At 42.0% G+C, this 576,716-nt stretch overlaps 5 protein-coding genes and 1 pseudogene across 37 annotated transcripts; 3 read left to right on the top strand and 3 right to left on the bottom strand.

The window, feature by feature from the left end:
* Positions 1 to 75,485: 75,485 nt before the first annotated feature.
* Positions 75,486 to 76,453, top strand: LOC121281128 (annotated as a pseudogene).
* Positions 76,454 to 97,155: 20,702 nt separating this feature from the next.
* fam193b (family with sequence similarity 193 member B) lies at positions 97,156 to 167,291 on the bottom strand. Of its 5 annotated transcripts, none has more exons than XM_041194033.1 (12): positions 166,988 to 167,291; positions 160,062 to 160,130; positions 148,484 to 148,714; positions 119,640 to 119,879; positions 114,870 to 114,975; positions 111,683 to 112,208; positions 109,725 to 109,917; positions 108,776 to 109,006; positions 106,271 to 107,417; positions 100,689 to 100,766; positions 100,195 to 100,276; positions 97,156 to 99,278 (listed from the first exon to the last, which is right to left on the bottom strand). In XM_041194033.1, the coding sequence occupies exons 1-12, from the start codon at positions 167,183 to 167,185 to the stop codon at positions 99,185 to 99,187; spliced, it is 3,195 nt and encodes a 1,064-aa protein (XP_041049967.1). In that variant the 5' UTR covers positions 167,186 to 167,291; the 3' UTR covers positions 97,156 to 99,184. The 5 variants fall into 5 exon arrangements, with proteins under 5 accessions (XP_041049967.1, XP_041049968.1, XP_041049969.1 ...); XM_041194034.1 differs by having other exon boundaries at positions 106,271 to 107,414; XM_041194035.1 differs by lacking the exon at positions 160,062 to 160,130.
* Positions 167,292 to 190,943: 23,652 nt separating this feature from the next.
* Positions 190,944 to 259,440, top strand: LOC121280937 (lateral signaling target protein 2 homolog). Of its 7 annotated transcripts, XM_041193384.1 has the most exons (14): positions 190,944 to 191,608; positions 210,957 to 211,097; positions 220,959 to 221,096; positions 222,437 to 222,639; positions 224,584 to 224,673; positions 225,847 to 225,936; positions 229,067 to 229,168; positions 230,644 to 231,489; positions 232,789 to 232,940; positions 234,060 to 234,179; positions 237,963 to 238,070; positions 239,289 to 239,392; positions 241,652 to 241,740; positions 242,481 to 242,619. In XM_041193384.1, the coding sequence occupies exons 1-13, from the start codon at positions 191,540 to 191,542 to the stop codon at positions 241,715 to 241,717; spliced, it is 2,229 nt and encodes a 742-aa protein (XP_041049318.1). In that variant the 5' UTR covers positions 190,944 to 191,539; the 3' UTR covers positions 241,718 to 241,740; positions 242,481 to 242,619. The 7 variants fall into 7 exon arrangements, with proteins under 7 accessions (XP_041049318.1, XP_041049316.1, XP_041049315.1 ...); XM_041193382.1 differs by lacking the exon at positions 241,652 to 241,740 and having other exon boundaries at positions 210,957 to 211,067; positions 242,481 to 243,430; XM_041193381.1 differs by lacking the exon at positions 241,652 to 241,740 and having other exon boundaries at positions 242,481 to 243,430.
* LOC121280938 (PRELI domain-containing protein 1, mitochondrial-like) lies at positions 256,582 to 274,968 on the bottom strand. Of its 10 annotated transcripts, none has more exons than XR_005943770.1 (6): positions 274,160 to 274,959; positions 272,704 to 272,740; positions 268,634 to 268,709; positions 266,508 to 266,621; positions 263,885 to 263,963; positions 256,582 to 259,233 (listed from the first exon to the last, which is right to left on the bottom strand). XR_005943770.1 is itself a non-coding variant. In XM_041193390.1 (6 exons), the coding sequence occupies exons 2-6, from the start codon at positions 274,258 to 274,260 to the stop codon at positions 259,094 to 259,096; spliced, it is 471 nt and encodes a 156-aa protein (XP_041049324.1). In that variant the 5' UTR covers positions 274,261 to 274,340; positions 274,874 to 274,968; the 3' UTR covers positions 256,582 to 259,093. The 10 variants fall into 10 exon arrangements, 4 of the variants coding, with proteins under 4 accessions (XP_041049324.1, XP_041049323.1, XP_041049325.1 ...); XM_041193390.1 differs by lacking the exon at positions 268,634 to 268,709 and having other exon boundaries at positions 274,160 to 274,340; positions 274,874 to 274,968; XM_041193389.1 differs by lacking the exon at positions 268,634 to 268,709 and having other exon boundaries at positions 274,160 to 274,340; positions 274,720 to 274,959.
* A 15,971-nt stretch (positions 274,969 to 290,939) lies between these two features.
* rab24 (RAB24, member RAS oncogene family) lies at positions 290,940 to 317,912 on the top strand. 4 transcript variants are annotated; one of them, XM_041193250.1, is made up of 9 exons: positions 290,940 to 291,111; positions 297,651 to 297,867; positions 301,281 to 301,349; positions 302,720 to 302,798; positions 303,935 to 304,002; positions 304,522 to 304,621; positions 310,093 to 310,139; positions 310,368 to 310,430; positions 314,968 to 317,912. In XM_041193250.1, the coding sequence occupies exons 2-8, from the start codon at positions 297,751 to 297,753 to the stop codon at positions 310,383 to 310,385; spliced, it is 498 nt and encodes a 165-aa protein (XP_041049184.1). In that variant the 5' UTR covers positions 290,940 to 291,111; positions 297,651 to 297,750; the 3' UTR covers positions 310,386 to 310,430; positions 314,968 to 317,912. The 4 variants fall into 4 exon arrangements, with proteins under 4 accessions (XP_041049184.1, XP_041049181.1, XP_041049183.1 ...); XM_041193247.1 differs by having other exon boundaries at positions 310,093 to 310,143; XM_041193249.1 differs by lacking the exon at positions 301,281 to 301,349 and having other exon boundaries at positions 310,093 to 310,143.
* On the bottom strand, positions 298,601 to 568,729 carry LOC121280891. Of its 11 annotated transcripts, none has more exons than XR_005943756.1 (31): positions 568,089 to 568,729; positions 567,482 to 567,956; positions 526,311 to 527,014; positions 501,972 to 502,110; positions 499,565 to 499,734; positions 497,120 to 497,833; positions 467,918 to 468,056; positions 463,705 to 463,826; positions 449,889 to 452,172; positions 444,744 to 444,865; positions 442,544 to 442,631; positions 434,899 to 435,011; positions 428,903 to 429,019; positions 409,527 to 409,650; positions 407,594 to 407,794; positions 406,942 to 407,121; positions 392,342 to 392,498; positions 390,405 to 390,610; positions 389,691 to 389,803; positions 385,803 to 386,072; positions 377,062 to 377,178; positions 375,063 to 375,204; positions 369,059 to 369,165; positions 361,498 to 361,702; positions 345,831 to 346,194; positions 321,718 to 321,790; positions 319,872 to 319,905; positions 319,066 to 319,111; positions 318,516 to 318,698; positions 301,046 to 301,128; positions 298,601 to 298,906 (listed from the first exon to the last, which is right to left on the bottom strand). XR_005943756.1 is itself a non-coding variant. In XM_041193244.1 (25 exons), the coding sequence occupies exons 3-25, from the start codon at positions 526,995 to 526,997 to the stop codon at positions 345,929 to 345,931; spliced, it is 6,783 nt and encodes a 2,260-aa protein (XP_041049178.1). In that variant the 5' UTR covers positions 526,998 to 527,014; positions 567,482 to 567,956; positions 568,089 to 568,729; the 3' UTR covers positions 342,979 to 345,928. The 11 variants fall into 11 exon arrangements, 2 of the variants coding, with proteins under 2 accessions (XP_041049178.1, XP_041049180.1); XR_005943757.1 differs by lacking the exon at positions 319,066 to 319,111 and having other exon boundaries at positions 298,602 to 298,906; positions 449,889 to 451,288; positions 451,343 to 452,172; XR_005943750.1 differs by lacking the exon at positions 319,066 to 319,111 and having other exon boundaries at positions 298,602 to 298,906.
* Between the last annotated feature and the right edge of the window lie 7,987 nt (positions 568,730 to 576,716).

Here is a 576,716-nt window from a genome sequence, read left to right as displayed (position 1 = left end):
CATTGGTGCAGCAATCTCTCAGTACTGCACAGCAACTCCATTGCTGCAGCAATTTCTAAGTGTGCGGAGCAACTCCAATAGTGCAGCAATCTATTACTGCTGCATTGCAACTCCAATGGTGCAGCTATCTCTCAGTACTGCACAGCAACTCCAATGGTGCAGCAATGTCTCGGTGCTGCGCAGTAACTCCAATGTTGCAAAAATCTATCAGTATTGCACAGCAACTCCACTGGTGCAGGCATCCCTCAGTATGACACAGGAACTCCAAAGGTGCAGCAATCCCTCATTACGGCACAGCAACACCAATTGTGCAGCAATCTTTCAGTATGGCACAGTAACTCCAATGGTGCAGCAATCGCTCAGTAGGGCATGGCAACCCCAATGCTGCAGCAAACTCTCACTGCTGCACAGCAACTCCAATGGTGCAACAATCTCAGTACTGGACAGCAACTCCAACGGTTTAGCAATGTCTCGGTGCTGCGCAGTAACTCCAATGATGCAACAATCACTCAGTATTGCACAGCAACTCCACTGGTGCAGCCATCTCTCAGTACTGCACAGCAACTCCATTGGTGCAGCAATTTCTTAGTGTGCGCAGCAACTCCAATGGTGCAGCAATCTCTCAGTGCTGCATAGCAACTCCAATGGTGCAGCAATCTCTCAGTACTGTACAGCAACTAGAATGGTGCAGCAATCTCTCGGTGCTGCACAGCAACTCCAATCGTGCAGCAATCTCTCAGCACTGCATTGCAACCTTCAATTGTGCGTCAATGTCTCACTGCTGCACAGCAACTCCAATGGTGCAGTAATCTCTCAGTACTGCACAGTAACTCCATTGGTGCAGCAATTTCTTACTATGCACATTAACTCCAATGGTGCAGCAATCTCACAGTGCTGCACAGTAAATCCAATGGTGCAGCAATCTCTCAGGACTGCACAGCAACTCCAAAGGTGAAGCAATCTCTGTGCTGCATAGCAACTCCAATGGTGCAGCGATCTCTCAGTACTGGACAGCAACTCCAATGGTGCAGCAATGTCTCGATGCTGCGCAGTAACTCCAATGATGCAACAATCTCTCAGCATTGCACAGCAACTCCACTGGTGCAGGCATCTCTCAGTACGGCACAGGAACTCCAAAGGTGCAACGATCCCTCAGTACGGCACAGCAACACCAATTTTGCAGCAATCTTTCAGTATGGCACAGTAACTCCTTTGGTGCAGCAATTTCTTAGTGTACGCAGCAACTCCAATGGTGCAGCAATCTCTCAGTGCTGCATAGCAACTCCAATGGTGCAGCAATCTCTCAGTACTGTACAGCAACTAGAATGGTGCAGCAATCTCTCAGTGCTGCACAGCAACTCCAATCGTGCAACAATCTCTCAGCACTGCATTGCAACCTTCAATTGTGCGTCAATGTCTCGCTGCTGCACAGCAACTCCAATGGTGCAGTAATCTCTCAGCACTGCATTGCAACCTTCAATTGTGCGTCAATGTCTCGCTGCTGCACAGCAACTCCAATGGTGCAGTAATCTCTCAGTACTGCACAGTAACTCCAATGGTTCTGCAATTTCTCGGTGTTGCTCATCAACTCCAATGGTGCAGCAATCTCACAGTGCTGCACAGCAACTCCAATGATGAAGCAATCTCTGTGCTGCATAGCAATTCCAATGGTGCAGTGATCTCACAGTGCTGCACAGCAACTAGAATGGTGCAGCAATCTCTCAGTGCTGCACAGCCACTCCAGACAGACATCAATCTCTCAGTACTGCACTGCAACTCCAATTATTCTGCAATCTTTCGGTGCTGAACACCAACCCCAATTGTGCAGACATCTCTCAGCGCAGCATAGCATCTTCAATGGTGCAGCCAGTTCTCAATACTGCAAAGCAACTCCAATGGTGCAGCAATCTCTCAGTACTGCACAGCAACTCTAATGGTGAAACAATCTCTGTGCTGCATTGCAAATCCAATGGTGCAGCAATGTTTCAGTTCTGCGCAATAACTCCAATGTTCCAACAATCTCTCAGTATTGCACAGCAACTCCACTGCTGCAGCCATCTCTCAGTACTGCACAGCAACTCCAAAGGTGCAGCGATCCCTCAGTACAGCACAGCAACAACAAATGGGCAGCAATCGCTCAGTAGGGCACAGCAACTCCAATGATGCAGGAATCTCTCACTACTGCACTGCAAATCCAATGATGCAGCAATCTCTCAGTACTGCACAGCAACTCCATTGGTGCAGCAATTTCTTAGTGTGCGCAGCAAATCCAATAGTGCAGCAATCTATCACTGCTGCACTGCAACTCCAATGATGCAGCAATCTCTCAGTACTGGACAGCAACTCCAATGGTGCAGCAACCTCTGGTACTGCACAGCAACTTCAATGGTGCATCAATGTCTCAGTGCTGCACAGTAACTCCAATGTTGTAACAATCTCTCAGTATTGCACAGCAACTCCACCGCTGCAGCCATCTCTCAGTACTGCACAGCAACTCAATTGGTGCAGCAATTTCTTACTGTGCACAGCAACTCCAGTAGTGCAGCAATCTATCACTGCTGCACTGCATCTCCGATGGTTGAGCAATGTCTCAGTGTTGCGCAGTAACTCCAATGTTGCAACAATCTCTCAGTATTGCACAGCAACTCCACTGGTGCAGCGATCTCTCAGTACGGCACAGGAACTCCAAAGGTGAAGCGATCCCTCAGTACGTCACAGCAACACCAATTGTGCAGCAATCGCTCAGTAGGGCACAACCACTGCAATGGTGCAGTAATCTCTCACTACTGCACTGCAACTCCAATCGTGCAGCATCTCTCAGTAGGGCACAGCAACTGTAATGGTGCAGCAATCTCTCGGTGCAGCATGGCAACTCCAATGGTGCAGCAATCTCTCAGTACCACGCAGCAACTCCATTGTTGCAGCAATTTCTTAGTGTGCGCAGCAACTCCAATGATGCAGCAATTTCTCAGTGCTGCATAGCAACTCCAATGGAGCAGCAATCTCTCAGTACTGTACAGCAACTAGAATGGTGCAGCAATCTCTCAGTGCTGCACAGCAACTCCAATGGTGCAGCCATCTCTCAGTGCTGCACAGCAACTCCAATCGTGCAGCAATCTCTCAGTACTGCACTGCAACCTTCAAATATGCGGCAATCTCTCGGTGCTGCACAGCAACTCCAAAGGTGCAGCGATCCCTCAGTACAGCACAGCAACAACAAATGGGCAGCAATCGCTCAGTAGGGCACAGCAACTCCAATGATGCAGGAATCTCTCACTACTGCACTGCAAATCCAATGATGCAGCAATCTCTCAGTACTGCACAGCAACTCCATTGGTGCAGCAATTTCTTAGTGTGCGCAGCAACTCCAATAGTGCAGCAATCTATCACTGCTGCACTGCAACTCCAATGATGCAGCAATCTATCAGTACTGGACAGCAACTCTAATGGTGCAGCAACTCTCAGTAGGGCACAGCAACTGCAATGGTGTAGCAATCTCTCAGTGTGGCATTGCAACTCCAATGGTGCAACAATCTCTCAGTACTACACAGCAACTCCATTGTTGCAGCAATTTCTTAGTGTGCGCAGCAACTCCAATGGTGCAGCAATCTCTCAGTACTGTACAGCAACTAGAATGGTGCAGCAATCTCTCAGTGCTGCACAGCAACTCCAATCGTGCAGCAATCTCTCAGTACTGCACTGCAACCTTGAAATATGCGGCAATCTCTCAGTGCTGCACAGCAACTCCAATGGTGCAGCAATCTCTCAGTACTGCACAGTAACTCCAATGGTGCAACAATTTCTCGGTGCTGCACAGCCACTCCAGACAGACAACAATCTCTCAGTACTGCACTGCAACTCCAATGTTGCAACAATCTCTCAGTATTGCACAGCAACTCCACTGGTGCAGGCATCTCTCAGTACGGCACAGGAACTCCAAAGTTGCAACGATCCCTCATTACGGCACAGCAACACCAATTGTGCAGCAATCTTTCAGTATGGCACAGTAACTCCAATAGTGCAGAAATCGCTCAGTAGGGCACAGCAACTGCAATAGTGCAGCAATCTCTCAGTACTGCACTGCAACTCCAAGGGTGCAGCAATCTCTCAGTACTACACAGCAACTCCATTGGTGCAGCAATTTCTTAGTCTGCACAGCAACTCCAATGGTGCAGCAATCTCTCGCTGCTGCATAGCAACTCCAATTGTGCAGCTATCTCTCAGCGCTGCACAGCATCTTCAATGGTGCAGCCATTTCTCAGTACTGCAAAGCAACTCCAATAATGCAGCAGTCTCTCAGTACTGCACAATAACTTCAGTGGTGCAGTAATCTCTCAATGCTGCACAGCTACTCCAATGGTGCAACAGGTTCTCAGTACTGCACTGCATCTCCAATTGTGCCGCAATCTTTCAGTATGGCACAGTAACTCCAATGGTGCAGCAATCTCTCAGTACTGCACAGCAACTCCATTGGTGCAGCAATTTCTTAGTGTGCACAGCAACTCCAGTAGTGTGGTAAACTATCACTGCTGCACTGCAACTCCAATGGTGCAGCGAACTCTCAGTACTGCACAGCCACTCCAATGGTGCAGCTATCTCTTGGTGCTGCACAGCAATTCGAATGGTGCAGCAACCTCTGGTGCTGCACAGCAACTTCAATGGTGCAGCAATCTCTCACTATTGCATGGCAACCCAGCGCAGCAGCAATCTCTCACTGCTGCACAGCAACTCCAATGGTGCAACAATCTCAGTACTGCACTACAACTCCAATGCTACAACATTCTCTCAGTACTTCACAGCAACTCGAATATTGCAGCAATGTCTCAGTGCTGCACTACAACTACAATGATGCAGCAATCTCTCAGTACTGCACAACAACTCCAATACTGCAGTAATCTCTCATTCCTGCACAGCACCTCCAGTGGTACAGCAATCTCTCAGTGCTGCACTGCAGCTCCAATGGTGAAGCAGTCTCTCGGCGCTGCACAGCAACTCCAATGGTGCAATAGTGCAGGAATCTCTCACTACTGCACTGCAACTCCAGTGGTGCAGCATCTCTCAGTAGGGCACTGCAACTCCAATGGTAAAGCAATCTCTCAGTACTGCACAACAACTCCATTGGTGCAGCAATTTCTTAGTGTGCACAGCAACTCCAATAGTGCAGCAATCAATCACTGCTGCACTGCAGCTCCAATGGTGCCGCTATCTCTCGGTGCTGCACAGCAACCCGAATGGTGCAGCAACCTCTGGTGCTGCACAGCGACTTCAATGGTGCAGCAATCTCTCACCATTGCATGGCAACCCCAATGCTGCAGCAATCTCTCACTGCTGCACAGCAACTCCAATGGTGCAACAATCTCAGTACTGCACAGCAACACCAATTGTCCAGCAATGTCTCAGTGCTGCACAGTAACTCCAATGTTGTAACAATCTCTCAGTACTGCACAGCAACTCCATTGGTCAGCAATTTCTTAGTGTGCACAGCAACTCCAATAGTGCAGCAATCTATCACTGCTGCACTGCAATTCAAATGGTGCAGCGATCTCTCAGTACTGGACAGCAACTCCAATAGTGCAGCAATGTCTCGGTGCTGCACAGTAACTCCAATGATGCAACAATCTCTCAGTATTGCACAGCAACTCCACTGGTGCAGGCATCTCTCAGTATGGCACAGGAACTCCAAAGGTGCAACGATGCCTCAGTACGGCACAGCAACACCAATTTTGCAGCAATCTTTCAGTATGGCACAGTATCTCCATTGGTGCAGCAATTTCTTAGTGTGCGCAGCAACTCCAATGGTGCAGCAACCTCTCAGTACTGCCTAGCAACTCCAAAGGTGCAGCAATCTCTCAGTACTATACAGCAACTAGAATGGTGCAGCAATCTCTCGATGCGGCACAGCAACTCCAATCATGCAGCAATCTCTCAGCACTGCATTGCAACCTTCAATTGTGCGTCAATGTCTCACTGCTGCACAGCAACTCCAATGGTGCAGCAATCTCTCAGTACTGCACAGCAACTCCAATACTGCAGCAATCTCTCATTCCTGCGCAGCAACTCCCGTGGTACAGCAATCTCTTGGTGCTGCACTGCAGCTCCAATGTTGCAGCAATCTATCAGTGCTGCACATGTACTGCAAAGGTGCAGCCATCTCTCGGTGCAGCACAGCAACTCCACTGGTACAGCAATCTCTCAGTGCGGCACTGCAAATCCAATGCTGCAACAATTCCTTGGTGCTGCACAGCAACTCCAGTGCTGCAGCAATCTTTCGGTGCTGCACAGCAACTCCAATGGTGCAGCAATCTCTCAATACTGCACAGCTACTCCAATGGGTCAACGCTTTCTCAGTACTGCACTGCAACTCCAACGGTGCAGTAGTCTCTCAGTACTGCACAGCAACTCCAATTGTGCCGCAATGACTCAGTGCTGCACAGTAACTCCAATGTTGCAAAAAATCTCAGTATTGCTCAGCAACTCCAAAGGTGCAGCCATCTCTCAGTACTGCACAGCAACTCCATTGATGCAGCAATTTCTTATTGTGCACAGCAACTCCAATAGTGTAGCAAACTATCACTGCTGCATTGCAACTCCAATGGTGCATCAATCTCTCAGTACTGCACAGCAATTCTAATGGTGCCACTGTCTCTCGGTGCTTCACAGCAACTCCAATGCTGCTGCAACCTCTGGTGCTGCACAGAAACCTCAATGGTGCAGCAATCTCTCAGTATTGCATGGCAACTCCAATGGTGCAGCAATCTCTCAGAATTGCACAACAACTACATTGGTGCAGCAAATTCTTAGTGTGCACAGCAACTCCAATAGTGCAGCAATCTATCACAGCTGCACTGCAACTCCAATGGTGCAGCAACCTCTCAGTACTGCACAGCAATTCTAATGGTGCCGCTATCTCTCGGTGCTGCACCACAGCTCCAATGGTGCAGCAACCTCTGGTGCTGCACAATGGTGCAGCAATCTCTCAGTATTGCATGGCGAGTCCAATGCTGTAGCAATCACTCAGTACTGCACAGCAACTCCAATGGTGAAGCAATCTCTGTGCTGCATAGCAACTCCAATAGTGCGGCAATCTCTCAGTATTGCACTGCAACTAGAATGGTGCAGCAATCTCTCAGTGCTGCACATCAACTCCAATGGTGCAGCAATCTCTCAGCACTGCACAATAACTCCAAAGTTGCAGCATTCTCTCAGTGCTGCACAACAACTCCATTGTTGTAGCAATCTCTCGGCACTGCACAGTAACTCCAATTGTGCAGCAATTTCTCAGTGTTGCACAGCAACTGCAATGGTGCAGCAATCTCACAGTGCTGCACAACAATTCCAATGGTGTAGCAATCTCTCAGTGCTGCCCTGCAACTCCAGTGGTGCAACCAATCTCTCAGTGCTGCACAGCAACACCAATGGTGCAGCAATCTCTCATTGCTGAACAGCAATTCCAATGGTGCAACCAATCTCTCGGTGCTGCACAGCAACTCCAATGGTGCAGCATCTCTCAGTACTGCCCTGCATCACCAAAGGTGCAGCAAACTGTCAGTACTGCACAGCAATATCAATGGTGCAGTAATCTCTCAGTACTGCACTTCAACACCAATGGTACAACAATCTCTCGGTGCTGCAAAGCAACTCCAATGGTGCGGCAATCTCTCAGTACTGCCCTGCATCTCCAAAGGTGCAGCAAACTCTCAGTACCGCACTTCAACACCAATGGTACAACAATCTCTCGGTGCTGCAAAGCAACTCCAATGGTGCGGCAATCTCTCAGTACTGCCCTGCATCTCCAAAGGTGCAGCAATCTCTCAGTACTGCACAGCAACTCCAATGGTACAGCAATCTCTCAGTACTGCACTGCAACTCCAATGGTGCAGAAATCTCTCAGTACTGCACTGCCACTCCAATGGTGCACCAATCTCTCAGTACTGCACTTCAACACCAATGGTGCAACAATGTTTGAGTACTGCACTGCCACTCCACTGGTGCAGCCATCTCTCAGTACTGCGCAGCAACTCCAATTGTGCAGCAATCTTTCAGTACTGCACAGTAGCTCCAATGGTGCAGAAATCTCTCAGTGCTGCACTGCAACTCCAATGGTGCATTAAACTCTCAATACTAAACTGCATCTCCATTGGTGCAGCAATCTCTCAGTAGGGCACAGCAACTGCAATGGTACAGCAATCTCTCAGTACTGCATAGCAACTCCAAAGGTGCAGCAATCTCTCAGTGCTGCACAGCAACTCCATTGTTGCAGCACTCTCTCGGCACTGTACAGTAACTCCAATTGTGCAGCAATTTCCCAATGCTGCACAGCAACTCCAATGGTGGAACAATCTCTCAGTGCTGCACAGCAACTGCAATGGTGCAGCAATCTCTCAGTGCTGCACAGCAAATGCAATGGTGCAACAATCTCTCAGTGCTGCACAGCAACTCCAATGGTGGAAAAATCTCTCAGTGCTGCACAGCAACTGCAATGGTGCAACAATCTCCCAGTACTGCACAACAACTCCATTGGTTCAACAATCTCTCAGTGCTGCACTGCAGTGTCAGCCTAGGTTTTTGTGCTGAAGCCCGGAGATGACTTCTGATTAAGGAGAAGTTCTGCCAGTGGAGCCATGACTGACATGAGCGATCTACTGCCCTGTGATTGTTATTATAGTTGTTCTTGGCGGTTGTTTTTTATAAGTCACCGATTTGCAGGGCTGTAGCAAAGAAGCTGGTGTTTGGGATAGAATTAGACAGCTTTCAAAGAGATGGCACAGGAATGACAGGCCAAAAGGCCTCCTGCCAAGCTGTAAAATATGAAGATTTAACATACATGTAAGCCCTGTGCCAGGATAGCACCACAACTGGCAGGTAAACCTGCTGCTGCTCCTGGCATGTTTTTCCATACTCATTGCATCAGAGTTAGTCACCTGACTTCTAGGCATCAATTTCAAGACCATGGCCTGAATTTTACCTTTGGTGGGCGTGCGCGATTAGCGGGCCCGGGAGCTGTCGGGAAATGGACCACAATCAGCTCCCGACCGTGATTTCACGCTGGCTGGACAATTAACAGCGCCGCCAGGGTGGGTGCGGGAAGAGGGTGGGTGATGATGTCATCGCAGGCATTGGTGAGCGCTGTGAGAGGGCTCCCTGAAGGCAGTCAGCTGCCTCAGGGAGCTGCAGACCTGAAAATGCTAAAATAAAGTTTTAAACAGCTGTAAAACAAATGTCCATGCATCACAGTCAATCACCTGAAAATATAGCTAATAAAAATGCTGCCCATAGAAATTTATTTTTATTTTATCTCATAATGGAAATTTCATCTGCCCTTGGATGAGGCTTGATGAAAAATGCAAAGGCCGCCTGGCCGATTTGCCCTTCCGCCAACTGTAAGGTTGGACAGGCAACGAAAAATCTGAGACAAGTGTGCCATTAATGAGCTTAATTGGCCTCTTAATTGTCAATGGACATGCTTCCGCACGCCCGCCCTCAGGACATAAAATTTTGCCCCATGTCTATTCGCACCTCCTCTATACACATGTTTTGTTTCTTTATTTTTCCTATTGCAATTTCATCCTGCCTTGCACCAACCGTTCTTCTATCATTTAATCTCTCCCACCTTCGACCCTGTCACAGTCATTTCCCTTTGTTCCTTTCCACCCTCCCCCCTTACACTTGCTTACAACCTATGAAAGGACATCGATCTGAAACTTCAGCCAGGGTTTTCCAGGCCCGCCGTGGTGGGACCCACCACAGGGCATGCGGCGGGCCAGCCAGAAGTCCATTGACTTTTGGCAGGACCAGAAGATCCTGGCGGTGGGAGGAGCCGTATAATGCCGGCCTTTATCTCTGTTTCTCTCCACACATACTGTCAGACCTGCTGAATATTTCCAGCTTTCTCTGTTTCTACTTTGAGACCATGGCTGGAGTTTTCTGTTTCTGTGTTTCCCAAGGAGAGAAATCATGGGCCCTGCTGCTTCTCCTGTTTCCGGGCCGCTTATCTCCACCACTCTCCCCAACCTCTTTAACCCTCCCCCCTCATATCCTTCAGATGCCTAGACTTGGAAACCATAGTCACACTGGGGTCAAACTGTTTCATATAGGTTGAGAAAAATTGACTGGATTTTTGTACTCCATGCATATATTTATAAAGTTATGGTTTCAGTCTGGTACTTGGGGCTGGGATTAGATTGGGTCTAGGTTAGGGTTAGTCTTGAAAAACTTTATTGACAACATTTTTACAGTTAGGTTTAGTGTTAGGATTGAAACCACTATTGACAGATCATTGTCACTAGGCATTTTCTTTTATTCCCTTACACAGACCAGTCAGAACGCAACCTCATGTGTTGCTGATTCAAGGAACAGTCTTCCCACCCAATCTTGAGTGCCTCACTGCTTCACATCTTTACAGTTGTCACACAATAAAATAAAACATCGGGGACATTAGGCTTGTAATTTTGTCAGAAGTCCAGGTAGATTCAGATGTTCCACTGGATATATCGGTCTTCCAGATTCCTGTAAAATTCTTCTGACAATGATGTCACCAGGTGCGATCAGTCACCCTCTGCTTCCCCCTGTTGAACCCCCTGTATTTTCCCATTAGGGTTAGGGTTTTGTTTTAGTGCTTTTCCATTGTCCTGCTCCACCTTTTTAACCATCAGATACATCTAAGTGAAAAGGGTGTTTAGCCACAGAGCTGAGGAACATTTGACTCTCCGCTACAGAGAGAGTGAAGGTGGCTGAAGAATGGACTTCAGTGGAGAATCAAAACCCAACTGGGAAAACAGGAGCAGATGGAGAGACAGAGAAAATATGAGACTGTGATTGGAGGAGTGGAAAGTGGGCGTTGTACCTGACTCACCATCAAATATCATAGTTTCAGCATCCACTGGTAGAAGTTTCCCAATTTGTCAATAGCCAACCCGCCTATGGGAGCTGGAGATTTGCCCCAGTCTGCAGCTCTGTGAAAGGTCATTAAAGAGGTTGATAATTGAAATGCTTGACTAGGAACGTGTGATAGTTCAGGATAACAAATATCCCACTTTGCTACGCAATGCACATCTCTCTCTCTCATTTAATTTTTCATTTTTAAGTACAGCAGATAGATGCAATCAGTTTGTATTTTATTTTGCATGCAGGCAAAAAATATTTCATTTAAAAATTTAAGTGTAGCTACACGATTCCAAATATATCTCAATCAACCCGCCTCACAAACAGAAAGAGAGGGTAGTGCATAATCCAGGATACAAATGCAAACATCAGGAACCCACTACTCACTCTCGTTTTGTGTTATAATTAAATCAGGCTGATGAAAAACTAGCCTGTAGAAGGAATTAAAATAAAACTCCTGTTGAAGGGGTTAGCTGCAGAACTCAAAAGTAAAACCGCTCCCTACTATTCCAAAAACCGTGACCCAGGGCCATTCCCTTCCTGACCTCTTCTCTAAGTCCTTATGTCCTCCCCCTCAACGATGGTGGCTGTGGCCCAGGGCCCTTCCCCTCCTGACCTCAAGAAGAAATGGGATAGTCTACATGCCTGATTGGCTGCTTTGAACACTGAGCATCCCCATTGACAGGCTACTCTATCAATGAGCCCGGAACTCCCTAGAGGCACGAGCCCCAGTGATTAGCGCCGTCTGAGCTCCCCTCCCCCGGGCCCTGCCACCCAGCATATGACTCTCCACCATTTGTTTCTGCCCCTGATGTTTTGCCCATGGTTCAGGTTTTGGATTACTGAGTCCACCAGTCAGGGTTCAGGTGATCAACGTTCCCTCAGGAATGAACCGCACTTTACAATAGACGAGCCACACAGAGCCAAGGGAAATTAGAGAGAATATTGGAGGTGGCCCTAAACTTCCATCACCACAGGTGTCATACTGGGCTACATCAATCTTAGACATTGCTTATCTCTCCCTGACCCCTTACAAAGAGGATAGTGACTGACTGTTATTAGAAAACTTACAAATATGGAACCAAGGCCTTACATCATATTAAATGTATGAAATGCATGAGGGCATTACAGCTAATCTCTGGACTGCAGCACGATGAACCCCTGTCACCAGTTAGAGATGTAGAGCTGCCTGTCTCCTGGTTCGGCAAGGTAACATGCAGCCTTCAGGAATGGCATGCTTCAGGTGGCAGGCCCAACTTCTGGTTTAGAAATGGAGAATGCTGGAAATAACAATAGATGAGCCAAACATTTCAGGTCAGTGACCTTTCATCAGAACATACTTCATCTCCTGTGCTGCACCTGCATTGAGTGCATTTATCATAGCCTTTGATATTCGGCAGATTTATCAATAATAAATCTAAATGCAGCATTTATGCGGGAAAAATGCAGGAAACAAATAATATTGAGCTGATGTACCTTCCAAGGTCAGCAGATTAAAATGGTCTTTCTGATCATTAAAGGGACCGGTAATCTCTACACGGCAACAATACAAGCCACTGTCTTCTTCACATAGATTGTCCACAGTGAGCGATACTCTTCTTCCTCTATTTGACCATCAAGGTGGTATTTTGTGGAAATAGCTGAAGTTACAGTTTTCCCATTTGTTCTAATCAGAGGTTGTGAACAGTCAAGTAAAGAGCAATGTCCCCTGCCCCAGCACATTTCAGTTTCACCATTCTTTCTGACAGAGTATCTGCACGGCAGTGTGACCGACTGTCCCAGGAATCCTCACACTTCTGATCCTCTTACAGAAATGACTGGACCTGAAACAGTCAAGGTAAACATTAGTGTTCATTGCAGTGACAGAGGAAGTGAATAGGATATGATCAGACAGGCACAGTACAAATCTATCAGCTAGATTGTGTCAGTAACACACATCTTACGTATTGCATTGTTTGTTTTTATTAACATGATACAACGTAAGAACATTTATTTTTAAATTCATAAACTTACCTAAAAGAACAATTAGTGCAATCAAATGAGTTAAAATCCCAGTAATAAACATCATGCTGAGCACAATGCAGAGTGGAACTATCTAAGTTGCAGCTGGTCAGTTGAAATTTTTGGTTCTAATATTAGTTCAGTGAGTGGTCAAGAATATCCTCCACACTTTCAGGGTTGTACTTGCAGTAATGTAGAACCAATTTGAAATTAGGCAAGGATTTATCACTCATTAACTTTCTGCACTGGCTTTATCACCGATTTTTTTTTTGCTTTCACAGGGTGTGGGTGCTACTGGCTAGACCAGCATTTGCTGCCCATCCCCAAATGCCCTTGAGAAGGTGGTACTGAGCCACCTTCTTGAACCGCGTGCACAGGGTAACCAACTCATGTGGAGAAAATTAAGGGACAACCTACCACGGGGGTCCATACAAGCAGATGTATGGGTGGGAGTGTGGAAATTGGGGGGGTGGTGGGTGCTGCCAGAGCTTTGAGAGCTGTGTGTGGGGGCAGAGAAAGGTTCCAGAACTTTAAGAGCTGTGTGTGGTGGCGGGGAGGGTGGGGTGTGGTTTGCCAGAACTGCTGACCATGCAAATGTCAGGAGAGCAGCTAATGCGCATGGGTGAAATTTAAATGTTCAAATTACAGGACAACAGCATTCCAGCACTATACAGCCTGGGATACAGGACTGTGGACTGAGATACAGGAAAATCCAATAAAATAAGGGACAATTGGTCACCCTGCCGCTATAGTCCATGTAGTGCTGTTATAGGGAGTTCCAGGATTTTGAGCCAGTGCCAATGAAGGAATGATGATATAGTCCTAAGTAGGATGGTGTGTGGCTTGAAGGGAAACTTGCAGATGTTGGTGTTCCCATACATCCGCTGCCCTTGTTCTTCCAGGTGGCCTAGGTTGCAGATTTGGAGGAGCCTTGGCGAGTTGCTTCAGTGCATCTTATATATAGTACACACTGCTGCCACTGCACTCAGTGGCGGTTGGAATGAATGTTTAAGATGGTGGATGGTGTGCCAATCAAGCGGACTGTTTTAACCTGGACAGTGTCAAGCTTCTTGCGTGTTGTTGGAGCTGCACTGATCCAGGCAAGTGCAGAGTTTTCCATCACATTCCTGACTCGTGCCTTGTGAATGGTGGACAGGCTTTGGGGAGTCAGTACACAAGTTACTCCCTGCAGAATTCCCAGCCTCTGACCTGATCTTGTAGTCTTAGTAATTATATGGCTAGTCCAGTTCAGTTTCTGGTCAATGGCAACCCCCCAGGATGTTGATAGTGCGGGCTTCAGCAATGATAATGCCATTGAATCTCAAAGGAAGATGGTTAGATTTTCTTTTGCTGGAGATGGTCAATGCCTAGCACTTGTGTGCCATGAATGTTACTTACCACTTAGCAGCCCAAGACGGAATCTTGTCCGAGTCTTGCTGCATTTGGACATGGACTGCTTCAGTATCTGAGGAGTTGCGAATGGTACTGAATATTGAGCAATCATCAGCGAACATCCTCACATCTGACATTATGATGAAACAGCTGAAGATGTTTGGACCTAGGATATTATCCTGAGGAACTTTGCAGTGATGTCCTGGGACTGTGATGATTGACTTCCCACAACCACAACCAACTCCCTTTGCGTTATGACTTCAACCAATGGACAGTTTTCCGCCTTATTCCCATTGACTTTGTTTTTGCTAGGGCTCCTTGATGCCATACTTGGTCAAATGGTCAAGTCACTCTCACCTGGTATTATTGACTATACCTCACTAGTGAGGATGATTGTTTTTCACAGTCCTAAGATGGCTGATGAGACTGATCTGGGATTTAAAGACTTATGGTACATAATGCATTTGTTCTCATGTAGGACACCTGGTTGTGTATTATCATTTCAGGTCATGGCATGTTCTTTTCTCTACTTTCATTTTTCCTCTTCATTTTGTCATCATTAGGTCCCAAAATGCTGGGATCCTTCTGACAGACTCTGGCAGCATCTGGTTCAGTCCAAGGAGATGGTCTCCCTGGAGTTGATGTCAATGTTGCATTTCTTCATGTTGGCTTTCAGCCCATTCTTGAAGCACTCCTTCTGTCCTCCTCTGGTGCATATGCCCTGACTGAACTGGGAGAAGAGGACCTGCATTAGAAGCTTGGTATCTGACATCTGAATTATATGACCAAACCAGTGAAGCTGATGGCAGATGGTCATAGCCTCAATGCTTGTGGTGCCTGCTTGTGAGAGGATAATGCTTAATAAATGTTTCCTGAGTTACACCACTAGATTGTCACCTATTGCCTGAATGATTAAAGTGTCGAAAGAACAAATTAATATTGAGTGAGTGCAGACTCATGAATTTGGAGGTTAAACACCCCCCAAAAACTTGGGGGGGATGTGGGTTAGGGGGAACACCAGAATAGAAATATGGCTGTAATAGGGGACTTTATAATTAAGGTGAGAAGATAGTGTCCTCACAAGAATGAGAATCCCAAAGGATGCGTTGCATTTCTAGTGCCAGGGTAAGGAATGTCTCATGGAGGCTGGAGAAGTTAGAAAGGGAGGAAGTAAATCCAGATTTTATGATCCATGTTAGATCACATGACATTGGCATTAAGAGGCAGGTGGTTCTGATGAAGAAGTATTGGAAGTTAGCTTCTAAATTAAGAAGTAGGACATCAAGGGTAATAATCGCTGGATTATTACTCGCACAACATACAAAATGGCACAGGAGCAGTCAAATCAGGAGAAATGATATGTAGCTAAAGACTGGTGTGGAAAAGAGGGGTTTCTTTTCACGGGATACTGGCACCAGATCTGGGACAGGAAGGAGCTGTCCCGAAGGGATGAGCTCCACCTGAACCGAAATGGGGCCCGTGTCTTGGCAGAAAGGGTAAATAGAGAGGTGGCAAAGGCTTTAAACTAGTAAGAGGAGAGAGAGAGATCTTCAAGAAATGCAAGCAGCCTTAATGTAAATGAAACAGAGGAGAACATAGGAAGGGAGGACATTGATGGCAAGGGAAGAAGTTGAGTCATATAATAGGGTTTGAAAAAGATGGTTAAACATAAAATCAGAGGAAATCCTATTTAAAAATTATTGAACATGTACTGTGTTTGTTATATAACTAAAAGGAATCATGCATTGTGAGGAACCAACTTGTGGGGATTACTAAAACAGGCTAGAGAAAAATCAAGACTGGGCATTAAACGTTGCAGGGTGTAACATATTTAGGAAAGATAGAGAGGGAAAACAGGGAAGTAGAAAAACTGCATTTATTCAGAATAACATAATGGTAGGAAAGAAAAAGGACACAGCTATCAGTAAGACAAATATAGAATCCCTATGTAGAGAGGTAAAAGATAATAAAGGATCAATCACACTAATAGGTATAATCTACAGACCACCTAATAGCAAGAGAGAGATGGAGGAAGAAATATGCAGACAAATTGCAGAATTGAGTAAAAAATAACAAACAATAATCATGGGGATTTCAACTACCCTGATAGTTTTAGGTGCAGAGGTAGGAGATATGGGGTTGGAGTTTGCTACAATGTGTAAAAAGCCCAACAAGGGAAGATTCGCTATTGGATCTAGTCATGGGGAATGGACCAGGGCAGATAAGTGAAGTAAAAGTAATTGAACATCTAAGTAATAGTGATCATGATACGCTTTACGGTGATGATAGAGAAGGACGTAAGTGTGATGAAAACCCAAGTTAATAGATTGAAGAAAAGCTGATTTTGAGGGGCTGAGAATATAACTTGGTAAAATAAAATGGGAAACTATATTAGAAAACAGCATTGTGGAAGAGCAATGGGAAACATGGGGGTGGCAGCATTGTGGTATTGTCACTAAAGTAATAAGCCAGAGACCCAGGGTAATGATCTGGGGACCTGGGTTCGAATCCTACCACAGCAGATTGTGGAATTCAAATTTAATAAAAATGTCTGGAATTAAACATCTAATGATGACCATGAAACCATTGTCAATTGTTGTTAAAAACCCATCTAGTTCACAAATGCCCTTTAGGGAAGGAAATTTGCCATCCTTACCTGCTCTGGCCTATTTGTGATTCCAGATCCACAGCAATGTGGTTGACTCTGAAATGGCCAAGCAAGCCACTCAGTTTCTCAAGAACAAATTAGGATGGGCAATAAATATTGACTTAGCCAGTGATGCCCACATCCATGAATGAATAAATAAAAGCATTTAAAACAGTGTTCAACAGAGTGCAAGGAAAATATATTCTCCTGAAAGGAAAGAACAAATTAAACACTAGTGAGACTCCATGGATGAAGAAAGAGAAAGGAACTATTGAAGGTTAGCTGGTATATGTTAAGGGCACATACAGCAGAGGAGTGCATGATGAGCGAAAATAGGAAGAGATTATGAGAGAGTCATAAAACAATTAGGAAGGCGAAGAGGAACTATGAAATGAAATTATCAAGGAACATTAAACAAAATAATAAAATATTTTATTGGCACTTCAATAAAAAAATGGAAGTTAGTGATGGGAATAGGACCGTTAAGGATTAGACAGGATAATACCACAGGTAATAATAGAAAGATGACAAATATTACAGAATTAATTTACTTTGGTGTTTACCAGTGAGATAGAACAGATAGACACGACATTGAGTAATGGAATGAGTAATGAGTAATGCAATAAGATTTAAAAACATGTATTGCATAAACTAACAAACACAAAAAGGACAAAGCCCCTGGTCGGATGGATTTCATTCACATATTTAAAAAGAATCTAGGGAAACAAAGCATTATATCTCATGCTTAATAATTTGTTAGAAAAATGTGTAATGATAGAAGGCTGACAGATAGCTATTGTATTTCTTTATTTCAGAAGGAGAACAGAGCAAGCCCAAGGAGCTATAGTTCAATCAACCTAACATCAGTGCTAGGAAAAATAATGGGATCCTTATTAAAGGTGAAAATAGAAGAACATCTAGAAATGAGAAAGATAATAATGAATTGTCAGCATGGATTTCAAAGGGGAAATGTTTGCTTGACCAACCTTATTCAATTTTTTGAGGAGGTAACAGAGAGAGTAGATAGCGATAATATGGTGGATGTAATTTATCTGGATTTTCAAAAGACCTTTGATAACATGTCCAATAATTGATTAATGAATAAGGTCAGAGGATGTGGATTCAACTGACAAGAGATAGAATGGATTGCTAGCTAGCTTTAAAACAGAAACCAGAGAATGGAATAAAGGGCTGTTATTCAGAGAAGCAGTAAACGGGAAGTTGTGTTCCTCAAGGATCAGAGCTGAACACTGCTGTCACAACTTACATTAAAAGATTGGATTTTGGAATCAAAAACCTGATTTCTATATCTGCAGATAGCCAATGCTGAGGAGGACTGCAACAAATTACAGAAGGACATTAATAAACTTGCAGAATGGGCAAATGGAGGTCAACGCAAATAAATATGAGATAATACATTTTAGTAGGAAGAATAGGGAGATTACTTGTTGCTTGGAACCTGCAAGTCCAGGTGGATCAGAGAAACAAAGGGATCTTGGAGAACAAATAAATCAATCACTTAAAGTTGCACCACAGGTTAGCAAGGCCATCAAAAAGAGGCAAAACAAGCACTTGATTTTATTTCTGGAGGGATAGAATTCAAAAGTAGGGAAGTTATGCTAAACCTGTATTGAGTCTTATTTAAACCACACTGCATGCAGTTCTGGTTGCCATATTGTAAAAACAATATAGAGGCACTGGAGAATGTGCAGAGAAGATTTATAAGGACAATACCAAAAATTCATAGCTATACATATCAGGAAAGGATTGGCAAGCTTGGATCTCTTTACTCGTGAAAAAATAAGGCTGAGGGGGTGACCTAGTAGAGGTCTTTAAAATTATGAAAAGTTATGATAGAATGGATAGGGTGAGAATATTTCATCTTGTGGGGAAGAGCATCATTAGAGGCCATCAATAGAAAATAGTCACCAAGAAATTCAATGGTGAATTCAGAAGAAACTTCCTCACCTAAAGAATGATAAGAACTGGGAACAGGCAGTGGATGAAGTGAATAGTATAGATGCATTTAAGCAGAAGCTAGACGAGAATTTGAGGGAGAAGGAAATAGACGGTTACAACGGTACAGGATGAGAAACAAAGGGAGACTCAAGTGGAGCAGAAACACTGCAAGGTGGGGTGAATGGCCTGCTTCTGAACTGTATATCCAATGTAATTCTATGGCCAGGATCTTTGGGTCGGCGAGCGGGGGGGCGGGGCCAGCTCGCTGACACGTAAAATGATGCAGGATGACATTGGGCGGAACTCCCAACGTCACCCTGCGTCACTTCCATTTTCAGGTCGGCGGGGGCACAGCCGAATCAGCTGTGCACCCGCTGACCTGTCAACGATCTATTGAGGCCATTTAAAAAGTATTTGAGATAATTAATGGACCTGCCCATCCAACCTTAACGTTGGCAGTCTTCGGAAAAAGCATGAAACGTCATCCATGGGCGGGATGAGGTTTCATGAGGTCTTATGATGGACATGTCCCAACTCATGAGGGGACATGTCAGGGAAACCTTGATATCATCTCTTTAACATTTTAAAATTTGGAACTGATCTCCCTGAAGCAGCACTTAGCCTCAGTGAGATGAGCGTACTCTTTCACGCGCATGCACGAAAGAGCGCACTCTTGGCTGAGCGCATAGCGCTTCCTGGCGGACGTCACGCTGGGCGGGCCTTAATTGGTCCATCCACGTAAAATAGCAGTGCACCCCCCCACCCCTCCCCCGATCGAAGGCGCACCCACCCGCTCCCGCACATCCTGACAGGGGGAAAATTCTTCCTTATGTGATCTGTCAGTGGAACAGAGTACCAGCATTGCTGCTCCAGGGCCATTCAAAGAAAAACTCATCTACACCAACCGCTCACACTTGATTGTGAGGGAAATTTGTACCATTCAAATTGTACCCTCTGAATGGGAAAATGTTTTTGCTTCTTTTTATGATATTCATTCAAAAGCTTTTAGAAAAGGAGGCAGATTTCCCTCTTCCTGACACTTGAAGAACTGGATTGTCTGAATACAGCGAATAAAGGTAATTAGGGCAGATTGTTTTTATTCTTTTTATTCGGGTGTGACCATCACTGGCAAGACCAGCATTTATTGCCCATCTCTGATTGCCCTTGAGCAGCTGGTGGTGAGCCACCTTCTTGAGCCGCTGCAGTCCATGTGGTGCAGATACACCCACAGTGCTGGTAGGAAGGGAACCCCAGGATTTTGATAATGCAACAGTGAAGGAACGCCAATATAGTTCCAAGTCAGGATGGTGTCCTACTTGGAGGTATCTGCAGGTTGTGGTGTTCCCCTACGTCTGCTGTCCTTGTCCTTCTACGTGGTAGAGATTGTGGGTTTGGAAGGTGTTATTGAAGAAGCCTTGACGAGTTGCTACAGTTAATCTTGTTTATGGTCACAAGCTGCCACTGTCCATCGGTGGTGGAGGGAATGAATATTTTAGGTGGTGGATGGGGTTCCAATCAAGCGGGCTGTCTTGGATGGTGTCAAGCTTCTTCAGCGTTGTTGGAACTGCACTCATTCAGCCAAATGTAGAGTATTTTAACACAGTTCTGACTTGTGCCTTGTATATGGTGGACAGAGGAAACAGAACTGCAGAATTTCAAGCATCTGGCCTGCTCTTGTAGCCACAGTATTAAATGGCTGGTCCAGTTCAATTTCTGGTCATGATAACCCCCAGAATGTTGATGGTCTGAGATTCCACGATGGTCATGCCATTAAATGTCAGAGGGAGATGGTTAAATTCCCTCTTGTTGGAAATGATCATTGCCAGGCACTTGTGTGGCATGAATGTTATTTGCTACTTATCAGCCCAAGCCTAACCGTTGCCCAGGGCTTGCTGCATATGGAAACAGGCTGCTTCATTATCCGAGGAGTTGAGATTGGTACTGAAAATTGTGCAGTTATCAGCGGACACTCCCGTTTCACTGGCACGTGATTCTCATTGCTCATTTTTCGTCTATTCATTGTGCCCAATGCAATTGATGCAGGAACAGGAAATTCTCCCAAATAACCATTCTACAGAGACTAAAAATATTTAAATGCACAGATATGTGGTTGCAGTTTTATAGGTGATCAATTCTTAAATTAACCAATATATGTTACAATTTTACAACAAATATACTTCTTTTTGAATCACTCAGTTGAAACTAAAGACGTGATTATCAGTTAATGGGTCCTGATGCATATTGAGAATTGGTACACCATTCAAATTAACAAATGGTAAATCACAGGCAGATTCCTGATATAAGTCCCTGATTGAACACACGATGGGAGCACTAAAGCTAAACTTCCTCCACTAAAAGCTTTAGGAGAAGTTTCCCATGTCCATTATAAGTGTGCAGTGCGGTGTTTATCAGTAAGACTGCAAAATGCTGTTGATAGTTTTGGAAACAGTCCGATTGGCACATTTTCCTGGGCTTGGTGACACCCAGGCAGGTGGAGAGTGGGCCTGGGTTGTGGGAGATCATGACATTGGTGTACAGTTTCACATGCTTTGTTTGAATTGTGCGGGATAATTGTGCATGGATTTATCCTGAGAAATCTCAAACCTTTCAGAAAAAGGAACTGCATGATTGGTTCATATTTACCTGAGGATCAGAAACAAGAATATTAAACAATTCCTCCACTGGTTCGGATTCACAATTTGACACAGCAGAGTAAAACACAAAGTGAAGAACACAATTTTTTGTGTAAATTACATATTGAGAAAATCGAAGTAGGACAATCAGAAGTCCTTGGATCTGAATATTGATTTTAACAAAATCAGACCCAAGTTCAGCCACCATTTTCTTTACAGCAAATGACGCTGGCTAAAAAGGCAGCATAGTGTTTATGTTACTGGACTTGTAATCCAGAGGCCCTGCCTAATGATCTGGAGACATGAGTTCCGGTCTCAAATTCAGTCAATAATTATTCAAACCTACCATTACTGATGCGAAAAGAGGAGCCAGGCACTCAGCTAGCCCCTTTGTTTAGAACATAAAATTCAGACATTCTCAGTATGACCAGCACTGAGTGTGAGATCTCAATGGAGTGTGGGAGTTTGGTGAGCTGAGGGAGTTCGACGAGGAGGGGAGGGAGGTGCTCCTTTGCTTTTTCTAACTCTTTCACCCTGTAGGAACTGGATCTTGCTCCATTACAGGGGAAGAAGCTAGCTTTTTGGTGAGTATCTGGTAAGTGGCCAAGGTCTATTTTATTCCTAAGGTTTAAAATATTACAAGAATTTTTGATAAGATTAATAAATATATAAAAGAAAATAAATAAATAAAGCACATAAGTGTGGCAGGACAGGTGTTGTGTTATGGCTGCAGCATGTGGGGATTCCTGGATACCAGTGTGATCTAGGGAAAGCACACTTCAGTGGCTTGAGGAATTTCAGCTCAGAGTCATTGAGCTGGAAGCTGATCTGCAGACACTGCTACACATCAAGGAGGGAGGATCTTACCTGGATGCCTTATACCAGGAGGCAGCCACACCCATTAGGATAGGATCTTCTGAAGGTGGTCACGAACAGGAGGATGTGACTGTAGCTGAGGCTGGTAAGGGGACCCGGAGGGCAGGAGTGCAGCAGTATGAGCCACTGCAATTGTCCAACAGGTTTGAAATTCTCTCAGCTTGTTTGTATGAGAGTGGTGGCTGCACATAGGATGAGATGACTGGCCATGGCAGTGTGGCACAGGAAGCCATTCAAGTGGGGGGAGCACAAAGAAATGTATTGATAGTAGGAGACAGTATGGTGAGGGGGATTGACACTGTTCACTGTAGCAAGGAGCAAGAGTCCAGATGGCTATGTTGCCTGCCCAGTGCCAGGGTTCAGAACATTTGCTCAGGGCTGGAGAGGAACTTGCAGTGGGAGGGTGAGGACCCAATGGTCGTGGTCCAGGCAGGTACCAATGGCATAGGCAGGATGAGGAAGGAGGCTCTCCAAAGTCAGTATGATGATCTAGGCACCAAATTAAGAAGCAGAACCTCAAAGGTAATAATTTCTGGATTATTACCTAAGCCACATGCAAATCGGCATAGGACAAATTAGATTAGAGAGATGACTGGCTCAAAGACTGGTGTGGAAGAAGTGGGTTCTAGTTCATGGGGCACTGGCACCAGTATTGGGGAAAGTGGGATCTGTACCGTTGGGACAGTCTACACCTGAACCATGCTGGGGCTGGTCTCCTCGCGAGCCACATAACTAGGGAAGTGGAGAGGGTTTTAGACTGAATGTTGGGGGCAAGGGATCAAATTTGGGAAGATGTGGTAAGCCAAAAAGAAGTGACAAGGCAAGAGAGACAGGTATTATTATGGGAAATGATAAACATCCTATGACAGGAAGGGACAGAGAGTATAGTTCTAAGAGTAAATCAGTAGATCAGGCTAGACGTTACAAAAATAATACAAGGACAAAACTAAAGGCTCTGTATTAAAACGCACGTAGCATTCAAAACAAAACCGATGAACTGATAGTGCAATTAGAAATAAATAGCTATGATCTGATAGCTATTGCAGAGGCATGGCTACAGGAAGACATAGATGGGACCTGAATATTGAAGGGTACGTGACATTTATGAAGGACAGGAGGTTAGGAAAAGGTGGAGGGGTGGGTCTGTTAATTAATGATGGTATTGGCACATTAGAGAGGCATTAATTAAGCTCGGGAAACCAGGATGTAGAAGCAGTTTAGGTTGAGATGAGAAATGATAAAGGCAAAAAGTCATTAGTGGGATTGGTCCATTGGCCCCCAAATGTCACAGAGTATAAAAGAAGAGATAATGGGAGATTGTCAGAAAGGTACAGCAATAATCATGGGGGATTTTAATCTACATATATATGGGAAAAATCAAGTGGCCAAAGGTAGAGTAGTTGAGGAGTTCATAGAATGTTGTCAGGATAGTTTCTTAGCACAGCACATTCTGGGGCCAACCAGAGAGCAGGCAAAACTAGACCTGGTATTGGGCAACGAGATAGGATTAATTGATAACCTCATAGTGAAGGCACCCCTCAGCAGCAGCAATCGTAACATGATTGAATTTTACATTAATTTTTAGGGAGAAATGAGTGTGTCCATGACGAGTATTTTGAACTTAAAGAAAGGCAATTATGAGAGCATGAAAGCGGAGCTAGCTAAAGTGAACTGGTAAATGAGGTTAAGGGATAGGTCAATCGAGGTCCAATGGCAGACATTTAAAGGGATATTTCAGAATACACAGAATAGATATATTCCAATAAGAAAGAAAAATTCCAAGGGGAGTTAAAGACGGTATCAAAGCTAAAGTCAAAACACGTAGTTACGCAAAGACAGGTGGCAGGTCAGAAGATTGGAAGGTATATAAAGAACAGCAAAGAATGACAAAAAGATTAACAAGGAGGGAAATATTAGAGTATGAGAGAAAGCTAGCGAGTAATATAAAGACAGATAAGTAAGAGTTTCTAGAGATATTTAAATAAGAAAAGAGTTAACAAAGTGAGCATTGATCCTATGGAAAGTCCTTCTGGGGAATTGATAATGGAAAGTAGGGAGATGGCGGATGAATTAAACAGGTATTTTGCTTTGGTCTTCATTATAGAGGACACAAGTAACATCCCAGAAGTAGCTGTAAATTATGAAATGGAAGGAGGAACTTGGAAAAATTACAATCACCAGGGAAGTGGTATTGAGAAAATTGTTGAGGCTGCGAGCTGACCAATCCCCAGATCCGATGGACTTCACCATAAGGACTTGAAAGAAGTGGCTGGTGAGGTAGTTGATGCATTGGTTTTAATTTCCAAAATTCCCTAGATTTGGCGAAGATTCCATTAGATTAGAAAATAGCAAATGTAATATTTTTATTCAAAAAGGGAGGGAGACAGAAAGCAGGAAACTACAAGCCAGTTAGGCTGACATCTATTATAGCAAAAATGTTATTAAACATGTTAGAGCAGGGCACTTAGAAAAAATCAAGGCAATCAGGCAGAGTTTTGTGAAAGGGAAATCGTGTTTAACCAATTTATTGGAGCTCTTTGAAGGAGTCGTATGTGCTGTGGATAAAGAGGAACTGGTGGATATACTGTACTTAGTATATAGTAGATTTCCAGATGGCATTTGATAAGGTGCCACATCAAGGGTTATTGCAGAAAATAAAAGCTTATGGTATGGGGCTAACATACTGGCATGGATAGAAGATCAACTAGCTAACAGGAAATGGAGATTTGGCATAAATGGGTCTTTTACAGGTTGGCAGGATATAATGAGTGGTGCGCCACAGGGGTCAGTGCTGGGGCCTCAACTTTTCACAATTTATATAAATGACTTGGATGAAGGTGCTGAAGGTACGGTTGCTAAATTTGCTGATGACACACATATGGATAGGAAAGTAAATTGCGAAGAGGATATAAGGAGGCTGCAAAGAGACATAGATAGATTAAGTGAGTGGACAAAGATCTGGCAGATGGAGTATAATGTGGGAAAATGTGAAATTGCCTATTTTGGCAAGAAGAATAAAAAACGAAGCTTATTATCTAAATGGTGACCCCTGAAATTCAGGGGGACCTGGGTGTCCTAGTGTATAAATCACAAAAGGCTAGCATGCAGGTGCAGCAAGTAATTAGGAAAGCTAATAGAACGTTTTTGTTTCTGGTGAGGGGATTTGATTACAAAAGTAGGGAGGTTATGCTTCAGTTGTACAGGGCACTGGTGAGTCCACATCTGGAGTATTGTATACAGTTCTGGTCACCTTGTTTAAGGAAGGATGTAAATGCATTAGAAGCAGATCAGAGAAGGTTTATTAGGATAATACCAGGAATGGGCAGGTTCTGTTATGAGGAAAGGTTGGATAGGTTATACTTGTATCCACTGAAGTTTAGAAGAGTAAGAGGCGACTTGATTGGAACTTTTAACATCCTGAGGGGTCTTGACAGGGTGGATGTGGAGAGGACGTTTCCTTTTGTGGGAGAATCTAGGACTAGGGGTCACTGTTTAAAAATGAGGGGTCACTAATTTAGGATAGAGATGAGGAGATTGTTTTTCTCTCAGAGGGTCTTGAGTATTTGGAATTCTCTTCTTCAAAAGGCAGTGGAAGCAGAGTTTTTAAATATTTTTAAGGCAGAGCTAGACAGATTCTTGATTAACAAGGAGGTGAAAGGTTATCGGGGGTAGGCAGGAATGTGGGATTGAGATTACAATCAGATCAGCCACGATGTTATTGAATGGAGGAGCAGGCTTGAGGGACCAAGTGGCCTACCTCTGCTCCTAATTTGTATGTTCTTATGTTCATACGTAAGAAGGACCAAGGGTAGCAGGGGCACAGAACGTATTGTGGATGGGGGACTTCAATGTCCATCATCAAGAGTGGCTTGGTAGCACTCCTACAGGCCAAACTGGCCAAGCCCTAAAGGACATAGCTTCTAGACTGGGTCTATGGCAGATGGTGAATGAATCAACAAGAGGGAAAAGCCTACTTGACCTCTTTCCCACCAATCTACCTGTTGCAGATGCATCTGTCCATGGCAATATTGGTAGGAGTGACGACTGCACAATCCTTATGGAGATGAAGTCCAGTCTTCACAATGAGGATACTCTCCATTGTGTTGTGTGGCATTATTAGCATGCTAGATGGGATAGATTTCAAACATATCTTGCAGCTCAAAACTGGGCATCCATGAGGTCTGTGGGCCATCAGCAGCATCAGAATTGTATTCAACCACAATCTGTAACCTCATGGTCCACATATCCCCCACTCTACCATTATTATTAAGGCAGGAGATCAACCCTGGTTCAATGAAGAGTGCAGGAGCAGCACCAGGCATACCTAAAAATGAGGTGTCAACCTGGTGAATCTACAACACATGACTACTTGCATGCCAAACAGCAGAAGCAGCAAGTGATAAAGAGAGCAAAGTTATCCCATAACCAATCGATCAGATATAAGCACTGCTGTCCTGCCATATCCAGTTGTGAGTGCTGCTGGATAATTAAACAACTAACAAGAGAAGGCGACTCCACAAATATCCCCATCCTCAATGATGGGGGAGCCCAATGTATCAGTGCAAAAGATGAGGCTGAAGCATTTGCAGCCAAATTCAGCCAGAAGTGCCGAGTGGATGATCCATCTCGGCCTGCTCCAGAGGTCACCGCATCACAGATGCCAGTCTTCAGCCAATTCGATTGGCTCCATGTGATATCACGAAACAGTTGAAGGCAAAGGCTATGGGCCCTGACAATATTCCAGCAATAGGACTGAAGAATTGTGCTCCAGAACTCGCCACACCCCTAGCCAAACTGTTCTAATACGGCTACAACACTGGCATCTAACTGGCAACGTGGAAAATTGCCCAAGTGTGTCCTGTACACAAAAAGCAGGACAAATCCAACTTGGCCAATTACTGCCGCATCAGTCTGCTCTTGATCATCAGCAAAGTGATGGAAGCTGTCGTCGACAGTGCTACCAAGATTCACTTACACAACAATAACCTGCTCACTGATGCTTAGTTTGGGTTCTACCAGGGCCACTCAGCCCCTGACCTCATTACAGCCTTGGTCCAAATATGGACAAAAGAGTTGAACTCAAGAGGTGAGGTGAAAGTAACTGCCCTTGACATCAAGGCCGCACTTCACAAAGTGTGGCATCAAGGAGCCCTGGCAGAACAAGTCAATGGAAATCAGAGGGAAAACTCTGCACTGGTTGAAGCCATATCTACCACAAAGGAAGACGGTGTGGTTGCTGGAGGTCAATCATTTCAGCTCCAGGACATCACTACAGGAGTTCCTCAGAGTAGTGTCCTAGGCCCAACCATCTTCAGTTGTTTCTTCAATGACTTTCTTTCATCAGAAAGAGAGAAGTGGGGATGTTCACTAATGATTTCATAATGTTCAGCTCCATTCGCGACTTCTTAGATACTGAAGCAATCTGTGTCCATATGCAGCAAGACCTGGACAATATTCAGGCTTGGACTGATAAGTGACAAGTAACACTCGCATCACACAAGTGCCAGGCAATGACCATCTCCAACAAGAGAGAATATAACCATCTCCCCTTGACATTTAATGACATTACTATCACTGAATCCCCCTGTATCAATATCCTAGGAGTTACCATTGACCAGAATCTGAATTGGACTATCCACATAAGTACTGTGTCTGCAAGCGCAGGTCAGAGGTTGGGAATTCAGCAGCGAGTAACTCACCTTATTCCCCAAAGCCTGTCCACCATCTACAAGGCACAAGTCAGGAGTATAATGGAATACTTGTCATTTGCCTGGATGGGTGCAGCTCCAGCAACATCCAGTTCAAAGCAGCCCATGTGATTGGCTCCCCATCTAGCACCTTCAACATTCACTCACTCCACCTGCGATGGACAGTGGCTGCAGTGTGTACTCTTTATGAGATGCACCACAGAACTCACCAAGACTCCTTCAATAGCATCTTCCAGACTCATGATCTCTACCACTTAGAAGGACAAGGGCAGTAGATGCATGGGAACTTTCAAGTTCCACTCCAAGCCACACACCAATTTGACTTGGTACTATGTTGCAGCTCCTTCACTGTCACTGGGTCAAAATCCTGGAATTCCCTCCCTAACAGCAATGTGGGTATACCTGCAACACATGGACTGCAGCGGTTCAAGAAAGCCGTGAGAGAGGTGATCATTAATGCATCTTCTCCATACAAAAAGGGAATTGGGACCTTTCCAAAATTACCCCTGGAACCAATTTCATCCTTACCCTGGCATTGGGATCAGCAGCAAAAGGCAAGAAAATGGGACAGGTTATAGACCCCACCTGCCTTCATGTACCTAATCACAGGTATAGAATGTGGGGGCAGCAGTATTCCCTGATTGAGTAATAGGGACGAAAATAAAAATGTGGTAGGAATCTGACAACAGGCCTCATCATCCTATGTTCCTATTTTTTTCCACCACTCTGAAACAGCTCGTTTACTTTCACTTTCAACTCTCTTCCTTGCTCAAGCCATCTCCCGCCAGTGGTAAAATACACACTTTTGAATTTTCAAATCCAAGGGTCGTGGGCTCAGCTTTCTTGTTACATGGCTGCCCTAGGCACAGGTCTGGCTCAACCACATAAAAAAATTACCACCTTCTGTCTAAAGCCAAATTATTTTGTTACTCCCAGATCATCCAGGGGTGTGGTGAATGGAACGCAAGGGTAATATAGAGTCCCATCATATGCTGGAACCACAACCTCTGAACTCCTGTCCATCTTTGCATCTGAAAAATGGATGAAAAGGACTGAGACCCATGAATTAAAAGAATAAGAATCATGGATGAGCCATCACCTACAAAACAGCAACAGAAGAAGTGTAGTTGAATGGAAATTGAATAGCCATGAACATAGAGGAGGAGACCACATGAAGGTAATAATTTGAGAAGCACAAGTTACCATATCTTTGCAATGTCCAAGACAATCAATTGTTACGATCCTCATAGAGACCAATTACTTTTCATTCAAACATACAAATTAGGAGTAGGAGTAGGCCACTGGGCTCTTTGAGTCTGGTCTATCATTCAATTAGTGCATGGCTGATCTGATTGTAACCTCAACTTCACATTCCTGCCTACTCCCAATAACTTTTCACCCCCTTGCTTATCAAGAATCTATCTAGCTCCGCCTTAAAAATATTCAAAGACTCTGTCTCCACCGTCTTTTGAGGAAGAAAATTCCAAAGACTCACAACTCACTAAGAGAAAAAATTTTTCCTCATCTCCGTCTTAAATGGGCGACCCCTTATTTTTAAGCCATGACCATCAAAAGAGATTAATTTACAGCAGCTGACAGAAATCACCAAACATGATTTCACATTTTAAGACTTTTACTGTAACAAACTAAAATTAAAATAGATCAAACACTACTTCACAGACAATTAACGCACCAAACTAATGAAAAGGCCCTTTTGCAAAAACTAACTAATGCAATTGATATAAATCTTACTACTCTTTCACTGTGCTCTGCACTTAGTGCAGCCATGTAACATTCGAGGAACAGCTTCATAGTCATTCCCAGCTCTCCAGCAGGCTAATTTATCCCTGTGACACTAGATCCAATTTTCACAACAAGGCCCACATTGGCAACTCCCTTTTCCTTAAATCTCCAAGAGCTCCGACTGCTCTGCTCCCTTCCTTTCAGACAGAAAACAAACTCTCACAAGCATCCTGCTTGGTTTTTAACCCAAACAGTCCTTCTCTACTTTTCCACAACAAGTATCTCCTTTGTCTCTCTCAAAAAACAGATGGCCCTTTTCTGTGAGATATTGTGCAAGGGGCCTGAATTTTCACCCTTGAGGCTGGTAGCAGGAGTCAGGAAAACTCCCAGCTCAGCCTGCCCATCTCGGGAGAAAGTGCCTGCAAAGGAGTGACCTTCATTGACACAGGGGCGGGTGCAGGCTGGAGTCAGACCTACCAACCTGGCAAAGAGGACGGAGGCAGCCACAAGGGCTACTGGGGGCTGAGGTGGGCTGTTTAAAAGGCACGGCTTAGTGTTGTGGAACTTTGTCCCAGTTGAAACAAAAATACAAAGGCCCTCCAGTCATCACAGCTCACACTGCCTCACCCCTCACACATTCCCCATATCTCATCCATGCCATCTCATGCCCCCACCCACCCTCTATGGCCCTCATGCCCCCTGTTCCAAGCTATGGCATTCCACCCAAACCCCCATGGCCCCTCATGCCCCTTTTCGCAAGCTGTGGCACTTCACCCAGTCCCATGTCACCTCAGGCCCCTTATGCCAACCCATGTCATTCCACCCACCTCCATGGCCCCTCATGCCCCTTATGCTAAAATATGGTACTACCATGCCCATTCACCCACTATACACTGTATAGAACCAGTGAACCGTATTGTGACAGCAGGATGAGTAAAAAACAAAACTTTAAAAAAGTTATTCATTCATTACTTTCCACTATGTTAAAAAAAAAGTCATTGTAACTACGGGGTAATAACAGTATCAATCATCCAAACCCTTTAAAGTATCAATAACAGAAACCACAAGCCCTTGAAACCACTTAATCTTGTGTAAATAAATATGGTGAAATTGACCCCACAGCTGACAGCCCAGAGATCCATTTCTCTTGTTGAGATATCTGCGCTCCAAGGTAAACATTGCCTGATTGACAGCTCTGGCTCTCCAAACACTGTACAGTGGGTCAATGAGCATGGAAGAGCTGTAGCTTGTGGGCATGAGGGGTCATTGGGGGTGGTGGATGGAGTCCCATAGCTTTGCACATGGGGGCATGAGGAGGACCTTTGTAACTCACTTTTTAAAAGGTCCACTCAAGCAGACTAGGATTCATGATTTCTCTGAGGGGCCATGAACCACGGCTCTTTAAAAACCCGGCCTGCCTCCTCGAAAATTGCAGAGCAGGAGGACTTTCCTATCTCTACTGTGTTGCTGGCCAAGTCGGGAGTGGCAGGAGTGGGCTTCTGACACAAATCAGCCTACGCCCTTAAAGGCACTCCTAAAAATCAGATAGACCGGGAATGGGGTTGGGAATCTTGGAATCGGGATCTGCCCCCCATAATTAATGGGCTCCCTAGTCATCCCAACTAGGTGAAAATCCAGCCCAAGGTGTTGAAGCTGTCACCCCATTTCAATGGGTTTTTCTTTGAGTTTCTATCCCATGGCAATTTGATCACATGGGCATTTCTCCAGGCTGAAGTATTTCTGGAATTCTCTGTTTTACTTTAAGTTAAAGAGGACATTTTAAAACATCCTGTAAAATTCAGCATCAGTGGTGCATTGTCAATGGCAACACCACTTGCCAACCCATCAGCACTCTCTTCACATACAGTACAAATTGTTGTTTTTCCCTTATCTTGGTATTCTTGTGAGTGTCCTGATGAGTGCAAGATGAAAAGCTAAGACAAGTCTCTTCTTACAGCAATACTTAAGTTCTGTACTATGAAACAACAAAATATTTTAGGTCACTTAAATACAGATGTTGCTAAGGCTGGAGACATACTGCTTTCAGTGAAATGGACAGAATGTTTGGTCTTATTTTCTCTTCAAACAGATTTATCTGCAGTCCTGGAACATTATTTTGAAATATTATTTTCTAATGCGCAGTCCAAATTTTTTAAAAGTTGCTACCATGCATCTGGTACATACCACAGACACTATGAGCCACAGACAGAGAGATTGAAAGCTTAAAGTGGTGGATGGGGTGCCAATTAAGTGGAATGCTTTGACCTGGATGGTGTCAGACTTCTTGAGTCTTGTTGAAATTGCATTAAACCAAGCACATGAAGAGTATTCCATCACAATCCTGACTTGTAGCCTCATGGATTGTGGGAAGTCTTTGGGGTGTCAGGGGGTAAGTTACTCATTGTAGAATACCCAGCCTCTGACAAGTTCCTGTAGCCACAGTATTTACGTGGCTCATAGAGTTACATTTCTAATCATTGGTGACTTCCAGGATGTTGCTGGTGGGGGAATTCAGTGATGGTAAACCCACTAAAAGTCAAAACGAAGTGGTTAGACTCTCTCTTGTTCAAGATGGTCATTGCCTGGCACATGTGTGACTTGAATATTGTGTGAAGGACGTCATCCCAATATCACTCTTAAATTTCCCTTTTACCAACTGAAGCCTCTTTATTCAAGTCTGAACTTAATTTGAAATAATATTCTGGATTTACCTTTCCATTAGCATCTAACATACTTCCAGAAAGCTGCTCTCATGTGCTTCCTTTCAAGGTTAAAAAACACAAGTTTCTACAGGCTTTCCTCATTACTCAGACATGGCAGCTCCATCATACGTCTCTTTGCAATGCTTCCAGTGCTTAAATATCTACTTATTGTCTGTTGTGTGAAATACTTGTACCATATTCCTCACTCCACTATTGCAGCAGAAGTTTTAACTGATTCCTACAATATCACCAACTGTAATTTATATCCCTTAACCCATTGGTCCATACTGTATACTCCTATTCAGATGGGGTACAATAGACACAACTGCATATCGCTAGTGTGCCTAATAGCAGTAACCACAGGTGAGAAACAACCTGGGCCAGGATTTCTCAGTCGGCTTGCGGGGGCGGGCCCAACATGCCGGCGCGTAATACAACACACGATGTCATCATGCTGTCTCGTGATGTTTTGTTCAGCGGGCATTCCGGAGTCAGCTGCGCGCCCATCGATATTTAAAAAGCCATTAAGGAAGTAATTAAATTCAACTTTACGCTGCCCTTCCAACCTTACAGTTGGCGGGCAGGTGAAAAGGTCAAACGGCCTTTACAATTTTTAGGAAGTCTCATCCAGGAGCAGGATGAGGTTTCCTAAAGCTTTTACAATTTAAGTAAAAAGTTTCTATGAAATATAAAAACATGTCCAATCTCATGTGACACAGTCACATGAGGGGACATGTTTCATTAAATTTTCATTGTTTTTATTTATTTTTTTAACAATTGCTTCAATCTCCCTGAGGCAGCTCTGTGCCTCAGGGAGATTGAAATGCTCTTTCACATGCATGCGCAAAAGAGTGCTGGACCCGACTCTCCCTCCTTCCCACTGCCCGCACAGGTAGCGAGCGCTACCGCTTACATATTATGCTGGGTGGGCCATAATTGGCCCGCCTGTGTAAAATGGTGGTGCGGAGCCGACTGCCCCCGTCCGCTCCCACCAAGCCTGAGCAATGCAGGAAAAATTCAGGCCCTGCAATTCGACAAGCAGAAAGCAGAATGAGGGTAAGTGGTGGCACGTGAGCCTGGGCACAAGAGACGCTTGCATTTGGGAAATCCTGGACTTCACAGAGGGGAAGGCAGAATTAGAAATAAGTTCTCATCCCTGAAAATCAACCATTACACAATTAAGAGAATAGTACTCCTTCAAAACATCTGCCGTACGCTAAGCAGTATCTGTACTCCACTTTGGGAACCTGTACTTTAACCATTAATTAATTCATTGATAATACACATCATATTAAAAATGTGCAGGGAATAAAATTCCAGTCCAAAACCCTTATTTCATGCTGCTACCCTTTTGCTAAGAGTTGTTAATGAGACAGCACAGATTTAAGGAGATTGGCAAAAGCAGCAGAGGCAACATGAGGAAAAACATCTTACACAATAAGTGGTTAGGATTTGGAATGTACTGCTGCCTGGTACAGTGGTGGAGGGCCAATTAATGGCCACCCAGCGTGAAACGTGCGCTGAAAAGCTCAGCGCTGCTGGGGTGGGGGCGAGAAGACGGTGGGCGATGATGTTTCCGCGGGTGAGCGCTGTGAGAGAGCTCCCTGAAGGCAGACAGCTGTGGACCTGAAAATGGTCAAATAAAGGTTTAAAAAGCTGCAAAAAAATGTCCATGCATTTCAATCAATCACCTAAAAGTGTAGCTGATAAAAATGCTGGCCACAGATATTTATTTTTATTTTATTTCATAATGGAAATTTCATCCCACCCTTGGATGAGGTTTGATCAAAAATGCAAAGGCCACCTGGCCAATTCACCCATCCACCAACCATATATGCTTGTCTCTTTATGGGGTATGTGGAACATTCCTTGTTCCAGTTCTACTCCGGCCCCCTTCCACAACTCTTTCTCCGGTATGTTGATGATTACTTCAGTGCTGCTTCATGCTCTCGTCGGGACTTGGAAAAATTTATTAATTTTGCTTCCAATCTCCACCCCTCCATCATTTTCACATGGTCCATCTCTGACACTTCCCTTCCCTTCCTTGACCTCTCTGTCTCAATCTCTGGTGAAAGACTGTCCACCAATATCCATTACAAGCCTACCGACTCCCACAGCTACCTCGACTACAGCTCCTCACACCCTGCTTCCTGTAAGGACTCCATCCCATTCTCTCAGTTCTTTCACCTCCATCGCATCTGTTCCGATGATGCTACATTCAAAAACAGTTCCTCTGACATGTCCTCCTTCTTCCTTAACCAAGGTTTTCCACCCACAGTCGTTGACAGGGCCCTCAACCGTGTCCGGCCCATCTCCCGCACACCCGCCCTCACGCCTTCTCCTCCCTCCCAGAAATATGATAGGGTCCCCCTTGTCCTCACTTATCACCCCACCAGCCTCTGCATTCAAAGGATCATCCTCCGCCATTTCCGCCAACTCCAGCATGATGCTACCACCAAACACAACTTCCCTTCACCCAGCCCTGTCAGCATTCCGTAGGGATCGTTCCCTCCGGGACACCCCTGGCCCACTCCTCCATCACCCCCTACTCATCAACTCCCACCTATGGCACCTCCCCATGCTCACCCAAAAGGTGTAACACCTGCCCCTTCACTCCCTCTCCCCTCACCGTGCAAGGGCCCAAACACTCCATTCAAGTGAAGCAGCAATTCACTTGCATTTCCCCCAACTTAGTCAAAGTATTCGTTGCTCCCAATGCGGTCTCCTCTACATTGGAGAGACCAGACGTAAACTGGGCGACCGCTTTGCAGAACACCTGCGGTCTGTCCGCAAGAATGACCCAAACCTCCCTGTCGCTTGCCATTTTAACACTCCACCCTGCTCTCTTGCCCACATGTCTGTCCTTGGCCTGCTGCATTGTTCCAGAGAAGCCCAACGCAAACTGGAGGAACAGCACCTCATCTTCCAACAAGGCACTTTACAGTCTTCTGGACTGAATATTGAATTCAACAACTTTAGGTCTTGAGCTCCCTCCTCCATCCCCCTTCCGTTTCTTCCCCCTTCCGTTTTTTTTTCCAATAATTTAAAGAGACTTTTTTTTTCCCACCTATTTCCATTATTTTTAAATCTTTTATGCTCCCCCACCCCCACTAGAGCTATACCTTGAGTGCCCTACCATCCATTCTTAATTAGCACATTCGTTTAGATAATATCACCAACTTCAATACCTCTGTGTTCTTTTGTTCTTTTGTCCGTGACATCTTTTGATGATCTGCTCCTATCCTAACAACCCCCACCCCCTCCACTTCTCCCCCCCTCCCCCCCAAACACCTTAAACCAGCTTATATTTCCCTCCCCTTGTAAAGAAAGATCAGTTCTGTTGAAGGGCCATGAAGACTCAAAACGTCAACTCTTTTCTTCTCCACTGATGCTGCCAGACCTGCTGAGTTTTTCCAGATAATTCTGTTTTTGTTTTGAACCGTAAGTAAGGTTGGACGGGCTACAAAAAATCCGAGATAATTGCATCGTTAATGGGCTTAATTGCCCTCTTAATTATCACAGTCACGCGAGATTTCACTCAACAGGCACGCACACAATTCAGAAGTGCGCCCATTGCATGAAATTTTGTGCGAGTGCGCAATGGCGTCAGGATGCTTGCCCAACATCGTCCCGCTCAATTTTATGCCTGATCGGGTTGGGTGTATACCCGCCTGCGGGATGTAAAGCTCAGCCCATAGAATTTCCAATAAACAGTTTGCTGTGCAAGTAGAATTACAGCATTTTTCTTGTCTATTGATTTGTATATAAACCACTCCAACTTTAGTACTGATTGGAAAACATGGTTGAAAATTAAGTGACTTAATAGAATATTGAAAATTTGTTTTATTACTAACTCCATAGAATCAAGCAATTTTATTTAATAATGGCTCTAAATTAATAGATTCCCCCAATCAATGCTACATGGTGTCCATGATCCAATAGAATCCAACAAATTATAATGTTGTTCATCTAAGATTGAGCAACCCAGTTAGTTATTTTTTAATATGTTTTTCAGTCAACAGAATGCAGAAAATTAATTAAATATGGCACCAGGTGAATGGAGTCCAGACAACTCATTTAATAACCTACCCTTCTTGGAAAGAATCCAAATGTCTCCTAATCGATTACTGACTCTTCCAATCCCTCAAATACTTACTAATCTGCAGCACTCAACAGTTCTTTGCAGGCCCATATCTCCTCACTATTCAAAACTCCATATCAAATATCCTGGAATCCTCAGCTCTCCTTCAACAAATCTCTCTATTTTTCCTGAAACTGCTGAATAACCACACTTCCTTGTTCCCTCAAAATACTCTCACATGATTCCCCAAAGCAACAGTTAACAAATACTCGATCACAAATACCCCAGACTCTCACTTAACATCACCTGGATCATCCCATTTCCACTTCCTTATCCAACACTGTATTCTCTGACAGTCCATCAGCAATGGGACAGGAGATCTAACAGTAACAAATAAATAGAGACAACTAAAGCAGTTGTATATTGAGAAAAGGGAATTGCTCACAGCTGAATGTGATATTTGAGTTGAATTTTGCTTAGTTGGTGAGATGAACGATGTGTTAGTGTAAGGCAAAATCCCATCACCTGAAAGAGGCAGAACAAAAAAATGTTCAGGTTTAAAATATCCAAAAATCCAGTCCAGTTGCCATCTCCTCATTCATATAGCAGAATTACAAAATTGTTACAGTGCAGGAGGAGGCCATTCGGTCCATTGCAACTTTATCAAATGATCTCACTGACTGGGCACTTAACCTAGTGCCATACCCCTGCCTTCTCCCCAAAATCCCATCATCCTTCCTTTTCAGATAAGTCTAATTCACTTCTGAATGCCTCAATTGAACCTGCCTTCACCAAATTCTCGAGCAGCGTATTCCAGACTTTAACCACTCACTGCATGAAAAAGATTTTTCTCATGTTGCTTTTGCTTCTTTTGCCAATGACTTTAAATCTGTACCTTTTCGTTCTTGATCCTTTCATAAGCGGGAACAATTTATCCTTGTCTACTCTGTCCAGATCCTTCATGATTTGACTTAATACCTGATAATCTCAATCCTGAACTTTTTTTTTTAAATTTTTTTAAAGAAAATCATGCTTTGTTATCTGATAATTCTAAGTCGTGCATGATCAAGAATGAACATAAAGCTGCCTGTTAGTAAAAAAGGACAGCTGATCATTTATGACATACTCAATCAAATCTTCCCTCAACCTTATCTTCTCCAAGAAAAACAGACTCAATCTATCCACATAAATGAAGTTGCTCATCCCTTGAACCATTTTCGTGAGTCTTTCCTACACTCTCTCCAATGCCTTCACATCTTTCCTAACCTGTGGTGTGTGAGAAGGAGTGTATATTTTTATATTTTTGTGATTATGTTGTCTGTGTAGAAAACTGTGGATGTGTGTGTGCCCAGGGTTAATTAATTAAACGGGGGGACAATTACATAGAGGCAGGTTCTCTATGAGGTCTAAGAGATGAAAGGTTAAAGGTGTTAGATTTGTGCATTTGTAATGAGAGGTTATGGTGGGTTTGAGTTACAAGTAAATAGGTTGGATCTGAAATTTGCATTGTGAGATAAGTGGGCAAATTGGTTTCTCATATGTTGAATTTTGAAAGGGAGTTCAGAGGTTAAAAAAGAACTTTTGCATCTTACAGAGGTTCCATCAGTAAATAGAAGAAAGTATATTAAATTTTCTTGACCGGAAAGTAAAGGCAAAATAGAAAACATGAAAGATTTTTATGGGCAGAATATTGCCGTCAGCGTGCAGGGGCAGGCCCAACATGCCGACACGTAAAATGACGCAAAATGACATGGGGTGTGCGTCCCGACATCATTGCGCATCATTTAGATATTGCATTCAGCAGGCACGTGCCGGATGCGGGTGCATGCCTGCCGAACAGTCAATGGTCCATTTAGAAAGCAATTAACCCTATTAACACTGCCCGTCCAACCTTAAGGTTGGTGGGCAGACAAAGAGCCCAAGAGATCTTTGCAGGATGAGGCTTCCTGAAGGTTTTATAAAATTAATAAATAAATGTTGTCAACTTCACAAACATATCCCATGACTGTCACATGAGGGAACATGTTTAAATGTTTTACTTCATTTTTTAAAACTTTTATTATTCACTTAATCTCTCTGAGGCAGCTCCGTGCCTCAGGGACATTGATGCGCTCTTTCATGCTCATGTGCGAAAGAGCACAAGTCCTGATTCTCCCTCCTCCCCCCACCCTGCACAGGTAGCACTGAGCACTTGGCTGCCCGCGTAAAATATTTGGAGAAGTTGAGTTTCAAATAGGTGTTCGAGGACAATCCTCCCCTTTCGTTTCAGGGTCCAAAAGTATTTAAGGAAAGGGACGTTTAATTGTTGAAGGTTGCCGTGGTCGAACCTACTGACGGCCAGTTTCCTTGTGTGAGAGCTGCTGAAAATCTGTGAAAGGTTTGAATTGGAATCAGTCAATCAGATGTCCACGTGTATCATTTCGCACTTGAGGTGAAAACTCTGCCCTATGGAATCAATAGTTCCAATCACTGAAGTTAGAGAAAACTTTTGAATATATAAAGGAAATTATGATTATGGAAGAATTTAGAATTAGTATTCTGGTAACCATTAACACTTATTTAGACAAAAGACAAAATAACAAGATCAGAGAAGCTGCTATTTTAGCCAATACTTTTGATATTTCACACAGACAGTTGTGTGTGGGAAAAGGGTCATATGGGAGCCAGCAAAGAAATTGGAGATATAAAAAACCCTAGTGTTGGGAGAAGTGCTAGTAGTGAGGAGCAAACTGAAGGATGCCAGTCAACTAAAGGTGAAAAGGTAGAAAGCAAAGATGAAGGGAAAAAGATAATATGTTATCATTGCAACAAGGCTAGACATACGAGGTCAAATTGCTGAAACTTAAATGGGAGGACGATTTCAGTGATAGGAACTCAGAAGGGTTCTGTAAATCGAAATGCTTTGGGCTCTGAGTCCCAAGTGAGAGATAAACCAGTGTTATTCGTACAGGTCCGCAGGAAAAAATCAGCATTAGCCAGAAAGGTGGAAATGTGTTCTCAACCTATCAAAGGAGATGCTGAAGGACAGGTTACAGAGATGGTCAAAGATTTTATATGTGAGGAGAAAGTATATCCTTTTTTTTCTGGAAAAGAGAAATCTGTCAAATTTTTGAGGGATACAGGTGCCAGTCAATCACTAATGTTACAGGATAGCACCACCTGCTGTCCAGAAGGGTTATTGCAGGAGAAGTTGTTATTTAGTGAAATACATGGGGAAGAATTTTTCCCCCGGCAGGGGAAAGTTCAGGAGCGAGCGCGCCTCCGATCGCTGCCCCCAATCGGGGGCGCGCCGCCATTTTACATGGGCAGGCCAATTAAGGCCCACCCAGCATGACATCCACTAGGAATTGCTATGCTCCTTGTGCGGGCGGTGGGGGGATGGGAAATTCCCTCAGCCAAGAGTGCACTCTTTCACGCATGCGCGCAAAAGAGCGCACTCATCTCCCTGAGGCTAAGTGCTGCCTCAGAGAGATCAGCGCCAAATTTAAAAAAGATGAAGGGGCAAAAATAAAATTTCCCTGACATTTCCCCTCATGTGACACTGTCACATCAGTTGGGACATGTCCATCACTTTTAATCAAACATTTATTAAATTTTTAAAAACCCTCATGAAACCTCATCCCGCCCATAGATGAGGTTTCATGCTTTTTCTGAAGCTTGCCAGGGCTCCCGGCCTGCCCACCAACCTTAAGTTCCGCCTGATGTCATCCCGTGTCATTTTATGCTTTGGCGAGCGGGGTCCGCCCCCCCCCGCCCTAAAGATCCTGGCCATGGAGAAATTAATCCTATCTCACTATACAGAATAAATTTAAAAAGTGATTTGAAAACAGGAGAAGTAATTATTGGAGTGGTGGGGAAATTGCCAATTGTAGGAGTTCAATTCATTTTAGGAAATGATATAGCTGGATCTCAAATATTGACTACCCCTAAAATGGTAGAAAAACCTACTGAAATACAGCGAATGAAGGTTTTACAAAAAGAGCCTCTTGGATTGTTTCCAGATTGTGTGGTGACAAGGTCACAGGCACATAAACTTTGACAGGAAGAGGAAGAATCTAAAAGGCAGGGGTAGGATGCTGAACCTCAGTTGACTGGGTCTATTTTTGAAAAGATTGCTCAGGGGGAGAAGATTAGAGAGAATGAGGCCAAGGTGTTTAGTCCATCAAATTTAATGGAGTTACAGCAGAAGGACCCAGACCTAAAACAATTATGTCAGACAGCTTATTCTGAGACTGAGGCAGAACACATTCTAGGGTGTTATTACCTTAAACACAATGTGCTAACGAGGAAATGGAGACTGCTTCATGCCCCTGCGGGTGAGAAGTGGGCCATAGTTCACCAGATAGTAACTCCATCTGGATATCGGAATGAAATCTTAAGAGTGGCTCGTGAAATCCCAACATCTCAACATTTGGGAATCAGGCAAACTCAAGCTAAGATACAAAAACGTTTCTATTGGTCTGGGCTGCATAAAGATGTAGTTCAATTTTGTCAGACATGCCACACATGTCAAGCGGGAGGAAAACCTCAAGCAGTGATTACATTGTACCTCTAATTCCAATTCCGGCATTTGAGGATCCTTTTACTGGGTCTTGACTGATTGTAGGACCCCTCCCTAAGACTAAAATCAGTACTTACTGACAATCATGGATATGTCTGCGAGATTCCCAGATGCAATACCTTTAAGGAAAATTACAGCAAAGGTGAATGTAGAAGAGTTAACCAAATTCTTTACAAGTTACAGGTTGCCAAAGGAAATACAATCTGATCAAGGTTCAAATTTCATGTGCAGCTGTTTAAAGAAGTGATGAGCAGCCTGGGAATAAAGCAATTCAGCTTATCACCCTGAATCGCATTTGCAAAGCTGGCATCAGATTTTAAAAACCATGATTAGAGCATTATAGTCAAGACTATCTACATGATTGAGATTGGGGACTTCCTGTCTTGTTTGCTATTAGGGACGCCCCAAATGAGTCAACAGGATTCAGTCCTTTCAAGTTGATTTATGGTCATGAAGTAAGGGGAGCACTCAAACTGATTCACTAATTTCTCCTCAGAGTTCAGAAACTAGATTATGTAACAAAATTCAGAGAAAAATTAAATAGAGTATGTGAGTTAGCTAGGGAACATTTAAATGTATCTCAGTAAATGCAGATAGAAGAGTGAAGGCTCATATTTTTGTGGCTGGTGAAAATGTATTGAAATTGTTGCCGGTCTTAGGCGAACCGTTGAAGGCAAGTTTTAATGGACTTTACCAGATTGAAAAGAAGCTGAATGAGGTAATCTACGTAGTGAATGCTCCAGATAGGAGAAAGAGTCAGTGAGTGTGCCATGTAAACATGCTCAAATGGTATTTTGACAGAGAGGATAAACAGAAGGAACTGCTAGTAACTGTAGGTAAAAGGGAGGACACAAAAATTAAAGATTCTGAAATTGACCTTCCTCTGATTAAGTCAGAAAATGAGGAAGTACTTAAGAATTTAAACATAATATTAAGTTACCTTCCAGAAAACGGCCAAAGTGACTTACAAAAGCTGCTGCAGTCACACAAAGCAATTTTTGGGAATAGGCCAGGAAAGACAACTTTGGTCATGCATAATGTTGATGTAGGGGATTCAGTTTCAATAAGACAACATTCATATAGATTAAATCCAGTAAAATTGGCTGAAGTGCGGAAAGAAATTGGATTTATGCTTCAAAATGACATAATAGAGCCCAGTCACAGTAACTGGAGTTCAGCCATCATAATGGTGCCAAAACCTGAATGGATCACAAAGCCTGAGTACTGATTACTGCAAAATAAAAGCAGTATCAAAGGCAGATTTGCATCCTAATCCTTGGTTGGAAGATTACATCGGAAGAGTATTGCAAAAATTGACTTACTTTGGGGATACTGGCAAATACCAGTATCTGAAAAGGCAAAAGAGATATCAGCTTTTGTAATGCTAGATGGTCTATACCAATGTAAGTTAATGCCCTTTGGTATGGAAAATGCGCCAGCAATATTTCAGAGACTAACAAAGTGATTAAAAGACTTAATGGTATTCAGTCAGGCCTGGAAGGAACATTTACAACATTTGAAGGAACTAATTGGCCAACTACAAGAAGCCAATTTGGTTATAAATTTGGCTAGAGGTAAATTTGCAGAGGCAAAAGTCACATTTTTAGGCCACACTGTTGGACATGGTCAAGTGGTCCCATGGGATGCAAAAGTAAATGCTATTGTGGAGTTTCCAGTGCCTATGATTTACAGTTTTGTGATTTATTGGAATGAGATTTTATCAAAAATTTGTGCCAAATTTCAGCAGTGTAGTTGCTCCATTAACTAGTTTGTTAAAGGAGAACAGAAGATTTAAGTGGACATTGGAGCGTAAGATTCATTTGACAGCTTAAGAGCTGTACTAATTACTACACTTGTTCTACCAGTACCTAAATATACAAAACAGTTTAAAATTGCTGTTGATGCCAGTGATGTAGGTGTTGGTGTTGTGTTGCTGCAGGAAGATGAAATGGGACTTGAGAACCCAGTAGGATATTTTTCACAGAAGTTCAATGTGCATCAGGTGAAATGTTCAACTGTAGGAAAAAAGACTTGGGGCAGAATTTTTCCTATGGTAGGCGGGCTGCCCAGGAGCGGGCGTGGGCAGGCGTGATGCTGATTGCCGCCCGCGATCAGCTCCATGCCGCCATTTTATGCAGGCGGGCCAATTAAGGCCCACCCAGCATGAATCGCGGCACCCAAGAACAGCAGGAAGGGGCGGGCGATGGTGGGAGTCCAATGACTGCCGGGTCTAATGGTGACCCAGCGGCTTATTCAAAAATGACACAGGCAGCCTTCCAAAGGCTGCCACTGATGTCGCACGGGGTATGTCAGACAGCACTCTCAGGGGGCAGGCCAGGCAGGAGGGCAGGTCGGCGGGGCAGTGTGCCCCAAGATTTTCAGATGAGTGCCTCACTGCCCTCCTCGAGGAGGTGGCTGCACGGCACAACATCATAGTGCCAAGGGACGGAAGATGGAGGAACCGTCACATGACAAAACATGCCTGGGAGGAGATGGCAGAAAGTGTCAGCTCCCACGATGTGGCGAGACGGACCTGGGTGCAGTGCTGCAAGTGGCTAAATGACCTCTTGGCTACTCCGTTGGGATGGATTACTTAGCACAGCAGTTAGGTTGCCCCCCACCCTCCAACTCGGAATTTTGTTATTGCATTCATTCATTCACAGTATGTGGCCTTCGCTGGGTGGGCCTGCATTTATTGCCCATGCCTATTTGCCCCTGAGAGGATGGTGGTGAGCTACCTTCTGTACCCACTGCATGTGGTACACGTACACCCACAGTACTGTTTTGTGGGGGGGGTGGGTTTCAGGATCTGGACCTAGGTGCAGTGGTGGAGTGCTGAGTGACTTGGAGGGGAACATCCAGGTGGCGGTGTAACCATCTATCTGCTGCCCTTGTCCTTCTACATGGTAGTGCTCTTTGGTTTGGAAGGTCTTACAATGTGAATGGCAAATGTCATGGAGGCAGCATCTGTGCAAAGGTGTCAGCCCTGGCTGCTTGGAGTGAATGTATGGCAGCTCCAGGGTCACTAATTGGATGAGCCCTGCAAGGTTTCACTCAGGTGGGGTTGGCCAGGCTGTAATGGCAATTCAGGTACAGGGTGGACTAATCAACATTAGCCTCTCTCCTTTCAGGAGAAGACAGCCCACAATAATGCTGAGAGGCTGCGGACTGGTGGAAGGCAGCCCCACCTTCCCATCATCACCAGATATGAGCAGGAGACTCTCGAGCTGGAGGGGTGCCACGCGCCCAGGTCAACTGGCTGCGGTGAGGTTGGGTTGCTGCTGGGAGGTAAGAGGGCCGTGCACTGAGGTCACAATGTCTGTCAGGGCAAACATTCCACTGTTGTCTGTATATTGATTTCAGCTTCCAACATGGAATCCCCATTGATAATGGAAGGAGCGGCGCATCCTTATCCGGGTGTCAGACATGCACATTAACAGTGTAATGACTTCAACTAATCAAATGTCCTTGTTCTTCCTTTCAGCCTCACCAGAGCCCACACTGAGGAGGCAGAGAGACCGCCGCTCACCCCTGAGAGCCCAGAAGATATAAATGCACCAGCATCACACCCTCTCAGCCAGGCTTGCATCAGCGCAGATACCAGCATCTCAGTGGGGATAAGATTGTCAGCTAGTGTCCCGGGGCACAGCGATGAGGGCACTTCACACTTACTTAAGGTGCAGGCAGAGACAGAGAGCACCCAAGGTGCCAGCACTCGGAGGAATGCTGGGGACCAGGCACATGCTCAGTTGATGACTGATGATGGGCCCCTGGAGTTGTCCCTGAGGCAGCAGATGCTGGAAGTCCAGCAGGGTGTGCAGGAGGATCTGGCAGAGATACATGAGGGAATGTGTGCCATGGTCTCCGTGATGGAGGAATCCATGTGGAGCATGAGCAATGCAATGACCCATATGGCAGAGCGCAATGCCTCCTCCATGGAGAGAGTGGTGACTCTCATGGAGAGGCTCCTCCAGGATTTCCTGGGGTTCCGTTCAGATCTGCAAGCCCTCACAGCGGCATTGACCTCAGGTGGTCAGTGTCAGTGTGGGAAATGAATTGGGCACCCAGTATCCCAGCTAGGTACCCATCCATCAATGGTGAGCAGAGAGGTCCGAAGCAACCTCACATTGGTGCACGAGCTGCTTGTCGTCTCTGCGGGGTCGCAGTGCGCTACAGATGAGGGCAGCAGCTCCTCTGCCCCTCTGCCAGTGGCCATGGCATCTGATGAGGCTGCGGCAACTAGGGAGATGCCAACCGTGCAACTGGTCGCTCCCTTCCAGGCCAGCACAGGCTCCACAGGCCAAAGGACGCCCGCTGAGGTCATCAAGGCCAACAGGACAGCAGAGTGAGCAGGCTGTCTCCAATGCCGGTGCCAGTGAGGGGAGAGCACCAAGACATAGCACCCACAAACGTAAATGTAAATCACCTTAAGCTTAATACGGGCTTATCATTGGTGGTTTTCTGTTGCCCCCACCCCTATTAGTTTCTTTTCATTGGTGTGATGCTCAACACCTTTTAATGCACTTTCATTTCTGTATCATAGTGTGCAATCATTAAATGTTTTAGTTCTTAACAAGCCTCTGGGTGCTTCATTGTTTCAGTAGATGAACAGGAACCTATGATGTTATAAGTAACTTGTTTGTCATTGAGCTTTATTGACAAGGCACATAGTTAATGTCCCTAATCAGGCAGATGTTGCTCTCAGGTATCTGGAGTCTGGAGCCCTGGCTTGTGTTGGAGGTCCATCTGTGGTGGGCCAGCTGAAGGAGCATTGGATCAAAGCCTCCTGGGTGTCCCTGCCTCCCTGGAAGTTGCCCGAGTCGACGTCTAGCCCCTCAGCGTTCTCTTGTGCGTGCTCATCCTCAGACTCACTACTGGACTCATCATCTGCAGCCAGAGCATCTGCGTCTATGTCTTCTTCTTCCACTGGGTCCCCCTTTCCAGCGCCAGATTGTGGAGAGCGCAGCATGCAACCACTATCGCCGACACATGATCTGCAGGATACAGGAGTGCGCCCCCGAATGGTCCAGGCATCGGAAGTGTATCTTAAGAAGACCGATGGTTCTCTCTACCACAGCCCTTGTGGTGCTGTGGCTCCTACTGCTCGTTCTCTGTTCTTGGATGGTGGAGAGGCATCTTGAGCCACTTTTGAGGGGATAACCTTTGTCACCCAGCAGCCATCCATCCAGCCAGGCTGGAGCACTGAAGAGCCCCGGCACCTGGGAGTGTCTGCGGATGTAGGCGTCATGGGAGCTGCTTGGGTACCTTGCACAGACTTGTAGAATCAGCATCCTGTGAACACACACTATCTGCACGTTCATGGAGTGGAATCCCTTCCTGTTGATGAAGGCACTGGACTCACCTGCTGGCACCTTGATGGCCACATGTGTGCAGCCTATTGCACCCTGGACACATTGGAAGCCAGCAATCACTGCAAAGCATCTGGCTCGCTGTTTCTGGCTGGCTTCGTCCCATCGGTAGTGGATGAAAGTCAATGCATGCCTGAACAGAGCATCTGTCACCAGCTTGACACAAGTGTGGACAGCTGATTGGGAGACTCTTCAAAGATCACCCACCAACCCCTGGAAAGAGCCGGAAGCATAGAAGTTGAGAGCCACCGTGACCATTACAGCCACTGACATGGGGTGTCCACCCAAACAGTTGGAGCTGATCTCGGCCAATCATCTGACAGATGGAGGTTACTGTCCCCCGTGAGAGGCAGAGCCTCGTTCAGTACCACACCTCAGTCATATTGAGGTAGCTGCTTCGCTGCCTGTAAACCCTAGCAGCAGGGTAATAGCATCTTCTGCAGCCGCTTCCACCTTGCGCTTCCTATTGCGCCCCTCCTCCCAAAAGTGGCTCCCCTGGAGGCTGAATATGGACTCCTCCCCCTTCTAGCCCTCTCTTCCACCTCAGAGGAGGTGACTCCAGTAGAGAGCACAACTCCCATTCTCAAGTTAAGGGAAGGCTGCCTGAAACCTGCAAGGCCCCAAGAATTATGTTTCCTCCAGAGTCCTGAATTGAAGCCTGTTATTCCTGTACAAACAGCTGTGAAGAGATTTGAAGTTCTCCTGTTCACACAAGCAATTAGCAGTAAGTTTCTAAAGTAAATGACTAATAACTCGCATTCACGAGCCCACTCAACCCTTTTATCCCACCCATGGATGAGGTTTTTAAAAATGTGGTCTACCTACCTGCCCATTGCACCCGTACAACGGTCCGAAAATCACACGGGTTGACAAAAATCGCCATGCATTACTGTCTCAAGGGCCTTAAGTGGCCTGTTAATTAATGGCGGGTGTGCCTCAGAACTCATAGCGTGCCCACCCTTCGAAATATGGCAATGGCGTGTGGTGAAAACAGGACGCACGCCCGACGTCACCGCGTGTCATTTTACGCGTCAGCGTTTCAGGCCCACACCCGCACACTGACGTCAAGATCCCGCCCTTTGAGTTTGATTCTGGCTCTGCAGCATTTTGAAGTGCGTGTTGTAAGCAACAAATCAGAGTTGTTTGTATATACTGATCATAACGCTTTCAAGCTTTTGGAGGAATGTTGGGGTAAAAACCTTTTCCGGTGGAGTTTATTACTACAACCATTCAATTTGAAAATTATACATGTGGCCGGACAGGAGAATATCATTGTTAAGAGCCTAAAGTCAAAAGGGCTTGGATGTTGGAAATTGCCAAAGACTTGTGTATATTTCCATGATTGATGCATATACACTAAAGTGTGATAGTATTTTGCATAGATAATTATAGTGAGTAATAAGAATTAGGTTAAGAAAATGAAAACATCTTTAGAAATATGATGTTTCACTTTTTGCTTTGAGGCAGGCGTAATGAGAAATGTGTATTTTTATATTTTTGTGATTATGTTGTCTGGGTAGAAAGCTGTGGGTACGTGTGTGTGTCCAGCATTAATTAAACAGGGGACGGTTACATAGAGACAGTTGTCATGAGGCCTAAGAGACAAAAGGTTAAAGGTGTTAGGTTTGTGCATTGGTAATGAGAGTTACAAGTAAAAAGGTTGGATCTGAAGTTTGCATTGTGAGATAAGTAGGGAAATTTGTTTTTTAGCTGCTAAATTTCTAAAGGGAGTTCAAACGTAGAAAAGAACATTTTAATCTTGCAGGGCTTCCATGAGTAAACAGGGGAAGGTGTATTAAATTTTCTTGACCCAAAAGTAGAAGCAAACTAGAAAACATGAAAGATTTTTATATTTGGAGAATTTGAGTTTCAAATAGGTGTTTGAAGACAATGGACCCTGAAATGAAAGGGGAGAAAAGATATTTAAGGAAAGGGACGTTTAACTGTTATAGGTTGCCGTGGCCGAACCCACTGACGGCCAGTTTCCTTGTGTGTGAGCTGCTGAGAAGCTGTGAAAGATTTGAATTGGAATCAGCCACCCAGTGTTAATCCAAGAGAATCTTTGTTTTAGGAAATAGGTTGTTTCTGAACCTCCTTTTGGAATTCCACATCAGAGTGGAAGTGTCTGCAAAGTTGTGAGATGTACCTTTATTAAAGTGATAACAATTCCCTGACTTGGATGATATTTCACTGGATTTTTATGGTTAAAAATCTATAAAGAGGTTGTTGCCAGAAAGGTAGTTCAATTGTGTAATTTTAACCAAGCATGTTTTTGGGGTGTTATTCTGTAAGACTGTTTTAATTGTGTAACATTTATCTTTTGTGCTTAAGTTTTTTTTTAGTAAATCCTTTCATGTTTAAAATTCTAAAGGTGTTACTGGAGTTCTATGCTTTTGAGGTCAGTAGCTCTTCCTCCTCATTTTCACAATAAAACAAAGGGCTTATGAACAGCAAGACAAACTTCACTCTGGGGACTGGCTTGCTCAGTACTAACATCATCTGTGATCGTAACAGATGCCCCAAACTGGATGCAATGCTCCAAATGAGGCTGAACTAGTGTCTTATTCAAGTTCAACATAACTTCCTTGCCCTTGTATGCTATGTCAAACATACAAACGTACATATGAACATATGAATTAGGAGCAGGAGTAAATCATTCAGCCGCTCAAGGCTGCTCCACCGTTCAATAAGATTATGGCTAATCTGATCGTGGCCTCAACTCCACATTACGACTGCCCCTGATAACCTTTGACTCCCTTGCTAGTTAAGTTCATTCCCTTGTTAATTAAGTTCATTCACCCTACCTCCACCACTCTCTATGGAAGAGTTCCAAAGATTCACAACCGTCCAAGAAAAAATTCTTCCCATCTCCATCTTAAATGGGAGACTTCTTGTGTTTTAAACTATGTCCACTAGTTCTAGTCTCTCCCGCAAGGGGAAACAGCCTTTCAGCAGCCACCTGTCATTTATATCCCTTCTTAAACAAGGAGACCAAAATTGTACACAGTATTCCAGATGTGGTCTCACCAATGCCCTGTCCATCTGTAGTAAAACCACCCACTTTAATATTCCATTCCCCTTGCAAGAAACAATAACATTCCATTGGCCTTCCTAACCAGTTGCTGTACCTGCACACTAACTTTTCCTGTTGCATATACCAAGACACCCTGATCCTTCTGCACCTCAGAGTTCTGCAATATCCCTCCGTTTAAATGACATACTGCTTTTCTATTCTTCCTGCCGACATGAATAAGTTCACATTGTATTCCAACTGCCAAATTTTTGCCTACTCATTTAACCTATCTATGTCCCTTTGCAGATGCCTTATGTCTTCTTCACAACTTACTTTCCAAGCTATCTTTGTGTCATTAGCAAATTTAGCAACCATACATTTAGTCCCTTTATCCAAGTCATTGATATAAATCGTAAATAGCTGAGGTCCCAGCATTGATCCCTGTGGCCCTCCACTCGTCACTTCTTGCCAACCTGAAAAAGGCTCATTTATCCTAATCTCTGCTTCCCATTAGCTAACCAGTTCTCTATCCATGCTAATATGTTACCCCCTAATGCTCCTCTTAATAAAGCCTGGTATACTGTATGTTTTATTAACCTCGCTCTAAACCTGTCCTGCCACCTTCAATGGCTTCTGCACATTTACACCCAGGTCTTTCTGCTCCTACACCCCTTTTAGAATTGTCCCCTTTATTTTATATTGTCTCTCCATGTTCGTCCTGCCAAAATGAATTACTTTGCATTTCTCCACATTGAACTTCATCTGCCATTTAAATGCCCATTCTATCAACTAGGTCCATGTCCTTTTGAAGTACTATCCTATCCTCCTCACAGTTCACAATGCTTCCAAGGTTTTTAACAACTGCAATTTTTAAAATGGTCCCTGTACACCAAGGAGTAGGTTATTAATAACTACCAGGAAGAGCAATGGTTCCAAGACTGACCCTTAGAAACACTACTAGAAACCTTCCCCCAACTCAAAAAACATCCATTAACCATTATTCTCTGTTTGCTGTCACTCAGCCAATTTCGTATCCATGGTGCTACTGTCCATTTTATTCCATGGGTTATAACTTTGATCACAAGTCTGTTGTGTGGCACTGTACCAAATGCCTTTTGGAAGTCCATGTACACTACACCAACAGTATTACCCTCATCATCCCTCTCTGTTACCTCTTTAAAAAACTCCAACTAGTTAGTCAAACATGATTTTCCCTTAAACCCATGCTGGCTTTCCCCAATCAGTCACACTGAGCCCCCTCCCTCCCCAACCCCCAACACCCCCCTCAACCATCTCCTGACCCACAACTACCCCCCTGAACACTCCCCACGCCCCAGACTACCCACTAACCCTCCCACCGACCTGACTACCCCCAACCATCTGACTACCACTCCTGACCACCCAACTATCCTGCCTAACCCCTTGACTACAACCCTGGAGCCTACACAACCTGACTACTCCTCCTCACCTCACCCACCTACCACCCAGCCCACCTGCCACCCTAGCCATTCACTCATTCAAACACTCATCCATTCACCTATTCAGTAACATTCACACTGGATATTTAAACTTGCCATGAGGCAGCTAGTGCGGTAAAAAGGGGCCGTGTCCTGTCTGCATCCCGATACTACAGTCCTGTGATGGAGCTCTCCCAGGGACACTGCGCTCCACATTTCTGGAAAAGCTGGGCTCAGAAGACCCAGCAAAGAACGTGGAGCAGCATTGAGTTGGGGAAAAGTTCGAATGGAGCAGCAATCTGACAATGATTGCTGCTCCACAGAAGATGCGGGCCAGTGTAACTCTGTTTCTCACTCCACAGATGGTGCCAGACCTGCTGAGTATTTCCAGCATTTTCTGTTTTTATTTTGAGACCATGGCTGGAGTTTTCTGTTTCTGTGTTTCCCAGCTCGTGGCTCTCCACCATTCATTTCTGCCCCTGATGTTTTGCCCATGGTTCAGGTTTTGGATTACTGAGTCCACCAGTCAGGGTTCAGGTGATCAACATTCCCTAAGGAATGAACCGCACTTTACAACAGACGAGCCACACAGAGCCAAGGGAAATTAGAGAGAATATTGGAGGTGGCCCTAAACTTCCATCACCACATGTGTCATACTGGGCTACATCAATCTTAGACATTGCTTATCTCTCCCTGACCCCTTACAAAGAGGATAGTGATTGACTGTTATTAGAAAACTTACAAATATGGAACCAAGGCCTTACATCATATTAAATGTATGAAATGCATGAGGGCATTACTGCTAATCTCTGGACTGTAGCATGATGAACGCTTGTCACCAGTTAGAGATGTAGAGCTGCCTGTCTCCAGGTTCGGCAAGGTAATATGCAGGCTTCAGGAATGGCATGCTTCAGGTGGCAGGCCCACTCTGCACCGCTGCCTCGGCACATTTATATAAAACTGATATAGTTGTATATAAATGTCCTTGATATACAACTGAGATATTAGCGATAAATCTAGAAAAATTGTTTATTTGGGAGAAATATAAATAATAAATAATATTGAGCTGAAGCACCCTCCAAAATCAGCAGATTAAAAATGTCTTTCTGATCATTAAAGGGACCAGTAATCTCTACACAGCAACAATACAAGCCACTGTCTTCTTCACGTAGATTGTCCACAGTGAGCGATACATCTCCTTCCTCTATTTTACCATCAAGGTGGTATTTTGTGGAAATTGCTGAAGTTACAGTTTTCCCATTTGTTCTAATCAGTGGTTGTGAACAGTCAAATAAAGAGCAACTTCTGCCCCAGCACATTTCAGTTGCACCATTCTCTCCAACAGAGTATCTGCACGGCAGTGTGACCGACTGTCCCAGGAATCCTCGCCCTTCTGATCCTCTTACAGAAATGACTGGACCTGAAACAGTCACGGTAAACATTGGTGTTCATTGCAATGACAGAGAAAATAATTAGAATATGATCAGACAGGCCCGAAATTTGAAAATAATACTATTTTACAAGCTCATCTGTATGGCGGAAACACAAGAACAAGAGTAGGATATTGAACATTCAATCCTGCTCCACTATTCATTTCGGTCAAGGCTGCTCCATACCACAATTTCATTTACGTACCTTAGCTCCATATCCTTTGATATCCTTACCTAACAAAATTTTTGACCTCAGTCCTGAAAATATCAGTTGATCCTGGATCCAAAACATTCGGAAGAAATTTTCAGATTTCTATTGCCCTTTGTGTGATAAAATTCTTCCTGAGTTCACCCCTAAATGGGTTAGCTCTAATTTAAAGATTGCCCGTCCCCTTGCTCTGAATTCACCCACCAGGGAAAATGTTTTTTTGTATCTACCCTATCGAATCCCTTAAACATTTGAAGCACCTCGATTAGATCACCCCTCAATATTCTAAACTCAGGGGAATACAAGCATGAAGATAAAAGCAAAATACTACAGATGCTGGAAATCTGAAACAAAAACAAAAAATGCTGGAAAACCTCAGCAGGTCTAACAGCATCTGTGGAAAGACAGAGTTAACATTTCGAGTCCGTATGACTCTTCTTTAGAGCTCTGAAGAAGCTCTGAACAACTCTAAGGAGGCCCCACCCCCTGCTATCTGACGGCAAAATTCTGCCCCTGGTTTATTTAACCAAGCCCTCATTATTAAAGCGCCCCCCATTCATTATTCTGGCAAATCAGTATTTTATCCCCTCTAAAGCCAGTATGTGCTTTTTGAAATAGCTTATATTAACATGAAATAGAACTCAATTTTTAAATTCAGGTAAAACAACAGGCAATACAGTCAAATGAGCCACAAGCCCAGTAACAAACATCCTGCTGGACACTGCAGACTGGAATGATCTAAGTGAACGATCAGAATCTTGTGACTGGAGTTGAACTTCTGGTTCTAATGTTAGTTCTGTACTGATGTGTGTGATAAGAGTTTACTTCACACGTACTCAGGTTGTGCTTCTAACCGAGTGTAGGGCATGTTCCCCTGCCCCAGCACATTTCAGTTTCCCCTTCCTCTCTGTTACATGAGGTGACTGAACCTGAATCATTCCAGATAAAGATAGTAATAATTCACTGTTCATTGCAATGGCAGGGAAAGTGTACAGAGTATGAACAGACAGGCACAATACACAACTATCAACTGGATTGTATCAGTCACTCGCAGAAACACCTTATGTATTAAATGAGTTTATATTAATAATGCAATGCAAGAAAATTATTTTTAAAATCCATAAACTTACCTAAAAGAATAATTTGTACAGTCAAACAAGTCACAATGCAAGTAATAAGCATTGTGCTGGACAGTAGCTGCAGGCTGGAACTATCTGAATTGCATCTATTGCAGAATCTTGTGGTTGGTCAGTTGAACTTCTAAGTTCTAATATTAGCTCTGTGAGTGATAAGATTTTCCTTCGCATATTCATAGTTTGATCTTCCAGTGATGTACAATACCTGTGAAATGAGGCAAATGGTTGTGAGTCATATATCTTCTACATTGTCTTTACCACCACAAAATTGATTTACATTCCAAGTTCTTTGCGTTCAAAATATTTAACATTCTAATATGTCTCATTAGTTTGGGTTTGGAGATTTAATGGGAAATGGTTTGCCAGATTTATACTACTGAGCTAGTGTTTGGTGTCTATCAATTTTAAATGAATTCCTGTGCTGTTACCATCTCGTCTTGTCCTTAATAAAGAAAGAGTCAGCCAGAAACAATGGCAACAAATCGATTCAGACCTTCTCCATGGGAATGAAGAGTAGGGAGTCTACAAGTACTGGGCAGGCACACAGGTGAGGTTAATGGAATTTGAGAAGTTGGAGTCAGGTCCAGGATGGTAATGGGATGGTTTGCCTGCATCTCAAAGTGGTTACAGTCTCCAGATGTTCTGTGTACATTTTTGAATTACCTCCTCTCATTAGTCAGTAACTTCTTCTGAATTACAAGTTAATGTGCATCTTCCTAAAATGAATGACCTCGGTGTCCCTTACAGATGGAAGATTCCATTAAGTAGTTTAGCAGCTCCAGAGAGTCGGTTGCTTAACAGGGCACCTTAATTATTCAACTGCCAGCTCAGGCACATCCACCTGGGAGGGTGTACATGGTGAGACAGAGGCAGAGACAGAGTGAAACTCACAGCACCAGTGAGCAGGAAGAGTTGGGGTGGAATCATCATAGAATCACAGACTGTCACTTATTTTGTTTAGCTGAAACAGGTGCAATGTGTTTATGTGTTCTTTCTGTCTTCAAAGAACAGGGCCCCGTGTATTAATATATGTTGCTTCCAGTACATGCAAATGGGCCACACTGCAAGCCCAACTGACAATCTTAAATTGGCTGTCAGCGTAAATTTTAGTGCACTGAGGATCATTCAAAGAACAAAGAACAAAGTAAAGTACAGCACAGGAACAGGCCCTTTGGCCCTCCAAGCCTGCGCCAATTATATTGTCCGTCAACTAAAATATTTTGCACTTCTGGGGTCCGTATCCCTCTATTCCCATCCTATTCATGTATTTGTTGAGCTGCCTCTTAAACACCACTATCATACCTGCTTCCACCACCTCCTCTAGCAGCGAATTCCAGACACTCACTACCCTCTGCGTAAAAAACTTGCCCCGCACATCTCTTCTATAGTTTTCTCCTCTCAACTTAAATCTATGTCCCCTAATAATTGACTCTTCCACTCTGGGAGAAAGCTTCTGACTATCTATTCTGTCCATGCCACTCATAATTTTGTAAACTTCTATCAAGTCACCCCTCAATCTCCATCGCTCTAGTGAGAACAAGCTGAGTTTCTCCAACCTCTCCTCATAGCTAACAACCTCCAGACCAGGCAGCGTCCTGGTAAACCTCCTCTGCACCCTCTCCAATGCTTCCATATCCTTCTAGTAATGTGGCAACCAGAATTGCACACAATATTCCAAGTGCGGCCTAACCAAGGTTCCATACAGCTGCAGCATGACTTCCCAGCTTTTATACTCAATACCCCTGCCAATGAAAGCAAGCATATCCTTCCATATGCCTTCCTGACTACCTTATCCACCTGCGTTGCCACTTTCAGTGACCTGTGGACCTGTACATCCAGATCCCTCTCCGTCAATGCACTTAAGGGTTCTGCCATTTACTGTATAATTCCTGCCTGTTTTAGACCTTCCAAAATTCATTACCTCGCATTTGTCTGGGTTAAACTCCAACTGCCATTTCTCCGCCCAAGTCTCCAACCGATCTATATCCCGTTGTATCTTTTGACAATCCTCTTCACTGTCTGCAACTCCTCCAACCTTAGTGCCATGTACAAACTTACTAATCAGCCCAGTTACATTTTTCTCCAAATCATTTATGTATACTACAAACAGCAAAGGTCCCAGCACTGATGTCTGCGGAACTCCACTAGTCACAGCCCTCCATTCAGAAAAGCACCCTTCCACTGCTACCCTCTGTCTTCTACGACCAAGCCAATTCTGTATCCATCTTGCCGGCTCACTTCTGATCCCATGCGACTTTACCTTCCGTACCAGTCTGCCATGAGGGATCTTGTCAAAGGCCTTACTGAAATCCATGTATATAACATCTACTGCCCTTCCATCGTCAATCATCTTTGTCACTTCCTTGAAAAACTCGATCAAGTTAGTGAGACACGACCTCCCCTTCACAAAACCATGCTGCCTCTCACTAACATGCCCATTTGCTTCCAAATGGTAGTAAATACTGTCACAAAGAATCTTCTCCAATAATTTCCCTACTACTGACGTAAGGCTCACCGGCCTGTAATTTCCTGGATTATTCCTGCTACCCTTCTTAAACAATGGAACAACATTGGCCATTCTCCAGTCCTCTGGGACCTCACCTGTAGCCTGTGAGGATACAAAGATTTCTGTCAAGGCCACAGTAATCTCCTCCCTTGCCTCCCTCAGTACTCTGGGGTAGATTCCATCAGGCCCTGGGGATTTATCCACCTTAATATTCTTCAAGACGCCTAACACCTCTTCTTTTTTGATCTCAACATGATCAAGGCTATCTACACACTCTTCCCTAGACAAATCGACCGCTAAGTGCTTCTCTTTGGCGAATACTAATGAGAAGTATTCATTTAGTATCTCTCCCATTTCTTCTGGCTCCACACACAGATTCCCACCTCTGTCCCTGAGCGGGCCTACCCTTTCCCTGGCTACCCTCTTGCTTTTTACATATGTATAAAAGGCCTTGCGATTTTCCTTAATCCTGGTTGCCAGTGACTTTTCATGACCCCTTTTAGACCACCTGACTCCTTGCTTAAGTTTCTTCCTACTTTCTTTATATTCTCCATGGGCTTCATCTGTTCCCAGCCTTCTAGCCCTTACGAATGCTCCCTTTTCTTTTTGACTAATCTCACAATATCCTTTGTTATCCAAGGTTCCTGAAACTTGCCATGCTTATCCTTCATCCTAGTCAGAACATGCCGGTCCTGAATTCTTTTCAACTGACGTTTAAAAGCCCCCCACATGTCAGTTGTTGATTTGCCCTCAAACATCCGCCTCCAGTCTAGATTCCTCAGTTCCTGCCTAATATTGTTATAATTAGCCTTCCCCCAATTAAGCGCCTTAACCCAAGGACTCCTGTTATCCTTATCCACCAGTACCTTGAAACTTACTGAATTATGGTCACTTTTCCCGAAATGCTCCCCTACTGAAACTTTGACCACCTGGCCGGGTTCATTCCCTAATACTAGGTCCAGTATTGCCCTAGTTGGACTATCTACATATTATCTCAGGAAGCCCTCCTGGATACACCTTACAAATTCTGCACCATCCAAACCCCGAGCACTAAGTGATTCCCGATCAATGTAGGGAAAGTTAAAACCACCCACCACAACAACCCTATTGCTTTTACATCTTTCCAAAATCTGCCTACATAACTGTATCTCAATCTCCCACCAGCAATTGGGAGACCTATAGTAAACCCCCCAACATTGTGACTGCACCCTTCCTATTCTGGAGCTCTACCCATATTGCCTCACTGCATGAGCCCACCGAGGTGTCCTCCTGTCGTACAGTATGATATTCCCCTTAACCAGCAGTGCAACTCACCCAACTCTTCTACATCCCCCTCTATCCTGCCTGAAACATCTAAATCCTGGAACTTTTATCTGCCAATCCTGTCCATCCTTCAACCAATTCTCTGTAATAGCAATAACATCATAGTCCCAAGTACTAATCCAAGCTCTAAGCTCATCTGCCTTGCCTGTTATACTTCTCACGTTGAAACAAATGCATTTCAGACCCCCAGTCCCACTGCGTTCAGTAATTTCTCCCCGCCTGCCCTTCCTCCTAGTCCTACTGGCCATATTCACTGGTTCCCAGTCATTTATTTCACCTGCTGACCATTGCTCAGATTCCCACTCCCCTGCCATACTAGTTTAAACCCTCCCGAGTGACACCAGCAAACCTTGCAGCCAGGATATTGGTGCCCTCAAGTTTAGATGCAACCCGTCCTTCTTGTACAGGTCTCACCTGCCCCAAAAGAGATCCCACTGATCCAGATATTGGAAACCGTCCCTCCTACACCATCTGTTCAGCCACGTGTTCAGCTGTACTATCTTCCTATTTCTAGCCTCACTGGCACGTGGCACAGGGAGTAATCCTGAGATTACAACCCTAGCGGTCCTGTTTTTTAACTTTCTGCCTAACTCTCTGAACTCCCGCTGCAGGACCTCGTCACACTTCCTGCCTATGTTGTTAGTACCAATGTGTACCATGACCTCTGGCTGTTCTCCCTCCCCCTTCAGAATGTCCCATACCCGATCAGAGACATCCTGGACCATGGCACCAGGGAGGCAACATACCATCCTGGTGTCTCTTTCATGACCACAGAAGCACCTATCTGAGTCCCTGACTATAGAGTCCCCTATGACAATTGCTCTTCTGTGTTTTGACCCTCCACCACCCGCTGAACAACAGAGACAGCCGGGGTGCCACTGCTCTGGCTACTGCTGTTGTTTTCCCCTGATAGGTCATCCCCCCCAACAGTATCCAAAATGGTATACCTGTTAGATTGGGGACAGCCACAGGGGATTTCTGCACTGACTGCCTGCCCCTTCTAGCAGTCACCCATCTATCTGTCTGTACCTTGGGTGTGACCACGTCTCCAAAACACCTATCAATGACGTTTTCCGCCACCTGAATGCTCCTAAGTGCATCCAACTGCTGCTCCAACCGATCCATGCGGTCTGTGAGGAGTTGCAATTGGGTACACTTCCTGCAGATGTAGTTGTCCGGGACACTTGAAGCATCACAGATTTCCCACATCCCACAGGTGAAGCGCTTCACCCCAGCAACTGCCATTTCTAGACTATTTAATAAATTAATTTAAATCTAATAACAGCCTATTAACTCCTTATTAACTATATGTTCCCTAGGGCTAGATTTCTACTATAAATGCTAAATTCTAAGAACAGTAATCCCCTGATTCTGGTCTAGATACCCTTTACTTATTAATTAAGTGATTAATTTATTTGGTTTAATGAGTTTAACAATGTTTTAGTTTCAAATTCAGTGTAGATTCTCTACCAGCCAATCAGGTCACAGATTTGCCGGACGCCACTTTTAATTTTTAAAAAAAAATTTTTTTTTAAGATTCAAGGTCCACGAATCCCTGAGGTAAGGTTTTCATACTCACCTCTCTGGAACTCCGCCCTCCAACTCTGCTCCCTGGAACTCTCCTCGCGCTCTTTTATCCTGCGTCTCCGCTGCTCTCCTTGCACTCTTTTATCCTGTGTCTCCGCCGCTCTCCTCACACTCTTTTATCCTGCGTCTCCACTCTCCTCGCACTCTTTTTTCCTGCGTCTCCACTCTCCTCTCGCTCTTTTATCCTGCGTCTCCACTCTCCTCGCGCTCTTTTATCCTGTGTCTCCACTCTCCTCGTGCTCTTTTATCCTGCGTCTCCGCTGCTCTCCTCGTGCTCTTTTATCCTGCGTCTCCGCCGCTCTCCTCGTGCTCTTTTATCTTGTGTCTCCACTCTCCTCGCACTCTTTTGTCTTGTGTCTCAGCTCTCCTCACACTCTTTTATCCTGCGTCTCCGCTGTTCTCCTCGTGCTCTTTTATCCTGCGTCTCCGCTGTTCTCCTCATGCTCTTTTATCCTGTGTCTCCGCCGCTCTCCTCGTGCTCTTTTATCCTGTGTCTCCACTCTCCTCGCACTCTTTTATCCTGCATCTCCGCCGCTCTCCTCGTGCTCTTTTATCCTGTGTCTCCACTCTCCTCGCACTCTTTTGTCTTGTGTCTCAGCTCTCCTCACGCTCTTTAATCCTGCGTCTCCGCTGTTCTCCTCGTGCTCTTTTATCCTGCGTCTCCGCTGTTCTCCTCGTGCTCTTTTATCCTGTGTCTCCACTCTCCTCGCACTCTTTTATCCTGCATCTCCGCCGCTCTCCTCGTGCTCTTTTATCCTGTGTCTCCACTCTCCTCGCACTCTTTTGTCTTGTGTCTCAGCTCTCCTCACGCTCTTTTATCCTGCGTCTCCGCTGTTCTCCTCATGCTCTTTTATCCTGTGTGTCCGCCGGTCTCCTCGCACTCTTTTATCCTACGTCTCCGCCGTTCTCCTCGTGCTCTTTTATCCTGCGTCTCCACTCTCCTCGCACTCTTTTATCCTGCGTCTCCGCCGCTCTCCTCGTGCTCTTTTATCCTGTGTCTCCACTCTCCTCGCACTCTTTTGTCTTGTGTCTCAGCTCTCCTCACACTCTTTTATCCTGCGTCTCCGCTGTTCTCCTCGTGCTCTTTTATCCTGTGTCTCCGCCGGTCTCCTCGCGCTCTTTTGATGATGTCCAATCGTGGAATCATATCTAATGTTTGGACACTGTGTTTAGAGTTTTGCAAGCACGGGCTGGTTGGTACAGTCTATATCCTGCTTGGTACGTACAGAGGCAGGGACATGCTGTTTGATACAATCCGCCAGTCTTTGGAACATACGGCCTTCATACCTAGCATCACACTGGCACTGAAATTCATATACCACATCACTCATTTGTGTGATAGGCAGAGCCTCTTTTTGGCTTGAAGGCAGCATCTTGTCGGTGGCAAATACCACTCGTGTTGCTACTACATAGTAGGAGCGTGAAACAGCTAGCTTCACCTGTTGCTCAAATTTTTGAGATACCTTCCAGGGTAACCTGAAGTAGATTGGGCACTTTCAGGGCTGAAAGTGGCAATCTTAGACCTGTTCATGAGTTTGCATGATATACAGAACGAAACGATCTGATCAGGGCAGCCATTATCCTGCAAGATGTCTTAGATGCACTCTGTTTCAACATCAAGCTTGCATGGTGAGCAAATGGCTAAGGCCCTATTTACAAGGTTGCTGATATGACCAATCTCATAGTGTGTGGAACTGTAAGAATCCCAAAGCATACATTTACCAGTGAAGGTAAGCTTGTGGTAGACCATGAAGAGAACTCCTTGGCAGATTTCTCAACTAGTATGTCAAGGAAGGGGAGCTAATTTGACTGACCCATTTCATAAATGAATTTGAGTGCGGGTGGAGCCCATTAAGACATGTAAGGAAATTGTTACATGCAGCTACAGATTTAAATTTAGCAAACGTCTCATCCACATATCAGAAGTATGGTGATCTAGACATGCCACCACTGTGCGAATCAATATTCATTGAACTTATGAACTTGGCAACTCGTGCAGTTTCAGTTTTAATGACACCATGGGCCGTAAACTCCGACTAGCGTCGGAAATCGCTGGTCCACAGAAATTAGAAGAAATAAATGCACGCTTACCTGGTTTTAGAAATTGCGTTGCCACTTCCATTCGCCAGAGCTGCTTGGGGCCTGCATTGAAAGAATCCTCGCAGGCCCCAGCGAAGCGTAGATCCAGAGGATTCAAGGAGGCCACACTCCCTTTTTTATGCCACTAGCTGCCCTAAAGCAGCTGAGTTTAAAGGGCCAGGGAAATTGACAGGCCAAGGAGGATTTAAGTGTCTAAGGTAAGTAGATAGGATTTGGGGGTTGGGGTCTGGGCAAGAGGTGGGCATGGTTGTGCCCGGAGGTCAGGGACACTGAGTCCAGAGGTCAGCGAGGAGGGAGATGTGAGTCCGGAGGTTGGCGAGGGGGGGTTGGGGGGGGGGGGGGGGGGGGGGGGGGGGGGGGGGGGTAGGTGCGGTGGGTGAGTGAGTCCGGGGGTCAGCGGGGGGAGGGTGAGTTCGGATGTCGGTGGAGGGGTGAGTACAGAGGCCGACAGGGGTGAAGGGGTGAGTCTGGAGGTCGGCAGTGGTGGGGGGCAGGGTGAGTCTGGAGGTCAGCAGTGGGGGGGGTGTGAGTCCAGAGCTCAAGGGTGGTGGAGAGTGATTCCAGAGGTCTGGGAGTCCAAAGGGGGGCGTGTCTGCAGCCCAGAATGTCCAGAAGTCGGGGGATCCGTGGTCTTGGGGGTTGGGGTCGGGGGATGTGTCTGGATATAAGGTGGGGTCCTAGGTCTTGGAGGTGTGCATTCGGAGGTTGGGGCAGGTGGGGGTGTCTGGAGGTCGGAGGGTCCAAGGTCGGGGGATTGACGGAATCCAAGGTCTTGGCGGGGAGATGGTGTCAGGAAGTCGGGGGAGGTGGGGCATCTGAGGTCGGCAGGGGTGGGGGGTGTCCAGATGTTGGGGTGGGCTGTCAGGAGGTCGGGGGGGTCCGGAGGTCAGGGGGAGGGTCTACAGGTCTGGAGGTCGGGAAGGGGTGGAATTGCTGGAGGTCGGAGAGGGGAATGGGAGGAGTCCCAAAGTGGGGTTGCAGGGGTGTGAGGCAGCCCCATAGGGTCAGTCTGGGTCTTTACAATAGTTATCCAGAAGTTAGAAGAGGTTTTAATTCTTCTAACTTTTTCTGGGTAACTATTGGTATAACCCCGGTGGAATCATCGAAGTTTGCGATGTAAATCATGTTTTCAGGTGGTTCCCAGCACAGCACAAATATCCAGAGGAAGTTAGCACTTCTGGGCAATTGCCATGCAAACCCTTTCCTGGGAACCTGCCAAAGGAATTCCCCAGTGCATCTTTGGGGTATCCCTCCCAAATCAGATGCTGGGTAGTGCGAAAGTTACAGGCCCATGTATGCCCAAATAGAAGGTGTTACCATGGGATCCCCTTGGGGGCAAACTCTTGCAAACACCTTTATCGGGTTCCACGAGAAACGTGTCTTTGATGGAATGACCCCTAACCTCCTACCTCTCGCATATTTCCTACATGTGTAATCTGTGTGGGTTTCAAACAAAATGTGGGTTTAGAAATAGGACACCACTTCATTTTCAGAGCATTAGTAGTAACACAATGAATTCCCATTTGCAGATACAAATATTTAACATGCTCTTCTCCCCACTGTTGAATATCCATATCACAGTTTGATGATGCCTGATCTAGGACAAACCCACAAGCTGGTTTCCCTGGACCCCTAACATCACATCAACAGAAGTAATCACCTCATCTCCCTGAACAGCACTCAAGATTTGGACTGCCCCAACTGTAGTTATGATGTATTAATATAGTTGGGTGGGATGCATAAGAGATATGAATATTCCGTTTCAGGGCCACTATGGATTCTACTCTAAATGCTTCCCATCCTGTAAGTGTGGCAACCATAATACCAGAGGTACACTGCTCCCATGTATCTGATCTCCCTTCACTAAATATGGTAGCCCATTTTGCCACGCTTTCTTTATGTCACCATAACCTGTGAACCACTCTTTAATTATGATATCGTTTATAAAAGATGGAATCTGATTATTCTCTAAATCATTGAGACTAGTTACCAGTTGCCCTAGGATATAACTTCCATAAATTGAACAAGCAATAGCTTTAGATATGGTTTCCTCCATCTGTCCCTTTGCTTTAATAATTTCATTAACCATTTACTCAATGTCAAAATACAGTTATCTCATCGTTAACTGTCAAAAGAATGAGGCACAATTCCTGAACTACATCTCGATCTTCCTTATTCACTCTCACTAGAATACCTTCCAAATGTCCTCTCATTACTTCATTATGTTCCCACATACTCTCTACATCAATCCTATTCCATGCGGCAGTTCCAGCTGAGGCTCCTAACCCAATCCATTCTCCTAATCCTCTCTTTTCCCTCTTCTTCATTGTCATATTTACATTCTCTGCTCTACCTTTCTCGCTCCATCCTCCCCAATTGCCCTGTACTTGGCTCCTTGACATAAAACCTTTAGCATCTTCTCTACCAGTTAGCCATAATATCTCTGATGTTTTGGTTGACATAGCCCTTGAGATAAAGGGATATCGCCAAAATGTAGCACTACAGGTTCCATCGCATATCTCACATTGTTGTACAACTGTTGGTATATGTGGGTAACTATGAATCCATTTTGTGGTTCATTACCTAACTTTGAGCGCTCTTCTGGTGGAATAGCATCAGTCTTAGTTCCAACCTTGCTATTCTTGCCTTTTTTATCTTCCTCTTTGACATGAACCTACTATAACAAAGCTGATGGTAAAGGCTGAATTGTTCAAATCCCAGACGGAAACTTGAAACAACTGTCATAACCCATTTTTGCTATTTGCATGTTTCGAGATGCAGGCTTTGAACTTAGTAGTAATAAGGCTACCAAGTCTCAAGAGGATTTTTATAAAACTAAATTAAACATTTATTAATGCAAGAAAGATTGTAAACACAAGCATACATCTACAAAATTACTGCTATAGTAACTACAAAAATCCTCTAATTAATCTGACTCTCAGTTACACCCCCATTAAGGCGACAGTAAGTCTCATAGATTTAAACAGACACCTGGCAAAGCATACACTGGACAGTTGCATTCAAAATGAGTTTCTTTCAGCTCTGGGTCCTTGCAGGCAGCAGCTTGAGGCTTACAGGCTGGAGGCTTCTCACACTTGTTGAATCTTAAAATGTCTCTACCTTACACACAATCTCCTTTCTCCTTTTTACATATATTTCTCTTGTGAATGTAAACTTTCCATTGAATCACCAGGCTTCTAACTTTACCTCTTCTAACAATAACATCCTTTCAAATTTATAAGTAAGCTGAAAAAAAAACACATTGCTTGGCGTCTTCTAGCTAGGTGCAAGATTTCACCCACAATCTTGAATGGTTTCTTTTAACAAATGCAAATTTACACTTTACCTTCTACCCTCCTTATGTTTACCTAATTAACATCTCAAAACTACTATGCATCAAAGCACCCAGACTAGCTGGCTTTAATCCAATTAAGACACACACATTGACACAGACCCCACACTCTATTTTAAAATAATTTCCAATAACATTATTATATCTTCTTGACAAACTTGTATGAGTGCACCTACATTATGCTCAGCTGGCCTAAATTCCCCATTAGCACGTTATCATGCCTTGGTACCTTTTCACCATTTTAGGCCAATTTAAAGTGTTCAAGCCTGATCCTAAATATCATTTGGGGAGAATTCAACAAAACTGACATAATGATAATCTATATCTTTTCATGCCCCCTTTCCCAATTTGAACTTGGGTGTTATTTTAATACCTTTTTGGAGCAATCACATTTTACCTTCAATCCTTCCCCTTTCCAAACCCATAGTGTTGCACCTACATCATCAATATGAGATGGATCCGATTAGCATTGCTGACAGTCATATCACAGTAATCCGTATAACCCAAATGTCCATCCTCTCATTTGTGGTGCTTATCTGCATGTGGCTGGACATCCCAGTATAGAGACCCATTGCTAGGACAACATTGATGAGTATCAGCAGCTGCATCAGTCCAAGCGCTTTCCTGGCTAACCTGAAACTGAAAGAGGTGAAACATTTATTTTTTCACAGTTTTCAACTGATCAGTGTGGAACCACTTTAACTTTGGCTCCTCTGTCCATCGAGATGGAATCCATAATAGGTAAACAGCAGGATTCAATTTGTCTATGATTGTGCATGGCCCTGTCCATTTTACATCAACTGAATGTCTCTTAGAGGCAGAGTTTCACAACACCAATTGATCCCCTTCTTTATATTCTATTTTATCTACTTCAGCTACATGCTCAAATTTTGCAGCCATTTCTGACTACATGGTTGCAATGTTAATGAGGTACTCCCTTCCAAAGTTAAATGTCCTGGAACTCTCAATTGCTATCCAGTCGTGGCTTCATATGGGCTTGCACCTGTAGTCTTATATGGGGTAGATCTTATTGCCATTCAACACAGTGGAAGCATATCTGTCCACTTAGTGAGGCGTTCTGTAGATAATTTATTCAGCATAATCCTTACGGTTCTATATCCTCTCTCCATGATTCCTGAGGATTGTGAATGATAAGATATGTGTAACTTATACTGAATCTGCAACATTTGTTGGGTGGTGTAAAATTTTCTCCTGTAAAATATGGGCCTTGATCACTATCCACTTGAACTGGTATTCCCCACCTACAGAACACCTCACTAAGTAAGATACACATCACAGCGCATGCCTTATTATCTCTGGTAGGAAATGTTTCTATCCACATGGTAAATAGTTCGATCATGACTAAAGTGTAGTCATAATTCCCCTGAGCCTTTAGTGAATGGACCTATAAAATCAATCTGCAGATGCGTCCAGAGAGGCAGTTGTGATCTGAGCAAAATATAATTAGACTGAGATGGAGATTGATCTGTAAACATGGTAAACATTGGTTCACATATTGGTCTACATATTCCTCCATCCCTGGTCACCTGCAGACACGTGACAGCTTCTGTAGTGTAGTGGGTGCTGAATAGTGCCCTGTTGGGTGAGAGTGGAATAGTACCAACATATCATTGTGGGGGTAAACAGAGAACTAGGTTACCTTCTTTGTTATAAACCATCAACAGAAAAGAGTTACCTCCCTGAGCTTGAACACTTGTCAGGTGAGCCCATGGTGTGGGCTGCAGAAATGGATACTTCTGCTGATGCCAGGCTTTGACGTGGGAGTAGGAATTATTCAAGTCCTGTAACTCAGAAAGATCAGGTTCAGTTACTTTCAACACAGCTGCAACCTCTGTGGTGGGATTAGATAAAACCCATCCTGGGACGGTGAGATCTTCCGTGGCTGCTTCTATAACTAAATTGTCAGCTTGATTATTATCTTTCGTGTGTGGTGAGGAATGTTTTCTATGCTATGATACCTTACCCACACAACATGGAGCATTCCATTGTTTAAGCACATTCAAGAGCATGCGTAATAAACTCGCATGCAGTAAGGCTTTACCATCTGATGAACAATACCGTTCTTATGGTATAAGGATAGCGCTAGGACCGCATTACAAACATATCTGGTGTCAGACCAGGTGTTAGTTGAATCTGAGGAGGGATAGTGGATGGCAAGGGTAACCACTATTAGTTCAGATTGTGATGAGTGGACAGGAATTTAGAATCCCATGGACTGATCAGGATTCGTCACATCCACTATTGTGTTCCATCGACATCCATCAACATAAATGTCTCAGACTTCTGGAATTTGACTCGGTTCCATCTCTAATGATGGTAGTGGGCATTCATGAGGTTTCCCCTCACAAGCCAGCATCGGAGGTAGGAGTGTTGTTCTTATCGGCATAATATCTAAATCACATTTTAGCAACTCAACTGTCCATTTGCTAACTCGCTGGGAGGACACTTTCGTGTCTCCTGGCCCCATCAAAAGGTTAAGCGGCATGTGTGGGGAGTGAAAAATAATATCCTGCAAGCCAATTATATAGGTAAAATGCCTAACTACCCAAAAGGTAACTAGATGTCATTCACAGGTGGAATAGGTATTCTCTGCCCCCTGCAGCAGCCGTGAGGCATATGCAATCAGTGAATTAGTGATTCTTCCCGTTGTTGGCTTACAACGGCTATGAGACTAGATGTACCGGAGACTGCCTTGTTTTTTGTTTCTTTTTTAAGGATGCACACAGACGGTTGACATTGTAGCTGAGCTAACTTTATTGATAACACATTTTCCTAACATGAATACATATCTGCAGTGTCTGAACTCTATCAAAACAGGCTTCAACATGTGCTATCTGACCTTCAATCCCCAGGTCAGGTGACCTCATATATAGTACAGAGTATCATATAGTATCTAATATTGGAGTCCGCTACCACAATCAGCTATTACCATGACATTTTCCTTTTTTTAAAAAAATTTTTTATACAACTCAAGTACACAAAATCTCTTATCTATTCTTTCTCACCCTATTTTGATCAGTCTGTTTTGTCTTTTACTCATCTCTGTATCTCTGGTGACAGAGGTGATTTTGAAGGACAAGGATTTTGCCACTATCACTCCCTGATAGTTTTCAGGACTCTCAGGCTTTGTCTGGTTATATGTTGCTTCACTGGTGCATTCTGGTTTTTGATCTTCAGCCAAACTTTCTGGTTCAGAGCAGGGTTGCATTTCATTTGTTTTCCATAAGAATTTCCAGTTTCTCCTGTACTGTTGTCCGTTTGGAGTCTTCACTATGTAAGACTTTGGTTCTCCTGTGATTCCTGTGACAACAGCAGGATCCCAGATCCCTTCATGCTGAATCCTCAGTGTCTCTTGCATGTTCAGGTCAGGCAGAGGTCGGACGCATCAATCAAATTAGTTTCTGCTACTGCTGTCTCAGTTTGAGCAGGTCCTGTTCACTGTAGCTCAGTGGCTGTGGATTTACCAGTTGGTGTGCAGTTGGAAGCTTAATTTTTAGTCTTCTCCCCATCCAGAGCTGTGCTGGAGATGATCCAATGCCCTCTAATGGAGCATTCCTGAAATCCAGCAGAGCCAGGTAGGGGTCTCTTCCGTCCGCCTTTGCCTTCTTAAGCAGGTGTTTTAAGGTCTGCACAGCACTTTCCATCATTCGGTTGGATTGTGAATATTTGGGACTTGACGTAATGTGGCAAAACTCCCAATCCTGCGCAAATTTGAGAAACTCAGTGCCTGATAATTGTGGATGATTTATTAGAGTGATGCTCTTACTATCATTCCTCAACAGCACAGATTCAAAATACTTTGAGTAATGATCTACTGCTAATAGGTACTCACTGTTGTCAAATGTGAACAAGTCCACTCCAATTTCCTGCCAGGGCCTCTCTGGAACACTGTGTGGTTGAAGTGGTTCTTTTTGTTGCGATTTACTGTACTTTTGGCACACTGCACACGCATTCACTATTTCCCCGATTTGTGCTCCCATTCTAGATCAATACATTACATCTGGAGCTCTTCTCCTGCACGTTTCTGTGCTGAGGTGACTTTCATGTATGCGCTGCAGCATTTCTTTCCTCAGTGTTACAGGAATTATGATATTTTCTCCCTTGAAAAGTATTCCTTCTGCTGCATGAAGTTCCTCACAAAAGTTCCAGTACTCTTGTACAGCAGAAGGGGCTCCGCTCCGATGTATGGGCCAGCCAGTTTGCAGAGTCTGCTGCAGGTTTCTCGGGGTGGCATCATTCTTGGTCACTTCCCTAATCTCATCCAGTTTCGCTACAGCCACAAGTAAGTTCCTTGTCAGCATGTGAATCTGTACTTATGATGGGTAGGTATGCACGTGACAGAGTGTCTGTGATGTACATTTCCTTGCCTGGCTTGTACTTAACACTGATCTGGTACTTCTGCAGACATATTAATAATCTTTGGATTCTTGGTGGTGCACAGTTCAGGGGCTTTTTAAGCTTAGCTTCCTAAGGCTTATGATCATGTCTTTGCCATAGACAAACTGGTGGAAGTGTTCTACGGCAAACACAATTGCTAGCATTTCTTTCTCTATTTGGGCATACCACTGCTGTGTTTCAGTCATTTGCTTTTGAAGCGTATGTCACTGGTACCTCATTTTGCAAGAGGACAGCTCCCATGCCATTCTTTGAAGCATCCACTGAGATCTTGACTGGCTGACGGTCATAGTAATACTTTAACTCTGGTGCCTGGTCAGTGTTCTATTCAGACTGGTCAAAGCTTCTTGGTGACTTTGTTCACAGTGCCATTCCACATCGTTTTGTAAAAGTTCTCTGAGAGGTGCTGTCAGTTCTGACATGTTCAGAATGAATTTCCCAAGAGAGGTTACCATTCCCAAAAACCTCTCCAAGTCTTTCACACATTCTGGGGGTGGCATGTTCACTACTGCTTCGATTTTAATCTGGTCCGGCTTCAGTCCCTCACTTGTTAGCACATGTCCCAAACATTTATTAATTTACAATAAATTAAACACATACACATGGCTACAAATTACTACTATCATAACTTTTAACAAATTCCCAAATTAATCTCCATTAAGGCAACAATAACCAATAGACTTAAACCTTTAAATGTAAATTTTCATTGTAATAATAAAATGTTAAATATTTTGAATGCAAAGAACTTGGAATATAAATCAATTTTGTGGCAGCTGGATATTGGTGGTAAAGACAATGTAGAAAATATATGATTGATAGCCACTTGCCTCATGTCGCGGGGGTTGTATATCACTGGAAGATCAAACTGTGAATATCTGAAGGAAAACCTTATAACTCATGGAGCTAACATTAAAACCTAAAGTTCAACCAACCAGCCACAAGATTCTGCAACAGATGCAACTCAGATAGTTCCAAAAACAAAAATACCTGGAAAAACTCAGCAGGTTCCAACCTGCAGCTAGTGTCCAGCACAATGCTTATTGTTCTGACATGTTCAGAATGAATTTCCCAAAAGAGGTCACCATTCCCAAAAACCTCTCCAAGTCTTTCACACATTCTGGGGGTGGCATGTTCACTACTGCTTCGATTTTAATCTGGTCCGGCTTCAGTTGTGACTTGTTTGACTGTACAAATTATTCTTTTAGTTAAATTTCTGGATTTTAAAAACAATTTTCTTGCATTGTATTATGTTAATATAAATTCATTTAATACATAAGGTGTTTCTGCGAGTGACTGATACAATCCAGCTGATAGTTGTGTACTGTGCCTGTCTGTTCATACTCTGTACACTTTCCCTGCCATTGCAATGAACAGTGAATTATTACTATCTTTATCTGGAATGAGTCAGGTTCAGTCACCTCTGTAATAGGATCAGAAGTACAAGGATTCCTGGGACAGTCGGTCACACTGCCGTGCAGATACTCTGTCAGGGAGAATGGTGGAACTGAAATGTGCTGGGGCAGGGGAAAATGCCCTACACTCGGCTAGAAGCACAACCTGAGTAAGTGTGAAGTAAACTCTTACCACACACGTCAGTACAGAACTAACATTAGAACCAGAAGTTCAACTCCAGCCACAAGATTCTTATCATTCACTCAGAGCATTCCGGTCTACAGTGTCCAGCAGGATGTTTGTTACTGGGCTTGTGGCTCATTTGACTGTATTACTTGTTATTTTAGGTAAATTTATGAATTTTAAAAAATGAATTTTATTACATTGTATCATGTTAATATAAACTATTTTTAAAAAAATACATAAGATACGTGATTGACTTTAGAGGAGATAAAGTAGTGATTTACCAGAATAATAAGTGGTGGGGGGGGGGGTGCGGTGTGGAGTGGGGGCAGGTAGGACATAAATAATGGGGCTTGGTTAAATAAACATGATATTATTCCCTTGAGTTTAGAACGATGATTGCCAGTCACTCAACATATTCAAATCACTCGTTGACTCTATATGTCCACTTCACAACTTACTTTGCTGCCTATCTTTGTGTCATCAGCAAATTTAACGACCATACATTCAGTCCCTTCGCTTGGCCTAAATAGCCAAGTGGTTATGGTACTGGGTTTGTAACCCCAAGATCAAGAGTTCAAATCTCACAATGGCAAACTATGAAACAATGTAATTTCATCTGAAACAGATGGAAACGTGTTTGTACTCGAAAGAGTTACATTCAGTCCCTTCCTCCAAGTCATTGACATAGATTTTAAACAGCTGAGGCCCCCAGCTCTGAACCCCACAGCACTCCACTTGTAACAACTTGCCAGCACCAAAATTACCCAATTATCTCCACTCTTCACATCCAGGAATATATTACCTCATACATAAAGAGCTCTTATTTTGTGTAGTAGCCTTTGATGTGGCACTTTATCAAATATCTTTTGGAAATCCAAGTACAGCACATCTACAGGTTCCTCCCTAACCACTTTGCTTGTTACTTCCTCAAAGAGCTCTAATAAACGAATCAAACATGATTTCCCTTTCACAAAAGCATGCTGACTCTGCCTAGCTGTATTATGATTTTTCTAAATGACCTATTACCTCCTCAATAATGGATTCCAGAATACCCCCTATGACAGACATTAGGCTAACTTGTCTATAGTTCCCTGCTTTCTGGCTCCCTCCCCCCTTGCATAGAAGTGTTACATCAGTGATTTCCCAATCCACTGGGACCTCTCCAGAATCCAGAGAGTTTTGTAAGATCCCAACCAATGCATCTGCTATCTCTGCCGCTGCTTCTTTTAAAACCGTAGGATGTAAACCATTAGGTCCAGGGGACTTGACAGCCTTTAGTTTTAATAGTTTTCCCTATATCTTTTCCCTAGTGATTGTGATTATTTTAAGTTCCTTCCTTCCTTTACCTCTTGATTTTCAAGCATTCTTGGGATTTTCTTTTGTGTCTACAACAGTGAAAACAGATACAAATTATGTATTCAATGCTTCTGCCAATATTGCCACTGCATCAATATTGAAGATTGTTCAAGTATGTCCTATCCACGAAATACATTATAATTCTTGCCCAGTCAACTACAACTCTATCAGCCTCCTCAGGATCATAGTAAGATGATGGAACAAGTCGTTAATATTGTAGAAACATCTACTCATCAGTATCCTGCTTACCAAAGTTCAGTTTGGGTTTTGTTGTGTGGCTGGGGTTTAGATGGGGGTTTTGGGAATTGTCTGTTCTCCCAAAGTATGCTGCTCCAACCTGTAGTTTCTTAAAACTATTACTTTTTATTTACAGCAAGTATTCACACATTTGGACCTCTACCCAAGGCTGGATCTTCTTCTCCTGCTGGATCTTACTTACATCTCTCTCATGTGATCTGACATTCTTACATCAGCATCATGTATGCTTCTGATGTTAACCCTTCACTCTCCAGGTTCCACCAGAATCATTTGGCTCCAGACTTCCCACAGCCCTAATGCCAATATTGATGCCAGACAAGAGACGGGAGTAGTTGTCCTTGACATCACAACAGCATTGAAGGTAAGGCTCTTATGTCAAGGTAGACTGTGCACTGATTCGCTTGCAATAAATATTGCCTATTTCTGCTTTGCTATATGTTATGTTCTTCCACATAACGACATACAATGGCATAGTTCTCACTTCTGCCTGGCCCAGCTGATGCAAGCAACTGTTGCATCTTAAAATTCTCAGTCTAACTTATACAGAATATTTTGCATGTGTAAAAGTGGGAAATTCAGAGCTGCAGCAGCTACTGCTCCCTATTATATGAAGGTACAAAAACGACAGGCAGGGAAAGACAAGCTGGTCAATCAAGCCTGGCACGCAATCATGACACCTGAAGCGTCAGGATTAGATACAGCACAACAGGAAGCCAATCGGCCTGCCCCAGATCTCCAAAAGAGCTATGAGAAGTTAGAACATGGACTGAGCAAAAACGTTTGGGGCAAGGGCTAGTTGTGATGCTCAGATGCCAGGGTGTTTTGGATTGGGGGACGGGAGAGGAGAGATGGTGAGCCACAGATAGGCAAAGACAACAGGATACCTGTATTAGAATTCACATCCTCTAAGGGAAAAAATGATTTGGCACACTCATCAGTACCATTGGACAGAATTACACTTTTGAAAGCCAACAACATTTTGTTGGTGATCTTCATGGAACTTGAGTTGATGTGCTCCTATAGTATTCATTCACAATTTAAACCCATGTGGTAATCAGTTTATTTTAATTTGGCTCATGCTTTCACTGAAAAATGTTAGGAATGGTTTACAAATAAGTTTAGCATTCATCTGCTGATATTGCCAGGTGATTTCTATTGGCTTACAAAAAAACTTTATGTGCCCCATCTAGTGGACTATTTGTGCACCAACAAGATTTCCCACATTAGTTGCCAACATTGGCTTTAAATTCGCTACTGACATTGGTGAACAGCAGTTAGACTGGTGTGCATACTAATCATCCAGTAGTGAATTAACCAAATTTGCTGAAGAGTTGACTAGAATATGCTACAACGAGCATGACGGTGAATCAAAAGAGCTGGAGTCAATGGCCAATGTATTAATCAGCCATTAATGGGCCAACAGGTCAGTCCCAATATCTGAAAACTATTATAAGAGATCTAATATTAGTTCTATTTTAAAAGGAATTTAGTTGGACCAGTGCCTCAATTTCTGATTAATTAAAACAATTGAGTATTTGTGCAGAATTTCAATTCCTGGCATCTCTGACTGTAAGTCAGGTTATTAGCAAATGACTCCAGTCTCTTAAGGACAGGGTTTTAAATGACCTCTTGAGTAACATTAACTGTTTGTGTTCAGGGTTTTGCTTGGATTCATGGGGGTAGGAGACATTCTCGCGAAGGTTTAGAATACTTCTCAAGTTGACACCTTTTCATTAAGTGAAGGATCTGGATTGCTTAAATCGTTTCCCAATAAAGCTCATTGCATTCTAATTTGGGTGAATAGGCAAGAGTTAGTGTGCAGCCTGTGCTCAGCTCTGTAATGACTCCCAAACCCTGGGAAATAAAACACTCTGCTTCAACTACAAACCCATTTACCAGGTCTCCAGCACAATTGCTCTGGATTTTATGGTCAGTGGTGGTTACTCTTGCATTTACCCATAAATTTTTTATAGGCTTTTGCACTGAAAGTTCCTCTCAGCCAACTATTAGGGCCTGTGTGAACAGGACAAGCAAGCAACTCCTTAAATATATTGAAGAACAGTTAAGGGGCGATGCAAACTCTGAACTAGGATCAGTTCTTATATTGAAGTCAATGTCATACGAACATACAAAATAGGAGCAGAAGTAGGCCATTTGCACCCCCCCCCCCCCCAAGTCTACTCCGCCATTCATTAAGATCATGGCTGATCTGTTTGTGTTTTGAATTTCACATTCCCATCTACCCCCGATAACCTTTGATTCCCTTGCCTAACAAGAATCTATCCGCCTCTGCCTTAAAAATATTCAATCACCCCCACTTCCACCACCTTCTGAGACAGAGTTCCAAAGTTGCATAGCCGTCAGAGAAAACATTTCTCCTCATCTCTGTCCTTAAAGGTCAACCTCTAATTTTAAAACAGTGCTGTCTAATTCCGGATCCACCCACAAGAGGAAACATCTTTTCCAAGTGCATCTTGTCAAAACCATTTAGGATCTTATATACTTCAATCAAGTCACCAGTGATGCTTCTGAACTCCAGCGGAAACAAGCCCAGTCTGTCTAACCTTTCCTCATCAGACAACCTGCTCATTCCAGGCATCAATCCATGTCAAACCATGTAAATAACAAAATAGAGGGCAATAAGAGAAAAAGGTAAGCTAACAAAATATTTAACAACTTCAATAATAAAATCTGAAGAATGACTTTCCACACTTGTTAATGCCAGAGAGGTTGCTTTGCAGGAATTAAAACTTATCACAGCTTTAAAAGTTTACTTACACTGGAATGGACAGGATGGATTTTTTTCTGGCGAATTTAGTCGATGTCTATCAGCTAAATACAGTAACTTCATGCCGTTCTATGTATTCCAATGGCAAGTTTCTTCATGAGATATCGGCCCAAATCTTCCGATATCCGTGTCGTTGAAATTGGAACTTTAATTGGAAGATGGGCATCAGGACCCCACGGAAATCCTGATGCCATATGCTGAAATTACCCCAAGAAGTTTAAACTTCTGGTGGACTAATTTCTGCTGCCGAGGATCCTCCATGAAAATCTCAGGCTCTGAGTTCAGTGTCAGAAACTTGGGCCAGATATTCAGGACTTAACTGCACAATTACCCTGGAAAAGCTACGCTGGTTAATACCTGGTCTATCTCAGTGATTAGCCAGCATAACTGCACTGCGTACCATAGAGCCCTGGTAACGGAGTCAATGGCATCCGATCCGATCCCGGTGCTTCCTCCAGCGCCTCAGCAATTCAGACCGATCCAGCATCAACTGAGAAGCGCGACCCGGTGGTGGCTTATTTCTGCGGCCTGTATGCTATGCAGACTGGAATGAAAATTGATAGTAAAACTCCAGAATGCCACAAGTTCTTGGTGAAACTAACGGATCAGCTAAAGATTATGAAGAAACAGTTGGGTGACAACGAATGAATTACGCAAGATGTGGTGGGGAATGCCCATGTAAAGAACTATGCCTACAAAATGTTCCTATATGCTGATACTGAAGATCGCACAGGAAGATTTCACAAAAACATGATCAAATCATTCTACACCGCAAGCTTGTTATACGACGTCCTTACTGTATTCGGGGAGCTCACTGAAGAGAACATTCAACACAGGAAATATGCCAAGTGGAAGACAGCCTATATTCACAACTGCTTGAAAAATGGCGAAACCCGCCAGTCTGGACCTATAGGGATGGAAGACGAATTACTAGATAACGAGAGTAAAGGTGATGGTTCACTCCCACATTCGTCAATCTCAGATAAGCCGCCTGAATCCATGCCAACTCAAGACCTCTCCAACATACAGGTGCCTCCCGGTGATCATCCTCCATCAAATTTCTCAATCATTCATATCCCTCCTGGTGCGCACACTCCAGCCAATACTCCAGCGGAAGTGCCGGGCAGCTCAGCTTTGCCGAATACTCCGACAATACAGCTAGTGCCGCAGAACGTACCAATAATTGACCCGTCGTTGTACAGCATAAAGCCTCAGGCCTTCAATGATTTGTGCACATATACCCCAGGGGAGGTGCGCCTGACCCCGGAGGACTACGCCGGGGCTCAGAAGTACTGCAAATACGCAGGCAGCGCCCTGCAGTATGAAGACGGGGGGACAGCTGTGCAGAATCTCCAGAAGGCCCTTAAGTTGCTCACCACAGGGAGGGAATGAGTCCCTTCCTGCACTGCCCACACCTAACTTGTATCCTCCCCGCTGGCCCAAAGAACTAACCAGCCCATGGCCCCACTCTGCCTTTGCATAACAAAAGGGCCTCTTGTTTCCCCATCGGCATCCCACATAATTTGATCCCCAGATGGCATTGCGTTTTTTTTATCTCAAAGGAAAGAAGAACATGCTTTGGTTACCAAGTGTGCATGTTAATGGCTTGGGTTTCATTAGCTAAGGATTTTATTTTTAAAAAGGCACTCGTGATGGCAACACTAAAGAAATGTGCACCGGGTTCTTAATTTTGCTGCTTTTTCAGTGAGGTAACTGTCCTGTATACAGAAATTACAATAATTTAATTCAACAGTAGTATTCCATTTAATGGTACCCAAGGAGTTAGGTGTATGATGTCCTATGTATGCTCATTCAACAGCAGAACACAAATCAAATACCATTCCCCCCCACCCCCTTCTCCCTCCCAGTTTCCCTACGTGACCGCATCGCGGCCTGGGGTGGGTCAAGCTCAGAGCCGTAGCTTATGCAATTTGGTTTGACTGTTCAGTGCAGCACGTTTCTCAGGCTTCAGGTAACTCATTGTCCTCTTTAACAAGTACAAAATCGGCCACCTCAGCAAGCATTGTTGAATTTCCAGCCCAAGTTCTTCCATGTACGTGTTTGAGAGGGGAGCAGGGGGTGGGGATGGTGTGATTTGAGCACAGTCACTGTCGAAGCACATCTTAGATGTTACATGCATACCCTGCCAAAACCCCTGGTGCCAATTAGCAGAACCTTCCACTGTCTCCTGAAACCCAATTGAATGTTCTATCCAAATATCCAATCAGAGGAGTAATGTAGCCTTGGAGCTAATATAACCAGTTGCCAGAAGGGATGCTCAGCATGCATGAAGAAGTGTCATTAAGCATTATGTCTTGTAATAAATAATTGTGTGTCAGACTGTTTCTCTTTTTCTCTGGGATTTGAGGTGAGGTAAATTGCACTAGGTATTAAGAGTGTGTGTTTGTGTCTGTGTGGCTGAGGCTAACATTACCTTTCATAAATTATTTGCAAAGTGGAAAACGTCCATTGCAACATGGAGTCAATGCCTTGCACAACAGGTTTAATATTACATAATTGTTCTCTTTTTGGTCTTGACAAAGTAACGTGTAACAGTACCGACCAAGAACCGCTGCATTTTTTTTGCAGGGGGAGCTCTCAAGAAATGAAACGCATCGTTAATGAATCATCTGCTTCCCTTTGGCAGCAAGATCCTGTGGGCCTGATTTGCAACTGCCATGAAGTACTCCCACAGCAATTTTTGTTACTTGTACTGATCAAACCATAACAGAAATAAAACATGTACATTTGAAAAAAAAAACAACCCTCCCAATCAGCCCCCAACCTGACCTGACTACCCTCTCTGACCTGACTACCGCCCACTGACTACCACGACCCCACAACCCCAGCTCAACCAAACATGACCCACTCTCCCACCACCCCAGACCCGACTCTCTCAACACGGCCTCCTGACCTGACTACCCCTAACCCGACTCTCTCAACTCCACCCCTAATCCGATTGCTCACCTGCTCTCTGAAAGACTTGAGACCTTTGAAGACTTACCTGAATATAGCAGCTAATGTCATAAAAAGGGGACATGTTCTGTCTTTGTCTGCTTTCTTCAATACCCAGTCTTCTGCAAGAATGGCTGCACTGACCCATAACTGCTCCAGCCTGGATCAGAAGACCCAGCTGAAAAAATTCTCAAAAAGGCAGACACAGAAATCTTCGCAGGCATCAGCAAGGCGTGCAGCATCTGTAAAATCTGGACTGATTTTCTTACACAGCTTTTGGAGGAGTTCATCTCAGACAGCAAATTCCTTATTTATGCAATTAATTGCATATGTGAAATTGGTGTCCAATCTACACATTAATAATGGTGACCACTGTTAGCCTGTTACTGCAAAATCCAATACATTATTTTTCAAAATGGCAACAACATTAATGGCAGCATACAACAAATTTACAAATGCTATTGAGTTTAATGGGGTAGAGCTAAAATAATCAGCTGCGAGCTGTTTTTGGCAAGAGGCAAGTGCAAGAGCCCCAAGAAATTATAGTTTGATGTAAGAAATGATATAAATCAATCAAGCCATAATTTCCTGGAATCTCTGCAATAAAATAATGGTGTACAACTTAAATCATTACTGTGATGCAAGTTTTCATCCAATTCATGATCATTATCTTTTTAAGTTCCCTGCAGATGAAGAAAAGTATCAAGAATACTTCACAGAGGAATGATCATGGAGTATTCAAATTTGTGGCCCACAAGGTGGGTTTTAAAACCTCCCTACTTGGCTCCTGTCTGAGTTGGCATTGTAAATGTTTCCTTCTCAAGTTTTATCTCCTTCACTTTTCAAAAGTGCTATCATCACTTCCCTCCTCAGAAAAACTACCTTTGACCTTCTGTCCTTGCAAATTACTGCTCCATCTCCAACCTCCCTTTCCTCACCAACACATCACTCCATAAATGCATGCCTATGCTTCCTGGGCCTCTACATTTGAATCTCTCTAATCAGCTTTACCGTTTCCACTATAGCACTGAACAATCCTAGTCACAAATGACATCCTCAGCAGCATTGCTACAGCCTTTGACATACATATATACAAACTAGGAGCAGGAGTAGGCCCCTCTGCCCCTCGAGCCTGCTCTGCCATTCAATAAGATCATGGCTGATCTGAATGTAACCTCAACTCCACATTCTTGCCTATCCCCAATTGCCTCTTACCCCCTTGTTAACCAAGAAACTATCTAGCTCTACCTTAGAAATATTCAAAGACCCTGCCTCCACCACCTTTTGGGGAAGAGGGTTCCAAAGACTCATGACTGTCAAAGAATAATTTTCTCCTCATCTCTGTCTTAACTGGGTGACCCATTATTTTTAAACAGTGACCCCTAGTTCTAAATTCTCCCACAAGAGGAAACATCCTCTCACATCCACCCTCTCAAGACCCCTCAGGATCTTATATATTTCAATCAAGGCCCCTCTGACTCTTCTAAACTCCAGCAGATACCAACCCTAACTTGTCCAACCTTTCCTCATCAGACAACCCTCCCAGTCCAGGTATTAGTTTAATAAACCTTCTCTGAACTGCTTCTAATGCATTTACCTCCTTCCTTAAACAAGGAGACCAATACTATACACAATACTCCGGATGTGGTCTCATCAATGCTCTGTATATCTGAAGCGTAACCTCCCTACTTTTGTATTCAATTCCTCCTCACAATAAACAATAACATTTTACTAGCTTTCTTAATTATTTGCTGTACTGCATATTAATCTTTTGTGATTCCTGTATTAGGACACCCAGATCTCTCTGTATCTCAGAGCTCTGCAATCTCTCACTATTTAGATAATCTGCTTTTTTATTCTTCCTACCAAAGTGACATGATCAACAATATCGTACTCCTTCAACATTGCTCACCAACCCCCAAAACCCTGCCCATTAAGCTGCCCTTTCTTGGTTCCATTCAGCTATCCAATGTAGCCTAAGCATCTCCAGCAATGTCTTCTCTTCCCACTCCTATTCCAATAACTCTGGAGTTCCCAAAAAATCAATTTTTGCCTGCCAATTCTTCCTCATCTACTGCTGCCCTTTGGTAATGCAAGGAGCCTTCACTGTCTCCAATAGAATAGAGTCAGAGAATAGTACAGCACAGAAGGAAGCCATTCAGCCCATCAAGTCTTTTGAAGAGCAGTCCAATTAGTCCCATTCCCTGCCTTTTTCCACACATTCCTGCAATTTTACCCCTTCAAGTATTTATTCAATTTCCTTTGAAAGCTACTGTTGAATCCGTTCCATCACCCAATCAGGCTTATCAAGCAACTCATCAATAGTTGGAAGACTGCAAATTATAGATCCCTGTATCTGTGCTTACAGTGGCACTATTTAAACAGCCTCTCAGATTCAGGGCATCTCTAAAATCCTTAGCAGCACAATGGTAGGTTTGGAACAACTACTCATCATTTTTCTTCTTTCTTCAGTTTGTCTAAGTTTAGGTAAATGATTAAATGATCAGTGTTTATCTCAGTGCAAGCTGATACTGTACATGCTATTTCCCTCTACAATTAACAGGGTACATTTTCACCCATCCACAACTTCCAGCTACCTTTGCTTTTCTGACTGCTTTTGCCTATTTTTTTCTCTTGAGAAGAATCAACCCTGCTGGCGCTTCCCACCACCTGCTTTCTAGTCTCATGGGCTTCCTGCTACCTCTAACTGGGTGCTTAAATGGTTCCAATCTGAATGTTTTGTTCAGCTACAAGTTCTGACTTTGTTTCTTTGTGGTTTCAATACCCTGATATCTCTACTGAAAGTTTAATCTTTGTATATATGGTTGACTCATCACCGGCAGCAGATGACGGCGGGGTGGGGGGGTTAGGAAAATGGAAATAAATGATGCATTATGCAGTGATAAGATTATTTTATTTACGGGATCTGAACAGTGAAACAGGTATTAAAATATTGTTGGCAGCTTAGTTTTAATGTTGAACTATGTAAATGAGTTGTTGCTTCACAAGAGAGGGGAGAGTGGCCAGATGGGTTTTATGACTGTTATGGTGCTAACTGTGATGGTTGACAATCAACCAGCCACAACTGCAGAATGACTGCTCCACTGTAGACAAGCCTCTCGACAATCCATGCATATTTTTATTCTTACTTGTTAATTGGCCTTGTTTTAAAAATTTGATACTCTGCGGAGTTTTACTTTTTGCATGCTTGGATTGGGTGTATTGTTTTTGCATTAGTGGGGGAGTTGGACATATTTGTACATTGTAACCCTTTCGTTGTTAATTTCTGCAACTTTACCACAGTGAATTTTAGCAATAAAACGTAAAGAACTGGATGGCTCATTTCTTGCACCAAGCTATACATTTTATATTTATATTGAATTGGCAATGTCACCTCCCTTTTAAGTTCAAACTCAGTTATCACCAATAGAAACAGAAAATGCTGGAAAAACTCAGTAGTCTTACAGCATCTGTGGAGAGAGAAAAACAGAGTTAAAGTTTTGAGCCCACACAACACTTCTTTCAGAGCTGTGCGGACTTTCGAGTCGTGCGGACTCAAAACATTAATTCTGTTTCTCTCTACTCAGATGCTGTCAAACCTGCTGAGCTTTTCCAGCATTTTATGTCTTTATTTCATATTTCCGCAGTATTTTTTTTTACTTTTATAAGTTATAACCAACTCAGGAGAGGGACATAGAGAGTAGTCTGTTCATCCTGCTGACCTGTTTGTAACATCACGGACCCCTATCAAGAGGTCAGAGACATTTTGAGAGGTGTCATTCAACTTTATTTAGGGATTAGATGGGCAAGCTTGAATACCTCAAACCTTAAGCCTGAGCTATGGTGGTTCCCTCACTAGGGGTTTCTTCAATGTTCCCAGTGGGATTCTCCCTTCCCAGCTCGAGCTGTTTTAATTTAAACTCCCTTTCCCTTTCCTGGAATCCTCTCTCTTCCTTTCGTTCTTGCCTCTCGCTCTTTTTCCCTTTCCTCAAATTTGTTTCAATTTCTGCTGCTCCAATCTTAGTTTCTCTGCTGCTAATTTATCTGTCCTCAATTTCCACCTCTAGATGTTTCGCCATGCGATTTAAAATTTCCGTTTCTTCTGGCTTTCAGGCAGAACTCCACGTCTAAGTTCCTAGCTACACCTTTTAATTCTCCCAAGGACAGTGCCCTTAACTTCTCACCAGTTATCTCATCCTGTTACATGAAAGCATTGACATTGAGTATAGATATTTTAGCACTTTAGTATTAGAGACCCTATAAAGCCTTTTGCGGTTTTTAAAATTGCTTTTGAAGGAGCAAATTAATTTCCCCACTCCAATTCTTTTGTCAGTCTGTGGGAAAAATTCTGGACACAAGCCCCCAATTTTGTTACAGCCTGGGGATGAGGGGTGAACTGGCTCCCCTCTTTTCAACCCGATCAGTCACAACAAAGGTTTTTCTTTCTTCATTAGGATATTCCAGTTCCAAATCAGAATGTTTTAACTATTTAAGCTGTGAGCAATAAGGAGCCAATCAAACAAGGTTTTCTTGAGTGAAACAAAACCATTTATTAACCACTGAACCAGAGAAAAAAAATTAAAATGCGACATCAAGCATTCAGCCCTTATGCAGACATATATACACACACGCACATGGGGATCAGAAATAAAGGGAGCTAGAATTCAATATAAAAAAAAGAGATAAAATTGTCCTTGAGGTATAGATGGTAAACAGCCGATTTAAGTTATCTGGTTTCTTGGACGTGGTCAAATGTAGAAGTTGCAATTATTACAATTCTGACTTATCAATTGGCCAAGTTTTAAAAATCTGATACTCCGCAGAGTTTTACTCTTTTTTGCATGCTTGGATCGTGTGTATTATTTTTGCATTCGTGGGTAGTTAGACATATTTGTACATTATAAATCTTTCATTATTAATTTCTGCATCACAAGTTTGCTGGTAAGTTTCGGTAGAGTTGGCTTCTCGAACCAAGCAACATGCTTATTCCAAGAGAGAGAGACAGCAGCCCTCAGCCTGTTCCCTCTGCTGAAGACTTTCTTGACACCACCTATATCACTTGCAATTTCTCTCAAGTCACTGGGCAATCTTTGCTTGAAATACTTCACCCATTGTGCATTTCCAAGGGTTCTGGGTGTGTCTGTCTATGGCAGCCATTGTTTCAATGTCAAGTACTTTGCATTTTTAATATTTCTTCCTTAGTTATAAGTTTCAATGGGTGTCTGGATTATAGGAAATTTCTCTCTCTTCACATTCCCCTGAGGCTGATTTGTTTGTCATGTTCACCTTGGAATGTAACCTTGCATTTTTAAGCAGTTTGCTCTATCTCTGTTCAAATTGCAAAATTTTCCATCATTTGAAAGTTGAAAAATTATATTTTCAAACTAAAGGGCCATAGCCTCATGACAAAATTAAACAGGCCAAACCTGCACCTCTTGCACTACATGCATCAGAAGTTCTGCTCTTCTACTCAGTTTATGTACTGCTTCAAAATACATGATTAAATCTTTCGTGGGGTTTATGCTTTTTTTTTCTTTCAACCATCTACGTTTCTTCCAATTGTTCAGGCAAATCTCTAGGGCTATTTTTAAGGCCACGGGTAGGCAGCCAGCCTGTTTTATCCGGGGATTATCAGACATTAACCATCAAATTCAACAAATTCCCTATATCTCAGCATCATGTTACACTTTCTAGAACTTAATTTTAATCTCACAAGATGAGCTACACAGTGCCGCTGAATTCCAATGGACAAACTCTGATCCCTTACTGTGCAGGCTCACCTATATATTCAGACAGCTCTTTAAAACAAATGAATATTTTTATTTTGTATAGTTGATCTCTAGTGACACTGCACAGAATCAAAATCATGTGTTGTCTTTAGGTGAAGTTGACAAGAGGCTGAGGAATAACTAAACCAGGGCATGCAAATAGAATTCAGTTCTCATTTTAACGTCTTACCTTTCGTCCTTAGGAATCTGTAATTAAAAATAAAACTATGTGCACATTTATCATGGAAACCTCTTATGTAAACTTGCCATGGTGTAACTTTTCTTATTCATTCACAGGATGTGGGCTTTGCTGGCTGGGCCAGCATTTATTGCCTATCCCTAGTTGCCCTTGAGAAGGTGGTGGTGAGTTGCCTTCTTGAACCACTGCAGTCCATGTGGTGGAAGTACATCTACAGTGCTGTAAGAAAGGAAGTTCCAGGATTTTGACCCAGCGACAGTGAAGGAACGGCGATATATTTCCAGGTCAGGGTGGTGAGTGACTTGGAGGGGAACTTCCAGGTGGTGATGTTCCCATCTATCTGCTGCCCTTGTCCTTTTAGATGGTAGTGGTAGTGGGTTTGAAAGGTGCTGTCAAAGGAGCCTTGGTGAATTCCTGCAGTGCATCTTGTAGATGGTACACACTGCTGTATCTATGCATCGATGGTGGAGGGAGTGAATGTTTGTGGATGTGCTGCCAATCAAGCGGGCTGCTTTGTCCTGGATGGTGTCCAGCTTCTTGAGTGTTGTGGGAGCTGCACTCATGCAGGCTACTGGGGAGTATTCCATCACCCTCCTGACTTGTGCCTTGTAGATGGTGGACAGACTTGGGGAGTCAGTAGGTGAGTTACTCGTCGCACTATTCATAGCCTCCGACCTGCTCTTGTAGCCACAGTATTTATATGGCTAGTCCAGTTCAGTTTCTTGTCAATGGTAACCTCCAGGATGTCGATAGTGGAGGATTCAATGATGGTAATGCCATTGAAATCAAGGGGTGATGGTTGGATTCTCTCTTGTTGAAGATGGTCATTGCCTGTGGTGTGAATGTTACTTGCCACTTGTCAGCCCAAGCCTAGATATTGTCCAGATCTTGCTGAATTTGGACATAGACTGCTTCAGTATTTGTGGAGTCACGAACGGTGCTGAACTTTGTACAATCATCAGCGAACATCCCCACTTCTGACCTTATGATGGAAGGAAGGTCATTGATGAAGCAGTTGGAAATGGTTGGGCCTAGGACAGTATCCTGAGGAACTCTTGCAGTGATGTCCTGAAGCTGAGATGACTGACCTCCAACAAGCACAACCATCTTCCTTTATGCTAGGTATGACTCCAACCAGCAGAGAGTTTTCCCCTGATTCCCATTGACTCCAGATTTTCAAGGACTCCTTGATGCCACACTCAATCAAATGCTGCCTTGATGTCAAGGGCAGTCACTCTCACCTCACCTCGGGAGTTCAGCTCTTTTGTCCATGTTTGAACCAAGGTTGTAATGAGGTCAGGAGCTGAGTGGCCCTGGCGGAACCCAAACTGGGCGTCAGTGAGCAGGTTATTGCTAAGTAAGTGTTGCTTGATAGCACTGTTGATGACCCCTTCCATTACTTTACTGATGATCGAGAGTACACAGATGGGGCGGGGTTGGATTTGTCCTGCTTTTTGTGTACAGGACATACCTGGGCAATTTTCCACATAGCCGGGTAGATGCCAGTGTTGTAGCTGTACTGGAACAGCTTGGCTAGGGGCGCAGCAAGTTCTGGAGCACAAGCATTCAGTACTATTGCCGGAATTGGCTGAAGACTGGCATCTGTGATGCTGAGGGCCTCCAGAGAAGGATCATCCACTCGGCACATCTGGCTGAAGATTGTACCAAACGCTTCAGCCTTATCTTTTGCACTGATGTGCTGGGCTCCCCCATCATTAAAGATGGGGATATTTGAGGAGCCTCCTCCTCCAGTGAGTTGTTTAATTGCCCACCACCATTCATGACTCATTGTGGCAGGACTGCAGAGCTTAGATCTGATCTGTTGGTTGTGGGATCACTTAACCCTGTCTATCACTTGCTGCTTATGCTGTTTGGCATGCAAGTAGTCCTGTGTTATAGCTTCACCAGGTTGACACCACGTTTTTAGGTATGCCTGGTGCTACTCTTCATTGAACCAGGGTTGATCCCCTGACTTGGTGGTAATGGTAAAGTGGGGGATATGCCAGGCCATGAGATTACAGATTGTGTTCAAGTACAATTCTGCTGCTGCTGATGGCCCACAGTGCCTCGTGGATGCCCAGTCTTGAGTTGCTAGATCTGTTTGAAATCTATCCCACTTAGCTTGGTAGTGCCATACAACACAATGGAGGGTATCCTCAATGTCTCCCCAACGACTAGGCGGTCACCCCTACCGATGCTGTCATGGAGAGAAGCATCTGCGACAGGTAGGTTGGTGAGGATGAGATCAAGTTGGTCTCCTCACTACCTGCCACAGACCCAGTTTAGCAGCTACGTCCTTTAGGACTCGGCCAGCTCAGTCAGTAGTGGTGCTACTGAGCCACCCTTGCCACCCTCAGTGCTTCCTCCAAGTGGTGTTCAACATGGAGGAGCACTGATTCATCAGTTGAGAGAGGGCAGTACATAGTAATCAGCAGGAGACTTCCTTGCCCATGTTTGACCTGGTGCCATGAGTCTACATGGGGTTCAGAGTCGATGTTGAGGACTCCCAGGGCAACTCCCTCTGACTGGTAATGGTAGTGCCTGGGACATTATTTGTAAGGTATGATTCCGTGAGGATGACTATGTCACACTGTTGCTTGACTAGTCTGTGAGACAGCTCTCCCAATTTTGGCACTAACCCCCAGATGTTTGTATGGAGGACTTTGCAGGGGCTGAGATTGCCATTGTCGTTTCCGGTGCCTAGGTCGATGTCGGGTGGGCCGTCCAATTTCATTACTTTAATTTTGTAGCAGTTTGTTTGCTAAGCCATTTCAGAGGGCAACTAAGAATCAACATTGCTGTGGGTCTGGAGTCACGTGGTAAGGACAACAGATTTCCTTCCTTTTACAATGGTCATATGGTTTCATGGTCATCATTGGACTTTTAATTCCAGATTTTTATTGAATTCAAATTCCACCATCTGTTGTGACAGGATTTGAACCTAGGTCCCCAGATCTCTAGTCCAGCAACAATACCACTATGCCATCATATACCACCATACCAGTGATAGCTCTGAAGGACCTTCAAGATGGGGCAAGGCTCTATAATTTCAATGTGAAAAGTTTACATAGGCATTTTGCATTTTATATATAAAGCAAGCACCTTATCCCTTATATCTATAGAGCAACCCCAATATGCCACCTAGCTATAAAGAAGGTCAAAGTCTGTCAGAATAAAAAGATAGAATTACTTTTTCCTGTTTTGAAGATAGAACCTGACTACTCCCATTAATCCACATAAGTTCAAAATGTCACAACTATCTGCATCTGAAAAACAGCAGTAGATCTTGGTTTACCCACATGATGGGTAGCTTCAAAGGTTGTGCCAAGAGCTAACACGGGCACTCCAGTTTAAGGAGTAGGCAGGTTATTTGCTCTGATATTTCTATTAATAGCTGCTTAAGAGAGTAAACTACATTTTCTGTACTATACTTACTAGGTACCGGCAAGTGTTTAATTATTGGAGCCTCATGATGCCTGATATATGTTGGTGAGGTTAACAGAAAACCAGCAGCCTCTTTAATGCATTCAGAACCAATTCTTAGGTCATCCCATAGTGGATATGAATAAATCAAGACAATTGAATTACAGCATTCCCACTCCCAATGCAGTGCTACAATGGAGCGTAGGAGCAGGAAAAGGTCATTTTTCCTCGAGCCTGCTCTGCCATTTAACTAGATCTTGGCTGATCTTCTACCTCAACGCCATCTTCCTGCACTATCTTCATATCCCTTAGTGTCATTGGTATCTGGAAATGTACTGACCTCTGCTTTGAATATACTCAATGACTGAGCCTCCAAAGCCCTCTAGGGTAAAGAAATTCCTCCTCATCTGTCTTAAATAGCCTACCCATTATTCTGAGATTATGTCCCCAGATTCTAGACACCCCAAACAGGAGAAACATCCTTGTTCCATCTACCCTGTAAGAATTTTGTACACTCACCTCTCATTCTTCTAAACTCTAGACAATACAGGCCTAGTCTAGTTTTTTCTCATAGGACAATCCTGCCTTCTCTGGAATTAATCTGTTGAATCTTTGTTGCACTCCCTTCCTGGCCAGTATATCCTTCCTTAGGCAAGGAGACCAAAACTGCATACAATATTGCAGTGTTGTTTCACTAAGGCTCTTTTCAACTGCAGCAAGACTTCCTTATTTTTGTACTCCAATTTCTTTGCAATAAAAGCTAATATATCATTTGCCTTCCTAATTGCTTCTGTGCCTGCATGTCTGCTTTGTGTGTCTTATGGACAAAATGTCACATCTTGTCTCCTTTATTCAACAAGGTATTGCATTTCATACACATGGAATCAGGTTCTGTTGCTAACGTCTGAATTAATCCAAATTCTTTGGAAAGCAATCCTCTTAAGTTATGCACATGACCCAACTGAAATAGATAAAGCTTCTTCAAGTCCACTTTTCTGTGGTACGTTTTGCAAAGAATGAACTTTATTTGAGGGATTCTGCACTGTGTGGGAATGGTGGACATTTTAATTCCTCCCCTCTCTATTGCTTATTAGAATTCATAACCAAACTTATTTGGAAACAATCTTGGAATGTCCCGTGGTCCTTAAGAGTGATGGAGGGAAGCTAATGCTTCGGTGCTGGGCTTACGATGGGATTTGTTGTTGAAAAATTTCTATGAATCATTCCCAGCAGCTGTTTGATGCTTTTCACCACCCTCCTTTCCTTCCTGCATCTATCTTTTTCCCTTTTGAGGATAGTATTGGGAGAAGACATCCTGCTATTGATGTATTCTAATGCCAAATGCAAAGTTAGAGAAATTGCAACTACCTTAATAAAGTTGGAATGTGGTTAAAGATTATTTTCAAGAATTATAGTTCTATTTCTTGGTGTGAATTTAAATATCAAAAGGATTAAATTTAAATTGAAGAAATAAATTTGATTTTAGAAACAGGAATGAAGTATATATTGCAGGTATAAAAACAAAAAAACTGCGGATGCTGGAAATCCAAAACAAAAACAAAAACAGAATTACCTGGAAAAACTCAGCAGGTCTGGCAGCATCGGCGGAGAAGAAAAGAGTTGACGTTTTGAGTCCTCATGACCCTTCAACAGAACTTGAGTTCAAGTCCAAGAAAGAGTTGAAATATAAGCTGGTTTAAGGTGTGTGTGTGGGGGGCAGAGAGAGAGAGAGAAGTGGAGTGGGGGTGTGGTTGTAGGGACAAACAAGCAGTGATAGAAGCAGATCATCAAAAGATGTTAACAACAATAGAACAAAAGAACACATAGGTGTTAAAGTTAAAGTTGGTGATATTATCTAAATGAATGTGCTAATTAAGAATGGATGGTAGGGCACTCAAGAAAAAGCTCTAGTGGGGGTGGGGAGAGCATAAAAGATTTTTAAAATTTTTTTAAAATAATGGAAATAGGTGGGAAAAGGAAAATCTATATAATTTATTGGAAAAAAAAAGGGGGAAACAGAAAGGGGGTGGGGATGGGGGAGGGAGCTCACGACCTAAAGTTGTTGAATTCAATATTCAGTCTGGAAGGCTGTAAAGTGCCTAGTTGGAAGATGAGGTGTTGTTCCTCCAGTTTGCGTTGGGCTTCACTGGAACAATGCAGCAAGCCAAGGACAGACATGTTCTGCGGTCTGTCCGCAAGAATGACCCAAACCTCCCTGTCGCTTGCCATTTTAACACTCCACCCTGCTCTCTTGCCCACATGTCTGTCCTTGGCTTGCTGCATTGTTCCAGTGAAGCCCAACGCAAACTGGAGGAACAACACCTCATCTTCCAACTAGGCACTTTACAGCCTTCCGGACTGAATATTGAATTCAACAACTTTAGGTCGTGAGCTCCCTCCCCCATCCCCACCCCCTTTCTGTTTCCCCCTTCCTTTTTTTTCCAATAAATTATATAGATTTTCCTTTTCCCACCTATTTCCATTATTTTTAAAATTTTTAAAAAATCTTTCATGCTCTCCCCACCCCTAGAGCTTTTTCTTGAGTGCCCTACCATCCATTCTTAATTAGCACATTTGTTTAGATAATATCACCAACTTTAACTTTAACACCTATGTGTTCTTTTGTTCTATTGTTGTTGACATCTTTTGATGATCTGCTTCTATCACTGCTTGTTTGTCCCTACAACCACACCCCCCCCTCCACTTCTCTCTCTCTCTCCATCCCCCACACACACACCTTAAACCAGCTTATATTTCAACTCTTTCTTGGACTCGAACTCAAGTTCTGTTGAAGGGTCATGAGGACTCGAAACGTCAACTCTTTTCTTCTCCGCCGATGCTGCCAGACCTGCTGAGTTTTTCCAGGTAGTTCTGTTTTTGTTTTTGTTTTATATATTGCAGGTGTTATCTGCCTCATTCTTCAACTATAGTGCAATCACCACACACAAATAGTAATATCTTCATAAGGGAAGTTAAATGGGGACTGGAAATCAGAAATAAAAACAAAATTTTGGAAATTCTTTCTCCCCACATATGCTGCCAGGTTTGCTATTTCCAACATTTTCTGTTTTATATCACATTGGGACCCTACTCCTTTAAGAATTTTGTGCCATGCAGCATGAGCTTTTCCACCTGAGTGTACAGATGCTACATAACAAGGCTTGTCAGCAAAGTCAAGTCCATGGAATAAAAGGACAGTGGCAGCATTGATATGAAGTTGGCTGAGTGAGAGAAAAGAGTAGCAGTGAACAGTTTTTCTCTTAAAAGACAGGAGGGAGATAGATATACAATGGAGGTCCCAGGATGTGAGGGAATCCAGCTATAAATACAGAGTTAAAATTACAAGGTTATTTCTCCTATGAAGTAGGGATTAAAAACTAAAAGCAGAGTTCATCTGCTGGATAAAGGTTTAAAAGTTCTAAACATGCTTGAGCACAATTGTGTGCTCAAGGGCAACAGCATCTTGTAGCATATTATATGGTATATCTTCTAACACAAGGCAGTCCTGAAAAAATAGGAACTGTCCTCTCCATCACCTCAGGAAGGCACTGATATCTAACAATGGATAACCTTAAGGATGACCCTAATTTGCCAACAAAATCATGGGAACTGAGTGCAGTGACCACAATCTGCACCTCTCATTATCCTGTTTGCTTGAAGGATGTTGACGAAAATGAAGGATGCTGATAAAAACAAAGGATTTTGTCCAGCATGTGTGCGCAATATGCTTCCTGCTGGTTCAGTTTTTCAATGGTATAAATATCGAAACAGTAGGATTTTTAGATTTGTTAGATTCACTCTACCGCCTCTCAAGGTAAAGGCATAACTTCTGTAGTATGCTGATGTTGGTTCCCTTAATTGGATAGAGGTATCTTGCTAGACTCGATAGCTTTCTACTTGGGGATTTAAGGTAAATACTTTAAATATTGATGAATATTTTAAATATCTCTAACATTAAAAAGACATGGACTCTCTAAAAGAAACAAGATTTGTTTTCCTAGAATTATCATGTTGTGATTACCATCAAGTGATTTGCATGTTCAGTTCTTTAATAATTTTTATCATTTAGAAAGTATATTGTCTCATGCAGTTTTCTGTATCCAAACTCAAAAACCATCTCCATACACTCTTCGGCAGAGAGATGCATTTTTGAGGAGATATGCCCCAACCCTTATAATATCCAGGTGTTTAAAAGGCTATCTGGAGGACAGTAATATTCGCTGGTGCTTCCTTTCCTTCAGAATGAGTTAGGTCAGTTCTTCAGAGCCATTTAAATGTGTGAGGCCTGTCCTTCTCAATTTTAAGTGACAGTGATCATCCAAGAAGTACACCTGATCCGCAATACTCCCAAAAAGGTCTAGGATTATAATCCAATTCAAGGGGTTGGTACTAGGTTCAATGCTTTTCTTGATCTATATTAATATCCTAGACTTTGATGTGCAGGGCACAATTTCAAAATTTACAGATGACCCAAAGCTTGGAGGTATTGTGAATTGTGAGGATAGTGATTGACTTCAAGAGGGCATAGACAAGCTGATGGAATGGGCAGATATGTGACAGATGAAATTTTGTGTAGATAAGTTTGAAGTGATGCATTTTGGTAGTAAAAACGAGGCAATATAAAGGATATAATTCTTAATGGGGTACAGGGACAGAGACACCTGGGAGGTTACATGAACAAGTCATTGAACTGCCAGGACAGATTGAGAAAGTGGTTAAAAAGGCATATGGGGTCCTGGGTTTTATAAATACAGCCATAAAATACAAAAGCAGGAAATTACAGCGAACCTTTGTAAAAACAAACCAGTTCGGCCTCAACTGGAGTACTGTGTTCAATTCTAGGCACCACACTTTAGAAAAGGTTTATGAGAATGATTCAAGGGATAAGGGGCTTCAGTTAAGAGAACGATGAGAAAAGATTTGATAGAAGTGATCAAAATTATGAGGATTCTGGACAAAGAAGATAGAGAAAACCCTTCTGCCAGTGGGAATAGTTTAAGAATCAGAAATCAGAGGTCACCGATTGGCAAAAGAATAAAGAGCAAAATGAGGAAAACTTTTTTTTACACGAGTGGTTAGGATGTGGAAAGTGGAAAGCACTGCCCGGGTGTGGTGGAGGCAGATATAATCGGGCCTTTCAAAATGGAATTGGATAAGCACCTGCAGAGAAAAAAAATCTTTCAGTGCTATGGGCAAGGGTGAGAGAGTGGGACTAGCTAAGCTTGTAGAGAGCCAGCATGGACACGAAGGGCCAAATGGCATCCCTCTGTGCTGCAACCAACCTACTTCAATCTGACTCCATTCTTGACTAAGGTGAGGCCACAAGTGAACAAGGACTAAAACACATGCATAAATATTTCCAAAGAGCTGCAGTGCAACTAGATCAGAAAATAATCAACTGGGGTGGTACATATTAATACTGTGCAAACTGCAGGCAATATTCTGAAAACTGAGCTCCTAGGGCTAACTTGAGGCTCGAATACTCAGAACAGATTGCACTTACACACAGCTCCATATAGCTGTTGAACATGTAATGTGCCACTGAAACAAACTTGACAAACTGGCCTAATAACCACCCAACAAGTAGATTAAACTCTAATCGAAGGCTTTTTCAATCTGGGAGCCAAACTAGCTAAAAAATGAAACTTCCATTTCCCTCAACAAGGTGATACTGTAATTTATTTTTAGGGTCAAATTAAGCCCAAGTATATATACTTAGGATCATACAAATGCACAAAATCCAAATATTTTGAACATGAAGTTGTTCAAGGCTAGATTCAAATACCAATGGAGAGCTTAATTTTCTCTCACCTTCCTGAAGCTGTTGACTTCAAAAAAAGATTCTATGAAGGCATGTTATGGTCACTGCTCCCAAAGGACCCTGCCAAATATTAATTAAACCCTTCACGTTGCACAAAACCAAATCTAGGATAGCCTGTTCCCTAGTTGGTTCCTCAAGGTTTTGGTCTAAAAAAACATCTCCTATACACTCCAGGAATTCATCCGTCATAGTATTATTGCTAATTTGGTTTGTCCAGACTATATGTAGATTAATGTCACTAATGATTACTGTAGCACTCTTGTTACATGCATCTCTAATTTCCCGTTTAATACCATCCCTTACCTTACCACTACTGTTTGGAGGCCCACCGACAACTCCCATCGTTTTCCGCTCCTTGGCTCCACCTAGACTGATTCTACATCTAGATTTTCTGAGCCAATATCCTCTATCACGATTGCAGTGATTTCAACCTTAAATAATAATGCCATGCCGTCACCTTTTCACCTGTCCTTTCCAAAAATGCAAATACCCTTGGATATTCAGTTCCCAGGTTTGGTCACCCTGCAGCCATGTCTCTGTAATTGTAATCATTTCATACCCGTTTACATCTATTTGCGCTGTTAATTTGTCTACCTTATTGCGAATGCGCCGTGCATTCACATACAGTGCCTTTAGACTTGTTTTGTTACACATCTTTTTTGTACTTTGTCCTTATTTGATGCTGGCCATTTCCTCCGCCTTCCACTTTTGCTTTTTACTTTTCTGTCTTTCATTTCTATCATTGCTTCCCTCTCTTGTGTCTCCCCACTCAGGTTCCCATCTCCCTGCCACTCTAGGCTAAAACCTCCCCCACAGTGCTCGTGAATACCCCTGCGAGGATATTGGTCCCGGTCCTACTTGGGTGCAACCCATCCAGCTTGTACAGGTCCCATCTTCCCCAGAATGTCCCCCAATCCCTCAGGGATCTAAATCCCTCCCTCCTACACCATCTCTCCAGCCACACATTCATCCGGTTTATTCTACTATTCCTGATCTCACTAGCATGTGGAACTGGGAGTAATCCTTAGATTACTACCTTTGAGGTCCTGCTTTTTAATTAATTTCCTAGCTCCCTATATTCTGCTTGCAAGACGTCATCCCTCTTTTTACCTAAGTCGTTGGTACCAATATGGACCATGACTTCTGGCTGTTCACCCTCCCCCTTCAGAATGTCCTGCAGCCACTCAGTGACATGCTTGACCCTGGCACCAGGGAGGCAACATACCATCCTGGTGTGACATCCGCGGTCGCAGAAATGCCTGCCTCCCTTACACTAGAATCCCCTATCACTATTGCTCTCCCCCCTCCCGTGCAGCTGAGCCACTCATGGTGCCATGGACTTGGCTCTCGCTGCAATCCCCTGAGGAAACCATCTGCCTAGCCATGTCCAAAACAGAAAATCTGTTAGAGAAGGACCCAGGGAGCTCCTGTACTACCTGCCTAGTGCCTTTACTCTGTCTGACAGTCACCCATTCCCTTTCTGCCTGTGCACTCTTTACCTGTGGTGTGACCACCTCACTGTACGTGCTATCCACGAAGATCTCAGCCCTGTGGATGTTTCACAGTGACTCCAGCAGCTGCTCCAAATCCAAAATGCAGATATCAAGTAGCTACAGTTGGAGTCACTTCTTGCACACGTGGTCACCATGGACACTGGAAGTGTCCCAGACTTCCCACATCATGCAGGAGGAGCATTTGACAGAGCTGCCCTGCCATGACTTACCCTTAAATTACTCCCTTTAATTCTATTTCCTCTAGTTTAGAGAATATTAAGGACATTAGAAATACTCACCAAGTCCTACTTACCAAGGCTCCTCTTTCTGAGGAAACGTAGAAAGTGAAAGGATCACCTTCCCTCTTCATCAAACTTGCTCACTCACCAAACTCCAACTGAAGCACTCAAATGCAGCACAAGACAGCACTCCAGTGCAGACAAGGCAGCACTGTAGATGGTCTGCTTTTGTGCTCCCTGAATCTAGCTTCTGAAAACCTTTTTAAGCCAGTTATCCAATTAACTAACTGCAAGCAGAGCCTGAATGAGCACTGTTTTAAAGCTGGACTAAAACTCACCTTCCCCCATCCCAAAGAGCAACTTTTAATTAATTGCTTAATTAAAAGACAGGCTAGGCTGTCAATAGAAATTAACCCTTAAATTAAATTAACCCTTAAACTCCCTCACTCTTCAAACTCTAACGGAAGCACTCAAATGCAACCCAAGACAGCACTCAGTGCTTCTGTTGGAGAAAGTGGAGGCCTTTGGTATATACAGGCTGTTGTCAGTTCTATGTGGTCCTAACAATCTGTTGTATTTAACCTATCACAATAGGAAAGTAGTCATTTCCCTCTATCAGATACACCTCTAAATAAACACTTGTCTTAGGAATATCGGACTAAAAGAATTAAACAAAAGAACTAAGGGCTGCTCCACATCAAACCAAAATATCTTTCCCCCATCTTACCACTTGTTGGTGAATGCCACTTCTTGTCAAACCCTACGGGATTATAATTTCATGTCTTTCTGGACTACAATGGGTGCACAACATATCTCTAAATAACAAGCACACATATCTTCATCAAGTTATTATCTTTATCTTTCAAAAGAAAGACAATTCACAGTACATAATGTAAAAAAGATGCCAAAAAAGACTAGGTTGGCATAGTACAAACCTACATTCTTTTCATAGTTAACAATTTACACCACTCTGTTGTTATTAAAGCTGGCTAATGCCAGGAAATCATATAAAACTAACAATTTTTGGTTTGAAGTAGATAAAAATGTTATTGCTACAATATAAAATAAAGATACATATAATAGAACAAAAAAGCTAAAATACAATTTAAACAGACAACCAATGACAAGTTTAAATCAATATGAAAAGAGTTCACATCTTGGAAACTACAAGGAGCTACTTAAAACATGTGGCTTTGACATCGTGACCCAGAGGTCAAGCTATTTCAGCAGGTGGACATCACTTCCTCAAACATTTCTGGTTGTGTTGCAAGTTTAAGAAACACCTCACACCACAAAATGGATTTGCATGCTATCAGATGCATTTCTCTACTAATAACAGTTATTCTGAAATTAAATTTATATTTCAAATTAAACCTTTATTTCCAGTGAGGGAAGGTGTGAAAATTATGCACCAACCTATATTTTGCATTCTCTACAATGCATAGGCGAGCTAAGACTGATGATAAGGGCCACCTGATTCAGGCAAAACTGATTTTTCATAGTAACATCCACTAGAATATAATAAAGATGAATTACAAATGTAACAAGCAAACTTTCTCTCAAAAAAAACGGACAGAATAAGGCAGCAGTATAAACAGGACACACACCCAAGACACAGGATTTTATCTACAAAACAAATCAAGTATAGTAAGTACTATGTTGGGGCGATGCTGCCACGCATACCCTGGAGATGCAACAAGTATGACCTGTTGACAGCATTGAAAAGTAAAGGATGAAATGAGTCACGTGTTACAATGTAAATCCAACCACAGTCACTAATACACAACAGAAAAGTTCTCATTCAGTTTCCATCACATTGGTGAGGACTTTATTTAATCTTCACATAAAATGAACTTTACAACGATTATAGCCGATTTATTTACCAAGATAGTTATTGAAGTAGATAAAAACACTTGAATATAAAGTTTTTTTTGTCAGTCTGTAATGTGCAGTTGTGCATTAAACACTGCCTGCACCTGACACCACTATACACAAGATATTTACAATATGGTTTCTTAACACATATATAAAGTTTATTGTAAATGATCAATTTCCATTCAAGTTTGAAATTGATCGTGATATGAAAGTGGATCGGCCACTACAGGTTTTTATTTATATATATATATGTATTTATATATATATATATATATATATATGTATTTATATATATATATATATATATAAATAAATAAGTCACCACTACACACTCCAATATGGTGGTGTAGTAGGAAGCCTTTAACTTACAGTATATCACACTGTAAAATGTGGTCTATTCCATGACTTACAGAAGATACCAACCAGCTGGTTGTCACCATTAATTTCAGCAGTTAATATTTACTCACCATGAAGATACTACATGGCCCAAATCTTTTTCTTCCTTTCTGGCAATTACACTATTATACTTGGCTGGGACGTGGCAGCAATTCAAGGATTAGGATTAATTAAAAAAGGAAGGGAGAATTAATTTTAAATTAATTTTAGCATCGCGTCTACAAGAAATAGCCTAGGAGATCAGATTAAAAGTGTGCTCAAATGTTAGCAGACACATGCAGCACTTGGACTGAATGCAATTTAAATGGACTTGTGATCAAAGTGTCTGATCATTGTACAAGATCATTGTGCAATTAATTTGCTATATGAGAACAGCACTGCACCACAATTGATTAGATGATCACACAAACTGAAGACAAGCTCTATTACCCTCATGCTGTAATTAAAAATGGTAGCTGCAACTTTTCCTTTTAAAGATGCAACACTTCTTTTTTGCTCATCATTTCCAACCACAGTACATTGGTAACACGGGATTTTCAGATCATAACCAAGTTATTTGTAACTAACACTGGTACTCAACGCAGCAGATTACGGTTATCAGAAATTTACGCTCCAAATGGACTAACAATCCATATTGGTTTGGTGCCAAAAGTTGCTTTAAAAAAAGATATTCATTAAAATAGGGAATGTGCACCTTTGAGTTGCTGCTATGATTAGGCAGAAAGACAACTTTTAACTGGAATAAAAATGCTGAAATAAGGATTTTAATTGAAGTATATGACACTGACCTATAATGGGCACATTGCACAATTAATTACAATGCTATTAGCCTCAAGTTGTATTTCTTTATAGCATACAGTTTGGGTTTTCAATTAACTGTTGTCAACAATACAGCTGGGTAATATACCTAAAGACAGACAAAAAAAAGTGTGAATATTTTCCTTCCAAGTTAATTTGAAATGCTAGTTTTACTGGGAACTACAGCAATTTATATCCCTAACCATTACTCAATTTCATCAGAGTTTCATAATGAGGCTTATTTATGCACTTATCCAGGAAAACAGGCAGGATACTCTAACTTAGATGTCAGTTTTCAAAGTAATGATAAAAACTTAGCTCACCACCCTCTATTTATTTTTAATTCTAAAAATACACATGTAAGTGTCTCAGATTTAGAGCTGGGGAGATAGACTGCATTAATAAATGCAGTTTATTACAGAAAATCCAAAGGCATCGATTGTTGTCTTTGCTATATCGCTGAAGCATGTAGCAATGACCACTGTATCTACAGGCCACCTTTACAGCCCTTCTCACTAAACTTTTCCAAGACAGTACTTGCCATACATTTCTTGCCACAGGGGACTAGGTAAAGCTACACTCATGGCGGTGCAAAATTTGAGTAGTGAAATATTTTATTTGATATTTATGCTGGCTGATTTTGCTTATAATTAAGAGTATAATATTCTCCTAAAAGTCAATCCCATAATAATTCACAGGTACAGATAAATTTCAATCCCTTTCATAAGTGCCATGAAAATTGTCTGCATCATCTTATTGTCTCTTTGACAGACAAAAATAAAATCCTACGCCACATTTCATCTGACTCTTCCCCCAAAAAAACATTTAGGAAAAATCAGTTGTCCATCTATAAAATTGTTATTGGTTTCTACTGAAATTCAGACTTGCTCCACTGGTGTCAGAACTATTGACAAACAATTTCTCACAATGACCATAAAGCACAATAAACCAACCCAAGAGATAATTGTGCCACCCAGTTAGAAATGTGCACTTCTTCTGGCTAAGGCACTGGTTGTGGATGACATCACAGCAAGTTGTTTATACATCACAGCAAATTGATTTGAGTTGGGAGAGCAGGCCAATACCCATTACAGTAAGGAATGTGTTAACTGCAGGACAATTCCAGTTTTCATTGGGCAGGATTGTGGTGCTATCTTCAGTGAGCTGTACTTGGACCCTTTTTCAGGCTAAAGTTAGACCAGTTTACAGAGACCTTTGGCCTTGTCTGCTTGGCAGAATCAAGGCAAAACCTACAAATGGAAAGAAAATAAAAGTGTCAGAGCATTGTAAAGAGGAAAATCATCTCAGGGAATCTGTCAAGTCATCACTGCTTTGTTATATGAATGTGTTCACAAATGGGTTTCTGAAATAGCTCATCAAAATTTCCTATATAAATTGACAACAAAGTTAGAGTTTAGTTGTTTTCAACCAAGATAAAGATAAAAGTAACATCTCAAGAAAGTGAAAAACTTCAGCCATGAAAGCAGAAATCAGTAACAATGTTCTAGAAGCATGTACCCAATAGCAATCAATCATGGCCTCCATTTATATTTGGAATGGTTCTCTTTTTTTGTTAGATATTACTTACAGCTTGTAACTAAAATGTTTCATTGAAAATTTGACTAATTTTATTTCCTCTAATAACGTGCCCATTCTAGAATCATTAGGCCGAGTTTTGAGATGAAATTAAAAAAGCTGTTAGCATTGTCATCATTACAACAATGCAAGTGCTACCAACTTCAGGAGTCACAAAGCTGTGGTGGGTCATGCTGTGTTACTCCTAATTTAACTTCGTGATGTTAACAGGGAAAAATGGTAACAGCACAAAGGGAGGGGATGTGTGGCTGGAGAGGATGGGCGGGGCCAGGGCAATGGTGCGTGCAGCAGAGTGAGGTGGCACATGTCCTAGGTGGGTGGGTGGGTGTGTGTGTGTGTGTGTGTGTGGGGGGGTGAGAGGATGTCGTCTTGCGCGGCTGGGCGACATGGAAGCAATGGCACAAGATACCAGCTTATAAAGGAAAGTCGGATTAATTGGAAGTTTCTGGTAACTAAGAAAGCTGAAGCTGGTTTTTTTCTTTCCCACATGTACAGCACTTAAGGTCAGGTTAGCTCGGCCTAATCTGTATTGAATTCTTACACAAATCAGTTTGTCCTCTCTTTACCTACCTCTTAAAATGTTCCACCTCACGGTCTGTCTCATCCATCTCCACGCTGTCAAGATCAATGTCTTTGGGAAGGAACACATCATCTGCAAGACAAAGAAAAGCTACTCAGTAAGAATGCACAACTCAAATGTTGAATAAGCCCCATAATAAAACATTATCAACACACTTCAATTTTATTTGACCAATCTAACATGCACTAGTTAAGATTGCCAGGAATATAATTATTTCCTGAATTCTATCGTGCTCGAGGTACCTTAGATGAAGTAAGGATACAGACTGCAGAACCAACCGCCAGTAATCAGAGAATTATTTTATATAGCTGTGATACCAGTGTGAGCCTGTTTATTCAGTGGTTGTGGAAATTTGTTAATCTTTTCACAAAAATGGGCTACTGTTAAGTCTTTGAGGTACTGGGGAAGTTGGTTTTTTTACAAGTAGTACACAAATGAAAAAGTTAAAGACATTGAGAAATCCAATTTATTAGCAATTCCTTACCGCTATGTTTGGGTCTTGGAATACCAGGGGAAGCCATCACACTGTCCTGACCTTCAGCATGTTCATCAGTTCTCAGTGCTAGAGATATTATTAAAACAGTACAAAAATTACTTACAGGAAATAACACTGAAATTCACTTCATAAAATCATGACAATGCACTTTTAACATGTTACTTTGGTTATTTCCCTGCATCTGTCAGCTCTTTTGAGTACAAACCCATTTCCATCTGTTTCAGATGAAGTTACATTGTTTCATAGTTTGCCATTGTGAGAGTTGAACTCTTGATCTTGGGGTTACAAACCCAGTACCATAACCACTTGGCTATTTAGGCCAAGCCCCCCTGCATCTGTCAGGCTGCAGGTGGGCCCATACCTCCACAAATGTAATGGTTCACATGGTTTCTGGAAGGCACTAATTTCCAATTAAGTTAACTAATTCTGTGCCTGTAGGTAAGTGCCAAATTGCTAAAGTCACACAGCACTTAGCTGCACTGCTTCAGAGTATAATGGAAAAGATCATGCAAGCATCTATTCCCGCTGTACAACAGGGCAGAATTGTGAATCTGCGCCAATCGTGAAGTCTCAATTTTCTCGGCCATAAACCTTGTATCATTAATCATTAAAGTGAACAGATACTACAGCTGTTTATATTCAAAAGCAAATATTCTCACACTATATTCTACCTGGCTTTTTGTATACCTTTGTGCACAGTGCAGAAACAAATTTTCAGATAAAATGACTTACAGATAGAGATAGCTTTCATTTGGTTATATTTAGCCTCCATAATTTTGAATTTATAAATTCCCATCTTGTATGTCTCATCACCAAAGCATTGGCAAAAACAGGATGGCTACATTTAGGTTTAAGAAACATGCACTGCAATTTAAACAAATTCCCAAAAGTATTTGCATTCTCTCCTCTAAATGAGTCAAATCCAGCAAACGGTACTCCCACTAGGCCATCATGTAAGTAATAAGGCCAAATGTTGAAATGAAATGGAACTTAGCAACTTGCATGTATTGATGCAGAAAGATCTCCCATTGTGCTGCAGAGAGGGGCAGTCAAAACAATGGTTTCTCATCAAAGGAAATATTAGTAAGGGTGACCAAAAGTATCAGCTGTGCTTGAAGTTAATAAGTCACAAGGGCTGGATGGGGCACATCTGAGGATGCAGGAGGAGGCAAGGGTGGAAATTGCAGAGGTACTGGCAATAATCTTCCAATCCTCCTTATATACGTGGGTGCCAGAGGACTGGAGAAATGTACACGTTAGTGTTATTAAAAAAGAGGGCATAAGGATAACCCAGCAACTATAGACCATTGGTTTAACCCTGGTAGTAGGAAAGCCTTTAGAGACAATAAACCAGGACAAAATTAACAGCCACTTGTCAAGTGCAGATTAATTAGGGAAAGCCAGGACAGATCTGTTAACCGTGCTTGATTCATTTTTTTTTGGAGTAACAGATTGTTGATGAGGATAACGTGGTTGATGTAGGGTACGTACAGTTTCAAAAGATGTTTGATGAAGTTGGATAAAAGGTTGACTTTGTAACAGGAAACAAAGGGTAATGGTCGATGGGTGCCCTTGCGAATGGAAAGTTGTCTCAAGTGATGTTCCACAGGGCTCGGTGTTGGGACCGTTGCTGTTTGTGTTATATATTAACGATTTGGACGTGAACGTGGGAGGCACAATGGGGAAATTTGCAGATGACACAAAGATTGGCCTAGTAGTGGATAGTGTAGAGGATAGCCACAATCTCCAAAACGATATAGATGGGTTGGTGGAGTGGGCGGTAAAGCGGCAGATGGATTTTAACATAGGGAAGTGTAAGGTCATACATTTAGGAAGGTCAAACAGTTACAGGGGTTACTAAATAAATGGGAATGTACTAAGAGGGGTAGATGAAGTGAGAGATCTTGGCGTACAAGTACACAGGTCCCTGAAGGCAGTAGTTCAAGTAGACAAGGTTGTAAAGAAGGCATATGGAATGCTCTCCTTCATTGGCAGAGGTATAGAATATAAAAGTAAGGATATGATGTTGGAATTATATAAAACACAGGTGATGCCACAACTGGAGTATTGTGTGCAGTTCTGCTCACCACATTACAGGAAGGATGTAATAGCTCTGGAGAAAGTGCAGAGGAGGTTTACAAGAATGATGCCAGGGTTAGAAAAGTGTAGCTGCAAGGAGAGATTGGATAGATTGGGGTTATTCGCCTTAGAACAAAGAAGGCTGAGAGATGACTTGATTGAGCTGTGCAAAATTATGAGGGGAATAGATCGAGCAGACAGGATAAAATTGTTTCCCGTGGAGAATTCTATAACCAGGGGACATAGATTCAAGATAAGTGACAAAAGGTGTAGGGGGGACATGAGGAAGAACTTTTTTTGTTTACACAGAGTAGTGGGTGTCTTGAATTCACTGCCCAAGTTGGTGGTAGAGGCAGAAACTCTAAACTCTTTTAAAAAGTACCTGGATCTTCACCTTAAGTGCTGTGAGCTGCAGGGCTATGGGCCAGCCGGGTGCAGGAAGGTGGGATAAGAAAGGGCACCTGGGTGTCCTTGGGCTGGCAAGGACAAGATGGGCCTAATGGCCTCCTTATGTGATGTAACTTTTCTATGGTTCTAATAGACTTGCCAGCACAAAGTTGAAGCCCACAGAATAAATAGAAAAAAGATAGCGGCAGCACAGACACAAAGTTGGTTGAGTGATAGAAAACATAGTAGTGGTGAACAGTTGTTTTCTGGACTGAAAAAAGATTACTGGGGCTCCCCAAGGATCAGTATCATTGCTTTTCTTAACCTATATTAATTACCTAGACTTGGGTGTACATGGCACAATTTCAAAAGTTGTAGATGACACAATAGTGTGAACTGTGAGGACGACAGTGAAAAACTCATAGGCCATGGGCTGATGGCATGGGTGGATGCAAGGCAGATGAAATTTAATTTAGGAACAAAGAGGCCTAGGGATCTATATGCATGAATCATTGAAAGTGGCAAGGCAGGTTGAGAAAGTGGTTGAAAAGGCTCGTGGGCTTTATCAATATATAAAGAGAGTACCAAAGCTAGAAATTATGAACCTCTATTACACTCTGGTTCGCCCTCAACTGGAGTAGAAGTTCAATTCTCAACACTACACTTTAAGGAGGATGTGAAGGATTTAAAGAAGTGGCTGAGAAGATTTATCAAAATGGTTCCAGGAATGAGGGGCTTCAGTTACACGGACAGATTGAAGAAGCTGCAGTTGTTCTCCTTAAAGAGAAGGTTGAGAGCAGATTTGAGAACAGTGTTCAAAATCATGAGAGGCCGAGACAGATTAGATGTAGAAAAACTGTTCCCATTGGCGAAGGGGTTGAGAACCAGAGGATACCGATTTAAGGTGACTGGCAAAAGTACAAACGGCATGAGGAAAAGCTTTTATTTTTAAATGCAGCAAGTAGTTAGGATCTGGAACACACTGCTTTAGAGGCTGATACAGTCAGGGCTTTCAAGATGGTGTTGGATAAGCACCCAAAGAAAAAAAGCCTGCAGGGCATTGGGGAAAGGAACTCATCAAGTTGCTCTTGCAAAGAGTCGACATGGACATGATGGGCCAAATGGTCTCCTTCTGTACTGTAACCATTCTATGCTTCTACGTCTACCACATTCAAAGCAAATGATTGATCAAACTGAGAATATTATCAGTATATATAATTATCAATTCACTGTCTTACATATGCTAGCTAATTCAATGTTGTCCCATTATGTTTGGGTACATTGCAATTCTCCATTGTAAAATAAGATTTTACTGCATATTGCTAAATTTTGTGTAATATATCATTAATTTCCAGATGTTAGAACTCATTTTGTTCAAGCTTTTGTTTGTTAAATTTGAGCAAAATGCAAAAGATTGTGGATGCTAGAAATCTGAAACAAAAGTTGCAGACACTTAGCAGGTCATGTAGCATCTGCCAGAAACTTAGTGTTTTAATTTGGAAATATGTTGCAATGTCAAAGATTTATCCATAACTTTTGAATTTATCTTCAACAACTTTTGAATGAGATATTAAACAGAGGCTCCATCTACTCTGAAGTGGACGTAAAAGATCCCATGGCATTATTCTGAAGGGTAGGGGAGTTATCCTTAACATCTAGGCCAATATTTATCTCTCAATCGACATCACAAAAAAACATTATCTGATCATTATCACATTGCTGTTTGTGGGAGCTTGCCGTGTGAAAATTGGCTGCCATCCAACCTACTTTGCAACAACAATCAAACTAAAAGTACTCAATTGACTGTAAAGCGCTTTGGGATATCTCGAGGTCATGAAAGGTGCTTTATGTCTTTCTTTCTGACTGCTTGGTCTACATTCAGAGGTAAATACTCTTCAGTCTTTTAAATTCTCACCTATACAATAAAGCTAACATTAGTGATTTGGTACAAAACAACAACGGAATTACCTGGAAAAACTCAGCAGGTCTGGCAGCATCGGCGGAGAAGAAAAGAGTTGACGTTTCGAGTCCTCATGACCCTTCGACAGAACTCTGTCGAAGGGTCATGAGGACTCGAAACATCAACTCTTTTCTTCTCCGCCGATGCTGCCAGACCTGCTGAGTTTTTCCAGGTAATTCTGTTTTTGTTTTGGATTTCCAGCATCCGCAGTTTTTTTGTTTTTATCTTAGTGATTTGGTGTTTGAAAGTATGCAACACCTGACTGACACCTACATGAAGGGCAAAACATGATTAGTTACATAGTAATTCATTAGATAACCTGCACTCTCATTACAGCAAAGCATTTTAAAGCTATAACAAAGGCAGGGCAACGAAAGCATTTTTTTTTCCCCAATCCATAATCTACATTTCAATGGAAACTTTCCTAAAAATCTTCAAATCATGTGCCAACTAATATAGCAGTATTTCTAAAGGAATTTGTTATGTAATAGGAGAATCCTGGGTTTTCTTTTTTTTCACACTTTGTCTCAACAAGTTTTAGGTTTTCAGTCCTAAATCAGAATGCACCCATTTGTGCCATTCCATTCTGCCATTTGGCTGAGACATGGTTACTATTATAACTGAAGGGCAACACACCAAGGACAGCAAACTCCAGTCATCAACAGGAATAGCTAACGATGCTCACAAAACCATGAGATATAAGCACCATCTTTCATCATGTTATTATTACTATAAAAAAAGCTAAATAAAGATACCAAGGAAAGATTTCAAGTTTCTAATCTAACTTCAGAGCTACCAAAAGTATTAAACTCCTCTTACAGGTTTAAAGGCCTAATTGTTTCCATTTTATTACATTCTCCATGAATATAATGCTCCCTTGATATGTTTCATCTTTTTAGTCAGCTATTAATGCTTGCTGCTTCCACAGAATAGTTTTCTTCCAGCAACGTGCATATTTCTGCTCACTATTTAAATGTAGTTAACATGTTAAAATGCTGTCATTTCAAACATCTTCCACATAGGCAAAGGTTCAAATCACAGGCCTGCTCACTTTAGAACTTCATTAGTTACCCATTTACTTAAGTCAGAGGGCCTCTTGAGGGGGTAAAAATATAAAACTACCAAATATCCTGATTAAACTTACCAACACAGTTGTTGGTCTTGTCGTGTTTCTTCTTTTTTCCTTTCTTGTTCTTGCCTTTTGACTGAGACAAGTCAGTTGTCATTTGTTGCTCTTCTTTGACTGCTCTAGTTTCAGAGCCTTCCACCTTCTCAGTACTTGAAATTTTAGTGTTACATTTCCTGTCATCACCAGTTTCAGAGTTGCCAAGAACACTGACTCCCTTCCATTTGCCTTGCCTGAGCTCATCGTATTTAGCAATCATGGTCTTTGAAGTCTCTACTGACTTGCCATCGTGATTCTGGTTTGTCTTGTGTTTGGCAGTAGATACATGCTGTTTGGAACTCTGCATTTTGGGAGCTGAGGAGTATTCGTGCTCTTTTCTTGAAACCATGGTTTTGCCCTTGGTCTCCTCAGAAGTCTGATGCCTGGGCTGCCTTGGTTGTTTCCCACTCCTTGATGTTTGTTGTGTCATTTTCGATTCTGTGGTTGGTTTATGCAGTACTACTGCACCAGCGTCCCCCGTTCGTAGTGTGGAAATATTTTCAGCCTTTGAAGGTAATGAACAGCTGCCCTTTGATTTCTTTCCTAATGAATTTTCCTGTAAAACCATATCAGAGCCATTGTGCTCATCGTCTGTGGTAACTGCATGCTTATTTCCATTCAACAAATGATTCTGCACAATCCCTGGTGTTGTTAAGGACAAGTTCAAATTGAGTTTCTGATGATCTATTATTCTTGTTTCTTCTTTGTCCACGATGCCATTGCTGTCTATCAGTAAACCCTTCTCCACAGATGTCAGCTCTGGAAAGTCATCCTTGGGCAGATCACATAGATTGAAGTTTGCTTTGATGGAATCTCTGATTCGGTCTTTAAGCTGCTCCAGTCTGGTGGTTAAGATGCTGCTCACTCGCTGCAATTCCACCTGGTGCCATAGCTCTTGCTGATTCAGTTTCTCTTCTATATCGTCTTGCATATGCTGGTTGAGCTTTGAAACTTTCTCCTCTATATCTTCTTGAACATGCTGGTTGAATATCAAGACTTTCTCTTCTATACCCTCTTGGATATGTTGATTTATCACAGAAACTTTCTCCAGATCCTGAATATGCATTGTAGATGGACATGGTTTCTCTGGTCTTTGATCACAAACCTCTGAACGGGCTTTCTCCTGCTAGAGCACAAAAATAAATTGTTTCATTTATCAAGCATGCACCTTGCATCAGCTGCACAATTAAAATTAGATGTGAGCTCCAGACTCTCAGTGTAGGCTGGAATTTCAACAGGCACTACATACAAATGTAATAATTTGTACCAGTGCCCACTTAAATTGTGGAAGACTCCAATTCATAATAACAAATGGCACTTATATTCATGTAGGGCAACCATCCAACCAACACATTTAACAGAGCTGTAAGGAAAATCTTTACTGAGCCACGTAGTGAGCAGTTAGGAAGGATGATCAAAAGCTTGGTCAAAGAGATGTATTTTAAGAAGGTAAGGGATGTAGAGAGGTTTAGAAGAGAAATCCAGAGTGAAATCTAGGTTACTGACAGCACATTTGCCAAGGGTTGGGTAAGGGTAGATGTGCACACATGTGGAGAGGAGTCATATACAAAAGGTTGAGGGATTGAAAGTTTAGTGCTGGAGGTGATGCTTGTAGGGTTAGATGAGATTATAGAATGGAAAACACGATGGAGGGATATACAAACAAGAATGAATGTTTTAAATTTGAGGCTTGGAGGACCAGGAACTAATGAGGATGACTGTTATGGGCAAGTGGGGGTGATGCACGATAGTAGACAGGCAGTAGAATTCTCAACAAGCTAAGCATTTTACATTTATGTTTAGAAAAAAATTAATTCTGTTTCCAAAGTATCTGTTTTATCATGTAAATAATCCCAAGAAATCAAAACTACTTCCAAAGTTAAGACAGCATTATGTGCAGCTAGGTATAATTAATCAAGTCTAGTTGAGAATTTAAAATGTCATGGTTTACGTGGAATGAAAAACAATTTAGTGCACTGAAATTCTTGACAGGAGTAAAATAGCAGCAAAAGTAAGTTTAAAACATAATACCATCAGTGTTCCTTTTGAATTTTTCAAGACAGAATAAATTTGAATGAAAGAATTTTTAATTAAGAGTAGACCATGTCCATTAATATCAATACAAACTCAAAACAGCAAGTCCGGACTCCTACTCAGTAAATAAATTGGGCTGGGTGACAGATATAGCAGCAAACATATCTTATTTGTTGCTTGCTTAACTTGAAACAAATCCAGGCTGCACAGTGAAAACTCAAAAGGTAGCATTTTCATGGCCTGCCTGTCATAGGATTGCTGGTAAAATAAATCTCCACCAATACCAAATTACAGGTCCTTTTAGCTAACACAGCTGAGTTATCCAAGCGTGCACCACAATTAAACAATCCAAACGGCACATAAACTGGATTGCTCTTTGCACACAATAAGCATTTGTCCCTTTCTTAATCTCCTACCACATAGCTGGCAAAATAAAATCACAAAGTCTACCTTTTTCTGCTTGTGCCGTGCTCGTTTGGCCGCTTTGGCACTGTTGACTGGTTTCTGTTCTGAGCTGTTGATGTAGTTTAACAGATCTTCAACATTCCTTTCATCCACTGGTGGTTCCCGGATGGACCCACTGCTCGATTTTTGCGGGAGCTCCTCCTTGCGTTTCGTCAGCCGCGTCCTTAGCTTCTCCCGGATTTCAGTGTAATTTCTACTTGTTGGAGCTGCAGGAGGCTTGAATAGAATTGTAAACGTAATTATTTCGACAACTCAAGAACAAATTGTTATAGTGCACTGCAAGTCTAGATTCTGGCATGTGTTCCTGATTTTTGAAAATTAGTTTCAAAATGGAACTTCATTCATATTTTGAAGCTTTTAATTGTTTAATAATTCACATATATTTTATTTAAAATTTCATATCTGTCTTTTCTCTTTCCTCTCCCAATAGATAAGCATTATGCCTTCAGCCCCAAAATTCTAAACAGACACTTGGATGAGGTCAATCATGCACACCATACAAATTCCAACGGTATCCATGGATCTGGCCCATCTTTTTCCAAACAGTGCTTTAGTTCTTCTTTTATAACACCATCATTACAATCAGATTTCAAAGGAGGGGTTGGAGAAAATATACTGTTTTGATAAATAGAATAGGTGAATCCAGTATGTCAATCACAAAACTTAGACAATTACCAAAATCATGTATGCTCGAAAATTACTGGAGTATCTCACAAAATAGATATTGCAAATACACAATTTTGTGATTTCTCCTTGAAATTTAAAATTCTTGTTCCAAGTGAAATATCTACAATTTAATGTCTTTCAGATCTTCAGATGTCCTAAAACACTTCAGATTCTGAATTTCTTTTAAATCTTTTACAATGTTTTGTAAACAAATTCAATTCAGCTGAACAAATTTACTAGGTTATCTTTCTAACTAGGTTGCACTCACCGGTCCATGACCAAAGAACTCGCAATAACAACAATCACAGTATTTTCCTTCTTTCTGATTGGCAGTATGAGATGTACATGAACTGTGTTCTGAACAGCTATCATCTTCTTCCAGACTTTCATCTGCATTGTGCATCTGTGTGGGGCTGTAGGCAGTTTCATTTGTGCACAGACGACTCTTGCATGACTGGTCCCTAGATGAGGCAACAAACCAAGTTTCAAAATAAAAATTCCAATTGCAGCAGCACTTGTATCTCCAGCAAACTCTACAAGGGTCGATGAATTTCGTTTCTAACAAATACTCCAGAAACAATGCATCAGGAAAAGCTTATCCTGACTTCAACATACAGTTGCGCGGCCATTCAAAAAGCCCCATTTATTCTTGTTACATTCACTATTCTTTTAAACACTTTCCAGACACCCTCAACTTTACTTTACGTTCTGTTGTTTTGTACATTTCCCCTTTTTCACATCTCAGCGCTTTTCATTAATTATCAGACTGATGGTTAAAAATCTTGCTTCTCCACAGCACCACCTAGAGTCAGCAAATGGGCACAACAGAAACACTAAATTTACTACATTCCCACTTAAAGGATGGAATTCAGTATCAAAGCATAATACATAAAAACACGCGTAGGCTTTCAGCTGTTCTGTACTGCAAAAAAAAAAATTGTTCAAAAGCCTCAAGGCACTGAAAATGCAGCTTTGAATTATCTTGGAGGAAATTATGCAAAATCAGTGAAACAAAAATAATTGATCAAATAAAGATCCAAATCCAACAATGGATTCATTATTAAATTATTCGTAACTTAAATTCACTTAGAATTTAAACTAAAAGTTTAGACAATGAGTAGAAGCAGCATTCCAAAGCATCTGAATGAAATAAATCCACTGAAAAATAATTTTAAATATTCAAAAAGATAGAATTCCTAAAATGGAATTGCTGGTTTATGCTACAGGAAATCTTACACTAAATTAAACATACCCCCTTGGAACCAATGAACAGGAAACTTACAATAGCCAATCAAAATACTCCCTGCCATCACAGTCTTGAAGGTATTTTTAAAACCTTGAGAACAGCAAAGGAATGTTTCCTCAGCACTGCATTATAAAATGTTCACCCATCAGGAGGAGGCCTTCATCAGTTGTCCTAGCAGAGGAGAATCAAATGGGCGTCCCAGTATTTTCAAAGACTGGAGCTCAAGAATATCTCAGGCAGGTGAGATGGAGCTCATAGCAGGAAGCATGCGAAGAGAAGAACAGCAGAGGGCCAAACCCGTACAAGCAGCAAGAAAGAGCAGCAAAGCAGCAGACAATATCAAACAGAAGTGAACAGCATTAAGGCGAGCTATAAGCAGCCAGCCAGTAGAGGTTAGAATTTCTGTGGGGAAGGTTCAGAGGTTTTTAGAAGTACTTTATTTAAATGTTTGAAATTCACACAGAATTTAAAACTTAGTTTTCTACATGTTTCTACAAGTTTCTCATGTGATTATTAATACAAATGAAATTAAACATCTAGAAGACCGAGATGAATTACAAATATGAGCAATGTTGGTATTGTGAACCATATTAATAGCTCCACCAATAAATGTGGGAATGTATTAATATTAAAGTAAGTAATTATGTTTGGCATGGTATTTAACCATGACCTGACCTCAAATGCCTCAATCATATGTAATCCACTCTTATGATTGCAGCAGATGGATCCAGACCTCTGCCTAATTCTTGCAGTGTTGTACAAGTTATGTTATTAGGTGCTGTTCAAACTAAGCATTTAAGAGAGAGACTTGGGTACTTAGTGCGCCTACTTTCCCCAGTCTGTACTAAATTCAGAGGCAGGGAGCAACACCTTAACTCTTCTGTTTTGTTAATGATCCTTTAAAAGTGAAGCATCCATTTACTAACTGCACGCTCCAATATTTACATATGCAGGAGACATCTTAGGAGGAAAATACTAACCTGCAGACGCCATTGCCTGGTGCAGCCAGGTTTGGTGAAGCTGTTACTGGGCAAGCTCCATTATAGTGGCTGGTGCAAATAGGGGAAGCTGCTGTAGTCTTTGGGAAAGAAGCTAACCCATTGTTAGAAATATGAGGGCTAGCACTTGGAGGCACTGGAGTCACAAGCACACCTGTTGAAACAGCAGCAGAGGTTTTTGAAATCAAGGACACATCTGGAGATGGAGCAGTTGTCACAGCAACTGCAGAGGTCTTGGGTATATGAGGCAGAACTTGCGAGATACCAGATGTCATTGATGGTCGCCGATTTGAATTAGTGGAGGTTACAGTGGTGTGTGGCATGGTGCATGAGGTTGTAGAAGTTGCATGTCCATGTTGATGACTGGAAACCGTTGGCTCATTAATAACTTGAGGAGGAGACTTTGGTGCCGTAAGAGGATGCTGATGGGAGGACAGGCCAGTGGGACTGTTGGGAGGTGCCGCTAGGACAGAATACCTGTGATCTTCTGAGCAGTGGAACTCTCCACCTGGAAGACAAAATCCTGTAGGTTATACAAAGAGTGCAACCTGAACATCAGTTTATCTAAAGAATTCAAACGCCCTGCAATTTAGTCAAAAATGCTGATTTTGTTTCTGTATATACACTGATATTAGTGCAACACATTGCTGAAATAAAACATAAGATAGAGATGTCCGTGAACGTGTAGAAATAGATCGAAAGCAAGCAAAGAAATATACACCAAATTCAAATACATACTAGTACATGATACTGACTAAAATTGGGAAATCAAGAATATTAAACCACCAAAAAACTGATATCCCATTTTAGTTCTGATTATGACCTACAACATCAACATTTTCACCAGCAATTTTCTCTAGCCCATATACTTCTGGTCACTCAATTCTGTTTTGCAGCTTCTGATGAGTGTTTTCTGCTATGCAGATGTCAAATCTGAAACCAACAGATGTACGATATTGGAGAACATGACAGCTTCAAAACCCCGAATCAAATGTCTGATTTTTGATTCATGTTAAAATATTTTTGCCTCGAGTCTGGGATTTGATATCTCAGAATGGTTACAGCACAGGAGGCAGCCATTTTGGCCATCACGTTTGCTCTGACTCTCCGAAGGAGCAATCTACCACTCGCCCACCTCCCTGTAGTCCTGCACATTCTTCTTCTTCAGATAACAATCTAATTTCTTCTTCAATGCTTCAACTGAACCTGCCTCCACCAAACTCTCAGGCAGGGAGTTCCAGAATCCAGCCACCTCATTACGTGAAATTGTTTTTTCTTCATGCCTCCATTGCTTCTTTTGCTAATTGCCTTAAATCTGTGCCCTCTTATTCTCAATCCCTCCAACAATGGGAACAGTTTTTCCCTATCTACTCTGCCCGGATCCCTCATGATTTTGTATACATCCATCAAATCTCCTCTCAACCTTCTCTTCTCCAAGGAAAACAGTCCCAACCCCTCCAATCTATCTACATAACTGAAGTTCCTCATCCTTTGGAACCATTTTCATGAACATTTTCTGCACTCTCTAATGCCTTCACATCCTTCAAAGAGTGGCGCCCAGAACTGGACACCATATTTCAGTTGAGGCCAAACCAGTGTTTTATAGAAGTTTAACATAACCTCCTTGCTTTTGCACTCTATACCTCTACTAAGAAAGCTGAGAATGCTATATGCTTTATTAACCACTCTCTCAACTTGTCCTGCCATCTTCAATTACTTAGGCAAATAAACACCCAGATTTCTCTGTTCTTGCACCCCCTTTAGAATTGTATCCTTCATTTTGTATTATTTCTCTACATTCTTTCTACTAAAATGAAACACTTCATGCTTCTCTACATTAAATTTAATTTGCTACTTGCCCGCCCATCCCACCAACCTGTCTACTCCTTTTGAAGCTCCACACTATCCTCAGTTCGCAATGCTTCCAAGTTTCATATCATCCTCAAATTTTGAAATTGTGCCCTGTACACCAAGATCAAAATTATTATTGTGTCGGGAAGAGCAACAGTCCCAACACCAACCCATGGGGAACTCCACTACAAACCTCCCTCCAGTCCAAAAAATATCTATTAATCACTGCTCTCCATTTCCTGTCACTCGGCCAATTTCGTATCCATTTGTCTACTGTCCCTTTTATTCTATGTGCTCACAATTGGCACTTTTACAAATGCCTTTTGGAAGTCCATATAAACTGCATCAACAGCATTACCCTCAAATCCTTCTGTTACCTCACCAAAACTCCAACAAGTTAGTTGAACATGTTTTGGCCTTAATAAATCCATGCTGACTTTCTTTAATTAACCTGCATTCGCCCAAGTGACTACTAATTTTGTCACGAATTATTGTTTCTAGATGCTTCCCCATCACTGAGGGTGAATTGACTGGCCTGTGGTAGCTAGGCTTACTTTACACCTTCTTTGAACAAGAGTGTAACATTTGCAATTCTCCAGTCCTCTGGCACCACTCCTGAGTCTAAGGAAGAATGAAAAATTATGTCCCGCACCTCCACAAATTCCACTCTCACTTCCCTCAATATCCTTGGATACATCTTATCCTGTACTGGTGCCATATCAAGTTTATGTATAGACAGCCTATCCAATACCACCTCATCAACTTTAAACCCTTTTAATGTCTGAATTACCTCCTCTTCCACCATGATATATAAGATAAACTGGACAGATATAGAGGACAATTCAAACCTCATAACACTATATTACTACAAATGAGGTAGGAAAAAACCCTTGCACTGTCAAAAACGGGCAAACTTTGCAAACCAGCTATTGCCAAAGCTCACATGCAATCTTAAACAATTCACTTGCCAATGGCAATCCACAAGAATTCAGAAGAGTCACCTGTACAGTTCCACCCAATGGAAATATTTTTGAAGGTGTGAGCTCGAAATTTCTGGATAGGAATTTTGCATTCACATGCAGACTCATGGTACCTGTATTACTTTTCCCAAAGGAAGAACATATAACGTAACATTGATATCATGCACGATAGTTACAAAAGCAACCTTTAATTTCATTATAAAATGAGTTTCACTGTACCTTTGATCTGTTCCAAATCCAGGACAGAATGCATTAAACAAGGTAGCCGATTGCAACGTAATAGGGCATCAACAAATACCATTCGACAGGACTCCGGTAAAGAGTTTACAGGACATTACCTGGTGGCGTTGGCCTTCTGGACATGTTCTTACATTGCACAGAACTGGTTTTTACAGAGACACAGGAGGGCGATCTTGAACAATCACTAGTTACCCTGCTTGATTCCTAGTAAAACACAAATGGGAAAGCACAGGGGAAAACTCAATACTAGAATTCAATCAGAATAATCAAACAAGAATAGAAAGATAAATTGTTCTGAGGTAGACAGCTACAAAGATAAATACCTAAAAAATATAAGATAGGCAGGAATCATAGAGGCTTCAACACTTTTAGCACTGTTGTATTAAGTAAAATGATCACGTGTCAAAAGTGCAAATCACAGAGAAAATCCAAATTATTCTGTGATTGAATCACCATTATGAAAACCTGTTACAATGCACTTCAAATGCAAGGAATTGAACTAAGTCCATCACCATCTCTGTATAGATATGGCAAAGTTGTTATGGTAAGTGATGGATTTTAAAACTAAATCCATCATCTATTATATGGCGATTGTCGATGAAGTGACAAAATCGACTTGACCACTAAATTGGCATTTGTATCAGGCTTAAACTGGTAATTTTAAACTTCTAAGTTTCAGTAATTTCTAAACAACTTTGATCGAGCCTATAAAGTTAATGTTAGTTTAAGTTCTGCATTGCCAGAACCTGTTCAGTCAGCTATTATCTCTGAAGAGAACAGGCCAACATTGTTTGCCACTCACTTGTGTGAAGCAACATTGCAGTTTCTTCCAAATTAACACAAACAAGTTCCCTGTGAAGAAACACTAATTAAAGAAACATAATCCAGCCCATAATGTGCTAGATTAGTTATCTTACCTTATAGGGACTCATTTTCACAAATTCGTTTGATGTCCCTGGGGGACACGAAACATTACAGCAAATCAAATTTAAACATTCCACAGCGGAGAAAAACACAATACACATGTTAAGCTTTATTTTAGTATTGCCTTGAGCTCCTCTATACTCAAACTAAGCCTGCTACATTATTTATGCTCCCAATTTTGGATTTGGATTGCAATCACCGATAGAAAGTGTTATGGACAGGAGGATGGGTTAATTTAAACGTCATTAATTTCTCCTCTTACCACCTGTCTGTAAACAGAAAGATGTGTTGATTTGTTTCCCTCTTTATAAGCAGTGGCATAATTCTCCAACCCCTCAGTTTTTGTGTGATCCAATTTTCTAGTAATAACCCCACAGCAAACTCGAGATAGGATGAGCTCAAAGGGTCAGTTTATTTGCACAGACTCAAAATGCAAAGAAGGTTCACAGTATTCTCCTCGCAAAAAAAGGATTTACAATACAGAGAGCACAGAGAAAATAAATATTGGTTCACGAGGGTTCCAGAGTCCAGAATCGAAGTCAAATAAGGTATTCCTTCACTGAGGTTGGCGGCTGAAAACAGATACTGTATAATTCATTTTTCCAGTGGTGTTGACTTCACACAAAGAGATAGGCATGCAGAGATGAATCAGTCTTGTAGGCGATGGTGCAGAGTTTCCAGCAGAAGCAGAGTAGATGGGGTAAGGTGTCCGATCTCGGCCAGAGCTCGTTCGGTGTGGCCTGCTAGTCAGGTGTTAAACAGCAGACTGAGCTTTTCAGTTCAGCAATGCAATATTAGTTGCTCCACAAGCCAGAGATTCATGACACATGACTCCCACCTCTCCATCATCTTCAACAAAGGATGTGTACCCATCATCTGGATTCCAATAACTGTTAAATATCTCAGCCATTGGGAACTGAAAAGAAGGTTGCGGGACTTTTGTCTTTGCAGATGATCCATCTCCTTCTGGCGAGCCTGGGTTATTAAATACAGATGGCCTTTGTATAGCTCTCTTTGACATTGGGCTGTTCAATCCACAGGGGTCATTAGTGGCTCCTCAGATATCAAGGTGAGTTTTCCGAAAACTTCCAAGTGGCTTCATTTGTTCAGGGGTCACAGACAGACACAGTTTCAGCCATTTTAAAGGTCTTTGTTAAGTTTTTTAAATTTCAGAAATAGCAATGAGCATATCTATATATTTTTTACAAAAATACATGGTGTGAGGTCTTAGCCCTCACAAAAGGTAGAAACAAATTCAACAGAAGATTTCAAAGGAGAATTGGATAAATGCCTGAAGGAAAAAAAAATGTATGGAAAGAGTCAGGAATGGGACTAAACAGATTTTTCAAAGAGCTGGTGCAAACTTGAAAGGCTGAATGACCTTCTGTGCTACACTATTCTAATGATTTAGTCTGACTACACAAATAAACTAAAAGCGCATTTGCTTGTTCAATTCAGACTGTGCTGAACAAAAAGGGAATGATTTTAAAAAATCATTTTTCTTGCCAATTTTGTTCCCTCCTCTCAATGTTCTGACTCCTGGAATATGGTTCTGTGAGCACTGTCCAATATCCAATCACTCAATCATTCACATGCAAGTCTTGATTGAGACACTTCAATCTTGTGCCTGATATTCACAAACGCACAGCTCTAGCAAACAGAAACTGGATAAATCAACAAGAACTCCTGTCTGATTTTTCTGCCCCCTTCTCAATAGCCCAGGAGCAGGGGGCAATGGTTGTTATCCCAGCTGAGATCACTGAAAGCTGAACCTGCAATTTTACTGCATGCATGGTTCAACTACTTATTGAAGGAGCCCAAATTTCAAATATTCATTAGATAAAAATGTAGCATTCAGGCATTCTTTCCCAGTCATCGATGATATGCGAACAGTTGTGCACCATGGTAGAGCCACTGAGATCCAATCAATTTGCAAGACCTCAAACAGGTGCATACCTTTTTTGGTTCCAGCTCATTTTTTTCTAGATACAATGCAGATTTAAATAAAATGAAGTCTGTGGCAAGTAGATACACAATTAGATGTTACCTTGAGGTTTTGCTGATATCTGAACATATCAAAACAATTTTGTCAATCTACTGATTTTTTTTAGGCAACCATTACCAATATTTATTTCTAACAAATCCCATTTCATAAATCATAATGGTTTAATTAAACAGCAGTAACTAATATTTGTTTATAATAGTACATTTACACTTAACTATTTTTTAAAACTTAAGTCCTACACATAAAGAACTAACTGTGCCAGTGTCTATAAACACAAATCCATATGCTGCTGGGTGGACTCAGAATCCAACGATGACCACTCTTTGCAAGCATAGTCATTCTCATGCATTTCATAGCAGTTAAGAAATTTATAGATGAACAAACATTAATTTCAATTGTTTGTGAATACTTGTAAGGAAAAAAAATGTCTTCACTATTGAAAACAAAGATATTGTGTTTGGTTTTTAAGCACCCCATTTCCCAATTAAGCTCCCTCAGGTTCAGGGTTACAGTGTAAAATCACTTTTTGTCTCCAGGTAGTGTTTTTTTCACAAATTGATAATGTTGCCAGCATGATTTTTCAATGCCAAATGGAGCCCCATCACATGGAATACAATCCTACATCAGTTTCAAGAAACCAACTGGTTATCGTGGAATAAATCAGTAAATTAACAGAGGATAGAATTTGTGCATTTTCAGGCATCTAATTCAAGTACATTTTCATGTTCATATTTTCAAACTGCACATTAGTTTCAAGCTTAACATTCAAGCAATTGCTGTTCCAGTTTCACTTACCTAATCTACATGTTACTAAAGGAGATGGCAAATTCCTTAGAAAGAAAGATTCTTCAACATGAGCTAAACAGCAGCTACACAATGCAATGGCACTGCCATCTTATTATAACAAACCTGCACGCTCAAATATTTATCCCTGAATTTATATAATGAAAAACTAAATTCATTTAAGTGATTTCAGTAAATGCAGGAACATTTGCTAAACGTCCTAGAACTTATAATTGGATCAATATTAAAGCAGAAACACACTAGAGGCTGTCCAGCTTCCACAACATATGGAAACCTCTGATTGTCAAATACTTGAAGAAACTGTTTGAGCCAACTGGGCATCAAGCAGGCTACACACAAACTGGATCTTGCTGTTATGAATAACTGTGCAATTGTTAGTATATCAATATTATTCTTCCCATTTGGTCCATTTCCTCACATTCATCTCCAAATTGGAGGTCCTTCATTTTGAAGATAATCTTATGAACATGAAGATATTGCATCAGGAACCATGCAGGCTTCAGGCCAAGTCCAAGTCCACCACACTGCTGGGTTTCTTCTTAGAGAACTTGGCCATATATAGTGACTTCATGGAGGGACGATACATGATGGAATTTATAAAAGTGAAAAGGAATTAGGAGAACTGGGGACAGTGGCCGAAAGTCCAATGCTTGGTTTTAAGTGCTGAATTAGCCTCAATACCTCGTGGTAGGGAGGGACAAACTTCGCCAGGGTTCCCCCCTGCTTTCAAATATTCAAGGATAGATTGCTGGAAAAATATTCATAGACAGTGTTTGAAAACATGATCAGTGTAAACTGGGATGAAGCTCTGGATCTCTAGACTGCTAAATACACTGTTGTTTGCCAAAGGTACATTCAGATTCTCAACATCTCTTCCCTCACATCATATTCAAGTTTCTTATGGGTGCTTATCTGAAGCTAGGAAAAATTTAATGCCCGCTGCAAGTCACAATGGTTAATTCATCTCAAGAATCAAATTCACCACCTCCCCACCACCCCCTCCTCTCCCCAACCCTTCAATCCACCAGAGCAAGTTGATATCAGATGAGATATCATATTGTAGCAGGTTTCTCCTTGCCCCCAACTCCATACTTCCTGCACTCTTCTCCCTTCTAATTCCAATATGCATCCATACCTTAGTACATGTGCCATTTGGAGTGGCTGTGCATGGCTGAAGTTGCTGTAGCTGTTGTTGATGAGGATTATTGGATACCAATGTCTGCCTATGCACTTGATGGCAGCAGTGGATTGTGGAGTGGTGACATTTTTCTGTTGGTAACCTGTGTGGATTTGAGACTGCATCTCCTTCTGCCATTGTTCTCACTGAGTCATCGGTCACCTCTTCGTTATGTGCCTGACATTCACCTTGTCCCACCTGTATTAACAAAATAAAACACGGTACTTTCAATTATTCATTTCTTACCACACAAGCAGAGTGAACAAAAGTCAAAAGAGTCCATTCACAAATTACATAAAATTATTACCATGTTACACATGAAGGTCAAGTTAAAATGAACTACAGCTGAACAGGGTGGAAAATTAGAACTTGGTAATAATTTCCATTTTGGCAATCAATGCACACATCAGCCTGGCATTCTATTTTTTTTTCCCCATACCTGAAACCAAAACAACATATAACGTTTTATCGTATGTTGAAAATAATAGTATACACCAGACACTTATGCCACCACCTTTCTCGTTCTTCCCTTCAGGTCATACAGCATCAGTGCTCTGGTACAGTAAGGCCACTAACTAACAAATACACAGCATCAGGATAGTTTTCCAATTGATGGATTGGGGCATTGTCTTCAGAGATGCACACACTTCCAAGTAACTCTTCCAAACACTGACACATTCTTGTCCCTACTTCTGAAAGGCCATCAACTACACAAGTGAAATTTATAAACGTGTTTTTTCACGAACATACAACAAAAAGAACACATTACTGAGTAGAGTTTTGAAAAAAAATCTAAAATAAAAATTTGTATTACATATTCTTATGGCACATGTGTTATGAACAATGTATTTTTTTTAAGTTGAATATATATTTATATTTGTATTTTGAGAAAGGTAAAATGGTTTGTTTCATTTAGGTTGTGCCTGGGAGTCTAGGTAGACTCCTGACTAAAACGCTGGGTTTGTTTAAATGTAAAAACATTTTTAATGTGGTTTTACAACCCCTGAAGTTAAAGAGATGGGTTAAAAGTTTAGTGATTGCGAGGAGATAAACCAACAAAAACTTTACTGTTGCCTAATGGCAGTGGTCAAGTGACAGAAACACAGAAAAGACAGGACAGAGAGTTCAATGTGTGTTAGAGAGTGGGAACAGGAATTGTAAGCTCTCGGATAAGATAAGACCTCAAAGCTACTGGGGACAGTAGTTGGCTGAATGGTCAGTTATAGAATTCAGTGTGTTATAGAATTCTGTTTAGCAGAGGTGCTACTGGAAGACTGAGTTTAGGGAACTCATTTGTTTGCTCTGCAGTTGAAGAAATCAAGTTTAGAGTGCAGTTTTTGGTATCTTTGAGAGAGAGAGATATGAGTTGGGTGAGAAGCATCAAGTGAATGCTCAGGAATTCTCTGGAAGAAAAGCATTTCCAACTGTGCCAGTCCCAAGCGAGAAGCCTGTGCATCAAGCTAATGGTAATTCTTCACTGGTTTGTGTGCCTGTAAAGATATTGCAGAGGTAAAGGAATCCTGTAAATTGGAAGCACCTTCTGGTGTTTGTATTACGATCTTGACAACTTTTTTGTCTGGTGTAATATAGTTGATTTTTTTTTGTTTAATAAATATTTTATTCTTGTGTGTTACAAGTTCATCAGCGGACTCCTGTGAATTTTCTCCAAGTTTCTGAAACAAAGTGAAGATCTATTAAGCCAGGTTTTACTCTGGGATCTGACTTGTCCAGCATTATCAGTTGGGATTGTAACATATGGAATATGCAACTCAGACAGACAGAAATCAAATAACCTTGCAAATGCAAAGGAGACTTTTGTGGATCCTTAGGGTCCTTTAAACACCAGTTTGAATACCTATTTGTTCGAGCAACAGTTATATCATCCTTTTACACATATCCTGAAGTAAAACAGAATACAATATAGAATCATGGAATGGTTACAGTGCAGGGAAGCAGCCATTCAGCCCACTAACTCCCTGCAATAGCAACTCACCAATCCCACACCCTTTCTTTTGCCCATAGCTTTGCAAATTTTCTCTCTTCAAATAATTATCCAATTCTCTTTTGAAAGCACAATTGAATCTGCTTTCAGCACACTCTCAGGTAATGCATTCCAGATCATAACCACTCAATGCTTAAAGAAGTTTTTCCTCATGTTGTCATTGCTTCTTTTGCCCATCACTAAATCAACGCTCTCTGGTTCTCAATTTTTCCGCCATTGGGAACAGTTTCTCCCTATCTACTCTGTCCAGGGACCTCATGATTTTGAATACCTCTATCAAATCATCTCCCAACCTTCTCTTCTCCAAACCTATACACATAACTTAAGTTCCTCATTCCTGGAACTACTCTGGTCAATTGTTTCTGTACCCCTCTAATGCCTTCACATCTTTCAAGTATGGCACTTAGAACTGGATACCATACTTCAATTGAGGTTGAACCAGTGTTTTCTACAGGTTTATAACTTCCTTGCTTTTATACCCTATGCTCCTTTATAAAGTGCAAGATCCTGCATGTTTTATTAACTGCTCTCAACCTGCCCTGCCATCTTTAATGAATTGTGCTCATATACCTCCAGATCCATCTGCTCCAGTAACTCCTTTAGAATTGTGCCCTTCAATTTTTATTGTGTCTCCTCATTCTTCCTACCAAAATGCATTGCTTGATATTTTTCTGCCACTTGTCCACCCATTCCATCAACCGGTGTCCTTTTGAAGTTTATCATGATCGTCCTCAAAGTTCACAATTACTTCAAAGTTCTGTGTCACCAATAAATTTTGAAATTGTCCTGTACACCCAAGTTTAGGTCACTAATGTATAGCAAGAAAAGAAGGGGTCCTAAACCAAACCCAGGGGAACTCCCACTATAAACCTTCCTCCAGTCCGCAAAATGACGGTTCTCCGCAACTTTGTTTCCTGTCACTCAGCCAATTTCATATTCATGCTGCTACTATCCTTCTATTCCATGAACTCTAACTTTGCTCACAAGTCAGTCATGTGGTACTTTATCAAATATCTTTTGGAAGTCCCTACACACTATATCAACCATATCATCTACATCTACCCTCTGTTAAAGCGTCAAAAAACTCATGCCAACTAATTAAACACGATTTCCCCTTAACAAATGTGTGCTGCCTTTAATTAATTCACATTTGCCCAAGTGACTGTTAATTATGTCCTAAGTTACCATTTCTAAAAGCTTCCCCACAGAAGTTAAACTGACTGGCCTGTAGTTGCTGGGCTTATTCTGTCGAAGGGTCATGAGGACTCGAAACGTCAACTCTTTTCTTCTCCGCCGATGCTGTCAGACCTGCTGAGTTTTTCCAGGTAATTCTGTTTTTGTTATCCTTGTACTGTTTTTTGAAAAATGGTGTAATATTTGCATTTCTCCATTCCTCTGGCACCACCCCTGTATCTAGCGAAGAAGGGAAAATTATGACCAAGGCCTCCACAATGTCCACCCTCACTTGCCTAATTTTGCCTTGGATGTATCTCATCCAGTCCTGATGACTTCTTAATCTTAACTGCTGAAAGCCTATTAATTAATCCTCTATCAATTCTGAACCAATCAAGTGTCTCAGCTATCTCTTCTTTCACTATGACTTAGGAAGTATCTTTGTCCTTGGTAAATAAGATGCAAAGTGCTCATTTAGTACCTCAGCCATGACCCCTGCCTCCATGCATAAATCCTCTCTTAGGTTATTAATCAGCCCTATTCCTCCTTTAGCCACCCCTTCGCCATATTACAGTTGATACTTTAATGCGAGGTTAAGGTGTTTTTGTAATTAGCTCCTTCTGTATTCAGCTAGTTCACTTAAGAGATTAACACTAGGAAATAAAAATATTTCAATCAGCAGACTAAGGTGCATGTTAACTTTCTAATTATTGAGGAGGATTACTGATCACTGCTCCATTGTTCCTTTTTGCTCTGTGATTGTTAACTGTCTCCTCCCCTCAGTCAATTTCATGCCCATTTTATTTTTGTGGAAACATTTTGCTACAAATTTACATTCACTAAATACACTCCTTGGGAACATCTAAACCAGGAACACAAGCTACCTTCAAGTAGGAGACATGGAGCTCCAAACAGCCATTTGATAACATTAGGAAAAGCAAATGGCTGAATGAGGAACCCTTTATTGGAACATACAGGAACCAAAATGAGGCTTGCTCTTGTTCTATTATTATACAAAATTATTATAAAAAGGCAACGCACTGACATTATCAAATTCCAACATAAACACTTAAGTGCTGTAAAGGATACATGGCTTATAAACAAAAGAAAACATTCCAAAACTATGTTTTACCACAGTGTAGCCACGTACCCTGTACCTCCAGTCGATCCCTGATAACCTTTCACTCGTTGTTTATCAAGAATCTATCTACCTCTGCCTTAAGAATATTCAAAGACTCTGTTTCCTCTGCCTTTTGAGTAAGAGTTCCAAAGACTGACGACCCTCAGGAAAAAAATTCTCATTTGTCTTAAATAAGTGACCCCTTATTTTTAAAACAATGACCCCTAGTTCTAGATTCTCCAACAGAGCAAAACATCCTCTCCACATCCACCTTGTCAAGACCACTAAGGATCTTAAAGATTTCAATCAGGTTGCCTCTTACTCGTTTAAACTCCAGTGGATACAAACCTAGCAAGTCCAGCCTTTCCTCATAAGACAACCCATGTGTTCCTGTTATTAGTCTAGTTAAACAGTCCCTGAGCTGCTAACACATCTACATCCTTAAATATGACCAATATTGTACAAAGTACTCCAGATGTGATCACACCAGTATCCTGTACAACTGAAGTATAACCTCCCTACTTTCGTATTCAATTCCCTTCGCAAAAAAAAAACATTCTATTAGTTTTCCTAATTACTCGCTGTACCAACATACTAGCCTTTTGTGATTCATGCACTAGGATACCCAGATCCCTCAATCTGAGCTCTGCAATCTCTTAATCTTAGATTATTAATCTTAATTTTTATTCTTCCTGTCAAAATGGACAATTTCACATTTTCCCACATTATACTCCATTTGCCAGATCTTGCCCACTCACTTAACCTATATGTCTTTGTAGGCTCCTTATGTTCTCTTCACAACTTAGTTTCCTCCCTATCTTTGTGTCATCAGCCAATTTAGCAACCTTAGATCCCTTCATCCAAATCATTTATATAAACTGTAAAAAGTTGTGGCCCCAGCACTGACCCCTGTAACACCACTAATTGCATCCAACCAGAAAAAGACTAGTTTATACCTACTCTGTTTCCTGTTAACTAACCAATCATCTATCCATGCCAGTATGTTATCCGCTAAATCATGAGCTTTCTGCAATAACCTTTGATGTGGCATCTTATTAAATGCATTTTGGAAATCCAAGTACAGGAAATCCACCTGTTCCCCTTTATCCACAGCACATATGACTCCTTCAAAGAACTCCAATAAATTGGTTAAACACGATTTCTCTTTCACAAAACCATGTTGACTCTGCCTAATTGCTTTAAACGTTTTTAAGTGCCCTGCTCTAACATCTTTAATAATAGCTTCTAACATTTTCCTTATGACAGATATTAAGCTAACTGGTCTGTAGTTTCCTGCTTTCTGTCTCCCTCCCTTTTTGAATAAAGGAGTTACATTTGCTATTTCCCAAACTAATGGAGCATTCCATGAATCTAAGGAATTTTAGAAAATTAAAACCAATGAATCAACTATCTCACTGGCCACTTCTTTTAAGACCCTAGCATAAAGTCCATCGGAACCCAGGAAGTTGCCAGCCCGCAGCTCCAACAATTTGCTCAATAACACTTCCCTGGTGACTAATTTTCTGGAGTTCCTCCCACCCTTCCAGTTCCTGATTTACAATTATTTCTGGGATGTCACTTGTATCTTCTAAAGTGAAGACCAGTGCAAAATACCAGTTCAGTGAGGTAAAAAGAAATGAATCATCAGTATGCTGGGTGTCAGTAAATCCTTCGATATTGATATACTCCTCTGCAATTGTCTATGGACAATTTGGGGATGATGAGCAAGAGAACCAAAGGGCAACATGAAAGCAAGTAGGTAAATTTTGGTTTGTCTCGGGAAACAACATGTGGAGTTGGGAACAGTTGCCAGTTGGGTAGAGCAATTTAAGGTAGAGGAGCAGTGAAAGAAAATGAAATTTTTTTTTTTAAAAGAGGTCTGGGAGGTGGGGTATATGGCAGAAAAAAAACACTAGAAATAAATAGGGAAATTTTGATGGTTAGTAAGGGATAGTTAGAGACATGCACCTGGATTAGTGCACTGAAGGCTGTCCAGACAGGAAGGCAAGAAGGGACCAGAGCTCCTGGTGGAGAAGATAATTAACCAGGCTAAAGAAAAATGATGAAAGATGAGATAAAGCTGAGCTTTTGGAGGTAGACAAAGCAGAAAACAGTGTGATGGAACAAAAAAGGAGCACAGGGAAGGGTAAAGTGTTATGAACAGGAGGGGGCCAGTTCAAACAGCACTGTTTTCCTCTTTATCACTTGTCTGTAAATAAAAGGTATTTTCAATTAGTTTGTTTTTTTATGAAGCTGTGGTTTATTTTCCCAACCCCATGGCTTTTGTGAGATTCAATTTTACTAATAATCCCAGAGTTAGGATTAACTCAGCTGACTAGTTTATTGCACACATTCAAAACCCGCGAAAAGGAGTGTTCGCCACTTCCTAATCCGCATTTACACAGTAAAGGGAGTGATTGAAGAAAGGAGGTTTACAGTACAAGAACCACAGAAAAAATGAATATTGGTTAACGTGAGTTCCAGAGACCAAAAGTCAGAATCCAGTGAGGAAGAATTTCACGTAGGCTTCAATTGTAAGCTGGCTGGAGAGCAGCATTTTAATATTTGCTTTTCAGGTCACATTGATGTCACAAGATGAAGTAAGCACACAAGCTGCGTCAGTTCTGTAGACGGCGGTATGAAATCTTCCAGTGGTCAGGTTAGATGGGCCGGCTGTCCAACCTGGACTAAACTTGCTTGTGTGGCCTGCCAGTTGGATGTTAAACAGCAGACTGGCTGCACAGCTCAGAAAGGTAATATTAAGCTGCACCTTTCTTCTCCACAACGACTTCAACAAAAGCGTTTATCCAGCATCTGGAATTTGGCTTTGTTTTCAGGATTGATAATGTTTCAACCATTACGGGTTGAAAGGGATATCATTCCAAGTTGAGGGGCTGGTGTTTTAGGAAGCCATTGCCTCAACAGACCCACGGACTCCACAAGCAAGGTTGGCTTATCAAATGCAAATGGCAATCCTGTAGCACATTTTGAAATTGGTCTATACAGTCTGTTAGAAGGTGCTTAGTCATAACAAGGTGTGACATCGCCAAAACTGAGGGGAGAATTATTTTGCTCTGGAGACCGCTGGGAATAATTTCCGGAGGGTCAACCATATTAATTGTCTTTGTTCAACAGAAAAGTCCAGTTTAAAATTAAATAGTAACAAGGATAAAGCTTTTATATACGTACAGGGTTGGGTTTTCTCTTCCGTGTCGGGAGGAACCCAACAAAAGTAAGAAGCTGAGCAAAAGGTATAGGGTTGTCAACATTGTGCATGCTCAGGTGGAACATAAGCAAGAAGAAATGGTGCCTACTGAGGCAAACAGATCAGAGCCCAAAAAGTACCAAAAAGGTGTAAAGAGTAAAAAGATGCCTAGAATGGTGATAAGCTCAAGATTTTAAGTCAGAGCCCAAAAAGCTAACTGATCCCAAGTCCACTTTGGAGAGATAAAGAGTCGTCCAAAGGCAGGATGAGGGTCAGCAATCCAAATTTACTGGGTCACTGGTCTGAGGGTGCCTTGTTTGGAAGTCAGGTTTATCTCCAAGACAGGACACAAGCTCATTAATGAAGGAAATACCTAAAGAGCAGGTTATTTCATTGATCCAGATATCTCTCCTTCCCTTTTCCTACTTTTTAAAAAATTGCATTTACTTCTTTCTTCTTATATTAAGGACCAGTCAATACAATCTCACCATTTATATATTTAATTGAACCATAATACTGTCCTCTAATTCCAGGATACTGAAATTGCTATGATATTGAGAATTTCAGTTGCCCCTTACTTGTCTGAACAAGTCAATAGTAATTGCTAGCTATTTGTTGCCTTTTCATTACGTTTCACTGAGATAGTTCTGCAATTTTCTTTATGCTCGCTTTTCAGTTATCCCCTAACAACAAAGTGAATGCTCCTTTCAACATAATAGTTTAGCTCTGCCAAACATTCGATACATTTCTAATTACATGTTGATCATTTTCCTCCTCTGTTGGATTGACAGTTGAGATGATTGGATTGGATTGAGTTGAGGTGAGTCATATCACCAAGGCTGCAACATCAAATAGACAAATCTTTGATTTTTATTCGTTTTGTAGTCATTATGGCAAAAATGCTGCTGAGAAATGAAATTTTATATTTTGGACAATTAATGTTAATATCAAACACTTCCACATCAGGTATCCATATAATTAGGTGCAAAGTATGGCTTGCTTTTTATGACCAAGAACGTGCCCAAATACCAACAGCACCACTCTGGCAATAATGTATCAGCAAAATATTACTATATACTTAAGGTGACTACTGGGGCTCAGGGTCAGACGCCAAACACTTCAGCTTCAAATCAGCAGAGAGCACAAGTTCCAGTTGATGTTAAAGAGTATATTTTGAATCTCTATTCGAACTTGCTTTCAGATTAAAGGTAAATAGGAGAAATATGTTACAGATTGATAAACTAAAATCCAGTAGGAAATTTAAAAACAAATTGAAAAACTAATTAAATGAAATAGAGATGCAGGGCCAGGCGATGTGTTGTAGCTGCACGATGTGGGAGCTGGTGGACCCATTGTGGTTCCTAGTGACCACATCTGCAGCAAATGTTAGTTGCTCGAGGAACTCCAGCTCAGAGTTGCTGAGCTGGAGTCTGAGCTTTGGACACTGCGACACATCAGGAAGGGGGAAGAGTTACCTGGACACTGTTTCAGGAGACAGTCACACCCCTTAGATTAACTATCTTAAATTCGGCCAGTGGTCAAGGACAGGAGGGTGCAACTGTGAGTCAGTCAGGTAGAGAGGTCCAGGGTGTTGTACTGCAGGAACCTTAGCCCTTGCCCATATCCAACAGGTTCGAGATTCTTGCTCCATGTGGACAAGAGCGGGGACTGTAGGAAGGATGAGCTAACTGACCACAGCACCGTGGTACAGGGAGCCATTCATGTGGGGGGAGAAGAGAGAAATGGAGTTGTAGTCGGGGATAGCACAGGTAAGAGAATAAATACTGTTCTCTGTAGCCAGGATCGAGAATCCCGAATGCTGTGTTGCCTACCTGGTGCCAGGGTGAAGGATATCTCATCTGGGCTGCAGAGGAACTTGGAGTGGGAGGGGAAAGATCCAGTTGTCGTGGTCCACATAGGTACCAACGATATAGGTAGAATGAGGAAAGAGGTTTTGCTGAAGGAATATGAGCAGTTAGGGGCTAAATTAAAAAGCAGAACCAACAAGGTAATAATCGCTGGATTACTACCTGAGTCACAAGCTAATTGGCACAGGGTCAAAAAGATTAAAGAGTTAAATGCATGGCTCAAAGATTGGTGTGGGAGAAATGGGTTCGAATTCATGGGACACTGGCACCAGTACTGGGGAAAGAGGGAACTATTCTATTCAGACAGGCTCCACTTGAATCATGCTGGGACCAGTGTCCTGGCAAATCGCATAGCTAGGGTTGTTGATAGGGCTTTAAGCTAAATGGTTGTGGCGGTGGCGGGGGGGGGGTTCAGTTGCATGGAAATATAAAAAATCAAAGTTTAAGGAGAGGGTAAGAGTGCAGGTTAGAGACGAGGCTGATTGTTACCAAAAAGTGAAAGGAAGGGGCAGAGTGTGTGAGCGCCATATTGCACCAAAGAATCATATAAGAGTAGGGAAAATTGACAATATGGCAAGCTTAAAGGCTTTGTATCTGAATGCATGTGACGATTACTGAGACATGGTTACAGGGGGAACAGGTTTGGGAGTTGAATATCCAAGGGTACTGTGATCCGGAAGGATGGGCAAGGAGGAAAAGGAGGTAGTATAGCTTTGTTAGTAAAGGAGAGATCAGTGCTACAGTGAGGAATGATATAGGCACTGGAAAGCAAGACATAGAGTCAGTCTGGGTAGAAATAAGAAATAGCAAGGGAAAGAAGTCCCTGGTGGGAGTAATCTATAGGTCCCCAAACATGAGTTCAGCAGTAGGGCACAGATTAAACCAGGAAATACTGGGAGCATGTAAGAAAGGCGTGGCAATAATTATGGATGATTTTAATATGCATACAGACTGGACTAATAAAATTGGCAAGGGTAGCCTCGAGGGAGAGTTCATAGAGTGTATTAGAGATTGTTTCTTGGAGCAATATGTTGTGGAACCAACCAGGGAGCAGGCTATTCTTGATTTGGTTTTGTGTAACGAGATGGGATTAATTAATGATCTCACAGTAAAGGATCCTTTAGGGAAGAGTGATCATAGCATGCTAGAATTTCAAGTTCAGTTTGAGAGCAAGAAACTAGAGTCCCACACTAGTGTTCTGGAGTTAAACAAAGGTAACTAGATAGGTGTGAGGACAGATTTGGTCCTAGTGGGCTGGGCAGGAAGACTACAAAGTAGGGCAGTTGATGAACAGCGGCAGATATTTAAGGAGATATTCAATTCCTCCCAAGTAAAATATATTCCAAAGAGGAAGAAAGATGGTAAGAGGGGGGAAAAGCATCCATGGCTAAGCAAGGAAGTTAAAGATAACAAAGGCAAAAACTAAGGCATACCAAATTGCAAGGGTCAGTGGCAGGCTGGAAGATTGGGAAACTTTTAAAGATCAACGAACAATTACTAAAAAAATTAAAAAAGCAAAGGTAAATTATGAAAGAAAACTAGCACAATATGTAAAAACTGATAGCAAAAGCTTCTACAGGTATATAAAAGGAAAGGGGGTAGCTAAAGTGAATGTTGGTCCCTTGGAGGATGAGACTGGGGAGTTAATATTGGGGAACGCAGAAATGGGAAAGATGCTTAATCAATATTTTGCCTCAGTTTTCTTGGTGGAGGACACTAGTACCACCCCAATAGTAACAGGTAGTGCAGACGATATAGAGAAGGAGGAACTTAGAACAATCACCACCACTAAAGAAAATGTACTGAGCAAACTATTGAGATTAAAGGGTGACAAGTCCCCAGGACCTGATTGCCTATATCTCAGGGTCTTAAATAAATTGGCAGCGGAGATAGTGGATTCACTGGCTATAATATTCCAAATTCCCTGGATTCTGGAAAGGTTCCAGTGGATTGGAAAAATGCTAGTATAACGGCCTTATTCAAAGGCGGGGGGGGAAGCAGAAAGTAGGAAACTATAGATCAGTTAGTTTAACGTCTGTCTTTGGGAAATTGTTGGAATCTATTATTAAGGAAGTAGTAATGGGGCATTTGGAAAGTCAAAATGCAATCCATCAGAGTCAGCATAGTTTTATGAAGAGTAAATCGTGTTTAACTAATTTCCTTTAATTCTTTGAAGATGTGACAAACAAAGTGGATAATGGGGATCCTGTAGATGTAGTATATCTGGACTTCCAAAAGGCCTTTGAAAAGGTTAATACACAAGATAAGATCACACTGAGTTAGGGTAATATATTAGCTTGGATAGAGGATTGGTGAACCAACAGAAAGCAGAGAGAAAGCGGGATAAATGGGTCTTTTTCTGGATGGCAAGCTGTAACTACTGGGGTTCGGTCTTTGGGCCCCAACTATTTACAATCTATATTAATAACTTGGATTCAGAGATAGATGGTACTATAGCTAAATTTGCAGATGACACCAAAATAGGTGGGAAAGTAAGTTGCAATGAAGAAATAAGAAATTTACAAATGAATATGGACAGGTTAGGTGAATGGGCCAAAATTTGGCAGATGGGAGTTTAACATGGATAAGCGTGAGGTTATCCATTTTGGTTGGAAGAATAAAAAGGCGACTTATTATTTAAATGGAGAGAAACTTCAGAACACTTCAGTGCAGAGGGATCTGGGTGTCCTCGTGCATAAATCGCTGAAAGTTAGTATGCAGGTACAGCAGGTAATAAGTAAGGCAAATGGAATTTTGGCATTTATTGCTAAAGGAATAGAATATAAAAATAGGGAAGTGTTTTTGGAACTGTACAAGGCATTGGTGAGACCGCACCTGAGTACTGTGCACAGTTTTGGTCCCCTTACTTGAGGAAGGACGTATTTGCATTGGAGGCGGTTCAGAGGAGGTTCATTAGGTTGATTCCAGAGAGGCGGGGCTTGTCTTATGAGGAGAGATTGAGCAGTTTAGGCCTGTACTCGCTTAAGTTTAGAAGGATGAGAGGAGATCTAATTGAGGTATATAAGATGCTGAAGGAGACAGACAAAACAGACGTGGAGCGGATGTTTCCCTTTGTGGGCCATTCTAGAATGAGAGGCCATAGTTTTAGGCTAAGGGGTGGGAGATTTAAGTCAGAGATGAGGAGGAATTACTTTTCTCAAAGGGTCATGAATCTGTGGAATTCACTACCTCAGAGTGCAGTGGATGCTGGGACGCTGAATAAATTTGAGGAGATAGACAAATTTTTAATTAGTAACGGGTTGAAAGGTTATGGGAAGAACAGGAAATTGGAATTGAGGCCGAAGTGAGATCAGCCATGATCGTATTGAACGGCAGGGCAGGCTCAGACTGAATTGCCTACTCTCCTCCTAAATTTTATGTTCTAAATACTGCAAATGCTGGAAATCAGAATTAAAAACAAATGCTGGAAAATCTCAGCAGGTCTGGCAGCATCTGTGGAGAGAGAAACAGGCTTAATGTTCCAAGTCGAAAACGATTCCTCTTCGGAACCCACTGTGACCATGTCTGTTTCCTACATCTACCAGAATGAAGACACTGTGAAATTAGCATTTTACTATCAAATGCAGTTTTATGCTTTGGATCAGAGCCAGATTTAGCTAGCCAATCTTCAACATTGGGCCCTATTGGCCAGCACACAAGGGAAATGCTGGATTTAACGTAAACATGAAGTACTAATACAAAAGCGAAATACCGCAGATGCTGGAAATCTGAAAGTAAAATAGAAAATGCTAGAAATGTTCAGCAGATTTGGCAGCATCCAAAGAAAGCAAAATAGGTTGTTTCTCCCTCCACGGATGCTGCCAGACCTGCTGAGCATTTCCATCGTTTTATGATATTAATGTTTCAGAAATAAAAGCAACTTCTAATCTGTATATTTTCAGAGCACAGAGGAAGGTTGATCAAATTCTCTTGCAATTTAGAATAAGCTTAACTTGTTCTCATTTACTTAAGGCTTGGGTGCAGTTCCTTTGAAGGCAATTATTAAAAAGGCTGATGCAGTACCCTCTACATACTATAAAATCCAGTACTTTAGCCACACATCAGCATCAGTTTTCATAACCCATAAACTCAGGCTACAAATTAGGCTGTGTCATGGAGGTATTTTACTTGGCAAAAAGCTGCAGGTATGACTATGACAGTGGTGTAACTGGCATACCCAATTTTATGATAGGTGCTTTCCATCAGAAACTAAGTTACTAAAAGGAAAGCCTGTAGGGTGTCAGAATTTTTTTCTGTCCACATTGTGCTTCAAATGGTCTCTTCCTGACTATGCATTTGCCATTTAAGTCCAGGCAAAGAAAAAGGCACTTAAGACTTTTCCTCTTTTCCACTTCTTTCACAAAGATGTCAAAACTCCTCAGACAAAGTTTATGGTTGAATGGAAAAAGCTACAGGTACTAAAGAAGCACAACGTGGGCAGCTGATGAAAGTGCTCTATAAAGAACGCTAGTGGAGTTTCAAATGATGATTCAAAACAACTCTGAGGGTTTCCAGACATGTAATAATGCATCAGTCTTTAGAGATTTCAATTTTTTTAAACCATCTGCTGTGGTACAAGTCAAAAGTTTGCATTTTTTTTATATACTGCAGAAAAGTTATGCACTTCTACCTTACACTACATAAAAGAGAGCAACAGGCCTGTAGATTTTCTGAGTTAGGCTGACTGCCTTATGTAAATTGAAACGACGACGAAAGGAGGTAGAATCTTTATAGAAGTCTTTATCTGTGACTTCCAGGATCATTTTCTATCCTCTAAACAATTTTATACAAAGATGTCAGCCTTGATTCTGTGGTGTTTTGAGTCAAAACATTTTATGTTTAAAACCCACACCAGGACCTCAGCACAATCTCAGCTGATAGTTTCGTGAAATACTAAGGGAGTGTCGCGCTGTCGGATGTGCTATCTTTCAGATGAGGTAAACTGAGGTCTCATCTGCCCTCTCAGATGGAATTTAAAAATCCCTTGACATTATTCAAAAAGCAAGAGAGTTCTCTCAATACCCTAGCCAACAGTTACCCCTCAGTCAAATCCACTAAACAACCTAATTTGCCATAAATCTCATTGCTGTTTGTAGGGTTTTGTACATATTGGAACAGTGGCTACGTTTCAAGTAAAAAGCAATTAATTGGCTGTGATATGAGAGGAGCTATATAAATGCAAGTTTTTTCTTTCCAAGCTGAATATGGCACTGCTGCAACTATTGACATGCAAACACCACACCATTTTCTTGTGAGCTTCAATTAACTATCATGTTAAAAAACACCTCCCAAATTCACACCAGAGTGGCTGCTAACACCACTTTCTAACAGTAGGTTCTATTCTGGTGGGGCAGGACATACAGCAGAACTTTCAGCAAACTGCAGCAAACAAAGGCTATTTATTCAACAAACAAAGCCTAATTTAAAAAAGAGTCTTTAACAACTAAAGCAATGCCTTCTAATCAAAGTAGGGTAATTTCTTCAGAGAATTGCAGTGTGTGGAGGATTGTTACATAATATAAATTGATAAAATGTTGTTACTACCCCAAAACAGAGCCCAAATTCAATTATGGTCCCAGACAAGATTCCAAAATTTATTACAATTCGGTTAGTGTTGATACAGTAGGTGATATTTGCCAGGCTGACCAAATCCACAAGGAAAACTTGGCCACGCTATCACAATGGTTTTGTAAATTGTGTTTATTACGAGAAGGTTTGTGCATTGAATTCAGAAGTAATGAGTCCACTAGCACCTTGAGATTTTTTTAAAATTAAAACATTTATTAACAAAAAGAATAAAACACATACACAAGATTACAATTACATCATTACTGATTATAATAATTCCCAAAATTCCTAGCTAACCAGACTCCCAACTACACACCCCCTTCAAGGCAACAGTCCAAATTAAATTTTAAATTTATAGCAACAATCCAGCAGGTTATCACAAGCACCCACTCAACAGTGGAATTCCAAAGGCTTTTAACATAACTTTGGTTACTGGAACAGCAGACTTCTATAAAGTGGCTAGAGGCTTTTCCCCAAGTCTATTTCACACGGTGTACCTTTCAGATGTTACACAGCCACACCACAGAGAGCCTTCCCATCCTTCTTTAAACATATTTCTTCCTCTTTAATCTGTAAATCAGATTGTTCCCACATGTCTTTGGAACTTACTTTTCCCATAATATAAAAATCTTTTATGTTGTCATTATGGCCAGAAAAATAAACATCATAACCTGCCTTATTTATCTTGTTAGTTGTAAACTAACATGTTAACATATCTCTTTGAAAACCAAACACCTCCCCACTTATTTTAAAATGCAAATTTCATTCACATCCTATCTGCTGAGACTTTATCCTAGTTCACTCATTAGCATCTCAAATGCCTTTTTACACCTAACTGTTGATAATTTCATAAGGATAAAAACAATAAACTATGGATGCTGGAAATCCAAAACAAAAACAGAATTACCTGGAAAAACTCAGCAGGTCTGGCAGCATCGGCGGAGAAGAAAAGAGTTGACGTTTCGAGTCCTCATGACCCTTCAGCAGAACTGGGTGAATCCAAGGAGAGGGGTGAAATATAAGCTGGTTTAAGGTGGGGTGGGGTGGAGGTGGGAGTTGGGTGGAGGGAGAGAAGTGGAGGGGGGGTGGTGTGGTTGTAGGAGCAATCACTGCTTGCTTGTCCCTACAACCACACTACCCCCCTCCACTTCTCTGCCCCCCCACCCCAACCTTAAACCAGCTTATATTTCACCCCTCTCCTTGGATTCACCCAGTTCTGCTGAAGGGTCTTGAAGACCCGAAATGTCAACTCTTTTCTTCTCTGCCGATGCTGCCAGACCTGCTGAGTTTTTCCAAGTAATTCTGTTGATAATTTCAACCTGACAGTCCATCTGTCTCCAGTTTAATTAAATCAGCCAGACAGAACCATACACACACACACGCATACTTTACAATACCCTACAATAATATGAAAAGTATAGTTTTGTGACAGTTAGGGAAATGCAACTCGTGTAAGTCACTGGGATTTCAAATTTTCTCTAAGAGAATAAAACAACACGATTCCATGGTTTTAAACAAAAGATCTTTTATTATTCAAAATGCAGCAAAGCAAACAGTCAAATACTATCCTTCTTATACTCTAACACCCAAATTAACATGAGGTAAACATGAATTAAGAAGAAAACTGGCTGAACCCCAGCCACAAACTGCACTTTAACTGGCAAGCACAACCAAGACAGGTCCCCCAAATTTTCTCAGCAACTGACCCCAGATGTCAGTCATGACCACGAGTCACAAAATTTCTTCAAAACTCTGTTTTCCTTACAAGGAATTTCAGCTCCTGATTTCAAAGAGCTAATCTGATCCTCAGCTGACAGCAGCTCAACTCCACCCGAGTTTGACGGTACAATCCTATCCAAAAGACACATGATTCCAGATCTCTCTCAAATCTGCTCCCAGGTCCAGCCTCCTTGGTCTTTTCCAGCCGAGCTGACCTACTACTGAGGCTGTGTCCTATTGTGTTGTTCAGGCTACACTCCAGCATCTAAACACAGGTTAGGTATCAGCTTCTCAGCCACACAGCTGCCAAAAACTGGCTCTGGTCTTTTCAGAGTTCCAGCCCCCGCGGAAGTATGGAGCTAACAGCAACACTTCAGCTGCATGGAGCCGGCCCTCCTCGCCACCTACTCCCAAACAGCTGTTGTTCATTCTACCCCTTGAGCGGATCAGGGTGACCCATCAGTGTCTCGCAATAAGATTCCACCCCTGCCTTGAGGCAGAATTGAATGCATCAACGCTTCGAACATTCTGTAACTTAATGGTACCATCGCCAGTCAACCAAAGGTCACCCCCACAGGTGCTAACTTACAAACTCACAGAGAAAAACCCAAAAATACAGCTAAGTCCCAACTTTTCGTGACTTCCTTGCTCACATTTTCACTTAGCTGTGCTTTGCACTTGTACACTGCATCACCCATCACATGAGCAACGTTCGCTCATCCACATTCCTCCTCCCCACACCCCCCCCCCACCCCCAAATCTTTCCCCAGGGCTTTTACCCAGTGCTGTGTTCGTGTGTTGATCCAGGCAGGAAGAAGCTTCCAGACACGGAGGCGACACAGTGACTTGTCTTCTTGCCTATTCTCTATATTTTTTTCAAAAAGTAAGTCGCAATCGAGACATTTTGTTTGCTCAAATGATTAGTCTTCTGAGAGCTGAAGTGCAGCCTGAACAATTTGGAAATCTTCAGTGATGTACTGTATTACACAGAGGCTCCCCCATCTGTCATATACAGGTGCTGCACTGAAATTTGAAGGAACGTTATCAAATTGAATCCCATTGAAAGCCATGTTCACTGTTTGCAATGTTACTGTTTGTGAGGTTTCACAGGAACATAACCCTCACGAACAGCAGGACTTTACTGTAGATTCCTTCAAAAAATAAGTTTAATGTAAATCAACTGCACCAGAACATAGATCATATCGCAATGGACAGACAAGTGGCAGGTGGAATTTAACAGAGGTTTTTTTTTAAAATTCATTCACGGGATGTAAGCTTCATTGACTGGGCCAGCATTTATTGCCCATCCCTAGTTGCCCTTGAGAAGGTGGTGATGAGCTGCCTTCTTCAACCGCCACAGTCCACATGGTGTAGCTACACCCACAGTGTTGTTAGGAAGGGAGTTCCAGGATTTTGACCCAGCGACAGTGAAGGAATCGCGATATATTTGCAAATCAGGGTGGTGAGTGACTTGGAGGGGAACTTCCAGGTTGTGGTGTTCCCAACTACCTGCTGCCCTTGCCCTTCTAGATGGTGGTGGTTGTGGATTTGGAAGGTTCAGTCTAAGGAGCCTGGTGAATTCCTGCAGTGCATCTTTTTGATGGTACACACTGCTGCTATGGCTGGTGGTGGAGGGAGTGAATGTTTGTGGATGTGGTGCCAATCGAGTGGGCTACTTTGTCCTGGATGGTGTCAGGTTTCTTGGGGGGGGGGGGCGCACATACACACAATTCCATCACACTCCTGACTGTGCCTTGTTAATGGTGGCAGGTTTTGGGGAGCCAGGAGGTGAGTTACTCATCGCAGGGTTCCCAATAACTGACCTGCTCTTGTAGCCACAGTAATTATACAGCTAGTCCAGTGCAGTTTCTGGTCAATGGTAACTCTCAGGATGTTGATAGTGGGGTATTCAGTAATGGTAAAGCCATTGAACGTCAAGGGGTGATGGTTAGATTTCCTGTTGGAGATGGTCATTGCTTGGCACTTGTGTGGCACGAATGTTACTTGCCACTTGTCAGCCCAAGCCTGGATATTGTCCAGGTCTTGCTGCATTAGGACATGGACTGCTTCAGTATCTGAGAAGTTGATAATGGTGAACGTTGTGCAACCATCAGTGAACATTCCCACTTCTGACCTTATGATGGAAGAAAGGCCATTGATTAAATGGCTGAAGATGGTTGGGCCAAGGACACTACCCTGAGGAAATCCTGCAGCAATGTCCTGGAGCTGAGATGACTGCTTTCCAACAACCATAACCATCTTCCTTTGTGCTATGAATCCAACCAGCAGAAAGTTTTCCCAATTCCCATTCACTCCAGCTTTGCTAGGGCTCCTTGATGCTGCACTCGGCCAAATGCTGCCTTGATGTCAAGGGCAGCCACTCTCACCTCACCTCAGGAGTTCTTTTGTCCATGTTTGAACCAAGGCCGTAAGGAAGTCAGGAGTGAATGGCCCCGGCTGAACCCAAACTGGGTGTCAGTGAGCAGATTATTGCTAAGCCATTTGATAGCGCTGTTGATGACCCCTTCCATTACTTCAGTGATGATGGAGAGTAGACTAATGGGGCAGCAAATGGCCAGGTTGGATTTGTCCTGCCTTGTGTACACAGGACATATCTGGGCAATTTTCCACATAGCCGGGTAGATGCCAGTGTTGTTGCTGTACTGGAACAGCTTGGCTAGGGGCACAGAAAGTTCTGGAGCACAAGTCTTCAGTACTATTGCCGGAATATTGTCAGGGCCCATAGCCTTTGCAGTATCCAATGCCTTCAGCCGTATCTTCATATCCAGTGGAGGGAATCGAATTGGGTGATGCTGGGGACCTCCAGGGGAGGCTGAAATGGATCATCCACTCGGCACTTCTGGCCGACGATTGTAGCAAATGCTTCAGCCTCGTCTTTTGCACTGGTGTGATGGGCTCCCCCATCATTGAGGATGGGGATATTTATGGAGCCTCCTCCTCCAGTGAGGTGTTTAATTGCCCACCACCATTCATGACTGGATGTGGCAGGACTGCAGAGCTTAGATCTGATCCATTGGTTGTGGGATCACTTAGCCCTATACTTGCTGCTTATGCTGTTTGGCACACAAGTAGTCCTGTGTTACAGCTTCACCAGGTTGTCACCTCATTTTGAGGTATGCCTGGTGCTGCTCCTGGCATGTCCTCCTGCACTCTTCATCGAACCAGGGTTGATTCCCTGGCTTGATGATAATGGTAGAGTGGGGGAGATGCCGGGCCAGAAGGTTAGAGGTTGCGCTCGAGTACAATTCTGCTGACGATTGCCCACAGCACCTCATGGATGCCCAGTCTTGAGTTGTTAGATCTGTTCGAAATCTATCCCATTTAGTACGGTGGTAGTGCCACACAATATGATGGAGGGTGCTCTCAATGTGAAGACGGGACTTCATCTCCACAACAACTGAGCGGTTGTCACTTCTCCCGATACTGTCATAGACAGAAGCAACTGCAGCAGGCAGGTTGGTGAGGATGAGGTCAAGTATGTTTTTCCTCGTTGGTTCCCTCATCACCTGCGGCAGACCCAGTCAAGCAGCAATGTCCTTTAGGGCTCTTGGTGTTGGACATTGAAGTTCCCCATCCAGAATACATTCTGCGCCCTTGTCACCCTCAGTGCTTCCTCCAAGTGGTGTTCAACATGGAGGAGCACTGATTCATCAGCTGAGGAAGGGCAGTACATGGTATTCAGCAGGAGGTTTCCTTGCCATGTTTGACCTGATGCCATGAGATTTCGTGGGGTCCATAGTCAATGTTAAGGGCTCCCAGGGCTACTCCCCCACTGACTGTACACCACTGTGCCGCCACCTCGGTACTTCAGAAGAGGGGTTAGGGAGTGAAATATAGACTTAATGGCACAATTCTAAACAGTCTACAGGGACAGGGGAACCTGGTGGTTCACGTGCACAGGTCTTTGAAGGCAGTAACTCATATTGAGAGAATAGCTGGAAAAGTACTTGGGGTCTTGGGCTTCATGAATAGGGGCATTAAGTACAAAAGCAAGAAAGTTTTGTTGAACCTTTATAAAGCTCTGGCTAGGTCACAATAGAGTATTGCAACCAGTTCTGGCCACCACATTTCAGGAAGGATGCACGGGTCCTTGAGGCTATAGAGGAGATTTGCTAGAATGGTTCCAGGGATGAGGGAATTTAGCTACAAGACTGGGTTGTTGCATTCTGACAGAAGTGTACCAGTTTATGACAGGTTTAGATAAAGTGGGCAAAAAAACAGCTGTTCTCATTGGCTGATGGTACACGGTTTGGAGTGATTAGCGCCTTGATGCTGGGCATATTGGTGTGAAAGAGGACACTGCTAATTGACGTTAGGTAATTCCACCCCACCATGTCAATAATGCCTGCAGTAAGTTGGATTGATTTTATTCACACATCATCCATGCATTGCATTTTGCTGCAGAAATGATCAGAGTCAGAGTCAATACAGCACTGAAGGAGGCCACTGAGCCCATGACTCCACGCACATGACTCTGTGGAGCAATCCACTCTATCCGCTATAGCCCCACAAGTTTATTTTCCTCAAGTAGCTGTTACACACAGGAGAGAGACAGACAAACTGTACTTAATTCCTCTTACCAGCTGTCCGTAATCAGAAGGACAGCTGTTGGACTGCCTTTCTTGTCACCGAATTTGATGGATCTTGTGAAGGCACCGCTGGTGCAATTTCTCTAGTGCTTTGAGATGCCTGCTGTGGATTGCCCTAGTCTCCAAAGCATATAGGATGTAAGGATCACTGCTACCAGGTATATTCTTAGATTTGAGATCCCGATCCTCAAGTACTCCTTTCAGCAGATTTGGCGAACACAGGACAGGATATGACATTTACATGCCTGACACCAGATTCTCGATCATGGCAGGAGACTCCCAGAAGCACAGTTGAAATGCTTTAGGAATATCCTCAAAGCATCCCTGAAGAGATCAAATATATCTATCAATCCACAGGAGAGCCTGGCTTGTGACTAACCAAAACAAGGAAGGCTCATTTGGGAAGGCACCAAACACAGAGACTACACCGAGAACATGCAGAGGGGAACTTGAGGTATCTAAACAACCTATCCGCCCAACATTTCAAGCACCATCTTCCCACATGGTAGAATCTGCAGATCACACAATGAGCTTATCATGCCATCTCAAAACCCATCAAAATGTCGTGGAAGCAAGTCATCCTTGATCCTGTGGGACTGCCTAAGAGAAGAAAGAGGCGAAAAGACCAGGCGACACATTTAAAGTTTTGTGCTAGAGATGTGGTGGAAGTTGTGACGAAAGACATTTTTTATTTTTAAGTAGTCGGTGGAATGAGCAGGAACTTGCTGCCTATGAGGGTAGTGAGAACAGAGACAATGATTTCAAAAGGGCATTAGATAGGTATGTTTGATTCCTACAACATGAAAAGAAATCCAACATTGTACATTCAAAACTTTCTTATTGCTATTTTTTTTAAAATGGATTTTCTGCTGAACCAAAAAGGATGGCTGCTACAAGTCACATAACCATAGGGTTGGCCCTTTCTTCTGAGAGATACCACCAGGAGTTACAAGAACAAAAGAATTCATCACTTAACGTGTAGACTCTAACATCACATTGTACAGACCCCTGGAAATCAAAGCAAGCAGGAGAAGCACAGACAAACTGGCTCACCCAACCAGAACTATCACAAAAGATAAAGATTAAAACTCATTTTTCTGGAACAGATGCTAATAACTACTTTGTCTCTCTCCTAAGGAGGAACAAAGGAATTCTGGCCAGAAGCACAGAAACCGATTGTTAAACTGCAATTAACCATTAGTACAACATGTCACATGACCCAAGTCTCTGGCCTTTTTAGACAATTTTAGCATTATATCTTTAGCCTCTTGGCAGTGTGCTTTTTAACATCCAACTGGTGAACCACCAAGAAGCAGATCTCCAGGCAGAGCAACAGCCTGCTCTTCAAGCCTGTCTCTGCTGGAAGATTTCCTACCATTGCTGCAGAACAACCCAGTCTCTGTCTACTTACTTCATCTTGTAGTATCAACTGTAAAGCAAATTCTACAACTCTGGTCTTCAGCCAGCTGAACTCAAACTCCTATGTGAAAGGGTTTATCGTTGGACTCTGAACTCTAGAAATCATGTAAACTAATATTAATTTCAGTGGTTTTTGTACTGTTACAATCCATAGTTGCAAAATTCCTTTTACTATTCCCCCTACGGTGTGTGTGCACTTGTATGCTGTGGTGGTGGTGGTGGTGGTGGTGGTGGGGGAGAGAGAGAGAGAGAGAGAGAGAGAGAGAGAGAGAGAGAGAGAGAGAGAGAGAGAGAGAGAGAGAGAGAGAGAGAGAGAGAGAGAGGGGGGGAGGGAGAAAAGTTGAAAACACTCCTCGCCCAGGTTCCGAGTTACTCGGAACTCAAGTTTGCTGTGGGTTATTAGTAAACCGAGGGTTTGGGAAAACATAAGAATGCCACCGCATTCTTCAAAAATAATTCAAAGTACCTTCTGCTTACAGACAGGTGGTAAGAGGAATTAAGTACAGTTTGTCTGTCTCTCTCCTGTGCATAACTTTTTCTGGTTTGTTTCAACAGCAAGAACTTCGAATTATCACAAAGATTTGAAAAATTCAGAATGAAAACTAATTTTGTTAATAATGGTTCCACTGCGACAGACCTCCAAGAGGTCAAACGGATGACGAATGATTTTTATTAACTAAAAATAAAATGGCAACTCTTATGGTACAGGACATTGACAAGGTTGAAAATTCAGAATAAAAGGCTAGGCAAGGCAGGATGAGAAATAAAAAAAATACTTTGGCACTGAGCCCCAATTTCAACAAAGATGTACAGAGGGAATCAAGCACGTTATTAAACTTTCTTAATCTTTTCTGAAGTCCCTTAATGTGTTATAAAAATTCCATGGGCCCAATTTAATGCAAGCATTTTTTTCTGTACAAAAAAAGTTATACAACTAAATATATTGATTATTTTTGCTTAATTTGCTTAATGTGAAACTTGGATGGTTGAATTAAGATGGGCCCTATGGCTAATAATCTGCAATTATTATGATTTTTTAAAAAGGCCCTGGGACCACATTTTGTTTGCATATATCAGTTTAGTCTTACTTGCAGGTGGTCTCTCCATGGCACCTAATGGGACATCAGCAGACCAATTCTGGTATACTATATTCAGGAAATTTTGGGGCTTGCATCAATGCAGGAAAGGTCCTAAGGAGTTTGTCCCAAATTTTCATCATAAAATTATAAGCAAATTATCCCACAAAGAGCTGTATGTTTACAAATAAGTTCTGTACTGCCAAACAGCTGAGTATTGCTGAAAAAGAAGACATGTTGAAGCTTTTTGTCTTACACTCATCAAGACACTTTGCAAGAATACCAATACAAGGGGAAAACAAATTATAATGGTCTTATTGGCAACCTTGTAAATAGGGCCCAAGCCATTTTCTCACTGTCCAAGCTTGATGCTGAAATAAGGCGCATAAAAGCTATCCTTCAGAATATTGGCTACCCTGATCAGATCATTTTGCACCACACGCACACTCATGAACGGGTCTAAAATACAGTCACTTTTGGCCCTGAAAAGTCTACCTCAGATTACCCTGGAAGGTATCTCAAAAAATCGATTCCGCGATTGGACATTTGCTAAATAATCATTAGTATGCTAAGAATTACGCTGACAGCCAATTTAAGATGGTCCTTAAGATGGTCGCAGTGTGACACATTTGCGTATATTGGAAGCGACGTATATTAATACACAGGGCCCTATTCTTTATAATAATAATATGTAAACACATTGCATCTATTTCAGCTAAGCAAAATAAGTGACAGCCATTCACTGACTCATTCCTCAGGCCAATGCCTTGACCAATCAGGGTCAAGCTGCCTGGTTTAACTTTCAACCAATGCTTGGTAGTTAACTGTCAGTCATCATCAATTGGTACATTATCTATGGTAATGCCTCTATCAGAGTCCACTTGCCAACCAATCAGCGCTCTCTTCTCGTACAGCAGAAATTGTTGTTTTCCCCTTGCACTGGTATTCTTGCGAAGTTTCCTGCTGAGTGCAAGGCAAAAAGCTTTGACATGTCTCTTTTTTCAGCAATACTCAAGCTGTATGTTTCTAAATTATGCGAAATGTGACATAAGGAAAAATACTAAATGGTCATTTTTTTTAAAGTTAGGAACAAATATCAAATTCCCAGAGGTGTTAGTTTTTAAATTGCTGGACGGTTTGCAGCCAATAGTTAGATGGGATCATGCAGACACAGTTGAAGGTGCAACCAGTTCTGCAGTAGCAGAAAAAAAAATCCACACTGATTCAGTTCACTTTTCAATAATGATTAAATTGAAATCTAATTTTAATTATAACGTAAGTCAAAAGTGAGAGAGTGACACACATATAGCCTGACGTTAAGGTCAGCCTGATAGTAGCCCTCACTCCTCCCAATTAGGGTTATTAATTTCCAGCAACTGGACTGATTCCTAATCATGCCACTAGTCACTTCAGACACAAATTAGCTTATCATTTTTCTTTGCCTCTTGTTGCATGCACCAAGTTCTGCAATAGTTCCTTTCAGTCCAGCTCTCAATTCAGTGCCCAGGTCGTGATGTCATGCTTGATGTGGAGGCGCTGCACTGGTTTCCCACCTACCTCGGTCAGGACAAGTCGTCCCAAGAATTTATACAAATCTACAGACATTTTGCAGCTGCAAGATGACAATCCAGGCTCAGGTTGAGCACACTGGCACCTGCAGCAGGTCAAAATACTCCCAACTTCTGATAACCCTTAATCATTATTGGCTGTACTGAGCTGTTTCCCCACAGCTCTGCCCTCCTGCTATAAAATAAGGGTGCAAAGGGCATTGCTGCGAGTCAGTGATAAGATGTGGCGCTGGGCAAAGAACAGAGTCAGTTATAATCCTATTCTTGGTGGGCCCTTCTCGTGGACCCCCAGCTTAGAAAAGCGAAGAAATAAAATTCCAGAGTACTGACCACAGTGGAATGGAGACAGAATAGGAAAGAGAAAAAGGAAGAGGTTAAGAGAAAGTCAAGGAAAGCTAAGGGCGCAGCATTCAAGACTTAGACTTGGGCTGCGTTCAGAATTGAGGGGAAAATTGTTTGGCATGAAAGAGAAAGACAAATAATTTCAGGATACTTAGAAAATCATAATGTGATCAGGCAGAGTCAACACGGCTTTGTTAAAGGGAAATAGTGCTAAACTAATTTATGACTTTTTTGGGGAAATAACAATAGAGGGGAACCTGTAGATGTGGTGTACTTAGATTTCCAAAAGAACATTTAATAAGATGCCACATCAAAGATTATGATACAAGAAAATACATATTAGCATGCATAGAGGATTGGTTAGCTAACAGGAAGCAGAATGTAGGGATGTCTTTTTTAGGTGAGCAAGCTATAACTTGAGGAGTGCCACAGGGATCAGTGCTGGGGCATCAACTATTTACAATTTATATCAAAGATTTAGATGAAGGGATTGAATGTATGGTAGCTAAATTTGCAGACAGCACCAAGATAGCTAGGAAAGTCAGTTGTCAAGAGCAGGAAGAGAGTCTGAAAAGGAATATAAATAGATTGAGTGAGAGAAAAATTGGAGCTTAATATGGGAAAATGTGAACTTGACTAGAAAAGCAATATGCTATTTAAATGGCGAAAGATTGAAGAACTCAGCGGCACAGAGGAATCTGGGTGTTCTGGTCCAGGCATCACATCAAATTAGTATGCAGTTAAAGCAACTGGTTAGGAAGGCAAATGGAGCATTGTTATCTATTGCAAGGGGAATAGAATATAAAAGCAGGGAAGTTTTGCTGCAGCTGTACAGAACATTGCTGAGACTACATGTAGAACACTGTGTACACTTTTGGTCTCCTTATTTGAAAAAGGACATAATTGCTTTAGAGAATGTTACTTGACTAATTCCTGGGATGAAGGGCTTAGTTTATGAAGAAAGGTTAAACCCATTGGAGTTCAGAAGAATGAGAGGTGATCTTATTGAAACATAAAAGATCCTGAGGGGACTTGATAGGGTGGATACCAGGAGAATGTTCCCTCCTGTGGGCAAGATTAGTACTAGAAGACAGAGTTTAAGAATAAGAGGTCTTCTGTTGAAGATGGAGACGTGGAGAATTTTTTTCTGAGGGTCGTTAGTGTGTAGAACTGCCTTCCCTAGAAAGCAGTGGAAGCCGAGTCATTAAATATATTCAAGGCTGAGTTAGGTAGATTTTTGATTGACAAGGGAGTCAAGGGTTACGGGGAGTAGACAGGAAAGTAGAGTTGAGACCAGAACCAAATCAGCCACGGTCAAATCAAATAGTGAAGCAGGCTCAAAGGGCCGAATGACCTACTCTTGCTCCTAATTCCAATGTTCCTAAGTTTTTAACAAGACTTTTTAGCAACAGGAGAATTAAATTTTAAGTCAAAATAGATAGAGACACCAAGAATATGGAAAGATAAAGAACGACTAAGGATCTAGACTAAGCGAAGTCAGAGTAGTTGTTGATTTCACTTATAAAAGATATAAATAGACCATATATTTGTTAAAACTGGAAGAGCATACAACTTAATTGCCCCAGGCGGCATGGAGATCTACTGATTTAGCCGGGGCACTACAATACCAATGGAGGTTATACGCACAAGGAGGAGTAAAATCTATAAAACAATGGGAAAAGTGGAGTGGAATCAGAAGAATGGATGGAGATGGATGATGAGAAAAAGGGACAAAGTCCCATAGAACTCTTGTATTAATTGAGGTGGGGTGGGAGTGGGGGTGGGGAAAGAGACACAAAAGTTGCACTATCACAGGTTGAGCAGCAACTTTCCACAGGTCCACAACACTGGCACAAGATTATCAGTGAAAACAGCCTGGCAATCAGGGCACAACTTCCTGAATGAATAAATTGAGGGAGGAAAGTGTAAAGCGCATTCAGTGCACAGGGCACTGGAGTGCTTACATCACATGGTGTATTTGCCAGGGAAGCACTTGAGGCGGACAGTGGGAAAAAAAGCCTTTCTTCCACCCCACCACCCCCCCACCCCCTCAACGATCTCAAATGTCATCAGGAAATAACATTCTAAACCGTGAAATAAAAACAGAAATAGAAACAAAGCGTGAGGAATACTTAGCTCTGGCAGCATCTGTGGACAGTTACCATTTTGAGTCAAATACGACTCTTCTTCAGAACTGAAGATAGGGAAAAATGTGATGGGTTTTATACCATTAAAAAGGGAAGGGGAGGAAGAACAAAAAGGAAGCTCTGGGACAGGGTAGAGGGTTGGAGAGTTTAAATGAAAAAGATGTAATGGAACAGAAGGCAAAGGAAGTGGTAGTGGTTGTAGTAAGGATTCAAAGCATTTGTCCAAAGTGAGTGTGAATGGCAAAATAACGAACTCTGCCTGCAAGCAAAAACAAAAAATTCAGACCAGCATAAAAAAAATGGAATTAAACAGGGGACGGAGGTCATAGTCTGAAATTGTTGAACACAATGTTGAATCCAGAAGACTGTATTCGATTTGAAATGTTAATTGTTTCTCTCTCCACAGATACCACCAGATGAGTATTTCAGATTTCCAGCATCCGCAGCATTCTGTTTTTATTTTAAAACATGAGTTCTGAATAAGATAGAAATTTAATTTTGAACACTTCTACACTAATTCATGTACAAGGGTCTGGCCTTCAGAGTACTTGACAAGACTGGAACTCCCACACACACCTTTTCCTTCCCTTTTCTCAAAGTAGCATATAACACTATCTCCCTAAGGCAATTCTTACATTCTTTGAGTACTTTAGAAAGGCTATTTTCAAACTTTGCAATAAAGAATAAAATCAACCACGTTGGAATTCTCTACAAAAAGGAAACTACAGAAAAGTTATGGGCATTATCAGCATTTAATATGACAATGATTGCAGACAAGACAATTATTAATATTTCTCTGATTTTGCAAGCTAGTCCTACAACTGAGACCCTCAGAGAAATTTACAGGTATAGTCCAGAATTCCAGAAAGGAAACATATTCTGATAGAAACAAAATTAAATGGAATATAAAACTTTCCTTTTACTTCCTATAAAATATTACCAATTTCTTAGGTCAACACAGATAGTAATCAAAGTTCATTTTTACCGTAAGGGTTTGTTCAAGTATGGCCCGTTGCTCCTCTTCCTCAACTCTTCTTTGACAGGTCTGGCATATCCAAAGTGGCATGCGCTCAAGCAGGCCATGTGTCAATGCAGGCACCGAATGTGCCAACTTCTTTAGGTCCACAATCCCATTCTGTTGTGTTCCCCAGTCTTTACGTTCATGGTGGCACAACAAACAACAGTCTTTTGCTGGTTGGTGGACAGCAAGGGATGGCTGAAATGAAATAACCAGATGTAACCAGAGAGTTTAAATGTTTTTTGTTATTGGCCATTAAGATTTGTGTACTAAATCTGGCTAGTACAGAAAGTGCCTCCCACATCACTGCAGTCAGTGCTTTGATAATCCCCACTCTAAATCGTTATGTCAACATTTCCCAATCAATCTTTCTGTCGACAATCACAATGCAGTTCCAGTCCTCCTATCAGTGTGCATTTCATAAATACGATCACCAAGATTGGCAACATTTCAAGTGTAGTTTCACCAATACTTGGTGCCATATTGTATCACTGTCACCTACTGTACTTTGCAGAGCTATTTAGACACTAACATCCTAGTTCCATCAGTAATTACAGAAATACAACACCACAAGTTCAGTCAATTTGCACACCTGAAACTTGCTCCTATTCCAGATTACTCAACGATAATGATATCTAATGTTGAGCACCAATATGCATTATCAAATATCTTATTTCTCTGTCGAGTTATTTCCTCATTCCCAAAAACTTTACCATCTTTCTTCAATGATATTTATGACAATACAAACAATGAATATCATAAGACTCAGAACCAACTGCTGGGGGCCTTTACCAGTGAATTTCAATGGTTGATCTAATCAAGTTGCTTAAAATGATAAAAGAATTCAATACAGCACATGCAGAGAAACTATTTACCCTAGTGGGAAAATCCAGAACAAAGGGGCACAATGAAAACATCAGAGATAGGCCTTTTAATGAAGAAATCAGGAACCACTATCAGCTTGTAACTTAGCGGAAAAACAAAACTATTTTCCTTCACTGGTCATGGATGCTAGGGCAAATTAAATTTTCAAGACTCAGATAGGTTTTTGTTAGACAAGGATATCCAGGGATACATATCAAAGGCAGGAAAATGAAGTTCAGGTACAGATCATACATGAAATGATTTAAGGGCAGAATGGGTTATACCTGCTCCTTTAACTGCTTTCCTATTAAAACTATTAACGAAGGGCAATCCTTAGCCTCTCACCTATAAAATGACTTCCATGCCTTCAGTTCAGATGCAGATTTCTGCTCAGCTACCTCAAACACTTCCTGCTATGGAAGTAATTTAATTGCAAACTAGGCACATTGGGCCATAATCTGCTGTCTAAAGAACACAGAGGTTAATCGCCTTCAATGTTATGTACAAGTGGTAAAGTAACTTCAACTGAGGAGCAACTGCACGGTTACATTCAAATGTCCAAAAGCTGCTGTTTGAGTTGCACTGCTCTGTTATTAGCTACATGAAAATGGGCATTTCACTGACGGTCTCGCCGTTGAAATGCATCAAATACCGTGAATTTGCTGTGTTTACAATACAAACCAAACTCGACACAAAGTTAAATCTCATCAAGTTCAAAATACCCTTTTAACAACATGACAATATGAATTACTTTGTCAATCTGTCTGGCACTGAAAATCAACGATTACGCAAGCAGAGTCTCACTTCCTCAGATTTTAATAGTATAAATGTAAAATTTAACTTCTTAAAACATTTAAATTTTCCTCTGTCTTTATCTCTCTTAAGCCAAATCTTCCTTTCCCTCTCCCTCTTTCTTTCTGTACCTGATTTTTGTATGGCATTTGACAAAGATGCCAACTCTAACCCTCTGCCTGGCAATTGCCTGTGACTGAACCAGACCATTTGCAACCATGATTTATGACATCTCTAAGGCCACCAGCTTCACCACCATAGCATCCACCAACTCCACCTCTGCTGCAGCTCACCTGCTAAAGAAACCCTCAACACTGCCTTTGTTACCTCTAGAGTTAAATATTCCAATGCTTTCCTGGCAGGCTTTCCAGTTTCCACCCTCCATAACTTCAATTCTCTGCTACCTCCTCCAGTACAACCCTCCAAGATCTCTAATCCCCCTGAACTCTGTGCGTTTTGATCCCTGAGGTCCTTAACATCTCAGCGAATTCAATCCACTCCATGTGAGATCAAGAAACACAAACTCATTCAACACAGTAAAGGCTGCGAGCCCCAGCCACATCCTGTCTATAACACATAACACTTGTGCTCCAAAACTTGCACCCTTAGCCAAGCTGTTCCAGTACAGCTACAACACTGGCAACTACCCAATAATGTGGAAAATTTCCCAGGTATCTCCTGTCTACAAAAAGCAGATCAAATCAAAGTAGTCAATTACTGCCCCATTAGCCTACTCTCAACCGTCAGCAAAGTGATGCAATGTGTTGTTAACAGTGCTCCCAAGCAGCATTTACTCAGAAATAACCTGCTCATTGGTGCTTAGTTTGGGTTCTGGTAGAACTATTTGGCATCGAACCTCATTACAATCTTGGTCCAAAAATGGACAAAGGAGCTGAATTCCACAGGTGAGGTGATAGCGACTGTCCTTGACATCAAGGCAGCATTTGACCAAGTGTGACATCAAAGAGCCGGAGCAAAGCTGAAGTAAATAGGAATCTGTTGAGAACTCTCCACTAGTTGGAGTAATACCTGGCAAAAAGGAGGATGGTTGTTGTTGTTCGAGGTCAATCATCTCAGTCCAGGACATCACCACAGGTGTTGCTCAAGGCAGTGTCTTAGGCCCAACCATCTTCGGCTGCTTCATTGTGATCCATCCATCATAAAGTCAGAAGTGATGATGTTTGCTGACGACAGCAGAGTGCCCATACCATCCAAAACTCCTCAGATAATAAAGCGGCCCTTGCGCAAAAGCAGTGAAACCTGAACAACATTCAGGCTTGGGGTTACAAGTGGCAAGGCACATTTGCATCACACAAGTGCTAGGCAATGACCACATCCAACAAGAGAGAATCTAACCATGTCCTTCTGGCAGCATTACCAATGCTTAACCTCCCCCACCATAAACATTGAGAATTACCAATTGATGAGTGAGCTAACTCAACCAGCTACGTAAATACTATGACCACAAGAGGAGGTCACAGGTTGGGGATTCTGAGAGTAACTCACCTCCTGACTTCTCAAAGCCAGTCCACCATCAACTAGGCACAATTCAGGAGTGTGATGGAATACTCTCCACTTGCCTGGGTTAATGCAGCTTCAAAAAACAATCAAAAAACTGAACACCATCCAAGAGACATCTGCCCATCTAATTGGCACCCCATTCACCACCTTAAGCAATCACTCTCTCCACCAGTGGCAGCTGTATATACCATCTACAAGATGCAGTGCAGCAGCTCACCAAGGCTCTTTTAACAGCACCTTCCAAACCTGTGACCTCTACCACCTAGAAGGCCAAGGTTAGCAGGAGTATGCAGATTCCCCTCCAAGTCACATGCCAACTAGATCATCATTCCTTCATTATCACTGGTTCAAAATCCTGGAACTTTCGCCATTACAGCACTGTGGGTGTACCTATGACATGTGGACCATGGTGGCTCATCATTTTCTCAAGGACAATTATTCTCAATTCTCAAGAGAAATGCTGGCTTGCCAACAATGCCCACACTCCATGAACAATTTTTTAAAAAATCCTTTGCTGCAGCATTATCAGTTTGTGACAGTAATTTCAGCAACTTGCCACTCATGTTAAGATTTTAAATTTTTTTGCAAGGTCAAGTGTAACATCGTTGGATGACCTGGCACAACAAATTATGAACCTCAGACCAATGACTCATCACTTAAAAGATCATTAATTGTATTGGGCACAATTCATCTTTCAACAAACTGTATGGGATTAACTGCCCTTACTCTCTGCAAATTATTTTGAATTGCTTCCTTCATAGAAAAAGTATCTAATGCGTTACTATGTTAATGTTGAGCTATTAAGTGGGATGATGTTTCTAATTTTGTTTTTCAAGTTGGGGAGTGAGGAAAGTGACAAAAGTGAATCTGTTCGGAGATACTGCTGTTGACAAAGTTATCTAAACGTATAGTTTATTGAAATTTTGTGCCTAAATGACTGCACTGATCAGGAGTAACTATACTCGAGTGAGAGAGAGGGATTGATGGTCCCCAGGACTATTAACGATTATCCATTGTTTTGTTATATCTCTTCAACCTCAAATGAAATGACCAGGTTTAATGCCATAATGTATGGACAGATAAGTTCTATGTGATAGGCATTTAATTTGCACCATCCCTCGCGTCTTCGCACCTTCCCAATTTAATCTACCTTAAAAGTGATATTATGAGTTCAGTTGTGCCTCAGTTAGCATTCATGGAGCTTACATTTCAAAATAATACAATAAAGCTCAATTTATCTTCCATTTTCTCAGGTGGGTGAAACCACCTCCCAGTATGGCACCAAGCCAAAAACTGGCTTTTAATTATCAGTCTCAATTGGGGCAGCAGTTGAGTTCTAACATTCACCTCACTAACCTGGGCTTTGGTTTTGATGGGGTCAAGAAAAATTCAATATGAAATTGCTATCTAGTAAGACGCCTGGGAAATGCACTTGCAAGGGCAACACACAATATGGACTTCAGTACAATGCTTACATGATTGAATAGTACACTGCCGAGGTTTTTTTAAAACACAGATGTGTGGCCACTGAGATGAGATACCAGAGGAATACAGGTCACTACAGAACCATTACCTAGCAAGAGCTAGCTCCATTGTGGGCAAAAATGGGAACAAGGCAAAAAAGAAATAAAAAGACCAAAGATCCCAATGTAAGACACTTATATGACACATGTACACAGCTGCAGCAAACACCATTTGTGACTTTGATATTTTACATGCAACATTAAGCGTCATCCATTATATTAACATAATACACTGAGGCTACACAACATCCTGTATGTATGCCGTATAAGCCAGCTAGATATGTACAACCTGTTCAAATTCTGATCTAGATAAAGCATTTTACTACCTCTTGCCTGGTTAATCAAAATGACTATGGCAACGGCCTTGCAAACAATGCTTTGAATTAACATATAAAAAATACATTTGCATTAGTTTCTGATCCAGGCACACTAAAAACATTTGTATAAAAGTTTGCCTTTTCTAAGCAGTATGAAACATAACATTTAATTTGTGGCTAATGAGTGTATAAATGTACTAAGCTCAATTTAGTACAGGTGCCTTGTCCCAAAATACTGTTAGGTGCTCAGTCTGGTAGACCCATGGTACCCACATCCATTTATTAGCAAGATGACTTGCTTATTTAATTCTATAAATAATATTCAGTTCACGAGGTCAAACCTACTGTAATATTTTATGCATATGTACTTTTTTAGAATACTATTTTGCTTATCTTTTGCACATGGAATATTTAAATCATGAGATATAAGAAATTACAGAAAGTTAAGTTATCAGCATCTTTAAAAAAAATCAAATTTTCAACATAGTAATACCATAGTAATTGCTGACTGGTGGCATGACTTGCTCCAAGTCATACTTCATAAACCGAGATGTAGAAAGCCAATGAGATGCTAGGTGCAGGGGTGGGGTGGGGTGAGGAAGATTTCTGTGAACACCATGTAAATAAGATGTGGTTTGCATGACTAAAAGTACCTGAGGAACCTTGAATGAGAAAGTATCAACAGTTTGGTCAAAGTATACAAGAAGAAATATTAGGTGCTTGTGATAAAGGGGCAGTAATAATAATGGGTGATTTTAATCTACATATAACCTGGAAAAATTCAACTGGCAGTAGTAGCTAGGATGAGGAGTTCATAGAATGTTTTCGAGATAGATTTTAGAGCATCACATTCTGAAACCAACCAGAGAGCAGGTTATATTAGACTTGGTGGTTTGTAATGTGACAGAATTAATTAATGACCTCAGAGAGAAGGCACCTTAGTTAGCAGTGGCCACAATTTGATTGAATTTTACATCCAGTTTGAAAGGGAGACGAGGGCTCTAAGACTAGTATCTTAAACTTAAATGAGGGCAACTATGTGGGCATGAATGCTGAGCTAGCTTAAGTGATCTGGGATACTAGGCTGGGGTTAGATCAACAGAGGCGCAGTGGCACACTTTGAAGGGGATTTTTCAGAATATTCAGAATAGGTATATTCCGACCATAAAGAAAAATTCTAAGGGCAGGACCCACCATCCATGGTTAACTAAAGTAGTTAAGGAAAGCATCAAACTTAAGGAAAAAGCAAATAACTGTGCAAGGATGACTGGCAGGTCAAATGATTGGTCAGAATATAATGAACAGCAGAGAATGATGAAAGGTTAATCAGGTGAAAGAAATTAGAGTACGAGAGGAAGCTAGCTGGAAATGTAAAAAGGGGTAGCCAGAGTTTCTACAGATATTTAAAATGGAAAAAAGTAGTGAGTATTGGTCCTCTAGAGGGTGACAATGGAGGAAGGGGGGGCGTGGGCAGGGGCGATGGCGTAGTGGTATTATCGCTGGACAAGTAATCCAGAGGCCCAGGGTAATGCTCTGGGGACCTAGGCTTGAATCCCTCCATAGAAGATAGTGGAATTTGAATTCAATAAAAATCTGGAATTAAAAGTCCAATGATAACCATGAAAGCATTGTCGATTGTTGTAAAAACCCATCTGGCTCACTAACGTTCTTTAGGGAAGGAAATCTGTCGCCCTTACCTGGTCTGGCAGGACAGACCCAGCAGAGGTGGCAGCACAGTGGTATACAGTCAGGAGGGAGTCAACATCGACTCCAGACCCCATGAAGTCTCATAACATCAGGTCAAACGTGGACAAGGAAACCTCCTGCTGATTACCACGTAAGGCCCTCCCTCAGCTGATGAATCAATGCTACACCATGTTGAACATCACTTGGAGGAAGCACTGAGGGCAGCAAAGGAGCAGGATGTACTCTGGGTGGGGGACTTCAATGTCCAACACCAAGAGCATCCATGAGACACTGTGGGCCATCAGCAGCAGCAGAATTGTACTCAAACACAATTTGTAACCTCATGGGCCGGCATACCCCCCAATCTACCACTACCATCAAGCCAGGGGATCAATCCTGGTTCAATGAAGATTGCATGAGGGTGTGCCAGCAGCACCAAGCATATCTAAAAATGAGGTGCCAACCTGGTGAAGCTATAACACAGGACTACTTGCATACCAAACAGTATAAGCAGCAAGTGATAGGCAGAGCTAAGTGATCCCACACCAACGGATCAGATCTAAGCTCTGCAGTCCTGCCACATCCAGTCGTGATGGTGATGGACAATTAAATAACTCACTGGAGGAGGCGGCTCCACAAATATCTCCATCCTCAATGGAGGAGGAGCCCGGCACAGCAGTGCAAAAGGTGAGGCTTAAGCATTGGCAACAATCTTCAGCCAGAAGTGCCAGGTGGTTGACCCACCTCGGCCTCCTCCAGAGGTCCCCAGCATCATCTTCAACCAATTCGATTCACTCCATGTGATATCAAGAAACGGCTGAAGGCACGGCATACTTGCAAAGGCTATGGACCCTGACAACATTCCGGCAACAGTACTGAAGACTTGTGCTCCAGAACTTGCCGCGTCCCTAGCCAAGCTGTTCCAGTGCAACACTGGCATCTACTCGGCTATGTGGAAAATTGCCCAGGTATGTCCTGTACACAAAAAGCAGGACAAATCCAACCCAGCCAATTATCACCCCAATCAGTCTACTCTCCATCATCAGTAAAGTAATGGAAGAAGCCATCAACAGTGCTATCGAGCGGCACATGCTTAGCAATAATCTGTTCACTGATGCCCAGTTTGGGTTCTGCTAGGGGCACTCAGCTCCTGACCTCTTAACAGCCTTGGTTCAAACATGGACAAAACAGCTGAACTCCTGAGGTGAGGTGAGAGTGACTGCCCTTGACATCAAGGCAGCATTTGACCGAGTGTGGCATCAAGGAGCTTGAGCAAAACTGGAGTCAATGGGAATCAGGGGGAAAACTCTCCACGGGTTGAAGTCATAGCTAGCACAAAGGAAGATCGTTGTGGTTGATCGAGGTCAGTCATCTCCTGAACATCACTGCAAGAGTTCCTCAGGGTAGTGTCCTAGGCCCAACCATCTTCAATTGCTTCATCAATGACCTTCCTTCCATCACAAGGTCAGAAGTGGGGACGTTTGCTGAAGATTGCACAATGTTCAGCACCATTCACGACTCCTCAGATGCTGAAGCAGTCCATGTCCAAATGCAGCGAGGCCTGGACAATATCCAGGCTTGGGTTGACAAGTGGCAAATAACATTCGCGCTACACAACTGTCAGGCAATGACCATCTCCAACGAGAGAGAATCCAACCCTTGATGCTCAACGGCATTACCATTACTGAATCCCCCATAATCAACATCCTGGGGGTTACCATTGACCAGCAACTGAATTGGACTGGGCATATAAATACTGTGGCTACAAGAGCAGGTCAGAGGCCAGAAATTGTGTGACGAGTAACTCACCTCTTGACTCCCCAAAGCCTGTCCATCACCTACAAGGCACAAGTCAGGAGTGTGATAGAAACATAGAAATTAGGAGTAGGCCATTCGGCCCTTTGAGCCTGCTCCGCCATTCATTATGATCATGGCTGAACACCCAACTCAATAGCCTGCTCCTGTTTCTCCCCATATCCTTTGATCCCTTTCCCTCCAAGAGCTATGTCTAACTCCTTCTTGAAAACATACAATGTTTTGGTCTCAACTACTTTCTGTGGTAGTGAATTCCACAGGCTCACCACTCTCTGGGTGAAGAAATTTCTCCTCATCTCAGTCCTAAATGGTCTACCCCATATCCTCAGACTGTGGCCCCTGGTTCTGGACTCCCTCACCATCAGGAACATCTTTCCTGCATCTACCCTGTCTAGTACTCTAAGAATTTTATAGGTTTCAATAAGATCCCAGCTCATTCTTCTGAACTCCAGCGAATATAATCCTAACCGACTCAATCTCTCCTCATATGTCGGTCCCTCCATCTCAGGAATCAGTCTGGTAAACCTTCGCTGCACTCTCTGCAAGAACATCTTTCCTTAGATAAGGAGCCCAAAACTGCACACAATATTCCTAGTGTGGTCTCTCCAAGGCCCTGTATAATTGCAGCAAGACATCCCTGCTCCTGTACTCGAATCCTCTCGCTATGAAGGCCAACATACCACTTGCCTTCTTTACCGCCTGCTGCAATTGCATGCTTACCTTCAGCGACTGGTGTACAAGGACACCCAGGTCTCTTTGCACATTCCCCTCTCTCAATTTATAGCCGTTCAGATAATAATCTACCTCCCTGTTTTTGCTACACAAGTGGATAACCTCTCATTTATCCACATTATACTGCATCTGCCATGCAATTGCCCAATCACTCAGCTTGTGCAAATCACACTGGAATATTCCCCACTTGCCTGGATGAGTGCAGCTCCCACAACACTGAAGAAGCTGGACACCGTCCAGGACAAAGCAGCCCGCTTGATTAGCACCACATCCACAAACATTTGCTCCCTCCACCACCAACACACAGTAGGAGCTGTGTGCACCATCTACAAGATACACTGCAGGAATTCACCAAGGCTCCTTCGACAGCACCTTTCACACCCACAACCACTGCCAACTAAAAGGAGAAGGGCAGCAGATAGATGGGAACACCACAACCTGGAAGTTCTCCTCCAATTCACTCACCATTTGGAAATATATCACCTTCCCTTCACTGTTGCTGGGTCAAAATCCCGGAACTCCCTTCCTAACAGCACTGTGGGTGTACCTACACCACATGGCTACAGCAGTTCAAGAAGGTAGCTCACCACCACCTTCTCAAGGGCAACTAGGGATGGGCAGTAAATGCTGGCCCAGCCAGCAAAGCCCACATCCCATGAATGAATAAAAAGTTTAATAGTAGATAATAAGGAAATGGCAGATGAAAATAAATATTTTCTTTCTGTCTTCACCAAAGGGGATACAAAAATCATTCCAGTAATAGCTGTAAATCAGGAGGTGGAAGGGAGAGGGAAACTTGGTGAAATTACAAACACGGAAGTGGTACTGAGCAAACCGATGGAGCTGTGAGCTGACAAGTCTCCGGGTCCTGATGGAAAGGTGCTGTCAAAGGAGCCTTGGTGAATTCCTGCAGTGTATCTTGTAGATGGCGCACACAGCTGCTACTCTGTGTTGGTGGTGGAGGGAGCGAAAGTTTGTGGATGTGGTGCTAATCAAGCGGGCTGCTTTGTCCTGGACAGTCTTCATCTTATGGTCTTAAATGAGGTGGTTAATGAAGTATTAATTGCATTGGTGTTAATTTTCCAAATTCATGAGATTCTGCCAACGTTCCATCAGACTGAAAGTAGCTATTATAACCTATCTATTCAAGAAGGGAGGGAGACAAAAAAACAGGAAACTATCGGCCAGTTAGCCTGAAGTCTGTCATGGGGAAGGTACTAGAATCAATCATTAAGGAGGTCATAGCTGGGTACTTAGAGAAATTCAAGGTAATAGGCGAGAAGCAGCATGGTTTTATGAAAGAGAAATAACGTTTAACCTATTTATTAAGAGTTCTTTGAAGGGGTAACATGTGCTGTGGATAAATAGGAGCTGCAGACTGGGCTTGTATCCACTGGAGATTAGAAGAGTGGGGAGTGACTTGATTGAAGAAAGATCCTGAAAGGTATTGACAAAGGATGTTTTCTCTTGTGGGTGAGTCCAGAAGTGGGGGGGGCACAGTTTTAAAACTAGGGGTCACCCTTTTAGGGCACAGATGAGAATTTTTTTCCTCTGAGGGTTGTGCGACTTTGGAGCTCTTTGCCTCCAAAGGCAGTGGAGGCGGGGTCATTGAATGTTTTTAAGACAGAGGTAGATAGATTTTTGTTAGGCGAGGGAACCAAAAGTTATCGAGGTAGATGGGAAAGTGAAATTCAGAACACAAACAATCAGCCATGATCTTATTGAATGGCGGAGCAGGCTCAAGGGACTGAATGGCCTACTTCTGCTCCTATTTTGTATGCTCGTATTTCTCAGAAGTCTTTGATTCACTTGAACGTCACTAGATTCATCTGAGGCTCGGCAACCATCTTAGTCAACGTACTATACATCAATGGCTTTTAAACATTTTTGTTTGAAGGCATTGTATAGATACTAGTGCATTCCCGGAATCCCCTTCCTCCCTCCACTCATCCTGAAGCAAAACCCAGCAATAGAAATATCTACTAAGTATACTGCTAAAGAAATCTATCAACTTGTTATTTGGAGAATCCTGCAAACCCAGCTTTCTAAGTGTTCTTTATGAATTTTCCTGAGTTACTAAACTCCATAAAAGAAAATTTTGGCCTTTTAAAGGTCAATGTGGAAAACATAATGGCATATATTTTAATCAAAAATCCCTTACCTGCTGTAAATTACTGCTGAAACCAGCATTCAATCTTAAAATTACACGTCACATGATGCACAAATGCAAAAGCAAAGACAACAATTTGGTAACAGTTTAGAACACACAAGCAATTGCAATAATTTATTCCTTGCCTTTTTAAGTTTACTATTGATGCATCCATTGAGTTGGCAGGAGAATCCGTCATTCATTAATTCATTGCTCTGAGAATAAAAAAATGTGAAACATTTGTTTTGCTTATTTCTACTGCTCTGCATTTGCACATACTGCACACACCTCATTACAGCAACTCATCGCAGGAAAAATAGCAGTCATCTATGACATTAAATCCCTACAGATAAATAAAGTCATTTTCACGATGTGTAAAACAAATCACGGTATGGTACAATGGGATCCCCCAAATTTTGTTCCTACACATATGGAACAACATAATCTGGCACTGGAATGACGAGAAAAACAGTAGAACTATCTGAATGTAATCTTTTGTCCACTGTGAAGCTGATTTAAGTCAGGCAGAAGAAAACTGAAGTTGGACAACACAACATCACATGCAAGGCTTTATTGCACAAACGTTATAGACAGTTTCTATATAATGGAACAACTGAGTTTCTCCAAAAATAGCTGCCATATAAATCAAGCTAACATAACTGGAGGCCCTGCTCTAAATGCCCACGGTCTCTTTTGATAGCTAAATCTCACTCCTTTATGAAAATTAATTAAAACCTACTGTATATATTAACAGAACAATCAATTTAACTACCTGAGAAAACTCATTTGTGAAATAAGGTGGTTGAATGACCTGTTATCTTCCATTTAATCCTTGCCTTACTTTCTCTACCAATTCTCCCCATAATTGGTCAGTAATAATACAAAAGTCAACAGATTGATACCAAACATAATCCGACTGATGGAAACTTCTGCCTGACCCGAGAAAAACACTTGAAAATAATAGCTGCAGTGAACCCACAGAAGTTCCACTAAAGGATAGTCATTCAACCATCCGCTATCTAGTTAACTCTAACACAGTTGGGACCTCCAGCAAACCCTGTTCTCCAACACCTGCAATTTTTCCAGAGATCAAGTTGCAGAAGACTCTGAGTTTTAACAATAGATAAATCATTGAGCTGAAGAACTCTCATTCGGGAATGCAAATTCCACAAGTTTGTGATTCACCTTAAAGTATGTTGTAATGTTGCTGCTCAATTTAACCCACCACGTGCAAGAAGAATGAATCCGGAAAAATAAAACAGCATTTCTGTGCATCTCAAATCAGTCCACTTGTCAAATACTAGCCATAAAATGTAACATGTTATTGGGGTGGATGGCAAGCAGTGCAGGTTAAATATCTTGTGAAAACAGACCGTTTATTCCACACAAAACTCAATACAGTTATAGGATCAGCATTCTGTGCCTGACCGTCAACAGAGGTTGTTGTGAAATTTGTTTTAAATTCAACTAGGCCCAATTCAGAGGCAAGTCTCTCTTTGATGCCATTTTGAACAGTTGAATGGCCTCAAAGCAGCTGCAGCACTCCACGGTCTCATTCACAGCTTTTCCTCCTCCACTCATAACATGGGCCACAACTGGATGCGAATAAATGTGTGAACATCTGAATCAATGTAGCATACAAACATCTGAATTTTTTTATTCATTCATGGGATGTGGGCGTAGCTGGCTAGGCAACATTTATTGGCCATTCCCCAATTGCTCTCAAGGTGGTGGTGAGCTGTCATCTTGAACTGCTGCAGCCTACATGATGTTGGTACAACCCACATGGATGTTAGGGAGGGAATTCCAGGATCTTGTCCCAAAGAAAGTGAAGGAACAGCAATATATGGTGAGTGGCTTGGGGGGGGGATCTTCCAGATGGTGCTGTTCCCATCTGTCTGCTCCCTTGCCTTCCTAGGTGGTAACTGTCGTGGGTTTGGAAGGTGCTGCCTAAGGAGCCTTGGTGAGTTCCTGCACTGCATCTTGTAGATGGTACACACTGCTGCCACTGAGCGTTGGTGGTGGAGGGAGTGTATGTTTCTGGATGGGGTGCCAATCAAGCGGGCTGCTTCGTCCTAGATGGCGTCAAGCTTGAGTGTTGTTGAAGTTGCACTCATCCAGGCAAGTGGAGGGGGTTCCATCACACTCCTGACTTGTGCCTTGTAGATGGCGGACAGGCTATGGGGAGTCAGGTGAGTTACTAGCTGCAGGACTCCTAGCCTCTGGCCTACTCTTGTAGCCACAGTATTCATTTGGCTGGTTCAGTTCAGTTTCTTGGTCAGTGGGAACCCCCACCACGATGTTGATAGTGGGGAATTCAGTGATGGTAATGTCATTGAATGGCAAAGGGCAATGGTTAATTGTCTTTGAGACAGTCCCATTGTCTGGCACTTGTGTGGCGTGAATATTACTTGCCACTTGTCAGCCCAAGCCTGGATATTGTCCAGGTCTTGCTGCATTTGGACATGGACTGCTTCAGTATCTGAGGATGGTGCTGAATGGCGCTAAACATTGTGCGATCATCAGCGAACATCCCCACTTCTGACCTTATGATGGAAGGTCAGTCATAGATGAAGCAGCTGGAGATGGTTGGGCCTAGGACACTACCCTGAGGAACTCCTGAACTTAAATGATTGACCAACAACCACAACCATCTTCCTTTGTGCTAGGGCTGACTCCAACCAGCGAAGAGTTTTCCCCGATTCCTGTTGACTCCAGTTTTGCTAGGGCTCCTTGATGCCACAATCGGTCAAATGCGGCCTTTAATGTCAAGGACAGTCACTCTCACTTCACTGCTTGAACTCAGCTTTTTTGTCCACTTTTGAACCAAGACTGTAATGAGGTTAGGAGATAAGCGACCCTGGCGGGCCTCAAACTGAGCATCAGCGAGCAATTTATTGTTAAGCAAGTGATGCTTGATAGCACTGTTGATGCCCCTTCCATTACTTTAGTAATGATCAGAGTAGACCAATGGGACAGTAATTAGCCAGGTGTTGTTTGTCCTGCTTTTTGTGTACAAGACATAACTGGCAATTTTCCACATTGCCGGGTAGACGCCATTTTTGTAAAAGTATTTACAGGTTGATTTGAAAAATGTTACTGCACCAATCTTTAAATTATGCATTTGTACTCAAAACAACTTGGGCCAATCCAACAGTCAAGATTAGGTCAGAGGACCTCTTTACAAAGAGGCCTTAACAAAAAATGTACCAGCCATACTTTTTAGCATTCGGGAATCCAAAGATTTGTATGACAACATGAAACAGATTTGGGATGAACATCACTATTGAACCACTAATCTAACACCTCTCGTTATAGAAAAGTTCATCTTTCAGCAATTACACCATTGGGTTTAATTATGCATAAATGTTTTTTTCATAAAATCCTCACTTTCCAAATAAATTGAAGGCTGGGATAATTCCACCATTTGTTTAATTTGTTATTACCTTGAATGCCCAAACCAAACTGAGCAGGCTCAATTACTTGCAGGTGATTATTTCTAGGAATGCATGAAAGACACTAAAATTATTTTTTCCACCCTCCCCTGTTGATCATTAGACACCACCCACTGCACAAACACCCCCACACACAACAAATAGAACATACCAAATTACTTCCTTTCTTGCATGTCAGATCTGATGCCAGCAATCATTCTGCAAAGATTGGTTTAGTTTGCAAGATGCACACCAGGATTAGGCATGGTGCTTTAAAACAGAAACAAGTTATGTCATAGAGTGGGGGGGGGCCTTGGCAATTTCCTGACTTCAGCTAAGTTCTCAGAAGTTGGAAGCTGCTGCAATAAAGACTAGGTGCTTACCCATAAAAACCACAGGGTCATCACTGACAGGCCTCACGCACTGATCTTTTTCTCATTATATCACACAGGTGCCTAGAAAGATGTTTCCATCCCATGTTATCAGCAGAGGTAGTATATATTTAGGCAAGACTCAGGAGGTGGAAGAATAAAACTTTGCACTAAAAAAGTTAAGATTGAGCAATATAGCAGGAACCATGGCTTGTGTTCAGTGCCCAAAGTTAAAAGGGAGACAGAGCTCTTAGCTCAGAAGCAACAATTCAAATGCATCCTAGACGACAAGATAAATGTAACTGTTGTATCAACTATGTTTTTAAAAAGTAACGCACATTTATCACTTGCAAATCTCTTCACTACCTAAAGATCATGCTTAACGTTAATTCCCAAAAAGACTTGCTACTAAACTGAAGCCAATCTCTGTGTACAGAATTAAAGGTGGTGGAACCAAACATATAATGTCTGATTTGATGTTACCAATCCAGTTCAATATTTGAGACAAATCAACTTGTATATAGTTGACTAGGCACAAAGATACAGTCATCATACTTTTCCCAGACTAAGCAGGTACCACAATTCTATCACTAGGCAAAACCCACACTCATCCTTTACATTGGAACACCAATCATGATCTAACAACAGAGCTTGATCTCAATCTCAGTTTAACCCCTAGGTTGCAAGGAGCCAGATACCTCCACACAGCCAAATAAGAAAAACTTGGGCAATTATTTCATATGCTGCTGTTGATGCAGATTCCAACAGCTGGCTCAGGCAAGTATTGGCAAAGGCCTGAATGATAGCCAACAGGATGGGAAATGATTTAATAGCAAAACAAGACCAAAAAAAGGCAGGTGTGGGACATACATTTCTTGTAGATGTAGGTCAGTGCCAGCTAAGCCCTCCAATCACCAGCAACCTCATTTTAATCGGGTGTTTTTTGTGAAGTGCCATTCTTCCCAACTTGGTCAACCTAAGGAAAAGTACCAGCTGGTACAGTAAAGAGCAGATTTTACAACAATGACTGGACTGCAGCAGTTTAAAAATCAAGAGTAGAAATTCATGTTCCAATCAATAAATCATAACTTACAGGCTCAACATACACTCCACAGCATTGTTTTAAAATCAGAGTTTGAATTAAAGTGTACGGATAAAACATGCTGTATCTGCCAGACCAGCTGCTGTGGCAACCAGCTGGTGTTACAATGAGCAAGCACACAGCTCCACACCACTCAGATTAAAATACCACTGAGTAGAGAAGCTGCTGGGGAAGAGCACCGTAGAAACTGGACTGTGGTGTGAAAACTGGGGAAAGATGCAGCACCTTGACAGATCACTTGCCTTAACTTTAGCATACATATGGAATACACAAATTTAGATAGAAAATCAACCTGGCTAACACCAGGTTGATTTAGTTGGAGCTCATGAGCAAGTGCCTGACATGTTTTATTTCAGTCACTTGTGTATAGAATACATTTCAGGAGATCAAAGCTGGTTACATGTGACTTATAGGGTACCATCTCCCTACTATAAACAGACACACTGGCAAGTGTGCACCAGACAAACATCTAAATTCAGTAAAGCAATTCATTATTCCTTTTCCAGTTTTATTGACTAGGCTAAAGTTTAACAGAATGACAAAACTCCTTAAAAAAACTGAAAATTGACCACTGATAAAAAAAATGTGGCAGCAGCTTGCATTTATATAGTGCTTTTAATGTAGCAAAACATCCCTAAGCGCTTTAACAGGAGCGCAATCAAAAACAATTTCGCATCAAACCTCACAAGGTCGTTTTAGGACAGGTGATCAAAATCTTGTCAAAGAACTGAATTTTAAGGGGCATCTGAGGGGCGGAGACAAGTACAACTATGACTAGTAAAACACCACCTTGGGTTCATGTAGGACCAAGTTTGAGATACTGGGTGCATTCCATCCATAACCCTTCACCACTTACTGCTTAATACTGAAGAAGAAATTGATATAATAATAACTATTATTATAATCAGTTCACCAGATTTATAAAGAAACCATGGAAGTAGTATCTAATATTTTTCATGGTCTGTATGTGGCCCCATTTATAGTTTTCCACCCTTCAAAAGGAGACTTTGTACACATAATTTCAATGGTAGAACTGGGATACCATGCAGCACGACATACTGTCCACAATTATTTGCATTTGTAACAATTATTAGACAACAGATAATGCCCATTACAATGTAATTTACCTCTGCATATTAATACCCAGTGAAGAGGGAAAAAAGGAAAACTATGAGTGCTATAAATTCAAAATTAAAACTCTGCAATCAGGTAGCATTAAATAATCAGTGTCTGAAAGAATAAATGATTAGTATTGAAGTACAGGTCTTCATTAGAATTGGTGATTCAATTCTGAAAACCCAATACCCAAATTACCCTTCATTTTCAGATGCTGATCAGCCTGCCGTGCCATTTCCAACCTTTTGTGTTTTTATTTCTTACTCACGTTCTTGTCAATCCAAAGCAATAAGCTCAAAATCCACAGTTGTACTGGAAATTATCCACAACTAGTAATGCACTGAAAGGGCCCAATTCATTTAGTGACTGACTGCTAAGATGTTGTCTTACTCAAGTGAACTTAGAACAGCGCAATAATGAACTGACAAAAATAAACTACATTTACCAACACACCAATGGACATAAATGTTGCACTAATTCAAAACTAGTCAGTTCCATGTCAAAGTGATGGCAATAAAAAAAACCCAAGTGAAAGACCAACGAATAGATCCGATGCTTGTGTGTATGTTATAAGTTGAAAGGCACACCTTGTAACAAAGAGGTCGGTTTCAGTTTCCATTGCTTTTTGCAAGGCAAACAGCCAGTCACTGGTTACTGTTTTGAGTATATCCACTGAGAATCAAAAACACAGCCTTTGAAAGAATTCTTATGTATAAATATTAAACAGATTTAGGCAGTGAAAGGGTTTATACGGTGCAGTGTTGAACAGCATCGTCTCCATTTGCTTCAGGTATATGCAGGTTCTCTCTTCGACAGTCAATAGACTAGACCTGACCCCAGCCTGAGGGACCCAACCCACCCACCTACTCTCTCCCAAGCCCCTGACAATCCATCCAGCTCCACACCTCCCATCACAAAATCAACAGCGGAATAAATTCAAATGTTGCTGAACCGCGGCGAATGGGGCTGCTCGCCGCAATCCATTGCCCGTCCCAAACACACACACGGCCCCTTCCCGGACCCCGGGGGGGTGGGAGCCTGCTCTTTACCTGCTCCCCGCTCCAGCCTGGGCCCGGCTCCATCCCCGCCCGCGGCTGCTCGCCCTGCGCCGGGCTCGGCGCTTCCTCAGCCGGACTGGGGCTGCGGCTCTCTCCCGGGACTGCGCTGCTGCTGCTGCCGCCGTTTCCAGACCCCCGTTTGTTCTTCTTCCTTCGACCGGCGACTCGTTTCTCTTCGGCGCAGCTCATTCCTGGTTCCAGTTTCACTCGCTCTGATCCGGGTTTCACTCACTCACTCACCCTCCGCCCGCGGCTCCGCCACAAACCGCTCGCGCTCCAGGGAAACAGAATCCAATATGGCGGCCAGCGAGCGGGGACTGGGGGAGGGGAAGGCTGACGTCAACCGGAAGCAGGCAAAAAAAGGCGCTCCATCTGTCACAAGTAAATGCGGTGCGGCCGCCGCCATCTTTCATGCAGGCAGCAGGTGGCTCCATCCAGCTGCAGTTTCCAAGTGATTTAAACTGAACATACAGCCATGGCGATGCATCGATTATAACATTGAAACATTCAGCCCAATCAGTCTATGTCGGCATTTCCTCGCCATACAGCAAATACGCCTAACTACATTTACCCAACCTCTACCCATGCCCTTCATCTCCCTGTTTCATTCAACCACTTAACATCTAATCTTGATCACTGACAATAGTTTCGCCCATTAGCCCTGGAAGTGATTCCACAGCCTCACAAAAGAGATTTCTCCTGCCTCACATCCTCAGTGCTCTTACTAAATGTTTAATCTTCTACTTGTTCCTTACTGCTCCTGATCTTGAAGCCCTCCTCAACTACTAGAATCTATCCTGCCCATTCTTTGGATTTCTATCATATAGCTGTGATATCTGCAATGTTCTAATTTTAAAAATTCTAGTCTTTCTTCATCTTTTTATTTCAACATACCAGGCAGCATCCTAGTGAAACTGCAATTGTAACCTCTCCACCATTTGGCAGGGCCACTTAACTTCACAATATTTATGCTTCAATGCTGGGCTCCAGGGATGAAAGATTAGTTCTGCGAAGAGCTTGAAACTGCAATCAGCAGAATTCCTAAGACAGAACATCTTTACCTACTGGGGGATTTCAACGCAAGAGTCCCTGGTCTTGGACACGTGGCTTGGGAAAGATAAATGAGAATGGACAGAGACTATTTGAGCCTTGCCACTACAATGAGTTGAGTAATTAATACCTTCTTTCAGAACAAATCATGCAACAAGGTATCCTGGAGACATCCAAGATTAAGGCATTGGCACCGGTTAGATCTGATCATCACCAGATGTGACTCTGAACAGCATACTAAACACACTCAGCTACCACAGGACTGACTGTGATACATATTACTCCCTGGTGTGCACCAGGGTTAGGATGCAACCCTTGAGGTTTTTCATTCAAAGCAGTAATACTGTCCTCATATAACCAGCCATGCTGCCTACGCAGATAATAGCTCCTCGACTCAATCATACAGAGTGCTGAAGCGAAATGGAACATACTTTGAGATACTCTCAATATATGGAAAGGAAGAGCAGAAAAATGCTGACTGGATGTAAGCTTCACTGGCTGGGCCAGCATTTATTGCCCATCCCTAGTTGCCCTTGAGAAGGTGGTGGTGAGCTGCCTTCTTCAACCACTGCAGTCCACATGGTGAAGCTACACCCACAGTGCTGTTAGGAAAGGAGTTCCAGGATTTTGACCCAGCGACAGTGAAGGGAACGGCAATATATTTCCAAATCAGGACAGTGAATGACTTGGAGGGGAAATTCCAGGTGGTGGTGTTCCCATCTATCTGCTGCCCTTGCCCTTCTAGATGGCGGTGGTCATGGGTTTGGAAGATTCAGCCTAAGGAGCCTCGTGAATTCATGTAGTGTATCTTGTAGATGGTACACACTGCTGCCAATGTGCATTGGTGATGGAGGGAGTGAATGTTGAAAGCGGCAGATGAACTGCCAATCAAGCCAGTTTCTTTGTCCTGGATGGTGTTGACCTCTTTGAGTGTTGTTAGAGCTGCACTCATCCAGGGAAGTGGAGAGTATTCCATCACACTCCTGACTTGTGCCTTGTGGATGGTGGACTTACACTTCCACCACCCTTGTAGATGAGGGCTTTGATCAGGTGCATACAGCAGAAAGCTATGGGCATGCACACAGGTATGCATAGTCATTGGTAGGCTTATCATAGAGCCTTTTTTCACTGCCAAGGTACATGGAGGAATCCAGCTCCAACTTGGCAACAGTTTCACACAACTTGGCGCCCATCCTTTCCACCACGGAAGTGGTAGCCAACTCCATAACTGCACTTGCAGACCAACCTGTGATGCAATGACTGAAAGTCAATGTCTCAGCTCCTATTGCAACACAAGCAGAAGCCCCTGTTGATTGGGTAGTGCAGTGGAAGTTCTAAATGAGGCCATGAGATCTCTGCTTGTTGCCATGAAGGCTCAGACTTTTGCCATCATGGTAGCAGATACTGATGCTCAAAAGGACATGCAAACTCTCTCAGCAATCTGTGCTCCAGCAGATTTTTGGGATTGCTGAGACACTCCCCCATAAGAGTAGCAAAGGCTCCATGGTGCATGAATCTGCTAACCTCTCTCAGGATGACAGTACTTGTACTTGGAGGGCTTATCCAAAGCAGTTAAGGCAGTAGAACCATTTAAGAACATTGGTGGTTTGCTCCATGTCATTCCTGGTGGCAGCATAGCTCTCAATGTAGTGCTGCCCAGGGGTGGTCAGTGGAGAGAGCGAGTCATGAGCCAAGTGTTGCATTTCTATGGATGGTCAGACACCAACTGTGCATCCATGGAGTGATAAGCCTTGAGGTTGGTCCATCTTCCCATTTCTAGGGGCAGGGTAGGGGCAGCGGCCCTCACAAAGCCATGCATGTTCAGCCAATGGTGCATCACTGGGAACCCTGCTGGCCTGGCAAAGCCACATGCTCACTCCACCTTCTCTACAGGGCCTCTGTCACTTCCCTGATGCAGAAATGTATGACAAACTGTGAATATTGAAAACGTTATCTGCTCTCATGTAGAAACTGAAGGCTATGATGATCTTGATGGCCTCTGACAGTACCATCCAAGTGTCAGTTGTAGGAGGTGAAAAAGTTCAGAAACCACCTTCTTGGTGAAACATAGCCACTGCTGCTGATTGAACTGGAGGCAGAGAAGTGTTCTCTGAAGATCCAGGGTGGAAAAAAACCTTACATTGGGAACCCTCTTCCTCTCCTCCCTCTCTGCACATAGCTTGTTCTCTCCGCTACCTCGGCTCCATCTCCCTGTCATATTACAGCCCAAGAGGAACTACAACTATAATCCCCAATGGTGAAAGCAGGCTTTCCTCTGACAACCCTTCAAACCCCTCTGACCTTTTTGTCAAAGACCAGCACCACTTCAGTGTGAATACAAAAACTTTTCTAACAGTCAACACAGTGCTTCCACTTTCTGCAGCAACAAAACCAAGTCAAAAATACCACACCAAAAGTTGTTTGGTGAACATTTTAAACAGCGTGCATGGAGGTGACAAGGGCACGGGGGCGGGACAAAGGAATGCATGTTCAGTTGGAGATGCGTTACAATCTCCATGGAGACCAATAATTTTTAAAAAGAGATTTGAACTTCCAGTTACTAGCTGAGAAATGACATGGCAAGATTTCACGTTTTAAAACATGTACTGTAACAAATGACTAAATGCACTATTGACTAAACACTATTTTCTTTTTGTAAGCAGCTTATATTTTAAACTACAGAGGAACATTGTTCTTTTATATTTATCACACATTGTACCCCCATAGAATTACAGTCCTTATATCAAGCAGTCTACAGTTGCTCCCAGCTTCCAATGGGTTATCATATTCCCATTTCACCAAGTAGTAACTTAGAGTGGCTGTCTCCAGGTGTTTTCCTTAGTTTTAAGAGAGTTCCTTAAATCCACCACCAGCAGTAAAGCCTATTCCAATGATTCTTCTTCCCACCGCCATGTCAGGATGAATCTTCTGGAACGCTTATATGGCTGCAGGATGCGTCTCTTCGACTAAAGACCACCTCCAACCTGCCTCTGCTATGGTAACTCACAAAACCAAGCAACTTCTTTTCTCTGCTGACCACACAGAACTGCTGTCTATGTGATATTAATTGATTTGTAGAGAAGCCTGTGACCAGATCTCAAAAATGGCTTTGTCTGCCCTCTCCCCCAAGGCAACATGAAATACATTAACCTTGCATTCAGGGAGAAATGCTAATTAGCTATCTGTTATCACAACTTTCTTGCATCTTAGAAATAAGTGGACAGTTTACAGCACAATTGTTTACAACTTGGTACCTTCAACACCTTTCAGGGATTTTGGGAGGTTCTGTCTACTCATTGTAAACTCAGAGACTGCTGCCACGTCTCCAAGCATAAATACCTTGCATCTTCTTCTCAGTAAAACAATCCAAGCCTTCCTTTGATCTCTAACAATCAAATCACCCAGGCTTATTGTCAGGCAGACTGATAACCACTTTCATTTGCCATAAATTTAAAGATACAATCCCAAAACATCATCATCTTATACATCTCATAATTTTAACAAGTATTTAAAAGAGAGGACATTAACAGGACCTGGGAAATCCAAAATGGCAGACTGTGTACCATATCAATGTTATGATCTGCCTGCTCTACATGCTTCCAAATGTATGCCAGCATGCTTACCCTTAACCTTACAATCATGCCTTGCCTTAAGTGGCCAGAAGCAGTGTGAGTGACATTTCAGAAGTTCTGCTACAGACCTGAATTTTGCTGTCACACTGTGAATTTGCATTCTGCACGTGAGCTGGAAACTTATCACACAGGCCAACTAGGCACCAAGAGAAGGAGCCGCCTAATGTTATGGTTGCTATGGTAATATGCGCTAATTAGTTTGAAATTGTCATAAATCTCTGCACCAGGGCAGTAAAGCTGTTTTTATGACGCTAATTGGCAGCTTTAAAATATCTGTTATTACCCCACAGTACTATCGCCGAGATAGAACTCTGCAATCAAGTGTATGCACTTTAGACTGCCACAATGTTGCTGTACAAGATTGCCAAATTCAACTAATTTCTCCCTGGTGATCACTATGTGATCCAGTGTTACCATCAGCTCATGATCCCAAGTTTTTACAAAACTCAGTTAAATTTGGAAGATAAAAAATTGGGGCAGTGTCATGACACTTTGAAAAATTATTAGAAGATACAAGCTCCAACTGATTATTAACTATGAACTGGATGGTTTCCTTTAAAGTTGTTGCCTGCCTAGTTGTGTATGTTTGTTGTTTATGCTCAACTACCACCACATCACCACTCCACACCCCCTGTTAAACTTTTGTAGTTTTTCTCATAATCTTTTTTGTTCCTGATCATAACTCCTGTGAGTTCCTTTTGGTAATGGTACCATTGGAGGGAGGACATGCATCTAGAATTAGAAGGTACTGTTTAGGTTGTGAGATTATAAAAGGATTAGTGGCATTTTATCTTGTCTGTACATCAGTACAAAGAAGGACATGGATCAGTCATACTTGCATGCACCAATGTCTCCTATACAGGCCTTCAATGATATAATTCTTTAGGTTCATCAGCAACTGTAAGAAATTGGAGTCTTTAATAAACTAGTATTTTCTGCATAGTATAGAACTCTTATGAGATTAGCTAAACAGTATTGATTTTCTCTCTGGAAAAGCAATTTCTAAACATTTCAACTTTTAAACAGTCCCTGGATATGGCAAGTTCACTTGGTTCAGGCTGCCATGTTGACATTCCAAAGTTGGCAGGAGTTGTGTGTACCCCTGTATCCCTGCAAGTGTTTGGAAAGAGCCAGGAACTGACCCTCACAGCATGATGTAAATTAAAACGCTGACCTCGAGCAGGGTGACAAACAGGGGAGGAGGTAACCACCCTGACATTTTGGGTCCCTGTCCTGTATCCATTGTTCAGAAGGGTTTGAATAGATGATCGGCACTGGGTAAGCTACCAGCCCCCAGAAAAAGGGTATATTAACAATTGCTCAGGGACAGGGGGCTGTCCTGCTGAGGTGGCAGTGCTCGTTGTGCAGCCACCTTATTCAGATGGAAGAGAAAGAAGAGGAGGAGGAAGACCAAGGGAAGAGCTCCCTGACACTTCGATTAGAGAGCAGAATGCTGCTATCACAAGCTGCTGAGATCAATGCACTCTGTGCCAACCATCCATTCATCCTCTGAGGTCTGTAAACCACACTCAACTGTCATGGATCGTATACTTTTTCTGTCTAATTAATTAATGCATTGTTTCTAAACTGTTGCCTCTAATAAACTATCTTAAAATTACTTATGAATAGTCGACTGCCTATCTTAGGTATCTGTGGCCCTGAATCCAAAAATCTTACACAAGACATAACACTAATTTGAAACCAAATTTCTTCTTACGATGGGCTAAGTTTTGGACAAAGCCTGGCTGGGGCCAAAGTGAACTGCATCCTCAATATTTGCAAAACCTTTCTCTACAGATGATTGCAATCTCTCACCATATTCTGGGAATATTCCTATAAGAAATACTTGAAGGGCTGACCCTACCCCAGTCAGGGGCTCAATCACAGCAGCTTGCAGTACCTTTTAGTAATTCTTGTGTACCACTGAGGCAGCAATTCCCTCTACAATGGAATGGGCAGCAGCCAAATTCTAGATGAGCAGCCTATAACCTTCAGAAATTGAGACTTCAGTATTTTCCAAATCACAGGGCCAGAATTGAGATATTCGAGAGAATTGTGCATCTGCTTTTGTTGTCCCATTATGTACTTCGGCTGTAAAGAATATATCCCTCCACATTCATCTGAGAAATCTTTAACTTGACGAAAAATGTTGGGAGGAGGCTCATGCTCATTGTCTAAACACTGGCATGGACCTGCTGGGCCAAAAGCCCTGTTAATTCTATGCTGTAAATACTCTTTAACCTATAATGGGTCACATTAATTTACATTTCTTCAACAGCCTCTACAGAACCAAAGATTTCCTGTGATTATGATGAATTGAAATGTCTTACATAGAATATTACAATACAGAAACAGGGCATTCAGCCCAATAATTCTATAATGGTTTTTATATGCCACAGAAGCCTCCTCCCACCCTTCTTCATCAAGACTGCGCAGGTGCCAGTCTCTGTACAGGTGTTCTGCAAGAGTAGTATTTTTGTTGTGGTGTTACAAGTTAAATAGTTTGTGTTTTAGTTCCAAATTGTCTAATCTCATCTGTGAAGGTAAGTGTATTATATTAGAAGTGGATCACCAAAAATTCAGAATGCCAATAGTGAAAAAAGGTAATTTGTTTGTAGAAGGTGATTCAATAAATGAAGAGCTCTGTATGTATTCCTGTAATCGCCATTGCACCTGGGATACAGCTAGCATATGAATTCTGTTACTATGTTTTAATTTTAATCAATCAAAAATCTGTGATTAAGAAGCATATTTATTTTATCAACAAAAAAACGTTGTTGCCTTAACTAGAACTGTTTATTATGACAGCGCATTCAAAAATCAGGGAATATAAATGAAAGCTGAAGTCAGAAGGGAAGACAGTAGAACCTTTCATCTAAAGGGTTCTGGAATAAGTTATCAGGAAAGTTATTGAAATATACAGCATTGGGGAGCAGGGAGGAGATTGTCTTTGTGTATGAGGTATAGCAAAATTATAACTGTATTTATAAAGAATAGTTTGAGAACTTTATTACATCAAATATATAGCTAAATTAGTCTGTCTAAATGCTAGTTGGGCCAAATGGCTTATTCCTGAACCTAAATATTATGTTCTGGAATGTAATTTTAAAAATATTATATTGCTTCAATTCTTCAGTTCCACCATGGGTCTTAGTTGCAAGCCCCGTTTTAATAGCAATAATTATATGCAATCATCTATTTAATCATTGAAGAAATGCCCTCGGGTATAAAGTTAATGCTAGAAATTAGTCATAAGGTTAAATTGAAACTAGCTAATAAAATATTACCCCTGCACAGAAGTACAATCAAAGTCCTATACAAACACGATCATTTGTTAGGTGTGGAATATGTTTTCCAGCTGGTTTTCATAATTGGCATATGCAAGCACAAAGTAATTTTTTGTGGAGACCTTATTCTTCAGTCTTTTTATATGAAAGAACAAAGTGACTGAATCATTAAACATGACTTTCCTTTCCTCTCTTTACTTTTTTGATAGGCCTTGCTTGACTATCTCTAATACACATTAATGTGAATTCATGTTGGTTCTTAATCATCTATTTCTGTCTTGATTGATGGGCTTGTCAGCTTTATTGTTCATTATTTTACCTGCATAGTTTGTCAAGCCACCTAACTTACTTTTTTTTTGTATTTATTCTGCTTTTGTCCTCTTTCTTCTTACCATTTCCTTTGTGTGCTGTTCCTATTTTAATCCTATCACATCATTGGTCTGCTCATTCCATTTTCTTTCTCATTTCTTCAGCCTTTCTTTTCAGTAACGTCACCTCAACTAACTTCTCCACACTCTGCCCCCTTCATTTACCTTTTTCCCCTTTGCTATTCCTTTGCTCATTACAGTCATGAAAATTAGGTGACACGGTGATGCAGTGGTTAGCGCTGCTGCCTCACAGCTGCCCCAGTGTTTGTGAGTGCATTCCCTGTGATGGACTGGCGTCCCGTGCTGGGTGTACCCCGCCTAACGCCTATTGTCCGTCAGGAAAGGCTTTGACTTTCCATGGCCCTGAATTGGGTGAAGCAGTTCTGGAAAAGTGAGTGAGCTGTGAAAATTCTAGACTACCCATTGGCAGTCTCTCCAAACAGTAGCTGTTTATAACAAAATTTTACGTTTTTCTTCCTATGTTGCTTTTGATTTCTTTATTCTCACCACTATATATGTATTTAATTCATCAACCATTATATATTTAGTTGCTAGTGAATTCATTCTATTTGACTTATAATTGCACCCCTCTACATTATCTGTGATTTTAATTATATGTTATTAGTTCATAGCAATCAAAATTTGATATATGTTCTACACATTGTCATGAAGAGATATTAATATCTATAATGTTTTTGGAAATTACTTTTTTAAATACAGTTCTAGTGAGGTCTGTGTCTATGGGCAAAATTTCCCCCCGTTGGGGGAGAAGAGCGGGAGCAGGCGTGAGCAGGCGGGTTCCCAATCGGCGCCCCCGGTTGGGAGTGTGCTGCCATTTTATGTGGGCAGGCCAATTAAGGCCTGCCCAGCGTGATGTCTGCCAGGAAGCGCATGCGCGTGAAAGAGTGCACAGATCTCTCTGAAGCTAAGGGCAGAATTTTCTGCCTGTTGGGCGGGTGGGCCGGACCCAATCTCCAGCAGGCGGGGAGCCGATCCCCGCCGGAGAAGCGGGCCCCGCCGCCATTTCAAGTGGGCGAGCCAATTAAGGCCCGTCCAGCGTGACGTCCGCCAGGAAGCACTATGTATTTTCTGTGCGGGCAGATTCCCCAAATGCAAGAGTGCGCTCTTTTATACATGCGCACGAAGGAGCGCACATCTCCTTGAAGCTAAGTGCTGCCTCAGGAAGATAGCTGAAACTTTTCCAAACTTTAAAAATAGAAAAATAAAAAAATCATTAACATGTCCCCCTCATGTGACAATGTCACACGAGATGGGACATGTTAATAAATTTCACTCAAACTTTAATAAACTTTTGTAAACCCCATCAGTGGATGAGGTTTCATGTTTTTTCAGAAGCCCGCTGAGGCTCCTGGCCTGCCTGCCAGCCTTAAGGTTGGATGGGCAGGTCCTTTAATTGTTTTAATTATCCTGACAATGGCCTCAATTGGCCATTGATAGGTCGGTGGGTGCCCCAGCCTTCCTGAAGGTTTAAATGAGGCGGGATGATGTCAGGGGCTCCCCCCGACATCACCCAGCATCATTTTTGCCCCATCCTCTGCTCGCCGACGGAAAAATTCAACCCTAAGTGCTGCTTCAGGGATTTCGGCTCAGATTTTCAACTTTAAATAAAGGAGTTTAAAAATTTTCCCTGCCATGTTCCCTCATGTGACCCTGTCACATGAGTTGGGACATGTCCATAACTTTCATTTAAACCTTTCATTAAAATGTAAATACCCTCATGAAACCTCATCCGGCCCGTGGATGATGTTTCATGTTTTTCACAAGCCCGCCTGGGCTCCCGGCCTGCCCCCCAACCTTAAGGTTGGATGGGCAGGTCCATTAATTAGCTGAATTGGTTTTCTAATGGCCTTAATAGGCCATTGACAGATCGGCGGGCGTGCTTCCAACTCGGCTGCTCCCCGCCGATCTGAAAAAGGAAATGACACGGGGTGACGTCGGGAGTTCCACCCGATGTCACCCCGCGTCATTTTATGCATCAGAGAGTGGGCCCTGCCCCCGCTTGCCAACCAGAAGGTCCTGCCCAATTTGTGTGCATGTGTATGTCTTAATTGGATTAAAGCCAGCTAGTCTGGGTGCTTTGATGTACAGTAGCTTTGAGATGTTAATTAGGTAAATGTAAGGAGAGTAGAAGGTAAAGTGTAAACTTGCATTTGTTAAAAGAAGCTATTCTAGACTGCAGGTGAAATCTTACACCTAGCTAGAAGATGCCAAGCAATGTGTCTATTTTTTTTCCACCTAATAAAATTGATGGGATGAAAGGATGTTATTGTTAGAAGTAAAGTTAAAAGCCTAGTGATTCAATGGAAAATTTACATTCAAAGAGAAAGATATGTATAAAGGAAAAAGGAGATTGTGTTTAAGGTAGAGGCATTTTAAGATACAACAAGTGTGAAAAGCCCCCAGCTTGTAAGCCTCAAGCTGCCGTCTACAAGGACCCAGAGCTGAAAGAAATTCATTTTGATTGCGACTGTCCAGGATGTGTTTTGCCAGGTGTCTGTTTAAGTCTATGCTGCCTTACCGGGGATGTAACTGAGAGCAAATTAATTAGGGAATTTTTGTAGTTATTACAGTAGTAATTTTGTAGACATATGTATGTGTTTACAATCCTTCTTGTATTAATAAATGTTTAATTTAGTTTTATAAAAAAACACCTTGAGACTCGGTGATCTTATTACTACTGAATTCAAAGCCTGCATCTCAAAACATACAAATTATAACTTGCCATAATCAGCAACAACGAGACAGAAATGGCCTCAAAATACAGATTATAAGACTCACTGCTTGATTAAAACCAATGTTCTGGCTGCCGCCAATTTGACAGGACCGAATGGGCAGCCAAGGTGTTGCCTATTTCAGCCTGTAGGCCTCTTTGAATATGCAAATCATGGTCCTCTAATGTGCATAGAACCTTTATTGCCATTTTAGGATACAACCTCACTGTGCACTCTCCAATCAATGCTACTGGTGATAAAGATGAAAAGAGTCTATAGAAAGCTAAGCATTAAATTATTTTTATGGGGCCAGGAGGTGCAGGAGTGCTTTCCTGGACCCCACAAAAATGATTTTGGTCACTGCCACACTAAGTTTCTCCCCTCAGGTCTTGACCACCAAGCACACCTCTTTGCTGACACCAGGCCACCCAATATTGCACCAGCCTGAATCCAGCTGTGTGCAGCCAGCAGTTCACTAGTTCCAGGTTGCCCAGATATGCTTCTATCACTGCTTGTTTGTCCCTACAACCACACCCACCCCCCCACCTCTCTCTCTCTCTATCTCTCCGCCCCCCACACACACACCTTAAACCAGCTTATATTTCAACTCTTTCTTGGACTCGAACTCAAGTTCTGTCGAAGGGTCATGAGGACTCGAAACGTCAACTCTTTTCTTCTCCGCCGATGCTGCCAGACCTGCTGAGTTTTTCCAGGTAATTCTGTTTTTGCCCAGATATCAAAATGGCTGCTGCCTCTAGGCTGCTAGAACAGATTCCAAAGTCAAAAGTTAAAGTCTTCCTCAACCCTTAAACACTTATCAGGTTTTGAATTTTCACCTCAACCTTCCCAATCCATTTCCAAGCTTTCAACAATGAAAATTTGCATAACGCTCTCATTCTAGTTCAACCCATTCCTAAGATATTCATTCAATTGCTCTCCCTGGTGTGGAGCTGATTGTAATCTTTCTACTTAGCACTTTTTCCAACAACATTATGCCTTTAGTCCTAGAAGTTTAGTTCAACTGTCAAATAATCCACTTCCAAGGCTCAATTCTGCCAAAAGGATTTGTTAGATTTAACCTAGTTCCAAAAATTCATGCCCTTCAAGGTCATTGTTCCCAGCCATCCACCCCCCACCAACCACAACGTTTTAATTCCTGGTCATTAAATTCTGATTTTCTTGATCTGTTTTCCACATTTTATAGTTTGTAAGTGCAATTTTTTAAACATTGGGAGGACTTGGGAGATTTTTTATATTTTTGGCAATAATTTATATTACACTTTTTAAATAATATATCTTACAATACAACACAGTTGGACAATGAAAGAGACTTATTGGAGGGAGGATGGTGTGGTTGACTGTTAAATCTGCACACAGGTCGATGGAGTGTAAAGGGTTAATATTAAATACGTAAATAAACAATCTACATCATCAGTGATGCAAGATCATATGACAACAGAGGGATGGTTCTGTGTGAAGCCTCGTGCTAAGTTTTGCCCTGTGTGTAGTTAGAAGAATGTTTAATAAAAGATAAAGTTTTTCAACAATCTTGCCTCCAGCAGTCTCTATTGATCCTGACCAAGGACAACCTAAGCTAAGACCTACAACGATGATAACAGATGGTAGCAGCAGTAAAGACAACAGAAAAACCACCAGATAAAAATCCCAAGACTGAGAAAGAAAAAGTCCAGCAACAGCAAAAGCAGCAAACAAAATGACTGCGAAGGAAGGACAGCAAAGGAAAAATGCCAAAAGAACTTGAAGAAAAGCAGGAGTGAAGAAAAACCATGTAAAAAATCTTACCCTTACCAGAGTGCTTAGAACAAGTGGAAGGCCCAGATCAACACGAGAAGTGGCAGAATTGGCGAGGTAGGTTTACCAGGTACAGAACCACCTCAGGACTAGCAGAGAAACCGAGCAAGGATCAGGTCAGTACCCCTGTCAATGTCATGGGCGGTAGTGCAGATGATATTATTAGTCAGATAGGGCATAAATGAAGAAATGGTGGTATATGAAGATGTTATAAAAGTTTTTGATACATATTTCAGCCTTAGAAAGAACACAATCATACAAAGGATAAGTTCAATAGACATACTCAAAGACCAGGGTAGATTCCTTCATGAACGATTTATATTGACTAGCTGAGAATTGTGAATATAGAGCCCTGAAAGACAAATTAATTCAGGATTGCATTGTTGTAGCAGTATAAGACGAGACTTTATCAAATTGTCCACAGTCGAGGGATGATTTAACACGATCAAAGGCTGTGCAATTAACAAGGCAGGCAGAAGTGAGAAAGCAAAACCACGTATTCATTCGAGGTGACAGGTAAATTTTGTGGAGAACAGCAACTGACAATGCAGTTTATAGAACACAGAAGTGATAGGAAAACAGGGAGAGAGCAAAGAGGGCACAGTAACCGCCATTACTCAGTGTTCTCGCTGTGCTGAGAAAAAGCTGCATCAACGATAAGAATGTCCTGCCTTTCCTGTAAGAGGAGAGGACGTTTTAAAGCTGCAGCAGAAAAAAAACTTCCAACTCAGAAATGTAAAGAGAAACCAATTAAAGCAAGTAGCATTCAAGATATTGAGGATGCAAAGACATTGAAGTGCTATTCTTGGGAGAAATTGCAGGATTTAATGAGAACTATTGGAGCGCAGACATTAAGGTTGACAGACATAAAACAAACTTCAAATTAGACACTGAAGCAAGCGTTTCAGTTCCTTCAGACACAAAATAGTGGCGAAAGCAAAACTTTCTCCAGCCGTCAACCATACAACTCCATGGACGGAATTTTCTGGATGGTTGGGGGGTGGCGGGAGGGGGAAGGCAGAGCGGGAGCGGGAGTCACTCGTGATTGGGTCCGTGCCGCCATTTTATGCGGGCAGCCAATTAAGGCCCACCCAGCGTACTTCACGACTCCCGTGCACAGTGGGAGTGGGCGGGTGGCAGTGGGTGCGCTTAGCCCACTGGGTCCAATGGCAACCCGGCGGCCGGTATAAAGGAAGGCCTGGTAAAGGCTGCTCATGGCTGGGCTAAGGGCTCTGCAGAGGGGCAATGGAGGTTATGCAAGTCTGGAGGGTAGGCCATCGGGGCAGGCCAGGCCGGAGGGTAGGCCACTGGGGCAGACCAGACCGGAGGGTAGGCCATCGGGGCCAGTGTGCCCCTCATTTTTCCGATGAGTGCCTAGCTGCCCACCTTGAGGAGGTAGCAGCATGGCAGGAGGTGCTGGTTCCCCAGGACGGGAGGAGGAGGCCCACCACATGACAAAACCTGCCTTTGAGGATGTGGCGGATGTGGGGCGGCGCATCTGGATCCAGTGCTGCAAGCGCTTCAATGACTTGTTGCACTCTGGTAGGGTGAGGACAATTTTGGCATTGGTCACTTAACCCAGCAGGTCAGCTTTCCCCCCTGCTGCCTCCTCCCCCACCCAAGTTTGAGTGTAGTGACTGCATGGAATCATTGACGGCATGTGTCCTTTGCTGGGTGGGCCAGAAGATATTGCTCATGCTGAGGTCAGCCTGAGAGGGTGGTGAAGAGATGGGTTCTATGCCCACAGCATGTGGTACACTATTTTGGGGGCAACCTGGAGGAGCTGCACCTAGGCACTGTGCTTGAATTGCAGGACGTGTCCAAGTCAGGGTGATGACAGGCTGGGAGGGCAGCTTCAAGGTGGTGTGGCAACGAACCATTGGCTGTGCTCTGCGTTCCATGTGCTTGCATCTCCTTGCTATGGAAGGATATACCGTGTGGTGCCTAATGTGATTTTAGGCAGCATGTGGCCAAGGGGGGAGGTGGAGGGATGGGGAACAGGCCCAGCACCTTTGTGTGAGTGTTTGGCAGCAGCGGGGTGACGAGGCTCTGGACACCTGATATGTCCCACTCTGGTTGGGGTGGGCCGTGCACGAAGTGAGTCTATGTCCAATTTGCACAAATCAATGCTCTTCTCTCATTTTCAGGAGAAGAATTCTCATAACGCGGCAGAGCGGGTGAGGGCTGGTGGCGGCCAGGCGCAGTTAGCTATTCTCAGCCAGTTTGAGCAGGAGGCCCTGGATTTGGAGAGGTGCCATGCGCCCAGGTCCACTGGTGTTGATGAGGCTGGGGTGCAATGGCCAGGTATGTATGCCCAGCAGTGAGGTCACCATTGTTCTCCCAACAGCCATAGCACTGCTGAATGTTAAGTGATTTTGTTTTGCAACATGACTTGACTATTGCTTATGGAAGGATGAGCGCATAATGATCCGGGGGACAGGCAAGCACTTTGTCATTGTCTCCATGTTAACTGATCCAATGTCCTTGTTCTTCCTTTCAGCATCAGCAGAGCAGGGCCGGGAGGAGGAGCAGCAGAGGCCCCCTCTCGCACCTGAGGGCCCTGAAGTCTCACCAGCGTCACACCATCTCTGCCAGGCAGACATCAGCACAGATACTAGCACCTTGGTGGGAGTTAGAAGATCGGCTAGTGTCAAGGGGCACAGCAGTGAGGGCACTTCACAGTCGCTGGAGGAGCTGGCAGAGACAGAGAGTGCCCATGGCACCAGCAGTCGGAGCATTGCAGGAAACCAGGCACATGCTCAGTCGGTGCCTGATGATGTGCCTCTGGAGTCATCCGCTACGCAGCAGGGGCATGAAATGCGGCCGGGTTTGCGGGAACATCTGGGTAGATACAAGAGGCTATGCGGACGATCGCCGAAGCAATGAGGCACATGTCCAAGCGCCACGCGTCCTCCATGGACAGAGCTGCGAGTCTCGTGGAGAGCCTCTTCCAGGAGACCCATCAGGCTTCCTGGGGATGCGGTCTGACCAGCAAGCCCTCACATCGTCTTTGACCTCAGCTGGTCAGTGCCAGTGTGGGAGATGGGGTGGGCACCAAGTTTCCTAGCTCGGTGTCCATCCATCCACGGTGAGCAGGGAGGTCTGAAGCGACTTCACATCAGCGCAGCAGCTGTCTGTCATCTCTGTGGACTCCTCTCAGGGTGCTCTGGATGAGGGCCGCAGCTCCTCCGCCCCTCTCCCAATGACTGTATCATCCAGTGAGGGTGACGACTAGGGAGATGCCAGCTGTGGAACTGGCAGATCCCTCCCAAGTGGGGCCAGTACAGGCTCCACGGGCCAGAGGACGACCGCCAAGGTCATCAAGACCAATAGGACAGCAGAGTCAGCAGGCTGTCTCAGATGCCACTCCCAGCGATGTGGTAGCACCAAGTACTTTTGTGTTGGCACGAGATGAGGCCTTTAAGATTTGCTTTGAGTTGGAATACCCTTGTCGTTTTGTTTCATTAAGTTTCTTTGCTTGTGATATTGAATTCAGACATGTGACCATGGCTGATGGTGCCTCTTTTCTTCTGCATGTGTATGGTTTCCAAAAATGTTAGGAGTGCTTTGTGGGACATTCAGCTTTATTAACAAGGCCCTTAAGTTATTGTTCCTATCCTGGAAGATTTGGCACTTAGGTATCGAGTATGGAGCCTATAGCCCAGGCTTGTCTTGGAGGTCCATCTGTGGTGGGCTAGCTGAAGGGTCATTGATTAAAGCCTCCTGGGTGTCCCTGCCTCTCTGGAGTATGCCCGGGTCAACGTCTACCTCCTCAGCACTTCCCTGTGCGTGCTTATTCTTGGACTCACTGCTGAACTCATCGTGTGCAGCCGCAGCCAATGCATTGACGTCTTCATCGTCCACTGTGTGCCCCCTTTCCAGCACAAGATTGTGGAGAGTGCAGCATGCAACCACTATCACCGACTTACAATCTGGAGGCTAGTGGAGTGCACCCTCTGCGCAGTCCAGGCATCGGAAACGCATCTTGAGAAGACCAGTGGGTCTCTCCACCACAGCCCTTGTGGAGGCGTGGCTCCTATTGTACCACTGCTCAGCTTCTGTTCTTGGATGGCGGAGAGGCATCATGAGCCACCTTCTGAGGGGATAGCCCTTGTCACCCAGCAGCCATCCATCAAGCCATGCTGGAGCATTGAAGAGCCCTGGCACCTGGGAGTATCTAAGGATGTAGGCATCATGGAAGCTGCCTGGGTACCTTGCACAGACTTTAGAATTAGCATCCTGTGATCACACACCATCTGCACATTCATGGGGTGGAAGTCCTTCCTGTTGAGGAAGGCACTGGGCTCACCTGCTGGCGCCTTGATAGCAATGTGTGTGCAGTCTATAGCACCCTGGACGTGAGGGAAGCCAGCAATGGCCACAAAGCCTCTGGCTCGCTGTGTCTGGCTTGCCTGGTCCCAATGGAAGTGGATGAAGGTCAATGCACCCTGAACAGAGCATCTGTAACCTGCTTGACACAAGTGTGGACAGCTGATTAGGAGACACTGCAAAGATCACCCACCAACCCCTGGAAAGAGCCAGAGACATAGAAGTTGAGGGCAGCTGTGACCTTCAGAGCCACTGGCATGGGGTGTCCACCCACACAGTTAGCAGAGATCTCATGCCCGATCATCTGACAGATATAGTTGACTGACTCCCTTGAGAGATGGAGCCTCCTTTGGCACTGCACCTCAGACATATTGAGGTGGCTGGCTTCGCCACCTGTCAAGCTGGCAGGATAGTGACGTCTTCTGCGGCCCCTTCCGCCTTGGATTACCTCTTGGCCCTGAGCCCCTTGTGCCTGCACCTGTCCTCCCAAAGGTGGCTCCCTTGGAGGCTGAATGTGCACTCCTGGCCTCCTCCCCCTTCTAGCCCTCCCTTCCTCCTCAGAGGAGGTGCCTCCATTGGAGAGTTCAGCTCCCATTCCCAGGCTATGGGGAGGCTTCCAGAAACCTGCAGACCCAAAAAAGATTCCTCACTGCAGAATGCTGACCTGAGGGTTAAGAGTCCAGACAAAGGAGCCGATATGCGTTTTGAAATATTGCAGATCACACAGGCAGGTTTCAAAAACTTTGAAAAATCAATTTGACAGAGCACACTCACAACCCCAGTGAGCCCTCTTAGCCTGCCCGTGGGTGAGGTTTATACAAATGTGTCCTACCCATCTGCCCATTGCACCCATGCGCCGACCTGAAGATTACACGGGCGCCGAAAAATCGGCGTCATTTGATGAGTCAAGGACCTTAAGTGGCCCGTTAATTAATGGCAGGCGTGCAGCGGATATCAACGCACGCCCGCCCAATGAAATATTGTGATGGCGCGTGGTGATATTGGGACACTCGTTATTTTACGCGCAGAAATGCGGGGCCCACACCAGTACGCCAATGGGAAAATTCTGCCCCATGTTCCAGGAGGAATTCAATCAAACGTCAAGGGACAGTTGACCTTTACATTTCATTACAAAGGCAGAGAAATCACAGAAAATTTGTACATGATCCAAAATCAAGAGTGTTCACTGTTAAGCTGAAAGCCTTGCTCAGAATTACAACTTATCTATAAATTAGAAGAATTAGGATGCCAAGACAAACTGAAGGAATTCATGACAGAATTTCCAAACTCACTTAGAGGCCTAGGGAAACTGAAAACACATCACACTGAGAACAAATGCCATACCAGTGTGCTTTTTCACCCCAAAGAAAGTTCCACACCCACTTGTACAGAAGCAAGAAATTGAGTCAATGCTGCATTGGGGAATAATCTCACTTATAATGAAACCTACAAGCCGGTGTTCAGATATGGTTCCTGTACCAAAACAAAATGGCTCACTGTGAATCTGTGTTTACCTCACACAAATAAACAAAGCTGTGGACTGGGAGATCCACACAATGGCATCTGTGGATGAGAGTCTGGCAAAGCTAGCAAAAAACACAATTTTTACCAAACTAGATGCAAACAATAGCTTTTGGCAACTACCTTTGGATGAGTAATCCAAACTACTGACAACATTCATCCTGCCATTTAGGAGATACTGCTTCAAGTGACTACCCTTTGGCATTACATCAGTGCCGGAGATTTTTCAGAGGACAGTGATGAGTATTGTGGAAGGCTTAGCAGGGGTCATCTGACACATGGATGACATCCTGGTCCATGGGTGCACTATATCAGAGCATGGTGGCAGAGTGAGAGTAGTGTTGCAATGCTTTCAAGAAACAGGACTAACTCTAAATAATAAATGTGAGTTCTCACATTCAACCATTAAACTTCTGGGACATATTATGTTATTAACTGCTAAAGAATAAGCAAAGATGTCGCCAAGAGTGCAGAGATTTTATTTGAGATTGATGAGATTCGATGCTACAGCCGAGTATGTCCAAGGAAAAACAACAAACTACAGCAGAGACACATTGTCATGCGTTCCTGCTGAAAAGCCTGAAAAAGAGGACACAAATTTTGTCAGATACAGAATCCTATACTTCATTGACCACAAAATTTCTACCAGCTACCACACAGATGGGAAATGAAATTCGAAAGGCTCAAAAAGTAGATGAAGGATGTGCTCAGATTCAGGAGTACTGCATCAAAGGATGTCCAGAATATGTTCCAAGTAATCTCATCTTGAAGCAATACTTCAACCAATAAAGACATCTCAGTGTCACAGATGGCTTGCTGACTTATGATGACAGATTGGCCATACCTAAAGTCCTCAGGCTCAAGATCCTTCAGTGAATCTACTAGGGACAGTCAGACATTACAACATGTGGTACCAGAGTGCAAAATTCTGTTTGGTGGTGAGGGATCTCAAAATCATTAGTGAGGACAGGGGAGTCAAAGATGGAAATTTTAAGAATTAGGGGCATTGATGGGGGTCTTGAAGGAGAGAGGAACAGGACCTGAGAACAGAGGGAACCATTAGAAGAAATTATTTCAATCTGCATCGCCTGCGTAATCCATTGCCAGCAGTAAAGAGAACCACTGATGGATTCTCATTTCCATCCAGACCATGGAACATCTTGGAATGGATCTTTACGTACTCAAAGCAAAGACATTCCTCATAGTTGTTGACTGTTACTCCAGATGGGCTGAGGTTAACCACCTGCATGATCCCACCTCGGAAGCTGTTATTGTGCTACTAAAAGCAAAGTTTCCCATGCACAACATTGAAGACCCAGTCGTTTCAGATAAGTGCGCACAGTTTGTCAACAAATGTTTTAAGCTGTTCAAAGAAGCCTATGGGTTTGTCCACACAACTAGTTCACACAGATACCCGCAAGCCAATGGGGAGACCAAAAGAGGAGTAAGGATGGTAAAGGCTTTGTTGATGAAAAATGGCAAATCAACTTGGCACTTGTGAGTACCATTCTCACTGTTCCAGAATGGTCTGGCTCCATGCAAACTTCTAATAGAAAGACGACTGTGGATTCAATTTCTTGCACTTCCTGACACACTTATGCCATGCCTCAAAGCATCAGATATAGAGGGAGTAAAGGAGAAGGAGGATGAGTGTTATGCAAATCAAAGCAGAAACTATCATCAACTCTAGAGTACATAACTTACCAGAACTCCAGGCAGAGGAGTCAGTATGGATTCATGACCAAAATCGTGAAGGCCAGGTTTTGGAAAAAAACGCTACAACCACGATCTTATCTTGTGGAGACTGAAAATGGAATAGTGAAAAGAAACAGAAGCACACTTGTATCTACAAGAAGAAGACCTTCCATTCCATTCAGTTACATAAGATCAGGAAGACAACCTGAACAGTGATCTGGTAGATGCTAATGATTCACATTCTACTCTCCCAAGTTCAAGAGAGAACATGGAGAACTTGGAGCCTATACGTCCTCCGAGAGAGCTGAGAACAAGGTCAGGCAGACTGGTGAAACCACCATCAGTTATCTCTGTGAACTAGGGATGAAGGCAGAGACTTCAGGAGGAGAAGTAGGATAATGTAAATAATGTACTGAATAGAGTCAGAGGCTTGGGAGATGTAGTGTAAAGGGTTAATGTTAAATATGTAAATAGATAGTCTACATCATCAGTGATGTAAGATCACTTGACAATGGAGCACACTGAGGGATGGCTGTGCATGTAACCCTGTGCTAAGCCTTTTCCTGTGTGTAGTTAGAAGAATGTTTAATAAAAGGTAAAGTTTATCAACAGCCTTGCCTCCAGCAGTCCCTATCGATTCTAACCAAGGACAACCTCAGTCAAGACCCACAACAATGAAAAAACAGTCAAGAAAGACAAGGAGGGATATACCACCATGGCCACAGCTACAAGGATGTCATTTGTGACTTTGATCAGGGCCATTTCAGCATGGTGGTAGGGGCAGAAATGTGATTGGATGAATTCAAACATGAAATTATACCGGAGATTGGCACAGATTTGGGAGGTAACAACATGTTCAAGGACTTTTGAGAGGTTGGAGATTGGGCAATAGTCTGTGAGGACAGAGGAACCAAAGGTGGAAATTTTAAGAATTAGGGGCATTGATGGGGGTCTTGAAGGAGAGAGGAACAGTACCCGAGGAGAGAGGGAACCATTTACAATGCCAGCTAAAATGAAAGTCAGGAATGGAAATTTAGTGGTCAGCAGTTTAGTAAAAATTGGGTCAACAGAGCTGCAGGTGGGTCTTACGGAGAAGATGAGATTGAAAAGAGCATGTGGGGATGACAGAAGAAAACTTACGGAGAGACGTGGGTTCAGGAAAGTCAAGTTTTGTCCAGTGGACTAGGGGAAGGGAGAATGTGGCAAAGTCAGCACAATGCTAGTGACAAAAAGACCATGGGTTTCTCACACTTGTAGGGGAGAGATGCTTAAGGAGACAATCAATAGTGGAGAAAAGGCACAAGGGGTTTTATTTGCTCAACAGGATGTTCCTATAGTGCTGAGCAGTTTTGGAAAAGGAGAGCAAGGCTCTCTAGTGTTTTATGTAGCCCAGCCAGATCAGATGATGGATGGCTAAACCATTTGTGCATCAGATGCTCTGCAGTCAGAATGTCAAAATACCTTGGAGTGGTGGGAACGAAGATGTGCTATGGTAACAAAGTACCTGAAAGGGGAGGAATCGAAGGTCTCATGGGAGGTCAACAAGAGAGTAGGAACCAGGAGAATCAAGAAGAAGAGAGAGAGAACAAAGTAAGCGGGAGCTGGTCTGAGGAGCAGCTGTATGGGGGTAACTAGCACCCCAAGATCAGAAGTAGCAACAGGATCTGATCCAACCCGATCTACTGAAGAATGATGAGAAGATGTGGAGGATACAAGTTCAAGAGGAAACATGGAAAACCATAACACAAAACTCATGGAGCAGAATCCAGATCAAGATGGGAGGTAGCAAGAACAGATCAGAGCTGTCTCAGAAAAGTGGGAAAAATTCCCAGCAAATGAGCAGAAAACCAAGAATGTAGGAGCAGACCAGGTATTAGAATTAGACTTAGTCCTGCAGAAGATGCAAGCTCAATAGAAAACAACAGCAGTGCTGAAAATCCAGAAGTCAGTGCAGATTCAACCCAGGAGAAAGTGGATTCCTGGTCGAAACCCAACATAGCAGCAAAGTAATGCTGAAAAAATAGCAGTATGTTTAATTACAGTTCTGAGGTTCAGCAAGTGAGGGTTGAAGCTACACATGTTACCTTCACATTTGAAGTGACTGAGTAGCAGAGCAGAGTCATGTCTGATTCATCCAGGACGGCAGTGATGGGAAAGGAATCCAGAAGCCCAGGAAGTTGAACTTGAGCAAAATTGTAGCTGTTCAAAAGAGCACACAGAATGAGCAGAACTTGGATATTTCCATACTTTAGAACAGATATTGACTTCTTAACTGTCAATTAAGACAAGAATGTCATCAATCAAAAGTAATTTAGCAAAGATGATCCCCACCACCATCTAAAGGGGCATAAGCAATAATCTCCAAACAGTAACTAAAAACAAAGGAAAACTTAATGCATTACATCAGAATAATATTCCCTGTGCCACCAATGGACTTCAGCCCTTTCTCAAGTCTCCATCAGGTCTGCATTGTGTATGTCAGGTGTTTAAGCCACATCATTGTTCCTGGATGAGTGCAGCTCCAACAACACTCAAGAAGTTTGACACCATGCATGACAAGCAGACTGCTTGATTGGCACTCCATCCACAAACATTCACTTCCCCAACACTGACGCACAGTAGCGGCAGTGTGTATCATCTACAAGATGCACTGCAGGAACTCACCAAGGCTCCTTAGACTCAACCTTCTAAATCCATGACCGCCAACATCTAGAAGGACAAGGGCAGCAGATAGATGGGTACATCACTAACTGGAAGTTCTTCTCCAAGCAACACGCCATCCTGACTTGGAAATATATCGCTGTTCCTTCACTGTCGCTGGGTCAAAATCCTGGAATTCCCTCCCTAACAGCACTGTGGGTGTACCTACACCACATGGACTGCAGCGGTTCAAGAAGGCAGCTCACACCACTTTCTCAAGGGCAATCAGGGATGGGCAATAAATGCTGGCCCAACCAGCACACCTACATCCCATGAATGAATAAAAGAATCATTCATAAGGTTCCAAAGTCTATTTTTGGCCAATGTGTTAGAAAGGCAATAGATAGAGGTCTATCTGACTGTATTGCTGCTCCTTTGAAGAGGTATAATTTATAAAAAAATTATTTGGCTGACTGCAGTGTCACTGTCACCCAGCGTCTCCATCGAGCAGTCTCTGAAACACATGCTCTTGTTGTCGTTATAGTGGTTACCAGGTAAAAGAAAACACGCACTGGTGTGGAGATGAATTATTTTACAGATTTGGTGGTCCTTCCTGTTTATTATGGAAACTGCAACATAAATACTTACTGCCTAAATATTTGCGTTGAAAACCCCAGAACATAGGCTTGCAGGTGTTGAGAAGATTTCCTTTACCAAAATGGTAGGTTCTGTGCCTTCACCTGGACCGACCTTTGGGCGGGATTACAGCTTGGAGGGCAGAGCCGTGCACGGAAAGGCGGGGCCAATTTGATCGCGTCAGCGCGTAAATTATGATTAAGTTAGGTAAGTGCGTCAGGTGGGCAGAGAGAGATAAGTTAGACAGGACAGAGGCGAAGACGGAAGGGACTGGAGGGTGCGTGCTGATCCGATAATGGGAGAGCAGTGGGGCAGGTCAGAGATGGAATGAGAGGCTCGGTTCAACTCAAAAAAACGTTCTCAGTAGTTAACAGCTGGAGGAGTTATTGCAGTGTCTGAAAAGGAAACAGCAAAGCACCCGGGAGATAGTGAACCACCCCTCTACCTGACAGAAAAACATGTCTTGCCAGTTCAAGAAATACTAACCTACCCAAGGAAGAATGATGAGTAATTGCTAATCTGCTCAAGGAAGACTGTGCAGAGTTATTTAAACTGTTTGTGTGTATGAGAGAGAGAGAGAGAACTGGCTGTTTGCCCTTGTGCGAGTGTGCGAGAAACTGAAGAATAAAATCAGCCTGCCCATGGAAAAGAAGTAAATTGCCAGTCTATCTGCTGGGGACACAATTACCAACCTGTTGAAGTGAGAGGGGACAGAGATAAGCCAATGATTGTGATTGAGAAGTATTGCCATGCTTGAAAAAGTGTACTCAAAACATTGAAGCAGATCCCAGGCAACAGAAATCAGGACTGTGGATCCAGCTGCTTGAAGTGTGGTTTTTGAATGCACAGCATCTCTGAGGAGTTGAGTATGCTGCCTGCTGCAATGAAGAGATGGCTCCACAAACCGAAAGTAAGACAGTGTATATTCTGCACTCAAACTTTCCACTCTTCATCCCATTCACCTCTGCTATAATTTTAAAAGCTTGTACTTGTTTTTAATATTTTCTGTCCTTTGTCTAATGATTTTGGCCTTTCAGCTACTTTTATTTTTAAACTTGCAATTAGAATTCTAATCTGTAGCCTATTAAAATAGTGACTTAGTTTTGGCTTTTTGTTTAGTAGCTATTGGACAATTTAATCTTCTGTTTCCTTCACACAACAAAGTGCCCTCAAATTACTGTCCCTTGGTACACTCTACTGAGTGTGTCATAGCAGCCAGAGATTATTGGATGTCTCTTCTTATCTGCCTCCTTTTTTCCTGTTGGGAAGTGCCTGAACTACTTTCACTTTGGCTACTTGATCAGCAATGCATTCAAACTCCAGCATATCACATCACCTCAGTAGGTCATAAATTAAATTGACAAATGCAACAAGTTTATTTTAAAAAGGTTTGAAGTCCATTAATTGTCTTTTTCAGCACATTAAGTTGTAATTAACAAAACAGTATTCCTAAAATTGTGGAAGTAATATCTCATCTGGGAACAGGCAACAGGCAAATAAGGAGGAAGGGATTTCAAAATGACTTCCCTGAACCCAGCCTTCAATCCATATTTCTATTTGGTTTGAGATTAAATGGATATTTGTATCTGTGTCTCTTAATAATTTCAGTTGCTTGCCTAATACAAATATAAATCATGGTGTGGTGTCAAATGTGAATTGCATCACATTCATGGCCCTGGTCATAACTCAATAGCAAGTTCACTCATGAATTTTCATATCAACCCATTTGGCAGATATGAATCATCTTTCATGGTTCATCATTTTGTGTCTTTGCATGATGTGCACTAGGGAAAGTTGTCTAATTTGTAACCATTGGCTTTTGGAGAACTTAGTTGCCCAGGTTAGAGATATGTGCAAGAATTTGTTAACTGTGTATATGGCTGCTCTCTCTTGACCAGCGCACATGTAAAATGTGTGATTGGTTAGTTGATTCAATTTAACTAAAAGTAACTAGCTTTTTTTTCCCCCAGCCACTCCCTCCCTTGAACTCATGTAAACTCTTGGTTGGCAGAGTTCCATAAGAAACAATAGGCTCTCAGTACCTTCGCTGAGTAAGCTTTCATGTGTGATGAGTGAGTGTTACCAGAGCATCTGACCATGATGGGGCCGAGTACCTAAACCCAAATCCTGTTATTGTCCCACATCTATACATTCTGCATTTTCCAGTTGTTACCATTCAATAGCATTTGAGAACTCAACAGATTTATTTCCTCCCTCTTGTAGGGATGCAAGGCTAATTTAGGGTGTGCCTTTAAAAGGTGGAAAAGTTACATTCCTATTGAAATGTCATTTGGACTGAATTGATTGTGTAGTCGGGCCATAATTAACCTACCATAATTTCTTTGCTTTATCCCGATCTGTACGTTAAGCACAAGTAAATTTAATTTTGTTCTGATTCCTAACTCTTTTTAATACAACTTGCACAATTATTTGACATGCAAGTAGGACCTATTACTCATTTAAACTAATAGAATCACCTGAGGAGGCAGGGATCAACCATGTTGTGTTTTGACTTGTTTTATTTCTCCCTACCCTGTCAACATTTGATATTTCAATACACTGCATTCTTTCTATCAATTGCTGCACAAAAATGGAGAGATGTTTTTGGTCAATGGCCTTTTATCAGAACCTAAACAGTTCTGACTAAAGGCCAATTACCTGAAACATTAACTGTTTTTCATTCTCTCCGTAGATGCTGCCAGCCCTGCTGGGTATTTACAGCATTTTCTGTTTTTATGATTTTTTGGGTGTATACAAAACTAACTAACTTGTTTCTTATTGCAATTGATATATAATAGTTGCATATGTGTTAAGACCCTGCTACTAAATGCAACATTCTAATGTCAGGTGACTTCCAGTGGTACATTGACCCATCCCAAAAAATAACTTTCCATTGCAATGCTAGAGGTGCAGTACTGCTGATTGCAAAGATTAAAAAGCTGTTGCTGCTTGCACTCCTGCCACAGGCTGCTACTTTTTTTCTCTCGCAATAGATGGATGTATGTATTGTTTTACAGCGCGTACACACACACACACGCATACACATCTTTCCTTGATAGTTGGAAAGTTGGAAACAGAAACCTAAATTTGCAGGTAGAATTCTTCACCAACTGAGTACAATCACTTTTTCCTATTGCTGCTGCTGCTCAGAAATCCACACTACAATGCAAATGAGGTGAATTCCTCAGCATGTGGCCAATGACTGAAATTCCACAAGGAATATTGCACCATTTTCCCAATCTTGGAGCAGTTCAGTTCTGTGATTCACAGTTTTTGATAAATAGTGTTTATTAAGGGAAGGAGTTTTTGTTCAAGGGAATGGACTACATTCCTATTTTAGAGTCAAAATAAACTGTTTCTCAGTCAGGTATTTCATTAGTAGCCAAGCAGCATAGGTCACCCTACTCTTTCCCCGAACAAGAAGCCATCATTTCAAACAGTAAAGAGCACACTTGGATGAACTAGTGTGGTGTTTTCACTTCCATATCAGGCACTCTTGTCACGTTTTGAATTAGATTTTTTTCCTCATTGAAAAGTGAGAGTTTTGGGCTATTGGCCTTTACGTCTTTGAAACCAGGCTGTGAATGCCCAGACACTTGTACAGCTAGGAAAGGTGCAAGGCCTTTATTCTCTGGGCTGGCTTTCAAGGCAGGTCACAGATGAACCTGCTTCTAATGGGAGCAGTGGCTTTATGATTCCTGGTGACACATGGGGCCCCATAGTCTTCACCATTGAAGCCTAAGAAAAGAAAAGGTGAACATATTAATGGAGATCACTTCACTAACACAGCATTCTGATATAGGCTGGGGAATATGTACCAACTCATCACCTCCACCCCCAACATGGCAACACCTGCATCTCAAATCATAAAGCAAGTAGCAGCTAATGTTAATATTGACTGTCACTACAATTGCTATTAAAGGCAGAGTGCCTAAGATGGAAATATAGTGCTGTTCCTCAAGGTTAAATTGACGGTCAGAGTAGGAGGGGAAATTGAAGTGGAAAGCAACAGAAATGGACTGTGAAAAGGTAAGCGATAAATGAGCCTTTCAATTTTGATAAGTTTCCAGCAGGGGTGAGCAGGACGCAGCACCAACACACTCTCCAATGAAACAGTGAAAGGAGTCTGGGAAAGGACTTCAGTGGGAGTGTTCAGCATATTTACAAAAGATAGGCATTGCCAAAAGCCATGTGGGTTTCCACAGCAGGAATTTTTATTTGGAGGAAGTGAAAAGGTATTCAAGATAAGAACCAGTTCAGCCAGGCAGACAAGTATCGTCGTGATTAAGGATTGGTTGGGCCACTGTTGAAAGCAGGGCTGGCTTAGTGATGGCTGGAGGTGTAGAAGAACAATTGTACAACCACAGTGAAAAAAAGATGTGGATCCAAAAAAGAGGGAGAGAGTATCAGAAGAATGGTTGGTGTAGGTGAACAAATTGGTCATAAGTTGTTTATGACACTTCCTTAACTCTGAAAACATGTTGTCAACTCTTAAGGTAAACTAGTCAACAAATACTAGGCATTTTTGGTTGATCATTATGAAGTCTGCAGAGTAGGCGCCCTGATTACCAGTCTCTTGCTGTGTTGAGTTCTGAATAATTTTTCTAGGTATGAAATGATTGCACAGGTCCTAACAATCTTGCAGTCATTATGTGGTGATTTAATCAATTCTGTTGCCAGCAGGCCACAGAACTTCTTGAAGCACCTTGGGGTCGATTCTCAACCTGTCACCAGGGGTGTAAATGCAAATCTAGCTTTGGCCAATGAAACCTGTGGTTGAAATGCAATGAAAGTCAGTTTGTTCATTTTCATTGTGTCAGCAAATGTGCCGGGAAGAAAGGGCAAATGGTTTGGGTTTACAAAATCTTCCACAAGTGTGATGCATAAATGCTCTATTATTGACTAGTCAGAAGAACAGGGCAAGCCAGTTGAATGTACATTTTTTCTGTGTGGGGTATAATTTTTTTCAATGAGACAGACGGAAGGATTCTCTACTGCTTACAATCTTGGGTATCATGAAAAATTAAATCTGTCACATGATTTTGAGCTCCATTCCTCATCTGTGCAATGGGAAGATCATAGATGGCATTTGAGTACATGACACCTTTTTGCCTCCCTGAGTGCATTAGTTGGGAATATATCATATTTTGTGTGTACCAAATTCAAATCTTTGAAACATTAAAGAGAAAATAAACACATTTATTTGCTAAAATAACGAGTCTATCAATTGAGTTTGGCTCCACCTCCTGAATTTCATCAAAAATATTTAAATATCAGTAGTTGCAGAGGACTGGGCAACACATTGACCATTTTTTAAAAATATGCTCTTGGGATATGAGTGTCACTAGCAAGTCGACATCTATTACCTATCGATAGTTGGCCTTGACAAAGTGGTGGTGAGCCTTCTTGAACCACTACAATTTGTGTGGTGAAGGTACTCCCACAAAATTCTGGCACCTAGTTCAGACTTTGGATAAAATTAGGGCCATGTATAAAATTAGTTTGGGTAATTTAAACTGAGTAGTCAGAGCCAATAATGCTAAACCATTTGTAGTGGGCACTAAATTGGACTCTCATTTGGAGAGGTCTAGAAGCATGGCTGGTGTAAGACAAGGTAAGAATCACACTGGTACAGTAGAGGAGCTCCTTCTTGTTAGACCACTGACCGGGGCTCTGCCTGAACTTGAGATTAGTTGAAAAAGTCCCACTTCCTAAAATTAGATGTTCATCAATCTGGGTTTAACACTGTCTTGCTATACTTTGTCATGAGAAGAGAGGGAGCTGGTTGACACCCCTGGCTATAATACACGCTTTTTCTCATTTATGCAGTGGGAGTGCACCAATTTTGTTAAAACTTTACTGTATGATTCTCTTGTATACAGAATGGACAGTCATGCAGCAAGGGAAACAAGTTACAAATGCAAAATACTGTGGATGCTGGAAATCTGAAATAAAAACAAAATGCTGGAAATACTCAGCAGATCTAGCAATGCCTATGGAGAAAGAAACTGAGTTAATGTTTCGGGTCTGTGACCTTTCCTCAGATCTTCCTGATAAAACGTCACAGATCTGAAAGGGAAATAGTTATCGCTTATTGGACTACGGTACATACCTCCTTGCGATCTTGTGCAGAGGGCAACTGTTTTGAACTGAACACTTTGTACAGCCATGAGTTGGTGTTGATTTTCCCAAATATGTGAAGATGGGAAAGCTCAATTTCCAAGGGCCTGTCAGATTCTGATGGCTGTGATCTCTGCTGCAATGCATTGCATTTGTCTGGAAGCCTTTTAACTAAATAATATCTGTAAACCAATATATTGCACAAGTACATAGGAGCTAGATCTGTATCATGAAGTGTGAAGAGGTTCGAGCAGAACTATTTTTAAGTAAGTAGGCTCTTGGTTTAGAGATGCAGATGGGTTTATCTTAGCGATTTTGATTAAACTCATGATGGTGTTTTCCTTCTCACCTATTTATAACAGCATTTGATTTCAGCTTGAAGAGGAAGTATGTATTTTTATAACTGAGTGAATCAGTCATAAGAGTGTGAATTCGGGTTACTATTGTGTCTGTTTTATGTTAGGCAGATAGCATTGTGGATACTTAATGCGTTCAGTTGTCCTGTGTAATGATGCATAAATGTGATTGTTGCAGACTTAGTTGATTCCGATAAATATGAAAGATAATGGCTGCCAGAGGCTCCAAAAGCACTTTTGGTATGCTTTGTAAAAGCAGAGCTTGAAGCAAAGCTTCCCTTTGTCCCACTAGGTGTTTATCAACTCTGGAGTATTGACAGAGCTTTTTTAAAAATAAAATTTGGTGGCTTTCGTAAATGAAGATTATAATATATGATTTTAATAGTCACCCCTCCCCACCACCATCTAAAGAAAACTGAGAAAGTTATATTGTTGTATACAGGTGTTTGGGAAGGGTGCAGAGGAGGGCCACTAGACTAGACTAATTCCCAGTATAAAGCATATTAACTATCAAAATAGGTTGAAAGAATTGAGACTCTGCACTTTAGAAAAGCTTGGACTTAGTGGTGGTCTCAATGAGGTTTATAAGATGACAGAGGGAATAGATTGTGATAGTTTGTTCCAATAAAATGGACTAGGGATGACCAGGGATTACAGTTTATATTGTGTATGACCAGATCTAGGTTAGATGTCAGACAATAGTTCTTTTCCGAGAATAGTGGACCTCTGGAATTGGCTAGCATCTTGTTCCATGGATACAAATTTGCTGAATTTGCTTAAGAGCTGGACTTTCTTTTCTGATTGGGGTGAACATCACCTCTTGTGAAAGGTGGATATTTTGAGAATATGGGGCCAGAGTAATCTCTAGGCTAGTTTCAATCACCTAGATGGATTGAAGAGAAATTTCCCTGATGGGAAATTGGCCTGGGGTTTTATCTTTCTTCACCACACCAGGAGATCACGTTGTTTTGGGTGGGGTGGAGAGAGTATGCATTGTGATACACAAGATATTGCAATTGTGTAGGACAGGCTGGACAGACCAGAAGTTGTTCACCTGTCCATCATTGTTCATATATCTGAGGAGAAAGATGCACCCAGCTATCTCATTTGGATATGTTTGGTAACTTGCTACGGTAAAACAGTGGTAAAAATTCATTCATGTCCTGCCAGTCTGAGATTTGCTGGTTAGTACAACATGTCAACACATACACACCTGTGTTCATTGATACAACCCTGGACACAGATTCCCTCTAATTATTTACCTTTATGAAAATCCTTCTCAATCTTGAAATACCTTTTCTAAAATATTAAACCTGTTTAAGCTTTTTTATTTTAATTGTGAGGCCTAGTTCCTTTAGTAGTCCCCTAAAATGCCTCATGTGGGTGTACCTACGCCACATGGACTGGAGCACTTCAAGAGTTGGCTCACGACCACCTCAAGAGCAATTAGGGATCACAATTAACGTCGGCCTAGCCAGCAATGCCCACATCTGTGAAAGAATAATAAAACAAAATGTGGTAGCACCTTGTTGAACCTCTTCACCTTTTCTTTCGTATTTACAACCGTCCAAAAGTAGGTTCAAGGCTGGATACAATATTCTAACTATGGCCTAACCCATTACTTCATAAAGTATTAACATTGGTTTTTAGGTTTAACAAATAGGGGCACGTAACATATTTAAAAAATTATGTTTTTTTCAGTATTTCATCAACTTGTCCGAATACTTTTTAAAGATTTGTGTCTGAACCCATATGTGTTTTCTGTGTTTTTTTTTAAGTTTGATATTTAGTAAAATGGTGTAATTAAGTGTTTCATTTCTGATGCAATATTTAAACACTGGTTTCATTGTTTGCATGTATTAGGTTCTGATCCTGTACTGGGTTACAGTTCTTTTGTATAGGTTGTTTTTGGGATTGATGCCAGTGACCACTGATTACACTGATTCTGTTGCATAGGATGGTATGGAGCTGTTGCTCCAAAGGCTGCTGCATAAGCAGTGAGTTTTTAATAAAGCAAACTGACAATATGCAAAATGAATTGTTATCTCCAAATCAGGATCGTTATGATTTTTTTTTAAGGCGATCTGCACAGCTGCCTTGTAAACACAGCAAGTAATATGAGAATTCCTAAAGGGGCTTTTGTACCCTTAGATGATCTTATTGCAGAATGAGTCATGCACACAGATCACTGGACAAAGACCCCTGGTTGACTTTTCACTCTCTTAGGCTCCTTGGTAGTCTTTTTGTGGAATGACGTAGCACACTGCTGTCAACCATCTAATGTACTCCAGGCAATTTCTTGTGGCGTATACTCCTCACTCCTTCTGATGTTTTGCAGAATGGTGTTCTGAGTGCTATTTTTAAACCTGTGGAAAACAGGCTAGGGGTGGAGTTGTCCCAGATTTGCACTTGTGCGGTAGCAGGCAGGTGAAAGGATGGTTTATCCACCGGCTGCAATGGCGGCTTCTTTTGGGCTGTATTGTCCCAAACCCACCTCATTAATTATGCATTCCCGGGAAATACACTGTTTCGATGACAGGTGGGCTCCGAGTTGTGCCCCCTCCCGGCCATCACCTTGCCACTTCATAACGGCGGGCACAAAATTTAAAGTACAGCCACGCACATGCCTCTCCATGCTTCCAGCCCAGGACTGCTGCAATAAGACATGGCTCCGAAAGGCAAGAAGACTGCAGTCCCCAGGTTTAGTGACACATCCATCGAGCACCTTTTGGGTGCTGTGGAGGCCTCCTGTGATGTCCTCTACCCAGCTCTGGCAGCAGGAGGGGCAGCAACATTACCACTCTGGCTTGGTAGGCGATGGCAGTGGTGATCAGTGCCAGCATTGCACAGAAGAGGTTGGCCATCCGATGCAGACAGCGGATGAATGATCTCATTCGTACCACTAGAGTAACGCAGCCATCTCATCACTTTTTTAAACTCACACACTCTAGCCCATCACACATTCACTGGCATCTCACTCACTGCCAGTTCCAGGAACATCACCACTCACTCTTTCACACACACTCTCACATCTCCATCTGGCCTCATCTCCTCTGGATACTGCTTCCTCAGCCCTCACCATCTTGAGGCCAGTCGCACAGGTCAACTTGTCCTCCACACAAGCCCTACCCCTTATCCACTACAGCCTCTTCCCTTGCCTGAGGCCACTGCTCCCCCTTCCTCAAACAAACCCTAGCTCTGTAACTGTACAAAGCCACCTCCACCTAATGGCTGGTCTGGTAGATAGATGCCTGCCTGTGACACCCGCCCCTAAAAGTGATGTGGTGCTGTTTACAAAGCCTGGCGCTGATGGCCACGAGTGCTGCCCAAAGCTAGGTAGACAAGTAAACTTCAACGTCCCAAGAAAAGTGCAGCTCACCAGGTGCATGTCACTAATGTGCAGTTGTGAAACATGTTGGTGTGCAATCACGCTGACGTGCATGGACGATCCAGCATTGGGGGATGAGTCCAGCAGGCTAGCCTTATAAAGGTATGCAGTTGTATTACAATGTGGTTCCCAACATCCGATGGTGGGAAACGTGGCCTGCCATTGACAGGCTGAGCGAACGATCTCAAACTGGTTTCACAACATCGTGATTTTTGGCCTCCTCGCCATATTGTCCGCTCACGCTGCCGAGCAGTGCCCGACGCCAGCAGGCATGGAAAATTCCACCCTAGCACTTTCCAACTGGTGACGCTTGAAACTTCCTGTACCTATAGCTTTCTGGTTCACAGTCTTATACTGGCTGCAGAGTAGTTGTGGCTGATTTGGTAATGTAGCAAGTCAGAACTCAAAACCTTTGTATTGTCTATTTCCAGCCATGGATAATACAAGTTGTTGATTTCAACTGCACAACTGAGGGAAACACATTGATGAGATGGTTATTTCCTCAACCTTCCCCACATGGGCTGTGCCTCAGTAAAGGTCAGTCATTCAGTCAAGCTCCCTTCATTTTGGTCAACCAGTAGAATGGTATTGGCAAAGCTCTGGGGATAGGTTTTTGGCTGGCGGCTTCTCAATCTTCTAAATTCTAGAGAATATAGGCCCAGTTTCCTCACAGGACCATGCCACCAGCCCATGAATCAAGCGTGGTGAACCTTTGTTGTTTTCCCTCTATGACAAGTATATCCTTCCTTGGGTAAGGAGACCAAAACTCTCTGCAGTACTCCAGTTACAGTCTTACCAAGGCTCTGTACAATTGCAGCAAGACATCTTTGTTTGGCACTCAAATCCTCTCGCAATAAAGGCCAACATACCATTTGCCTTGCTAGTTGCTTGTTGCACCTGCATGTTAGCTTTGTGCCTCATGAGAAAAGACATCCTGATCCCTTTGGACATCAGCACTTCCCAAGCACTCTCCATTTAATAAATGCTCTGCGTTTCTGTTTTTCCTACCAAAGTGGATCACTTCACATTTTTCCACGTTATTTTCCATCTGCCATGTTTTTCCCCATTCACTAAGCATCTCTAAATTCCCTTGAAGCCCTTTTGCATCCTCCTAACAACTCCCATTCTAACCAAATTTTGTTTTTTCAGCAAACTTGGACATATTACATTTGGCCCCCACATACAAATCATTGATAGAGATTGTGACTAGCTGGGACCCTTGTGCTACCCCACTAGTCACAGCCTGCCAGCTTGAGAATGACCCATTTATTCCTACTCTTTATTTTCTGTCCAATTAATCAATTCTCAATCCATGCCTGTATGTGCTCCAATTTTGCTTACTAATCTCCTGTGTGGGACCTTATCTGAAAATCCAAATACACATATTCACTGGTTCTCCCTTACCTATTCTTCTAGCTACATCCTCTAAAAAAACTACGACAGGTTTGTCAAATATGTATTCCCTTTCATAAATCCTTGTTGACTCAGAAAATAATGGTAGGATTGGCAAAGTGTCCTGTTTTCACATTGTCACATCCTTTATAATAGATTCTATCATTTTCCCTACTACTGGTGTCAGGCTAACAGGTCTGTAGTTCCTGTGTTCTCCAGCTCTCCCTCCTTTCTTAAACAGTGGGGTTACATTTGCAACCTTCCAATTTGCAGGTACAATTCCAAATCTATAGAATTTTGGAAGATGACCACCAAAGCACCCACTATCTCTACAGCTGCCTCTTTCAACGTTCTGGTACGTAGATCATCAGGTCCAGGGGATTTATCAACTTTCGGTTCTGTTAATTTCTCCAGTACTACCTTTTTGCAAATTTCTTTCTTTTCCTCATTCCCGCTAGTCCCATGGCTCTCTAGTATTTGCTGGAAGATTTTTGTATCTTCCTCTATGAAGACAGGCACAAAAGCCTTGACAGAAATCTTTGTATCCTCACTGGCTATGGGTGAGGTCCCAGAGGACGGGAGAATGGCCAATGTTGTTCCATTGTTTAAGAAGGGTAGCAGGGATAATCCAGGAAATTGCAGGCTGGTGAGCCTTACATCAGTGGTAGGGAAATTATTGGAGAAGATTCTTCGTGACAGGGTTTACTACCATTTGGAAGCAAATGGGCGTATTAATGAGAGCCAGCATGGTTTTCTGAAGGGGAGGTCGTGTCTCATTAACTTGATCGAGTTTTTCGAGGAAGTGACAAAGATGATCGACGATGGAAGGGCAGAGGATGTTATATACATGGATTTCAGTAAGGCCTTTGACAAGGTCCCTCATGGCAGACTGGTACAGAAGGTAAAGTCGCACGGGATCAGAGGTGAGCTGACAAGATGGAAACAGAATTGGCTTGGTCATAGAAGACAGAGGGTAGCAGTGGAAGGGTGCTTTTCTGAATGGAGAGCTGTGACTAGTGGAGTTCTGCAGGGAACAGTGCTGGGACCTTTGCTGTTTGTAGTATACATAAATGATTTGGAGGAAAATCTAACTGGGCTAATTAGTAAGTTTGCAGACGACACTAAGGTTGGAGGAGTTGCAGATAGCGAAGAGGATTGTCAAAGGATACAATGGGATATAGATCGGTTGGAGGCTTGAGCGAAGAAATGGCAGATGGAGTTTAATCCGGACAAATGCGAGGTAATGCATTTTGGAAGGTCTAATACAGGCAGGAATTATACAGTAAATGGCAGAGTCCTTAAGTGCATCGGCGGGCAGAGGGATTGGGTGTACAGGTCCACAGGTCACTGAAAGTGGTAACGCAGGTGGATTAGGTAGTCAGGAAGGTATTTGGCATGCTTGCCTTCAATGGCAGGGGTATTGAGTATAAAAGCTGGGAAGTCATGCTGCAGCTGTATAGAATCTTGGTTAGGCCACACTTGGAATATTGCGTGCAATTCTGGTCATCACATTACCAGAAGGATATGGAGGCGTTGCAGAGGGTGCAGAGGAGGTTTACCAGGATACTGCCTGGTCTGGAGGTTATTAGCTATGAGGAGAGGTTGGAGAAACTTGGATTGTTCTCACTAGAGCGATGGAGATTGAGGGGTGACTTGACAGAAGTTTACAAAATTATGAGTGGCATGGATGGATTAGATAGTCAGAAGCTTTTTCCCAGGGTGAAAGAGTCAATTACTAGGGGACATAGATTTAAGGTGAGAGGAAAAAACTATAGAGGAGATGTGCGGGGCAAGTTTTTTACGCAGAGGGTAGTGAGTGTCTGGAATTCGCTGCCAGAGGAGGTGGTGGAAGCAGGTACGATAGTGGTGTTTCAGAGGCAGCTTGACAAATACATGAATAGGATGGGAATAGAAGGATACAGACCCCGGAAGTGCAAAATGTTTTAGTTGATGGGCAATCTGATCGGCGCAGGCTTGGAGGGCCAAACGGCCTGTTCCTGTGCTGTACTTTTCTTTGTTCTTTGTTCTTTTGTTTATTTGGTTTCTCGGTCATTTCCTTATTCCCCATTATAAATTGCCCTGTCTCTGCCTGTAGTGGGCCCATATTTGCCTTCACTAATCTTTTCCTTTTTCCATACGTATAGAACCTTTTACAGTCCATTTTTATGTTTATCGGAGATAGGAAGTGAATATGTTGATTGACCTTCTTAAAAGAAAAACGGGAAACTTTGCGAGATATATCCTTGAGACAATGCAAGTACATTTTTAAATATACTAAAGTAGATTTTCTTTTTTAATCCTGCAACTAACCAAGATGATAAGAGCCCACCTAAGGGAATTGAAACTAGCAAATACAAATCTAAAATGAATACTGAAGTATTAGTTCCAACAATGATTTTATTAGTATCACAAGCTAACAGTAAAGGTTTAGATGCCCTGCCTCTGAGGTGGAACTATGTTCTAACAAAAAAAAGGTCTAGAACTGGAATATCAACCTTCTTTCTCCTAGCCCTAGATGTTGAAGAAGAAATTGTTCCCGCCCACCCCCCTCCTTGCTGTAAAGAGAGTGGATACATAGGTAAGGTGTTAAGTTAGGAGAGTCAATGCACAGGCCAGAGGGCTGCAGAGTGTCCAAGAGAAAAATGAGACATTGTTCCTGAAGCTTGCGCTAAACAGACTTGGAACAATGTGAGGTCAAAGACTGTGGTAAAGTGGAAATGGAAGGGGAGTTAAAGGAATGAGTCATGGTGAAGTCAAGGTTAACTTGGGGACAGAATGCAATTGTTCTGCACAACTGTCTCCTAATCCTGGTTTCATAGGAAACTGCACTGAGCAGTGAGTACAACATACTTGAGTGGAGGAATACACTGAGGTTATTGTTTAATACGGAAGAAGTGTCCTGGATAATGTGCAAGAGTAAGTGAATAAATGTTGCATCTGGAAGTTGAAGTGGTGGAAGAGTGTGCAAGTATATTTCTTAGAGTTCCTCCAAAAGATTGACGCGGACAGTGAGGTGTGTTTGGTGGCAGCACAGCCTTAGAGGTGGTGGAAAATGAGTTGACAAATACAGAAGCTGATGGATTAGAAAGGTTGGACAAGGAAGATCCTGCCATTAATTTAAGGGGTAATGGTGTAATGGCAACACTACTGGATTAGTAACCAGAGGGCCAGGCTAATCTCTGGGGACACATGTTCAAATCTATCATGGCAGTTGGTGGAATTTAAAATCAATCAATAAATCTGGTATATAAAGCAAGTCTCAGTAATGGAGATCATGAAACTATCATCGATTGTTGTAAAAACCCATCTGGTTCACTCATGCCCTTTAGGGAAGGAAATCTGCCACCATTACATGGTCTGGTCTACATGTGGCTGAAGACTCGCAGCAATTTGGTTCACACTGCCCTCTGAAATGACCTAAGAAACCACTTGGTTCAAGGGCAATTAGGGATGGGCAACAAATGCTGGCCCTGCCAGTGATGCCCATGCCCTGTGAAAGAATAAAGAAAAAAAGAGGAGGTGAGAGCTGTGACACAGAAATGGGATCATTGTCAATCTCCAAGAGTAAACCATAGTTGAGAAATAAGGTGAGGAGCCTTTATGCAGAAGGCTACCATCGGCAAGGAATTCAGGAAGAGGAAAGTCCGAAGTGGATCAAGAAGTTTGAGTGGAAAGTCAAAGCAGAGCTAATGAAGTTCTCTAAATCTGGAAGCAACAGTCGTAAATGTAGTAGACGGAGAGATCAGGAAATTGACCTGGGTAGGATTAGAACAAAGCATATTCCATATAACCTGAAAGACATACATGGCCAGACCTCCCACTATCTTGGCTACCCATACATTGCTTTGAGATGTTTTTAATGTCTTCTCATTCTCTTAATTAGATTTAATAAACGATCGCATTGTTTCTTGCTTTTCTTTTAAGCAGATGATGCATTATTCTAACCACTGACTACAACTGATTTAACCTATTGTTTCCGCACCCACTTTTAATGCCCCCTCAATTCTGTGTGAAAATGCATGTTCGTTTCCAATTCTAATGAAAGGTACGTACCCCAGACATCAACCTGTCTTTTCTCTCTATGTACGTTGGTCAGTCTGCTGTATATTTTTAGTTGTTTGGTTTTTCTAGACTTCAAACATTTGGGAGTTATTTGTCTTTTTATTTCTGCATATAACTACCGTTATTCTTTGTTCTTGTGTTATCCTCTCACTAAGATCGTGCTAACAATTATTGGTTGGTGATCACTAATTCTATTAAATAATGGTTATGAGCCTTTGTTACCTTTTGGAAATGTAAAGAGTGTATATCGGAGGGAAGGGAGATCAAAAGCAATTGTGAATTGTGCAGTATAATTCTTCAATGATTGTCATAATGGACTGCATTACCCTTTTTGTACAAACAGCTTCAGTTTTAATTAAAAGTATGACTGTTTTCATAACATGATTCTTGGAACCAAGCAAACTGTAAGTTTGTGATTTGACACAAACAGGTGTGTCTCAATGCAACTTTTAAATGCTGCTTATAACAAAGCTGTTTCAGAAATAAATATGCCGGGATACTTTGTACTCCTGGCAATTGGACATTGTTCTCTATAATATTTTAAAACTTCATGGAGAACTTTAAACACGAAACAAAGCAGGAATTTAATTCTAACACAATTGAATGAATAAGTATAAAGATCATGGAGGTAAAGTCTTTATTATTCAAGCATGTTCAAGCTGTAGGTGGCTTCATTGTCTTCTGAGGGTCCTCTCAGTACTGGAGAGTCTGATGTGAGATTGACATGACCATCCTCAGATCTGGCAGTTCATGTTGTCATTGTTGGTGTTTGGGGGAACCTCTGCAACAGCGTCACTTCTGACCTTCCTCTGGGCATGTTGGATGTTGCAAGTTTGCTGTAGATGGTCCTCAAGGCATGCTGAACCAAATTTCAGTGTTTGCTTTCAAGTGGGCTGGTTGGCCGTAGTGTTTTCCCCAGAGAGGTGGTCTGCAGTGCAAAAATTTGTAAGAGCTTTCTTTAGGTTGTCTCTATATCATTTGTACTGACCTCCTTGATGTCGCTTGCATGAAGAGCAAATATTGTACTTAAGCTGTGGATCTTACATTTCAACAGATACCAAAATCTTTTTCCAATCCAGTATTTTTACTGGATCATACAATATTTTTAAGGCACCTTCAAAACCCCTCTACCTACATTGAAATGAAAGTCTTGAATTAATAAAGCACCATTCATGAATGACCTTGGGACATCTCAGTCCTTCAGAACCAATTAAATAATTTTGAATTGTGGACAATGTAGAAATCCTATAATTATTTTTCAAATAGTACTCTGGGATATTTTAATTCCACCTGAGAAGGTGGGCAATTTAACATCTCATCCAAGAGGCAACACCTCTGACCATGTGGTGCTCCCTTAATACTGCACAGGAGTTTGTTTCAGCACACATTATATGCTCCGGTTACTGGAATAGAACTTGAACCCACAATCTTCAGATTCCAAGACAAGAGTGCTGCCACTGAGCCACAACTAAATCCTGATGATGAAGGTTAATCTCTTCAAGAATAAAAACAACTTTCTTTTGGGATCAATGGTGAGATGAACACAATTACAAATCTTTATGAAAAGTGATAGTTTGGCATTTCTTTCTTATCTAAACTCCTGGAAGGTCCTAGTTTCTTTTCTGCTGTAGTTATATTGCTTATTCTGGAATAGTGTTGCTGCCAAGGTATTACTGGCTATGGTAGTTTGCATTTTGGAGTATTGGAAGATGTTATGATTACTTGTACTGTTTTAGATATTTCAATGATAACAATTTGCATCTATAAAGCTGGTTAACAAATTAAAATGCCCCAAGGCATTTTACAGGAGCATTATAAAACAGAATTTGACACTGAGCCATGTAAGGAGGTATTGGGCAGATTACCAAAAGCTTCATCAAAGATGTAGGTTTCAAGGAGCCTCTGAAAGGAGGAAAGAGAATTAGATAGGCAGATTATAACAAATAGGAACTGGGGTAGGCCACCTAGCTCTTCGAATCAGCTCCATCATCCAATGGAATCATGGCAGATCTTCTCACTTAACTTCACCTTGCTGCTCTATCCCAATCTCCCTTAATTCCCATAGTACCCAAAAATCTACTGCCTTGGCTTTGAATATACTCTGACTAAGCATCCACAGCCCTTTGGGGTAGAGAATTCCAAAGATTTACAGCCCTTTTGAGTGAAGAAATTTCTCCTCATCTCAGTGCTAAGTGGTTGACCCTTTTAATCCGAGATGGTAACTGTGTTTTCTCGAATTCCTAGCCAGGAGAATCATTTCCCAATGTCTACCATTTTGTTGATTGAGTGATCGATGGGATGCTAATTGGCTGGGCTGGATTTGTCCTGCGTTTTGTGGACAGGACATCCCTGGGCAATTTTCCACAATGCCAGTTAGATGCCAGTGTTATGGTTATACTGAAACAGCATGCCTAGGGCATGGCAAGTTCTGGAGCACAAGTCTTCAGTACTATTGCCAGGATGTTCTCTGGGCCCTTAGCCTTTACAGTCTCCAGTGCCTTCAGCTGTTTTGTAATATTATGTGGAGTGAATCAGATTGCCTGAAGGGGATCTCTGGAGGAGGCCGAGATACACTCAGCACTTCTGGCTGAAAATGATTACAAATGCTTCAGCCTTGTCTTCTGTACTGATGTGCTGCGTTCCCTCAGAATTGAGGATGGAGATATTTGTGGAGCCTCCACCTCCAGGGATTTTTAAATTGTTCACCAGGTATCCCTGGTGCTACTCCTGGCATGCTCTCCTGCACTCTTCATTGAACCAGAGTTAATCCTCAGCTTGATGGTAATGGTAGAATGGGGGATATGCCGGGCCATGAGGTTAGAGATTGTGGTTAAATATAATTCTGCTACTGCAGATGGCCCATGGCGCCTCATGGATGCCCAGTTTTGAGTTGCTAACTCTATCCCATTTGGCACGTTGGTAACGCCACACAACACAATGGAGGGTATCCTCAATGTGAATGTGAGAATTTGTCTCCATAAGGACTGTGCAGTGGTCACTGCTACCAATACTGTAATGGAGAGATGCATCTGTGACAGGCAGGTTGGTGTGGACGAGGTCAAGTAGGTTCTTCGCTCTTGATGGTTCCCTTGCCACCTATGGCAGACCCAGACTAGCAGCTATGTCCTTTAGGATGCGGCCAGCTCTGTCAGTAGTGGTGCTACCGAGGCACTCTTGGTGATGAACAGTGAAGTTCCCCACCAACAGTACATTCTGTACCCTTGCTACCCTCAGTGCTACTACAATTGGTGATCAGCTTGGAATACTGACCCATCAGCTGAGTGGGGTGCAGCATGTGGCAATCAGCAGGAGGTTTCCTTGCCCATGTTTGACTTGATGCCATGAGACTTTATAGTGTCCAGAGTCAATGCTGATAACTCCCAGGGCAACTCCCTTCTAACTGTATACCACTGCGCCACCATCTCTGCTGGGCCTGCCTGCCAGAGGGACAGGACATATCCAGGAATGGTGATGGCGTTGTCTAGGAAATTGTCTGTAATGTATGATTCTGTGAGTGTGAATGTATCCGGCTGTTGCTTGACTAATCTGTAAGACAGAGTAACTTTGGCGCCAGCCCTCAGATGTTAGTAAGGAGAACTTTGCAGGATCTGTAGGACTGTTTGCCATTTCATCTCTGATGCTGGGTGGTTTGTCCGGTTTCATTCCTTTAGTCTTCACTCAGCTGTATCAAACTGCTCTGGTTTGCTAGGCCCTTTCAGAGGACACTTAAGAATCAACTATGGTTCTGGAGTCATGTGTAGGCCACACCAGGAAAGGACAGCAGATTTCTTTCCTTAAAGGGCATTAGTGAACCAGATGGATTTTTACAACAATCGGCAATTACTGAAACTAGCAATTAGGTTTATTAATTAAATTTAAATTTCACCAGCTACCATAGTGGGCATATATGAAGCCCTGTCTCCAGAGCATTAGCCTGGGCCTCAAGATTACTGGCCTGGTGACAGTACCACAATGCTGCCATCTCCCCCTAATTTCCAATTTGAGATATTGTAAGAATAGTATGGATGTATTATTCTGAGATTTTAATTTTTAACAGTCTGTTAATTTTGAGGGTATATACATAGGCTGACACCATCCTAAAGAGGAAGTACAAATTCAGAAATTTTAAATATTGAAAGAGTCAAAAATTAATATGAAATCTAGCTGAACTCCAGATTTGGCATCAGGAAATCAGGAGGGTAAAACATCAGATGTGTTTACATTTTGTTACTTAAATTTCTCATTAAGTTTTGGTTTTTATTTACACCTTAAGGGACGCCTTCTTAAAAAAAAATACAGGTGCTTGGAGGGAGCTACAATTATCTGATCTTTTGATCTAAGTGATGTACAAACTCAAACACACTGATTATATGCATCGGTTAGGATTGCTGTCACATTCCTTTGATTCCGTTAGTCTTGTTTTTCTTTTTGAGGATTAGCAATTTAGTTAAATTTTAATATTCTCCATCTTTCCATTTGCTGGGACAATCCTCTGTACAGACTGGCAACCCATAACATTCCGTGTTATGATTTGCAGGATGGTTTATAATTTGAGTTTGTATATGAAGAAGTAACAGTTGAATTGTGGTGAATAATGCACCTTTTATAAGGATGTACATAGCTATAGATGACATCAAGAGCTCTACTTAAACTCTGGATCAAGTTACTATTCTTCTGTTGGCTGTTATTTTGAGAATGCATGGATTGTTTATGTGCAGAGAACTCCCTAACCGGTTGTCATTTATTCAGAAGTTTTTGGCTCTGCTGCAAAATGAATTCCAATGAACCTGTTGGTTGTTCAGTAAAGAGCCAGGATCCTATTGCTATGAATCACTGCCCAAGTTAAGATGTCTTTTCATGTGCTACAATAGGGTGTTGTGGTGAGATGATCTCGCTGGATTATTTCTGTATTTTGACACTTGTATTTTGTATATTTTCAGAGGTCCAACCCACATCCATTGGCTCAGTTCTTCTATGCAGATAAGGAAGTGATTCAAGTGACGTCTGAGCTGAATAACGTGAATCTGCACAATGACCCCCAACAATATATGGTACAACTAAATAATCTTCGGGCCAGGCAGGTCAGTGACTTAGACTTGGACTCATGCAGACAATCTTGTGTGGTAGAGCTAATCCAATTTCATTTTGCACATGCTAGACGCTTAAACAAATTATGGATATTATCCAAACTTAAACATAGTGGAGGTTACAAACTTGGTTATAGTGATCAGGCTTTTAGTGCTTTCAACTTTTTTTATTTTGCCGGGCAATATTCCAAAAAAATTGTTAATAAAAATTGAAATATTTCTGAGAATAAATGTAAACATACTGCAAAATCCCAGTTGGAATATTTCTAAAGGTACCTGTTACACACCTCAATTTAGTCTAGTTTTGCAACTACATCAGACACCTTCCAAACCCACGACCACTACCACCTCGAAGGACAAGGACAGCCAATAGATGGGATCACCACCACCTGGAAGTTCCCCTCCAAGTCACTCACCATCTTGACTTGGAAATATATCACCATTCCTTCACTGTAGCTGGGTCAAATGAGAATGGAATAACATGTTTGTGATGATATAATACATTATCTCCTTGTGTGTCCTGTTTAAGGCTAATGTACCCAACATATTATTAGTTCTAAAATGAACCTAACCTCTAGATCTACAGGGCTGGATTTTTGTTGCCAAGGTAAGTATCGGGAGTCAAGAAATTTCCTGGCTCAGTGCACCTGCCCTGGAGTGAAAAGTACCCCAAATGGCACAATTTTCACTCTGGAGGGGCGGGCACAGCAGAGTTGGGCCTGCTCCCCCCAGACGCAGATCGGAATTGGCCACAGAGGCTGCTGAGTGCCAAGGCAGTATGTTTAAAAGGCCCTCCTTGGTTTTCTGGGACTTTCGTCTGAATTTTCTAAAATATTAGTGAGGGGGCACCTTCGTGTTGAAGCCCTAATCCAATGTCCCTGCTTTTTACTTCCTACTTTGCTGGCTGCGAATTCTTCAACTGATTAGCTGATCCATCTCCCTAAGGTCTTGCTCTGTTCCTGGATACCACAACCCCCTGTGGAAGGTGTTGAATTCAAACTGGTAGTGGAATAGAGGAAGCTGCACACTAGAACCCACTAAAAATTTGCGAATAGCTTTTATCAACATCAGTGGTGAGCACCATTCCTATGCCACTGACTGCAAAATCTGGATCCTTAATGTTTAGAAAAAATGGACTTTGGCTGGAAAAAGAAATGCCTCCTTTTTTTTTGTTGTAGATCCTAACTCCAGGCAAGAGGCGGTTGTTTTATGTTGTATTTTGCAGTACTGGTTTTCCTGTACTTTGTTACAAGCCCCATGGAGACCAAAAATGTTTTTTTTAAAGGAAGATGGATTTCACAGCTACCAATGGAAATTACTGAAGGACAAGATTTCATGTTTTAAGACTTAACTGTAACAAACAAATCAAAATCAACAAAGATCAAACACTACTTAACAGGAAACTAATGCAACAACTTAAAGAAAACGTACTTTTGCATTAACTAATTAAGTCAGTTGAATTTGCCACATGGCACGTTTTTACTTTATGCTATGTTTCTGATTAATGGGTAACAATGCAAGATTAAGTCTCGAAGTACTCCTGGCTTCCAACAGGCTCACTTCTCCCTGCCACATCAAGTCAAATCTTTCGATGTCTTTTGAAAACTGTTCCACCAAGACAAAGTATTTCAGATCCAACTTCCACCAGAAAGGCTCACCTCAGTGACTCCTGTTCCTTAAAACTCAAAGTCCCATCTGTCTCTTCCCTTCCTTTTGAACAGCAAAGTAACTTCTCCAAACATTCTGCTTGGTTGTTAGCACAAAAACTGTTCACCCTGCTCTTCATAGCAGAGGCTGCTGCTTCCCTCCGACAGCAGTAATTTCTTTGGTCTCCCTGTGGGTGGAATCATCCCAGATTTGATCTAATTGCGGCAACGGGCAGGAAAAAGAACGTTTTACCTGCTAACTGTAATGGCGGGTTTTCACACCATATCATCCCTTTCCCACTTCATTAAATATGCATTCCCAGGAAACATGCCAGGCCACTAGTGGGACGTCCTCTGATTCATCCACCCCGCCATCACCTCAGTTCTTCAATAAATCTGATACCATATTTAAAGACCATTCCTACAAAGAGTTAGCACTCTTCAAGGGATAGGAAGCTACTGGGAACTGATGGCTGTCAAAGGAAAGAAATGTGCTGCCCCCAGATTTAGCGACACCTCCCTGAAGTGCCTACAGGGTGCAGTGGAAGCCTGAAGCAATGTCCTCTAACCCGGTCTGGGCAAAGGCCAGTAAGCAAGGTCATCAATCCAGCATGGGAGGCGGTGGCAGTGGTTGTCACGCCAATGCCCTGAAAAAGAGGATAGCCATCCAGTGCAGGAATAAGATGAATGGTCTCATCTATTCTGCCAGGGTAAGTCACACTTCTCATCACTTTCAACTCTCACACTCGCAAACCCGCCACACATCCGCAGGGATCTCACACCTCAAGGGACAACACCACTAACTCTCACACACACCCTCACATCCTCACAAGTCTCATATCCTCTTGAGCTCGCGTCCTCATTCCATCCATGGCTCTGCCCACCACACAAACATTCCATGCAATGCCATGTGTCCTGCTCACATTCTCTCCATCTGTTTTCATGCAGGAGAAGCTGGCTCACAACAGCAGGAAGAGGTCATAGACTGAGGGGCGGCGGAGCAGCACAGTGACCCACATTAGACCCCTCACTCACTTTGAGGAGCGTGCCATTGTGCTGACTGGTGAGGACGTGGCCTGTGCCTGCAGTGATAGTGAGGTCAGCGGTGAACACCATGTGGGGATCCTGCTACATCATTCTTCCCTCAACACAAATATGAGTGTGCTCTCTCCTACTTTTAACTCTGCTGCCATGCACTACTTTGGTTCACAGGGAGCTCTGCCAAGCGACCAACACCCTCAGCCAGCTAATCCCTCAACTCCATCCACGTCCTTGCCTCCAGCCAAGAGGACACCACCTCCATTGAAAAGCTGGAAAGAAGCTAGAAAACCCATCACTGTGCTTACCCACACCCTCCACCAGAGCAGAGAGAGACACCTCAGTGGGACCTAGATCGAGAGCAGGCTTGGGTTCACAATCTGGTGGTCACTACACAGACATGTATCTGCAGCAGGAGGAGGCAGGTTCAGCGAAGCTGCCTGGCACACTGAGGACTGTCGGGGAAGAGGCATCTGTGAGGCCCAAGACAGATGAGCCTCTGGAGTCAGCAGAAGGCAAGGGAACATCACTCAGAGCTGCTGGAAGCCCTCAACAGAGTGACAGGCAAGTTGGAGGAGTGGTGTTCACAGTACGCATGTGGAGGTCTCATGGGAAGGATGGCAGATGCCATGGAGACCCTGGTCCAGCAGAATGCGGAGATGTGTGCAGACCTGCACTCCATCACATAGCCATGGGTGAGTTCCTGTAGTGGCAACAAGAGAGAGAAATGGGGCACCTCAACTTCCTTCCTTCTGCTCAAGGATTCAAGCTGGAGCCCTCAGGCACCTCAAGGGAGGAGGAGCAGCAGCTGGACACCCCTGGGTCATCCACTCAGGAATCTCAGAGGCTGTCCTCCTCTGAGTCCCCTTTGCCTGTGAGCCCCTCAACCTCATCCTCTGTCACCACAGAGGAGCAATTGGCCCAGAGGAAGCAAGCCATAGCCAGCTGGGGTCCTGAGGACCCGGCTGTCTAGAGGACCCATGCCAAAGTCATCAGAGGTAACAGGGCCAACCATTGCACAGGCCGTCTCCATCCCTGCTGCAGATGTCAGAGCAGCACCTAGAAGAAGTGGTAAACTTAGAAAAGTTAAGAATTTCTGATTATAAGTTGCTGCACAGCTGAACACATTTTGTTACTTCATAATCTGAAAATATATTCGCTTTCACTGAGTAATGTGAAAAGTTGTCTTTCAGCTTCATTTACAGGCTTCACAAGTCTTCCCCTTGTATCGCCCCCTCCCCCACCCCCAGCTGCACACAGCCAGTCCATGAGTGATTCTGGAGGGAGAAGTATGTGTGTGGCAGGGCCTTTTGGAGCCTCATGCAATCATTCTCCCAGGAATACGGAGCCTTCGTCCATCACACTTATCTCAATGTCTGAGCATTTTCAATGCTGCCTGCTGGGGTTCGCTTTCAGCTGTCCACCTGAGCCGACCTGCATTTCCGCCCACCCACTTATCACACTCTCATGCAGCACCTGTGCCCACACAACACAAGGCTCCACTCACTTTCAATTTTAGAAGCATGGTTGTTGTAAATTTTCTTTAGCTCCCCTGCCCTTTCCCCTCCCCCAGTCACCCATGTCCTTTTCCCACCCCCCCACCCCCCCATCACTGTGGACCCCCCGACCTCACCTTCCACCACCCTACCAGCCAGAACTCTTTTTTTCCTTTCCGGGATGCCCTGGGAATGTGCACATTCCCTACCTTCCTGCAAACCCCACCCCCATCCACATTGACCTCCCCTGACTACCACCTTCCTACCCCGCAGGGTCCATGCCTGCCACTGAGTCTCCACCAACCACCCTTCCCCCAGAAGTCTTCCACCACCCCCCCATCGATACTGCACACCCCAGAACTCCTCTCACCTCCCTGCAGAAATCCTTTTACCCCACCCCCCACCAACCGTCTCTTCAGCCGGGTAGATCGTCCCACTCTCCCAGTCAAACCTAGACCTTCCTCTCCCATCCCCCAAAGATTATTGATAGTAGACGTAGGCCAAGACATTGATGTCTCAAAGCAGACGGTGGCTTTCCACCTTCCATGAGCTGTTTTGCAGCAGAGCCAAGTCCATGAGAATCCACCCAGCATGCAATGTACATGCTCCTCCAGGGTCTGGTAGCTGTAGGGCTCCAGCTCCTTCTGCTCTTCGGATGTCCACAATGTGAACAAGGCCCTAAAAGTAAGTCCTGACTTCTGCATGTCACACTTATCAAGACGTGTTCTGGGCCAGCGTGTTTTCCCACTGAGTTAGGGCTTCATTCCGGCGAGCAGGGCTTATAATTTGATGCAGATGTATTAAAATGATGTTCCTGACCGGCAGCGGCAGAAAAGGCAGCCTGCCATTAACAGGTGGAGTGGACAATCGTAAACTGGTTTCATGATGGCATGAAACCAAATTTTGGCCTTCCCACCATAATGTCTGCTCACGTGCGCCACGACACCTGATGCCAACAGGGACAGAAAATTCTGACCAGTGTCCAAGAAGCAGCTGTCGATCCTTGTGTCAAGGGATGAAAACTGTTACTTGATTTTCAGTAGGTTTCAGCTTGGATCACATGGGCCTGTATCCAGTCAGAGTTAGTTTGATTACCATCTCTTCCTATCTAGGACATTCTGTTTTAGCTTAAGTTAAAAGAGACATTTTAAAGACAAAACCATCTTGTAAAGTCCTGCATTCATAACAACTACTAATACTTTAACAGTTTAGGATGTTACCAGTACACTGGCCCTGTAGCGCACAGAATTTTCGTATAAACAAGAGGTGATCAATGCATTATTGATGCAATTTTTCATGATTTTATGATTTCAAAGTATGAAGATGAACAAGTGGCAAGGTTGCAAAAGCTTTGACACTTGAAGGGCTTCCTTCAATTTTGTGGAATATAGTTACTCAGATTCTGTTAACAAGAAGGGATTCCACCCCTTTTGAGATGTAAATGTTTTGTAAGGCACTCAAGAATTATTGTACTATCCACTGAATAAAATCTCAGATCTTCATTAAGCTGCAATTATCTGTCTTTAGCAATGTTCAGCTAAATAGATACTGATGATTCTAAAATATGCATTGAAACCCAATACCACAATGCTGACTGGTTTTGCTGTAAGACTTGAGGGTGTGGTGCATGCATTTGGAATCCTTATTTGGAGATGGTGTTGTCTCATAATATTACCCCAGAAAAGATTTGCAAGATCTTGTTTACTATTACATAACTTGGTATGGTTTCACCATCATGTGTATGGAATGAGCATTGAGGGATTTGACTATCTTTTCTCCACTCTCTGCTTGTGTGTATTTGTTTTTGTGCGTATGTGTTTGTGTGTGTGAGAGAAGTAAAAAAAATATATTTATGATGTAAGGAGGGGCAAAATGAGTTGCAACATGATGTCTGAGACAAAGGCACCAAAATGTTGCGAGATGCATAGCTACTGAGTCAGCATCCATTGATGGAAAAGACAAATTCCATCCAAAATACCAATGTGTCAACTGAAAACAAAGAACAAAATGAATTCATTTGAAAGGCTGAAGGATTTATCACTCTAGATCATTTCAGTGGTAGGAAATTTCTTTCTTATTCATTCATGGGATGTGGGCTTCACTGGCTGGGCCAGCATTTATTGCCCATCCCTATTTGCCCTTGAGAAGGTAGCAGTGAGCTGCCTCCTTGAACTGCTGCAGTCCATGTGGTGTAGGTATACCCACAGTGCTGTTAGCAAGGGAGTTTCAGGATTTTGACCCAGGTGATAGTGAAGGAATGGTGATATATTTCCAAGTCAGGATGGTGAGCAATTTGGAGTGGAACTTCCAGGTGGTGGTGTTCCCATCTATCTGCTGCCCTTGTCCTTCTAGATGGTAGTGGTCGTGGGTTTGGAAGGTGCTGTCAAAGGAGACTTGGTGAATTCCTGCAATGCATCTTGTAGATGGTACACACTGTTGGTACTGTGTGTCAGTGGTGGAAGGAGTGAATGTTTATGGATGTGGTGCTAATCAAGCGGGCTGCTTTGTCCTGGATGGTGTCCAGCTTTTTGTGCTGTGGGAGCTGCACTCATCCAGCCAAGTGGGGAGTGTTCCATCACACTCCTTACTTGTGCCTTGTAGATGGTGGACAGGATTTGGGGGGCCAGGAGGTGAGTTACTCATCACACTATTCCTAGCTTCTGACCTGTTCTTTCAGCCAGAGCATTTATATGGCTAGTCCAGTTCAGTTTCTGGTCAATGGTAACCCCCCAGGATGTTGATAGTGGGGGATTCAGTGGTGGTAATGCCATTGAACATCAAGGGGCGATGGTTGGGTTCTCTCTTGTTGGAGATGGTCATTGCCTGACACTTGTGTGGTGTGAATGTTACTTGCCACTTGTCAGCCCAAGCCTGGATATTGTCCAGGTCTTACTGCATTTGGACAGAGATTGTTTCAGTATCTGAGGAGTTGCGAATGGTACTGAACATAGTGCAATCATCATCAGCAAACATCCCCACTTTTGATCTTATGATGGGAGAAAAGGTCATTGATGAAGCAGCCGAAGATGGTTAGGCCAAGGACATTACCCTCAAGAACTCCTGCAGTGATGTCCTGGAGTTGAGATGACTGACCTCCAACAACCACAACCATCTTCTTTTGTGCTAGGTATGAATCCAACCAGCGGAGAGGTTTCCTCCGATTCCCCTTGACTCCAGCTTTGCTAGGGCTCCTTGATACCACACTCGGTCAAATGCTACCTTGATGTCAAGGCCAGTCATTCTCACCTCACCTCGGACGTTCAGCTCTTTTGTCCGTATTTGAACCAGGGCTGTAATGAGGTCAGGAGCTGAGTGGCCCTGGCGGAACCCAAACTGGGCATCAGTGAGCAGGTTATTGCTAAGCAAGTGCCACTTGATAGCACTGTTGATGACTCCTTCCATTACTTTACTGATGATAGAGAGTAGACTGATGGGGTGGTAATTGGCTGGGTTGGATTTGTCCTGCTTTTTGTGTATAGGACGTACCTGGGCAATTTTCCACATAGCCAGGTAGGTGCCAGTGTTGTAGCTGTACTGGAACAGCTTGACTAGGGGTGCAGCAAGTTTTGGAGCACAAGTCTCCAATACTATTGCTAGAATATTGTCAGGGCCCATATCCTTTGCAGTGTCCATTTCTTGATATCATGTGGAGTGAATCAAATTGGCTGAAGACTGGCATCTGTGATGCTGAGGACCTCCGCAGGAGCTGAGATAGATCATCCACTCGGCACTTCTGGCTGAAGATTGTTATGTATGCTTCAGCCTTGTCTTTTGCACTGATGTGCTGGGCTCCTCCATCAATGAGGATGGGGATACTTGTGGAGCCACCTGCTCCAGTGAGTTATTTAATTGTCCACCACCATTCATGACTGATATGGCAGGACTGCAGAGCTTAGATCTGATCAGTTGGTTGTGGGATTGCTTAGTTCTGTCGATCACTTGCTGCTTATGCTGTTTAGCACGCAAGTAGTCCTGTGTCATAGCTTCACCAGGTTGACACCTCAATTTTAGGTATGCCTGGTGCTGCTCCTGGCATGCCCTCCTGCACACTTCTTTGAACCAGGGTGGATCCTGGTTGATGGTAATGGTAGAGTGGGGGATGTGCTGGGCCATGAGGTTACGGATTGTGTTCAAGTACAATTCTGCTGCTGCCAATGGCCCACAGCCATCATGGATGCCTGGTCTTGAGTTGCTAAATCTATCTTGTTTAGCACGGTGGTAGTGGCACACAACACGATGGAGAATATCCTCGATGTGAAGCCGGGACTTGACCTCCACTGCGACTGTGCGGTGGTCACTCTTGCCAATACTGACCTGGACAAGTAGGTTAGTGAGGATGAGATCAAGTATGTTTTTTTGTTTTTGTTGGTTCCCTCATCACCTGCCGCAGACTCAGTCTAGCAGCTATGTCCTTTAGTACTTGGCCAGCTCAGTCAGAAGTGGTGCTACTGAGCCACTCTTGATGATGGACATTGAAGTCCCCCACCAAAGTACATTCTGTGCCCTTGCCACCCTCAATGCTTCCTCCAAGTGGTGTTCAACATGGAGGAACACTAATTCATCAGCTGCGGGAGGGCGGTACATGGTAATTAGCAGGAGGTTTCCTTGCTCATGTTTGACCTGAGGCCATGAGACTTCATGGGGTCCGGAGTCGATGTTGAGGACTCCCAGGGCAACTCCGTCCCGACTGCATACCACTGTGCTGCCACCTCTGCTGAGCCTGTCCTGCTGGGAGGGACAGTTCAGACCCAGGGATGATGATGGTGGTGTCTGGGACATTATCTGTGAGGTATGATTCAGTGAGGATGATTATGTCAGACTGTTGCTTGACTAATCTGAGACAGCTCTCTTAATTTTGGCACTAGCCCCCAGATGTTAGGAGGAATTTGCTGAGTCGACAGGCCTGAGATTGCCATTGTCGTTTCTGGTACCTAGGTCTATGCTGGGTGGTCCATCCAGTTTCATTCCTTTTTTGTGACTTTGTAACAGTTTGTTGCAACTGAGTGTGTTGCTAGGCCATTTCAGAGGGCATATAAGAGTCAACCGCATTTGATTCATGAAGGTGGTAATAGATTTCTTGTGATTGTTATTTGTAGCAATATTGGAAATGTATGTACAATGAATGCATTTATCATAACTCTTTCTCCCTGCAATTCTTATATCCATGGATGGAAACATTAGAAATGTGTATGCAGAGAATACATTTATCATAAATCTTCATCCCTGGAAGTTGTTTTTATTTCCATGAATAGAAACAATGTGTTGTTCAGACAGAATGTGTTGTCTACTTGGATGATGCAATGGAAATTGGAGGTTAGAATTCCCACCCACCCCCAACCCAACTGACCTCAAGCTGAAAGATAAAAACAAAATACTGCAGAGGCTGTAAATCTGAAACAAAAACAGAAAATGCTGGGAAAACTCAGCAGGTCTAACAGCATTTGTGGAGAGAAAAACCAGAGTTCACGCTTCAGGTCCCTATGACTTCTTTAGAGCTAAAGAGAAGTAAAAATGTGATGAAATTTATGCTGTTTAAGGTGGGGTGGAGTAACTGAAGCTGAATAGAAGGCCAGCGATAGGTGGGGCAAAGGAGAGATCGACCCTAAGCTGCCTTTCCAATATCAGTCTGATTGACCCAGTTATTGGTTCAGTTTGTTTTTTTTTTTACTTTTCAGGACCACATGCTACAGATAATTAATCAGATAATGGATGACTGCATCCCCAATGAGCGACCAAATCGAGATTTCTACATCAAGTTTCCAGATGAAGTTTTACAGGAACACCTAGGAGTACAACTGTGGTTTGCTGCTGAGGTAGACTTTGAGGAGGGGTGGGAAGCAATGTGGGTCTTCAGATTACAATATGATCATGTATGCATAATTTTGGTTTGCATATTTTATGGGTTTTTGCCATAGCTTATCATTATGATTAAGTGCTGGTTAAATCCACCAGTTAGATCAAAGTGAATTCATTTGTAGGGCTGAAATTAGTCATGAACATTGTGCTTATCTACACCAGCTGAAGTTCTTTAGAACCTGTACAAAGCTAAAATCAATACCTAAGCTCAAGAGTGTACATAATTAGGGTGTGGCTGGCAATCGAAGGCTATCTTTAGTATTGAATTTTTAAAAACTCTTTGGTTGTTCAAGCTAACTTCTGCCAACAGACCATACATGGCTTTCAATGTCATGGATTATTTCCAATTTGGTTAAACCTATGTAGGAAACCAAAAGCAGAGTTGGTCCTTCCAAAAGGTTAAGTGAAATTTTGCACTAACCTAGAAAAACTCCCAGAAACCTATTGAATAATGAAATGTCCATTAGCTAATCCTGACTGGTTGCATTCTACAACTAGGTGCCCCATTTATTCTGTAGTATGACTTAAAGCTTGTCTATAAATATTAAGACCTCTGCTTTTCATTATGCACTTGAATACTTTTGATTTTATCATTTTACTCGCACAGTTTTCTTTTTCATTTCCGTATGTATTTCTGGAGTCGTAATTTTAGGGATGATCCCCTTGAAGGGAGAAGAGAAGGCATCCTCTCATTCCTCATTGAATTTGGATACAATTCAATGTACATATGACCAGAAGATTCAAATAAGGGATGAAGTGGGGCCTCTATTTGCACTGTCATTGTGTTCTGGAAGTTAAGGAAAGTTCATGATATTCCCTCTGTATCTTTACATATGAAATGAAACTCTAGTATGATCCATCAGCAATGACAGAACAGTGTATTAAATATCACCTAATTGTAATATGCAGCTAAATTTTTACCATCTACCTTTCATGATGTTCGATCCATGAAACATTTTTCATGTTTCACTGTAACTTTCTGTCATAAGCAAACCACAGTGAGAGGGGAAAAAAATTCACAGGACTTAAGTGAAACGTTTCATAATCTGCATCAGTTTGGTACCTAATTATAACTTGAATCCAGTTTTATTTATTTAATTACATAACATAGACAAAACAAAAGACGAGCCATCATTGGATGCCATCAGCATTTCATAATTATAATCTGCACAGATGAAAAATTATGACCCAAAATTGTACTTTGTGTTCTTGATCTTATAAGTGGGTATGTGGGGATGGGAGATGTATTTGTATGCGAGAAAGCCACAAAGAATTAATTTGCCTCATTTGTACTTAGTGTTTAGTAGCTGGTTCCCTCATCGACATACATGAATCCGAAATGCTTCTATTGCACCCTCTGGCAGAGGACCTCCTGCGCAATCTAGAGGAGGTGCGCTATCTACTCCGGGAACAGTGTCTCTCTGATTACACCATCTATACAGATGACATCAAAGCAGCTCTTATTCGGTTTGACAGGGTCTTCGCAGAGTTTGAGTTAAGGTGAGGGGTAATAAAATAATAAACTTGAGTCACAAGTGCTTGTAAGTGGCAGTTTTGGCATCTTTATTGAAATTAAGCTAAGATTGCGGATCTTAATATTTTCTTTGTCCAAATGTTCCAGTAACAGCTCTAACTGTCTGAACTCTCAAGCCTAGTGCAATGTTGGAGGTGACTTTGTGTTGGCGATTATATTCCATCCACAGCTCTGAGTGGCAACAGTTATTGCCCACCTCCCTAGCAGAAGCAAAGTCACTCCATAATCTACATAGAGCAGTTTCACTAGCACTGCAGGGTATGCGATCCTTGTCAAAATCAGAAAGGGTTTGAAAGTATGACCATGGTAAATGCTAAATAAGTTATATGCATAATTAAAGAAAATACATTTTTTATTTGGTCAGGTGATGTGAGCAACAATGGCCGGGCCAGTATTTGTTGTCCATCCCTAATTTCCCTTAAAAGGGTAGCAATGAGCCACCGCCTTGAACTGTTGCCAAGTCCGTGTGATGTAGGTACACCCACAGTGCTACTATTTTATACTGGTTTGGTACAACTGAGTGACTATTTCAAAGGGCACTTAAGTGTTAACCACATTGATTTGAGCCTGGACTCTCTCATAAGCCAGGCCAGGGTAGAATTTCCATTTTGTGCACAAAAATGTGATCCAGGTGTTAATTGCATCCATTTTGAAAAGTTTAATTTTCTCTTCAGTATTCACTGAAACTCAATTGCATATTGCCAAATGGCATAATCTGCCGTGAACCAGTAGGCACAGTGTTTTAAAATAGATTTTATTTACATTGTTTTAAAATTTATTCCTTTATTAATATTAAGATTGGTAACTTTGTGCAGTTCTATACAACTGAAAATGGATTTATCACAAAAGAATAACCATTTTAATCGGTATCCATCCATCACCTGTGAATAACTCTATTTTCTTTTTAAATAAATTACTTTTAAAAGCGTATGGAACCATATCTTAGTTACATTTGGGTACAGTAGTCATCTTATTAGTAGATTGAAAAACATTGTATTCAAAAACTTGTCAACAAGTTCCTATTTCAAGTTCTTTTGGCCAAAAAACCAACTTAATTTGGAGCCTTAAGGCCTGCAATGACTATTAATTCATCTTGGGTGTGTGGCCAGTTTTGTGGGCTGGGCTTGCAATTTTTTTTTAAACTAGCAGAGACTTGAATTGTGTTGAATGTATTTGAGCTTCAAATTCCATTACCTTTTGACTAGTTCTGCTGATTTAGGGTGAATTTCACAGGAAAGGAAAGTGCAACTGAGTGCAAAGTCCAGGTCATAATGGGCAGACCATTCTAAGTATCTGGAAAGGGAGGGTTAAATCTTTGCAAATTCAGTCTTTTGAATGCCTGACTGCACATTTGTGATTCCACCCAACAACAAAACGAACAAGAATCCCAGGCTTCGAACATTGTGTGAAATACAATCCCATACATACCTCTTTAAAATAATTTTTGAACTCCTTAAACCAAGAGCATCACTACTGCACAGGTGAAAAATTTTGGTTAGGTCAAAATGAAAAGCTGTTTGAATTTGGAATGTGACCTCAAAAGCATTTTTTCCTTTGCTTTCGGCTATCCTACATATGACATCACAGCATTAAAGACCCCAGAAACAGCAAATGAAATTACCAGTTTATGAATCACAATATTAATGAAAAGGCATTGGGTTAATTTAATTTTCTTTTGGAAGAGAAAGAAGCTGAACAACTAACAATGATGTACCACACAAGAGAAGTGATGATATGTTTTAGTGTGATTTAGTTGCATCATACACTTGGCAAACCTGTTGAACTATTTGTAACCAGTACCTTTAAAAGGGTTAGCAAAAAGAATTGATTCTTTGATTAGTGTATAGGACGTTATTCCATCTTCCATATAAAGTTAAATCTTGTTCTAAAGTGTAACCTTCCTATTCCAGCTATGTTTCTGCAGTAGTTCCCATCAAATCTCCTGAGGAGCTCTACAATCAGCAACAGATTATTGTGCTCTTCTGTGAAACTGTTGATAGGTCAGTACCTCTGAATTTTGATGTTCCCTTGCATAAATACCCTGCCTTCCATTTTAAGCTCCCACAATTGTCTGTTGTTGCTGTGTTTAGTCCAAATTGTCCTGATGAATGTCTAGATGAGAGTGTGTTTTCCATTGCTTTGCTTACTAATTTGAGAGTGGGACAGTTTGTGGTCTGTGACTCTATCACCAGGATGTTTTGTGAAATGGACTTAATGCAGGAGACAAACTGAAGGGTTCAACTTGAACTGACCATTCTGCTCTCCATGGATCAGTGAACTGTAGTGAGGAAGTGCCACAGTACCAGGGGTGCCATCTTTCAGATGAATTGTTAAATCAAAACCTATCTTCCCCCCTCTGGGGGGTAAAAGATCTTGTGCGTCTATTTGAAGAACAGCAGGAAAGTGTATGTACCAACAGATGTCTATCAACCAATATCAGCAAAAATAGTTTATCAGATGATGTTTGTGTAAAATTGAGTGCTATGTTTGCCTACACAACGACAGTAACCACAACACAAAAAGGAAGCACTTCATTGGGTGCTAAGCACTTCGAGACATCCTGAGGTCAAATTCTACCATATTTCAGTTTTATTTTAAATTGTTTTGGCATATCATCTAGACATTGAAAGTGATGAGTCTACCATTACTCTCAGGCACCATTGGAGATTTCCATGTGCTAATTTTATTTGTTTATTATAAATCTGTGTTGCAATAATATGTGAATACTAAAGATTCAACAGTATTAAATTTCATTGTCTACTGTTTGCCTGATTGCTCATCTGATCTCTGTAATTTGTTTAACATCATAGTCAGCCTCCCTGTTTTATATTTGTATGGAGATTTGAGATGCTTACAATACATCTTACCATATAGGTCATTGATGTGGATGAGAAATGGATCCAGACACTGACCCAAGGGCTCCACTCAATAACTCCCCCCTCATTCTTAACTTCTCAGAAATACTGTTTCTTTTTTGCCTCATCCAGGCCTCTGACTCACCTTGTATTCCTATGGTTTTCCATTTAATTAGGTTTTCATTTGTAACGTTCTTGAATTCAAAGGTCTCTCTACTAACTTTAAACGTAGAATCCACCATTCTTACTGTATTTAGTAATGGCTCTTCAAGATGATTTCACACGTACTCTGTCAAATATTATCTTCCCCCACTGCAGGGCATTGAAGCTGGGTTACTTGACACAAGACATGATTGATGGTTTAGAACCTGTACTGATGTTTACCATTCCACGTCTTGCTATCATTTGGTAAGGAACTTAGTTTTCATGAACATTGGAAATATTTTGGTCCAAACATGTATGAAAGAGCTGAATTCCAGAGGTGAGAGTGACTTTTTGTGACAACAAACCAGCCTTTGACCAAGTGTGGCATCAAGGATTCCTAATAAATCTGAACCCAATGGTAATTTGGGGGACAAATCTCCACTGCTATGAGACATACATAGCTCAAAGGAAGATCACTGTGGCTGTTGGAGGCCAATCATTGCAGCGCCAGATGATTCCTCACTACTCTTAGGGTAGTGTCCTAGGCCCAATCATCTTCAGCTGTTTCGTCAATCACCTTCCCTCCATCATAAGGTCAGAAGTAGAAATGTTTGCTGATGATTGGACAGTGATCAGTACCATTTGCAACTCCTCAGATAACGAATCCGTCTGTGACCGCATGCAACAAGACCAGGGGGAGAATTTTCTCCCATTGGGGGGGTTGGACGGGAGTGGGCAGGCACATAGCCGACCGCCAACCGCGATCGGCTGCATGCCACCATTTTATATGGGCTGGCCAATTAAGGCCCACCCAGCGTGACGCGCGCACACACAAGCATTGCGCACTCCCTGTGCGGACAGGGGGAGTAGGCTGAATCGGGGCATGCGTGTGAAATAGCGCAGAAATCTCTCTGAGGCACAGAGCTGCCTGAGGGAGATTATTTTTGATTTTTGAAAATGTCCCCAAAGCATCAAATCCTGCAGTAGCAGGCAGACGTAACCGACCAGTTCCCTAGACATGCACAGTATTTGACACTGGTTCTTGGTCATCTGCAGGAATGAAAGACAGTGTCTATAAACTTGAGTCTAGCTAGGCGCCCACCAGTGACGGCTCATTGTGGCTCTTTGGCCTTGCAGGAGCCCCAGCCACCCCTTCTTCCTGAGGGTGTTACTCCTCCCTTTGCACAGCCAAGTGCCTCCGTCACACTCTCCTCCATCGTTTTCATTCTGTGTACGCCTCGAGGCATACAGCTAGTTCACCAGTCTCCATGCTCCTGATGTTGTACTCCTGCAGGATGAAAGGGAGAGACATTTGGTTTAACATGGGTGTTCTAAAAGCCTCTCTTGATTAAGTCTGAAAGCCCTTTAATGCACCCTGGAGAGTGCTGGCCACCACTCGAATGGCCAGAGTTTAGTGCATCTCATGGCTGCCCTAAACTCCACCTGACCAATTGGCAGCAGCTTTGCCCATTGGACTGCATGCTGTGCTCTCAGCTCAGGTGCAGGCATTCTCCTAACCCGCATTGCAAGACTGCGCTGTTAGCTTGAACCATGGGGGGAAACTGGTCCAAAACATGATGATGATTTTGCAAGGGGCAGTGAGTGCCTCCACCAGTGACTGCTCCATGGCCAGCTTTAGCAAGGAGATTGTACAACGTGCCCGGCCGTCCAACTGTTCTGCAGTCCATTAAAATACTTGTTATATCATAGTCTGTGCCCAAGAGGTGAAAAACTCTGGAGCATTTGGTGGTATTTTCATGCCTTTGCATTGCTTAAGTGGGCAGATAAGCTAAAGGCCCAACTCCATGCATATCAATGTGACTGCATCTGAACTGTCTCGGCTGTGGAGGAATGGTCACTTTTTATACAACATTTCCCTAATGCGTGGCTGATTTCCAACCCCCCCCCCTTCCCCCATGTGCTTATGCACTACCTTCAACTGTAGGGCAGCCTTTGCACCAACCCCCACCATCCCCAAAGCACCTCAACCTTCAAGGCCCACAGGCACCCACAGGTATTCCATCACACTCCTGACTTGTGAGCACTGCGCAATGTTGCTTCCACATACCTACGAGCTGTCCTCAAAGTGCAGCCTGCCAAGTGCACATCTTTAAATGTGCTGTTGTGAAACTGTGTGATTGGGCAGATGATCCAGCGGGGTTCGGGGTGGGGGGGCTGATTCCAGTGGGCTAGCCCTATAATGATATGTAGATGTATTACAGTGAGGTTCCTGACATCCGATGGCAGCAAATGCAGCCCACCATCAACAGGCTGAGAGGACGATCGCAAACTGGTTTCACAACATTGTGAAACAAATTTTTGGCTTTCTCGCCATATTGTCTGCTCACAGCGCTGAACACGCCCGATGCCAGCAAGCATGGAAAATTCTGCCTTTTGGCTGAAAAAGCGTGTCAGATGCTAGGAATCCTGCAGCGAGTAACTCTCCTCCTGACTCCCCTAAGACTGTCCACCATCTACAAGGCACAAGTCAGGAGTGTGATGGAATACTCTCCACCTGCCTGGATGAGTGCAGCTCCAACAACACTAAAGAAGCTGGACACCGTCCAGCACAAAGCAGCCCATTTGATTGGCACCACATCCATCATCTTAAACATTTACTTCCTCTACCACCAACATAGTGGCAGTGGTGTGTATCATCTACTTGATGCACTGCAAAAGCTCACCAAAATTCCTTCAACAGCAGCTTCCAAAGCTGTGACCTCTACCACCTAGAAGGATGAGCAGCAGGTGCATGGGAACACCGCCTGCAGGTTCCCCTCCAAGTCACATCTTGACTTGGAACTATATTACCATTCCTTCACTGTCAAAATCCTGGAACTCCACCCCAAGCAGAATTAACACCACCACCTTCTCGAGGGAAATTCAGGTGGGCTATAAATGCCAGCATCCTGAGAATTAATTTTAACGTCATCTTCTGGAGATCACCTGATTGTTGCTGTTGCATGCAGAGGGTTTCGGACTAAAATTCTCAGTTTTTGTTATGTGAAAGCTGGACCTAAAATGGAAACTGGCAAACTTCCGGTTCTTTGTTCTCATCCAGAATGGTTAGGTAACATTGTCCTTTTCATTTCTGGAATCGGTGTTCAAATTATTTCAAATTGGTTGGAATGGAGCACCAGTTACAGAGAGCCTGATTGTTTCACTTCCACATGGGAAATGGAAACTGGCTTCTGTAATTGGCAGCTGATTTGCAATTAATGGCAGTTTTACTTTGAGCAGTGAGTTGCAAATCTACTGCCTGCCGTTTGGCATCTGATTTTTTTTGAGTGACGATAGACCTTTATGCAGTTTGTCACTATAGTAAAACTAAAATGATGCCAAAAGCTTCCACCCAGCTGCCCTGATCCAGAGCCATTTTTGTTTCTATTTCCAGTGGGCTGAGGATCTACCCTGAAGGACCGCTCAACCTACAGAGGCAGCCAGATGACATGTCCAAGCTTTTTAAACCTTTCTACACCCTTCTGCAAAAAATAAGGTAAGGGACACATTGTCTAGTTTTTGAAGAAGGATTTGGTTTGATTTGCGTTAAGTGAAACATGGCCAGCTAAGAGGACAGAAAATGCTGAAAATATCCAGTTGGCTGAATGGCTTCTGAAAGACAAAGATGGGATTGGGCTAATGAGATGTATGTTACTGTTACTGAAAATTGGCACCAATAGGCTAGAAATGAATGTGGAAAGTTTTTGAAAGGTACTTAAGTATGATCCCTGATTATATATTTCCATTTACTCTGTCAACAGGTATGCTGGCAGGATAGCTCACCTGAGGCTCCCTTGTTCCCTGTTCACCCACCCACTGTGAATCCTGTAGCTTACACTATTTTTAGCACCTGGAGATCAATGCAAATGTCTTTTTGGATTTTAAGAATAAATTACCGGTAGTGCCTGGTGACAGTCTCTGTTCCATGAGCCCACACATGAACTCCACACATGAAATCCTCTTCTCATAGCAAAGCCTTCCTGTCCATTTAATGCAATCTTCTTGATCTCTATCTCTATCACTGATCAAAGTCTCAGACGATTTTCTGACCTCCTTCCTTTCATATGTTCCCCCTTTTAGCTTCAATCGCTTTCGCTTTGTGCCTTCTTGGGGGTGGTAAAGGCTGGGGAATTACCACCCTAATCCCTCTCTCTAGTGCATTACTGAAACCAGACTTTGTTACTTTTGCCCTTCCATCTGCTGCCTCTATTCATCTTCGTAACTGCCTCATCCCCATTTGATAATAGTGCCACTTGCAGCCATTTCTCAATCTTGTAAAATAGTCATTTCCATACCTCAAGTTTTCAGGTTCAAAGCTACCTGATGTGACCAGGTAGTTCATCTACAAATCTGGCTTGAACTTATCAAGATTCAGTGTTGTTCTATTTCCCTGATTAAATCTGCCTGTAAGCAACTGCAACTAGTATTGTTTACTAATAAATGTTCTTTTGCTCTTTTAAGACTGACAGATTTTGAACTACTGGAAAGCAGTGTAAAGTATCCTGCGCTATGTCATAATGGACAAGGGGTATAAGTGAATGTGAACAAAAAAAGCTTTGGACAGGCAAAGGATTGAGTCAAACAAGTATCTAAAATAGAAGATAAAACATGCGAGGGCCACCCATTGGGAGAATCCTTCAAGAGTACAGTGATTAAGCTGTTTGTTTACCATACAGCTTTCTGATTTGGGGGTTTCAAAATCCCAAAATAGTGCTTTTAAATGTCAAAGACTTTTATTTCTAAAGACAAGATGTAAATATATCTTCTAATCCAACATTTTGCAATCCAATAATTTTGCTGCTTCAGGCAGCTGAAAGCAAACAGAACTGTAATTTTTTGTAGATACAGTAGTTCAGACTTCACCAAAGTATTTATGTCCATGCAAGTGATTCGGCTACTTCAAGCATGTCATTGGTTAAAAGCTTGATCATTTTATTGCAGTTTTACCTTAATTTTTCACTTCATCCATAGGGACTTACTTTATGTCCTCACAGAAGAAGAACTATCTTTCTTAGAGAAGAGCCTGTGTACTGTGGAAGCTGAAGATTTCTTCAATAGCCACACAGTGTTGCCCAACCTTTCATCCCTTCACAACAGCGCATTGAATCATGAAGGAATCAATGTATATGCCAATGGGGTTTCACCTAATACACGTGATTCAGAGGAACTTGACCAGTTAAAATTGCTCGTCCACCAAGCAACCAATGAGGTGTATTCACAACAGTCTAACTCCGATGTATCCAATTCACTCAAGCAAACTCCAAATGAAATGAAAGATTCTTTGGAAGCTTCTAATCTTAGATTTGAGAAAGAAAATGAAATATGGGAACAAGAGTTTGGACGGGACACCAATGGCAGCACACAAGCGAATGTACAGGATCAAAGTGAAACGATCTTGGCGGATAGTCCTAAGTCATCTTTATTTGCTTCTACTAACAGCTTGACTGATTCCAAAGCCATCCAACACTTTAGCGCTTCAGAAATTGGCCATCCAGAATTAGTTGATGGGCTTGAATCAACAGGAGCATCCACATTTAATACCATCCAAACTAATTATTTTACTGATATTCCAGGTACAAGCTGTGTGCTAACGACTTCTAAACAGGACCATGTTGTCCCTTCATTAAATGCCTATTCTTCTGGCGGAGACACTTTGAAACAGAAAGCTGAGGCTTCATCTTTTCTGAGAACACATCCAAGTAAAGAACTTGTGGAAGGAGTTGAAGAGCGAAATAAAATGACAAAACAGTCCAATTGTGATGGAAGAATTGCAAATACTCATATGATGTCTGAAGATCCACACATGAATAACAGCAGGTGAGGGGATTGCAGAAGTTTGGGACATTACAGGTATAATAACCAATACAGGACTGAATTTAAAAAAATTATGGATAGTTCAAAAGCGGTTTTAAACTCTTTGTTTGAGGTATAATAGAATAATTTTATTCCTTTCCTGCACCGTCAGCTGCAATAAAGCCTAAAGGAAATTAAAATCCACATAACATTCAAAGCTGAGTTAGACAGATTTTTGATCTACAGGGGTGCCACAAGTCATGGGAAGCAGGCAGGAAAGTGAAGGTAAGACCACAATCAGATCAGCCATGATTTTATTGAATGTTGGAGCAGGCTCGATGGGCTACGGAACGTCTTACTCCTGCTCTTACTTCTTGTGATCTTGTAGTATTGCCTCCACTTTTACGTGTTTGTTTTTTACCACTGTGAATATGCTTGCTTCTTGATAGTCATTATTCTGTTCCTGCCTGTTTCCCGTTGCTTTTTGAAGGGGCATCATGAAATGTGTTTTGAAATTTAAACAATTTGAGATTGTCCAACAACATTTTGCCACTATAAAGTTGCCACTTAAAAAGTATATTTCAACCTATGTATGCATTTCAGGCCTAATCAGGTTATTAACAATTCAAAGAGAAAACTCTTGGAGGTAGAGGATGGAGAAATTTTGTGTATATTAAGAAATTCTTTCAAAATTGGCAGGCCATCTTGGGCATAATTCCTGAAGGGTAGCCAGCCCTGAAAGAATGGAGCAACCATACTGCTAAAACAATTAAAATTTGCCTTTTGGCTCCAAGAGATTTTTGTATATTAGGTCCAAGTAACCTAGAATGGGAAACCAGCAAGGGAACAGCTTGGTAGTCTGATCTTCCTGGACAGAAATCGTGAATCAGTCATATCTTCCTTTGCTTTACATAACCTATATTATTTTTCCTATCTCATAATTGAGATCTCCTATTACTAAATTGAGGGGAGGCAAAATGGTCCAAAATCATCCTTGGTTAAACAGAGCCATTTCTTTGGACCAGTCCATCAATATGTCTGGCAGCTTTCACCATTGTGAAGGTAATTGTTTCATGACCGTTGAGCCAGTCAGTAGTTTTCATTCAGCTCAAAGTTAAGATTTTTTTTTTAATGGTTTTTAATGATGTTGAAATCTAAAAAACTTATTGACTGGGAAAATTTCAGATTTTAATTTGTTAATTACCAAACATCATTTCTGCAAAAGGCAAGTGTTACGCACTTCTAAAACACTTGTTACTTTTTCATAATTATGTAAAACAAATAAGGTACTGTTACACACTGATTTCTGTGCTTTGCTGGCAGAGTATCTAAAGGAGAGGATGAGTCTTGTGTCGTGGATCGTGAAACACTAAAGCACGCAGTGTGGGCTGTGAGAGCGGCTGTAAGGGAGGAAATCAGGTCACGGTACCGCAGCCGCAGTGATATGCTTCATCGGCTCTTTGTTTGTATCTCAGGTATGTCATTCAGGATTGTAAGGCTGAGATATGATTTTGCAGCATTAATATATAGTGTCACAGAGTGCTAAAGATGCTGCTTGATTTTTCATGCCCCTCACTCCATTGACTTCCTGACTGCAGCCATGTTGCTGTAAATGGGATACTGGAAAATCCAAGAGAGTTGTTTCTATGCACTTGGAAACTAGAGTGGGAAACAGACCTACTGTTATGTGGTATAGGGAGCCTGGGGAAGAGGTTATTATAGCCTCATGCATCTGGTACCAGACTAATAAACCAGAGATTATGGGTTCAAATCCCACTGTGGCAAGTATAATTCGATAACCCTGGTAATTTGTGAGCTAGCGCTAAAAAAACTCTCAAAAGCTGTTGGATTGTCATACAAAAGCAGCTGGCTCACCAATATCATTCTCTACCTGATCTGGCCTGTGTGCCAGTCCAGTCCTACATTATGATTGACTCTTAATGCACTTGGCAATTAAAGATGGGCAAGAAATACTAGCTTATCAGCATCGCCCACATCCTAAAAGCAATTTTTTATTTTTTGTAACTGAAAGATGTTCTTGCTTTGAGCCAAAACCTTAATAGTTCCTTCCCTGTCGTTGAGTCAAAACCCTAGAACTTCCTTAAACAGTACTGTGGGTGTACCTACACCACACGGACTGCACTAGTTCATGTAGGTGGCTCACCCCAATTCTCAAGGGCAATTAGGGATGGGCAACAAATGCCATGAAATAATAAAAATTTAAAACTGCTATTTAAATATATAACTATGAAATAATCTTTATTTCAGAAGCTGTTTTTAGAACCTTTTTTGAGGTTTGTTTCTCTTGACAAAAGTGGTTTTGAAACCTATAGTCTAGGTATTTCTCACACTCTTGAGTTCAGTAATGCTAGCTGGAATGGGTTGCCAGGGAAGGTGATTAAAGCTAGGACACTGGATTCACTTGAACAGATAGATGCTGTAATGGGCAAATGAGTTAATTATTCTTAAAGTAAAAGGTAAGAAGGACTGAATGACATTAGTCATCTGAATTGGTCTTGAGTATTTTTATTTTGTGTACACTGAACCCCAGCATACATCAGAGTTATGAATCTTCTTGGCTGTGTTTGGAACAGGTGTAGCAGACCAACTTCAGACTAACTTTGCAGGAGACCTGCGACGGATTTTAAAAACTGTCTTTGAGATTGCAACGTCAACTCCAGAGAAAAATGAAGATGTTATAGTAGAGGAAACAGGTATACTGGATTTCATTTTGCATCTGCATGGTCTAGCTCTTCACATTCCACCTGCCTGCCTCAATTGTAGTCTCTTGTAGAAAGATTAAAAAGGACACATTAATACCAAATATCTTTCTCAGCTCAAATCAGGGCTCTTTTAGTCCTGACTATCTGTAGCCCCCACAGAAACTTAAATAATGGGATATTATCAAGAGACCAGCTTTTGCACATAAGTGAAGTAGACTCAATTTTTCTTCAATCTTACTGCAGTGGCAGAAGGTGGAAAACCTGAAATAACCTGCCTCTGACCTGCTGACAGGTGATGGCATATTGGTATTGTCACTGGACTAACAATCCAGAGACCCAGGGTAATGTTTTGAGAAGCTGGGTTCGAATCTCACCATGCCAGATTCAATAAAAAATCTGGAATTAAAAGTCTAATGATGACCATGAAACCATTGTCGATTATTGTAAAAACCCACCTGGTTAACTAATGTCCTTTTAGGGAAGGAAACTGCTGTCCTTACCAGGTCAGGCCTACATGTGTGGGTGACTCTTAAATGCCACCCAAACTACTACAAAGTAACAAAAAAAGGAATAAAACTGGAGGGACCACCTGGCATCGACATAGGCACTGGAAATGACAATGGCAATCTCAGCCTTGTTGACACTGCAAAGTCCTCCTTACTAACATCTGGGGGCTAGTGCCAAAATTGGGAGAATTGTCTCACAGACTAGGCCAGCAACAGCCTGACAGTCATCCTCACAGAATCATACCTTACAGATAATGTCCCAGAAACCACCAACACCATCCCTGAGTATGTCCTGTCCCACTGGCAGGACAGGCCCAGCAGAGGTGGCAGCCACAGTGGTATACAGTAAGGAGAGATTTCCTCTGGGAGTCCTCAAAATCGACAATGGACCCCATGAAGCCTCATGACACCAGGTCAAACATGGGTAAGATAACCTCCACATACTGCCCTCCCTCAGCTGATGAATCAGTGCTCCTCCATGTTGACCATCACTTGGAGGAAGCACTGAGGGTGGCAAGGGCGCAGAATGTACTCTGGGGCTTCAGTGTCCAAGAGTTGCTCGGTAGCACCACTACTGGCTGAGTCCTAAATGACATAGCTGCTAGACTGGGTCTGCGGCAGGTGGTGAAGGAAAAACATACTTGACCTTATCCTCACCAAACTGCCTGCCACAGATACACCTGTCTCCATGACAGTTTCGGTAGAAATGACCACCGCACAGTCATTGTGGAGACGAAGTCCCGCCTTCACATTGTGGATACTCTCCATTGTGTTGTGTGGCACTACCACCTTGCTAAATGGAACAGATTTCGAACAGATCTAGCAACTCAAGACTGGGCATTCATGAAGCACTGTGGGCCATCTACAGCAGCAGGATTGTACTCGAACACAATCTGTAACCTCATGGCCCGGCATATCCCCCACTCCTCCATTACCATCAAGCCAGGGGATCAACCCTGGTTCAATGAAGTGTGCAGGAGGGCATGCCAGGAGCAGCAGCAGGCATACCTAAAAATGAAGTGTCAGCCTGGTGAAGCTATAACACAGGACTACCTGCATACCAACAGCATAAGCAGCAAGTGATAGACAGAGCTAAGCAAACCCACAGCTAACGGATCAGATCTAAGCTCTGCAGTCCTGCTACATCTAGTTGTGAATGGTGGTGGACAATTAAACAACTCACTGGAGGAGGAGGCGTCACAAGTATCCCCACCATCAATGATGGAGCAGCCTGGCACAGCAGTGCAAAAGATAAGGCTGAAGCATTCACAACACTCTTCAGCGGAGTGGATGATCCATCTCGGCCTCCTCCAGAGGTCCCCAGCATCACAGATGCCAGTCTTCAGCCAATTCTATTCACTCCACGTGATATCAAGAAACAGCTGAAGGCATTGGATACTGCAAAGGCCCTGACAATATTCTGGCAATGGTACTGAATGCTTTTAATCCAGTACTTGCCGCATCCCTAGCCAAGCTGTTCCAGTTCAGCTACAACACTGGCATCACCTGACTATGTGGAAAATTGCCCAGCTATGTCCTGTACTCAAAAAGCAGGGAAATCCAAACCAGCCAATTACTGCCCCATCAGTCCACTCTCGATTATCAGTGAAGTAATGGAAGGGCTAATCAACAGTGCTATCAAGTGGTACTTGCTTAGCAATAACCTGCTGACTGATGCCCAGCATGGGTTCCGCGAGGGCCACTCAGCTCCTGACCTCATTACAGCCTTGGTTCAAACATGGACAAAAGAACTGAACTCCCATGGTGGGGTGAGAGTGACTATCCTTGACATAAAGGCGGCAGTTGACTGAGTGTGGCATCAAGGAGCCCTAGCAAAACTGGATTCAATAGGAATCGGGGGGAAAACTCTCTACTGGTTGGAGTCATACCTAGCACAAAGGAAGATGGTTGTGGTTGTTGGAGGTCAGTCATCTCAGCTCTAGGACATCACTGCAGGAGTTTCTCAGGGTAGTGTCCTAGGCCCAACCATCTTCAGCTACTTCATCAATAACCTTCCTTCCGTCATAAGGTCAGAAATGGGGGTGTTTGCTGATGATTGCACAATGTTCAGCACCACTCACGACTCCTCAGATATTGAAGCAGTCTATGTCCAAATGCTGCAAGACTTGAACAATATCGAGGCTTGGGCTGACAAATGGCAAGTAACATTCGTGCCACACAAGTGTCAGGCAATGACCATCTTCAACAAGAGAGAACCCAACCATTGCCCCTTGACGTTCAATGGCATTACCATCACTGAATCCCCCACTATCAACATCCTGGGGGTTACCATTGTCCAGAAATTGATCTGGACTAGCCTTATAAATACTGTGGCTACAAGAGCAGGTCAAAGGCTAGGAATCTTGCGACTAGTAACTCACCTCCTGACTCCCCAAAGCCCGTCCGCCATTTTCAAGACACAAGTCAGGAGTGTAATGGAATATTTCCCACTTGCCTGGTTGAGTGCAGCTCCCACAACACCGAATAAACTGGACACCGTCCAGGACAAAGCAGCCCAGTTGATTGACACCACAGCCATAAACATTCACTCCCTCCACAGTAGCAGCAGTGTGTACCATCTACAAGATGCACTGCAGGAATTTACCAAGGCTCCTTAGACAGCATCTTCCAAACCCATGACCACTACCACCTGGAAGGGCAAGGGCAACAGACAGATGGGAACACCACCACCTGGAGGTTCCCTCCCCAAGTAACTCACCATCCTGACGTGGAAATATATCGCTGTTCCTTCACTGTCACTGGGTCAAAATCCTGGAACTCCCTTCCTAATAGCACTGTGGGTGTACCTACATCACATGGACTGCAGCAACTCAAGAAGGCAGCTCACCACCATCTTCTCAAGGGCAACTAAGGATGGGCAATAAATGCTAGCCCAGCCAGTGAAACCCACATCCTGTGAATGAATGAAAAATTAAGGGGATTGGGGAGACATGGACTGGCCATTTGATGAGTTGTAGAGTAGGGCACAAAGGAGAGCCCTGGAGTATCTCCACTCTCCCAGGCACAGCTACAATGAAGAGGTCATTGCTATAAATGCAGTGCAACGGTGTGCAGTTCAGTGGGGGAAGCTATCAGAAAAAAATCACTGCTCAGATACTGAACCTCTGCAAAATGCAACATCCTGTGTACATTCTGGTCTTGTGCAGTATCTTAATGAAATTCAGTACTAACAATTTATTAATTTAAAAATAAAAATCAGTTGTGCATTGTAATTGTTTCCTTTTCTTTATCTTTATACATCCTTCAGAGGAGGAGCATGTTAATCTAGACCCTATCTTGGATGATTGTGTGCTTTGTCAGGAATCCCATTCCTACTCATCTAGAGCTTCCAATTTAAATAGTGCAAAAATAGAAGGTACTGTACATGAAGTTTCTATTCTACTGGATAAAAGTATGGCTAGCCTCTAATTAAATATCACTATTAAATTGTGAAAATATTGGTGAAGGGCTAAGTTTCCATTAAGGTCAGTATTCATCCGTATCTGATTACTAGGTAAAAATTTGTTCCCAAATTTTATCAGTTATCTATTTTTTAAAATCTTGATATACTGCGAATTGTTCAACTTGCTGAAGCAACCAGTGTGTTTAAAAAATACTATCTGCCACGGATGCATGTCAGTAAAAGAACTAGTGCAAATCTTTGCACATTCATTAATGGATATATTTGGCACTCTAGTCAACTCTACTATTTTTACACAATACTCTTGTCTCTTGAGAAAATAGATTTATATATACACTTTCTGCATTTCACCTTTCCTCCTCTCTTGTTTCTTGGTAGCTTCAAGCATCGATTTTCAAATCCTATTTCCTGCTCCATGAGGGGCGAAGCTTCTTCATTTGGCCTTCACCAATCACCCCCATGAAAGAATTTTCTATGAAATTACTAATCTGTTGAATATTTTACTGAGTTACTGTTGCTTTACTTTAACACAGGATTACCCTTACCAGTCCTTATCCTTACCAGGGAGGTGATGGCATAGTAGTAATTTCACTGGGCCAGTGACCCAGGGTAACGCTCTGGGGACCTGGATTTAAATCCTGCCATAGCAGGTGGTGAAATTTGAATTGAATAAAAATAAGACGATTCCATATTTGAATTGAATAAAAAATCTGAAATTAAAATTCTGATGATGACCATGAAACCATTGCTGATTGTTGTAAAAACCCATCTGGTTCACTAATGTCCTTAAGGGAAGGAATCTGATGTCATTACCTGGTCTGGCCTACATGTGACTCCAGACCCACAGCAATGTGGTTGACTTTTAAATGCCCCCTGAACAAGGGCAATTTGGGATGAGCAATAAATGCTGGCCTAGCCAGTGACGTCCACATCCCATGAACAAATAAAAAAACAAAGTCACTGCACAAATTCCTTTTCCATTTCCTCTCTCTATGCCTTCTTGCCACACCCAAGTGGTTACTCCCTTAGAATATCCTGAAGTGCCAATCTGGTTTGAGAAGACTAGTCAGAAGAAGGACAAATTATTTGTATGGCAGCAAAGTGGTTCATTTTTTTTTTTAGTTTTTGTAGCATTCGTGCACATAATTGATCTCTTTTCCCACCCAATTACAGTGCCCCCAGAGTGGATTGCAGACTCTGCCTGTAATCAATGCATGTCTTGTAAAGCACCATTTACGATTATCAGAAGGCGGCATCACTGCAGGAACTGTGGAAAGGTATAGAATTTTAAACATTGGCGTATAAAATTAGGATCAAATATCAGATGTTGCCTACATGTGTTACAATCCCAGCTGCTGTTAATGCTGGGCAAGTCAGATCCCAGAATGAAATCTGGCTTGATAGATCCTAACTTTATTTTAGAAACCATGGAAAAATGAACAAATTCACAGAAGTCTGCTAATAAACTTTCAATACAAAGAACAATATATTTACTAACACAAGAAACGTGAACTAATATTAAACCAGACAAAGTTTGGAAAGATTTCAATACAAACACAAGATGATTCAAATTCCCACTATTCCTTTACCCCAGCAATATCTTTACAGACACACAAACCAGTGAAGAGTTAACACTAGCTTGACACAAGGGCTTCTCGCTTGAAACTGGCATCGTTGCAAACAGTTTTCTTCCAGTGAATTCCTGAGTGTTCATTTGATGCTTCTCACCCAACTCGTATCGCTCTCCGAGATACCAAAAACCACACTCTAAACTCATTGTTTCTTCAATTGTGGAGCAAACAAATGAGTTCCCTAAATTCAGTCTTCCAGTGGCACCTCTGCTAAACTGGTCACTTTACTGAGTCCTATAATTGATGATTCAGTTAACCACCGTTCCACTAGCCTTGTATTTTTCTCTGCCCAGAGAGCTTAAGAGCCTGTCTTCATTCTCTGATGCACACTGAACATACCCTCTCTCAACACCTGTCTTTTCTGTGTCCGTGTCACCGGATCACAATCCTTAGGCAACAGTCAAGTTTTTCTACTTTGTGTCTTATTTTTTTCCCCCAGAATCACTGAGCTTTCAACCTTTTTAACCCATCTCTTTAACTTCAGGCATTAATTCTTCATTAAAAATGTGTATATAGACCTGAAACTTTTAGCCACAAGCCTATCCAGACTCTTGGGCACCAAGATTCATAAACAAAACCCCAATGAAACTGAAAACATTTTCACCTTTTTTAGCACAAATATATACATATAAATTCAACTTAAAGTTACGCATTGTCCATAACACATGGAAGGGAGTAACTGATACTCCAATCCAGGATCTTTGCAGCTTTATCTGTCAGTGGTTTCAGCCAATGTTCTACATCATGAAAGTGGCACTTTGGGTTCAAATGACTCAAGTAAACCAATGTTACTACTTTTACACTCCACCGAAATAATATAGTGCCGCCTATTGCTTCAGTGTCATACATGTGGTTTACTGAGTAGTCAGTTGTCATGTTGCTTATAGATTTCGGTAATATAAACCATGTGGATGACATTTTTCTTTATAATTTGTTAAATTAACTCAGCAGAAGTTGAGCTGAAATATGTTTCTTTTAGCTACCCTAAAGACAGATGTTTTCCTTGTTTTCTTCAGTTTAACACAATACTCTGATCAACATGTTAGCAAGTGATTCACTCCAAATAATCATTGTAAGGAGATCTATTCTAGTTTGGCTACCCAGCCCCAGGTCCTTTAGTTTACTGCCTTATCTTTTTTTCTATCTTCTCATTACTGAGATTATATCTTGATTTTTTTGGTGTCGTAGGCAAAACCCTCTAGCATTGCACTGAGGCACATCAACATAATATGTTACTGAGTCACTTTTAACTGACTGTTGAATGAAGTACTGAAAGGATGTAAACAGTCCAATGCTTGTGATCAAATCAAATGCAGTTACTACTGTATGCATGTCATGTGATATCAATGAGGATATTGGAAAGTCTATGCCTCTTTTTGCTTGCAATATTATGTTTTTCAAGAATTTTTGTCCCTTTCTGTCCAATAGGCTGTCATGTTTCCTACATATGCACTATATAAATGCAAGTCATTTTTTAATGAAAGATCTTCGCAATGATAGTAAAACAGGGGAAACCATTGAATGGCACTAATATCTAGTTCATGGGCACAAGTACATGAGCTGAGTGCTGTGAAACATACATTACATATTGTCAGGAAGATATAACAATGTTATTGGAATTTATTGTAAAATAGTGGTATCTGTGTCTATGTGTGTGTGTATGTGTGGGAGATTTAATTGGATTAAAGGCAGCTGGTCTGAAGGCTTTGATGTACACATGGTAAACATGGGGGAAGTTTAGAATGTAAGGTGTAAAAGGAAATTTGCATTTTTAAATAAACCACACTAGATTGTTTTCAAATGAGTGAAATATTACACCGAACCAGTTGAAGTTAAGGAACAGTGTGTTATTTTTCCCAAAGATTGCTGGTAAAATTAGTACCATGATTTTTTTTTTATGATCAGGCAGATAAAGTCCAAAGACATGGTGAAACGATGGGAATTTGCATCCAAAGGGGAAAATATGTATAAAGGAGCGAAGGCTGTGTGTAAGGGTAGGCATTTTAGGATCCAACAAGTGTGAAAAGCCTTCAGCATCTATGCCTCAAACTGCTGTCTTCAAAGAACTGAAGTTAAGAAAACTCATTTTGAATTCAACTGTTTCAGAGCTTGTGTCTCACTTTGCCTGCGTCTTTTAAAATCTGTGTCTTACTGTTGCCTTAAAGTGTAACTGGGAGTCAGATTAATTAGGGGATTTAGAAGTTATCACAGTAGTAATTGTAGTCTAAGTATGTGCTTTAAAATAATTTCTCATTAATAAATGTTTAATCTAGTTTTGTAAAAACCAATAAGACTTAGTGGTCTTATTACTACTGAATTCAAGGCACGCATCTCAAAACTTATACAAATTGCAAAATAATTTGCGGCAGTTGTTTCAAGTTTCCCTTTGGATTTGAACAACTCAGCATTTACCATTGCCTGTGCCATAACAATACTAACATTAGTTGTATAATGTATACATTAGTGCAAAGAACCAGAAACTCCTGTAAGGGAACAATCTTCAGACTCCAAACCAGAATACCTTGGCTGACTTATTTTAAATGCTTTCTGGTTCATTTAATGTGTATACTGCCTTTTTTAGAAATTTAGGTGAAAGCAACTTATAGTATTTATGCTGAGTTTGGCTTTGCTGGTTCATATTAGAAGGTTTACAATATGCAGAAAGAACTATTCCACCTCCACACCAGGATGTTGGATGCGCTGGAAAAACTCAATCCATTTTGTTTTGTTTCAGATATTCTGTTCCCGCTGTTCTTCCCATTCAGCACCATTACCTTGGTATGGACAGATGAAGCCAGTCCGTGTCTGCACACACTGTTACACATTTCACCTCACTCCCTGCTACTCCAATACGTCTGCATGTTAACCTGAAGCTCAAAGCCAGTGAGTCTCAATAGACTTGCAAAGAGATAAGCAATGGGATAAACCCATGGTAATGATTGTTAGGAATTTGATCCCTGTGAACAAGAGGTGGACCATCTTCAAATCATCATTACCAGAAGAATTCAATTGTTCCCAGTCCAACTTTGTAGTCTCAATTCAATGTATTAACTCTGATACCAATGCAAACCTATAAAGAAAAAGGTGTAAAAGTTGTGCTTGGTAACTGAGGTTATTTAATGACAACTGTGCCGATGACTCTTTCCCAATGGATAAAGCCAATCAGCAAAAGTTTTGTATGGTTTTAAGGTAGGGATCATCAAAGAACCTAAATTTTCTGTGATTTTGTTTGCATCAACATAATTTGATTCTATAAATTGATAGTGAGCACTTATGGGAATGAACATAATGCTAAGATGTAAAAATGGTATCAAATCTGAAATGGGGAAAAGAATTAAATCTTCCTGGACTCAATTGGTATCTTTTGTTGCAGCCGATAGTTGCAATGATCTGTTCAGGTAGTCCAGTTTATTACAATTCTAGTGAAGCAACCTGGACTGTTAATCTCAGGTAAACTGCATTAGAATGATGTGCCACAAAAACAGGCACTTCTGGACGAAGGTATTTTGATGACCCAAAAATAACTTGTGTGAAAATCTTTAGGATTAATGTCACAGAATAGCATCAATTAAATGTTTGGAGAATTGGGTCTTTGCCCACTATGTATTGATTGTACTAGCAGGAAGCAGTGTTGGAACATACATTTGTTATTGACAATGCTAATTAAAAAATCATTACACTGGATTGTTACTGCTCCTGTAGCATTTGTGTATAAATTTCAGTAATCTAATTTTGGAAGCTAATGGAATGCTAAATTTTGGCACCAAAGAGGCTATTGAGGGTTTGGTCTCCTTCAGCTCATAATTTCGCTGGAATTAATTCTGGGAATTGGTTGGACTGTGGTTCAGGAAATATAGTAGTGTTTCTGTGCACTGATAATCACTAATTGCATTTGTGTTTCCATAACAGTGTGCTCCAGTGAAACACCCATAACTAGCCAATCAATTTCAGCCTTTGCTGATATAACTTATCGTTTTTGTCAAATGAAGAGTCTTCAAGGTTTTAATTGATAGAATGTGGTTGAGATACCATGCTGATGTATAATGTTTAGCTGTGATCATCACCTAAAAATATCTAGGGTCATATTGTCACTGTTCATTGGTCAGATTAGCAACATCTTTGAAGTCCTGCCTGTTTTCCAAAATGAAATGGGGACTGAATCAAAAGTTAATGAGCTTTTCTGAACTTTAAAGATTTGTGCAATTAATGCTGAACACATTGTTGAATGGTACTTTGCACTAGCTCATGCTTAAGTTCAAGCCCTGCTTCATAAATATAGTTCATGTGTTTCAGATCAATAACTCATATTAAATTTGTTTATTAATTTGTATGGCTGTTCAAAAACCTTGCTGCAATTACATTGGACTTATATTTGTAGTATATACATTTCAATTGAAAGTCACATTGCAATTTTTGTTGTGTACTCTATAATAATAGTGACCCTTCAATTTTAGGGGGAAAATTGCACTTTTTCTTTTACAAATGATAAACTGGATGTTCCGAGTGAAAAGTTTACTAAAAGCCAGGGGAATTCTGTATTTTGTTTTGGTCAGTGCAATGCATATGTAACCTTTTAAGCACACATCACTTCAGAATCCTTCAATGAAAACTTCCTAAATTGCAATGAAAGGCTTCACCAAAGCAAACAAATTTAATTTTAAACTGAGATTGGCATGTAATCTTGATGTCTTTTTTTTATTAAAGCCAAATAAATTAATCCCCCATTTTTCAGTCTAGATTTCCGACTGCATAAAATTGGAAGAGGTCGTGGATTAAAGTAATGTCGGGTTTTATAACCTTTTTGGAAATGTTTTATATTCAGATGGGGACAGTGATTGTGGTTTTCTTCTTCAGAGAGTCCCAGCTCTGACTTAGTGTAATTTGGTTGTAGAGGGAACACCATATTGTTTAAAAACAAAAAACTGCGGATGCTGGAAATCCAAAACAAAAACAGAATTACCTTGAAGGGTCATGAGGACTCGAAACGTCAACTCTTTTCTTCTCCACTGATGCTGCCAGACCTGCTGAGTTTTTCAAGGTAATTCTGTTTTTGACCGTATTGTTTACCTCAATTCAACTTGACTGACCTGCTTTATTGTCATCTGCAGACCATAGTGCAACATCTGCTACTTCATTTTTGTTGATACTATTCTGAATGATACCAAGGTGTGCTGTTCCATACCTCAAATCTAATATTTTTCACAATAAACTGGACAGATTGCAAGAGGATGCATTGTTCATGTCTGTGTTTGCAGTCCAGTACCTTTTCTCCCCCTCAGATTCAAGTTGTCATCTGGGTTATGGAGGAAGTCACTTCTAGGATAAACTCTTTCCACTCCCTAAATATGTGATATAAAGTATGTTTTTAATTGTTCGTGCGTTTGGAGAATAACCACTGTTTGGAGAGAAAGGAAAAAAAATGTTCATGTCATCATTAAATATTGATGTCATTTTCCCTTCATCCTTTAATATTTCAACTCTTTCACTTGTCTAATAACTTCACTTTTGGATTACTTTAAGGGAGAATATTATATTCCCCTTCCCCAAAAACCTATACAAGTATGCAGGGCCATATATCTCATCACACAAATCTTAATTAATATATCTGAATTTCAGTGATCCAAACAGAACCATTCAGTGCTTCTATAGGCTGGGAAATTATAAATGCTTTGCCTTTCAAAAGATGAACTATCTGTCGGCCTGCATTGTATCTGAAACCTACAACTATAATAGTAGAAATCGAACATAACAATGAGCTAATCATCTTTATATTTTATTTTAAGTGATTAGAATTAAAGAATGGCATGTTATTTTCTTGGTGCTTGCCTCAAGCATATGTGTATATTGATATTTTCATTTTTTGTATTTAATACAATTCAAATGAATCCTTACTGCTTTCAAATAAAATATGCAAAGATATCTTCAGGGTGCCTTTGTTTTTTTTCTTTCAAAATTCAGTGGTTTCAAGTATGGAATTTGCTCATATTGAATTGTCTGTTTGAGACAGTGGTGATGGGGGCACACCCTTGAACAGTTTTATAGCTGTGGGCCAAATTTTGCTATGATTTTCTGCTCTACTGACTGCCAGAAGTGAGCCATTTGACTTTATGCAAACTGTTCTGTTCCATTCTATATCAATAAGAAGTGCAAACATGCTGGAACAACCTCTGAAGTTTTTAATTAGAGCATTTTAAGTTCAATTGACAAAATGGTTTTTGAAAAAAAATGTTAAATGTAAATGTCTAGATGCCTAGGAAATGAAGTGGCCCATGTGGAGAATATCATTGTTAAGGAACACCTCAGGAATAGCGGTCATAGTATCATATTTTTAGATTAGATTAAGTATAGAGAAGGACAAGGAGCAATCTAAAGGCAAATTCCACTCAACTTGACTGAGCTTTTTGATGATGTAAAAGAGAGAGTGGATGAGGACAGTGCCATTTTTATTTATATGTAGTTTCAAAAGACGTAAAATGAAGTACCATATACTAGGCTTGGTAAAACTGAAGCCCACGAGATAAAGGGGGGCGTAGCAACATGCAAATGAAAATTAGGTAAAGGGTAGAAAACAGAGTTATGGTGATTGGCTCTTTTTTGGGCTGGAGGGAGGTATACTGTGACATTCCCCAAGGTTCAGTACCAGAGCTTCTACACATTAATAACTTGAACTTGGAAGTACAGGGCACACTTGAAATTTGCAGATGAAACAAAACTTGGCAGCCTACTAGACAGTTGGAAAGCTATTAATTGGGCAAGCTGGTGGAATGAGTGGATACATGGCAGATGAAATTCAATGCAGAAAAGCGTGATGTGATACATTTTGGCAGAATGAATGAGGAGAGACAACATTATGACACAGCTGATGGTAAATGCTGAGTTGTTCAAATCCCAGAGGGAAACTTGAAATAACTGTCATACAAATTGCAAAAATTGGTTATGTTTCCAGATGCAGGCTTTGAATTAAGTTATAATAACACCGAGTCTTGAGAGGTTTTTATAAAACTAAATTAAACATTTATTAATTAAAAGATTGTAAACAGATAAATATGTCTACAAATTACTACTATAATAACTACTAAAAATCCCCTAATTAATCTGACCCCCAGTTACACCTCCATTAAGGCAGCAGTAAAACACAGATTTAAACAGACCCCTAGCAAAGCACACTCTGGACTGTCACATTCAAAATGAGTTTCTTTCAGCTCTGCATCCTTGCAAACAGCGGCTTGAGGCTTACAGGCTGGAAACTTTAGATCTTAGAAACCCTCTTTCAACAACAGCCTTCTCTTCCTTTATACATATGTTCTTCTTTTGAATGCAAATTCTCAGTTTTCGAACTTTACCTTGTCTAATAAAAAAACACTTTCATAGCTGCAATTTTATAAGTAAGCTTTGGAAAAATAAACGTATTGTTTGGCTTCTTCTGGCTAGGTCTAATATTTCATCCATTGTTTTGAATGGTTTATTTGAAAATGCAAATTGGCCCTTTAAACTTCACCTTATAACTTCCTGATGTTTAGCTAATTAACATATCAAACAATTAACATATCAAACCTACTTCTATACATCAAAGCCTCTTTAATCTAGCTGCCTTTAATCTAATTAAGACATGCACACATACACATGGACCTGGATACCACTAGAACTCTGTTTTAAATTTTCAAATAACATTATAGACATTATATCTTCCTGACACAGCAAATGCTAAAATGGTCCATTTTGTGTCCAATTCTGGGTGCCACGCTTTAATAAGGACATAGAGACTTTGGAGACGTAACAGAGTGCTTTATTAGAATGATTCCAGGGATGAGGGATTACAGTTATGTGGATAGATTGGAGAAGCTGGGTTTGTTTTCCTAGGAGTGGGGAAGGCTAAGAGGAGATTTAATAGATGTGATTGAAATCATAAAGGGTTTAGGTAGTGTAAATAAAGATAAACTGTTTCCAATAGCTGAAAGATCAATAACCAGAGGGCACAGATTTAAGGTGATTGGCAAAAGAACCAATTAGCGGGTGATCCGCTGCCTGAGGGTTATGGATAAAGGTTCAATAGAAGCTTTCAAAAGAGACTAAGATAAATACATAAAAGAGAATTGGATAAATACATGAAAGAGGGAAAAAAATGGCAGGTTTTTTTTAATTCATCTTGGGATGTGGACTTTGCTGTTTGGGCCAGCATTTATTGCCCATCCCTATTTGCCCTTGAGAAAGTGGTGGCGAGCTGCCTCCTTGAACTGCTGCAGTGCATGTGGTGTAGGTATACCCACAGTGCTGTTAGGAAGGGAGTTCCAGGATTTTGACCCAGCAACAGTGAAGGAGTGGTGATATATTTCCAAGTCAGGATGGTGAGTGGCTTGGAGGGGAGCTTCCAGGTGGTGGTGTTCCCATCTATCTGTTGCCCTTGCCGTTCTTGCCGTAGTGGTCATGGGTTTGGAAGGTGCTGTCGAAGGAGCCTTGGTGAATTCCTACAGTGCATCTTATAGATGGTACACACTGCTGCTACTGTGCGTCAGTGGTGGAGGGAGTGAATGTTTGTGGATGTGGTGCCAATCAAGCGGACTGCTTTGTGCTGAATGTGTCCAACTTATTCAGTGTTGTAGGAGCTGCACTCATCCAAGCAATTGGAGAGTATTCCATCACACTCCTGACTTGTGCCTTGTAGATGGCGGTCAGGCTTTGGGGAGAGGAGGTGAGTTATTTGTCACAAGATTCCTAGCCTCTGACCTGCTCTTGTAACCACAGTGGCTATAGCTAGTCCAGTTCAGTTTCTGGTGAATGGTAACCCCCAGGATGCTGATAGTGGGGGATTCAGTGATGGTAATGCCATTGAACATCAAGTGGCGATGATTGGATTCTCTCTTGTCGGAGATGGTCATTGCATAACACTTCCGTGGCATGAATGTTAGTTGCCACTTGTCAGCCCAAGCCTGGATATTGCCCAGGTCTGGCTGTATTTGGACATGGACTGCTTCAGTATCTGATGAGTCGCGAATGGTGCTGAACATTGTGCAGTCATCAGCAAACATCCTCACTTCTGACCTTATGATGGAAGGGAGGTCATTGATGAAGCAGGTGATGATGGTTGGGCCTAGGAATATACCCTGAGGAACTCCTGCAGTGATGTCTTGGAGCTGAGATGTCTGACCTCCAACAACTACAACCATCTTTCTTTGTGTTATGTATGACTCCTACCAGCAGATAGATTTCCCCCTCATTCCAGTTTTGCTGAGGCTCCTTTATGCCACACTCTGTCACATGCTGCCTTGATGTCAAGGGCAGTCACTCTCACCTCAGCTCTTTTGTCCATGTTTGAACCAAGGCTGTAACAAGGTCAGGAGCTGAGTGGCCCTGACGGAACCCAAACTGGGTATCAGTGAGCAGGTTATTGCTAAGCAAGTGCCACTTGATAGCACTGTTGATGACCCCTTCCATTACTTTACTGATAATGGAGAGTAGGCTGATGGGGCAGTAATTGGCTGGGTTGGATTTGTCCTGCTTTTTGTGTCCTGGACATACTTGGGCAATTTTCCACGGGTAGGTGCCAGTGTTGTACCTGTACTGGAACAGCTTGGCTAGGGGCATGGCAAGTGCTGGAGCACAAGTCTTCAGTACTATTGTTGTCAGGGCCCATAAGCCTTTGTAGTATCCAGTGCCTTCAGCCATTTCTTGATATCACGTGGAGTGAAGTGAATTGGCTGAAGACTAGCATCTGTGATGCTGGGGACCTCCAGAGGAGGCCAAGATGGATCATCCACTCGACACTTCTGGGTGAAGATTGTTGCAAATGCTGTGCTGTGCACTGATGTGCTGGGCTCCTCCATCATTGAGGATGGGGATATTTGTGGAGCCTCCTCCTCCAGTGAGTTGTTTAATTGTCCACCACCATTCATGACGCGATGTGGCAGGACTGCAGAGCTTAGATCTGATCCGTTGGTTGTGGGATTGCTTAGCTCTGTCTATCACTTGTTGATTATGCTGTTTGGCACGCAAGTAGTCCTGCTTTATAGCTTCACCAGGTTGACATCTCATTTTTAGGCATGCCTGGTGCTGCTCCTGGCATGCCCTCCTGCAGTCTTCATTGAATCAAGGTTGATCTCCTGGCTTAATGGTAATGGTAGAGTGGGGGATATGCCGGGCCATGCGGTTAGATTGTGCTCGAGTACAATTCTGCTGCTGATCACCTACAGCGCCTCATGGATGCCCATTTTTGAGTTGCTAGATCTATTCGAAATCTATCCCATTTAGCTCGATGATAATGCCACACAACACGGTGGAGGGTATCCCCAATGTGAAGGCGGGACTTCGTCTCCACAATGACTGGTGGTCACTCCTACCGATACTATCATGGAAGATGCAGCTGTGGCAGGCAGATAGGTGAGGATGAAGCCAAGTATGTTTTTCCCTCTTGTTGGTTCCCTCACCACCTGCCACAGACCCAGTCTAGTAGCTATGTCATTTAGGACTCGGCCAGCTCGCTCAGTATTGGTGCTACTGAGCCACTCTTGGACATTGAAGTCCCCCAGCCAGAGTACATTCTGCACCCTTGCCACCCTCAGTGCTTCTTCCAAATGATGTTCAACAGGAAGGAGCACTGATTCATCAGCTAAGGGAGGGCCATACGTTGTAATCAGCAGGAGGTTTCCTTGCCCATGTTTGACCTGATGTTATGAGATTTCATGGGGTCCAGAGTCAATGTTGAGGACTCCCAGGGCAACTCCCTCCCGACTGCGTACCACTGTGCCGCCACCTCCACTGGGTCTTTCCTGCTGGTGGGACAGGACATACCCAGGTGTGGTGATGGTGCAGTTTGGGACAATATCTGTAAGGTATGATTCCATGAGGATGACTATGTCGGGCTGTTGCTTGACTAGACTGTGAGATAGCTCTCCCAAATTAGCCACCAAATGTTTGTAAGGAGGACTTTGCAGGATCAGCAGGGCTGTGATTGCCATTGTCGTTTCTGGTGCCTAGGTCGATGCCGGGTGGTCTGTCTGGTTTCATTCCTTTTTTGTGTCTTTGTAGTGGTTTACTAGGCCATTTCAGAGGGCATTTAAGAGTCAACCACATTGTTGTGGGTCTGGAGTCACGTGCAGGCCAGACCAGGTAAGGATGACAGATTTCCTTCCCTAAAGAATGTTAGTGAGCCAGATGGGTTTTTACAACAATCGACAATGGTTTCATGGTCATAGTTGGACTTTTAACTCCAGATTTTTATTGAATTCAAATTCCACCATCTGCCGTACACGGGATTCAAGCCCGGGTCCCCAGAGTATTACCCTGGGTCTCTGGATTACTAGTCCAGCAACAATACCACTACGCCATTACTTCCTGCTGTTTGGGGGCAGGGGGCGGGGGTTGGGGGGGGGCGGTGTTGTAGGGGGAGCTTGTAGGGGGGATTGGTGGCAGCATAGCTGGTGGTGGGACTTATTGGAGGAAAGGGGATACCAATGGTATGAAGTGTAACAAAGGCAATTGGAGGGACAGTAGCTGGGGAGGTGGGGTGAATGTTTGGGGGTTGGGAGTGGGGTAAGATGTTGTGCTTTTATGTAAGAGAGAAGCAAGAATGCCAGCATGAACTGATAGGACAGTAGACTGCCTGCAGGAATGGGACAGAGGCAAAGTGCCAGTATGGATAGTGGAGAGGGAGACGAGTACCTGCTTAATTAGACTCATGAGGGAGAGGTTTGCTCTGATGGAATTCATGAGGAAGAGGGACAAGCACCAGAATGACTGGAAGGATTTAAGAAGAGAATGGAGAGTTGGCTGAAGCATAACTTTTATATGAACTGTATTTGTAGAGTTATACTGCCTTTGTGTTCTAGGGTGGGGGTATTGGATATGATAAAATAATGGTTTTTGAAATTTTTGGGTAAGTTTCAACTGTTTAAAAGTCCAAATGTCACTTTGTGTTTCCTTATTTGATTAAAAATATTTTAAATAGTAAATACTTAATAAGAACTAAACTGACTAATTCTTAATATAACAAAATCAAAATTCCCATAAGAAAGCGTAGCTCTCCCTCAAAGATACACATTTGAATTTCCTCAATCTTTTGTACTTACTTTTTCTTTCAAGAGGATTCTCTGTACAAGTGCCAACTGCATTCACGGAGGGTAGAGGTATGTGTAATGTGGAATATGTTTCTGGTACGTGCAGATTCACTGCAAACATCTAAAATGGAGCTGAACAAGTTAATATATGTGCCAAACACATACATGTATATAAGATAGGTGGCCAAATGGTAATTAATGTCACCTGTCTTTGATCTCCTGCCACTTGTTTTATCACCTTGAGAGAGAAGGTTCCTAGAGTTTTTCTCTAAATTAGTTTTTAAAGACTTTTTTCCTCCTTTATTTTCTGGTCCTAGGAGGTGGGCCCAGATTTCATGATCAGCAGCAAAAAAAAAAATTGCCATTGATTATGCTGACGGATGCCAAGAGAATTTTCACAAAAACTTTTTGAGTATAGATTTGATGTCATCAAGCATCTGATCCATTGTGGTGTGCTCTACAGGGCATTTGTGAGCACGGCAAGAAACAGCTACTAATCAGATTGAAGAATCCTCATTGAGACATGCGTAATATAAACCTTGAAGCGTAAATTATATTGAAGTCATGTACAGAAAGCAAACTAGCAGCTGCTAAAGAAAAATAGGATTAGAGGGAGAAATAGAAGAAACAGAGAAAGTAAAATATATACTTTTTAAAATCTTTAACACCAATTCAGTTCTGAAGGAATGAGACTCCACATTTATAAAATTATACTTTTAGTATCAGAGGTGGTTTGGCAATAATTACAACTGATCATGCTTTTAAAAGTGCACTTCTACCTCATAGGTCAACCATAACTTTTTCTGCCTTGTTTAATGGGTAACTAGTGGTTAAGAACAATAACTTCATTCTTTTACATTGATTTTGGAGCTGAATCCATAGTTGAGGAACTGGACAGCATGTGAAGGAGCAGGTTAACTCAGACCGTAATTTCCAGATATCCATGTGTAGACTTCTGAAGTTGCTGTGTGATTTTCCCTATAAGTGAGTACCGATAGCCTCACCATTATCATCAATGTAAAATCCAACCAATTGTGTGACAAGTGAGGGGAAGGGAGACGGGCAGAGAGGAGTAAATGCAATTTATGCCAGGACAGGCAGGATCAATGGACCAGGGAGGGAAGAATGTGTTAAGAGAAATATCAATATCAGCCCAATAACACACTTCATGAAGTTGGGTTCTGACTCCACTGATTTCTGTGAAGGTTGGTTTTACTTTGATATACCACTTACTTAAATTATAAGCTTAGTTGTTTTCATTGCAGTTTACATTGTTGGGTGTTTCTGTGCTAATACAATGTCCCTAGTTTCCACTGTTGCCCTCATGCAATTCTTTGTCTACATTGCTGCCTGGGTTTAAACTGAACAATACTTTTTAAATTGTCATGAAATTAATGTCCATGTTTTTTTTAAAAAAAAGAGTTAAATCCAGTCATCTTCAGCATAATTTGAAGCTGATGTAGATATCCTGCTGGTGGCACTACTGAGCTGTCTGATGTCCTTGTCCACAGTGCTGCTTACTGGAATTTGACAATACAGCAGGCACAATTCCTTTGTGTCCTTTTCCCATTTATCACTTAAACTAATAATTCCCCTATTTTACAGCCTGTGATACCAACTCATTGTTCTCTATATATCATTGTTTGAATAATGTGAAAGACACCTGCATAACCTCGTCCCTAGGGGCCGAGTTGTATTAACTTGACTTGTATTTCCTTGAGTATAGAAGATCGAGGGGTGATCGGATCAAGGCGTTTAATATGTTTAAAGTATTCACTAGGTTGGATAATGACAAAAGATTTCTTCTGAAGAGAATTAAAGGATGAGAAGACTATCTTAAAATTAGAGCTGAGTCATTTAGGAGTGAAATCAAGAAGCCAGTCTTTACACAAAGGGTAAACAAAAACAGAACCACCTGGAAAAACTCAGCAGGTCTGGCAGCATCGGCGGAGAAGAAAAGAGTTGACGTTTTGAGTCCTCATGACCCTTATTATTTTTACACAAAGGGTAGTGGCTACCCTAATCCTAACTCTTTGACCCTAATGTTTCCTTATATGGTACAGTGTCAAAGTTTGATAACTCCGCTGTGAAGCACCTTGGGCATTTTACTATTTTAAAGGCGCTATGTAAATGCAAGTTATTATCCAACACAATGAGAATATCGACTTTAACATTGAGGCTGTCCCTGCTCCTAAAAGGATCAAAATGAGAGGGCACAGATTTAGTGATTTGCAAAAGAAGCAAATGTGACATGGAAAAAACTTTTTCACAGTAAGTGGTTCAGGTCTGGAATGTACTGCCTAGAAGTGTGGTGGAAACAGGTTCAATCAAGGCATTCAAGAGGGTATTAGATGATTATTTGAATAGAAACAATGTGCAGGGGTATGGGGAAAAGGCAGGGCAATGGCCTGGAGAGCTGGTGCATGCACAATGGGCCGAATGGCTTCCTTCTGTGCCATTAAAATTCTGAGTATGTAATATCCCATAATTATGTTCTTGATGCCCTTCTTTTCCATATATACACCCTACCCCTTGCTGCTACCCATAGGCAGCTTTCACATAAACTGAGGAAACAAATTTTACTTCTCTGTCACCACATTGCCTCGACAAGCACTGTGTTGTACCAAGCTACAATCAAGTCCTGCCTGAACAAGAATTTCCTTCAATATCATCAATGGAGCCAAACTCATGGAGTTCTGGCCTAAAATTCTGCATCTTAATCAACCCTCTCCCTCTCACTGACAACTCCCTCGAGACGAACACGAAAGTGCAAAACCATGGAATGTCTTAGCTTCAAATTCCACATGACCCCAAAATAAAGGCAGGAGCAAGCCCTCAGCTTCGTGATAGTAATCTCTCCTGAGCCAGAAAACGAAGTGTTCAAACCAAGATTCCCTTTTATGCAACGTGTATGCACATCAGACATAAAGCATCACCATGTGCATCAAACCGGCCGTCCACAAAAATTTAAGAGAAGGAAGCATTGGTTAAAACCCAGCTCAAATCGGTCCTGGCATGTAGAGACTCCAGCTCTTAATTCTGGGCTGACATCCAGTGGGATATACATATTTGATGGGCATGGGTGGCCCTCCCCTCATTGTTCAGGTTGTGGAGGCTCATTACCCACGTATATGACAAACCATCCCATCAGCTGGCATTAAGATGGTTAAAGCCATGGAAGGAGCATTCACTTTGCTGCCTATCAGACAACTAATTAGTCTGCAAATCCTTCCATTACTTCATCATATTCTCCAAGTGCAAAGCTACAAAAACCGCCAAAGCTGTCTTCTTCTGCAACTCTTGCTCAATTCCACATCCACTCACCTCTACTCTCATTGAAACACTTTCATACACCCTCATTACCTTCAGGTCCAATTATTCCAAACATTATCCCCTGAGTTCACTTTAAAATTATAATATGCCTAAAGCTCCATCATTTAATACAAAGCAAATTAGCTGGCGTTGATCTTACTTGCTTTTAGCAAGTTCATTACAATAGAGCAATGTTTTCAAAGTAATTCAGTTTTGGGGAAAACCCTGAGGACATGGAAGAAGTTACTTCAATGCAACTTTTATATTTTACCTCTATTAGAATTTTTGAGATTTTCTATTTTTGTCACATTTGTACTCATTTCATGAAACATATTAGTGTCACATCTGATATTATGCTTACCATTGCGCCAGCTTTAGGTGACAGTTTGAAATTTGTATCTCAGTTACATTCAAAGGTCTAGCCTCAAACTCCCTGCATTTTTGGATACTTATCCAGACTATTTCTAGCGAAGTTTATTTTTTATTTGAAAATGTTCTCTACACAATTCAAGCCATACTGTTCAACTGAACACCACCTTCCTTCCCTGGTTCTGTATTACTCATTCTCAGGGCTCTTGGGCCTTTTTCTCCCTTCTCAACATCTACCAGAGGCACTGCTTCCCAATTTAAATACTCCCAACTCGTAAGACTTTTCTGCTGGTGCCCTCTCACTCTTGCAGCTCAACTCACTTTTGCCAACTTCATCAGCACTTTCCTATTAAATGCGCCATCAACATTTAGGATATATTCTCTGATTTTACAAGTTAACAAATAAATTCCAAGCACTTATCGTACTTTCAATCAGAATTCTGTCAGTAGACAACAAGTACAATGCCTCAAAATACTACACTTATCAATTGACTTTTTAGCATTTATTTTGTAGCGTATACTACCTTTTCTGCAATTATACTTGTTGATCTTTGGATAGCTGATGTATTTCATGAGAGAAGGGGACCCTAAGTCTACAACAATATTTGCAGTCATCTAAAAGCTTTCCAACATATGCAAGGGTCCCTTTACACTAAAAAGTGTGAAAAACTACTGGTCAGGCCATAACACCAAAGTACATGGCTTTTGTCTGAAATGCCACAACATACTTCTACATTGCAAGGAAGGGAGAAGAGAGGAATCAGAGAGCTGTCCCAACTCAAGCAGTGAACCTTCAGTAACTTTATGCAGGGAAAAGACTGTGTCCTGAACTACCTATTAAGTAGAGACTAGAAAACAATTATGATTGATAAAGGGAGTTACACTTAATATTTAAGATTTTTTTTTGAATACACCAATTAAGAAATAAGCTGTCAGCAACAATATCGTAAATTTTGCTTACCACATACCATTGAGAACAGATATTAAAGAATACCCTTATATTCTATTCATATCAGAATGAAACATTCCAGAAAACTAGGGAACTATTTATGCAACGTGAAAATTTGGTTGACTAAAAACAGCATCTAAACTTCAGTTGGTGTAGTGGAGTTCTGGACCAGTTGTCTTTATTGCAGATCATTACAACTGTATCCGTTTATACAATGTAAACAGTAATATATCTGCATTTTTCACAGTTTCTTTTAATCATCGAATGGTAAATGTACCTAAAACTTTTGAGTTTACAGTATTTATGCATTTTTATACCTTGTAGCTACTAATCACATTACTGGCCAACCAAATTATAAAAAACAGTAATCATACAGTCCTGGCATTAGATTGAGTACATTTTGAAACTATCCAATTGTTTGGATATTACAATAACAGTCTTGAAGTCAAAGCTCACCTGAAGAAAATAACAAATAACATTTCCTCCCTCCCACCCCCAATTGGTGAGCAGACAATGCTGCTGTGCTGTTAACATCATGCCACCAGGCAGAAAGACCCAGATTTTGCAGTCAGTAGGATTGTGATAGCATTTGCCATTTACTTTAAAGAAAGATGTCCACAACGCTTTAGTGATATCTGGCATGAATTCCAACATTCCCAATGTTAATTTAATTCTCTTGCCACCTGTGGGCAAATTTCTGATGTTCAGCAATGATGTAATCAAGCAGGCTATGCAGCCAATTACACTGAAGAATTTTCACAGACAAGAAAGCAGAAGTACAAAGCACTGATTATCCTTCCCCTTTAATCATCTCATAGAGAGTGAAGAAAGATTGGGATTATGGTAGAAACTGAAATATAAAACAACTTTTTTTTTAAATCTATGGAATTATTTTTGAGACACATTTGGCATTCCAGAAATTAAAATTAGATTTACAAGTCGAGAGAGATTTTTCAGCATTAATGACTTAGTATGCTGTTTAAAAACCTGGTTACACCTTTCAACAAGGTATAACTTTACAATGTTTTTACAGCGTGACTAAAAGCATAAAAGTGGAAATTCATGTCAATTCTAATGATTTCTAAGATTTCATCTGCAAGGACTTGAAGAGCACACCATACAGAGGAGCAGGATCACTGACAGCAGCTTCAGTATTTCCATTGCAGATGTTGCAAATTGCTATCAGTTTCAGTTATAACGACAGTGAACACAGGTAGTTTTGCCATCATTACAATTGCAAAATTTGGGCCATAATATTGCTCACCTGACTAAGTTATATTTTTAGGTAGTAAATGCCATGATTCCCATCTGATTAATACTTTATATTCACTGGGTACATGTTAGCTCCATGTATTTAACTTGAGCTTTGTAGACTGTTAAAGAACTGAATCAAGGTCTGTCCTGATACACTTCTAAAGATGACACATGGAAATGTTAAAATCAAATATCTACCTTCTGGTGCAAGGAAGACAGCATTCATGTGGAATGACACAAAGCAGAGACAAAAAGGGTTAAAATTAAATAGAAAGTATTGGTCCCAAAATGTACTGAGAACCTCCACTATTATTTTATGAGGCTTTATATGACATTGAACATAATGGACTGTTTGATTCGTAGTTGAATAGACAATCAACAATGAATCTGTCTCTGCATGTTTGCCCCATCCCAGACAGGTGATTACAGTGGAACAAATCAATTATGATCAACTTGGTAATAAGAGTTCAAACGCTCACCTAATACAAGTACCAATCTAACTCGTCACAGGGACAGAGCTTAGGATGGTTTCTAAATATAGGTGGTCTTTTACTGCATTTCCATTCCTGAGTCCCTAACCTGTCTTGAAAAAATTATTTTTAGATAATCTAGCAGTTTAAATTAAGATTAACCAGATATTTCAAGTACATGATCTATTTTCATTGTCTTTTCTTACCTCCCTTGCACCCCACAAAATAACTTATAATCCATGTAGTGCAAAAGGACAACCTTGGCTGTTTTGCAACCTACCCTACTTTCTCTGAATTCCCTGCAGAGAAGCAGCTGTTTTTGTTTTCAATGATCAGAGCTCTACTTCTGTCACATCACAATCCCACATAGCAATGAAGAAAGGTCTTTCAACAACAGTCTAAGTTACTAAAGGAAGAAGAAAGCAGGGCCATTTTCTCTACCAAGGTTCACACTGTTCACTATATTTCCTTCTCGCAATTTGTCCACATGTCCTTAAAATAACATTCTGCAAACAGAACAGCTTGATGAGTTTATCCAGGGACAGAAGCATTTTTTTTTCATTTCTTCTTGGGATGTGGGTGCCACTGGCAAGGCCAGCATTTATTACCAATCATTAATTGCCCTCAAGTTCCTTTGTTAATTCATTGCTCATTATAAATACTTAACATTGATTCTGTTGGCAGCTTCCATATAATTCACTATTTAATCTGTAGGATTGTAATAATGATGCTTTACCAAATTTCTGGAAAATTTGATAATTAATGAATGAAATTATGTTTAAAGGTTATTGGTCATATTTGACTGCTCTGCATGGCAGAAGCCAGCACTATTTCAGCTTTGTGTTATGGTGCACACATTTCACATCATTGTGTTGTATAAAAGTTTTATCAAGTACAGACACAGTAGACAGATCTCCCAGGTGGAAAGGTGAAAGCAGAGGTCTCAGACATAATGCTGTTTCTTCTGCGGTCCTGCTTTGCTGGCCAGATCCTTTGCTTTCTCTTTTGCTGCCAGGGCTGTTTCTTTAGCCTTGTCGGTTGCTTCTTTAGCTGTCTCTCTTAATGTCTTTGTAGGTGTTTCACCTGGAGGAATGGGAAAGATGCCACATTCTAGTCAGCTGGGGCATCTCTACAACTACAGACCATTGGAAAACCATTCTGCAGCAAAATTCGTTGATCAAGTATTACAAAACACCAAGCTATTATAAAAAGCTGGTACAACAGCCAGCCATTTTTCTCCCCCAATGTTGAAGTAAGGGTTTCACCCTCACAATTCCTTCTAAAATATTAAACAGTCAGCATTATAATTATAGTTATAACTACCATCTTAGAAAGGGGTACCTATGGGCCTCAGCCTCAAAGATGTAAATATGATCTTATGTAACCATGGCTAAAACTATAGGCTAAATATGCTGTTAAAGGAGAATTGCCGGACAATCATGAATGTTATAAATGTTGAAATTCAAGGATCTTTCAGTCTGTCTGGCTCCTGTGTTTAAAATTGTTTTGTTATCTTTAAACATTTATTAGTCATTGGAGCAAAATTTAACTGAAAGTGATATATTTCAAGATTTTGAATTTTTCTACAAAAAGGATTTATTAAAAAAAAAGTTAATTTTAAACGTTAGGTTTAAAACCAAAGCATACAACCAGCCCCAAGTTTAAAAAGAAAGTCAGAGACTGAATTGATTAAAATACTAACACTCCAAGCTTTAACAGTGATTTCCCAAAAATAATAAAATGATAAGCAACTAATTTCTCTGGCTCAGAAATTGCTTTGCATCTCACACACATTGTGCTGGAGAGTCACTGGTTCCTGGCATTCAGCTGGGGTAATTTGAAAGGCCTTTCTCTTCTGGCTGAGCACCGCGATAAAAGTAAAAAGACAGCATCAGATTTTAAGATGTATAAGGGAAAGCTTTATCAAGGCTCAGGCAATGTAGGAGGGTGATTAAGAGCTATTTAAATCAAGCAAAACAACGCACTAATGTGCAAAAATACATCATGTTCATTATTTTTGTATACTTACACAAAGACAAATTGTACTGATTGAATTACAGGACTCTGATCTTGACTGTTGCATTGTACATTCACTTGCTGTGAAATAAAACAGCTCTCATGTTGACCACTCTGTTTTTGGCCCCTTGCAGTGTTTGACCATGGTCGCGAAACAGCACCTAATTTTTCAATTAGCACCTTACATCCTTCCAACATTGAGTTTAACAATTTCAGGATGCAACCTCTGCCCCCATTTTGTTTTTTTTTTTAAGTGTTTTTGCTTTTGGACAGCAGCTGTTCATCAACCTGCCATTCATTATTCCTCTAAACACATCTTTTGCTTTTTTAGTTGTCTCATTACCACTTCCTTAGGCCTTGCACCACCAACTCTTTTGCCACTTAATCTCTCCTGTCTTCCATCCAATAATTGACCTTCTATTTCATTCTTATTCCCCGTCTTCCTCCCTTTCAATCTATTACATTTCTAACGTTTCCCAGTTCTGATGATAGGTCAACAAACTGAAATGTTAACTCCGTTTCTCTTTTCACAGATGCTGCCTGACCTGCTGAGCATTTCTAGCATTCTGTTTTTATTATTGACAATGCAGACTGTGGCTTATCACCTTACCATGAATGATCCATCATTTGTCTTCACAACAAAACTCTGAAGATACATAAAATGGGTAGGTCTCAACAAAGGAGACCATGCGGTTCCTTCATAAAAAGTCTTAAATAGGAGTATATATCTTATTCCCTTAGTTGCGTTTAACATAACCATTGGAGTGTGGTATAAACTGAATAAAGAATATTTAAGTTCCAACTCACCTACAAGGGGCAAAGAGATGGCATTGATGGCAAAAGATGTAAAAGCAATAGGGTTGTTGTGGTGGGTGATTTTAACTTTCCCTATATTGATTGGGAATCACTTAGTGCTAGGGGTTTGGATGGTGCAGAATTTGTAAGGTGCTTCCAGGAGGGCCCTGAGACAATATGTAGATAGTCCAACTAGGGAAGGGGCAATACTGGACCTGATATTAGGGAATGAACCCGGCCAGGTGGGTGAAGTTTCAGTAGGGGAGCATTTCGGGAAAAGTGACCATAATTCAGTAAGTTTCAAGGTACTGGTGGATAAGGATAACAGGAGTCCTCGGGTTAAGGTGCTTAATTGGGGGAAGGCTAATTATAACAATATTAGACAGGAACTGAGGAATCTAGACTGGAGGCGGATGTTTGAGGGCAAATCAACAACTGACATGTGAGGGGCTTCAAACGTCAGTTGATAAGAATTCAGGACCGGCATGTTCCTGCTAGGATGAAGGATAAGCATGGCAATTTTCAGGAACCTTGGATAACAAAGGATATTGTGAGATTAGTCAAAAAGAAAAGGGAAACATTCGTAAGGGCTAGAAGGCTGGGAACAGATGAAGCCCGTGGAGAATATAAAGAAAGTAGGAAGAAACTTAAGTAAGGAGTCAGGACGGCTAAAAGGGGTCATGAAAAGTCACTGGCAACCAGGATTAAGGAAAATCCCAAGGCCTTTTATACATATGTATAAAGCAAGAGGGTAGCCAGGGAAAGGGTAGGCCCACTCAGGGACAGAGGTGGGAATCCATGTGTGGAGCCAGAAGAAATGGGAGAGATACTAAATGAATACTTCTCATCAGTATTCACCAAAGAGAAGGACTTAGCAGTCGATTTGTCTAGGGAATAGTGTGTAGATAGCTTGGATCATGTTGAGATCAAAAGAGGTGTTAGGCGTCTTGAAGAATATTAAGGTGGATAAGTCCCCAGGGCCCAATGGGATCTACCCCAGAGTACTGAGGGAGGCAAGGGAGGAGATTGTTGGGACCTTGACAGAAATCTTTGTATCCCCACTGGCTACGGGTGAGGTCCCAGAGGACTGGAGAATGGCCAATGTTGTTCCATTGTTTAAGAAGGGTAGCAGGAATAATCCAGGAAATTACAGGCTGGTGAGCCTTACGTCAGTGGTAGGGAAATTATTGGAGAAGATTCTTCGTGACAGGATTTACTACCATTTGGAAGCAAATGGGCGTATTAGTGAGAGTCAGAATGGTTTTGTGAAGGGGAGGTCGTGTCTCACTAACTTGATCGAGTTTTGAGGAAGTGACAAAGATGATTGACGATGGAAGGGCAGTGGATGTTATATGCATGGATTCCAATAAGGCCTTTGACAAGGTCCCTCATGGCAGACTGGTACAGAAGGTAAAGTCGCATGGGATCAGAGGTGAGCTGACAAGATGGAAACAGAATTGGCTTGGTCATAGAAAACAGAGGGTAGCAGTGGAAGGGTGCTTTTCCGAATGGAGAGCTGTGACTAGTGGAGTTCCACAGGGATCAGTGCTGGGGCCTTTGCTGTTTGTAGTATACATAAATGATTTGGAGGAAAATGTAACTGGGCTAATTAGTAAGTTTGCAGACAACACTAAGGTTGGAGGAGTTGCAGATAGCGAAGAGGATTGTCAAAGGATATAACGGGATATAGATCGGTTGCAGACTTGGGCGGAGAAATGGCAGTTTAATCCGGACAAATGCGAGGTAATGCATTTTGGAAGGTCTAATACAGGCAGGAATTATACAGTAAATGGCAGAACCCATAAGTGCATCAACGGGCAGAGGGGTCTGGGTGTACAGGTCCACAGGTCACTGAAAGTGGCAACGCAGGTGGATAAGGTAGTCAGGAAGGCATATGGCATGCTTGCCTTCATTGGCAGGGGTACTGAGTAAGAAAGCTGGAAAGTCATGCTGCAGCTGTATAGAACCTTGGTTAGGCCACACTTGGAATATTGCATGCAATTCTGGTCGCCACATTACCAGAAGGATATGGAGGCGTTGGAGAGGGTGCAGAGGAGGTTTACCAGGATGCTGCCTGGTCTGGAGGTTTTTAGCTATGAGGAGAGGTTGAAGAAACTTGGATTGTTCTCACTGGAGCGATGCAGATTGAGAGGCGACTTGATAGAAGTTTACAAAATTATGAGTGGCATGGACAGAGTAGATAGTCAGAAGCTTTTTCCCAGGGTGGAAGAGTCAATTACTAGGGGACATAGATTTAAGGTGAGAGGAGAAAACTATAGAGGAGATGTGCAGAGCAAGTTTTTTTTACACAGAGGGTAGTGAGTGTCTGGAATTCAGAGGAGGTGGTGGAAGGTACAATAGTGGTGTTTAAGAGGCAGCTTGACAAATACATGAATAGGTTGGGAATTGAGGGATACGGACCCCGGAAGTGCAAAATGTTTTAGTTGATGGGCAATATGATCGGCACAGGCTTAGAGGGCCGAAGGGCCTGTTCCTGTGCTGTACTTTTCTTTGTTCATTGTAATTTATTGACACAAAAGATTAAAATAGCTGACAAAACTTCCTAAACCAGCACCAATTCTTTTGGGAAAAATTCCGACTTTGCTACAGTAAGTTGATCATCAGTCAAGTACTCAGGGCATATAAATTGATAATAATGCTGATCAATCATCTGACTTCTATTGAATCCAACTAGATATTACTTACATAGATATTGCATGACTCAGATTGTATCTATCTGATTATGCCTAGCAATAGTTCCTTGTATAGTCTGATTAGAATCTATAGATTCCAGTAGGCCACCAATTTGAACAGTACTGTTTCCTTTGGTATAATTAAGTATTTTGAAAATCAGCATTATTTTGGTTCAGCTCAGTTTATGACCATAGTAATATAAATAAATGCATCTCAGTTATACACGTACCTTGCATTCCAGCCAGAACGTACTCAAAACCTTTTATGGTCTTGATTATGCTACTCTTAAAGCTGGCAAGGCCGCACTCCTGAAGAAGGCAAAAGAAAAAGAACAATGACACCCTTGCAGAGAACAACTCTACAATAAATATTTAATTCAATGTTTTCTTGGTGGATGCTTTGCACTCGAAGTGAGAAACTTCAGTTTAAGGAACTTTTGGCACTTTACATGCCTTAGAAATGCTTGATGCTGGTGTTTAGTCAAGTAAAAAGTAAAAATTGTCCACAAATTCAGATGGGAACTGAGTGTGAATTAGAAGCCTAACAACCAGCATATAGTGCAAAACAAAATATTTGCATTTATAGTTCTCTCAAATCGTTTACTATTTAGTTCAAACATGGTAAAAAGAGCTGAGCTCCATAGGTAAGTTGAGAGTGAATGCCCTTGACATCAAGGTTGCGTTTTACCAAGTGTGGCATTAAGGAGCCCTAGCAAAACTGGAGTGAATGGGAATCAGGGGGAAAACTCTCTGCTGGTTGGAGTCAGACCTAGCACAAAGGAAGATAGTTGTGGTTATTGGAGATCAATCATCTCAGTTCCAGGACATCACTGCAGGAGTTCCAAGGCTCAACCATGTTGGCTGCTTCATCAATGACCTTCCCTCCATCATAATGTCAGAATTGGGGATGTTCGCTGATGATTGCACAATGTTCAGCACCATTTGCAACTCCTCAAATACCGAAGAGTCCATGCCCATGTGCAGCAAGATCTGGACAACATTTAGGCTTGGGCTGATAAGTGGCAAGTAACATTTGTGCTGCACAAGTGCCAGGCAATGACTATCTCCAACAAGAGAGAATCCAACCATCTCCCCTTGACATTATATGGCATTACCATCTCGGAATGCCCCACTATCAACATCCTGGGGGTTACCATTGGCCAGAAACTGAACTGGATCAGCCATGTAAACACTGTCAGCAGGTTAGAAACTGGGTATTCTGCAGCAAGTAACTTACCTCCTGACTCCCCAAAGTCTGCCTGCCCGGTAATGATATAGCAGGTGATATGTGCCAGGTGGACCAAATCCACAAGAGAAACTTGGCCATGTAATCACAATGGTTTTGCAATTTGTACTTATTCTGAGAAGATTTGTGCACTGAATTCTGAAATAACAAGTCCACTAACAATTTGAGATTTAAAAAAAATTAAAACATTTAACAACAAAAGAATTCAAACACATACTTAGTTACTTATTATAACAAATCCCCAAAATTCCTAATTAACCTGACTCCCAACTAAACACCCCCTTTAATGCCACAGTCCAAAATAGATTTTGAATTTAAATAAGCAAGCCAGCAAGGTTACCACAACACCCACTCGACAGTGGAACTCCAAAGGCTTTTTATACAACTTTAGTTATTGGACACAGCAATCTTCTGCAAAAGTGACTAGAGGCTTTTCCCCAAGGCTGCTTTACACAGTGTACCTTTCAAAATATTACATGATCACACCCTACATAGCCTTCCATCCTTTATATATGTTTATCTCTCTTTAATATGTAAAATCCCATTGTTCTACATGTCTTCGGAAACTTACTTTTCCCATAATATAAAAATCTTTCATATTGTCAATATGGCCTCTTTCCTTTTGGGAAAAATAAACATCATAACCGTGCCCTATTTATCTTGTTAGTTGTAAACATCCTAAATCAAATAACTCCTCACTTATTTTAAAATGGAAATTTCATTCACATCTTATCTACTGATTCGGACTCCAGCTCATTCATTAGCATTTCAAATACCTTTTTTTACACCCAACCCTTTTGATAATTTCCACCTTGCAGTCTATCTGACTAATTCAATTAAATCAGTCACACAGACAAAACCATCAACACTCACACCCATAAGCCTACAATAATATTACGAAAAATATTATAATCTCGTGACAGTCATCTACAAGGCACAAGTCAGGAATATAATGGAATATTCTCTACTTGCCTGGATGAATGCAGCTGCATCAACACTCAAGAAGCTTGACATCATCCAGGGCAAAGCAGTCTACTTGATTGGCACCCCATCCACCAACTCCAACATCCACTCCCTCCACCACCAACGCACGATGGCAGCAGTGTGTACAAGGCTCCTTCAACAGCACTTCCAGACCCACGGCCTCTACCACCTAGAAGGTCAAGGGCAGCAGATGCATAGGAGCACCATCACCTACAAAGTTCCCTCCAAGCCACACCACTCTGACATGGAACTATATTGTCGTTCCTTCACTGTCACTGGACTGGGTCAAAATCATAGAACTCCCTCCCAAACAGCACTGTGGATGTTCCTACCACACATGGACGGCAGTGGTTCAAGAAGGTGCTCACTAGCACCACCTTCTAAAGGGCAATTAGGGATGGGCAATAAAAATGCTGGCTTAGCCAGCAACACCCACATCCCGTGAACGAAGAAGAAAAACTTCACAGTGGATGAATTTGAAGTGCAAAGATGGTTGGTGAAACTACATCATAATGTGATTCTTGAGCAAAGAAGGCCTGTAGCCCAATTCCTTTTTTAATTCACAATGAAGCAGAAACAATAATTTATGGAAATTAAATGAAAACTGAAACCTCTGCACCAACCTGAATAGCTAACGAGAAGCCGTACAAGTTTGAAGAAATCCAAGCCTCCCGTTTGATTTGAGTCCAGTTTTTATTTTCAGGATGTATTCCATATACACAACACTCTTGTACTACCTGATACAAGATAAAACACACAAACATGCATGGACATTAGTGGCTGAGGAACATTAGAACACTGCCATCATCTTTCATATGGATAAATAGCTTTCACCACTTTCCACCTGCACTGGGCAAAAGACACCAATAAATGGAAGTCAGATTGTATAAACTTGAAAATATTCTGTTACCGATTTTGGTAAAACAAATGGACAAATGACCCAAACACATCTCTGTCTTAATTTGGAGAGCAGGCTTGATGGGCCAAATTATCTTTCCACAATTCATTCTTGAATTTTCCTGATGTCATACGTGGAATTACATAGAAATTAAACACAGAAACAGACCATTTGACCTTTACAGTGTTGGTGTTTCTCCTCCACAAGCAGTAATCCAAATCCTAGGTGCCTGCCCTGCTCCCACATGCCTATATTTGCCTTTCTTTCAACCACCTATTGAATCAATTCTTAATTGTTGACATGGGCTCTAAAACCAGAACTGCATTTCCACAGCTTCACAAGTCCGTGCTGTTATGACCGATGCAGTTGGTACAGCTGAGTTATTGAAAAATCCCAGGGGGAAACTTTAAACAACTGTCATAACCTATAATTTTAAATGGTATGTTTGAGATGCGACTCTAAATTCAGGAATCAGACCACCAGTTCTCGAGGTTTTACATTAAACTAATTAAAAATTTTATAAATTTACATAGGTTAAAATGTATATACACATGGCTACAAATTACTACTCAGAACTTTTAACAAATTCCCAAACTAATCTCCATTAAGGCAACAGCAACTCAGACTTAACTAAACACCAGGCAAAGCATTTTCACCTTCCGAATTCAAAATGAGGGTCTTATCACTTTGGTTCCTGTGGAGACAGTTGGAGGTTTACAGTTGTCTTTTGATCTCACATTGCCTCTGCTCTACACACCTGAAAACGGAAGTTATACCTACCACCGCCCATTGAATGTAAATTCTCATTGTATCACTAGTCTCTTCTAACAGTAAAACCCCTTTCACAGTACCAATTTTATTAGTAAAACAAAAATATTGTTTGGTATCTGCTAGGTGGGTGTCAGTTTTCACCCCATTTCTTGAATGCTCTATTTAAAAAAATGCAAATACACTATCTCTCTTGCATGTCAAAACTAGTACACATCAAAGCACCCAGACTAGCTGGCTTTAATCAAATTAAGACACACCCACAGACTAAATCTCTATTTTAAAAGAAAAATATTTTCCAGTAATATTATATACATTAATAGCTTCATGACAGTGCAAAAAAGCTTTATTACTCTCTATCGAAAATCTTTTCCAATTAATAGTATATGTCCCCTCAAGCAATACTTTTCAATCACTGAAGACAGTATGTTTCTAATAACCCTGTCTCATGTAATCATAAAAACATAAAAAAAATAGGAGAAGTAGGCCCTCAAGCCTACCCCACCATTCAATAAGATCATGGCTGATCTGATCTTGGCCTCCACTCCACTTTCCTGCCTGTTCCTATAACCCTTCATTCTTCATTTCCCTATTGTTCAAAAATCTATTTCAGCCTTGAATATATTCAATGATCCAGCCCCCACAGCTCTGTGGGGTAGAGAATTCCAAATATTCATGACCTCTGAAAATAAATTTCTCCTCATCTCCATCATAAATGGGCAACTCTTATTCTGAAACTATGGCCTCTAGAATAGATTCCTCCATAAGTGGAAACATCCTATCAGCATCTATCCTCTCATGCCTTCTCAGGATCTTATGTTTCAGTAATATCACCTCTAAGTCTTATAAATTTCAATAAGTATAGACTAAACCTGCTTCCTTCATGTGACAACCCCTTCATTCCAGGAATCAACCTATTGAACCTTCTAAGAATTGTCTCCAATCCAAGTATATCCCTCCTTAAATAAGGAGACCAAAGTGTACGCAGTATGCATTACTCTACTTGTGGTCTCACCAGCAACTGGTACAGTTGTAACAAAAAAAATTTACAGGCATTAGTGAAATGGCAGGAATTTTTCTTACTTCAGTATTACCAGTGTTACGATTTCTGTGGAGGTCGATAATGATTTCAAGAAAAATTCCAACTTCCGATTATTAGCTGAAAGGATGACATGTCAAGATTTCACGTTTCAAAATAATTTTTCCTTTATCAATACTAAAGATAAAACTCTTAATTAAACACTATTAACTTCATAGGCAACTTATACTTTAAACTACCAGAATCTGCCACTTCCTACTTTTAATTACAGTTGAAAACCCCAATTTTGTTACATTATTCAGTCTCTAAAGTAGACTTCCAATCTCCTTGAACCAACCTAAAGAGTTTTGCAGCTTCCAAGGGTTTATTTCTGTTCTTTTCCTTTCCCAATACTATCATCCACCATGAGAGGTTGCCTTGGGGATTCTCCCTTTAGCTTCATCTAGGTGAACCCTCTCACCTTGTTTTAACTTCTCACAAACTAGATGTGAGTTCCCATCTGCATTCTGCGTGGTGAATAATGCAGTCAGCATTTTCTCTGCTCAAGGTGCAGGCCTGGCCAACATCCACCTTCTTGCTCTCTGATCTTCCAATCAGCTGCAGATCACTCAAGAACAAAAACTGCAAAGCCCTTCTGTCTGTGATATCTCTAGGTTTAAAGGGAAGCCTGATTTCTGATGTCAGATTGGCTCCCTTTACCTTGTAATCCATGGCAACAGGGAACACACTAGCCCCATATCCAAGTAGAAACGTTAATCAGCTCTCTCTAACCATCACTGATTTTCAATCAAAAAACAAAGTACGGGTCGCATCACAACTATTTACGACTTGATACTGATAACACCTTTTTTAGGTTTTTAGGACTCTTAGGGTCTCTTTACTGTGGACTTAGAAACAACTGTCATTGTCTCCAGGTGTTAAGATTTGGCACCTCCCTTTCAATAACACAATGTAACTTTCCTTTTGATTTAATAACTAAAGCACCCAGATTTACTGTCAGACAGTCTTGGTCAGATGATTCCATTCATTTAACCTACATTTACAATATAGTTCTAAACTATGATAATCTTATAAGCCAAATGATACAGTTCTCAAACATAATAATCACATAAGCATCACACTTGTAACAACAGGGAGGCAGATCAAATGGGCATGACACTGGAAGTCAAGCTTAGAAATGATATAAAATGTTTTAAATAAAAAGGGAAGAGATATTAAATAAACCAATCAAACTAAGAAGAAAAACCCATGGTATGGACAGATTGCATCTCTGCATTCTAGAAGAATCTAGAGAACAAATAGCAAAGGCACCAGAACACATATTTAATACTCTATTAGAGAAAGGTTTAATGCCATTCCTCCAACATTATATCTATATTTAATATGTCCAGGGGACTACAGACCAGTTAGCTTATCAGTAGCAGAAAACACAATGAATACCTATGAAAGAAGATGACAGAAAATCAGGAAGCAAAAATATAATAGTCAGCATGCATTTCAAAAAGGAAAGTCTTGCTTTGCCAACCTCACTGATCTCTTTGAATCAGTAAGAGAGAAAGTAGACAAGGATAAAGTAGATGGAATATAACCAGATTTCCAAAAGGCCTTTGATAAGGTATGACATAATAGGCTAATGAATAAGGTCAGAGCACAGGGAGTCCAGGGACAAGTAGCAGAATGGATAGCTATCCAATTGATAGGAACCAGATAGTAGCGGTACAGGGTAGCTAATCAGCATGGCAGAAGGTGGAAAATGAAATTCCACAAAATTACAATTTATATTAATAATTTAAAATTTGGAATCTTAAACACAATTATTAAATTTAAGATATTAAGATATTGTGAGGGATACTCAACACTAAAGAGGACTACAACAAAATACAAGACATTAATAAACTTGCAAAATGTGCATAAAACTGGCAAATGAATTTCAACATAGGTAAATGTGAGGCATTACATTTTGATACTGTGTTGCACATGTAACAAAAAGTACTAGTAGCTGTATGTCTTTGAAAGATGCAACAACTTGCAATAATATGGCACTTTTAACAGGAAAGTGCTCCAAATTTCTTCGTATAGGTGACAATGAGCGTGACAGGGTATAAAAGAGATGGCCAAAGATTTGATCAGGAAAAGGCTTTGCATAGGCTTTTGAACAAGAGAAAAAAAAGAGAAGATTTGAGGAAGGTGCCAGGATGTGTGGCCAAGACAGCTGAATGGTGCACCACTGAAGGTGGAGCACAAGGAGGACGGGATTAAAAAGAAGATACATAGGTAAAGGATGTAAACTGGCTTCTAAATGTCAAGGAATTTAATTCATCGACAGACAATGAACTGGTAGAGATTGACAAAGACAGGCACAATTGGGAAACAGAATTTGGGGGGAGGGGGGAGACAAGTAGAGCTGGATAGAGGGCCAGTGTTAGGTGGAGATAGCCAAAAGATGTCATAGACAAAAGGACAAAGAGGTGTTGAAGGTGGTGATATTATCTAAGGAATGTGCTAATAGGTGACATTAAGGGTAGAAAGCAGGATGAGCAAAGTACAGATAGCCCTAGCGGGGGTGAGGTGGGGGGAAGGGATCGAAATATGCTAAAAGGTAGAGATAAAACAATGGATGGAAATACATTTAAATATAATGGAAATAGGTGGGAAAAGTAAAATCTATATAAATTATTGGAAAAAAAGGGGTTTTGGAAAGGGGGTGGGGATGGAGGAGGGAGTTTCCTTTCTGATCCCCTTTTTTTCCAATAATTTATATAGATTTTTCTTTTTCTATTTCCTACAACTGTGTCTGCAAAGGAACCAGATTGAAAGGAACCTCATTTTGAATCCAAAGATTAAATGTGCTTTGCCTAATGTCTGATTAAAGTCCGTGGATTACTATTGCTTTGGTGAAAATTTACCTGGGAGTGATTAATTTGGGGATTTGTTTAAAGTTATTGTGGTAGTAATTTGTAGACGTGTGTATGTTTAATTTGTTAAATTAATCAATGTTTGATTTAGTTTTATAAAAACCTTTCAACGCTTGGTGGTCTTACTCCGAAATTCAGAGCTACGTCTCAAAAATACCAATTGAAAATATAGGATATGACAGTTGTTCAAGTTTCCTTTTGGGATTTAAACATTTCAGCCCTTACCATCAGCTGTGTCATAACCAGGTTTGTGTTATGTTTAAAGTAACAGAAGTTTTGAAGCAAGCTCAGAAACTGAAACATGACATTGCTCGCTTAAAGTTCATTACCAACAATCTTCGTGAACAGAAATATTTGATGCTGGCTGGTTCTCAAGTAATTCAAAAGATACCGCATTCCAGGTAAAAGACACTGGTTAGGCTCCAGTTGGTGTACTGAATGCAGCTCTGGGTGCACTATTACAAAAAGAATTAAAGCTATGGAAAGGGTGCAGTGAAGATTTCCTAGAATAACAATGCCAGTTATGAGAAGTTATATTTGGAATGCTTCACTGTAAGTCGCTAATAAGTCAGAGAATATATCTGAAAAGGAAATTAAAGCATTTCAAATGAAGATGAAACAATGCATGGAAACAGGATTAGATTAGATAGCTCCAGTTGAAAAGTTAGCACTACCACAATTATTTTATTATACCTCAACCTAAAAATGTCAAACAATCCTCCTTATAGCCTGATGCCATAATGTATTAGTGTCCCAAGTGTAAATGATTAGTCAAGGGGTCTATATCTTGTCCACAGCAAGCTCCAGGCTCTCCAATGAGACAACATGTGAAGACTAGCCATTTTCCCAAGAGAATTCCTATGCCTCCTACCATCTAATGCCACAACCTCATTAAGAGGTATATAAAATATCCACCAGCCCACTGATTCCAGTAAGGAACAGTTGTTGAGGCACTAAATCTAAGTGTAGAAAAATCTACTTTTATTTTTAAAAATTCAAATGCTATGACATATCATAAGTCGTGCATGATTGATGTTCCATGTCAACGTGGTTAAGGTTTTGTGCTTTAAATCCACTACTGAATCTTCTAGAACGAAGGCTGAGTGTGCAACGTTAGTAGGAAACAATCTCTCTGCCCACTGAGGCACTATGCCTGTCTTGGTGAGTAATCGCCGGGAAACCACCTTGTCAGGAGTTACCTCACGGTGGATGACATCCTCTGTGAGAACATGCTTGCTGAGGGAGAAGAAACATTGAAATGGTGATGTAGAGGAAACTGCAGTTTTCATTTAAAAATTGCCAAAATGCTTTTACCTTCCATTACTCCAAACCACCACCACATTATAGAAATATAACTTTATTCCATCCAGGCAAGAAAGCAGTTAACATATTTTGTTTAGACCATCAGCACTGATTAGCATTCCTTCCTCATTGGATAGCATAAAAATAGTTAACTTATCAATCATTTCATTAATTATGGAACATTGATAGAGCAGAATAACTGCTACGTTTTTCCACAGGACAATTACTATACTTCAAAGATGATCAATTCTCAAGTGCTTGAGATATTTCAATATTTATTGCAGGTGTTAAATGTGGAATGTCTTGTTGATATGCCCTGGTCTCATGAACCAAACTCCCAGTTATGGGTGAATAGCTCCACTGCCTAGTACATCCACAGGCTAAAGGAGTAAGCCCTGACAAAAAAAAATCTGGAATGGAGCATAAAGGCAGACTAATGCTTAAATATGTCATATTTCAGGCAATTCCTACAATGAAGCCATGGCAATCATGATGTTCTGCATTTCTTTGGACGCAACCAGGGAGGTCGAGAGAGGTGCCCTGACACTTGGCCACCCCAGGGTATTCACAGAGTTTGACCTGGCTTCTGCCCTGCAGAGGTTACTCCAGTTTCATCGAACACTGATTTAAGCACCTAGGTACAAACCATCATGTCTCACAAGATGGATGGCCGCTAGAGAGGTTTGCACCAATTTGATTTTTTCCATTTCCCACATGGGTCATCCCATTGCCTGTCAATTTGTGCGAAATTAATGTGGTGTCGTTGTTACATGTACAAAAGGAACGGTGTTGTGAAATTCACTCCACTTATGGTCAATGCAACCAGCAAAGCCATTTAATCGTATTGTCAGCAGCGATTTGACTGAAGAAGCATCATGTCTGGCAGAGGGAAAGGAGGCAAAGGACTGGGGAAAGGCGGAGCAAAGCGGCACCGCAAGTGCTTCGTGATAACATCCAGGGCATCACCAAACCAGCCATCCGCCGCCTGGCTCGCCGTGGCGGTGTCAAACGCACTTAGGGCCTGATCTCCGAGGAGACCCGCGGGGTGCTGAAGGTTTTCCTGGAGAATGTGATCAGGGATGCTGTCACCTACACCGAGCACGCCAAGGGGAAGACGGTCGCCGCCATGGATGTGGTGTACGCTCTGAAACGCCAGGGCCGCACTCTCTATGGATTCGGCGGCTGAACAAATCGACCCGACTCTTAAAAAAAAAACCCACGTATTGTCTGTCATCGGTTCGAACCTCATAACCAAAGATGAAAAAAAGCTGTGGCAACCTACTTCCTAATCCAGTCCCTGTTGTTTCTCACAAATCAAATGAATACATAAACCCTGAAAATTAATTTACTCACCTGTATGGGTTTGGATAGCGCTGCCAGAATGCAGCAAATACTTGTTCCCATGAATTCTTCAGATCATTCAGACCGAGGAAATACTTCACCATTGTCCCCATAGGATAGGATTGAAACAACGAAAGTGGAACTTATGCCTTGGTCGAGTGGGCAGAGATTATTAGTCCTTGATGATTATTACCTAGATTGTTTTAAAACACAATTAACCATAAGGTTACTGCTGTAATTAGATTAATGGCAGTGCTATATATAAATCAGGCCACATTCTCGTAATTCTAATCGCCATGTGGCTTATTGTTTTCCTGCTAGCTAACATTCCTCTGCTCATCAATTTTCCTGGAGGCTGCAAACGTTCCAGCATTCCCCCTCCTTGAGGCGCTGCAGCTTTCCCACTGCCAGGCCAGCCCCTCCACGGCCACCTCTCTAGAGTTCTGTCGAAGGGTCATGAGGACTCGAAACGTCAACTCTTCTTCTCCGCCGATGCTGCCAGACCTGCTGAGTTTTTCCAGGTAATTCTGTTTTTGTTTTTATCTCTAGAGGAAGAGCGGACTCATGTTTACCAAGCAACCTCCTGACTCTGTCTTTAACGTACGCTCTTATTATTGTCCCCTTCCCCCCTGCGTCCGTTCAGGTTCAAGGTCGCAGCCGGATCTGCAGAGCGGCTCCCCCTCAGCGGGGTTGGCGTTGCCCCACAACGCCTCGGGCCACTCTCACCTGCCTCATGTTCCCTTGCGGCTCGAAGACGCAGCCGCCAATCATCAGCAGCGCCCGCGCTGCGCTGCCATCTTGCTGCCAGCCCGCAACAGATCTACTTCCGGAACAAAGGAAGCAGGCGCAGCAGTCCCAATTAGTGGTCAAACTCTGCATTCCTATAGCGCCACACACGACCTCAGGTCTGTCCTGTCCCAGTGGCTTTTACGGCCACTGAAATACTTCTGAAGTGCAGCTACTGTTGCAATTCAGGGCACAGTAATTCAGATCATCCCAATCACCAACTAGTGAAGTGTAAAAATGTAATGCAAAATCATGATATTATTAAAGGCCAGCAACAGCTCTGCCTTTTCCTTAGCTTGGACTTCAATCTCTATCAGGACTGCAGGTCACATCTGGTGGATCACTGCTGATCTACACGGAAATGTATATTTTAATACTTGTTGTATAAACTAAATACTATAAAAACCAATGATTCCAATTGATTATCATACTAAGACTGCTGCTCATGAATGCCTGAACTCCAACCTGATGACGCTGGTGCTGCTTTGCTCAAGTTCCCAACTCTGCAGCACATTGTGGGCATGAACTCCAAGCCTGGCAAAAGTTTTGTGACATTAGAAATTTGTACCCACAACATTTATTCAAATAGTCGTTTGGTAGTACTGGGTGCTACATATATTAATACACAGGGCCCTGTTCTTTGCAGACAGAAAGAACGTACACACATTGCGCCTGTTTCAGCTAAACAGAATAAGTGGCAGTCATTCGTTAGTTCATTTCCAAGGGCAATGGCCAATCAGAGTTAAGCTGCCTAGTTTAAATCTCAAACAATGCTTGGCAGTTAACTCTCAGTCACCATGGTGCATTCTCCATGGCAACGCCTCTACCAATCAGGGTCCACTTGCCAATGAATTAGCACTCTCTTCTCATACAGTATAAATTGTTGTTCCCTTTACATTTGGTATTCTTGTGAATTGTCCTGATGAGTGCAAGATGAAAAGCTTTGCCAAAAAAATCTATTTTTTCAGCAAGACATGTATTAACCTCTCCAATGTTTTCACATCCTTCCTAAAGTGTGGCGCCCAGCACAACACACAGTACTCCAGTTGAAGCCTAACTAGTATCCTATACAAGTTCAACATAACCTCCTTGTTCTTATACTCTATGCCCCTATTAATAAAGCCTAGGATACTGCATGCTTTATTAGTTGTTCACTCCGCCTGTCCTGTCACCTTTAATGACTAATGCACATATACACCCAGGTCCCTCTGCTCCTGCACACTCTTTAGAGTTGTACCCCTTATTTTATATTGTCTCTCCATGTTCTTCCTATCAAAATGAATCACCTCACACTTCTCTGCATTGAACTTCATCTGCCACCTATCTGCCCAATCCACCAACCTGTCTATGTCCTTTTGAATTTCTCCACGGTCTTCTCAAAGTTTACAATGCTTCTAAGTTTTATATCATCCACAACTTTGAAATTGTCCCCTTCATACCAAGATCTATATAACTAATATATATAAGGAAAAGCAAGGGTTCCAATACAAAACCCTGAGGGACTCTACTATAAACCTTCCTCCAGCCCCAAAAAAATTAACCATTACTCGCTGTTTCCTATTACTCGGCCAATTTTATATCCACATTGGTACTGTCCCTTTTATTCCATGAGCTATAACTTTCCTCACGAGTCTGTTGTGTGGCACTGTATTGAATGCCTCTCCAGAATATATTGTCATGTAATCCTCACTGAAATATTGTCAAGTCCCTTATTATAAGAATATAAGCATATCCATACTCACCGAAACTTCAGATGACATGCTTTAAAGAGAGAAGCTGAAAAAATACTTTGGACATTCAATTTGGATTTTTGCCCAAGTACTTCACTGGATGCCTTCTAGTCCCATCATAGTCCATTTCAAATATCTTATCGCAATCCACTGTATTTAATCATTTTATAATCCAAAACAGATGTCCAATAGCATTGTCATGTTAAATTGTCAGGGACAAGAGACCCACGCTAGTGTTCAATCAATAGTACATAAACCCCATAGAACAAAGATTCGAGACTTAAAAATATGATTATAGTTAACCTTCCACATTTCCACTTACTCATTGCTCAGCATCCAGTGTCTCTTTTCAATCTAAGATCCCATGAGATATTTTCTTAAGTCAGTATCTTAGTGAATTGCTGAGGGAAGGTCTGCTTAAGGTGGCAACAGAGACTACTTTGTTCTCCACATGGAAGTGGTCCTCAACCACTCAATCCAGCGCAGCCATGTTTTCCAGTCACATCGGCAAAAATGTTTTTATTGCAAGCTGAAGTAGGAGTCAAGGGAGTAACTGAAAAATTAGCTATTTTTGTGGTGTGTATTGTCATGCCAGCAAAACTATATTGTCATCAGGAAGTTGGAAGGGCAGGTGTGTCATCAACAGCAAACTGGGATTATTGGATATTGTACACAACTAAGATGAGGGGAAAAAAGCTCTATTTTTAAAAATACAGGGCAAAATGTCACAATTTCAATGCATTTGTGTGACAATCCAGAAAGCATAAAAAATCAGAATATAGTCAAATTAAATCTTACAACTACAAAATACATATGAAATCATAAGCCTTCCATTCACAGCATGACATTTTCTTTGCATCTATGATTACTGCTGGCAGAAATTGGCTTTGCCTTTATTGAACTGTAGGTTACCACAATATACCACCAGTAAGTACAACAAAATGTTTAGTTTCCCATTTATTCCTTGCAAAACTTTTGTGTTCTTCCATTGTTTTCCGACACTGTCTTCAGCTGCATTAAATTTATTTACACCCCACCTCTTCTATTTTCCCCCACAAGAAAAAATCAATTTCCCAAATTTCTTTTGCTCCCCTCAAAAAAACTACACCCTATGACCATCATTCTGCCCACAAGATGAACACCTATTCTGATTTGTCAGTCGGAGACTACAGCCAAGTTCCATGTGGCCCTGCGGCCTGTCAATCACTTGCTGGAAGTAATTGGCGCAGTTGAACTTGTTGATTAAAGCAGGTCAAGTTTGGTCTCTGGGCAATTCAAGTCCTCCTAGCACTTCCATTCCGATCCAATTTAATAGATAGAGGTGATAGATCTGGCTTGTTCTTAAGATGAAAAAAATTACAGCACTTTCATTATTATAGACTGCATTGTCTCTCCAAGGAAGATGGCGGGGGTGGGGGGGTTGGGAGGGGTGGTTGGTGGATGTGAGAGTGATTGAAAGTGGTAAGGGCCAATTGCAAAGGTCCAAGTTCTGCCATGACAGACAGCTGAGCAACCAATGAGATACAAGAATCAAGGGGCACATTCAACCAATGTCATAATAGGGTTGCCAACTCTGGCTGGACATGTTCTGGGAGCTGTCACAGAATCACATAATCATTTCAGCACAGAAGAAAACCATTCAGCCCATCATGTCTGCACTGACCCTCCATCATGATTTAGTGTCATGCTCCTGCTTTCTCCCCGTAACCTTGCACATTGTTTCTATTCAAATAATCATCTAATGCCCTCTTGAATGCCTTGATTGAACCTGCCTCCACCACACTTCCAGGCAGTGCATCGCAGACTCAAACCACTCGGTGTGAAAAAGTTTCTTACATCACATTTGCTTCTTTTGCAAATCATTTTAAATCTGTGCCCTCTCATTCTCAGTACCTTGATGAATGAGAACAGTGTCTCCCTATCTACTCTGTCCAGCCCCCTCATGATTTTGAACACTTCTATCAAATCTCCTCTTAATCTTTTCCTCTCCAAGGAGAACAGTCCCAACCTCTCCAATCTATCTTCATAATTCAAGTTTCTCATCCCTGGAACAATTCTTGTAAACCTCTTCAGCACTCTCGCCAATGTGTTAACATCCTTTCTATAGTGTGGCATCCAGAACTATACACAATACTCCATCTGAAGTCTAACTAGTGTCTTATATAAGCTCAGCATAACCTCCCTGCTCTTGTACTCTATGCCCCTATTAGTAAACCCCAGGATACTATAAGCTTTATTAACTGCTCTCTCCACCTGTCCTGCCACCTTCAATGATCTATGCACATGTACACACAGGTCTTTCTGCTCTGCACACCCTTAAGAATTGTACCCCTTATTTTATATTGTCTCTCCATGTTCATCACTTCCCCTAGACTCCTGCCATTGGTCACCCAACATGTGCATCATCTCAGATCCCTGCCTTCCCAAGAATTTTCAATGTGTCCCAGTTTTAACCTTTGAAAATTAGGTCACCCTACAGTTGCATGGGCTGAATTTAATGGTTCCTTGATCTAGACGTAGTTTGCTTGACCACAGAGTATTTAATTATCTCAAGTTCTACTTAACCTTCATGGCATATGACTTATTTCTAACTAAACATTCATCCAGCTAATATCCATCGTTTTTAAAAATGATCACGCTTTCATTTTCTCTTACTGCTTCTAGTGTGTTATCTGCATCTCCACCCAAAACTTATATTTTGGATGGGAAGAACTTGCATTTATATCCCAAAACATTTGACAAGCAATTAAGTATTTTTGGAGCGTAGTCACCGTTGTAAGATGGAATATGTGTTACAATTATGAACTTTATAGGATAGTTATGCTTTAGGATTGTCTCTTTAATTTAAGGTAAAATGGAGGAATGAAGTGGGTCATGTGACCAGCTCTCAACTCTGCCTGGCAATAAACCTAGGTGGTTTGGTTGCTATGGGGACAAGAGACGCCCAAGTCAAGAGACTTGCTGAAAAGCTGCAAGATGCTCACACTTGTGGACAATGGGAAAAGCATCAGTGCTGACTGTTGGTAAACAGTCTCCAAATCTCACAGGCAGGTGTCAGGAATGTCTGGTGTTATAAATAATTAAAATCAAAATTGACTATTTCATTCCAAATTAGAATGGAGTTGGGGGCCTAACGTATAGATAATTCACATTTCTATCTGGATACAAGGCCCATGTGTTTTACATTGCCATGGAGATGGACTTTGGGAAGGGAAGACCTCATAGCAAGCCATTGTAGTATCGGGTTACAGGGTTTCTTAATATATCACCGAACCTCACAGACCCAAGTGCGTCTGCAGCCATCTGAGAGGAAGAAAGCAAGAGATAGAGTTAGTTAGTCCTGCAGAGAAAATGCTAACACTACTGTTCACCACACAGAACATAGGTAGGAGCTCATGCTCAGAGTGAAGACATTGAGTTTGTAAGGAGTTAAAGGAGGCTGGAAGATTTGCCTAGTTTGGGCTTGATGGAATCTCCAGTGTAACCCTCACAGTTAAAGTCTGTTCTGGGATTAGAAGTTACCCCACTGGGATAGGAAAAAAGAAGCAAGGTACCTGGAGCAGAGAATAGCTTTGGACTGGTTCCAAGGAATAAACCATTTATGTAAGGGACAGCATGAAGTATATCATGGTGGGCATTTTCAGTAGCATTAAAAGTTAAAAGGGGGAAACATTTCTGTTCTTTAGAGTATAAGTTGCCTAAAAAGTGTTTTGTCACTTTTGATTTCAGTTTGTTTGTTACAGTAAAAGTCTTAAAACTTGAACCCTTGTCATGTGATGCTGCAGTCAGTCACTGGAAATTAAACTTTTTTTTAAAAGCTATCAGTCTTCACAGGGACTGTGTTAGGAAATAGATATAGTTTAAGTAAGTTATTTTGGTATTTGTGGGTGTTAGGAATGAGTTTTAGCTTTATTTGTGTGTTAGGAAAAGGTCAAGTTGAGTTTTAGTTTCACTTTAAAAGGTGCCTGCATTTCTAATGAGCGTTTGCAACTGTAAGCGAGGTTAAGCAAACACAAGTGTAGCAACAGGGGCCCAGAGAGGTAAGAGCCCCCCCCCACCCCCAACCCACACACACACACACACACACACACACACACACACAGAAAAACTAAAGAAACAGAAGTTTTGACTTTGGTTAGGAGCAGCTGCCAGGCAGAAGCAATCTAGAAGGGGCAGATAGCCAATCCCAAGCTAAAGAAGAAAGTCCCCTATCAGGGGAGTGGAACAGGAGAAAGTCTCAAGCAGGCCTTCTAGTCAAACCTGAAGAACCTGGAAAAGGTCCTGTTAAGTGAAATTAAGAGTGAGGGGCAGGGAAAGGCTCTAAGCTTAAAGCTCCAATCTGCAGAAAGCAAGGTCAAAGTAATATAAAGGCTTGTGAGAAATCAGAAGGTCCAAAGTGGCAACTGAAGGTCTGTAACTCTTTACTATGGGCATGTGAAGGAATGGTGTACGGTTGACAGCTGAGTCTGTGAGAGAGCTTGCGTGGATGAAAGCTTGAATGCATGTAGTGACCCAGGGGAGAGGAACATCAGAAAGAGAGTTTGAAGCCTTGGAGTGGAACCCTTGCGTGAGGTGTCTGAGAGAAAGTGTTGCTTTGGGAGAAGATTCCAAAGTGAGTTCTTGGAAAGCAGAGATTGGAAACCCTCGTGTGAAAGACGGAGTTCAGTGAGACTGGTTGGCTCACAGTGTAACAAGCGCCTGGGAGGAGTTGAGGAGAAATCCATAGCATCTGTCTGGGGTGGCATCTGTCACTTGGTTTCAGAGTATGGTGTGTCTGACCACAGGTTGCCAATTGGTTTACATGAACTATACTTACTGTGAACATTGGAGTGTAAGATAGCTTTTGTAACTTGTGTTATCCTTACAAATCTGTATATATGTGTAAAGGTATAGTTGTGGGTGAAGGAGTATTGTAATATAGTTCATCTTTTCTTGTTTAATAAATGTTTCATGCTTTTGTTAACAGTTCATTAGCTGACTCCGGTGACTCTGTTCAGGAGCCCCTCTCCACGTATCTAAACAAGCAAATAAAAGTTAGGATCTATCAAGCTGGGTTCCACCCTGGGATCAGGTTTGTCCAGTTTTAACATCAGCTGGGATTATAACAAAGTGGGGCTCTTGCAGGATTTTGAAACGTGTACAGTGGGTGAATGGTCACGGAATAATAATTGGTCTGGGATTATCATTATAAGGTGGCTGTGAATACTTATAAAACAAGTACATGAATGTCAAAAGGTACTGGACATAGGAATTGGAGTTGCTCTGAGATATATTGTACAGATTGGAATTCAAAATGGTTCTGGAGGTTGCTAAGACTTTTTTACAGATGGATAATGTAACTCTGACTGGTTTACAGAAATTAATCAAGAGCAAGCTAATGGAATTGGTGGATAAATTGGAGTTAGAATTACCCAAAGGGGTGAAGAAAGCAGACATGGTTCAGATAATAGCACAGCATTTAAAACTGGAATGGATACTACAGAGACCACGTTCTCTAGGGGGTGAGTCACAGCTGGAGGTTGTGAGACTTCAGTTACAAATGAAGAAGCTTGAATTTGACCAAGCAAAGGAACTTTAAAAAACTTGAATTAGAGGCAAAAGAAACGGAAAAGGAAATAAGAACTAGAATTGGAACTGAAAAGGCTAGAGGCAAAGGAAAGAGAAAGGGCTTTTCAAAGGGAGCAAGCAGAAAGGCAGGAGAGAGAAAGGAATAAAAACAAAAAAACTGCGGATGCTGGAAATCCAAAACAAAAACAAAAACAGAATTACCTGGAAAAACTCAGCAGGTCTGGCAGCATCGGCGGAGAAGAAAAGAGTTGACGTTTCGAGTCCTCATGACCCTTCGACAGAACTTGAGTTCGAGTCCAAGAAAGAGTTGAAATATAAGCTGGTTTAAGGTGTGTGTGTGGGGGTCGGAGAGAGAGAGAGAGAGAGAGAGGTGGAGTGGGGGTGTGGTTGTAGGGACAAACAAGCAGTGATAGAAGCAGATCATCAAAAGATGTCAACAACAATAGTACAAAAGAACACATAGGTGTTAAAGTTAAAGTTGGTGATATTATCTAAATGAATGTGCTAATTAAGAATGGATGGTAGGGCACTCAAGGTATAGCTCTAGTGGGGGTGGGGAGAGCATAAAAGATGTAAAAATAAATAAATAAATAATTTTTTTTTTCTTTTTCTCTTTTTATAATGGAAATAGGTGGGAAAAGGAAAATCTATATAATTTTTTGGAAAAACAAGAAAAGGAAGGGGGAAACAGAAAGGGGGTGGGGATGGGGGAGGGAGCTCACGACCTAAAGTTGTTGAATTCAATATTCAGTCCGGATGGCTGTAAAGTGCCTAGTCGGAAGATGAGGTGTTGTTCCTCCAGTTTGCGTTGGGCTTCACTGGAACAATGCAGCAAGCCAAGGACAGACATGTGGGCAAGAGAGCAGGGTGGAGTGTTAAAATGGCAAGCGACAGGGAGGTTTGGGTCATTCTTGCGGACAGACCGCAGGTGTTCTGCAAAGCGGTCACCCAGTTTACGTTTGGTCTCTCCAATGTAGAGGAGACCACATTGGGAGCAACGAATGCAGTAGACTAAGTTGGGGGAAATGCAAGTGAAATGCTGCTTCACTTGAAAGGAGTGTTTGGGTCCTTGGATGGTGAGGAGAGAGGAAGTGAAGGGGCAGGTATTGCATCTTTTGCCTGGGCATGGGGTGGTGCCATAGGAGGGGGTTGAGGAGTAGGGGGTGATGGAGGAGTGGACCAGGGTGTCCCAGAGGGAGCGATCCCTACGGAATGCCAATAGGGGGGGTGAAGGGAAGATGTGTTTGGTGGTGGCATCATGCTGGAGTTGGCGGAAATGGCGGAGGATGATCCTTTGAATGCGGAGGCTGGTGGGGTGATAAGTGAGGACAAGGGGGACCCTATCATGTTTCTGGGAGGGAGGAGAAGGCGTGAGGGCGGATGCGCGGGAGATGGGCCGGACACGGTTGAGGGCCCTGTCAACGACCGTGGGTGGAAAACCTCGGTTAAGGAAGAAGGAGGACATGTCAGAGGAACTGTTTTTGAAGGTAGCATCATCGGAACAGATGCGATGGTGGCGAAGGAACTGAGAGAATGGGATGGAGTCCTTACAGGAAGCGGGGTGTGAGGAGCTGTAGTCGAGATAGCTGTGGGAGTCGGTGGGTTTGTAATGGATATTGGTGGACAGTCTATCACCAGAGATTGAGACAGAGAGGTCAAAGAAGGGAAGGGAAGTGTCAGAGATGGACCACGTGAAAATGATGGAGGGGTGGAGATTGGAAGCAAAATTAATAAATTTTTCCAAGTCCCGACGAGAGCATGAAGTGGCACCGAAGTAATCATCGATGTACCAGAGAAAGAGTTGTGGAAGGGGGCCGGAGTAGGACTGGAACAAGGAATGTTCCACATACCCCATAAAGAGACAGACATAGCTGGGGCCCATGCGGGTACCCATAGCCACACCTTTTATTTGGAGGAAGTGAGAGGAGTTGAAGGAGAAATTGTTCAGCGTGAGAACAAGTTCAGCCAGACGGAGGAAAGTAGTGGTGGATGGGGATTGTTCGGGCCTCTGTTCGAGGAAGAAGCTAAGGGCCCTCAGATCATCCTGGTGGGGGATGGAGGTGTAGAGGGATTGGACGTCCATGGTGAAGAGGAAACGGTTGGGGCCAGGGAACTGGAAATTGTTGATGGGACGTAAGGTGTCAGAGGAATCACGGATGTAGGTGGGAAGGGACTGGACAAGGGGAGAGAGAAGGGAGTCAAGATGACGAGAAATGAGTTTTGTGGGGCAGGAGCAAGCTGAGACGATCGGTCTACCGGGGCAGTTCTGTTTGTGGATTTTGGGTAGGAGATAGAAGCGGACCGTCCGAGGTTGGGCGACTATCAGGTTGGAAGCTGTGGGAGGAAGATCCCCAGAGGAGATGAGGTCAGTGACAGTCCTGGAAACAATGGCTTGATGTTCAGTGGTGGGGTCATGGTCCAGGGAGATGTAGGAGGAAGTGTCTGCGAGTTGACGCTCAGCCTCCGCGAGGTAGAGGTCAGTGCGCCAGACAACAACAGCACCACCCTTGTCAGCGGGTTTGATGACAATGTCAGGGTTGGACCTGAGAGAATGGAGTGCAGTAAGTTCGGAGAGAGACAGGTTAGAATGGGTGAGAGGAGCAGAGAAATTGAGACGACTAATGTTGCGCCGACAGTTCTCAATGAAAAGATCAAGAGAAGGTAAGAATCCAGAGGGAGGGGTCCAGGTGGAGGGAGAATATTGGAGATGGGTAAAAGGATCCGTTGAACTGGGAGAGGACTCCTGCCCAAAGAAGTGAGCCCGCTGACGAAGACGGCGGAAGAAGAGTTCGGCATCATGCCAAGCCCGAAATTCATTGAGGTGAGGGCGTAAGGGTATGAAACTACATGGAGCTGGAATTTCAGGCAAGAGAAAAGGAACGAGAAAGGGAATATCAGCTTTGAAGGCTGGAAGATAAAAAAAGACACTGAGACACTGAGGAAAGTTCTGATGATGAAAAATTCTCAAACCCATTGTGTAAGCTCTCCCAAAGTTTGAGGAAAGGGATGTAAGGCATTCTTTATCACATTTGAGAAGGTGGCTAAGCAAATGAAGTGGCCAAAAGAAATCTGGACAACACTTTTACAGTCTAGACTGGTAGGTAGAGCTCATGAGGTTTATGCTTCACATTCAGAAGAGGTATCGGTGGATTATGATGCAATAAAAAAAGCTATTCTGAGTGCATATGAGTTATTCCCCGAGGCACACAGGCAGAAATTTTGGAATATAAGGAAACAGCCTGGCTAGACCTGTATTGAGTTTGAAAGGGTAAAGCAAAGTAATTTTGACCATTGGATATCGGCATTAAACGTAGGGACAATGTATGGAACTCTTGGGGAAATTATCCTGTTGGAAGAATTTAAAGATTCACTTCCTCCAGTAATTAGAGCCCATGTTGAGACCAGAGAGCTAAAATGGCTAGAAAGGCAGCAGAGATGGCAGACAATTATGAATTAATCCATAGATCTAAACCCTTTTTCCATCATCCCCATAAACCTGAAATGGATAGAAGTTGGGACGGTGAAAGGAAGGCAAGTAGCCAGGGAAGAGAAGGGACAGTTGGGAATTCTCAGCAAGTTTCTCCTGAGACCAGGAAGAAATGTGCTGACGGTGGCAGTGACATTCAAAAGCCTAAATGTTTTCACTGTAGCAAGTTGGGACATGTTAGGGCAGATTGCTGGAGATTAAATGGTACACCTATTGCCAAGGATGCCAAAGGAATCCTCAGGAAAGGTTGCATCAGAAAAGGAAATTGTTGTTAAAACTGTAGCAATGGTACAGTTGAAACCTGTTCCCTCACAATATACGGGAAAGGGGGATATGGTTCAGAGAATTCTTCTTTGATTACTGGTGAAGGAAGTCAGGCTACAGAGGGTCTGGATGTTTTCTATCGAAGGGAGAAGTGTTCCCTTACTCTTCCAACAAAGTAAGCAGATCAAAATTTTGAGAGATACAAGGGCAGGTCAATTATTGATGGTGGCTAATAATACAATTTGTGTTCCGGATAGCTTTATGAGGGAAAAATATTAAAAGATATTAATGGAATTTATGAACCTGCTTATTTGTGTAAAGTCAACTTACAAAGTCACTTTATAAATGGAATTGTTATGGTGGGAATATTCCTAGATCACCTATTGAAGGGGTAGATTTTATTCTGGGTAATGATTTCACTAGTGGAGATAGTAATATGGTAATGGCTGTATTGCAGCAGGTGATTGATCATGCTGATCTTAACCAACTTCAGGAAACTACTGTGGCCAACAATGAGATGCTTATCACTGATAATGAGAAATTGAAGAAAACCTGATTAATGTAGAAAATCAACTTTCACGTATGAAAGAGGAGTTTGCTAATGAAAATAGAGAATTGGTGAGAACAATTGAGAATCAGTCACAGAAAGTAGCATACTTGACTGAGGACTTGAAATGTCTAAATGATAAACTTGTAGAAGCAAATTTATCAAAGGTCAAGCTTCAGTTAAAACTTGATGAGCTTCAAGCATCAGTAGTTGCTATGAAAAATCATAGAAAAGGAATTGTTGGAAAATCAGAATAATTGGTTGAGTGCAGAATTAAAAACCAAAACTAATGAACTTTGTCATGGAAAGAGCAATGTGATTCTCAAACTTCAACGCAAACAGGAGAAGATGAAAGAGAAAATTTGTGATATGGAGTGTCACAGTTCGAAAGTTGTTCCTATGAATAAAAATTATTTGCTGAATTGTGGTCCAGTTGAGCAGAGAACTGACCCAAGTAAAATTACTAATATATCAACCTCAGTAATGGACAATATGAAAACAGCTAAAGTGCAAGCAGAATTGGAAATCAAGAATTGCCAACAAAAAGGACTAAAAGTGCAAAATGGCCTGGAAAGGTCAATGCCCAGAGACACAGGTTTACAAGTGCTTGCTGGTGCTAATATACAAAATGTAACAGTTGGAATCCAGTCAAGCAGACAGTTTGCAAAAGACTATTCAAACCTGGAAAAGGGTGGAATGATATAGTTTGTGGATTATGCAAAAGAATTGAAGAGTTGGAACGAACTACGAAACTCCACAGGGAGAATATAATCGACTTTGCTCAAAAAGAAGTGGAAAAGACCTGTTCGAAATGGGATCTGGAGAAACAATAATATCATAAAAAGTTTAAAGATCAAACCAAGCAGGAATACAAAACCCTTTTGTGTGAACACAAGAAGCATCTCAATAGCATCTTTGAAACAATGAAACGAGATTTTGACCAGAGAAGAAATTAGATGTTAACTCAAAAAAATGCCATTTTGACTTTGTTAAATTGAAATGAGAATTTACCACAGTTGAGTTCAGAAAATGAGCTTGGGGATGGAATTACGCTAACAGCTAGTGGGCTGCAGACTTAAATGAAACATTTTGTGCTGAATTAAAGACTGAGAATAAGAGGAAAAAGAAACATAAGAGCTGAGCTATGATAATGCTATGATGTACAAATTCTACTAAATCTTGTTACATTTATTGACTTTGTTTAAGTGTGTTTTTGTAATTGTACAATATGATGTGAAATGAAATGGAAAAGTTGTTTGTATAGTATGTAATAAGCTATTGTTAGGTTTATGATATTTTTGTGGGAGGTGGACGTAAGGCCATGGTAAAGAAACCTTCGCTGTTGTGAAGCTTTCTTTCCTCCAAAGGGTTTGTGTTAGGAAATAGAGAAAGTTTAAGTAAGTCCTATTGGAATTTTGTGGGTGTTAGGAATGCGTTTTAGCTTTAATGTTTAAGTTTGAGTTGTATTACTGTAGCTCTGTGTTAAGAAAAGGTCAAGTTGAGTTTTAGTTTCACTTTAAAGGGTGCCTGCATTTCTAATGAACATTTGCAACTGTAAGACAAGTTAAGCAGACGCAACAATAGAAAGACTGGGCTGTTGCCTAACAGGGGTCCAGAGAGGCAGGACCCCCTCCACCACCGCCCCCACCCCCCCCCACCCACACACACACACACACACACACACACACACACACACACACAAGAACTAAAGAAATAGCAACTTTGACTTCAGTTGGGAGCAGCTGCCAGGCAGAAGCAATCTAGAAGGGGCAGATAGCCAGTCCCAAGCTAAAGAAGAAAGTCCCCAAATCCAGAGGAGTGAAACAGGAGAAAGTGCAAAGCAGGCTTCCAGTCAAACCTGAAGAACCTGGAAAAGGTCCTGTTAAGTGAAGTTAAGAGTGAGGAGCAGAGAAAGGCTCCAAGCTTCAAGCTTAAAGCTCCAAGCTGCAGAGACAGGAGTCGAAGCAATATAAACGCTTGTGAGAAATCAGAATGTCCAAAGAGGCAATAGAAGATCTGTAACTCTTTGCTATGGGCATGTGAAGCAGTGGTGTACTGTTGAGAGTTGAGTTGGTGAGAGAGCATGCATGGATGAAAGCTTGAATGCATGTGGTGACCCAAGGGAGAGGAACATCGGAAGGAGAGTTCAAATCCTAGAGGTGAACCCTTGCAGAAGGCGTCTGAGAGATGGCATCGCTTTGGGAGAAGATTCCAAGGTGAACTCTTGGTAAGTGGAGTTTGGAAACCTTTGTGTGAAAGACGGAATTCAGTGAGACTGGTTGGCTCATGGTGTAACAAGAGTCTGGGGGGAGTTGAGAAGAGATCCATAGCATCTGTCTGGGGTGGCTTCTGTCACTTGGTTTCAGAGCGTGGTGAGTCTGACCATAGGTTGCCAACTGGTTTACATGGACTGTATTTACTGTGAACATTGGAGTGTAAGATAGCTTTTGTAACTTGTGTTATCTTTACAAATCTGCATATACCTGTAATGGTATAGTTGTGGGTGAAGGAGTATTGTAACATTGTTTATCTTTTCTTGTTTAATAAAGGTTTTATGTTTTTGTTAAATGTTTACTAGCTGATTCTGGTGAGTGTGCTCAGCAGCCCCTCTCCCCGTATCTAAACAAATATATAAAACCCATGCAACTGCAGAAGGTGCAACACCTGCCCCTTTACTTCCCCTCTCCTCACCGTCCAAGGGCCCAAACACTCCTTTCAAGTAAAGCAGCATTTCACTTGCACTTCCCTCAACTTAATCTACTGCATTCGTTGCTCCCAATGCGGTTTCCTCTACATTGGAGAGACCAAATGTGGACTGGGTGACCGCTTTGCAGAACACCTTTGGTCTGTCCACAAGCATTACCCAGACCTCCCTGTCGCTTGCCATTTCAACACTCCACCCTGCTCTCATGCCCACATGTCGGTCCTTGGCTTGCTGCATTGTTCCAGTGAAGCTCAACGCAAACTGGAAGAACAGCACCTCATCTTCTGACTAGGCACTTTGCAGCCTTCCAGATTGAATACTGAGTTCAACAATTTTAGATCATGAACTCTCTCCTCCATCCCCACCCCTTTCTGATTTTCCCCCTCCTTTTTGTTTTTTCCAATAATTTATATAGATTTTTCTTTTCCCACCTACTTCCATTATTTTTAAGTGTATTTCCATCCATTGTTTTATCTCTACCTTTTAGCCTTTTTCGATTCCTTCACCCTACCCCACCCCACCCCACCCCCACTAGGGCTATCTGTACCTTGCTCCTCCTGCTTTCTACCCTTAATTAGCACATTCCTTTAGATAATATCACCACCTTCAACACCTCTTTGTCCTTTTGTCAGTGACATCTTTTGGTTATCTCCACCTATCACTGGCCCTCTATCCAGCTCTTCTTGTCCCACCCTCGCCCGCCCACCGGCCCTTAAACCAGCTTATATTTCAAAACAAAAACAGAATTACCTGGAAAAACTCAGCAGGTCTGGCAGCATCGGTGGAGAAGAAAAGAGTTGACGTTTCGAGTCCTCATGACCCTTCGACAGAGTCGAAGGGTCATGAGGACTCGAAACGTCAACTCTTTTCTTCTCCACCGATGCTGCCAGACCTGCTGAGTTTTTCCAGGTAATTCTGTTTTTGTTTTGGATTTCCAGCATCCGCAGTTTTTTTGTTTTTATCAGCTTATATTTCACCTCTCTTCTATTTTTACTTAGTTCTGTTGAAGGGTTATTCGGACTCGAAACGTTAACTTTGTTCTTATCCACCGATGCTGCCAGACCTGCTGAGTTTTTCCAGGTATTTTTGTTTTTGTTTTGGATTTCCAGCATTCGCAGTTTTTTGCTTTTATATTATATAAAAGTTAGGACCTATCAAGCTGGATTCCACCCTGGGATCAGGCTTGTCCAGTTACAACATCAACCGCAACAGCCAATTGTGCACAAGTTCCCACAAACCGTGATGTGAGATTGATCAGGTAATCTGTTTAAGTGGTATCGGTTGAGGGATTGGTCAGAACACTGGGGAGAACTTTCCTACTCTTCTTCAAAAAGTGCCATAGGATTGGTTATGTCCACCTGTTATTTTTCCAATAATTCAATTTATAAATTAAATAAAACAATAAAATGATGACAAATATACCATATAACACTTAAAAAGACAATCGCATCGCCCCGCCCTTCCACCTAGCCACGCCCACCTACATTGCCACGACGAAATAGCCCCGCCCTCGCCTCTCAGCTCCCATAGCCCGGCCCACTCAATGTGGCCCCGCCCACACTCCCCGGACACCGTCCGCTCACTCCGCCCCCCCCCCCCCCCCCCCCCCCCCACCATTTCCCGTGGCGCCCCCACTGGCTCTGCCTACTTCCACCTGATCCTGACGGGAATCCCGCGTGGGCAGCTGCGCAATTTCCGCTGTTGGCTCCGCCCATTGCGAGGCGCCACCATTGTGGAGCTTTCGGTTCTATCCCTGAGTAAACGGAGTCGGTGGCGAGAAAGTGGAAGCTAGTTCCTTCCCCCCGTCAGCAAGCCTGGTGTCAGCATCTCATCCCTGGTCTTCTCCATCAGCCAGGCACGATCTCTGCTGCGGGGAAGGTGAATGTTTCTGCAGATGTTTGCATGGAGAGTTAACTGAGGGGCTTTCATTTGGTAAAGGGTAAACCCCGGGGCAGACTCCACCCCTCACCACACAGCCCCTGGAGGAGTGTGTGGAGACACACCGCCAACTAGACCCGGGGGCGTGGAGACCCCCCTTTCAACCAGCCTTTGGGTACAGGAGGGAGGAGGTGGAGACCCCCTCACTTCTGGCCTGGGGGAGGAGGGAGGAGGAGCCTCACAACCAGCTCGGGGGGCGGGGGGGGCGGCGGGGGGTGGTGGTGGTGGTGGCCAGGAAAGGGCGCGTAAATCCCCTTACAACCAGCCCTTGGTGGTGGTTGGGGGGGGGGGGGGGTGTATTTATAGCCACCCCCACTCCAATGACCTGTGAGGAGTATTTGGAGACCCCCTGCCAAAACCACCCATGGGCAGTGTTGGAGACCTCCCCCCCAAAAAAAAATCCCTTGGGGGAGTGCGTGTTGACAGCTCCCTACCCCAATTGACCTGTGGGGAGCATTTGGAGACCCCTTGCCAAAGCCACCCATTGGGAGGGTTAGAAAATGCTCCCCCCCCTCCAAAGACATCCTGTGGTTGGTGCAGAGATCCCTCCCCCCATCAGCCCTAGGGAGGGCTTGGGGGCTACCTCCCCCATCACATCCCCTTTCCCGCGGCTACATGGAGATGCCCAACTATCCCTGCAAAAGGCATGGAGACCCCCTCCCAGCCTGGGGGAGGGCTGGAGCACTGAAGTGCTCACTCTGAGGCTCTACAGCAACTTCAGTGGAAGGTTTAATATAAGGTGATTTGGTATTTACCTCACTCCAAGTGTTATAATTCAGTGTGAACTATGGCCAGGAGCAGTGGCAGATTATCTACCAGTTAAGGACATTTGGAGTCCAGAGGTTATGCTGCATTTACTTCTAATTGAGAGTCAGGAAAGTGATTGAGATTGTGAGCCCTGACTAATTTTACCCCTTTCCAACCCCTGAAAAACCAAAACCATTCCACTTGGAATGGGATCAGCTTGTTCTGCAGGAATTGAACCCAATAATTTGCGGAACATCTTCAATGCTTCACATTGTTGGTTAAATCATGGTGGGCAGTGTACTTCCTCACTGGGCAGGCAATATTATTGGCAGGATGGGATGTGTGTTGACCCTCAAGGATCAGTATGGGGTAGCAATTATTCACCATATTTATTAACGATTGAGATAATAAGATAAAAAGTTATGTATACAAATCTGCTGATGACAAAGAGAGGAAGCATAAAATTACAAAGAGATATTGATAGATTTAGTGAATGGGCAAAAGTATGGCAAAAGGATTTTAATGTAGGCAAGTGTGAGGTCATCTACTTTGGACCTAAAAAGGGTGGAGCAGAGTACTTTATGAATGGTGAAAGGCTAGAAATAATGGAAGTCCAAAGAGACTTGGGAGTTTATGTACATAGATCATTAAAATGACATGAACAAAAAATTATTTAAAAGATCAGTGGAATGCTGGCCTTTATATATAGAGGACTAGAATACAAGGGGGTAGAAATTGTGGTTCAGCTATTCAAAGTCTAGCACCAGGGGCAGTCTAAAAATTAGAGCTAGACTTTCCAGGAGTGAAATTAGGAAACATTTCTACACACAAAGGGCAGCAGAAGTTTAGAACTCTTCCACAAACTGCATTTGATGTTGATTAATTGGTAATTTTAAACCTGAGATTGATAGATTTTTGCTAACCAAAGGTGTTGAGGGATATGGGGCAAAGTCAAGTAAATAGACTTGGGTCACAGATCAGCCATAATTTCATTGAATGACTGAACATGCTCAATGGGTTGAATGGGGTACTTCTGTTCTTACATAGGTTGTGTGCTTTCTATAAGTGGGTTGGTTATAGAAGGTTGTTTATGATTGAAAGGCTGCTTTTTAAAAATTTATTCAAGGGATGTAGGCTTTGCTGGCTGGGCCAGCGTTTGTTGCCCATGCCTAGATGCCCTTTTGAAGGTGGTGGTGAGCTGCCTTCTTGAACCACTGCAATCCATATGGTGTAGGTACAACCGCAGTGCTGTTAGGAAGAGAGTTCCAGGTTTTTGACCCAGCGATAGTGAAGGAACGGCGATATATTTCCAAGTCAGGATGGTGAGTTACTTGGAGGGGATCCTCCAGGTGGTGGTGTTCCCATCTATCTGCTGCCCTTATCCTTCTAGATGGTAGTGGTCATGGGAATGGAAGGTCGAAGGAGCCTTGGTGAATTCTTGCAGTGCACCTTGTAGATGGTACACACTGCTGCTACTGAGTGTCGGTGGTGGAGGGAGTGAATGTTTGTGGATGTGGTGCCAGTCAAGTGGGCTGCTTTGTCCTGGACGGTGTCCAGCTTCTTGAGTGTTGTGGGAGCTGCACTCATCCAGGTAAGTGGGGAGTATTCCATCATACTCCTGACTTGTGCCTTGAAGATGGTGGACAGGCTTTGGGGAGTCAAGAAGTGGGTTACTCATTGCACGATCCCTAGCCTCTGACCTGCTCTTGTAGCCACAGTATTTATATGGCTAGTCCAGTTCAGTTTCTGGTCAATGGTAATCCCCAGAATGTTGATAGTGGGGGATTCAGTAATGGTAGTGCCATTGAACATCAAGGGGTGATGTTTGGATTCTCTCTTTTTGGAGATGGTCATTACCTGACACATATGTGGCACGAATGTTACTTGCCACGTGTCAGCCCAAGCCTGGATATTGTCCAGATCTTGCTGCATTTGGACATGGACTGTTTCAGTATCCGTGGAGTCACGAATGGTGCTGAACACTGTGCAATTATCAGTGAACATCCCCACTTCTGACCTTAATATGGAAGGAAGGTTATTGATGAAGCAGCTGAAGGTGGTTGGGCCGAGGACACCACCCTGAGGGACTCTTGCATTGATGTCCTGGAGCTGAGATGACTGACCTCTAACACCCACAACCATCTTCCTTTGTGCTAGGTATGACTCCAACCAGCGGAGAGTTTTCCCCTGATTCCCATTGACTTCAGTTTTGCTAGGGCTCCTTGATGCCACGCTCGTTCAAATGCTGCCTTGATGTCAAGGGCAGTCACTCTCACCTCACCTTGGGAATTCAGCTCTTTTGTCCATGTTTGAACCAAGGCTGTAATGAAGTCAGGAGCTAAGTGGCCCTGGCAGAACCCAAACTGGGCATCAGTAAGCAGGTTATTTTTAAGCATGTGCCGCTTGATGCACTGTTGAAGTGAAACCTACACACAGGACTACAGTAACAAACTTGCTGCTGTAGAATATGAAATATAACTTGCTGTAGAATATGAAACAATGCTGTTAATTAGTACTGTGTGCTGCTTTCCCACACGGCTGAAGGAAAGTCAACAGACAAGTCAGAGCTTTTAGTATTTTAAAATTTATGTACGTATTACTAGTACATGGAAAGTCTTCTCTCTTTTTTTGTTCCATGAATAAGAACTGCAAGAGAGATTTGGGATGAGATGTGGAAGAGAAGTGGTAATGCTAATAAGGTTAGCAACAATCCTATTAATATCCCTGCCCTGAATAACAATCCCTTTCAAGAAGTATAGATCGTAGAAGTTTCAAATCTTTGTTGTTCCTTGACTTGTGTCTCGAATTACAGCTACAAAACTTCCCCAATGTAAACAGGCCTCTCCCTCACAGCACTGTGGTAGTACCTTCACCACATGGACTGCAGTGGTTTAGGAAAGTGGCGCACCACACCTTCTCAAGGGCAATTAGGGATCAGCAATAAATGCTGGTCTTGCCAGTGATGTCCACATCCCATGAACGAATCAGAAGAAATCTGGGAGTCACAATCATCCACTACAAGTAGCAGAGTGTGGTTTGGAAGTTGTAATGTGGAAGAGGAGGAATTGGGAAGAGCTGAGTATCAGTTATGGGGGAGACCAAAGAATGTCAGATTTTGAGGGAATGAGATTTATTTTGTAAAATATGACATGACAATAGCAAATGCAAGATTCATTTTTCATTAACAATTTTCTATATCCAGAGATAATCAAAAATTCCCCTCATTCCCTTCCCCCAATGAGATGAGCAGGAACAAGCAGCCAAATCTGGTCATTACCCCATGTGGTACTGCTATGTTGTATGGTCTGATGTCTGCAGCTGCAACAAAAGGAACAGTCTTCTTAGCAGTGGAATGTTCCATGGAGATTATGACCAGGGAATAGAGATGTGCAAGAACTGAATTGAATAATTAAATGTATAATATGGCAGTGCTGGGAAGGCTTCAAATAAAGCTTCATTAGTTGTGCTATAAATACAGGGGGTTATTCGGTGTCCATGCTAACCAGGATAGCTTTTGGATCAGGAATCTGAAATTTATTGGCTGATCCAAATAGTAAATAACGTGTTTACATTCAAAGTAACCCCCTTACCTCCATTGCACTACGTTGCCTCTTACCCAGTAGAGCTTCCAAGTTCCCTATCCCATTTAGGGTGGATGGATCTGACTGTGCCTCCTAATTTTCCCCTTGTTCAGGCCTATTTGCAGCATTACTGCTATGAGCATTTGGGCAGTCTTCTGTGATAATGTGAGGCACTTAATCAAGGTATGACTCTGCATTCTGTATCTACTGAAAGGGTCTGTTACTTAGGACAGGGGATATTAATAGGAATTATTACTAATAGTTGCTGAGAGTACAGAACTTGAGTATTGCTGAAAAAAGAGACATGTTGAAGCTTTTTGTCATACACTCATGAGGACATTTCACAAGAATACCAATATAAGGGGAAAACAATTTGGATTCTGGTAGAGGCGTTGCCATGGAGAGTGCATCAGTGATGGTGACACAGTTAACTACTAAGCATTGTTTGAAATTTAAACCAGGCAACTTGACCCTGTCAGTCACCATCACAAGTGCATTCTCCATGGCAATGCCTCTACCAATCAGTCCAGTTGCCAATCAATCAGCACTCCCTTCACATACGATATAAATTGTTGTTTTCCTTTTATATTGGTATTCTTGTGTTGTCCTGATGAGTGCAAGACAAAAAGCTTTGATGTGTCTCTTTTTTACAGCAATTATTACTAACTGTTTGTATGATGTGGTATGACATTTGTTGTGCAATACAAGTGAAGCTCAGGATACTTCCAGTTTGGAAGGGCTGATAATTGAGCATAGTTTCAAAATCACCTCTATTGTAAAACATGAATATTGTTTGTAACCGTTCATTTCTCTCAACCTCACTTACGCTACAATATTATACAATGGTTGTGGATTGTAATTGCTCATATCCGGGTTAAATGTAAAGTTCATTAAAAGGTGACACAAATTATATAATTGGGTCAGCAACTATATCTCAACACTTTTGAGTACAATTGCTGTCAACAGAAATCTGTCCGGTACATTAGGCCTTTTGTTTACCAGTTTGTTTACACTAACAGGTCAGAGGTTAATGTTTAACATCAAAGAGATTCTTTATCATGTCAAAATGGTTTTAAAATTATCTTGTAGCGTAGCAACTGCCATATGGTCGCGTAAGATGGGTTTCTAACTTTGGTTAAACTCTCTAGTGTGATTGCATCGGTAATGCTTCTAATTATATTCAGGCTTTAGCAATGTAGTGCTGGTTTGTAATCACAAGCTCTGTAGCTGTGATTATATAGGGTGGTTTGCTACTTGTTAGTCAGGCATTGCAGCTGTGACTGCAAGGAATTTATAATCACAGTCAGACTCTGTAGCTTTGACTAGGTTTTGGTTCTAATCCTGGTCAGGCATCGTCATTGATTGTACAGTATGGGGCTCTAGTCTTGGTCAAGCTCTTTAGCTGTGACTGTTAGGTGGGATCGCAAGCTAGGATGTGCAGTGTGTGATTGCAGTCTTGATTTTGTTGTCGTGACTGTGCAGGTTGTAAGTCTACATTTTGTCTCATCTTGTACCCAGTAACTGGAATGTAATGCACAAGGAACTTCAATGACATGGATAGTATGTTCTCAGTACAATGAGTTTTAGGATATTTTTGGCTGTATTCTTTCTCACATTTTGAATGTGCTGAACATTAAAAGTTGCAGTAACTGCTGTAGAAGTGCCGCTATCAAACAGGTTGCTGGTGATAAAAGTGAAGGCAGATTGGGCAAGGACATGCCACTCCCTTCCCCACCCCCAGGTGTCTGCCCACTCCTGCACTGCCTCCCCCAACCACCGCCCTCTGTGCAGTACAACTGCTAACTTTTAATAAGATTAATTTTATTTGCAGAATGGGGAACTGGTTCTGGAGGCATAGAATAAGGTATTCTATTATGTCTTATTTGGCTTGAGGAACTGAGAATTGCAATTTCCTGTGTGTTCCTATTACTTCTCATCTTTACATCTGGTTTCATTAATCTGCACCTAGCAATGCAGGATGAGAGTGTGAGGCAATACAGAAAGGGGCACTTGTAAAGGTAAAGCTGGGGTGCGATTTTATAAAAATGTGTTGAAGGACTCGATAGTCTTCTCTTAATAGCATTCTTTTAGTTACCTGAAAAGGCAATTTCACATATGCCCATAACAATCTCCTTTCTTTCTTGTCCCCAGGTGAAGCCATTTTAGCTGACAACCACGTTGCTGTTGTGTATGGTGAAAATTACCCCTCATACTATACCGAACGTAGACTGTGGGCAGCAGAGGTCACAGAATGAGTGGACAGCGGGTTGATGTGAAGGTGGTAATGTTGGGAAAGGAGTTTGTGGGAAAGACTAGTCTGGTGGAGAGATATGTACACAATCGTTTCCTCAATGGCCCATATCAGAATGTGAGTATGGTTTAAACTGATGGTGCTCCGGGCAAAGTTGAACTGGATGCCTTTACCCATGGACGTGCAGTTTATTTTGGAGGAATGTGCTATAAGAAATGCTGTCAGATTTACTAATGATGCAAAGCAAGTGCCCATTGTGTAGCTGATTGGTAGCATAGAGTGGAGAAATTAAGTAATTTAGGTGAGGAATGGTTGATGGAAAATAATGTGTGAAGACTATAAAGTAATTTACAGTTCCTTGAAACATGTAAAGAAATCTTATTATAGGTGGACTTCTGCATTTTTTAAGCCCAATCCTACAGACGTACATCACCCTTGGCAGTAACTGTTGATATGCACAGACACTTAATGGATTTGTAACCAATTCCTCCCTGCACTATGTTAATGTAGGCATTAACCAACTTAAAATAATCAGGTTAGTGCTTCTGTTAAAATCGAGAAATTTGCTCCATGTGTTTTGTTCCTGTAATAACAGGCTGCAAATTACTATCATCCACCAGCTTGTATCTGTGCCTGCATTAGCCAAAGATATTTTCAATAATTCAGGGAGGGCTCGACTAACCCAAACTGATTGTCCAAAACAAATATAACAGCAACAAAAATGTTGAACTGAAATGATTGATGGTTACCTCCTGGGAAGCATCTTGAGAGCACTGGCTCACAAGTCAACAGTTTATGCTCCCTCAACCTGCAACTTTGACGTTCTGTGGGAGTGCACCAGAGAGAATCGGGGGGGCACATTACCATAGAGAAGTTATTGATGGTGAGGTTAAGATGAATAATCCTTTATTCAAATAGCACATATGCTACAGTATCAAATATAATTTTCAATTGTACAAAGTTGCAACAACATTCATTTATATAGCACCTTTAATGAAATAAAACATCCAGGATGTTGCACAAAACAAAATCAGACACAACTGGTGTTTCTGGGCTACTGTATCTCTCTTCTTGTATATCAAGGATTAGTAATTGCAACGATCGTGGTGGTAAATCCAAGATGCTAATTCCTCTCCCAATCAGACTCCAGTAGTATCTATGTGTCCAATGAAAGAAGGTAGGGAAATTATTGCATGGTAATAAGCTTATTTGTGTTTTATTTGCAATAATTATGGCTCAGAATCTGATCCGTTGCAGAGTCTGCTTCCATCTCTGGTATCCAGCAGATAGGCTCAGTTTATAGTGGTGTACTGAGCAGAAGCCCCCCCCTGTGCCTGAAACCTGCCTTCATTAAGCAATGCTCACTGTTAAAATCTGTGTCTGTTAGCTGCACAGAATGACAACATAATGCCAGAAAAATGTTCATTGCACTGAGAGATTGGAAAGTGCTGTGGGGCAAGGTTTCATTACCAGGATTAAATGTAGCCTTTGGCCTGTGCCAGATTTAGTCCACCCTTAGCTTTGCTTCATAAGCTCACCCTTAGTTTCACTGCATATTGCGAGTGTTGAGTTTCGAAAATTCAGTTGGAGGCTTCCATCATGGCCAGCATTGTCAGTCGTTGACTCTGGGGGGCAATTGTTATGGTCTCGTGTTCTGGAAGGTAGCAATCATGGTGTTTAAATGGAGTCTGAGTTACAGTTGTAGAGTTTTGGTTCATTTAGGCCAGCAACATCAATGCAATCAGAAAGTGCAAGAAATTGGAGAATTTTAATGTAACTAAATTATGCATTGCATTGGAAGCAGTTCAGAGTTGGTTTATTAGGCCGATTCCTGGGATGAAGTGGTTGTCTTATAAGGAAAGGTTGAGCAGGTTGGGCCTGTATTCATTGGAGTCTAGCAGACTGTCACATGATCTTATTCAAAAAAATATGTTGAGGGGACTTGACTGGGTAGATGCTAGGAGGATGTTTCCCTTCGTGGCGGGAATCTGGAATTAGGCTCACAGTTTCAAAATAGCAGTCTCCCATCGAACACATGAGGGGGAATTTCTTTCATCCGAGGTCGTTAGACTTTAGAATTGTTTTCCACAAAGCAGTGGAGGCTGGGTCATTGAATGTATTTAAGGTGAGATTAGACAGATTTTTGGTTGACGAGGGCTTCAAGGGTTTTGGAGGGCAGCCAGGAAAATGGCGTTAAAGCCACAATCAGATCAGCCATGATCTTATAAAACGGTGGAGCAGGCGTGAGGGGCCAAATGGCCTACTCCTCTTATTGTGTTATTATGCCCATATGCACTTACATTAGTGTTTTCTGCAATCTTTAGCATTGATTTAAAGTTAATTTCACCCAAATAAGACCTAGCCCACAAAATTGGACATGTCCACAGAACAAAACCGTGAGGTTGAGCTGGCTTGAGAAAACTTTTCAAATTGAGCTAATTTTCTTAGGCACAGGGGCATTGGCACATCAAAACTGTTAACTTCACTAAGAAACCGACAAGTGTACATCAAAGAAGATATTAAATGGTTCAATGTAGCTTTTAAAAGTCATTTCCAGTGACTTTTAAATTGGGTTGCTCATAGGAAGAGGACTGGGCGCTTACTAAAAATCTTATTTTTGCTGATCAGCCCATTTTCAGCTGTATTAATAAAATTGTGCCAGTTTACCACTCTTAAGTGCATCATGCAATACTTTTTAGTGGAAAGGTAAGAAAATATCCCATGCCATTCTGTTAACACTATCTAATTGTGTTGGTTCACTGAAGATTTTACATTTGTATTTAAGCAAATTCAATTGATTGACCACCTGAACTGTAACCAGTCCAATTTCAGGCACATTTTGGGCGTAATTTCCTAATTGCGCTCAAAGTGGAAACTTAGCCCACGATATTTAGTTTCTTTCAAATTGTTTGATCAAATGTTGGAAATTCCAACTTCACGTTCACCTCATTAAAATTGCAAACCTCAGTTTTGTCTGTCATTCACACTCAGGCTGAGGATTGCTGGTCTTGGGTGTTGCCATGGGAGTAATGAAATTAAAGAGAAATGGAAAGGAAAAAAAAATCAAGTTTCCTCCTATACAACCCAATTATAGGCCTCACAGGGAAGCCAACAAGTGCCTTTTTTTTGGAACCCTTTTCATCTAAGGATACCACAGGTACAGGGAACTAATGAGGTGGGGCCACTGAGCTGTAAATGATGATCTTTACCCTCATTCTCCAGCTGTGTATGTGGTTCATTGGTGTTTCCACATGTTTTAGGAAATTAATGTTTAGCCCAGTCACTTTGTTCTCACCTCAGCAGCATTTCTGAGAGAAATTAAAGTCAACATCAGGCATAAAACAGAGTGCTGGAAAAGCTCAGCTGGTCTGGCAGCATCTGTGGAGAGAGAAACAGAATTAACGTTTTGAGCTGAGTAACTCTTGTATTCACCAGGCATTTTGAACACAAGGCCAAAGAATGTAAGTTAATTTGTATTTCAGTGGTTTTCAGGGACAGGTCTATCTTTAATTCACTGGTTTCTGTTTTAGACGATTGGGGCTGCATTTGTGGCCAAGCTCATCCATGTTGGTGAAAAGGCAATCACACTTGGCATTTGGGTAAGTTGACGTCTTTAGTTCTGGAGTGGTTAGCATATTGGGTGAGTTATTATGGAGGGAGGGGGTTTATTTGCTTTGATTACAGAAATCATTGTTAAATGGATGCGTATAGTTACACAGGAACCAGCAGCTTCCTGTAACTCACCCAAGTGGCCATTTGTCCTATTTAAGCGTAGAGAAAAATGTGGGAGTACTTGATTGTGGGAATGTATCAGAGCCAAGCCCAGTCCATCTCAAGCATGTACTTTGTGGCAAATACCACTGGATAGTGATCAGACTGTGACCTTTGTCTGTGTTATGGTTTTTGGCCATTTCCTCCCTCATGAAAGATGAGACAGTTTTAGTGTTCTTACTGGCACCAAAGGATTGGATAATGTAGCATAAACCATGGATTGATCCTAGGATAATCCTTGTAGATAAAGCTTAGTATGGGTATGCTACTTCGCTACTTGGGAGCACCAGTTAAATTGATATACAGTGCCTACAACAATATTGTGTTATTTTTCATCTATAAGTCATCCTCCGATAGTGTAGCATACTGCTAGCTTTTATATACAGTTACATAGAATGTGCAGTACAGAAAGAGGCCATTTGATCCAAGTAATCTAAACTGATGTCTGTGCTCCACAAGAACATCCTCTTCATTGCACCCCATCAGTCTGATCTTCTGTTCTTCCCTTCCTTGTGTTTGTCTAGCTGATATTCAAATTAGAAAAAGGTTGCTTTTAAGGCTTAAGTCTGAGTTTAAACCACTCAGGCGTCAGCGCCATGGTTTATGCGTTCTTCTGGGCTTTTTGATTGGATTTCTCTGATGTGATTTCTCATGAATGTCCATTATTTGCACTTTTCAATGCCTGGTCATTTTAATTTCCTTCCTTGTTGAAGTAGTGGTTTCTGTGACTGGAGTTTAGAGTTAGAGATTGTCCTAAACCCACTTCCATCAGGAAGACACTCGAGTTAGTTTAACCATTTGTTGTGGGATCCTTGAGAATGTGCGATTGTTACTTAACTTTTGCATCTCCCATTCTGAGATAGTATGATGGTCTTCATATTTACTGGGCTAGCTGCTCTTAACTCCTCTTTTAAGTATTTGAGGCCATAGGGCCAACTTGCCTACACTGGGCTCTTAATCAGCTGGAGAGGTGTGAGCGGGGTGGCCCTGGAATGAATAGCTGGCATGTCATGCTTCCTTTCTCTCCAACCTCTTTCCCAAAGTTAAAAGTGCTTGACCTGTGCTGGCTAACGTGACTGTCATCAGGAGCCTCTTGTCTTGATGTCAAGTCTTGCCAAGCAATTACAAGGTAGGGAGGGTGTCCAAATAAGCAATGGTATTTGTTTATTGTAAGTGGATAAATTTTATTCCCCATCAGGACACTGCAGGGTCAGAACGGTACGAATCCATGAGCAGAATCTACTATCGAGGAGCTCGAGCAGCAGTTGTGTGCTTTGGTAAGAAATTTGCAACTGCGCTGTGCTTCCGTTTGTGCTGTACGTAATCTCTAAGTGTGGAGAGTCATAATTTGTAGCGGCCAATTAGGGACTATTCACCAGAAGAAAGCTAGTGAATCTGATGATTTGGCTGTTGTTCACCATTATAAACACCATGAATTTAAATTCATGCAGAATCAAAACCTGTTGCTGTTGGTAGGAGGGGTTTGTTCTATATTTCTTAAATTCTAGGTTCCTCTCACATTGCAATTGGTGAGCTACGCAGTTAATTTCAGACCTGGCTGTAACTTGAGCCATTCCAGTTTTTCTTCAAGTTATTCAAAAATGAAATTAAAGAAAGATGTGACATAAACTGCCCCATGATGGATGGCCTGTACAGCTCCTGCATGGGAGTTTGAATTGAATTGAGAGATATGGGGATAGTATGGGAAGGTGGAATTAAGGTAGGTGATCAGCCATGATCTTGTTGAATGGCATAGCAAGCTTGAAGGACCAAATGTCTTATTCCAGCTCTGTTTTCTTATGTTTTCATTGTACTAATTATCTGACCTACCATATTGGAGAAAGATGTTCTGTACAATGTAATGACTCTCTTCACTGGTGTAGTTATTGAACTGATGCAGAGTTTCTTCGTAGAGCTGTATTATCCTCGTCCCAAAACATATTTTTCAATGTACTTCAGCGCAGCCTCAATTGCATTAGAAATTGATTAGGATCTGATGTACAAAAACAATTTATAAGCTGATCTTTCACAACCTAACGCATTTGGGAATATTATGACTTGTTTATTGAAAAGTTATTTCTATTTCCAGAAAACTCATCGGATTGTTTTAAATGAGCATGTTAAAGATGCTCCCCGTAGTCACCAGAGAAACTTTGTGTGGCCTTGAAGTGTGAGGATTTATTGATCAGTTTAAGTCTAATGGTGGGAAAGAAACAGAACTAAATTTTAAAATAAATGCTGCCCCTTAAACTATTAGCGTGGGGGAAGATTTCCACTGCTGTTAATAACAATACATAAATAAGAGTTCAGAATGTGCTTACAATTTTGCTGTAGATTGCAAATAACAGAATCCTCCACATTTCTGAAATCCCTTTTATAAAGGCTGTTCCCCTTGGGTATTTCTGTCTTCCAGATCTGACTGACAGTAGCAGCTATGCAAGGGCTAGATTCTGGGTGAATGAAGTCCGGAACTGTGAAGAAGTGAGTTTTGTTATAATGCGGAGGAACTGATTTTAATCCTTGCTCTGAATAGATTGGGCTCTTTGTTGTTGGTTTCCAATCATGGGTCATCATTTTGAAGTAACTCATTTGTAGTGTGGACTATGATTCTTTCACTAATATTTTTCATACCAGAAGGTGAAGTTATTGCAGTGTGTTAGATTTTCAGGCTGGAGAAAATGCAATGCAGTTTGCACATTGTGGGGATTACAGGCTCTGCTCTTTGGGATTTGTGTAGTGGAGGTACCGTGGGCTCTGGGATTTCAGTAGGAGGTTTACAGTGTGGGTTATGAGACCAACTGGTTTTTGGGTTTGGTTGCTGGATTTGCACTGTGGGTTTTGTCTGCTTTAAGATTTGGCATATGTATTTACAGTGGGCTGTGGGTGCTGATCTATTTTGAGATTTGAGTAACGATTTTGCAATGTTGCTCTAGGTTCTTGTATGTTTGAGTTTAGGTTGGCTGATTTACAGCTTGGGTCACAGTGTTCCCTCTCTTTCAGCATTGCAAAATATATTTGTGTGGAACCAAGAGCGATCTTGTACAGAATGATCGCAATGCACGGGGAGTCGATTACCACGATGTTCAAGATTATACAGATGGTAAAGTTTACTATTCTGCAAGACATTCACCATAAGAAGTTGATATGTTATGTTGTTTAAACTGGCAAGGAAAGAGACATTGAGTGGAAATATTCTGTACTGGTATTTTCTTAGATTCTCAGTGTGGATTGGTTTAAAAAGAAAACAGAATAAATATTTGAGATGTGAAAATTGATCTGGTCAGGCTTGAGCGATGAAGGGGTTACATTTCCCATTAGTGAGACATATAGGGCAATTTTATGCAGTTCTTTTTCTGTGCTAACAGTAAGCCTAGTAACATTTTAATCATAACTTTCCAGTACTTAAAGTTGACTAAAGGTGTTTTCTACAGCTTGTATCATGACCTCCATTTTAACATCAGTAACTAAAAATTCAATCATTCAGGAGGTGTCTTCTTTCAACTGCTGTTTACTGTGTACATTTGAAAATGTCCCGAAGCTGAATTCGTTTTAAGTGGTATTCTATATGACCTGGCTCCTCAAATGAGGGAACAGTAATTTAATGGTAATAGTTACTGCATTAGTAATCCAGAGGTCTAGACTAATATTCTGAAGATACAAGTTCAAATCCCATCGTGGAAACTGGAGGAATTTAAATTCAGTTAATAAGTCTAGAATAAAAAGCTAGCAATAATGTTCATTAAACTACCAGATTACCAGATGACCAATGTCATTCAGGAGAGAAAATCTGCCATCCTTGCTCAGTCTGGGCTACATGTGACTCCAGACCCACAGCAATGTAGTTGAATCTTAACTCGCCTAGAAGACTAGTCAGTTGTATCAAACCACGACAGAAAAGTTGAATAAGAGAATATACCAAATGGACCACCCAGCATTGACCTAGACACTAAACATGACAAAGGCAGTCTGCCCAGCCGACTCTGCAAAGTCGTCCTCACTAACATCTGGGGTTTGTGCCAAAATTGGGACTATTGTCTCACAAACTAGTCAAGCAGCAGCCTGACGTCATCATAATCATAGAATTATACCTTACAACCAATGTCCCAGATTCCTTTATCACCATCCCTGATTATGTCCTGTCCCGCTGTCAGGACAGACCCACCAGAGATGGTGGGACAGTGAGTCGTCAGCGTTGACTCCAGAGAACATGATGTCTCAAGGCATAAGGTTAAATGTTGCACCCACACGATGTGGAATGAAGGGTGTTCTTGTGGAGAATGATCACAGTGTCCAAGGAAATGATTACCACAAACGATGTTCAAGATTATACAGATGGTAAAGTCTTTTATTTTGTTAATGACCATAACAAATCAATATATTGTTACTTTGAACCTGGCGTGGAAGGAGGCAATGAGTGAAAATGGTCTGTCTATCTTTTAAATTCCCTGTATGGATCAGTTTAAAGAAAAGTACAGAATAAAAACTTGAGATATTAAAATTGTTGTGGTCAGGGGTTAAATTTCCCACGGGGGCAGTGGAATGCAGCGGTTCAAGAAGGTGGCTCACCACCACCACATTACAGATAATTAAGGATGGGCATGAAAAACTGGCCACACCAGCAATGCTCACATCCCAAGGATGCTCCCTGCAGTTGTGTGGGTGAGTATGGGTATTTTTTTTTCAATACTTTCTGCATCCTTTCAGTTCTGCACTGAGGAGACTAACCCTTTTAAGTAGGACCTATCATAGGAGGAGCTTAGTAATTTTGTTCTCTCCCTTTCTCTCTCTGAGCAGGTATGTATATTTTCTGAATTCCTGAGCTTGAACTATAACATTTTTATTTTGGTGGTATAGCAAGGCACTGCCAGATTCTGAACAGTTTAATGAGCATTTTTGCAACCTCAAAAAGGATAGCTGCAAGTTCAAGTTGCAACAAATCTCTGTTACAACTGCAATATTTTCGATTCAATCTTTGAGATGAGCTAGGATGGGGAGGGGAATTGCTGTCCATGATGTTTAAGATAAATCTCAGTACCAGCAGTGTTAGGTACACTATATTTCAATGTTGTAAGTATGTTGCATTGCACTACATGTCCATGAATTTACAGCACAGTAACCTACACACAGGAACTCATCCCTTGTTCACAAGCATTCAAATGTTGAGTTACAAACTTCTCTTAACGTTCTCCTCCCCTAGCCCTGAGCTCTCATATTTCTCTAGATTCTCTCCTATCTCCCGTTATGTTCTCTCCATGCTCATTTTGCCCATGAAGACCCACCTCCTTCTCTCACTATATCCTATTCTCTTTAATCTCTGACCATGCAACTTCACCTTCTGGCCCCCATATTAGCCAATATTGTTAACTGTTTTCCGCTGTTGTCCCCCCTCCTTCAAAGTTTCCATCATTCCTCTCCTCAAAAAAAAGTAACACTTGACCCACCATCCTTACAAACTAACACCCCATCTCCAACGTCCCTTTCCTCTCAAGTCCTTGATTGTGTTTCCACCTTTCAAATCTGTGCCCACCTTTCTCAGAACTCCATGTTTGAATTCCTGTTGTATACTGAAACTGCTCTTACCAAAGTCACAAAAGACATCCTGTGTGACTGTGACAAAGGTAAACTTTCCCTCTTTGCCCTTCTCGACTATCTGCAGCCTTTAACACAGTTGAACACACCATCCTTCTCCATGTCAAGCAACCTGTCATCTCTGTTTTCAATTCCCTCCATAGCCTCACCCACCTTATTTCGGTTATCTCCTCCAGCCCCACAACTCTCTGAGATACCTGCACTCATCTAATTCTGGCCTCTTGAGCATCATGATTTTAATTGCTTCACCATTTTGGCTGTGCCTTCCATTCTTGTTCATAAGTCACTGAAAGTTTACATGCAGGTGCAACAAGCAATTAGGAAGACAAATGGTATGTTAGGCTTTATTGCAAAAGGATTTGAGTACAGGAGTAAGGAAGTCTTGCTGAAGTTATTTAGAACTTTGGTGAGACCACACCTGGAATATTGTGTGCTGCTTTGGACTCCTAACCTAAGGAAGGATATACCAGCTACAGAGGGAGTGAAACCAAGGTTCACCACACCAATCCCTGGGATGGCGATATTGTCCTATGAAGAGAGATTGAGGAAACTGTGCCTGTATTCTCTAAGTTTAGAAGAATGAATGGTGATCTCATTGAAGTGTGCAAAATTCTTACAGGCTCAACAGGGTAGGTACAGGAATGATATGTCCCCCTTGTTGGGGTATCCAGAACCAGGAGAGACAGTATCAGAATAAGGGGTAAGCCATTTAGGACCGAGATGAGGAGGAATTTCTTCAGCTAGATGGTGGTGAATCTTTGGAATTCTCTACCCCTGAGGGCTCTGGAGGTTCAGTCACTGAGTATGTTCAAAGCAGAGGTCGATAGATTTTTGTTTACCAATGGCATCAAAGGATTATGGGGATAATGTGCAAAAATGGCATTGAGGTTAGAAGATCAACCATGATTTAGTTAATTGGCAGAGCAGGCTCAAAGGGCCACAAGGCCTACTCCTCCTATGTTCCATTGCCCAGGCCCTAAGCTCTGGAATTCCCTCCCAACATCTGTGTCTCTACCTCACTCTCCTCCCTACATGTTTCCTCCTTTAAGAAACTTCTTAAAGCTTTTGGTCATCTGATGTAATTATTCTCATGTGGCTTGATGTCACTTTTTGTTTTATAATCCTGTGAAGCTTCTTGGGACATTTTATGCTAAAAGCACTATATAAATACAAGCTGTTAATCAGTTACTGAACCAGGGTTACTGGGGTATGCATTAGGCAATGGGAAAGCCCATTGCTGGTCCAATCTAAATTTTGGTGAGCATGCGAGAAGGATAGGGAAAAGTTCATGCAGTCACTAACCCCCATCTGATTGTCTCCTTAAAACAATTGAGCAAGGTTCCAGGAGACAGCAGCAATCCATAAATTCTCAGCTAACTCTGTTTACCTTGTATAACTGGAAATGTCCTCTCCTCTCACAAAGTTGTGAAGTTTCCATTTGAAGGGTTCTAAGAGAACCATACTCAACACACACTTTAGTGATCTGCCTCAGAGGCCAAACATTTTCTGCACTGGCTAAGGATTGAATATACATGTTCTATAGTTATACTATCATTCTCCATTCCAAATAACCTACCCATTTGGGCAGAATCTAACCCTTTCACCATTTTAAAACCTCAAGCATAATTGGTCCAGTCCTGTGTTGCTCTGTAGAAAGTATAATGCACCCCGAAACAAAATGTTTAATTTTCTTCATTTTGATCATTGCTGACTAACAGACCACTAAGCGCCATTTGAATCTGACCTGATAATTGCTGGAATCACTGGAGCATTTGGAAAATGTGTGCATTTTTGTTTGACTCTCTGGTTATAAAACACACAAAAACAAATCTTGCAATTACATTGTGCCTTTTGCATCAGAATGCTCCAAGATGTTTTACAGCTGATTATGAACAGTCATCGATGTTCCACTGCAGCAAATGCAACAGCCAATACATCTACAGCAAGCTTCCACCTCCAGCACTGAGATGTATGATCAGAGAAGCTGTTTGTTGAAGGAGAAATATTGGCTAGGAGATTTATGTGCATCTGAGAGGGCAGAGGGGGCCTGAGTATAATAGCTCATTTCAAAGACTGTACGTACAGCAGCAGAACATTTCCTCAGTACTACACTGGTGTTGAGTGTAGCACCATTAGTATTTTTTGGCATAGAAGTATCCTTGCACCTCCATAGATGTTGTGGCTCTCTATCTCAGAATTTAAGAATGGTGCATGTATTTGACTAAATTGTGAATGTTTTGTGAATAATGAAATTTGGATCTGTATCTTTCATTATTCTGTTGTTCCTGGGTAGCACCTCAAAGGAATTATAACATATATTTTAACAGACTTCTCCCAGTTTAGCAGTCCTTCTGAGTGAATTTTTAAATATAGGAGAGGATTATATGGAAGGATAACAGTAGAATTAATGGCCATGTACCTTTTTGGGTACAGCTTTACTACGTTTCTTTCGCACAGGGAAATTAACTTTTATATCCAGAAAGGGAGAATGTCCTATACATTAAGAACACTATTAGCTTCTTTCTGTTAAACTACCTGTTTCTAATCAATTTTTCAGGTAGTTTATAGCCTAAGCCACTTTTGACTGTGTTTAACTTACCACTTCTTAAAGCCCAGTTAGGCCCTGTGATAAATCCAGTAAGCCAAATACAACAACAATAGTTTCTGTTCAACTCTTGGGCTTTCTTCTGTTGCCCAGGTACTGAACAGGTAAAAGCATGTTCTGTTTTTCTTAGGAGTGAGGCTTGCTTATAGAAGTGATCTTTGATAGTGAGCGCAAGAAAAGTATCTAAGCCAGAAGTCCAAAATGTAACATTGTTGCATAATCCCATTATCATACGTTTTATCTTAATGGTGATTTCAGACATTTAGTGAATACAACAAAGTTAAGAACATTGGGCAGTTGTATTTTCTTACTGATTTCTGCTTTGAGAGATTAGATCCTCATCACTGTGCCATTCATGTGCAATATTTATTTTTCAGAGATCAAAGCCAAGCTGTTTGAAACCTCCAGTAAGACGGGCCAGAATGTTGGTAAATTTCTATTTTCTGTATCTCTCTCCGTGTCACATCATTTCTTTCTCATTCACCCTTCCCTCTGAAACATAACAATAACGTTTTGATGAGCAGAGGAGGTGTAAAGAAGTCTTGATGAATATTGGAGGATTTTGCAATCAGATTGTAAGGAGGAGTTGAGGAGTGCAATCTACAGGAGCTTGAATGCAACAAACCAAAATCCTTTTGTTCTCTTGTTTCAGATGAACTCTTTCAGATAGTAGCAGAAGATTATTTGAATGTAACAGCCTTCCAGGTGATGACAGGTAAATAAATGAGAACTAGGGATTTACCAGATACCAACAGGAAAGCTGTCTACACGTTGACTAGGTGGAAAGATCTGGGCATTCAAAGTGTGAGAGAACAACAAAGTCTTGGGTCTTTGCTTGGCATGTTTTTACATCCCAAATTCTGGATCTTTTACAGTATGTATGTGAATAACTGGATCTGGAGCAGTGGCTGTCTGAGTGTTAGTGAATCCCCAGATCCCGTGTGAGCCATTAGTAGGTGATTTGTCATCTACAAGTATAGGTAGTAGTATATGATGGGGTTTAGGGTATTTGTTGTATTTGAGAGTTAGTATATGACAGCGTTGGAGGTATTCTTACGAATATACGTACATTATAGACATACGAATTGGGAGCCTGAGTAGGCCACTTGGCCCCTCAAGCCTGCTCTGCCATTCAGTAAGATCATGGCTGATCTGATTTTAACCTCACGTCCCTGCCTAACCCTGATAACCTTTCACCCCCTTATCAAGAATCTATCTACATCTGCCTTAAAGTTTTCAAGAACTCTGCCTCAACCATCTTTTGAGGAAGAGAATTCCAAAGTCTCTCAAACCTCAGAGAATTTTTCCTCATCTCTGTCCTAAATGAGCAACTTATTATTTTGAAACTGTGACCCCAAGTTCCAGATTCTCCCACAAGAGGAAATATTGTTTCCTCATTAACCCTGCCAAATCCCCTCAGGATCTTATGTTTCAATCAAGTCACCTCTTATTCTTAACTCCAGCGGATACAAGCCTTTCCTCATAAGATAACTCACCCATTACACGTTGTAATCTAGTAAACCTTCTCTGAACTGCTAATGCATTTACATCTTTCCTTAAATAAGGAGACCAATACTTTACACAGTACTCTAGATGTGGTCTCACCAATGCCCTGTATAATTGAAGCATAACCTCCCTGCTCTTGTATTCAATTTCCATTGCAATAAACGGTAACATTCTATTACCTAATTACTTGCTGCACCCTCATACTAACCTTTTGTGATGAATACACTAGGACATCCAGATCCCTCTACATCTCAGAGCTCTGCAGTCTCTCACCGTTCACATAATATGGCTCTTCTTTTATTCGTCCTGTCAAAATGGACAACCTCGCATTTTCCTACATTATACTCCAGATGCCAGATCTTTGCCATTCACCTAACCTATCTATATCCTCTTGTAACCTCATGTTCTCTTCATAACTTACTTTTCTACTTATCAACCATACCATTGGTCCTTTCATCCAAATCATTTCTATAATTTGTAAAGAGTTGAGGCCCCAGCACTGATCCCTGTGGCACCACTGGTCGCATCCTACGAACCAGAAAATGAGCCATTTATGCATACTATTTCCTGTTAGTTGGCCAATTTTCTATCCATGCCAATATGTTAGCCCCTACATCATCAGCTTTTATTTTCCACAATAACTTTTGATGAGGCATCTTATCAAACGCCTTCTGAAAATTTAAGTATAACACATCCACCAGTTCCCCATTATCTACAGCACCTGTTACTTCTTCAAAGAACTCTAATAAATTGGTTAAACATGACTCCCCTATCACAAAACCATGTTGACCCTGAGTAATTGCCTTGAATTTATCTAAGTGCCCTGTTATAACATCTTTAATAATAGCTTCTAACATCTTCCCTATGACAGATGTTAAGCTAACTGACCTATAGTTTCCTGCTTTCTGTCTCCCTCCCTTTAGCTGTTTTCCAATCTAATGGAACCTTCCCCAAATCTAGTGAATTTTGGAAAATTAAAACCAATGCATCAACTATCTCACTAGCCACTTCTTTTAAGACCCTAGGATGAAAACCATCCGGCCCCAGGGACTTGTCAACCCTCAGTTCCAACAAATTTGCTAAGTACCACTTCCCTGGTGATTGTAATTTTCTTGAGTTCCTCCCTCTCTTTCAATTCCTGATTTACAACTATTTCTGGGATGTTACTTGCATTGGCCTTCAATAGAGGATACTAAATACCTATTCAATTCATCTGCCATCTTATTTTGTTAACTTTTCTTTTTTAAATATCTACAGAAACTTACTATCTGTCTTTATTTTTCTAGCTAGTTTTCTCTTGTACTCTAATTTTTCCCTCCTTTTCAATCTTTTGGCCATTCTTTTCTATTTTCTATATTCTGCCCAATCTTCTGACCTGCCACCCATCTTTGCACAATTGTTTTTTCTTTCAGTTTGATACTATATTTAACTTTCTTAGTTAATCACAGATGGTGGATCCTGCTCTTGGAATTTTTCTTTCTTCTATTCTGTGTATTATGAAATATCTCAAATGTCTGCCACTTGCTGTCTACTGAACTATCCCATAACCTAAATTGCTAGTTCATTTTCGCTAGCTCTGCTTTCATGCCATCATAATTGTGCTTATTTAAGTTTAGTGTTAGACCCAGTCTCTCTCCCTCAAACTGATTGTAAAATTCAATCATATTATGATCACTGCTGCCTAGGGGCGCCTTCACTATGAAGTGATTAATCTAATCTCACTGCACAATACCAGGTCCAGTGTGGCTTGCTCCCTGGTTGGCTCTGGAACTTGCTGATCTAAGAAATTATCCATGAAACATTCTATGAAATTGTCATCTATGCTACCTTTACCCATCTGGTTGTTCCAGTCTATATGTAGATTAAAATCCCTGATGATAATTGCTGTACCTTTCTTATGAGTTCCCACAATTTCTTCTTTGATACCCTGTCCTACCAATTCAATTCATCTGCCATCTCCTTATTTTCTTAACTTTTTTTTTAAATAACTACAGAAACTTACTATCTGTCTTTATTTTTCTAGCTAGTTTTCTCTTGTACTCTAATTTTTCCGTCCTTTTCAATCTTACTGTTAGGGAGCCTGTACACCGCTCCCACAAGTGACTTTTTGCCTTTATCATTCCTCATCTCTACCCAAACCGCTCCTATGTCCTGGTTTCCTGTACTTAAGCCATCCCCGTTTATTGTGTTAATGTCATCTTTAATTAACAGAGCTACCCCTCCAACTTTTTCCTAACTTCCTTTCCTTCCTAAAAGTCATGCCCTTCTCTGTTCAGGTCCCAATCTATCCCATCCTGTAGCCATGATTCTGTAATGACTAATAGATCGTGCTTATTTATCTCCATTTGCACCACTAGTTGATCTGTTTTGTTTCGAAAGCTCCGTGTATTCAGATACAGAGCCTTAAGTTTAATCCCTTCTTTTGGCCTTCTCTATTGGCTCACTCTTTGACTTGTAGTCTCTATCCCTTCCTGCTGTGGTCTGTTTATCATTTCCCACATTAATACCTTCCGCTCTTACCTTGTCTCTACTTTTTACTTTACCACATCTTCCCACATTTGATCCCTTGCCCCCATGATTTAGTTTAAACCCTTTTCTACTTCCCTAGTTACATGATTCGCAAGAATACTCATCCCAGCATGGTCCCATCAGTACAGCCCCCAATTTCCCTAGTACTGGTGCCAGTGCCCCACGAACCGGGACCCACCTCTCTCACAATAGTCTTTTGAGCCACACATTCATCTCGCTAATCTTTTTTGCGCTATGCCAATTTGCACGTGGCTCAGGTAATAATCCAGAGATTAGTACCTTTGATCTGCTTTTTAATTTTGGCACCTTGCACCTCAAACTTACTATGCAGAACCTCTTTTCTTTTCCTGCCTATGTGGACCACGATGACTGGATCCTCCCCCTCCCATTGCAAGTTCCTCTCCAGCCCTAAGCAGATGTCCTGAGCTGTGGCACCGGGCAGGCAACACAGCCTTCTGGACTTCTCTTTTCTGCAGAGAACTGTCATTCTCCCTTACATTACTGCCCCCAACTACCACTACATTCCTGTTTGCTGCCCCCGCTTGAACAGCTTCCTGTACCATGGTGGCACAGCCAGCCTGCTCATCCACCTTGTCGACATTTCTTTCGTCCACGCAGGTTGTGAGCAATTCAAAACTGTTTGACAATTGTAAAGTCTGAAGCTCCTCCACTACTGTCTGCTTGGTCCCTTTACCTGCCTCACTTATGGTCACATCCTCCTGTCCCTCACTGCTGATGACCCTATTCTAAGATGCGTGACCATTTTCTGTTACAAAGTGTCCAGGTATTTCTCAACCTCCCTTATGTTGCGCAGTATCTGAAGTTCGGCTTCCAGATCAATATCCTGATCCAGCATTCCTCTAGCTGCTTGCACTTTATGTAGATGTGTTTGTCCCTAACACTAAGCATTTAACCAGCCAATCAAATTACTATCAACTTACAAAAGTACAGTGCCTATACAAGTTTAAACCCTAGGAAAAATAAACCTCAACCACTTACTAGATATTCACCAAATGCTCCAACCAATTAGATTGCTTCTTTGCTATGATGTCACTTTGTTTTCTCACACCGCTTTCAGACTCGCAACCGTCTCTCCCCTCGTGCCACTTTCAGACTCGCGACTCAGGAGTCTATTATATTCTCATGGGTCTCCAGAGTCTTAATAGTTGTATTATATTCTCATGGGTCTTTATACACTATTTTCTGTTTGTTTTTAGAAGGTGATGCTGTGAACCTGGCTGAGAAGAAGAAACCAACTTATTTATTTGGCTGTTGTCACCAATAGCATCTGATTTCTAAAGACCCATTTGCCAATATTTTAAGGAGGAATTCTACGCAGATTCACTGGACTGAGACTCCTTATTCACAAAACTGTTTGAATATCATGGTCTTGAAATATTTCTGAGACTGGATCCATTGTAATGTGACTACTAGGGAACTGCAGTGTCTAAAAGACAGTCGTCTGACCCTTGAACTGAAGTGACCTTTCTTGCTGGAATACTACAGCACATCTCTGAACTTATTGTGGAGACTGTCTCAGGGCAGTCCTTCTCACACAGCTAAATATGTATGGCTTTTTATATTTTAGAACTTCGCCAAGATTTTGTGCATGATGTACCTATCTTTTTGCCTTTACTGATTTTGTGATAATTTAATTTTTTTTTTGTGTTGCCTATTGAAAGTGGCAGCAGATGTGTTATTTATCACACCAAGCAAGGTGCTCCACACCTATTATGTGACATCCATGGCACCAAGATTTCAGGGTCCACCTTTCCACGTCTGTTGGCATAATATTACGTTGAATTTTTAACAAACATACATTAAGTTTTTTTGATTTATTTTTTGAGTCTGCTCCTCAATGGTTTTTCACATGATTAGTTGTGTAACATAGTATCCTATTAGTATTGGACCTCCACTCACCCTGACAGTCTTAGAAGGACAGCCTGTGTTGAGCAGTTGTTTTTGGTTTTTGTTCATGTTCTCTTTTGGTGCATGATGTTTACAAATATTCTCCAACAGAACTATGGCAGTGTTTTAGATTCAGAATGCACTGGGTTTTGGTTACTGGTCTTGCTAATGGGAGGGAATTACTTGTAAATTGCTGCCTCAGTTATAGTTCTGACCAAAACTAGCCAGTCACAATATATAGGCAATGCTGCCTATTTTGTAGACTGAGGGAAGGGAAACACTGCACACAGGAAATGAGATACCAAGCTATGTTTCATATGGAGGATGCTGATTGCAGCTGAATTTTTGTGCCAGGAAAAAACTGACTTCATAAACTATGGGTGGTCTTCCAATTCAGTTGCTTGAATTCAAAAGTATAGCAATGTTGGAAAATGTGCAACAACTGAAGGTTGTGCCCACCTTATCCCAGATGCAAGTTTGGAGTAGGCTGTGACCTTTATCTGACATGGGGTTACATATTTGGTGATAAGATCTCATTGCCATATAATATGGACCTCACACATCACAGATAAGAATCACTGTGTCATAGGCACTACAATCAATATGTCTGTTTTAGGTATCAATGTTCTCTTGCATTCCAGTTCCTTTGTCCTGGTTAGTTGGTTTTCACACAGTAATTTTTAGCATTACAGGTAGCATTTCATATCATCATCCCAGTACCACTGACCATGCAAGTGGTGCAGAAATTCAGTAATTGTAAAGCAGTATTAAAGCTATTTGGTTGGCGAATACTAATGACTTCTGCCTGTGATTGCTGGTGCAGGACACATGGTTGTAGGCACAGATTACATCTCTATTCTTATCATCTGATGATAACATTTAAAGTGACAAATAAACTCCAACAGTGGCTTGTTGCTTTGTTACTGTAATCCTTGCAGCACTATTGTACAATTTGTATTTCTAAATTTATCTCCTTTCTACTCTCTTTTAACGTTCCCACCATATTCTTCAGCTACAAGGAAAGCATGTAATAGTCCTTTGGTAGAAGATGCAGGATCTTATGACAAGGCAACATTTGCAGTCCCCCTCCAGTTTGAAGATTCCTGACACAATCACAAACCTCAATCTGAAAGTTCTTTGTCTGTATTTAGAGTAATATTCAAGTTGAGCTCGCTGGTGTACAATTTAACATTGGATATAAGATATTAAGAGTTTGAAAATTAAATCATGTCCTACCTTGGATTAATTTGAATACAGGCTTTTTGAATTTGGATTGTCTGTAGAAATGTGAAAATATTTGGAGTTTGGTTTGAAAACAGATGGTGCTTCAAGCACTAAGTTAGCTTAATTTTAGAGCATGATAGCTCCATTTGTATAACTGAGTTGAAACTGTCAGGTTCAACAGCTAAAGATTACTTTGAACTGAACTCCGATTGGAATGATGTGTGACTTTAGCTGGGACCTCCTCTCTGCTCTGAACAACCGTATATTCCTCATTATTGATGCATTTAAAGCTGTATATGTGCAACAGTTCAGCTCTTTTAATGCATTAAATGGTCAGAGGTGCAAAGTGATCTTTCAGAAATACAGGAGAGAATACTCAAGAGTTGATGAATGTTAATGTGATTTTTTTTTTGAACCAAGGGCGAATGGGTTAATTCCCACTTAGGGCAGAGCACAGGTGTGGATTAAAAAAAGGTGCCACTGATAACCAAGTTTTCAAGCACTGCATCCAAAATATTTTGACAGGAGCTTTAGAAATAACTTTCAAACTGAAGTAATATTTGCTGTTTGATTGCACAGTACTTGCAGTATTTTCTGGAATGACAAATGAGACAGTGTCTCACTATAGTGAGCACATTTGTTGATCTAAAGCGAATGCTTGTGTGGTTGAGATTCAGCTTCAAATAGTGTAGCAGCTCAAGGGAATTCAGGTGAGTAAGGACTGTCTAATGGTTCTGTCACAGCCAGATCTGAGGCACTGCTTCTTGATCAAAGACTTATTTAATTTGTATGTGTAAGTGACTGCAATGCATCATGGGAACCCAACACTTGGTGCTGTGGAGTCAGTGCATCTTATAATGTGCTGGTCCTCTGTGAATAAACCTAATAAAGCTGGTTATCTTATCAGTTGTAAACACTACCATCTGTATTCATTACTGTCCATTTGAATTTTGTGTTAAAACTTTTATAAAGGCATTCTCTTTTGATTTTAATGTAAGAATATGATTAAATGCACAAAGCTTCAACATTACTGTTTGTGTGAATCACTTTATTTGAAGTAATTGTCATTATTGTATTTGAGAATGTTTATTTTTGCACTTGTAAGATAATGGACTCTCTCCTGCAAGCCCTAGTCTGGCAGCTGGTGTAAGTGTTGTGCTTAGTTACAATAATATGTTGTTTCAAAGCAATATGGATATTTTTGCCAGGTTTTGTTCCTTGTATGTGCTGAGTTGCATAACCTCAGCAGCCAGAAGGGTGTTCACAATTGGTCTTAGTAAGTTAGCTGCAGATCTCGTTCTTAATCATTATTCAATTATCTAGGTTCAAGAATGGCTGTGATATCCTGCAAGTGCTCAATGTCCAAATTCACATGGAGAGATTGTTTACATGATGCACTGAAGGGTGTACAGCTACCCATTGAACCTTGTCTTGCTCAGTTTTTTTGATATTACTACGATCATTGCTTATTTCAAGTTTCCTGTATTCATCCTAAACCCCAAAATATCTGGTCTTGTGTACTCTTCCTCTTGCTGTATCTGTGTTAAAATCCAGACTCTTTGTACCCTTGCTAAATACAACTTGTAGACTTCTAAAACCAAAGCATAATATTTCCAACTATTATTTGATTTACCATGTCTTCTCACTTTTCAGGTTGGTCTGCATTATGGATGTTCATTTAAGTTTCTCAGTTTACCACAGAAATACTTCTTTGCCATTTCTTCCCATGTTTCTCCTCTAACTCGGTCTCCTCTCCTGTTCACCTTAGGATTATCCCTGCACTGCATTCTACAAGAATTAGATGTTTGCTGGAATTCTGGGAAAACATAACGAATAGCATTTTTAGTTTTATTAATAAGGGCATAGAGTACGCAAACTAGGAAAGAACTTGTATTTATATAGCACCTTACATGTTCTCAACATGTTTCATAGCCACTAAATTACTTTTTAAGTGTAACCATTGATGTGGCATAGGAAGACACTTCTTTCAGGCAACGACTACGCCACAGTGTACAATGTAGAGTTTTGAATTGTAGAAAGGACATTAAAACTATAGGGAACATATGGCATAGATTCATCAGGATGACACCAGGGTTGAGACATGGTTAGGAGGAACTATTTCTGTTGTAGCAGAGAAAGCAAAAGAAGAATTTTAATATGGAGGCAAATGTACAAACTTTCACCTGGTTGGCAAATCAGTGACAAGCGGCTGGTGATTTCAAATTGTCGCTGAAAAAGAGAGAACTGTTTCAGCTAAACAAAATAAATGACATTTATTCATTGAGTCATTCCCTAGGGCACTGTCTTGACCAGAGTTAAGCTGTCGGGTTTAAATTTCGAACAATGCTTAGCAGTTAACCGTCAGTCAACATCAACTGGTGCATTTTCTGTTGCAACACCTCTACCAATCAGTCCATTTGCCAACCACTCAGCACTCTTCTCATACAGTATATGTTTCCTCTGACATTGGTATTTTCTTGTGAATTGTTCTTATGAGTGCAAGACAAAAAGCTTTGACAAAATTCTCTTTTTCAGCAATACTCAAGATCTGTACTACCAAACAACTATTAGGATTAGGAGATTGGTTTGATGCAGAGTTTTTGGAATATGGAATGCTTTAACATATAAACAATTCAGACAACTTTAGAACGTTTTAAATAAAATGTGGGTAACTCTTTGATACAGAAGAAACAGGCCAATTGGGAAAATGCAGGGTAGTGGGATTTTGTTTTGGATTGCTCTGGCAAAGGCCCTGTACAAACACACTGGGTGGAATAGTCTTTCCCCTGTGCTGTAAAGTTCTATGATTCTGCAGTTCTGAAAAGTTGAAATACAAAAAATTTTTCCAGTATTGACAGGTACTTCCAACAAAGGATGGTGCCAAATTCAGTTGACAATTGATCTATCAAGGTTGCAGGCCATTAGACTTAATGCATTACATTACGTGGACAAATAGAAATAATGGATAAAGAATGCTAGTACAACTCACCAATAGTGTTTTTTTCCCAGTTCCATTTAGGCACCTGGAAAAGGAAAAATGCACAGCACCTAGTTGAAGACCTGCACTGTATCAAAATCAATAATAATCAAAATTATGGTTTCTAATGCATGTCTATCTATTCAAATAGAATTGATCCTCTTGATTAGTGTCTGATGGATATGTTCTTTTACCTGAGACTTAATCAGCCAAAATAAACTGTACAATAAAGCTATCTTTCCCAAGACTTAAAATGTTCAAAAAGGCTAGAAGATTAATGATTTAAAGAGATTCCAAAAGAAATGTAACAACAGTTTGCATTTACAAAGCACTTCTAACATAATGCTTCTGAAGCATCTTGGGACATTTTATTATCAAACAAAATTTGGCACAGATGATGATGTAAGGATAGGTGACAAACTTTGGTCAAAGAGTTTTAAGGAATGTCTTAAAGGAGAGATAGATGGGCTGAAAGGTTTAGAGAGAATTCCAGAGAAAGGCCTTGACAGCTGATGCATCATTGCCAATGATGGAGTGATGAAAATGGGTGATTGATTGTGAGAGAAAGTATGATTAGGGGAACTGAGATCGCTCAAAGAATTTTAGGGCTGAAGGAGATTGTAGAGATAGGGGCAAGCCACGAATGGATTGGAAACCTATGATAAAAATTTTGAAAACAAGGTAACACCAAACTTGGAGCTTGTGTATGTCAGCCAGCACAGGAATAATTGGTGAATGGTTTCTTGGGCCAGGATTTTCCAGCCCTGTCATGGCAGGACCGGCAGTGGGCAAGGCGGTGCCCTAGCTATAAGTCCATTGACTTGTGGCAGGACTAGAAGATCCTGCCAGTGGGCACATGCAGAAAATCTCGCCCTTGGTGCAAGTTAGCATGCAGGCAGCAGGAGTTTTGGATGAGCTCAAGATTAAAGAGATGTAAGGTGGGAGGCCAACCAGAAGAATATTGGAATAGTCAAGTCTAGATGGAAAAGCATGGATGAGGGTTTTAGCAGCAGATACACTGAAGCAGGGCAAGTTTTAAGATTGAGGAAAGGAAGAGGTTAACTGTTATAGGAAAAACTATGAAAAACATTGTAAAATAGCAATATAATCATGGAATAAAACATCACAGAATGAGGCCATATGGTTCATTCTCACTATGTGGCTCTTTGGCAGAGCTATCTAATTAGTCCTGCTTCCCTATTCTTTCCCCATAGCCCTGTAATTTTTTTATCCAAGTATTTATCCAACTTGCTTTTGGAAGTTATATTGAATCCAACATACCAACAATTTTTTTACTCTGTGGCGATTTGTTTAAATGTGCAGGCTCTTTAGATTTTATTGCATGGTCACATACTCTCAGTAACTGAAAGGGGTCTACTTATGTGTGGCCTGTGGGGGACTTTTGGGTTGCTCTATGGCTACACAGCTTAGATGGAACATTGATTGAATCTGCTTCCATCATCCTTTCAGACAGTGCATAATAAATTGCTGTCTAATTTTTTCTTCCTTTCATAAATCTTTGGTTCATTTGTCAAACAACTTAAATCTGTGTCCTCTGGAAACTGTTCTTTACTTGACAAAAGTTCATGAGTTTGAACACCTCTATCCAATCTCCCCTTCTTCTCTGTTGTAAGGAGAACAATTCCATATTCTCCCGTCTCTCTGCATGACTGGAGACCCTCATGGCCGGTACCATTCTAGTAAATTTTTTCTACCTTGACATCCTTCCTAAGGTGTGGTGTCAGATTGGTCACTGGCTGAACCAGTGTTTTATAAAGGTTTAATAATGGGAGAAACATGTCTCTCCAAGCTTACTTAGGGCAAGAAGATATGATGGCAACCACAGGTAACAACTCACCATTAGCATCGCCGAGAATGAGGCCTGAGCATCCCAGAAGAAACCAAAATCACCCGAAGCTATAACAGCCAACCTAGTAAAAGGATGAAATTGTTTGTTTTATATTCATATCACAAAGATATCCTAATTTTAGAAATTTATTGGTGATCCGTTGAATACAAACTTAAAACAACTTTGCTGTCCTCTAATCTTTGAGCTTTGGCACATTACTGTATTATGTTGTTACTAAGTAAAACCCTGCTAAAGCTGCACATAACTCATGGTTGTGCCTATGCTGAACTAGATTCTGTTGAGAATAAACATCCTATTGGTATCTCGTGAAAGGTCAGCGACCTAAAATGTTAACTTTATTTCTCTCTCCAAAGATGCCTCCTGGCCTGTTGAGTGTTTCCAGCATTTTCTATTTTTAATCCAATTGGCTATTAAGGTATGGAAGAATGTTCCGAGGATTTGGCTAATTCTGAAGCTTTTAGAAGGACCCAATCCGCAAGAGCAAGTGGCTCAATCTGACAACCTTCTACTCATGTAAAAATATCTACCCGAGGACAATGTCCTTCCGGGAGTTCCTTGTCATAGAGAACTAAGGAAGGAGCTGATGACCCCAGTATGTTCTGGCTTTACGTTAGCCTCTACTGAGGATGTGCAGTAGACATTACAAAAGTATGATAATGGTGGACAGGGAACGACCAGCTCATCCATCAATACATCTGTCCCATGCTATTCTAGTGAAAGTTATGCACACCAGGACCCAATCCACCTGTCAGCCAATTTTCTGGGAAAGGCAAAAAAAAAATCTCTATGTTTATAGCACCCATAATGTGAGGGGCTCTACACTATACACAAAATTATATAGGAGGTCCAACTAAGGGAAAATTCAGGTATTTTTTGTTTTATATTTAATTGTCTAAGAAATAGACTGAAGTACTTTATTTGCTTTTGAATTAACCTTACATCACTTGTGAATCTTTAGTGATTGATCTATAATGAATGGGTCTTTTCTAAATCATTGATAAAGATGTTTAAGAGCAACAGTCCTAACATTGATCCCTGCAGGGCTCCACTAGTAACTGGGCCCTATGCAGGCCACTGCTATTAATAAGTCTACCAACCGAAAACCTGCAGGACTCTATTCATTAAGTAGCCTATAGTGTAGAATCTTGTTTCAGGCCTTTTGACATAATGTGAACCAGGATCCCTCCTTACATTTATATAGAAAATTCAATGCAGAAAAAATGCCCTAAAGTGCTTCACAAAGGCAAAATCAGACAAAAGATGAATGCCAAAACAAAGGCAATATGAAAAACACTGACCAAAAGCTGGGTCAAAGAGGTAAGTTTTAAAGCAATATAGAGAGATGACGAGGAGTTGGGAAGGAATTCCAGAGCATAGCTTAAACAGATAAAAGCACAGCCACTAATGAGTGGGAGGGGAGGGGAGAGGCGGAGAGAGTGGGAGGGGGGAGGGGAGAGAGAGGGAGAGGAGGAGATGGGGGAGGGGGAAAAGGAGGGGGGAGAGGGGGAAAGGGAGGGGGGAGAGGGAGGGGGGAAAGGGAAGGGGGAGAGGGAGGGGGGAAAGGGAGGGGGGAAAGGAAGGGGGGAGAGGGAGGGGAGGTGGGGAAAAGAGAGGGGAGGGGAGGGGAGGGGGGGAAAGAGGGAGGGGAGGGGGGAAAGAGAGGAGAGGGAGGGGAGGGGGGGAAAGAGAGGGGAGGGGAGGGGGGAAAGAGAGGGGAGGGGAGGGGGGAAGAGGGAGGGGGAATGAGGGAGGATAGGGGAGGAGGAGGGAGGGAGGGGGAGGAGAAGGGAGGGAGGGAGGGGAGGAGGAGGGGGAGAGAGGGGGAGGGGGAAGGGAAGAGAGAGGGTGGGAGGGGGAGAGAGGGAGGGGAGGGGGAGAGAGAGGGAGGGGAGGAGAGGGGGGAGAGAGAGGGAGGGGAGGGGAGGGGGGAGAGAGAGGGAGGGGAGGGGAGGGGGGAGAGGGAGATGAGTGGAGGGGAAGAGGGAGGGGAGGGGAGGGGAGGGGGAGAGAGAGGGAGGGGAGGGGAGGGGGAGAGAGAGGGAGGGGAGGGGAGGGGGAGGGGGCGAGAGGGGGAGGGGGTGAGAGAGGGAGGGGAGGGGGAGGGGGGGAGGTGGGAGAGAGAGGGAGGGGGTGAGGTGGGAGAGAGAGGGAGGGGAGGGGAGGGGGGAGAGAGAGGGCAGGGAGGGGATGGGGGAGGGGGAGAGAGAGGGGAGGGAGGGATGGGAGGGGGAGAGGGGGGGGAAGAGAGAGGGAGGGGAGGGGAGGGGAGGGGGCGAGAGAGGGAGGAGAGAGGGAGGGGAGGGGGAGGGAGGGAGAGAGAGAGGCAGGGAGGGGAGGGGGAGGGGAGGGGGGGAAGAGAGAGGGTGGGAGGAAAGGGAGGGGAGGGGGAGAGAGAGGGAGGGAAGGAGAGGGAGGGGAGGGGGAGAGAGAGGGAGGGAAGGAGAGGGGGGAGAGAGGGAGGGGAGGGGAGGGGAGGGGGGAGAGAGAGGGAGGGAGAGAGGGAGGGGAGAGGGGAGGGGAAGGGGAGAGAAGGAGGGGAGGGGGAGAGAGAGGGAGGGGAGGAGAGGGGGGAGAGAGCGGGAGGGGAGGGGAGGAGGGAGAGAGAGGGAGGGAAGGAGAGGGGGGAGAGAGGGAGGGGAGGGGAGGGGGAGGGGAGGGGGAGGGGAGGGGGAGGGGAAGAGAGAGGGTGGGAGGAGAGGGAGGGGAGGGGGAGAGAGAGGGAGGGAAGGAGAGGGAGGGGAGGGGGAGAGAGAGGGAGGGAAGGAGAGGGGGGAGAGAGGGAGGGGAGGGGAGGGGAGGGGGGAGAGAGAGGGAGGGAGAGAGGGAGGGGAGAGGGGAGGGGAAGGGGAGAGAAGGAGGGGAGGGGGAGAGAGAGGGAGGGGAGGAGAGGGGGGAGAGAGCGGGAGGGGAGGGGAGGAGGGAGAGAGAGGGAGGGAAGGAGAGGGGGGAGAGAGGGAGGGGAGGGGAGGGGGAGGGGGAGGGGAAGAGAGAGGGAGGGGAGGGGGAGAGAGAGGAGGGGGGAGGGAGGGGTAAGGGAGTGGGGAAAGGAGGAAGAGGGGAGGGTGGAAGAGGGAGGGGAGCGGAGGGGAGCGGGGATAGTGTTGCAATTTTCTATTTCTGTTAAAGATTTGCAGTATTTTGCTTCTGTAAATCAAATCTGGAGCAGACAAAAACATGGATGATGATTTCAGCAGTAGATAGACTGAGGTGGGGCTGACGCCAGTTTTGTGAACAGTCTAAGACAGTGGCCAGTAAGAGGGATTGAATCCATAATAAGGATTCAACAAATGTGGTGGCGGCTGAAGACGATGACATTAGTTTGCCCAAGGTTTAGTTGGAGAAAACCGAGACATATTCAAGACTGGTTTTGAACAAGCAGCCTGACAACACAGGAATTTCACCAAATACGTGGAAGTTGACTGCAGATGTTACAGTCAATAGACAGTGTGTAGATAAGAGCAGAAGGCTGTAGATGGATCTTTGGAGATTCCAGAATGGGTAAGGGAAGAGAAGTTTTTTCTGGAGATGCTGTGGTTACAATCAGACGAATAACTATGGAATCAAGCAAGGAAGTCCACTGAGCTGGAGAATAGAGGTGTAGGAGGGGGATGGTTTGGTTGACTGTTAAAGACTGCACATTTGTTAGGAAGGAGAGATAAAATGTAACATTGTCAGAGACATAGAGAACTCCATTTGTGACTTTGGTTAGGTTCAGTTCAGTGCTGAGGCAGGGATGGAAACATGATAGGAAAAAATCAAAGAGTGCCAAGACAACATTTTCAAGGACCTTGGAGAAGGAGAGATAAGGCAGTTGCTTATGACAACAGAACAGCCATGTGGGTTTTTAGAGGTAAATGATGATGGTAGTTTTCAAAGGGAGGACGATAGCCACACAGAGGATGTATTTACAATGTCACCTAGCATTGGCGGGGTGGGGGGGGGTGGGGAAGGTGGGAGCGGTGCGCAAGGAGGTTAAGTTTCTTTTATTCTTTCATGGGATGTGAATGTCACTGGCAAGGCCAGCATTTATTGCCCATCCCAATTTCCCTTGAGATTGTGATGGTGAGCTGCCTTCTTGAACCACTTTAGTTCATGTAGTGTAGGCACACCAACGGTGTTGTTATTAAAGGATTTTCACCCAGTAACAGTGAAGAAACACTGATATATTTCCAAGTCAGGATGGCGTGTGATTTGGAGGGGAACTTAGAGCTGATGGTGTTCCCATGTAAGTGCTGCCCTTGTCCTTCATGAGTAAAGGTAGGTGCAGTTGAAGGAGGCAGTTTTGCAGGGAATGGGGTCGAGGAAGGTGGTGGTGAAGGCTATGGATGAGGTTAGCTTGGATAGGGCATGAGTGGAAATGGAAAACAAATAAAAGAGAAATGTGTGCTTGAGGCTAGTGTGGCAGGAACCTTGAAGGAACTTTGGAAGTGGGAAAAGACCAGGGGAGGAAGTAACATAGGCAGCTGAACAGGTGGTTTGAAGTTGAATGACAAGTTCATGAGCTCTTTGCACATCTTGAATGTGAGGGCTGAAGAGAATTTTAAGGCATCTGTTGGCAAAACAGGGGTTAACTTGCTCTTTAAAATTATCCTGGAATAGTGGGTAGTTTTTGCACTGACAAAGGGTAGCTATACCAGTTGTGCACTAGGCATGTACCGGGCACTGTCACTTAACGAGTAATCCAAAGACCCAGGGTAATGCTCTGGGGACCTGTGTTCGAATCCCACCACAGCAGATGGTGGAATATGAATTCAATTTGAATTAAAAGTCTAATGATGACCATGAAAACATTTTCGTAAAAACCCATCTGGTTCACTAAATCTGTCATTCTTATTCGGTCTGGCTACATGTGATTCCAGATCCACAGCAACATGGCTGACTCTTAAATGCCCTCTGAAATGGCCCAGCAAGCCACTCAGTTGTATCAAACCATTAAAAAGCCTAAAATGAATGAAACCGGAAGTACTACCCAGCATCGAACTAGACACCAGAAACGACAACCTGTCGCCCCTGCAAAGTCCTCCTTACTAACATCTGGGGGCTTGTGACAAAAGTGGGGGGCTGTCCCACAGACTAAAGGAACAGCCTAACATAGTCATGCCCAGATACCACCATCACCATTCTGCCCCTGTCCTGACCCAGTGGCAGGACAGACCCAGCAGTGGTATACAGTCAGGAGGGAGTTGTCCAGGGATTTCTCCGGACCCCATGATGTTGCATGAGATGAGGTCAAACATGGGCAAGAAAACCTCCAGCTGATTACCACATGCTGTGCTCCCCTTACCACACCCCCCTCCCTGCATCATCCCCCATTCCCCCTCACCAGCAGAGAGTTTTCCCCCTGATTCCCATTGACTCCAGTTTTGCTAGGATTCCTTGATCCCACTTGTCAAATGCTGCCTTGACGTCAAGGGTAGTCACTCTCATCTCTGGAGTGTAGGTCTTTCGTCCATGTTTGGACCAGGGCTGTAATGTGGTCAGAAGCTGAGTGACCCTGGTGGAACCCAAAATGAGCGTCAGTGAACAGGATATTGCTAAGCAAATGCTGCTTGATAGCACTGTTGATGACCTCTTCCATCACTTTACTGATGATCAAGAGTAGACTGATGGGGCGGTAATTGGCCGGGTTGCTTTTTCTGTACAGGACATACCTGGACAATTTTCCACATAGCCGGGTAGTGTTGCAACTGTAGTGGAACAGCTTGGCTAACAGCACAGCAAATTCTGTAGCATGTCTTCTGTACTATTGCCAGAATATTGTCAGGGTCCATAGCCTTGCAGTACCTAGTGTCTTTAGCCGTTTCTTGATATCATGTGGAGTGAATAGAATTGGCTGAAGATTGGCATCTGTGATGCTGGAGACCTCTGGAGGATGCCAAGATGGATCATCCATTCGGCCCTTCTGGCTGAAGATTGTTGTAAATGCTTCAGCCTTACCTTTTGCACTGATGTTTTGGGCTCCCCTATCATTGAGGATGGGGATATTTGTGGTGTCTCCTCCTCCAGTGAGTTGTTTAATTGTCCACCACCATTCACGACTGGATGTAGCAGGACTGCAGAGCTAAGATCTGATCTGTTGGTTGTGGGATCGCTTAGCTACGTCTATCACTTGCTGCTTATGCTGTTTGGCATGCAAGTAGTCTTGTTTTATAGCTCTACCAGGTTGACACCTCATTTTTAGGTATGCCTGGTGCTATTTCTGGCACACCCTCCTGTACTCTTCATTGAACCAGGGTTAATCCCCTGACTTGGTGGTAATGGTAGAGTGGGGGATGTGCCAGGCAATGAGGTTACAAATTGTGGTTGAATACAATTCTGCTGCTGCCGATGGCCCACAGTGCCTCATGGTTGCCCAGCCTGGAGTTACTAGATCTGTTTGAAATCTATCCCATTTAGCACAATGGTAGTGCCACACAACACAATGGAGGGCATCCTCAATGTGAAGACGGGACTTCATTTCCACAAGTACTGTACGTTGGTCACTCCTACCGATAGTGTCATGGACAGATGCGTCTGTGGCAGGGTTGGAGAGGATGAGGTCAAGTATGGTTTTCCATCTTGTTGGTTCCCTCACTAACTGCCACCATCCCAGTCTAGCAGCTATGTCCGTTAGGGTTCAGCCAGCTCAGTCAGTAGTGGTGCTACCGAGCCACTTTTGGTGATGGACATTGACGTCCCCCAAAGCACATTCTGTGCCCTTGCTGCCATCAGTGCTTCCTCCAAGTGGTATTCAATATGGAGGAGAACTGATTCATTAGCTGAGGTGGGGTGGAGGGTTGGGGCGGTTGAGCTTGTATTGCAAGAAAAATCATTTGGAAAAAAATATTCCAGTTAGTCCAAAATGCACAAGGGCATCATTTTCAACCCAGTTTTCTCAGCTACTCTTATTCAACATGCCTAATGGTGTCCATCATTATTTAAATAGTAGGTTTGTAGAATATGTTCAGTATTGATGTGCCTTTCTTGTGATCACTTAAAATCTATGGGTGGGATTTTCTGGCCCCACCCATCACCGGGATCATCCAGTCCCACCAAAGTCAATGGTCAGAATTCTGAGGTGGATGGGGAGTGTGAAATTGCATAGACAGGATTCCCTCTGTGTTCCTGCCCACCTTGAGTTTGGAACGATTTCACACTGGGAACGGCAGGGCCTCAGACAGGAAGCCCACCCTTGTCCCAATTAAGGCAGTTAAGTGGCCACTTAAGGTCTATTTCCTGCCCAGCCTAAATTTTTAGGAAAATGACAGCTCAGAGGAGGGAGGCCAAAAATGAAGGGAGTTAGATCTCAGGTGGCAAGATGGGGCAGGGAGAGGGAAAATGTCTCCATCAAATCCCTGTGGTGCCCTCCCCTTAAGGACCGGTGACCTGCGGACCTCCATCCCCACCCCCCAGGCCTATCCTGAGACCCAGATTGCCCCCTTCCCCCTCCCCCTAGGACTTCCCTACCCTCCCCGCCTGGACTCCCGACACCTTTTTCTCCAGTTCCCTGGGCTTAAGCTCTGGAAGCTTCTTGTAGTGCCTCTTCCGGCCACCAAAGCGCTGTTCCTGGAGGGACTGGAGAGCTGCCAGCAAATCTGATTGGCTGGCAGCTCTCTAAGGCAGGACTTTCTCCTGAGTGAGGGACGGAAGTCCCACCTACTGCCAATCAATGCTCTTTAGATGGCAAGGGCCGAGCACCCCCTGCCATCCTGAAAATTCTTACCAATGGACTTTTGGCTGGGCTGCCGAATCTCCCATGTTAGGTCCCACCACAACCAGACCAGAAAATTCCAGCTTACAAAAGCAGCTGAATGCTTTGAATCCATATAATAATTACTATCATTTGTCTAAATGTTTTCTGAATCTTAAAAATAACAACATGGGGAATGGTTGTTTATTAAAAAGACAAAAATTGGCAGCTAGCACCAGTTTATGCTGATACTTCAAGTTTACCATTTTCAGATTAGGAGGGGGGTGGGGGTCACTGGAATGGCCCTGACTCCAGCAGCAGCTCTGCCTCATTCACTTTACAATTATATGGGTGAAACATCAGAGATCTGCCATTCGGAAATGGAGAGATCAAGCAGTACAAGGCAGCAATTTGCTCACTGACCATGAGGGTGACTGACTCCAACTAACAAGATTTAAAATACAAAAACAAAATACTGTGGATGATGGAAAGCTAAGAGAAAAAGAAAATACTCAACAGTTCAAACAACATCTGTGGAGAGAAAAACAGAGTTAACGTTTCAAGTCGGGACCTTTCATCAGAATGCTCATTACTCAAAGTACTACTCCCAAAGTAAGGCTCCAAAAGCCCTAGGTCATACAAGGTGTCTTGCATCCTGATCCACATAGGTCCCAGTTGAAGTACATTCATGTTGAAAAACCCCAGATGCAGCAAAGTCTACCTCCCGCTACTGTGCAGTTAGGATGTACAATGAGTTCATAAGCAATGTATGGGATTTTGCACACTCAAAATAAAAGTAAATGTACTCCTGGATATACAATCTCACAAAATATATGTGAATATTCCCTTAATTGTATGAGTATGCCTGAATGCACACCTATTTGTATAGATTACAAATTTCAGAAAAGCGTTACATATTCTCTCAGCTACAGCTGTGCTGGTCAATGGCTCAATATCTACTTATGTGCTAGTATAACCCAAGGGTGCAACAATCTTACTCCCTTGTGATCGGAACTGGATATTATGTTTTTCACACCTGTTCTCGCATCTCCAGTCTATAAGTAAGCCAACAGGGAAACATTTTAATCAGATGAGGCCAGATACAATTGTTGAACTGCTTTAGAGACAAGTGAATGTAGATTGTAACAGCTGTAATCAAATTTCAGCTTGATGCACTAACTACCAGAAATCTCCTTGAAAATAATATACCATACTATTTTAGCAGACTCGTAACTATTCCTGGTCAGCTTTTTGACTGACCGGCTCTAGGCTTGTGAGGAGCAATTTCTCCTCATTACAGGCTGACTGCTCAAATAGCCCTTTTGTGTGAAGACAGAGCCTCTGACTCCTTTCATGTTTTGTGTTTTACCAGTAGGCCCGTCAATCAAATTTGACCAAAATCTTCTACCTCAAGAGTATATTCTTACCACCGACCTCAAGCTGAGCTCACATGAATAGAAATAATCCCACGGAGATAGGCGTGATTGCTCACTGTAATCACAACTAATATTCACTGTCAAAGCATTGAGGTTCAGACTCTTCATTTGAGTTGTCATCAAAACTGTTAACACCTGACTATCCATCTGCTAGACAAAATGCACGAAATAAATTGATTGAAATAATTTGAGTATATCTATTTCAGTTATGCAGGAGGAACGCCTTCCATGTCTAGTCTTCCTTGAAGGTATCCAATTCCATATTTAGATTTAGTACTTCAGCAACCCCATTTTAAATCCATATCTATGTGTCTTGCAATCCCAATTTATGTAACCTGTTTTTCATGATTTACAGAACCCAAGACATTACTTTTCTTCCCCAAGTAAGTAGTTATCCTCCTAAATTTTGTCCCAAGACAAAAGTGTCCTTCTGAAAGTAAGGTACATATGTAGAAATTTGTGGACGGTACACAGCAGCTAATGGACAGCAAGACAGTCCCAAGCAAACACATGAGTAGATGCCTCCACCTTGAATCTCCCCAGCTTAGAAGTTTGAGTAAAAGTAGGAAAGTTGGAGAAAGACTGACACACAAGGGAGGAGTATCTGAGCAGTTTGCTCCAGACCTTGATCACAACTCAGGGGCAACATCATAGAAGGGTTGGTATGACTAATAGTATGCAGCCTAAGGAGAATCCAGGTGTGGTAGAGAATGAGGATCTGCAGTGATTAATCCTATGCAACAGACAAAATGTACTTGCCACATATGAGGATAATGATAAAGATTGTAGGAAGGACAGCCAGGATGCTCACCATGGAACCAGAGGCTGCCAACAGGAGGAAGGAAAGATTAATATGGTAGTTGTAGGGAATTCAATAATTAGGGGGATAGATAGCATCCTTTAGAGTCAGGGTTAGGGTCATTTTGAACTCGCTTGAAAGTATATTGGAAAGGGAAAGTGAGAATTCAGTCACATTGGGACCAACAATGACTTGTATACAGACAGCACCTTAAACATAATAAAATGTCCCAAGACGCTTCACAAGGGCATTGTATAAAATAAAATGACACTGAGCCACATTAGGAGATATTAGGGTGGATGACCAATAACGTAAAGGGTTATGGGGATACTGTGGGTAAAAGACATTCAAACACTTAGTCAAAGAGGATGGTTTTAACGAGCATCTTAAACAAGGAAAGCTCGTTAGTGAGGTGGAGAAGCTTAAGGAAGGAATTTCAGAGCTTAGGGTCCAGGTAGCCAAAGCCACTACCACCGATAGTGGAGTGATTAAAATTAAGGATGCTCAAAAGGTCAGAATGAGAGGAGCACTGATACCTTTGGAAGGGTGTGGGGCTGTGTAGGTCACAGAGATGGGGGGCAAGACCATGGAGGAACTTGAAAAAAAGGAGGGGAATTTTAAAATTTGAGGCATTTCTTGACTAGCAGCCAAAATATAAAGGCAGCCATGTTGAGAATTTACTGTGTCAGTATTTACAGTAGAGGAACATAGGAACAGGAGGCCATTCAGCCCATCAAGCCTGCTTCACCGTTCAATATGATCATGGCTGATCGAACACTTGAATGTCTTTTACCCACATTATCCTCATAACCCTTTACGTTATTGTTAATCAGAAATCTATCAATCTCTATCCTAAACATACTCAATGACTGAGCTTCCGCGACCCTCTGGGGTAGAGAATTCCAAAGATTCACAATCCTCTGAGTAAAGAAATATCTCCTCATCTCGGTCCTATGTGGCTTTCCCCTTATTTTGAAATTGTGTACCCTGGTTTTAGCCTCCCCAGCCAGGGGAAACCTGCATCTACCCTGTCTATTCCTTTAAGTATTTTGTATGTTTCAATGAGATCACCTCTCATTCTTCGAAACTCTACAGGATACAGGCTCAGTTTCCCCAATCTCTCTAAGACAATCCTGCCATCCCTGGAACAAATCTGGTGAACCTTTGTTGCACACATTCTATGGCAATAATATTCTTTCTGAGATAAGGGGATCAAAACTGCCACAGTACTCCAGGTGCGATCTATCCAAGGTTCAGTACAATTGAAGCAAGACTTCACTGCTCTTGTACTCAAATCCTCTTGAGGTAAAGGCTAACATTCCATTTGCCTTCCTAATTACCTGCTGCACATGCATGTTAGCTTTCAGTGACTTCTGGACAAGGACACCCAGGTCCCTTTGTACATCTACACTTTCTAATCTCTTACCATTTAGGAAGAGTTTATAACATGCTGGATATCCCAGTGAAACAAATATGGAATCACTCAAATCAATATAAACAAAATAACAGTAATGGAGAAAATAAAGGCACTGAAGAGTGACAGGTTACCAGGACCAGATGGTTGCCATCCAGGATTTTAAATGAAGTTGATGAGAGCATTGCAGATACCTTAAATATAATTTTCCAATGTTGTCTCAATTGAGGATCCATTCCTTTTGATAAGAAAATTGCACTTGTCACTATACTATTTAGGAAGGATGAGAGAGGGAAAGCAGTGAACTATGGACCAGTTAGCCTAACATCCGTTGACAGGATATTACTATAGCCTATAATTAAGGATATGATTGAACACCTTGAAAATTTTCAGCTAGTCAGGGAGAGCCAGAATAGACTTGTAAAGGTTAACCATGCCTGAAGAACCTGATTGAATTTTGTGAAGAGGTGACTGAAGTAGTAGTGGACAGGGGAATATTGCTATATGCTATTTTTATGGACTTCCAGAAGGCATTTAATAAAGTCCCTCATAAGAGGCTGTTAGCTAAAGTTGGAGCTCATGAAATTGAAAGCAAATGCTTGACATGGCTAGGAAATTGGCTAAGCGGCAGGACAATGATAATGGGCAGCTACTCTAATTAGCAGGATATGCTAGTGGGATCCCACAGGTTGAGACCTCAACTATTCACCATATTTATTAACAAAGGTGTTGGGATATAGAGCCAGATATAGAAGTCTATAAATGACACAAGAGATAGATAGTATTGAAGGCAGTGTAGATGGAGACAGAAAATGAGATATTAGTAGATTAATGAATGGATAAGCTGTTGCAAATGGTTTTCAATGTAGGCAAGTGTAAGGTCATTCACTTTGGAGCTCAAAAGAACAGATGAGAGTAGTTTCTAAATGGTGAAAAGTTCAAAGCAGTGGAGGTCCAGCAAGACTTGGGGTTCATGTACATAGATATCATTAAAGTGTCATGTATTGGTACAGAAAATAATCAAAAAGGCTAATGGAATATTAGCTTTATATCTAGAAGACTAGAATGCAAGGGGATGGAAGTTACCCTACAGCTACACAAAGCCCCAGTTAGACCACACATGGAATACTGTGTTCAGTTCTCGGCACTACACCTCAGGAAGGATATATTAGGAGCACAATTTAGGTTTACGACAATGATACCTGGACTCCAAGGGTTGAATTGCGTGGTGAGGTTACACAAACAAGAGTTGGATTCCCTGGAATTTAGAAGGTTAAGGGGTTATATGATTAAGATTTCCAAGATACTAAAGGAAACTGATAGGGTAGATAGAGAGAAACTATTATCTCCAGTTGGGGAGTCTAGGACTGAGATATATAACCTAAAAGTTAGAGTGAGGCTTTTCAAGAGTGAAGTTAGAAATATTCCTAGACACAATTTGGGAGTTGAGGTTTGGAACTCTTCCGCAAACAGCAGTTGATGTTGGCTCAATTGTTAAATTTAAATCTGAGATTGATAGATTTTTGTTATCCAAAGACACAGGTGGAATTAGATCACAGATCACTCTTGACCTCACTGAATGGCAGAACAGGCTTGTAGAGATAAATGGCCTACACTGTTTCAATGTACTCAAAGTTGTGCACAATATTTCAAATGTGTTCCATTAAACTGAGTTAAATATCCCATTTTATTGAACATTATAACTAGTTTAATTGTTATTAATGTACTTCTTGTCTGACTTTGGCTCAGATGAAAAACTATGTTGTGGAGAGTATGGAGCTATGTCATAAAGCTTACTTATGAGGCTTTGAGGAGCAGAGGGAAGTGATACTTTTGGGTGGTTATGATTTCAGAAAAGGAGTGGCACCAACATTTAAGAATTATTTTGATTTATGGCTCTAAAGCCAAAACTGTGTAAAACAATCACATTGCAGAACTGTAAATATCAAACAGCAACAAACTTTTTAAGTTTCAGTAAATGTAACCTTTATTCTCTGACTTCTTTTTCACCATGTACAAATACAGAAGATCTATGTTATTTTGGTCTTGTTTCACAGGACAGCCTTGCTCAAGAACAGTTATTTAACCACTGAACACATCCCTCACTATGGAACATGATTTGGTTTAATGTATTTCTGGCAGACAGCTAAAAGAACAAATTATTAAAAAATAATGTCTTGCCCACCAGAAATTTGATGGCCTTTAAAACAGGCCTTAAAGGCAGATTGTAAAACTTGACTACAAAGCCATACAGTCACAATAAAGCAACAATTAAACGTATACTGAGCATTGATTATTGTACAGCCCAAACAATAGCTACTGAGCAAGTTGTGCAGACAATACAGTTCATAAGACACTGCATTCTGACAGGCAGTAGTTCGGGCATCAAATGGCCTTTTTCAGTCCACTATATTCAGCACTTCAAATCCAGTGTTATTTGTTTTATAATCAATGGGGACATTCCTAACAGCATGTGCTGTTGATTTATATACTATGATAAATCTTAATTCATTAAGAAATGCCCTCTTCCACTTTCCTCAAACTACATTGCCCACCCCCCAAAGTTCCTAATGATTTCAAAACTGTAAATGAAAGTGAATGACTGTAATACATTGCAGCTCTATAAAGATAAAACTTTGCTTATGGTACATTTTCTGTACTAGTTTTCCATTACAGTATTTTCAACTGGCCAAAATAGTCCTAATGAAGGCCAAAATGTTCAATCTAGTGGTCCTTTAAGATCAAATCCTCTGTCAATATTCCCACCAATTTAAAAACCCTATAAAAGTGTTTACTGTTAACTATTTCCATGACAATATGCAATCCATCTTAAATAGGGTCAAGGGTGCAAGTGTATTTCCTTGCTTACAGATTTGTAAATATTGCTTTAAGATATTCAGACAGCAGCTACCAAGAAGGCACACCACATAGCTGTCACAGGCAGCTGTTGCATCAGTTCTAATCAAAGGCAGGAAACTCTTCAGCAACTTTTTACATAAAGATGAGGGAGAAAATCACAAGTTTCAGAAATGCCAACCAGCTACTTCCCATTATGGAAACTGTTTATGACAAAACACAACCGCTAAATGCTTTTTAAATATTTCAGCTTTCCATACCCTTTCGAGTCACTGAGTTTTGTTACTTTGTATAAGATCGCCTGCAGTGTGTAAAACATATGTGTAAACAAAACAGTTAAAGTAAAAATACTCATCCACCATAGGGAGTGATGCAACTTACTCTTGTTCACAGCTTCTGCAGAGTGAAAAATCAATGAGATCCCCACAACCAAATTCCCTCCTGTCCAATTACACACAGCTTCCAATATTAGCTTAATGCATATTTGCTCCATTCCTTTCTTGATGCTGCTGATGTTTGCTTATTATGGAATCATGGATGCTGACCACTCTCTAATACCTTGTCCAAGTAGTCATCTTAAACAGCCTTTGGTGCATATACTAATATATATGTTTATATATACAAACACACACATACTATATAAATGCATCACATACACACACTTTTCAGCAGGAGTTATTGGACCGCGATCAGGAGCAAGAACCTTTGCTGTCTATTCCCTTCCAAGGCTAGTTGCACTCACTTTAACAATGCAATGAAGTTTCAGCATATTCACAATCATCATTCAGGCAGAGTTCCTCTTTGAACAGTTGGGAAAAAACATCTTACAACTGTTTTATGAACCAAATAAAAGATCTATTATAGTCTGCTTTTAATTTACTAAGAATTAACCAGTAATACATTATGAATCAGAAGATGTCTACACTTTCACAAAATAATCATATTCCAATCATATCTACAATATCACCATATGTACTATACACTAAAGTGAATCATTACTTTAGAACCTGTTCCAGGGAGATCCTCCACAGCTTTGTTTCCAGATCCAGATGTCTTGCTAGACATTTTACAACCGTATAGGTGTGAATTCAAAATTTGGCTTCAGGTGGTTGACCACCTTACGGAAGTGGTTGCATGTAGCTATGGCTTTGCACAGACCACAGTATAATTGCAAATAGTGCAAACAAACTTTTGGAAGTTTTATGTTAGCTGACAAGAAAGCTGTGTGTTAAACTTTCATCAGCATTTGAACAACAATTAGCAGAGCTGTGCACATAGGTTTATGTGCGGAAGTACAAAATGCTGCTTTCACTCGTCTATAGAGCAGTTAGGCACCAACAAACATAACTGGTGGACTGCTGGTTTGCCCCTTTCTAAAATGGGGTACAGCTCTTAAATAGTACTTGCACTGCAGTGTGAATCATGTGGCAAATGAAGGCTCCTGTTAAACTTATAGTCTTTTGAAGTACTTCACAATAGTAGAATAGCATGTTACTGCAGAAATTTCTGATACTGTATTTCTAGTAAACAATGGTTCAAAAAGGTAAATACTAAGCTTTAGACTTTAATATACAACTAGGTATCATCCTTTGAATTAAGGTATACACACATACCAATAATAAGCTAAGTAATTACAAATAGAAAATTATAGAGGGCTTTCTCTCTCTCAGACATTTGGAACTGGATTGTAACCGTCCCATATTTATGCCATGTGACAGCACCTTCTACAGGCAGTCTGCAGAAGGCAGTATGTCATCTAATAACAAAAACAGAAATAACTGGAAAAACTCAGCAGGTCTGGCAGCATCGGCGGAGAAGAACAAAGTTGACGTTTCAAGTCCTCATGACCCTTCAACAGAACTAAGCAAAAATAAAAATAATATTTTTACTTAGTTCTGTTGAAGGGTCATGAGGACTCAAAACGTCAACTTTGTTCTTCTCCGCCGATGCTGCCAGACCTGCTGAGTTTTTCCAGGTATTTCTGTTTTTGTTTTGGATTTCCAGCATCCGCAGTTTTTTGTTTTTATGTCAGCTAATAATCTAGTTGTTTAAACGTTAGAATATCTACAGTCCAAAGGGAAGTTTCTGCTTCCCTCCACACTAAGGCAGAATGGTAAACCTTCCCTCAACGAGTGCTTTGCGCTCATGAAAATCTCAATTCCTTTTAAGTGACATTACATAGTACTTTTGGTTCACATTACAATCTACATTCAGTTCAAATCTCAATGATCGAAGTGCAAGTAATTTTATTAGAAATGCTTTACGTTCACACTAGAATGCTGGGTGGGCTAGGAGAATGATTAGAATCTCAGACTGATACTTGCACATGAATCAGGTGTACCTCATATATATATATATATATGTATGTATCATAAATATATATATATATCTATATCTCAAGATGCTGAACATGATATCTTAAGGCAAGGGTATGACTTAACATGAAACAAATTTGGATCTATTCTTAAGTTTCAATTAGAACATAATTACCAGACACCCTTGGATTCCATCAGTTGTTACTGAATCATCTAGAAAACGCAGTTGTTCAAATGCGGAAGCCTGAACATTGGTCTCATTTAACAAATAGCTAGTTCCATTATGTGAAGAAATTAGGGTTGGTATCCTGGATGGATGGATTCAAATGGACTAAAGAACCTTTGTTTGAAACTAGATGGATTCTGATTAATCTAAATTTTACTTCCAGTATAAAAACAAGTTAAATAATCTATAAAAACAATATCCATGTACTGTAAGTCTCCTGATACTCCAAATAAACTGATATACTGAATCTTTTAATGGCTTCTTCACAAGTACCAAAACCATATAGGTCACCCTTTCCATAACCACATTCTGAAATACCAATCTTCACTTTACCACTCAATGTTTATAGATCGCTCACTATTACCATTAGGGAATTATTAGGAAACTACAATAAAACAGTATTTTAAATATTCTTTTCTATGACAGCATTATAAACCATGTATACATGGGACAACTCCATTTTACATCAGTATTTTGAGGATACAAAATTAGCATCTGTGTTTAATTACACATTTTGGTTTCTTTATTTTAAACTTGCCTGGACTTATTCAATACACAACTGAAATAAAGGTTCCCACGTTCAAATCCGAGAGAAAACTATACCTAATGGGTGGGATTTTCTAGCCCCGCCAACAGTGGGCACAGCTGCAGGCGGGACAGGAGAATTTGGAGAGTGGCCAAAAGTGAACTGACCTTTGACTGATCTCCAAATTTTCTTGTCCTGTCCGCAATGATGCCTACCACGGGCAGGGCTAGAAAACCTGGCTTATATGTGTTTTGCTGTTCTGACCCATTAGTAACTATTCACTAAAATGCATTTACAAGTGAAATTGCCAGTGATTGTAACAATTTGACTTTTCACTCAATGTGTTGAGGAAAAATAGAGCAGGTAGCACCCAAATTTGATTTCTAGTCAGTGCTCGTCCTTAGGCTCAGGCACTGACTTGAGGTACAATTGGTTCAGTACCTTGAAGGAAAAGAAGTAACCTTCTATCACAGTCTCATGTCTCAAAGCACTTCCCCTCTGAGTTAGGAACATAATCCAAGGTCCTTAATTCTAATTGTTATTTAATGGTCCCTGCTGGATGTGTATGTCATGTACGATGTGAACAGATGCCCCATAATGTCTCCAAGATAATAATTTGCCTGCTGCTGTTAAAACGTCAAGGATAAGAAGTGAATAATACTTGGACAAAAAAATGAAGATGCTCGTAGAATGGTGTCAAGCAAGGTGGCAATGCCCTTGGGACAGGAGGAAAGCTGACTGTGAAAATTGGCAAGAGAAAAAAGAGATGGTGAATCGGTGAATTCTTGGTTGAGAGTCTAGACATCCATTAGTCTGTTGAAACAGCTGCACACAAAGGAAAACATTGCTTGATTGACAGATCTTTCTTAGGTCAATTTTGTCAATTGTACAATGTTTATTTACACAAGGTGTCAAGTGCTTGTAGTTTCTGCTGTTGCTACTCTAAAGGTTTAGTAGATTGACACTTTTTATGGCAGTTTTTAAAAGAAAGTTATGAATGAATGTTTTTTTTAAGCTTTTCCACAAATGCCATTAATACTGTAGGGTTCATTGATTCAGTACAGAGTCAATACTGGGTGAATAGGCATGAAAGTGCCATAGGTTGGCGTGGAGAGTATGGTGAGAGGCCATTGGGGATAGGTGGAGGGGCATAGGTATAACCTTTTAAATGTACCTTTCAAAAGGTTCCCTCATCCAGACCCTGGTTCAAGACAGCTCTGAGGATCTGTGAACCCAGCATCCTTGAAAAGCTGTTCTGACTCCACAAACATTGTTTGGGGGGGAGGGGCGGTCACAGTGCTAGGAGATGCCTACCTTTACAATGGAGCTGGCCAGGTCGGGAATGCAGGGAGCTGGCTCATGACCTGGACAAGCTTACATCCTTATCCCACACTGACAAAAATTGTGGGAGCCAGGAATCCCTGCCCGCCATTTTAAAGGTCGGTGAAGTCTTCCCAATTTCATGAAAATCCTGCCCAAAGTTTCAGGTCATGATGACTTCATCAGAACTTTTATGTCCGATGTTCTGATGAAGGGTCATCATGACCTGAAACATTAACTCTTTCTCTCTAAAGGTGCTGTCTGACCTGAATATTTCCTGCATTTTCTGTTTTATTTCAGATTTCCAGCATCTGCAGTATTTTGCTTTTATTTTGGGGAGTACTGGTAGTTGAGTTAAACATATAGGGAATTACAATAAAGCCTTAACTCAATCTCATGGATAACTCACAGAAGTCACTGGATTGTGATCAGAAGCTAGAATCCTGACTGAACTTTAATCTCCCTAGCCTAAGGACACTTATTTTAGTCACAGCATTCCAAGTTCAGCGTTGGCTGCAATCAACTAGCCAGTGTTGTATAGACTAGTATACCTATTTCACATCGTAAAAATCTTTAGCTTTTGGCCAGCAACAGTAGTGTTCTGCAGAGCACCAGTTCTACTTTTAAGAATCTAGGTACATAAATGAAAAAAAATTCTTCTGGGTCCAAGCACAATACATTAACATGAACTATCCACAAATGTATTTGATGTTCTAGCAAATAACCATAATCTTATCCGCATGAATAACAGCAATGCTGTATTTAGTTATTACAGAAATGAAAAACCATTAATGTTTGCATCCAGAATGCTTGCTTTGAACACTTAATTCAAATTCCTATTATTCTTACCTGTCTTTCCTTGCAGCTATTTGCTTTTCTTTTAATATTTACCTAAATAAATTCAATTTAAAACAGTCCATACAAAGATGATTAATTCATGGTCCAAATCCAACCTGGAAGCTCATGGTATGTATGTATTGGGAATGTTACCAGAGGCATGACTGTTTTAGTGCTCTGAGTAGTTTTCATGAATAAAAGCAGAGAAATTTCAGATTGAGGGCAATGATCAAGTAAAACTCCCAGACATCAAATTTCAATATGTGTGTTTGGGATCCAATAAGTAGGTGAGATCATAACCTTAGGTTGTTCTACAGCTGATGACACTATAATAAGGACCGAAAACATTCCCACAATGTCAACATCAAAAGTGCATTAAAATGAATTTCCAATTGACAAACATTAACCATAGGTTTCTAATTTTTTTCTCAAATGACCCCGATGAATAGTACCAACTTTGTTTGGTGAGAAAAGTACTTAAGATAGTTGAAATTTAAGACAGCAGTGTAAAAAGTACACACAGAGTTTCATGTATCCTCTATCTGGCATTTGCTGATATGCTTTTTGTATCAGTGTTATCATCCAGGTCTTAAATAAAGATCTGTTCTTAGGATAACAAATGTATTTGGTAAAAATAAAAGCAACATAGGATTATTAGTGATAACAACTACCTCACAGATAGTTACTTGGATCTCTAAACAACCATGCTGAAATTTTTAGGAACCAGATAAACAGTGGGTGCCAATCTCTTAACATGAAATCAAGACGCCAGGTCAGGAAGAAACTGGGGTGAAGCCAAAGTACTAGTTTATTTTTAATGTATATTGCTATGTTGGCTCATCACTAAGCATCCTCCCACAACCAGTTGATAAGAAGGCTGGTTTCTTTTGCATGAGTGATCAACTGCATTTAAGATTATAGGGTAAATACATTGATTTATTACCATTCTGATTAGCATTCTTTCACATCCTGGTTGCTGACTGTAAAGTATCAAGAGTCAGGAAAAGCACTCCTTATTGCAGGTACTTTTCCTATATTTACCACATGTAAAAATGTATTTTCTTATTCTTTTTATAGCAGTTTTATTCCATCCATGGACACTGGTACCCTGCAATATCTTGCCCAAGTTGTCAATCTTGATGTCAGTCACCAAGAAACGAGTTTCAGCAGGACATTCAACCATAAGGAGCTTTGGATTTGAATCTGATCATGTACTCAGCAATGCCCACACGAGTATATTCAGAAAGGACTGTTCGATGGTGATCAGGAATTGCAGTCTGGTCAATATGCTTCCCCTAACCCAAGGTGCTTCGGATAAATGGTGCGCTACCACTGTCCCAGCTAAAATTAGCTGACTTGGCACAGGGCAGAGTTCGAAACTGGGACCTTCATGGTATGTGTGGCTAAGTTCTAAATGAACTCTCTGGAGAACAACAATTTTGTTTTGATAATACTTGCTATGCATCTGTAATGGGGGAGTAGCGTAATGGTTAAGACATTGTCTTCACAAATTTGTGGTCAGCTGCCTGATGCTGTCAGTGAGACTCATGATTACCATCACCACTCTTGTCCTAGCTATTGTAAGGGTTAACTAATAGCAATGCAATAACTATCCTCACAGAGGAAATAATGGGGCAATGTGTTTTGCCCAGGGATTTAGCAGTTTGCTGTTGGCAGTGGAATTATGGAATACATGGCTGGCTCATTTGTGTTGAATTAAAAGAGGCAGCTAATGCAGAAAATACAGAGTAATACGTTTGAGAAATATGTTAAAAACTACACATTAGCTGAACTTTAGAATCAAAGTACATCTCCAACTTGAACTGGATGCAACAACTAGCACACATTAAATTTATTTTAAAAAATTTATTCTTTTAGAATATCTTTGATGCAAATGCATTTGCATCATGACTATTTTGTGAATAGGTCCACTATTATCACAAGGCTAGTGTAAATACATCCAATGCAATAGTAGAAAAGTTACAAATCTGGCACACACTAGAATATCAAACATCAAGGCAAGCCAATGACTCAGAATAGATAGGAATCTATCTTAGTTCAGTGAACATCTTTCCAGCAAGAATCATTCAGTATTATACCCAGTTGATCTTAGAATATATAGTTAGGTGGGATAATACGAATTCCAATTGCTGCTGCACCAAGGAGTGAATGCTACATTTTTTTATCTGCAGCTTTACTGAAAAGCTGAGCACAGATCCATGCTTAAATGAGCTACTTTCTGAATGGAGTAACTGCAAATATATAGGTTACTGTTACCTTCTGTTGCACTCGTCAATAAGTATGAAGTTAATGCTGAGGAACGGACCAGTTTCCATTTTCTCAGACCTAGCACTGAGCAGCTCCAGGTCAGGTATTGGACAATAAGTTGCAGAATAAGTTGCTGCTGCTACATCTAACAATGTGCTGCAACCACCATTTCAGAATAATTACTTCACCGGTGTAACATTTTGCCATTTGACATCTTTTAGTCTTAAGTAACACTGCAAATTAGTACTGAATTAGGGGCTAAGTTGTATAACGGGCCCATGCCACCAAGGACTGAAAGGAGACTACCCAAACTCATACCATGTACACTGTTTATGATCAACTGACGGAGAAGTCTTTCACCCTATTATTCTGGGCTACATTTGAACGATGATTTCTAGGTATCTAACCCACTACGCCACTTCAAGTAGCGAACTTTAATTTGCGAGGTTAAAATGAACAATGAACTGTGAAATTGCTAAATCCTAGAAGGATTATGTCTGTCATATCCAGAGGTTACAATAGGTAAAGTTATTCCTAGGAATAATAGAACTATAATAATAGGGGAAGATTAATGTAATCGTAGTCATTTACTCACCCTCAAGAATCACGCTCCTTGGGACTACAGAAACCTTATCTGAACAAACATCATTACAGGATTTATGCAATGTTTAAAGATGTCAAAACCAAACTATTAATTTAAAAGGGCTGGTGATTTATAATTAAAAGATCTAGCAGCATTGCAAATTTCGAATGGAAAGACCTCACAGTGAGTCAAAAAGATATGATGGCATTTAAGTTCATTCAGAAAACCCTGGTGGACCAACAGGCTGACCTTGACTGGAGAACTTTGTTGAACGAACAACCCAATTATTTAAATAGAAAATTAAATGATTGCCTTCCTTTTCTTTCGGGACTAGGGACATTTTCCATCCGATGAATTCTCCAGATTTAGGAAGACAAAAGTTTCCCTAGTTTAGTTTCTGCAGCCTGATGTTTGTTTGCCCTATGTCCAGAAGGTGGAGCTAGTGAACAGATTGTAGCTATACTCCAATAAAATCGAATTTCCTAAAATGCTGGACCAGCTTGAACATGTCAAAATTGAAATGGTTTAAATATAGCTGAAAATAAGACAATTGTAAAACAAAAAACAAAGTATGTTATTGCATTAAAAAACAGACAGCAAAATTCTCCAGTTAAGTGACATGTGCCTTCACCATAAACTGGCTAGTTTGATTGAAGTAGGCTGATTCAGCACAACTCAGTGAAACACACCAAACGTTTAGCGTGAAACTGGCAAAGAAATAATATCACTTCAGCAGATAATTCATGCTGTCTTATCACCAAGGCTGTGTCTTTTGTTAGCATGCAGTAGCTCAGCTAAACTTCCCACCAACATGTAAAAAAATTCTCAATTCTCTATAGCTAATTTTTCTTTGTAAATGTGTGCTCTTCTGAATGAGGCCCAACAGCACAGGCAAACATTTCCTTGTTTTGCTTCATCTACATCTAGGTTAGGCATGGCCCAGGCCAAACACAAAGCAGTGTACCAGTGTTACAGTTCCATTTGCAAGACTCCTTTTGAATGGGTTCTATGATCAAGAATTAGTGCTGAATTCAGAGACAATTTCACTCTGATCTTGATTTGTATGCTCAACTCATTTCATATGACTCAGATCTTTGCTCCCTGTAACTGAGTTAGTTTCATGACCAGGTACTAGAAGGGAGAGTATGATGCTCTAATAAACTATAAACCTTAGTCTATGTAAGATATCGATATACCTTCATTCCTCCTAGCTGGACTGTATTTGAACTCTCATTCTGGAGGTGAAATGACAATGTTCCAGCACATCGTACCATCCACTTCCTGGGCAATGATTCATCCTGAATGCTTGATATATATCAATGTTCATTTATCAATTTAAATGAAGGCTTACTATTAGGCAATTGTTGAACAAGTGCTTGGAAGAAGCAGACTTATTCAATTAACTGAAATTACAAGCCCACAAGATGCATTCATTATACCACATAGCAACTACTCCTTTCAGTGATCTCCTACTTCTAAGTGTGGAACTAGACTGAGCATTCAATGTCAGAAACATGCCAGATGAATTTACTAATCTTGTGTTATGTGAGCATCATAGCACAACACATTAAAAAAACTACACATAAATCAGTTCATTGAGGTCAGAAAATAACTGGCCTTGCAGTAGATTTAACTGGAATTCTTGAGTGGACCTGAGCATGCCAGTTTTGTGTCCCAGGTATAAATCCAAGTATAATTGTGCTAAAGATATTGGGAAGTAGAGCATGTGGTTCAATTTTCTATCTGTCCAAGTTCATTTTACTCTCATAGGTTATCAGGAATTATGCATCTTGCATCTGCGAACTAAGTTGACTCCACCCATATGTATACACAGACACACACGCACACTCACATTCAGTTTGAATATCTGTCTTCTACTGAAATGAAGGCAGCTTTTTCACTTTTCTTATTAAGCTCCTGTCAGAGGCACACGATAAACGGATACTCCATTCACCGAATGTTTGTGGAATCTGATGGTTGCAAGGTCTGTAATACATGTTTGCTGGGTGGTGGCATAATCTCTCTGATTTCTCCTGGTTCCAAAGGAACAGGGCCACACGGATCATGTTCATTACAGCTAAGTCGGCCATCTAACTTGGAGATGAAGAGAGCTCCGTCCCTATGATCCATGCAGAAAGAACTGGGGCATAGCTCACAGAAAGAGACTGCCTCTTTTCCACACACATCACACTGATGCCACGGACATTCCCATTTACCTATTGACAAAACATAACAGGAAAATTGATCAGAAATTTTCTGCAGGAAGGCACATTTTTCAACATGCTGTGTACCAACAAGAATACCACAAAAATCCAACAACTTATATTTATATAGTACATTTACTGCAATAAAATGTATCAAGACACTTAACAAAAACAATAGGAATAATGCCATTTTTGACATTTTTCAACAATGAGCCACAGAAGGAGAAATCAGGAAAGGTGACCAAAAGCTTGATCAAGGTATATTTTATGCATTTTGAAAGAGAGGTAAAGAGGTGAAGAAATTTAGGGGGGGGATTTTAGAGCTTAGGGCCAAGGCAGCTAAAAGCAGAACCGCCAATGGTGGAGCAATTAAAATCAGGGATGCTCAAGAGGCCAGAATAATAGCAACACAGAAGTCTTCAAAGTTTATAAGGAAAGTTCATAAGGATGAAGGATGTTACGCAAATAAGTAATGCAAGGCGGTGGTGAGATTTGAAAACAAGGATAATTTTAAAATAGAGAGCAGTGAAGGTCAGCAAGCACAGTTTTGCTTCCCTCCTCCCAGCATAACGATAACCATCTTGAAGGACAAAATGTAAACATGCCTTGAAGATAATGACTTAATTCTTTTAATTAAGCACCATTATTTAATTTTGCAGCAAAAACTTAAGAGGATTTATGTATTTCATTTTGCTTAGATGGTACTGTATTGTACAAACGTTACATCATCCACTCAATTTTGGTCATCCTTTGAGTGAAGATCAACCTCTACAAGCAAATTAGAATTGTCATCCCATGTGAGTTAAATAAAAATACTTAGGGACATTGCCCCTTTAAAAAATTTGGATCTGTAAGAAAAATTTTTGGTCAAGGATTTTGCTCAACTCTTTTAGATATTGAACCTTGTTTTGAACTAAATGCTAATGATTTTGAACAGAGGTGCCAAAGGAACTGAGTGTTTAATTTAACAGCATGAACAAAATTATAAAAACAAAAGCATTTCAAAATAGGAACCAAACAGGGGGGGGGGAAAAAAAAAGAAAGGTTTGGTGGAAGCCTATACAACTTGTAATGTTAGAGCATACAGGTTTCAAAAGTGAACAGCAGAGGGCTACATGTGTCATCTGTTTTAAAGGTTCTGAACATCTAAACAAGAATCAGTTTGTAACTGTATCTTAGGGCAGAATCATCCCAGATTTGCACTAAGTGCAGTAGCGGGTGGGTAAAACAATGTTTTACCTGCTGGCCGCAATGATGGCTTTTCACACCGTATTGTCTCAAATCCGTCGCAAAATTATGCATTCCTGGGAGACACGCCGTTGCCATGGCAGGCAGGTGGGCTCTCATTCACCTACCACGCTATCACCTCACCACTTCATCACACTGGGCGCCATATTTAAATTCCAGCCGTGTGCACACATCTTAGTGCTTCCAGCCCAGGATGACTGCAGGGAAGATGTCCATGAAAGGTAAAAAGACTGCAGCCTCAGATTTAATGACGAGTCACTGGAGCGCCTTTTGGAAGCCGTAAAGGCCCTCCGCGTTGTCCTCTAGCCCCGCTCTGGCTGCAGGATGGGCAATGGCGTGACCAACCAGACTTGGGAGGAGGTGGCAGTGTCCTGCAAGAGGCCAGCCACTCAGTGCCGCTATAGGGTGAATGGTCTCAACCATTCCACCTAGGTAGTTCACTCTTCTGATCACTCAAGCCCATCACACATCCACAGGGGTCTCAAACCTCAAGGGGCAACACCACTAACTCTCTCTCACACCCTCACATCTCCATCAGGCTCATACCCTCTCAAGCACATGTCCTCGTCCCGTCCATGGCTCTGCTCACCACACAAACATTCCACGCAGTGCCATGTGTCCTGCTCTCATTCTCCAGCTGTTATCATGCAGGAGAAGCTTGCTAAAATCAGCAGGAAGAGGTCCCAAATTGGGGGGCTGGAGTGGCCCACATTAGGCTCCTCACTCATATTGAGTGTGCCATCACATTGTCTGGTGAGGACATGGACCGTGCCTGCGATGACAGTGAGGTCTGTGGCTAAAATCCTCGTAAGGATCCTGCGCCACATCATCCCCCTCAACGCAAACGTGAGTGCTCTCTTTCCTGCTTTTGATTCTGCTATCATGCACTACTTCTCTACTTTGGTTCAGAGGGAGCTCTGCCAAGCGACTGACACCCTCAGTCAGCCATTCCTCAGCTCCATCAACATCTTCACCTTCAGCGAAGAGGCCACCCTCCTCCATTGAAGAGCTGGAAATAAATAGCCTGGAAGATCCTTCACAATGATTACCCACACCCTCCACCAATGCAGAGACACACACCTCAGTGGGACCTAGATCTAGAGCAGGCTGAGGTTCACAATATGGTGGTCACCACATGGACACATGTCCACAGTAGCAGGAGGAATGATCGTGCGAGCATCCCAGCACTTGGAGAACTGCTGGGAATCAGGCATCTGTAAGGTCCGAGTCAGATGATGAGCCTCTAGATTTGGCCTTCCAACTCATCCTGGAGAGTCAGCAGAAGGCATGGGAACAGCATGCAGAGCTGTTGGAAGCCCTCTACAGAGTAGTAGTCGAACCGGAGGATTGTGTCGGTCTGCTCTCTGATAAAGCGCTGCCCACATGTGCGTATATGGAGGTCTCCATGGGGAGAATGGTGGACGCCATTGAAACCCTGGTCCAACAGAATGTGGAGGTGTGTTCAGACCTGTACTCCATTGTGGGAGCCCATGGTGAGTTCCTGCAGTGGCAACGCAAAAGGGAAACGGGGCACCTCACGTCCCTCCAGATGCTCCTTTCCCTCAGGGATTCAGGCCAGGCCCCTGGGCCCCAAAGGGAGGAATAGCGGCAGCTGGACACCCTTGGGTCATCCAGTGAGGAATCTTAGAGGCTGTCATCTCCCTCCAAGTCCCCTTTGCCTGTGAGCCCCTCAATGCAGAGGGAGCAGTTGGCCCATGAGAGATTTGTGTGTGTGTGTGTGCACGCGACACCCCTGGCATCACCTTCCACCTCCCCTCCATGACCTACCAGCCACAACTCTTTTCCTTCAGGGATGTCTAGGTGAATGTGCACATTCACTTCCTTCCCTAAAAGCCCACCCTCATTCGCATTTACCTCCCCAGCCTCTTCCTTTCCACCCGCAGGGTTCGTTTTAGCTTCCGAGTTCCCACCAGCCACACTCGCCATCCTTTCTACAGCAACTGTTGAACCCTCATCTCCCACCCTACCGCCTCACTCACTATTCATTCATATCATGCCCACCCTCAGTTCGCTCCCCAGGAAGCAGTCATGAACACATCAGACCCCTCCCTTGCACGTTCATGCCCCCTTCCAGTCCTTCCCCCCCAACTCCTTCCACCAGCCTTGTCTCTTCCTCCAGCCTTCCTTCTTCCTGGCTCCCTCAGACACCCTTGTTCCTTCCCCCTCCCCCTCTGCTGGACTCCTTCCTCCAGCCTTACCTCTTCCTCCTGCTTGACTCCTGGACACGATCACTTCTTCCTTCAACTTTACTCCTTCCCCCTTCCTGAATGCTTCCTCCACCACTGGACTCCCCCAACCCCACATTCCTTCCTCCACCACCCCCCGCCAACCCGGACTACCCTTCCCTCTCCGCACTCCATCCCCCTCTGAACCCCTTCCATTACACTTTCCAGCCCCCTTTACACCTACCTCCTCAGTTACCATCTCCTCCCCCATTACCCCCTGTACTCCTTCACCCCCCCTCCCAACCTCACCCTTGAAACCTTCATTCCCCTCTCCCCTCACCCCCGACATCTTCATTCCCTCCCCCCAACCTCAGACCCCTGACATCTTCATTCCCTCCCCCCAACCTCAGCCCCCTGACACCTTCATTCCCCTCCTCTCAACCTCAGCCCCGACACCTTCATACCCCCCTCCCAACCTCAACCTCCTGACACCTCTTCCTCTCCGTTGATCCTAGACCTTCCTCTCCCATCCCCTCGACTGCCATCCGTTGTGAGCATCAATGGTGACTTTCAAGCTTCCGTGAGCTGCTTCGCAGCAAAGCCATGTCTATGAGAATCCACCCAGCATGCCATGGATGTTCCTCCAGGATCCCATTGCTGTCGGGCTCCAGCAGCTTCTGCTTCTCAGATGTCCATGAGGTGAGCAAGGCCCTGGTTGTAAGTCCCGATTTCTGCATGTCACAGTTGTCAAGGTGTGATCTGCACCGGCATGTTTACCCGTCAACATGAGCAGGCGATCCAGCGGGGTGGGGGTGGGGGATGAGTCCAGTCGGCTGGTCTTATAATGATATACTGATGTATTACAATGATGTTCCTGACGTCCGATAGCGGGGAACGTGGCCTGCTGTTGACGGGCTGAGTGGATGATCACAAACTGGTTTCACAATGTCATGAAACCAATTTTTGGCCTCCTCTCCATATTGTCCGCTCATGCCACCCGATGCCAGCAGGCACGGAAAATCCTGGCCATTGTTATTAAAACTGTTCCTTTGGTGCATCTTTAAAAAAGCATTCGTATGCAGAGATTAAGCAGTTTAATACTATGTTAATGTGCTTCAATGTTTTGCTAGATAATTAGCACTTTCACAATTCATGATACTGAAAGAGTTGGGATAGAGAATAGTGAAGAATAAGTCAGGCCAGCAGAGAGAGAAGCAAGAGCATGAGATGGTTAGTATTTTTACAGCAAACTATTGATTCAGATTACACAGAAACATAAAAGAATGAGGAAAACCCAAAGAGATGAAGGAAGCAATGAGGGCAGAAGGTACGGTCTTAGAGAAAGTACATGGAAAAGAGAAACAGGCTGGCCCAAAGAATAACTAACTCTCCTGGGAAGGGCAATAGCCAATCCTGGGATGCAACATCCACTGGTATTCAATTCTCTGGTGTACGTTAGTTTGTATCATTATTCACAGCGCTACAGATGCAGCTGAGTCTAAGAAGTACAAATGTGGTTGGTGAGTAAAATTGGGTGACATTTACAGAGTTAGGGATACTTAAAGGGGAGAGTAACGATAGGGAGACAAAAATTCAGAAAGCCTTTGATGCATCTCAATAGGCATCTCAACTTATTTTTAGGCTTTGCCAAGGTTAAAGGGGTGGGAAGTGATGAAATGACAGATAAAAACGCTGGCAAAGGAGGCAAAATGATCAGTGTGAATGTTACAGAGTAGTTCAGCACCCAATTCTGTTTAAAGGTGGAATATTGAGGTGACTTTTCAAGAAGTGGCTGTGAAGAGAATCTCCACTACATGGTCCCCTAAGCCCACACTAAAAGGAGGTAAAGGATGGACTTGAGGCCACAGCTAACCAGTATTGTTGACTGCTGTTACAAGCCTATGGTGGTGCATGTTAGCATGCTACAGCAGATGGCACAGGTCTAACTCCAGCTTTCTACTGACCAGGATTCTGTGAAGAGCATTCCCCACAGGCATTGCTAACTAGGTGTGAAAATGTTTGCAAAATAGTTGGTTGCATCTTGGCAGGTGCAGCCAAGCAGGCTTTGCTGACTGATCACCACACCTTTTTTTTAATGAGTATCATGTAAAGCATGACTTCATAGGTAGAATAATGAAGTCGAAGAGGATTTAAGACTGAAGCAAGAGTTGTATAAAGGCTCCCTGGTAGTAGTAGTGAAATGGTAGCTTGTATGAATGCTAAGATTAGACGAGCATGTAGCAAAGGCAAATTGATTTTAATGGGGAATTTTAACTTTCATAAACGTTGGGATAAGCAGACTAGCACAAATCAGGAAGATTGTGAATTTCTTGAGTGTGTCCAGAATAGTTTACTGAAACAATATGTCCCAGAATCAACAAGTGGAAATGCCATATTAGATTTAGTAATAAGTAATGAGCACCTCTGAGGATCGTAACCTTGTCGTATTGGGGTGGGGGGGTGTTCTTGTGTGATCCAATGAACCTTGGAGCTATGTCATCTGGAGGCCAGAACTCCTAGTAGGGTCTCCCTTGGCAAACAGGTCCAAGGTGAGGTTCCAGACAAAGAGCAATCTACCAAAGACACCCCCCCCACCCCCCCAAAAATGATGATTCTAGAAATAACACACAAAATCTCACCTGGAACAGGGATGCCAGGACCCACCCCTAGAGCCAGGTGTGGGAGTGGCGTTTGCTGGCGAGTGCCTGCGGCCATGCCACCCATGTAACCTGGCCAGGTTCAGCCCGAAATGGCTTCTTGGAGCCACCTTGTGGGTCCACCACCCACAAGGCCAAGGGTGGGATTCGGTTGCGATGTTAACATGGCAGCGAGTGAGAGCGGGGCAGATCAAGACGGACACGCAGACTTCGGCAATGGAAACTGGCTCTTGGGACGTGGATGTCACTTCACTGGTGGGGAAGGAGCTAGGGCTGGTGGAGGTGGTAGACAGGTACCGACTAGATATAATTGGTCTCACCTCCACACAGTGTTGGTTCTGGAGTCAAACTTCTCAATTGAGGGTGGTCTCTCTCCTGCTCCGGAGTGGTCCCAGGCAGGTGTGGGGATACTCACATGCCCCCAGCTGAGTGCCATACAGTTGAAGTTTGTCCCAATGAAGGTTCAGGTCTCAGAGAGGAAAAAGGCAAACAGTCAAAGTTAGGCGCCAAACAGCAGCTTGGAGTACTCAGCTTTCTTAGAGATGGTGGGATTGGTACTCGATAGGGTGCCATCTACCAACTCTGTAGTCTTACTGGGGGACTTCAACGTTCAAATGGGGAACGATGGGAATACCTGGACCTGGAGAGGGATGATTGGGAGGAATGACCTCCCCGATCTGCACTTGAATGATGAGTTGTTACTGGACTTCTGTGCCAGTCATGGATCGTCCATAATGAACACCATGTTCGAACACAAGGACGCTCATAGGAGTATCTAGTACCAGAGCACCCTGGGTCGAAGGTCGACTGACTTTATAGTTGTGTTCTGGACACTTGGGTGGAGAGGGGCGGAGCTGTCAACTAATCACCACTTGGAGGCAAGTTGGACTTGGTGCGCAGGACGTGGGCTGGACAGTCACAGGAGGCCCAAACATGCAGCGAGGGTCACCTTGGAGTGTCTGGCAGACATTTCTGTGCAAAATGATTTCAACTCCCACCTTCGAAAGTATTTTTCTTGTATCTCAGGTGAGGTCAAGGGCAGTGAGTCCAAAAGGACCATGTTCAAGACCTCATTCATTGATGCAGCGGCGAAAAGCTGTTGCTTGAAAGCGGTTGGTGCCTGTCGTGGCAGCAACCCTAGGACCCGCTGGCGGACACCAGTGGTGAGGGAGGCGGCCTAGCAGGCAAAGCTTGTGGATAGATCTCCTGATTCGCTTGAGAGGTACTGGAAGATCAGGAGGGCTACAGTAGCAGCAGTCACTGAAGTGAGAGTGTGGGAGGAGTTTGGAGAGGCTATGGAGACTGACTTATTAAGGTTGTTCTGGGGTCGGCAGCATATCGTCCAAGCTGTTCTCAGCAAGGGTGAGGAAATGCTGACCACAATTGGGGAGATCGCTGAGGAGTGGAAGGAGCACTTTGAGGAACTCCTGAACCTGGCAGACACGCCCTCCTTACAAGTGGCAGGGCCAGAACCCTCTGGTGAGATCGGATCTATTGTTGTTGCTGAGGCAGCTGCGGTGGTGAAGAGCCTCTGTAGTGGTAAGGCAGCAGGGATGGACGGGACTCGTCCAGAGATCTAAAGGCGCTGTACAATGTTAGGGTGTCGTGGTTAACGCACCTCTTCAGTGTAAGGTGGGGACAGTATCGCTGGATTGGCAAACTGGGGTGGTGGTCTCCATCTTTAAGAAATGGGAGCAGAGGGTGTGTTCCAATTATAGAGGGATTACAGTGCTTAGTCTCTCTGGGAAAGCCTATGTCAGAGTGCTGGAGAAGAGACTTCGTCCATTAGTCGAATCTCAGATTCAGGAGGAACAAGGCGGATTCCGCCCTGGCCGTGGAACAGTAGACCAGCTCTTTGCTCTCTCACGGATATATGAGGGTTCGTGAGAGTTTGCTAATCCGTTGCACGTGAGCGCGTTTCTCGGGATATTTTGTGGGAAGTGCTGCGGGAATACGAGGTACCTTCTGTGTGCTATGAGGTCCCTCTATTCGTGGCAAGAGTGGTGTCTACATTCTTAGTATTAAGTCAGATTTGTTCGACTCTGCCAAAGGTGCGTCTTGTCTCCACTCCTGTTCGTGATTTTCATGAACAGGATATCAAGGCACAGCCAAGGTACAGAGAGTATCCAGTTTGGGGGCTTAAGGCTGGCAACTCTGCTGTTTGCAAATGATGTTGTGCTTCTTGCCTCATCCAACTGTGATCTCCAGCGCACACTCAAATGTTTTGCTGCCGTGTGTGAAGCGGATGGGGTGTGAATCAACAATTCTAAATCTGAGGTCATGGTTCTCTCAAGGAAGAGTGGGTTGCTCTCTCCAGGTAAGGGGCAAACAGCTTCCTTTAGTGGAGGAGTTTAAATATCTCAGGATCTTGTTCGCAAATGATGGCGGGGGAGAGTGTGAGATTGACCAGCAGATAGGTGTGGCAGCTGCAGTTCTGCAGGTGCTCTACCAGTCCGTGGTGGCGAAGGGGGAGCTGAGTTTTAGGACGAAGCTCTCAGTTTACAGGCTGTTCTACATCTCCATCCCCACCCTGGTCATGAACTGTGGGTAATGACCGAAAGGATAAGATTGAGGTTACAAGCGGCGGAGATGAGATTTCTCTGCAGGGTTGCTGGGCGTACTCTTCAGGACAGGGTGAGGAGTTCAGCAATCCGGGAGAGCCTTGGAGTAGAGTTGCTGCTCCTCCAGATTGAGAGGGGCCAGTTGTGGTAGTTCAGGCATCTGAAATGGATGCCCCCTGGTAGACTCCCACTTGAGCTGTACCGGGCACGGCCCACTGGGCGGAGACCTTGAGGCCGACCCAGGACATGCTGCAGAGGTTACATCTCTCGGCTGTCCTGGGAATCCCCCAGGAGGAACTGGAATCTGTGGCTGAGGGAAGCCTGGTCAGCCCTGCTCAGCTTACAGCCATTGGGATCCTCACCAGGAGAAGCGGTGTGGAAATGGATGGATGGATGAGTAATGAGCCAGATTTAGTTAACCTAACGGTGTGAACATTTATCTAACGGCGATCATAATAAGAGAAGTGAAACAGGTACTAAGATTCTAGATTTAAGGAATGTTGGCTTCAATGGGATGCAACAGTGACTGTCCCCAGTGAACTAAGGAAATCTGTTAACGGATAAAACAAGAGATCAGTGGGAGGCATTCAAAAAGAAGTTCAGGATATATGAAATGAGTTTATATCCCTAAAAAGCAAGAGTTCTACTTGCCAAAAAGACAGTCATGGACAACTGAAGAGGTAAGAAAGCATACAAAAAAAAAGCACAGATCTTGGCAAATGGGAATGATATAAAGAGCAGCAAAAGATGACAAAGCAGAAGTATCTATAAAAAGAGAGGATGAAAAGGGATCATCAAAATCAGCACAAAAAACTTTTACAATTACATTAGGAAAAAAGGGCAGGCAGAAGCAATGAGGCCGCTTTGAAAGGTGATAATGGTGATGTTGTCAATGAAAATAAATAAATTGCAGGCTTACTTCAGCAGTTACAGTAGGAGGCCAGCATGCCAGAGATCCCAAGGAAACTATTACTGAATCAAAGTCGGGGGTAGGAATGAGTTTGGGACTGTTTCTGAATCCTAGACCTGCACCTAGGGGAATGGGAAACAGTCGTTGACCCTGATTTACCATTTTGACCTGGAGGCGGGCTCGGTGAACATTTAAGAATGGCAGGCAGGTTCTCGAAGCTGGAGGGCCAGAGGCAACAAAGGGTAGGTAAGAGTGGGTGCTTCAAAATGGGCTCTCTTCAACTTTTTAAAAACGTATTAGAAAATGGATCTTATAGCCATCACAACTATGCTGGGGGGTGGGGAAAGGTTGGGTGGGAGGGGCAGGGGTGCTGGGTGGGCCCACTCTATGGCATACTCAATGGCTGCTCCTGCACCCAGGCAGGGAGGGAGGGCCTCTAGGCTGGCTTGAGCACTGATCACCCAGTCTGCAGTCAGGAGGCAAAGGTCCCGACACTTGCAGGGATCTGGAGACTGAATGAAAACTCCCATTTGGCCTCCTTTAATTGGCTTCAAAGACTCTTAATGAGTTGTCTTGGCTACCCGGTAGCCCTTATGGTTCCCCATCCCACCTCCGCAAAAATGGCCCGTGGCTGACGGAACCGGGGAACTGGCATGCTGGCCAGCAGAGCTATTTTTAGTGCCTGCCCACCAATCCATCCCAGGGACTCAACAAAATTAAGGTAAGCAAGGTAACTGTAATGGAGTAATTAATGGTGCTAAAGAATAACAAATCCCTAGAAACTGATGGCCTCCATCCCAGGGTTTTAAAAGATGTGGGTGAGAACATTGTTGGCCTTCACTGCAACAGGACTTGAGTACAGGGGCAAGAATGTCTTACTGCAGCTATACAGAGCAAGACCACACTTGAGACAGTGTGTGCAGTTTTGGTCTCCTTACCTAAGGAGGGGTATACTTGCCATAGAGGGAGTGCAGCGAAGGCTCACTAGACTGATTCCTGGGATAGCAGGACTGTCGTATGAGGAGAGATTGGGCTGACTAGGCCTGTATTCTTTGGAGTTAAGAAGAACGAGAGGAGATCTCATTGAAACACATAAAATTCTGAAAGGGATGGACAGACTAGATGCAGCGATGATATTTCCTCTGACTGGGGTTATGGTGGTGTCTAGAACAAGGAGTCATAGTCTCAGGATATGGGGTAGACCATTTAGGACTGAGATAAGGAGGAACTCCTTCACTCAAAGGGTGGTGAACCTATGGAATTCTCTACCGCAAAAGGCTATGGAGGCCAAGTCACTAAATATGTTTAAGAAAGAAATAGATAAGATTTCTGGATTCTAAAGGCATCAAAGGGCATGGGGGGAGCACAAGAATACGGTGTTGAGATAGAGGATCAGCCATGATCATATCGAATGGCAGAGCAGGCTCGAAGGGTCAAATGACCTACTGCTGCTCCTATTTTCTATTGCTGATGTCCTAACTATGATCTTCAAAAGTTCTTTCTTGTTCAATTAGATTGGAAAATTACACACTTCACTCCGCTATTTAAGAAAAGTGACAGAGGAAAACCAGGATCACAGATCAGTTAGTTTAGTGTCTATTGTCAGCAAATTACTAGAGCCTGTAATTAAGAATAGGGTGACTGGAATACCTTGAAAACTCTCAGCTGATTAGAGAGAGCCTGCATGTATTTGTAAAGGGTAGGTCATGTCTGACTAAGCTGACTGAATTTTTTGAGGAAGTGACTAAACAGTGTATAGGGAACTGTGTATGGGTGTTATTTATAAGGGATGTTAGAAGACTTTTGATAAAGTCCCTCATAAGACACTAAGTTGAACCTCATGGAATTGAAGGCAAATTATTATTTGGTTAGGAAATTGGCTGTGTGAAAGGTGATTGGAAGAATGGCATGATAGACTAGAGGTGCCCTGCAGGGATCCGTATTGTGGCTTCAACTATTCACTGTATTCTTCACGACTTAGACAATAGGATGGAAAGCCACATATCCAAATTTGTCAACGATACAGAGATAGAAAGAAAGTGCATTACAGCCAATCAAATACTTTTTAATTGTAGTGACTGTTGTAATATAGGAAATGTGGCAGCTGATGTGCACACAAATAAGCCTTGTGATAATTACCAGATAATTTTTTTTTTGTAATGTTGGTTAAGGGATAAATATTGGCCAGGTCACTGGGTACAACTCCCATGTTCTTCTTTGAAATAGTGCATAAGATCTTTTATGCCAACCAGAGAGGGCAGATGGGGCCTTGGTTTAATGTCTAATCCAATAGCCAGTGTCTGCACAACTCCCTCAGTACTTAAGCATCATCTTTGATTTTTGTTCTCAAGTCCTGAAGTGGGACTTGAACCCACAATGTTCTGATTCAGAGGCAAGAGCGTTATCAACTAAGCCACAACAGTATTGAGAGTAGTATAGGTGGAAGCATAAAATTACAAAGAGATATTAATAGATTAAGTAAATATGTAAAACTATGACAAATGGATTTCAATGTAGACAAATGTGAGGTCATCCACATTGGACCTAGACAGGATAGAATTAGATACTTTCGAAATGGTAAAAAGCTAGGAACAGTGGAGCTCCAAAGAGACTTTTGAGGTCCAGTTACACGGATTTTAAAATGCCATGAACAGAAATTAATCTAAAAGGCTAATGAATTGCCAACCTTAATATCTAGAGCAATAAAATACAAAAGGGGTAGAAGTCATGCTTTATTTATATTAAGCCCTGGTTAGGCCTTGCCTGCAATACTGTATGCAGTTCTAGGCACACCTTAGGAAGAATATAATGGCTTAGGAGGGATTGCTGCATAGATTTACTAGAATGATACCTGGATTCCAAGGGTTAAGCTACAAAGTGAAATTAAGCAAACCAAGGTTATATCCCTGGAATTTAGAAGGTCAAGGGATGATTTGATCAAAGTTTTCAAGATATTAACAGAAAATATTAATATCTTGAAAATATTAATTTTTCAATAATTAATTTAATTATTGGGTTGATTGGGAGAAACCATTTTTGCTAGGACTAGGGGGCATAGTCATGTAAAACCATTCTTCATGAAAGGAGGGAGACAGAAAAACTACAGGCCAGTTAGCCTGACACCAGTTGTAGGGAAAGTGCTGGAATCTATTATTAAGTAATGCTCAACAATGCACTTTGTCTGATCATACTGTGATTTTCTAAGTCAACGTGGTTTTACAAAAGGGAAATAGTGTTTGATAAATTTATTAAGAGTTTTTTGAGGATGTGACTAGTAGGGTAGATAAAGGGGAACCAGAAGATGTAATATACCTGGATTTCCAAAAGACATTCGATAAGGTGCCACACAAAATTTCAATAGAAAGATGAGTTCATGGAATTCGGGGGTATAATATTGGCATGGATAGAGGATTGGTTAATAGACAAGAAGCAAAGCGGAGGCAAAAATGGGGCATTTTCAAGTTGGCAGGCTGGGGCCTCAGCTATTTGCAATCTATACTAATGACTTAGACAAAGAGACAGAGTAATGCATCTAATCTTGCTGATTATACAAAGCTAGTCAGAAGGACACAGAGGCTGCAAAGAACTATAGATTCTGAAGGGGCCTGACAGAATGAACACTTGAGAGGCTATTTCCGCTGGCTGGGGAATCTAAAACACGGGGGTACAGACTCAGGATAAGGAGATAATCATTTAGGACTGAGATGAGGAGAAATGTTTTCACTCAATGGATTGTGAATCTTGAAATCCTCTACTCCAGAGGGTTGTGGATGCTCCATGGTTGAATACATTGAATGCTGAGATAGACAGATATTTGGTCTCTCAGGGAATCAAGGAATATGGAAGTAGGTGGGAAAATGGAGTTGAGGCAGATGATCAGTCAATATATTGAACGGCACAGCAGGCTCGACAAGCCGTATAGTCTACTTCTGCTCCTATCCCTTGTTCTTGTACTAGAGCCAAATCTTTCAGGAGTGAAATTAGGAAACACTTCTTCTCGCAGAGGGTGGGAGAAGGTTGGAGCTCTCTTCCACAAATCGCAAATGATGTTAGATCAATTGTTAATTATAAATCTGAGATTGATAGATTTTTATTACCCAAAACTATTGAAGGATTTGGGCAAAAGTTGATACTTGGAGTTCGCAGGTCAGCCATGGTGAGCTTCCGCTTCTATGCTGCAGTTATGATATTTCTGAAGATCCATTCAACGTAACATTTAGGCATTCATATATTATAGTGACAAAGTGAGAAATCATATCACACAGCTTTCTTTGGGAAAGAGGAGCCTCCAATGGTACCATGTCTGTGAAAGTAAGATACTTTCACCTCTGCCTGTAGACGCAAGCATGCAGGTACTGGAGGCGAAGATGGCACAGATCACCGGCCCTGCAGACTGATCTCCTTGGTACTCCTCAATAATTCCTGCTCTTCCTTCAAACACATCACTTTGGAAGAAAACAATTGGAGTGCTCATAGGTGACAACAAAATAATTTTGAACAATTAACTGAATGACTCATGAAAGCTATGTAGATGGAGAAGAAAATTAGGTTAAGTAAATGGTCAATAAGGCCAAGTGGGAGTCATTCACTTTGAATCTAAAAAGGATAGACCAGAGTACTTTCTAAATGGTGAAAAGCCAGAAGAAGTAGCGATTCAAAGAGATTGAGGGATTCAGCTATGTAGATCATCAAAGTGTCAAAAATAATCAAAAAGGCTAATGGATTATTAGCCTTTATATAGAGATGATTAGAATTCAAGGGGTTAAAAATCACGCTGTAGCTATACAAAGCCGTGATTAGACTAAAACTGAAGTAGATGTCCAAAGAGACTTAGGGATTCAGTTACATAGGTCATTCAAAAATAATCAAAAAAGCTAACTGAATGCTGGCCTTCATATATCAAGGACTAGAATACAAGGAGTTAAAATCATGCTGCAGCTATACATAGCCCTGATTAGATTACACCTAAGTACTGTGTTTACTTCTGGTCATCACACCTTGATCTTGAAAGGAGTGCAGCAAGACTTCGTAGAATGATATCCGGAATCTTAAGGGTTAAATTACAAGGGCAAATTACATAAACTAGGGCTTTATTCAATGGAATTTAGAACATTATGTGACAAATTTATTTGAGTTTTCAAGATACTAAGGAAAGCTGAGGGGCCTTTTAGCTCAGTTGGCTAGAACAATGCCAAAAGTGTGGGTTCAATTCCAGCTTTGGCTGAGGTAGACTTGGCACCTGTCTCCTTGCCTGCCCCATACTTGAGGCGGAGTAGTGCCCCTCAAGCTACATAACCAATTATCCCTCCTCAACAGAGAGATACCCTTCTGGACTATGGCTATTAACCTACTTACCCAAAGGGAACTGATGGGTAGTTAAAAATTATTTTCATTGGTTGGGGGATCTAAGATTAGTGGATGTAACCTAAAAGTTAAAGTTAAGGCCTTACAGGAGTGAAGTTAAGAAACACTTCTACACACAAAGGGTGGTAGGAGTTTTGAACTCTTTTTTGTCAATGACAGTTGATGCGTGGTCAATTGTTAGTTTAAAAGCTCAGACTGACATACTTTAACCAGAGGTATTAAGTGATATGGAGGCATATGGAGTTAGGTCACAATCTCATTGAATGGCTGAACAGGTTCAAGGGGTAAATGACCTACTTCTGTTCCTATGGGTAGGATGAACATTGATGGGGTTAAAGCTTTTTTTTTCAAAGCTTTTGTATATGCATTATAGAAATTTAGCCACTCACCAGCAGGACGCTTAGTCAGGGTCAGACAATCAGCATGGTACACCTTAGGACACCCTGGCTTCTTGCAGATTACTAGCTGCCCACTGTCCCCACAGCGGAAACACTCTTCTTCATGTTCTCTCACTAGTTCAGACTGCTGTCTACGCTTCCTTGGAAGTATGTGCCGCCTTTTTACCTTCTTTTCATCTGTTGAGCTTTGTATATTCTGTAGAGTGGAAGTAAAAGCAAAACCATGAGTAAATTTCAAAAAGCATTTCATAACTCAGACCAGAAATAGCCCATATATTTTGATGATAAAACTTTGCAGAATCTCATTAAAGTATCAATGTGTAAAATCTGTATTCATTTTAGAAACCAACTGGTCAAACTAATGTCATTACAGAATAACACAGCACATAAGGTGGCCCTTCAGCCTGTTGTGCCTGTGCCAGCTATTAGGTTTGCCTCATAAGGAACAATTCAACTAAAATACTATCCCTTAAAAAATTAAGATCCTTGCATAACCATTTCAGTCAGGTATTTTCCCTCAATTTCCTTTTGTTTTGGACCACACAGTTAGGGCAGAATTTTACACTCCCTGGGGGAGGGCTTTTCTTTATTCATTCATGGGATGTGGGCATCGCTGGCTAGGTCGGCATTTATTGTCCATCCCTAACTGCCCTTGAGGCGGTAGTGAGCTGCCTTCCTGAACCGTTGCAGTCCATGTGATGTAGATACATCGACAGTGCTGTTAGGGAGGGAATTCCAGGATTTTGACCAAGCAACAGTGAAGGAATGCCGATATATTTCCAAGTCAGGAGGATGAGAGGCTTGGAGGGGAACTTCCAGGCGGTGGTGTTCCCATTTGTCTGCTGCCCTTTTCCTTTTGGATGGTAGCGGTTGTAGGTTTGGAAGGTGCTGTCTAAGCAGTCTTGGTGAGTTCCTGCAGTGCATCTTGTAGATGGTACACACTGCTACCACTGTTTGTTGGTGGTGGAGGGAGTGTTAGTGGAAGGGGTGCCAATCAAGTGGACTGCTTTGTCCTGGATGGTGTCAAGCTTCCTGAGTGTTGTTGGAGCTGCACTCATCTAGGCAAGTGGGGAGTATTCCATCACACTCCTGACTTGTGCCTTGTAGATGGTGGACAAGCTTTGGGGAATCAGGAGATGCAGGATTACTCGCTGCAGGATTCCTCCAGATACTCTGACCTGCTCTTGCACCCACAGTGTTTATATGGCCAGTCCAGTTTAGTTTCTGGTCAATGGTAACCCCCAGGATGTTGATAGTGGGAGATTCAGCGAGGGTAATTCCATTAAATGTCAAGTGGCAAGAATGTTACTTGCCACTTGTCAGCCCAAGCCTGGATATTGTCCAGGTCTTGCTGCATTTGCATATGGACTGCTTCAGTATCTGGGGAGTCACGAATGGTGCTGAACACTGGGCAATCATCAGCAAACACCCCCACTTCTATCATAAGGTCAGAAAGAAGGTTATTGATGAAGTAGCTGATGATGGTTGGGCCTAGGACATAACCCTGAAGAACTACTGCAGTAATGTCCTGGAAATGAGATGACTGACATCCAACAACCACAACCATCTTCCTATTCGCTAGGTATGATTCCACCCAGTGAAGAGATTTCCCCCAGATTCTTTTCCATTGACTCCAGTTTTGCTTGCAGGCAAGGGGGCTGTAAAATGCCAAGGTTACCTTTTCTGGTACCTTCCTAGCCAACTGCCCCTGCCACCACAACTTTAATGAGTGGCAAAGAAGGTGTCAGGTGGCCTGACTCCTCTCGTGCCAACTGAGGCCCTTATAGGCCATTTTTCCACCTCCACTACAATTTCACGGCGGCAGGCTGAGGCTGGCGACGGATCAGAAACTCAGGTAACACTGCTGGAGCATTGTTTTAAAAACCAACAAAAGATGACGAAAAAATATAAAGAGGGAGAAAATAAACTTTGAGGGTAAACTAGCAAGTAATATAAAAATGGATAATATGAACTTCTTTAAAGGAAGAGAGGGACCAAAGTGAACATATACCCTTTAGGGAATGAGGCTGCGGAAATAATAATGGGAACCAGGAAATGGCAGAGGAGTTGAATAACTACTTTGCATCATTCTTCACGGTAGAAGACAACAACAACATTCCAACAATACTAAATAATGAAGGGGCAAAAGGTAGGGAGGGGAAATAAATAAATACAATAACTATCACTAGAGAAAAAGTACTAGGGAAACTAATAGGACTAAAGGCCGATAAGTCCCCTGGATCTGATGGGTTGCACCCTAGGATATCAAAGGAAGTAGCTACAGAGATAGTGGATGCACTGGTTGTAATCTTCCAAGGATTCTTAGATTCTGGAAAAGTCCCAGAGGGTTGGAAAACTGCCAATGTAGCACCCTTTTTCAAAAAGGGAGACAAAAATCCGTTAACGATAGGCCAATTAGCTTAACATCTGTCATTGGGAAAATGTTAGAGTCTATTATAAAGGGTGTAATAGCAGAGGATTTAGAAATGCATAATATAATAAAGCAGAATCGGCATAACTTCATGAAGGGGAAATCATGCTTGGCAAATTTATTAGAATTCTTTGAGGAGGTAACAAGCAGGGTAGATAAAGGGGAACCAGAAGATGTAATATATTTGGATTTCCAAAAGGCGTTTGATAAGGTACTGCATATAAGGCTACTTAATAAGAGCCCATGTTGTTAGAGTTAATATATCAGCATGGATAGAGAATTGGCTAACTAATTGAAGTCAGAAAGTTGGGATAAGGGGGGCATTTTCAGGATGGCAACCTGTGGGAGTGCCACAGGGATCAGTGCTGGGACCACAATTATTTACAATATATATATTAATGACTTGGATGAGGGACATGAATATACAATCACCAAGTCTGCAGATGACACAAAAATAGGTGGGAAGGCAAGTGGTGAGGATGGCACAAAGGGTCTGCAGAGGGATATAGACAGGTTATGAGAGTGGGCAAAAACTTGGGAAAATGTGAGGTTATGCACTTTGGCAGGAAGAATAGAGGAGCTGAATATTACTTAAATGGAGAAAGACTGCAGAAAGCTGCAGCACAGAGGGATTTGGGGGTCCTTGTGCATAAATCACAAAAAGCTAGCATACAAGTTCAGCAGGTAATAGGGAAGGAAATGGAATGCTGGCTTTTATTTTAAAGGGAATGGAGTATAAAAATAGGGAAGTCTTTCTAAAATTATACAAGGCACTAGGTGGACCACACTAGAATACAGTGAACAATTTTGGTCCCCATACCTAAGGAAAGATATGGAGGTAGTCCAGAGAAGGTTCACTAGGTTGATCCCAAGTATGGAGGGATTTTCTTATGAGGAGAGGTTGAGTAGGTTGGGCCTGTGCTCATTGGAGTTTAGAAGAATGAAAGATGGCCTTATTGAAACCTATTCTTAGGGGGCTTGACAGGGTAGATGCTGAGATGCTGTTTCCCCTTGTGGAAGAGTCTAGGACCAGAGGGCATAATCGCAGAGTATGGAGTTACCCATTTAAGACAGAGATGAGGAAGAATTTCTTCTCTCATAGGGTAGTGCATCTGTGGAATTCTTTACCTTAGAAGGCTGTAGAGGCTGGGTCATTAAGTATATTCAAGGCTGAGATAGAGACTTTTAATCAGTAAGAGAATCAAGGTTTATGGGGAAAAGGCAGGAAAGTGGAGTTGAGGATTATCAGATCAGCCATGATCTCATTGAATGGCAGAGCAGACTCGATGGGCTGAATGGCCTACTTCTGCCCCTATGTCTTATGGTCAGGCAGGATGTGCCTCCTTCAATGGCCTCCAATTTCCAATGGAGCTCCTCCGTCAAGCTGCAAATATCCCACACTGCAACCCCCACCCAACAGCCGCTACCGGCCTGGCAGCCTGGCCCCAGCAATCACCCTTCCAACAGATGTTAAATCATTATGGAGCCACAGGACTGGGCAAAATCAGACGTTACACCCGCTTCTGCATCCGACGACAGTCCCTTCAAAATTCAACCCTCAGTTTATTCTTGACTAATAGGAAACAGTGGAAAGATTGTTAACAAAAGCAATGCAGCGCACAGGAATTTACCTTTGCTAAGCTACAGAACCAGGCAAAAGCAAATATTACATCCACTTTTGTATCCAGCCACAGGCCCAGCACACTGGACGTAAAATCCAACCCTTAGTTTATTCTTGACAAATTGGAAACAGTAGAAAGACTGTTAACAGAAGCAATGCAGCCCACAAAAATTTACCTCTGCCATTTCATGTTACTGAATCAATGTGTGGCTGGAGGTTTAATTTTTTTTATATTAAAAAAGCATTCTTCCCTAATCATTGAACCTCACACATAAATAGGAAAATAATAAAATTGTAAAGAAATTTGTTGGTGCTCTAAAGCCTGAATATGTTCAAGCAAGTGTGGACCCCACTAAAGTGTTTATAAATTCTGAGAAGTAATTTCTCACCTAATCAAAAAAAAGTTACAGAGAAATATAGAAAAAAAATTATGGCACAGGCGGTGGCGATTTGGCACACAACTGTGCCGGTTGTCGTCTGCGACAGAAATGTGTCCATGTCAGCCATTTTTGGATTCCTCTAAGTTTTTTCTGATTGAAAGCAATCAACATAAAAAATGGAATGCTTGTGCAAACCTCATAAAAAAAATAATTAAAAAATTACTGGTTTCAAGGATAGATTCATTTAGGAAGAACTTCTAAATTACCTGAAACTATTATAAGCTTGCAACAACCCAGAACCCAAGATGTTTACCACTAAAATAACCAATCTTGCTCTACAACAAATATGTCAACTGCATGGCGTGCGTTTGTGAAAAAATACATGTCCCTTTTTCCTCTAACATGGCTTAGTGGAAGCACTCACGCTGAATCAGAATTTTGCAGTATGGTCTCAAGCACATCACTTTATTCTGAGACTTCAGTGCATCATTTGCATAAGGTGTTAAATGGAGCCCTTGTCTGCTTATTCAGTTAGATGTAAAAGATTCCATGGTACTATTTGAGGTTTTAGCCAGGGCACCAGGAGAATGTTTTTACATTTATCCCTTTGTTAACACTACTAGAAACAGACTAAAGGGTCATTTATCTCATTTGCCACATGGGGTACCTTGCTGAGTACAAATTAACTACATGTTTCCCTGCAAAAGGACAGTGACTACACCTCAAAAGTACCACAGATCATGGCGTATAGGTCAACTTCTGTCGCCTTGAAAAATCCTTCCAAAAACAGGTTTTGACTTACATGCCAAGTGTAAAAGAATGTGAACCACTGGTGTTGACGGTGTCCATTTTGAAATGTGTAAAAAAAAAACCCTGGTACTACAAATTAAATCAATGTGACATTTTCAATTGAATGAATTAGTTCTACAAGGGATACATTTAATCACAATCAAAATGTTTTAGAAACCATCAAATTCACAGTCTTCGGCATCCAACACAATTCATTTTGTTCGAATTCATTGAGTCTTTTTGGCTTTGGCATCATCTCCTCTGGATCGGATTTGGTACTTTTAGTTACAGAATCAACCCACCACAATAAATCATCTTCGTCTCCATCCAATAAATTGGATATTCTGTATTTTTTGGACAATCTGATGAGAGTTTGTGCAGTAACAGCATCCCACAATTTAATGACAAAACCACACAAAACATCAAGCGGGGCAGCATTTATATTTACACTCTGTGAAGGTTTTTTTCTCCATCAACCATCCACCTATTTCATTTGGCCCAAACAGGATCCTTGAATGGCTTGTTGAGGCACACATACAAAGGTTACACTACGGACATTAGGCCTCCCCAGTATAATTGCAATGTGGGTGTTATTTCTTTGCAGGTGCCTCGTGATCTCAACTGTTGCATGGGATCACGTCTCACACTAATAAGCTGCATTCTTTGAGTAGGCCACCTATTCTACACATTATTGATCCATAACTTCACTCCATCCTGATCCATCCAACATTGTCATGGACATGTACCAAAACTCCTGCAGGGAACTTGATTTTTGGCATGGTTTTATGTTTGAAAATTACTGGGGATGGCATAGTGGTATAGTCACTAGGGTAGTAATCCAGAGACCCAGAGTAATGCTCTGGGGACCTGGGTTTGAATCCCACCACGACAGATGGTGGAATTTGAATTCAATAACAATCTGGAATTAAAAGTCTAACGATGACCATGAAACCATTGCCAATTGTTGTAAAAACCCATCTGGTTCACTAATGTCCTTTAGGGAAGGAAATCTGCAGTCCTTACCGAGTCTGGCCTACATATGACAGCAATGTGTTTGACTCTTAAACAAGGGCAAATAGGGATGGGCAATAAATGCTGGCCTAGCCAGCGATACCCACACCCAATGAATTAAAAAAAAAACACATTGGCTTTAATTTGGCTCTGTCGCCCATGCAGGCTATAATCAGTGAATCCTGACTTCTGATGCCCTAGAACACTAGAACTGTTTTCCAACCTTTCCACTCTACAGTTTGGTTGCTGAGCCCATCAAAATTCATTTGATGTGACATAATTGGTAGTTGTGATTTTGCCACAATCTGATGATTCACATCTTTTGGCAGTCTGAGTGATCTTAATCTTCTGCCACAATAGACATTTTTGCCCCCAAAAATGACTACATTAACTAGCTGTTGCTTTGAAGTCTTTGCTAGACTTCGGATTTGATTTGGCCCACTTAAGTGTGTATTTAAGCATTGTATTTCTGTTGACGATGTAACTATTCTGACGATTTTCGAGGACCCATTCTGATACATGCTTCTCAAGATCAGGCGAATGGCTAGTTCATGTTCTCATGGCACATTGTGTCTTTGGCAATTTCTTCAGGATGGATTCCTCCTTCCGTTCTTGAACCAGTTTTTCGCTAACACCAAATTCTCTCGCTGCAGCACAGTTATGGTCAGCAGGTCAGCAAACGTTATGACTTTTAGCTTGGAACCAGCTTTGTACCTCATTCTTTTTGCCGGAGGACCCATTTCTGTTCGTCCTTTGTTCCATGCAGCCTGCCCGGTGCAGTCGTATCATAAACTCTGTGCATCCCATGCGCTGACTTATAAGGTGAGTAAAATGTGGATTTCTGAGGTGAAAAATTGAGGTCGCATCCTAACACGAGTATAGTAGTTCTCAGCAGAAAAGGGAGGACTGACTTATACATGAGGTTAGAGCTAAACATGATTTTTGGTGTGGAAAAAATGGAGTTGTCTTATACATCTAGTCGACTTATACACCTACGGTACTTCATTAGCTATTAGGTGCAAGTTCTTTCTTTAATAAGATAAAGAGGAAAGTAACGTCTAATTTTTACTACGTTCTGTAATGGTGAAACATTCCGTATCATTCCTTTATGTAATTCTTAGAAATCTAATTTTGTCAAATAAATTCATTTTCATGCTAATTCATGATTAACTTTTCTGACTACAACATTGTAATTTCTCGAAGTGAAAGATGAATGAATGATCAAGCCTTTCTTAAAGTTAATACTGGAAAAAAAACTAGTATAAAAGAATCTGATGCATTGCTATGGCTATATTAAGAACAAGGAAAGAGATGTCCTACCTTAGGTGGTACACCTAGATAGCCACTGCAGTTTGGAGCCCCACATTTACAAATAGTCTTTCCAGTGCCCAAGCATTCCAGATGATAGTTAAATGTTAGTTCAGACCCTGCAAAAGTATCAGTGTTATTAGATTTGTACTTAGTCTTCCTGTGCAATTGTCTGTAATCATATCTAAACTGTACCCTCTGAAATGTAACCTCTAAACTGCACCCTTCTAAGTGTCACAAAGGGATTTTTAGACAGACATTAAAGTAACTATGAACTCCACTATTAAAGTCAATGGAGGAGAATATTTCAGGGTCCACAATCAAACATGCCCAAATTTCCAGTATGCATTTCTGTCACTTAAAGCTCTGCACTGGGAGCCCAATACACAAAATCGTACCTGTGTAGGTTTGCTTGCATTTTGCGCTTCTTAGTCTTCCTTAGCTTCTAAGCATTGTCTTCTAAAAATGCAGTCCAAGATACCCTAACCATAACCATTTTGTTGAATATCAGATGCAATGGTATTGTGCTGTTCCATTCCTTTAATATCGTGACTGGGATTCAAAGTCTACAACCCAATATTCAAGTCCAATGCTCAATTATTATATTGGCCCGTAACTTCCGAACTCCAGGGCAATGTATCTGGGGGGAAAACCCCAAAGATGTACTGGGGAACACCACACCCCCAGCCCTCCCCCAGAAGTTCCCAGGTGAGGATTGCACGGCACTTGCCTGGGAAGTTCAAACTTCCTTTGGGCAATTGCCCTCACTGGGAACCATCTGATAATACAATTTTAATTGCAAACTTCAGATGGTTCCCCTTCCAACTCCCATATAGGAATAGTTACCTAGAAAAGTTAGAAGTAAAACCACTTCAACTATAATACTGACACACCCTGACCTCCACATGTGACCGCCCAGGGGACTTCTCCAACACCCGGCTACCACACCCAACCCCCCACCTGGCTCTCACACTACCCCCATGGCTGTCCCCATGACCTCCCCCGATTCCCCCACCCAACCCAAAACTGCATTGGCTTGGCCACCCCCATGCTGCATCCCCCAGGCCCAGCTTGACCTGACCCTACCCCCCACCCCCACTGCCGTACAGCAATAGTTACACAGAAAAATAATTAAAACCACTTCTAGCTTCTTGGTAACTTTGGAAGTGACCCATCCTGGCCCCTCCTGTGTGACTCCCCCATCGCACCACCCCTCTGCCATCCCCAAACCCCTACAGAACTCCCTCAACATCCCACTACTACACCTGACCACTCCACGTGAGTCCCACCACCCCCACACTAGCATCCCCACCTCCCCACTATCCCCCCAATGCCCTTGCCCACCCTCTGGCCACACACTTGGCTCGATCGGCCCTCTTCTCCCCAGGCCTGGCGCAACCTGACCCCACCCCAGGCCCGACTCCCCCAGTCCCAACCCGACACACCGGCCAAAACCTCCAGGCCCAACCCGAACACCCACCCCCCCTCCGTTCTCCCCACCTCAAATCCTACCCACTTGCCTTATCCACTTACCGTCTCCCTGGCTTGCCAAGGTTGCTGGGCCTTTAAACTTACCTGGTTTATGGCAGCTAGTGCTGCAAAGGAGGCAGCATGGCTTACTTACCTTCAATTGAGCAGCCCTCGACTGTAGGCCTTGGGAACCTGCTGTGCTGGAGTGATCTTGCCTAGCCTGAGTTGAAAGGTCGGGCGAGATAGGAGCAGCTTCATTTTAAGGTAAGAATATAAGAGCTAGATTTTCCCCTCCATGGGCTAAGGGCGGAATTTTGCCCTTGATGTGCGGGCGGGCCCCACCAGCTTGGCGGCGGGTGTGCAGCCGATCGCCGCCACCAAAATGGGCCCCGCCGCCATTTTAAGTGGGTGGGCCAATTAAGGCCCACCCAACGGGAAGCGTTATGCGCTACCTGTGCAGGTAGGGAAGGGGATTCCCCAACTGTCAAGAGTGCGCTCTTTCGCGTGAAAGAGTGCACATCTCCCTGAGACTAAGTGCTGCCTCAGGGAGAGTGCTGAAAGTTTTTGATAGTGTAAAATTAGAAAAATAAAATTTTTTTTAACATGTCCCCCTCATGTGACAATGTCACATGAGATGGGACATGTTAATAAATATCACAGAAACTTTATTAAAGATTCCGGTGGACGAGGTTTCATGTTTTTTCAGAAACCCGCTAGGGCTCCTGGCCTGCCCGCCAGCCTTAAGGTTGGACAGGCAGGGCCTTTAATTGATTTAACTACCCTGTCAATGGCCTCAATTGGTCATTGACAGGTTAGGGGCTGGACAGTTGATTGCATTGTCAACCCCCCACCACCCCCCCTTGAATATTTAAATGGGGCGGGATGATGTCGGGTGTTTCCCCCGATGTCATCCCACGTCATTTTCGTGTCAGCGAGCGGGCCCCGCCCCCAGCTCGCCGACGGAAAAATTCTGCCCTAAGTGTGATGGCGAGCAGGAAAAGCAACTTTTCCCCTGTTGACTGCAATGGCACAGTTTCGCATCCAATGTCTGCCTCTCGCCTCATTAAACATGCATCAGCTGGAGACACGCCGTTTCGCAGAGAGCGGCCTGCTGTTTGCCCACCCTGCTGTGACTTCAGTGGACGTTTGCTCCAGGCGCCATATGTAAACTGCATCTGTACACAGATCTTTCAATTTCTGCAGCCCAGGACTGCTCCAGGTGAGAGGTGGCCCCCAAAAGGAGGACAAGTGCAGCCTCCAAGTTTCGTGACCCCTTGCTGGGTCATTTTCTGGGCCCTGTCAAGGCCCGCCATGACCTTCTCTACCCTTGGGATGGCCAGCTGATGTCCACCAAGGTCACCAACCCAGCTTGGGAGGAGGTGTCTGTGGCGGTGAGTGCCAACTCAGTCAGCAGGAGAACAGTGGTACAGTGTAGCAACGGTTAAATGTACTCATCCGCACAGCCAGGGTAAGTCAGTTCACACTCACACAAGCCCCTCAAACATTCACAGGATGACAGTCCACAGGGTTCTCACACACTAGGTGCAAGGGACATCACCACTCATTCTCCCACACACAACCTGACATCTCCATCTGGGCTCACATCCTGTGCAGGAAGATGTGATCGTGAGTGAGGCAGGTAAAGGGACCGAGTAAACAGTAGTGGAAGAGCCTCATACTTCGAAATGTCAAACAGGTGCTCACAACTTCCGTGAATGAAAGTGAGCTCTGCAAGATGGATGAGCAGGCTGGCCATGGCACCATGGTACAGGAAGCCGTTCAAGCCGGGGCAGCAAACAGGAATGTAATGGTAGTAGGGGACAGTATAGTAAGAGGGATTGACATTGTTCTCTGCAGCAAAGAGTGACAGTCCAGAAGGCTGTGTTGTCTGCCCAGTGGCAGGGTTGAGGGCATCTGCTCAGAGCTGGACAGGAACTTGAAGAGGGAGGGGGAAGATCCAGTTGTCATGGTTCATTTATGTACCAAAGACAAGGGCAGGACAAGGAAAGAATTTCTGCATAGGCAAAATGAGTAACTATGTACCAAATCAAGGAGCAGAACCTCAAAAGGTAATAAATCTCCAGATTATTACCTGAGCACCCACAAACTGGCACAGAGTAAATAAGATTAGAGAGATGAACGTGTGGCTCAAAGACTTGTGTGCGAGAAGTGAGTTCCGGCTCGTGAGGCACTGGCATCAGTAGTGGGGAAAATAGGGGCAGTATCGTTGGGACGGTCTACACCTGAAATCATGAAGGGACGAATGTTTTGCGAATCGCATAAGTTGGGAAGTAGAAAGGATTTTGAAAATAAGTAATGGGGGCAAGGGATCGAATGTGAGAAGATGTGGTCTATCAAAGAGTAACGACAAAGTAAGAGAAGGTATTAATGTGGGAAATGACAAACAGACCATGACAGGAAGGGACAGAGACTACAAGTCGAAGAGTAAACCAACAGATAAAGCTAGAGGTTACAAAAATAATAAAAAAAACCAAAAAAATTAAGGCTCTGTATTTGAATGCACATTGCAGTCGAAACAAAACAGATTAACTGATATTGCAAATACAGATAAATAAGTACAATCTAATAGCCATTACAGAGACATAGCTACAGGATGGCACAGATTTGGGGCCTGAATATTGAAGGGTATGTGACTTTTGGGAAGGATAGAAAGTTAAGAAAAGTTGGTGGCTCTGTTCATTAAGGGTGACATTAGCACAATAGAGAGGGATGACCTAAGTTCAAGAAACCAGGGTACAGAAGTGGTTGGGTAGAAATGGGGAATGATAAATACAAGAAGTTGCTTGTGGGAGTGGTGTACAGATGCTCTAACAGTAGCCACACAGTAGGACGGGGAGTCAAAAATGTTTTAGTGGGAGCTTGTCAGAAAAGTACAGTGATCATCTGGGGGGGATTTTAATCTACATATAGACTGGAACAATCAGATTTAAAAAAAATTAATTTGCAGGATGTGGCCATCACTGGTTAGGCCAGCATTTATTGCCCATCTCTAATTGCCCTCGAGAAGGTGGTGATTAGCTGCCTTCCTGAACTGCTGCCGTCCATGTGGTGTAGGTACATCGACAATGCTGTTAGGGAGGGAGTTCCACGATTTTGACCCAGCGACAGTGAAGGAACGGCGATATAGTTCCAAGTCAGGATGGTGAGTGACTTGGAGGGGAACGTGCAGGTGGTGGTGTTCCTATGCATCTGCTGCCCTTGTGCTTCTAGATGGTAGTGGTTCTGGGTTCGGAAGGTGCTGTCTAAGGAGTCCTGCAGTGCATCTTGTAAATGTACACACTGCTGCCACTGTTCGTCGGTGGTGGAGAGGGAGTGCCAATCAAGTGGACTGCTTTGTCTTGGATGGTGTCAAGCTTCTTGAGTGTTGTTGGAGCTGCACTCATCTAGGCAAGTGGGGAGTATTCCATCACACTCCTGACTTGTGCCTTGTAGATGGTGGACAGGCTTTGGGGAGTCTGGTGATGAGTTATTTGCTGCAGGGTTCCTGGCCTCTGACCTGCTCTTGTAGCCACAGTATTTATATGTCTGAGTACAACCTTCCCCAGTTTTCCCCCTCCCCACAGTCAAGCATTTGCCTCATCTTCCCCCCACCCTCCCCAAGTTGAGCCCTTGCCCTACAGCGCATCACAACCCACTCCCACATTACTACTGGTCTGGTATATACAGCCTTGCCTCCATAACCCTCCTTGAAAACGGACTTGTGCTGCCTGTGAAGGCAATGCAGAGTGTGAGGTGCTGCAAGCGCTGCGCGATGCAAGGTGGACGAGCAAACCTCAAAGTCACGAGCGAAGTGCAGGTCACCAGGTGCACGTCGCTTATATGCAGTTATGGATCCCGCCAGTCTAATCAGTAGCCAGCGGGGCCTTTTGATCCAACGTGGGGGCATGATTATAGTGAGCTGCCTTGATCATGAGCATTCATGATACTCTAATGTATTCAAATGGGATTCCTGACATGGCACAGTGGGAGAAGCTTGCCACCATTGAGGGCAGGAGTGGACAATCACAACTTGCTTTTACATCGACAGGAAACTGACTTTTCCACTCCTGCAATATTTTCTCCTCTCGCCCACCATTATGCCTGTCATGGGCGGGATCAGAAAATCCGATTCAACTGCTACTCTACAGGAGGTTATGGATTATGAATGAGGAGACAGCCTGTTAATTGCAACTGGAATGCACAGGATTGGGACCCAGGAATTGTCTTGAACCTTGAAAATTTTTTTGAGTAGAACAAACTCTGGCCTTTGTGTGAGAACACTTTTGCCTCAGTCCAATTTTCTGTCCAGAAAATTGTGTACTTTAACAATCAGAATGAGATATAAACCTGAAGTATTCTCACCTAACTCGCCAACACCCCCCCACTGCGCTATTTCGTTATGCAAAATCTACTCATGTTTACTAATCCTTACCTTTACAATTTAACCAACAATTACACTGGTTTGGGGCCTTGCTTGAATCCAATTAGATGATGATCCCATATTAGTGTACATCTTAAGACCCTGACGTTCAAAACTATCCCTTACCAACAGCAATGTCACATAAAGCAAAGAGTCCAACTCGAGTGTCTCCATTCACTGTCCATTTCTGTGTCTCACAGTTTGGCTTGCAACTATGATTCATGAAGCGTGAATAATTTCCTTTTGGGCCTGCATCAATAATCCGGTCCTGTCGATAATAAAATTCGCAGTTAAACTTACACTCCCTTTATGACGTTTAGAAAGTCATTACATAAAATATTTTCCATAATCTTAGCAAAGCAGACAAAAGTACATGTAGCCACTGACAATTTTTAATTCAGGAAAATAAAATTCCCAATATGAAGGATTTCACTGAAGCCTGTGAATTAACTATATATTGTGGTAGTTCAATGATTTTTGCATCATAAGACTATGAATTAAGAGTACAAGTATTCCCCATGCCCACTGACCCCCAACCCCCTGCTTAAAGCGTGTTCTACAGCACAATTTCATTTTAGCACAGTGTGTAAATTAGGGATACTCCCTGAAAAGCACTGCCTTCATTTTTGTTTTAGCATGGTTACTGAGCATGTCAAGTCCTTTTTAAAACAAACCATTGCCTCTCCGCTTCCCTCATCAACCCTTCCGCTTGCTGTTTCCCTCTCCCAATCCTCCTGCTCACTGCCTCACCGACTTTCTCATCGTCTCTCTGGCTTGCCACTTTCCTCCCGACCCTTCCACTCATCCATCTCCTCTTCCACTTGCTGTTTCCCTTCCGGACCTTCCCATTCACTGCCTCCCCCACTTGCCGCTTCCCTCACTTACCTTCGTCCCTGACCCTTCCACTCACCCTTTCCCTATCCAGCCTGCCTGCCTGTCGCTTCACTCTCCCTACCCGTCCGATCAACGCCTCTCCCACTTGCTGTTTCCCTTTTTGAGCTGGTTAGGTTCAAGGCCCCAATAGGTTTTTAATGTAAAAATTACATGTCAGGATCATAACCCATCCTTATTTCATGTTTTCTTATGGGAAAGTGATTTTCTTTTAGCATGTTTTCGTTTAGCACATCGTTTTATAGGAACCCGTTAGGAGTGCTAAACAAGCTATAGGTGTATACTTTGCATATACATTTTATCAGAAAATCTTAGTAATATTTGCATATCCACAGCAAAACAGTAATGTAGAACTAGTTGTACCCAAGTTTATTTAGGGTCCAAATAACAATCTCAGACAGATGAACATCAGGATAGGAGTTCAAGTAAGTTCATTAACACCATCTTAGGCTTCCACTGAACTTGAAAATGACTTTTCACAGGTTTATCATCTTTTGATGATTTATCAATTGATTAAACAATCTTGCATAAATAATATTCAAATGGTAGAGATACTTACAAACAGCAAAAACAGAAAGAAATCAGACAGAGAGAGACATAACAAAAAACACAACAAAAGCAAAAGCTGGCAAGTCACCAAGTCATGTTCACTCTCTCACTGAGTAGAACATTCCATATGTTTGATCTGGTCAGACCAAAAATGCATACCATTTCTAAGGATGTTGTGCACCATTGCTCTAAATTTATTTTGAAAACTTTTGGTCTCAGTGAGATGAGATGTACTTGGGAAATGGAACACCTTTCATTTGAGACATGGAAGATCTTCTCAGGGTAGTACCATGTACTCCTCTTCAGGCATAGCAGTTATATGCCATTTTGTAGTCTGAGATTACCAATTAGTTGTGAGCTATAAGCAATTTTGTGTCATTGCCATTAGGAACTCTAATAAGGCTCCCCAAATTTACTTGAAAGAAACCTTTACAAGCCAGCAGACAGAGGAGAGTTTCATCTCAGCAGTTCAGGTTGGATGCAAACACATTTTCTAAAGGCCAATAACCCACTCATCACCGATTCTCACTCATCTCAATTAGTGATTGGCAATACCATGCATCCAGGTTTTTGGTGGCTTTGTGCAGATTTGACATGAGTTATTTATCATTTTACTTTTAGTTCCACAGGTTTTATTGGTTTGATGTTATTACCTTGTCAAGAGTAAGCATGTAGAAGTTACTACCTTGTCAAGAGTAAGCATGTAGAAGTTGGTGATGTCATGTTCCTGTGCGTATTTGATTCGAGCATAACACTCCTCCTCATCTATCACCTCACCCACATACTCATTCACGAACTGTCCCTATAATAGAGGCACAGGTTCAGCAGTGTGAAAATGGACATAGCAGATAACAAAATATTTGTATGTTGTTAAGGGCTTTTCTTTTCAGTTATTTCCCAACACACCTTTAACAGTTAGTTAAGCTACAGTCAAAACAAGTGTTTTTTATGTTTTCAGCCTATTATAATTTTGACAATTATCAAAGTGATATCAATGTCGGGTATTTTATTACCCAATTGATTCTTTCAATCTTATTACTAACGAGAGGAAATAAATCCAGAATTATAAGACTCCACTTCATCAGATAATACATATTATCCTCTTGGCAAGTTTCACATTCTAAGCACTCCCAGAGTAAAGAAATTTCTCCTTAATTCCCTATTGGATTTATTGGTAACTGCTTTGTATTTCTAGCCCCTAGTTTTGGATCCAACCATGAATGGAACATTCTCTCCACATCCATTAAGCCTCATCTAAATCTTCTCTAAAAAGATCCTAACCTATTCAATCCTTCCTGATTGTTGTAATCTCTCAGTTCAGGTACCATCCTCGTACATCATTTTTTACACCTTCTCTAGGGTTTCCAGGTCCTTTTTATTGTATGGAGATCAGAACTGTGCAGAGTACTCTAAGTGAGGTCTCACAAGGGCCCTTTACCAGTTGAACATAACTGCGTTACTTTTGAATTCATATTTGTAGAATAGGTCACTGCAAAATCATTGAATGCTATTTCACATTGGTCTCCATTCCCAAAGATTTTCATGTGCTGGTACTTTTGATGTAAAGCACATTTATTTTTTATGGTTTTGATTTTAGAAGCCTGGGCATATCTAAATTTTCAATATGCAATAACTTTGCCACCACGACTACTAAAACGCAGCTGAATAATATGACAGATGCAGATAAATTACATCTGGAAACTGTTTGCATTTTAGTGGTATCATAAGATATTTAACAAAGATACATGAGTTTCTGAAGATATTCTGACAGTATCAGTGCCAATTATTTATTTATTTAACATGATCACAATGATTCTGTGACTGCAGCAACTTGCCAAGGTTTCTTAGACAGCATCTTCCAAACTTGCAACTTCTGCCATCTAGAAGTGCAACAGCAGCAGACAAATAGGAATGCCACTAGCAGTTCCCCTCCAAGTCATACACCTTTCTGGCTTGGAACTATAACCTCCATTCTTTCCTCGTCACCAGCTCAAAATCCTGCAGCTGTTCAAGAAGGCATCTCACTACTATCTTCTCAAGAGTAATTAGGGATAGGCAGTAAATACTTGCCAATGGCACCCACACCCCATGAACAAAAAAAGGGCAATTGCACTCTTCGATATTCATCAGGTCTCAATTCCCAACAAATTTTATCCTTCTAATTTTGTCTTCTCCACCTTCCTGGTACTGTCCCATATTTGGCAGCAACTCCCCAGTATCTTAGTCAATTTTTTGTATTATTCATATGGCTAGGGAGGCAGTTAAAGTTTGTTGAGGTTAACAATCCATTCAATGGCTTGAGCTGACACAGTGGCTGTGCTGCTACCAGGGATGGTTATCTGAGCAGAAGTTCAGTGTATGTGTGATTATCTCACTTGCATGGCCACAGTCACAATTTGAACTGTTCCACATGTTCCACTAGAGGAGCAAGTGGCCACATCTTCCCTTGCCTGTCCTCAAGCGGTTGAGGGTTGTCCAGGTTTTCCATCAAAGGTTAAAACCTGGGACTTCACCACTTCTAAGTGTCCAGTTCTGGGCACCACCCTTTAGGAAGGATGTGAAGGCATTAGAGTGAGTGCAAAAAAGATTCACAAGAATGGTTCCAGAGAAGAGGAACTTCAGTTATGTAGATAGACTGGAGAAGTTGGGAGTTTGCCTTGGAGAAGTGAAGGTCGAGAGGTGATTTAAAAGAGGTATTCAAACTCATGAAGGGTCTGGACAGAGCGGATAGGGAAAAACTGCTCCCATTGGTGGAAGGATCAAGAATACGAGGGCACAGATTTAAGGTAATTGGCAAAAGAAACAATAATGAAATGGGGAAGCTTTTTCACACAGTGAGTGGTTAGGATCTGGAATGCACTGCTTCCTGACAGTGAGTGACAGAGTGCGGTGGAGGCAGGTTCAACCAAGGCATCCATGAGTGAATTGGATTATCTGAAAGAAGAATGTGCAGGACTATGCTGAGAAGGTGGTGGAGTGGCAATAGGTGAATTGCTCCTTTGGAGGTCCAGCACTGACACAAAGGGCCGGTGGCCCCTTTTTTTGTGCTGTACCTATCCTGTGATTCTGGCTCAGTTATCAGGTTATGGTTGGCGATGTTGGCAGTCAACAGGAGATGCATTGAGAGGTGCAGCTTCCGTCAATTTGTAGGATGTGGATGTGTTCCAGTAGTGCATAGGTTTTGTTTTTGATGCTCAGTGTCAATGGGAGTGCTCCATTACTGTTGGCCAGTGGTGTCCTTTGAGGAGTATGTTTTCCCTGTGGACATCAGGGGGTTCAATAAGTGTTAGCACAGGATGTTACTTTTGGCTAAATTATCATTTGTATTCACAACACTAATTCTAAGCAATGCCTGGCAGCTTTTACATTGGTCTTATTTCAATGCGATTTCAAGGAGGCCTGTGTCAGAGATCCAGCTTCTGGTGTTCACATTGCTAAATATGGTTCTCTTATTCCAACACCATTTTCATGGACCCAGCTTCCATGTGTCTACAATTGTGTTGCTGGGATAAGTGAGCCATATTGTAAAGGCCAGGCGACAGGGTGCTAATCACCTAGAATAGGATTTAAAATAACACCAATATAAAAGCAGCTAATATTAACAAATTGTTCAACTGCAGAGGGTATTGCAGAAGATGTGATCCTCTTTTCACACCAATGCCTGCACACATGAATTTCCAAGCAGCCTACATTGCATAGTATCAGGACAATGCACACTGACTAAATTTCCCCTCCATATCCCTGGGATGCTGAAGCCAACTGTAGTGACCCAATGGATTCCCCAGCTGGAAGAATCCGCTCTGTATAGTTTTGCACTAGATTGGTCAGTGCATTTATCCACCAAGCCACTGTGAAGACAAAAGTACTTTCAAACTTTATAATAATGTCAAGCAGTGAATTTCTTAAAAATCCCATATTGGAGGGGAACAAAAAAATGAAATACTTTCAACAGAGAAGTATTTCTTATTGAGGCTTTTTCAGTTTTTAAATATTCAACTGACTTTTAGAGTTGGAAAAACAAGCAGTAACAAGCAAGTAATACTGGGCAAAATTTTTAGCTTGGTATGAGGGCATGCGCCCGGCCTGCTTGAGCCTAAAATAGCACATGATGACATCAGTCAAGCATCCCGCGCTCGTGCGATATTTTGGTCGGCGGGCACATGCCAAAGTTGTAAGCATGCCCTCCCACAATTAAGAGGCTTAGTAAGGTCATTAAAGTTGTAATTAACTCTGACTTTTCATGCCCCGTGCAACCTTACGGTTGGCAGACGGGTGAAGTGGCCAGGCGGACTTTGCATTTTACTTGAAACCCCATTCAAAGTGCAGGATGAGGTTTCCGATATTAATTAAAAAAAAATGTTTGGACAGAATTTATCAACTATATGTTCAGATGACTGATTCTGATGTGTGGACATTTTTTTCTATGTTTTAAAATCTTTATTCATTGCTTTTAAATTCTTTAGCTCCCTAAGGCAGCTCTCTGCCTTCAGGCAGTTTTCATTCTGCGCTCTCCCGTGCCTGTGCTTACGCCAGCGCTCGCCCTCCTCCCACCTCCAACCCGGCAGTGCTGAGCATTTCAACGCATCTTTCACGCTGGATGGCCGTTAATTGGCTAGCCAGTGTGAAATCGCGGTTAGGGGTCGATCGTGATCAGTAGTCTGCTCCCCAGCCGGCTGATGGTGTGCACCCGCCGAACTGAAAATCGTGCCCAGTGTGTTTCTCTTCCCCTCTTGACAAAGGATTTCCTCAACGGAGCACAGGTAATATCTGCATCTCTTATGAGCAAACGAATTAAGAGTAGGCCACTCGGCCCCTCGAGCATGCTCTGCCAGTCAATAAGATCACGGCTGATCTGAATGTAACCTCAACCCCACATTCCTGCCTCCCCCAATAACCTTTTACTCCCTTGTTAATCAAGAATCTATCTAGCTGTGCCTTAAAAATATTCAATGATTCTGCTTCCACCGACTTTTGAGGAAGAGTGTTCCAAAGGCTCACAACCTTCGGAAAAAATTTCTCCTCATCTCTGTCTTAAATGAGCGACCTCTTACTTTTAAATGGTGACCCCTAGTTCTAGATTCTCCTGCAAGAGGAAACATCCTCTCCACATTCACCCTGTCATGACCCCTCAGGATCATAAAGGTTTAAATTAAGTCGCCTCTTACTCTTCTAAGTTCCAGTGGATACAAGCCTAACCTGTCCAGCCTATCCTCATAAGACAACCCGCCCACTCCTGGTATTAGTCTAGTAAACCTTTTCTGAACTGCTTCTAACACATTTACATCTTTCTTTAAATAGGGAGACCAGCACTGTACACAATACTCCAGAAGTGGTTTCACCAATGCCCTGTACAACCGAAGCATAACCTCCCTGCTTTAGCCATCAATTTCCCTCACAATAAGAGATAACATTCTACTAGCTTTCCTAATTACCTGCTGTAGTTGCATATTAACCTTTTGTGATTCATGCACTAAGACACCCAGATCCCTCTGAATCTGACAGCTCTGCAATCTCTCATCATTTAGATAATATGCGTCTTTTTTTATTTTTCCTGACAAAATGAACATGTTCACGTTGCCCACATTATACTCCATTTGCCATATCTTTGCCCACTCACTTAACCTATCTATGTCACTTTGTAGCCTCCTTACATCCTCTTCACAATTTACTTTCCTACCTATCTTTGTGTCGTCAGCAAGTTTAGCAACCATTCCTTCGGTTCCTTCATCCAAGTCATTTATATAAATTGTAAAAAGTTGAGGCCCCAGCACTGATCCCTGTGGCACACCACTCGTTACATCCTGCCAACCAGAAAAAAAGACCCATTTATGCCAACTCTCTGCTTCCTGTTAGCTAACCAATCTTCTATCCATTCCAATGTTACCCCCTACACCATAAGCTTTTACTTTCTGTAATAACCTTTAATGTGGCACTTTATCAAATACCTTCTGGAAACCTAAATACAGTATACTCACCGGTTCCCCCTTATCCAGAGCACATATGACTCCTTCAAAGAACTCCAATAAATTGGTTAAACACAATTTCCCTTTTACAAAACTACATTGACTCTGCCTGATTGCCTTGAATTTTTCTAACTGCCCTGCTATAACAGCTTTAATGATAGCTTTTAACATTTTCCCTATGAGAGATATCAGGCCAACTGTCCTATAGTTTCCTTATTTCTGTCTCTCTCCCTTTTTGAATAAAGGAGTTATATTTGCTATTTTCCAATCTGATGCAACCTTCCCTGAATCTAGGGAATTTTGGAAAATTAAAACCAGTGCATCAACTATCTCATTAGCCACTTCTTTCAAAACCTTAGGGTGAAGGTCATCCGGACCTGGAGATTTGTCAGCTGGCAGCACAACAATTTGCCCAATACCACTTCCCTGGTGATTGTAATTTTGCCGAGTTCCTCCCTCCCTTCCATCTCCTGATTTACAGCTATTTCCGAGGTGTTATGTGCTCTCTAGTGAAGACCGAAGCAAATACCTTGTTCAATTCACCCACCTTCTCCCTACTTTACGTTATCAATTCCCCAGATGCACTCTCTATAGGACCAACGCTCACTTTGTTAACTCTTTTCTTATTTAAATATCTATAGAAGCTCTTACTAACTGTCTTTATATTACTAGCTACCTTTCTCTCATACTCTAATTTTCCCCTTTTTATTAATCTTTTTGTCACTCTTTGCTGTTCTTTATATTATTTCCAATCTTCTGATCTGCCATCCATCATTATGTAATTATATATTTTTCTTTAAGTTTGATGCTGTCATTAACTTTTTTAGCTAACCACGGATGGTGGGCCCTCCCCTTAGAATTTTTATTTCTCATTGGAATGTATATATTCTGTGTATGCCTGAAATATCCCTTTAAATGTCTGCTACTGGACTTCTGCTGACATATCCCTTAACCTCATTTGCCAGTTCACTTTAGCTAGCTCTGCTTTCATGCCCTCATAATTATTTAAGTTTAAAATACTAGTCTTGGACGCACTCACTTCTCCCTCAAAACAAATGTAAAATTCAATCATATTATGATCTCTGCTACCTAAAGGTGCCTTCACTAGGAAGTTATCAATTAATTCTGTCTAGTTGCTCAATACCAGCCTGCTCTCTGGTTGGCTCCAGAAAGTGCTGTTCTAAGAAACTATCCCAAAAACATTCTATGAACTCATTTACGCTACCATTGCCATCTGATTTTTCCAGTCTATATGTAGATTAAGATCGCCCATGATTATTGCTGTACCTTTCTGACAAACTCCCATTATCTCTTCTTCTATACTCTGCCCTACCATGTAATTACAATTAGGGAGCCTGTACACCAGTCCCACAAGTGACTTCTTGCCTTTATCATTCTTTATCTCAACCCAGACCGCTTCTACGTCCTGGTTTTCTGAACTTATGACATCCCTCTCTGTGCTAATAGCATCATTAATTAACAGAGCCACTCCTCCACCTTTTCCTAACTTCCTGTGCTTTCTAAATGTCACTTACCCTTCAATACTCAGGTCCCAATCTATGTCATCCTGTAGCCATGTCTCAGAGATTGTATTTATTTATTTCTATTTGCGCTATCAGTTCATCTGTTTTGATTCGAATGCTATGTGCATTTAGATACAGGGCCTTTAGTTTTGTCCTTTTATTATTTTGTAGCGTCTAGCCTTATCTGCTGATTTATTCTTAAGACTTGTACTCTCTGTCCCTTCCTGTCAAGATCTGTTTATGATTTCCCATAATACCCATCTCTCTTGCCTTGTCTCTACTCTTTGGTTTACCACATCTTCCCAAATTTGATTCCTTGACCCCACTATTCAGTTTAAAATCCTACTTCCCTAGTTATGCAGCTCGCAAGGACACCAGCCCTGGCATGGTTCAGGTGTGGACCATCCTAATGCTACTGACCCCACTTTCTCTGATACTGGTGCCAGTGCCCCACAAACCTGAACCCACTTCTCCCACAGAAGCCTTTGAGCCACACATTCATTTTTCTAATCTTATTTGTCCTTGCCTATTTGCATGTGGCTCAGGTAATAATCTATAAATTATTATTTTTGAGGTTCTGCTTCTTAATTTGGTGTCTAGCTCGTCATACTGACTATGCAGAGCCTCCTTCTTCATCCTGCCTACACTATTGGTACCTACATGGACCCGACCATTGGGTCCTCGCCCTCCCACTGCAAGTTCCTCTCCAGCCCTGAGCAGATGCCCCTAACCCTGGCACCGGGCAGCCAACAAATCCGTCTGGATTCTTGCTCTTTGGTACAGAGAACAGTGTTAATCCCATTACTATACTGTTCCCTACTACCACTACATTCATTTTTGCTGTCCCCACTTGGATGGCTTCCAGTACAACAGTGCCATGGTCAGTTTGCTCATCCACCCTGCAGCCCCCACTCTCATCCAAACAAGCTGAACCTATCGGACAATTGCAGAAGCTCACACTTCTGCCCTCTGGGTCCCCTTACCTGCCTCACTCGCAGTCACACCCTCCTGTCCCTGGCCACTGACCAAATCAGAAGACCCTATCCTAAGTGGTGTGACTGCCTCCTGGTACAAAGCATCCAGGTAACTTTCCCCCTCCCTGATGTGTCGCAGAGCTGCAGCTCAGCCTCCAGCTCAGTGACTTGGAGACGAAGTTCCTCAAGCTGCAAACGCTTACTGCAGACGTGTTTGCTCTGGACCACAAAGTTATCCAGGAGCTCCCACATGCTGCAGCCTTGACACATGACATGTCCTGCCAACCTTAATGTGCTTTAAAAAATTATTTAATTATATTAATTACTTATCTATTTTGCGATCTTAAATATTTTATTAACTTTATCACCAAATTATTTACTATTTTAAACATTAGGGATAGAATAGAACTTACCCAATTACTAGATACTCACCAAACAGCTAGTTTCTTTCCCTGTAGTAGAGGAAGAACCAATTTCTATGGGGTGAGAAAGGTAGAAAGAGGAAACGAACAACTTCGTCTCCCAAGTCCCCTCTCACCAAACTCCAAGTCTTCACATAGTTAGCTCAGCTACACTCCATTTGCCAAGGCTGCACTAAAGAGTTCTGAATTTATAGTAAACTGAACTGGGGCTACAATAACCAGATTCAACCAGTTAGCTAATTAACTACTCCTCCTACACCTGAGAGTGAGTTTATCCTGTCTAAATTGCAAAATAAACTTAACCCGCTTACATAGTATTTTCCAGTTACTGCTAATTACAGACTAGATTAGATTTTAACAGAAAAATTTAAGAACACAATTAACACTTAAAACTTCCCTCTCACCAAACTCCCAAGTCTTCACCCAGTTAGTCAGCTGCACTCCTTTCACGATTAACAGCCTGGTCTTTTGGTGAATAAGAACACAATACTACGCTTTCCAATGGCTTTCAATATTTAGAAACAAACAGAGGGAAACTTCTCACCTTCTTAATATTAAATTTAGTAAGTAAACCCCAGCCTCGGCCTGCAGTTTTCAAAATTTCCACTTCAGGATATTGCCGTTTGGTGAAGCACTGGTTCTGGCATTTGTCTCCTGCAGGACAGACAGTTGGATGGCACTCGTACATTAACATCCTGTTCAGACATTCGGAATCTACCCCACAAGGATTCTCATCAGTTGGCTTACAATTACATCGTGGAATCTCAGACGGATCAGCAGTGAAGATCTGAGCCTTACCCACGGCTTTGTTTACCTTGATAGAAAAGCAGATGGTTAAACCTCGACAATTAATCATTACATAATTATCTTTCTACAGTTCATACATCTGTTAATTGAGCCTTAGAATGCTGGAATATATAACAAAGTAAGATAATCATTCTTTGCAAGAAATCCAACCTACACACAGAAATAGGACATTACGAAAATAAAATACTATGGATGCTGAAAACCTGAAATAAAAACAGAAGATTATGGAAATACTTGCAGGTTGGGCAGGAGCTGCAGAGAGATAAACAGATCTAACATTTCAGATCGATGGCCTTTCACCAGAACTGGAAAAAATTAAAAAACAGGTCCGAAACAAGTACACAGGCAGCGGAGGGGGGAAGGGAGTAAAAGAATGAAAGGAAAAAAAACGGTGTCCTATACGGGTGGTATTCAGGAAATGGTAAATGACAAAAAGGGATGATGGTGGAAGGCAAAAGGGGATGGTAAGTAAACTAATGATGTGTCTAGAGGAGACACTGGTGAGCAACTGAAGTATGATTATCAACATCTGTCATCCAAAAACAAACAAATGGAAGCAGAAGTCTAAAATTGTTGAACTTAATACTAAGATCAGAAGGCTGCAAATTGCCCAAATCTTAAGATAAATTGTTGTTCCTCCAGTTTATGATGAGCTTTAGTGGAACAATGAAGTCAAGGACAGAGAGATCAGAGTGGGAATGGAGTGCAGAATTAAAATGACAGGCGAATGGAAGCTTGGGGTCACAATGTAACTTCAATGAGGTGCTCTGCAAAATGGTTGTCCAATCTGTGCATAGCCCCCCTGATGTACAGGAGACTGCATTGTGAGCAATGACTATAATATACTAAATTGAAAGGCGTACAAGTAAATAATTGTTGCATCTGGAAGGAGTGCTTGGGGCTTGGACAGTGAGAAGGTAGTATGTAAAAGGGCAAGTGTATTATCTTCTCCACTTGCATAGGAAGGTGCAGTGGGAAAGGGAGGGGATGATGGTGGTGATAAAAGAATGGACAGGGTGTTGCGCAGGAAATATGTCCCTTCAGAGTGCTGAAAAGGGAGAGGATAATGTGTTTGGTGGTGGCATCATGCTAGAAGTGACGGAAATGCAAGTGAGGGTTTTTAAATGTCTTATCAGTCTATAGTTCAGATTACTTTTGTAAGTGAGCCCCAGGACTATTATATGCGTTTGGCTTTCAGACATTGACGGAGTGACGATACACCAGATTTTGATTTAGAATTTAACTAACAAATTAATTAATTAACCAATAAACAAACAACATATTTTTACAGTAATTCTTAAGCTTAGCTGGCTTCTCAGTAGTAGCAAATTAAAGTTTGAGACTGCTGGACTAAATTATGATGCAAGTAATATTTTTGTGCAGCTCTTTTCTTTTTGCCATACACTGCCTATCTCTCTTTAAAGATTGGAGCAAGATGGGCTTTTAAAAGGTATCCAGGAACAAAAAATTTTAATGACCGCCTGTTAAATCCCAACAAGTTGCCAACTGAATAAACATGCTTGCAGAATTAGGTGCCACAGATGTTTGCATTCAAATAGGATGGCTTGGTCCCTCCCTTAGGCAAACCAACCAATACTGACAATTATACCAAAAATGAAACAAGTTTTCCTGTGAATGAAGCTGGTTCTTAACTCTTTATGCACTATGAAGAATTAAAGAAGCATATATCATGATAAATCTTAGTAAAAATGCTTCTTCTTTTCACAAATGCCTCAAATGGAACTACGAACTCAGCACTTAGCTGGAGAAGCAGAAACATTGTGGCACATTTCACTCTATTCAAAACTTATGACAAAATGTAGACATGAGCGTTAAGCTTTTTTTTTAAAGGAAAATGTTTTATCTTTCAACTTTGTCTCTGCAATTCCCATGTTCCCATGAATGATTTTAACCCCTACAATCAAAGACTAATTTTCCCTAACTACAGTAAACTTTGCACTGCAAATTGGCTCAACCTATGTTTCGCAGTTCCTTGTGTGATGGAAGTACCACCGTGCATTTAATAGCTAAAATCAACTTTCATACTAACTTTAATTTCATAAACACAAAGAAACATGACCAAGATTAACATATACTGGAGGGAACAAGACAGTTTTCGCACACAAAGCAGACCAAAGCCCATAGATATTGCGGCTTTTGTAACCAGAAAGATAGCCAGAAACTTATATAATTAATCAGTGCTCCAAATACTAGTACAGTTTATTCTTCTAATGCCACATCAACAATCAGATTAGTAATTTTAGTTGTATTCTTTAAGTGAGGTATTTTACATGAAATATAGTATATAACCTGCCTGTTAATAAAGTCAGTTTGCTCGAGTCAAGCTACTGGAAAATCCAATAAGAAATAGAGAGCAGGAGAGCAAAAATTAATAAATGAATCTCAGGAACTAATTCTGTCCAACTGCTATGATGTACTCAGCTTGTGGGTATAATGAGGAAGGTTGCAGTGAAGATGGAAAGAATGCTAACCAAAACACTGTGGAGAAGGTGGTATTCTCTGCAGACCCAACTGACAACCTGGGAGGGCACATTGCTCACATGGTGCTAGCGTAAGATATTTTGATGTGCATGAAAGGAATTGGGAAAGATAGAACCAGCTGTCATTGTCCATGTCAGAATCAACAACATAGGAAAGAACAATGCGGAAAACCTGCTAAGGCAACATCATTTAGACAATGCTCATAGTAGGACTTCTCAAATGAGATAGATCTGAGGTATTGTCCCTGCTAGATGTCAGCAATGTCCTATTTGTATGCGGAGCACAAACAAATGAGGATCTTTATTACCCTAGAGGAATGTAATTTGAGAGATCTGGACATACATCACCATAATCTAAAGGGACCGATAAAACAGACAGTGAAAAAATTAATGTAATCTTAAGGCCCCAACAGCACAACTGAAGAACACAACAGTGCTCTCTAGACTGTGTACGGTTCATGGAACCCTGTGTCCCCCAGTGCGCAGCACTGCAATCTGCAGGTTATAACCCCAATTTTAACCCCCTGCGACCAACAAGAATAGAATGTGCGTGATTAAAATACTGGCAGAGCGGTCACCAGATCCATGGTGCACATGAACCCTATGCCATTTTATTAGGGATGCTTCAGGTTGTATGAGAGACCCTCATCCCAGGCAGGTGAAGGAGTCATTGAGATTCAATGGTCAGGGTGTGATGCACCAATCAAACCTTGGTGTTAATTTCATTTTGCGTTGCAAAGTCGCTACATGTTACAAGCCTGGTAAAGGTAACTTGGTGCCACAGGGCAGCATGTCCAGAAGACAGCAGAGAAAATAATTTAATTTATATTTTTTAGTTCCATTGTCAAACCAGAGGCATTCCTTGCCTCAGGCTGCTTTCTCTTGCCCAAGACTGCAAAGTCTGTCGCCCACCAGTCAGTTAAAATCATAGCTTATATGTGCCAGATACATTGCATGACTCTCTGGCCTAAATGTACTAAAGTATTCTACAGTTTCTAACAGCAGAATACTGTTCATCATCCTGTATGTATTGCAGGCTATATAGCATTACGCAGTCTGTATGTGTTTGATGCAACATGATACAATCTTGTTGGTATATTCTGAGAGAAACTGACAATCTATACCTTGATGTGTTTGTATGGTGGTGGTTTTTTTTCATTCCGTTTGTCCTCCTGTGCCTGTCTTGTCTCTCTTTGGGTTTTCAGCTCCTCAAACCTTTCTGCAGCTTCCTGTAATGCTGTAGAGACAGCTAGTGTGAAATACCAGATGGACTTGTGCATTTACAATATCAGTAAAGTTTATCATCTCATCCCATCAGCTTAGGGCAACTTATAATGCATTGCTCCCAATACTTGAACCTCAGCAGGATTGAAGACCATCTTTAAAATTTAAAAAAAACAATTATTTTTCACACTGATGCTATTTATTAAAGCAGTTAATAACATCAAAATAAGGAAGATTCTTGTTTACTGCAGACATTTTAAAATCCTTCTTATACATATAAATTTTCTTCATCCTGCAAATGCAAAGCATATTCCACATATTACTAGGATAAGGTATACAAGTAGAAAAATTGAGAGCAATAACATTTTACAACATTTGAATGTTGACTTTTAAGGCTGAGATAAACATACTTTTGATCTCAGGTAACCAGGGGACATGGAGAGAGGGTGGGAAATGAAGTTGAGGCAGAAGATCAAACATGATTGTACTAAAGGCAGAGCAGTCTTGAGGGGCTGTATGGCTTACTACTGATCCTATTTCTCAAATTCTTATAGCCCTCAGTTACTTTGTCTTAGTTACACATGCCCAAATATTTCTGCTTTTAATGACATTACCTTTCTTAAAGATGGTGTTGAGGCCTTTGCACTTTTTGTCTTTACTCCCTTTGTCACCTTCCATGTATGAGAACACACGTGCCTGATAAGTCCAGAAGTAGTCATTTGAGCCAAAGAAACGGACAGGGAACTCACCGATCTCATGTTTCATTTTTTGAATATTTGTAGGAACATTTTTGGGATGACAGACCTCAGCAGGCCACCACCTTACAGGAACAAAAGCATAAGATGCATTGGAATTCTGAAAACGTTTAAGTTTAATGGTTCATTACTAAAAGCTATTCTGATACAGGCACTCAATCCCCTAAGAATGTGAAATAACAGCCGATATCCTAAAATGTAGAGTTTTAGTGCGCAAGCAAGTTTTGATAGTGTGGTGGACCTGTGGTGTATCTAAGGGTCATATATGCTTCTTAGCATTTTTTTCATAGTACTCAGGTTGATTGCCATAGTAAGAAAATGAAAGGAGGCCTACACTGCTGGAAATTGGACAGTCTACCCTATTTATTTAATTGTATTATTTAATGCACTTCATTTCTATCAAGTGTATTATTAAGAAGCAATCCCAAAGCTTTGCTACACGAGGTTGGGCTCAATAGGGAGGCTGTTCTCCAAGAGAGAAGATAACGGGTGGAGATGATCAGGGTTGTCCAAGCCAATTCTATCATTTGACACATGCCTCTTCACTGCTGGAGAAAGCATAATGACTTTATCAGGCCATATTTGCCTGCTTAGAAATACCTCTACCTTGCTGTGTTAAGTAATTCAAGAGCTTATCATGAAACCCCATGATTAACTTTATGTATTGTGAACAAGCGATTGGCTAATGTTATTGATATCAAAATGCTGACGGTAGAGTGCCTTTGGTAAAAGTGGACAATAGGGCAGGTTGCAGTATATAGAGTAACTCATTGATAGTCATCTTTGTAAAGCACAACTTTGCAAGCACGGCTTTTAAAACAATTGGAGGAAGGAACACTTTGACCTATATTCTCTATTATGGGTGGTCCTGGCAGATGAGTGTATTGCACCCCTTACCACCTTGGCTAGATCCCGTTTCTTGTCGTCTTCCTCCAAAAAATCAGTTACAGGGAAATTCCCACGTTTAACTCATTATGATCGCTGTGCAAAAGAGTAGGAAGGAAAAATGACAATCCTGCAATATTGGTACATGGGTAGATGATCATCTGAGAAATAAGCTCGCTGTAATCAAAGGTATGAAGCACCTCCTGTGCTTTGCCTCTAGTACTGAGGATTGGCTACCCGTCTAAATGGATGAGAATGTAATTGGATGAGAACATCACTGCAAGCAACTGAGGCAGTAATGATGCAAAATATAACATTACCCCATTATTTGAATGTGCCCATCCATTTCAGTGTTTGGTGTTTTCATTTATACAGAATCTGATGCCTTGAGGGTCTAGAGTTTCCAGCAACAAGGACAGCTGCATTCTCTTAGGTGTTCAGGTGTTAACATAGGCCCCTGTCCCCGTGGCAACCTGGTCACATGGGTCTGTCTCAGGGCAGAGTTCAGTACAATTTCACATCACCCCCATTCCAGGGCATTTGGTTTTACCTTAAAAGAGACTTTCTAAAATGTATATAAAGTCTTATAAAGTCTAGTGGTCATAACAAGGTATCATGGAAATATCAAAACAAGCTGGTTTAGGATATGCAATGTAGGGTGTGAGATTAGACAGGTACTCAATAAGTTGATTTATTTTCATGGGCCAGGAAGAAATGTTGCAAAAACATTCTTCACAAGCTAAGTCTCAGAACACATTGTATGTGAATTTTGCGAAAAATGGGGTGATAACATATTCTAGTTCTTGCACTTTGTCTTTTCTTACTGGTACTGAACTGAATATTTGCAATTTAATTTATTGTATACCCTTTCACTTAGAATATTTTAAAATTAATATCCTTTCCAAACTAACCTGTATCGACCGAGTTTAACCCAGATGATGTCCTTATAATGTGGCTTTTTGCCAGCCTTACAGTCATTACAGTACCATTTTCCTTTAGGCATCTCAATGTTCAGGCATTCACGATGAAAGGCAGCAGGACATGACTCACAGCATAGTAAACTGCCACCTGACAATAAAAATGGATACATTTACAGTTTAAGCATCAGGGAAAGGCAAGAAGGAAAATTAATAAAGAAAGCAAAGTACAAACGCTGATAAATAGGAGAACCTGATCCATGAAATAGACACTTAAGAAAAATCCTGCCAGCCAGTTAAAGTTTGATTCTAGCTATTTTGACTGCATATAAAAATGTAAAATAAACAAACATATTTTGTTCCACACAAGACATCAATGCTACATTCAAGTTTTGGAGGCATTGCAGAGAAAAGCCCCAATATTGTTCTCTGGAATAACTGGACAGAGTATAAGGCCAGGTGGAGGGAGTCCAAAACTAGAGATCATAAAATAAGGTAAGCACCAATAAACCCAATAGGGAGTTAAGGAGGAATTTCTATGTAAGGAAGAAAAAATTACAAATTCTTCATGCTGAAAGGAGGAGATAAGATCTGCCAATGAGCAGCTCAACAAGAAATAATGTGGATTGGCATTCTTTACATTTGTGGATGCTGACAGAGAGGACATAAAACAAGAAAACTTAAGTTGTGGCTGAGTTTTAAACTAAATGAAACATGGCTGAGTATTATTAAAACGCACTTATCTATGAACCACTAAATAAATACAATTGTTATTTTGCAGATCAATGAAGAGCCACCATCTTGGGCTTGTCTTCATAGGAAGCCCTGAAAATTGCCAGTCAGCTGATAAAGAAAATGTCCCAGCTGGAATTAAAACAGTAACATTCAGTTCATGTGCGTAATGATTTGGGACAGAGTAAGTTCTCACTTTAAGTTGCCCCATTTTAAGCTGTTTCAACTGATGAAGGACATGCCCTCTTTTTTTTTAAACGGCATAAGCTGCCATGAACTGGGTAAGTTTAAAGGTCTGATTGAAATTGACAGGCCAGGGAGAAGGTAAAGTAAGTGGATAGAATTGTTGGGGGGGTGGGGGGGCGTCAGACATCAGGAGGAGGGGGGTCCGGTCAGGTCGGGAGAAAAGGGAGGAAAAGAGGTGGGTGTCTGGTTGGGTTGGGTCAGCTTCGGGATGGGGGTGTGTGGGTGGCATCGTAGGGTCAGTGGAATACCATATGGGGTGTAGTTGGGGGGAGACCCCTGGGGCGGTCAGTGTCTTTACAATAGTTACCCAGAAGTTAGGAGGGGTTTTAATTCTTCTAAATTTTCCTGAATAGCTATTTGTGTAACACAACTGGAGCTATCCAAAGTTTGCGATTTAAATTGCATTTTCGGATGGTTCCCAGAGCAAAGCAATTGCCCGGGGAAATTTGTACGGGAGGGTCAATGAGTGGGAGAAGCGATTAATGGGAAGTTCGGTTGTGACCAGGAGGGTGAGGAATGGGAAGGTTGGGGAGCACAACAGATGAGCCACAGGGTCAGGGAGCGCAAGGTGATGAATGGGAGAGGAAGAGCGGAAGAGGCGGCAAGTGGGAGAGACAACAATCGGGAGGTAAGTAGAATGGATTAGCACATTGCTTTTATATTTTAAAATTTATTTTAAAAGTTATTTTATTTATGAATATATTAATTTAGCAATGTACAGTATATAATCTTACAGGATACAATTATTAATGGCATTTTACTAATGGGAAAGATCCTACAGAACCTAACGAAAGCTTTTACATTGGTTGTAAAACCAATTAACGTTTTGTTTAAAGTTGCACTTCTCAGGAATGGAAGTACAATGTTAAGTGAGTAATTACTGTGCTAATGTATAGAATTTTTGCGAAGTCAACATTCTGATATGCTTTAAATTAAATGCAATACAACAATCTCAGGTAGTGAGAGGGAGTAAATGGCTCATCCCCTAGTAACTGCAAGATAACAATAAAAATAAGGATAGCTCCAATGTCAGATCATGTAAACATTTTACAATTTATTTATTACTAGCTAATTACTTATAATGTTACTTACATACGCTCCAGGAATAGGGGCACAGTTATGAACATTAGCCATTAACCTGGGAATGGCTAATCAGGTATCCCTATGGGAGAGCGGTTTAAATGGAACCAAAGAAGTTTACAGAAGAGAAGGCCATTTAACCTATCTGAAGCAAAGCAAAATCCATCCCACTAATCCTGCTATTTTTCCATAGCACTGTGCCTCCCTTTGGTTTAAATATTTATCCAATTTTTCATTAATGTTCTGTCTCAGAGTATCCTGTGGCAAACCCTCTATTGTTCAATAAACTACTTCATAAAGAAGTTTCTCCTAATCTCCCTTAACTTTCTTGGTAACCATTTTAAATTGATGATCCCTTGTCACTGACTCCTAAACCAGAGGAAAAGGTCTTTTCCTGTTTACCCAATCAAAACTTTTTATAATTTTAAAAATTCTAATAAATCAATTCTAAGCCTTAGGGACACAGCTAAAAAGATTAGCGATTAATCTGGGAATGCTATTCAGGTGATCCTTGCAGGAAAGCATAGCTCCAGTCTCTTCGCATAACTATAGCTTCCCAGCCATGGGGTCATTTAGGGGAAGTCTTATGTTGTACAATCTTTACGTCCTTAATGTTCTTTCTGTAATGTAGCACACATCAACCTAACAATGGCCTAATTTATGTTCTGTACTAGTTTATAATTACTTCTTTAGTTTTCTACTCCACGGGTGGAATAATATAATATGGGTAAGGGGGTGGGCAGATGGCAAGCACCCCCCCCACCCCTCAAACCACACTGGCATGGAGCTGATGTGCTCAACACTGACCCACCCTGCAGTCGTAAAGTGCTGCAGACTAAGGAAAACCGAGTGGAACACCCAAGTCCTGCTCCCTGGAGCTGCCGGTCAATCTGATTGGCCAGCAGTTCCAGCAGCACCAGGAAGGCGTCAGTGGCAGCTGCCAGGACTACAGGAAAACAGAATGATAAAGGCCCAGAGCAGGTAAGCCAGGAGAGTTTGGGTAGATAGGTAGGGGGAAAGGGGGTGGGTTTAAGGGAGGGAGCGGCTGGGAAGGAGGTGGAGGGGGGGTGGTTTTGACCCAAGGGGGGCCACCTGTGTCCGGCCGAGAACAGCCCCCGAAGAGCGATCCCCTCCTTCTTCTCGACCTTTAAACATTTAAGTTTCCGATCCTGCCCTGCTACCCATTCCAAATGTTTTATGCCATGGGCATAATTATTAGGATCAACTGCTTGATAATAAGCCTAATTGACCTTAATTATTCATTTAAATATGGTGGGCGGGCTGCCAATTTCAGTGCCCGTCCCCTGTAATATGTAGGAGAGCTGGGGGGTGGGTTGGAAGGTGGTGGGATGGGTATCATTCCTGATAAGGAAACGCCAGCTGGGGGCATGTAAAATTCAGCCCCATGTCCCTTCTGATTAAACCCAGAGCTGCTGTCATTTTTCATTACTTCATGCGCATTTTCATGCAATTATCTATTTGAATCCCAGACCTTTTTGTTAAACTCCACCTTTCAGCATCTTTCCACATATTCATTCCTCATTTTTCCTCCTGAAATTTTTAAACCATACAAATTTCAGGTAACACCTGTCACCTATCATAAAAGCAAAATACTGCGGATGCTGGAAATGTGAAATAAAAGCAGAAAATTTTGGAAATGCAGGTCTGGCAGCATGTGGAGAGAGAAAGAGAGTTAATATTTCAAGTCCATTTGACTCTTCTTCAGAGTGAAAGAGAGGTAGAGGTCACCTATCTATGCCTTCGTAAAATCTTTTACCATTCTCCTTGCTATTTGCCAAACTCTTTACTTTAGTGCCATCAGCAAATTTTGTTAGATACATCAGAGTCCAAATCATCTATATAATATGTGAACAAAAGTGTGTCCAGCACAAACCCCAATCCAAACAATGTCACTTATACTAACTCTGTTTTAGCCATGGCTCACTTGGTAGCACTTTCACCTCTTGAATCACAAGGTTCCGGGTTCAAGTCCCAATCTAGGCCTTGAGCACAAAAATCAAGCTTATACTCCAGTGTAGTACTGAGAGAGTGCTGTATTGCTGGAGATTCCACCTTTCAGATGATGCGTTAAACTGAGGCCTCATCTGCCTGCTCAGGTGGACATAAAAGATCCCATGGTGCCATTCTGAGGAAGAGCAGGGGGGTTATTCACGTTGTTCCAGCCAACATTAATCACGCAAGTCAACATCAGAAAAACAGATTATTTGGCCATTATTACATTGTTGTTTGTGGGAGTTTCCTATGCATAAACTGATTGCCGTTTTCCTACATTACAACAGTGACTACACTTCAAAAGTACTTCACTGGCTGCAAAGTGCTTTCAGAAATCTATTTTCTCTTTCTTCTTCAACAAAAGTGTTGCATTGACTACTGTCCAGTAAAATCACACAATTTACATATTTAAGATGATTAAAATATTGTACCAAGAACGGTTATCTTCTGATTTTTTTTAAATAGCCATAGCGCTCAGAGACAACTTCATCATGGGTTCTGCTAACTATTTTCAGAATCAATTCTTTCTTTAGTTACCTCCAACCAAACCTTCCTTTAGCATATCAACATTCTCACTTCCATTACAGTTGGTGAAAACTGATGCAAAATATTTCTTTAATATCATACATGAGGGAACGTTGTGTAGTTACAGAGTTCCTGTTCATTCAGCATGGCTAAAATTATTCACTATACAGCTTTGAGCAGTAAGAGATAAAGACTGTGAAAGTGAGTTACTATTTAAGTATGCTATTACAAGGAGGATTTATCTTCATATGAAGTCTGCAAAATTGTTTGTGTAAAGATGCAGTTTCCAAAATAAGTACCTTCATACAGCCTACCATTTATAATGGGCATGTTGGTGCAAATGCAATTTGTCTGCTATTTGTGGCGGTCAGTATAATAGTGCGTTAATAAAGTAAGAAGATAAGGTGCACCAGCTGAGATTCAAGAAATTTTTTATATAATATACAGCACTGGTTGAACAGCACTAGCAACAGTGATCTAGTCTGATGGTTCAGGTACTAACAAACTGCTGAAGTTCCACTACATTGGACCGACCCTCAATTCAGCTGTCATGTTATAATTCAATTCCTTCAACTGGACCGTAACTTTCAAGCTCCATAGAGTCGGAGTCGGATTGGGGGGGGCGGGGGAAACCCCAAAGATGCGTTGGGGAACCCCTCTTGGAACTTCACAGGTAAGGGTTTGATAGGCAATTTCCCAGAAGCACGAACTTCCTCTGAGAAACTGCGCTGCACTGGAAACCATGAAAAAGTCATGAAAACATGATTTAAATTGCAAATTCGGATGGTTCTGGCAGTGTTACACCAATAATTACTCTGAAAAATTAAAACCTCTTCTAACTTCTGGGTACCTATTGTAAAGACCCAGACTGAAGCTCCGCACCCCCAAAAGACTCCCCCCCCACCCTCCCCTGATTAACTATCCCCCCAGTGTTCCCCACTCCGACACCCCCAGGATGGGATTCGCTCCACCCGTGGGCCCGACTCTCACCCCCAAACCCACCCGATGCCTGACTACTTCCCCAACAACCCAATCCTCCACCCTCATATCCAACCCAAGACGTCCCCACAGGCCCGACCAGACCCAAGCCTCCAGCCAGTAGGCCCGACTATCCCCCACCAGCACTCTGTAGCCCCATCCCCCACCCCACTGAGGTCCAACACTGCCCACTGAGGTCAGACCCCTCCCACATGAAGTCCGACCCCTCTCTCCCCCCACCCCTACCGACCAGCCCCCCTCCGACCTCTGATCCCAACCCCCAAGACTCTCCCACCCCCTAAATCTTATCCACTTATCCTCTCCCTGGCCTGTAAAGGACCTTTAAGTTTCACTGGGACCTTTAACTTACCTGGTTTACGGTAGCCATGGCCATAAAAAAGGGGGTGTGTCCTCCTTTAATTCGGCAGAACTGGACTTGGACGCTTGGCCTCGAGGACTGTTGTGCTCCCTGGATCTCGCCCAGCCTGTGTCAGAAGGTCGGGTGAGATGGGGGCGAAAGAAAAATCCTATAGGTGTTTGGGCATGGAGAAGCAATCCGACAGATTGTCACTTTGAGAAAGTTACGGCCCACTATCTCTTACATTATGGATATGGCTTTGAAAACTTCTGTGATATTAGACCTGTGTTTTTAAATTGTGGAAGAAATGGAAGCCAAAGGGAAGTGAAATCTGCAAACTAATGAGCAAATAGAGCTGTTACAGGCCAAAATAAACAGAGCATTTAGGATGCTAAAACTGACAACTTTGAAATGAATTAACGCAAATGGATAATGATTATCCCTTTTTGCCTATTGCTTATATTAAATGTGGACATTTTAAGTAGTGGGGACTGCAATTACTGTTCACAATAATAGTATACAGATATTTAGTTTTAATACAGAAAATTCCGTCCAACTACTGTGGCAGGTGGGTTCTGTGGTGCATTTCTCACTGGTCAGAGTGGTGGGAAATCGTGCTCGATTTTGCACTCGGGAGCTAATTAATCATGCATAGGCGAGTATCTCTCTGAATCACATGGCGGGTTGGGAACTGATTCGTCCGCCCCGCCGTCACCTAATGGGATCAAAGGTCCGGACGCCATATTTAAGCAGCATGCAAACACACACATTCACTCTTTCTAGCCCAGCTGTCCTCAGGAGACATATAGAGATGTCTGCATAGAAGCTGGCTGTGCCAAGGTTTAGCTATGACTCTGTCAAGGCTCTGTTAAGAGGACACCAAGACAGTTGATGGCTCCAGGAAGCCAGGTGTGGGTCTGGGAGGTGGTTGTAACAGAGGTCAGCTTGTTTGACACCCACCCCAGAAACGTGGTACAGTGCAGGAAGAGAATAAATGATCTCATCCGCTGTGCAGGGTAAATCAACATTCAGCTCACTCCAATCTCACACTGTCATTGGGGCATCATGCACTCAAAGGGCTACACTGCTCTGGGATCTCATGGACACTTTAACGTCACCAGCATCGCATCTATCATGCTGCACAAATTCCATCCTCAGCCCTTACTGGGGAGGGCTCACCACACAGAGCAGCAAGACAAAGGAAACTATGAAGGTATGAGGCATGGTTGGCTAAGATAGATTGGGGGGACTTCATTAAAAGGCATGATAGTGGATAGGCAATGGCTAATATTTAAGGAACGAATGCATGCTTTGCAATAGTTACATATTCCTTTTTGGCGCAAAAATACAACAGGAAAAGCAGCCCAATCATGACTAACAAAAGAAATTAAGGGTAGTATTAGATCCAAAGAGGAGTCATATAAAGTTGCTAGAAAAAGTAGCAAGCCTGAGGATTGGGAGTTTAGAATTCAGCAAAGGAGGGCCAATAGATTGAATAAGAGGGGGAAAAGATTGATTAAGTGGGGAAAAATAGAATATGAGAGTAAACTTGCAAGGAACATAAAAGCGGACTGTAAAAGCTTCCATTAGTATGTAAAAAGAAAAAGGTTAGTTAAGACAAATGTAGGTCCCTTTCAGTATAAAACAGAAGAATTTATAACAGAGAACAAGGAATGGCAGAGTAATTAAACAACTACTTCAGTTCTGTCTTCGCAGAGGAAGACACAAATAACTTCCCAGAAATACTAGGGAACCAAGGCTCTAGTGGGGAAGAATTGAAGGAAAGTAGTATTACTAAAACAATGGTGCTAGAGAAATTAATGGGACTGAAAGCCAGTAAATCACCAGGGCTTGATAAACTACATCCCAGGATACTAAAGGTGGCGACCATGGAAATAGTGGATGCGTTGTTTGTCATTTTCCAGAATCTACAGAATTTTGGAACAGTCCAGGCAGATTGGAGGGTGGCAAATGTAACCCCGCTACTCAAAAAAGGAGGGAGGGAGAAAACAGCGAATTACAGACCGGTTAGCCTAACATCAAGCGTAGGGAAAATGCGAGAGTCTATTATAAAGGGTGAGATAATAGGACACTTAGAAAATATCAATGGGATTAGACAAACTCAATATGGATTTATGAAAGGGAAATCATGTTTGACAAACCTACTGGAATTTATTTTTGAGGATGTAATTAGCTGAAAAGATAAGGGAGAACTAGTGGATGTGGTCTACTTGGATTTTCAGAAAGCTTTTGATTAAGTTCCACATAACAGGTTAGTGTGTAAAATTAAAAACACATGGGATTGGGGGTAACATATTAGCATGGATTGAAAATTGGTTAGCAGACAGAAAACAGATTAGGAATAAACAGGTCTTTTTCAAAGTGGCAGGCAGTGACTAGTGGGTAACTGCAGGGATCAGTGCTCGGGCCCCAGCTATTTGCAACATATATCAATGATTTGGATGAGGGGACCAATTGTAATATTACCAATTTTGCTGACGACACAAAACTTGGTGGGAATGTGAGTGGTGAGGAGGCTGTTAAGAGGCTTCAAGGTGATTTGGACAGATTGAATGAGTGGCCAAATACATGGCAGAGTCAGAATAACGCGATAAGTGTTAAGTTATCCATTTTGGTAGGAAAAACAGAATGGCTGAATATTGTTATTAAATAGTGATGGATTGGGAAATATTGATGTACAAAAGGATCTGGGTGTCCTTATACACCAATCGCTGAAAGCAGGCATGCAGGTGCCACAAGCGGTTAACAAGGCAAATGGTATGCTGGCCATCTTTGCAAGAGGATTGAATATGGGAGCATGGATGTCTTACTGCAGCTGTACCAGGCCTTGGTGAGACCATACCTGGAGTACTATGTGCAGTTTTGGTCTTGTTACCTAAAAAGGATATATTTGCCATAGAGGGAGTGCAACAAAGGTTCACCAAATTGATTCCTGGGATAGCAGAATTGTCATAGGAGGAAAGATTGAGCCAACTAGGCCAGTATTCATTTGAGTGGGGATCTAGAACAAGAGGTCACAGTCTCAGGATATGGGGCACCCCATTTAGGACCGAGATGAGATGAAACTTCTTCACTCAGTGATCTCGGAGGGTGATGAATCTGTGGAATTCTCTACCAAAGAGGGCTGTGGAGGCCAAGTGACTGAATATATTTAAGAAGGAAATAGACTTCTAGACTCAAGGGGTATGGGGAGAGAGCAGGAGTATTGGCACAGAGGATCAGCCATGATCACACTGAATGGCAGAGCAGGCATGAAGGGCCAAATGACCTACTCCTGCTCTTACCTTCTATGTTTCTATGCTTCCCAACCTCTACTCCATCCCTTCCTTCTATCTGTCTTCAGTTAGGCAAAGCTTGCTCACAACAGGAGGGTAAGATCCCAGATTGGAGGAGGGACAGCCAATATCCAGCAGCTCACTTCCTTTGAGGAGGATGCCTTTGCGCAGGCTGGGGAGCAGAGGGATCGCTCCTGTGGGGGAAGACTAGTTAGGCTTCTCCCAGCAACCCATTTTCACAGTGAGTAACATGCAATCTTATAATCACAGTTCTAGAATAGCCTTGGGGTTACTTTCTAGAGAACACCTCACAGAAACATCTCCACAGCAGTCTGGGGCAGTGAAAGTCCAGGTCCCTGGAACTCGGGGGACTGCTGGAGATCAGGCACCCGCTGAGTCTCAGTCAGATGATGAGCTACTGTAAGCGGCCACAGAAACAATGCTGGAGTTGCAATGTCAGGCAGGGGAACATCAGGCAGAGTTGTGAGAGGCAGTCAACAAACTACAGCAAAGGATTGAGGAGTCTGTCCACATTCTGTCTGATGTCGTGGCTCCGACATGCAACCACCCCGAGGTCACCAGGGGAAGGGTGGCATCCACGTCGGAGACCTTGGTCTAACAGGTTCTGCTGGATTTGCGCTCGGTGCTGCACTCCATCAATGTAGGCATTGGTGGGATCCATCACGGTGTAGGCGAGAGGGGGATGGGGCACCTCAACTACCCTCTAGGTGGCCCTTCTCCTTGTAGAGTCAGGGAGGGAGACCTTGAGAGGAGAAACGTCAGCCGGTTACTCCGGGGCCTTCACACAGGACACTCCGGGGCATCCATCCGCATGAATCCCCTCTGCCTGTAATCCCATGAACTCCAACTGGTCAGACCAAGGAGGGTGCATCTGCCCCTGAGCAGGAGACCCATATTAGGCCAGGGCCCTTCAGGTCTCGGGCCTCGAGAGGATGTCTGCCAAGGTCATCACAGATAACAGGGCATAGCAGTCAGGAGGCTGCCTCTACCTCTGCTGTGGATATCAGAGCTGCACCCAGGTGTAGCAGTAGGGTTAGGAAAATTAAGAAATATTGACATCACTTCTGGGTCATGGATGTTCAATCACTGTATATATCTTGCACATTTGTAAATACATTTGCTGTTCATGAGAATAATCTAATCATTTGAAAGTATTGTGCATATGCATGTATGTGCCCTCTTATTGCAAGGTTGAGCCATGCTCCCACTCAGTGATCACCTCCCTTTGTGAGCATCACATTCACGTGATGTCTAACTGATTCATGATATTTAGAGGACCCTGGTGATATGTCAGGGAGATGTCTCATTGGAAGTGTGTGCTTAACGCATTGGTAATCTTTACTCCTTTGAAGGCAACATGCAGTTAGGCCTGCTCAATAGTCTTGGAGGGTCTCTTCATTGGTCATGCCAAAGCACAAGACCTGCTGCCATCGTGATTGCTTCAACCATGCACACAACTCAGTGTCTGCTGAAGTTTCTCATTAAGCTGGTGATGACTGCATCAAGTCCTTTGATAACAACGTTTGCACTGTTGTGCCAACTTTCACTTCCCAGAGTGCACAGATACAGGGTGTACCAGTGACCTTTCCAAAGATTAAGGTCTGGTGAGTTGAGGGTTGAAGGTGCAAGTCTGAATGCTGAACGTGCTCTCAATGTTAATGGTTATAAAGGACTTTCACCGCACTGGCATAGCATTAAGGAACAGGAGGAATGTGGCCGTATCCTGCTGCCTGCACCTTATTCCTCCTGGAATGAAGTGGCTATCAATGTGGCACGAACAATCTTCCATGTTGTGCTTCTTCAATAGCATCCTCACATGGAAACTGACCCTCATCTCCCTCTTCAGGTCTTGCCCTTCCTGCTCTTCATCATCCGAGGAGCTCTCAGTCTCCTCCATCTCTCATTCTAGCAAAGGATTCCCCTTACAAGTGCCAAGTTGTGAAGGGCGCAACAGACCACAGCTATGCAGGACAGCCTCTCTACAGAGTACAGCACAGTCCCACCTGGGTGGTCCAAACATCAGAAGTACATCTTCAGGATGCCAAAGTCTGCCCGATGATGGATCATGTTGAGCTATGCGCCATGTAGTATCTCTTCTCCAAGGCACGCTGAGGATGGCACGTGGGTGTCATAACCCCTTATCCCCAAGCAGTCAGCCCAGTATTCGCTGAAGCCCTTCGAAAATGTGAGGCACCTGGGAGTGACTCAGGATGTATGAGTCATGGGAACTCCCAGGCTACCTGCCACGAATTGGCATTATATGCTTTTCATGATTGCACACCAGCTGAATGTTCAGGGAGTTTAACCTGTTCTGTGAATGAACACCAGGGACTGCTGCCATGGAGCCCTTAAAACCACATGCATGTAATTAATTGCTCCCTATACTCTAGGGAAACCTGAGATAGCCTCAAACCCATGAAACCTAGCATCGAGTGTGAACTTTACATAATGATGAACCTTACTGTAGAGAGCATCTATCACCTCCTTGATACATTTGTGTGTGGAGGACTGAGATTCTGCAAAGGTCCCCTGTGGATCCCTACAATGAACCGTAGTACAAATTTAAAAAAATGGAGCTCAGCGATGACCTTCAGGACTGGCAGGGGATGTCCTCCAACACCACAGGGCGTCAGATCCTCCCGCAGAATATGGCAGATATGATCCACCAAATCTCTGGACAAGCGCATTCCTTTCTCCAGATAGGAAAGTCTTCTTCTGTAGACTCTTGGTCGTGCGAGTTTCCTCTGTGGGATGGGTCTAACCTCCTCAACCTCTGGTTCTTGCTGGAGCTCCCCTGGACCATTGTCCCCAGGGCAGGGCCTTCTCTCAAAGCTGTGCTAGGCAGCGTTGAGCCCTTCTTCTCCTCCATTGGATCCGTACCATAAAGACAGCAGCATTGAGCCCAGGCTCCATTATTTTTTCATCCTTCTCCCTGTGGATTGATAGATGCAACAAATTAATGAACACCGGGCAAATATAGTAAAGCTCTCACTCATGACCAGAAAACCACTGTCATGCCCTAGAGATGCATCGGGACTACTAGCTTGTTGCTGATACAACCTTGTAGCTGACTTGCAAACTGATAGATTGAAGTGATCAAGATATTTGACATCTCAATCCCACAGGAGGTTGGAAAAGAATTGGAAGCATTCATCAAATGCGCCACCTTACCAAACTCACTCCTGCAATTTCTGATCCGGCATACTGACTGAGGTTACCTTGCACATGAGCAATGGCTGGATGCCCTTTGGCCTGTTATCCATGCCAAATAGAGAAAGCACATAAGAGACTTTCTTTGATGATCTGGCAGATCTGCAGCAGCTGTGCCTCCTTAATGGTTGTTTGAATTCTCCATTATCAAATTCCTCTCTGTTAATGCTGAAATGGAGCAACTGTGTTGTGAAGCCAATGACTTTTTGCAGTCTCTTGTTAAAGAGCACTAAAAGGCATTGGCTTTAAAAAAAAAAGGCATTGGTTACAATGTCACCTTCTCAAGGAAGGCTTCCTCTATTTCAATGTTGTAACTCTAAGCTGTTTGATGGTGCCCCCTGAAAGGGCCCCTTAGTCCAGCCTCATGCTCCTCCCATACTGCCCCAAACCACTCCCATGCAGATTTGTTTCCAGTTTTAATTTCAAAATGCGCCATTACTTCATGGATTCAAGATGGTGGCGCTCCATTTTTATTTAGTTATCAGCTTCAACCCTCCCCGAATCAGTGTTCGGGTTCCTCCAATTTTCCTGGAACCTCACGATGAGCAGGTAGAGCTACCTCCAGTTATTTTCCAGCCTCCCACAGTAACCCTGGATCCCATTGTCATTGTGGTGGACATTCCAGCCCTCCCCACAGAACTCATCATTGGTGACGTGCCCTTCCCATCTAGAGGCTGAGTGCATGGTCACATTCAGAGATGACCATCCCCAGGCGAGTTTTGAGTACCCTCCTGCCCATCATTACATTTTCCCCATTTACAAGCTGCAAATGCCTCCCCTAACAATGACCATCTCATTTGCAGCCCAGTACTGAGCCAGACAAGTCCATCGCCACTGACTATGAACATGCCCTGCACACCAAGCTGTGCCTTATCCCAACTGAGCATACAGGCCATGACCCTCCCTAGACCGGGAGTACGACGTGCCTGCCACAAACAGCGCTGTAGCGTGGCTCGCAAAGTCCCAGGATTGTCTTTAATCTCTCACTCCAACCTGTTGGCTCCAGAACAGGGTCTATAACTGTCTTTCAATGAGCTCCTCCATTCCCTCATGACGAATCACAACATATAGTCTCCCTACCCCCTGCCCCCATGAGTCTGTGCAATCCATCCCTCTTGTCACACTAACACACATCCCGCTTCCTAATCCAGAGTCCGAGTTCATCCCCCCTCATTCAGTTCACCTCCCCCCCCCACCCCTCCACTACCGTTGTATGTCTGTGGTTTAGTGTTCCATATCGAGCTCCAGCTTCTCCACCCTCGGTGTCTCCTCTGCCTGCCATTGTCCCTCCTCCGTACCCCATTGTCCTCATGTGTCCGTCATCCCCCACCCCTCCAACCCCTTTGCCCCCATGCATCTGTCATCCTCCCCATTCCCCCAGACCAGTCGCAATGCTGGTTTCTGTTTGATGGTGCAACCCTGCCTGAGCGGCCCTACATAGCGGTGTCCTCCCGGAGTATGGAGGCACCCAGCGCGAGCAGACCAATCGTACTACCCACCAGTGTAGCGTAACACTGCCATTGCTACGAAACCAGAGCAGCATTGTTGCAGGTAGGCTTTGAATGTGACACTCAGCTCTGAGTCGCGAGCAATGCATGCCACTCATTTTCAAACATGTTTCAGACCGGTCTGAATTCCTGCTGGCATTACACAAGATTAGAAAGCAGAACGTGATTCCAGCGAGTAGCATATCTAATGAGCATTTGTGAGGGGGTAATGAATGCAAATAGCATTCCCAACACTGATCAGTGGGATACTCAACACGCCATGAAAGAGGCAAGGGAAAAATTCCAAACTGTTTCCTGCCAGCAAGAATCTGACTTTTGACCTCTCTCCAAATTTTCCGCTCCCGCTGCGAAACATGCCGGGTCAGTGGGGGGGAAACGGCAATTCCGCCCTTAATGTACTTGTGTAACCTTTTCCTGTCTATGATTTTAATGGAGATGCCAACCAAGTTATATAGGTATCATTTACTACAACAGGTAAAATCTATTAGCAGACAAAGGAAAGCTGTATCAAATTGCACATGAATATTGTGAACAAGTTTCAAGGTCTTCAGGGAAATAAACTAAATTAGAGCAGAAAAACAATGAGGAAAAAAATTTACATATCATCTACTTCCAGCTTTACCTTACCTTCTGAGCAAACAAAGCACCAGCTGACATTGACATGGCCATGATGCCTGCAGCCCCTCCGTGGAGTGAAGTGATTAGTACATATGATACTGTTTGAAGCCAGGACCACACATCCTGCTGCCAGACAATTATCACTGGCATGGTAAGCCACAGGACACCGCACACAGCGCATCATTCGACCTAACACACACACACACAAACAGAAATACATATAAACAGAACCAATCAATATTAGATTATATTACAATTTAGTCTATTGACACTGTTGTATTATTTATCCAAGATCAATTTCATGATAATTTTCACTTACCCTAACAACTTAACAGTATTATGCATCATTAAATTTAGAAAATACAACAACTGGCATTTATGTAGGGCCATTAACATAGTAAATTGCTCCAAGGTGTTTCATAGGAGTGTTATCAGACAATATTCAAAAGAGTAAAATTTTAGGGAACTCAGGAATAATCACTGACCAAAGAAAATGCACTAAGCATTTGTGAAGTTTAAATCTAGGCTTGTCAGAAGTTTATAAGAAATGCAACAAAGCAGATCACAGTTGAACTGATTACAACTCCCAGAGACGTGATGTCTGTTTTATTGCTTCCTCTGAATGCTATCTTTTGTAAAGAGTATTCTCTGTATACTGTACCTTTGCTTGCTCTTGGATTAGTAGGATTGCAAGCATAACAAGACAGGCAGACATGGATTGAGCACCGGAATCCTTTGTTTTGCAGTACAGTGGTAGGGTACTTTTTAATGCATTCCATATGATAAAACTTCCCACACAGTGGCATAAGACATCGTTTCACATCTTTCCCATTTTCTCTACACACAAAGCAAGTATGAACACCTGGTGAAAATATAATGTCACTTTTGACTTGTTTGGAGAAGTACAGTCACATTTAGAAAATGTCACAAAAATGTCAGGAAGCTTTACTTATCAAGTCAACTTTGTCTGACAACAGACCAGGGGAAACTTCTGCCACTGACTTTAAATGAGTGCTTCCTTCATCGTTCTTGTGCTAACTTTATTTTCTAATATTAACAGTGTAAGCCACCATACGAGCTTACAATTGTACATCCAAAGTGAATACTACCTGGGATCCTCTTCAAATTTAACCTTTCCTTAAATGGATCCACCCTTGTCTGATACATTCTAGTGCAAGAAATAAAGTTGCTTTAGCAAAATAGACAATGCTACTTCTCAGAAAAATGCAGAGTATTTATATAGATATGATAATAAGTATACATAACAAGACAGTAACATAAGTTTCACCTCTGCAGATCACACAATGTTATTGCCCTAAAGACAACTTCTCATTTTTCTTTGCCATCACCTTAATCACATTTATAACATTACGCTCGCTATATAAATTGCCATATTGTTCCAATACCAAACTGTGCCTAATTTTTTTAGTTCCAATATATTTTGTGCTAACAATCCCCACTTTCACAGAAACCTTTCCAGTGTCCCCCAATGCCATGCATTCATATGTTACAATACTCAGCAGCACATTTTTGCATTCAAAAACTTGAAAAATGTTCCCTTCTTTTTTGGGGTCACCTTAACTCTGACTTCAACTTTGTGGTTTATGATGCCATTAAAACCCATCTCTGATTGACTTATTACTCAATCCCTGCCACCCATTATGTTGAATATTATTTAGTGTTATTCAGAATAGATTTAATGTATAAAAGCTTTGTGAAATGAAGTAGCTTACAGCTGCCACTTATTATTTAAATAGTTAAACCTCCTTATGCAAACTTAACAGCTAAACTGTTTTAAGTTCCTTTGCTATTTTCTGAAGTTTTAAATATTCTTTGTATTCATTTACTTAACAAGGCCAGCTCTCGCACATTTCCGAGTGCCTTGAGAGTCTTCCTATCCACTTGTTGGACTGTTCCACTGCAAGAGGGGTGGGAAGGTTGCTAAATGGGGGAATAAACATTTTACTAATTGAACAGGTTTGAAGGGGTAAGAAATAAAATGTTTAAATGTTTGGATGGAAATAAGCATTTGTGCATAACTGCTAAGTAAACAGCAGGTACCTCTGCAGATAATACACATAATTACAAAAATTTTACGGCACAGAAACAGGCCATTTGGCACAAATGGTCTGTGCTGATCTTTATGCTCCACATGAGCCACCTCCCATTCTAATAGCATAACTTTCCATTCCTTTTTCCCTCGTGTACTTATCTGGCTTCTCCTATTTGTCTCAAGTACTTCTTGTGGTAGCAAGTTCCAAACTGGGTAAAGACACTTCTCCTGAATTCTTTATTGGATTTATTAATGGCTTTCTTACCTTTGTGGATCCTAGTTTTGGACTCCTGCACAGGTGGAAATGTCCCTACATCTACCCAAACAATAATTAAATCATAATTTTAAAGACGCCTATCATGTCACCCCTGAGCCTTTTTTCTAGAGAAATGAGCCCCAGCCTTAAGAATAAAGAGGATATAAAGCAACTAATTTAGTTAATGTCAATGTACTTAAAAATTAAAAATAAATACAAAACCATCAATCTTTTAAACTATTATTGTATAATAGGTAAGCATCACTATATGAATACATATTTTACCTGTGGTACATTCTCTGCACATAAATTTTCCTTCGGGCATTTTGGTTAAACCTAGGCACTTTAAGTGGAAGGCGCCACAGCACTGTCCTTCACAAAGCAGCAACTCCCCAGTTTTCTCACACAGCTTTGGAAGATAGGGAAGAGAGCAATTGTTAAATATATTGCTTTGCAAAGACACTGGATTAATAGGTGTGGTACATTTCAATATATAATTTAATTGAAAAAGTCAGCAATTCCCACCCTCTGATTATCACTTTAAAGGGAACAAAATCTAGAAATCAAAATAATTTTCCAATATTTTAAGTACAGAGCCTGAAGTCAAAACTGCTTAATTATTTAAAATTCCAACATACTGGATTGGAAAGGAGTTGAAACAGTGCACCCCAGTCGATGTTAGGCCAATTATTATTCAGATATATTTTGGACCTGACACAAAGAGAGGGGTAACAAAACCTGAAGGCATAAAAAGTAGCAAATTTTGGCAAGTTTGTGAGGAGGGCTATAAAATATTTCAGGAGGACTTATGGGGTACCCGGGTGGGCAGACAAGTGGTAGATGCAACTTTAAGTGAGGATTGTAAGATAACACAGCCTGTTTCTGTGCTGTAAAATTTTTGTATTTCTCCTTGGGAGGAATTTCTTTAGGAGGAATATCAACAAATGGGAAATACTCAATAGAAAGGGTGCATGAACCCTTTCAAATTCAAATACATAATTCAAATATATAAGTCCATGATAGTGCAAACATAGGTAAGTAAAGCCATAAAAAAGGCCAAAAGCATTTTGGGTTTTATGAGTAAGGGCATAGTTGAAATCGTTTCAGTAGTATGGGTGTAAATGAAGGGAAATTGGGTGTGCAGCAGTTTAACAAGAATTTGTTCAAAGGTGTAGGAAGTGAGTTTTGTGTATGAGATGACTGTGTATGATTTTTTTTCTTTGTTCACAGGATGTGAGCATCACTAGCAAGGCCAGCATTTGTTGCCATCCCTAATTGCCCTTGAGAAGTTGGTGGTGAGATGGCTTCTTGAACCACCACAGTCCATGTGGTGTAGGTACATTCAGTGTTGTTAGGGATGGAGTTCCAGGTTTCTGAACCAGTGACAGTGAAAGAATAGAGATTTGGTTCCAAGTCAGGATGGCGAATGGCTCAAGAGGAACTTATGCGTGGTGGTGCTCCAATGTGCCTGCAGTCGTGGGTTTGGAAGGTACTGTCAAAGGAGGCTTGGTGAGTTGCTGCCACTGTCTGCCAGTGGTGGGGGGGAGTGAATGTTTAAGGTGGTGGATGGGGTGCTGATCAAGCTGGTTGCATGGTCCTGGATATGGTCAAGCTTCTTGAATGCTTTTGGAGCTGCATTCATCTATGCAAGCGGAGAGTATCCCATCACACTCCTATCTTGTGCCTTGTAGGTCGTGACAGACTTTGGGGAGGTAAGGGGTAAGTTACTCACTGCAGAATTCCCGGTCTCTGACCTCCTCTTGTAGCCAGTGTTTATATGGATGATCCAATTAATTTTCGGGTTAATGGTAACCCCAAGGATGTTGATGGTGAGGGATCCAGTGATGGTAATGCCATGAACATCAAGGGAAGATGGTCATTGCCTGGCACTTGATGAGGATAGAGGAGAAGGAAATCGAAGACAAGATAGAGAGAGGCAGATTCAGGAGAAGGGCAAGGGAAACTGGAGGGAGGAGTGTGGATTGATTTAGTTTGGTGAGCAAGGAGAGGTGGGGATACTACCAAGCTAAACTTGATGTCAAAGAATTTGATGAGTTCATACAGATTTTTGGGGATGAGGGCAAGAACATAAGAAATAGGAACAGGAGTAGTCAATTCGGCCCATTGAACCTCCTCCACCATTCAATAAGATCATTGCTGATGATCTTGCGTTTTGATTTCCACATTCCCACCTACCCCCGACAACCTTTGATTCCCTTGCCTAACAAGAACCTACCTACTCCTGCCTTAGAAATATTCAATGACCCCACCTCCATTGCCTTTTGAGACAAAGTTCCTCAGAGTAAAGAAGTCTCCTCATCTCTGTCTTAAAAGGGTGACCCCTAATTCCAAAACAGTGCGGCCTAGATCTGGACTCACCCACAAGAGGAAGCATCCTTTCGACATCTGCTTGCCAAGGCCATTTCAGGATCTTGTATACTTCAATCAAATCACCCCTCACTCTTCTAAACTTCAGTGGAAACAAGCCCAGTCTCTCCAATCTTTCCCCATAAGACAACCCACTCATTCCACGTATCAACCTAGTAAACCTCCTCTGAACCGCCTCCAATGCATTTACATCCTTTCTTAAATAAGCAGACCAAAACCGCACATAGTATTTGCGGTGCAGTCTCAACAATGCCCCGTATAACTGAAGCATAACATCCTTACTTTTATGTTCAATCCCTCTTGTAATAAAGGACAGCATTCCATTAGCCTTCTTAATTACTTGCTGTACCTGCATACTAACTTGCCATCCCTTTATCACAACCACACAATATTTTCTCTTGAACACTTTGTCCTACACTGTGGCTACTGTTAGGGGGCCTGAAGACCACTCCTAGTAATGACTTTTTCCCCCTACTATTCCTCATCTACACCCATCCAAACCAATTCTACATCCTGATCCCCTGAACCAAGGTCATCTCTAACCATGCCCTCTTTGATTAATAATGCTACCAGCAATGTCTCCTCTTAGCTATGCATGTGCACTGTTGCCCAGCAATTGGGAATGTGCCCCACAGGGAACAAAGAGACCAGGCACAAACAAGGACCCTTTAAGATGCACGCATGAGCATCATGCATCAATATTAAAGGGACCATGCAATGCAACAAATCAGCCACGCACAGCAAATAGAAGTTAGGAGGAACACTGGACAAGGCTGGAGGGGTAGGGGTGAAGGTTTTAAGGAGATGGTTGGTGGTGGAAAGAAGGAGCCGGAATGATCAAAAACTCAAATAAAATGACACAGAGGGAACTTAGATTACATAGGCATGGCAGATATTAAATGAGACATGTCCTGGACATAAACAGAGCACAAGGAGGAAATGATAAGGCTGAGACTGAGTGTTTGAATAAAATTGGCTTATAGAAAGCGTAAATAAGCATGGAATATCTAGGGAAGTGTAAAATATTTAGAGACAGTGGTGGACAGGGATTGGATCCTGAAACCATTCAAGAGGCAGAGTTTCAGCAGGCTCACTAGTGAATGTGATTCATTGGAATCAGAGGGCTGAAGATTGGAGAAACTACGAGCCAGCACAGGCTAATCCTGTGGTTCAGCAAACTTGCATAATGGCTTCAGATGTTAGCAGTGAAGAGAAGCAGATATAGTACCAGCACAGAATTAAGGAAAAGTGGGAGAGAAACCTGAGGACCAAGCACAGTGAGGTCCACAGTTTCAGAGGAGAATGATGGACAAACACACAGGATAAATGCAGGTAAGGAAGCTAGTCTGAGGAACAACTTTACCCAGGCAAGGTATATAGAAGTTTAGGAGCAGTGGTAGAAGCTTGAGAAAATAGTCCAACCCAGTCCAGCAAACACTGATGGAGGAGGAGTTTTTAAACTTGGAGATTGGATAGGATAGCAGAGCATAATCACAGCAACCAAGGCATACTGTGTGGTCATAAATTGTCAGCCTTGGCTCAAAGGTAACACTCTCAGCTTTGATTGACAAGATCATGAATTCAAGCTCCATTCCAGAGACTGAAGCACACAATCTAGACTGACACTTCAGTACTGGAGGGACGCTGCATAACAGCATAGCAAAATGAGGAGGCCATTCAGCCTCAAGCTTTTTCCAACACTCTCCATTTACCCCAGCATTAACATCTACCAATCTCAGTCTTGAAAACTTCAATTGACCCAGTAGCCATAGCGTTTTGGGGGATAGAAACCCACATTTCACTACCATTTGTGAAAAAAGCACTTCATGATCTCACCACTGAATGGCTCAGCTCTAATTTTAAGATTATGCCCTCTAATGTGGATTCCCTCATCAGAGGATGAAACATCTCAGCAGCTGTCACATTATTTTTGACATTTTAAATACTTCATCCAGATCACCACCTTAACCTTCTAAACTCAAGCAAATACAAGTCAAGTTTATGCAAGCTGTCTTTACAGTTTAACACTTTAAACCATGATATCATTATGCGCTGTCAGTAAACATTAAACCAAGGCCAAGTCTGCTCTCCCAGGCGAACAAAAGAAGCTTGCTGCATGCAAACTAGCTGCTTATCTTTCTAGACTGCAACATTAATTGTACTTCAAAAACACTTAATTGACTGTAAGCACTTTAGGTCATTCACAGGTTGTGCAAGTGCAAGTTCATTTTTCCTTAATCAAATCGAGCAGTATAGTCCAGATGGCAAAAAAAAATCTACGAAATCAAATGCAAGTCCCAGCCATTGAACTGAGCACATAAAGGTACAGAACTGGAAAATGTGTTCTGCACTGATAGCTTTAATTTGTATTTTGGAGTTGCAAATTCAGCCACATGTATCCATTATTAGCAGGGTCTTACGCAAGGGAGGGGATACTGAGGGCAAAGGATGGCCATTGAAAGGAACCACAAAGCAGAGCATGTCAGTAGGGTGCTCCCAGCATGAAGGCCATCTCCCTTCAAACCTAAGAATGAGTATCTATAGTTATGAGGATTGACCGGAGATATCAGCGCAATTTCCAGTGGATCACATGCACTGTGCAAATTTGACGGAAGTTTTAAAAATTATGATGGATTTTGATGGGGTAAATAAAAATGCCCATTTCCTTGGGTTTCAGAGTTTGCCACAAAGAGAAATTAATTTTAAAATGATCAAGAAACTGACGTGAGAGGTTATACAGAATATATTCAGATTATGGGATTCAGTGTCATAGGGAATAACTGAGACAGAGACCACTGCATCTCCTAAGGGAAAAGTGGATAAACACGAAGCAGGTGATATGGAGAGAGCGCAGGGCACTGGGATTAGTTTTGGGTTTTCTAGTAAAGAGTCAGCATAAATACAATAGACAAATGGCCTTCATCTGTATAAGAGGATTATATCGTACTATGTTATAAAAATCTAGCACACAATTTGATTTGCTCATAGATGAAACAGTTGAGTTTGTGAAAACTCAAGTTTTAAGCAAAGTAACTCAAGGAAATCATCACTTTGCCTGATACTGGAGCACATTCTTCAAAATTCATTGAATGAAATCAAGAAGGGTTCTGTAATCAGTTAAACAGTACTTCTCTGGAATAGAAACAGAATATGATTGAGGTGATCTTCATTTGTGGCAGAAGAGGCTGACTAATGTTCTAGAAGTAAAATACGTTTTCATGGTTTGTTGTTCTGTTGGTCTCTTTTAGATGCTGACTCAATTGCATAGTTCCTATTTTTATTTCTCTAAGAGTAACTGTCTGAAAAGAAATATGGGGGCAATCAATATGTAAATGGTTCCAATTCACATTACTTACTCATTTGATTAATGCCAAGCTAAGATTAACGCTTATGATTCCAAAAGCACAGGCCATAATTAGGTTTGAGGGAGAATATCTGGGTGTTAAATGGACTAAGGCTCAGACTTGCGCTATTTTGTGGCAAAAATATCAGCTATGCCTGAAAATCTTAAGTCCTGCCCTTGAACACAGCACTTCCCTGGGTAGGGGTGGGGTGCATTTCATGCTTGCACATTTTAAGGAGGCAGCTGGCCACTTAAATCAGTCTGATTTTGGTAGCCTAGGAGTGTGGATCCTGAAGTATCCAAAGTAGACCTGGTAAGAGCAAGTCTGAACTTAGTGTATTTCTTTAGCTAGCCAGGGCACCCTTTTGGAGAGGTAGGATAGACCCGTGGAATTTCCCATAAAATTTTATTCACAGCCCCAGAAGTGGCCCAAAATAAATTTCAACTGTCTTCCCTTAACCCAAGGGAGTAGAAGAGTGGGCTCCTGGTCTCACAGGGCAATTACTGTTTCGCCTCCTGACTCATGAACCCAGGTGCAGGAAGAACTTTGGGCTGGAGAAGGGCACATAGCAGTTTGTGCAAAGGAACACGGAAGATGGCAGCCTTGAACATAGAGCCATAGAAGCCAGTTACCATGAGCAGCCAGAGGCTAGAGAGAGGGCAGAAGGTCAGGAGGAAGTAGCTGTTGCCCACACACCAGGAAGGAGGTGACGGCAATGAAAACAACAACCAGGTACTACCTTGTGGGAAGGACGTACAGACCTAGGATATCCTGCCTCAAATGATGGAGAACAAGTAGCAAAGACAACTTGAGGCTAAGCCTGAGGTGGTGACAGACATATGTCACATGGTCCAGCAGCAACCCGAGCCACAATCCATCAACTCCCATTGCCCTTCAGTGATTGTGAAGGTAATCGCTGCTCTCAACATATGCCTCAAGATCTTTCCAGAGATCATCAGACCTGTCTGGTATATTCCAGTCAGCAGCAGACGGCTGTGTTAAGGCTGCAACCATTTCCTTGTTTGCTAGTGTGGGGAATCTCATCAACTTTCCTACACATTTGGTGCCTCAGACACAAGGAGCCATCAGCAGGCTTCCCTCAAGTGCAGGATGTTATTGATTGCACCCATGTTGTTTCAAAGGACATGCCCTTGTCAACCAGACATCCTTCTGTTCAATGTATGATGGCTTGTGACCAGAAGGTCTTACTTCATATGTGCTGCTGCCACGACGCCTTCACAGGAACATAGGAGGAGTAGGCCTTTCAGCCCATCAAGCATGTTTGCCATTCATGGCTGATCATCCACTTCAATGCCTTTTTCCCACATTATCCCCATATCCCTTCATGTCATTGGTATTTAGAAATCTGTCAATCTCCACTTTAAATATACTCAATAATTGAGTTTCCAAAACCCTCTGAGGTAGAGAATTCCAAAGATTCATACTAAGAAGTTCCCAACTCCCTCAGTTAATTCAGCCACCAACACAGATCAATGGCTGGCTTCTAGGAAACAAGGGTTACCCCTTACGAACTTGGATAATGACCCCCTTTAGCAGCCCACAAACAGAAGCAGCGCCAAGGGCAGCCGAGTCTTCAGGAGTACCAATGAGCAGGCAACTGGCATTTTAAAGATGCGCTTTAGGTGCCTCGATCGCTTAGGTGGAGCTCTGCAATATGCCCCAACAAGGGTACCAAGAATAACAGTGGTGCACTGCATGCTGCACAACATTGTGCAGCAGAGGGGCATACAAATCGATGACGACAACAACACAATGGACAGAGCTCCTGCCTCTGAGGAGGGAGAAGAAGATGAGGAGGAGGAGAAGGAAGCCACTCTCCAGTTGGAAGATTCCAAAACAGATGAGGATGAGGAGGCTGCCAATGACAGAGTAGCTGGGAGGCATGGCCATGTAGCCAGGGCTGACTCCATGCAAGAGGGGATCATCGCCAGACCTGTCCTTGTGTAAAATACATTCTCATGAGGTCCTCTATATCAAAATTGCCATCAGCTAGTCCATGGTGCCATACTGCCACCTAAAGAACCTTGTACATTATCTCCACAATTCTGCAAGGGATTGCCCATGCCCTATAAGAGAGACAATAAACACCAATGAGTTGGACTCAGTCACATTCATATGGCTGAAACCCTCACTATTATAACCATGGGCCTCATTATATTGCAAACATGGCAATAAGTCATTCACAACCTCACATGAATGCCAATGACTGTAAATGAGGGGCCCATGCTGCCAAATTGTCCATAATTAAACCATGCCCACAATGCTGAGAGTGACACAACGTCAGAATTCAAATGCTCTGCAAGCTAATAGGATTGTATGTTGTTGCATACACGAAGACAAAGCATCTTGCGCTTGAGCCATAATTGTGCAACAGCTCTTTGAAAAAACTTATGCACCATCCATTCCAGCCAATTGACCAGTTAGTGATAATATGACTGAATTTTGCATTCAGTTTGGGGGAGAGGAAGGTGGGTCTAAAACTAGTGTTTTAAATTTAAATTAGGGCTCTTATGAGAGTATGAAGACTGAGCTGGCTAAAGTGAACTTGGAAATTAGGTTAAGGAGTAGGTCAGTAGAGATGCAATTGCAGATATCTTATGAGATAATTCACAACACTCAACAAAGACATATTCTAGTGAGAAAGAAAGACTCTGTGGGAAGGACTATTTGTGGCTAACTAGGGAAGTTAAAGATAGTATCAAATTCAAAGAAAACGCATACAATTCTGTGAAGAGTAGTGGCAGATTGAACAGAATGTAAAAAAAGCAAAGAATGACTGATAGAAGGAGAATGACTATAAGAAGGGAGAAATTACAGTACGAGGTAAAGCTAGCTAAAAATATAAAAACAGATCGGAAGAGTTTTTACAGGTATTTAAAAAGGAAAAGAGTGAGTGAGTGTTGGTCCTTTAGAGACTGACAATGGGGAATTAATAATGGAAAATATGGAAATAGCTGAGGAATTGAACAGATATTTTTCATTTATATTCACAGTACAGGATATAACTAACATCCCAGAAATAATTGTGAATCAAGAGTTGAAGGGAGGAGGGAACTTAAATCAATTACAATCACCAGGGAAAGAGTACTAAGGAAATTATTAGAACTAAAAGCTGACTAATTCCCAGGTCCTGATGAGCTTCATCCCAGGGTCTTAAAAAAAGTGGCTGCAGAGATAGTAGGTGCTTTGGTTTTAATTTTCCAAAATTCCATAGATTCTGGAAAGGTCCCATCAGTTTGGAAAATAGCGAATGTAGCTTCTGTATTCGGGAAAGGAAGGAGACAGGAAGTAGGAAACTACAAGCCAGTTAGCTTAACATCTGTCAGAGAAAATACCGGAATCTATTATTAAGGAGGTTACAGCAGGACACTTAGATAATCTCAATGCAATCAGGCGAAACAATATGGTTTTGTGGAAGGAAAATTGTATTTGACTAGAGTTCTTTGAGGAAGTAACAAGGAACATAGATAAAGGTGATTATGATGTATTTAGATTTCCAGAAGGCATTTGACAAGGTGCCACATCAAAGGTATCACAAAATAAGAGCTCATGGTAACATATTAGTATGGATAGAGGACTGGTTAGGAAATAGGGAGTAGGCATAAATGGGTCATTTTCAGGGTGGCAAGATGTAACGAGTGGAGTGCCACAGGGATCTATTCTGGGGCCTCAACTATTTACATTCTTTTTCAATGATTTGGATAAAGGAACTAAACACATGATTGCTATATTTGCTGATGGCACAAAGATAGGTAGGAAAGTAAGTTCTGAAGAGGACATAACGAGTCTGCAATGCAATATAGACGGATTAAGCGACTGGGAATAGGTTTGGAAGGTTGAGTATTACGTGGAAAAGTGTGAACTTGTCCACTTTGGCAGGAAGAATAGAAAAGCAGCATATTATTTAAGTGGACAGAGATTGCAGAATTCTATGGTACAGAGGTATCTGGGTGTTCTGGTACATGAATCATAAAAAAAATAGTATGTAGGTACAGCAAGTAATTAGGAAGGCAAATAAAATATTGCTGTTTATTGCAAGCGAAATGGAATATAAAAGTAAGGATATAGTTGTACGGGATGTTGGTGAGACCACAACTAAAGTACTATGTATACTTTTGGTCTCCTTATTTAAGAAAGGACATAATTGCATTAGAAACGGTTTAGAGAGGTTCACTCGAATGATTCCTGGGATGGGGTTATCTTATGAGGAAAGGTTGGACAGGTTGGGTCTGTATTCATTGAAGTTTAGAAGAATGAGAGATGATCTTACTGAAGCACGTAAGAGTGGATGCTAAAAGGATGTTTTCCCATGTGGGAGAGACTAGAACTAGGGAACACAGTTCAAAAATAAGGGGTCTCCCATTTAAGACAGAGATGAGGAGAAATTTTTTCTTTGAGGGCCATGAGTTTGTGGAATTCTCTTCTCCAGAGAGTGATGGAATTGAATATTTTTATGGCAGAGGCAGAATCATTCTTGACTGACAAGGGAGTCAAAAGGCATTTGGGGTATGCAGGGAAGTGGAGTTGAGGCTACAATCAGATCAGCCATGATCTTATCAAATTGCAAAGCAGACTTGAAGGGCTGAATGGGCTACTCCTGTTCCTAGTTCATATGTTTCTGATATGAGCACTATTTGCAACATTCCTGGCTTCCATGTATCTCTGCTTACCCACAAAGCACAGCCTGGAATGCAAATCCAATTGAAATAGTGTGCGCAGTAGATGACCAATATTACCTGCACAATAGATGGCCTCAATGCCTACACCTAGGCCAATGTGTAACACTGCAGTGCAGATGAATGCCTTGCGCCCAGCAGTCATACTTGAGGTGCACCTGCTGCCCAGCATCTGCGTATGGAGTCTAATTATTGAACCTCCTTAAAAGTCAAACTTGGTTGGACAATGAAAGATACAAGGAGCATCTCAGTGCTTGAGCCTTTAAACTAGTGATACAGCAGAGAAAGAAGTCCTCCAAAACATCACAAATCAGCCGACAACCTTCGTCCTGTTGCAGGTTGAGATGAACCTCAGTTTGCCACCTTCATAGGGTTAACATTCTTTTTTATCTCTTGTGTACATGACCTGAACAAGTTTGAACAAGTGTGAGTAAATATAAAAAAGTAGTGCTCAAATATGCTACACAATGTGAAAAGTGTAACCATGGTGAACCTATTGCTCTAGAACAGACAGCGCCCTTCACTCTCGCGCCCTCCTACAAAACGTGTTCCTCCCCACCCCACGCCATGGTGCCTCGGGGAAGGTGGAAGCAGGCTGCTCACCTCTCTTATCTAAATGGCATTGAGAAGCGTGGTGGCCTGCCTCAACATGCAGGCACGCTTTAGACTGCAACCTCTACATGGGCAGCCATGGTCACTGGCACATATGTAGCAGACGAGAACTCTGCAAGGGCCACATGCCGCAAGAAAGGTTACTACACAAAATAAGAGTTCATAGAGTAGAAGGTAACATATTAGCACTGATAGATAGAATTGGTTAGCTAACAGGAAACAGAAAGTAGGCATAAATGGGTCATTTTCAGGGTGGCAATATCCCTTTGCAGTCTCTTTGTCCTCTTCACAACTTATTTTCCTACCTATCTTTGTGTCATCAGCAAATTTAGCTACTATGCGTTCAGTTCCTTCATTCAGGTCACTGATGAGGGAGTTGAGAAACTCTTGGTACCTTCACCCTCCTCAGTGAACCCTGGATTGGCCTTCAGGTGGGTTTGATTGGGCTGGCTGCTGGTGCGAAGCAGTCGTCTAATCCAGCAACTGCTGTGCCAACATTATGACAGTCCTGTCAAGGATATGCAGCTACACATGGATGCTCATATTCAGTGGAATGATCCAGGCTACTGAGAGAGGTTTGCAACCTTTCCTGGCTATTCTTGCTCCACTTGAGCATTGCTGCATGTGTCTCTCTATGAGATTGGTCAATCTCTCACGGTCAGAGCTCATGCGGTTGAGCGCCCGGAACAACATGAAGCTCACGATGGTGATGGACTCTTCCATTCGCAATCCAAGAGCTCCTACTGTCTCAGGGAACTCTGCCAAATGTCCACACATCTGATTATCTAAAACTGTGCCCCAATGGGTCATCCACACCCTGCTGCCAAGCAGGTTACTCCTGAAGCTCCGTGTTCCTGCTGACAGGAGCATGCCGATGACTTCCCTACCTCCTCCAAATGGACTATGCACAAATGTCCCTGATGCCACCTTCTGCACTCTGGTGTGGTGGCTTTCACTCTGTGCCACTGACTCAACATATACATTACATCCATCCGAAGCACTTATATCTGAATTGTCAGTGTGTGGGCTAGTGTGAAGTGATGCTGCCTGCCTGGACATCTTTTCCTCCTCTTGATGCCCAAGGGATGATCTGGCCTAGGGTGGGGCAGGGGTGAGAGGAGGTGGGCAGTTTGGATGAGGGGGGGAGAGCTGCGACATGTGTGAGATACAAAATTTTTTTTTTTAGGTATAGCCCTTCTCAGTATGAAAGCAGCCTCTGATGCACGCCATTGCCTGTGAACATGCTCACCCTTATAACAAAACCCCATGCTTGTGCTCCATCTCATGTCAAAATCCCTGTGTTCAGTGAATTGACATCAGGACCTCCACCATTACCATCATGTGCCAAGGTAATTTCAACACCATCTTTATCACCTGCTCAGGCACCCTGGCAATCTCCAAGGCCATCTGTTCCATGGGATGGATGCATCTCAGCCAGGCTGACCCATCCGCAATCTGGACCATCTCTGCACGTTTTTCACCCTTTTTGACTACAACATCAACATGAATTTATGTTAGCTTGACATATAGTGCATGTAGGGATATTGCTCTTCACTGTGTCTTTGCATCAGTGTTCATTCAAATGTGTTTTGTGAACATCTACATGAGTTGTGTACACGTACAAGGTTCAATGTTGAAGCAGAGGTATGTGCCATGTCTTGCACCTTAGCTGCAGTACACAGAAATGGCCGTTTGCTTACAGCTGTGTGTGGATGAGCCAAGCTACTCACCTTGCTGGAACGCAGTAAGTCATTGAACCTTTTCCTGTACTGAATCCCATGAAGGGTGATGGTCTCCTGCTGCGCCCACTGCAGCTGCTATTTGAATCCGGGCCTTTTGTTGTAGGGTGTGGATACCAATCAGTAGGTCTTAATGAAGTTATAGTCTTAAGTAGATTAACTGTATGTCTTTATTAACTACGAAAACGATGTACACATATATAGTAAGGGTTCAAGCTAAGAGCTGCCTCCACACTTGTGCACAAGGCTCTGTCCAACAATAGGCCTACCCCTAGGTGCTGGTCATGTGTTTTTTTACATGACTGTATGAGCGGATCTGAAGTCAGGCTTCATGTTAGCCCTGTATGTGCCAGACCCTTATGATACACCTCCTCAAGTCTTTATCCAATGTATGTCAAGTTATTCTAGTTTACCCCATGTATTTACATTGTTATTACTACCCCATCTCCCCACTTCAAGTCTCTTGAGTTCATAGGTTCAGGCACTCTAAGCATTATAACCCTTCTAGATCTCGCTCGCACTACTGCTGGAGGAGCGGGAGGTTCTGTCGTTGCAGCTAAACTCTGTTGATTCGGATGTTGTTCTGGCACCTGGGTACATTTTCATCCTCTTTTTCCATTCCTTGATATTTAACTGCTCTTTGTTGATTTGGCAGTTGGTGATAGGTGGTTGTTGTTTCATCTGGTTTCTTGCAGGGTGGACGATCATTGTGCTCTTCTTCATGTAGTTTAGTTCCTCTTCTTTTGTCATTTGGGTCATTGCGATGTCCTCTGTAATGGAAGATGGCCTTTTCTGTTATTAGGAAGTAGTTTTTTAGTAAGCTCACCTTTGTGTTTGGCTGTGTGATGTGCTGTCAGCAATGGATGGCTGCTACTTGGTTCCAACATCATCTATGGCCCTGTCATGCTGGCCGGGAGTTGCAGCGTTTGCTCTGTTAGCGCAGTATTGACCTCATCAATAGTCATCAGAGCCAGAAGTTGGAGCTCTTTCTTTTGGCTGTTGATTGCTCTCTTGTCTACCCTCCACTGGAAGCATTGTTGTAATCATCAGAGTGGTTGGCTGGTCTGACCAATGAGGGCTTTCCGCCACCTGTAACAAAAATGTACAAACCTGCTCTGAAAAGAGAGAAGACAGTTCAGAGCTGAAGTCCCAGTCAGGATACTCTTGTTTGAGCTCTTGGGAATTTGCAGTTCTGTATAATTTACGACAGTGGTTGTCTTGACATCTTCTGCCATTTTGAGGAGATTCAGGGCTACACAGGCATCTTTGCTCAAGAGAAGAAAAGGCTAATTATTGATGACGTACATCAACTCGAAGATTTATTTGCCGCCATACCTTAGTGGTTCCAGAATCCTGCCTATGAGCCAGAAGTCAGATTCCCCTGGGTCCACAGAGTGGTGTGTCTGTGTTCGAAGTTAGAGGACTCTCAGCCACGGTTCTTTGTCTGATAGGACCATGACACTGGCTCCCATGCATAATTTAAAGTTAGTGACATAGCTGCTAATTAAAATGTTCACATTCCAATTGAAAATCCTGGATCTTTGACCTCACCCAAGAAGCATGGCTGTGTGTCCTCTTGATATGCAGTATCATGAATCGGTCTCATGAATCATCTTTGGCTCTTCTGTGCATTTAGACGCTTTGAGCTTGCACAGTTTGCCGAAGTGTCCAATTTTGTTACATTGAAAGCACCAGGCTGAAATTGCAGGACACTGATCTCGCCTGTGGGGGCACTTTGCTCCACAGTGCTGGCATAATCGCTCTACTGGTCGGTTAGCGTATTGCTTTCCTTGGCCTGGAGTACTAACTGTTTAACTAACTGGACTGTGGGGTTTCCTTTGTACCATGGTTTATTTTCTCCTCTTAAAATCAACCAGTACTACATACGAAGTTCAGGCTGTCTAATAAACTGGATAGCTTTCTTGAGGATTAGATCTTCCTTCACTTGCATGTTTGAGAGCGTGTTGTCTGCTACTCCTACAACTATTCTATACCTGTTAAGTTCGGATTTTAGGTCTTCGTATTCACAGCCTTCAGCCATCCGTTACATATCATTAATAAATGAACCGACAGGTTCTCCTGGCTGCTGGACCATTACAAATGATCCTTTTTAAGGATTTTGTTATTCCTAAAGTTAAAATAAATATCAAATAATTTTAGCACTTCTTCAGTTTAGCAGATGATTCATTGATTCCTTATCTAGCAATAATGTCGTCCACTCTGGGGCCTACCCAATAAAGCAATGTGATAGCTTGTTGAGTTTATCTTTTTATCTAGACCTGAAGCAATCATGTATCAAGGAATCATTTTCTCCAAAGTCCCCAGTTATGTGATTGATCTGGGCCTTGATTAAGTCCAAATTATCTATGGATTTCTGATCCATAGTTTAAAATTTTGAAGTGTAGGTTTAGCTTTAAGAAGTTGCTGAAATTCAAGATGGCACTACTGTTCATTTGAAGACAAAGGGTTTTCCTAAGCTTGCCGATTTTGGCGGGCTCCTGTTGCAATGGTGCTCGCACTCAGCCTTGAAAAAATTTTAAACAATGGCTGTTTGGATCGACTAGCTGCAGACTTCGCTGTTTCAGCACTATGCTTTAAGGTTGCAAAAGCATCAAATCCTGGCCTTTAAAGCTGATTCTTTAGTTGCAATTCTTCCAAACTAACTAATTGACTACTTCCCCTCCACACCAGCCAAGAGCGAGCTCGGAGGCCATGTGTTTAGGCACCAACTTGGGAATCTGGTTTTTCCCACTGAGTTTTTGAACAGCAATTTCTGACCACTGAACTATTTAAAAGTTTCTCTTTTCTCCTTCTCGAACATACAAACAAGGAGCAGGAGTAGGCCATTCGGCCCCTCAAGCCTACTCTGCCATGGCTGGTCTGACAGTAACTTCAAATCTGCATCCTGCCGACTGCCGATAACCTATTATCCCCTTGGTTACCAAGAATCTATACACCTCTGCCTTAAAAATATTCAAAGCCTCTGCTTCCACTGTCTTTTCAGGAAGATGATTCCTCAAAGACTCACGACCCTTAGAAAAAATTTGCCTCATCTCCGTTTTAAATGGGTAACCTCTTGCTTTTAAACAGTGTACCCAAGGTCTATATCCTCCCACAAAAGAGGAAAGATCCTCTCCACATACACCCTGTCAAGACCCCGCAGCATCTTATATGTTTCAATCAAGTTGCTCCTTACTCTTGTAAACTCCAACTGATACAAGCCTAGCCTGTCCAACCTTTCCGCATAAGACAACCTGCTCGTTCCAGGTATTAGTTTGGTAAACCTTCTCTGAACTGCTTCCAACCATTTACACCCTTCCTTAAATAAGGTGACCAATACTGTACATAAGTACTCCAGATGTGGTCAAACTATTGCTTTGTATAACTGAAGCATAACCTCCCTGCTTTTGTATTCAATTCCCCTCACAATAAATGATAACATTCCATTAGCTTTCCTAATTACTTGTTGTACCTGCATATTAGCCTTTTGCGATTCATGCAAGAAGACAACCAGATCCTTTTGCATTTCAGAGCTCTGAAATCACGCACGATTTAGATAATGTTTCTCATTTATTCTTCCTACTAAAGTGGACAATTTCACATTTTCCCACATTATACTCCATTTGCCAGATCTTTGCCCACTCACTTAACCTATCTAAATTTTTTTGTAGCCTCCTTTTGTCCCCTTCACAACTTACTTTCCTACCTGTGTCATCAGCAAATTTGGCAACCATCCCATCCATCCTTTCATCCAAGTCATTTACATAAATTGTAAAGTGTTGAGATCACTGTGGCACACCACTTATTACATCTTGCCAACCTGAAAAAGACCCATTTATGCTCCCTGTTAGCCAGCCACTCTTCTACCCATACCAATATGTTACCCCCCAGTACTATGAACTTTTATTTTCCATAATAACCTTTGATGTGACACTTTATCAAATGCCTTCTGGAAATCTAAGTACAGTACATCCACTGGTTCCCCTTTATCCACAGCATGATTTCCCTTTCACAAAACCATGCTGACTCTGATTACCTTGAACTTATCCAAGTGCCCTGCTATGGCTTCTTTATTAATAGCTTCCAGCATTTTCCCTATGACAGGTGTTAGCTAACTGTCCTGTAGTTTCCCACGCTGTCTCCCTCCCTTTTTGAATAATGCTTTCTTTACATTTGCTATCTTCCAATCTTATGGGACCCTCTCTGAATCTAGGGAGTTTCGGAAAATTAAAACCGATGCATCAACCATTTCACTAGCCACTGCTTCTCAGACCCTAGGATGAAGTCCATCAGGACCCAGGCACTTGTCAGCACACAGCTTCAACAATTTACTCAGTACCACTTCTCTGGTGACTGTAATTTTCCTGAGTTCCTCCCTCCCTTCCATTTCCTGATTTTTAGCTGCCTCTGGGATGTTACTTGCATCTTCTTTAGTGAAGATTGGTGCAAAATACCTGTTCAATTCAACTGCCATTTCCTTGTTTTCCATTATCAATTCTCCAGACTCACTTTCTATAGGGCCAACGCTCACTTTGTTAACTCGTTCCTTTTTAAAATATTTATAGAACTCTTACTATCTGTTTTTATATTTCTGGCTAGTTTTCTCTCGTACTCTATTTTTTCCCTCCTTATTAACCTTTTGGACATCCTTTGCTGTTCCTTATATTCTGTCCAATCTTCTGGCCTTCCACCTATCTTTGTACAGTTATATACTTTTTCTTTAAGTTTGATACTAACTTTAACCTTTCTAGTTAACCACGGATGGTACGTCCGTCCCTTGGACTTTTTCTTACTCATCGGAATGTATCTATTCTGTGTATTCTGAAATATCGCCTTAAATGTTTACCACTGCATCTCTATTGACCTATCCGTTAATGTAATTTGCCAATTCACTTCAGCCAGCTCTTTCATGCCCTCATAATTGCCCTTATTAAAGTTTAAAATCATAGTCACGGACCCAGTGATGACTGATAAGGTGTGGTGGAGAAACTGGTTCTGTGCAAATGCTTGGTGCTATGTATGTTGAGTCTGCTGTAGCATGTTGTGCTCCACAGCCACTGACAGCCCAACTCGTTTCCTCCCTCTTAGTGACACTGTCATGCCATGATAGTGTGTAGCTATGAGGAACCTGGTCAAGGCTCAACAGTATGGGCACTTACTGATGGATAGGTGGCAAGAAAGCAAGTAGATAGGATAAGGAGCATGGCTGTGTTCATCATTCATCCACCTGCTGAGTCTTGGCAGCTAATTACATGACTGCAGTGTCTTGTGAATCCACTACGTGTTTTCAATGGCTCAGTAGAGTACACTCTGATTAAGCAGCAACAATGACAATTTCCCCATAGGGAAAGCCCATGATGGGACATCTGTTCCAGGGTCAGCTAACAGTTGGGCACTCACCTGACAAGGCAATGATGTATCCTCTGAGGCACAAGGACTTCACCATTGATGACCTACCTCTCAGATGGGCCTGTACCAGGCCTGCCTCCGACCAATCACAACTTCAGCGGGGCGGGGCAGCTTGCCCTGACTCCTACTCTAGCCTGCCACACCACCCCACATCCCCCCACCCCCGACCAAATATTGGGCAGACGTTTTTAAGAGGTTAGGTTCTCAGAGCCATGGATTCTTCTATCTCTCTGCACCAGACCCAGGAGAAAGAAATCTGGGCCTAATGGGATGAAAATTTATAAAATGAAAGAAGTTGACATTTTATTAGCCAAAAGTCCGAGGTGGTTCTGAATCTGCCAATCTTTGCTAGGTGAGAAGCAGCACAACATTACCCTCAGTGTTTCATGTGTAGGGAGAAAGAGATAAAAAAATGAAAAATCTAATCACATTTCCTGATTGGAAACTCTTTCTAGCCACCACTTTTAAAGGGGGATCTCAAATTTTTTCAGACACCTGACGTTTACTTTATTCTACACATTAGAAATACAACATACTACAAGGTAGGTTAAAAGTGAACTTATTTCATTCTGTTTTACACTGCAAGTAGTGCACATGTTTAATTTTTTGCTCCAGCATTTGGTACTTGTTGATTGATCTTATCTTGGATACATGCAAATTGACTTTATCTTGGTTACACCTTACAACTTAGTACTTGCCTAGTTTACAGAATGGTTATTTGCATAGCCAACTGGTGAGCTGCAGGGGTGCAGAGGCCCCTGCAGCTCACCAGTTGGCTATGCAAATATCCATATCGTCAACCAACTTCTAATGGCCCTGCAGCAGTGCCAAATGTGCCTGTTGTTGTATTTACTATGGCTCAGTGCCAGCTTCTGTTAGTTTTTCATGGCAACATGATGGCAGAGTACAGTTGAGAATACTAACTTGCTGGTTGTGAGCTGTAACATGCATGCCATTGGTAGAGGATATCTACTTACAATGTCAAACTGATTGATGCAAGAGGGCAACAATAACATTTATAGTTAAATTAAGTTTTTCTTTTCATCTGCTTTTCAACCCTTTTTAGCAAAAAATACACAGCTACATAAACAGACTTCCATTACTCATTAACTGCCCAAGTAGCATTAAAGTATCTTAACTGTAAGATAGTCATGATTAACATTTTTCATTACTGTATTAAAATCACATTCTCAGAGATCACACTTTTCAAAGGGGAACATTACTGTAATTTTGTTAGCTGGTCCATTAGATTAGAAAATAGCACAGTTGTTCTTTGAAATGGTGTCACGGGATCTGTTAAGTTCACCTGAGCACTCCTTCAGAACTGTACTGGAGTGTCAGCCTAAGTTCTTGTGCTCAAGTCTCTAAAGTGGAACTGAAATACACAACTTTTCAATCATACACATGAGAGCCATCAACTGAGCTATGACTAACACAGTGCACAACACTACCAGCAACCTCACATAACATACCTGACAGACATTTTCTTTCTTTGCAGCCCCTCCACCACGCTCCACTTGTGACTTCCTTGATGTTGATAAAAATATATCTAAGTCGTTTTCATCAGCAGAATCTGGCTGAGTATCATTCTGTATGATTGTATAGGATGATGACCATAAAAAATATAAAAAGGAACAATTAAGTGACTTTTTTTACTTCTCATTTACAAATGGTAGAATGACAACAATTTTTGCGCAAAACAGTTTGTTTCAATTCCTGAGGGAACAAAGGATCATTATGTGTTTGATTATAATCCAAACAGAAATCTCTCTATGGTACACATTACAATTAAATGAATGTCTTGTCCTTTTTGGAAGCTTATCAGCAAAGGACATGGAAACAATCAATTTGGAATTTTTCTTTTTAAGAATAAACATGGAGAGTTAATGCTGGTTAAAAAAAATAGTTAAATGCTTTCTTGATTCCAGTGGCAGGGCACAAACTAAAACCTTTAGATTTCTATTGACAGAATCGGTTGTTTTAAAGCCTGAAATGCAATACAGCACTGACAGGTAGGGAAAAATAGTCATTCAACGTAACAGAAAAGCAAGATTTGGTAGTAATTTTAAAAATAATATGGAGGTTGTTCATTATTGTAATGCACTCATATGCGGAGGCCAATAATGTGGAATAAGTATGTTTAGTAGTCTACATCTACATGCATGAAATCGCCAATCTTGCACAATAATGCACGGTTATTATTCAATGATACTATGGGCGCATCTCCTGACATTACCAGCCACAGGAGACAGCTGGAAGTAGGGAGAGAATAATCCATCTTTGCCTCCTCCTGAGGTCCCCAGCATTACTGATGCTGGTCTACATATAATTCAATTCACTTCATGTGATATCAGGAAACGGCTGAAGGCACTGGATACAGCTGAGGCTTTGAATGCTAACAACATCCTGGCTGTGGTACTGAAGACATGCACCAGAATGAGCTATGCTCCCAGCCAAGTTATTCCAGTACAGTTACAACTCTGTAAACTATCTGACAATGTGGAAAATTGCTGAGATATGTCCTGTACATAAAATAAAGGACAAATCTAATCTGGGCCACATACTGAACCATCAGTTTACTCTCATTAAAGTGATGAAAGGTGTTATCGACAGGGCTATCAAGGACAGGGTTTGAGCAAGTAGCTACATTTAAGTAAAGGAGTTGTGCATTGTACTTAACCTCCAGGATTATCCTGGAGTAGGAGAAGGATTTGGCCATAGAGAGAGAGAAACGTTAGCTGATGCATCACTGTGAAATAAAGAGGTAATGATCCCAAAGGGACCACATTCTCAGCCCAGGTCTCCAGGCTGCCCCCCCACCCCCCCTCTCTCTCTATACTATCTCATCCTATTCTAGTTACTCTCAATACTATTTGGATTCTTAATACTGCCACCTCTTAGGTCCTTGTCTTATCAGAATCATTAAAAGGGCTCCAACATTTGTAGCTGCTTGCCACAACTGAATGGCTTGCTAGGCCATTTCAGAGGACATATTTCTGTGGATCTGGTGTTGCATATTGGCCAGATTGGGTAAAGGCAGTAGATTTTCTTCCCTGGACAATCGTGAACCAGACGGGCTTTTATGACAATGCAATAGCTTCATGTTTACCATTACAGATACTAACTTTTTATTCCTCATTTACTCAACTAATAGAATTTAAATTCCCCAGCTGTTATGGTGGGATTTGACTTGTGACTCTAGATCAATAGTCCAGGCCTCTGGATTACTATTCAAGGAACATAATCACTTGTGCTACCCTACCCAATTCTCATTGAATATACTTCTAATGCTGCTCCTATACTCAAGGCTCCTCACCCCAAAGACCCAAGCTTCCCCTCTTTCTTTCATTGTGCTCCCACTCATTAACATTGCTTCTTGGTCCTAAATCCTAAGAAATTTTTCTACTTTCATTCCCATGTAATCCCTCTTCTCAGCTCTGCCACACACTGAAACCATTGTACCAGGCCCCTTATATCACAGGAACCAACTCCTCCCAAAGTTCAGCACTCACCCCACGATGAAATTACAGTGCCCTTCTGTTACTACACCCCTCGTAGTTCATCTATACCATGGGATCCCTACCCTTTCTCCATATTACAACCAATCCCCAGCATCCATATTACTGCCACAACCCAGTTTTCACAGTGCATAATCTTGTTCACAGTATTTCCACATTTGAAAACAACTCTACTACTCAAAAATCCAACACTAGGTACCATCTTCCCATGAGTGCCATGGCCTGTAGCACATCCCTACTTTCTACTCAGACCACAGAATGCCACTCTCATTACTCTTGAATCATGTGACCCCTCTCTAATTTTCTCTTAAGAACATGGGAATGTACAGGACTTGGTCAGATTATGATGGTCCAGGAAAATCATACACTGCAAAACCTCTCATTCAGTATTAGATTTTTGTCAAGGCATCTATCAAACTTTCTTACATTTTTTCAACTAAATATTCCCCACTGACTTTTTTAGAAAGTCATTCCATACATTCAGCACCCTTCAAATAGTTAAATCTTGAACCAGTTTTCTTTTAAAATTTCAGGCTATACCTAGTGATTGTAGAATGTATGATTGTGTTAAACATACTGGTTAATCGTGTCTTGGCCTTTCTCCCATGTAAGCATTCCCAGCTTATGCAGCCTCTCTTAATAAAAAGATGTCTAATCCCAGCTTTCTTCTGCAATCTCTCCAAAGTGTGATTTTTTTCCCCATATGCCAGAAAACCCTTCCTGACCTCTTACACCTATAAACTGCCCAACCAAATTCTCACATACAATTACCAAGATTTATCACCCTCATATTTCTTTTCCCTCACTATTTTCTCTTTAATATTCATCCCAACTCTCTGTATCTTGCTTGCATCACATCCCACTAATATGTTTGCTCTCACTTCTTAACTCTCTTCAAGTTACATCCTCTAATCTTTCATACATCTTTACCATGCATTAACTACCAATCATTTTCCTCCTCACCATTGTCATGCTCTCTGCCACTAATTCTTTCATCCTTAGTGTATTCCGTGTTCTACAGCTTCTGCGCTCACTTAAAGGTTCTCTGATTTTTATTTTTCCTGTCACTTACTGAGTAGGGTACAACGCTACTGAATTGTTTTTTTCCAAACAGAACAGATTGTGCTACTTTCTTATTTCCCCAAGTATTCTTTTTTTTAGAATTAAAGAATAACTGCTGCTTCTTCATGACTTCATTGTTTCCGGTATGCTTTTATTATAGAAAGCTGTTACGCAATTGCTTAGCCTTCCTGCTCTTTTAACTAAAGTCCATAGCGTTTATTATGTCTTTTCTTCCCTTTTTTAAAGTTTCCTTTCTTTCCATGATATAGACTAGATTAATAGCTAGATATTACAACTGTGCTTCAGGTCTTAATTCACCTGTAAGCAATGACACAGAAGATCTAGCTCCATTGTCACTTGGTAGTACAGAACTTGAGTAGTGCTGAAAAAAGAGACATGCTGTCAAAGCTTTTCATCTTGCACTCATCAGGACAGATGCAAGAATGGCAAATTTCAAAGGGCACAGCAATTTATACTACATGAGAAAAGGGTCCTTGATATGGTCAAGGTGTGCCATGGAGACAACACCTGCGAACTGTTGTTGCCCATGCTCTTGTTTAAGTCAAAAAAAGGGGCACTGCCTTAACATATTCCCCTTGCTTTGTTTAATTTACTTACCCTTGCAAGAGGCTGCATATACAGAAAGGAAAGGATCTGTCCTCTGTAGGCAAAAGGAATATGTCCGGGCATTGTGCCTTTTTTTGACTTAAACAAAAGCATGGGGAACAAAAGTTCCCTGGTGAATTCTCCATAGCATTCGCCATGGCAACAACTTGACCAATCAGTGTTGATTTGCCAATCAGCACCCTTTTCTCATGTAGTATAAATTGTTCTTCCCTTTGAACTAGCCTTCTTGCAGCTGTCCTGACGGGCTGAATTTTTCCGTCGGCGAGCAAAGGGTGGGGCCTGCTCGCTGACGCGAAAATGACGTGGGATGGCTTTGGGGGTTCCCCCAACGTCATCCCGCCCCATTTAAATCTTCAGGAAGGCCAGGGTACAGCGAGATTAGCTGTCCGCCCGCCGACCTGTCACTGGCCAATTGAGGCCATTGATAGGATAATTAAACCAATTAAAGGACATGCCCGTCCAACCTTGGATTGGTGGGCAGGCCAGGAGCCCCAATGGGCTTCTGAAAAAACATGAAACCTCATTCACCGGTGGGATGAGGTTGCATGTAGGGTTTAAAAAAGCTTATTAAAGTTTTTGTGAAATTTACTAACATGTCCCATCTCGTGTGACATTGTCACATGAGGGGGACATGTTAAGGATTTTTTTATTTTTCTATTTTTAAAATTTTTAAAATTGTCAGTGATCTGTTTCCTGCACTCTCGCTTTTGGGGAATCGTCCCCCGCCCACACAGGAAACGCATAGCGCTTCTGGCGGACGTCATGCTGGGTGGGCCTTAATTGGCCCGCCCACTTAAAATGGCAGCAGGGCCTGCTTCCCTGGTGGGGATCGGCTCCCCACCCGCCCGACAGGCAGAAAATTCTGCCCGATGAGTGCAAGATGAAAAGCTTCGACAGCATGTTTTTTTTGGCAATACTCAAGGTCTAGTCCTATTAAATAAAGAAATTACTTACATTTTATAATTCTTCATAACCAATTATTCCATTGCAGACACACAATAGTAATCAATCAAAATTAATCAACTTCTACTTAAATTATTGAATTTTGATACTGGTGTCTTTTGATTGTAAATTACATTGTTGCTTTTGCACCTGTTAGCATCTTGGAAATGAAATGGGTAATAAGTTCCATCTGTTGCTAATACTTTAATATGGGTTTTGTGCTCTATCCATTACTGACTGCTTAAAGATAACTCTACTACCATACTTTTTGTCATCTGTGCCAGAGATTCTACTAATGCTCCCATGTATGTCACCCCACCGCCTGCTTCAAAATTGCACCTAAAAATTACTGCTCTCTTCTCATAGGGCAGAATTTTCTGCCTGTCGGGCGGGCTCGACTCAATCACCGGTAGGCATGGAGCCGATCGCTGCTAGCGAAGCAGGCCACACTGCCATTTTACGTGGGCGGGCCAATTAAGGCCCACCCAGCGTGACGTCCGCTGGGAAGCGCTATGCGCTCCCTGTGTGGGGGGGGGGGGAAAGAATCCCTAAAATTGCGAGTGCAGTCTTTCGCACATGCGCACGAAAGAGCGCACATCTCCCTGAGGCTAAGTGCAGCCTCAGGGAGATCGCTTCAACTTTTAAAACTATTAAAAATAGAGAAAAGAAAAATCCCTTACATGCGAGTTGGGACGTATTCATAATTTACAGAACAACTTTATTATAATTTTTAAAACCCTACATGAAACCTCATCCTGCCGCTGGATGAGGTTTCATATATTCTCTATTTGCTGCTGGGACTCCTGGCTGACCCGCCAACCTTAAGGTTGGATACGTAGGTCCTTTAATTGGTTAAATGATCCTGTCAATGGCCTCAAATGACCACTGACAGGTTGGTGGGCCCGCAATTGATTTTGCTGCACCCCCGCCTTCCTGAAAATTTAAATGGAGCAGGGTGACATCGAGTGTTCCGCCCATCATTCCACATCGTTTTACATGTCGGTGAGCAGGCCCCATCCCCTGCTTGCCGACGGCAAAATTCTGCCCATAGTTTTTGTTGAAGCTATGTTACTCCCTTCTTGGAAATTACATTGTGTGTTCTATCTTTTTGTAACTCCATCTTAAAACTACATTAATGCTTCTCTCTCTTAGGCTCTCCACTCCTATTTATTTAGTCTTCTACACTGTAGTCTCTCTTCAGCAACCCCTTAGTATAGCTTTCTAATTCCCTCAGGCCAATTGAGCAATCTGTCTCCAGGAGCCAAGCATGTTGCACATTTGCATCCCCAATTCCGGGATAACAAATGTGGAAGAAATACCTTTTTATCATTTACAAGTCTGAGACGATTCCGGTCCCTATTGGATGCTGATGCTTGTGCAAATCTCTTCTCATTTCTACAAATTGTTCTTCTGCTTGGGATGCTGTTTTCACCTAAAAAAAGCCAAACTTGTATTAGAAAAAAAGAAACACATTCAAAATGAATGACAGCTTCAGACATAAATCAGGTGGAAGCAGATTTTTACGTATAAGTATTCTGTTAGCTTTCCTGGTCAAATTTTTCATTTCATCTGCTTTATGTTGGGTATAATGAATAAAGGGAGCATATATGTTTCATGAATGTAACCAATCTGGAGGGAATAAAAGACAAACCACAGAATTATATAAACTCTACATCACAGAAACAGGAGGCTACTTGGCACAACAAACATCCTCCTTACTCCAATCACCCCTTTCCACCTGGCCCCATACCCTTCAATTCCCTTTGTCTTTAAGAATGCATTAAATGTACCAAATTGATTTCAATAAGAAACTTGGTGAATTCATTTTGTTGTCACGAAAGATCATAAGATGATCAAACCTCCGGTTCAATGAGAAGTGTAGAAAAGCTTACTAAGTGCGCACCAAGAAGTCCTAGTAAAACTAAAGCCAATGGGAATCAGGAAAAACTCTGTAGTGGCTGAATTCAAACCTGGCACAAACAAAGATGGTGGTCATCACTGGATGCCAATCATCTCAGCTGCAGGACATAGAAGCAACAGTAGGCCATTCAGTCCATCGAGCCTGCTCTGCCGTTTAATACGATCATGGCTGATCATCTACTTCAATGCCTTTTTCCCACACTATCCCCATGTCCCTTTATGTTACTGGTATTTAGAAATGTGTCAATCTCTGCTTTAAACATACTCAATGACTGAGCTTCCACAGCTCTTTGGGGTAGAAAATTCCAAAGATTCACAGCCCTGTGAAGGATTCTCAAAATTCCCACATTTTTCATATCATCAACAAGGATATGACTTTTGGACTTTTATGGCAGAGGACCCAACTGCTGAGTTAAGTGTAGAACCCTGTAGACAGGAGGTTAGGCCCATGAAGGCCTGGGACTGGACATGCCCGGGCTTGTTGAGTGCAGTGCGCATTGTTACCTGAAACCAGATGAGAGGAGACAGAATACGCATTCTTCCCTTTAAAACAATCAACCCAGAGAAAGACTTCATCATACACAAAACTAAAGCCCATCAAAATCTTGTGTAAATAATCACTACTAACTACTAGGGTAGGAAGGCAGCAATCAATGCAATTATGCGAACCTATCAATACTCCACATATACAATGGCTTTCAGTTCAAGACTAGTTAGGGGGACAGGAAGACAACGATAAACATCATGCGAGCCCATTAAAAATGAGACAACAATCACCTGAAGAAGCCCACCAAAATCAGACAAAGAACTAAGCTTGATTTGGATTGAGATAAGAAATTCGGAAAAAAACAGTATAACAGGGTCACCAGTTACGAAGGAGAGGGGTCAGCAGTTTTGGAGCGGTTGAAGCAGAGTTTAAACAGGGAGAGGTAACTGAGCCAAGTGGAGGGAGGAGATCTGCAACTTTGCAGGCCCGCAGGCAACATCACACCAAGGGGCACGGGGTGGCAGGCTCAACTGAAGACAACCAGGCCGCAACCGCAGCCCTCCACGAAGATCAGCCACCCACAACTGCGCCCTCCACCCAACGGAAGAACTTTCGCGTATTCCACAGACAAGGACCATGTGGGGACAACAGGGCCCAGAGGACACAAAGAGCGTACCCCGAAACTGCAACTGGCTTACCTGGCTGGATTTCGAACTGTCAAGGAACCCTGGTTGGTGAGCATGATCCCTGACCTCTCCTAGTTCAATTTAGTTAGGTTTTGGGGGTGGGACAAGGGTTAGGGGATTAGTAGCATGATTTTCCCTCGTTATGTCATGTGTTCCCCATTCTTAACTAAGTGTACTTTGTAGGTCTGTGTAATCTCAGTGTAATCCTAATGTTATAAATTCATTTGTGACTTCAATACACCCAGTTTTTTTTCCTCTTGCACCAAAACCAGTTGTCTGCTGCACTTTGTTACAACCCCCAAATAAGTCCAAGGTCTAGAACCCAGGGAATGGGAGCAATTCGGACCGCAGAGGTCAGAGGTGAAGCTGACACACACCACCACCCCCTACACCTCCAAGTAAAAAAAAAAAATTCCCATTGCAGTCCTATGGGGCTTTCCCCTTATTTTGAAATTGTGTCCCTGGTCCTAGACTCCCCAACCTGTGAGGTTGACAGCTGTAAATCTGGCACATTTTGTATGTAGAATGCATATATACTTTAATGTCATATTCGTTGTAACTCCTTAAGGAGTAATGAGTTGGGGCCTGATTTTCTTCAATGCTGGATACAAGCTGGGATAAATAGTGTTGGTAAGCTGCTTAACGATGTTCAAGCAAGTAATCTGTTGCATCCATTGCCCACTGTGCGTCGGTGGTGAAGGGAATGAACATTTGTGGATGGGATGCCAAATAAATGGGATGCTTTGTCCTGGATGATGTCAAGCTTCTTGAGTGTTGTTGGAGCTGCAACCCATCAACTGTATCTTTTCCCATCAAATGAACAACATTCTTGGATGAGCCACTGGACACTAATTGGACTATACAGAATTTAGGATAATTAAGGTTTGATTTTAAGTTTCCAAATCTCATGTCCCCTTTTGTTTCTCGTCTAATATTTTAGCATCACTGCTTCTTTCACTATTTTTCACCAATTGTGACTTCTCAGATACTGAAGCAGTCGATGTCCAAATCCAGCAAGACTTGGACAATATCTAGGCTTGGGCTGACAAGTGGCACGTAACATTTGTGCCACACAAGTGCCAGGCAATGACCATCTCCAACAAGAGAGAATCTAACCATCGTCCCGTTCAGTGACATTACCATCGCTGTATTCCCCCACTATCAACATACTGTTGACCAGATATTGAACTGGGTTAGCCATATAAAACTGTGGCTACAAAAGCAGATCAGAGGCTAGGAATCTTGCAGTGAGTAACCCATCTCCTGACTCCCCAAAGCCTGTCCACCATCTACAAGGCACAGGTCAGGAATGTGACTGTGAATGTGACTCCACTTGCCTGGATGACTGCAACTCCAACAACACTCAAGAAGCTTGATACCATCCAGGACAAAACAGCCCGCTTGATTGGCACTGCAGGAACTCACCAAGCTTCCTTCGATAGTACCATCTAGAGGCTACCATCTAGAAGGACAAGGGCAGTAGGTATATGGGAACACCACCACCTGGAAGTTCTCCTCCAAGCCATTCATCATCCTGACTTGGAAATATATCGGTGTTCCTTCAACTTCACTGGGTCAAAATTCTAACAGCATTGTGGATGTACCTACACCACATGGACTGCAGCAGTTCAAGAAGGCAGTTCACTATCACCTACTCAAGGGCAATTAGGGATGGGCAATTAATGCTGGCCTAGCCAGTGAGGCCCACATCCCATGAATGAATTAAAAAAAAACATTTCCTTTTAAGGCCTCCAAAGCCATTATTTGGTCTTAAAATAAATAGAAGTGCCACAATTGCAGTCATATGTTCAAGGGAGTGAACATATAAAATGTTCGGTGTAGATCCGGGAATTATTCCAAGAGTCTTTGCTGTAGAAGTGAAGTATATTCCAATTTTAAGCTTCCCCCAGCAGTGAAAACTGCTCATATACAATGATCTCAACCTTGCAAAAGAAAGAACTATAATTTGGTAGCAAATGGTAAAATTCTTCCAAAGAGTTAAGTATTTGTTGGAAATTGAAAAGCCTAAAGCCTCAGCTCTGCAGAATAGATACACATGGGCTGATTTACAAATATCTCTAGTTCTGTAACACTGTAGGCCTTTTAACATTCACATATGAAAGTACTACTCTCCTTCAAACTGCTGAGGCATTAGACAAAATTAAAGAGCCATGATCACATCAGCCAGAAAGAACTACAAACAATATTATGGATAGGAAAGTGAGACAACAAAAGAGGATAGTATTGTAACATATAAGACAAGAGCTCATGGTGTTGGATTGATATATTAATGTGGATAGTGATTTGACTAACAGGAAAGAGTTGGGATAAATAGGTCATTTTCAACTTGACAAATTGTAACTAGCGGAGTGTGACGGGGTCAGTGCTAGGGCCTCAACTATTTACGGTCTTTATCAATGACTTGGATGAACGGACTGAGTTTAATGTAGCCAAATTTGCTAACAATATAAAGATAGTTAGGAAAGCAAGTTGTAAGGAGATACAAATAGTTTGCCAAGGGTTGCGGTTAAGTGAGCAGGCAAAAATTTGGCAGATGGAGTATAATGGGGGAAAATGTGAGGTTGTCCACTTTGGCAGGAAGCATTAAAAAGGAGGATAGAGAGAATGCAGAATGCTGCAGTACAGAGGTATCTAGGTGACTTTGTACTTGAATTGCAAGAAGATTATATGCAGAGGCAGCAAGTAATTAGGAAGGCAAATGGAATGTTGGACTTTATTGCAAAGGGGATGGATTATAAAAGTAGGAAAGTATTTCTACAACTGTACTGGACATTGGTGAGACCATACTTAAGAGTATTATGCACAGTTTTGGTCTCTTTACTTACTGAAGGATATACTTGCACTGGAAGCAGTTCAGAAGGCTCTCTAGGCTGATTCCTGGGACAAAGGAGTTGTCTTATGAGGAAAGGTTGAGCAGATTAGGCCTATACTCTTTGAAGTTTAGAAGAATGAAAGTTATATTATTGAAACATAAGATTGTGAGGGGGTTTGTCAGGGTAAATGCTGAGAGATTCGCTTCTCATTGGGGAATCTAGAACCTTGGGGCTCACATCTATGACAGAGATGACGAGAAATTTCTTCTCTGAAGGTCATTAGTTTTTGGAATTCCCTTCCCCAAAGAGCAGCATTGAATATAATTAAGTCTAATTTAGACAATTTTTTGATCTACTAGGGAATCAAGGGTTATGGGGGTCAGGCATGAAGTGGCATTAAGGCTAGAATCAGAACAGCTATGATCTTATTGAAAGGCAGAGCAGGCTTGAGAGGTCAGAAGGCTTACTCCTGCTCATATTTCTAATGATCTTATTATCTTCACGGCAAATGATGTGTGTGAACAACGTTTACTGACTTTTTTGAGAAAGATAATTATGTACTTCTAGAGTTCAAATTTTGGACAGCATTAAAACATTTCATAAACAACTCCAGCTGAAATTAAAATTGCTAAATAGTGGGAGATATTATTTTATTAAAGGCATTCTAAGACTATGTTAACCTTTGTCTTCCTAAAGCAACTATTCTACTGGTGCTGCCATAGCAAAAGAAATACTTGATGAAGCTTGAGGTTAGTTATTGTTCCATCAATGTAAACCAATATTCTATTTACATCTACAAAATAGTACTGAGACTCCATTTCAGGCTTGAGGTGGAGAGGATGAAAGGATCAGATTCACTTCTTCCTGTGGCATATATTTCAGATGCAATTTAAAGGTTGACTTTGTTAGCATACAAAACAGGATAAGTCTTAGTCCACTTATCTTTTCACTGAAATGAGCATGATTGGGAAAGCAATCTTTCAAGTTCAGGATTTCAGATTATAAGAATGTATAGATTCAGGAGTAGAAAAGGTTCAAAACCTAAGGAACAGTTGGAAGTACAGAACAGGATTGGTTTCCAAACCATTCATGAAACTGCATGTAAGTTAGCAATCCTCAAGTGAATCATTCGGAGAACAACTATTAATGCTGCAACATTTTTTGTGATAAGAAGAAGTTTTGAACATGGGTTTAAGGGATATTGAAGAAAACCCAAAATACAAAGGACACAAGAGATCACCATCAGGCAAAGTTCTTCCCATTAGTTTTCTAAATGTTACTTATGGGAGATTTCCACATGTCATTAAAGTATCTGTAGAGATGGCTTGGCCTATTGACAGCAATTCTTCCTTTCAGTAACTAAATAGATAAGATGACTCCTGATGGAAATGGAAAAACTAGTCCAACAATCAGGTTAGCAGATCTCTCCTACAGGGAAAAGAAGGTGTACCAGAAAGAAAGAGAACCTTGACCTCAAAGGTCAATATTTGTTATAAAATGAATAATATCTTCATTTCTAAATATTCTAGTGAAAATGGAGGGAACGCATATAGAACTTTATACCTATATTAACAATGACAGGCTATTAAGCTACCATCTATGTCACACCCTAGTTCTGAAGCAGTAACAAATTGTATGTTACTTAACATCATAAATAATCCAAACCAGACAGTCCCACTCCTGAAAATCATTTGTCACATCTCTGAATGGATTAGTCCAACAAGTGAATCATAAACTGATTTAGGAGGTTTGCTATGTTCTCTATACTGCCTAACTGTTGAATGAAAAGAGTGGTTCCAACACTAATGGTGATCAGTATTTTAACACTAGTGCTGTACAATTAACACATTTAAATTTATTCAGCCTGTTATCTGCTAGGAGATTGGCAGGGCGGGATGGACCAAAATACAGAGCCAAACAGGCTGAGAGTATTTTAGCAATAATGGTCTGAAAAAAAATTCTGTTTAGGGTGTATTGTCAGGAGGACCAACATTCCTAACTGCTAACTGGTAGTGTTTCAGAGATCTGTGAAAACACAAGTGATTAAGGATCCTCTTCTGTTACTATTTAAATGGCTTCTATCATGAGCAAAGGACAAGCAATGCTAAATTCATTAGAAATATGAACCTTTCCTCTGGGGGAACAAATTTTGTACTTTGGGAATGAGAATTGTTGGTAAGGAGATAATTTTCCAAAGTGATCCTTAAGTGAATGCCTATAAATAGGATCAAGTTCTGCTATGTCTAATTGAGAGCTTAGTTAGTTGTTCAGAAGTTAAGAAGCCAAAGACATTGACAGATGCACAGAGTATTTTTATGTGCTCACCCCTAACACAACACTCTATGGTGACAATATTTTAAAAGTGATCAGTGTACAGGTGAAGACATAGGCTGCAATGAAAAACAGGCACTTGATAAACACAGAGGTATGAAGGTGAAGCAAAGTATAGTCCATTTGTAGTTCCTATCCTGGACACAGAGCCTCAAACTTCTAATAATTGGGAAAAATTGTGTCATTGAGGTAAGCATCCTTGGCATTGATTGTGGCTAGTTAAAACTCCCAGGTATAGTATTTAAATAATATAAAGCAGAGTAAGAATGTTATATTTTTAGAGAATTTTGTTCCTTGCAAGGTCTAAGTTACAGAGGAATCCTTCCATCCCTACAGCAAATAAGAAAGTATCCTGTTTGTAAACAAAAGCAGAACATCACAGGGATGCTACCCAAACATCATACAGTAAGGATTGCAACTTATGCATAAATGCCTGTGGCAAGAAGGGGGAAAATTATTCCAGTAACAAGTTATCAAAATATTTTGAAGAGACTATTATCTTCACTAATTTTTCCTGGAGACCCAGTGATTACTTCTGCAATACATGTAGGATGCTAGAATGAAGAAAGGACAGACCAAAGATCTATGCGAGTAGAATAACATGTTAAAACTTTTGTAGTTCTCAAAAGTAACTTTGTTTTTATTTCTTGAAAGTCGCTGCACCTCAATTATTACTGTTAAATGCAATGTGATTACTACAGCCTACCTGAATGGGACTTGACAGATTGTGGCATAGGACCATTTACTGTGCTTTGAAGCTTCTTTACACATCTGGCTTCAGACTGTAGGGAGGGCTATAAAGAGAAACATCAATTCAGCCTCAGAGAATTTAGTAACATCAAATTCCAACAGTAAGTAATCAACTGTAGGAATCTTCAAACCAGTCTCAATTCAACATCAGTTTACTTTGACTTGAGCTAAAAAGTGCCCATCCAACCTAGAAACGAGCCTCATTCAACCAAAATGATCTTCCACTTGGATACTAAGCTGAAGTAGCTTGCATCCATACAACTTGGACCGAAACCTATAGATTTGAAGCATATTATTTGGACTGGTGTCATCCTCTTGTTTCTAGTTACAGAGCTTGAGTAAAAGCAACTGAGTAGAAGTATAATGCAAGTTATAGTCCAAGCTAAAAGAACAGTGCATCCCTGCTTACCTGCACAGTGCAATAAGAATCTAAGAATGAATAACGGATATGTGGAATAGCAAAAGTAAAGACTATCAACTAGCTCATTAAGAATTGACCATCTACTTATCAAAAGATAGAATCAGCACTAATCATCAAAGCCTGAGGCAAATGATGCTTCATGTCTTAATTATATTAAAGAACACTTGGTTAGGTTGAGAGGAAAGGCCAGAGGAATCCAACAGTACTAGATCGTGGTTAGTTAGACAATGGTACAGTACATTTTGATTATCCTTTGCAAAAACAATTCTACAAAGATGAAATTACCAAAGTAAGAGAAAAGGCAGGAATAGCTCTGGGTTGCAAGAGTAAAGTTAGACATCTGTTAGGACTGAGGTACCCAGTTAATCTAAGACGACAGTAGGGAATGATGTCAGCAAGGCATGAAGCATCATTTGCCTCAGTCTTTGACGATCAGTGCTGATTCCATCTGTTGATAAGTAGATGGTCAATTCTTAATGAGTTAATTGATGGTCCTTACTTTTGCTATTCCACATATCCATACAGAAGAAATATATCTTCTAATCTCAAGCATTAGTTAGTGGCAATTATAGCTGGAGTTGAATAATCTGCTTAGATTCACATTATTAAAAGTTTCAGGAGAAAGAATGAAGGTTAATTTCAGTGCTTGTGAACAAAGCTTATGAGAATGCTCACAGAACTGAAAATGTTTTCACTGGAGGAACAATAAAGATTCAGATGCAATATTGATCATGTTAAATCCTAACATGTTCCTCCACTCACAAGTTTCTTGATTATAGCTCCAAGTCAGGATGGTGTGTGGTTTAGGCAGGAACTTGCAGGTGGTGCTATTCCAATGCGTCAGCTGCCTTTATCCTCATGGATGGTAGAAGTCAAGGGTTTCAAAGGTGCTGACAAAGGAAGCTTGGCGAGTCGCTGCAACGTGTATTGCATATGGTACACACTGCTGCCACTGTGCACTGGTGGTGGAGGGAGTGAATGTTTAAAGTATTGGATGGGGTGCTGGTCAAGTGGACTGCTTTGTCCTGTGGCCACAGTCATCTAGGCAAGTGTAGAATACTCCATCACACTCCTGATTTGTGTCTTGTAGATTGTATGTAGCCCTTGGAGAGTCAGGAGGTGAGTTATTCACCACAGAATTCTCAGCCTTTGATCTGCCACAGTAGTTATGTGGCTCATCCAGTTAAGTTTCTGGTCAATGGTAATAGCTCCAAGGATGTGAATGGTTACACCCTCAACTCATCTAAAAGGTGTCTGCATCTGCATCTGCACCTCAAGTGCCGGAACCTGCAGGGCTCCAGGCCAAGTAAACGAATATATCGAATATGTATATATTTATGAAAGATATAGACCTAGAAATCACATTACATCTGAAATTGGGAGCAGAGGGGACAGGACAGACTGGGTGAACCACTTAATACCAATGGATGCAGCACGCGCTATCAATATCGATAACAAATGACAACAATTTACAAAGTACTATGATGTTGTCATACTCTTGTTTTTGCTGCTTTGCGACATGAGTTTTGGAAATGATAACCCGCCATTTAATGCAAAAATGTACTATAACAATGCAATTTACGTGATAGGTTTCACATGACCGTAGCCCACAAAATTCATAGTAAGAGCCTTGGGGATTTGAAGAATCTTGCCACACAGCCAAACTTATGATCTTTCCCAAATGCTCAATTTGTGAAACATTTAAAAAAATTTTTTTTAAAAGTCAGGCACATGCCTTTAACGAGCGACGATGGTCTTGTTTGAATTTCTTCTTTGGGATAAAAAGCTGATCAAAATCTTCTGTTGATTCTAACAGTTTCTTAGTTGGTTTTCTCTGACGTTTTCCTTCAGAATTTTCTGTAACAGAGTAAATAGGACACTAATAAATAACTTTTCTCTATCACCTTGAAACTGAGTGTTAAATAACTTTTCTCTATCACCTTGAAACTGAGTGAAACTTGAAAACTGACAGTACAAAAGGAGCCAATCGATTTAACTGTTGATAGGGAAAATATTAAAATTTACATATTTTCCAGTGTGAAAATTTGACATGATTATACCCAAAATGCTAGATTCTTGATAATTCATCATCCAAAAAACAAAACAGAATGTGGAAAAATTATTTAAATGCTTTGATTTACAATGAAAACAACAGGGTAATTCAGATATAGTGCTCTTGACATAACACAGCTTACCTTAGAGGAGGGTCACTTTACACTTGGGACAGTCCTGTAACTTATGACCCGATTGACCCCATGCTGGGAATACACTTTCCTGACTTTGCAAGATCATAGCTTTGACATTAGCAGAGATTGTATGTCAAATACCTATCTATAAATATAGATCAAGTACCTTTAAGTTTATCTTTCTTGCAAAAATATACCTCACATATGATGACTAAGATGAACTGAACAACTAGAAGAAAAGTTTATCCATAACAGGTTTTTCCAATTGCAATCCCTAATATTCACATTTTGCATCCCACAGAAATGATTCTTCAAAGAATGCAAAAGGTTTCAGGCATCTTCGCTAAGTCAGGAGAGCAAACGAAACCAGCACCAATATGGATTTTCATAATGCTTGGTGCTATTGCAGGATCTAAAGGTAGAATAGAGGTGGAAGCCAAACAGCTAGTTGTGATTGCAGCATTAGTCTACAAAATGTTTCAATTTCCAATTCTAATTCAAATTAGAAAATTTCTGGAAGCCAACAATATTATAACCTCCAAATGCTGAAATCCCTGCTTTCTAAATTGGTCGTCAACAGCCATACCATCAGTTAGAAACGCTGGGGGCGCTCACAATCTAGGTATTCAGCACAGGAACAAGTCATTTGGGTCATCTCGTCTGTGGTATTGCTGAACAAACAGACATGCTGGGGAAGCTTTTCATCTTGCACTCATCAGGGCAGATTTACAAGAATACCAAATCTCAAAAGGAACAACAATTTACACTGCATGAGTAGAGGGTACTGGTTGGTTGGCAAGTGGAATCTGATTGGTAGAGGCGTTGCCATGGAGAATGCACTATGGAGCAGTTAACTGCCAAGTTTTTGTTTAGATTCAAACCAGGGAGGTCGACTCCGATTTCGTCAATGGAACTGTCAAGGCGAATGGCTGTCCCCTAAGCTTTTGTTAGTGCAAAAAGGCACAATGCTTGGACATGTTCTTTCTGTTTGCAAAGGACAGGGCCCTGTGCGTGAATATAAGTAGCTTCTAGTATGATCAGCCGGGCTCACAGTCACACCGAGAGCCCGGCTGATCATCTTAAATTGGTTGTCAGTGTAATTCTTAGCACAATCAGGTTTTTTAGCAATAGTCGTTCACATCTAATGTTGAGCACTATGTTCTGAGTTTGAAAGCATGGGCTGGTTGAGTACGGTCAGTACTTTGCCTGTTGCAAACAACTGAAGCGACATGCTGTTTGATACAATCCTCCAGGTATTGGGATGTATGGCTTACATAGGACATCACAACTGCACTGAAACTCATGTACCACATTGCTAATTTCTGTGGTAGGCAGAAAGTCTTCTTGTTAGTGAAGAATACTATTTGTGTTGCCACTACATAGTAGCAGCATGAAATGGCTAGATTCACCTGCTGCTCAAATTTTTGAGATCCTTAACCTCCCAGGGTAATCTGAGGTAGGCACTTCTCAGGACTGAAAGTGGTAACCTTAGGCTCGTTCATAACTTTGCGCAATAAATAGCGAGCAATGATCTGATCGGGGTACACATCATTCCACAGCTTTGATGTTCCCTAATTCAGCACCAAGCTTGCACAGTAAGCAAATGGCTTAGGCCCTATTTATGAGATTGCTATTAAGCCCAATCTTATAGTGCATAGAACTGTAGGAAACCCAAAGCGTATATTAACCAGGGAAGGTAGGCTGCGGTAGACATTAGCAGAGAACCCATTGGAAGATTTCTCAACTAGCACATAGAGGAGAAGGAACTCATTTGACTGCTCCATTTGAAAAAGTAAATTTGAGCGCAGGACGGAGCCCATTAAGTTGTGCGAGGAAATTCTTACATGCAGTCACAGATTCAAACATAGCAAACGTATCATCTATGTTTCGGCAATACGCAAGGGGTAGGAGGTTAGGGGTCATTCTATCGAAGGCACGTTTCTTGTGGAAACCAACAAAGATGCCGGCGACAGCTGGGCCTACAGGTGATCCCAATGCAACATGGTGTGATGCCAGGTATGTAGGCCATACATCCAGAAGACTGGTAGGTCTTATCAAAAAGCATGTCCCTTTGGGTGCTCACAACAGGCAAGTGCTGATTGTAATCAATCAGCCCATGCTTGCAAAACTCAGAACATAGTCCAACATTAGACGTGATTCTGCAATTGAATGACTCTTACTAAACAATGCTGATTGTGCTCAGAATTACACTGACAGCCAATTTAAGATTATCAGTCGGGCTCGCAGTGTGGCCCACTTACGCATACTAGAAGCTACATATATTCATACACAAGGCCCTGTCCTCTGCGAACAAGAACATGCCCATGCACTGCATTTTTTTCAACTAAACAACAGCTTGGGAACAGCATTTTCCTGGTTCATTCGCCCTGGCAGTGCCTTGACAATCAGTCAACTTGCCTGTTTGAATTTACACAAAAGCTTAGTAATTAACTGCTCCCTATTGCATTCTTCATGGCACACTGCCTCTACCAAAGTCCACCTGCCAACCAATCAGCCCCCTCTTCTCATGCAGTATAAACTGTTGTTCCCTTTGAGATTTGGTATTCTTGCAAACCTGTCCTGATGATTACAAGACAAAAAGCTTTGATAGCATCTTTCTTTTTTTCAGCAATGCTCAAGTTCCGTACTATCAAGCAACAATTTGTATGTCTGAGACAGAGGTAAAACAAAGCCAATTTTGGGATATCAACAACATAGTTTGACTCTCAGATAACTTAAATACAGGTAAGCTATCTACTGAATTTCTTTGACAGCGTATTAGACTCAAGGTTGTGCTGGTGTTCACTTCCAGGTGTATTGATAATGCTAGAGTGAGAAACAGACCCGTGTTTTGAGTGAGCATTTATGCAGGATGAGACTGAACAGATTGGTAGTAGAATTACATATTTACACTGTGCCTTTCACTGCTTGGTCTGAGGTATGCAAATTTCTTTCATTTTTTGATTTGATCCATTTGTGTCACTGTATTGCCTCAATAGATGATTGCACCATAAACAATAAAATTTGAAAAATGCCCGCACAGCAAACTCACTTAAGTGTAAGCGGTTTGTCAGCACAATAAACGATGACATCAAACATTGCTCATGTACTCTCGAAAGTGAGGAGTTTGTTCTCATGCATGTCTTCAATTTTGGTGTGCCTTCATCCCAAATCAAGCAGCCAGAGGTATTTGCTGAGTTCGAACTCCTCGGTTCCCAGCTATCCCACTACAAACTAGGGTCCAATGAAGAGAGTGGGTCCCTGAATGCTCACCTAGCTGATCTAGCACACGCATATTGCAGGATATCCAACAACTTGGCTGATTTCCACATGCAGCACTAATGTCTGGTAGTGTTGCAAAGCCTCAAAGCAAACCCAGCCACACATATCTGTAAGCCCGACAAAAGGGACTGGAATAGTCATCCTTAACATGCGTGATTATATTGACAAAATGCACGCCGTTCTTAATGGCGGGTCCAACTTCGTATTGTTTGGACTTAAGGTATGACCACACAGACTTGCTCAAAAGCAAGCTACAAAAACGCTTGTTGGACTTGCGTAAGAGTAGTGAGCTGCTTAGTGGTGTGTATGATAGGATCCATCCTCCCAGCTCTGTGTCCATGTATATATGGGCTGCCAAGACACACAAATGATGCCCCTTTATGCCCTACCTTATTTATGACTGGTTCTGCAAAACATGAAATGGCCAAATGCTTCAGTGAGTTGCTACAACCAGTTCGGAGCAAGTTCCCACATACATAGTGAAAGATTCCTTCACTTTTGCAAAGGCCATACAGGACTTGCATATTGGTAGCAATGCCGTGTCCACGTGCTTGTTTGACATTGTTAGCCCATTCACTAAAGTACCACTCAAGGAAGCCATTGACATTTGCACCACGTCATTATATAATGGCGGTCCAGATGCCCTGCCATTATCTGAATCTGTATTCATTGAACTTATGAATTCAGCAACTCATGCAGTTGAAACACCACCATGTATGCCCACATGTTGCCATGGGATCCCCTCAAGCATCTCACTAACATCTTCATGGGTTTCCATGAGAAACGCATCTTCGATGAAATGACCTCCTACACTCTGCATATTTCCATTACATAGATGATACACATGGTATGTTTGAATCTGCAGCTACATGTATGAATTTCCTTACACAACTTAATGGGCTCCATCCTGTGCTGAAATTCAACCTGGAAATTGCCCCTGGGGCAACATCATTACTTTTCCTGTTGGCTATTAGGTTTGGAAATGCAAAAAAACTGATCCGTAATGCACTTAGAAAAAGTCTCTACGGTAAAGGAAATTTCTGTTGTTGGTGCTTTGCAAAATTAAATGAGAGTTCAAGGGGCACAAAATGTAGCTGGGCATGCAATTTGGGAAGGCAACTTTCTGTTTTTATTATTTTGTTTTAATTATGCACACAACCTTGAAAGCAGAGGAATATAATCTAATTTTAACTGGTGACTCTAAAATTTGAGAAATGCACAGTAACAATACCAATGAGGACATACTGACAGCTATGGGGAAAGTGTTTTTTTCAAGCCAGAGAAAGGGTAAATTTATAGATTTACAAATAAATCTATAGACTGTTTATATCTTCCAGATTTATGATTTTTAGAATGGTTTGAATTAATTTCACTCTAGAACTTGCACAGAATACAGTGAAAAATGTTCCTACCGGGTGAAGTGGACAGTTGTGTAAGCATTGTCTCTGCTTTATCCCCAAGTGCCAGTTGTGGAGTACGATAAATCTGTTGAGTATTCAGATAGTTCCTATGTTGCCATCTCTTCTTAACAATGCTGTCTGTTTTAAACTGCTGTGATCCTGCTTGTTGTGTTGAACTTTGTATGGCTACAGGCAGAGGGACTTCTACTGCTGGCATTGGCTGGTTAAATTCTATTGCTGGAGTAGACAGGGTCTCTGTTGCAGGCGAGAGCTGGAACCGTTCCTTTGCAGTTAAGAACTGAGACTGACTTTCTGCAGTCACAGAGTGGGACTGTTCTGCTGCAGACATGGACTGGCACTGCTCTGTCACATAAATGTACTGGGATTGTTTCCCTCCTGGTATGGACTGAGACTGTTCACCTGTTGGCATGTTTTGGAATTTCTCCATTGCAATCGTGGGCTGAGAATTTTCTGTTGATGGGATGGCCTGGGAATTTTGCATTGCAGGCGCTGAATGGGAATTTTCTGTTGGAGACGCAAACTGACATTTCTCCATTGCAAGCACGGACTGAGCTTTCTCCACCGCGGGCACGGAGAGAGCGTTCTCCACCGCGGGCACGGAGAGAGCGTTCTCCACCGGGGGCACGGAGAGAGCGTTCTCCACCGGGGGCACGGACAGAGCGTTCTCCACCGGGGGCACGGACAGAGCGTTCTCCACCGGGGGCACGGACAGAGCGTTCTCCACCGGGGGCACGGACAGAGCGTTCTCCACCGGGGGCACGGACAGAGCGTTCTCCACCGGGGGCACGGACAGAGCGTTCTCCACCGGGGGCACGGACAGAGCGTTCTCCACCGGGGGCACGGACAGAGCGTTCTCCACCGGGGGCACGGACAGAGCGTTCTCCACCGGGGGCACGGACAGAGCGTTCTCCACCGGGGGCACGGACAGAGCGTTCTCCACCGGGGGCACGGACAGAGCGTTCTCCACCGGGGGCACGGACAGAGCGTTCTCCACCGGGGGCACGGACAGAGCGTTCTCCACCGGGGGCACGGACAGAGCGTTCTCCACCGGGGGCACGGACAGAGCGTTCTCCACCGGGGGCACGGACAGAGCGTTCTCCACCGGGGGCACGGACAGAGCGTTCTCCACCGGGGGCACGGACAGAGCGTTCTCCACCGGGGGCACGGACAGAGCGTTCTCCACCGGGGGCACGGACAGAGCGTTCTCCACCGGGGGCACGGACAGAGCGTTCTCCACCGGGGGCACGGACAGAGCGTTCTCCACCGGGGGCACGGACAGAGCGTTCTCCACCGGGGGCACGGACAGAGCGTTCTCCACGGGGGGCACGGACAGAGCGTTCTCCACCGGGGGCACGGACAGAGCGTTCTCCATCGCAGACCTGGACTGGGACCTCTCCACTGCAGACCTGGACTGGGACCTCTCCACTGCAGACCTGGACTGGGACCTCTCCACTGCAGACCTGGACTGGGACCTCTCCACTGCAGACCTGGACTGGGACCTCTCCACTGCAGACCTGGACTGGGACCTCTCCACTGCAGACCTGGACTGGGACCTCTCCACTGCAGACCTGCACTGGGACCTCTCCACTGCAGACCTGCACTGGGACCTCTCCACTGCAGACCTGCACTGGGACCTCTCCACTGCAGACCTGCACTGGGACCTCTCCACTGCAGACCTGCACTGGGACCTCTCCACTGCAGACCTGCACTGGGACCTCTCCCCTGCAGACCTGCACGGGGGCTTCTCCACGGCAGACCTGCACGGGGGCTTCTCCACGGCAGACCTGCACTGGGGCTTCTCCACGGCAGACCTGCACTGGGGCTTCTCCACGGCAGACCTGCACTGGGATATCTGCACTGAAGCCATGGACTCGGATTTCTCCATTGCAGGCCTGGACTGGGATTTCTCCACTGCAGGCGGGAACTGGGATCTCTCCATTGCAAATATGGCCTGGGTTTTCTCCACCATAGGAGCAAACAAACTCTGTTTCACTGTAGGTGTGGAAATAGCTGGTTTTACTGCAGATGTAGAGAGAGCTAGTTGTGCCACAGGAGAGGAAAGACCTTGGACTGTTAAAGGCATGGGCATGGCTTGGCATATTATAGATCTTGATACGACAGAGTCCACTGTAGTCATAGATGGGGACATATCTTGTGCAAGGGCTATCTGCGGGTGATTAAAATTCTTTTTGCGCCGCCGCCGTCTCTTTGATTCAGTACTGCAGCTTCTAAACTCTTGCGATTCTGTTGCTTTATCTAAACAGTCTGTTGTGCCCTATGAAATAAAATGCAAAGAAATGGTTACTGTGTCGAAAGCATTAAAGAGATATAAAATTGCTTACAACATGTAAACAAAGTATAGATTTTATTGTGACTAGCAAACATGACTTTACTGTTTTTGCTCTACATATAACATCAACATTGTGCTGATCAGCTCTGCAACCAAGATTGTATTCAACCATCTCCTTTTCATACTTATAACTCCTCATTAAGGAACCCAAAATTAACACTCACTTATTTCTAACTATCTCATCTCTAGCCTTCTCTTTCTCTCCACATTCCTGTAAAATGTGTTAATGCTCTCCTACCGAGACTGTTCAACCTGGATTTTACTCCACACAGTTTTGGATGAGTTCAGGTTTATGAAGGGTGAAAGATGAGAGTCTGGCCAGAGAAGTGTTGGATAGTCAAGTCTAGATGCAACAAAGGCTTGAATGAGGGTTTCAGCAGCAGATAAGCTGAGGCAAGGGCTGTGTTTAGCAATGTTATGGAGCTGGATGTAGGTGATTTTAGTTGCGACAGAGATCTACGGCTGGAAGCTCACATTGGGATCAAATGTGACACCATGATTGTGATGATTCTGGTTCAGCCTTAGACAGTTGCCAGGTGAGGGATGGAGTGGTGTGGTTAGGTAATAGAGTTCATGGTGGGAACCAAAGACATTGGCTTTGGACTTCCCAAAATTTACTTGGGGGAAATTTCTGATCATTCAGCACTGAAGTCAAAGAAGCAGCCTGACAATTTAGAGACAGTGAAGGGATCGAGGGAGATGGTGGAAGGTAGAGTTGGGTGTCCTCAGCATGCATCTGGTACCTAACACTGTCTTTTCAAATTACTTTGCCAAGAGACAACATCTAGATAAGAAATAGGAGTGGGGGGGGGGGGGGGGGGGGGGGGGGGTTCGCGTGTGGTGGCAGAGGTGGAGAAAGGATAGATCCTTGGGGTAATGGTGCGGATGTGTGATGAGAAGCCATTCCTCATGATTCTCTCACTACAACTGCATAAATAAGCATGGAACCAGCTGATAAGAGTCCCACCCAGCTGGACGATGATAGAGAGGTATTGCAGGAGAATGGTGGGGGTCAACCATGTCAAAGGCTGCGAACAGACAGAATGATGAGGAGAGATTTACCACAGTCAGTCACATCAGATATAATTTGTGACTTTGATAAGATCAGTTTCAGCACTGTGGCAAGGACAAAAACTGGATTTGGGGAAGTTTAAACATGGAATTCTGGGAAAGATGAGCACAGATTTGGGAGGTGGCAGCATGTTCAAGGGCTCTGAAGAATATAGTTGATGAAAAATATTTTCATTTATATCCTGAGACAAATGACATGGAGTCAAAAGGTAGAAACAAGTCTATTCTAACTAACTAATAGAGGGTGTACTAATAACTAATAGACGGTGACTAGTAACTAGTTAGAATTTTTGTACAGAAGTAAAGGGACCATTACCCAAACAAGGAAAAATAATTAATTGCTTCCCATTTCTCTCCTGGTGTTTGACAAGGTGTTTACTAAAACTCGCTTTCACAGGCATATTTCCTTCCTCAGTGACCCTCTATCCAGCTCCACCTGTCCCACCTCCCTCAAACAGCTTATATTTCATCTTATTTCTATTTTTCTTTAGTTCTGATGAAGAGTCATACGAACTCAAAACGTTAATCTGTCTTCCTCTCCACAGATGCTGTCAGACCTGCTGAGTTTTTCCAGCTATTTTTGTTTTTGTTTCAAGAAAAAACAATCACCATCTCTTTAAAACATTCCCAAAATAGTCATGATTTCCCAGCCTGTGCAAGACCTTGTTGTGGATTTCCTATTCAGTTCCTTCAGTGAAGATACAGAGTGCTACTGGTGTTTTGGCAAAATACAATTCTCAAGCAACACCGTCAAAACAGATTGATTGTCATTTATCGCATTGAGTGTTGGCACAACTGGCAGTCACATTTTTCTGCATATCAGACATCCCGAGAACATGAAAGGTACAATATAAAGACAAGATCGTGCTTTTTAACATTAAGCTTTTTCTTATTCCTCAGTTCCATCTGTTCCGTCACTGATGGCCAGTTGTTTTGTCACCATAATCATTCCCGATGGAACTCCCTCTTGTTATGATTCCAGCTGTTGTTGCTGCTGGCCAACTCAGATCCCAGGTTGGAACCTGGCTTGATAGAGCCTAATTTTTATGTTTTGTTTGGAAATATGGGGGGCAGCTACTGAATAGAGTCACAGGAGTCAGCTAATGAACTGTTGACAAATGAATAAAATTTATTAAACAAGAAAAGATAAACAATATTACGATACTCCTTCACCCACAACTATACCTTTATAGATATATTCAGATTCGGAAGGATAACACAAGTTACAAAAGTGATCTTATACTTTCAAGTTCACCGAACCACACGGTCCATGTAAACCAACAGGTGACCTGTGGTCAGGCACACCACACTCCGAAACCAAGTGACAGGTACTATCCCAAACAGATGCTCTGGGTCTCTCAACTCCCCACAGATGCTAATCACACTGTAAACCAACGGGTCTCACCGAACACCGTCTTTCACATGAGGGTTTCCAATCCCCACTCTCGAAGAACCCACCTTGGAATCTCCGCCCAAACAACGCTTTCTTTCGGGCACCTTCCACAAAGGTCCACCTCCAGGGTTCGATTTCCCCTGGATCACCACATGCATTCAAGCTTCGCCTTCCACACACTCTCTCTCAGATACTCAAACGTGCCAACAGAACACCGCTGCTTCACAGGGCCGTAGTAAAGAGTTACAGACCTTCGGCTGTCTCCTTGGATCTTCTGGGTTCTTGCAGGCCTATTTTGCTTCAAGTCTGTATCCTGCAGCTTTCTCTCTTTAAACTTGGAGTCTTCCTCTGCTCCTCACTCTTAACTCCACTCAACAGGGCCTTATCCAGATTCCTGTTCTTTTCCTTTGATAAGAAGGTTTTCTCGATACCCCCTTTCTGTTCTTTTAGGCAATCTGCTTCCCGCAGCTCTGTCCTGTCCAGGTTCTACTAGCTCCCGTTTCCAACTGAACTAAAAAACTGCTTTCTTCACTGTAAGAGCATAATCACTAACTGAACTCAATGCTTTCTGTTTCTCTGTGTCTGTGGGCCCCCTGTTGCTAGGCAACAGCATAGTTTTTTTTCTAATTCAAGAGGCATAAAACATCAAGAAAATGCAGGTATAGGAACAAACCTACAGACTTGCAGGCAACATTCTTTAAAATGAAATTAGACCCAGGTTTCACCCTTATAAACCACAAATAAAACATATAACTTAAACTTAAAGCTAAAATTTAAAGCTATAGCTTATGCATAACACCCACAAATACAACTTACTTAAACTATATCTAGTTCCTCACACTTCCCCCTTGAAAGAAAGCTTCACAACCGTGAAGGTTTCTTTACAATTGCCTTACATTCGCCACACAAACTTATCATAAACATTGAACAAAATAGCTTATTACATATCATATAAATAAACTTCTCATCTCCATAAGACCATAAGGCATAGGAGCAGAAGGTGGCCATTCAGCCCATCCAGTCTGCTCCAACATTCAATGAGATCATGGCTGATCTGATAATCCTCAACTCCACTTTCCTGCCTTTTCTCCATAGCCCTTGATACCCTTACTGATTGAAAATCTGCCTATCTCAGTCTTGAGTATACTTAACGACCCAGCCTCTACAGCCGTCTGTGGTAAAGAATTCCACAGATTGATTACTCTGACAAGAAATTCCTCCTCATCTCTGTTTTAAATGGGCGCCGCCTTACTCTGAGATTATGCCCTCTGGTCCTAGACTCTCCCGCAAGGGGAAACAACCTCTCAGCATCTACCCTGTCAAGCCCCCTAAGAATCTTGTATGTTTCAATAAGGTCGTCTCTCATTCTTCTAAACTCCAATGAGTACAGGCTCAACCTACTCAAAATCTCCTCATAAGAAAACCCCTCCATACCCAGGATCAACCTAATGAACTTTCTCTGGACTGCCTCCAATGCCAGTATATCTTTCCTTAAAGGAACCAAAATTGTTCACAGCATTCTAGATATGATCTAACTAGTGCCTTGTATCATTTTAGCAAGACTAACCTATTTTTATACTCCATTCCCTTTGAAATAAAGGCCAATATTCCATTTGCCTTCCCTATTACCTGTTGAACTTGTATGTTAGCTTTTTGTGATTCATGCACAAGGACTCCCAAATCCCTGTGCTGCAGCCTTCTGCAGTGTTTCTCCATTTAAATAATATTCAGCTCCTCTATTCTTCCTGCCAGTGCATAACCTCACATTTTCCCACATTATATTCCATCTTCCAAGTTTTTGCCCACTCACTTAACCTGTCTATATCCCTCTGCAGACTCCTTGTGTCATCCTCACCACTTGACTTCCCACCTATTTTTGTGTCATCTGCAAACCTGACGATAGTACTTTCACTTCCTTCAACTAAGTCATTAATATATATTGTAAGTAATTGAGGCCCCAGCACTAGTCCCTGCGGCACTCCTTTAGTTACAGGTTGCCATCCCGAAAATGACCCCCTTATCCCAACTCTGTCTCTATTAGTTAGCCAATCCTCTATGTTAGTATACTACCCCTAACACCATGGTCTCTTATCTATCTCGTTTCACAACTATGCATGTCATATTGTACAATTAGAGATTTAAGCAAAACAAAGTTAATAAATGTAATCAGATTAGCAGAATTTGTACACCATAGTATTACCATAACTCAACTCTTATGTTTCTATTTTCCCTTATTCCCAGTCTTTAACTCAGCAAAGAATGATTTATTTAAGTCCACAGCTAAATCATCCTTTTTGTTAATTGTAGGAGTAACTCCATCTTTTAGCTCATTTTCCGAACTCAAATGTGGTAAACTCTCATTTCAATTTAGTAAAGTTTGTGCATTAGCATCTCACTTCTCCTCTGGTCAAAACTGCTTTTCGCCGTTTCAAGGATGTTGCTGAGATGCTTTTTATGTTCACACAAAAGTGTTTTGTATTTCTGCTTGGGTATGATCTTTGAACTTTTTGTAATCTTGTTGTTTCGCCCAATCCCATTTCAAACAGGTTGTTTCCACTTATCTTTGAGCAGCATCAATTATTTTATCTCTTTGGGGTTGCATAGTTCGTTCCAACCCTTCAACTCTTTTGCATAATTTACAACTATATCAGTCCACTTCCTCAGCAGGTTTTGAATGGTCTTTTCGCAAACTGTCCACTTGCCTGGATTCCAACTACTGCATTTTGTGTAGTAGCACAGACAAGCATTTGTAAATCAGTAACAAAAATAAAAATAGCTGGAAAAACTCAGCAGATCTGACAGCATCTGCGGAGAGGAATACAGTTAACGTTTCGAGACCTTGTGACTCTTCATCAGAATTGAGGAAATATAGAAATGACATGAAATATAAGCTGGTTGGGGGGGTGGGGGGGGCTACAGATAGAGCTGGATAGAGGGCCAGTGGTAGGTGGAAGCAAAGAAGAGATTGCCAAAGGTGTCATAGACAAAAGGACAAAGGGGTTGTTGATGGTGATGATATTAGCTAAGGAATGTACTAATGGTGACATTAAGGGTAGAAAGCAGGATGAGCAAGTGACAGATGGCCCTAGTGGGGGTGGGGAGGGGGGAAGGGATTGAAATAGGCTAAAAGGTGGAGATGAAACAATAGATGGAAATACATTTAAAAGTAACGGAAATAGGTGGGAAAAGAAAAATATATTTTAAAAAATTATAAATTATTTGAAAAAGGGAGATCGAAAAGGGGGTGGGAATGGAGGAGAGAGTTCATGATCTTAAGTTGTTGAACTCAATGCTAAGTCTGGCAGTCTGTAAAGTGCTTAGTTGGAAGATGAGGTGCTGTTCCTCCAGTTTGCATTGAGCTTCACTGGAACATTGCAGCAGGCCAAGGATGAAAATGTGGGCATGTCTCTCGCCCCTTGTTCAGTCCATTCCCACCAAATCCACCATTTCTCTGACGCCCTACATCATATCAACAATTTCCAGTTCCTTGGCCCCAACCGCCTCCTCTTCACCATGGACGTCCAATCCCTCTACATCTCCATCCCCCACCGACATGGTCTGAGGGCTCTCCGCTTCTTCCTCAAACAGAGGCCCGAACAATTCCCATTCACCACTACTCTCCTCCGTCTGGCTGAACTTGTTCTCACACTGAACAATTTCCCCTTCCTCCAAATAAAAGGTGTGGCTATGGGTACCCGCATGGGCTCCAGTTATGCCTGTCTCTTCATGGGATATGTGGAACACTCCTTGTTGCAGTCCTACTCAGGCCCCCTCCCACAATTCTTTCTCCAGTACATTGATGACTGCTTCGGTGCTGCTTCATACTCTAATCTGGACCTGGAAAAATTTATTAATTTTGCTTCCAATTTCCACCCCTCCATCAATTTCACATGGTCCATCACTGACACTTCCCTTCCCTTCCTTGATCTCTCTTTCTCAATTTATGGTGATAGACTGTCCATCAATATTCATTACAAGCCTACCGACTCCCACAGCTACCTCGACTACAGCTCCTCACACCCCGCTTCCTGTAAGGACTCCATCCCATTCTCTCAGTTCCTTCGCCTCCATTGTATCTGTTCTGATGATGCTACTTTCCAAAACAGCTCCTCTGACATGTCTTCCTTCTTCCTTAACCAAGATTTCCCATCCACGGTGGTTGACAGGGCCCTCAGACGTGTCTGGCCCATCTCCTGCGCATCCGCCCTCACACCTTCCTCTCCCTCCCAGAACCATGATAGGGTCCCCCTTGTCCTCACTTATCACCCCATCAGCCACCGCATTCAAAGGATCATCCTTCGCCATTTCTGCCAACTCCAGCACGATGCCACCACCGAACACATCCTCCCTTCACCGCAACCCCCCCCACCCCGGCGCATTCCGCAGGGATCGTTCCCTCCGGGACACCCTGGTCCACTCCTCCATCACCCCCCTACACCTCAACCCCCTCCCACAACATCTTCCCATGCAACCGCAGAAGGTGCAACACCTGCCCCTTTGTTTCCCCCCTCCTCACCCGTCCAAGGGCCCAAGCACTCCTTTCAAGTGAAGCAGCACTTCACTTGCACTTCCCTCAATTTAGTCTACTGCATTCACTGCTCCCAATGCAGTCTCCTCTACATTGGAGAGACCAAATGCACACTGGGTGACTGCTTTGCTGAACACCTTCGGTCTGTCCGCATGACCCAGGCCTCCCTGTCACTTGCCATTTCAACACACCACCCTGCTCTCATGCCCACATGCCCGTCCTTAGCCTGCTGCAATGTTCCAGTGAAGCTCAATGCAACAGTACCTCATCTTCCGACTAAGCACTTTACAGCCTGCCGGACTTAACATTGTGTTCAACAAATGCAGATCATGAACTCTCTCCTCCATCCCCACCCTCTTTCCGATCCCCCTTTTTCCAATAATTTAACTTTTTTAAATATATTTTTCTTTTCCCATATATTTCCATTATTTTTTAAATGTATTTCCATCTATTGTTTCATCTCCACCTTTTAGCCTATTTCGATCCCTTCCCCCCACCCCTACAAGGGCCATCTGTCACTTGCTCATCCTGCTTTCTACCCTTAATGTCACCATAGGCACATTCCTTCGCTAATATCACCACCATCAACACCCCTTTGTTCTCTTGTCTATGACATCTTTGGCAATCTCTTCTTTGCCTCCACCTATAACTGCCCCTTTATCCAGCTCTACCTGTCCCAACCCCCTCAACCAGCTTATATTTCATGTCATTTCTATATTTCCTCAATTCTGATGAAGAGTCATACAGACTTGAAACGTTAACTCTATTGCTCTCCGCAGATGCTGTCAGGCCTGCTGAATTTTTCCAGCTATTTTTATTTTTGTTTCAGGTTTCTAGGGTCCACAGTATTTTGCTTTTATCTTATTTGTAAATCAGTGTCTCTAGTCATTGATCTTGAAGGGTTATTATGCACATTTAGTCCTTTTTTTGACAATTCTTAATTTCCAATTTTGCAGGCACTTCAGTTGCTTTCATATTGTCCATTACTGAAGTTGATACATCAATAATGTTACTTGGATCAGTTCTCTGCTCAACAGGACCACAATTCAACAAGGAATTTTTACTCACAAAAACAACTTTGAAACTGTGACACTCCAAGCCACACTCCTCCTCTTTCATTTTCTCCAGATTGCACTGAAGTTCGAAAATCTCAAAACTCTTTTCCCGACAAAGCTTTAATAGCTCATTAGTTTTGGCTTTTAATTCTGCATTCAACCAATTATCCTGATTTACCAAAAATTCCTTTTCCTGTTCAAGGCATTTTCCATGATAATTCGTCGAGACGACCGGTGCTTGAAGTTCATTAAGTTTTAACAGAAGATTGACCTTTGTTAAATTTGCTTCTACAAGTTTGTGGTCTAGACGTTTCAAGTCCTCAGTCAAGTATTCTACTTTGTGACTGATTCTCAATTGTTCTCACCAATTCTCATTTTTCAATAGTAACATCCTCTTTTACACATGGAATTTGGTTTTCTACATTAATCAATTTTCTACATAATCAATTGCTTGTTATCGATAATAAGTGCTTCATTTTTGGCCACAGTAATTTTCAGGAGCTGCTTAAGGTCAGTATGATCAACCGCCTGCTGCAATATAGTCGTCTCCACATTACTGTCTCTGTAGCCAAATCATTACCCAGAATAATATCTTCCCCTTCAATAGGTGACCTAGGAATAATTCCCACCGTAACAATTCCAGTTAAAAAGTGGCTTTGTAAGTTGGCTTTACACAAAGAAACAGGTTCATAAATTCCATTAATACCCCTTAGGCTCTCTGGTACTTTGCAATGATTGATTTGTATTGTGATTTCACCAAATCAGATTCTTTCAACACAGCCCACATTCACTGAATTTTTTCTAAACATGCTCCCTCTATTGACAGGATATCAATTCCAAGTAACATTTCAATTTATTCTGCAGGTCTCAATTTTTCCTCAACTTTTAGTTTCATATCTTTGGAATTTTTCAATTACCGTACTTAAAAACACTTCAACATCAAAATAGTTTTGCTTTCCTCAAAGCCAGTACATTTACAATCACAGGCTGTTGTACAGGATCAGTAAAAAGATAACATAACCTAATCCTAACACCAGGTTAATACCATATGTGGAAATCAGTAGTGTTGCATGGGTAAAATACATTAAAAAAGAGATTATAAAGAAGAAAAATAGATCTTGTCCTTAGAGTAACCTTCAGTGCGGTTTGAGTTGGGTGGTGAATTGCTAACGATCTTCAATTATTTATTATTTCTAGCATGTTTGTAATAAGACTGTAAATGTAGTGATGTAGCGTAGGATACAAAACTTCTGGGGAAAGAATGACCAAATTAGCCCTTAGGGCACAGTGATTTGTGTGGCTACAGGGATTCAATTTCAGAGCAATTCTAGTGGGTGGAAAATCATGCAATGTATGCTGACCTTTGCAACTAATTCCCGATATGTGCTCCTACATAATACATAGTATTTACAGCACATAAACAGGCCACTCTACCTAGCATTGTCAGTGTTTATGCTCCACATGAGCTTCCTCCCACTCTACTTCATCTAATTCCAAAAAAGCAATCTTCTATTTCTTTCATCTGCATGTGTTTATTGAGCTTCCCCAGAAATGAATGCACACTAGACGCCTGAACTACTCTGTGTAGCAAGTTCAACATTCTAATCACCCTCTGAGGAATGAACTTTTTCCTGAATTCCCTACTGGATATATTAGTGGCTATTTTTAATTTATCACTCCTACTCCTGATCTCCCCTGCAATTCCCTCATCATGGGGAATTTTCTTTTTGGAGGTGAGAGCTGGGGGCTTGGGAAAGCCTGGAAAAAAACTGTTGGGCTGTTATCCGAACATCTTCCCCCCTTCTTCCGTTGGTCCCTGGGGTGGATTGGGAGTCTTGTTGGCAACATGCACAGCAGCAGCAGGAAGGCAATTAAAATAACCAGAGAGGCAACTGAGTGAAATTTTGAGCCTGCAATTGCTATTTGGCAACAGTGAATGGGTTTCATGCAACATCCAGAACATGGCAGCTTAGAGGACACGAGTCACAGAAAGAAGTCATTAAAACCTGCAACTGACATTCACCGAGTACCACAAAGAAGAAAAGCAACAAGCTTGAGGTCAGCCATAGGCAAAAGCTTGCAATGACAGGAGCAGGTCATCGAGGCTGATATTCATAATAATGGTCTAACTAGATGACCAGCCAGATCCTGTAGATGACTTTCACAACTCAATCCCTTACTCCCTTCTAATTTCTTCAGAAGTAGTTCCTCCAAGCCACCATAGCACAAATCTCTGTGCAGCAACTGTGAATGCTTCACTAGCCTTTAAATCCTGCACTCTCAATCACGATCCACCCCAGTCATCCTGCCCACCAATCCTAATTGGACAGCAATCCCAAAAGTAGGTTCCTAATTGGATACCTTCCAGAAAGTTCAACCAAAAGGCCCACTACTCGTCTGCCCAGGTTTCCAACTGGAAATCGCCCCATTATTTGTGCAAAACTAAGGCGGCAAGATTCTACCCTTCATCATTATGTCTACCCTATCGAACCCTTCCGTATTCTTGAAGATTTCCATCAGGTTACCCATCAGTCTTCTCTTGTCAATGTTCAATCTTTCCTGATAGCTATATCCAATGAGTCCTGGTATCATTCTACTAAGTCTGTTTTGTACCTTTCCCGGTGCCTCTATGTCCTTTTTATAATAGGGACCAGGACTGTTCACAGTACTCCAAATGTAATCCATTCAAGGTTCTATAAAAGTTTAAAATAACTTCTCTATTATTCAATTCTATTCCTCTAGAAATGAGCCTCAATGCTTTTTCTTCGCTTTAAGGCCTTGTGAACTACTACTTTTAATGATTTTGCTCCTCTGCCCCATTTAAACACATGTTCCAAGCAATATGTGGCCTCCTACTCTCCCTACCAAATTGCACTGCCTCACAACTATCTAAATTGAACTGTACTTGCCAATTACATACCCATTTTGCAGTTTATTCAGGTCTTCCTGTATCTTGTCAGTCATAATCTGCATTCTCTACACCTTTCAATTTGGTATTGTGTGCAAATTTTCAAATTGTACTTCCTGATTACGGAGTTCAAATCACTTGTGCAAATGTTGCACAGCAGTGGGTCCAACATTGGCAAAAGGTGTTCCACAGTGATCAGTTGGAGCAAATACTATCAACCCTTATTCTCTGTTTTCTGGCCAGCATGCCATCCATTCTGCTACTTTTCTTCTCGTGTTTTGACCTTTGTCCAGTAGCACAAAGCTCTGTGCCAGGGTGATCAATTCCTAAAATCTACCCATGATACCAAAAGCTCAAAGATTACAAATAAAAACAGGAAATGCTGCAAAAACTCAGCAGGTCTGGCAGCATCTGTGGAGACAGAAACAGAGTTAACGTTTCGCGTCCATATGATTCTTCTTCAGGGAACCCAAAGATTACACATAGATCAGGGTGACAGTACCTGTTGTAAAGGTTGAAGGCATGTTTTCAGTTTCTTTTTAGAGATAAACAACTGGTCATAATCTTCTGTTGATTCCAGAAGTTTTTTACTGGGTTTCCTTTGGCGTTTACCTTCAGTAATAACTGTAATTATACAAATATGCATGAGTGTTATATTTATAGAAAAACACATGGACACATTGTTACCAAATTTCCAAAAATTGGGTATACAAATAATGTAGTATGACAGCAAACTAAAGTGCCCTGTAATAAAGCTCTTGACACAAGAGCGAGTACCTTGGTGCACTTTTCAGTTGTTATTTTCTTTTTACCTAAAGAGTTCCTTTTTACTTTTGTTGTATTTTTTAAGGCACATTTCCTTGCCACAGAAAGTATATATGTTCACAGATTTATTCCCACAATATTGTTAAGTTGTAGTTCGGAATCTACGTCTCTAGCTCTAGTTAGTTTTTCTTCTTTTCCACATTTCTTTTGCACTCATCTTTGATCAATAAATGTTGATCTCCGACGTAAAATATTAACACAGGGAAGTTTGCACTTAGCTCTAAATTCTAACTGGTGCTTAAAATATGGTAACAAATGAGGGAAAAAGGCTTCATTTCCTCTTTTCTAGAGGAAATGCTTATAGCAACAATCTTTGTACCCTATTTTACATGACTTCCTTTTGTATTCTCTTAGAAGCAATTTCATTTTGTGGCACTGGACATTAAACATTACATTAGTGGTTTTCAGTTAGGGATATGCTTATTTATTTTGTATATACTACTGCTTTCAATTCAAAATTTAGTTTGAAATACCTGCTTTGATTTTTTTTTTGCATTGAAAATATACCATTTTAATAAACTGCTTAATCTGAATTACTGGAAAATTCGATATTCCGTGCAAAAAATGGCCAATAGGAGTAGAATGTACTCAAAAAGTTCCTTTCATCATGTCCCTTAACAGATGGAAAATATTAAAGGATCATGTCCAAAGGGCAGGGGAATTTGTTTCATGTAGATGTCTTCATATTGCATCAAGAACAACCTTGGGCATAACTGAATAACAAGATATGGGGTCGATCTTTTCTTCAAGATCTGGGCAGTAATCACTGCTTATACAAGGCACAGAGAGGAAAACTGGGCAGAGAGGATCTTAATCAGAACCTGCTGGACTAATTTTGGGTGGAAGGGAAATCAGGCAGGACTGACCTGGAATTGACCAGGAATTCAACTGAACTTGGCACCTAAATGGCATGGGTACAAGAGGTCAGAGAGGCTGGGTATTCTGCAATGGGTGACTCAGCTCCTGTCTCCTACCCTACCACAGACCTTCCTTTGTCCTTGTCCAGCCACCCCTTGCTCAAAACCTACAACATCTCTAAATTTTCCCAGTTCTGATGAAAGGTCATTGACCTGAAACATTAACTCTTGTTTCTTTCTTAACAGACACTGCCTGATCTGCTGATTATTTCCAGCATTTTCTGTTTTTATTTCAGATTTCCAGCATCTGCAGTATTTTGCTTTTCGTTTGCCAAATTGGGAGAGATAGTCAACAAAAGAAAAGATATTAATGAGCTTGCAGGATGGGCATATATGAACAGCACATGAATTTCAACATAGACCTCATATGGTCTTGCTACTCCCATCTCATCAATTACAGATAAGGCCATTTTTGATTCTTTCCTTGTATCTTTTTCCACCCATATCCCCCCTTCCACGTTTCAGCTCTACCTCCTTTAGCCACCCCTGAGAAAACTTTCCCCAATTCACTTACAACTGCACTTTCAAAATCCCATCTAGCCTTTGCCCCTCTTTTCACCATAACATTTCTGCAGTTACAAGTTCAATCAACCAGACCCTCACTTGAACCTTTGATGTCGTAGTCTTCAGTAAAATAAATCCCTGCACCCCTACTATGACGTTCATCTCCAAGTCCAAGGGGCGCAGACTTGAAAGGATAAAGTGGACAACTGGTTTAGCCATCGGGTCTCGCTTCCCATATTAGTCAATATTGTAAACAATTCTCTCTTTTCAGATGTTGTCCTTCTGCCCTTTTAATCTGCCGTCATCACCCCACTCCTCAAAAACTATTCCTTAATGACAGTCCCATCTCCAATCTTCCATTTCTCTCCAAAGTCTTTGAACGTGTTGTCACCTCCGAAATCCCTGCCCATCTTTAAAAGAACTCTATGTTTGAATCCTTCCAAAGTTTATGTCCCTTGCCCAGTAAATAACTCTTATCAAAGTCACAAATTACATTCTATGTGAATGACTAAAGTAAACTTTCCCTGCTCATCTTTCTCAATGTTTCCAGCCTTCACCACAGCTGATCACACCACCTTCCTCCAACACTTCTCCACTGTCGTCTAGCTGGGTGAGGCTGCTTCCACACAATTCCATATCTAAAACTTTTTATTCCTTCACAGGATGTGGGCATTGCTGGCTATGCCAACATTTGTTGCCCATCACTAAGTGCCCTTGAGAAGGTGATGGTAAGCCTCCTTATTGACTTGGAGTGGAACTTGCAGGTGATGGTGGTCGCATGTTCTATCCTGTACACAATAGAGGTCGTGAGCTGCCAAACAAGCTTTAGCAAGTTGCTGCAGTACATCTTGCAGATTGTACACATTTCTGCCACTGTGCGCCAGTGGAAGAAGTGAAAGTTTAAGGTGGTGAATGGGATACCGATCGAGCAGTTTGCTTTGTTCTGGATGGTGTCAAGCTTTTTCAGTATTGTTGGAGTTACACTCATCCAGGCAAGTGGAGAGTATTCCATCACACTCTTGACTTACCTTTTGTGGATGGTGGGAAATCTTTGGGAAACAGAGGAGTTACTTGCTGCAGTATTCCCAGCCTCTGACTTGCTCTTGTAGCAACAGTATTTATATGACTGGTCTATTTACGATTCTAGCCAATGGTGATCTCAAAGAGTTTGACGGTGGCAGATTCAACAATGGCACTGCCATTGAACGTCAAAGGGAGATGGTTAGATTCTCTTTTGTTGGAGATAGTTATTGCCTGGCACTTGTGTGATGCAAATGTCACTTACCACTTACCGTGCAAGCCTAAAATGTTGTTCAGATCTTGCTGCATGAGGGCACAGATTGCTTCAGTATCGGAGCAGTTATGATTGTGAAATCATTGGCAAACAACACCACTTCAGAACTTATGTTTGAGGGTAGGCTGGAGCCAGTATAAGTGGAAGTGGAATGGGAACTTCAGGAGAGGCAGAATGGGAAAAGTGAGAGGAGAACAATGTTCCCTCTAAGGCACATGAATCATGTGGCAATCTGGAATGTACCATGCATTGAAATAATAGGCCACTCAAAACTCTGTAAAAGTTCCATGACTTTTAAAATGCAAGCTGCCCATGAACACAATAGTAGTGCTCAGAGGAGTTTGTAGCCTGTCCAGTACAAAGAAAAATGAGATGAAATACAGTAATTCCTCGCTTAACATTGTAGCTGCATTCCTGAAAAGTGCAACTTTAAATGAAACAACATTAGTGAATCAGATTTTCCCATTACAATCAATGTAAAAACTTTAATTAGGTCCTGTAGGACATTTCCAATCAGTAAAATTGCATTAAAACATTACACCCTGTAAACCTAAATACTGTACATTCCTAAATTATTATATTTGTAAACAAAATAACTTAAAATGTGTAGAAATATAAAAGAAATTTGCTAACTATTTCCACTTACCTCCCGTTCGCAGTCTCGCCCACTCACTGACTCTCCTGCCCACCATCACTCCTGCTTCCCAGCCATCCACTAGCTGACCTTCCTGCTATCAGATCCTCCCACTCCCAACTTAGGGAGTAGAGCAGCATCGAGTTGCAAGTTCATAGAGGCAAGTGGAGAGGCGGTGAGCAAGAGGGTTGGCCAGGGGGAGGGCCAGCAAGCGGGAGGATTGCATAGCAGGATGGTCGGGACTAGGAGGACTGGTCAGCAGGAGCGACTGGGAGGATTGACCAGTGGAAGGGTTGGCGAGTGGGAGGATCAGCAGTAAGTGTGAGGGTCAGGAATGGAAGGGTCAGGAGCAGGAGGGTCGGCAAGCAGGAAGATTGGTGCGACTGTGATGTAGTGGAGAGTGGGAGAGGCTGCTGGAAATCTTCAGCATTAAATGCAAATACCAGCCGCAATAAAAATACAACATTAAATCGAAAAAAAAAAATGTAAATGGCAACTTAAAAGCAAGGACTTAACTGGACTGACGTTGAACTCTCCTTACCTAATGAAAAAGATTGCTGTTTCTGTTCTGTAATATTGGGTTGAGTTTCTGTTCTTTTCCACTCTTTCAGTTTAGAACGACGGTCAATATTTTGCCCATCAACCTGCTGGCTACCTTCATCTGCGTCCTGTGACCTTATCTGTGATTAAAGATATTCAAAGTTTAGAAATAAAATATTAATATCACATAACTTGTTGACTACTTAGCACAAAGTGTACACAGAGCAGAGCAAAGTGCATCGCAAACAGTGCAAAAGTTGGGAATTTTATTCAACTGGCAGTCTCTGGTTGAATAGAACTGGGTGAGTAATGTCTAACTGAAATTTAGTTTGACTTTTCAAATTTAACTTGGAACTGTAAAATCTGTAAAACAAACTGCAAGTTAGTTAACACTTTGGTAGTTAACTGTTAGTCAGTTGTAAGTCATTCCCTGAATAGGTACCAATTACGCTGAGTAGGAAGCTTAGTCAACAATATAACTTCGGCTTATAATTTTTTAAAAAAGCGTACAGTAACTGCTGACATGCAGAGTAGTTGGCATAGAGTCCACCACAAATAGAGTGTAAATGTTGAAAGTTTGGTGCAGAGGGGGAAGATGATGCTGCTGTTTTTTCCTTCTAATACTTGCGGTTATTCTAAGCTTGAGGTGGTAAGTATTTAAAATTTTGTCTAGGTTTTCAGTGCTTAGTACACAAACAGGACCTCAACTTTAACTGTATAAAGTTGTCTACGGGTTGGGAGCACACATTACATAATGACACATAATATAAAGACACGTAACGTAGCCTTGTCAACTGTCTGGAGGTAGTGGGGGCCCTCATTGGGAGGCTCTCAGTAAGGCAATCCTCCCCTTTTCCATTGGGGATTTGGCGTGGAGGATGCTGCACATGCAACAGAGGATTAAGATGGTTCACAGACTCCCTGGCCACCTGTAATTTCTGTGGCCTTGAGGAGTCTAAGTTCCATGTTTATAGAGGGTGTCAGTGGTTGCAGCCCCTTTTTGATTATTTGAAGAACCTGTTCCTCAAATTTTGGTTGCATTTCAGCCCCACACTCTTGATCTTTGGTCACCTGATGTGGAGGGGGATGAGGTGGGAAGACGACCTCCTTGCATCCCTGCTCCTGGGCCTGGTCAAGGAGGCCATTAACAGGCCCAGGTAGCGGGCAGTCGATGGGGTCATTCGGCCTGACTGTCTGCTCCTCTTCCAAAGCTATGTTCACAGCCGGGTGTCCCTGGAGAGGGAACATGCAGTGCCTACCTGTATGTTTGAGGCCTTCTGCGACCAGTGAGCACCACAGGGTCTGGCATGCATAGTCAGCCCCGAGAATGACATTTTGGATTAATTAGATAAATTTCCTTTGAAAGTTTGGTTTTTATTACAGTGCCCCATCAAGGGCTGTCACCCCTTTTATTAGCTTATTTTTATTGATTTGTTGGTTTTCCAAAAAGAGCATATAAAGACAGGTAGCCTTGTCAACTATCCGGAGGCAACAGGGGCACCCGTTGGGAGGCTCTCCACGTGGCAGTCCTCTATTTTTCCATTGGGGATTTGGTGTGGAGGGTGCTGCATGCTGCAGTCCCATGCAATGGAAAAGATTAAGATGGTTCATGAACTCCCAGGCTGCATGCATTTTCTCTGGCCTGAGTCCATGTTCCACCTATATGTAGGGTGTCTGAGGTTGCACCCCTTTTTCTACTACTTGAGGGGGCTGCTCTTTAAGTTTTGCCTGCACTTCAGCTCCACGCTATTGATCTTTGGCCACCTAATGCAAAGGGCGGTGGGGGTGAACAGATTGGAGGGCCTCCTTGTTAGCCTCGTGGATCTAGCCAAGGTGGCAATTAACAGGTCCAGGCAGTGGGCGGCTAAGGGGGTCGTTCAACCTGACTCTCTTCCTCTCTTCCATGGCTACATTCGTCCCCGGGTGCCCCTGGAAAGGGAACATGCTGGTACACTTGAGGCCTTCTGTGACTGGTGAGTGCTGCAGTAGCTAGAGAGCATCATCAGTCCCAGAAGTAACATTTTCATTTAGTTTCCTTTGAAAGTTCTGTTTTTTGTTACAGTGCCCCTTTAAGGAGTTTTCAATTAGCTAATTAGTTTATATTTGTTTTACAGAAGAGTAAAGAGACACAAAGTTATCAAAAAAAAAAGAGCAGAGAGCTGTTGAGCCCTTGTCAGCCCTTCAGAGGCAGGCCCTATTCAGCCCCGGCAGGAGGCTATGTTACAGTCCTCCCCTTTTCCATTAGAGATTTGGCGGAGGATGCTGCACTCAGTAATAGCAGATTAAGGTGGTTCACAGACTCCCAGGCTGCATTTTCTGTGGCCTTGAGGAGTCTGTGTTCCATGTTCATGTAGGTTGTCCGAGGTTGCAGCCCGTCCCACTATTTGAGGGGATTGCTCCTCAAGTTTTGTTTGCACTTCTGATCTTTGACCACCCGGTGTGGACGGGGATGAGCAGGACAGAGGGCCTCTTCGTTAGCCTGTTCCTGAGCCTGGCTAAGCTGGCCATTAACAGATCCAGGCAGTGGGCAGTAGAGGGGGCATTCAACCTGACTGTTTGCCTCTCTTCCACAGATACATTTGCCTCTAAATATCTCTAGAGAGGGTGCACATGATGTCTGCAGCATGCTTGAGGCCTTCCACGATGGGCACTGCAGGGGTTGGAATGCATCATTGCCCCGCCCCCAAAATATAACTTTAATTTAAATTTTATAAGTTCCTTTAGAGATTTGTTTTTTGTTACAGTGCTCCTTTAAGGGCCTGTCAATTAGTTACAATAATTAATCTGTTTAATAAATTATTTGATTTTACTCAAGAATATAGAGACACTTATTGACACTGGGGGTGGGTTGTAGAGTTGGCAGCCATACATTTGTAAAGTCTCACTTTGAATAAACCTAATACTTAAGACTGCCTTCTGGTCCCCTCCATCACCAACTGGCTGCAGGAGGTTTAACATAGTAGCAGAGAATCGTTGCCTAAAGGTGAAGGTTGCTGCATAGATGGGTTTGTATGGAAAAGGTTTTTGCAGCAAGGCTAAAGCAAGACCAGTTGCTTGGGTCTTTGAAGAGCAACAGGGTGAGAAATGTTAGGGTGGATGCTCCCATGGCAGGAAAAGTAATCCTAATAGTTTTTTTTTTAAGCTCTTTTGACCACATATTCGTGGGAGTGTAGACCAATTGACATAAAAGCTGTTCTTCTGCAGGGTGAAACATTTCAGGTGTTTCTGAAACCACCTAAAGAGGTGAATGATGCGAAGAGGTGAAACTATACAATTATGTTTATGGCCTGAATGATGTTGTGAGGGTGTGGTATTTTTTGGTGAGATGTATTTTGCTGAAAGTAGGCTGTGTTCAACTAAAAGCAGATCCTGCAATGTTTTATAGGTATCAAAAAGAAAAACTTGCAGGCAGCTTCATGATGCATATTGATGATTTCTTATGGGGCTGTATTGTGGAATTTGAGAAATGTTATTAATAAAGATTAAAATGAAATTTAAGGTTGGAAGTCAGGCTTCAGGAGCTTTTAAATATATTTGTTTAGGCATTAAAGCAGAATAGATGTGGAGCAATTTTGAATAAGCAATCCTACTTAGTGAGTGTTACTCTCATCCTGGTTATTTGTGCTAGGTCATCACAGAAAGATAATGTCACATCTAAAGAAGAATCAAAGTAGTTGTAAAACTTGATTGGTGAGCTGAATTAATTATGTATTCCAACAAGACCTGATGCTAGTTTTGATGTATTGAAACTACATAATATAATGAATCACCCTAAAGTTGAGGATGTTTTAAAGGTAAATAAGACATTTTAAAAAATTAAATATGGAGAGATCTGTACTAAAGTGTCCATCCTTGGGTGATCCAAAGAACAGGAAATTAGTTATTTTAGTGATGCTTCTCATTTCAACCTGCCTGATGGGTATTCAAGTACAGTGGGTTTCATGATATTTTTGGTAGGCGAAAATGGGAAATATTGCCCTTTAGCCTGGGAAGCTAAGAAAATAAAATAGGGTTGTTAAAAATACTTTAGCTGCTGAAATATGGGCTCTTGGGGAAGCAGTGGTCATGAGATTCTATTTGTCAAATAGTTTAGGGGAAATTCCATACAAGGCCTGTACTGAAAATACTTTGCCTATTGAATGCGAGATAGGTAATCATTCTTTGTGGGGTAACATTTACTCAACAGGAAGTGACGAAAGATCAAGGATTGACCTTGCGTGAAACAAAGGCTAGAAAAAAAGGAAATCTCTAAGATCATGCGTTGATGCAAGTCATCAATTATCTGATTGTTTCACAAAAAAGATTGCTTGTAATAAATTATTGGGGGTCATAGAAGAGGGGGTGTCTTGTAATGTAATGCTTTATAAAGAATATTGAAATTAATTTTTTTCTATTTATTTTGAAATATTGTTTGCGAATATTATTTAAATCTTGTTTAAAAAGGAATCAGTTAATTTATATCATTTAAGGTTAAGCATCTACCGAAGAGAGGCATCTATTGGATAATGACCTATAAAGAGACACCTATTGACACAGTTACAATCGCCGTAGCGATCAATAACTTTAAAAAGGAAATTTGAACTTGTAGTCGATAGCTGAAAAGAACAACAAAATTTCACGTTTTAGGACTTTGACTTGAACAAACAGACTAAAAACATTACTGACTGTGGCCCTTTGCAGCCTTTGACATGGTTGACCATACTAACCTTCCCCAATGCCTCTCCACTGTCATCCAGTTGGGTGGTACTGGACTCACTTACTCTCATATTCCTATTTACACAGACATAGCCAGAGAACCACATGCAATGGCTTCTCTTTCTGCATCTGCACCATTACCTCCCGTGTCCCCCAAGAATCTACCTTATATCTAATGAGAAAAAGTTGAGCAGATTGGGCCTATAGTCACTGGAGTTTAAGAATGAGTGGTTATCTTATTGAAACATAAGATTCCGAGGGGGCTTGGCTGGGTAGATGCTCAGAGCAGGTTTCCCCCTCATGGGGGAATCTAGAACTCAGGAGCACGTTTTAAAATAAGGGGGTCTCCTATTTAAGACAGGGATCAGGAGAAATTTCTTCTCGCAGAGGGTTATTAGTCTTTGGAATTATCTTACCCAGAGAACAGTGGAGACTGGGTCATTGAATACACTCAAGGCTGACTTAGACAGATTTTTGATCTACAAGGTAGTCAAGGGTTATGTGGGGGCCAGCAGGAAAATGGAGTGAAGGCCACAATCGCATGAACCATGATCTTATTGAATAGAGGAGCAGGATTGAGGGGCTGAGTAGCCAACTCCTACTCTCTCCCCCCATATTTCTCATCTAGATATTGCATCTTGGCAACATTATCAGGCTCCACATGTATGCTGAGCACACCCAGCTCTATGTCACCACAACCTCTATCACCCCTTGCACTAATTTGTCAGAGTGCTTGTCTGATATCCAGCACTGGATGATTAGAAATGACCTCCTGCTAAATACTGGAAAGACTGAAGCTGTTGTCTTCAGTCCCCACCACAAAGTTCACTCACTAGTCACTGACTTCATCCCTCTCCCTAGCCATTAATTATCTGAGGTTGAACCAGATTGTTTGCAATCTTGGTGTCATATTTGATCCCAGGATGACTTCTGACCACATATTCATGCCATCCAAGAATGTTTTATTTCAGTACACTTTATGGATTTGTTCTGGTTGATATAAAAACAAAGTTGAAAATCCAGTCAAAAATGTTTCAAGGTAGAAGAACTCCTGGGAAGTAATTGCAAATACATGTTCTTGAAGTAAGCCACTACAGTCAAGAACATCCATGATACCTACTTCTCACTGCCCATGATAACCTGAGAAAAATAGCTGGACTGTAAAGATTTTTGTAGTTGTCAACTTGTTTTCTGTATAGTTGGCAAACTGCCATTTAACATGGTAAAGCACTTGCTACAAACTCATATACGAGTTGGAGATCTTTTGGCAATAACTATCATGTAGTGCAAGATTCTCAGTGCTTCAATGTTTGGAGTAACTGGCTGTATCCAGTTCTGCAAATATTTTTGACAGAGCGTCACACAAATTGGAAGAAGTGAGTAGTTTATGACCTGCAATTATAATCCATTAGTTTGTCTCTGCTGCAATACTTTGCTTTGACCCAAATCCAAAGTTAAAGTTTGTTGCTTCATTTGATGTCTGCTCCAATCAGCAGAAACTTGTGCCCTCCCCCACAGCAAGGTAGTGGAGTGGAGACCCCACTGACTTCCCGCTTCCATCCTAATTAAGTCCATGCCTGGAAAGCTTGTCAATGGCCACGTAAGGACTTCATCCCCCTGTCGCTGATATTAACCCAGCAGGGGACATGCCGTGTGGGGCACACAACAAGCAAACCCAAGATTGTTTGCTTGTAGGCTCCCAGGTTGGGAGTTGAGGTGCGGCGCATTCAAAGCCACTCGCTGCCTGATGGACAGACTCTGACATCAGGAGGGGGGCCCGCTGCACAGCCACCTCCCTGCCTTTGCTGCAGACTGGGTCCCTTCTCGATCGGGGCCTTGGGTGAGTGTACTACTGGCAGCAGCCACAGCCTCCCCTGTGGCACTGCTGAGTACGGAAGAACTGCTGGCCTCCTTTTGGCTGACTGCTCTTGGCGAGTGAGACCTCTGTTCCCGGGGTCCTTGATCCCGAAGGAGGCCTGCTGCTGGACTGTTAAATGCCTAATGGGCACAAGATAAGGCAGGCCTTCCTGAAAAGAGGTCATGCTGGCTCTCCAGGTAGCAACTGAAACTCCACAAGGTTTCACTCATTTTGCTGATTCTGGTCTTAATAGTTAAAGTCAAATTCAATGATTTGTAGTAAGAATTCTCCAATAATCCAATTAAGAAACAAATTGTACCAATATCACGAAGTTTAAAAGATATCTTTGGCTGGTGATCACATTTAGATTTGCATACCATACTTCAACATGATCATAATGTGGTTGACTCTTAAATGCCCTCTGAAATGGCCTAACAAGCCACTGAGTTGTATCCAACCCCTGAAAAGTCAATAAAAAGGAATGAAACTGGATGACCATCTGGCCATCAACCTAGGCACCGAGAACCACAACGGCACACCCAGCCCTGTCGACCCTGCAAAAATCCTCCTTACTAACATCTGGGGGCTAGTGCCAAAATTGGGAGAGCTGTCTCACAGCCTAGTCAAGCAACAGCCTGTCATACTCATGGAATCATACCTTACAGATAACGTTCCAGACACCACCATCACCATCTCTGGATATGTCCTGTCCTACCAGGACAGAGCCAGCAGAGTTGGTGGCACAGTGGTGTACAGTTGGGAGGGAGTTGCCCAGGGAGTCCTCAACAATCGACTCTGGACCCCATGATGTCTCACAGCATCAGGTCAAAAATGGACAAGGAAACCTCCTGCTGATTATCATCATGTACCGCCCTCCCTCAGCTGATGAATCAATGCTCCTCCATGTTGAAAACCACTTGGAGCAAGCACTGAGGGTGGCAAGTGTGCAGAATGTACTCTCAGAGCTATACAGCACAGAAACAGGCCTGTCGACTCATCGTGTCCATGCCGACCATCAAGCACCTATCTATTCTAATCCCATTTTCCAGCACATGGCCCATGGCCCTGTATGCTATGGTGTTTCAAGTATTCATCTAAATACTTCTTAAATGTTGAGAGTTCCTGCCTCCAGGTAGTGTTCCAGATTCCAACCTCCTTCTGGGTGAAAAGATTTTTCCTCAAATCTCCTCTAAACCTCCTGCACCTTACCTTAAATCTACGGCCCCTGGCTATTGACACCTCAGCTAAGGGGAAAAATTTCTTCCTACCTATGCCCCTCATAATTTTGTATACCTCTATCAGGTCCCCCCTCAGCTTTCTCTGCTGTAAGGAAAACAATCCTAGCCTATCCAGTCTCTCTTCATAGCTGAAACGCTCCAGCCTAAGCAACATCCTGATAAATCTACTCTGCACCCTCTCCAGTGCAAACACATCCTTCCTATAGTGTGGCGACCAGAACTGCACAGTGCTCCAGCTGTGGCCTAATTAGTGTTTTATACAGTTCCAACATAACCTCCCTGCTCTCCTATTCTGGGTGGGGGACTTCAATGTCCATTACCAAGAATGGCTCGGTAGCACCACAGACTGAGCTGGCTGAATCCTAAACGACATAGCTACTGGATTGGGTATGTGGCAGGTGGCGATGGAACCAAAAGGGAAAAACATGCTTGACCTCATCCCCGCCAACGTGCCTGACGCAGATGCATCTGTCCGTGACAGTATCAGTAGGGGTCCTGTCTTCGCATTGAGAATGCCCTCCATGCTGTTGTGTGGCACTACCACAACGCGAAATGGGACAGATTTTGAACAGGTCTAGCAACTCAAAACTGAGCAACCATGAAGCACTGTGAGCCATCAGCAGCAGTAGAATTGTACTCAACCACAATCTGTCACCTCACGGCCCGACATATCTCCCACTCCACCATTAACACCAAGCCAGGGGATCAACCCTGGTTCAATGAAGAATGCAGGGGAGCATGCCACGAGCAGCACCATGTATATCTAAAAATAAGGTGTCAACCTGGTGAAGCTGCAGCACAGGACTATCTGCGTGCCAAACAGCATAAGCAGCAAGTGACAGAAAGAGCTAAGTGAATCAGATCAAAGCTCTGCATTCCTATCACATCCAGCCATGAATGGTGATGGACAATTAAACAACTCGCTGGAGGAGGTGGTTCCACATCCTCAATGATGGGGGAGCCCAGTGCATCAGTGCAAAAGGCTAATGCATCAGCAACAATCTTCAGCCAGACGTGTCAAGTGGATTATCCATCTCAGCCTCCTCCGGAGGACCCCAGCATCGCAGATGCTGATCTTCAGCCAATTCAACTCACTCAACGTGATATCAAGAAATGGCTGAAGACACTGCATAGGCTATAGGCCCTGACAATTTTCCAGAATTGTACAGAAGACATGTGCTCAAGAATTTGCCACGCCCCCACCTACCCGGCAATGTGGAAAAATGCCTGGGTATGTCTTATACACAAAAGATAGGACAAATTCAACCCAGCCAATTACTACCCCATCAGTGCACCCTCCATCATCAATAAAGGGATGGAAGGGGTCATCAACAGTCCTAATACACGGCACTTGCTTAGCAATAACCTGAGCACTAACGCCAAGTTTGGGTTTAGCCAGGGTCACTCAACTCCCAGCCTCATTACAGCCTTGGCCTAGACATGGACAGAAGAGCTGAACTAATGAGGTGAGATAAGAGTAACCGCCCTTGACATCAAGGCAGCATTTGACCATGTGGCATCAAGGAGCCCTAGCAAAACTGGAGTCAATGGGAGTCAGGGGTAAACTCTCTATTGGTTGGAGTCATACCTAGCACAAAGGAAAATAGTTGGGGTGGTTGGAGGTCAATCATCTCAGTTCTAGGACATCACTGCAGGAGTTCCTCAGTAGTGTCCTCAGCCCAACCGTCTACAGCTGATTCGTCAATGACCTGCCTTCCATCATAAGGTCAGAAATGGGGATGTTCGCTAATGATTGCACAATGTTCAGCATCATTCGCAACTCCTCAGACACTGAAGCAGTCCATGTCTAAATGCAGCAAGACCTGGAAAATATCCAGGCTTGGGTTTTTTAAAAATTCATTTATGGGATATGGGCATCGCTGGCTAGGCCAGCATTTATTGTCCATCCCTAATTGCCTTTGACAAGTGGCAAGTAACATTTGCATCACACAATGACCATCTCCAACAAAAGGGAATCTAACCATCACCCCATGACATTCAATGGCATTATCACTGCTGAATCCCCCACTATCAACATCCTGGGGGTTACCACTGACCAGAAACTGAACTGCACTAACTATATAAATACTGTGGCTACAAGAGGTCAGAGGCTAGGAATTCTGCGATGAGTAACTCACCTCCTGACTCCCCAAAGCCTGCCCAACATCATCTCACTAGATCGACGGAGATTGAGGGGCGACTTGATAGAAGTTTACAAAACTATAGAGGAGATGTGCGGAGCAAGTTTTTTTACGCAGAGAGTAGAGAGTGTCTGGAATTTGCTGCTAGAGGAGGTGGTGGAAGCAGGTACGATAGTGATGTTTAAGAGGCAGCTTGACAAGTACATGAATAGGATGGGAATAGAGGATACGGACCCTGGAAGTGCAAAATGTTTTAGCTGACGGGCAATATGGTCGGTGCAGGCTTGGAGGGCTGAAGGGCCTGTTCCTGTGCTGTACTTTTCTTTGTTCTTTGTACAAGGCACAATGGAATACCCTCTACTAGCTTGGATGAGTGCAAATCCAACACTCAAGAAGCTCAACACCATCCAGGACAATGCACCCCCCACTTGATTAGCACACCTTCCATAAACATTCACTGCCTCCACCACTAATGAACAGTGGCATGTGTGTGCCACATCTAGAAGACGCACTGTAGGAATTCACCAAGGCTCCTCAGGCAGCACCTTCCAAACCCACGACCGCGACCATCTATTAGGGCATAGGCAGCAGACACATGGGAACACCACCACCTGGAAGTTCCCCTCCAAGCCACTCACTATCCTGACTTGGAATTGTATCATCTTTCCTTCAGTGCTGCTGGGTCAAAATCTTGGAAATCCTTCCCTAACAGCACTGTAGAGGTGCACCTACACCACAGAGACTGCAGCATTTAAAAAAATGCAGCTCACCGCCACCTTCTCAAGGGCAATAAATGCTGCCATAGCCAGCAATGCCCACATCCTGTAAATTAATAAAAAGAATCTGGATGTGTTCTGGCATGGCAGTGAGCAAACAGAGGGGAAAACTTGCAATTTAGTTAAAGCTACCTTTACCATTCCATCCCTGGTATATTAATTTCCCACATTAAAATCCACCCATTTGCCAGAGCCAACAGAAGAGGTTAAACCTAGCTCTACTATTGCATTAGCAATTTTCAAAACTACCCCTGTGACTTTGAGAAAAGTGGTAATTGTAAATTAACATTGTGATTTGTATCTGCTTAGAATGGATGTGAAGTTATGCAATAAATAGTAGTAAAAACTTTTTGTCATCAGAAGTTACACTTATTGCAATGGTTGTGTAAAACTTGATCTCTCAAACTATTTGTTACAACATGTGCCAAAGTCAAATCTTAGTGGATTTGAAGTGCCAGATAAGGAACTCAAAAGAGAAAAAAGTACAAAGGTGTAAGTGGTCATTTCTGTCAACAATATCACAGACAGCCATGTTTATAACAGGTAGATTGAATAGGTTACTTAACTTCCCTTTAAAAATTGGCAAATATTTACATGCAGAGATCCATCAGATCAGAACTCCTTTCCCCCATTTAAAAATCAATGAAGGAAAGACTTTTGATTTGCAAACCTCTCTTAAGAATCCAATCATGCAGAAAACTGCTGCAGCTGGATAATAAGAGATATCTGAATAGATATGTAGATTTTAAAAAAGGGCCAATGCACTCAAAATCAGGTCCCAGGATGTTCTAAAGTCATGTTCCCCATTATTTTCCACAGAGCTGCTCCAGTAGGTTCCTGTTGGTGTTATGGTGTTGTCTAGTAGAAAAGTAATAAAAGCAAGAAATGCTGGAACTACTTGGCAGGTCAGCATTCACAATAATTTGCTTTTGTTTTAATAGAATCAGATGATTTCTAAGAAAGCAAATTACTAACTTTATTCTTGTTAAAGAAAAGTCAAACGTTATGACTGAGGCAGGGGGAAATGTGGGACAGGCTTTGAATAGAACATGATCCAGTTAGGCCTCCTTCATTATTCTGCTAACTGAATTGCTGTGGAGCACCCACTATTATTTCTATTGCTAAAAAAAAACATGCTGTTGAAGCTTTTTGTCTTGCACTCGTCAGGACAATTTGCAAGTATACCAAATTGCAAAGGGAACAACATTTTATTCCACATGAGAAGAGTGCAAGAGAAGGATGGCAAATGGACTCCGGCTGATAGAGGCATTGCCAAGTAGAATACACCAGTTAACTGATAACTGACAGTTCACTGCCAGGTTTGCTTCAATTCAAACCAAACAGGCTGATTCTGATTGGTCAAGGCATTGTCGTAGGGAATGAACCAGGGAATTGCTGTTGCCTATATTGTTTAGAAAGAGGTACATGCTACTTCTGCCTGGAAAGGACACAGCCCTGTGTATTAATATATCTAACTTCCAGCACGTGTAAGTGAGCCACAACTGATAATCTTAAATTGGTTGTCAGTGTAATTCTTGGGACATTCAGGATTGGTTTAGCAAATCGTGTCCAACTTTAGATATGATTCCACGATTGAACAATGTGTTTTGAGTTACGCAAGCATGGGCTGACTGGGTACAGTCAGTACTTTGCCTGTTGCAAATAGCCAAAAGGACATACTATTTGACACGATCCGTCAGTCTTTGGGATGTACAGCCTATGTACCTAGCATCACACCAGCACTGAAATTTATATATCACATAGCTCATTGGTGCAACAGGCGAAACATCTTTTTGGCTTGACGGCAATATCCTGTTAGTGGCAAATGCTACTTGTGATGCTACTGCATAGTTGCAGTGTGAAACGGCTAGCTTCACCTGCTGGTCAAATTTTTAAGATACCTTACCCTTCCAGGGTCATCCGAGGTGGACTGGACACTTTTCAGGACCAAAAGTGGTGGTCTTAGGCTCTATGTAATTCATTCACAATTCTTTCAAAATGTTTCAGTAAAATCATATTTACCTTAGTGTTTAAATTTCAGTTACTCATTAAAGCAAACATTTTGTATTTTTTAAAAACAAGTGAAGTGACTAAGTTGAACATCAGTGCAAAAGACAAGGCTGAAACATTTGCTATAATCTTCAGCCAGAAGTGCCAAGTGGATGATCCATCTCGACCTCTTCTGGAGGTCCCCAGCATCACGGATAACAGTGTCCAGCCAATTTGATTCACTCCACATGATATCACAAAACGGCTGAAGGCACTGGATACAAAGGCTATGGGCCCTGACAATATTCCGGCAACAGTACTGAAGACTTGTGTTCCAGAACTTGCCATGCCTCTAGCCAAGCTGTTCCAGTACAGCTACAAGACTGGCATCTACCCAGTTATGTGGAAATTGCCCAGGCATATCCTGTACACAAAAAGCAGGACAAATTCAACCCAGCCAATTACTGTCCCAACAGCCTACTCTCGATCATCAGTAAGTAACAGTGCTATCAAGCAGCACTTGCTTATCAATAACCTGCTCAATGGCACCCAGTTTGGGTTCCGCCAGGGCCATTCAGCTCCTGACCACATTACAGCCTTGGTTCAAACATGGACAAAAGAGCTGAACTCCTGAGGCGAGGTGAGAACACCTGCCCTTGACATCAAGGCTGCATTTGATCGAGTGTGGCATCCAGGAACCCTAGCAAAACTGGAATCAATTGGAATCAGGGGGAAAACTCTCCGCTGGGTGGAGTCATACCTAGCACAAAGGAAGATGGTTGTGGTGTTTGGAGATCAGTCATCTCAGCTTCAGGACATCACTGCAGGAGTTCCTCAGGGTAGTGTCCTTGGTCCAACCATTTTCAACTTCATTAACGACCTTCCTTCCATCACAAGGTCAGAAGTAGGGATGTTCGTTGATGATTGCACAATGTTCAGCACCATTCACGACTCCTCAGATACTGAAGCAGTCCATGCCCAAATGCTGCAAGATGTGGACAATATCCAGGCTTGGGCTGATAAGTGGCAAGTAACATTCATGTCATACAAATGCCAGGCAATGATCATCACCAACAAGAGAGAATCTAACCATCGCCCCTTGCTTTTCAATGGCATCACCATCATCGAATCCCCCACTATCAACATCCTGTGGGTTACCATTGACCAGAAACTGAACTGGACTAGCCTTATGAACACTGTAGCTACAAGAGCAGGTCAGAGGCTAGGAATCTTGCGACAAGTAACTCACCTGACTCCCCAAAGCCTGTCCACCATCTACAAGGCACAAGTCAGGAGTGTGATGGAATACTTCCCCCCACCCTTGCTTGGATGAGTGCAGCTCCAATAACACTCGAGAAACTTGACACCATCCAGGACAAAGCAGCTGACTTGATTGGCACCATATCCACAAACACTCATTCCCTCCACCACCAACACACAGTAGCAGCAGTGTGTACCACCCACAAGATGCACTGCAGGAATTCACCAAGGCTCCAAACTCAACCGTAACCATCTAGAAGGGCAAGGGCAGCAGACAGATGAGGCCACCACCACCATCTGGAAGTTCCCCTCCAAGTCACTCACCATCCTTAGAAAGATATCGCCGTTCCTTCATTGTCGCTAGGTCAAAATCCTGGAACTCCCTCCCTAACAGCACTGTGGGTTTACCTACACCATATGGACTGCAGCCGTTCAAGGCAGCAGCTCACCACCACCTTCTCAAGGGCAATTAGAGAAGGGCAATAAATGCTGGCCCAGCCAGCAAAGTCCACATCCCATGAATGAAAAAGTAATAACTTGAGGGCCAAGGCAAAGTAATGAAGGAGCAATATCAGGAAGTGGGGTCAAAATAATTTGTTTGTCCATCCTTCCCCCAAGAGCTCTTCTTGAGAGTTTCGAGGGCTACTTTTTGGTTTTCAGGGATTCCTTTTTCCTATTCTCACTAACTCCAGGTGATGCAGTCATGTAGTATGATTATCTTCTGTAACTGCATTGACATGGTGTTTTTGGCGTCACATAGAAGCAGAATTAGAAGAATTAGTCAATATCCTTTTGCTCAGGGCTGGAGAAGAACTTAGTGGGAGGGAGAGGATCCAGTTGTCGTGGTCCATGTAGGTACCAATGACATAGGCAGGATGAGGAAGGAGGTTCTGCATAGTCAGTATGAGGGGCTATGCATCAAATTAAGAAGCAGAACCACAAAGGTAATAATTGAGCTACATGTAAATTGGAATAGGGCAAAAGGGATTAGAGAAACAAATGTGTAGCTCAAAGACTGACGTGGGAGGAGTGGGTTCCGGTACGTGGGGAACTGGCACCAGTACTGGGGAAAGTGGGGCTGTACCACTGGGTTGATCTACACCTGAATTATGCTGGGGCTGGTGTTTTAGTGAGCCACATAACTAGGGAAGTAGAGGGGGTTTTAAACTAAATAGTTGTGGCAAGGGATCAAATTTGGGAAGATGCAGTAAACAGAAAAGTAGAGACAAGCCAAGACAGAAAGGTACCAAAACGGCAAATGATAAACAAACTGATAGGGAGGGGCAGAAAGTACAAATCAAAGACTAAATCTGCAAATAAGGCTAGAGGTTACAAAGATAATAAAAAGACAAAACTAAAAGCTCTGTATCTGAATGCATGTAGCATTCGAAACAACACATGAACTGAGAACGCAAACAGAAATAAATAAGTACGATCTAATAACTATTAGAGACATAATTACAGGGTGACAAGGATTGGGACCTGAATATTGAAGGGTACATGACACTTAGGAAGGACAGGAAGTAAGGAAAAGGTAGAGGGATGGCTCTGTTAATTAATGATGGTATTAACAAATTAGACAGGGATTACCCAAGTTCAGGAATACAGGATGTAGAAGCGGATGTGGTTGAAATGAGAAATGATTAAGGCAAGAAGTCACTGTGGGAGTGGTGTACAGGCCCCCGAATTGTAACTACATGGTAGGGCAGAGTGTAAAGGAAGAGATAATGGGAGCTTGTCAAAAAGGTACAGCGATAATCATGGGGGATTTTAATCTACATATAGACTGGAAAAATCAGATGGGGAAAAGTAGTGTGAGTTAAGAGTTCATACAATGTTTTCAGGAGAGTTTCTTAGACCAGCACGTTCTGGAGCCAACCAGAGAGCTGGCTATACTAGACCTGGTATGGTGCATAGAGTTGGATTAAGTCATAACCTCATAGTGAAGGTGCCCCTAGGTAGCACCAACCATAATATGGTTGAACTTTACATTTGGTTTGAGGGAGAAACAAGTAGGTCCAAGACTAGTATTTTAACTCTAAATAAGGGCAATATGAGGGCATGAAAGCAGAGGCTAGCTAAAATGATCTGGCAAATGAGGTGAAGGGATAGGTCAATGGAAATGCAGTAGCGGACATTTAAAGGGATGTTTCAGAATACACAGAATAGATACAATCCAATGAGAAAGAAAAATTCCAAGGGGAAACCCACCATCCACGGTTAACTAAAAAGTTAAAGACAGGATCAAGCTTAAAGAAAAAGCATATAATTGTGCAAAAAACGGGTGGCAGGTCAGAAGATTGAACAGAAAATAAAGAACAGCAAAGAATGACAAAAAGAATGAGGAGGGAAAAAATGGAGCACAAAAAGCTAGCTTCCAATATAGATATTCAAATAAGAAAAAGAGAATTAACAAAGTGAGTGTTGGTCCTATAGAAAGTGAGTCTGGGAATTAATAATGGAAAGTAAGGAGATGGTAGATGAACTGAACAGGTATTTTGCATCAGTCTTCGCTATAGACGATACAAGTAACATCCCAGAAATAGCTGTAAATCAGGAATCGGAAGGGAGGAACTCGGGAAGATTACAGCCACCAGGGAAGTGCTATTTAGCAAATTATTAGGCTGCTGGCTGACAAATCCCCAGGTCCTGCTGACTTTCTCCTAGCGTCTTAAAAGAAGTGGCTAGTGAGGTAGTTGATGTGTTGGTTTTAATTTTCTAAAATTTTCTAGATTTGGGGAAGGTTCATTAGATTGGAAAATAGCAAATGTAACTCCTTTATTCCAAAAGGACTAAAGGACAAAGGACAGAAAGCAGGAAACTACAGGCTAGTTAGCTTGACATCTGTCGTAGGGAAAATGTTGGAAGCTATTATTAAAATGTTATAGCAGGGCACTTTGAAAAATTCAAAGTAATCAGGCAGAGTCAACATGGTTTTGTGAAAGGGAAATCATGTTTAGCCAATTTATTGGAGTTCTTTGGAGATATAACATGTGCTGTGGATAAAGGGGAACCAGTGGATGTACATTAGATTTCCAGAAAGCATTTGATAAGGCATCACATCAAAGGTTACTGCAGAAAATAAAAGCTCATGGTGTAGGGGGTAACATATTGGCATGGATAGAAGATTGACAAGCTAAGAGAAAACAGCTGGCATAAATAGGTCTTTTTCTGATTAGTAGGATGTAACGAGTGGTGTCCCACAGGGATCAGTGCTGGGGCCTCAACATTTTACAATTTATGTAAATGATTTTGATGAAGGGACCAATGGTATGGTTGCTAGTGCATGGATCACAAAAGGCTAGTATGCAGGTACAAAAATTAATTAGGAAAGCGAATAGAATGTTCTTGTTTATTGTGAGGAGAATTGATTACAAAAATAGGGGGATTATTTTTCAGTTGTACAGAACATAAAAGATAGGAGTGGGCCATTCGGCCCCTCAAGCCTGCCCTGCCATTCAATAAGATTATGGCTGATCTGCCCCAGGCTTCAATTCCTCTTTCATGCCAGCTCCTCAAAGCCCTTAACTCCCTGATGTTTCAAAAATCTATCTATCTCCTCTTTAAATACTTTGTGATCTAGCCTCTACAACTCTCTGGGGTAGAGAATTCCAGACAGACATTCACTGCCCTCAGAGAAGAAAGTCCTTCGCACCTCAGTCTTAAATGGGTGTCCACTTATTCTGTAACTATGTCCCCTAGTTCGAGACTCCCCCACTAGTGGAAACATCTTCTCAACATCTACCCTGTCAAGCCCTCTCAGAATCTTGTACATTTCAATAAGATCACCCCTCATTCTTCAAAACTATAATGAATAAAGGCCTAACCTGTTTAGCCATTCTTGATAGGTCAATCTCTTCATCCCAGGAATCAGCCTAGTGAATCTCTTTTTGAATCGCCTCCAATGCCAATATATCCTTTCTTAAATATGGGGAACAAAACTGTACACAGTACTCCAGGTGCAGCCTCACCAACGCCCTATACAGTTGTAACAAGACTTCCCTATTTTTAAACTCCCAACTCCCTCGCAATACAAGCCAAATTCCAATTGCCTTCTTAATTACTTGCTGCACCTGCATGCTGACTTTTTGTGTTTCATGCACAAGAACACCCAGATCCCTCTGTGCTGTACTTTGTTGAAGTCTCTCTCCATTTAAATAATAGTCTGCCTTTTGATTCTTCCTACCAAAGTGCATGATCTCACACTTTCCTACATTAAACTCTATCTGCCAAGTTTGAGGCCGCTCACTCAACCTATCTATATCCCCTTGCAAATTCCTTATGCCCTCATTTCAACATGCCCTCCCAACTGTTTCTGTATCATCAGCAAATTTGGATACATTACACTCTGTCCCCTCCTCCAAGTCATTAATATAGATAGTAAGTAATTGACGCCGAGGACTGATCCTTGTGGCATTTCACTAGTTACGTCTTTCCAATCTGAAAAAGATCCATTAATTACGACTCTGTCTTCTGTGTGTTAACTAGTTTTCAGTCCATGCTAATACATTACCCCCAATACCGTGAGCTCCTAACATGTGCAATAACCTTTTGTGTGGCACTTTATCGAATGCCTTCTGGAAATCCAAATACCCTACATCTACCGGTTCCCCTTTATCAACTCTGCTTCTTGTATCCTCAAAGAACTCTAGCTAATTTGTCAAACATGATTTCCCTTTCATAAAGCCAAGCTGACTCCATTTGATTGTGTTAAGCTTATCTAAATGTCCCGCTATTTCTTCCTTAATAATGGATGCTAGCATTTTCCCAATGACAGATGTTAGGCTGACTGGTCAATAGTTTCCTGCTTTGAATATGGGTGTCGCATTAGCAGTTTTCCAACCTACTGGGACCCTCCCGGAATCCAGTGAGTTCTGGAATATGTCGACCAATGCCTCCACTATCTCTGCAGCCACTTCCTTTAAAACCCTTGGATGCAGACCATCAGGTCCTGGCATCTCATCTGCCTTTAGTGCCATTAGTTTGTCAGGTACCTCACCTGGGAACTGGTGAGACAACATCTGGAGTACTGTGTACAGTATTGGTCTCCTTATTTAAGGAAGGGTTTAATGTGTTAGAAGCAGTTCAGAAAAGATTTACTATACTAATACCAAGAAGGGGTGGGTTGTCTCATGAAGAAAGGTTGGACAGGTTAGGCTTGTATCCACTTGAGTTTAAAAGAGTAAGAGGCGACCTGATTGATTCATAATATCCTGAGGGATCTTGACAGGGTGGATGTGGAGGGCAAGTTTCCTCTAGTGGGAGAATCAAGAACTAAGGGTCACTGTTTAAAAATAAGGGGTCGCTCATTTAAGACAGAGATGAGGAGAATCTTTCTCTCTGAGGGTCATGAGTCTTTGGAACTCTCTTCCTCACAAGGCAGTGGAAGCAGAGTCTTTGTACATTTTTAAGGCAGAGCTAGATAGACTCTAGATAAGCAAGGTTATTGGAGGTAGGCGGGAATGTGGAGTTGAGGTTACAACCAGATCAGCCATGATCTCACTGAATAGCGGAGAAGGCTCGAGGGGCCGAATAGCCTACCCCTGCTCCTAATTTGTATGTTCGTCAATAATCATCATCCCTCCATTAAACTTAAAGTCACAATACACAAGGAAAGCATTAATTTCTTAGGCAGAACAGTATTTAAGCTGACAATAGGCATAAGCTAGCAACAAAGTATTTTTTCAAAATAATTGTACGTACAAAAAGTTATCACCCTAAACACATCTTCCAGAAACTTGCTAGGTCACAGCTAATGCGATTTTATTGCATATGCAAAAAGCTGGAAGATCATGACCAGGCAGTTACTACCCATTTTACTGCAACTCAGATTTAAATTTAACAATTGATATAGCATTGCTATTGATCTAGCATCAATGGCTGTTTGTTGAAGAGAGTTCCAAATTTCTACCACCCTTTGTGCACAAGTGTTTCCTAATTTCACTCCTGAAAGATATAGTTGTAATTTTTAGATTAAAAAATCCCTAGTCCTGGATACGCCTAAATTAATTGACCGTTTACATAATTTCAACAGGGAGATGGTGATGTAATGGTAATGTCAATAGACCAGAGACCCAGGATAATGCTCTGAGGACATGGCTTCAAATCCCACGATGCCAGCTAGTGGAATTTAAATTCAATTAATAAATCTAGAATTATAAAGTCAGTCTTGACCACAAAGCTATCATAAATTGTTGTAAAAACTCATCTGGTTCACTAATGCCCTTCAGGGAAGGCAATCTGCCATCCTTACTCAGTCTGCCCTACAAGTGACCAGGCCCACAGCAAGATGGCTGAGTCTTAACTGAAATGTCCCAGCAAGCCACTCAGTTCAAGGGCAAATAGGTAGGGCACCAAATGCTGGCCTTGCCAGTAATACCCACATCCCAAAAAATAATTAAAAAAATTAGATTTCCTTCATTATAACAGTGGCTACACTTCCAAAGTACATTATTTGGGGTGCCCTAAGAACATAAAAAGCACTGTAAAAATGCAAGTTGTTCAGTACTGTTTGGGTTCACCGTATATGCAAAATGGTTGCACGTTTATCTCTAACATAGTCACTGTATCTCAAATAATTCACAGTACTTGAAACACTTTTGAGACACGCTTGTGTCAAGGCATAAATGCAAATCTTTATGAAATAAAACTATTCAGTATTAAATTATCAAATTAACCATGTTCATTACAGTAGCATCAACTACATTTTCCCCCCACACAATAGCTCCTGAACTTAAGTAGCCTCATGTTCGCTTATTTCTCACACCCGTGACTGAATTTTCCTCAGCTTTTTTGGGGCTTTCAAGGGAGAATTCGCCCACTGCCCACCCCCTTCCCCCACTGTTTATTTTGAACCCTGATCAGGACATCCACAGGCTTAAGAGCAGCAAGAGATGAACTCATATCAGGAGAGAAAGCAGCACAAGCAACAGCTATATAGTGAGAAAAAGCAGCATGAGTAGAGAACATGCCATTCAGTGCAGAACTGAAGAGTTGCCTTACCTCCAAAACAATGCCTATATACATCAATCTTTCCATTTGGTGCTTTGACAGACATTAAAATAAAATAAAATGGCCATAACTAATGTGTCAAAAGTGCACAAACTAGTTTATTCATTTACAATCAGGATGTGATACGGTCCCTCTCATTTCTCCTAAATCAGTTATGTACAGGACACCGGAAAACAACCATTTTGTCTAATATCTATGCCAAAGAATCCATGAATGCTGCACAAAGCAACATCTACATACAACGTAAATACACCAATTTTTTTCTGAATGGCTGGAAAGTACCTCTCAAAAAAAGTACATTAGAGCACTACAATGTTGCTTATAGTAGCAATATCAACGACTGAGGTGTGGGAAATGGCAACCGTCAGAAGCAGTGAAGTAATGGAGCAGTTGGACGGGTCTTGGTGGGAGATGGAGGGAGCAAAGGCTAGGCAAAAGGGTTAAAATGCCTGAGGGGTGGGAGGGAGTGGGGTGGTGACAAGGAAAGGCAAAGAAGATACAGGGAACCATTATGGTAACTGACAACATGCTAAATTTATACTCTTCTGCCACGGTGATGCTGGCCTGTGGTGTCCATTTGTCAGCATAGGCTAATGCTAGGATCTGACATATATATCTTCTCTCAGAGGGTAATTTTGTCTTTGGAATTCTTTTCCACAGACAACAGCGGAGGCTGGATTATTGAGTATATTCAAGGCTGAGCCGGACAGATTTTTGATCTACAAGGGAGTGAGGGAGGATGGGGGGTGGAGGTGTATGGCGAAGAGCAGGGGAAGGCAGTCAGGCAAGTAGAATTAAGAGCACAATCGGATCAGCCATTATCTTACTGAACGGCAGAGCAGGCTTGAATACTGAAAGGCCTGGATAGAGTGGACATGGGGAAGATGTTTCCATTAGTAGGAGAGACTATTATTAGGAGAGCTTAGGACCCGAGGGCACAGACTCAGAGTAAAGGGAAGACCTTTTAGAACAGAGATGAGGAGAAACTTCTTTAGCCAGAGAGTGGTGAATCTATGGAATTCATTGCCACAGAAGGCTGTGGAGGTCAGGTCATTGAGTGTATTTAAGACCAAGATAGATAGATTCTTGATTGGTAAGGGGATCAAAGGTTACGGGGTGAAGGCAGGAGAATAGTGTTGAGAAACTTATCAGCCATGATTGAATGGCGGAGCAGACTCGATGGGCCGAATGGCCTAATTTCTGCTCCTATGTCTTATGGTCTTATAGCCTACTCCTGCTCCTATTTCTTATGATCCCCTGTGGTATTCCTGCTCAATGTGCCCAATGCTACAGGCTCACTACTACAGACAATAAATAGAGATAAATATATTGCTCAGACTCTTTTGAAGAGGTCAATACAAATATCCCTTTAAAGAAACACTAAGATAAAAGCAAAATACTGCGATGCTGGAAATCTGAAACAAAAACAAAAATACCTGGAAAAACTCAGCAGGTCTGACAGCATCTATGGAGAGGAATACAGTTAACATTTCGAGTCCATATGACTCTTCATCAGAATTGAGGGAATAAGAAATTAACTGAAGTATAAGCTGGTTGAGGGGGGTGGGACAGGTACAGCTGGGTAGAGGGCCAGTGATAGGTGGAGACAAAGGAGAGATTGCCAAAGATGTCATAGACAAAAGGACAAAGGGGTGTTAACAGTATTGATATTAGCAAAGAAATGTGCTAATGGTGACATTAAGGGTAGAAAGCAGGACGAGCAAGTAACAGATAGCCCTAGTGGGGGTGGGGTGGGGGGAAGGGATCAAAATAGGTTAAAGGATGGAGATGAAACAATGGATGGAAATACATTTAAAAATAATGGAAATAGGTGGGAAAAGAAAAATATATTTAAAAAATATAAATTATTGGAAAAAGGGGGATTGGAAAGGGGGTGGAGATGGAGGAGAGAGTTCATGATCTGAAATTGTTGAACTCAATGTTAAATCTGGAAGGCTGCAAAGTGCCTAGTCGGAAGATGAGGTGCTGTTCCTCCAGTTTGCGTTGAGCTTCACTGGAACATTGCAGCAGGCTAAGGACAGACATGTGGGCATGAGAGCAGGGTGGTGTGTTGAAATGGCAAGCAACAGGGAGGTCTGGGTCATGTTTGCGGACAGACCAAAGGTGTTCCACAAAGCGGTCACCCAGTCTCCTCTACATTGGAGAGACCAAACGCAGACTGAGTGACCGCTTTGCCCGTGGATGAGGTTTCATGTTTTTTCTGAAGCCTGCCAGGGCTCCCAGCCTGCCCACCAACCTTAAGCAGGTCCATTAACGATTTTAATTAGTTTCTCAATGGCTTCAATAGGCCATTGACAGGGCGGCAGGCGCGCAGCTGACTTGGCTGTGCCCCTGCCGACCTGAAAATGGAAATGATGCAGGGTGACTCCGGAGTTCCACCCGACATCATCCCGCGTCATTTTACGCGTTGGCGAGTGGGCCCCGTCCCCACCCACTGACCGGAAGATTCCGTCCTTAGTGTTCAATTTGTAGACACCAAAAGTACCAAATTTAGGAAAGACAGAATATAGTTATTGTTTATAGTGGAATTTACGCTATTGAATAGTTCAATGACAAACTAAATTTAATATGGAAGTAAGGAAACTGTTGCATTTTGGAAGAACAAAATGAAGACACAAGTATTCAATGAAAGGAGCATGATTAGCAGAGAGACTGTGAAAGGAATCTTCAATGTCAAGACTGGAATGAGAATTTTAAAAAGTCAATAAAATGTTGGAATCTCTAATCGGAATAATAGCATACAAATCCAGAGAGATTATGCAAAGGTTTTATAATGCATTGGTCAGACTTCAATTGGAACACTTTGTGCAGTTCTGGTGTACAAAAGGGATACATAGTTGAATGCAAAAAACAAAGATGATTCCCACATATGAAAGATATGTGTTACAAGGAAAGTTTAGGGAAGCAAAAATTCCACAGATTAACTAGAAGGATCTATAAAAGTATTAAAATGACAGATAAAAGTAAATGAGGATCAGTCAAACCTGATAGAATAAAATGCCAAAAATTTAACTTGGTGAAAATTTAAAATTAAATTTACTAATTAACCATCTCAGAAAATAAATCATTTACTAAGTATGACATTGGGAATAGTCTACCCGGCTAGGTACCCGGTTACTGCATGCTCGGTTGTGCGGGGTGAAATATCAGAGTCTGAGTTTAATAGACCAAATGCTTTTCTCATCCTCAACTTGTACGTTTAAGGGTCCAAAAGCAAGTTCCACCGCCCCCCCGCCCTTTTTAAAATTTAATTACAATAATAACTGGCTCATCCATTCCTCACCTTCTAAAGTGGTTCTCAAGCATGCACACAGGACTCCTTGCAAATACTGAAAGGGCACCCTTTTAAAGAGTCCTGTTGTAACTTGTCCAAGAAAATTATTTAACCACTGCAGAAAATGATTAGCATGCAACAATGTAAAGAATATGTCAGCAAATTAAAACCTGGAACAAATATAGAATCCACAGCTCTCAAGAAAATATACTATGTGGTATGACCAGCACCAGGCAAACAGGAATCTAATGACCTGCAGATCTCTATCAGATCCCTATTGTCCATGGGCAAATTCTGAAAATCTGTTTTGCGATATCTTTTCTATAATGGAAATTAGGGCGAAAGTCAGAAATTTCTAATTCCGGAAAGTTTCTTTTTAGGATATCAAGAGCTACAGCTCTGTTGTTCAATTTCCTCCAGCAAAAATTCCCCAAGATCTATTTATGGATAGCCACATTTGCCAAAAGAATAAACAAGCTGATTCAGAATGTATAGCCAACATGCTAAGTTTAATCACTGCAGAGTACTTGCTCTGCACCTGGTCACAATACTGAAAGAGGCCTGTAATATTCCAGTGGTGGGGTCAAATGGAGAAAGCATGATGACGACCATATTGGAATCTTTCTATGGTAGAAAATAATCCACTGACACAGTACCTCAGGATGCCTTGCATATCCTTCAATGAAACAAAGTGAGGGGGGGGGGGGTGCAGATTTTAAAGCCAGGGTATCTCTGTACAACAGGATTAAAGCTGATACTAACCCAGGAATAAAAGCTTCAGAAAAAGCAAAAGTAGGTGATTAAAACTGAACAAATTAAAAGGTTTTGATACATCAATGCCTTTCGATATTTGCATAGGCAGCATTAAGCAACACCAAATGAATTGCAGAATCCAGACGCTCATTAGTACCATGGATATTGATGGCATGGTATTCAGTAATGATATTGCCACTAGATGTCAAGGGAGGACCTTCTACAAGTAAATAAAAATGAAAACTGTAGCAAAATGAAAAATTGGGCCTTTTGAGGCTGAGAAAGAAGAAATTGTAATGGGGAATATAGAAATGGCAAAAGTGTTGAACAAATATTTTGTATGCCTTCACAGTAAACACAAGTGGGGCCTAAGGAGCTAATGAGAGTGAGGACGAGGAGAGAAGTACTAAGAAAGTAATGGGATTAAAACAAATACCCTGGACCTGAAAGCCTACATCCTAGGTTTCTAAAAGAAATAGCTGCAGAAATAGTGAATGTTTTGGTTGTAATTTTCCAACACTGAAGTCCTCTACTCAGAGCACATTCTGTTCGCTTGCTTCCCTCAGTGCTGCTTCCAAGTGATTTTTAATAAGGAAGAGCACTAATTAATCAGATGTGGGAGGGCAGTAGGTAGTAATCAATAGGAGGTATCCTTGACAGTGTTTACTCTGATATTGTGAAACTTCATGGAGTCCATAGTCAATGTTGAGGACTCCCTGGGCCAATCCTTCCCAATTGTATGATACTGGGCTGCCATCTCCGGCGGATCTTCCCTACTGCTGGGTCAAGACATTGTGATGGAGGAGTCTAGGATATTGGCAGTAAGATATGATTATACAAGTATGACTCACATGTGAGGATGCTACTTGACTAATCTATGAAAGAGCTCTCCAAATTTTGGCACAAGTCTCCAGATGAAAGAGAAAAGAATTTTGCAGTCAAGTTGGCAAAGTGTGCCTTTGTCTTTTCTGGTGGCGAGGTCAATGCTGTGTGGTCCGTCTGGTTCTATTCTTTTTTAAACTTTTCTGTAGTGCTTTGATGCAACTGGGTGGCTTGCTAGCCCATCTGAGAGAGCAGTTAAGAATCGACCACATTGCTGTGGGCAGCAGTGAACCAGAAAGATTTTTACAACAGTCTGGTAGTTTCATAATCAGCATTAAATACTAGCTTTTTAAAAATATTCCAGGTTTACCACTTAATTGAATTTAAACTCGTGCCTCTAGAGCATGAGTCCAGGACTCTGGATTACTAGCCCAGCAAAGTTACTGCCCCCCCCCCACAAAATGAACTACTATTAACAAGGTTACAAGGCCCTTAGAAAATCATATGATTAGGCAGTCAAAGAAGGTTTATGAAGTATTGACAAACGTATTAGATCTTTTGAGTATGTAACCAGCTGGGTAGCTAAAGATCAACCAATGGACTTCCAAAAAGCATAAGATAAAAGTGTATGGAGTTGGGCCAATTTATTACAATCGATATAAATGACTTAGATGAAGAAACCCAGAATAATGCGTGCAAGTTTTCTTATGTTCCAAAGTTAGGTGCGATAGTAAGCTGTGAGGAAGACACAAAGAGGCTGCAAAGGGAAATACATTAGGTCAGTGGGTAAGAACATGGCAGATGGAGCGTAATGTGGAGAAATGTGAGGTTATTCACCTAGTACGAAGAATAAAAAAACTTTTTTTTAACAAGTGAGAAACTTTCAAATGTTGATGTTTAGAGTGAGTTGGGTGTCCTCGTACAAGAAGTGAGCATGTAGTTACTCTACAAGCAATTAGGAAAACAAATGCAATGGGGTTAGCGTACAAGAGTAAAGGAAGCCTTGCTACAATTGTACAGGGCTTTAGTGAGAACAGATCTGGAGTACTGTTCACTAGATTGATTCCTGGGATGCAGGGCTGTTCTATGATAAGACATTGATTAGAGTGAGCCTATACTTTCTGGAATTCAGAAAGATGAGAAATTGTTTCAATGAAACATACAGGATTCCAAGGGAGCTGGACAGGGAAATTGCTGAGAGGCCATTTCACTTAGCTGGAGAGTCTAGAACAAGGGGGCATAGTCTCAGGATATGGGGGTCAATCATATAGAACTGAGATGAGGAGGAATGTTATCATTCATTGTGAATCTTTGGAGTTCCCCACCCTAGGGGGCCATGTATGCTCACTGAGTATATTCAGTTCCAAGACAGATTTTTGATTTCTAGGGGAATTAAAGAGATATGGTGATTGAGCAGGGAAGTGCAATTGAGGTTGATGATCAGCCATGATCTTATTGAAAGTAATGCAGCTATATGGCCTACTCCTGTTCCCATTTCTTATGTTCTTGTGAAAGTGGTCAGGCTCTTTCTTGGTGTGAAATGAAGAGTTAGGTATTGATCAGGCAAAAGTAGACCTCAATGGGACAGTACTAAGGCATAGCAGGCAGTGACATTTCTGACTGTATGTTGAAGGGAAAGTACTTGGGACTAGAATGCTGCATGAGGAACTCATGCAGCGATATCCTGAGGCTGAAATTATTGGCCTCCAACAACCACAGCCATCTTCCTTTGTGCCAGGTAGGATTCCAGCGAATGGAATGTTTTCCCCTATTTAATGACTTCACTTCCATTAGAGCTCCTTGATTCCATGTTCAGTCAATGCTGCCTTGATGTCAAAGGCAGTCACTCACCTTAACTCTGGAATTCAGCTCTTTTGTCTATATTTGGACCAAGGCTGAAATGAAGTCCGGAGCCAAGTAGTCCTAGCAGAACCCAAACCACACAGATTGTCGAGTGAGTCAGTGCAGCTTGACAGACCTAATCACAACTCCTTCCCTCACATTGCTGATGATTGAGAGTAGCTGAATAGATTGTAAGTAGCTGGGTTATACTGTCCTGCTTTTTGTGGACAAGACATGCCAGGTCAATTTTCTACATTATTGGGCAAATGCAAGTGTTAAAGCTGCCCTAGAATAGTTCATGTGCAAGTCTACACAATGAGTGAGTGTGAGGCTGTTCAACTAAAACAGCCTTACAGTTAACCTTATCCTCACCCATGTCCATATTTCTGACAGACATAGCTATTTGTTGATAAGGAACAACAACCAGGGACAATTTGCTTTCTTTAATCCAGGGTGTTGGAGCACAATTGTAGTACCCTTATTATTGCTTTAGCTGAGAATAGCAGACTGAACAAACTTTGTACTCAAACTGGAAGAAAATGACTTGAAAGGATCTATGTTGGAGCCTCAACTATCACTGTATATGTTAATGACTTAGAAAACACAACACCAAGTCATATATCCAAGTTTACCAATGACACAAAGGTTGTGGCATAGTCAGTAGCGCAGATAGGAGCATAAGGTGACAAAGTGACATGAGCCAAATGGTCGTCTTCTACACTGTAAATTATTCTATGACACTGATAGAGGGGTGAAAACTGTGGTAGACTGATTTCATTGGAGTCAAGGATGAGGTCATCCACTCTAGATCAAAAAATTATTTTTGCTCAAGAGTTTTTTGCTACAGGAGCACAAAGGCCTGGTTTCACCAAATCTGAAGTACTCTCTGGGCACCTCATCTCAAAGGAAGGAATGCAGCACAGATTCTTCAGAATCTTACCAAGGCTCCAAGTATTAAATTATGAGAAGAGATTACATAAACCCAGTTGGTATTCCCTGAAATATAAGTGGTTAAGTGGGAATTTGATTGAGGTTTTTGGATTTTGAAAGCAATTCATCGAGTAGACAGGGAAAAACTTATTGCACTTGTAGGGGTGCCTAGAAGGGAACATAACCCTAACATCAGAGACAGGACTTTGAAGACAGGAGTTAGGAAACATTTGATGCAAAGGGTTTTAGAAACGTGGAATACTCTGCCACAAAAAGCAGTAGATGCTAGCTCAATTAAAAGCATTTAAACCCAAGGTTGATAGATCTTTACTAGCCAAGGGTACTAAGGATTATGAAGCCAAGGCAGGTGGATGGAGATAATACAAACCAGGTCATGATTTTGTGAATGGTAGAATATGCCTGAAAGGCTTTGTGGTCTAGTATTACTAGGACAAGTTATTAAAGTTGGAATTTTCAAGGCCTGTATAGCACACCCAGAAAATGAGGGGACTGGTTTGCAGAAATGCTCAAAGAGATAAATGTGTTAAAATTACTTAACTAGTACTGTACTAATGTTTAAATGTTGCACAAACCTGTGTGTTCTGGCAGTTGACTTCAAACTGAGTTCCAGTCCCATTACAGACACCATAATGTTCAGAACTAGCTTTTGTCTTGTATTCAACTGAAGTTGGACCATTTCCTACATTAAATGGTTCTTTAGAAATTCCTTCATCTGACCAATTTAGTACAGCAGTTGCAGCTGAAACAATCTCTGACGTACTTATGACATTATTATACACTGAAGAACTTTCAACTATACAGTTAGATTTCGGGGTTGAACTGTCTATTCCAGTGATGATTTCATTCGATGTCTCTACAAAACCATTTATAAGGGTTGGAGAATTCACCTGCACATTATTCACTGTACTGTTTGTGTTGTATGCGCAGTGTGCAGATTCTTTGATAGGAACTCTGGGCTTTAAGAGCTTATTTCTCACTCTTCTTCTTGTTTCACAGTCAGAAGAACAACTAGTTGAGGAGTTGGTACTCATCTTGTTTTCCCTGTTTGCAGACATGGCGTGACAGTCTTCAAACTCACTGGAGTGATTGTTGGAGTTAGCTGAAGGGTTTAGCTCCTTGGGTTTTGAAGTAAATTGAATGTCAAGCTTTTCTTTCCCAGACATTTGAAGAAAGCTTTCTTCGCTAATTAGGCAATATTTGGATATTCTGTCCTCAAGAGACATGGAAAGCGCTTCTTCTGCCTGAACAATACCAGCGTCCCACTGAGTGTGCACTTTAACAGAAATCTAGATCAAAGAAAAGGGAGTCTTTCAGTCACCATAAAGCCTACATCATAAAGAAAACAATTACTCTAATTTATAGATGGAATGGAGTGAAATGCTTATTATAATACCTTCAATCAGCATCTGAATTAACTACTGTATAAGCAGTGTCACAATAATCACTGTGGAATCTATAACCACTGTTTTGCACAGTAGATTAAGATTTCACCATATCAATTATTAGACCATAGATTTCACACACGCAAAGTACCTTGTGCAAAGATACTGACTCTGAATTTGAAGCTATAACTTATACTTGCACGTGGCACATTTAATAATTCAGCAAATCTGGAGTTACCAGGTAAGAACAGTAAAGGTACCAGTGTACCAGTGACCCCGCTAGGAATCTGAGAATTTCAGAATGAACCTTGGCAAAACATATTAGATATCAATTAAGTGAGATTAAAAGACCTATTTTCTTGTTTCACAAATAAACTCAATTTTTAAATAAATTAAAATCACAGTTAATTATTTACATCTCAACAGTTCATCAGATGCCCGCCATGGGTGGGACAGCATTTGCCTGGTTCCATTCTTATTCAATTACAGCCAGAGAAACACTACCAATAAGCCATTTCCAGTTACCACTGGTGTCTTCCATGGATCTACCTTTGGACCCCTGCAAGATCTCATCTATATACCACACCTTGGTGACAACATACATCAGTTTCCACATGCACACTGAAACATCTAGCTCTTCCTCACCACAATCTCTTTCGATCCCTTCATTGCCTCAATTGTGAGAGCACTTATCCAACATCCCGGATGAGCAGAAATTTTCTCCAATTAAATACTCGGAAGATTGAAGACATTTTCTTCAGTCCTCGACACAAACTTCCAACTCTTGCCATCAGTTCCACCCTTCTCCTTGGCAACTGCTCGAGGCTCAACCAGGCTGTTGTTAACCTCAGTGCTTTTCAACCGTTCAACATATCTCTGTCATAACTAAGAATGCCCTTTTCCATTTATGTTAGATCGCCCATCTCCACTCTTCAGCTGCCAAAACCCTCATCCATGCCTTTGTTACCACAAACTTTGACCAGCCTAATGGACTCCTGTCTTGAAGCCATGCAAAACTCTCCAACTGTGTCCTAACCTGCATCAAATGCCATTAACCCACCACCTGTGCTTGTTGATCTGGTCTGGCTTCCTGTTAAACAGCACTTTAATTTTAAAATTCTCATCCTTGTTTTCAAATCCATCCAAGACCTGGCTCCTCCCTATCGCTGCATTCTCCTTTAGCCCTACAAACCTCAAAGCTATCCATATTCCTCCAATTCTAGCCTCTACTTTAATTGCTCCACTCTTGGTTGAGAAGCCTTCAGCTGCCTGGACCTTAAGCTCAAGAATTCTGTCCCTAAACCACTCTGCCTCTCCACTTTCCTCCTTTAAGACACTCCTTAAAATCCATTTCTTTGACCAAGCTATTAGTCATCTTCCTTAAAATCTCCCTACTTGGATTGATGTCAAATTTTGTTTTCTGTTAGAAATGCTATACAAATGTAAATTACTATTAGTTGCAGCTTTTGAAACTTTCCATTGTGGAGAATAAAGAGTTTAACTATAGAATTAGTTCATCAACAGCATATTAATTATTCTTCAGTTTCAGAGTTTATCTAAAGCCTTTCAATCTTTATTATTAAGGTTTGACTTAAGTGAGATAACATGGAAAAACTGATTTAGTATATAGAGCACCTTGTTTCTTTGCACATCGGTTTCCACATTTTTGGCATTCCTTTGAACCAGCAGTTCATACTGATGTCTTCCTTCAAATGGCTCAACCACTGCAGACGCAACCCAGGCATGCTCGACAACGATGCCAAAAAACTGAACGTAATATTGTCGGCAGGGCCTCCTGCTAGGCTCTAATAAAAATAGACATCAAAACAGTCAACAAAAAGAAATACAAGTAAACAGCATTATTGAAGGTTCCTTCCAGTTAGTCTCACTCTGTTGCTATGTACTTGATTTTAAATGTTGTAGCATTAAGCAGATCCAACAAAATGTCACATTTCAAAAAGAATAACTAAAACTTCCCTAATGAGTACGTTTCCCCAAATGGCAAGTTTCTGATCTCAGTTGGCGCACCACAAGTTGATGGATAGACAGAGCTTAGGTAAATCAAAAGGATCACATGCAGCTAATCTACACCATAAGGTCACTTATTCAGCAGTGGCAGGAGCAAGGAGGTAGATCATTTGGCATCCTTAATTGTGGAATAACCATTAAGGAAAATAGATATATCTTTTTAAAATTAATTCACAGAATTTTCATTTAAAATATTTCTTTACAAGAAGTAAGTGCCACCAGTAAGGCCAGCAAATGTTGCCCAACTCATGAGCTGCTTTCTTGAATTACCATAGTTCATGTGGTGTAGGTACATCCACAGTATTGTTATGGAGGATTCCAGGATTTTGACCCAGCAACAGTGGCATGCAACTTGGAAAGGAACTTGCACTAGTGGTGTTCCAATGCATCTATTGCCCTTGCCCTTCTAGGTGGTACAGGTCAAAGGTTTAGAGGGTGTTACTGAAGGAGCCTTGGTGAGTCGCTACAGTGCATCTTGTAGATGGTACACACTGCTGCTATTGTACTCCTGTGGTGGATGGAGTAAATGTACAACATGGTGAATCGAGTGCTAATCAAGCCAACTGCTTTGTCCTGGATGGTATCCAGCTTCTTGAGTGTTGCTGAAGCTGCACTGATCCAGGCAAGTTTAGAGTATTCCATCACACTCAAGAATTATGCCTTGCAGATGGTGGACAGGCTTTGGGGAGACAGGAGGTGAGTTGTTCGCTGCTAATTCCCAGCGTCGGACCTGCTCTTGTAGCCACAATATTTATATAGCTTGTCCAGTTAAGTTTCTGGTCAGTAGTTGATTGGACCTCAGGCACTATTCTGCGGAATTCCTGCAGCGGTGTCCTCAGATGCCTGGCCTCCAGCCAGGGGAGGAGTTCCCCCCAATTCCTATCAACTTTAATTTTGCTAAGCACCTTGATGCCACACTTAACCAAATGCAGTCTTGATGTCAAGGACAGTCACTCCCACCTCACTGCTCGAGTTGAGCTCTTTTGTTCATGTTAGGACTAAGGCTGTAATGAAGTCAGGAGCAGTGGTCCTAGAACCCAAGCTAAGCATCAATGAGCAGGTTAATGCTGTGTGAGTGCCATTTGATAACAATGTTGTTGATACCTTCCTGATTATGGAGAGTGGACTGATGGAGTGGTAACTGACCTGATTGGAATTGTCCTGCTTTTATAGACAGGACATATTTGTGCAATTTTTCAATTGCCAGGTAGAAGATGCTTTGGCCTGAACGTTGTCTAGCTTCTCAAATGTAACTGGAGATGTACTCATCCAAGTGGAGAGTATTCAATCACAATCTGTACTTGCGCATTGTAGATAGTGGATAGGTTTTCACAAATCAGGAGGCGAGTCCTTACCACAGAATAACCAACTTTTCTGATGCTCTTGCAGCCACAATATTTCTGTGGCTGGTCCAGTTAAGTTCCTGCAGTGGTGAACCACAAGCTGTTGATGGTGGGGAAATGTCCAATGACAGAATGTCAAGGCAATAGCCTCTCTCTTGTTGAAGACGGTATTGTTGGCACTTGTGTAGCACAATGTTACTTGCCACTTATCAGCCCAAATCTGGGTAATGTCCACATCTTGCAGCACAGGAGGGCAGGCCGCTTTATCACCAAAGGAACTGCAAATGGAACTGTACACTGCAATTATCTGCGAACATCCCCACTTATTATGGAGAGTATTATCATTGATGTAGCAGCTGAAGATAGCTGGGGCTAGAACACTGCTCTAAGGAACTCCTCCAGCAATTGAGGAAGTGGGGGAAATAATTTGGCACAACATGCACGCAAGGCACTGTCTAGCAGCAGCTGTGAAATCAGTCAGGTTTTTAAAACAGAAAGCTACTAGGACAGGCTGAGAAGAATATAGGAGAACATGTAGGTCCTCAAAAAGTTCAGGAGGCACACAGTCTACTGCTTCTGATCATAGTCTATTAACAGTGCATGGAGCATATAGCTAAGCAACAACCAGCTTCACATTTCTTTCTCAAAATATTTTGTATTCAAATACCTACCTTTCATCTTCGAATGAATCTTCAACAGAGGATCAAGACAGACAGCACTAGGCCACCAAGGACGTCTACTAAACTTCACCCAAACCAGGTCTCCAACCTCAAACCTCACTGGAATCACCTTCTTTCGTCTTCCAGCACACTGAAACCAAAATGACTTGGTCAGAACAAATTGTTTCTCATTAATATCACCATACAGGTTTAAATTATCAGGGACAAGCTAGCTAAATGATTTCATTCAAAACCCAAATACTGCTTTACAAGGTGTCTATTATAAATTCATAAAGACAAATGAGTAGTTGTGTTATTGAGTGTGTTGTTGAGGGATAATCGCCTACATTATTGAGATTCTACATCAAACTTACATATCTTTAGTTTGTGGAAAATTATCCAACATTTCTTACGATGCAAATCATGCCTAGTGATTCAAACTTCAATGAAAATAGAAAAACGTTCACAAAATAAAGAATCACACCCTTGACAAAGAAAAAGAGAAACCTTTGGCTGCAAAGACAGCTTCCTCCATTTCCAACCACTATTTTAAGAACACCTGTGTGGACTCAGGTCCTTACCCCATTAGTCATGTTTCTGCAAAAGCTCACTCATGCTTTTACACATTAATAAATAAAAATGTATGACAACATGTATAACCCTGCATTTTATCTATTTTGGAATATCCTATGGAGAGGAAAAGCACATATCATTGCAAAATGAAAATTAATACCACTTGAGCTGCAGATAGGATTTAAAAAGAGTTGCCTTTAAATTCTAAAGAAAGGTTCTTCACACAAGTTTTTTCAAAACATCAAAATGAAAGGTGATTAATATAATAGACATTTTGAAGTCATTTTCTCCAAAGTCTGTACACAGTCAACAAAGTTAGCCTGTCTCAGTAATTGGTAAATACCTCTCACCCATTGGGTTGGGAAGTCTTCAGGCCTGGGTACCTGGTTGAAATTGTTTGGCAGACTTTCCCTTCTAGTTGACAACATGGGAGGTAAAAACATAATTAGAAAGAAAACACTCACTGACACCCATGTCTAAACAGCTGTGAAATCAGTCAGCTTTTTAAACAAAAAAGTACAAAGGGCAAACTTCAACCAGGCAGAATAGACTGTAAGAGAACACTTGATGGTTATTTTGTTTATGCCAAGTGCCACTTCTTTTATTTTGCACTGCATGAAGGCAAGTCGTACCAATTAAAATAAGCAAGTCCAATCATGACTGTTAAACCTACTGTGAATAAAGCCACTTAACCTAGTCACATCTGGCTTCTGAGTTACCAGGCTTTTTATTTGATCTGCCTTCAACTTGAAAAGAGGGCCATGATGGACTTGTGCAAACAGCTATATATTCAGTTCACCTCACAATAGGGTACTATTGTTACACACCTGAGTTAAGCTGCTGTACAGTAGATTTTGAGCTGTGTAAGTCTGTTCCGGAATGAAAGGGGTATAGGACACACCTACAGGAATAAGTAATACCACTAAGCTCAAGAGGCATCTACAGGAGACCCAAATTTGCAATAGCATTTCATAAAAGTAAGTTCCTTCTTTACTTGTATAGCAATAATAGCAGCAAAAATAGCACAAGAGGAGTGACTGTAGCAGCAGTGGGTTAAGTGTTAGGAGTGGTAACCATAAACAAGATACGAACTGCAATGCTAAGATAAAAGCAAAATACTGTGGATGCTGGAAATCTAAAACAAAAACAGAAAATGCTGGAAAAACTCAGCAGGTCTAGCAGCATCTGTGGAGAGAGAAACAGAGTTAATGTTTCAAGTTTGTATGACCCTTCTTCAGAACTCTGAAGGGTCATACGGACTCGAAACATTAACTCTGTTTCTTTCTCCACAGATGCTGCTGGACCTGCTGAGTTTTTCCAGCATTTTCTGTTTTTGTTTCATGATCTGTAATGCACTGCCTAAAAGGTGGTAGAAGCAATTTCAATTGTAATAACTGTCAGCTATGGCTCAGTGGTAGCACTCTCAATTCAGACCCAGAAGGTTGTAAATTCAAGCCCCTCACCAGAAACTTGAGCATACTTGACACTTTAATGCAGTATTGAGACATTACTATACTGTCAGATGTGATATTAAAGCAACGCGCTGTCTGATCTATTGCAAAAGACCCAACGACAGTATTCAAAAAAAGGAGAGTTTTCCCAGCGTCTTGATCAATTATTATCCCTCAACCAACGCATACAATGTTGTTTATGGGAGCTTGGCATGCACAAATTAGCTACTGTGTTTCCTTAATTACAATGACTACAATTCAAAAGTACTTCAAAGAACCAATATCAACATGATGGGCTGATGACCTCATTGTGTTGCATGATTGTATGAGAACAAGGTTGAGTAAGTTAAGTTTGAGGAGGCTCTTGAAGTAGGGGATGGTTGGAAGATTAAAGGAAATCACTCCAAGACAACAAAAGATTCTACTGCTGAAGGTCAAACCAGAGGACATAGTGGTGTGTTTTTTAGCTACTAGAATTTGTGAATAGCAATCACGTTTGTGGTGTCTATGGCACGATTAAAGACCTGCTCTCTCTAATCAGCCTCGGCCATGTCACTCCATTTCCAGTGATCCCACAATATTAAACCTTCTTTGAGTTAGTGTGTGTATTATTTTCTGTGCTGCACACATGCATGTTTTTCTCCAAGTCAATAGGGGGAAACTGTTCCCATGGGTAGAAGGATTGAGAACCAGAGAACATTGATTTCAGGTGATTGACAGAAAAAGTGATGGTGATATGAGGATAACATTTTTTTTAAAGCAGCAAGTAGTTAAGATCTGGATGCACTGCCCGAGAGTGTGATAGAGGCAGATTCAATTGTGGCTTTCAAGAGGGAATTAGATAATTGCGTAAAGGGAAAAAACATGCAGGACTGCAGGAAAAAGTGACTAGGTGAATTGTCCTTGCAAAGTGTCAGCCCGGACACAACGGGCTGAATTTCCTCCTTCCGTGCTGTAACCATTCCATGTACTTTTAAAAAATTCTTTCATGGGACGTGGAGTCACTGGCTTGGCCAGCATTTTTACTGCCCATTCCCAATTGCGCTAGAGAAGGTGGTGGTGAGCCGTCGCCTTCGCCTTGAACCGCTGCAGTAAATTTGGAGTAGGTACACCCACAGTACTGTTTGGGAGAGTGTTCCAGGATTTTGACCCAGCGACAGTGAAAGAACGGCGATATAGTTCCAAGTCAGGATGGTGTGTGGCTTGGAGGAGAACTTGCAGGTGGTGGTGTTCCCATGCATCTGCTGCCCTTGTCTTTCGAGGTGGTAGAGGTCGCGGGTTTGGAAGGTGCTGTCGAGGAACATTGGTGAGTTGCTATAATGCATCTTGTAGATGGTACATTGTGCATCGGTGGTGGACAGAACTGATGGGGTGCCATTCATGCAGGCTGCCTTTTCCTGGATGGCGTAGAGCTTCAAATATTGGTGGAGCTGCACTCATCCAGGCAAGTGGACAGTATTCTATCACACTCCTGGCTTGTGTCTTGTAGATGGTGGACAGGCTCTGGGGAGTCAGAAGGTGCGTTCTTCGCTGCAGAATTCCCAGCCTCTTACCTGCTTTTGTAGCCACAGTATTTATATGGCTAGTTCAGTTCAGTTTCTGATCAATGGCAATTCCTAGGGCGTTGATAGTGGGGCACTTAGCAATGGAAATGCCATTGAATGTCAATAGGCGGTGGTTAGAAGCACTCTTGTTGGAAATGGTCATTGCTTGGCATTTGTGTGGCACAAATATTACTTGCCACTTGTCAGCCCAGCCTGGATATTGCCCAGGTCTTGCTGGATTTGGATGTGGACTGCTTCAGTATCTGAGGAGTTACGAATGGCGAACATCCCACTTGTGACCTAATTCTAAAAAAGTGGAGGAGTCAAGAAGACAATCAGGTCATGGACCAAAAAAGAAAATCTAACTGGTAGGATTGAATAGAGAAGGAACAAGGTGACAGGAGGCCTAAATAACTGAAAGGAAATGTAGAAATCATAAATGAGTTCAAAGTTTTAAAAACAAACTAAAAACAGTTTAGAAAAAAAACCTGATGTACAGTACCATGCTGAACCCAAAAAGAAAAAACAATCAACCAAACGGAAGACAAAACTAAAGTGCCGATGGTTAAGAGTAGTGAGCAGTAGAATGAGAAGTCAAATGCAAGGTTGCACTAAGGAAGACATGGACAGGAGTAGGCTATTTAGATCCTCGTGACTGTTCTGCCATTCAATGGATCATGGCTGATCTGTAACATAGTCCATATACCCAACTTTGCCCCATATCCCTAAAGGCACTTGGCCAATAACAGTTTATCAATTTCAAATTTAAATTAACAATTGATATCGCATCAATTGCTGTTTGTGGAAGAGGGTTCCAAACTTCTACCAAACCTGTGTAAGAAAGTGTTTCCTAATTTCACTTGAAATGTTTGGCTGTACCATTTTGATTATACTCCCCAAGTCCTAGACTTCCTAACTGGTGGAAATAGTTTCTCCCAATCTACCCTATCTGTTCCACTTAATAACTTGAAAAATTCGATCAGATCACCCCTTGACCTCCTAAATTCCAATTACAGAACCCTAATTTGATTAATCTCTTGGTAATTTAACCCATTCTTGTAAATCTACACTGCAGTCCTGGCAAGGCTAATATATCCTTCCTAAGGTGCAGTGCCCAGAACTGCTCACAGTACTCCGGGTGTGATCTAACCAAGGTTTGTACAGCTGAAGCATAACTCTCACTCCCATGTAATTTGTTCTCTAGATACAAAGGCTAGTACTCAAAACCTTGTTTGATTATTTTCTGGACTTGTTTGTGATATTTTAATGAACTGTGCACCTGGATCCCAAGGTCTCTTTGAATGGCACTGTTCTTAACATTTTACATTTATAAAATACCCTGTTCCATCCTTTTTAGGTTCAAAGTAGATGAGCTCAAATTTGCTTACATTGAAATCCATTTGTCACAGTTTTGTCCTTTCACTTAATCTATTAACATCTTTTGTAGTTTTATGCTTCTTCTACACAGATTTATACCACCTATCTTTGTATCACTGACAAATATGGATATGTGGCTTTCTATCACATCATCCAAGCTCTTAATAAGATGAATAGTTGAAAGAAAGATTTGCATTTATATAGTACCTTTCATAGCCTTAGGATGCTCCAAACACTTCTCAGCTCAGAACTATTGAAGTGTAGTCACCATTGCAATGTAAGAACCATAGTAGCCAATTTGCACACTGGAAGTTACCACAAGCAGCAATATGATAATTTTTTTTTTAATTTGAGTGCAGGACTAACTTTGGCTAGGACAGGGATTGGCAACTTGCAGTTGCACATCTTAATGCAGTTTTCAAATATTGACTGAATCAGTTTTCAGAGAACTCTCCTCCAATGTGCTCCCAATGCAAAAAAATCAGCCAAAAAATTTTTGTCTATTAAAGACTTCACCAGGACAAGCATCATAGTTTGCTATTGTGAGATCTGAACTCTTGATCTTGGGGTTACAAACGCAGTACCATAACCACTTGGCTATTTAGGCCAAGCTAGGACAAGCATCATTGTTTCATAGTTTGCCATTGTGAGATTTGAACTCTTGATAATCTTTTAAACGAAAACCAAATCAACAAAATTGGGATAAATCAGGCACAGCCCCTAATTCAGGTCAGCTGTAAAACCAAGGACAAAGTTTAAAGGAACCTTACAAACTTTAAATCAAAATGTGATTAAAGGGGTCAACAAAACACCCCAGTCCCCGCTGTGCCCACCGAGCACGGAAGGCCTCGAGCGTGTCAGCAGACACCGCGTGCTCCCTCTCCAGGGACATCCGGCAGCGAACGTAGCCGCGGAAGAGGGACAAACAATCGGGCGGGACTCCCCCGTCGATCGCCCGCTGCCTGGACCTGTTAATGGCCAACTTGGCCAGGCCCAGGAGCAGATTCACGAGGAGGTCCTCCTCCTTCCCGATCCCCTTCCGCACCGGGTGCCCATAGATCAGGAGCGTGGGGCTGAAGTGCAAACAAAACATCAATAAAAGGTTTTTCAAATAACTAAAAAGGGAGTGCAGCCTACAACACCCTATGTATACATGGTCCACGGACTCCACAAGACCGCAAAAAGGGCACGTGTCCTGAGAGTCCGTGAACCTATGCATCCTCTTATTATACGGGACTGCTGCATGCAACACCCTCAACCCAGGTCCCCGATAGAAAGGGGGAGGACACCTCCGTAGAGGGCCTCCCATCGGGGGCCTCCGCCACCGGACGGCAACAAGGCATGCCAGGGCGTGTCCGGGCGGCGGACAAGGGCGAGAAAATGGAAGGTGTGCAGCAGCAGTCCATACAAAAAGCCCCTCTTTGCCGTGTCAAAAGGCACGGAGGGCATGTCCCCGAGGCGGCTCATATTGCGGGGCACCAGCACCCGAGGGAGGGTTCGGGGCTTGAGGCCAATGTGGAATTCTGTCCGAACAGGGGAACGTTCAGATGGAAAACCACCGCGCACCTGGGCCACCTCAAGACCCAAAATAACGTCGGGTCCGAGCACGACCGTTCTCAGGTCTTGGATGGCATCGGCTGCGACCTGGACACTCACAGACGCGCGTCGCGCCAACTCCTGCGGGAGCATCCAGCCCAGTCCTCCACCACCCAGCACGTCCCCGATCCTGGTCACCCCTGCGGCCACAGCCCTCCTCTCCGCCAACCACTGAAAAGGACGGAGGGGCGGATTCCTGAGCAGCGGCTCTCTGACGATAGCCTCTACTCCTGACGGGGGAGAGCTGCGTCGCGAGGCGACTACTTTCCAGACTTTGATCAGGTCCTGGTAAAAGACGGGCAACGCCTGCAAGGAGCCACCGAGGCCCATCTGTTCTATAAACAGGAGCTGCACGTCATAATTCAGGCCGTGCACCTGACAGAAGAAATACGTCGTCAGGGCACACCATCTAGGAGGAGGCTCGACATAGAGGTATCGCTGCAGGGTCTGAAGGCGTTAAGTCGCCACCTGTGTGCGTAGGCACACTAGCGCCTGACCACCCTCCCTAAGCGGGAGACTCAGAACCTCAGCAGCGACCCAGTGCAATCTTTTGTCCCAGAAGAAGTCGACTAACAATTTCTGAATTCTTGTGACAAAGTCCGGGGGAGGGGTCAAAGTGACCAGTCGATACCACAACATGGCGGCGATCAGCTGGTTTATAAAGAGCAGGTGCTTTACTGTTTCAAGTACAAACCCGTTTCCATCTGTTTCAGATGAAGTTACATTGTTTCATAGTTTGCCATTGTGAGATTTGAACTCTTGATTTTTTAGCATCTCTTTCTTTTGTAACTCTTTCGAGTACAAACCCGTTTCCATCTGTTTCAGATGAAGTTACATTGTTTCATAGTTTGCCATTGTGAGATTTGAACTCTTGATCTTGGAGTTAAATAGCCAAGTGGTTATGGTACTGGGTTTGTAACCCCAAGATCAAGAGTTCAAATCTCACAATGGCAAACTATGAAACAATGTAACTTCATCTGAATAGGAACAGATGGAAATGTGTTTGTACTCGAAAGAGTTACATCTTCAGGCTTGGCCTAAATAGCCAAGTGGTTATGGTACTGGGTTTGTAACCCCAAGATCAAGAGTTCAAATCTCACAATGGCAAACTATGAAACAATGTAACTTCATCTGAAACAGATGGAAACGTGTTTGTACTCAAAAGAGTTACAAACCCAGTACCATAACCACTTAGCTATTTAGGCCAAGCAAAGTTGTAACTCTTTCGAGTACAAACCCATTTCCATCTGTTTCAGATGAAGTTACATTGTTTCATAGTTTGCCATTGTGAGATTTGAACTCTTGATAATCTTTTAAATTAACTCTTTCGAGTACAAACCCATTTCCATCTGTTTCAGATGAAGGTACATTGTTTTGCCATTGTGAGATTTGAACTCTTGATACTCTTTTGAGTAAACCTGTTTCCATCTGTTTCAGATGAAGTTACATTGTTTCATAGTTTGCCATTGTGAGATTTGAACTCTTGATCTCTTAATCTTAGGGTTACAAACCCAGTACCATAACCACTTGGCTATTTAGGCCAAGCTAGGACAAGCATCATGCTGCACTATTACCTGGCATCCAATCATGTGGATCACATGCAGGTTAATCAATAAAACATTGCACTCACTCTGACCCTGGTTGGTCCACCTAAAAAACCTGCTCAAAATGGTGCACTGATTGATTGCCATATTCAGAACCTGATTGATTGGTATTAATGGGTTAGTGTCCTTGACTGGGTGGATGCATAACAAGTAGGGTGCTGATTAGCCAATTGCCTTGCTTTGAGGCTGCTTTGGAAATGGTTCCAAAGAAGAGAATTAAAGAGGAAGATCAAGAATTTCAAGATGAATGGACTGGTTCATTTGCATTCATCTGAAATTTGGCTGGCCTCCTGTGTGTTTTATTTACAATGAAAAATTTGCCAATAAGAAATCAAATCGAGAGGCTTTCTACTAAAAATCACAGTGCCTTAGCCAAAAGTTATTCATCTGGAGAAGCCCAAATGAAAGGTTGCAGGAACCAAAAGAACAAAACAAAGAAACCTAGGAACATGTTCGTTATTGGGTGAAATCATCAGGTAGCTCAATTATTACTAGTTTTGTGGCAGCTCAAGAGATTGTGAAACAAGGAAGGGATTGTTGTTAATGAAACGGCTCGTTTCATCTTTTATTAAAATTGTACTTTTGGGAAGTGTCAATTAGCAATTTCTCATCAAAATCTTTAAAATGTTGTTGGTGATCAAATGGCTTTTTCATTGATGTTCATACATGTGCATTTATGAGCATTATGCTGCATAGAAATTGAGGTGTATTGGTCTTATTTTTCATTATTGGCATGTGAGTAATAGCATTGTGGCTCTTAAGATAGTGTTTTTGACTAATTTTTTTTTTAAATTACTGTTATATTTGCAGACCCCTGGACTAGAACAGGGAGATTAATATCAATCAACACTTGTGGAAAAGCCACATTCCAAGTGAACTTCAGCCTTCTCTTCATGTTCTAATGCTTATCTTGAAATCATATCTTGGTGTAATCTATTTTTATTTTTTTGAACCTCTAGCAAAGTCCTCCCTTCCATTTAGAAGAGCAGGACAATTATCCTCAGTGTTCTGCCCTATATTTAATCGCTCAATCAGCATCACAAAAACAGATTTCCTGATCATCGTCACATTGGCCATTTGTGAGAGCTTGCTGTTCTCAAATTGGTTGCAGTGTTTCCTACATTACAACAATGACTGCATTTCAAAAGTACTTCATTGGCTGTAAAACACTTTAGGATGATCTGACAAAGTGCTATGCAAATACAAGTCTTTTTCTTAATTAGACAACTTCAATATCAATTGCTTTATGTCCAGACTCAATCTTCATATAGTTAAATAAAAGTATTGTGAAAATAAACTCAATGCATTCCTTCAAAAACAAAACTTCTGCACAGCCTACCCAATTATCCCACCCGGCCTCATCCCCCACCATTTCACCTGAAGATTTCACTTGGACAGAGAAATGACTTATCTATTAAAAATTTTACTTATGCCATGCATACTCCATTCACCTTTACCCTCACGACCTATTGCCTAAATTATTTCATACTTTTGTCAATGATATAATGCAAAACCAAATCTCATTTACATATCATGCTGCAGTTGCCAGTTTCCTGCCACAAGGAAGCATTGTTGCAACTTCTAATTGAGTCATCACTAATGGATCTCTGCCACACCACAAATATACTTGGTACACCTATGCTATGCCACATACAAAATAAAGAAACAAATGCCACATTTTTAATTTTATAGTCTCTTTCTCTTCTCCTTTTCTCAATTTCAATTGGGTTGGATGGTTCTCAAATGTTGCTTTGCTTTCCTGAGAATGTTTGTCAACTGAACCACCCTCCCTTCATTATCCAAAACTTCCTGGTCTGCTCCAAATTTGAACTGCTTCCCAAGTTTGTTTCTATTGTTACCAAATTCCTTGCTTTTTCTGCTGTTGTCTTTGAATTTCAAACCGATTATAAAGCTTTACTTTTCTTCAAATTACTTGCCACAGAGGCTTCTCAAACTTTGTTGAACCTTCTGGGCTGGCTTCATCAAGGCTATGATTTATTTATTTTTAAACCCAAGCTCCCACAATTTAACTTTGACAAGAGTGACAATATTGAGGTTTTCTAGCACATTTCTGAATTTGACCCCAAGATTTCCTGTAGAATTTTAATTACTTTTACCTTGGTGCATGTGGTGTACAGATTTGTATTTTGCAGGCTAGTAGAAAGAATGTGAATAGGTGCAGTTTTCCTTGCAAATGATCCCTTTTCATTTTTCTAACAGTACCTCTCCTACACTCCTTAAACTGAAGTAATAACCCAGGAATTGTACAGTGAAACAAAAGCAAAATAGTGCTTTTGCTGGAAATCCAAAGTAAAAACAGAAAATGCTGGAAATACTCAACATAATAGGCAGCATCTGTGGAGACAGAAACACAATTAAAGTTTCAGGTCAACGATCTGGAATGTGCTGCCTGAAGGGGCGGTGGAAGCACATTTATAGTAACTTTCAAAAGGGAATTTCATTAACACCTGATGGAGAAATGTTGCAGGGCTACGGGGAAAGAGCAAAGGAGTAAGATTAATTGGATAGCTCTACCAACAAGATAGTGCAGGCATGATAGGTCGCATGGTCTTCTTCTGTGCTCCATCATACTAAAAACCCAAATTATGGAGATATCCTTTTCCAATGTGTGGTTAGGATGTGGACTTTTCTACCGCATAGCGGCTAATGCAAGGAGCATATATACCTTCAAAGGGAAGCTAGATAAGTACATAAGTGAGAAATGAATAAACGTTTACACATATGATAGATGATGCAGAGTGGGAGGAGGTTCATGTGGAGCACCAATACCAGCTCAAACCTGCTGGGTCAAATCACCTGTGTCTCTGCAGCAAATTCTGCTAATTAAATAAATAGCATGCCCAGTTACACTATGTACATAAAATGAGTTCCAAAATATGAAAATTGGAGTTGGTGCACAGGATAACCGGTGCAATACAAATTACAGGGCTGCAGTCTCACCTAAAAATGTTCATATTAGAAAATATAGCACTTTTAAGATGTATTTTATTTAATTGGGAAATCCTCAAAACCTTTATCTACTTTCCTGGTGAAATTAGGAAGAGGAAAAACAAAATCAATGTCACAATGAACCCAAAACATTGCACACTTATTCCATTTTATTCCTTTAAAATCTATACCAATACTTAAGAAGGGAGACAGAACAAGTTTAGAAAACTCTAGACCAATCAGCTTAGTCCTAGTAATGGGGAGATTGGAAAAACATCTGGAGCTAATATACTAAAGAGTAGTCAGCTTGGCTTTCAAAAGGGGAAGGCTTGCTTGACCAAGAGGTAACAGAAGTAGACAATGGTTAATGCAGTGGATACAATTTAACTAGATTTTCCAAAGACCTTTGATAAGGTACCACATAAGACTAATAAATAAAGTCAGAATGCCGGGTAGGGGACAAGTAGCACAATGGATATAGTTGACTTCAAGAAAGACAGCACACATGCACAGAGTATGGGTAAAGGGTAGTTATTCAGAGTCACAAAAGGTGAGAGATGGTTCCACAAGAATCAGTCTAGGGACCATTATTGTTCACAATTTTATATTAATGATTTAAACTTTGGAATCAAAATCACAAGTTCTAAACTTGAGCACGATGCCAAACTGGGAGCTTGGGTGGGGGAAAAAGAGAAGATGGTCAATAGGGAGGAGGACTACAACAAATTACAACAGGAAACCATTACAATTAGCGATAAAAATATGGTACCATATTAGTTATGAAAGAAGAATCTAAATGAGGTAGAGGAGCAAAGGGATCTGAAAGTAAAAAATACACAAATCACAGAACTAACTACACAGGTCAACAAGGCTATTATAAAAAGCAAACCAGACACTAGGTATTCTTATTCCATTTAGCCAGGCAGTGAAGGACAGAACTGGAGTCAATGTACCTTCTAAAGTTTGGTTTCAGTGTGGAGGTGATTTGTTTGTGTGTGTGGGCCTGCACTGAAACTTTCAGGTTGCAGCTGTGCAGCATAGAGGGAACACTATAATATTAATTAATTAACACTAGGTTTTATTTCAAGAGCGTTAGAATTGAAAATGTTAAAGTTGCATTGTGTTTGGTTAGACCATACCTAGATTGCAGCATACAATTCTAGTTGACACATAATAAAAAAGATAGAGACCGAAGAGCATGCAAAAACCATTTACCAGAAATGAACAGCCTGGATTTTTTTTCTCTTGAAAAAAAGGCTGAGGGGGTGATTTAATAGTTCTTGAAAATTATGAAAGATTTTGATGAGGTAAATACAGACAGAAGATTACCTCTAATTTTGAGTTATGCCCTTCCCCACAAGAGACCACGAATATAAGAAAGTCACCAAGAAATCGAATAGGGAATTCAGAAGAAGCTTCTTTATCTAAGAGTAGTGAAAATGTGGAACTTGCTACCACAGGAAATGGCTGAAGCAAATAGGCCAGGTGCATTTTTGCAGCAGCTAGATAAGCATGAGGGAGAAGAGAACAGAGGATTATGTTGATACTTAGATGAGGAAAGAAGAGAGGAGACTCCAGTGGGACATTAACATTGGTATGAGCAGGTAGGGCCGAACGGTCTGTTCCTGTGTTGTATTTCCTAAGTAATCCAGCGTAGAATCCTTCTAAAATCCGCACATCTTTGACTCTACTTAGGAACTGATTTTTCTCACACCTCTAATGTAGAAAATGGGCCAAGGTACCCAAAAGGCATTATGTAAAAAGCAAATTTTGGAGGGTAGAGCAAAACTGACACTGACAGAGACTGGGGTCCATAGACCCTGTTGAGACCAGGGCTAGTCCAATAGCAATGAAATAGATTATAAAGATGTAAATATCAGAGCCTACTGGTCAATGTCAATTCTACAACCTACATTGCCTACAAATCCTCTCGCTTGTTAAGTAAATTATAGCTTTCATTTCACAAAACTGGTCTTGGTGTACGTAGTTCCTTAAATATAATTAACACACCAGAGCAATGTAAGAAACCCAACCACTCAATGGCTATGAACAATAATATTTGGACTACAGTCCTCAAATCAAAGCCATGTTTCCCCAGAAAACACTACTACAAACAAAAATCCCTAAAGCATAAATAGAGAAATATTTCCATTCATTGTGATTTTGTTCTGCCTCAGGAATGATGTCACAGCAGACAGTGGCTGACCAGTAGTTCCTATTTGTGCTTCATGTAATTAGGCCAGAATCTTTCCTAAATGGATCCCACACTCCCCCAGGGGACTGCTTGACATGGGCAGGGGTGGGGGGTGTTAACAATGCAGTTGTGCATTATGTCTAGATGAGAAGGGCTAGGTGATCTTTTCCTATCCTTATGTCTATGGTTGTACATCAGGATTTATTTTAAATTTAATACAGGGTATTACAATAATTTTCGCAAACACAATAAATTCTATCAGCACTTCACATACTCCATTGTCAGAAAAATTGTATTGCTGTCGAACCACTCCAGTAATGTTGTTAACTTCCAGATCTGAAGTTGCTCTCATTTGTTATCTTGGCTATTAGCTGAAAGAGGAATGTGGCCAAAAGTTCTGGTGAATGGTTTTGTAACATTGTGATTCAGTAAATAGTACCTGTACATTTTATGGAATTCCAAATCAGTGAGAGAATCTCAATTACAATGACATAAAAACTAAAATTTTGCTTGTTACTGTTTAGGGAAAGGGTCTGCAATTTGCATCTTTGGAGCCGCAGCTGGTTCTTTAACACCTCATTTGTGGGCTCCCATGCTTTTCCATTTGGTTTGTAGTAACATGAAAAATACCTTTAAAAAATAAATAATTGAAGAAAAGGAAGAGCCATGTTTTTATTTTGGGGATGAAATAATCATAATGCCACATTTTACAGTTTCAAATAATTATTTTAAAAACAAAACATTGTGAACATGCAAAATAGGAGAAGTAAGCCACTCGGCCCTTCGAGCTCCCTCCACCATTCAATACGATCATGGCTGACCTGCTCGTGTTTCAAATTCCACATTCCCATCTGTCCCAATAATATTAAGATTCTTGTTAGGCAAGGGAATCAATCTACCTCTGCTTTAAAAGTAATCAATGACTCACCTCCTCCACCTTCTGAGGCAGAGTGTTCCAAAGTCGTACAATCCTCTCATGATGCTCTAAATAAACTTGTTTGAGTGGCACACCTACACCAAAATTATAGATAAACTTGTTCTTTCCGCCAAAGGCATTATGATTGTGACCATTATTGTTTCTAATATAGCCAAGACAATAAATTATTTCCAATGTGGTATTAGAAGCTTTATTTGATAAATCGAGACTCAATAGCAGGAAAAACCTTTAATTCAGTGTATCTCAAGTTTGTTTTAAAGACTACTTTATTGGCAAAATTTATAGTTTAAGAAATCAAAAAAATTATAATTGCGTTAGGTCCATTTTAATTTTGGTTTTTTTCTATTGATACATAATCTCAACATACTTTAATGATATGTAAATTATACGTTCTACCAGACACACTTGTCAATTTGCCGGTTGTTTGGTTTAAAAGTGCCGAATTTTCATCTTGCGGCTCCCAAAAGTCTTTATTTTAGATTTTTTTTAGGAAGGTGCTTCAAGTTTTAAAAAAAAAGGTTCATGATCGTTGGCTAAGGGAGTCAACTTTTTTTCTCCCTCCTTCCCTTCAGAGCTACTTTCCTACATTGAAGATTTACTTAGGTAGTTGCAGTATTCATCTTATTGCAGGGGGCAAAGAAACTATTAAATTTTCTGTCAAATGCACTACCACAGATAGTGATTAAAGCAGTCAATCTTAGTATTTACAGAATTGTTACAGCACGGGAGACCATCTGACCCATTGTATCTGCATCACTCCCCGAATGAATAATTCGCCAAGTGCCATTCCCCTGCCTTCTCAACTTAACCCTGCACATTCTCTCTTTCCAGATAACAGTCTAATTTCCTTGTGAGTGCCTCAATTGAAACTGCCTCCATCACACTCTCAGGCAGTGCATTCCAGGCATTAACCACTGCTGTGTGAAAATGTATTTCCTTAGGACACTTTTGCCAGTCATTTTAAATCTGTGCCCTCTTGTGCCAAAAAACCCCAAAACCAAGATCCTCATTCAAAAGTGGCTGTGCAATAGAATGAATAATTAAAATGGAACATGGAGTTCAGTGAATCTTCTAAAGATATCAGTGCACACTGCCTCCTTTTTTTAGTAATCATCTTTTCTTCTGCCTATGTCTTGTGTGAACAAGGAGTGGGTGTTGTGGCGGTTACATTTCGGCTGTTAAGAAAATAAACATTTATTCTCTCTTCTAATTTAAACTTGCAAGAAAGACCGTCTTGTGTCCATTCTTGAGTCACAGCACTGAAGGGGTTAAAACACCCATTCTCTAAAATACATCTTGTTGCAGTCGGTCGAGAGGTGGGAAAGGGGAAAAATTATTCCACATCTCTCCCCTGTCTGAAACAAAAGTAATTATTGGAGCTTGCAGCAAAGGCAATGTAATAATTGTGGGAGACTTTAATCTTCACATAGACTGGATCAATCAAATTGGCAAAGGTGGTCTGAAAAGTAAATTTGTAGAATGCTTTCATGATAAGTTTCCTGAATAATCATTGTGGAACCAACTAGGGACAAAGCTATTTTAGATCTAGCACTGTGTAATGATGCAGGATTAATTAGTAATCTCATTGTGAAAGATCCACTGGGAAATAGTGATCATGTTACAACTGAATTTCATAACTTTATTGGAGTATATTGTTATTTTAAAATTTAAGCAAAGCCAATTACATTGATATGAGGGGATAACTGACTTAGGTTGATTGGGTAAATAGACTAAACGGTATGGTGATTAAAAAAAAATAGGAAATATATTGAAGAAACAATCCAAAATGTTCAAAAATACATTCAAGTGAAAGGAAAATTCAAGAAGAAAGATCCATTGTGGCTTCCTAAAGTTAAGGATAGAATTAGATTAAAAGAGTCTTAGATTAGATAGAAAAAGGGATATGGGATTAGGACAACTACTTGCATGGAGTACAGACATTAACAAGGACTGATTAGGCCAAATGCCTGTTTCCACATTGTAATGTTTATTATGGCCAAGGATAGACTAGACTGTCAACTGATTCCAGCCATAATATCCATTTTGAACATTTAAAACACTACGTACACCCTCCTTTGACCCCATCATAAACATTAACAATTACATTTCATTTATCTAAAATCTTAAGTGGAAAACTATCCCAACACACAAAAAGCCCTTCATTTTAACCTTGTTCGGTCAGAATTTATAATTAATTGTTAGAGTTATGCTTCCCTCGACATGTGGACGACACTTCTGGTCTCGACTACACAGCAAGATCCAACTTCTGTCTCTGACAGAAATCTGACAGCGATTTAAAGCCACTTTGATCAGTTTACTATCCTTCCCCCCACCACCACTGCTGTGACCAAGAGACTTCAAACTTCTGCTGAGCCTGCGACTGGCCACTCAGAACCACAGAAAAAAGTTAGTGCAGAAAGAGGCCATTCAGCCCATCAAGTCTGCACCCACCATAAAAAGAGAAAAAAGCTACCTGCTCATTTTAAATCCCACTTTCCGACACCTAGTCCATAGCCTTGCAGGTTACAGCACTGCAGGTGCAGATCCAGGTACCTTTTAAATGAATTGTGAGTTTCAGTCTCAATCACTAATTTAGGCAGTGAATTCCAGATGCCCACCACCCTCTGGAAGGAAGTTTTCCTCATGTCCCCTCTAATCCTTCTACCAATCATCTTAAATCTATGCCCCTTGTAATTGACCCCTCAGCCAGGGGAAACAGATCTTTCCCTGGCCCCTCAATCTTGTACACCCCAATTAGTTCACCCCTCAGCCTCCTCTGTTCTAAGGAAAACAACCCTAGCCTATCCAATCTTTCTTCATAGCTGCAATTTACAAGCCCTGGCAACATTGTAAGTCTCTTCTGCACTCGCTCCAGGGCAATTATGTCCTTCCTTTAATGTGGTGACTAGAACTGCACACAAAATTCCAGCTGTGGCCTAACCAGCGTTTTATACAGTTCCAACATTACATCCCTACTTGTGCTCAATACCTCGTCCAATAAAGGATAGCATTCCATATGCTTTCTTTATCACCTTATCCACCTTTCCTGCCACCTTCCGGGGTCTGTGGACATACATTCCAAGGTCTCTCTCTTCCTCAATAAAATGGGAGGATATTGTTAGGGGTCATGTATTCTCTTGCTTTGTTTGCCCTCCCCAAATGCATTACCTCTCACTTCTCTGGACTGAGTTCCATTTGCCACTTTTCTGTCCACTCAACGAAACCACAGATGTCATTCTGGAGACAATAGCTTCCATCTTCACTGTTAACTGCACAGCCAATTTGTGTGTCATCTACAAATTTCCCAATCATTTAAATCCAAATCATTAATATATACGGCAACAACAAAGGCCCCAACAATGAGCCCTGTGGAACACCAATGGAAACCACTTTCCACTCGCAAAAACATCCATCGACTATTACCCTTTGTTTCCAGTCACTGAGCCAATTTTGGATCCAACTTGTCATCTTCCTCTGTATCTCATGGGATCTCACTTTTCTGACCAGTCTGCCATGTGGGACCTTGTCAAATGTCTTCTAAAATCCATGTAGACAATATCCGCTACATTACCCTCATCAATGCTCCTTGTTACTTTCTCAAAAAATTCTATTAAGTTACTTAGACATGATCTCCCCCTACAAAACCATGCTGACTATCCCTGATCAATCTGTGCCTAAGTGACAATTTATCCTGTCTCTCAATTGATTCCAATAATTTGCCCAACACCAAAGTTAGGCTGACCAGCCTACAATTTTCTGTCCTATTCCTCCTTTTTAAATATTGGTACAACGTTCACAGATCTCCAATCCTCTGTTACCTTGCCTGTATCTACTGAGGATCAGAAAATGATCCTCAGAGCATCCATCCACCCCCTGCCCCCTCCGCCCCCGGCTTTCTTTAAAAACCTGGGATATAATCCATCCGTCCCAGTGATTTATTCACCTTCAATGATGTCAGTCCCTCCAATACGTCCTCTCTCATTATACTTATTGTATCTAATATTTTGCATTCTTCCTCTTTAACTAGAATGTCTGCATCATCATTCTCCTTAGTGAAGGCATGGACAGGGTATTCATTGAGACCCCTACCCACATTTTCAGCATCAATGCACAAGATACCAATGCACATCTCTGCTGGGCCCCACCCTTTCCTTTGTTATCCTCTTGCTCTTAATGTCCTGGTTAAAGATCTTTGGGTTTTCTTCAATTTTACCTGCCAATATTTTTTTCATATCCTCTCTTTGCTTTCCTAGTTTCCTTTTTTACTTCACCCATGTACTTTCTATACTCCTCTAGGCTTTCTACGGTATTAAGCCTTTTGTGGCTGTCATAAGCTCCCTTTTTCTGCTTTATCTTACCCTGTATGCTTCTGGATAACCAAGGGGCTCTAGATCTGGCAGCACCACCCTTTTTCTTTGTGGGGACATGTCTACACAGTGCCATAGAATCTCGTTTTTGAATATCTCCCGCTGATTTGACATTGTTTTCCCTTCTAGTGGCTGTATCCAGTCCACTTTCCTGTTCCCCTCTCAGCACCCCCACCGCCTCATTGGGCTTGTTACATGCTGGCTGAAAAAGTTTTCTAATGCAGTTCAAGAATTTTGTGCCCTTCACACTGTTCATATCCCAACTGATATTAGGGTAGTTGAAGTCTCTATTACTACCCTGTTGTTTCTGTACTCAAATTTGCCTACATATTTGCTTCCCAACTCCCTTCCACAATTTGGGGGTCTTGGTACATTGGTTTTTAAACTTCAGTCTGCTCCTGGCCCAGAAAATCACTGCCTGAGCTGAAGAACAAACCTCTTCTACTTCTGGATTTCATGGTGTCCTCCAACTTCATCAACTTTCACTGACTTAGTTAACCTCCTGCATCTACATTCCTACGAAAATGCCTACATCAGTGAATCCTCTGACACTCTACCCTCAAATAGCTTCTGCGACTTCATTCACTACACCTGCCTTCGAACTCTGACAACAGCTCGATACTCTACCCTAAGTCATCATTATCCCACGATGAGACCTCTGATTTTAACCCTGGGCCCCTTCCTATTATCTCCTGTCTATTTGCTATTTCCCGTTTACTATCAGGTTTTTATGTATCCTGATTTTTCTGTGACCAGACCTATGCAAATAATCATTTGTGTGCATAGTTTGGCTGCCACTCTGGATCTGAGCCCATCAATCGATTTCCACTTTTTCTCTTCCTTGTTAACTTCTTTTCTCTTTACCCCTCCATGCCACCTTTCACTTTTCCATTCTCAGGTACTTTGCCCCCCACAATTCTCAATTCAAACTCTTCAAGTGCTCCTGTAACTTCATGCAGCCATCCTAGGCTTGAATCCTTTATAAATAATTCTACAGCTCCCCCCTGTGCCTATCTTGGCATTCTCCGAAAGATTCATTGAGACACTCAGCGCTGGCTCATCATGAGCAAAGCAACTGCCCTATTCCACACTCGTCAGCCTTCCCACTAATCTCACTTTGTCCAACTCATCCTTCCCACTGCTGACATAGTGGACTCTGCCAGCAGATCGAATGTCACCGCTCCTCTAAGTATCTCCCTCCAGAATGTTCGTTCACTTGCGAACACGACCCTTAGGTACTTAGGAAAATTGCACTTTGGAGCAGCAGTAGGTCATTCAGCCCTTCGAGCCTGCTCTGCCATTCAATAAGGTCATGGCAGATCCAATTATGATCTCAACTCCTTTCCTGTCTTGCCCCCCCCACCCCCCACAAAACCCTGGACTCCATTCTCTATCAAAAATCTATCCATCTCTGCCTTGAACAAATTCAATGATCCAAATTCCATTGCTTTCTGGGGAAGAGAATTCCACAGACTAACGACCCTCAGGAAAAAAAATTATTTCCATCTTGGGAGACCCCTCATTTTTAAACTGTGTTCCCTAGTTCTTGTCTCCTCCACAAGGGGAAACATCCTCCTGGTATCCTCCCTATCAAGTCCCCACAGAATCTTATGTTCCAATAAGATCACCTCTCATTCTTCTAAACTTCAATGAGTAGGCCCAACCAGTTCAATCTTTCCTCATAAGATAAGCCTTTCATCCCAGCTATCTGTTGAGTGAACCTTCTCTGAACTGCTTCTAATGCATTTAAATCCTTTTTCAAATTAGACCAAAACTGCACACTGTACTCCAGATGTGGTTTCACCAATGCCCAATGCAGCTGCATGAAAAATTTCCCTACTTTAATATTCCATTCCCCTTGCAATAAACATCAACATTCCATTTGCCTTCTTAATCACTTGCTGTACCTGCATATGAGCTTTTTGATTCATGTACCAGGACACCCACATCCCACTATAACAGAGTGTTCTGCAATCTTTCTCTATTTAAATATTATACTGCTTTTCTATTCTTCCTGCCAAGGTGGACAAGTTCACGTTTCCACACAGACTCCATCTGCCAATTTTTTGCCTACTCATTTAACCTATCTATATCCATTTGTCGTCTCTTTAATTCCCCTTGACAACTTACTTTCCTACCTATCTTTGAATCGTCAGCAAATTTAGCTACCCTACATTCGGTCCCCTCATCCAAGTCACTTATAAAGATTGCAAATAGTTGAGGCCACAACACTGATCCCTCTGGCACTCCACTAGTTAGTTTGCCAAACCAAAAATGGCCCATTTATCCCTACTGTTTCCTGTTAGCTAACCAATCCTCTAACCGTGCCAATATGTTACCCCTTATATCATGACCTCTTTGCGTAGCAACCTTGGTGGCACCTTATCAAATGCCTTTAAGTACACCATATCTACAGGTTCTCCTTCATCCACGTTGCATGTTACTTCCTCAAAGAACTCCAATAAATTAAACATGATTTCCCTTTCACAAAACCATGTTGACTCTGCCAGACCCCATTAAGATTTTTTTTTAAGCATCTTGTTATAACCTCCTTAATTAAGGATTCTAGCAATTTCCCCAAGACAGATGATAGGCTAATTGGCCTATAGTTTTCAGCTCTCTATTTCCCTCATTTCTTAAATGAAGGTATTACATTTGCTATTTTCCAATCTGCTGGACCCTTCCAGAATTAGGAAATTTTAGGAGATTATAACCTCTACTAAACTACAGCCATTTTTTCTCCTTGCCGTTCATGAACTTATTGTGGATAATTACATCATGGCCTCATTAGAAACCTGGCTGAGGGGGTGAAGATAGCCTTCCCCTGATATAACTGCTAAATGTTATTAGATGATTTATGTTTTAGACTGTCTCTTTAAGTCAAGGTAAAAACAAAGTAATGAACTGGGCCATGTGACCTACTACGAGTTCTACCCGACAATAAGCTGTGTGGCCTGGTTAACGTGGGGGCAACAAGAGAGACAGCAAGACTGCGGGAATGTGACTGACAAAAGCAAACATTCTCTCCTCATCCTTTGGCCTATCTGCAGCCTTCGACATGGCTGACCACACCATCCTCCTTCAACTTCTCTCTTCTGTCGTCCAGCTGAGTGGAATTGCTCTCACCTGGTTCCATTCTTAATTATATACATAGTTTCACATGCAATAGCATCTTGCCCTGCTCCTACATTATCTCCGGTGTCACTTAGGATCCATCTGTGGCCCCCTCCTAGTTGTTATCGACATGCTGCCCTTCAGCAGCATCATCCGAAAGCACAGCATTAATTTTCACATGTGATGACACCCAGTGCTATCACACCACCACCACCACCTCTCGATGACTCCACTGTTGCTAAATTACCAGACTGTTTATCTGACATCCAGTACTGGATAAAGAGATTTTCCTCCGATTAAATCTAGGGAAGACTCAAGCCATTGTTTTTGGTCCTGCTCTAAAATCCATCTCTTTCCTTAGCAACAGTCTGAGATTAAACCAGTCTGTTCTGAACACTGGTATCACAAGAGATGAGCTTCTGACCTCATAGCTGCACCATTACCAAGACTCCTTGTTTTCTCCTTCATTACATTACCCAAGTTCATCCGTCGCATCTCATCTGCTGCTGAAATCCTCATTCAAACCTTTGTTACCTCTAGACTTGACAATTCCAATGCACTCCTGCCTGGTCTATAACATTTTACCCCATGTAAGCTTGAGGTCATCCAAAGCTTTGCTGCCAGTGTCTTCACCCCTACCATGTCCCGTTCACCTATCATCTGTACTCACTGACCCACACTGGATCCTGGTTAAGTAATGTCTTGATTTTTAAGTTCTCATCCTGGTTTTCAAATCTTTCCATGGCCTTACCCCTCCCTAACTCTGCAATCTCCTCCAGTCCCATATCTCTCAAGCATATAAGCGCTTCTCTAATTCTGATCTCGAGCATACACAATTTTAATCATTCCACCACTGGTTGCCATGCCTTCACCTCCCTACGCCCTAAGCTCTAGAATTCCTTCCTGACACGTCCACACTTCTCTGCTTTCCTCCTTTCAAAACACTTCTCTTTGACCAAGCTTTTGGCTATCTGACACAATTCTTTGAGGAGGTAACGAATAGGTTAGACAAAAGAGAGCCAATGGATGTTATCTACTCGGACTTCCAGAAGGCCTTTGACAAGGTGCCGCACAGCAGGCTGCTCAGTAAGATAAGAACCCATGGTGTTAGAGGCAAGGTACTAGCATGGATAGAAGATTGGCCGTCTGGCAGGAGGCAGAGAGTGGGGATAAGGGAGTCCTTCTCAGGATGGCGGTCGGTGACTAGTGGAGTTCCGCAGGGGTCAGTGTTGGGACCTCAACTTTTCACTTTATACATTAATGATCTAGATGAAGGAACTGAGGGCATCCTGGCTAAGTTTGCAGATGATACAAAGATAGGTGGAGGGACAGGTAGTATTGAGGAGGCAGGGAGGCTGGAGAAGGATTTGGACAGGTTAGGAGAATGGGAAAAAAAGTGGCAGATGGAACACACGTGGGTAAGTGTGAGGTCATGCACTTTGGTAGGAAGAAAAGAGGCATAGACTATTTTCTAAATGGGGAGAGAATTCAGAAATCTGGATTGCAAAGGGACTTGGGAGTCCTAGTCCAGGATTCTCTTAAGGTTAACTTGCAGGTTGAGTCGGTAGTTAGGAAGGCAAATGCAATGTTGGCATTTATTTCGAGAGGACTAGGGTATAAAAGTAGGGATGTGCTGCTGAGGCTTTATAAGGCTCTGGTCAGACCACATTTAGAATATTGTAAACAATTTTGGGCCCCGAATCTCAGGAAGGATGTGCTGGCCCTGGAGAGAGTCCAGAGGATGTTCACGAGAACAATCCCAGGAACGATAGGCTTAACATATAAGGAATGTTTCAGGACTCCGGGTCTATTCTCGATGGAGCTTAGAGGGGGGATCTGATTGAAACTTACAGAATACTGAAAGGCCTGGATAGAGTGGACGTGGGGAAGATGTTTCCATTAGTAGGAGAGACTAGGACCCGAGGGCACAGCCTCAGAGTAAAGGGAAGACCTTTTAGAACAGAGATGAGGAGAAACTTCTTTAGCCAGAGAGTGGTGAATCTATGGAATTCATTGCCACAGAAGGCTGTGGAGGTCAGGTCATTGAGTGTATTTAAGACCGAGATAGCTAGGTTCTTGATTGGTGAGGGGATCAAAGATTACGGGGAGAAGGCAGGAGAATGGGGTTGAGAAACTTATCAGCCATGATTGAATGGCGGAGCAGACTCGATGCGCCGAATGGCCTAATTTCTGCTCCTATGTCTTATGATCTTATAATATCTTATGTGGCTCAGTGTCACATTTTGTTTTATAATGCTCCTGTGAAGCTCCTTGGCACATCTAATTAAGCTAAAGGCACTAAATAAACCGTTGATAACTATCACCGTATACTCTGGATATGGTAGTTCAACAGGTGAAAAAGTGAAAACCACAACTCCCAGGGAGGACCTCTCTCATTCACAACAGGAGCTCCAACTCCCCACACTATTTCTACACAATTCTTTTGTCACATGAATTTCCATGCAGCAGTCCAGCATTTTTTATACCACAGGAGCAGGGTGAAAGCAATTCATGTCATATATTAAGCAACATTTGGTTTAGTTTGCAAAAAAGCCTCTAGATATATATGCAATGCATACCATAATAAATATATGATAAGAAATTCATCCAGTCAAACCTAGGCTATGTATATAAACAACACTCACGTTTTTTCTTCCTTCTATTGGAGCTGGGGGATAAAAGGCCATTGTGTTGTCCACTTTCTGTTCAGATTCATGCGAAGGACTGTATTTAACACTTTTCTTTCTCATTCTTTTTGCTCTGTGAGATACTGGTATTTCTACTTCTTTGATGACTGGAGGTTGCTCTTCAGAATCCTTTGCATCCTCTGTTTCCACCTCACTGCAGATTGATGATTCAAACATCATCTTTCCATTCATAACCATCTTAGTTATCTTTAACTTTAATTCTGGAGAACCATTTTGTGTAGAATCAGATACTGGAGAAGTGCGTCTGCCTTCATCAACTGCACAACAATCCTGGGTAGGGGAGCCCTCAGGGGATTCAGACCACTGTTTTGACTCTGGGGACTCAGAAAACCGAGTAGGAATCATAGAAGCCAGATCTTGAAGTCTGCGCAATGGAATATAGGGTGGTGCTGAAATATGTCCATTAAATGCAGGCTGTGCACCACCCTGTGAATCAGTGGACAACTGAACAGCACTTCTGTCCTGCAGATTACAGCACTCTTGTTCACAGATATTCTGTCCTGACCTGCAGCCTGTATCATTGCTCTCAGAAACACTGAAACCCAATGAATTTGAAAACTGTTGTGGATTAGCAAAAGGCAATCCACTGCCCACCGTTAGTTCATATCCACAGGCATGATCCATCTTGCCCTAGAGTCAACCTAATAGAGAAGAAAAAATAACTGGTTATAGAACAGTCAAACCAAAAAAGCTTTAATGTTAAAGATATCAGTGCACACAAAACAATAATTACCAAGCCTCAAAGGTTATTTAGAAGACTTCACAAGACTAAGAAATAGAAGCAGCAGTAGGTCATTTGGCCCCTCAAACTTATTCTGCCATTCAACAAGATTATGCCTGATCTGACTGTGGCCTTCACTCCACTTTCCAGCCTGCCCCTCATAACCCTTAACTAACTTGCAGAAAAAAATCTGAATATATTTGAGGCTGAGAGAGACAATGACCCAACCACCATGCTTCTCCAGGGCAGAGAATTCTAAAGACTAATGGCTCAGAAGAAATTCCTTCTCATCTCAGTCTTATAATGGGAGACCCCCTATTTTTAAACTGTGCCCCATAGATTCCTCTCAGCATTGACACTGTCAAGCATCTCAGAATCTCATACTTCAATATCATCTCTCATTCTTCTAAACTCCAATAAGTATAGATCTAACCTTTCCTCATAAAGCAACCCCTTCATCCCAGAAATCCACCTATTCAACTTTCTCTAAATTCTTCCAACACAAGCAAGGAGACGAAAACTGTACACAGGACTCGATGTGAGCTCACCAATGCCCTGTATTGCTTTAGCAAGACATCCCTACTTTTATACTCCATCCCCCTTGCAATAATGATGGCTACAAAAGGTGTGTCCAATTTGCCTTCCTAATTACTTGCTGTACCTGCATGTTAAGTTTCTGTGATTCGTGTACAATCCCTAAAATGGCAAGAATTCAAAATCACTTTCGGCACTGATGAGCTGACCATATACCATCACAAAACCATATTCTGACACCTCACACTTAAGAATCCATAAATCAGCAAAATACAGTTCCAAAGGACAATTCTTACCATAGCATGATTCTAGAAAAGCAACACAGTCACAATGCACTGCATCCAGTGTCACTGGACAATGACAAAAGAATTAATCCCATCATTTATTCTAAATTGAGTTATAGAATTTACCACAATTTATGTATTCTCTGGCAAAAACATATAAGATGGATTAGTAAAGTGCATTAATGAAACCCAACAGTAATGTCAATTCCAGGTAAATGTTCCAAAGTCCAGACTGTTGTAAATTATTTTGATATATATGGATCATAATTTGGGAAAAAAAATAGACAATACTTAAAAGTCTCAATTTCTGATCTCATAAACCTTAAATAACTTATTTTAACAAAAATCAAATGAAACACTCTGTTTCTTGAGAAACAATAGGTCCCAATCTCATGTCCTTTCAAACTACTTGAGACAATGTACATTTCCAACCAGGCTCACTTTACCAACGCTGGCCTATTTTATCTACAGAATTTAAAGCACAATTTGCCAAGGTTTCTTCAGAGCACTTCCCAAAACAGTAACCTTCGTCACCGAGGAGGACAAGAGCAGCAGGTGCAAGTGAACATCACCACTGCAAGTGAACATCACCACCTCCAAGCTCCTTAAATCACACACCATTCTGACTTGGCATATAGCCATTCCCTCACTGTTGCTGAGGGAAAATCCTGGAACTTCCTACCCAACAGCATTGTGGGAACACTTCAATAGCTGTTCAAGAAAGGCCGCCATCGTCTCAAGGCAACTAGGAATGGGCAACGAATGCTGGTTTTGCCAGTGAAACTTCCATCCTTAAAACAAATTCAAAACAGTCTGAAGGATATTGATGTGGAATGGATAATTACTCTAAGGCATGCTTTATGCTACAATCTACAAATTACTTAAAGATTTTGCAGGGAATATCCCATTTGGAGATGACATCAAAATACATCTTTCCTAGTACTAATTGGGAGGTCTTGTGGTGAGTGGGTAGTGCCCCTGCCTCACAACCAGAAGTTCTGGATCCGAGACCCACTCCAGGATTTGATGGCCACAAAAGATGTGTCCATATTGTGGTCAAACAGGTTGATTATCGACCTAGAATCCTTTCAATAAACTTATGGCAGACAGTAAGAGTGAGAGAATCTCTTGGTCAGCCATACTTGAAGCGGAGTGGCACCCCTCAAGCTTTAGCCTCTGGTGACAGGCTAGAGACGGGTCCCAGGAAAACCTAGCTACGGAAACAGATGTAAGATGTGCTTCATCTGTTTCATGCATCTCTAGATGCGGAAAGAAAAGAAGAAATGGTACTGATTGCCTGACAGATTTCCACTCCAGTGTAACAAATGTAAATACATAATTTGCCCTTTAACTGGACAGTGTAACCTTATGATCACTTCCTCAAGTCAAACCCTGGATCAACCCAAGGCAAATCCTCCAGGAGACTACCTGTTATGCCAGATACACATCAGCTGTCTTTAAGGGAGACACATACATTTACATCAATATTTTCTTCTTAAAATGTTAAGTGTTTTGGCTTAATGATAACATCCTCATCTTTGAGGTAGAGGTTATGGGTTCAAATCTCACTCCACGAAGGCTGATATTTCAGTAAAGTACCAAGTTACTGTTGCATTGCTAGAAGTGCCATCTTTGGATAAGGTGCTAAGCCCAGTGCCCATATGACTAGACATAAAAAGTCCCATGCCACTATTCAGAGAAGGGCAGCATAAGTCTCTTGGTGTCCTGGTCAACAATTATCCCTGAAGACCTTTGAAAACCAGTTATACTAGTCACATATTTCATTGCAGTTGAGGAACATTGCTGTGTCTGAATTGCCGCTACATTTCCCTACATTACAAGTGTTTACACTTAAAAGTACCTTCAATGTTTAAAGGATGATACACGCTGCCGTAGCAAGATGAAAAGCTTTGGCAACATGTCTCTCTTTTCAGCAATATTCAAGCTCTGTACTACCAAATGAATGTTTAAAAGTACTTCACTGGTTGTGAAATACTTTGGAAAATCCAGAAGTCATGAATGACACCATGTAAAATCTTTATTATAGATTAGCAGGGACCCACAAAATATATGCAGTCAAATCAATATCCTTATTGCAACAGTACTCCTTTAAATTCAGGATTTCTAGTTGTTCTTTCACCAAAGACCAACAGATTCAGAACTTTTCATTCTAGAAAAAGCTACATAAAACTGCCTGCATGTAAAAACAGGCCCAGGAATACAAGTACAAACTTTGTCAAGACTCTTGCTTTTGGGAACTTTTGAAAAGACAGGTTTATATATGATGGGTTCAATTTATTCAACACTATTTTCTTGAAATATGCCCATTATAACTTCAGCATCTATCATTGAAGTAATCAGCTTCCTGCCTGCCAATCTTGTTCATGACAAAGTCCTTGTTTAGATTTCAAGTTTTGTGGCAACATTATAACAGCTCCTTCCTCGAGTCCAAGTTTGTGCGGTGGCATGTCCATTGGAGATAGATTGTGTAGAACCAAAACAAAAACAAAATTACCTGGAAAGACTCAGCAGGTCTGGCAGCGTTGGCGGAGAAGAAAAGAGTTGACGTTTCGAGTCCTCATGACCCTTCAACAGAACTAGGTGAATCCAAGGAAGGAGTGAAATATAAGCTGGTTTAAGGTGTGTGTGTGTGTGTGTGTGTGTGTGTGTGTGTGTGTGTGTGTGTGTGGGGGGGGGGGGGGGGGGGAAGAAGAGAAGTGGAGGGGGGTGGTGTGGTTGTAGGGACAAACAAGCAGTGATAGAAGTAGATCATCAAAAGATGTCACAAACAACAGAATAAAAGAACACATAGGTGTTGGTGATAGTATATACTATCATCTTTGCCTATAGAATCAATGCTGATATATTCTTTTAATTCATCTGACAGCTTTTCTAAAACTTTTTCACCCAAACCTAGTGAATTTTCATTTTTAACTTTTGAACAACAAGTTATATAAAATAACTGGCCTGCCATTTTGCCACACTTAACCAATTCCATCATTTCATCCACTCCTTCCATCTTCCAATGACATCCCCACTCCATTCTTTCCATCCTCAGGGGAACACTTTCTCCAGCCAGCGTAACTTTGTTGTTGGGCACTCATTACCTTCCATTTTCTTTGTTCTCAACCAACCACTGCCACCACCTACTGGCAGCTGTACATGTGCCACTCCTTAAACTGACTAATCAAAACAGTTCAGACAGATAAAAACTGAGCATTATTTTGGATGGCTTCTGTGTTGCCTATGCTGTTCCAGAATAAATACTAAATTTTAGTAACTTATCACATCTAAGAGCATTTTATTGGATGACAGACGGCATAATAGTCACCTTAGCCCAACAAATCTAGGAAGCTTCATCAATCCAGCAGTATAGAACAGAATTTGCACACATGCATGCACATTTACTGGAAACTTGCTGTACTGCTATCTTTTGAGCAGCTCGTCAATGCCCAAAGCAACCAATTGCCAATTTTCAAAAGGAAATTGAATAGAAAAGGAGCTTGAAGGGATTAAAAAAGTGGGGCTATGGGGAATGAGCAGGAGAGTGGGATCAATAGGATAGCTCTTTCAAGGAGCCAATACAGGCAAAATGGACTAAGTGCCATCCTGTACTATTATGATTCCATGAAAATATGCAGCCCTATATTACAAAAACAGGTTTTTTTTTAACAACTCCACTTATCCCAAACATGAGTCCCAGAAGATATGGGCTAAATTACTTTCTAAAACCTGCAGCAGAGAAGGCAGAAAATGACCTAACACTGAATAACTTCAGCACAAAATGAAGTATTTAAGGCACAATTTAGAATGATTCATTTCCATGACATGTTTCCACCCACTCATGATTGAATTTCCCACTCTGTCACATACCTTTAAAGCAAAGAGTTACCAGTGAAACAAATATCAACTACTAAGGCTAAACAAGGGAACACTTGCAGAAAGTTCAGGCTAAATCTAGACACACATTAAAGGAGCACATTGATGGCAAACAATTTATTTCTTAATAACAAGATGCAAACAAAAAATACTCTGTAAAATGATGATTCAGACCCAGGCTCGTAAAAAAAATCAAACGAAAAGCTCATTATGCTCAAAAAGCTCATATTTTTTTAAAAAAGCAAATTCAGTATATCCTTTGACAATAACTTCCAAACCTGTGATCTCTACTGCTGAGAAGGACAAGGACAGCAGATGCATAGGAACACCACAACCCTCAAGTTTTCCTCCAATCCACACACCACCTCGACTTGGAACCATATTGCCTTTCCTTGAATGTTATTGGGTCAGAATCCTGGAACTCCCTCCCTAACAGCACTGTGGTTGTACCTACACCACATGCAGCGGCTCAAGAAGGCGGCTGATCAATCTCCTTCTCATGGGCAACTTGGGATGGACAATAAATGCTGGCCTAGCCAACAACGGCCACATATCGTGAAAGAATAAAAAACAGTAAGTATTCACAAACCATTCACATTCAGTCAATTCACAGGATTCCATGAAGATGGATTTTGGCTCAGATCAGGAAGTAGAATCAGTTTGGATGGAGATTAAGAATAGCAAGGGTCAGAAAACACTGGGGGAGAAGTTAGTTGTCCCCCATTGGACACAGCATTAAACAAGTGTTACCCCTGCATCATATGCCTGTAAATTTGAGGAAGATGGGCATTTTTACTTTTAAAAGGCAATATGGAGTATGGCCATGTCATGAAGAGATGTTAATATCTATAATGTTATAGGAATTTTTTTAATAGAGTTTAGTGGTGTTTGTCTATGTGTCTTAATTGGATTAAAGCCAGCTAGTCTGGGTGCTTTGATGAATAGTAGTTTGAGATGTTAATTAGATAAACGCAAGGAGAAGATGATAAAGTGTAAATTTGCATTTGTTAAATAAACTATTCAAAAGGATGGGTAAAATCTTGCACCTATCCGGGAGATGCTAAGCAATGTGTTTATATTACTAATAAAATTAGTGGGATGAAAATGTTGTTAGATGTGCCATTAAAAGCCTAGGATACCATGAAAAATTTACATTCAAAGGAAAAGCTAGGTATAAACAGAAAGAAGTGTGTGTGTCAGAGGCATTTAAGATCTGACCAGCCTGTAAGCCTACACTGTATGGGCAAAGGAACCAAACTGCAAAGAAGTTCATTTTGAATTAAGGTCAAATGTGTTTTGCCTGGTGTCTGTTTAAAGTCTATGGGTTATTGTTGCCTTGGTGAAGATTTACCTGGGAATGATTAATTTGGGGATTTGTTTGAAAGTTATTATAGTAGTAATTTGTAAACATGTGCATGTATTTAATTTGTTGTTAAATAAATAAATGTTTAATTTAGTTTTATATTAAAAAACCTTTGGAGGCTCGGTTTTATTCCTGAATTCAGAGTTGCACCTCAAACATACCAATTGAAAATATAGGTTATGACAGCTGTTCAAGTTTCCCCCTGGGACTTAAACAATTCAGCCTTTACCAACTGCTGTCAATTTAACTTGGCAAGATGTACTCCGAGGTGATGGGGGTGGGGGATGATGGGGGGTTGACTCATGTCTGGGCATGCCTCTGGGAAGTCACTAAAAAGAAAAGCACCGTTTGAGGACGTTCCATTGAAGTGACATCAGAATGCAACAAATCAATTCTGGAGTCAACAGTTACTAGTATTTACATGTTTACTGAAGCTATTTACAATAGCTGCCCAAACTATGGTATTTCAATTTGCAGACACGAAGGTGGGTATGAAGGAAACCACTTTAGCAGAAGGTGCAAATGGCCAACATTCATTCCTACTGTATGGGCAATGGAAACATCGATACTGTGGTCACATCACAGAAATTGGTTCATGATAGGGAATACCTTACAAATTCACAAGGACAGCCCATAGCAGTCAGTCTGGGATTGGGAGATTTCAGAACGAAGTCATCTCACCCTGCAAAAAGAAGAACCCTGCCTAGAAAAGCCACCACAACTAGAGAAGTAAGGTCAATTCATTTTGCCTGCAAGATCATATTTATCAATACAGGGGCTCAACCACAACTTCAACTGGAAAAGCCAGAAACCTGCTGTTGCTTGGAATAAATGATTGCGAGTTCACCACCAGAAACCTCTAGTCTCCATTTTTTATTCAGCGAACTACAAGAGAATTCTCAGGCATGCAACATTTCCAAATGCCATCTTGAACTAAGTAATAGAGATTTCTCAGACTCTTCACAGCACAGGAGACCATTCAGCCCATAGTATCTACATCTGCTCTCCAAATGAGCAATTCGCCTAGATCCATTCCCCTGCCTTCTCAACTTAACCCTGCACATTCTCTCTTTCCAGATAACAGTCTAATTTCCTTTTGAGTGCCTCAACTGAAACTGCCTCCACCACGCTCTCAGGCAGTACATTCCAGACATTAACCACTGCTGCACAAAAAAGTTTTTCCTCATGGAGCTTTTGCCAATCTGTGCCCTCTCGTGCCAAAGACCCCCAAAGCCAAGATCCTCGAAAGTGGCTATGCAACAAAATGGGTAATTAAAATGGAACAGGAAGTTAATTAACACTTCTAAAGATATCAGTGCATGCTGCCTCTTTTTTTGTAATCACCTTTTCTTCTGTCTATATCGTGTGTGAATGAGGAGTGGGTGTTGTGACAGTTACATTTCGGGTGTTGAGAACATAAACACTTATTCTTTCCTCTAATTTAAACTTGCAAGAAAGACCGTCGTGTCCGTTCTTGAGTCACAGCACTGAAGGGGTTAAAACACCCCCTTCTCTAAAATACATCTTGTTGCAGTCATTCGAGAGGTGGGAAAGGGGAAAAATTATTCCACATCTCTCTCCTGTCTGAAATGGAAGTAATTATTGGAGCTTGCAACAAAGGCAATGAAATAACTATGGAGGACTTTAATCGTCATGTAGACTGGGTCAATCAAATTGGCAAAGGTGGCCAATGTTTTCGTGATAAGTTTCCTGGAACAATACATTGTGGAACCAACTAGGGATAAAGCAATTTTAGATCTAGCATTGTTGAGGCAGGATTAATTAGCAATCCCATTGTAAAAGATCCACTGGGAAATAGTGACCATATTACAACTGAATTTCATATTAAGTTTTAAAATAACATACTCTAATCACAAGAATCTTAAAGTTAAACAAAGCCAATTATACTGGTGTGAGGGAACAGCTGACTAAGGTTGACTGGGTAAATAGACTAAAGGTACAGCAATTTAAAAAAAATAGGAAACATTTAAAGAAACAATTTAAAACGTTCAAAAATATATTAGGAAGAAAGATCTGTTGTGGCTTCCTATAGAAGTTAAGGATAGTATTAGATTAAAAGAAGAGACTTATACTGTTGCAAAACATAAGGATTAGAAATGCTTAAGAAACCAAAAGGCGGCTAAAAGTTGATAATTAAAAAGGAAAAAGTAGAATGAGGGTAAACTAGCCAGGAATATAAAACCAGATTTGCAAGTGTATAAAAAGGAAGATAGCTAAAGTAAATGGTCCATTGGCAGGAGAAATTAGCACAAGGAATAAGGAAACGGCAGAGTCAAAGGCACAAAATATTTGTTCAGTCTTCACAGCATAAGACATACTGGAAATACAGGGTAAGCTAGGGGCTAATAGGAGTGAAGAAATTAAAGGTAATTAAAATCAGAAAAAACGTACTGAAGAACTTAAGGGACTAAAATCCAACAAATCCCCTAGGTCCCAATGGCCGACATTCTCAGGTTCTAAAAATAAAAAGAGATAGCTACAGAGATAGTGAAGGCACTACGATTTTTCAAAACTCCCCAGATTCTGGAAATGGTCCCAGCAGATTGGAAGCTAGTAAACGTAACACCAACGTTCAAGAAAGGAAGAAGAGAGAAAACGGGACTACAGGCCAATTAGCCTGACATCAGCCATCAGGAAAATGCTGAAGTCTATTAAGGAAGTCCTAACAATGCACTTAGAAAACTATAGTATGATGATTAGACAAAGCCAATATGGTTTTATGAAAGGGTTCATAAAGGGTTCATGCTTGACAAATTTGAGGTTTTTTAAAGAAAATAACTAGCAGGGCAGATAGAAGGGAATCAGTAGATTAACGTTCCTGGATTTCCAAAAGGCATGAGATAAGGTGCCAAGCAAATGGTTAATACACATTTCAAGGAGTTGGGGTTAATATATTAGCATGGATAAAGGATTGGTTAATGGACAGGAAGCAAAGAGTAAGGATAAACAGGACATTTTCAAGTTGGCAGGCTGCAACTAGTAAAAATGCGCAAGAATCGGTGCTGGGGCCTCAGCTATTTATTTACACTCTTGTCTCCAAGTCATTAATATAATGTATCCAGGTTAGCTGATGATACCAAGCTGATGGGAATTCAAGCTATGAGGAGGACACAGGGGCTGGAAAGATAGACAGATTAAATGAGTGGGCAATAAGATAGCAGATAAGAGTACAACGTGGAGAAGTGAGAGATTATTCACTCATATAGCAAGAATAAAAAAGCAGAGATTTTTTTTAAAGCCATGAAACTTATAAATGTTGATGCTCAGAGGGACCTGGGTCTACTTGCACAAGGAACACATGTTAGCATGTAAGTACAGCAAGCAATTAGGAAGGCAAATGGAATGTTGGCCTTTATTGCAAGGGGATTGGAGTACAATAAAGAAGAATTGATACAGTTGTACTAGGGAAATCACACCTGGAATACTGTGTGCAGTTTTGGTCTCTATAGTTAAGGATGGACAAGCTTTCATTGGAGGTGGTACTGCAAAGGTTCACTAGGTTGGTCCCTGGGATGAGAGGCTGGGTAAATTGGGTCTGTTTTCTAGCATTTAAAAGAATGAGGTGATCTTATTGAACCGTACAAGATTCTGAAGGGTTTGACAGGGAGACACAGATTGTTTCCTCTGGCTGGGGAATCTAGAACATTGGGGGCATAGGCTCAGTATAAGGGGCTGATCATTTAAGTCTGCAGGAGAAAAAATTTCATTCACCAAAGTGCTTTGAATCTTTGGAATAGTCTACCCCAGAGGGTAAATGTGGACGCAACATTTTTAAAACATATTTAAGGCTGAGAAAAACCGATTTTTGTGTCTCTCTCAGGGAATCAAAGAATATTGGTAGTGGGCAGGAAAGTAGGGTTGAAGCCAAAGATCAGCCATGATCACACTGAACCACGGAACAGGTTCGATGGGCCATATGGTCTACTCCTGCTCCTATTTCTTATGTTCTTATGGTTGCAGGCTTGCTCCATTTACCAAGTAACAAATCTTGGACTTAGAATCAGAATGGTTACAGCACAGAAGGAGACCACTTAGCCCATCATGTCCATGTCAGCTCTCTGTAGTTAGTCCCACTCCCCTGCCATTTCCTGATTTCCTTAAACCATAATTGTTCCTAGCCCCACAATTACGCAGTGCATTTCAAATCCTAACCACTTGCCAAGTAAAAAAGAGATTTTCCCCATGCCGCTTTTGTTTCTTTTGCCGAACATATTAAATCAGCGTCCTTCGGTTCACAACCCCTCCATCAATGGAAGCAGTTTCTCCCTATACAATCTGACCAGACTCCTTATGATTTTGAACACCTATTAAATCTCCTCTTAACCTCCTCACCTCCAAAGAAAACAGTCACAGCATCTCTAATCTGTCCTCATAACTGGAGTCCCTCATCCGTTGAACCACTCTCAAATCTTTTCTGCACCCTCTCCAATGCCATCACAGCATTTAGAAATTGCGGTGCCCAGAATTGGTCACAATACTCCAACTGAGGTTGAACTAGTTTTATATACAAGTTCGCTATAACTTCCTTGTTTTTGTATTCTAAGCCTCTATTTATAAAGCCAGAACCCTGTATGCTTCATTAGCCACTTTCAAAGATTTGTGCACTTTTAACCTCAGACCTCTCTGCTCCCATACCAACTTTAGAATTCTATCCTTTATTTTATATGGCTTTTCCTTATTCTTCCAACCAAAGCAGCACTTCACACATCTCCACACTAAATTTCCTTTGCCACATGCCTGCCATTTTACCAGCATGTTTATGTCCTCTTGAAGTGTATCACTATCCTTCTCACTATTCAAATGCTTCCAAGTTTTGTGCCATCTGAAAATGTTAAAATTGCACCCTACACATCTGTCTAGCTCAACTGCCTCCTCTTTCACTAAGACTTTGGCACCAGCTTCTTCTTTAAAGACAGGTGCATGTATATCATTGGTACCTCATTCTTTATGTACCTTGTTTCTCCTCAATAATGTTCCATCTTGGTTCCCACTCCCTGCCAAGTTAGTTTAAACCCTTCCCAATAGCACTAGCAAACTGCCCCGGAAGGACATTGGTCCTGGTACTATTGGAGTGCAACCCGTCTAGCCTGTACAGGTCCCATCTTCCCCAGAAGCGGTTCCAAAGTCCCTGGAATTTATAGTCTTCCATCCTGCACCAATTCTTCAGCCATACACTCATCTGCACCATCCTGTCACTTCTATACTCACTAACATGTGGCACAGGCATAATCCTGAAATTAGTACCTTTTTGAGGTCCTGCTTGCTAATCTCCTTCCTCGCGTCCCTAAATTCTAGCTATTACGCTGATAGGTCGTGGTCCATATCTCTCTGGCTGTTTGCCCTCCCCCTCAGTGTTTTGCAGCTGCTCAGTGACATCACTGGCTCTGGCACCAGGGAACCATCATGGACTTTGCCAGCAGCCACAAACACCTGAATGTTTGCCTAACTATGGAATCCTGGCGCTGTTGCTTTCCCAATCTTCCTCCTGCCTCCTTAAAGAGCTGAGCTCCGTGACATCATAGACTTGGCTCCGGCTGCACTCCCCCACAGGAACTATTATGTTCGCCAGTATTCCAAATTGAATGGTGGGCAATGAGGTGCACTCAAGGGACTCATGCACTACCTGACTGTCCTCATACATCCCTTCCCTCTCTGTCTGCACACCCTTAAGCAACAGGGTAAAAACAGGAAAAAAAAGCAGACAATAAACACAAGTTTCAGAAAGGCAGACTAAGATTGGAAACAGAAAGCCTCGCTAATGTTGTATGTCTTTAGTTAACCAGACACAGATAACAAAGCACTTATGCAGACTTACATTATCTCACCCAACAAAAATCCAATACATTTTGTATTTAACATTTAACTGCAAGGACTGTTTAAATTCAAAGACTCATCCAGGGGCCTAAGCAGGGAGATAGAAGCTAGCCACTGGTAGCTGCTGAAGATACTTAAGGAAACTAGCTCAAAATGTTTTATTCTGTACCTGGACTCAGTTAGCCCCTTTGTTTCAGAACTTATAAATTCAAACATTCTCAGTGCAACCTAGCACTGAGTATGACCTCAACAGAGTGCTAGGAGTTTGGTGAGCTGAGGGAATTCGGTGAGGAGAGGAGGGAGGTACTCCTTTGCTTTTTCTAACTTTTTCACCCTGGAGGAATTGGTTCTGCCTCTGCTACAGGAGAAAAAGTTAGTTGTTTGGCAAGTATCTGGTGAGTGATTAAGGTTTATTCTATTCCCAAGGTTTAAAATTGTACAGGAATTTATGGTCAGATTAATAATATACAAATTTATATTTAACTAAATGAATTAAATAATTAAGTAATGTATTAAAACAGAAGGAAGGCAGGACAGGTGATGTGTCATGGCTGTAGCATATGAGAGTTCCTGGATACTAGTGTAATCCAAGGTAAACATGTCTGAGTGTCTGCGGCTTGAGGAGCATCAGCTTAGGATCACTAAGCTGGAGGCTGAGCTGTGGACACTGTGGCACATAAAGAAAGGGGAAGTCACCTGGACGCTATATACCAGGAGGCAGTCACACTCCTTAGGATAGGGTCTTCTGATTTGGAAGGTAAGTATAGGACAAGAGGGTGTGACTGCAGCCGAGGCAGGAAAGGGGACCCAGAGGGCAAGAGTGCAGGGGTGTCAGCCTCTGCAATTATCCAGCAGGTTCAAGGTTCTTTCAACTTGTTTGGATGAGAGTGGGGGCTGCAAGGCGGACAAATGGACTGACCATGGCACTGTGCCATTCAAGTGGGGGGACTAAGAGGAATGTAGTGGTAGCAGGGGACAGTATAGTGGGGGTTTGATACTGTTCTTTGTAGCAAAGAGTGAGACTCCAGGCAGCTATGTTGCCTGCCCAGTGCCAGGGATCGGGACATTTGCTCAGGGCTGGAGTGGACTTAGTGAGAGGGGAGAATCCAGTTGGTATGCTCCATGTAGGTACCAACAGCATAGGCAGAATGAGGAAGGAGGTCCTGCATACTCAGTATGAGGAGCTGGGCAGCAAATTAAAAAGCAGAACCTCAAAAAGGTAATAATCTCTGGATTAAGTCACGTGCAAATGAATGATTAGTGAGGGAAAAGTGGGTTCCAGTTCATGGGGCACTGGCACCAGTACTAGGAAGCGGTGGCTGTACCGTTGGGACGCTCTACAACTGAACGCTGCTGTGGCTGGTGTTCTAGCGAGCCGCATAACTATGGAAGAAGAAATGGTTTTAAACTAATAGTGGGGGCAAGGGTGTGGGAAGATGTGGTAAAACAAAGAGCAGAGACAAGTGTGAGGAACCCGTTTTTGAAAAACAATTGAAGGACATTGAATTTTGGACATTCTTCCTCCCAAGTTATTTTTAAAAGTTTGCAATATTAATTCCATTCTTCAAGAAACCATGGGTCAAGATAGGTGTCCAGCAGGGAACACCTGGAGAGGGAAAGAGATACTTTGTATATCCAAATTAACAAAGTACTGCTGTTGTGAGGCTAAAGACTCTTGCTGATTGGTTAAAAACACCCGGCCTAAGAGAAGTATTCTTTGAACGTAGTCTCTAAAATTCTGTGTGCCTTAGAAGCAGGCTGCAAGAAAAATATTCTTTCCCACCTTTGTGTTTAACCTTCCTCAGAAACATCTCTTCGGGTTAACTCAACTGCTTTTGTCACAGTTTGCAAAGTTGTGATAAGAAAGAGTTATCAAGGACAGTTTCACCAAAAAATGCAACTGAAAGAACTTCCAGATCTATTGTGACCAGAATTCTCATCAACACCGTCGAAATCTTTTCACATTTTATCCTTTTAAAAGTAACATTCCCATACTCTAGCCTCTGCAGGGGATTGTGTTTGTTTTGTCCTGTTTTTGTGTTTGTGTGAGAGTGTATAGGGGTTTGAATATCTGTTTTTATAAAAAGGGGAAAATCATTACATTTCTAAACTACAGCTTGTAAGTTAACCAGTTTATTAACTTGTTTTTAAAAAGCATTTGTTTTTATAATAAATCCTTTTTTTTAACTGAAAGAAGCCTGGTTAGTGCCCTTTTATGCTGGGAACAACAGTGTGAAAGGTAACAAGTGGCCAGCTTTGTGAGCAAATTAAACATTTAAACTATTGTTACAGCCTGTGGAGAAGTAGGGCTAGAATTGACCATACACCACTCCTATCACAGTCCGTAACACAAGGCAAGAGAGAAAGGTACTGAAATGGGAAGTGATAAACACACCGTGATAGGAAGGGACAGAGTACAAATCTAAGAATAAATCAGCAGATAAGGCTATACGTTACAAAAATAATAAAACAACAAAGCTAAAGGCTCTGTATCTGAATGCACAGAGTATTTGAAACAAAATAGATGAACTAAGAGTTCAAACAGAAATAAATATGTACCATCAGATAATCATTACAGAGACATGGTTTCAGGATGACATAGATTGGGACCTGAATATTGAATGGTACATGACATTTAGGGAGGACAGGAAGTTAGGAAAAGGTGGAGGGGTGGTTCTGTTAATTGATGATAGTATGAGCACATTAGAGACTGTGACCTAAGTTCAGGAATGTAGAAGCAGTATGGGTTCAGATATGTTTAAGGCAAGAAGTCACTTGTGGGAGTAGTGTACAGGCCCCCTAAATGTAACCACACATTAGGATAGAGTATAAAGGAAGAGATAATGGCAGCTTGTCAGAAAGGTACAGCAATAATCATGGGAGACTTTAATCTATACATATGTATATATATATATATATATATATATATATACTGGATATACTGGGGCGTGGATGAGCTCATAGAATGCTTTCAGGATAGTTTCTTAGAACGGCACATTCTGGAGCCAACCAGGTAGCAGGCTATAACAGACCTGGTATTGTGCAACGGGATAGGATTAATTAATAACCTTAGTAAAGGCAGCCCTAGCTAGCAGCGATCATAAAATGATTTGAATTTTACATTCAGTTTGAGGGAGAGATAAGTGGGTCCAAGATAAGTAATTATGAGGGCATGAAAGTAGAGCTAGCTAAAGTAAACAGGCAAATGAGGTTAAGGGATAGGTCGAAACAGATGCATTGGCAAACATTTAAATGGATATTTCATAATACACAGAAGATGCATTCCAATAAGAAAGAAAAATTCCAACCATCTGTGGTTAACCAAAAAAGTTAAAGATAGTATCAACTTTAAAGAAAAAGCATATAATTGCACAAAGAGAGGTGACAAGTCAGAAGATTGGACAGAATATAAAGAACAAAAGGATTAATAGGGAGGGAAAAACTGGAGTACGAGAATAAGCTAGCTAAAAAGGTAACGACCGATAGTAAGAGTTTCTATAGATATTTAAATAAGAGTTAACAAAGTGAGCGTTGATCCTATAGAAAGGGAGTGTGCGGAACTAATAATGGAAATCAACGAGATGGTATATGAACTAAACACGTATTTTGCATCAGTCTTCACGATAGATGATACAAGTAACATCCCAGGAATAGCTATTCCATCAGAAATAGAAGGGAGAGAGGAACTCAGGAAAATTACAATCGCCAGAGAAGTGGTATTGTGCAAACTGTGGAGCTGCAGGCTGACAAATCCTCGGGTGCTAATGGACTGCATCCCAGGATCTTGAAAGAAGTAACTAGCAAGATAGTTGATGCACTGGTTTTAATCTTCCAAAACTCCCTAGATTCAGGGAAGGTTCCATTACATTGGAAAATAGCAAATGTAACTCTTTTATTCAAAAAGGAAGGGATACAGGAAGTAGGAAGGTACAGGCCAATTAGCCTAACATCTGCCATATGAAAGATGTTAGAACAGGGCACTTAGAAAAATTCAAGACAATCAGGCAGAGTCAACAAGGTTTCATGAAAGGGAAATCATGTTAAACCTATTTATTGAAGTTCTCTGTAATAGTAACATGTGCTGTGGATAAAGGGGAACTGGTGGATGTACTGTACTTAAATTTCCTGAGGGCATTTGATAAGGTGCCACATCAAAGGTTATTACAAAAAGTAAAAGCTCATGGTGTAGGGAGTAACATATCAGCATGGATAGAAGATTGGCTAGCTGACAGGAAACAGAGGGTAGGCATAAATGGGTCTTTTTTCTGGTTGGCAGGATGTAATGAGTGGTGTGCCACAGGGATCAGTGCTGGGACCTCAACTTTTTACAATTTGTACAAATGACGCAGATGAAGGGACTGAAGGTATGGTTGCTAAATTTGCTGATGATACAAAGATAGGTTGGAAAGTAAGTTGTGAAGAGGAGGCAAGGAGGCTATAAAAGGACACAGGTTAGTGAGTGGGCAAAGATATGGCAAATGGAGTATAATGTAGGAAAACGTGAAATTGTCCATTTTGGCAGGAAGAATAAAAAAAGCATATTTTCTAAATAGTGAGAGATTGCAGAGCTCTGAGATTGAGGGATCTAGGTGCCATAGCGCATGAATCACAAGAGGCTAGTATGCAGGTACAGCAAGTAATTAGGAAAGTTAATAGAATTTTATTGTTTATTGTGAGGGGAATTGAATACAAAAGTAGGGACGTTATGCTTCAGGTGTACACGGCACTGGTGAAGCCACACCTGGAGTATTGTGTACATATTGGTCTCCTTATTTAAGGAAGGATGCATTTGCATTAGAAGCAGTTCAGAGAAGATTTATTAGACCCATACCAAGAATGGGCGGATTGTCTTATGAGAAATGGTTTGACAGGTTAGGCTTCTATCAGCTGGAACTTAGAGTAAGAAGAGACCTGACCGAAACATAAGATCCAGAGGGGTCTTGAGAGGGTGGATGTGGAGAGGATGTTCCTTCTTTTGGGAGAATCTAGAACTAAGGATCACTGTTTAAAAATAAGAGTCGCTCATTTAAGACAGACATAAGCAGAACTTTTTTCTCTCAGAGGGTCGAGTGTCTTTGGAACTTTCTGCTTCAAAAGGCAATGGAAGCAGAGTCTTTGAATATTTTTTTAAGGCAGAGCTCGATAGATTTTTCATAAGCAAGGAGTGAAAGGTTATCCGGGGTAGGCAGGTATATGGAATTGAGGTTACAATCAGATCAGCCATGATCTTATTCAATGGCAAAACAGGCTCACGGACCAAGTGGCCTACTCTTGTTTCTAATTCTTATTTTCATATGACAAAATTAAGTAATATTTGGTGCTCAAGATTTCTTCCAAAGAAAACATTAACGTCTTAAAAATTTTAGCCCAACTTCTGGAATTTAAAAACAAAATCCTGCCCACTGGCTTTAAGAGTTAGCTGAGACAATGACCTAAATTTTGCAGTTAGGTGTACACTGGAACTTGGTGATTGGAACCCAAAAAAGCACCACACTCTTTAGAGGATCTGGGACCAGTGTGAACAGGGTAAATAACTGCATCTCCACAACCGGATTGAAGAATCCTTCCAGAGGTATGCAGAGTTTGAACAAGGTAGTATAAATTAGAAGTTAATTTAATGCCAAGACAGCTACAGGAAGCAAAATATAGAGGGAAAGACAGGATTGAAAGTGAGTAAACAAGGGAGACATAAAAGGGAGAAAAAAAAACATTCTATTTTCTAAATCTCCAATAATTAGGAACTAAAGGAATGGGAATCCATATTTGTAGAAGTTCATTTTCTGTGGCAGAGAGATTGCTTGGTAGTTTGAGGAGAGGCATAATGGTAATGTCACTGGATTAATAATCCAGAGGCCCAGGCTAATGCTCTGAGTACACTGCTTCAAATCCCACCACGGCAGCTGGTGGAATTTAAATTCAATACATAAATCTGCAATTAAAAAGCTCAGTCGCATGGTGACCATAAAATCGTTGTTGATTGTTATAAAGACACATCTGTTTCACTATGGTCCTTTAAGGAAGGAAATCTACTGCCCTTACCTGGTCTGGCCTAGATGTGATTCCAGATCCAAGCTATATGGTTGACTCTTAAATGTCTACTGAAATGGCCTGGCAAAGTACTCAAATGTATCAAATCGCTATAAAAATGAACAAAACCAGACTGATCGTCCAGCATCAACCTTGGCAACCACAAACAATGGCAACCTTGGCACCAGAAACAAATGCAAAATCAGTCTTGTCAATCCTGCAAACATGTGGGGGCTTGAGCCCAAATTGGGAGAGCTGTCCCACAGACCAGTCAAGCAACAGCCTGACACTCTCTGTAAGGTATGATTCCATGAATATGACTAACTCCCAGACCTCACCATCACCATCCCTGTCTGTGCATGTCTTGTCCCACCAGCAGGGCAGACCCACTAGAGGTAGTGGCACAATGGGAAATAGCTGGGAAGGAGTGACCCTGAGAGTCGTCAATTTTTGACTCCAGAGCCCATGAGGTCTCATGACATCAAAGCAAACATGGGCAAGGAAGCTTCCTGCTAATTACCACCTACCTCCAACCACCTCCCTTGGCCCTCAACTGATGAATCAGTACTCCATATTAAACAGCACTTGGATGAAGCACCAAGGGTAACAAGGGCACAGAAGGGGGAACCTCAATGTCCATCACTAAGTGTGGCTCAGTGGCACCACGACTGACCGAGCTGGCTGAGTCCTAAACGATATAACTGATGGACTAGGGCTTGCAGCAGGTGGTGAGGGAGCCAAGAGAGCAAAACCTACTTGACCTTGTCCACTCCAATCTACCTGTTGCAGGATGCATCAGTGACAGTCCTTGCAGAGACAAAGTCCTGGCTTCATACTGAGGATACCGTCCATTGTGTTGTGTGGCACTACCACTGTGCTAAATGGGATAGACTGAACAGATCTAGCAACTCAAGACTGGGCAACCAAGAGGCAATGTGGGCCATCATCATTGTATTCATTGACCTCATTACAGCCTAGGTCCAAACATGGACAAAAGAGCTAAACTCCAGCAGGTGAGGCAAGAGTGACTGCCCTTGACATCAAGGAGCTCTAACAAAACTGGAGGCAATGAGAATCAGGGACAAAATTCTCCACTGGATGGAATCATACCTAGCACAAAGGAAGATGGTTGTGGTTGTTGGAGGTCAAGCATCCCAGTTCCAGGACATCACTGCAGGAGTTCCTCAGGGTAGCGTCCCAGGCCAAAATATCTTCAGCTGCTCCATCTATGACCTTCCCTTCATCATAAGGTCAGAAGTGGGGATAATCGCTGATGATTTCACAATATTCAGCACCATTCACGACTCCTCAGATAACGAAGCAGTCCGTGTCCATACTTAGTAAGACCTGGGCAACATTCAGCTTCGGCAGATAAGTGGCAAGTTACATTTGCGCCACACAAGTAGGCAATGACCATCTCCAACAACAGAGAATCTAACCATCTATTCCTGACATTCAATGGCATTACCATCATTGAATCCCCCACCATCAACATCTTGGGGGTAACCATTGACCAGAAACTGAACTGAACCAGCCACATAAATACTGTAACTACAAAAGCAGGTCAAAGGTTAGGAATTCTGTCGTAAGTGATACACTTCCTGACTCCCCAAAGCCTGCTTACATCTACAAAGCACAAGTCAGGAGTGTGATGGGTGGAATACATATGGAGGAGCTGGATTAGGTTATTCACTGAAGGATTGTTTCCATTGGCCAGGGAGTCTAAAACACAGGGACCCTGTCTCAGGCTAAGGGACAATCATTTAGGACTGAGATGAAGAGCAATTACTTCATTCATGTTTGCGAATCTTTGGAATTCTCTACCCCAAATGGTTGTGGATGCTCCATCATTGGCTGAGACAGACGGATTTTGGGCCTTGCAGGGAATTAAGAGATATGGGGAGTGGATGGGAAAATAGGAGTTGAAGCCCAAGATCAGCCATGATCGTATTGAATAGCGGAGCAGGCTCAACGGGCCATGTGGTCTAATCCTACTCCTACTTATGTTACTCTCCAATTATCTGAATGAATGCAGTTCCAACAACACTCAAGCAGCTCTATCATCCAGGAAAAAACAGCTTGGTTGATTGGCATCCAGCACCTTAAACATTCACTCCATTCACCACTGACGAACAGTGGCAGTAGTGTGCATCATCTACAAGATGCACTGTAGCAACTCACAAAGGCTCTACCCAGTGACGCCAACATCTCGCGAATGAATAAAAGCATTAAGACTTGATGGATTCTCCCATTGCTTTGACAGATCAGTGTTCTGGAAGGAGACCAATTGCTCACTGTCTAGCATGGTGTTGTCTCATGTGTTGTTAAGCCAAATCTTGATTTGCAGATCCAACAGCAAATATTACACATGAAGTCACTGTTGGAGGGATGGGTGAAGACGTTGGCTTTGTGGCATGCTCGCTTGTTCTGTAGGGACTGGACTCTGTTCTCAAATGTTGATATTGCTTGATAACAGATTTCTCCATTTGAAACTGTCCAGAGCTGTTTTTCCCTCATGTAGTTGGGTTCAAATTACTGGCTCAGAGATTGGCTTTCAAGGTGTTTTTATATGAGTTTAGGGCGGCCTATGGTGCTCAGCTGACTGTTAAATACTACCTTTGGCATGAAGGAATCCTCCATGTGTACCACATGGCCAACCCAGTGAAACTGAGCTCCCTTGAGCATAAACCTTGATACCAGGTATGCAGTACCTTGCAAGAACTGGTGTTAGGGATTTTCTCACGCTACTTATGTTGCAGACAAATCTTAAGCAGAAAAGGTGCAATGCATCAAGCTGCTTCATGTGATGCCAGTAGATTGTCCATGCCTCACAGCTATAGAAAATGAGATGCGTGAACATTGCTTGACAGACTTTGATCTTTGTTTTGAGACAAAATCCATACTCTCTCTAAAGCCTATGTTTGAGCATGCTGAATGTTGAGCTTGCTTTTGCCAGGTGATGGGCGACTTCATCATCCAACATGGTGTTGTTGGATAGGACACTCCCAAGTTAGCAGATCTTCTTAAGAGTTGAGGGGTATATTGTTGATTGTGACTATGGTGTCTCGGAGTTTTTAGGCCCGGAGTTGGTTCGTACAAAATCTGTCTTTTCAGAGTTATTGAAAGGCTGAAATGTTCTGAGGCTTGGGCAAAATGGTCCACAAGTAGCTGGATGTCTCCACTGGAGTGTATGCTATTACAGTAGTTAGTCATTGACAAACAGGAGTTAATTTAGTAGCTGATCTGTGAACTTTATGCGAGCCTTTGCCATCTGTCCCAAGCCAAACGTGTACTCTCATGTTGAGATCTTTGAGTGCATGCAAAAGCATGCACAAAAAGGTAGATGTCAAACAGAACTGGATCCATTAAGTGGCCTTCCTTGGTGCTACTGGTGTCAGGAAAGGCACCTGGTGAGGCAACCATTCTGCAACACACTGGCCATTGTGCATCATAAAATGAGTGGATGACCCCAATCATCTTTTCAGGATAGTCATGTTTATACAACACCTTCCACTGGCCTTCACAGTTTACTGTATTGAAGGCCTTGGTCAGTTCAATGGACACTTAGTAGAGATTCTTGTTCTGTTTATAGGACTTTTCTTGAATTTGACACACTGCAAATATCATGTTGACTGTTCCTCATCCAGCACGAACGTTGCACAGATTCCAGGTGTGCCAAATCTCTAAGATGAGTGACAACCCTGTTGACAATAGACCATGGAAAAACTTTTCCTGCTGTGGAAGAAGTGAAATACCACGATGATCGTCACAGATGGATTTCTTCCCTTCCATTCATATAGGCAAGTTATAGAAGCACCCTTTGTAATCTTAGGCACAACATCCTGGTTCCAGATTAAGCAAAAGAGACTCGTGAGTTTCCAAACCATGTGAGCTCCTCCATACTCAACGCTTCAGGTAGAACATTGGTGTTTCCACTTGATGAGTCCAAAGACATCAGATGCCAAGTGATGAGTCACATCCCTCAACTTCTTCCAAAAATCTTTGATATTTGTTATTTTCTGAGATACCAGCATTTTTTTTCCAGTTTCTGACATTTGGCTGAGCCTTTACGATAGTTATGTCAAGCTTCCTCTGTGGTCCTCGTGTGTCATAGTGCTTTAGGCATTAGCTTAAAGGACAAGCTGATGGTCTGACCAGCATTCTTCAGATTGAGGTCATCGAGTAGTGCACACATCTTGAGATCTCACTGTCGTACAATAATGTAGTCCAACATGTGCCAATGTTTGGATTTGGGGTGCATCGTGTTGCTTTCATAAGTCTTTTTGGACTGATGGCAGCATTCTGTTAGTGGAAAATACCACTCACGTAGCCACTGCAACATTGTGCATGAATTTCAGCGCTGGTGCAATGTCAGGCACGTGGGCCATATATCCCAGCAACTGGCTGATCGAAACAAGTAGCATGTTCCTTCCGTTATTCATAGAAGGCAGAGTATTCAACCAACCAGTGTTTGCAAAACCCAAAATGTCTATTGTTAGATGTGATTCCACGATTCGGCAGCACACAGCACTTGAACATTCTCAAGTGCACTAATAGCTATACTAATAGTTAATTTAAGATAAATCAGTTGAACTCATAATGTGGTTCACTTACATGTGCTAGAAACAGCATACATTCATACGCAGGGACCTGTGCTCTACAAAAGGAATATATGTTCAAGCCTTGTGTCTTTTTTGAATTACCTGGGCATCCTATAGTTCCCAGTTGCTTTCTCCATGGCAACACCTCGGCCAATCAGAGTCGACTTGCCAATCAATCAGTACCCTTTCCTCCTGCAGTATAAATTGTTGTGATCATTTGAAATTGGACATTCTCACATTTGTCCCGATGAATGCAAGACAAAAAGCTTTGGCAATATGTCTCTCTCTTTTCAACTACACTTATGTAGTGCCTTTCATATAAAAGGACATCCCAAGGCATTTCACAGGAGCAACATAATGGAAAATATGACACTGAGCCACATAAGATATTAGGTGAGATGACTAAAACATTGTCAAATTAAGTCCATGGAAATTTTTTGCAACTTGGTCTATTATTTCTCCAGTACTATTTCTTTAATTGTATGGATTTAAGTTCCTCATCCTTGCTAGGCCTTTGGTTCCCCATAAAAAGTGTTTGTGTAATGACTGTTATTTTCCATTATATGTTCTATATACTTAGAAATATATTATATACACACCAACTTAATAGGCCTTTGTTACTTCCTGTCCATTCTTGACTTAATTACCCGAATGTAGACTGGGACAGTGGTCGTGTAAAGGGCAGAGAGGGACAAAAGTTCCTAGATTGTGTTCAGAAGAATTTTCTACAATCTTGGTGTTTCCGCATCCAAGAAAAGACGCACTGTTGGACCAGATTCTTGGAAATGAGGTGAGCCAAGTAGATCAAGTGTCAGTGGGGGGACATTTAGGAGACAGTGATCATTGTATTGTACGTTTTAGGATGATGATAGAAAAGGACAATAGGCAATCCAGAGTAAGAATAATTAACCGACTTCGATGGGGCAAGAACGGAGCTGGGTCAGATAGACTGGGATGAAAAATTGGCAGGAAAAACTATAGCTGAACAATGGGCTACCTTCAAAACAAAAATTGGTTCGGACACAGTCAAAATATATTCCCTTGAAAGGGAAAGGTAGGGCAAACAAATCCAGAGCTCCCAGGATGAAAAAGGGCATAGAAATTAAGATAAAGAAGGAAAAGTGCACTTGTGACAGGTGTCAGGTAGAAAACACAATTGAGAACCAAGAGAACCAATACAGAAGGTTCAGACAGGAGGTGAAAAAGCATATAAGAGAGCGAAGGGGGATTATGAGAAAAGACTGGCAGCCAACACAAAGGGGTATCCCAAAATCTTCTACAGGCATATAAATAGTAAAAGGGTGGTAAAAGGAGGAGGATTAGGCCGATTAGGGACCTAAAAGGGAATTTACACATGGGCGAAGAGGCCATGGCTGAGGTAGTAAATGAATATTTTGTATTAGTGTTTACCAAGGAGGTAGATGCTACCCAAGCCATGGTGACAGACAAGGAAACTGTCACTAGAAGGGCTCAAAATTGATAAGGATTGAGTGTTGAATAGACAGTCGGTATTTAAAGTTGACAAGGTACCGGGACTGGACAAGATGCATCCAAGGATATTGAAGGAAGTGAGGAGAAATTGCAGGGGCACTGGCCATAATCTTTGTGTTCTCTAGACTTAGGGGTGGTGCCAGAAGGCTAGAGAATTGAAAACATTACACCCTTGTTCAAAAAAGGATGCAAGGATAAGCCCAGCAACTACAGACTTGTCAATTTAACTTCAGTGTTGGGCAAGATTCTAGAAAGAATTATTTGGGATAGAATTAGTAGTCACATGGAAAAATATGGGTTGATAAGGAAGAGCCAGCATGGATTTCTAAAAGGGAAATCGTGTTTAACTAACTTGGGAGTTTTTTGAAGAAGTTACAGAAAAGGTCAATGAAGGTAATGCTGTTGATGTCGTTTACATGGACTTTCAAAAGGCATTTGATACAGTGCCACATAACAGACTTGTGAGAAAAGTTATAGCTCATGGAATAAAAGGGACAGTAGCAATGTGGATACAAAACTGGCTGAAAAATAGGAAGCAGGAGTAGTGGTCAATGTATATTTTTCAGGCTGCAGCAAGGTTTGTACTGGAGTTCCCCAAGGGTCGGTATTGGGACTCTTGCTTTTCCTGATATATATTAATGATCTAGATCTTGGTGTGCAGGGAACAATTTCAAAGTTTGCAGATGATATGAAGCTTGGGAATGTTGTGAACTGCAAGGACGATGGTGTGGAACTTCAAGAGGACACAGACAAGTTGGTGGAGTGGGCAGATAGGTGGCAGATGATGTTCAATGTGGAGAAGTATAAGGTGATCCATTTTAGTAGTGAGAACATGGACAGACAATATAAAATGAGTGAAATTTTGAAGGGGGTGCAAGAGCAGAAAGACCTGGGTATATGCGTGCATAGATCATTGAAGGTGGTAGGACAGGTGGAGAGAGCATTAACAAAGCATATAGTATCTTGGGGTTTATTAATAGGGGCGTAGAGTGCAAGAGCAAGGAGGTTATGCTGAATTTATATAAGGTACTCATTAGACCTCAGCTGGAGTTTGTGTATGGTTCTGGATACCACACTATAGAAAGGGTGTGAACACATTGGAGAGAGTGCAGAAGAGGTTTACAAGAATGGTTTCAGGGATGAGAAACTTCAGCTATTAGATTGGAGAGGTTGAGACTGTTCTCCTTGGAGAGAAGAAGGCTAAGAGGAGATGCGATAGATGTTCAAAATCATGACAGAGTAGGGAGAAACTGTTCCCACTCATAAAAAGGATCACAAACGAGAGGGCACAGATTTAAAGTGATTTGGAAAAGAAGTGGACGTGACCCGAGAAAAAACTTTTTACACAACGAGTGATTCGGATCTGGAATGCAATGCCTGGAAGCATGATGGAGGTAGGTTCAATCAAGACATTCAAGAGGGCATTAGATGATTGTTTCTATTCAAATAACATGTGGGATATTGGGAAAAGGCAGGGCAATGGCACTAGGTCATAATGCTCATTTGGAGAGCTGGTGCAAACACAATGGGCTGAATGGCCTCCTTCTGTGCCATTAAAATTCTGTGATTCATTCTGCTCATTTTTACCCCAAACTCCATTCTGTTCTATAACCTTGACCTTTCCCTTACTACTTTTGATTTTTCCCTTTCCTGAATTCACCACCACCCTCCCCCATTTATTAGTTTAAAGCCTCATCTATTCATCTTGACATTGGTCTCAGCCCAGTTTAAATGGAGTCCACCCCAATGGAACATCTCTCTTTTGCTAGTCCTGGTGCCAGTGGCCGATGAAGTGAAACCCCTATCTCTGTCACAAAGCTATCATATTTTTCACAATATTATTGTGGGATATCGTAAAGTAGGCTTATGTTTGTGTGTGTATGGATGGTTCTTTGTGGCTGATTTAATTAAATTAGAGATAGAAAGACTGCAAGGTTGAAACTATCAAAAGTGTTAGGTGTAAAAGGTGAAATGCTAATAAGTGAATTAGGGTAAAGTGTCAGCAAATGAAATTTACACTTTAAAATAAGTGGAGAGGTGTTTGGTTTTCAAAGAAACATGTTAGGATGTCTACAGCTAACAAGATAAATAAGGTAGGTTATGACATTGATTTTTTTCCCCAAAAGTGCTGGCCATAATGACAACAGATTTTTATATTATGGGAAAAGTAAATTTCAAAGACATGTGGGAATAATGGGATTTAGAAATTAAAGAAGGAAAAATATGTATAAAGAGGGATGGAAGGCTGTATGAGGGATGGCCTTGTTATATCTGAAAGGTACACTGCGTGAAACAGACTTGGGGAAAAGCCTCCAGCCATTTTGCAGAAGTCTGCTGTTCCAGTAACCAAAGTTGTTTTAAAAGCTTTTGGAATTTCACTGTTGAATGGATGCTTGTGGTAACCTGTTGGATTGTTGCTATAAATTTAAAATCTATTTTGAACTGTTGCCTTAAAGGGGGTGTGTAGTTGGGAATCTGATATTTTGGGAATTGTTCTTATATTAAGTAACTGTGTAATGTGTAAGCTTGTATATGTGTTTTATCTCTTTTGTTAATAAATGTTTTAATTTAATTTTTAAAATCGCTAAAGGTGTTAGTGGACTCTACTTCTGAACTCAGTGCACAAATCTTCTCATAATAAATAAATTGCAAAACCGTTGTGATAGCGTGGCCAAGTTTTCCTTGTGGATTTGGTCAGCCAGGCAAACATCACCTGCCGTATCATAAAACCACCTAAACCACGCTTTCAGCCACATATTTAACCTAATGTTTAGCCCTATGCCAACTGACGGGTGGCTCAGGTTACAATGCAGAGATTCCTACCTTTTGAGGTTCTGCTTTTTAAATTTGCACTTTATATTTAACTCAAACTCTTGCAGCAGGACATAATTCCGAGTTCTACCTTTGTTGAAAATATAAATTTAAGTTCCTTCTTTCTGTAAATTATTGCATTTTACTGTTGACTTGACTAATTCACAAATCAAATTACAAAATCTGCCACAGGACATTGACTTAAGCACTTACATCCCCACCCAGATTTCAAAGGCACCCCACTTACCTCCTGAACGCCAAAGGAGGACGGTCACTCATTGCTAATTATTTAGCAAGCGTCCCAAACCCTAATGATGTAAAAGCTACAGAAAAATTTAAAAGAGTCTAACTTACACATAATTAAATCAACAAAGGCATAAGTGCATAAAGTTGTTCAAGGTCACACCACATCAATCATTGCTACATCTAGCATTACAAAGGTAATCATTTTATAGAATTAAAAACTTTAGGAACTTCCCAACAGCTCAGTGAGTTTAATCCAATGAGAACCCAGGCCAAACTATGGCAGCCTCAAGATCAATTTGCAGTCTGCACAGAATTAGCCATATCATTTAAAATGATTATATATTTAACCCCAGAACCATCATGTTAGGGAAGCATACATTGACTTGGGATCAAAACAAGATTAGGGAAGACTGACATCTCTCCAGTCCCACTACATGCAAAAAATAGATAAAGTTCATCTGGACAAGATCTAGAGGACACCTTGCAACATGCAAGGAGTTAATACCTATAGGAGGAAATGTTTGGCAGAGCAAAAAAAGGTGCCCCTTTAAATAGGTTGAAGTTGGTTGCAAAATATCAAGTACCAACTTGTATTTTGTATTATCTACAGAAATTATTACATTAAAATTTTGAACTTTAATATACTAGTTATTGGAAGTATTACAAAGTGGCAGAGACATGCGGAAGAAACTTAATGTATGAGTCATTTTGGACTCAAAATTTCCACATCATGACAAAAACAAGTGAAAATGCATTTACTTTGCAAAGGGCTTATTGGATAGCATTGCCAGTCACAAATGTTTTTCCTCCTCCTATAGCTTTCCCTCTTATTTACTCCTCTTGCTCATATTCAGAAGGTAATAACAATTAGTGCAATATAATTTCACAACCTCTCAGGCCCGTGGTAGCATCTATAAATAACAATGTAAACAAACTATTCAACCATGGAACCATGACATCTCAGCAGGATCATGTCTTACCCAACATTAATGTGTGTATTCCCAGGAGGAAGAATGGCAGCTAACATTTCCCTTGCCTAAGTCAGAAACCCAATTTTAGTATCTCCACACTGCACTGGCTAACTCAGAAAAGACCAGATGTCAGAACTAAGGAATTACCAGTTTGAATGAATCAGTAAAACAGCATAGCCCACTGACCAACTGAGAAAAATCAAACCAGTAAATATCTTGGAATAGCAGAAACAAACAGTTTAGTCCCAGCAAAACTGAATATGAAAGTAAGTCAATCTCATCTAGAAATACATGCTTTGCCCAGTCACATTACCCAAACAGCCCTTATGAAACTCAGAAATTACATCCTCTGCAACGGGTCTTATTCAAGATGGCTCTGTGGTAGTCAGTTCCTTAGGAAACTCCTCGCTGTGAAACTCTCCACCCTTGACAATCCAAAACCATCCTTTGCCCTTTCACCCTTAATCTCCTCTCTTCTACTGTTCTAAGTTTCCTGGCTCTAACAGCAGGTTAACTACAATTTAACTGCTAGTTTAAACTCCCAATCCATGATGACACTCTGATCTTTGTAAGCTCTGGATCTTCTCTCAAACTTTACTTGAAAATTCCTGGGTTTCTCTGGACATCAAGATCTCACTACTGTACTGGAATAACCCTAACAAGATTCAGCTGCTGTCCATTATCTGCTGTTTAAATTTACAAGTCATTCTGCTCAGTTTACAGCTCTTTCCCGCTGCTGCTGTAACTGACAGACTGAGGTAGCCAAAACCCTACTGAGCTTGTTATTGGTTTTCAGCTTCAGTTATAAACTGTTCCTGTCTAGGACAAAGTAAATGAAGAATATAAAGAAAGTAGGAAGAAACTTAAGCAAGGAGTCAGGAGGGCTAATAGGGGTCATGAAAAGTCATTGGCAACCAGGATTAAGGAAAATCCCAAGGCCTTTTATACATATGTAAAAATCAAGAGGGTAGCCAGGGAAAGGGTAGGCCAACTCAGGGACAGAAGTGGGAATATCTGTGTGGAGCCAGAAGAAATGAGAGAGATATTAAATGAATACTTCTCATCAATATTCACCAAAGAGAAGGACTTAGCGGTTGATTTGTCTTGGGAAGAGTGTGTAGATAGCCTGGATCATGTTGAGATCAAAAAAGAGGTGTTAGGCGTCTTGAAGAATATTAAGGTGGATAAATCCCCAGGGCCTGATGGGATCTACCCCAGAGTACTGAGGGAGGCAAGGGAGGAGATTGCTGGGGCCTTGACAGAAATCTTCGTATCCTCACTGGTTATGGATGAGGTCTCAGAGAACTGGAGAATGGCCAATGTTAGTCCATTGTTTAAGAAGGGTAGCAGGGATAATCCAGGAAATTACAGGCCGGTGAGCCTTACATCAGTGGTAGGGAAATTATTGGAGAAGATTCTTCGTGACAGGAATTACTACCATTTGGAAGCAAATGGGAGTATTAGTGAAAGGCAGCATGGTTTTGTGAAAGGGAGTTTTTCGAGGAAGTGACAAGATGATCGACGATGGAAGGGCTGTGGATGTTGTCTACATGGATTTCAGTAAGGCCTTTGACAAGATCCCTCATGGCAGACTGGTACAAAAGGTAAAGTCGCACGGGATCAGAGGTGAGCTGGCAAGATGGATACAGAATTGGCTTGGTCATAGAAGACAGAGGTAGCAGTGGAAGCGTGCTTTTCTGAATGGAGAGCTGTGACTAGTGGTGTTCCGCAGGGATCAGTGCTGGGACCTTTGTTTGTAGTATACGTAATTAATTTGGAGGAAAATGTAACTGGGCTAATTAGTAAGTTTGCAGACCACACTAAGGTTGGAGTACTTGCAGATAGTGAAGGGGATTGTCAAAGGATACAACGGGATATAGATCAGTTGGGGACTTGGGCGGAGAAATGGCAGATGGAGTTTAATCCGGACAAATGCAAGGTAATGCATTTTGGAAGGTCTAATACAGGTAGAAATTATACAGTAAATGGCAGAACCCTTAATTGCATCGCCGGGCAGAGGGACCTGGGTGTACAGGTCCATAGGTCACTGAAAGTGGCAACACAGGTGGATAAGATAGTCAGGAAGGCATAAGGCATGCTTGCCTTCATCGGCAGGGGTATTGAGTATAAAAGCTGGGAAGTCATGCTGCAGCTGTATAGAACCTTGGTTAGGCCACACTTGGAATTCTGCGTGCAATTCTGGTCACCACATTACCAGAAGGATATGGAGGTGTTGCAGAGGAGGTTTACCAGGATGCTGCCTGGTCTGGAGGTTATTAGCTATGAGGAGAGGTTGGAGAAACTTGGGTTGTTCTCACCAGAGTGACGGAGATTGAGGGGCGACTTGATAGAAGTTTATAAGATTATGAGTGGCATGGACAGAGTAGATAGTCAGAAGCTTTTTCCCAGGGTGGGAGAGTCATTTACTAGGGGACATAGATTTAAGGTGAGAGGAGAAAACTTTAGAGGAGATGTGCGGGACAAGTTTTTTTTTTACACAGAAGGTAGTGAGTGTCTGGAATTCGCTGCCAGAGGTGGTGGTGGAAGCAGGTACAATAGTGGTGTTTAAGAGGCAGCTTGACAAATACATGAATAGGATGGGAATAGAGGGATATGGACCCCGGAAGTGCAAAATGTTTTAGTTTGACAGGCAATATGATCAGCGCAGAATTGGAGGGCTGAAGGGCCTGTTCCTGTGCTGTACTTTTCTTTGTTTTTTAAACCTCTCCACCATTTCTGGATCTTATGGTCACCTCCATTTTCTTCTCTATCCTTCTGTCCCACAACAGAATCTATTCGCCTCCTGGACCTTCATTCCCAAGTAAATACTCCATTAGTGCATACTTGATGCTTATTCTCAAGTAGCTTTTCGACTTCACTTGCCCACCATGCCATCTCCGAACTTGGACAACAGGTAATGTTAACTCCATCCCGCTAAGTTTTTAAAAATTAGTCATGGCTTGCAGGCATCACTGGTGAGACCTGCATTCCTCACAAATCTCCAATTGCCCTCATGAAGATGGCAGCAAGTTGGCTTCTTGAACCACTGCAGTCCACTTGGTTTAGGTACACCCACAGTGCTGTTAGGGAGGTGTTTCAGGTTTTTGATCCCGTGACAGTGAAGGAACAATGATATATTTCCAAGACAGGATGGTATGTGACTTGGAGGGAACTTGCAGATGGTGGCATTCTCATGCACATGATGGCCTTGTTCTTCTAGGTGGTAGTGGTCACTGGTGTGTAAGGTGTTGGCGATGGACACTGCAACTAAACCAACTTTATCCACACAGGGCCTCTGAACTTGACTCTGGATTCAATCCTATGGTCCCCTATCTATTCACATTTCTACTATCAGGTTTTTATGCATCCTAAATTGCTACGTAACCAGGCCTGTATAAACATCTCTTCCATTTGTCCAAATGCATGCATATTTTGGCTGCCACTCCAGACTCAAGCCCATCACTTCTCTTGCCACTTTTCCTCCCCTTTTTCTTTATATTTATTTTTTCTTCACCTTTTCTAGGCTCTCTTCAAGCCTCCTTTCATTTCTGCCCTCAGGTACTCTCAAACGTCTACCCCAACCTTTTATTTATCCTTGACCTTCCTGCTCTCCTGCCACCATTCCAAGGTTGACTCCCTCTTAGTTAAGCCTACAGCTTCCCTCTTGGTATCCTCAAACGAACAATCAAAGTGCTCACTACTGATTCATTACTAGCAGCAACCCCAACCGTCCCATCCTACTCTCTCACCAACCTGCCTATCCATTGGGTCTGCTGTGGGCTAATCTTGCCAATCTCCTCCTCACCTGACCCAAGGAGACAGATGGTCTACTCCTCCTCATATTTCTTATCCAACTCATCCTTCTTACCACTAACCGTGTGAATTCTGTCAATGGATCAGCTACCACCAGAACCCTCTCCACCTCCCTCCAGAATGTCTATTCACTTGTGAACAAGGCCCATGAGGTTACTGTGGATGACTGCGCCGACAAGGTGTCCTTGATATAGGGTGATGACATCTTTCTCCAAAATGAACCCTCCCCCCCTGGCTACACCTTCCAACTCTTGCCCTATAGCAACAGTTACAGTGGCACTGTGGCAAATCACACCTTGGCTTCACTTCTCCTGCTTTGAGCATCTCACCTTGACCCACCCACTCACCTCTCACTTAAAATTCACATTCTTTTCCGCCATCAAAGGTTATTGTGGAAAATAAAAGCTCATAGTATGGGGGTAACATATTGATATGGATACAAGATTGGCTGGCTAACAGGAAGCAGAGGGTCAGTATAAATGGGTCATTTTCAGGTTGGCAAGATGTAACAAGTGATGTTCCACAGAGATCAGTGCTGGGACCTCAACTGTTCATATCGATTTATATAAATGACTTGGATGAAGGAAGGGGTGGATGGGATGGTTGCTAAATTTGCTGATGCCACAAAGACAGGTAGGAAAGTAAGCTGTGAAGAGGACATAAGGAGGCTGCAAAAAGATATAGATAAGTTAAATGAGTGGACAAAGATCTGACAAATGGAGTATAATGTGGGAAAATGAGAAATTGTCCATTTTGGCAAGAAGAATAAAAGAGAAGCATATTACAAAATGCTGAATGATTGCAGAGCTCTTGAGATGCAGAAGGATCTTGGTGTCTTAGTGCATGAATCATAAAAGGCTAGTATGCAGGTACAGCAAGTAATTAAGAAAGCTAACAATGTTATCATTTATTACAAGGGGAATTGAATACAAAAGTAGGGTGGTTACACTTCGCTTATACAGAGCACTAGTGAGACCACATCTAGAGTACTGTGCACAGTATTGATCACTTTAAGGAAGGATGTAAACGTGTTGGAAACAATTCAGAGGAGGTTTACCAGGCCAATACCTGGAATGGGCAGGTTGTCTTATAAGGAAAGGTTGGACAGGGTAGGCTTCTATCTATCCACTGGAATTTAGAACAGTAGGAGGCAATTTGATTGAAACATAAAAGATCCTCAGGGGTCTTGACAGGGTGGATGAAGAGGGTGTTTCCTCTTGTGGTAGAATCTAGAACTAAGGGTCACTGTTTAAAAATAAAGGGTCGACCATTTAAAATGGAGATGAGGCGAATTTTTTTTCTCTGAGGGTCGTGAGTCTTTGGAACTCTTCCTGAAAAGGTGGTGGAAGCAGAGTCTTTGAATATTTTTAATGCAAAGGTGGATAGATTCTTGGTAACTAAGGGGGTGATAGGTGATCGGTGGTAGGTGGGATGCAGATTTGAGGTTACTAGCAGATCAGTCAATATCTTATTAAATGGCAGAGCAGGCATGAGGGGTCGAATGGCCTACTCCTGCTCCTTGTTCGTATATTCACCCACCCAAGTAGCATAAAAATATTCTCAGCAAGATATCTTCATTGCTTTCCTCCCTCAGCCTCTGTACTAAGCAGCTTCTCATCCCTGATGATTTCAACCTCCATCTCAACTCATCATACGCTCTCTCCTGAGCTTATTTATCCTCCTTTAACCTCTCCCTCCATATAAACCTCCCCAACACATATTCATGGCCATCCCCTTGACCTTGCCATCTCATGTGGCCTTACTACTCCCACGATATAATCACCAATAAGCCCATTTCTGAAATCACTCTCCATCCACATCCCCCTTCCATGCCCCAACCCTACCTCCTTCTGTATCAATCTCTGGAAAGAAAAACTATGTTCCCAATTCACTTTCAAAATCCCAATTGTCTAGCCTTCGGCACTCCATTTACCATGACATTTGTGCAACTATTGATTTGCTCAAATCACCCTCACCTCCACCTTTGATGCCCTAGGCCCCAGTAAAACCATTAAATTTCTCTCACCCCAGCATGGTCTTCAATTCTGCACCATTATGTCCAAGGGAAGCAAGCTTGAGTGGATATGGCAGACAACTGGTTTAGCCAATCACCATCAGATCTAGCTGAACAACATAAAGCATTATTGGGTCCTGCTCTCACCTGCCAAACTGCTCATATTCCAGGATCATTCTGGAATGCAAAGGTAACACTCAGAATCTTATCTTTGCTGCCGTCTTCTTAAGCACCTCTCTTGACATCCTCAACTCTCACCTCCAACAACTGCGGGGAACTCAGACTTGTCATTATGATTGAGACCATCCAATCAACTACCCCTGCCACTTCCCTTCCCTCATCCACCACACCCAGCCCTGAACACTGATCCTTCTCCAGTTTCCCTTGTATTCCCTCCTCATGCCCTTCCCAAGCTTATCCCAACCATGAGATCCACTTCCTGCCCCCTCGTTCCTATTGTCACTAAACTGCTGCTCAACCAATTTTGCTTCCTGGTTTCCATGTTAGCTGATGGTTAACAGCTCTCTCTTCTACTGCCCCTCTTCAAATCTGTTGTAATCACCACTCTCTTCAAAAGACAACCCTTGATCCACAATCTTTGCAAACTACTGCTCCAACTCCAACCTCCCTTTGCACTCCAAAGATCTTGAATGTGTTAATACCTTCCAAATTTCTGCCCATTTTTGCCAGAACTCCATGTGTGAATCTCTCCATTCAGGCTTCTGCCCCACCTCAGTACTTGATCAAGGTCACAAATAACATCCTATGTGACTGTGACAAAAGTAAACTATTCGTACTCGTCTTTCTTCACCCATATGCAACCTTTGAAACAGTTGTCTGGACAACCCTCCTCCAATACCTCCCAACCATCATCCATCTGGGTGAGAATGTACTCGCTTCATTCCATTCTTGACTATCTAACAATAGCCAGAGAATCAGTTGCAATTGTTTCTCTTTCACTCCATTACCTCTGGTATCCTCCATGATCTATTCTTGACCCACTCCTATTTCACATCTACATGCTGCCTCTCAGTGACATCATCCCCAAATGCAACATCATTTTTCACATGAAACAAAAAGACATGCATTCATGTAGCTCTTTTCATGACCACTGGACATCTCAAAAGTGCTTTACAGCCAATTAAATACTTTTGAAGTGTAAATACTGTTGTAATGTAGGAAACACAGCAGTCAGTTTTGTGCGCATCATAGTCCCACAAATAGCAATGTGATAATAACCAGATAATCAACATCACAAAACCTGATTTGAGGGATAACTACTGGCAAGGACACTAGGGATAACTTTCCTGCTCTTCGTCAAATATGCTCTGATAGTGTCATGGAATCTTTTACATCCATCCGAGTAGGCAGATAGGACTTCAGTTTAAAATCTCACCTGAAAGACAGCACTTCCGAACATTACGGCACTCCCTCACTACTGCACCGGAGCGTCAGCTGGACTTTTGCGTTGAAGTCTTAGAGTGGGGCTTGAACCCAGAACCTTGTAACTCAAGAGATGAAAGGGCTACCTACTGAGCCACAGCTCACAATAAATGTATGCTGAACACTCAACTCTACGTCACTACCACTTCTCTCAGCCCCATCATGACTAAATTGTCAAACAGCTTGTAGTGGATGAGCAGAAATTTCCTCCTATTAAATATTGGGAAGACTAAAGCCACAGTCTTCATTCCCTGCTACAAACTCAATACCTCCTCCTGTCAACTGTATGAGGTTAAACCAGACCATTCATATAAACATAAGAATTAGGAGCAAGGCCATTTGGCCCCTCAAGCCTGCTCTGCCATTCAATATCATAGCTCATCTGATTGTGGCCTCCACTCCACATCCCACCTACCCTCCCATTAGTCAAGAATCTACCTCTGCCTTAAAAATATTCAATGTCCCTGTCTCCACCACTCTCCAGGGAAGAGAGTTCCAAAGCCTCAAGACCCTGAGAGAAAAACATTTTTCCATCTCTGTCTTAAATGGGAGGCTCCTTATTTTGAAATTGTGTCCCCTAGTACTGATATTTTTTAACTCCAAAGGTTAAATTATAAGGAGGGATTGTATAAACCAGGCTTGTATTCCCTGGAATATAGAAGTTTAAGAGACAACTTGATTGAAATTTTTAACATTTTGAAGGAAATTGATCAGTTAGAGAGAGAATCCTTTCATGCGGTTGAAGGGTCTTGGCAAGGGGACATAACCTTCAAATCAAAGACAGGTGATTCAGGAGAGAAATTAGGAAACATTTCTTCTTGCAAAGGGCGATAGAAGTGTAGAATTCTCTCCTACAAAAAGCACTAAATGCTAGTTCAATTAATTTTAAATCTGAGATTGATAAGACTTTTCTAGTCAAGGATAAGAACATAAGACATAGGAGCCGGAGTAGATGTTTTGAACTCTTGAGCCTATTCTGCTATTCAAGAGGGTCATGGCTGATCTTCAACTTCACCTTCCCACACAATCTCCATATCCCTTACCCAAAAACATATTTAAGACAGCAATCCATATATAGTCAAAACAGAGCATTCACAGCCCTCTCAACTCTGAACGAACAAATTCCTCCTCATCTTATTCTGAAACTGTGGGCTCTATTCTAGACTCAGCAGCCTGGGGGAATACCCTTGCAGAGTCCACCCTATCAAGCCCCTTAACAAATTTTACATGCTTAAACTTCCCATTCTTCTAAATTCTAGGAAACATAGACCTAGTCAACTCAATCACTTCGCAGTGGACAATCCCCTCATGCCAAGAATCTGTTTAGTGAACCTTCATTGCACTCCCTCTAGGGCAAGAATATTCTTCCTTGGGGAAGTCCAACAAAATTGTGCACAGCATCTCACCTGTGGCCTCATCAGTACTTGCAGTAAGGCTTCTTTACTCAGTCGTTTGGTAGTAGAGACTTGAGTATTGCTGTAAAAAGACATTTTGTCAAAGCTTTTTGTCTTACACTCATCAGGACAATCACAAGAATATCAATGTCAGGTGAAGCAACAACTCTATACTGTATGAGAGTAGAGTGTTGATTCGTTGGCAAGTGGAATCTGATAGAGGCGTTGCCATAGAGAATGCACCAGTTAATGGTGACTGACAGTTAACTGCGAAGCATTGTTTGAAATTTAAATCAGGCAGCTCGACTCTGGCGGTCAAGCATTGCTCTGAGGAATGAACCAGCAAACGGCTATCACTTATTTTGTTTAGCTGAAACAGGCACAATATATGTATGTGTTCTGGCTACAAAGAACAGGGCCCCGTGTATTAATATATGTAGCTTCCATGGTCGACTACACAAGCCAACCTTCACTGATTAATGCTCACGCTGGGATTCTTACAGCTCCACACGCTATAAGATTGGCCTTATCAACAAACTCATAAATAAGTCCCAAGCCATCTATTCACCATGCAAGCTTGATGCTGAAATAGGGCCCATCAAAGACATCCTGTGGGATAATGGCTACCCTGATCAGATCATTTCGAGCTGTTTATTGCAAACTCATTGTCAGGCCTAAGGCCGTCACTTTCAGCCCTGAAAGTGCCCAATTTACTTACCTGGAAGGGTAAGGTTTCTCAAAAAAATGAGCAACAGGTGAAGCTAGCTGTTTCACGCTGCTACTATTCAGTAGCAACACGAGTGGTATTCGCCACTAACAAGATGCTGCCATGAAGTCAAAAAGACGTTTTGCCTATCACACAAATGAGTGATGTGGTATATGAATTTCATTGCTAGTGTGATGCTAGGTATGTAGGCCGTATGTCCCAAAGACTGGCGAATCACATCTAAGGTATGTCCCAGCCGCTGTTCGCAACAGGTACTGTACAGACAGTACCCAACCAGTTCGTGCTTGCAAAACTCAAATCACAGTGTTCAACATTAGATGTGATTCCGCAATTGGACATTTACTTAATAATCCTCAGTGTGCTGACAACCGTTTAAGATTGTGAGTCGGGCTTACAGTGTGGCACATTTGCGTGTATTGGAAGCTACATATATTAATATGCAGGGCCCTGCTCTTTGCAGACAGAAAGAACATGTACACACATTGCACCTGTTTCAGCTAAACAAAATAAGTGACAGCCATTCGCTGGTTCATTCCTCAGGGCAATGCCTTGACCAATCAGGGTCAAGTTGCCAGGTTAAAATTTCAAACAATGCTTGGCATTTAACTGTCAGTCACCTTTAACTGGTACCTTCTCCATAGCCATGCCTCGACCAGAGTCCATTTGCCAACCATTAAGTACTCTCTTCTCATACAGTATAAAGTTGTTGCTTCCTCTGACACTGGTTTGCTTACAATTGTCCTGACGAGTGCAAAGTAAAAGGCTTCGACAACATTTCTTTTTTCAACGATACTCCAGTCCCCTTTGTAATAAAGACTAACATGCTATTTGTGTTCTTAATTGCTTGCTGTATCTGCATGTTAATTTTCTGTGAATCATATTCAAGGGCTCCCAGATTCCTCTGAATGCCAATATTTCCTAGTCTCAACCATATAAACATATTCTGCTTTACTACTTTTCGTTTCAAAGTGGATAGCTCCACACTTTCCCATATTGTATTCCATCTGCCAACTTGCTGCCCACTCACTTTACCCGTCTATATGCCTTTGAAGCCTCTTTGCATCCTCCTGTGTACTTTCCCACCTAGCTTTGTACTGTCAACAAGATTGGATACATTACGCTCAAACCTCTCATCTCACTTTCACTATTATCATCTTTTTTACATAAGGAAGCTCAATTAATAAATGCATAAAAAGATATGAAGCCAAAGAAGTGGATGAAGTAGAAATGCAGATCAACCATTGAATGGCAGAGCAGGGACAATGGGCAGAATAGCTTAATCCTGTTACAATAATTTACAAAACTTCAAATCGAAGTTATTCCAACCATATAGAAGTAAATTATCTATGGACAATAGTACTTTTAAGGCCTGTAGACATTTAAAGCTATCTCACCTGGACTAAAACTAACCAAAACAGCAACAACAGTACACCATCTACCAGCTTAAACATCACTCCCTCTACCACTGAGACACAGTAGCAGCAGTGTGCACTATATACACGCTCTTCAGCAACTCATCAAAGCACTTTTGACAGTACCTTCCAAATCCGTGACCTCTATCATCTAGAAGAATAAGGGCAGAAGGTGCATGGGACCACCACTTGCAAGTTGCCCTTCAAGTCACACACCACCCTGACTTGGAACTGTATCACCATTCTCTCACCTGGGTCAAAAAACTGGAATTCCCTTCCTAACAGCACTGTGGATTTACCTATACCAGATGGAGTGTAGCAGCTCAAGAAGGCAGTTCACCATCACCTCAAGGGAAATTAGGGATGGGTACCAAATGTTGGCCTTACCAGCGATAGTCACAACCTATGAAAGAATAAAAATGTACTATTCCATCCTTAAATAGGTATACCCACTCTTACTTTGTACAAACTACCATGCTAATTTTCGTCATCCTAAGGAAATGAACTGAGGTACCATTCCAGTCACCCTACTGTACTTTACTAACTTGACCATTATTCATACATGAGCCTTTGAGCATCATCAGGCTTTTTAACTGTTGGGGCATAACAAATAAGCTCCTTTCTCTCCTCATCTGACATTGATAGATGTTTGCTTCCAAAAAGGGCCAAGAGCGGTTACACAATGAAAAGCTGACCAATTTTCCTCTTCTACGTCAGGAGGTGAAATGTAGTGCCTCCTACTGCTATCCTAAGAGATCAGCTAATGCTGCACAGTCCACATAATGAGCCTAGGACTTTTATTGCTTGTATGGCTCAGTTTATCACTTGATAAACTTGCTGAACCACTGGGGAAATTGCAGATTATTGTATTGTAAATAAATTAAACTTTTATCAAATGCAGATCACTGTATAGTTTAATTCCGGATAAGGTCCAGAAGACTCAATTTCCTAATATCAACCAGACCATATATGGTCCAGGCCCTGAAAAAGATAGGCAACCAAAGCAATCATAATTTTGAGTTTTAAACCATCCTATTTCAACAGCTTAAAAGGGAAAACAACTTATATGAAATATTAAGTTAAATAGTTTGATGATGCTCAAAGGCTCATGTGGGAAATACATTATCCCAAGTAGGCATTTATGAAACATTGTAAAACATGAAATTACAAGTTAGCATGAATCTACATCCAAAGACAATTTCTATTAAAGCAATGCTTACATAGTCATGTCTTTCAAAACGGTCTCTATTTTTTTATCCACCATTTATACATTTGGAACTCATACAATTTAGGTGATTGAGGGAGAAGTAAGAGAACTTGTTCCATACAAAATGGATTTACATTGTGGAAGTCACTGATAATTAGAAAGTATCCAAGTCAAAATTCATGTATCCTAACACTTGAACACAAAAACAGATATGGCAGAATAGCTGGATGGAAAAATGTTTAATTAGTAAAGAAAAATTACTAAAAAAAAGTTCACATTTACGTTGGTAGAATATATCTTTATAGAGTTTTAGCTTTAAATATAAATATACCTACTCCAAAGAAAAGAGCAGAACCATCATTCTATTCAAATGCTTCTTGACTACCTTGTGCTGTCCACATATGCTAACTTGAAACCCCATCAAAACTGGTATTCAGTCAATTGTAATTTTGCTTCATGCCTTCCGAAAGGTGGTCTTTTTTGAGGAATAAGGAGGTGGGGGAAGAAATTCTATTTTCTTCCCTTTTTCCAATAAGCAGTAGTCATGTATGAGCCTAAATTCTACCCAATGTAGGCAGGCCTTCTAAGGAAATGTATCTTTAAATGTAAATTTAAGGAAATATCACCAGAGCAAAAAGCAAAAAAATGACATTTCTTAAAATTGTTGCATGCATTACATCCCACAAGATAAACTTCAGTATTTAAAATACTGTAACTCCACTGCATTGTACATTATGACCACTGTTGCTCTTCCTCTTGAATAACCTTCTAGAAATGTTAATATCTCGATCTTGAAGAGTCCAATAAGATCTGCAATGAAACAACATCGTCTTACCTGTCTATTCATTAAATAAACCTCAAATTTCACTCTGATTTGAAACTCGATTTACAGTCTGTGTACAGTGTTAACCCTCCTGACGTCAGTCTTGGGCTCCAACTCACCTTAACCTTTCTTCCTCTTGATTGCCTTCGGGTCCCGTGCTCCTTCCTTTTGCAATGACAGTTCATTTAAATTAACGACATTTTACCTTATATTGTTTAAAGATCCTATACGTCTGTCCTTCCCCACAAAAAAAGAAACAAAAATCACACCCGATTTGAATTAAGCTCTTGCATGAAAAGTTCCTGATGCAACATGGCTGCCCTTCATCCTCAGCTATCCTAGCACACTTGCACTACGATAAATGGTGGCGGGTGAGAACGTAGGGGACAGATTGATAAAAGAGAGCAGACACCAAACGTGACCACTTCTTTGGTTTTTTTTCCCCCACCCGAAAACCCCAAATGCGGCTCAATACCCCCAAGCCCTCCCCAAATATCTCAATACCCCTGCATTTCCATGCTGCTCCACAACACTATTGGCTGGCTGTCCTAGGCCTAGGCTGGTGGGCAGTACCTCCTTCCTCCACCAACAAATCACCACCCCCCAAACACACAAAAAACCGGACCCTTTTTTTGCCAGAAGTATTTTTTTTAAAGCACAATGCAAAGATAATGTAGTAGCAGCCGCCGGCCTTGATATCAATATTGACCGTGCGGGTTCGGCATGTTTTTTTTATCCTTCCCCTCGCGCTCTCTCTCTCTCTCTCTCTCTCTCTCCGTGTGTGTCTGTGCACTTACCGACTTGTCTTGTTGTTGGTGACAGCCCGGCCGCTCTCAGCCAATCAACGCTCGCTCCTCTCCTACCCCCCCCCCTCCCGCCCCCCAGCGGCCGGCAGCAGGCGCGAGGAGCCGCCGCCGCGAGCCCCCTCCACGAGCCCGAGCTGCACCGCCGCCCAACGGTCACCAGCTCCTCACCGCCTCCCTCCAGCCACCACAGCATCTACACCCTACACAACCACCGCTCTCTATGCATTGAAAGCAAATCATGTTAAAATAGTTCTTTTCATTCCCCCCACCACTGACTTACTTTCTTGCTTTACCCCCAACTCCGCGCCATTCTGCGTCACTTCCGCCATCTTAGGTTTCACCAAGACCCTGATCACTGTAATTTTTTAATATAGTGAGCCAAATACGATCATGTTAACTGTTTTTCTATTGTGATTGATATCCTGGGCCATCGTGTTACACGATGGAGGGAGTTAAAAAAATGGAGTACCCTTTTATAACAGGGGCTTGCCTGCCATTGTGGGTTCTGACATGTTTTTGCGCCTCCATTTTCCCCGTGATCACATTTAAAAACGTGCATGTCACTTTTGACTTTCATTAGCCGCACATCTTTTAAAAGCCTAATGTCTGTTAGTTCCTGTTTGCAGGAGGCTCTAACAAGCCTGCCTCTTCGTTTGCAGAAGGACCAAAATCATGCAAAAGGGCTCGACTAGAGAGGAATACAAATGGCACCCTGAGGGACTGAGCCCATTTTATTTGGCTTGATCTCTGCTCCTTTAAACTCAAAACAATCCAGCCACAATGACATTTGAAGTGCCGACTGAGGCGTCAGGTCGCCTCAGAGTTTGGGAAGGACATAACCTGGTTATGAGTGTCCACGGGTTACAACACGATATGTGAAAAAGCAAAAATGAGATGGGGTATAGAGAGATCTCATTTGTCTCTAAAGAAGTTCGAGGGTTAGTTTTCGAGAGGATGTTGGGCGGTTACAGGGGTTGAGAAGTGCGGGGACTCTATAAATCAAGACTTCAGGTCTGAACGAAACAAAATGGATGAGTTAAGCTATTCTTCCTGGTTTAAACATAGTCCGTGCTAGAACAAAATAACTGCCAATGAGAATAAAACAAATACATTTATTTCATCACTGAACCTTGATGGACTCAATTTCCCCATTATTTGTTTCATCGGTACTTTATGTTTAGAAATAGCGAGTTCTTGAGAGAATCAGAAACCCATTTTCGATTTTGAAGATCTATACTTTGCAACTAATTAATCTTTGTGTGTCTTTTTAACGCGCGTTTGGTATCTTGTCTTCCTTTGGTTATATAAAACGAGAGACAACCCATCAAGAGACAGTCCCCGACTGCGCAAAACCAGCGTTTTATATTTTAAACATATGCTACGTAAAATAAATATTTTCTCCCTCTCCCACTCTCTCTCTCTCTGAATCAGCCCCTAATCTTCCAGTCCCGGTGCACAGTTTAGCTATTTTGTACTCGGCCAGGACGGGCACCATCACTCGACTCACGTTAGGTACATTTAATTTTCATAAGAATTAACTTTTTTACGCAGAAATTTTTTTAAAGTTTGCCCTTGACAAATATAAAAATGATGGAGGTTTAGAATGCAGTCATTTTTCTGAAACATCATGATGTGTTATAACGTAACATTTCGTTAAGTCGCAGGATATATAGTTTTATCCCGTCATAAGTTAACTGTAGCCTGGTTGACAAAATGGTGAAAAGGAACGACCAATACGTCTGAATGTACAAATTCAGGTCAAACATCCCTGTTTGTAACCTTGGGTGATGCAGATCCACGTATATTTTACGATTATTTCAACATGTCCTTATTTCTGCACAATTAACTATATATTAATACATTAGTTAATTGGTACTGTGCCGTACGTGTCAAACAACAACAACACCTTGCATTCATATAGCCCCTTGAACAATAAAACGTGCCAAGGGGCTTCATGGGAGAATTATCAAATAAGCTTTGACACCAAAGCAATAAAAAAAATTGTGAGAACCCACAAAACTGGGGACTGAATTCAACATCCCTGAATCTTCTGCACATATGGACACAGTTTGCACAGGTGGTATATGACTGAATCTTCACCCTAACAAAATTTCCTCAGGTTAGAAATATTGTGTGTAAAATTATCCTCATGAACCCCTATTTTGTCCTCTGTAAAATGATGTTAAACTGCAGCTATAAAACATCGACTGAAGGAGGGACGTGGAGATCTTGGTAATCTAAGGTCTGAGGAGCAAATGGCTGCTAAACTTGGTATAGGAGTAAGAACTTTCAAGAAACTTATCAAGATATATTTATATTTATATATTTATCCCACAATGAAGTATTATGCTCATATTTTGCTTCTTCCAAAGCCATTAATATCAATTAGGGACCGATAGCATAGCAGTCTTATCACTGAACTAGTAATCCAAAGGCCTGGACTAATGCTCTGAGTCAAATCCCACCATGACAGCTGGGGGAATTTAAGTTCAATTAATCAATAAATCTGGAATAAAATGCTAGTCTAATTAATAATGATCATGAAACTACTGGATTGTTGTAAAAATCTGCTCCACTAATCTCCTTGAGGGAAGGAAATCTGCCATTCAAACATGGTCTGGCCTACATGTGACTGCAGATCTCCAAGGAGTGCTACCCACTGAGCCATGGATAGCACATGTACCAGGATCACTAAGGGTCAATGGCATAGCAGCTGAAACTCAACTAATTTAGCACAGAAACTGAATTGGACCATCCATATAAATACTGTGGCTACAAGAGCAGGTCAGAGGCTAGAAATTCTGCACAAAGTAACTCACCTCCTTACACCATCCAGGACAAAGCAGCCTGTTATTTTGACAAACCAGTCAACACCTTCAACATGCACTCCCTCCACCACAACGCACAGTGACAGCAGTGTGCACCATCTACAAGATGTACTGCAACAACTCATCAAGGCTCCTTTGACATGACCTTCCAAACCCACAACCGCTATCACCTAGAAGAACAAGGGCAGTAGATGCATGGGAACACCACCATCTGCAAGTTCCCCACCAAGCCACACACCATCCTGACTTGGATCTATATCGCCGCTCCCTCGCTGTTGCTGGGTCAAGATCCTGGAACTCCCTCCCTAACAGCACAGTGGGTGTACCTACACCCCATGGACTGCAGCAGTTCAAGAAGACAGCTGCCCTCCAACTTCTCAAGGGCAATTAGGGATGGGCAATATAAATTCCAGCCTAGCTAGTGACACCCACATCCCATGAAAGAATAGTTTTTTTTTAAAGACTGGGGATTAAAAGTAGGGCCTTCCTGGTCTGCCCAGCAGTGCACTTACCAAATGAGTCATCAGCAAGCCATTCTAAAAACAAAATATCATGAGGGTTTTTTCGGGTTAAATAATGAAAATCTTTAGCTGGTTAGGGGGTCAGTAACCAGAGAACACAACTTTAAGACAATTGTCAAAACAACTGGAAATGAGATGAGACATTCTTTTATGCAATGAGTTGTTGTATTCTAGAAAGCGTGGCAGAAGCAGATTCAACCGTTGCTTTAAAAGGGGAATTGGATAAATGCTTGAAGAGGAGAAATTTTCAGGGCCCTGAGGAAAGAGCAGGAGATTGGGACTGGTCAGATAGCATGATGGGCCAAATGACCTCATTCTCTTCTGTGCTGCATGATTCCATGATTGTGTAGCAGGCTTAAATAAGTGACTAATGTAGTTAACGCTTAACTGCTCTCTGAAATGGCATATTGTATTTTGATTGTACCACCACTTTTTCAAGGGTATTTAGGGAAAAGAAATAAATGCTGGCCTTGTTTTTGAGGCTCACATCTCAAGAAAAATTGTATGAAAAAAGCTGACCTAGATTATCAATCCTGCACAATATTGAGGCAATAAGGTATCTATCACTTTCCAGCATGATAGGAGATGCACATAAGTTGCTTACACCTAATCCAGAATTCCATGTTTATGCCATGAGCACAAACATTGCTGCTGATATGTTTCCAGCATCTCGTCAATTCAAATTGTCAGTATAAAATATAAGTTACTAAGCTTTGTGTACCTTACTGTGGAGCTCTGTTGCAGACAGCATTCCTACCTGTATCATTATGGTTTGGGGAATAGGTGAATTTATAACATGGGAAATATATTTCTGAATGATAAAGCATTAAAACTTTGTAGAGGAGGAGGATCTAAATATTCATGACAAAAATATATCAGTGATGGCAGAGATTGACTAAGAAAAATGGCCTAACAAATAAAGGGCACCATCTCAGAGAGGTAATTCTTCATCATCTTAAAGTTAAATGACTTTTTCCTCCCACTCATTGTGACTAAAACAGTTTCCCAGTTCCACAGAACTTGCAATCTAATCCAGGTAGCTACTTTTTCTGTGCAAACCTGTGCATGTCAATGGGGTCTCAATAGCTATATCTGACAATGTCGTCATCCATCATCTTTCTGCAGATACTTTCAACAAGTCATTGGGTAGCAATCAAGAGCATTAGGCCAGATTGATCTCTACTGTGCCCACACAACACCTGCCAGCCCCTCATAGCTTGGGAACATTGAGGCAATTGTAAAGTGTCCACCACCACTGCATCTGAAATAATTTTAACTTAACCTTGATACCATCCTTATCTGCATACCCAAACACCATGTCAACTCAGAGATTTAAGTGACTTCTATTTACTTTGATCCAGGCCCACCTTATCCTCTCTTAGAAATAAATGCCCCCACCATTGCTGTGGCGCTAATTGGAAGGGGAGCAGACATTGCAAAGACTGCTATGATAACATGTAACTGACGCCTCCACAGCAGCCTAATAGGGAGAAAAGAACATACAGCAAAAGATGTAATTCTTTCAAAACTCTGGCCTATTGTTCTCAGTCTTTTTCTGGCTCTGTACAATGCTAACAACATTGGAAAATGTCAAGACTGTTGTTTGTGATTAGAAAAAAAAATGACAAAGCACAAAACTAACAAACATGTGGAACTATATATTTTTTTTTCCTCCAATTTTCTGCCCCTCTCTTTTGAAGGCCTTGGTTTATGCTTCTGTACAGAACACCGCTCAATTGGGTCTCATCCCTCCTGTGTTCTTTAATAATTGAAAATAATTGCTGAGATAATCAATCCTTTTCAATCATTAAAATGTGAATGGTGGCTCCACTTTACCTACTGGGTAAATGCATTATCTAGTTCAGTCTTTTGGATGAAACATTAAACCAAGGTTTAATTAAACATTAAACCTGCCCTCTCTAGTGGACGTAAAAGACTCAAGGCAGTATTTTAAAAAAGAGTAGGGAAGTTCCTGCTGGTGTCCTTCTGCTAACATTTATCCCCTTACTAGCTGTTGTATAATATGCTAAGCCAGGATTCTAACTGTAGGCATATCAGGGTCCTTACTTTAAAGCTAGTTTATTTACACTTTTTACATTGTGTACATTTCACTCTGTGTCTGGTATTGTACCATTGGCTTTGTTTTTCCGAGAAGTTCAACTCCTTCACTGTCATTATGGTCAGCAGGGATGATATGAGCTGAAGGCTCACAAGCAATAGGGAAACATGCATTTTTAAACAGCGGCCCATAAGGAATTCAGCCAGAGAGAACCTGTTGGTTAGGGGTGTGGCCTGATACTGTGTGAGAGCTGAAGGCCAATTCGAATTCTTGCACATCAGATCCTTACTGGTCCAGATTACTCACTCAGCCTCCCAATTGGCTTACAGGTGAATAGGTGAGTTGGTAATGTGGGAGACCCCATTATTAACGATGAACTGCTGAAAATGGTTGTTTGCAAATCGGACCATTATCTGAAATAATTTTGCCTGGGAACCAATGGGTGTAAAAGATGCTCTGTAGCGCTCTGATGACAGACTCTGATGTGGTTTTATGAAGCCTGATTATCTCTAATCATCGAGAATAATAATCAATAACTATGAGGTATGTCTTGCTGTGGAAGTCAAAGAGTATAGCCCTAAATTTTGCTAATGACGGTGAGGAAAGACAGATGGTACCGGGGTTCTGTTGGTGTTGGAGTATCAGTGCAGCAGATGTGGCAGGATAGGACAAAATCCTGGACTGCTTGTGTGATGCCCAGTCACTACATCGATTGGAGGGGTCTCATTCTGCATTTAACAATACCTAGGTGACCCCGTGGAGGCTGAATATCTTGTCACATGAGAATAACCAAATGATGGTCATCCACAACGGTCAAATGGGCTCACCGCTTATAGTATTTGCAGATAAGACGGCGGGTAGGGCTGTATTTAGACCATTCTTGGAGGCAGAATTCCCCTACTTGAATGCATTCGGTCATACTGAACATCCCCTGGTGTGGGAGAAATGGGTTTTGATTCCTGGGGCACTGACACCAGTACTGGGGAAAGTGGGAGCTGTTCTGTCTTCACCTGAACCATGCTGGGATGAGTGTTCTGGCAAGTTGTAGAGAGGGCTTTAAATTAAATAGTGGAGGCAAGGGATCAAGTTTGGGAGGATGTGATAAATTAAATAGAGAAGACAAGGCAAAAGAGCAAGGTAGAAAGAAGGAAAATGATGATCAGCACGTGTCAGGAAGAGACCTAAGAGTGCACCAGCAGATAAGGCTACTGATTACAAAAAAAAGTAAAAAGACAGAACTAAAGGCTCTTTATCTGAATGCACATAGCCTCCACTATTTAGTTTAAAGCCCTCTCTACTGCCCTAGTTATACAACTCTCCAGAATGTAGCATTTAATACAAAACAGATTAGTTGACAGCACAAATAGAAATAGGTATGTATGGTCTGATAGTCATTACATAGTCATGTTTGCACGATGGCAAAGACTTGGACCTGAATATTCAAGGGTACATTGATCACATTGGTACAATAGAGAGTAATGAGTTTAGGTCTGGAATGAAGATGTAGAATTAGTTTGGGTAGAGATGAGAAATAGTAAAGGTTGCAAGTCACTTGTGGGTGTGGTTTATAGGCTCCCTAGTAGTAACCACACTGTAGGACAGGGTATACAGGAAGAAATAATGTGGGCTTGTGAGAAAGGTATGGCAATTGTCATGGGTGATTTTAATCTACAGATTAAAATATAGATTGGTCATGTTTTCATCATCACCATCACATACCTCAATGTAAACATCATTGACCGTGGCACCTCCCGTCTCACTTACTCAGTTAGAACACCCAGGACAATAAGGAAGAGGAAGGGCCTCGGTATCCTTAGCATAACCCAACTTTGACTTCGAAACTCTCACACCCCCACACTGCTTCTTACTCTTGTCTGCAACTCTTTGTACATGTCCCGTAATAGTCAGACATACTTCTCAGAGACTCCACGAATTCTAGCACATCTTCAGACTTCCTCCCTAAGCATCTGGCTGTAAGTCTTCTCTAGATCGATTAATACAATTTTCATGTTCCCTTGGCCATCCTGATATTTCTTTATCATTTGTCTCAAAAGATAAATGGTATTGGTGGTGAGAGAGGCTCATGAGAGGGAACAGGAAAGGGAAAAAGAATTCCAGCTCTGAAAATTGGAAATAGGGCTAGCAACTCAAAGGGAGAGAGAAACCAGACAGCTGGAAGCTGTGGGGGAAAATCTCTCTCTATCTGGTAGCAACCCCTATCTCCCTACCCTAGAATCACTACCTGAGGCCCTCAAGAACGCCAAATCCATTCCAGAATTCAAAGGAGTGACCTGGAGTCATTTTTTACCGCTTTTGAGAAAGTAGCAGGACAGCTAAAATGGCCATCAGATATCTGGACATTTTTAATTCAAGGGCAGTTGTCAGGGTGAGCCCAAGAGGCTCACTCCATGCTGACTCCTAATGAATTATGAGCAGACTAAGGCTGCCACCCTAAGTGCCTACAAGTTAGTCCTGGAAACATGCCACCAACAATTTCAGAACGCTCATAAGAAACCCACACAAACCTACATCA

Source organism: Carcharodon carcharias, chromosome 8 (genome assembly GCF_017639515.1).
Source record: "Carcharodon carcharias isolate sCarCar2 chromosome 8, sCarCar2.pri, whole genome shotgun sequence".
NCBI lineage: Eukaryota > Metazoa > Chordata > Chondrichthyes > Lamniformes > Lamnidae > Carcharodon > Carcharodon carcharias.
This window is presented reverse-complemented; position numbering and strand designations above follow the sequence as displayed.

Bases quoted from the DNA above. Each gene is read 5' to 3' on its own strand.
- rab24 (XM_041193247.1), top strand. From the start codon at position 297,751: ATGAGTGGACAGCGGGTTGATGTGAAGGTGGTAATGTTGGGAAAGGAG. The intron at 304,003-304,521 runs GTGAGTTTTGTT...CCTCTCTTTCAG, and splicing joins AAGTCCGGAACTGTGAAGAA to CATTGCAAAATATATTTGTG. The intron at 304,622-310,092 runs GTAAAGTTTACT...TTTATTTTTCAG, and splicing joins TGTTCAAGATTATACAGATG to AGATCAAAGCCAAGCTGTTT.
- LOC121280937 (XM_041193381.1), top strand. From the start codon at position 191,540: ATGCACAGCATCTCTGAGGAGTTGAGTATGCTGCCTGCTGCAATGAAG. The intron at 225,937-229,066 runs GTAAGGAACTTA...TTCTATTTCCAG, and splicing joins CCACGTCTTGCTATCATTTG to TGGGCTGAGGATCTACCCTG. The intron at 232,941-234,059 runs GTATGTCATTCA...TGTTTGGAACAG, and splicing joins GCTCTTTGTTTGTATCTCAG to GTGTAGCAGACCAACTTCAG.
- fam193b (XM_041194033.1), bottom strand. From the start codon at position 167,185: ATGAGCTGCGCCGAAGAGAAACGAGTCGCCGGTCGAAGGAAGAAGAAC. The intron at 148,715-160,061 runs GCAAGGAATAAA...ATTTCATTTCAG, and splicing joins TCAATAGTAAACTTAAAAAG to CCATCCCTTGCTGTCCACCA. The intron at 100,767-106,270 runs GTAAGTTTAATC...TAATATCTCTAG, and splicing joins CAAGACCAACAACTGTGTTG to CACTGAGAACTGATGAACAT.
- LOC121280938 (XM_041193390.1), bottom strand. From the start codon at position 274,260: ATGGGGACAATGGTGAAGTATTTCCTCGGTCTGAATGATCTGAAGAAT. The intron at 266,622-272,703 runs GTAACTCCTGAC...ATCTTGTATCAG, and splicing joins AGGATGTCATCCACCGTGAG to GTAGTACAAGAGTGTTGTGT. The intron at 259,234-263,884 runs GTACGTGTATAA...CCATTCCTCCAG, and splicing joins CGTTCTGGCTGGAATGCAAG to GTGAAACACCTACAAAGACA.
- LOC121280891 (XM_041193244.1), bottom strand. From the start codon at position 526,997: ATGGATCATGCCTGTGGATATGAACTAACGGTGGGCAGTGGATTGCCT. The intron at 361,703-369,058 runs GTAGGACATCTC...TCCACTCTACAG, and splicing joins ATCTAGGTGTACCACCTAAG to AATATACAAAGCTCAACAGA. The intron at 346,195-361,497 runs GTGAGTGGCTAA...TTTTGTCAATAG, and splicing joins CCTGACTAAGCGTCCTGCTG to GTAAATGGGAATGTCCGTGG.